Source organism: Lissotriton helveticus, chromosome 5_1 (genome assembly GCF_964261635.1).
Source record: "Lissotriton helveticus chromosome 5_1, aLisHel1.1, whole genome shotgun sequence".
Lineage (NCBI taxonomy): Eukaryota > Metazoa > Chordata > Amphibia > Caudata > Salamandridae > Lissotriton > Lissotriton helveticus.
Genome location: NC_136065.1, coordinates 2,135,205,724 through 2,135,782,439, shown reverse-complemented (window position 1 = coordinate 2,135,782,439; position 576,716 = coordinate 2,135,205,724). Strand labels below are relative to the sequence as shown.

The 576,716-nt window shown below is 46.8% G+C and overlaps 3 protein-coding genes across 3 annotated transcripts; 1 reads left to right on the top strand and 2 right to left on the bottom strand.

Annotated features, from left to right (window-relative positions):
* Positions 1-22,288: 22,288 nt before the first annotated feature.
* LOC144756415 (torsin-1A-like) lies at positions 22,289-43,017 on the bottom strand. The gene is made up of 5 exons (XM_078646241.1): positions 42,710-43,017; positions 35,462-35,727; positions 27,528-27,703; positions 27,309-27,436; positions 22,289-24,141 (listed from the first exon to the last, which is right to left on the bottom strand). The coding sequence occupies exons 1-5, from the start codon at positions 42,900-42,902 to the stop codon at positions 23,897-23,899; spliced, it is 1,008 nt and encodes a 335-aa protein (XP_078502367.1). The 5' UTR covers positions 42,903-43,017; the 3' UTR covers positions 22,289-23,896.
* A 52,133-nt stretch (positions 43,018-95,150) lies between these two features.
* C5_1H9orf78 (chromosome 5_1 C9orf78 homolog) lies at positions 95,151-160,575 on the bottom strand. Its single transcript, XM_078646240.1, has 9 exons — positions 159,081-160,575; positions 150,997-151,056; positions 132,325-132,376; positions 121,253-121,320; positions 120,632-120,709; positions 118,701-118,898; positions 118,340-118,476; positions 113,789-113,887; positions 95,151-96,364 (listed from the first exon to the last, which is right to left on the bottom strand). The coding sequence occupies exons 1-9, from the start codon at positions 159,158-159,160 to the stop codon at positions 96,273-96,275; spliced, it is 864 nt and encodes a 287-aa protein (XP_078502366.1). The 5' UTR covers positions 159,161-160,575; the 3' UTR covers positions 95,151-96,272.
* Positions 160,576-160,956: 381 nt separating this feature from the next.
* Positions 160,957-513,935, top strand: USP20 (ubiquitin specific peptidase 20). The gene is made up of 25 exons (XM_078646239.1): positions 160,957-161,096; positions 181,493-181,587; positions 181,995-182,048; positions 197,318-197,380; positions 197,583-197,705; positions 206,611-206,707; positions 208,311-208,380; positions 219,949-220,062; positions 274,586-274,664; positions 294,884-295,244; positions 324,778-324,915; positions 333,042-333,151; positions 357,096-357,268; positions 386,742-386,836; positions 387,786-387,819; positions 388,600-388,645; positions 429,653-429,833; positions 451,361-451,487; positions 459,398-459,567; positions 459,690-459,771; positions 460,136-460,244; positions 466,322-466,424; positions 506,778-506,849; positions 510,769-510,969; positions 511,054-513,935. The coding sequence occupies exons 2-24, from the start codon at positions 181,507-181,509 to the stop codon at positions 510,927-510,929; spliced, it is 2,643 nt and encodes an 880-aa protein (XP_078502365.1). The 5' UTR covers positions 160,957-161,096; positions 181,493-181,506; the 3' UTR covers positions 510,930-510,969; positions 511,054-513,935.
* The last annotated feature ends 62,781 nt before the right edge of the window (positions 513,936-576,716 follow it).

Below are 576,716 nucleotides of genomic sequence, written 5' to 3'. Positions count from 1 at the left end.
TAGTGTGTTCCATAGCTGAGGAACCAGCACCGAAAAGGCTCTTCCGCCCTTGGTAGCAAGTTTATACCGAGGGCAGACCAATAGTTGAGAGTCTGAAGATCTAAGAACTCTCTTTGGGCTGTACACTGCCATACGATCTTTAATGTATGCGGGCGCCATACCATAAATGGCTTTGTGGGTTATGCACAGACTTTTAAATTCCACTCGTTCCTTGATGGGGAGCCAATGGAGACTCTGTAACAGGGGGGATGCTTTAGTTCGTCTTGGCAATCTAAAAATAAGACGAGCAGCATCATTCATCACCACCTGTAGCCTATTTGTCAGAGTTTTAGGTAGACCAAGGTAGAGGGCATTTCCATAATCTATTCTTGAGATCACGGTGGCTGCGACAATGGAACGTAGCATAGATTGGGAAATGATGGGTACTAATTTCCGTAACTGTCGGATAATATTAGTACAACTGCCCACCACTGAGGAAATTTGGTTGACCATAGAAAGGTCACTATCCAATTTAATCCCCAGGCTCTTCACGTTCAGGCTGGGTTTTGGGGCCGGGCCTAGCTCTGCGGGCCAGTAGAGATCACACTAGTTCATGGTCTAGAGAGCTCCACTTTAAGGTGAAGCCGTTCAATCTGTTTAACATGAGTTTTTCTTGATGCAATAGAGCAGAATGAGCCTTTACTGGATTCTTGAAGTGAACAGACTCAAGATATGTTAGTTTGAGTGGGTAGTGGTCACTGAGTGCGTTGTTATTTACTTCAAAGTGCTTTATACGTTCTGCATTAATGTTGGAAACCAAGATGTAATCGATTAATGTTTGGGCACCTCTTCCGTGAAAGGTTGACATAAATTGGGTTGTCGGTGTCATTATCATATTCGCAAACCCTAAGTCCAGCTCGAACATGACAGCTTGTATTTTGGTTACTTCATCCGTGTGTGAGAAGTGAGTTAGAGGATTATCATGTTCATCGCTGATCCCACATGTGGGTGCATTACTTTTACTGCATATGTGGAGATTAAAATCGCCACCCCAAATTATTGAATGCGAAACTTTAGCATATTTGATTTTTTCCACGTTTGTTACTTCACAGATTTCACTTAGAGCTTTGAGTAAATCCATCAGGGTCATGTTATTATAAAAGTTTATTATTGTGTAGATGACTTGATTCGTTACTTTGATGTTGATCACTTGATAGTTTTGGTGGAGTACTATAGACGTTATTTCCTGACAGGGCCAAAGATTCGAGACGTATGTTATTAAGCCCCCTTTGCTTCTCCCTGAATGTGATTTTATTGCATGAGAGAAGTATGTTCTATATCCCACCAAGTGGACTGGTTCATTCAACCATGTCTCCTGAAGACATATTAAATCATTTGTATGGGCTAAGTCCAGAAACGCTTTCTCCAAATGCTTGGTTGCGAGGCCCGCCACATTCCAAAATAACAGGTTCCTCCCAACAGTGGTTGTGTTGTCAGTAGATGGAGTCATAAGGGGGAGAGGTAATTCATGTGCCGTTGAGTTTGGTTGATCTGCAATCAAGGCTACTTCGAGCAGTCGGTTGTTTAAGGGAGGTAATGGTATTTTCTGTAGACCAGAAGCCAATTTGGGATGGTGAGGCCCGACTTTGATCTGAGTAATTCCGTTTTGAATTGCATGTTTTGGAGTGGCGTCTTGTGATCTCAGTTGTAATGGACTTTGGACCTTTCCGAGCATATTTGATTTAGAGATACTCGCTGATGGAGGTAAATACATGCTAGTTTTGAGCGGATAGCTTGGGATGTGGGACTGTGTTGATGGTCAGTCGACCATATCTAGGCAGCTATAATGGTTAAAAGTCGGAGCTCCGGTCCATGGTTGATTGTACGGCTGTTGATATGGTCTCCTGCCAAAGTTATTCCAGTCACCTCGTTCTGTATGTTCGTGTCCCCAATCTCCCTGAGGGTGGAACCTTTGTAGGTTTCCCTGTCTCCTGTTGCCCTGGTTCCAGTTTCTTGGTCCTTGCTCAGGTTGACTCCAGGACCAGTTTGATGGCCAACTAGGATCTTCAAAACAATGATTTTGTCGAGGGTAGAAAAAGGATAAGCGTTTAACATTTATTCCTTCATTTTTTTCTGGGGTGTCCCAAGAACAAATGTAGTTGACTGCCCGTGGATTTTCAAAATTTACTATTACGCAGTCTCCGGGGATTGTTTTTGGCTGGTGGCCTATCCAGGAAACCCTTCTTACCGTGGTGATTCTGGTGATGTTATTGGAGTGGTTGGGCCTGTTGATATTTAACCAGTATCGCGCTTTGTTTAGTAATGACCAGGTAGGTTCGTCTGTGTCTCTGGTTAGTTCAGGGACGCCCGTTAATATGGCTGCAAAGGGGGCTGCTTCCGGGGGGAGGTTTACTACTTTCGGCCATCTTTTATTAGGTCGTTCTGGTTTACTGGTATGGCTCTGTGTTTGTTCGCGTCTGGGGATGTTTGAGGTAGGTAAAACGGAAGGAGTTTTAGCCTGGTTGTCCTTGGCAGAACTGGGGTTTGTAGTCGGTTGGTTTTGAGAACCGGAAGTGGGTTTTGCATTATTTTGGACAGGCTTTGTTTTCGTGGGGTTAGGCTGATTAGTTGATTTATTTTCCAATTCTCTCGCATTTTCCGTTATGGTCTTAGTAGTGTTCATGGTAGTCGGTTTATTGACTAGTTGTTTTAATGAATTAGTAGCATTAGTTTTTCCAGAATTGGTGGCAGTGCCTAGGGATACAATAAGATCGTTTTTTCTTGAGTTTGTGGTTGTTTTCGCGGAGGCGATTAATATAGCTATTTGTTTTTCTATTATTTCGAGGCTTTTTTGTAAGGGTTGTAGTTGAAGTTTTATCATTTCCGAGATATTTCACTAAGCATTCCTCTGTGTTTCTGCACCATTCATTAATTAGATACTCGTCCATATCCTCATTGGTTGGCAACAACATCATTCTGCGACCCCTTGGTATTCTTTTGCATTCCAAAAATTTAGTTAAAGGTGTCATTTCCCTCCATTGTTTGGCTTCTGCGCGTCGTGCATGTTCCAAAACCAGTCTGGTTTACTTATAAATTACCATACTCACCTTGGTCCATAAACATTCACACATAAACCGGCAATTCCCGCTGGAATACAAATTTTGGTAACTCTCTTTGATGAAATTTACCTTTACCAATTCTTATCAACCATATCACCTTGGGTCTTAATTTCCTCTGCTCAGTAGATCAGGTTGTTAGCAGAATAGGTAGAAATGACATTTACCTTTATTTCTTTGAATAACCACAGACTCGAGAGAGTTTTAAAAGCTTTATCTATGCAATAATTTTGTGAGCCAGATACCAATACATGTCACACACAAACTTCTTTAAGGAAAATTGATCAACAGTATAACACAAAGAATTAATAAAATCTCATGACATGTTTTGGTCTGCTTATGCTTCTAAGGAAGGTTTTGACCCTTCTTCCATTTGAGGCCAGACGGCTCCTTGTCCAGTCCCTTATTCTTTCCCGACTGGACTATGCTAATGCAGTCTATCTCGGTGCACCCTTAGGCACTATTAAAATACTACAGTGGGTCCAGAATTGCGCAGCTCGTCTGCTATTCGAGGTACCGAGACACTGCTCTGCGAAGGCTGCTGTGCGCTCTCTTCACTGGCTACCGGGGCAGGAAAGGGTCCGGTTTAAAGCCATGTGTATGGCTCATAAGTCAATAACTAACAATGGCCCGGTTATCCTGCGCCCTCTGTTTTGCCATTACAAATCTTCCAGAGTCCTGAGGTCTAACCATCTCAATCTTCTGACAGCCCTGAGCGTTAAGAGGTCACGCATGGGTGGCCGACGGTTCTCTTTTCATGCAGCTAAATGTTGGAACCAAGTCCCCGAGAACATTCGGCTTGAATCCAACCATCTTGCCTTTAGGAAACGGTTGAAGACCTTCTTGTTCCGCTGAGTTGTGGTGTTTTGCTCTGGGTCTAAAAGCGCTGGGATGCCTCCAGGTTGTCATGCGTTATATAAGTCTGTACTCATTCATGACGTTGGTAAAGGGGAATGATGGGGAAGTGAAACGGAAGAGGACATACCACACAGAATTATATTTACCTGGAATGGTGTGAGTACCAATCCCTGGCCAAGGAGCTGGAAAAGGAAGTCCAGAGTAGTCTGGAGTCCATGGTTCAGGACAGATTCAGGACAGGATAGGTGACCTCTTCTAAGTGCAACTCCAGCGTCACACCCCTCTCTCTCTGGTACTACTCTCTTCGATTCTTTCCCCTTCTGGATGGACAGGTTCTCCTTCAGCAATATCTCCGACTCTTCTCTCTCGATTCTTCTTTCAGAGTGCTTGAGCAGCATCTCTGACCTCTGTGGCATCCGCCCTCATCTGCGTCGGTGTTGGGTCTGTGACAGGTCAGTGACAAGTCTGACATCTAACTGACTAAGCCTACCTTAGTTATACTATTCTAGGTGTATGTACCACCCCCCAATGTTTCAATATTCTTGAAACCCCTACTTCTGATTGGGTGATAGGATGCGGAGAGATCATCACACCATACTAATGTAATGTCTTTTCTTTAGTTCATTGTTCAATATTCCCGCCCCTTAGTTTTACTTTCCCATGCTTTATTCCCACCCGCATTTCATATTTAATTTCATTCACAATGTATGCAAAATTTGACTTCTCTTTCCCTTCTCTGGGTCGTGAGGTTCCCAAGCGCTTCTTTGCTAGAGCGTCCTTGGTTGGGTTTCAATGTCACAGCTTGGATTCTGACAAAGTTCGGTGCGCTTGCGAAAGATCCATGCGGAATGGGGATTTCAGTCACCCTCCAGGCCCAAATACGAACTAATAATAAAGTCAAAGGAAAACATGTTAGAATGCAAAAATAAATGAAAACACTGTATACCACTTATTCCTACTCTAATCCCTTTAATTTATTTTAACTATTGCATTAGCAGTTTAATAGGACGTGTAAGATTTAGTTTAAGCATAGCATGTGCATTAACATGTTAGTTTCAAGCGGCCATCTTGATAGCTATTGCGCAGCGGCAAAGATTTCCCACCAAAGCGATAGACGTCATACTACGTTGATGCAGTAGACGCATGCGCAGAACGTTCCCGCGTTTTTGGCAGCCATTTTAAGACACTCGGGCTACTTATTAGTAAAGCACATAGACAAGCTTCCCTTAGCTTCAATGTAAAACGTATAATGCAATTATTAGTATTTACAAACATGTTGATTACAATATTACATGTTAATTGAGAGGATTGCATCTGAGCAAGTCTCTTTATGAAACCTTGCTCCATCACTTGTCTTTCCTCCATCTCTATGCACTGGGCGTTTCTGTCCTTTATTCCTCTATGTCAGAATATTATCCATAACTAATTGATAGGGCTGTTCTTCAATACTGTGCTCTTAAGTCACAAATTACTTAATCGTTTTTATAAATATACCCAATGAGGCGCAATGTCACACGATTGTAACCTTTTATTTCCGTTGGACTTTGGTGAGCTATTGATTCTCACAAGCCATTCCTTTATTCCATGCCGTATTTTGTCAGTTCCATTATGCTTCTTTCTTTATTGGAAGTCAGCCGTGTTTGTTTGAGTTACAATGAAATTAACCGCGTCCCTCCTTTTCCTGCGGTGATATTGTATCCCGTTTCATGCATCTGACAACTGGCTATGATCTTAAGGCGTGTTACACTTTTGTACACACTCACGCCTCGGCTGGTTGTGACCCCCCCCCCCGAGTAATACAAATACAAATATATATATATATATATATATATATATATATATATATATATATTACTTGAATCTTCTGATTCCCACCTTGTATACAGAAGTCACGGCACCACAGCAGCAATAAGTTTCAGTTATTTATTCTTTTTATAACACCATGTGCATTTATATATATCTCAAACAAGAACTCCAGTCCGCCCCTTACTCTGGCGGAGCCTCCAGGCACGGACCTCAAGTACTCCAAAAGAATTTACAGAATCCCACGCAGTGTTGGTGGATGCAGCAGTGTAGTTTTATTAAATTGAAAATCCACAAATTAAACAGGCATAATGCCTGCCATGACGCGTTTCACTCCTCACTGGGAGCTTGATCACATGATGCGTCTCCTCTAAGGGAAATCAATAAAAAGTGAAAATGTGAAGTCGCCATCTTGAATCTGACTTGCGATCCTGGTTGCTTCAGCTTCCCTCAAAAGGAGAAGCGCCACAGACTTTGCTGGTCTGCAACAGAACCAATCTCTACATCCTGCATGGGTTGCGGTTGCCAAGGCTTTTTGGATTTCCGGGACGCCGACTTCATGCAATCCGGATCCATGAACAGGTAATTGCCGTAAGGAGATAATAATATTCTGGTTGCCAAGAAGGAATAGGATTTGGGACCCCTCGGTTATTGACAATGTTGAACTTACCTTTGAAAAACATAAGGTTGAGAGCCTTAATTGTGAATTATCAAGCATCTTAGACACAAATTTGGAAATTTGATCAAAGCACCTAGACTCTCGGTCCCTTTGCAACAGGATAACCAAGGATAGAATACCCTGAAATACAGGAAAAACCTTTGATAATAAGGATATCGTTTGAAATAATATATGACCGGAGAAAGAGATTGCGCCCTGAAGAAGTTCTGAGTGACAGAACGAAACGCGTTGGCTGGTGTATTGTCCACAAGTGGATTATTAAAGGAAAATTGATTTTGGTACATTACGACTCAGCGTCTTTACAAAAGGATATTGCAGAGACTTACTACTCTCCCAAGATTAGTGGAGATTTACTTACTGTAGCGGTGCTTTCCCACTCATGATAAAGAATAAACTGCAAGAGTTTCCCTTAAAACATGAAGGAAGATTGAAAGAGCAAAGAATTATCTGTTAGTGTTTGCACGTAAGTGCATTGATCTTAGTTTTTCCACCACAGACATAAAGCTTGCCTTGTCTTTTGTATGAAGTGGCTGCACCTGACCTGATTCCCTTCGCATGAATCCCCAGGGCCTGCATTGTGGAGCTGGGGAAGGAGTGGACCACATCCCAGGTAGACAAAGATGAGATAGTAAAGGGGTGTGGGCTTCAGACTTGAAAGGATGCATGGTGCTGAGATGGAAGCCATGAGTGTGTGCATGAGCCAAAGGCCTTATCTGGGAGTCTGAATTGTAACATTTTGAAAAGTTAAAACTGACTACTTACTTTGCAGAGTGTTAGCTATAAGTTACCTTTAGTAAATGGAAGGATTTTGAGGTCGGTGGGGACTGTGAGCAGGTCCTTTCTCCCTGCACCTGCTAGGATCACTGCATCTGATGGTGTTGGAGGTCAAAGTATCAGAAGAGACTATTGGGCTTCTCAGAAAAAACAAATCCCTAGGAGGGCGTGTGTGAGGCCTTAAGAAAGAGGGCAACGCAACAGACAGGATTTGCTGTACTTGGTGTGTGAGAGATGGCACCGGCTACTCACAGCCGTAAAGACCTGTGTGTGCTTCTCAAGGGAAATCAGAAAAAACTATTTTTTTGTGGGGCTGACAGTTGACCAGTTGTTCCTGGGTTTGCACTGGTCTTTCTGGAGACTGTTAGAACTTGGAAGTGAGTAACAAAGCCAACTTCTACTCAGTGTGAACTGAATCCCTTGAGGAGAACTTTAAGGGCCCAGAACAGAATTTGTACCTAGGACAATGTAGTTGAGAACTGTCCCTTCTGTGGATCAGGGCAGACACAGAAGGGCCAAAGACTCCGCCTCCCTTGGAGACATACGCCAGAGATATCCCCTGAAGGAACTCTGTGAAACTTGGAAAGTTCAACCCTTGTCTGCCTACACGAGGCGCCTGACTCTTCGACACCACCTCAAGCCTGGCAGAAAGTAGGAAGCAGCCTGCAGCAGGGAGTCTGGCTGTCCTCCAGGGGTGGAATACATCTTTCAGGGCTCACTTGTGAGTGGTGTGCAGGAACGGACTGTCCATGCAGAAGTGAGAAGAGTCAAGTGTAACTGTAAATTTGTTACTCTAAATTGTTGAAGTAATTGATTTGTTGACATTTTTATATTACGTTTTATCGTTAAACACTTTTATATAAAATATGTGTACCTTTTACTCACATGGTCTGAGCTTTACTGAGTGGCTTCTTGAGACAAATGTTGCCCCTTAACGCTGATCTCTGCAGTCAGCCTTTGGTCTCAAACCAGCAGCACCACAGGGTAGAAAAGACAATTTCAGAGAAACCATATTTGCCGAACTAGAGGGCTAGTATTTCACAGTGGTGAGATAAGGTATGCCATCGGGGCCACCCAGCTTCCAATAGCCAGGATGTTTAGAAAAGGGGAAGATGAAAGACCGCGAGTGGAGAAGGAAATACAAAATGAAGATGAGGATAGAGCTATGTGTGAGCGAGCGAAGAGAATGTGGCGAGGGTAAGCAGAGTCCAAGACAATATTCTCGGTGAATGGGAAAGCGGTGGAACTGGTGGCGGGCTTTCGGGCGGGAAGGTGCAGCTTTATCATCATACCCTGGGTTTGTATGAACAAAATATGGATAAAGTATTCATTACAACTAGAGACATTTGCCAGGAGAGTCTAAAGGAAATGAGATGAGTATCTTAGAGTACCTGTGGTGATATGTACATTTTAAAGATCAGGAAATAAATGGGAACGTATGGCCACGGAGGAACCACCAACATTGGGATGACCAGCAATAGGCTTTGCATAGCATCCCGAATCTGAGGACCCAGAATTAGGAGTGGGTGGTCAAGGAACAGAAGTGCACTACGGATGGTACTTGAACGCGAGAGGCTACTCGATAAAGTGGACACACAGTTTGCGTTCATGGGATAGCATGGGAAGAGGGGACAGTGCCTGGGGGAAGAGAGTACCAGTCATGCCGAGGAAGGAGGTGTAACCTCATGTTTGGACAGATGATCAGGAACGCAATGAGAGATGGCCGTCTAAGACTCTATGTTGACTTCAGAATATTGTATAAAATAACTTCCTGTTGCTCAACATCGATGACTTGGCACTGCTGCGTTGTCAGATTGACTGCACCTCACCTCAAAACAAAAATGTAAAGGTTACGTAGCGCCGTATTCATACCGCTGTGGAACCCATCCTGGCTTTCCTGTGAAATGTCCACTCCTGGGCATCCCCAAGGTGAAGCCAGGCATCCAAGCGCTGCTGGGGCCGTTGTGGCGATTAAGCAAGCTATTGCCCAGAGTCACAGAGTGGGACCCATGATTAGACTAGGCACCGAGGCGAGAATTATCAGGTCCGGGGAAATTGAGTCCAAGAGACGCCGAGGAGGGAATTGAACCCTGGTCCCGGGCCAGACCTCTGCATCAGGGTCTGCCACTCTAACCATTGAGCCACGCTTCTCCACATCGCCCCTTCTCACAACCAGGTAACCGTTCAGTCGGTCTACTCCAGACACATGAAGTCTAACTTGTTAACAACTAATCTCAAGCTTTGAGTCTCAGGATATCTTAGTCAGCAGTGACACAGAAAAGAAAGCCAATGAGGTGTGTGAGGTGTTTGGATCTGTACAGGCTCAGGACTAACAGGAAGAATAGAGAAATTAAGATAGGGACATACAGTACAGGTGTTACACTTATTCACAGGAAGGAGTCAAAGCGAATGAGATATTGTGGGGGCTATACCTCCAGTAACTACATCTAGGAACAATGATCAGGGAAGGACCCCATTTAATGTTAAGTTAGTTGTATAATTGCTAAAACAATTCTAAATATAATTGAGTCTCTTAAATTGCTATTGAGACTAGGAGGACACTTGTGTAGGGTCAAGATTTTGAAAAGCTAAAATTTTGAGATTGGCGATGCAGAAACTTTTGAAGATTTAGAGAGAAAGAACATACTTATCGTGGAAGCGAGTGCTACTGGACTGGGAGCAGTACTGCAACAGCTTCGAAATAAGGCTCTCTGTTTTCCATTTTTACTGCTTTCTACAGACAGAAAAACTTTTATTTTACTCTATTTATTTTTAAATGTGTATAAAAACTGAAATTAAGTTGTTTTTCAGTGATTCAAAATGCTGCCAGACCAATAGCAGTGTGGTTTGAAGGTAAGGGGGGGGGGGGGGGGGGATTTAAAGAAATTCATTATGGTGATGATGACTTAAGAGCACTAGACATGAACAAAGTTGCTACTCAAATCTGCAAGTTTTCTGGTAAGTATATTGATTTATCATCTGTGGTTCTTCATACCACTGGAACCTGTTGGGCATTCAAGTAAAAATGCACATTTATTGGGTCAGTTGAGTTAGAACTATACCAGTTTTAGCTTTATTTTTTCACATAACCCAAAACATATGTGGACAAATACGGATAAAATGAGCAAAACATAAATTTGAATGAATGCAGATGGAAATGTTAAAAATAGAATACTAGAAAGCCCTACCTAGAAATAATATAGAGCATACTTTGGCCTCTGCACTTTGCTCGCTCATGTGACAAAAAGTTAGTATTGGGTTGCTGAATGGGAGACAATTGCTGCAGCATTCATTTAGGGAAAAGCTCCCAGCTGTGCAGCACGTTGCAGGGTGGCGGAATGACTAAGTGGATTGCTTATGAGGAAGACTACTAATAAGGGAGGGCATGGTGCACTGAGGAGAGCCACGGTGCATGTTCCGTGGCCAGAAAGTGAGAAGAGACTGAAAGTAAGTGGTGGTATGGAAGAAGGTTGTGGCAACCCTAGTGAGGCATGGAAAACATGAGTTTAGATTTCCTAGAACCTTTTCTTTGAGACCCACACAGATTTCCACATTGAGGTGGTGAGCATGTTTTCTAAACGAATGGAAGCCGTTTTGTCAATGCAATCACTACCAAGTCTACCAGAGACGTGTAAAGGAATATGTTTTTGAGAGAGGGCTTCCCGTGCACTTTATTCGCAGATAGCAGGGTGCAGCTAGGAGGCATTAAATTCCCTACACCAACATGGGGTAAGGCATAGTAGAGAACATGAATCTCTCAGGTAAGGGAGCCATTCAGGTGGCCTGATCAGGAAACGAGCTAACTAAAGCAGTGACTGCAAGATGCTGTGTAGGCGCAGTGCACAATACCGGCTTGGGCTTACGCTTCACGGTTCCAATACTCAGCCATGCGCAGGGCCTGCCGGCATCAAGGATTGTGTTGTGGCTAGTCCTTGCAATGTCACTGATCAGGTATTCCACCAGCAAATGGACAGAGATAACAGAGAACAAACCGTGGCCCAACTAGAGCGCAAGATGACCCAGGTTGGTGGGACTGCCGGTCACCATCTTGAGGTGGGAGGCAATCCCAAAGAGAGGAGCTGGAACGGACACCTGTTGCAACAGAAAACGGAGGAGCCTTTTTCTGGTGCGGGTGGCAACCGTAAGAGAATTAAGGAGGAAACCAAATAAACAAGACCAGCTAGAGGTACTGGACCATCCATTTCCTGGGGCCATATTCTCCCGGAGGGCACTTTATGCATTGTCATATGAGCCCTGGATGACTCCGAAGCTGAATGAGACACAAATACCCAGGATTCTTGGGGGATTTTCTAGAGGAGAGTTGGGAAGTGTCGTCAGACCACAGGGCTTGGTCCCTGATCTAAATACCTGGAAAGAAGCCAAAGTGCCTTGGTAATCAGCTGTACAATTCTCTAATACAGGGGCCTCCAACCTTTTCAATGATGAGAGCTACTTATGTTGAATCCTGGGCTACTAATATTATTCATGTTTTAATAGTGACCGAATTAGACATGATTGTATTAGTGGCATTTGCAAGATACGAGCAGTGATCACCTCAACACGTCGGGCGTGGTTGCCAGCAGTAATTAAAAAAAACTTTGTCAATGTGGAATGCCTCTACTTACATAATACAGACCAGCGACCGCTGCAATGGCCCTGGCACCAATGTAATAATATCCGTAATAGGTCTCCCAAACGCCAAATGAGTTTTCACTCAAATATCAGCTTTAAATATATATATTTTTAAATCAACCACTTTTTCCAAACACAGATTATGAGGTTTGGAAAAGCATACATGTTTTACTCAAATAAATGATTTCAATTATTATGCCTACATTAATTCAACAAAGCAAATGCCTAAGCATTAGTAGGCTACGCTGCACCCAGGGGAGCTACTCAGGGGTTGCTGGAGAGCAAACACTAGCTCACAAGCTACTTGTTGGAGAAAACTGCTCTAATACCTCTTTCCCATATACCCATCTCATCTTGTATGGGATTAACCTTGAATTTTACTGAGGATCAGAAAATGGTTGGCGAGCACCTGACGTGTCCTACATCACTTGGATAACTCACCAAAAGGAGCCAGTCCTGGTGAAACCCTTTTGAGAATAGTCACTTGAACACATTGGAAAGAGAGGGATTAAGATCAAAATACCAGGTCACAGCAGCAAGACATACTATAGACATATGCTTTAATGTGTTGTCGCACGGATCAAGTGTCACAGGAACACTGTGGGCTGGGACTGTGGTGGTCCATGACGTTAAGGTCACAACCGAATGATAGGCTGGTGGACCCAAGTCAATCCCTGGAGTCAAAAACCATGCAAAACACACAAGATGATGGACGGAATGTTGCACAATAGCAAAACATTCACCCCCAGTCACATATCTGGGTTTTATCCATCGTTATTTTGCTCACCAAGCCACCCCAGTTCAGACATGGTCATATGCCAATCAGTCTTGACCCTGTGCCTCATGGAAACAGTCCAGACCGAACTGCCAAGCCATGCCTTCCCTGGACCGGAATCAAGCATCCTAGGACCGGTTTATGGCTATCAGCGTTCATCAGCCAGGAAAGCTTGACTCCAGTGGCACAGTAAGCACGGGACCCACGTCTGGGCATACCCTTCCCACATAGGGTGAACAGCAAAACACACAAGATGATGGACAGAATGTTGCACAATGGCAAAACATTCACCCCCAGTCACAGATCTGGGTTTAATCCATCGTTATTTTGCTCACCAAGCCACCCCAGTTCAGACATGGCCATATGCAAATCAGTCTTGACCCTGTGCCTCATGGGAACAGTCCAGACCAAACTGCCAAGCCATGCATTCCCTGGACCGGAATCAAGCATCCTAGGACCGGTTTCTGGCTATCAGCCTTCATCAGCCATGATAGCTTGACTCCAGTGGCGTAGTGAGCACGGGACCCACGTCTGGGCATACCCTTCCCACATAGGGTGAACAGCAAAACACACAAGATGATGGACGGAATGTTGCACAATGGCAAAACATTCACCCCCAGTCACAGATCTGGGTTTAATCCATCGTTATTGCACCACGTTGATACTGGAGCGGATGGGGCAAACATGTCTCAGAAACAGTGGGCTAACCTGCCGGTGAAGATCCCCATGTCAAATTGTCAAATTGTCGCCGGGTTAAACCGGGCGAAGGTAAGCAGCCATCAAGGATGGTAGAGAGCACAGTTGACCACCAGACTATAATAGCCTAAGAGTGAAGGGTGATGAATGTGGTGAGCTCACTGGGTGATATACATGTTTCTATGATCCCGCTGAATCGATGTTTGGGGATTTATGATTGGGGTTTGGAGTTGATGGTCATCGGAGAGGTTTAGTTCAGAGCCTCAACAAGACAGAACACTGGCAAAGTGATACATTTCATGTTAGGACAGCAGGCACATCACGTATTGTGGAGGTAGGCAGTTTTTACTTCGCTGCACGAGGTAGTGGAGTGAGTATGGGGGACTGGTTGCAGTTTCCAAAAGACTATATGGTGTCAACATGTTATGAAGGAAAACATAACATCCTGTTAATACAGAAGATCTTGAGATGAGAGAAAGGAAAATGGCACTCAAAATCCTTCTCTGAATTTTTTAAATATTAGACAGTTTAATTGAAAGAGGAGTTGTATTCTAGATCTTTATTAGACACAAACCAGACCTTGTTTTACTCCAGAAAACTAATATAACTGTCCCTCAATATTCAGGAGTAAGTAAACCACTTCCGGCTCATGCAGGTTTTACCTTGCAAGTCTCAGGAGCAGTGACTCCGCTTCAGAGATAGATCCCTTATGTCAAACAATCCACTTAGACAGATCCCAAGGATGCGATGCAACAGTGATGGGCACCTGGGATGGAGAACTAATCAAGGACCATTCCACAGATTCACACGCCTTTTCATCATCTAAAGACAAAACCACTGCTAGTTCCTCAGGTTTGCATGCGCATTGTAGGCAACAGCGTAAACACTTTATATTCATCCTCATAGATCTCGAAGGGATGTGCCGAGACTGGTCTGGACTAGGGTATCTATAACTTTATGCTGCTGCTTAGCTAAAACCATGGCGAGAATTTAAGTCCAGTGTTCATAAGCGCGATAGGCCTACAGGAAGCACATTCCTTGCTTGCTTCCCTTCCGAGTAGACAATTAGGTCATGTGAAGAAGCTTTACTGCCAAAACTTCTATTTGTCTTTGGAATAAAAAAAAAAATAAAATAAACTTTATAGTTTTAGTAGTTTGAAGGTTGCACTTTAGGTGTTAAAAAAAAAGGAGAAATCTTAATTTGTCGTTCTTTTTAAATATTGAACTAGTCTTAGGAATTCACGGTATGTTTGATATCTCTTTATAAAGTATATTCTTATTACATGTCACTGCTGTTAGGCCATTAACATGCTTAAAATTCCATCTTTTTGTGTTCAACCTTCTGTGGTGCACTGTAGTCTTGTCCAACAGGTAATGGGCGAGCAGGCAAGGGAGCACCCCAACGTTTGCGTAGCCTGGAAGAAATCATCTACTCAACTCCGCGTGAAGAGCTCGTGTTAAGAAGCTCCTGTCTTCATCTGAAACTCAAATATATTTGCCACGCAGTACACAAATTCAGGTACGCATCCTTGAAAACCAGACCCACCTTCCAGCATTGCCTCTTCCCAAACCATCACTTCTTGAGAGGAGAAGCAGGCTATGGGTGGTTGTCCTATAGTCTTTAAACACATGGATCACATTATTTGGACCCTTTGTGAGAAGCCATGAAACACTACACACAATGGGATTTGCAAATTTTCCATGGGCAGACACAAAATAGAGGGATTAGGTGTGCCTGGATTGGTCAATGCAGGGATGTGTAAAGTCACTTGTGACAGCACCCAGTTACCATAGGAGATCAGATCCAGCGGGTGTGCTCCCCCGCCTAAAGTGGTGCATCCGAGGTCATTGTTGCTTGTGGCGTTAGCTCTTGTTTAGGTCTCTCCTCCAGGTGAATCTGAGTTGATCCTCTTAATCCCCTGATATTTATAGATACTGGACACGTACGTTCTCCTCCAATGTCTCCATTAACAGTCTTCTGTGATTAACCCAGGGAGGACATAAGACCGCTGTCATCAGTGGTTTGTGATAGAGTTCCAATCAAAACTTCACTACACCATTTATGCCACATGTCACAAAGCCTGAATTATTCCCTCTTGAGATTAGACGTCAGTGCGCTCTTGAAGTTGCTTCCAGAGGAACCAAAGACTTCATGTGAGGACACAAGTAATCTTGGGATTGTATACATGCAGAGTAATCAGTGGTAAGCACTGAGGCTGACATTTCTGCTGAGAAGGTTCGAAATCAGCCAACTATCTAAAAGAAAGGAAAGACATGGCATTCACCTGTTCTCAGATGCACCACCACAAGTGAAGCACACTTGATGAATATTTTTGAGGCTCGTTAATTTATTAATATTTGCACAGATGGCAAAGTCAAATAAACCGTGAAATTATGCTGAACACAACAAGAGTAGAGTCTACAGGTGAGGTTACATTTGGTAGTGGAGAACAGTGCAGAAGGTCTCATTGGGATGAGTTTTCACTCAAACTGTTGGATATTTCACATGTAAGTCATGGCTTTCTTAAAATAAAAAAATAAAAAAATAAAAAAAGACAAATAGAACACATTTAGGAATATATCCGATTCAACAACTGACACAATGTTTATAATATAGAAGGAGACTTTGGGCAACAAAAACATCTGCTCGTTGCAGGAAGATTTTCAGGACGGAATTATAGCAGTTCTAATTGGTAGCTGGGTACACCTTTCTGCAGCCAGGTACTTGGGAGATGCTCTTATCCATGGAAACATTCTTTCAAACCTAAATTTCTGCTTGTAGAATAAGGTTTCTGATTACATGTTAAGGTGTGCCTTCTACCATTTCATGTCTGCAAGATTGTGTATGCTCTTTTCTGAATAGTCTTCAGAAGACAAAGCATTATTATCTAGGATTCCATTGGGTAAAAGAGTGGTTTCTGTACAGGCAATTTATTATTGAATGCCCCGAGCAGGGTCTGCAGGAGGCATCAAGCTCCTCATGTAGCAGGGTCCACCACAAAGGGACTTGTCCAGAAGGGTCATCGAAGGAGTCTTGGGCAGGAGGTCACCGACAATAATGCAGTATTACACAGTAGTGCGTCACTAGAGGTGTCTCGTTGACGAGGGTGCTGTGGTGAGCAAGCTGCACCATTCTTCTCAAAAACAGACACAGCACTTTTAAAAGGGAATCTTAATCCCTTTTTGGCATCTACAAGTGGACAGTAAGCAACAGAGTTAACGCTGGAATCGTCAATGTCAGATCAATAATCTGAACTCTTACCTTTTGATTTCCAATGATATCTCTGCTTCTTTCTTGAGGACTTCTCAGACTCTACAGAGGCCCATCGGAAGGCTTGACTATAGAAGCAGTAATCGATATTTAAACAGAAATTTGCTTTTTCTCTGCAAGTCCGCGAGTCTTGATCGAAAAGATTGCTTGGATGGAGAAAACCGCACACTCCTTTTGAGGTCCTTCAGCAAACACTGAACGGACAGAATGTCCTGACACTCATTGGCCTCCTCACACAAGAACAGGCTCAAACGGGAAGTCACGTAATGAAAACAAGCCAAGCAGAAGGTAAAATTGCAGGGAAATCACCCCTCCAAATAAATCGTTCTTTGTGCAGCTGACAGAGATGCTTAAATGAATGTGAATGTTAAAATCACTGAACCTGTACCACAGAACCCTTCAGGATAGGGATTTAGAGTTTGGCCACAAAAGAAAGTCCCCGACAGCAAGATAGAATTCCGCATTAAAGGGAGCTTTTGCTACTGCTGTCAAATGTAACAATGATTTTCAGAAGGATGACAGGAACATCATTTAAGCAAGTCGATCTTTGAGCAAACCATTAATGAAGATCTTTCTGCGAACATAGTTGCAGGAAGTCGTCAACCGATTCCTCACTGAGGGCCACTGCGCAAACAACATGGAATGGGTTGTTGTAGAGAGCCTAGACAATGCTGGTACAAATGCAGAGAAGAACCTACTCCACAAGAAACAAAGATGGATTTCCCGTCTGGGGACATTTGACAATGGGCTCAACGACCAGATACTCTGGAATCAAGTAGCTGGATAATGGAAGGATAGATAAATGCTTCAGGATAGGAATGCAATATTTCAATAATATAACAATCAAAATAATCAACAAACCACGTAATAGAACACCGGCAGATCAAACAGTGGTTTTAACTCAAAGATAATAAGCAACACAAACATTTTAATAAGAAGCAACCGAGCAGCAATCAAGAGTAAAAAAAACAATGGACCACTTCCACAAATGATCTGAAAACAGAGAATCGAAAAAAATGCCATTGCTGCAAATAAAAGTAGACGCATGGAAAAACCTCCAAGGACAATTGGAAGAACCACCTTGACGGCAACCGAACGCCTACATAGAACCAACAAGATAACCTTGCATAAAAATAAGTCCAGCTTCTGAGGATAACTCAAGACATGAGGACACCTACTCATTTTACAGGAAGGCAGATGTGACAATGAGACATAGCACAATTAAAACCGTCATAAACAAACATCTTAAAAATTGTAATAACCACAACCATGACGAAGACAATCCCTTACACAACATCATTTGTAGATCCAAGCCACTGAAAACAACTCCTGAAAGAAGAGCTCCAACTCACTCTACAGGCATGTGGATTGGACAATGGAACACAGCACAAACACCACCACACAAACTTCCTTATACAACATCTATTGTAGATATAAAACAACAAATGTGTGAATCTGGGACTAAACATACGAGACATATGTAGAAAATGCCCTTCATTAACCCATCAACAAACATCAGGCTTCCCTCTCTTGCCTATAACGAGATGATAAAAACTAGTCATACATATACATTTTTCTAATTTGACATATCAATAAGACCAATATAGCCACTATCTTGTGTTTAAACACTGTGTCCAATGACATGATATTTTTTATTGCGGTCGATGGTTTTCTCGATTAAAAGAAAGACTACAACTGGTAGTATCCTTTCTAGGTCTACATTATTGCCCACAGCTATTTGCCGGACCACTTCCGTAAAGTAGAGGAGCCGAAGACCGAGCTGGGTAACATCCAGGAAGGGAGGAACAATTGTCAAATGGAGGCACTGTTCAACAAGTGGGGAGCAACACGAAGAAAGTAGATTTAGCACTTTTAGCTTTAGAAAACGCCAAGATAACCACAATGGTCTTATATTTACCAACCGCCTCAAAAAGACCTATAATCACTCACGCTTTTCTCTTTCGAGGGCGGCAGCAGTCTTCCGTCTGCTCTTATGGGGTCCGTAGAGCCCAAAAACGAAGGTATTTTTAAGTGTAAATGTTTAGATTAAAAATGTATGTTTTATTGTACTCCCTCACAGACTAATTTCACAACGAGGTGAGAAACAGCAATCTCTGATTGAGATCTTATTAGCGATCACTCACTAGATAGTATCTAGTGGTTAACGCGATTGGCAATTAACGTAAACTCTACACTATCCAGTAAATAATTGTTGAAATATGGGTGTGCTAATATGAAACACCAAAACAAAGAATTTAAATATCACTTTACTTGAGTAAGAGCAAGAAAGAAGAAAATCCTTAGACAGTTCTCTTATAAGGCTCCCGGGTGCGAAAAAACAAAAAAGAGAACATTGCTGGATACACATTATCTCATCAGGAACTAAAATGAAAGATTTTATCGTTCACGAAAAGCAGGATCAGGTACGTACACAAAATTTACTTAAGAGGTGGTTTAATATAGATGACAACATTAATGGGACTAAAAAGGAAACATTTTTCTAATACCCCAAAAGACGTAATTGCCATTAATTGTGACAATAACACAAACCTGATATATGAATCAGTGGTAACATACATATGTACAAGTCTGATACAGCACCATCTAATGAGATTACTGTCCTTTTCCATTATTCTTTCTCTTCCACTTTAGATTGGAACATAGTTCTCTCCGAACCGGAAGAAAATTGCTGAACTGTACCTTAAGAGAACCCAGGGGACAGTGCTCCACCTGTTCTAACTACTCAGAGGACTATGTTCCACATGCTCTATCCAGCATTAAGGGATCCCCCTAATATAACTTTTTGAACAGTCCTAAACGAAAGCTGCCGACCCTTTATGGGTGCAGGAAGGCAATGGAGGCTAGGGGACCCGTTTATTGCGCAATCAGGTGTTGCTGCGAGTGGCAGAAAAATTAACACATTTTTAGTTGCCCACCTCAAGAAATGGTTCACCACCAGTTGGAACCAAAGGATGATATATAACAGAATATAACAGAATAACAGCAAAGTTGCCAAACTAAGCAGATTATACGAGGGGTTTGTATTTGACAAATGTGTCCTTTATTTCATGTTCTGTGAAGAACTGTAAATACAGCTAAAGCGTGTCGCCCATATGTGGGCTTCTTCAGGGCATCCAAGAAGATAAGCTCCTCGGTCTCAAGGGTGTTCCCAGTGCGTTTATCTTTTTAGAGACCATAAAGCTTTATGATAAAAGAAGTGTTCCACACACGAGTTTTTATATTTGTAGATGCGGGGAGTCTTCAATGAAGAGCTTGGTTATTAGGGTTCTTAATACATGTAAGTAGTAGAGAGCTGTAATCAGCCTTTGTTATGCTTGAACCATGTCCGGTTCAGGCAGCAGTATACCAAGTGGTTTCATTGGGCAGCGTCCATAGACGCTGTCCAATGGAACGCCTCCGCAATTTTAGATCACTCATTCAGTTGTGGATCCCCACAAAAAAATCTCTTTGATTGAAAAAGATCATCTCCTGGTTGGCGAAAGGGAGGAAGACCCGATGATGATGCCATTTACTACCAGTACATTAGTGGCAAAGCATATACCACTGACCGAAAGTAGTTTTTGAGGGTCCCATAGATTTATTTCAAAGAGATCCTCCACAACATAGATCTCACTCTTTTGATTTCTGTGGACATAAGCTTGGGAGCCAAGTGGGACCTCTTTACCCTTAACTTCTCGTTCCCCTTTTTGATATTTACGGATCTTCCCAGAAACCCATAACTGTGGCACAGCCTATTCCCGATTGCTGGTGGACTTTCTTGGCTCCTACTGAACATGTAAATAAAGGGGCTACTTATAAGTGGTACCTGATCTATTCCTCTCCAAAGGCCTATCTGGCTGTGGTGGTAAATGCAAGGGTGTCAGTGGACCTTATTTTCTTTTGTAAAGCACTCATCCTCCTAATAAGGACAACCAACTTCTTCCAGATCTTAAGAAACTACACTCTACTTTTCCATCACTCGCAAGAACTCATCCTTTTGTATTTAAGTTATAGAAATGTAACTTACCTGATATTCCTGCTTAAATTAATCAAACTGTAGCAGTAAAGTATGACTTAAGACCACATGACCAAGTCACATCATCATCAACAGCCCTGCGGTGTATGCCAGTGAAGAGTCACAGAGTTAAAGACTCTTTGTTTGACACTCAGTGGATCAAAGTCAGATCCCTCCTATTGGAAAATCGGAAGACTTCTGATCCGGGTTGCTGACTGATGGCCTCAGGCTCCAAGTTCCGGTGTTCAGAACAAGCTTGTTTGGAAGGTCTATATGCAGCAAGTTAGAAAACACGAGACTGCCTTACTTTCAGAAAATACCTTCGGTCTTACTGCTTCACTGGGTCTTCCTGGCAACCTCAGAGCAGCGGAAAGATAACAGCATTTGCAAGTGAAAAAAGTGACACTACCCGAGGGCAAAAAGCGATACACAGAATATCATACATATAGAACCACAAAAATGTAGACACCATAATCGCAAGGAGTAGATAAATCTTGGTCAGTAGGGGCGGACATATACATTACAGTCTCTGCAGTTCCGATGCCTGGGGATTGATTTAATGTTGCTTTAGTGTATTTTACCCTACTCTGACATAAGCACATTCTGACCCTTTGAATTGTTTTTAAAGGGTATCATGAGGACCCTGACTGACCTGCGACTTTCAGGGATGCGATATGGGTAGAGGTATTTTTTATAAACAGTGGCTGCAACCTCGATAAGTGTGGCAGTTAAAACCACCTACCGGCTAGTCTCCAATAGAGTTCTGGAGTCGCTGGTCTAGCTTCAAGCCACAAATACAATTAATTTGCGCGGATAGTAGAGACACTGCCAGTAACCACTGTTGTGAGACGCATTTAGTGACAGAGATCGAGAATGGCAACATCTCTCCTCAGCTGAACACAGCCAATCACACAAACTCATGAGTTATCAAGGATTCACCAACTGTTTAAAGAAATCTCTTTGAACAGATCACATTCCTCAAGGTAGTAGGTCAGTCACCATCCTGAGACCTTTTAAGAATCATCCATAGAGTCAAAACTCATCGTCATGCGAGTTAGGCAACGTACAGAAATAAACAGTGAATCGATCCGGGGGGGATATGAAATACAAAAGGATGTAAAGCCTACGGTTGCCTGTATTACATGACCCCCGATTCTATCACTAACCGGGAACTCCAAAGAAATACACGGTATGTTCCCCAGTGCGATTGTAAAATGGACTGGCCAGATTCCATCTAATCCTTTCGATTAGGATGTTGTATATATTGTTGTGGTTATATGATTTATATATTTATTATTATATATTATAGATATTATGTGCATCATATTTGACCACGGGTGGAGGCACTTTTTTCACATGGCACTTTGCATGTCTAGCCACCTACCATTACCTGATAGGCGAGACCATATCATGGCAACTTGATTTGAATCTGATCCCTTCAGCCGCTTTTACTTTTGGTAATACCGTCTAATAATCACTTAAATATCTTTGATTTATTAAAGAACAAAGCGCAAATAATGGTTGTACAGGTGGTTGTTATGACAGATCAATGGGTGATTTGACGATCGCTTCCAACAGATGCCCCGAAGCCAACAAAAACACATACAGGTCTTCACCATGATAGCTTATTTCTGGACAGCTCAATTACATTTCAAACTTCATATAAAAACAGAAAGTTGTCAAGTCCATAGAAAAAGATCACATAAATGCACATTTTATTCAGAAGGGTTCATGGTCATATAACATGGGTGATATGAACCACAAAAACTTGATTAGGTGAACTCTGATTTTATAGACACAAACTCGTCATTCTCACCTGATTCAGTCTGTGTCACCGGCACTAGCACAAATCGGGCTGTGCTTAGCTGCTGGCAGTGAGGCGGACTGTAATAGTCTCTTAGCAGTTTTGAAGTGGCCAGTTACCTGCAAAGTGAACAATCCAGAGTAGTACAGCCCCAAAGTAGGAGTTCAGAGATCTGTTGTTTCCTTCACTTCAAATAAGCAGCACTTTAGACAGCGAACTGGGTGTGGGGCAAGAGAATACTTCAGTATGTTGTGAAACACAAGGGGTCTGCAATAGAACCAGGCATTTACTTCTAAAGGGACAGTTTCTGCTCATCAGGTTCACTGGTAAATCCACGCAACAAGGTAGGGCTCATTATCCACACCAGGGCACCAAAGAGGTAGACGTGCGGTCATAGTTAGCGCTGCACTACCTTCTGAATTCTTTTTTTCAAATTTTCAGCTGTATTGTGGTTTGTGCATCTGCTGCTCAAGTGCCAGGGTATACACGCGCCACAGGTTGTATAAGGGAGATCGTCACACACGTCCATGGACAGAATGTTGATGCACAGTCAGAATCAGGAATTAATTTACTCCCTCATGGACCTCACATCACAGTCCAACAGTATTCTTGGGTCCAGCTCTCTCTCCCTTGTAGGTCACAAGATGAGGCTAAAACAATAAACCATGAATATGCTGGCTCTCCTCACAGAGGATGCAGGTCCGAAGCTCTGTCTTGCCACAGGCTGTGTCAAGATTTCATCCACCGCCCCCACACACAAACACGGTTTAACTGGAAGCATAAAATATAATCCTACAATGATTCAAGCGAAGACTTTTCCCTTGTTACTCTCTGCAATATTGTGCAAATAGCAAGTTGAAATCCTTGCTGTGGAAAGCAAGGATTCGTCAGCAGCCAAACCAGTGCCCTTCTGCCGCCACTCTACAAGCTTCTTCTACACCTTCAAGGAGCACCTATACTCAAACTTGAAAACAAAGATACATCTGGCTCAAATAAAATATAACAAAAAAATTAAAAATGTTCTGTTTGTATCTCCGTCTATCACATTCACATGAAAGTTTGCATCCATAAATGCTATGTGGGCCTAGGTCATGTGACAGCTTCAGCCAGTCCAGGCTCTTTTAGCCAAAACACTTTCCCCGGACTTGTAGGCCAAGACCTCGACTGACAATGGAAAGCAGGGTCACAAAATACCAAGAAGAATTCAAAAGTCAGGACTTGCTGAAGTGGCCACTTGGCAGATACACATATAGATCAGGCACTTAATCAACTCCTGGTTTTCCTGGAGCAAATACATTTTTCACAAAACCACATGATTGGGAATACCTTGAGAAAGCTTTGATTTACACCTAGAATGTACAGATATTTACAAAAGTCTATTAAAACGTTGTTTCTTTTAAAAAGGTATTTCTGAATCATTACAACTGCCTGGAGCATACCGATACTCTTCCCCCTTTTCAGTTTGTGCTGTCCCATATTTTCTCTTTGAACCTATCAGGTGTAAAAGTCTATTTTGCGTGCCACCGTCTTGCAGCCTTTGTCCGAATAGATCTTCTCCTCCCTAGGGAAGTACGTCATCTCATCAGCAACGGTGGTGACAATGTTCTCATCCGGTTCATACCCGCGTAACTGCAGCTCCACCTCAACACACATCTTCACGTGCTTATACTCCAGCGGCAGGAATGGTACAAAGAAGTCAATAAGATTTTTGTCAATCAGGCTACTGTGCCAAAGGCCACCTAGGGAAATACACAGATAGAAAAAGCAAGTTCAGTGCCAGGTTGTTAGTTATCATTACACACCATGCAACCCCGGCTATGTCCACAAGCATGCATACATTGTGACTCCACCTGTGAAAGACAGGGTTACCTGGGTGTTCGACTGTAGGGAAATACACAGGATACCAAGGAAGCTACTGGAGGGGAATCGCACCAACAGAAAAGAGGACAGTGCTAGAATGGTGAGTTTTTATGAAGGAATTCTGGGTTTCCTAAATTGCTGAAAAGAAGTTGAAGCTGGTGTGGCATTGGGCCCGGAAGTAAAATCCTACATCTAACCACAATTTTCAACCAACAGAAGTCAACGGACAACAAACAACAAATCTTGCCTCCAACACCCAAAAGGATCTTCAGATTGTGCATCAACAAGGCAAAGTTTCCACGATTCCCAATAGATCTCCAAAGTCAATTGGCCGAAAAAAGAATGCCGTAGAATCATCATGATTTTCAGCAACTCGCAAGCTTCCTGTAACACCATGTTGCTTAAAAAAACAAATGAAATGGTGGACCACCACCTCTAGAACTAGACAACAGCCATACACCTCACTGAGAACAAGATTAAGAAGACTGCAGTCATATACAGACATCAGACCCTGGCACCCTTCACGGCAAACGATTTAAGTAGCTCACAGGAAGACCGATGCCCATTTAAAAAATGTAATAACTGCCAACACACTAGCAAGGACCCAAATCAACAATGATCTTTCATTAGGCACCTACAACACCAACCAAAACATCTAAACAATAATAAACCGCTCAAGAAGAAGCTAAGATCCAGCAGACCCTGTCCGCAACTGACCAATCTCCAACTGACCATTCATAGGAATTCTCTGTGAAAGATCCGTCTTCACTCAGATCTGTAACTTCGTTGGAAAAAAATAACCAACTTGCAGACCATTAAAGACAGAAAACTCTGTGCTTTTCACAAAGTATTTAATAGCAGGTTTGTGTTTTTAATATAAAATTTTCAATAATCTGAGGGGTTTCATTTAAGGAATTAAGTTACATCTCAGAATGTTCCCTTGCACTTCGCTCTTCGTGCTTACCTGTGATTATTTTAATTTTATTAACAGGAGTCATTCTGTCTTGTATTTCCTTTTACTCTGGGTATTCCTCTGGCTCCCCGCACCCTAAAAACGTTTTCCTTTTTTTTAATTTAAGACAAACCCGGCAATTAACCTACACCTTTCCCCTAGTATTACCATTACTCCATTTTTCTTACCAACAGCCTTTTTGTTTTTCACCATTATTTTAGCTTTCACAATTCATTTTCCATTAAATTTGTTTAACCACCGATAGTTAAACTGAGAGAATGACCAGTCGCCCAGCAGGGTTCGCACCACTACTCATGCTACTGGGGTTTGACCTCAAAAGAACCAAACACCCCCTGTTAACACTTGGAGAAGTCCAGGACCATCTCCCTGCTGCCAGTTACATCACTTCTTATCAGAACTGATGATGACTTAATGCAAAGTTTGATCGTATCACCTATCGTCTTCAACATCTACTTCAGCCTCCCTGCGGATCGCATCAAGTCCTTCACTCTAGCCTGCTGCAACTATGCCAATAACACTCAGGTAATCTTAAAGGCGGAACCAGAAGGACCGAAGACATCTTTGGATGAAATTTCTCCTCCAAACCACCAACCTATGGAGGCTGAGAAATCACCTAAAACTCAGCATGTCCACAACAGAGATCCAAATATGCAGAGAATGGTAGAACTAACAAGCTAAGACCATCTGGCCCCAGAAACTCCGAATACGACCAGAGGCATGGACAAAATAAAGTAAACTGTAGGAGACAATGGTCAACAGCCCAGTCTCCCAAATCATCAGAGTCACACAAAGCACTTTCTACTCCTTTCAAACTTTTCAATGATAGGTTTCCAACAGAAGCACCAGATTACCATTGCACTTGACATGTCTTGTCTACACAACGCAATCAGACTATACCTACCCTGCTCGTACTGCTTCAAGCACTGAAAGATTCCAAAATCAAACTATAAAACATTACCTACAACTTATCATGCCTGATCACATCCCACCCGCCCTCCAACCAGAATACCTTAGCATCTGCATACACTTTCACCAACCCACCAGACACCTATGATCTGTCTCACTCGCAAAAGCAAAAATGAAGGTTGCACATTCTCCTACATCGCACCCAAGACATGGAACGACCACACTCAACACATCAGAGCCTCCTCCTTACTTCTTGAATTCTGCCAGAAACTGAAGACCTGGCTCTTCGTATAAGCACCTTGGGGACCACAAACTTACACACCTACCCAAGCACCTGGATACCCTCTTGGGTTATTAGTGCGCTATACAAACCAATATACCATAACAGTGGTGGGCATGGACAGCACAGATCTCAAGAGCATGCCTTCCTTAGAACTGGAAACAAATCTTAGACAAATATGGTAGACACTATTCCAGGCGCTTCTATCTTTAACTCTTATTCGCACAGCTTGAGACATAATCGCAGCTACACGTCTTCAACAAGTTATGAGCACATGCCAACACCCTTACAATCAAGCACAATGTACCTTATAAGCTGAAGCATCCTATCGCTCATTCCTTTTGCTCTGCTACAAATCGAAGCACAGTGACACACAACACCATAAGAGCACAACTCTGGTCAATATGAGACACACCACAAATGCACACTTTCACCCTCACACAACCTATAAAGCATTGTACTATCCGTCCTCATAGTGATTCAGCACCACATCAGGTGTACGAAGCACTATGCAAATGCAAGTAAAGTAAAGTAAAACCCACACTACCCTTTAGCAGCATTTTCTCACGTAGAGGCAACAGAGACTGAGAAAGACAATGCACATCCCGAGCTTCCAACCTCTTGCAGTAAGCAGTGCCACTCATCCATTATCACAAGACAAAGACCTTCTCAACTCCTCCACCCAGTCACCTAGAGCATCACACACAGCATTGTCTGCATCATCTGAGACACGTACAATACAGAGCACATCACTCCACATCTACCCTGCCCTTCTGCAGTGTCACACAATACATCACTAGAGTCATGTATAGACAGCGCACATCTTTCTGCTGCCACCCATTGAGGCAGGTAGCATCCCAGAGTCTTCTTGTACATCAGCTACTCACTTTCCTTGTTGTTGAAGATGGACAGGGACAACGCATTGTCCAAATCTTTCAGCTGCATTTCCTCCCTCTTCCTGCCACTCTTCCAGAAGTCCAGGGTCACCTCATTGATAAGTCTGCCGCCAGCATTGCTGCAGGAAGAGATGTGGACACTGGGTTGATACACAGAAGGAGCAAAGAACCTTAAGTTACTGAGGAAGGGCAAAGACCCCGAGTGCGTACCTGAGGAAGACGAAGATGGCTTTGCGGTACGATACGCCCTCAATGTGATCATAGTAGTCCAAAAAAGGCTTAATAGCATCGATAAGGCCCGGCAGCATTTTGTCCATTTCATCAAATATGAAAATGGAGCGTTCACAGTTGGTGACATTGCCCCGGATCCACGACTGCAGCTGGTCCTAGAATTATAGAAAGTAATTGCATTATATGGTTTAAGTATTAACTGCACTGAGGATGTCAGATCATGAAAGAAAAATGGGCCGGTGTCACAATTCATTAAAGTGATGCAGTGAGCTTCCAATACTGTGGAATAGCTGACCAGTAATACCACCCACCGCATATCACAATAGAAAATGGATACTAGGACTGAGTATTTGATGTAAAGGTGGAAAAGGTCAGATTTCACGTTTTGAAAGACAGAGCAACTCCGCACCGCACGGCCACCAGCTGCTGCGTGTGCGGTCCTCCCCCGTTGCTGCCCTCAGCCTCGCTGAGCCCGCCCCGACGACCCCGCCCCCCGCCGCTGTTTTCGTGATCGTGATGGACTTGTGTGTTTTATTTAGTATTTTACTTCCCACTGTACTGTTCCCCGTATTGTAGTGTAATTTGCCTGTTTCCCTCTACTTTGCTCCGTGCTGTTTCCCTCTCTGTCCCTGCGCCTCCCGCCCCGCCCCTCGCTTCCCGCTGCCTGCGTGCGGCCACGCCCCCTTTTCTTTCTGTGCCATCCCTGCTCCCGCCTCCCAGCTGCTCCTCCCTCCCTCACACTTCGCCATAAATGGCGACCGTGCGGACGTGCAGCGTTGACGCGCAGCGGGCGCGCCGAATGTGCGCCAAAGGTAAGCCCGTCTGCGCCCGTCCGCGCCTGGACCGCGCCCAGTGCCAGGACCCCTGGCCCCCACCGACGGAAAACGACCAGACTGTCCTACGGCGCCACCGAACTCATCGCACTCAACACCGGCGCGATACCTGGATGCTACCGAGCCACTCCGAGGCGCACCCACGGACCCTTCAGCTGCCACTCCTGCAAGTTCTCCTGCATCCGGACCTACACCGCACCCACCAAGCCGAGAACCAGCAGCAACCATCTCAAGTGCATCCTGCTCAACACCCGCTCCGTCCACAGACACGCCGTCGAGCTTTGGAACCTCCTCGACACAACATCACCAGACGTCGCCTTCCTCACGGAAACATGGATGAACGCCTCCTCAGCGCCCGACATCGCCATCGCCATCCCAGACGGTTACAAGATCATCCGGAGGGACCGCGGCAACCAGACCGGAGGAGGCATCGCCATCATCCACAGGAACACCATCCGAGTCACGAGCAACTCCGACGACACGCTCACAGCCGCTGAACATCTTCACTTCCAGATCCACACCGACCCCAAGACCACCCTCAGAGGCACCCTCATCTACAGACCCCCGGGACCACGCACACAATTCAGCAAAGAGATCGCCGACTTCATCAGCCCACACGCTCTCCCCTCCGCTGACTACATCCTCCTCGGGGACCTCAACTTCCACCTGGAGAACAACAACGACCGCAACACCACCACCCTGCTGGACAACCTCGCCACCCTCGGTCTCAAGCAGCTGGTGACCACCCCCACCCACTACGCCGGACACACACTCGACCCTGTCTTCTCCTCCAGCAAGGACATCTCCTTCAGCCACGCCACTGGACTCCACTGGTCGGACCACAGTTGCGTCCACTTCAGCTACAAAAAGAACACGACACACCACCACCAGCAACAGGTTGCACGCAGAAGATGGAACAAGATCACAGCCGACCAGCTCACCGCCTCCCTGAGCCAGGACCCACCTGCAAGCTCAGCGAACCCCACCCAGGCCGCCAACAACCTCACGAAGTGGATCAGCAACTGCGCAGACGACCTCGCCCCACTGAGGACCCCACCCAGCAGACCCGGCAGCAAGAAAGCACCATGGTTCACCGACAAACTCAAGAGCTCCAAGAGGAACTGCCGAGCCCTCGAGAGAGCCTGGCGCAAAGACCCAACACCAGATAACATGACCACGCTCAAGCTCGCCACTCGAAAACACCACCAACTGATCCGCACCACCAAGAAAACCGCATTCAAGGAACGACTGGTCAACAACGCCCACAACAGCTAGGAACTCTTCAACATCGTCAAAGAGCTCTCCAACCCCAGCGCCGGAACCAACGACATCACCCCATCACAAGACCTCTGCAACTCCCTCGCCTCCTACTTCCACAACAAGATCGCGGACATACACAACAGCTTCAGCACAGAGCCGACGCACCACACGACAGCACCTGCACCCCCCACCGCCACCCTCCGCGCCTGGACCCTGATCAACACCGAGGAAACCCTACGCGCGATGAACTCGATCCACTCCGGATCCCCAACCGACCCCTGCCCTCACCACGTCTTCAACAAGGCCGACTCCGTCATCGCACCCCACCTGCGGGACATCATCAACACCTCCTTCGACACAGCGACCTTCCCGGAGAGCTGGAAGCATGCCGAACTCAGCGCTCTACTGAAGAAACCATCAGCGGACCCCACCGAACTCAAAACCTACCGCCCCATCTCGCTCCTACCGTTTCCGGCCAAAGTCATCGAGAAGACCGTCAACAAGCAGCTGGCCGCCTTCCTCGAGACGCATGGATCCCTCGACCACTCGCAGTCCAGCTTCCGGGCCAAACACAGCACAGAGACCGCCCTCATCGCCGCCACCGATGACATCTGAGCCCTGCTCGACAACGGGGAAACAGCGGCCCTCATCCTCCTGGACCTCTCCGCGGCTTTCGACACTGTCTGCCACCGCACCCTAGAGCAGCGCCTCAGAAACGCCGGAATCCAAGAAAAGGCTCTAGAGTGGATCACCTCCTTCCTCGTCGGAAGGACCCAGAGAGTCCGCCTCCCCCCTTCAAATCAGAAGCCACCGAAGTCATCTGCGGCGTTCCTCAAGGCTCCTCGCTCAGCCCCACCCTCTTCAATGTCTACATGAGCCCCCTTGCGGCCATCGCACGCCAACACAACCTCAACATCATCTCTTACGCCGACGACACCCAGCTGATCCTCTCCCTCACCAACGACCCCGCCACCGCCAGAGCCAGCCTACAGGAGGGGATGAAAGACGTAGCCGAGTGGATGAAGAACAGCCGCCTGAAACTGAACTCAGACAAGACGGAAGTCCTCATCCTGGGATCTTCGCCCTCCGCCTGGGACGACTCCTGGTGGCCCCCCGCCCTGGGCAGCACACCCAAACCAACAGACCACGCACGCAACCTGGGCTTCATCCTGGACTCCTCCCTCTCCATGACCAGACAAGTCAACGCCGTCTCCTCATCGTGCTTCAACATCCTGCGCATGCTACGTAAGATCTTCCGGTGGATCCCCACCGAAACCAGGAAGACGGTCACCCAGGCCCTCGTCACCAGCTGACTGGACTACGGCAACTCCCTCTACGCCGGAACCACTGCCAGACTCCAGAAGAGACTCCAGCGAATCCAGAACGCCTCAGCAAGACTGATCCTGGACATCCCCTGACACAGCCACATCTCCGGACACCTGAGAGACCTGCACTGGCTCCCGGTCAACAAGAGAATCACGTTCCGACTCCTCACCCACGCACACAAAGCCCTACACAACCAAGGCCCAAGATACCTCAACAGCCGCCTCAACTTCTACACTCCCACGCGCCAGCTTCGATCAACGAACCACGCCCTCGCCGCCGTCCCCCGCATCCGAAGAACCACCACAGGAGGAAGATCCTTCTCCTACCTCGCCGCCAAGACGTGAAACTCCCTCCCGACCCACCTCCGCCTGACCCAAGACCACCTCGCCTTCAGGAAGCAGCTCAAGACCTGGCTGTTCGAGCAGTAGCGGACCCCCCCCCCCCCCCTCCCCAAGCGCCTTGAGACCCTCCGGGTGAGTAGCGCGCTATATAAATGCTGTGATTGATTGATTAATTGATCTTATCAAGAGCCCAGGTTCAATGAGCTGACTGAGTAGCTGTAGAAACAGACAACTATGGACTTCTTCATTCACCCCAGAGAGGAAAAGGCATTACAGACAGATCTTCATTTAGAGCATCAGGTAAACCCTGAAGTAATAGCCTGAAATTGAAAGGCACAGTTTTCCCATGGATTTAGTCTGTAATGCTTTGGAGCGATCCGGATATAAAAGAGACAAGACCCCCATGAATTAGTTGGAAAATTCAGAGCAGGAATCACATCAGCTAAGGACATCAACGCAGAGCACCAGGATAAAAATCCTAGGGCATATGTCTCTGTCACACCCTCCCAAACACCACAAACAATTTATGCTTTGGCAAATCCAAGGAAGAGATGCAGTGTAATCCCAGACACACAGGGGGTTTCAAGCCTCATCTCATACATACTAAACTAGGCTGAGACTAGATATTGAATATGTTAATTACTCAGGACCCAAAAGAACTCCTTGCATCATGTAGATAGTCTAAGACTGCGACCCACCCACACTCTGAGAGCCACCTGGGTGGATTTCCAATAGTGCTGTTAGGACAGAGATCCCTCAGAATCTATTGTGGAGAGCAATGACCCTGATGTATTCTGATCAGTCCTCTCACAGGTGGGGCTTTGCCTTCGATTTACTGCAGGTAACAGATCAGAAACAAGATGCATGAGTCCAAAGGGAGGGCATCCCATATTTGCACACCTGCTCGCTCCCTTGGTACGATAGGGTACAGCGAATAGGTACAGGGGGACAGTTTTGCACTTTATGTCATCCATGTTATCTAAGAAGTCTCCCTACTACGGGACTCAAGCCTGTTATAACTTGCATCCTGCTGGTCAACAGAAATGAATGCTGCTATAGGGGGAGCTCTCTTCCATAGCGTGCAAAGAATATGTACAAATAATGCCTTCCAGAGGGAGTGCTCATCTTTATTGTGCAAGCTAAGAATCCCTCCATAAGGGAGCTCTCATCTATATTGTGCAAACTAAGAATCCCTCCCAGAGGGAGCTCTCGTCTATACCGTGCAAACTAAGAATCCCTCCCAGTAGGAGCTCTCATCTTTGAGCAAACTAAGAATCCCTCCCAGAGGGAGCTCTCATCTTTATTGTGAAAACTAAGAATCCCTCCCAGAGGGAGCTCTCATCTTTATTGTGCAATCTAAGAATCCCTCCAAGAGGGAGCTCTCATCTATACCGTGCAAACTAAGAATCCCTCCCAGAGGGAGCTCTCATCTATACCGTGCAAACTAAGAATCCCTCCCAGGGGGAGCTCTCACCTATACCGTGCAAACTAAGAATCCCTCCCAGAGGGAGCTCTCATCTATACCGTGCAAACTAAGAATCCCTCCCAGAGGGAGCTCTCATCTATACCGTGCAAACTAAGAATCCCTCCCAGAGGGAGCTCTCATCTATACCGAGCAAACTAAGAATCCCTCCCAGAGGGAGCTCTCATCTATACCGTGCAAACTAAGAATCCCTCCCCGAGGGAGCTCTCATCTATACCGTGCAAACTAAGAATCCCTCCCAGAGGGAGCTCTCATCTATACCGAGCAAACTAAGAATCCCTCCCAGAGGGAGCGCTCATCTATACCGTGCAAACTAAGAATCCCTCCCCGAGGGAGCTCTCATCTATACCGTGCAAACTAAGAATCCCTCCCAGAGGGAGCTCTCATCTATACCGTGCAAACTAAGAATCCCTCCAAGAAGGAGCTCTCATCTATACCGTGCAAACTAAGAATCCCTCCCAGAGGGAGCTCTCATCTATACCATGCAAACTAAGAATCCCTCCCAGAGGGAGCTCTCATCTTTATTGTGCAAACTAAGAATCCCTCCAAGAGGGAGCTCTCATCTATACCGTGCAAACTAAGAATCCCTCCAAGAGGGAGCTCTCATCTATACCATGCAAACTAAGAATCCCTCCCAGAGGGAGCCCTCATCTATACCATGCAAACTAAGAATCCCTCCCAGAGGGAGCTCTCATCTATACCGTGCAAACTAAGAATCCCTCCAAGAAGGAGCTCTCATCTATACCGCGCAATGCAAACTAAGAATCCCTCCAAGAAGGAGCTCTCATCTATACCGTGCAAACTAAGAATCCCTCCCAGAGGGAGCTCTCATCTATACCGTGCAAACTAAGAATCCCTCCAAGAAGGAGCTCTCATCTATACCGTGCAAACTAAGAATCCCACCCCGAGGGAGCTCTCATCTATACCGTGCAAACTAAGAATCCCTCCCAGAGGGAGCTCTCATCTATACCGTGCAAACTAAGAATCCCTCCCAGAGGGAGCTCTCATCTATACCGTGCAAACTAAGAATCCCTCCAAGAAGGAGCTCTCATCTATACCGTGCAAACTAAGAATCCCTCCAAGAAGGAGCTCTCATCTATACCATGCAACGCAAACTAAGAATCCCTCCAAGAAGGAGCTCTCATCTATACAGTGCAAACTAAGAATCCCTCCCAGAGGGAGCTCTCATCTATACCGAGCAAACTAAGAATCCCTCCCAGAGGGAGCTCTCATCAATACCGTGCAAACTAAGAATCCCTCCCCGAGGGAGCTCTCATCTATACCGTGCAAACTAAGAATCCCTCCCAGAGGGAGCTCTCATCTATACCGTGCAAACTAAGAATCCCTCCAAGAAGGAGCTCTCATCTATACCGTGCAAACTAAGAATCCCACCCCGAGGGAGCTCTCATCTATACCGTGCAAACTAAGAATCCCTCCCAGAGGGAGCTCTCATCTATACCGAGCAAACTAAGAATCCCTCCCAGAGGGAGCTCTCATCTATACCGTGCAAACTAAGAATCCCTTCAAGAAGGAGCTCTCATCTATACCGTGCAAACTAAGAATCCCTCCCAGAGGCAGCTCTCATCTATACCGTGCAAACTAACAATCCCTCCAAGAAGGAGCTCTCATCTATACCGTGCAAACTAAGAATCCCTCCCAGAGGGAGCTCTCATCTATACCGTGCAAACTAACAATCCCTCCAAGAAGGAGCTCTCATCTATACCGTGCAATGCAAGCTAAGAATCCCTCCAAGAAGGAGCTCTCATCTATACCGTGCAAACTAAGAATCCCTCCCAGAGGGAGCTCTCATCTATACCGAGCAAACTAAGAATCCCTCCAAGAAGGAGCTCTCATCTATACCGTGCAAACTAAGAATCCCTCCAAGAAGGAGCTCTCATCTATACCGTGCAAACTAAGAATCCCTTCCAGAGGGAGTGCTCATCTTTATTGTGCAAACTAAGAATCCCTCCAAGAGGGAGCTCTCATCTATACCGTGCAAACTAAGAATCCCTCCCAGAGGGAGCTCTCATCTATACCGTGCAAACTAAGAATCCCTCCCAGAGGGAGCTCTCATCTATACCGTGCAAACTAAGAATCCCTCCCAGAGGGAGCTCTCATCTATACCGTGCAAACTAAGAATCCCTCCCAGAGGGAGCTCTCATCTATACCGTGCAAACTAAGAATCCCTCCCAGAGGGAGCTCTCATCTATACCGAGCAAACTAAGAATCCCTCCCAGAGGGAGCTCTCATCTATACCGTGCAAACTAAGAATCCCTCCCCGAGGGAGCTCTCATCTATACCGTGCAAACTAAGAATCCCTCCCAGAGGGAGCTCTCATCTATACCGAGCAAACTAAGAATCCCTCCCAGAGGGAGCGCTCATCTATACCGTGCAAACTAAGAATCCCTCCCCGAGGGAGCTCTCATCTATACCGTGCAAACTAAGAATCCCTCCCAGAGGGAGCTCTCATCAATACCGTGCAAACTAAGAATCCCTCCCCGAGGGAGCTCTCATCTTTATTGTGCAAACTAAGAATCCCTCCAAGAGGGAGCTCTCATCTATACCGTGCAAACTAAGAATCCCTCCAAGAGGGAGCTCTCATCTATACCATGCAAACTAAGAATCCCTCCCAGAATAAGTTGTGCACTTTGCTGAAGAGGGCCGCCTTACCTTGTAATTGTTGATCTCATGGGCATGTTTGAAATGCAGCGTTGAGACAAATTGATGGACATACTGGCTCTGCAGTCCTTCCTTGTAAATGTTCTTTGCAATGATCTGGCTGACCAAGTTCTTGCCGGTTCCGGTCCAGCCATGCAGCGAGAGGGTGAGAGGTTTCCTGGGGTTCTTGTTCCTCATAAAACCAGTCACTGCTTTCAAGATGACTTTGTTCACCAGGTGCTGCCCAAAGAGCTGCTCGTTGAGATCCTCCTGTAGAGCTGAGGACAAGATATCAAAAACAGTACTTGTCACTCTGATAAAACAACGCTAACAATGCAAGGCAGTGGAAAAGCCTTATATGAGGGTTGATTCAGCTTGTCAATGAGAGATCAAAAGGGAGGCAACCCATTAACTCTGACAATAAAAACTCCTCCTCAAGGCAAAGTCTTCCACATCACTAGATGGAAAACCAAGCATAGCAATTATAAATAAATTGCTGCACAGCCAGGAAGGCCCCTGCCCTCTGCTTTCAAGTAATGAAAACACATACCTCTCCAAAACTTTGGACAAGGAGAAAAACAAACCTAAGAGAAACCTCTGTAGGTCTCTCCCCTTCCTAAAAACGGCAACGTCTAGGAACTCACGGTCAGACAATCACTCCTCAGCACCGACAGATGCTGCCCTGACGGGATTATTGAGCATGGTTTGTGTTTAAATGAACTATTCCTACCCTATCATGAAGCAGCAGAGACGGATCACAATTCTACAACAAGGCACATCCTTCAAGCGACAAAATATTTGCAATAATATATATTTTTTTAATTTCTTTTTAACAACAACAAATTCGACTTTGCAGTTAGACATATTAAATGACTGAGACGACAGTTGCAACATCACATTGTAGAGCACATTTCACCGGGACATCATAGTCACTAACTTTGTGGTGTTAGTGGTTCATCAACAGGGAAGAGGGGCACATATATTCCCCCTGTATGCATTCCATTTGTCCCATACAGCAGTCCATTTTGTGGGGCAGCCACATGCAATATACACAGTTTCCTTTCTGATCATGCACCAGTCCATATCCGCTTTCCAGGTCGCACTTTTCGGCAACACCTCTGCCCCCCACAGTTGTGAAATATTTCTTTTTGGCACCATTAACCCCAGGTGACCCATAATTTATCTTTGCTGGTCAAATCTGTAGGTTCCCACACGTTCAGAAGACATTGTTTTATTTCTGACACAGTGTCTAATATCTCTCCCATACAGTCAGGAATCAATAGTGCACTCTCCTACATTCCCATATTATGTGAATAAAGGTGCCCATCATGCCACACTGTCCATCCGCCCCCCTACCCATAGATACTAGCCGTGGCCCTGAAACGTAGACTCTGTAGGATTTTTAGCTGGACTATGCGCAGTCTTGAGGAGATGGCTACTTCCTTTAGGGAGGCAACGACCTCCTGCCACTCCTCATCATCTAGCTCTAGTCCGCCCCTCTCCCAGCGCTCTCGTATCGGTCCTAGGTGATCTGCTATGTTATTCATTAACTTAAATCCCTGATTTTTGATATCCCGATCAGGTCCCATTTGTCGAACCCTCTTGAACTTCACATGTTGCCCAACCGCTCAGAGTCCCATAAGGGAGTGGCTAAATTTGCAATAATCTGGATTCCTAAATTGAGGGCTCATTTTTCTCTGTTCAAGCACAGAATACCACTGTCACCTAGCGGTGAGCACAAGATCTCAGCAGTACACTTCAAGTGCACCATCGGGAGTCCTGGTGGATAGCATCCAGTTTCAGCATCAGGTCACTGCTTTAGGCAGATACATCACCTCCCTATTGGAGCAATTTAAATACTACTCCACCTTCCCCTCTCGCTCCTCGCGAATAACATTAAACTGCCCCAGCTCTTCGCTCACAGTATTACTGAACAACCTCTTGATCTTTCCTCTCTTCCTCTGTGCCATCACTCTCCGGTGTCTGCACCACAAATGAGCACCTGCTGAAAGATTTCAGGACTCAATCTCATCGTACACCAATGGCTTGGAAGCCACTAGACTCACCCAATCAGTGAGAGCTCCCAGCCAACACACTGACCAGTGGCACGGAACATGCCACAAGATTCCCTTGCTAGGGAGTCTACCATAAGCAAGACAGTGACCCATCAGCAGACAGTCCCAGGTATCTGAACAGAAGAGACCCATCTGAGAATCATCGCACCCTGATTATATGCTAGTATGATAAAATTGAAATGCACAATAGACAAAGAACCAAGGGCTATCCCACTGTAGGTGTGCTCTAATAAAAGCCTATATCCCTTACACTAATATAAACGTACCAGGAGCACCTGGTGTGTAGCGAGAAAAGGAAGCAAAGGAAACTAAGAACCCGAACCGACCCCTCACTGGAAGCACTGAGCATCCCCCTCCCCGAAGCTAATCACAGCTCTAGGGCACAGTAGCAATAAGATACACAACCAGTGTCAACACCCAGCTGACACCCTCATTGGTGGCATGGACTCTTTCCCTAATGACTGACAGCTGCTACCCACACCGCTCAGGGTTGGCAATGACCACTTTTTCCACACCCTCACTTTTGGCACTGAGCTACACCCAATAACAACTCCCAGCTCACACCATCACCAGTGGCTCTGTGCAAGCCGAATCAGTAACAGCTCATGGCCCCCACCCTGACTGGCAGCACTGTCCTAAAGCAAAGGACAGCCCTCGACCATACTCTCACCACTGACGCTGAGCCAAGCCAGAGACAATGTGTAGCTATGGACAAAAATAACTTATTGGTATCGTACAAGTAAACTCTTTAACCCATAAATTCCAGCAACACAAAACTCATTCTATAATACAAGCCAACGGACCGGATTCAGACGGGAGAGCCCTGATTTATTTAAGCAAAGCATGTGTTTATTAGGTCTCGCCTGAGCCAGCGGGCATGCGCTGCCCTGCGAGTCTTCTAGTAAGGACTTTCAACTCAGAGGACACGCTTGTGTGTGTGCTTTTTTTTTTTTTGCTCACACGCTATTGGCCTTTGCGTGTGTCTTTCTAAGAAAGACAGCACGCAATTGGCCAAAGGCAGGTCCATGTCCTGCCTTCTCTCTCCCCTGGCCTAGGGAGCAAGCAGCAGTGTGGCCGGGTGCCAGCTGCATACCTCACATTCCTTGCAGTGCACGCGCACCGTGCTTGTTCGAACTGTATCTCAGCCCGGCAGCCTCTGACTTAGATAACTAGCTAGGGGCATTCTCAGACAAACGCAAGGTCTCTGCTGCGCATTATTATGCCTCAGAAACCGAAGACAACGGGTTAAGCCCATCCTTGAAGTGGTGTGTCTATGTTTCCAAATTACAAAGTCAAACAAAAAAATATGGAAAACCCAGCTGGTGCCCTTCTCCTTAACATAAGCTTGTCGCGGCAGGACGAGCACTGAGTCTGGTCTGTAGATAGCATCATGTTGGAGCGTTCGTTTATCCGCCTGGATTAAAAAGCACAGCATTACGCACTCTTGTCTGCGCCACAGCGTGTAGCATTGACTTGCAAATGACGGGGGCTTGCCATGACCCAGTATTCTGATACATGGCTGTGGGGGCACAACGGCCTGTGTACGACAGAGACAAACCGTGTGCGTAGCCAAACGCCGGCATTTCGAAACATATTTTTATGAATAAAGAACCCAATAAGCATAGCGCTGACGCATAACGATGAGAATGCAAACAATTCCAATTAGCATATGTGACAAACGGTCCACTGTGTTTATGCTAATGAATAGAATATTTTCCAGGATCCTCTCAAACACAATCGCGATAAAGTTTACATTTCGTATTTTTTCCAAAATATTATACCTGAAGAGGGGAAGGTTTCAGTTATGTGGTTGAAAACAAGAATTCAGCAGCTCCAGTTTCTGCTACTCCCATGACACCCTCTGTGCTTTGAAGGAAATAACTGTTTTCCAAAATCTGGGCTCCTTTCATTTATGTGAGATCCTTTAGAAGTTGGGATTTTTACACATAAAAAATGCATTACTTTCGGATTCCCTCCATGCAGTGAGTGATCTGAGCAAAACACAATAGCCTCTGAAACAAGCATTTGCAATGCAATAGGTCTCGCAATTAAGCTTGTTTGAGCTATTGACATTGCAAATAATGCCTTTTATTTTTTAAAACATAAATAAAAGGTATTGTCATTTACAATGCCAATAGCTTAAACTTGCGTAAATGCGAGACCTATTGCATTGCAAATGCTCGGCTCCAACCCGTCAGCCTGGAACGACTCCTGGTGGCCAACGGCACTGGGAGCAGCCCCGACCTCCACCGACCACGCACGCAACCGAATCATCCTCGACTCAACGCTCTCAATGACCAAGCAAGTCAACGCCGTCTCCTCCTCCTACTTCAACACCCTCCGCAAGATCTACAGATGGAACCCGACAGATACAAGAAAGACAGTCACCCAGGCCCTCGTCAGCAGCAGACTAGACTACGGAAACGCCCTCTACGCGGGAACCCCAACCAAGCTCATCAATCGACTACAAAGCATACAAAACGCCTCGACACAACTGATCCTCGATGTACCACGACACGGCCACATCACCCCCCACTTGAGAAACATACACTGGCACCCCGTCAACAAGAGGATATCCTTCAAGCTCCTCATCCACGCACACAAGGCACTTCACAAGACCGGCCCAGCCTACCTCAACAGACGGCTCTCCTTCTATACTCCCAACCGCCAGCTCTGCTCCGCCGACCTCTCACTCTCCACCGTCCGAAGAACAACCGTCCGAAGAACAACCACCGGCGGAAGATCCCTCTCCCACCTCTCCGCCAAGACATGGAACACCCTCCCAATAAGCCTACGACAGACCCAAGACCTGCTGACCTTCAGGAGGATACTAAAGACCTGGCTGTTCGATCAGTAGCGGCCCCCACCTACCACCCCTCGCCCCCAGCGCCTTGAGACCCTCGCGGGTATGTAGTGCGCTTAACAAATGACTGATTGATTGATTGTTTAATTTAGCTGTCAATGGGGAAACTACATTCCCTCGATTAGGTTTTCAAAATCTCCCACTTGACAGGTTAAACATTTTGGCATGTATGCCTTCTACCCATTCACAAACTGGGAAGATCAAACTGGAGTCGCTGCTCCAAAGGCAAGACACAATTGTAAGATCTGTTCAAGATCAAATAGAAGATTAATTAATGCAAATTATTTCTTGTTAGGAGGAGTGCAGTGTGGTTAGATAGGGAGTTCCAATATCAAACTGCATTACTGAGTAAGTGATTCCAAAGTAAAAGTGCACAACACACTTGATAAATGTAACTACTTGTGGTCTCTGCCAATACTCCATTGATACTCTATGTGTGCAGAAAATGCAGTGCTTCTGAACATACAGCATGGATCTGCCGCTTCACAACTTGGGTCCTAAAAATCCAATTGTTTCTGCCAGTGTCTAGATGAAAATTTAAATGTAGAAAGACATATACAAAAAAGTACATTATAGATGGGCCACCTCTGCTATTGTTGGCATCTGATCTGTGCAGGGGTGAAAACAGAGAACAACTCTCTGCTATACGTTTACTAAGCAAACTGAGGCTGTTAACACTGTTCAAACAATGATGAAGGCTTTCCTGTATGCCTTGAAATCTCGCAGTGTCCAGGAGGTTTACTTAAGTTCGTATTGGGGCATCATCTTCACTTGACCCGAGTGGGAAGTAAATTAATTTTTCAGAATTGTACAAATTAGTTTTCACAATTGTATTCTTGCTCTGTCATACTGTCCCAATGGGCTCCATCAAAGAGGTTAAGATACTGTAAGGTTCTTTTGGTTGCCAAGGGAGCAGTGACATTCTGTATTTGACAGTTGCGAAGAACTGGCAAGGAGAGAAGTCAAGCTCGCTCTCTTTGCTTAATAAAATACACATTCATAAATAAATAAGAAACAAATCTAGAATGGGAGGCCGCACCAACTCGCATCTGGCAGCACAGCACTGGAACGAGCTTCCAGTTGAACTCAGGCTGACCATAGAATACAGCATCTTTAGGAGAAAACTGAAAACACACCTATTTCCCAAAGACTGATCTCTGATCCATCAATCTTAGGGATACTACCCATCACCATAATCCTTAGCACCGTAATATCCCCTGGGATGAATGTTGCGCTCTATAAATAAATAAATAAATAATTCATGATGAACTACCAACAGTGTGGTCCTTAACATATTTTGCCTGAATCCAGCCGGTGGCATAATCTTTTCACCTCGTACTAAAATTCTGTCACCTACTACGGACAAGTCATCCAACACTATTCCATAGGCCCTTAATGCTTCCCTTCGTCTGCCTTGAAATACCATTTATAAATTATAGTTTCAAGTTTATTTTATTTAGCAGAGTTACTTAAAACCATTGCTACAAAATATTTCATTACATTTATAAATTATACCACTCCTCTTAGAACTTCACCTTGTAACATGGCGCAAACAAATATGTTGCAGAGGAGATGACCGATCCCCTTGAACTTCTTGAGATGCTGTAGGCCTGAACCTTTTCACACCCATGACACTGCCCTGTGACAAGAAACCCACGGATAGAACACACTTAATTGCAAATTGACATTTCCACATCATTTTAGCCATCTGTGGTGAATGAGGAATTAATTGAGGGGAAAGGGGCATTCCACACCCAGTTTCACATTTTCTAATAGAAACCTCTGAAGGATTATTGCACAAAGTAAACACTGCGCCCCGCAATGCTGCCATTCACTTTCAATGACACCTGCTGTCCTGTACACTCCCAGGAGGCATACTGACCCCGCCCCTCACGGGTGCCCATGATCGCCCCTTCACCCCACAGGTGGCCCTTAGCCCCCCCCTTACCCCACAGGTGGCCATGGTCCCCCCCCCCAGGAGGCTTAGCCCCCCCTTCCCCCCCAGGTGATCTTGCCCCCCTTTCTCCCCCCAGGTGATCTTGCCCCCCCTTTCCCCCCCCAGGTGATCTTGCCCCCCCTTTCTCCCCCTAGGTGATCTTGCCCCCCACTCTCCCCCCAGGTGATCTTGCCCCCCCTTTCTCCCCCCCCCCCCGGTGATCCTGCCCCCCCTTTACCCCCCAAGTGGCCTTGCCCCACCTGCCCCTCCCCCCCAGGTGGCCTTGCACCCCCCCCCCCGCTTCCCCCCCTGGTGGCCCTGACCCCCCCCTCACAGGTGGCCCCGAGCCCCCCCCCCCCTCATAGGTGGCCCTGACCCCCCCTCACCGGTGGCGTTCAGCCCCCCGTCGCAGCACTCCCGGAAGTAGCAGTAGAGCCCCGGGTAGGTGGAGATGAAGCCGGTCAAGGCCGAGGCGGCCCCGAAGACGGCGAGGCCCATGCTGACGGGCTCCATGGCGCGCGCGAGCAGCGGGAGCAGGAGCAGCAGGGTCAGGGACGGGGACGGCCGTTGCAGCTCCATGCCGGGACGGGCGGCGCGCACTCCAGGCAGCGACGGACGGCTGTGTGAGGAACACTTCCGCCCCTCGGTGCGAACCCCCGGCGCACAGCCGCCATCTTTGTGAGGGGCAACGTACTGCGCGTGCGCAGACGACAGGGATACTGACGTATGCTTCTGAAACACCCGACTGCGCTTGCGTACGAGACGTATGCTTCTAAAACACCGGACTGCGCTTGCGCACGAGCGTGCGCCTGCGGCTTGGCGCGCGTTTACAAACACAACCCGCGCATGCGCAGGAGCGAGGGATTTTGACCAGAGCAGCAAAATCCCACTTGCATTGAATGGTTTAGAATACGCAGACTCTGTGGATTTTTTTAATACTCAGAAATTATCATTAAATAGTTTCAGCCCTAACAAGCATAACAGCAGTGTCGTACGCTGATGATAATGGCAAGAACATCAGAGACTGCCTTGAGGCAGTTTTCGGCTGGTTTCAGCTGAACTGCCTCAAGTGCAACTCTGCTAAGTCGGAAATTCTTTTTTTTGGCGGCCCTCCTGATCCTAGCTGGAAGGACTGGTGGCCCCCCGCCATGTCTCCCCCAGCAAGTGACTCAGTTGTCGCCAAAAATCTCGGGATTCACTTTGATAATGGCCTCTCTTTTAAACCCCAGATATCGGGCCTGGTGGGCAAATGTTTCGCCATCTTAAAGATGATTCGGAAATTTCTGCCCCTCCTCTCAGTTGATCATAGAAGAGTTACAGTACAGGCACTGGTCGGTGCTCGCTTAGACTATGCCAATGTTCTTTACTTGGGTCTCCCTGATTTCCTCCTTTCTCGCCTTCAAGTCATCCAAAACTCGGCAGCATGCGCCATTTTTGGTCTGACTAGAAGGGCCAGTGCTAGTGCCCTTCTTACCACCCTTCACTGGCTTCCGATAAAAAAAACGGATCATTGGGGGAGGAGCTACGCTCGTAACCAAGATGGCCGCATAAGCTCCCGGCTCCGCCGACCTCCGCCAGAGGCTCATGAATCCTGACTCCCATCCTGATTCCCGCCGGACTCCCGTGCGGGTGAACTGCGCCTGACTCGAAAGGTGCAATCCCGACATTTGCAGCTGCTCGGACGACAAAGATATGTCGTGTGCCATTTTTGGCCTACCCCAGACTTGAAGCCGGGGCATCGAGTTCCAACCCGGCCGGGTTGAAGTTGAACATCGGCCGCGGACCGAGGGTGGTTCCGGTCTCCCGAAGTGGCGTTTTTCATCTTCCGTTCTGGATGGTGGTTTGGTGACAGCTCTACCCAGAAACTTTGGTGGCCTATTGTACCGATTATTTGCTCGGGGTTCCGCTGTCCGGAGGCCCCGTTGAGCTCCCGGGGTTTTCTGGGCTCGGTTCCTCGTTGGTGGCGACGGTACTGCTATCGTGCTCTGGACGTGCTAACAGTGGTTTCTACATTGCTTCTGCCCTGTGCCCCGGAGTAGTCGACCTCCGAGGCTTGGACACCCGCCCGGTCGCTCATTGAGGGGCGATAGAACGGGCTGAAACTACACCGTCGCTACGCACTGTAATGGCCGCCATTTTGGAGCTCCACACACGATTCACCGCCACCTTCCAAGAGATGATCACAACTGTTGACCATATAGGCTCGGGACCGGATTCCGGCCCCTTGTTACTTGAGAGCCGAGATTTTTCTTCCGCGGAGACCGTCTTGCTTGTTACCGAGGACCCTGTGCAGAATACCGGCACGGAAATCCACTGCGCCCCTAAAATGGCGGCGATCGAGCCCGAAAGAACTGGACGTTTATTTAGCCCTATGTCGACCCCGCCCGAGATGGATTTGACTATCTTCGTAAGCCATTGTGACTTCCCCAACGTCTGTCGGATTACATCCTTTCCTCTTTCTGTGAGTGATCAAAATCGCTTTGCTGATTTATCGCTGGTGGGCAGTGGACTTGCTTTGACTTTTGGACTTTGTGGCCGTCTATCCTGTTTTCCCTCCTACCGACTTGTTCTTGCCACTCCACTGACTTCTATTATTTTTGTCGTTATGGCGGCTCAAATGGACGGAGCCTACGTGGAGAAACGCAGCGACCTATTTGTACTGGACGGGGTCATCGTGATGGATCGTGAGGGTTTGGGCTGAACTTGATTGGACTCTGATGTACTATTTATTTTGTCTTTGCTGGGTGGTATCTGTGGGAGCGAGGGCCAGATGTGAATCTGCTTGTCTGATTATTGTTGGTCTGATATGCTCAGGACGGGATTTGCTGCCTCTGGGGTGCCCGGGGTCGGGCGGGATGGTCCCCTTTTTAGGTCTCGTGACCTATCAATGCGCATGCGCATTGAGAGAAGCGAGACTATAGGGCTTTAAACAAAGTTTACCTAACTGTGGCGATTTGGTACTGTGCCCGTGCTTTTAGGTCAATGCGCAAGCTCATTGACCTAAAATGCGCGTGCACATCACCAAATCGCCGTCTGTTCCCTCAGCCGCACTCCTCCCACACCTTTGAAGTGAAGCTTAGCTTCACTTCAAAGGCCCCGGCTGCTTCACACCCTCATGCCGCTCTCCCTGCTCCGCCCCCTCCCCTGCCCGCCGTGTGCATTTCTCCTCCCCCCCATCCCCACAGCAATGCCCTCCGTCTTGTTTCCTTTCTTGTTTTTCTTTCAGGTGAGATATCTTTTCCATCATTTGCGATAATACAGTTCTCATATGCATTTTTTAATTATTAGCAGCATATACACAGGCGCCCCTTCGGCGCTTTTGCTCTCAACCCTACTATCCTGTCAGCCGCATCTCTATAAGTTACTCGAAGCATGGCCTGACATGTGCACAGCTTATTCCGGCACCACCATCCTGCCAGACGCTTCTGCTTTGTTCGCCCACCGCATGGCCCTATTTGTGCACATTTTACTTTCGTGCATACCCTTACCCGCAGCCTCTCCTTCCCCACTTCTGCCTTTTCGGGTCTCGTGCTCACCGCAGACCCCTTCACATGGCTCACACCCACCTTTTTTTCAGGTTACATGCCATTCCCCACCTATCCCCCAGTCATTTCCGGGTAGGACGCGTGCACCCAGTGGACTCTCGGCCTTGGCCCGCTTATTCTGCCAGCCGCTTCTGCTTTGGTCGCCCACCGCATGGCCCATGTTGTGCACATTCACTTTCGTGCACACCCTTACCCGCAGCCTCTCCTTCCCGACTTCTGCCTTTTTCGGGTCTCACACTCACCGCAGACCCCTTCACATGGCTCACACCCACATTTTTTTCAGGTTACCATGCCAGGTTACCTCACTCACCCTCAACCCCTCACCCTCACTCACCCTCAACCCCTCACCCTCACTCCCCTCACTCACCCTCACTCACCCTCAACCCCTCACCCTCAACCCCTCACCCTCACTCACCCTCACCCACCCTCAACCCCTCACCCTCACTCACCCTCACCCCTCACCCTCACTCACCCTCACTCACCCTCACCCTCACTCACCCTCAACCCCTCACCCTCACTCACCCTCACCCTCACCACCCTCACCCTCACCCTCACCCCTCACTCACCCTCACCCTCACTCACCCTCATTCACCCTCACCCTCACTCACCCTCATTCACCCTCACCTCACTCACCCTCACTCACCCTCACTCACCCTCACCCTCACTCACCCTCAACCCCTCACCCACCCTCAACCCCTCACCCTCACTCACCCTCAACCCCTCACCCTCAACCCCTCACTCACCCTCACTCTCACTCACCCCTCACTCACCCTCAACCCCTCATCCTCACTCACCCTCACCCTCACTCACCCTCACTCACCCTCAACCCCTCACCCGCACTCACCCTCACCCTAACCCTCACCCACCCTCAACCCCTCACCCTCACCCTCCCTCAACCCCTCACCCTCACTCACCCTCAACTCCTCACCCTCACTCATACCCTCACCCACCCTCACCACCCTCACTCACCCTCACCCTCACTCACCCTCACTCACCCTCACTCACCCTCACCCTCACTCACCCTCACCCCCTCACCCTCACTCACCCTCAACCCCTCACCCTCACTCACCCTCACCCACCCTCACTCACCCTCACCCTCACTCACCCTCACCCTCACCACCCACTCACCCTCACCCTCACTCACCCTCACCCACCCTCACTCACCCTCACCCTCACTCACCCCTCACCCTCACTCACCCTCACTCACCCTCACCCTCACTCACCCTCACCCCCTCACCCTCACTCACCCTCACCAACCCCTCACCCTCACTCACCCTCAACCCCTCACCTCACTCACCCTCAACCCCTCACCCTCACCCACCCTCACCCTCACTCACCCTCAACCCCTCCCACCCTCAACCCCTCACTCACCCTCAACCCCTCACCCTCAACCCCTCACCCTCACTCACCCTCAACCCCTCACCCTCACTCACCCTCAACCCCTCACCCTCACTCACCCTCACTCACCCTCACTCACCCTCACCCTCACTCACCCTCACCCTCACCCTCACTCACCCTCAACCCCTCACCCTCACTCACCCTCACTCACCCTCAACCCCTCACCCTCACTCACCCTCACCCACCCTCACCTCACTCACCCTCAACCCCTCACCCTCACTCACCCTCAACCCCTCACCCTCACCCTCACTCACCCTCAACCCTCACCTCAACCTCTCACTCACCCTCACTCTCACTCACCCTCACTCACCCTCACCCCTCACCCTCACTCACCCTCAACCCCTCACCCTCACTCACCCTCACTCACCCTCAACACCTCACCCTCACTCACCCTCAACCCCTCACCCTCACTCACCCTCAACCCCTCACCCTCAACCCCTCACCCTCAACCCCTCACCCTCACTCACCCTCAACCCCTCACCCTCACGCACCCTCAACCCCTCACCCTCACTCACCCTCACTCACCCTCAACCCCTCACCCTCACTCACCCTCACTCACCCTCACTCACCCTCACTCACCCTCACCCTCACTCACCCTCAACCCCTCACCCTCACTCACCCTCACTCACCCTCACTCACCCTCAACCCCTCACCCCCTCACCCTCACCCTCACTCACCCTCAACCCCTCACCCTCAACCCCTCACTCACCCTCACTCTCACTCACCCTCACTCACCCTCAACCCCTCACCCTCACTCACCCTCACTCACCCTCAACCCCTCACCCTCACTCACCCTCAACCCCTCACCCTCACTCACCCTCAACGCCTCACCCTCCCTCACCCTCACCCTCCCTCACCCTCACTCACCCTCACTCACCCTCAACCCCTCACCCTCACTCACCCTCACCCACCTTCACCCTCACTCGCCCTCAACCCCTCACCCTCACTCACCCTCAACCCCTCACCCTCACTCACCCTCAACCCCTCACCCTCAACCCCTCACTCACCCTCACTATCACTCACCTTCACTCACCCTCAACCCCTCACCCTCACCCTCACTCTCACTCACCCTCACCCTCACTCACCCTCACTCACCCTCACTCACCCTCAACCCCTCACCCTCACCCTCACTCACCCTCACCCTCACTCACCCTCAACCCCTCACCCTCAACCCCTCACCCTCAACCTCACTCACCCTCACCCTCACTCACCCTCAACCCCTCACCCTCACTCACCCTCACCCTCACTCACCCTCAACCCCTCACCCTCACTCACCCTCACCCTCACCCTCACTCACCCTCACTCACCCTCACTCACCCTCAACCCCTCACTCACCCTCACTCACCCTCACCCTCACTCACCCTCACCCTCACTCACCCTCACCCTCACTCACCCTCACCCTCACTCACCCTCAACCCCTCACCCACCCTCACTCACCCTCAACCCCTCACCCTCACTCACCCTCAACCCTTCACCCTCACTCACCCTCAACCCCTCACCCTCAACCCCTCACTCACCCTCACTCTCACTCACCCTCACTCACCCTCAACCCCTCACCCTCACTCACCCTCACCCTCACTCACCCTCAACCTCACTCACCCTCACCCTCAACCCCTCACCCTCACCCTCACTCACCCTCACTGACCCTCAACCCCTCACCCTCACTCACCCTCAACCCCTCACCCTCACTCACCCTCAACCCCTCACCCTCAACCCCTCACCCTCACTCACCCTCAACCCCTCACCCTCACTCACCCTCAACCCCTCACCCTCACCCACCCTCACAACACATATTGTGTTACAATAGGTGTCACATTTGCGAAAGATAAAACTATTGGCATTGTAAATAACAAAGCTATTAATTTCGCTATTTTCAAAACAAGCACATAAATAAAAAATGTGTCCTTTACAATACCAATAGCTCAAACTTTCCTAATGCGAGACCTATTGCATTGCTGTGCTTCTCTCCCCTGCTGCACTCTCCTGCTCTCTAGAGATGTGGCCTAACGACCAGAGCTGCCATCGAAGTGACGTAAATACAAAACATGTTGCATTCCAAATGCTATAGGTGTCACATTCGCGAAAGTTATAACTATTGGCATTGTAAATGACAAAGCCATCAATTTAGCAATTTTAAAAACCAACAAATAAATAAAATATGTCATTTACAAGACCAATAACTCCAACTTTTCTAATGCGAGACCTATTGCATTTCCAATGCGTGTTTCTGTTTGCGGCTCCCCTACGAACTGTTTCTTGCTCTGCTACAATTTGCTTAATATTACGGTAGGGGGTGTCTGCTTTTGGCGGGGGGATGGGAGTCCGGGAGATCGTATCGTTTTGCAACATTCTCCTCCTCCAACTTTTTCCCTTCCTTGGGGTGTAGTTTAGGGGGCGACAGGCTCTGCAGGGGTGTAGGGTGGGGGGTTGTGTTTTTTTTTTTCCTTTGTTATTTTCTATGACAATTCTATTTCCCTTTTCCATTCTTCACAAGAGATGTGGCGTATTCTCCTGATTCTTGCCTAACCGTATCTGGGTGTCATATGTCTGCCTCGTATATCCTGTACTTCTGGTGGGCGGGTGCAGTGGGGGGGTGCCTGCGGTCATTGCTATATAATTGTCTTGCTACTGCTTTACGCTGGTGTTGATTTCTTTGCTGATTCTGACTGTACGGTAATTTCTCCATTTCATTTACCCGTCCACATCTGTGTTGTATTTCGTTTAATGGCACCTGATATGTATATTTCTCCTCTTGTGTTATAATAATAATAAAAAGATAAAAAAAAAAAAAAAACGGATCATTTTCAAAACATTGACGTTGGCTTTCAAGGCACTCCACGGCCTGGGAGCCTCCTAGCTCCAGAGACGGGTGAATTTTTATCAGCCGTCCAGACCACTCAGATCGGCCTCCCTTGCTTTGGCCACGGTTCCTGTCATAAGGCGGGCTAGATGTGGTGGGCGCTCGTTCAAACGTCTCGCCCCCAGTTATGGAACACCCTTCCTGTGTCCCTCAGAACCACAGACAATCTGCTCGCTTTCAGGAAGTGCCTAAAGACCCTGCTGTTCACTCGATAAAGGTACTTGGCTCTCCCACCCTCCGGTCTAGTGAAGGATCTTAAGCGCCGGGACACTCTTCGGAGTAGCCGAGCGCTATAGAAACCCCCCATATAACATAACATAACAGGAGAAGCACAGCGGCCTCCTTTTCTGTACTACTCCAGTGTAAAGTTGCTGATGGGGGCCCTCCCCAAGAACGACAGGACACCGTGGTTGCAGCATGTTGTATTTATTAGTACTGTACTAGAGAGTGCCGAGCCAGTGCGACTTAGCTCCGAGCCTCGCGCGCTAATAATCGGCGATGCGCGCGCATCCTAAGATGGCCGCCAGCACGTCGCGTCATGACGCGACGTGCGTACACTAGAACGGAAACTCTACATATCTCCCTTTTTCCAAACAGTAAAACATTTTTTTTTTTTACTTACAGTCCGCTGTTCATATCAAAGTCTCGGAACCTGGCTGGTCTCACCACTGCTCTACCCCTGCGGGTCAGTCTTATCGGGGTAGCCACGGCCTCTCTCTCCGGAGTCTCTGCGCTACCTCCCTTATCGTACTGCGCAGCCTGGCTCTCCGCCAATTCACTTCGGTCCATCTCTCTCTCCGCTCCAGGGCTCCTTCCGTCGTCTTGCTCCTCACTGATTTCTTCATTTTCCCAGTCCATCTCTCGTTCCAATCGCTCATCTCCCGCCTCGGGCTCTTCCACACCTTCCAGGTCTTGTCCCCCTTTGTTCCACTGTAGTACTTTGTTGCACCTCGTCATGCGGTCCTGAGACCACATATTGCCGTCACTCAACAGGGCCGCTTTGTCGTACACCTTCTTCACCTGCAGGGGTTTACTATATTTGCTATCCCCCTTCCTTTGCATTGTTGCCAACTTGACTCGTACCCATTCTCCTTCCTCTAGTCCGGTATCCTTCACGTTCCTACGCTTGTTGTAGTGTTTAGCGTAGATGGCTTGTGCTTTCTCCAAATTCGCCTGGACCACTGCAGGGGACCATTTGCTCATCATGGTCTTCTCTTTCCATACCCGATTGTCCTTCGTGCAGGGGTTACGTCCCCTCAAGATTTGGAAGGAGCTATATCCAGTTCCTGTGGGCGTGATTCTGTACGCCCATATCATTTGCCAGATTTCTTTCTCCCAGTCTTTGTTACTAGATATCGCTGCTTGCACTGATCCCATCACCACACGGTTGAACCGTTCAACCAGTCCGTTCCCTGCCGGGTGATAGATCGACGTGTGTTTGGAGAGAATGCCATTTCTTTCCATAAAGTTGGTCCATTTGTCTGAGGGGAACTGAGGACCATTATCACTCAGGATGGATTTTGGAATGCCCTCTTTCACAAATGTGTCGCTCAAAAACTTTAATATAGTCTCTGTGTCCATTACTTCCTCCACCTTCACCTCCGGCCATTTCGAGTATCTATCCACAAGGACACACACATACTTTGGAGTGCCTTGTCCATCCAAGATGGGGCCCAATATGTTTATGGACAGTTCCTCCCATGGGTTCTGTGGAAGATCAAATCTGCCCAGCGCCGGGCGCAGTGGTTTGAGTGTCTTGTCTGCTCCCTGGCACTGTGGGCAATCCCGGACATACCGTTCCGCTCTTAGGTCCATACCTGGCCACCAGTAGCCTTGCTTAGTCCTTAGTTTCATCTTGCCTATTCCCAAGTGACCTTCATGAAGTATCGCCAGTAGTTTGGGAACTATGCCAACTGGGGGAATGACCTTGTCCCCCCCTGTAAACAAACACTCCTTGGTCGTCCACCGATAGTTCTTCCCTGACTTCATAATACACCCTCAGATTTTCACTGATGCGTCTCTTTTCTGGCCATCCTTGTACTATGTTCGTTTTTACTTCCTGTATGGTTGAGTCCTCGTCATATGCTTCCTTCCACTCCTGGTTGCTTATGACCCTCTCTTGGTCCTCCATCAGGGCCACCATCTCTTCTCCGCATGTTTGGTCACCTCCTCCAGGTTCCATGGCTGCCGCCCTGCTCAGATAATCTGCCACTCTGTTTCGACTGCCAGGGATGTACTCCACATCATACCTGAATTCCAGGAGTTTTAATGTCATTTTTGAGATTCTGGGGGTGGCGCTTGCATGACCACTGGAGGTTAGGACTTTCACTAGGGGCTTGTGGTCTGCCTTCAACTGAAATCGTGTGCCCCACAAGAATTGCCTGAATCTCGTCATCGCCCACACTGCAGCTAGCATCTCCTTTTCAATGACACTGTATTTTCTTTCTGTGTCGCTCAGGGTGCGAGATGCAAAACTTAGCGTGTCCATTACTCCTTGTCCTCGGTCTTGCATCAACACCGCGCCCAAGCCTTTGTCGCTGGCATCCGTTGTGAGTACAGTCTTTCCTTGAGGGTCGTATCCTTGCAAAGGTATTGCGCCTACCACATCTTTCTTTATTTCTTTATTTATTTATTTATTCAAAGTTTTATATAGCGCGAACAGGATCCTTACAGATATCAGAGCGCTTCACACAGACAGGGAAGGGGCAGTAGGAGTCAACAGAGATAATGGGAACAGTATAATAGTCAATAACATGGTAATAACATGGATAATAAAAACATACATAAAACCAATCCATATACAATCAGGTAAGGGAGTAATATAGGACAGCACAAATCATTGATCCCACTACAAAGGTGTACAGGTGGATCAGTAAACCAACATGTATCATATCTTGGTCGGTAGTAAGAGCGTAGCGTAGTAGTGCCCCCAACAAGTAGAGTATAGTGCCAGGGGATAGGGAGAGCAGTGATACAAAGCCATGCAGAGTCTCTGAACCAACATCTATAACGATCAGGAGATCTTGGCCAGAAGGATGGTTTTCACCTCTTTCTTGAAGAGTGCAGTGGAGGAGATCAGCCTGGTTTCAGGAGGGAGCGCATTCCAGATCCTGGGTGCCATTCCTGAGAAGGAGCACTTGTAAGTTTTCACTTTCCGGAATCTACGAGGTTTCAGGAGTAGATTTTTTGTGCTCCTATTGGATCTCGAACCTCCTGATATAGACAGCTTTTGAGCGAGGTAGTTGGGTGCCTTGTGGTGCACGGCCGCGTGTGTCATAACTGCAATTTTTAGCTGTATTCTGGCTTCAAAAGGCAGCCATTTTAGAGACTTTAAGTCTGGGGATATGTGCGAATGCTTTCTAGAGCCAGTAATGAGTCTCGCGGCAGCGTTCAGGGAGGCTCTTAAGGGTGCTGTTGTGGATAGCGGGAGACCACTGAGGGTCGCAATTCCGTAGTCTATTCGAGGGATGACTAAAGCTTGTACAGCAGTTTGGAAGTCTTTGGCCGGGAGGAAGGGTTTAATTTTCCTCAGCGTGTTAATTTGAAAATTAGCTGCTTTTGTGGCTTTGCTGACGTGCTGCTGCATGTTGAGCTTGGCGTCGAGTGTGATGCCTAGGGATTTCGCCGAGTCCACGATGGTAGGTTGGACAATGAGTGCTGTTAGGTTGTTGAGCCAGGTTTGGGTGGTGGAGATTTTCGCCGGGGGTGAGATGAGTAGGAACTCAGTTTTCAGAGCACTTAGTTTGAGGTGATTATCGGCCAGCCAAGATTGGGTGTTAATAAGCGTGGAATTCAGATGTTTGATATCTTCCGGGGATTGTAACTTTAGATAGAGTTGTGTGTCATCGGCGTACATATGGAATTGAACATTGGATGCTTGAAGCAAGGTGGCGAGCGGTTCCATAACGAGGTTGAACAGTGTAGGGGAGAGGGTGGATCCTTGTGGAACACCTAGATCTGCAGGTACAGGTGTAGATAGCACATTGTCGATCTTGAACCTCTGAGACCGGTTGTGAAGGAAGGACGAAAACCACTTGAGAACAGTTCCCGATAGCCCCATTCTAGTACTTAGCAGCTCCAGCAAGTTCTCATGTTTGACCGTGTCAAATGCAGACGAGAGGTCAAGAAGGATGAGGAGGCAGGACTCATTGCGATCCAGAATTTGGAGGGCGTCATCAATTATGTGTGTCATAGCTGTTTCAGTGCTATGTTTCGCTCTGAAGCCTGATTGATGAGGGTTGAGGAGGTCAAATTGATCAATGTGTTTTGTTAGTTGGAGTTGGACACATTTCTCCAGCAGTTTGGCCAGGGTGGGGATATTGGTGATGGGCCGATAGTTGTTTAGGTCAGACGGATCAGCTGTAGGTTTCTTGAGTATAGGCGTGACTTGCCCCACCTTAAGGGAGTCTGGAATATGGCCTTGTTGCAAAGAGCTGTTGATGATCTTGGTCCAGAGAGGGAGGAGCAAGGGGATAAAGTCTTTTACAGCATTAGCAGGTAGAGGGTCTGTGAGGTGATTAGAGGGCTTCAAGGTGCAGAGCAGTTTGTGTATTGCTTCTTCCGAATAGGTATCGAAGTACTGCCAGGATGCCTTGTTTTTAGGTTGAGTGTCTGCCATTCTGGTGTGGTTGGGGTATCGACTTACATCCATGATGAGGTCATTTCTTATGTTGTCAGTCTTTAGTTTAAAGAAAGCAGAGAAGGCTTCACAGTGTGGGGTGTCATTTGTTGTGCTGTTTGATTGTGTGGGTTGTGCCTTTGTTTGGGTCTTGATTAGCTCGAACAGCTTTCTTGGCCTGTTCTTCGCTTGGTCCAACTGGCGGCTGAAGAAGTCCGACTTTGTGCGCTTTATTTCCCTAAAATAGGCATTTCTCTTGTTCTTAAGCTTTTTGAGATGCAGTGCTGAAGGGTCCGATCTCCAGGTGCGCTCTGCCATTCGCATATTACGCCTTTCGTCATTGAGTCTGTCATCATACCAGGGGTTAGAAATTTTGGTGGAGACTCTCTTCAGTTGCAGAGGGGCGACTTCATTGACTATTGTATTCATAGAGTCAAGGTAGTGGTCAGTCAGTGATTGAACATCTGAGGCACCTGAAGGGGGAAGTAGGAGGTTGCCGATGTGGGGAGGTAGGGTGGAGGGGTTAAGATTCTTCAAATCCCTTTTCCATGTTTTGGATTTGATTGGTTGAGTAGGGTTAGGTTTAACTTTTTCGTTGATAAAGAAGGTGATAATGTGGTGATCTGACCAATCGCAGGGTAGAATCGCCTCCAGTTGAATAGCGTTCTCTTTGGCAATGATGAGATCGAGTATCGCGCCTTTGTCGTGTGTTGGTTTATCGCATAGTTGGGTGAGGTCAAGCGCATTGAGGAAAGTTTTGAGACTATTCACCACGGTGTCTTTCTGATCGTTCCAGTGGAGATTGAAGTCACCCAGGTAGACTTGAGTGGTCTGCCGACCGGCATTGGAAGTGATCAGGTCCATGAATTGTTGGGTGAATATGAGATTGTCACCAGGCGGGTGATAGATGAGATGTAAAGCACAGACTTGTTTGCCCTCACTGGTGATGTCGAGGCAGAGGAGTTCACAGGAGGAAAGGGAGGGGGAGGTGACTTGAGTAACGGAGAGGTTGCTCCTAAAAATGCATGCAATTCCCCCGCCCGTCTTGCCAGGAGACCTGTCCAGCCTAATGATGTGATAATTGGGGGGGACTAGTATGTCAATAATCGGGGTAGAGGCTTCAGTGAGCCACGTTTCCGTTAGAATGGCTAGGTCCAGCTCCCTATCTGAGACGAGATCCGCGATGTCGGAGGAATGTCTCTGGGCCGATCTGCAGTTTAGTAGGATGCATTTGAGTTTGGGAGAGAGAAGGGTGGTCGAGCTTTCTAGTGTGAGGGGAACTTTTCTGAGGTTGTTAGGGACGGAGCCTCTGTTGTTGCGTGTTGGGAGCCTCAGAGGGTTTGTAAGAATTGTGGGTATGGGGATGTGTGAGTTGGAAAAGTCTTTTACCGGACCTGGGCCATAAGAGCGTAGGAGAGAGCATAGGTCTCGGTCCGACAAGGGGTTGAGAACACGGCGGGGGCGGTGGGAATTATTGCGAACGGGGATAGTAGGCCATTGCTGGTGTCGTCGGGGGCGAGGGTATGTAGGGAGGGTGCGTCGTTTGTAGGGTAGTGGGATGGTGGGAGGTAGACTGGGCTGTGAGGAGAGAAGGTCTTTGATTGCGTGGACGTCTTTTTTGATTTGTAGGATTTCCTCTTTGACTTGTTGGAGGGTGGATAAAGTCAGGTCAGGAGGGTCATTGGGGAAGGTGTTGGTGGAGAGAGCCGTTGGTGAGTGGTGGAGTAGTGAGCTGGAGAGCAGGCAGGGTATCGGGGGGGAGTATACTAGCGTTGTTGAGGGGTTCCGCGGTGCTAATGAGTGGGATGGTATTCAAGGTGTGGACGTGTTTGTGGGCGAGGGGTGTGGGTGATGGAGGTGAGGCAGGCGGTGGGTGGGAAGCATAGGTAGTGACTTCAGTGGGAGACGGTGCTGGTGAGTAGAAGAGTGAGTGAAGGCTGAAGACAGTCGGGGAGACAGGAGGGTAGTGAGGGCTGAGAATAGGAGGTGGGAGAGAGGGGGATGCTAAGGTAAGGGAGGAGGTATGTTCTGTATCTTTTGTTGGGAGGGAGATAGAGTTGTGAGTGGGAGTGGGGAGGGAGCAAGGAAGGGAGAGGTGTCTGCCGTGGGGGGGATGGGGGGGATGGGTGGATAAACTCCGAGTGATGGTGTGTGCAGATGTAGGCGTGTTGTGTGTGGGAGTTGTTGTGTCAGGTGTGAGAGACTCGTGGGTGGGAGTGGAGAGGGAGATGGGGAGGGAGAGGTGTCTGTCGTGGGGGGGATGGGAGGGGGGGTGGATAAACTTTGGGCGGTGGCTTGTTCAGATGGTGGTGTGTTGTGGGTGGGGGATGTTCTGTCCAGGGGGAGAGGGATGGAGGGGGTATGGGTGGGGGTAAGAAGGGTCATGTTAGAGGGGCTGCTAGTATGTGCGGTTGAGATATTTGTGACTGTCCTTGGGGAGTGGCGTGCGTTAACAGCAGGTGGGCCATTTACTGGGGTGCTGGGGGTAGAGGTGTAGTAGGTGGTGGCTGCGACGTCAGGGATGATAGTGCTGGCGGAGTTCTGGGTGGGGGTCCGCAGCTTGGAGAGGTGCTCTTTGAACTTGGGGAACAGGTTGTCTAGTAATTCCAGGTTCTTGTCCGTGGATTGGATTAAGACAATCCCGTTATTGTAGATAGTAATGGTAGACCTGCCAGGGAAGAGGTGGGAAGGTGTGATGGTGAGAATTAGGCCATGAGTTGTGTTCCTGGTGGTGGAGACTGTGAGTAGGGATAGGAAAGTTTTTCTCCATTGGGCTCTGCGTGAGGTGTGGAAGATGATATCAGTATTCAGGGCTCCATTGCCCGATGAGAAGTAAGTGTCGGCAAAGGGTGTTTCAGGGTGCGACCTCAAGAAGTTGTGTTTAAAACGTTTAGTGGCATTTTTGGAGAGAGGAGTGGAGGGGTAGTTAATTCTAAAAGTGTGCTTGCCGTTGAGCTCCATTTTAGAGAGGCTGTGGTGTTAGGTGTAGGAAATAGGACGAAGGTACAAACTGTCAGCTGCTAGTTACAGGGCCAAGGAAGACACTTGTGAGTGATCAATGATATAAGAGGTAGAAGTCAGTGTGATCCCCGAACAGACAGTACGTAGGTGCATCTTACCAAATGTATCCTAAATATGAGGTAGCAGTCGGCTTACACAGTGTAACCAACTATGAGAGGTAGGACCGATTAGGTGGAAGCCAAGTTACATATTAGAATGTACGAGGTAACAGCAGTGTAGTCTAGGCGTAGAAAGTGGCTGGGTGCAGCTTACATGACAGAGCGAATTGAATGAGGTAGTAATAATCAGTGCAATATCGTGACGTAGCTTACATCGCAAAACCAACAAATAAATAAATGCGGTAGCGGACAGTGAATGATGGGGATAGAGGTGAGATATGTGCAGCTTGCCGCATATAAAATACAGGCTAAAATAGGGCTAAACTACTAATGAGTTACTGAATCCCATAAATGTGCATACAAATTGCAGCAATAACAAATATAACACTAGAATATACGATAGTAATGTGATAGCAATGCATACAATGTAGGAAGCCAGTAATAATAAAATAAAATAAAATAGAAACTGCAGTAATAAGTGAAATAGGTGTAGGTTACATACAGTGTAAAAGTACCAGTAGTAAAATAATAGTATAATACTGTAATAAAAGGCAAACACTTAATCGCTTAATGATTTGAGTACAGGGCTATGTTCTCGAATTCCTCTTGTGCTTCCGCCGTCCAGCAGAACACCGAACTCTCCCTTGTTAGCTTCCTCATGTGGTGCGTCTTTGTTGCGAAATGCTGCACAAATTTACTATAGTACTCGGCCATTCCCAAGAAAGACCTGACTTCTTCTTTACTGGTGGGTGGAGGTGCTTCGCTTATCGCCTTCACATTGTCCGCCTTGAGAGCAATCCCTTGCACTCCGATTTCATGCCCTAAGTAGGTCACTGATTCCAGGCCCAGGCGGCACTTCTCCCACTCCGCCGTGAGGCCTTTCTCTTCTAACACTCTTAGCACTTTGGTCAGTTTGGCGTCGTGGTCTAGTTTGTCTCGTCCCATCACTAGGATGTCATCCTGGAAATATTGGATGCTGTCAATGTTCTTGAACAGCTGGTGCATCAATTTTTGAAACACCGCCGCCGCCGATGCTAGTCCAAACGGCATTCGTCAGAATTGGTAGCACCCGAAGGGGGTAATGAATAAAGTCAACCTCCTGCTCTCCGGGTGTAACGCAATTTGATGGTATGCTGAGGTCAAGTCGATGGTAGAGTACCACTTGACCCCTCTCGTTTTGGCTAGCATCTCTTCGATTCTTGGTGAGGGAAACTTCTCCACAACGATGTTCTTATTTAACTCACGCAGGTCCACGCATAGCCTGACCCTTCCGCTGGGTTTCATGACCACTACCAGTGGCGCCAGCCACTCAGCGCACGTGATCGGTTCGATGATTCCTCGTCTTTCTAACACTTGCAGTTCTTCTTGTACCTCCTCTCTCACTGCAAGGGGTACATTCCTCACCTCGTGAGCCACTGGCGTGGCGCCTGCCTTGAGGATGATTTTGTGTGCAAACTTCTCAAGCTTTCCCACCGCACCTCCGAATACTTTGGGGAACTCTTCCTTCCACTTGTCCAGGTTCGGCCACACTTCTGGCTCGGTGAGGAGGATCTGCTCCTTACCTCCAGGGTCCAGTTTGATGCCCAGGTCGCCCTGGTCTAACCATCCCAGCACCGATGGTCCCCTTTCGGATATGTACAATTTGCAGTTGGCGGTGCGTCCTCTGAATTCAAATTTGAGCGGTCGGAACCCCAGCATGGGTATGCGATCTCCGTTGTACGTGACCGGCCTTATGTCTAGTTTCTCCAGGTCTGGGCCCAAATGTGGCTTGAAGGTTTCGTTCCACACCGCTCTCTGGACTATAGTGTAGGGCAATCCTGTATCTGCCACTATGCTTATCGGCACTCCTCCAATCGTCATGTCCAGTACTGGTTTGGTTGACCTTTTGCTGTCCACGCTCAACACTTGGTCGTAGATGCAAAGTACAGTGTCCTCCTCCTCATGGTCAATTTCTTCTCTGTCCTCCTGTCCTTGGTCGATGTATCTAACCATACTTCTGGAGGATTTCCTGCGGCACACTTTCTCGTAATGCCCTACGATTCCGCAGTACATGCATTTGGCGCGAAACGCCGGACACTTTCTGTCGTGAGCTTCATGGGCCCAACTGCCGCATCTGTAGCAGGCTTTCTTGTTGCTCCCCGCTTGCTTTCCTGGTGGTCCTGGGTTCCCTTGCTACCTATTCGGTCCCTTCGGCGTGGTCCCCCTGCTTCTGCTGTCCTTACAGGGATCCTCGTCCTCTATCCTGTGCACCATCGGACTTGCTGTGGGTTCTCTTTTTGCCGCTTCCGTGCATCTTCGCGCCAATTCCGCTCTCTTGACAATTACCATTACTTCTTGCAGTGTGGTGTCCCCGCTGGCCCACAGCTTGTCCTGCACTGCGGAGCTCGTGGTGTGCATCATGATCTGATCCTTGATGAATTCATCTTGGAACGTGTCGTATTTACACGTGGATGCCAATTTCCTCAACGTCGCCACATATTCTTCCACTGACTCCCCTGGTCGTTGCTTTCTTTGCTGAAAGTTGTATCTGTCAATTGAAACACAAACCGCCGGTTTGTAGTGTTCGTTTAATTCTTCAATTGCGTGGGCATACACGTCGTCGTCTGTGCTCCCACGTTGTTTGGGTACTAGATTCTTGAAAATCCTGAGCCCTTCTGGGCCCAGATTATGTAACAATATTCGCCTCTTCCTTTTGCTTGAGAACATTTCCTCATTCTCGTCTTCTAACACCTCGACGAAGTTGTCGATATAGTCTCTCCAATCCTCCCATCTCATGAGTGGTTCTCCTGGCTTGGGTAAAAATTGCACAGTGGCCGTCGCTGACGCTGCTTGCGCACACATCCTTTCGCGCTTTTCTGTGGGCAGGGTGCTGCTGTAACTTTTGGGGCTGCCTGGTGCACTGTCCTCTTCTAGCTTCTCTGTCTTTTGCTGGGGGATCTCTGTGACTGCCCCTTCGCTCATCCCATAGGTCGCCAGTGCTCCTGCCCTTGATACGTTGGTGTAGGGGGGTGTCTAGGGTCATCTACCCCTCTGCGCGCTCTTCTGTCACTCCCTCTATGCTCCAACTGACTCCCTCTGTGCGCTTGTAGGCTCTGCCGCGCTCTCTGGTGCCCACTTGCCTGTGTGTGGTGGCTGCTCATAGGTAGGTGATTCTCATGAGGCACCTGGTCTTTGGTTTCTCTTTTGTGGCCTCTCTGCAGTCCTGTTCTGTTAGTTTTTTTTTCCAGTTTTTTTTTTTTAAGGTCCTTATCCCGACCTCGTCCCCATTGTAAAGTTGCTGATGGGGGCCCTTCCCAAGAACGACAGGACACCGTGGTTGCAGCACATTGTATTTATTAGTACTGTACTAGAGAGCGCCGAGCCGGTGCGACTGTGCTCCGAGCCTCGCGCGCTAATAATCGGCGATGCGCGCGCATCCTAAGATGGCCGCCAGCACGTCGCGTCATGACGCGACGTGCGTACACTAGAACGGAAACTCTACATCCAGGTGTTCACTTCTATGTTTACAGTATGAAGTGTGCAAGTTTCAGGTGGGGCACTCAGGCCTAGAGGCTTCCTATTATGCTTCTCTTTCTTTACTAAAGCAAAACATCAGCCAATAAAACTTTAAACTACATAACCCAGAAGGTGCAGACCCACCTTCTCACCATCAATCACAGTTAACCCCAAAGCATAGGGTATATAAGACAGTGACGCCAAAGTTCTTCCTCTTTCTTTGCTGCTGCTGCTGCAGCAGTTAAGTGCACTTATTACTAATCATTGGTTTATTGTGCATGTTTGCAAGTGTGCACTTTAATTTGGCTAATGTCCTCATATGGGTGCTGAGCTCCTTCTGTGCGACCTACCTAGACACACCCGTAATTCATGTGGAGTGGGACAGACGCACTTTGCCCGGTCAAAAGGGGAAGTCCCTTTTTTTCTACCCGGCTCCCGCATGCAAGGGCAGCCAATCGAAGATAATGAAATATTTTCTAGCTGACGCGTCAATAATTTTCAATTCTTTTAAAGGACATAGAGGCAAGGATTATGCTTCTTATTTCTTTACTACAAGTTTCAGTAGCCAATCACAGTAAAAACAAAAACTACATTACTCATATTTCACTGTACCCCGCATATCACATGCGCAAATAAACTCATATGAGAGTAGAGGCCACCATTTTGTGTACTCTTTCTTTGAGATAAGACGCTAAGTATAGAATATTCAAGAAGGAAACAGGGTAATAGTCACCAACGTTCCACTTTGTCCAAACATGGACTCAAACCTTCCAGGCAATCCAACTGGGATGTCTAACAACCAACCAGGGCATGTGAGAAAATTACAAACTGGGCCTTCAAGGGCAAAGTAAGGCAACAAGCCATATACGATTCCTCTCAGGGGAATGTAGTGCATCAGATCAGGGTTATCATCTCACCTGTTCTTCTGGTCTTTTGCTGAAATAGAAAGTAACTAACGTAAAGTCTGGCTCCAAATTCCGTATTACAGACTACAGCCAACAATTATCGGGTGGGAGAAGAAAAACAACACAATTTTACATCAACACGTGTTACAACAGTTTTCAAAATTGTAGCAATGAACCAAAGAAAAAATACATCTAATGTGTGGGATAATCCTCACCTCCGTGTCCTTAAAAGAATTGAAACTTCTTGACTCGTCAGCTAGCAAATTTAGCATTCAATGTCAGGACCGGAGGCTCCGATTATGCTATTTTAGAGCTGTGTTACCGCCACAGACGCCACATTAACAATAGGTTTACAGTACTATTTCTTAAATGTAGATTCTGAAGACTAGTCTGTAGCTCTTGCCCGGGAGATATTCCGCTGTGACGGAGAGGCTGTGATCGAGACAGAAGTGCCAGAAATCCTTGGCAATCTCTACTAGTTGACAGAATTTCATCTTCCCAACTTGTTGATGTATCAAACCACTGAAATGTTGTCCATCCTCAGCAATCTACAACAGTCCGTCTTGATAGGAAAGAGATTAATGATGACAAAAGAGCCTGCCAGGAGTTCTTGGCAATTGAAATGGAGACTCAGCTTTCCTCTGACCACCGACCCCCTGTTGACACTGCACTGTACCTCGCCCCCCAACCCCAACAGCTGGCATCCGATTCAATCACTATTTCTGAGAAGGTCAGAAAATGGCTCAGCCATTCCAGGACTCCAGGTGTTCTAGCCATCATGTTATCTCTGTCCTGGCTTCGCCCAAGAGGGGAACCTGTTTCATGTAAGAGAGGCCCTTCCTAAAACGTTGAATCTCTGTAGGACTTCAGTAATGGAGGGGACCTGGAAAAATGTCCTGGATCAAGTAAGCTAGAAGGCCCACAATTCTGGCGACCAACCTCAATGATATAGTCTGTCTGCTCAATGCAGACCTCAATTCCTTCTTGATATTGCGAATCTTTAGGGGCGGAAAGATCAATCGTGCTCGGGCTGAATCTATCTGGAATCCCAGAAATTCCATCTGTTGAGCCAGAGACAGAACAGAGTTCTTCAAGTTGATTAAAAATCACAAACTCTGAAGAAGCTGAATGGTCCATGACATGTGGGTCTTGAGCGTCTGAGGGTCCTGGGCCATCAAGAGAAGATCATCTGGATACACAATTAGACGTACTCTCGAGCACTCAGTGACTCCACCATTGGTCGCATCAGTTTAGTGAAACACCAAAGGGCTGATGAGAGTCCAAAGGGAAGGGACGTGAGAATTCCATGCACTGACCTCGCCATATGAACTGCAGGAACCGTCTGTGACGACGGAAAATGGGAACGGAAAGATAGGCATCTTAAAGTCCAGGGGGGTCATCCAGTCGCCTTCTTGTAGGATATACTTTAGCAGATGAATGCCCTCCGTTTTGAAATGCATGTACAGTATCCAAACTGTGAAATTCTTGAGATTTAGGACTAAACAGTGACCTCAGCCCATCTTTTCAACCCAAAAAATTGAACTTATGAACCCTTTGGGATGCAGTACTGAGAGAAGTATTGCCCAGTTGTATAAAAGTGCTTGAATTTCTGTGTCCATAAAAGACTGTTCTGTTTGGGGGAAAATACATTTGGTTTCGGGGACTAGACTGATTTGGGGAACCGTAAAACTTTAGTTTGAAACCATGTATGGTCTCTAGTATCCATGCAGATCCATTTCCAGTTGTCTGGGAACAAACCCACTCTTCTCCCCAATAACACTTCGTAAAACAGAGTAATTCTTAACAGAATATCCTGTGTCCTGGATGGTGCCTTGTTGGATGCGTCAGGATCCGCGGTGGAAGTTGGAGCGACCACCTGTGGGTCATGTGGGGTAGAAGGTGGGTTCCGTTTGGTATCCATAACAGCCACCTCTTCCCCGGGGGTAGTATCCCTGTTGAGAGCCTTGGTAGGGTCCTAGGCCTGATAACTGCCTTCCATAGCCCTGACAACAAGCATTTGCAATGCAATAGGTCTCGCATTTACGCAAGTTTAAGCTATTGGCATTGTAAATGAAAATGCCTATTTTTTTTTAAACATAAATAAAAGGCATTGGCATTTACAATGCCAATAGTTTAAACTCGCGTAAATGCGAGACATATTGCATTGCAAATGCTTGTTTTAAAAAGCCTCAATATTTGAAAATTACATCCTCCCACTTGCAAACAGGAACTTAGTTTCCATATATGTAGCCCCCCCCCTCTTCAAGGAACTTGTTTGCTCGCACAAGGCAAAATGCCAAATCGGTGGTGGAATGTAACAAACACGTAAAACATATGTAACATAGCTGCATCTTCTGTTCATGTGAGTTAGGCCCTACATCGCCTTTGACTAGATGTGCGCTATAGAAATACTACATACATACATATATACATACATACATACATTCATACACACATACAGACGTACATTTAAACATACATACATCCAAACATACATACATACATACATACATAGGCAGACAGACATACATACCTTCCTACATACACAGACATACATACATACAGACATACCTACCTACATACATACATACACACATACATAGACAGACATACCTACCTACATACATACATACACACATACATACATACAGACAGACCTGCATACACACGCAAAAACCAGTAGGTAGGGTCGTCCAGCAGAGGTAGAGCTGGTTTTGGTAGCTGGGTGGTCAGGGTTCCTATTGTAAACAGGGGCCTGAAGATTGAAGGCTTGAATTTTGTTACTCAGTCAGTCTTTCATTCTTTTAGGGCATCAAAATGAGCACCGCTGAGGGCTGCGAGTGGCGCAGTAATCCCGATGTTACTGTTCATGAGAGATACCGTTTGCATTGAGATTGCCACTCATGGGGAGATATCACGACTTGAAGTTGAGAGGTTTATCTGCGATAAGAATCCAAAACGTCCCTTGTGAAAAACAGCTGAGAAACATACGGGAATCGGGTGGGCTAGATTCTATTTCTTTGGGGCAACCTTGTAATATTCTGAATTCCCACAACCAAGTAATAATTATACCAAGGGTTTTGGTCCTTCCAGGCACTAGAATTTACACTAAACTCTCGTATCACCAGTAAGCCGTTCCGAGTTGGAAAACGCCTTTTAACATTGCTATTAAACTGCAAGAGTCTGCTAACAAGAGGTAGTAATGACTAGTAAAGCAAAGCCGGCCCAATACGGACTTCCCCGCCTTACTACCCAGCGAAGACACGGAAAATGTCCTCTTCTTTTCTGTGCTGGGAGCTGCCCCCCACCCTCTTTCTATTATTCCCTCTCTTTCTGTCTTGCGCCTCACTTACTGAAAACCGTGAGTTGAAGAAACGGTTTACAACCTCTCGTTCCTTCTTTCATTTAGTTGCTTCCCTGTGAAATGGATCCAAAAAAGAACAAGCTGTCTCCGTGGAGCCAATGGGGGACGGAAAGTAAAGCATGCAATGCGCGTGTGAGCGCGCGGTGGGAGCCAGAGACGAGATGCCATGCAGGCATGCCACTGGGAGCGTGTGAAGCAGAGGAGACACCATGCGCGTGCACATCGGATGTCCGTGCACGCTCATGGTTTGTCTCCCTTCGCTAGGAAAGAGTCTCGCCAAGCGAAGCAACTGCGCTGCGTTCGCTAGGCGAGACCTAAAAAGGCCTCACTGGAAGGCTCTTTTGAGTGACATCTGGGCCTGGTCAATTGTGGAGTATCTGGAGCAAAATCTGGGAAATTTCAAAACAAAGGGACCCCTGAACAAGAGACCATAGGCCATAGGGCCGGCTTCCGAGGTGGCTAAATCATTAGGTTTCGACCTATCCTCATGAGAATAGATCTCCGGTGCCCCGTGGATATAGCGCAGTTGCTGTCACCTAGCAGGTAAATGGCTCTCTGCGCCCAGTCTATCAGATCATCTGTATTCACCGGAGCATTGGACTCTTTGGCACACCATGCCAACTCAAAAGTTTTTGTCAAAAGTCCTGCCATGTCAAGGAGCTTATCTTGGCAATTACGCCATGACCGGTCCGGGCACTTCTTAGGGCCCTTCGCATATTTTTCATAAAAGTGCCCATGGCAGGATCTATCTGTGGCGTATCTGTGACCTTATCCACAAGGTCTGGTTGTGGGCACTCAGTGCGAATGGACCTCCTTATTAAAACTTTGGCGGAGGTGGGATTGGATAAATTCTGCAGCTTCTGGAGGGGGCCTAATTGGAAGCTCTGGAGTGAATAATTTCAGTGGGCTCAAAGTGAAGTACCCTAGGGGTCTTGGCAGGGGCTTGTTTCCTTTTACTAGGCCCTGCTTTATCACCCTATTTGCTCCCATCGGTGCGTGAGGAGGAATCAGACACCAGGTGTTGGAAACCGGCTATTTCTGGTAGGCTAAGGCTTATGCCAAAGCCAGGCAGAAACCACCATTCCAGTCAGGGCAAGGAAGTCACACGCCAAGATAACCCCTGCTCACCCTCTAGGTAGCATGGCGCGAGCAGTCTAGGCTAAACTCGGAGGCGATGTGTAAAGCATTTGCGTCAGCGCACAACAGCAACAACATACTAGGTACACCACAAAAGAGACTCCACACAAGGTTATATTAAAATAACTTTTGTATTGTCAAAACATATCAGATAGAAATTACACATGTACATTGTGCCAACGGGCACGGCAATATTCACAAGGGATTATTTACAAGACAGGGCCACATGGGCCACTGTCTGAATCAACACTTTGCAGATATAGAAATACTTGTCAGAAATTAGAATAAAAGTATATAAACTTCACTGTAACACAAAGTAACAGTTATAGATCACATCCAGTAACTACTGGGAACAGGTAAGTACCACCTACGCAACCCTAAACTCCTTGGGAGACTGTCACGCAGGGGACCAGGACCTTACTAGGACCACCTGTACTAAGAAAGAAGAACCACCTAAGTATCACACAGCATTTAGGGGTCTAAGAAAGAATACATTACTCATGATGCAATAAACCTACATTCAGAGGAGTAGAAAAGACAACCGCCTAAGAATAAACACATTTAGGGGTATAAACCAGAACACCTTACCCATGATGCATGAACACATTCAGAGGAGTAATAAAGAGAAACACATGAGGCCTAAAGCATTCAGAGGTGTGAAGAATAAAGCACATGATGCAGTAAAATTACCTTCAGAGGTATCAGAATAATACAGTAGCGCAATAGTCACATGATGTCTAAAAACATTCAGAGGTGCAGGAATAAGACATGATGCAAGAAATCACATTCAGAGGTGCAAGAACCATACAATTGCGCAAAACCTACATAAGCCACCATCAGTGGCAGTCCCTAGGCCAACTGGCCTTGTTGGGGCTAGAACGCCCTGAGTCTCAATGTCAGGGGCCTAAACGATGCAGGGGCCCACTACTTGCTGGGCCCCTGGGAACACTCGCAAGGGCCTAAACGTTGCAGCTGGCACTAAGTGCTGCGCAGCTGTGAAGGCCGGGCACCACTGTGCCCTCTCTGTCCCACACAGGGACTCCCTTGAAATTGCGCCTAAACGGTGCAGCCGCCCACTAATTGCTGGGCAGCTGGGATGCAGAACTGCGACAGGGCTCTCACTAGCCCTCAGGCGCAAACTGCGCCACGCTGAAGCCACACAGGCTCTGGACACCACAGGTCCCCAAACGGTGGAGCTCTCAGGCTCTCAACAAAATATGGCCCCTCTGAGCCACACAGGCTCTCTCAAACTGCGGGGGTCGTTGGAGTCCCTCACGGGGGCCTCGAGCAAAAGAAATGCGGCAGGGAGCCCCTCGGGCTCCAAACAGACCAAAATGCCCCCACGAGCCTCTCTCAGGGCTCAACACCAACAATGCCCTCTTCGGTGGGGCGGCCCGCTGCCATTTGGGGCCGCCCTACATGCTAGCAGCCCACGGGGGGGGCGGGCACCGGTAATGTGCCCCGACGCCACAAAACTCCCTCTGCTCCCTCACGGAGCAGCAACAGCACTGCCCCCGTCTCACCCGGCCCACACGGAGCCCCCCAGCCCTTCAACTCACCGGGCTCTCCTGTGCGGGGCTCCTCCGGGCGGCTTCTTCTTCTTCTGGGCAGCGCAGGGCTCCTCTTCCACCACGGAGCCCCGCCTGCAAGCTCAGCTGCTCTCTGCACTCGAGGCTCTCCCTCCATTCGGGGAGCCTCGCGCTGGCCTTCCTCTCCCTCGCCGGGGCTCCCTTGACACCCGGGAGCCCCCAGCAGCGGCCACGCAGCTTCTCCTCGTCTCGGGCCCGGCGGTGATCACCCGGCACTTCTCCTCAGATGCCGCCGGGCTCCCTCAGCTCACGGGAGCCCGGCCGACCCGCCGCCATGCAGCGCCATCTTCCCCCTCGCCTCCTCATCTTCCTCACGCGGACCGCGGGGCGGGACTTCCGGCCGGCCGCCACAGGATTGGCCGGCCGGTCAACCACTTCCGGGTCGCCGCGGGCAGCGCGGCGGCCCGATTCAGACAGGCAGGCGGGCAGGCATTGAAGATATCGGCGCGGGCAGCCGAAAGACAAGGACAGTTAAGCGAGGTGGGCACTCGCAATGTAAATAAAGCGCTCCCAGCGCTAAATGACGACCCACAGCGCTATAATTCAAATAAAGCGCTCTACGGCGCTAGAAATCAGGCAGAGCGCTCCCAGGCGCTCAGGGGGAAGCACAGCGCTTCCTGCAAGCAAATGCAGCTCCTCCATGCTGCAACACGGTCCCAGAGATTCCCAGGGGGCAAGCAAAGTCCCCCCATCAGCCCAGCAAGGCAGAGGGGTCCCCCAGGAGTCCAGGCATCCAGGAGCTGGGCAGCACCCACCCCTGGTCGATTCAAGTCCAGATAACAAGAACCCTTTGGAAGGAGACACCGTCCCTTCTTATACACAGAAATGCCTTTGAAGTACTTTGAAGCTTTCGTGCAAGGGGCCCTGAGTACTGGAATGTTTCTGGTTTACGTCTCCCTGACAGCTTCAGGGCCAGAGGGGACAGTAGGCCGCCAGGATGGAGAGCCAGCAGGGTGGGCGGCAGGCACAGCCCGGCACCACCAGACGCTCTTTCCTCCCATCCCTGACAGCAGAGGGGCCTGTCATCTACCCCCTCCTCCGGGGCCTTGCAGACCCTGCAGACCCTGTTTTACTCAAACCAGACAGTCCATCTACCAACAGGCCCAGGCATGCCTGGGCCAGGCCCATCAGCCAATCACGTGCTAGCAGACTCACTACACAATTATGCCAACTTCTAAAAGTGGCGCTTCTAGACTACACACAGCCATGCTGCATACGCCATTCTGCAGCCTTCATTCTCACGAGTTCATACATATCAAACTCGCCCCTGCACTCCCCACGCATCAGGAATCTACCATGGGCATACATATTTCCCAGTCATTCCTATGGGAGGGCCGGTCACTCACCATCCATACACAGAAAGCACACGCACTTTATACTGTACCACAGTGAAAAAGTGCGCAGAGGCCTACAATCACCAATCCAGGTTCCAAAAACAGGCTAGGAAAAAGCAAAAAGTCACGGGGTAAACCTGCCCAAAGGACCGGGTCCAACACATCCCCCTTCCAGCCAAAACGCAGGGTAGACCAATCACTACACTGATGGTCTTCAATGCTTTGGGCGACAAAACCACGGAGACGGGCCTGCAGGGCAGGGCCACCTTACAGTTTTTCGCCACTCGGAACCCACAGGGATTTCCCTCAACAAAAGCTCTCTGACACAACTAGGATACCCCACTGGTACACACTAGTCATCCACAGCCAGGACCAGGCCCTAGGCCATCCACAGATCACAGGTCCTAACCAATCCACAGAGTGGGGGCAGAAGCCCCTGGCACACAATAGCCAATCTCCACTCTCTCTCTCAGGGTAGCTACACTACCACTGATCCTATACCCTAGGGACCACACCCTCAGGCTGACTAGAGGTCACAGCAAGAATGCCCGATCCTACCTCTACTCCACCAATGTTAGAACTGGGGGTCTCTAGTTGGCAGAGGTAAGTACCTTAGACCAAGTAGGGACCCTGGCTTCCAGTCAGGGTGAAGGAATAACCCTCACAGCGAAGCACTCACCAGAACACAACTCTCCTACCAGATCAGGACCTCACTCCGTCACTGGTCTATCACCTGGAAACGATTCCACTTCTGAGGTACAAAGCACACAGCACAGTCCCTCTTCAAGCAGGTGGGGGGACACAGCACACAGCAAAGCCCCCTTTCCTCTACCTTAGTGGAAACAACAAACTGCAGGTGGGCCCCAGAACACACAGCAAGGGCCGCCTCCTCAGTCTCTTCGGTTGATCCACCTTAGTAGAGACTCCTCTTGACCTAGAAGTTTCCTAATCTCCCAACCTAGGATTTACACCCTTAAGTTGCACCGGGGTCAGAAGTACACCGTCCTTCTGCACCCCCTTCCAGTTCCACTATCACAGGCACAGTATGTCTCAGGCTAGACAGAGCACACGCCAGCGGCGTAGCAGCGACACACTCTCCTCCCACCGGGGTCTGAAGTAAGGACACCGTCCCTCTGCACCCCCCTCCAGAGTTCTGCACCCTCCCACCTGGGAGCGGTACCCCTGGAAGCCAACAACCGGTCAGGACACTGACTACAGATGCCCTTCCTTCCAGGTCAGGCTGAACCTGAACCTGGCCTCCCCCCTCCTCGGGGAATGACCTCCAGAGGCCCCAAAAATGGTCGAGCACTCTAGATGGTCAAATGCCCAGCGAACCAGGACTTCTGCACCCTCCACTTAGGAGCGGTACTGCCCAACACTAGGACCGCCGGAGTTCTGATTACAGACACTCCCTGTCCTCTAGACACAGGAAGATCCTCTTCAAATGACTTATAGGTACAGCCTAGGCCCCTGACCTGGCGCTCCCTTAGGGAACCCTCCAGGCCCTGAGACAAGGTTTCGGGCTAACGTGGGACACACCGTCCCACACTCACTCCGCCTCCACTGAGACAGGACGTGAGCCCCTACACCCCTATCATCCTAATGGGACATAGCTGGGCTACACATGAACCTCTTCACCTACACAGGGTCATCAGATACACAAGCCACTACTGTTAGAATCACTCCCTAATGTCTCTGTAAGACATCCAGCGCACCGCCAGACATCCACCTTCTTGTCCAATGCCTCTGCAGGACGTCCTGCACACCACCAGAGGTACACCTCACGTGCAAGCTCCTTAAAAAAACTCACACGAACTCCTCCAGTTCAAGACACCACTCATCCACACACTCCCCCTCCAGACTGGTGAGACAGTTCCTCACTGCCTCTGACTCTCAACCTGTCACTCTCTTACTGAGCACCAGGCACCATACTCTGGGAACTGGGAATGGGACTTCACGCACTGGACACATTTAAGCTGCCACCACTGGATCCTACCATACTGGGGAATCCAGACACACACACTACACTCAGGGAATAACCACCCTCCTGAGTAAGCAATTTCTCCTCCACCCTCCCTCTCTTCCATTTACCCACACAGGGACAGGAATAGGGATTGGACACTGGACCCAGCAAGGGATTCCTAATCTATGGGAACCTCCCCTATCTACTGGCGTCCCGCCCTGTCATTTTCTCTCATCTGCCACTTAACATAAAGCGCAGGAACACCCTCTGAAAATGACACTTTTGAGGAAAAATAAAATCAAAAACAATAATCCCAAATATGTGACTATCTGAAAAACGCAGAGTTTTTGTAATGTAGCCAGTTGTCGCTATGGCACTGGGCAAACGCAAGTCCAAATCCCACCGCTGCCACCAATGTTGGAAACCGGCTATTTCTGGTAGGCTAAGGCTTATGCCAAAGCCAGGCAGAAACCACCATTCCAGTCAGGGCAAGGAAGTCACACGCCAAGATAACCCCTGCTCACCCTCTAGGTAGCATGGCGCGAGCAGTCTAGGCTAAACTCGGAGGCGATGTGTAAAGCATTTGCGTCAGCGCACAACAGCAACAACATACTAGGTACACCACAAAAGAGACTCCACACAAGGTTATATTAAAATAACTTTTGTATTGTCAAAACATATCAGATAGAAATTACACATGTACATTGTGCCAACGGGCACGGCAATATTCACAAGGGATTATTTACAAGACAGGGCCACATGGGCCACTGTCTGAATCAACACTTTGCAGATATAGAAATACTTGTCAGAAATTAGAATAAAAGTATATAAACTTCACTGTAACACAAAGTAACAGTTATAGATCACATCCAGTAACTACTGGGAACAGGTAAGTACCACCTACGCAACCCTAAACTCCTTGGGAGACTGTCACGCAGGGGACCAGGACCTTACTAGGACCACCTGTACTAAGAAAGAAGAACCACCTAAGTATCACACAGCATTTAGGGGTCTAAGAAAGAATACATTACTCATGATGCAATAAACCTACATTCAGAGGAGTAGAAAAGACAACCGCCTAAGAATAAACACATTTAGGGGTATAAACCAGAACACCTTACCCATGATGCATGAACACATTCAGAGGAGTAATAAAGAGAAACACATGAGGCCTAAAGCATTCAGAGGTGTGAAGAATAAAGCACATGATGCAGTAAAATTACCTTCAGAGGTATCAGAATAATACAGTAGCGCAATAGTCACATGATGTCTAAAAACATTCAGAGGTGCAGGAATAAGACATGATGCAAGAAATCACATTCAGAGGTGCAAGAACCATACAATTGCGCAAAACCTACATAAGCCACCATCAGTGGCAGTCCCTAGGCCAACTGGCCTTGTTGGGGCTAGAACGCCCTGAGTCTCAATGTCAGGGGCCTAAACGATGCAGGGGCCCACTACTTGCTGGGCCCCTGGGAACACTCGCAAGGGCCTAAACGTTGCAGCTGGCACTAAGTGCTGCGCAGCTGTGAAGGCCGGGCACCACTGTGCCCTCTCTGTCCCACACAGGGACTCCCTTGAAATTGCGCCTAAACGGTGCAGCCGCCCACTAATTGCTGGGCAGCTGGGATGCAGAACTGCGACAGGGCTCTCACTAGCCCTCAGGCGCAAACTGCGCCACGCTGAAGCCACACAGGCTCTGGACACCACAGGTCCCCAAACGGTGGAGCTCTCAGGCTCTCAACAAAATATGGCCCCTCTGAGCCACACAGGCTCTCTCAAACTGCGGGGGTCGTTGGAGTCCCTCACGGGGGCCTCGAGCAAAAGAAATGCGGCAGGGAGCCCCTCGGGCTCCAAACAGACCAAAATGCCCCCACGAGCCTCTCTCAGGGCTCAACACCAACAATGCCCTCTTCGGTGGGGCGGCCCGCTGCCATTTGGGGCCGCCCTACATGCTAGCAGCCCACGGGGGGGGCGGGCACCGGTAATGTGCCCCGACGCCACAAAACTCCCTCTGCTCCCTCACGGAGCAGCAACAGCACTGCCCCCGTCTCACCCGGCCCACACGGAGCCCCCCAGCCCTTCAACTCACCGGGCTCTCCTGTGCGGGGCTCCTCCGGGCGGCTTCTTCTTCTTCTGGGCAGCGCAGGGCTCCTCTTCCACCACGGAGCCCCGCCTGCAAGCTCAGCTGCTCTCTGCACTCGAGGCTCTCCCTCCATTCGGGGAGCCTCGCGCTGGCCTTCCTCTCCCTCGCCGGGGCTCCCTTGACACCCGGGAGCCCCCAGCAGCGGCCACGCAGCTTCTCCTCGTCTCGGGCCCGGCGGTGATCACCCGGCACTTCTCCTCAGATGCCGCCGGGCTCCCTCAGCTCACGGGAGCCCGGCCGACCCGCCGCCATGCAGCGCCATCTTCCCCCTCGCCTCCTCATCTTCCTCACGCGGACCGCGGGGCGGGACTTCCGGCCGGCCGCCACAGGATTGGCCGGCCGGTCAACCACTTCCGGGTCGCCGCGGGCAGCGCGGCGGCCCGATTCAGACAGGCAGGCGGGCAGGCATTGAAGATATCGGCGCGGGCAGCCGAAAGACAAGGACAGTTAAGCGAGGTGGGCACTCGCAATGTAAATAAAGCGCTCCCAGCGCTAAATGACGACCCACAGCGCTATAATTCAAATAAAGCGCTCTACGGCGCTAGAAATCAGGCAGAGCGCTCCCAGGCGCTCAGGGGGAAGCACAGCGCTTCCTGCAAGCAAATGCAGCTCCTCCATGCTGCAACACGGTCCCAGAGATTCCCAGGGGGCAAGCAAAGTCCCCCCATCAGCCCAGCAAGGCAGAGGGGTCCCCCAGGAGTCCAGGCATCCAGGAGCTGGGCAGCACCCACCCCTGGTCGATTCAAGTCCAGATAACAAGAACCCTTTGGAAGGAGACACCGTCCCTTCTTATACACAGAAATGCCTTTGAAGTACTTTGAAGCTTTCGTGCAAGGGGCCCTGAGTACTGGAATGTTTCTGGTTTACGTCTCCCTGACAGCTTCAGGGCCAGAGGGGACAGTAGGCCGCCAGGATGGAGAGCCAGCAGGGTGGGCGGCAGGCACAGCCCGGCACCACCAGACGCTCTTTCCTCCCATCCCTGACAGCAGAGGGGCCTGTCATCTACCCCCTCCTCCGGGGCCTTGCAGACCCTGCAGACCCTGTTTTACTCAAACCAGACAGTCCATCTACCAACAGGCCCAGGCATGCCTGGGCCAGGCCCATCAGCCAATCACGTGCTAGCAGACTCACTACACAATTATGCCAACTTCTAAAAGTGGCGCTTCTAGACTACACACAGCCATGCTGCATACACCATTCTGCAGCCTTCATTCTCACGAGTTCATACATATCAAACTCGCCCCTGCACTCCCCACGCATCAGGAATCTACCATGGGCATACATATTTCCCAGTCATTCCTATGGGAGGGCCGGTCACTCACCATCCATACACAGAAAGCACACGCACTTTATACTGTACCACAGTGAAAAAGTGCGCAGAGGCCTACAATCACCAATCCAGGTTCCAAAAACAGGCTAGGAAAAAGCAAAAAGTCACGGGGTAAACCTGCCCAAAGGACCGGGTCCAACACATCAGGGTATCGGCAAAAGAAGAGCTACATGATGGAGAGGCCTCTCCCTGGGAGGTGGAGGGGAGCGCTATAATAATGCTCAGTCTCTCTCTTACGCCTCAGCTTCTCAAAAGCATCTGCATGTACCTCTGACTGGGATTTAGCCTCGGTTTTGCCTTTTTTGAAGGGACAGCATCATTGCTGGCTGGAGGGATGAAGGATTGCCAGCCCTGGTGGCGTGCATAATCCTGCAACTACAATCTAGCGCATCTACTAAATCCAGCTCAAACTGGTCACCAGCATCATTCTGGTAGTAATCTACCCCAGCCTCGTAAGGCTCCCTTTGTGCCATTCTCTTGATGAAGTATTGGATGCACAGGAGATCAAGAGAGAAAAGGGGGAGTGGAAAAACCCTTGCCAGGCAGAGGGGACTGCCTCAGATTAAATGTGGAGGGAACGGACTGGAAAAACCCACTCTAGGCAGTGCCTGTGTAATTTACTACATCCCTGTGCTAAATCTGCAGTCAGGGCATAAGGGGGAGCATTCCTATGCGCCACCACACTAGAATCAGGATCGAGCTATGTCAATAAAACGCCCATGGGGCGGTAAGCAGCCCAGATTAAGCTGGCATGTCTTGACACAACCATTTTCTAGTGGCGGGCTTGAAGCGCCAAATATGGAACTCTATTATCTTAGCGTATAGGCACACTACACTGCTTATGGAAGGCATGCTATGCATTCTGGGAATGTTACTGTTGTTGTAAAAAAAAAATTATTGGCTGCTGTTTTGTGCAGTAAAGAGAGAGAAAGCATAATCCTCGCCTCCGTGTCCTTAATAGAATTGAAAATTCTTCGCGCGAATGCCTGCAAATTTTTGATTCTGCACATACGCATTGTGGGGCTATTGAGTGACAGTAGAAATAGGACTGCACTTGTCACCAAGACCCACGCGGTCCACTCCCCGCTCCACAGAGGCTACTTCTGTGTCGGAAATCCGACCGCCGTTAAATGCAAGGGAGAAGATTTAAGTACCACTTAACCCTCACTCTGGAATGCACATAAGTTTAGAACAACATGTCCTGGATGCTGGCACACATAGCACATCACACCGAAACCTTTCAACAATTATTAGTAAGATTCAGACAGGCACACTGCCTCGTTATACAAATAACTTATTCTGAATAAAAATGATTCACAGTATATAGTATTAGGAGTGCTTTTGTGGCTGCGAAGCAGCAAAGAAAGGGGACACAAAACGGTGGCATCTACACACTCATATGGGTGGCTCGCATACTATTGGAGCATGTGATATGGGAGGTACAAGAAAATATGGGTAATGTTGTTTGTTTTGTTTTAACTGTGATTGGCTGCTGAAATTTGTAGTAATTGTAGATTATGCTTGAGAAGCATAATCGAAGCCTCTGGTCCTGACATACAAATGAGGTCCGATCGTCTCCTCTCGTGGTGCTACACAGGGCAGGCTGCCCCTGATCCCTGGAATGTCTGACTGGGCAAATAAATGGTAGAGGGCACTGCCCTAGGAGAGCTTGTGGAGGTTCCCTCCACACTATATATTAATTACTGTTACCAGTCTCGGGACAGTGATATATATACGATTTACCAGACTTGCTGGCTTGAGGCTTTAGGCCTATGACGGACCAGAACTTGATCACCCCTGGGCATACTCTCCTCATGAACCTCTTCCGCCCCTCCGTTACCACAATGGCGTACTTCGCCGAGGAGGTAGTGACTATACTGAGTATGCTAAATATGAAGAGGTGCCTTACAAGCACCATATTGAGGTGCAGTTTGTGGAAGCTCTAGATTCACATGTGCAAGACTCTGTTAATCGATCATTGATTAAGGCCTTCCAGCCTTTTACCCAACCCTTAAAATATTATGCCAGACGTGTGTTGGGAGGTACTTTAAGAGAATCTTCAGTTAAAGAAGTGCAGTTGGGGGATCGGGGCTTTGCCCTTGATGTGTCTTCCATGAATTCCTCCACAGACGTACTGTTGCAAATGGCGTCTTCGGTCCTTAAAGACCATGGCTATGGAAGCTCATTTGTACAGGGTCCTTTGGGTACCTCCTCCACTTCCACCCGAGGCGTGGCTGATGTGTCTTACCCCTTTCTCTCCCGATACGTTGGATTCTGAGGAGGCGCAGGAGAAGCTACGTCAAGCAACTAAACGCAAACGAAACACACATTTTTGGGATTGGATATTCCGGCCAACGAAAACCTTCTGTTTGACAGCAAATATACTGCACCACGAGATCTACAGGATGGGTGCCCTTCGAAGAACTGTGCAGGAGGATATGAAGCAGGGTTTGGAGTGCGAGGTGCGCAATACTTTTAAATCAGAGTGTCCTCGTTCTCCCCTTCTGGGCAAAGTAGCAGAGACTTCAGTACTGGACCAGAACATGGCAACATTTTTGAAGAAGTTTGCTAAGGACCCAAAGAAGGGGCTGGACAGAGCCTTGAGGGGATGTCAGTACAAGCTCCTGGATGTGTCGGGACCACTCACCAAAGTTTTTAGACCTGGCTGTCCAGGCTAAAGATTCAAACTCCCATCCTGACCCAACCGCAAGGCCCTCAAATGGGCCCAAAGAACCCTGTCCTTTTTAGGGAATGCTAACTGTGCCCTGTCTACAGAGTGACGAAAATCTTTTCTAATGAGGATCAACCCTCGATTGATTGATTTGGCCTCCACATATGCAGGCACCCCGGCCAATGGTCTTTTGTTTGATGAAAAATTTGTAAAGGACCTGGAAAAATATGTATCCACATTTTCTGCCCCGTATAAGGTCCAAATTTTACTGAAAGAACTTTTTCTTATTGGTCTTTTTCTCAGGGATGGACGCTTCAGGCACTGGGCGCCTGGCCATGGATTCTATCAGTCCTTAAGAGGATATCTCCCCAGAGGGTGTAGTGGAGCCCCCGCTCCAATTTCTTTCCCACCCACAATCGAGGTGGCAGAGGCAGACAGAACTGTGGAGAATACAAAGGAGGAAACAACTCCGGCAACGCCTTGTATTCAGGTAAAGATTGTTCAATCTTCTGAAGTTTTGGTGGGAGGATGGATTGTTTGTTTCACCACAATTGGGAGATGCTAACTTAAGATCCATGGGTACTTCAGCCGGTCTAGGGTTTTCACCTGGAATTCTATTCCTCCCTGACCCAAAAACAGAAGCAGAGCTCTCTCCATTTTCCCTAACAGAGAGCGCTTTCATAGACAACGATGTTGCGTCACTGTTGCAGGAACGAGTGATAATCAAATCAAGTCCTCACCCTCACGGGGTCACCAGCACCATTTTCCAGTTCCAAAAAAGGAGCATGGGTTCAATCTTATTTTAAATCTCAAATAATTCAATGCGTGGATTGTGGATTGCTACTCTAAGATGGAGGCCATACATTTGTTGAGAGATCTGTTATTAGAGGGAGACTGGATGGTTTGTCTCGACCTCAAGGATGCTTATTTAGCAGTTCCTATTTTCCCGCCTCATCGGAGGTTCCTGCAATTTCAATGGCACCATCGAGGGTTCGAGTTTATCACCATGCCCTTCGGCCTTTCCTCTGCTCCTTGGTGCTTCACCAAGTTGCTCAGACCGATAGTACAGCATCTCTGAGAAAGGGGAGTTTGTCTAATTATTTATCTAGATGATATTCTAGTCATGGCATGGAGCGTAGAGGTAGTCTTACTCCATCTGTCTTGGACGGTTCAGCTCCTTCAGAATCTGAGGTTTGTCATCAATACGGACAAGTCTGTCATAAGTCCTCCAACACAATGGAGTTTTTGGGGTTCCAAGTGTACTCAATTTGTCAGGTCCTAGCCTTCGCGCCTGCATTATGAACTACAATTCCCAGGGATAGCGGGCCAAGAACTACGCTTCCCATGCTCCTTTGCGGCCCTCGCGATATAGCGTTACCGAGCGGCTTGCTCGGAGCTAGTGATTCTGTTTGTCTACGCGGGAGCGGCTGCTTTCGGTTCCTGCTCTCCTTCCCAGGAGCGAGGTCGGCATAGGATTCGGCGACTTTGGCGACCCTGATTTGGTATCGTTAATGACACAGTTTACCTTGCTTGCTGGGCATATGTTTCTTATGAGCGCGGGGCGCTCGCCTGCAGCCGGACATGCAAGTCGCATTGAACTCGACTTGAACTACTGTGAGTGTGATTCAGAACGTCCTTGGATAAGGCGTGTCTGGCGTTTGTTTACTTCAACAGTTGTACTTGGTTTGGCACTTCCAGTGGCGGAATGAAGGGGAATGTCAATCTCCTCATTGCCGTCATGAATTCATGACGAGTGTTATCTTTATTTTCGGATCTCAATTCCCAAAGCGGGTGGCAGTGGCTTTGTGGCTACACCTCACCGTGTTTGGTTGGGTATTGACAAAAAGAGGTTTTCAGTTCCATTCATGGATGTCAATGCTGTAATTGATATCGTTTATTGAGAAAAAGCCTCTGCAGTTATTTGCCTTCTTATGCTTGCCTTCATTGATCTGCTGGACAGTAGAAACAGTGTACTGTGCAAGACTTTGGCTGTGTAATTCTCTAGAGGAAGAGTGTTGCCACTCTAGGGGTATGTGAAGACGGAATAACCTATATCGTAGAAGTGCAGGGTGTTGTATTCATTGTATGTGTTAACTGTGTCCCTTGTGTTGTATAGGGATTGGAGGAAAGGGATGAAGGCCGTCGTGCGGAGAATGAATCATGATAGAAGCAGGTGATTAGTCCTTTTAGCGAGACTTTACTGAGAGTAGACATAGGAAGTTTACTAACCTGTTCTTTTGTTTTGCAGCTTCCTTTCCCTGCTGACCCCTCCTTTCCTTCCTTGGGTTTTCCCCGTTTTCGGGGTTTTTCCCTCGCCGTATCACTCGAACACCCTGTGTGGTATCAGTCAGGGTGTTTGGGAGGTCCGGAGGTGGAGCTTATTGCTACGAAACGAATCCTGCAGAGTGCTGATCCTGACAGAATCACTAGCCCAAGAATTACACTCTGCCCGGTTCGTTGGTAGCAATAATGGCATCCATGGAGGACGTGTTGCATGCATTAGTATTGGTCCAGCAAGAGTTGGCCTCATCAAAGGCAGAGACAGCCGCATTAAGAGAAAAGGTAGAGCAGTTGTCTAGGAATCCTTTCAACGCCTCCTCTACTGCTTCAAATGTGCAGGTGACTGTACCACCACCTATCCCTTTGGCCACCCCAGATAGATATACAGGAGATCCTAGGAAGGCACAAGTCTTTTTGACCCAGATCCTATTACATTTTTCTTGTAAACCCGCGTCATTTCCTACTAACCATTCTAGGGTGGCTTTTGCCATTTCCTATTTAGCGGGTGATGCAGCTAATTGGGCGGTCCCACTGGTAAAGAATAACGATCCCCTTTTGTCTGATTGGGCGGCTTTTAGAGCCGAGTTTGAGAAGGTATTTGATCGTAGGGCCGCCTCGTTCACAGTAGATAGGGAACTTATGGAGTTGAGACAAGGAAGGAATGATTTGGTGACTTATCTGACTTCGTTTAACAGGTTAGTGGCAGAGGCCGAATGGCCTGAGGAGAAGAGAATGTCCCTTTTTTATCAGGGGTTAAAAGACGAGTTAAAAGACGTGGTGGCTCAAGTGGACCCCCAACCCAAGACTTGTGTTGACATGATCAATCTTGCTCTTCGGCTGGATGGTCGTTTATCAGAAAGAGGTGGTGCTAGGAAAAGATGGGATAGAGGTGCATTCCATTACGATCGCTCCTCTTCAAAATCCACTGGTGGGCCTGAAAGTAGTACAGAGCCTATGGAAATCGGAGCCCTCAGATCCCCGTTGTCAAGGGCAGAGAGGGAAGCTAGGAGAACCCAGGGGCTGTGCATGTATTGTGGGAAGAAGGGGCATTTCGTGAGAGACTGCCCTTCTAAGCCCAAAGCCGCCAGTAGCAGTAAGTTCAAAAGAGTAGCTGTTTCTGCCAATACACTCAAAGATGAGCAGGGGGAACCTGTTAGTCCGGGAAGAGGGGAGAATTCAGAATGGAATCTGACTTCCTTGTCGGCCATCGAGGTGGGGGAAACAGAGTCCCATTTGGTGATTGGAATGACGTTGCAATGCCAGAATGAGTGTCACCAAGTTCTGGTTATGTTGGATTCAGGGGCAACGGGCAATTTTATTGATGAGGGATTAGTTTCTCGTTTAGCCTTACCTCGCATCCTGAGAGAGAACCCCGAGGTTGTTCTAGCGGTGGATGGTAAACCTTTAATGTCAGGACAAATCACCGAAACAACAAGTGAGGTAGGGTTGTCTGTGGTATTGCGAGGTATGATCCACTCCGAGTTGCTGTCATTAAATATCATAGCGGCACCTCAGTATGAGGTAATACTGGGAATGCCCTGGCTTAGGAGACACAATCCGGTGATCGATTGGAAACATAAAACCTTTGCGTTTTTGCCTGAGTTTTGTCAGGATCACATGGAGGCTGGTCCTTCGGTCCATGTAGCAGTCTTATCCACTCCTTATGTAGCAGCCACAGCAGCGGAAAAGGATGTACAGCTTCCAGCTATGTATAGTAGTTACAGGGATGTGTTTAGTGAAGTGAAAGCAGAATCCCTTCCTCCCCACAGAGAGTATGATTGTTGCATAGATCTGGTAGAGGGGGCTACAATTCCATCTTGTAGGATATATGCACTGTCTGTCCCTGAGACTGCTCACCTGAAAGAATATATTGACCACTACCTCCGCTTGGGTTTCATCAGACCTTCCCGCTCCCCGGCAGCCTCTCCTCTGTTCTTCATAGCGAAGGCCAATGGGGATCTCAGGGCTTGCGTGGACTATCGCGTCTTGAATAAAAATACCATTCGGAATCGTTATCCTCTCCCCCTCATTTCTGTCGTGCTTGATCAGGTGAGAGAAGCAAAGATCTTTACCCGTCTGGACTTGCGGGGGGCTTATCATCTGGTCAGAGTACGTGAGGGGGATGAATGGAAGACGGCATTCAAGACGCGATTCGGTCTCTATGAGTACATGGTGATGCCCTTTGGGCTGTGTAATGCCCCTGCGGCGTTTCAATTTTTCATAAATGATGTGCTGAAAGACTATCTGGACAGGTTCGTGGTTGTGTATATCGATGATATACTGATATACTCTAAGGATGACTCATGCCATGCTGAACAGGTGAGAGCGGTTTTGGAGAAGCTGAGGGAACACCGCCTGTATGCAAAATTGAGTAAGTGCGAGTTTGGGGTCAAGGAGGTGGAGTTCCTGGGAGTGAATCTGAGCTCGCAGGGGTTACAGATGTCAGACCGGAAGGTCCAGGCGGTGCAGGAGTGGCCAGTCCCTAAGAATGTGCGAGAGGTGCAAAGCTTTTTGGGTTTTGCTAACTATTATCGCCGTTTTATCGACCAGTTCTCGCAAAAGGCTGTCCCTATCACTAGATTGTTACGGAAGGGAGTGCGCTTTGAATGGAACGATGAGGCAGAGGGGGCTTTCCAGGTATTAAAAAAGGCGTTTGTTACAGCACCTGTGTTGGCACACCCTGTTCTTGAGCATCCCTTCGTGGTGGAAGCGGACGCTTCGGATGAAGCAATAGGGGCGGTTTTGTCTCAGAGGGATTCACTCACAGGCCAGCTACACCCTGTTGCGTATCTATCAAAGAAACTGAGCCCTGCTGAGTACAATTATACAATAGCGGAAAAAGAACTCCTGGCTATTAAACGTGCCTTCCAAGAGTGGAGGCAATACTTGTGGGGGGCCTGTCATGCGGTTACAGTGTACACGGATCATAGAAACCTCCAGTATATGACTTCAGCCAGACATCTAACGCAAAGACAGATGCGTTGGATGCTATTTTTTGCAGAGTACAATTTTGTGGTAACCTTTAGGCCTGGTGTAGACAATCGGAAGGCAGATGCACTGTCCCGACAAATTATGCCGGAGGTACCACAAGAGAAAGAACAACAAGCCATTATTCCGGCGGCCAGGGTGTTATGTGTGGTTCGTGCTGAGCGGTTCTTGGAAGAAGTGCAGAGCGCACGTTCTAGACAGGCCTGGAATACATGGGCTGGAAAAAGATCGGGGAGATCGGTGAGAAATGGCCTGCCATTTCAGGGGGATAGTCTTTACCTGCCCACAGTTGTGCTCCGGAAGAAAGCCTTCGAATGGTGCCACGTAGCACCTATGGCAGGGCATCCTGGTATAACCAAAACAGTAAGATTGCTTCGGAGATATTTCTGGTGGGAAACATTGGTTGAGGACGCCACTGTGTGGGTCAAGGGTTGTGAGGAGTGTGCAAGAGCGAAAGGGGAGGCTACCAAACAAAAAGGTCAGTTGATGCCCATGCCCACGCCCGCTCAACCATGGCAGAATATCAGTCTGGATTTTGTTACGGGCTTGCCTATGGAACAGGGGTATTCAGCTATTTTGGTGGTTGTTGATAACCTGACTAAGATGGGCCATTTTATTCCATGCACGAATCTTCCAACCGCTGGGCAAACGGCGCAGTTACTGGCTTCACAAATCATCCGCTTGCATGGAGTTCCTAGGGTGATCGTGTCAGACAGAGGACCACAATTTGTTGCTCGCTTCTGGAAGATGTGGTGTAAGGCTTTGGGAATTGAGGCTGCTCTCTCCACAAGCTTCCACCCTCAAACTGATGGGCAGACAGAGCGCTTAAACCAAACCCTGAAGAAGTATCTAAGGTGTTATTCTGCTTCTGCACAGGACTCATGGGTGAACCTGTTATGGATGGCTGAACTGGCATATAACAACGCTTGGCATAGTTCAACCGGCCTGTCTCCTTTCAGGGCGAATTATGGGTATGATGCCAACACTTTGCCCATTACTCTGCCCTCAGAAGTAGGAGATCAGCCCACTGTTTTGGCTCGCATGCGTACCTTGCGAAGAGTGCATAGAGAGGCGCGGAACCATTTGCTAAAGGCCAAGGCTACGTACAAACGATGGGAGGATAGACACAGGCTGCCAGGACCTCAGTTTCAGGTTGGGGACAGGGTGTGGTTGTCTACCAAGTATATCCGATTCAAGATGAGAAGCATCTTCCATCCTAGGTACATTGGCCCCTATCAGATCGTGAAAAAGATCAACCCTGTGGCTTATAAGTTGCGGTTGCCGGGCTCCTTGAGAATACATCCAGTGTTCCATGTCCACCTGCTGAAAGCGGCCCTCACCTCCCAGCGGAGGGCACCTCCGCCAGTGGCTCTTGGGGATGGCCCTGAATATGAAGTCCGGTCCATTCGTGACTCCAAGATGCGCAGAGGGGTGTTGTGGTATCTGGTCTCGTGGAAGGGATATTCTAGCGAGGATGATTCCTGGGAACCATGGTCCAATGTTCATGCTCCCAGGGCTGTTGCTTCGTTCCATCGGAGGTTTCCCTCTAAGCCCGGGCCTAGGAGGCGCATGGGAGGGGGGCGTACTGTCAGGTCCTAGCCTTCGCGCCTGCATTATGAACTACAATTCCCAGGGATAGCGGGCCAAGAACTACGCTTCCCATGCTCCTTTGCGGCCCTCGCGATATAGCGTTACCGAGCGGCTTGCTCGGAGCTAGTGATTCTGTTTGTCTACGCGGGAGCGGCTGCTTTCGGTTCCTGCTCTCCTTCCCAGGAGCGAGGTCGGCATAGGATTCGGCGACTTTGGCGACCCTGATTTGGTATCGTTAATGACACAGTTTACCTTGCTTGCTGGGCATATGTTTCTTATGAGCGCGGGGCGCTCGCCTGCAGCCGGACATGCAAGTCGCATTGAACTCGACTTGAACTACTGTGAGTGTGATTCAGAACGTCCTTGGATAAGGCGTGTCTGGCGTTTGTTTACTTCAACAGTTGTACTTGGTTTGGCACTTCCAGTGGCGGAATGAAGGGGAATGTCAATCTCCTCATTGCCGTCATGAATTCATGACGAGTGTTATCTTTATTTTCGGATCTCAATTCCCAAAGCGGGTGGCAGTGGCTTTGTGGCTACACCTCACCGTGTTTGGTTGGGTATTGACAAAAAGAGGTTTTCAGTTCCATTCATGGATGTCAATGCTGTAATTGATATCGTTTATTGAGAAAAAGCCTCTGCAGTTATTTGCCTTCTTATGCTTGCCTTCATTGATCTGCTGGACAGTAGAAACAGTGTACTGTGCAAGACTTTGGCTGTGTAATTCTCTAGAGGAAGAGTGTTGCCACTCTAGGGGTATGTGAAGACGGAATAACCTATATCGTAGAAGTGCAGGGTGTTGTATTCATTGTATGTGTTAACTGTGTCCCTTGTGTTGTATAGGGATTGGAGGAAAGGGATGAAGGCCGTCGTGCGGAGAATGAATCATGATAGAAGCAGGTGATTAGTCCTTTTAGCGAGACTTTACTGAGAGTAGACATAGGAAGTTTACTAACCTGTTCTTTTGTTTTGCAGCTTCCTTTCCCTGCTGACCCCTCCTTTCCTTCCTTGGGTTTTCCCCGTTTTCGGGGTTTTTCCCTCGCCGTATCACTCGAACACCCTGTGTGGTATCAGTCAGGGTGTTTGGGAGGTCCGGAGGTGGAGCTTATTGCTACGAAACGAATCCTGCAGAGTGCTGATCCTGACACAATTTTGACACAACTGTTGTTTTTGTTAATGAAGTGAATTTCGATCAAGAAGGAGATGAGGAGATGGCTTGCCTCTCCGACTATATCCTTGCGAATTTTGCCTCGCCTGGTGGGTCTTTTGGCCTCTTCGATTCAGGCAATATGCTCGGGCCCTCTGCATTATTGGGCCCTGCAATGATTGAAGATATTGCATCTTCGCAGTGGTTTGCCCTACTTGAAACAGATTGTTTTGTCCATGGAAGCCTGGACGGAAATGTCTTAGTTGCTATACCACATGGATGCATGGAATGGCAAAGCCATTTTTGCATCGGTCGCGGAGGTTGTGATAGAATCAGATGCCAGTCGATGGGGCTGGAGAGCCTGTTGTGACTCTTTGGAGATGGAGTAAATAGTCTCCAGAAGAACTGCATCTTCATATCAATTGTCTGGAACTCCTGGAGGGTTCTTTTACTTTTAAGACTCGATGTCAGAAGAAAACGAGTTTTTAGGATCCTATTGCAGATGGAAAATGTGTCAGCTGTAAGGTACATCAATCATTTGGAGGGCACGAGGTCCTGTCTCCTGGAAAAAGTAGCCAAAGACTTTTGGCATTATTGCATTCAACATCACATATCAGTGACGGCGGAATACATTCCGGGCCGCTCCAATGTGGTGGCAGACTGGAGGCTCAGGCTGATCCAATTTAACATCCTCCACATGACATATTATGATAGAGCCCACCTGCATAGATTTGGCAGGGCAGCCTCCCTCAGTTGTCTGCGATGAGGAGCTGAGTGGTGGTCGTTCATACACAGATTGTGGGACTGCCCCAACATTCATTTATACTGGACTGCCACAGTGGAGGAACTCAATATAATACTGGGAGAAACATTACCACTCAACCCTAAGTATATCCTGTTGGGCATCCCCCTGGATGCGGGTGTCCCTCGAGCCAAGCTTCTGTTTGCCAATTTGGGCCTTGTAGTGTCGAAATGTAATGTGGCTAAATACTGGGGTGCCCAAACACCTCCTACTATCCAGGAGTGGAAAACAGTTGTGAATCTTTAGGCAGCAGTTAAAAAAATCACCTATAAGGCCAGAGCGTGCCAGAACACGTTTCATAAGATATGGGATTCCTGGTTAAAATGTTATGGTATTGATATGGGTGACGAGACACTGCCCCAAACCACACAGGTGCTGTGATGTGTGATGATCAGTGGTGTAATGTACTGCCCGATTGTTGTATGACAACTATGAACTCATGATACTACACTATACTGTTGTAACCTTTGAACAGCTATGCATCCAGTCCGATGTAATTAGGGTTTCTTGGTGTGTTGTCAGACAGTATATGTTGTTTGTAGAAAACTTGAATACAAATATTTAAAAAAAGAAAAACAAACAACTATTATAGAAAAGGTACTGGAATGTAGGATGGGGCTGTGAGCATCCTTTTTGAACCAGAAACACTTTCCAATTTTAGCCCAATATCCCGGATACCAGGATACTAGAAAAGGGAGTTAATGCCCAATTAATGTCGTTCCTAGAAACCTCCAACCCTCTCTACCCTTCAGAGTCCGGACTACAGACCCCGGCATAGTACTGAATCTGCACTTATGGAGATTACAGACTCCATTAAATTCACACTAAATGCCCGACATAAATGCTGCCCTGATCCTTTTGGATCTTTCGCCGGCTTTTGACCCAATTTCACATGGAATTCTGTTAAAGCGCCTTTCAACTATTGGGGTGGAAGGCAACGCCTTGGCCTACCTAGAATGCTTTATAAAAGACCAGGAACAGGCGGTCTGGCTCAAACCATTGCGCTCTGAATCAAAATCAATCAAATAGGACACTCCCCTGAACCCCACTCTTTTCAATATTTATATGAGCCCATTGGGTCCCCTCATAGAGTCCTTTGGCATCCAGGTAGTCTCCAACACAGATGACACCCAACTTCTGCTTACATATAACAAAAATGACCAGAATACTAAGGAAAAATTTGCAGCCTGCGTGATGGCAGTACTAGGCTGGATTAAATGAAACGCTCTACAATGCAACCCTGACAAGACCGAGGTCCTGTTGTTTGAACATGCCCCTATCAGGGCTGGCTGGGGGCCTGCCTTCACACTGTCTAGCTCACTGTCTGGCTCCCTACCCAAACGACAAAGTGAGAAATCTGGGGGACCTAGTGGATAATCCACTATCTCTCAAGTCTCAGATCTCAGTGGTGGTTAACAATTCTTGCCTCATCCTTCGAATGCTAAGGAAATGTATTAAACTACTTCCTTGGGAGGCCCAAAAAACAATCGTCCAGGTCCTGATTTCATCTAGACTGGACTAAGTGAATGTGCTGTATGTAGGACTACCAGGGAACTCGATACACAGACTACAAAAACCCCAGAATATGGTCATCCGTCTAATGTGTAAGTTCCCCAAGCATGTCTTGATTACTCACTACAGTAAACAGCTACATTGGCTGCCGATAAAGAAGAGTCATCATTTTTAAAGCACTTACAGTGGCACACTCTGCCTATTACAAAACGGGCCCGGGCTACCTGCTAGAAAGATTGACCAACTATCGCCCTTTTAGAGCATTACGCTCTAAGTCCGCTCACCTCCTATCCATTCCACGTATAAACAAGAAAAGTTGGGGTGGCTCAACTTGTTCACTACTGGCAGCCAAACTTTGGAACGATCTTCCATTCTCCCTCAGATGACTTTCTGACATAAAAGCATTCCGCAAGCAACTCAAAACCCACCTGATCAGGGGCCGGGTACCTAAGGCGTAGGCTGGCCTTCTATCGCCCAACCCGCTCGCTGCGGTCTGAATCTCTTTTCACAGCTGTGGTTCCGCGTGGGAGGAAGGCCCGCACTGGGGGCCGGTCTTTCAGCTGTAAGGCTCCCCAGCTGTGGAACACTCTTCCACTGGCGCTACGCAGTACCCCCAATCTGCTTCAGTTTAGGAAGAGCCTGAAAACTTGGCTTTTTAATCTCTAGTTTCTTTTGGGTAGGTTTTGTTCTGTCTGTTTTCTGCATTTGCTTTCTTGTTATGTTATTCTGTATTGAGCTGCCTGTGGAAAGCGCCGGGACACTCTTTTAGAGTAGCCGTGCGCTATATAAACTTTGTTTAACATAACATATATAAACTTTGTTTAACATAACATCAAAGACTAATCAGTCACGTGCCCAGATATGTGCTACCTGTCTAGCGCCAGGACACTCTCGGAGTAGCCATGCACCTTACAAATCCCTCCATTCATTCATTCAATATTGCTCCATCATCTGATTCATCCTCTCTGTTTGTCTATCGGTCTGCGGATGGTAGGTCGATGACAAACGGTGACCAATAAGTAGAGCCATGGAGAACCTTTGCCATAATCTTGCAACCAGCTGGTGCTCCCTGTCCGAAATGATAGTGTAAGGTAACCTGTGGAGCAAAATTATATTTGAGCGAAAACCTTTACTAACTCTTTTGAAGTTGGAAGCTTCCTAAGTGGGATGAAATGGACCATTTTTGAGAATTGGTCGACAACCACCATTACAGTTCAACAACTATCAGTCGGAGGGAGATCAGTCACAAAATCCATGATGATTGATTCCCAAGGCCTGGAGGTAATGGTAAAGGCAGCAGCAGGCCTGTTGGGGAGGAATGGTAGGCTTTGTGTTGAGCACACGTAGGGCAAGCTTGTATGAAGGTCTGCACATCTCTGGACAGGGTATCCCACCAGAACTGGTGAGCACAAACTGCCTTTGTCTCATGTACCCGGGATGCCCAGCTAGAGATGAGGAATGACACCAGTGCAACACTTTATCTCTCAATTTCTGGGTTGGGATAAATATATAGGTCTCATGATAAAGTAGCCGTTCTGAATTTAGTTTGGTGTGTCTTTTACCCAGGGGTCGGGATCAAGATCTTTTGTGGCTTCTCTTACTTTCCCTATGAAGGCTTTTGACTAGCAACTACTATGATCTTATCCTGAGGGATTATGGGTAGTTCACTTGGGCTGTCCCCTTTCTCAGAACTTGATCTAAAAATATGAGTTAGAGGGTCTGCCTTAGATCCGGGTGGTATGTAATAATGAAGTCGTATTCATCAAAAAAAATAACTAATTGCATTTGATGTGGGGTGAGTGCTTTAGCAGAGTGAAAGAATTGGAGGTTCTTATATCGGAGGACCAGATTAGGATAACATGGCAGGCTCCCAACATGTAATGTCTCCATACCTGAAAAGCTAGTTTGATAGCCAATAGTTCGCATTCAGCGATCATGTAGTTCTGCTCTGCTGGGAGTAACCTTTGTGAAAAAAGGCTATTGGGTGCATTTGACCCCGCTCTTGTTCTTTCTGTGAAAGGACCTTGCCCACTACATATCGAGAGGGATCAACTTCCACTTAGTAGGGATGACTGGGGTCCAGGTGCTGCAACAAAGGAGCAGTAGTGAACCTTCTATTCAGTAACTCAAAAGCTTGATTGGCCTCGGCAGACCAGGTGAAGGGAACTCCCATTTTTAGAAGTTTCGCAATTGAAGTGACAATCTTAGCGAAATGGGTGATAAATCGGCAGTAGAAATTGGCGAATCTTAATAGGATTTGAATGTCCTTGACACATGTTGGTGTTGGCCATTGTACCATGGACTCTGCCTTTTTAGTGTCCATCTGAAACCCGGCTGGATTTATAATGCAGCCTAGGAAATCTTTCTGGGAACCATGGAAGATGCATTTCTCCAACTTGGCGAAGAGATAGAAATCTTGGAATTTCCATAGCACTGCCCTTACACAGGTCATGTGTTCTTGCTCTGTTTGAGAGCATGTAAGAATGTTGTTGACACAGATGATAAAGACATCCAGGAACTCTTGCAGGATCTGATTGATGAATAAATTGGAATGCTGCTGGCCAAATGGCATGGTGCATTATTCAAGGAGGCCATATTTTGTCCGGAATGCCGTCTTCCAATCATCCCCTACATGCACACGGATGAGATGGTAAGCTCCACGTAAATCTAACTTAGTGTAGATGGTTGCATTTCGTACCTGATCAAGCAATACAGGGATGAAAGGTAATGAGCATTTGTTCTTAATTGGTACCTTGTTTAGAGCCCTGCCATTGATGGAAGTTCAAAGCTAACCATTCTTTTTGGAAACAAAAGTGGGGAGGACAGGGGTGAAGTTGAGTGGATGATGAAGCCATAAGCTAATAGCTTCGCTAGGTATTCCTTTAAATATTTTGTCACAGACTCAGATAGTGTGTAAATCCTGCTACAGGGTAGCGTGGCACCAGGTATTAGATCAATCCTGCAGTCAAACTGTGACGCGGTTGCTTTTACCTTATTGAAGATATCAGAGAATGCTTGGCATTGACTAGGAAGTTTCGTAGGCATTAATTCCAAAGAAGCTGCATAGGTCAACGGAGTTACCCAATCAGAGGCTTCTTATTAACAATATAACAAACAATGCTGGGAGTCTAGAGTTACTGTTTGCACTGCCCAATCAATCTTTGGGTTATGTTGTTGCAGCCATGTGCTCCTAAGATTGCCCAGAACACTGGAGTATCAATTAAACCAAAACTCAGGCTCTCCGAATAGCCAATGTCAAAGATGAATGGTTCAGAATGGAAGGATATTAATCCAGAGGATAACTCAGAACTGTGAACAGATCTCAAAGGTTCTGGCTGTGTTTTTCGCAGAAAAGGTATACCAAGGGCTTCAGCTAGTCTGATGTCAAGGAAATTTTCAGTGGCTCCAGGACTGAGTAAAATCAGAAGAACCTTCCTGCTCCGATTTGTTATAAGCATAGCCACTGTTATGGTGGAATGTTTAGGCATTTGAGTAGCTGTCATAGGAGATTGGTTTGGGACTTCATTGTCTGGGTTGCTCGAAGAAACTATGCCATCCCTTGTCGGTCATGTTAGTTTTCCATTGATACCTCTTGCATATCTGCTAGTACCATTGACTTTCTAAACGTCTTAGGCTTCACTGGGCATTCTTTGGCAAAGTGACTCCCTTTTCCACAAAAAAGGCATAGATTGTGCTTGCGTCTTTTATTCTTTTCCTCCTTAGATAAGGGACTATGAAACCCTGCCATTTGAATGGGTTCTGCCCCATCTGAAGAAAGGGTATCAACAGTTTCCTTCTTTCTCCTCGAAGGAACAGGATTCTTGGGTTGGTGTCTACCTTGGATCGCTCACCTTTTCTTTCTCCTATAAGGTGGTCAAGTTTTACAACTAGATCAATGAACTCTGAACAGTCTTCAAGGGGATCCACAATTTGAGAAAGAATGTCCTTTAAAATCATCCCTCAAACTACAATAAAAGAGATGTTCTCTTTTCCTCAGTGGGATTATTCGGAGTCCCACACTCCTTTTGTAGTTGGAAATAAAAGACAAGAGACCCTTGTTTCCTTGCCGCAGACTCAGGGGCCGATTCCGATCTGGGTTGGAAAGCTCTCCGACCAAGCCGGATCCGGAGTGTTTTTGGACCGAGTCGGACTCTTGCAGTCCGACCGAGCGAGTACGATGCGACCGCATGCTGCCAGACTCGGTTCGGTCGGACTCCCATAGAAGTCAACGGGAGCCTGTCGTACGACGCATACATGGGCTCCCATTGACTGAATAGGGTACGTCTCGCACAAGGGTGCCCGCTACAGTGGGTACACGTTGGTGCCATCCGCACCATACACGCCTGTGTTGGGGAGACCTTTGGGTCTCCCCCTGTGTCCGTGTCGTAAGGCTGCGGTTGACGGGGGGTCCGACACAGACCCCCGAAAGCAGCTTCCCGGACGTTTTGCAAGTCGGAAACTTCAGCTCGATCCAGCTGATCAATGCGTGCATCGTACTGGCTCGGTCGGAATTCGCCTCCATTGCACGGCACGGTTTGCTTACGGCCGACACGTACGGAGCGATCCGGACACGGAAACATCTCGATCGGCGGTTTCATATTTCCCGCATTGTACTTGCTGGCTCGTACAGTGATACTAGTCGGTTGGAAAACACGCGGCCGGCTCATACTTTTCCCGGCCGGATCACGTTCGGAGCCATTCAGAGTGAGATCGGGATCGGCCCCTTAGTAGTTAATTGTCACTTGCTGGCGTGAATGTGTGTTTTGCGAAGACACGTAGCATCCTTTCTTTGAAAGTGTGAAAATTATACAAGACTGGGTCATCATTCTTCTGAGCCAATGAGAGCATTTCGAAATTGTCCTTCCGCAGGACGGCTTTCAGGGGTTGCAGGTCCAAGGTAGGTCTGAGCCGCTGCCCTTTTTCTATCCTTTAAGAATCCCAATTCAGAGGATTGGTCAGAGATAGAGATCACCTTACAGGTCAAGATTGCTACAATAAAACTCTGGAGTAGGGTGCCTGGTAAGGAAATCTGGATTTTCATGCGCCAGGCAACGACAGCTGGCCACCCGCTGACTAATACGCAGCATAGAGCATGGTTTCGAATAGGTAACCATCAGAGTATCTGTCAGGGCAGAATTAATGGGAGCAAAAGCTCAGATGTTGCTGTCCCAGCCTCCAGGATTTCTGTCAAAACATTAGTGTGAGTCTCAACGGAGGGCAGCAGTTAAGTCTAGCACCCCTGTTGCCTTCCAAACCAGCACTGCAAAGTAGACACTTTCTTGCATTGCAGGTCCATGTGGCGAGTCAAGCGCTGTCTTGGGAGGTATCAAGCCCACTGGCATTCTCTAAATCAAGGTATAAGGCATCATCAGTAAAATGAGGGGGAAGTTAGCCACCCTCCTCATCACCATCAGTATCTTGGGGTGCACCTGGCTCTGGCACAGGATCAGAGCCACAACCAACACGATAATGGACCCTCTGCAGATATCTGCAACGTGCTGGAAGAACTGGGTTAGAGTCAGGTTGCATGACAACTGGTTGTGCTTTATTAGTTTTGTAACACAACATCTTGTTCAAGCTAATCTTGGTTCGAAATATGACGCGTGTTGGCACCGGATCATCCGCCAGCACCTGTGGCATCAGCACAGACGTTGGGAACAGGTGTAGATCTATGGGCTTGAGCGTACGTCTGTACCAGAATCAGTCCAGGCTCTGAAATGAGTCTTAAGGGGACAGAGAGTGCTCTTTGTGGTTAGAGTAGCAGGATGGAGTGGAGTCCTGCTTCACTTTCCTAGGTTTGTACTTGGAGGATTTCAGGTGGGAAATGGAAGTCATGGGAACAGTCATACGTCATTACTGCAACTTGGAGCAAGAGTGGGAGGTGCGCGACGACCGGGACTTAGTGTGTTCACTGAAATATAGCTACACCTCCCGGTCTCTAATCACCTATGGATGCATTAGGGCACATTTGTTACACCACACAGAGTTGCGTGAGGATTCCGGACACGAAAGGCACCCCTCATGCAGGTCCATGACTGGCATCTGTGTCTTGCAGGCGTGGCTCAGCTTACATCCTTCATTTCTGGTAGCGACACGGTTCCCTAGCACACTGTGGTAACATTTTATAGCTATCGGAAGACCAACAAAGTCAGGAACTCCGCTCCAGATCAACATCCAAAGGCATGGGGAAAAAAAAAAGATAAAGAAACGGTTGACAGCTCGCAGGGGTGATACTTATATGTGGCTTCACTTTCTCACTTCCTGGGTGGTATGCATTAAGCACAGAGCAGCAAAACGCGACTTATCCGTGCCCAGGAGCAGTGCTATGAAAGCTCTCTGGTCTGGCACCCAAGGGTTATTCTAAGGTGAGGAATCTGCAGTCAGAAGTATCTATCAGAAGTGTGTATGTTTTATCTTTCTAAGTGCTATAGGCAACGGGTGTAACGATTAGTCAAATATTGTGAAATTTTGCTACACTCCCATTACAACTAAGCCAGCCCGGCAGCAGTGGACAAGTGCTTTCCCTTTTGAAGCATTAAAGACCTGCAGAGAGGTACCAGTACAGTCCTATTAAAAGTACCACAGTATCCTAAGAAGTAAAAGTTTGGTTCCATTAAAGCTGAAACACGTTCTCGAGAAATGCGGGCACTCAAATTAAAACAAAGGTAGTTTTGCAGACATGTGCTAGTAATGTGAAGCCAAAATCATAATGACTGTTGAGTAATCTCTCACTACAAGTACAGCAGCTCTGCCAGGAGGGCCTGGTGGATGAATGCAGCTGCCCTTAAGGTAAGTGCTAGAAACACAACGTTAAATGCATGGTAGCTCAGCCGCATCCCCTAAGTCGTTTTTACCAAGGCAGACTCCTAGCTGCCTCAAGTTAAGCTCTACTAGCGCCCTAATTCATAGCTCCCTCCTACACCCGCGCAATTAATATTTCGTAGAGCACGTTTTGCATTTCCAACACTGCACACGATGAATTTAAAGGATAAGAAAATGTAACCGGTTGACATCAATAAGAGAAAGAATTCTGGTTAAGAGGTAACCATTTATCATAAAACACAATACAATTGATTTTAAAAGCATTTGTAAATGAAGAAAATGTGATTTGGAAAGATGCTCTAACTAGCTGTTTTCACAGATTATCTCAGCCACGGACAATTAAAGCATACTTTACTAGAATTTATTTATACAGCAACACAGTTCCCTCAATTGTAGCATCATAGTCCTTGCTGCAAAGATGTCTTCGTACAGAAAGCGGACAATAAAAACAGAAAAGTACTAGATAATTGTACAATGATTTGAAATTTTAAACTGGTGCACCAAAAAGTGGATAGTTACAATTCCCAAGTTGTGTGTTTAACCACAACTAATAACGAACTACAGCACAGTAGTTAGTACTAAGAAATGCCAGAACCACCCCCCACACAGCCTGTTGCCTGTACGACCTCACACTAGGAGCTACAGGGCATGTGAATTTAGATTCAGGGTAGAAACAAATACAGGGGACTGTTTTAGCCAACCTCAGACTCAAGCCCTCAAGCCCCCCCATCCCTCCCATTACTTCGTTTTGTAAATGAAAACCTCCCTCTTAAACACTGTCATTAAGCATACAATTCAAACTGTAGGGCTGGCTGGGGTGCTCATGAGGGATCTCAAATGACTAATACCATTTTAGCTTGCTTTCTTCTCATTTTCCCCACATTTGTTTATAAATCTTTTCGTGTATAATTTAAGCCTAGAATCCGGTGTTTTGCGGTACACAATAAACTCTTAAACAAAGTCTGCTACACACTGAGAACAGGAACAATGAAAAACAAAAGAGTAAAACAAAGCAGGTCTACTGAAGCCCTACAGTGATACTTGAATCCTCAGCACTGGACATAAAAGAAATCTCTCAAACAGTGGTTTCTACTCTCACAAGCCAGAACATCCATCTGAAAAGAGGAGTTTTTAAATGAGCAGCAGCCTCCTACAAAGATCATAAGCACAGGCAGGATTCCACCGGTCAGACGCTGGAGAAGAGAGGAGGGGAGGGGTATGCTGATAGTTCGAGGATAAAAACTCCTCCATGAGAAAGCTATTTACAAGTGTTCCTGAGACACATAACCCCACTATGGCGAATGCCAGATGCTCTCTCCACACCAAGGCTAGCCTCAGTACCGCCGGTTCATCTTCTTGAACTTCTCATAGTGATAGTCATCTGTTGCCTTTTCATTGGCTGGACGTTTGCGGTTTGGTGGGGACCCTGACAGAAAGGAAGATAAAATATTTTAGTGAACAGCACAAGGTAGCGCAGAGGTGTTGGTTACATTGGGCAAGAAGAAACAGTTTAATAAGGTGCTTTTGTAATGAGTTTTGCATCTATCCACAATAGACATGTAGTTAAATGATAGTATGATGCCCTTTACTACTCTTACAGGAAAATTAGTACATTTTAATGAACATATGCAACAAACATAGGATTTTCAGAGTAGAACTTTTAACATCTTTTCAGTAGGACATGGGCATCATATACTAGGGACTTACAAGTAAGTTAAATATGCCAATCAAAAGTCCACCAATGTTACTTACCCTACTGAAAAGAGGAGCACAAGGACTTTACCTCTGGTAAGCAGGGGTAATGTGCACAGAGTTCTAAAGCCAAAGTTTGTGTATGCATGTATATATATATATGTGTATATATATATACACGTATCACTGAGAAAAAACAAAAGTTACAGGGTGTAGTGCTAGAGGCACTCTTGTGGTCTGACACCCTGTGATGACCTTTGACTACCATTATTTTAATTGACTTTGGTGTGTTATTTTACCCCAGCTTGAATGTACGATGTCCTGCATATGCTTGCTTCTCTTAAAGGTTTATTTCTTGTAATCTTGCAGTCTTTTAGTGGGAGCTGTCACAGAGTAGAACAGCCTTGCCAAGAACAGAACGTGTGGGATGTGCATTTGAAAGCATGAGAGTAGTGTTATGAGCAGTGGTGCACAGATGTGTACTGTGTTGTACATTAAGAGATGAAGTATGTGATGCTATAAGCAGTGGTGCACAAATGTGCATTGTGTTGTACATTGGTAGTATTATTAAGTTCTTACTATTGGCTTTGACATGGCCTTATGTCATCCTGAATTCTGACTCTGCCTGGCGTTAGCTTCACCTGAGCGCACAGCCACGCTTGCAAGTTGTTTGGGTTAATCATGTTCACGGATTGTTTTTGTGAGAGATTGTTTAATGTACCCTGGAAGGCTTTTGTGAGCTTCGTCAAGATAGAGGTTGGAACATGTGAGAATAGAGAGGGGATGTGGGAACTTCTTCCTGCCATGGAATGCTTGCCTGGAAGCTGGCCAGTCCTAGTAAGTGTCCCCGTGTGGGGAGGACGATTCTCGAACCTTCTAGTGTTGTTTTGAGATTATAAAGCTGAGGATTGTTGACTGGGATTTGGAATCCAAATGGCGACGGACAAGTCTACATCGGTACAGCGGAACCCTGGTTGCTGAGGCTCTTATCCCGGCTGTTAATCCCCCGGTCAGGAGTGGGCTAAGATGCAGTGTTTGCACCAGGTGAAGTGTTGAGTTTTGATTATTGCTGTTGTGATGTGGGCCACTGGCTTTAATCATTTGAGGTGTTTTCTTTGTGATGTGTCAATGAGTAAGGTGCACATCCAAAGTAATCATTTGTGATTCAGTGTATACATCTTTCTGATCTCTTGCAGGATGTCCACCATATTTTCTTGTGTGTTATCTCATATTATTTGTTGCTTCTTTATTCATGCACTTAACTGTTGCATTTATCAAGTGTGTTATTATTGCATGCATAAGAATAAATATCTTTATGTGTATTTGAATGTTGTGCATTTGGGAAAGCCTTTATTTATGGTATTTGTAAAGCGCTCTGCAACCCTACGGGCATCCTGGCGCTGTGTACATGTGGCTGAAAAACACTGTGCATCAGGGGTTGAAGGATAACATTAGATTCTCGGTAATTAGATTTTGGGGAAGAGCCATGTTTTCACCTTTTTCCGAAAGGCCATCAGTTCATCTGTTTTTCTGATGTCAATAGGTAAACTGGTCCACAGATGAGCTGCCGCTATGCTAATGGCTCTGCCACCATAGATGACTTTCTTGATCCTGGGTATACTTATGAGATTAGAAGAGGAGGATCGAAGAGACCGAGTAGGTTCATACCATTTAAATTTGTTTTGAAGTGGTCGGGGGCCCATCCCATGCACTGCCTTAAAGACAATGCATAGGGATTTAAAACAGATCCTCTGGTGTACAGGCAGCCAGTGTAAGTCCGCCAGAGCGAGGGTAGTAGAGGATCTTCGCCCTCGAGAGAGTGCCAATTTTGCTGCAGCCGCCTGGATACTCTGGAGTCTGGAAATCAGGTAGGCAGGGGATTCCAGTAATAAGTCATTACAGTAGTCCAGCCGGCTGAGAATGGTGCTCCTAACTATAGTGGCTCTAACCTGTGTTGGTAAAAGGGGTAGCAGCTTTCGCAGTCCACGCATTAAAGCGAAGCAGCTACTCACCTGCTTGTTGACATTGGTCTCTAAACTTAGGCTGTCATTAAAAGTGACTGATTTCACTGGGGTTAGTGATTCCCCTAGCTCCAGGGGCCACAACTCCGTGGGTAGGCTTCTGGTGATTCTACCTACTGTGCAGTGCATTATTTCAGTCTTTTCACTGTTGAATTGTAGTGAGTTCTGATTTAACCAGAGTGTCATTTCCAACATGCAGGTGTGGAAAGTCTCAAGTGAGTCTGCATGGGCACCATCCAGAGAAATCATCAGCTGCGTGTCATCCGCATAGTTGATCACGCTAATGCCGTGAGCCTTGATGATACCCATCAGGGGTTGCATATATATGTTAAAGAGTATTGGGCTAATTGCCGACCCCTGTGGGACCCCATGTGGAACTTTAACAAACTCTGACTGGTATGGAGGGATAGCTACTGCCTGCCATCTGTCCATCAGGTAGGAGTGAAACCAGTCGAGCACAGCTCCCCCGACTCCGATGTTCCTCAGTCTTGTCAGCTGGATGTCGTGACTCACTGTATCGAATGCGGCGGACAGGTCCAGCAGAATTAGAATTGCTGATTCTCCCCTGTCCGCCCTCATTCGTAGGTCGTCCAGAACTGTCAGCAAGGCTGACTCGGTTCCGTGAGCTGATCTGAAGCCGAATTGCTCCTCTTCCAGGATGTTGTTAGTTTCCAGGAAGAGGGCTAGTGACCTGCTGACCCACCGCTCTATGATCTTTATAGGGTATGGCAGGAGCGATATAGTTCGATAGTTTTTTTGGCAGTTCGAATCTAGATTTGATTTCTTTAGTAGGGGGGTGACAACCACCAGTTTCCAGTCTTTTGGTACGGTGCCTGTGTTAAGAGATTGATTGCACAGCTGATGCAATACTGGAAGGAGTTCATCCCCGAACTGCTTTACTATTTTGTGAGGTAGAGGGTCCAGAGGGGATCCTGATGTCGTGTTAAGGGCTAGTCTTGTAAATTCTTGCTCTGTAGGGGTCTCAAAGTTTTCCAGGATGGCCTTTGGAGTGGGTCGTCTTGCATGTCCTACACTCTTATCCCTGTTCTCGGGATTGCTATTATCCTGCACTAGAGGGATAGAAACACCTTTCATTCCCTCAATAATTTTAGTGATTTTCTCCTGAAAGAATAGTGCTAGACCGTCACATAATTCTTGTGAGGGCTTAATTTGGCTGTTAGCACAATCAGGATGGGAAAGCACTCTGATTATCCTGAAGGTGTCACGGGATTTATTAGAACTGTTTAATATTAGGTCTGCGAAGTGGTTTGCTTTGGCTATGGTGATTTCTTTCTTATACTGTACAATTGTTAGCCTCCATATCAGTTTCTCCTGTTCCAAATAATTTTTCCTCCAGAGCCTCTCCGCCTTTTTACAGGCACTTTTCAGTTCTTTCAAATTATCCGTATACCAGGGCGCGGAGGGTTTTCCTCTTTTCCTAATTGCTTTCAGAGGTACAGTATCGTCAAGTTTCCTGGTTACCTCTTTACATAATGAATGATAATTTGTGATGACATCGCTCTCTGAATTAAACGAATTCCCAACTTGACGGAAGTCAAACTTTCCTTCCTCTTTCCTTTTTAGCAGGCCCTTCCAGTCACGGCCAATGAAGGTCCTAGTCTGCGTATTTGTGGGTCCTGTGTTAATCAGGGTGTGGATGTTGAATAGTAGGAGGTGGTGGTCTGACCAACCTACTGGTAAAATAGTTCCCATAGTGATTAGATCCTCCGCAGCGAATATTAAATCCAGTATATTTCCTTGTTTATGTGTAGGGGTAGTTATCCATTGTTTCAGCCCTAAGTTGTTACAAGATTGAGTGATATTATGAAAGGCCGTGTGTAATTGGTCGTTATCCCATAAGTTAAAATCTCCCAGTACCAGCAGTCTGCTGTGTGAGATTGACATGTTATTAATAACAGCGATCAATTCCTGCTGTTGTGTTGCATTGATATGCCCCGGTGTCCTGTAGCAGATTAGGCCCGTGAGGCAATGGCCTGAATCATGTCTGATCGATACCCCGAGGACTTCAACGCAAGAGACCATGTCAACATCCAATGTTGCAATATTTAACTCCTCCTTAAAAATGATTCCTATTCCTCCTCCTCGTCCTATAGTCCTAGGTTTATGAATAATCTTATATCCTGCTGGACATGCTAGCCCTAACTCTGGTTCCATTCCCGCAGCCATCCATGTCTCGGTTAAAAATAGAATATCCAAGTTGTTGGACTCAATCAGTAACTGTATTTCAGTGGCATGTTTCGGGAGGGATCTGACATTTAATAATCCACTAATTAATTTTCTCTTAATGGTATGCTTAGATCCAGCATGTGTTGACGGGATATGCCTGTTACCTGAGATCAGATCTGGTTTCAATAGCGATTTAAGTGGGAGGGGATTAATGTGTGGCAAACGCCCTAGGCAGTTAGGACAGAGGTTCTTGTCCACATATGCTATGTTGGGGGCTAGGCGTGGGCATGCCTGCCAATGGGTTCAGCAGGATAAGTGTTTCCCTACAGTATCTATGTGCCTCAATGTCCGATATTGGTCGAGCAGGGAGGGTTGCCCTTGGCCCGGTCTCGGACGAGCGCAAACGAGCTTGCCTTAAGCGCGCCTTTGGCGCGCAATCGTCGCGCCCGCTGCGCTTCCGGTAAGGACACATCCTTTATGGGAGTGGGATAGGTGAAAAGGGGGCGTGGCTATTGTTGATGGGCGTGCCTCTCGAATCCGGCCAATAGCGCCGGTTCAGCAGAGAAAAGCACCCGCCCGCGCCAGCGATCTATCCGCTGTGCGGGAAATTAGTGCATTTACACCTTAAAATCACAGTATATCACTAAAGTTAAGGTTTTGAAAACGATAGAGTCCCTGCTCCCGGCTGTGCCTCAGGAGATTCAGCTTTTAGACGCTGCGCTCGTAGTCAGCGCGCGTTTTATCAGAAAGGGGGCGTGGCTATTGTTGGTGGGCGTGCCTCTCGATTCCGGCCAATAGGTCGGTTCAGCAGAGAAAAGCACCCGCCCGCGCCAGCGTTCTAGCCGCTGTGCGGGAAATTAGTGCATTTACACCTTAAAAACACAGTATATCACACAAGTTAAGGTTTTAAAAACGATAGAGTCCCTGCTGTGCCTCAGGAGATTCAGCTTTTAGACCGCATTGCGTATTGCGTAAAATAAAATCCCAAGCCTTATTCTAAGAGAGAGTCTATGCATTTTGTAAAATAAAACCCTTTTCTAAAGGTGTTGTGTTTATGTCTCCTGCTTCGCCGTGTGTTTTGAGCCACCGTGTGGGAGTTTCTGTATTATCTGAAAGGCGAAGCAAGACACAGGGACATTATAGTTAGGCTCAGATTTCACTCGTACAACATCATAGAAATTCAGCTGTTATAGTTAACTGAGCTAACTAAAACTTACACCCTTAGAATAAACCAATTGTGACCTCACATATTACATTACTGATGACATGGTCAGTGACATCACTAAGGAGATCTCGAATGACATCATTGTGAAAGTGTTTTTAAGAGTTTATTGGTGCTAAAAATATATAGTAAACCTACTACAAAAGATAGAATAGTATTTTAGTTGTACTCTTAATGAGTGATACTATCTCTAACATGTATGAACTGAGTGGGTAAGTGAGTGGCTGTATCGGTGTGTGAGTTCATGCATGAGTGACTATGGATGAGTGAGTGGATTTCTGACTAGGTCTGTAGGTGTGGGAGTGTTTCTGAGGGGCCGTATGGGTGTGTGAGCAAGAGTGAGAGGTTGTGTGTGAGTGGCTGTATGGGTGTATACGTAGGTATTAAGCCGAACTATAACGTCCCTGTAACCTCTGTTTATTTCAGTGTTTTTTAAGTTTTTCTAAATTCCATTTCCTAACAATAATGGTGAGGGATTTGCCGAACCATAGAGAGAAACTCTGTCCCCCAGGCACCATAGAGACACAGAAGGTTGGCGCTCTAGGTGACAGACTGACACATACATTTATGGCGGCAGTGGTGCGGGCGCGCAGTGGACGCTTGCTTTGGGAGCGCCGCTGATACGCCAAAGGCAAGCCTGTCCGTGCCCGACTGGGACCAAGGGCCAGGAACCCTGCGTAAATCACCCATAGCCATCTCAGGTACAACGCAGAAGAGTTACAGTAGCTCAGGCCGCCTCTAGGACCTCAGTGTGCCCACACTTATAGCCCAGACAGACTAAAAGGAAGAGGTTTGTGTCAAGTGCAACTTCTTCCTAAAAAAGTACACAAATAACAAAATTACCCAGTATACCCAAAGGAAGAAAGAACAATGTTGAATGGGGATAATTAACAGCAGGTCTCTTCCAGGGCATACAATTGAAATTGGGCTGTTGGTAGTGGAAGAACAATTAGATGCACTGTTCATCACGACCTGGCTCAAAGAGAGCTCGGTCCCCGATATCATAATGGCCCTTCCCCCGGTTTATCGAATATGTAAACAGGACCGGGTGGGAAAAACAGGAGGCAGCATCGCCATTCTACATAAGGAAGAGTTCAGATGCATCACTACATGCGTCACAATGAAAAATTGTGACAGCTTGCAATTTGAAATTACACTTTCCCCTACATGCTCATTTTCGGGAATCCTTATCTACAGGCCACCAGGACCTTGCAGCACTTTCATAGAGGCCTTCCCAGGCTCTTTAGTCAGCCCGATCGTGCGAAAAGTATTCATTACCATGCTTGGCGATTTTAACATACATATAGATGAAACCAATAACCCATCTACCAAGAGACTTCTACAAGACCTAGAGGCTATGCAACTTATCCAACTAGTTGGAACCGTTGCCCATGAGAAAGGGCATATTCTCGATCCCATTTTCGCCAATGACCCAAAGATTCAGGTGAACACACCCATCCCTCTATCATGGTCAGATCATAATTTTATCCCTTTCTCATTTACAAAAACACCTACACGAGCATCATCACAGTCGACTTCAAAATCGGGCAGGAGCTGGTCCAAGGTCACACTTGAAGCCTTAGAGGCCTCCACTCCAATCCTAACAGACAATCCAGACGAGACCCACACACTATGGGAACGTTGGATTGATCAATCGTTAGACCAATGTATTCAGAGATCCAGGGCAAGGTTTCAATCTAACATCAAAAGAACCCCCTGGTTTAATAGTCCTTGAAAAAAAGACTGTAAAAAACTAGGAAGTCCTATGCCTCGGCCCTAAAAACTCATTACAAGAGTGCCATCAGACACTATCACAATGAAATTAAACAAGCCCCGGCAAAGCACTACGAGGAGAAGATCAACATGGTGGCCAATTCCTTCAGGGTGCTATTTAAAAGATAGTAAAATCCCTGACAATGGTCGAGCAGAGTAATGCCCTTCAGCAAACCACTAAGGAGAGATGCAACGAGATGGGTGCATTTTTCAAACATAAAGTAGATGACATATATGAATCACTTTCGGGGAATAACCATAGAAATTGCGAATCATGGCAGGGTAATGACCCCGATCCAGACCCAAATCTAGTAGCTGAATGCACAGTGATCGCAGCTCCACCTCCCCCTGTATTAGATCCCATCTCAGCCTTGAATAAGCATCTCCTGGGCAAAACCAAATCAGGATCCCCCCCAAGATTCAGCAACCCCCTATATTTTACTTAAGGGGTGGACTCGGTTCTCCCCACCAATGCAGAGCTTCTCACACTTTCACTCAAAACTAGGAGGGTCCCAAAGAAGTGGAAGCATTTCATTGTGACGCCCATGTTGAAGAACCCCTACCTAGATCCAGCGATATTAGGGAATTTTCATCCTATCTCGTTACTACCCGTCCTAGGAAAATTACTGGAGAAACATGTTAACCATACCCTATCCCAGTTTTTGGAAGAGAATAACTATTTGCACAATACTCAGCTCTTCTGGTGGTCACTGAGGAGCTCAGAAGTATATTGGATCGCCGGGGGGTTCAGCTGCAATTATGCTTCTGGATTTAAGTGCTTCTTTTGACACCGTAGTTCACTCAATCTTGGTACATAGGCTTAGGGAAGTTTGCATCTGGGGCAAGGCTCTTCAATGGCTCACCTCATTCCTGAGCGAAATAACATTTCAGATCTCAGAATCCACCGGTCTTTCCGATACAATGCTAGTCTCATGCGTAGTCCCACAGGGCTTGCCTCTCAGCCCCACACTGTTTAACGTACATATGCGCCCTTTGGTAAAAATCGTTCAGGAGTTTGAGCTCTTTATTCTGTCCTATGCGGACGGCACGCAGCTGGTCGTATCGTTGGCTGAGGGGGCGAACTGTTTGTAAAAGGTGGCAAATTGGATGGCCAGCTGTTGTCTAAAATTAAATGGCGGCAAAACCGATCTGATGATCCTGGGAAATAATCACTGTCCCAGGACTATGATTAGTTGGCCAGATGATTGGGGAAATCCCCCGTCCCCAAACTCTCAATAAAGAATCTGGGCATGTGGCTAGATAATACACTATCGATGGAGATCCAAGCTAAAAAACTAGCAGCAACCTGCGTTGACCTACTCCGAATGATCCGGAAGATCATAGGGCTTATCCCAGAACAGGCACAAAAAACAGTGATCCAGGCCTTTGTGATTTCTCGTCTGGACTATGGCGACTCCCTGTATCTGGGCTCACCAAAATACGTCATTAACAGACTGCAGGTGGTGCAGAATACGGCGGCCAGGCTAGTCTTAAAAATTCCAAGACAGGAATCCGTAAAGACCTCCCTGAAACAGCTTCACTGGCTGCCCATCTAAGCCAGGATTAAATTCAAACATCTCTGCCTGGCCCACAAAGCAATGAATGGAAGGGGCCAGCCATACCTGGAGAACTCAGCTCACAAAATGTACCAAAAAGGCACCTCAGGACATCTTAAGACTGACTCAGAGACGTGGAGTATCAAGAGATCCAAGATGGGGAGGCAGATCATTCTCATTCCTGGTACCGAAGTTGTGGCATTCCATACCCAGGGAACTAAGATTGCTAGAAGAAGAACTTCAGGTAAAAATCGAAGGCATGGTTGCACCCATGATGATTACTTAACCTGTACTATTGCCAGCATCTCTTAATCAGCGTTGGGAAGCCCTAGGCTAGCTATGCGTTCTAAAAAACTGCCAAACATAACCTTCCTGTAACCTTTGTTTTTTAAAGTGAATTTGTTTAACTAGTCATTGCGTTTGCAGAGTGGTTAAGAAAGAGGGTGGGGCCTCCAACTAGCTTTCAGCAATCCCGCTGTATGGGGCTTACTGGAGGTAACAGGATGGGTGCTTGGCCCCCAAGGACTCCCAGCAGCCAAGAGGACTTCATTCCCCAACCAGTAGTGTGCCAGGAGGCGCGTTTGCAGAGTGGTGGGTAAAGAAGGAGGGGTGTCTAACGGCTTCTCCCGGGCCAGTTTTTTCTCCCCATTTTTTGTTTTATTAGGAAACCCCCCTTTCCTCGGACCAATTTCGGCCCTGGAGCCAAGCCTTTTTGGAATGGTGGGGCACGTGGCCCCCTCTGCGGGTCGATTTTGGCCACGGGGACTACATCCCACGGGCCAGGCCTTTTTGTAATAAAGGAGGGGGCAGCCTTTCCTGAGCCAATTTCGGCCCCGGGGACCCTACCCTCTCAGGGCCTGGCCATGTCTGCTTTGTGCCCCCAGGGCAACCAGTCTCTACTGGGACAGGGAAGGGAGCCTGAAGGTCCCCACGGTCTCTCCGAGCTCACTGCCTCCAGTGGGAGCGGATACTGCTTTTAGATATAGGGAGCTGCTAAACATGCAGCTCCATCGGTCTGAAAGCAATTCTGCTCCGATTCCAGCAAGCAAGAGCATTTTCAATGTTCTCGCTTGCTGTAAGTAGAGCATTTGCCAGGGCACCCACCAAACACTACTTTGATTAAGAGGAGGGGGCATGCGGCCCAGGGACCACATCCCTATCGTATTTAAAAAGGACAGTGGGTTCCCCTCCCCGAGCCTCCTCAGGACCATGGGTCTCCTTCATTAGAGGTTTGTGCCCTGGTGCCCACCCAGAGCACCCACCAAGCAAGCCCCAGCCGGGTAGTTGCGCAGTACTGAAGCCGGTATGCTCCTGTCTGGGGGGAGCAGCTATTTATGCTTGCTCTCTCTGGGCTGGAGCAATGTGTTTTCTGTTTCCCTCCCCGTAGGAGTGTGGGTACGGACACAGAACAGTAATCTGCGCCCAGCCGGCGGGAGCCTGTTTCAATCTCTCGCCGGGTGGGAGCAGACTTGCATGTTTGCTTTTACCGGATGGGAGATTTAAAAATTCTCCTGTTAGACGGGAGCAAATATATGTTCCATGCCCGAGCTGGTGCAGGCAGGGAAAACTACTGTGCCTGAGGAGTGGGCACACCAGGACCCAGTCACTGAGCCAGCCTGGGGAATGGAGTCCGCTGGCCCTTTAAAGTCACAGGGAGTGGGGCCACGTGGCTCCCTCACTTTTAATAACAGTGAAGGCCCCAGGGTTGGGGACACCTTCCTTTTTATTTATATTTTGTCCCTCATTAGGCTGCGAGAAGGGGGCTGTGCGGCACCCTCCCCATTTTAATGCACTTCAGCCTGTGGGATGTTGTCTCCAGGGCCTAAATAGACTTGGGAGATGAGACAGCGCACCTTCATCCTTCTTTTGTACCTTTGACCTTGGGGATGGGATCCCTTGGGCCATTCAGAGGCTCAGGGAGAGGGACAATGCGTCCCTGTTGCTCAAAATAAAAACAAGTGTCATCTCCCCCCAACATATACATTATCCTATGCTTAACCCTCTGGTAGCTTGGTACAAAAGCATTCAGACGCCGGACTTAGAGGTTTGGCATTTAATATTTATGCAAACACACAGTAAAAGTGAAAGTACAACACATGAAAAATCCCAAACCAATGTTGAAAAAAGTATAAATGTTAATAAATAAAATGAGACCAAAACAACAAAAAATCCATTCAGAACTAGAGATAAGCCATTTTTAAGGTTTAAGTAAAAATAGCAACAAGAAGCAGAAAGTGCTAACTGTGGTTTTCTGGTAACGCTAGACCAGGAAAAAGACACAAGTTCAAACCGACTGCGATGGAGTGCGGGCCGCATACAGAGATCAGGTGAGTCCCACTGAAAAAGTCACCTTTTCCAAAACTTTAGGATTTCACAGGAGGAGCTCAACTGATGGCAGCCAAGGGTTTAGGACCTGGGGAAGCACCTCTTGTGGATCAGGAACTCACTACAGCAGAGGCTAGCAGGGCTCAGATAGGTCCAGTGTCAGGGCCAGTTGTAGCAAGTCAGCTGGGCAACTGCAGGGAGGCCTCTGGAGCTGGTGGTGTCCCTGTAGCTGAGAAAAGGAGGTCAGCCAACTGATCCTTGCAGTCACTCAAGTGCGCTGGAAATGAAGGAAGCAGGCCCAGTCTTCCTGTTCAGAGATCAGGGCAAGCCTCAAGCAGCAAGGCAGTCCTCTGGTAGCAGAAGGGGAGTCCTCTGAAGAACAAGGCAGACATCACGCAGCAAGGGCAGGCCTTCGGAGTAAAAGGGAGGCCTCAGGCAACAGGCAGTCCTCTGAAGAACAAGGTAGTCATTCTGTAATGTCCACAAGTCCAGGAGTGTACTGATGAGTGGCTGAGGAGGTCTAATAGTTATACCTGGTGCCACTCTTTAAAGTGGGGGAAACTTCTAGTCCACCCCCATATCTGTTTCTGGAAAGTTCCTGCCTTCCCCTGCCTTAGCTCCAAGTGGTGTAGGGTGACAATAGACTGGTGTCAAGTTCCTGAGTGTGCTGGAGGCAGCCCTTTGAAATGTAAGTGGGGTAGGAAACAGCTCTGCCCCTCACATCCTGGTAAGATGGCCGGCTCCCAGCTACTTCCAGGTCCCATTGTTCACGGTCTTATTTTTTTAAAATTTATTCTAAAAGGTTTTATATAGCGCTGGCTAGACCCGGAGGTAAAAGAGCGCTTTACATGGGTATCAGACAATAAATTGCAGGTTACAGCTTTACAAAGGTTACACAGTTATTAGAGTATGGCAATTTTAGTTACAAGTAAGGTTGAGACAAACAAAAAGGTAGGGGAAAAAGCTGGCAAGGAGAGATATTCCGGGGAGTGGGGGCGGGGGGGGTATGTAAGAGCAGGAGTAGACAGAGAGTGGAGGAGGGAAAGAGGAGGGGAGGGTGAGAGACACAGCATGGCAAGAGGAGGGGGAGGGTGACAGGGACACAAACCGGTAGACGAGTCAAAGCTGCACCCAAAGTCCAGAAGCTGTGATCCCAGGGGGAGTGGTATCATTTCCCCATCTCTGTTGCGAGAGGCTCCCTAAGCGCAGTGGACTCTCTCAGAGGGGTCTCCGAGACTCCAAGGCCTATTTACTGGATCCTTCCCCAGAAAGGGGAGAGAGTGCGCTTTGGCAAGGGGTGCCATACCTCAATTGTGAGTGGCTCCCTTGGCGATGTGGACTCTCTCAGCGGGTATGCTGAGGCTCCAGCATATATAACTTGGATCTTTCCCCAAAAAGGGGAGAAGGAGTGCTTAGTCAAAGGGCACAAAAGGACAGGGGGCTCGGAGGTGAAGCGGGCAAGGAGAAAGATTCAGGTGAGAGGGGATAGGAGCGAGAAGTAGACAAAGAATGAAAGAAGGTTGAATATGAACAGATACATAGGAGACAAGGAAAAAGCAGCGTCACAGAAATACGAGGAGGGGGTGGGAAAGACCGGGAGATGGGGAGACAAACTGTGCCCAAAGTCCGGATGGGTAGGTGACGGTCAGGGGAAGGCAGATCTTCTCAATAGCTGAACAGAGCAGCTCCACCGGGCGTCAGACATAGTGCTCGGACTCCGCTGTCAGGATGGTGATCAGGAGTATACTCAGAGATTGTCATTGTGTGTTGATTAGGTAGTGGTCATTACCACCCCTCATTCACCTTAGCTCCATTTCTGCCTCTTGGGACCCTGGGGCAGAGTAAAATGACCTAACAGGAGCTTCGGTCCCAGGCACGTTCTCTACCTAGAGAAGATAGCAGCGAAGAATTGTAAGACCAATGCTTCCCCATTTTGGTATTTGGAGGGCATTTTGTATATTGGGCGTGGATCAGGCATGACAACTACCTAAATTTCTGGGGTGCGTCCTCCGCGATCCGGGCAACCCTCCGTGGATGGTCACTGTCTGTAGAACTTCGCTGGAGGGTCCCGAGTTGCAGCATTACACTATGGGGTCTGCTCCGATGATTCCTCCAGTGAAGCGTTGTTCCCTCTATAGGTTACTTAGCGATTTCGTAAGTGGAAGCATTCCCCACCAGCCACGGCAGATGATATGCAGCATCGGCTCGGACTATTTTACTGACCATTAAGAAACTACGTCCATCGCCGACCGATGGGCGCCATTTTGGATGAGCATCAGGGCTCCTCGGCAGGGTGTGTGACCGGTAGAATCAGGTTTGTGGGGTGCCCCTCAGAATCCGGCTCCTGCAGCTTAGAGTCTCTGGGGGCATCTGCGGGCACAGGGGGCATCATAGCTCCTTACCCTGCCATGCTGGCGTGCCTGTGATGGAGGCGCTGGGCTCAGGCTCTCACTCGGGTCTTGGCGGCTTCAGCATCCAGTTACACTTCCTCGGACCAGGGCGCCCTTAACCCATTCAACTCCCGTGGGAGCGCTCAGACCCGCAGGCATCTCTCGGTGCCTGGGAGTGCTCCTAGCGTGGACGTCAGCTTAGCAGGGCATGGGGGAACGTGCCGAGCACCGCGCTCAGAAACAGATTCGCCTCAAGGCGCTTTCCTGTCTGTAAACATTCAAGATCAAATGGACAGGGCTTTAGATGGGATGTAAAAAGAGTAGTAGAGTCACATTCCTCAGTGGCAGCAGTGGTTACTTTATTTTGCTGGCAGCGCAAGCTTCCGCTTGTCCAGCAAGTCTGTGGTTGCAGTATTTTACTGGCGCCGCCGCTGCCGCCATGTTAGGATTCTCCGTTCAGCCTCCTCACCACCGCTCCACATAATCGGCATACTCTCCTCCAAGCGATCAGTTTTGAATAGGACAGTGCCCCAGCTACAGTGCCAACATTCAGATGTGAAGGGCTATTCCTGGTGTAGCGGTCAAACTCTCAGGTTAACCCACGCCATTCTTTACAGGTTCCGCCGCTGCTGATTACTCGCAGTCGTCATCTTGGTAGCACCATTCAGCCTCCACATCTCCGCTCCACGAGGTTCGTTATCCTCCGCCTAGAGCTGAATTGTCCAAATGAAAGTGCCCCAGCTACAGCGCCAACATACCGATTTAAGGGCAATGCGTGGTGGAACAGACAAACTCACAGTTTATCCCACGCTGTGCTGTGTAGGTTACGCCGCTACTGACACGGGATGCTACTCCTGAATTTGTGCGCACTTGCCTACTTGAAGGATATGCCGTATTGCCGCTTAGTTCAATCGCTCACACAGCTTACTTTAGCGGCGCACCGTTGGTCCATTTACCGCCCATGTCCGCCATTTTATGACCTTCGCGGCTATTACTGTGCTCACACAGATCGGGCGCTTCATTCAGGGTATAAATGTCCCAGTCCTCGGCAGCAGCAGATGACACTATCTTAGTTACAGCGCAATATTTTGACCGGCCAGTCAGTTTGCAGCGTGCAATAGTTTACTTATTCCGCCACTGTACAGCTCTCACAGTCGCCATCTTAGGCGCACCGATCAGACTCCCTGCCGCCGCTCCACACGATCAGCTGCCAAGCGCTCAGTTGGTAAATTGAAAGTCCCCCAGCTACGGCGCAGGCCTTTCGACGTAAGGGGCCATGTCGGTTTTAAAGATTAATCCCTCGGTTAATAGCGCGCCATCCTTTTTATGTTCCGCTGCTACTGAGGTCTCGCAGTCGCCATCTTGGGAGCGCTGATCAGGCTCCCCGCCGCCGCTCCTCATAAGCAGTTTACTCGCCGCCAAGCACTGATGTATGTAATTAAAAGTTCCCCAGAAGCAGCGCAGGCATTCCGATGCAAGGGGTTATGTCTTTTATGCAGATTGATCCCCCATATGCGTGGTTGTTGGCAGATTTACTCCCGACCGGCGGAGCAGGCTGGAGCAGCCTCTTAGAAGTAAATGTGTGGGTGTCTTGGACCAATAAGTATTCCTGATGGGGAGCCATTAACAGTTCTAGGCAGCTGGAAACTACAAGAAGGCCTTAAAAAATTTGGAGAAGGAAAATGGCAAATTTCTAAAAGTGGCATTTCTAAATTGTATTCTAAAATCCGACTCAAAATTACAATTCATTTGAGTCCTTGCATGTCCTTTCTACCTGCTCCCTATCAAAAGTTACCATTTGTTAAATATAATAGGGTAATCCAATGTTATCCTATGGAATAGGTAGGCCTTACAGTGGTGAAAACGAATTCAGGAGTTTTTCATTTCCAGAACAGGTGAGATTTAAAAGCACATGCACTACTTTTTAAATACAATGCAACCTGTCCTATGAGTTGTTTAGGTTCCATACTGGCTTATACTCAGGGCCACTGGAATTATGCAACATGAGAGGGTCAAATTATGCAGCAGGGTTGAGTAAATTATGCAGCAAGAAAAGGCACATTATGCGGCAAGAAAAAGCAAATTATGCGGCACATTTTGTGATAGTATTACTTCATTATTTAGTCACTGTTTAAGCTGTTTAACACTGCCTGGGCATTAGGTGTACCTTGTTAGTACAGTTTACCAACCAAATATAGCAATAAGGTACAAAAAGTGGACCAGCCAACCTTTGCAATGGTCTTTCCACTGTGCGGCAACACGTGTTACAGCGTTTTACTAACTATAGAACAGTTTGAGCAAGAAACCATTTTTTGAGTAAAATCAGCATATTATGCCGCAGATGATAGATTATGTGGCAAGTGTGGCAAATGAGAAAATTGCCGCGGCTGCACAATCGCATAATTCCATTGGCCCTACTTAGACTTATGTGCATTAAAAAGGAAGGCTTAGGCCTGGCAAAATGTTTTATTTGTCAGGTCGAACTGGCTATTTTATAACTGCACTACAGGCTGCAATGACAGGCCTGAGACAAGTTTGAAAAGGCTAGTTTTAGCAGGTGGCACAATGAGTGCTGCTGCCCAATAGCAGCATTAATTTACAGGCCCTGGATACTTTTGGTACCATACACGAGGCACTTACAAGTAATTTAAAGTACCAATCAGGTGTAAGCCAAATGTACCTTGTTTTAGGGGGAAAGCCCAAGCACTTTAGCATTGGTAAAATGCAGAGCCAACAAATAATGGATAAGAAACCATGAGGAGTGAAGGCAAAAAAAGTGTAGGAGTGACCCTGCAGAAAGGACCATGACTATATAACCATATCTATCTATCAATCTATCAATCTATCGTATAGTGGGGAGAAAAGCTTGAAAAATGTAAAAATGTATTATATGTACTTACCTACATTATACTTACCTGCAGAGTAAAGGTAACATACTGTGTAGCCATGTGCCTGATTAACAAAAAACACATGCTCAGCCGAACCATGTGCTACCACACTTAGTTGGTGCATGCCCTCGTGAGACAGCACTGAAGGTAAAGACAGAGCAGTGGTTAAACAACTTCTTGATGTTTGTATCTGACCTAAGGAGCCCCATGATGGCAGCTACAGACACACAATTCAACCAGGACCTTACTGGATGTATGGTGTGCAAGCAGATAATGTGGTCTTAGTCAGTGTCTCTGTTGGTGAACTGTGGAGTAGAGGGTGCCCCCAGGCAGAATTTGGAAATAGGCTGTAAGTCAGGGACTTCACACTCAATTCATGGACTTGGTGTGCCTTGCACTGTCCAGCCTACTCACAGTTATCACTCCACAGCCATTGATTGCACTTTGCGTTGGCATGCTTTTTGACAAATCTGAGATCTAGTCTTTTGTTTTAAACATGTGAGGACTTAAAGGATATTTTCTACAGAAATCAATAGAAGGAAAACCAACTTCTATTACAATGGTTCCAGACTTTTATTCCTGAAGAACAAATGGTCTAACGGTGGATGGCAGATTAATCTCCTCTACGTTGTCGATCTTAGATGCTATATGAACACAGCCACTAAGAGGACGGTACCTTTCTTTTGATCTCATCGAATCCACACACAAAAGCTTCCCAGGATGCCACATTCAGCCAGAAGCAAAAGCTCACACATGGTGGACAATGCAAAAACATGAAAACTACACTCCAACTTACGTTCAGGTTCTGGCTTCTCTGTGTCACCAACCCTCAGAGGCCGAGCCTTCGGTTCCTCTTTGTGCCGTTTGAGAGGTGTGTTAAGATCCTCACGGTAAACTAAAAGGAGAAGAAAAGCAATTTAAGGTCATAGCATGGAGGTTAGATGTCAACAGAAGGAGTATATGAGACACTCCGACTAAGCAAGCAGAGCTTGCAAACCACAGAGACCTGCACCAGCTGTTCATCACACCTACATCATCTGCAGAGAACACAAGCCTGCATATTTACTCTAAGTCAGATTTCCATCAGCTTGCCACCAATCCGCTGCCATTTTGTTTATTGTTTCTTGTTGTTGTCCTCGTAAGCCCGCCCCGCCTCCCAGCTGAGACGCCCTCCCACTAAGTATTTACAGCGCTCCCGTACCTGGAAGCGCTGTGATCCCCTCACTGCTGCTCGCTGAGAGGTCGCTCCCCTAGTCTCCCTGGAGAGACCTGGTATCGTTGTGTTGCCTGCATCTGTAATTGCATTGTAGCGCTTCGCCTCGCTTCCACGTGTTGCTTGCAATTGTTATTGTATTGTAGCGCTTCGCCTTGCTTCCACTGCATTCATTTTAACATTAGAGCGCGTTTACCCCCGGCGCTGTGCTCTGCCCTCCCCTCCGCTGCCATTTTGTTTATTGTTTCTTGTTGTTGTCCTCGTAAGCCCGCCCCGCCTCCCAGCTGAGACGCCCTCGCCCCTCCCCCTTTCCACTTCCCATTTATGACCTATGACTCAACGCGCAGCGTTCACGCGCAGCGATCGCGCCCCAGTCGCGCCGAAGGTGCGCCAAAGGTAAGCCCGTCTGCGCCCGTCCGCGTCTGGACCGCGACCAGCGCCAGACCCCCTGCCCTATGCCGCTCCCAACCCCCCAGAGTAACTTATGATGCCGCTACTCTCCTCGCCCTCAACCCCGGACGCACCCCACCATGCTGCGTTGCTACCCCAGGACGTACCCACGGCCCATTCTCCTGCCTCTCTTGTAAGTTCAACTGCGTCAGGACCCTCACCAAACACACTTCCTCCACACTCGGTCCCGAACCCAACGACTTGAAATGCATCCTACTGAACACCCGCTCGGTCCACAGACATGCAACCGAACTCTGGGACCTAATAGACACTGTGTCACCTGACATCGCCTTCCTCACGGAAACATGGATGAATGCATCTTCTGCCCCCGACATCGCCATAGCCATACCGGACACCTACAAGATCATTCGAAAAGACCGCACTACTAAAAAAACTGGAGGAGGCATCGCCATTGTCCATAGAAACACTATCAAAATTACAACCAGCTCCGACGACAATCTTGCAACCGCCGAACACCTCCACTTTCAGATCCACACCAACCCCAGGACCACCCTTAGAGGAACCCTCATCTACAGGCCCCCAGGCACCCGATCTCAATTCAGCGACGACATCACTGACTTCATCAGCCCGCACGCCCTCGCCTCCGAGAACTACATTCTTCTAGGAGACCTCAACTACCACCTTGACAACATTCTCGACAACAACACCACCACCCTTCTGGACAACCTGTCCAATCTCGGACTCAAACAACTTGTTGACACCCCCACTCACACAGCCGGACACACGCTCGACCCTATCTTCACCTCCAGCAAGCACATCTCCTTCGATCACACTACAGCTCTCCACTGGACGGATCACAGCTGTGTTCACTTCAGCTACAAAACAACCCTGACCCACAACCGTCCACAACCCATTCCCCGAAGAAATTGGAACAAAATCACCACCGACCAACTCCTTGCATCCCTCAACCAAAACATTCCCACCCTAACAACGGACCCAGACCAAGCGGCCACAAACCTCAGGCAATGGATTACCCACAGTGCGGACAAACTAGCACCCCTGAAAAAACACCAGTCGAAATCATCCAGCAAAAAAGCCCCCTGGTTCAATGATGACCTTAAAAAATCCAAGAAGACATGCCGCACCCTGGAGAAGAATTGGAGAAAAGAACCTACCTCAGACAACATTACCTCCCTCAAAACAGCCACCCGCAAACACCACCAACTGATTCGATCCGCCAAGAAATCAGCATTTAAGGACCGTCTCGACAACAATTCTCATAACAGCAAGGAACTCTTCAATATCGTCAAAGAATTCACCAACCCTCCTGCAGCATCCAACGACATCACTAACTCCCAAGACCTCTGCAATGCACTATCCTCCTTCTACAACAAAATTGCCGACATCCACAACAGCTTCAAGAACACTCCCAATGACCAACTCACCCCACCCCCTTCTGTTCCCACCCCTCCAACTAACTACCTCAATTCCTGGAACCCAATCACCATTGAAGATACCACTCGCCTTATGAACTCAATCCACTCCGGCTCACCTTCTGACCCCTGCCCCCACTACATCTTCAACAAAGCTGACTCCATCATCGCTCCCCAAATCCGCGATGTCATCAACTGCTCCTTCGACTCAGCCACCTTTCCGGAGATTTGGAAGCACGCCGAACTCAGCGCCCTTCTGAAGAAACCAACAGCAGACCCCTCAGAACTGAAAAATTACCGACCCATCTCCCTCCTCCCTTTCCCAGCCAAAGTCATCGAGAAAGCCGTCAACAGCCAACTCGCAGCCTTCCTTGAATCCAACAACTCCCTGGATCCCTCACAGAACGGCTTTCGAGCCAAACACAGCACCGAGACCGCCCTCATTGCGGCGACCGACGACATCCGAGAACTCCTGGACAACGGTGAATCAGTGGCCCTCATTCTTCTCGACCTCTCCGCCGCCTTCGACACTGTCTGTCACAACACCCTCATACAACGCCTCAACAACATCGGCATACAAGGAAAAGCCTTGGACTGGATCATCTCGTTCCTAGCCGGGAGAACACAGAGAGTCCGACTCCCCCCTTTCTACTCAGAGCCCACCGAAGTCATCTGCGGCGTACCTCAAGGCTCCTCACTCAGTCCCACCCTCTTCAACGTCTACATGAGTCCCCTCGCCTCCATCGCACGTCGACACAACCTCAACATCATCTCCTACGCCGACGACACCCAGCTGATACTTTCCCTCACCAAAGACCCCAACACCGCCAAGGACAACCTTCACGAAGGCATGAAAGAAGTAGCCGAATGGATGAAACAGAGCCGCTTAAAACTCAACTCAGACAAAACTGAGGTGCTCATCCTTGGTTCCTCCCCCTCAGCTTGGGACGACTCTTGGTGGCCTTCCGCTTTGGGATCAGCGCCCACACCCACTGACCATGCACGTAACCTTGGCTACATTCTAGACTCCTCTCTCTCAATGTCCAGACAAGTCAACGCCGTATCGTCCTCCTGCTTCAACGTCCTTCGCATTCTCAAAAAGATCTTCCGCTGGATCCCCCTCGAAACAAGAAAGACTGTCACCCATGCACTGGTCACAAGTCGATTGGACTATGGCAACACTCTCTATGCCGGAATTACAACAAAATTGCAGAAAAAGCTCCAGCGCATCCAAAACGCATCAGCGAGACTCATATTAGACATCCCGCGCCAAGAGCACATCACCGGTCACTTAAAAAACCTCCACTGGCTTCCCGTCAACAAAATAATTACTTTCCGCCTTCTTACCCACGCACACAAGGCCCTCTATAATCTAGGACCAGAATGCCTCAATTCGCGACTGTCCTTCTACTATCCCACCCGCCAACTAAGATCATCCATTCAAGCCCTCGCCGCAGTCCCGCGCATCCGAAAAACCACCATGGGTGGCAGATCCTTCTCCTTCCTGGCTGCCAAGACCTGGAACTCACTCCCCACCCACCTCCGCCTTACTCAAAATCACATCTCCTTCAGAAAAGAACTGAAAACTTGGTTATTCGAGAAACAATGAACCCCTCCCTCTAGCGCCTTGAGACCCTCTGGGTGAGTAGTGCGCTCTACAAATGCCTGAACTTGAACTTGAACTTGAACCAATCCAATACCCACTGCTTGCCATGCTGACACCAGGTGCAAGGGACACTTAAACATGCTGTGAACCACAGTGACCTGCTGCAGGTGCATTCCTACAAATCAATTGGCTGCAGGATACACTCTTACTGGGGGAGTGAGCCACACCCACAGCAGCTGCATAAGTGGCAACCAAACCTATGGGGCGCATCCAAAATCTGCTGGGAGGCACTCCAGATTCCTGGCGCTAGGCGCAGTGAGGCATACTCACTCCTATTGTGAGGCATACTCACTCCTATTGTGAGGCACACTCACACCTCCCGCAGGGCCATGCCGACAATTGCAGCGCAACTTACACCAGCCAAGAGGAACACCCACAGAGTACAGACCTCCCAGACTGCAAGGTGTAGCACACTCTGATTTGCAAGAACAGCAGTCAGTTGTTGGCTTTGCGCCATCTCAATATTAGCACGAGACATGCATACTACAAAGTACACTTTCACTAGCACTTAAGTACCCTTAATGCAGTTGCACTCAAACACAACAGGCCCATTGAGTGTTCAGGGGATCCAAGGGACGTCTACAGAGGTCATGCACTGCGCTTACAATGGCGAGGCACACTTACATCGGTTGTGCTGCACATAATTTACAGCGATGTTGGTAGGAACAAAAGACGTTTCGCTGTCTTTCTTCTTATTCTGTTGCTCTTGCAACAGTCTGGCTTTGGCTTCTTCTGTAGAAATTATATTCTTTATTTTTGCGCTGAGAAGTTAAAAAAAATGTGATGAAAAGTTTGGATGGACAACATACGGACGCAGAACGCTAATTTCTTATTTTTTCCTATCCAGGTTTAGTCAACATGCATTCCACTCCCGCTTAGAAGGTTGGAGGAACCTGCTCAACTTCTTTAGGGCACCTGAACACCCACTGTGGTCTTAACAACTCCACACAGACACCCATAGAAAGCTGGAGCTGGCTGTACGTACTCTATGCCCAGATCCACCTCCGGAATGCCGCTGAGCATCTGGTTGGACAACATCTCCTCAGTCCTCTTCGCAGATGAGACATTGATGCTATCGGGCAGCTCATACAGGCAGTCCTCTGCGTTCTTCAGCTTCACCTTCTTCTCCTCGTTCTCCACAATCCCCTTCCTCTTCTTCAGCTCGGTTTCGATGTACTTCATCCTGCCGCCACAACCAACAAACAATCATTACTCAGCTTAGACAACTGGACATTTGTTCCTGGTAAATGTGTTTTAGTCTACACTCTCTGCCTGAATTAACTACACAACGGAAGCGACAGAAAAGAAAGGAGTAGCACACAATAAAACTCCTGAACAAATAAACTGCTGTTCACTCCAACAGTCACTCACAGTCACTCCAACAGTCACTCACAGTGACGCATACAGTCCCTTTGACAATCACTCAGTCATGCAGACAGTCACTCCAAAAGTCAGTTGCAGTGACTCATACCGTCCCTTAAGCAGTCACTCACAGTTCTGCATACAGCCACTTCAACAGTCATTCAGTCGCGCATACAGTCACTCCAACAGTCACTCACAGTCTCACATAACATCAATATCTACTCATGAAGAAAACTTACACAAACAATTCAACAAGCAACTATAGTCATGTACCGCAAAGCACCCACACAGGTCTCAAAGCAGGTGCTTGGACCAGGCATGCTTGCAGCAGGGCACACACAGGCCTGCAGCAAGGCAGTCCCATGCCAGCAGTGAGCCACACCAGATTCAGGACACTCTCACAATGGCTGCAAGAGACACAAACACTCATGCTGTTAAGTTGCTTAGCCTCTATCGCTAAGGTTTTTCCCCTTTTTCAGCTGTAAATATTAACCTCTTTATTTAAGTGTTCCCAAAATGTCTATAGTTTTGCAACCAACTGTAGTCTTGGATATGTGTGAACCATGGCAACGTATTGTTCATGGTACACCCATGATTTAGCCTGAATCCAATATGATACCAGCACTAGATTTCAGTGAGTTTAATAGCAATGTTGGAATATTTAATTCACGCATAAACAGTTATAGGCTGTAGTACTCTGTGATACTCAACTGTGCAATCCATGCCACCAGAGCCTTGAGGTTTGATGCTGGTCTTTGCTGCAGCTCAAGATCTGGGCGCTCAGTCTCTGAGGGTTGATCCACCCTCCCTCCACATGGAAGGAATGCCACTGAATAAAAACACTTAGATAATGCTGGTGGACAGTGCCATAGTAGGTGAACACACTATCACAGGGCGAGTATGATGCACACATTCTGATCTGTGCACTTACAGACTGTAGGCTGCATTGAATGTAGCACTTCTACTTCAGGTAATGAGACTGCAATGCTGTGTGTGTGCACGCGTGCTCGCCCAACCTACCACTTCAGGTATGGTCTTTGGGCTAAATAGGAGCTTTTAGTCCTGGGGCATATTCAATGTGACCCTGAAGATAGGAAATAGGACACAAATTGATTTTCACATCTCAGTAACCAATCTCTCCCACTCTGGCCAAAACACCAAATTAGAATTATTTACTGATGTCTAGGAAGAGTCTCGGCTCAATGTGTCCAGCGGACACTGAGACTTCTCTAGGACAAAGTTCACACGTTGGGGCAAGACCATCAAACTGAAGTACATCAACCAACCTTTCCTGTAGCCGATCCGAAGGCCATGGGCTGTTTGACATGCAATCAATGAAGGTCAAGTGCCTGTATGTAACTCTGTGCAAGATTGAAACCCTCATACTGAGGCTCTGCAGGCAAGTATGCACCCAAAGTCAAAAGCTAAAATGTCAACAGTACGATAGGCTCTGCTTCAAGAAAAAGACCAATATTCTCCAACACTCCTCCACCCACCCCACAAACCCCCCCTTTGAATCTCAAAGCCCCCTCCCACATGTCCCCCAAAGCATACATGTCAGCATCTTCATCTCGTCTGTTGGTTTCTGCTGAGAAGGAGGTTCCCAGATTCAAATCATCCTCTTCAGTAATCCTAAAATGAAAAACAAGAAAATATCAAATGAACAGAAGTTCTTAACACGCAGGAGCTGGCACAAGCTCTTCGCATGATAGAGCCCTCAGGGGACACTGCAGCTGCCAATGCCCAAAAGCTTATACTGGCACTTATGCAGAGACAAGAAATGTCAATCTGAAACTACCAACATGCTCCTACTCAGGGGTTATGAGGACACTACATGATTTACTGTCAGAGCCATCCATGGTCTACAGCCGGTCAGTAAGCCTGAGTGTTGGTCTTGTTCTCTGGCCAAGGTCTCATGTGTTTCACGCGAGAGACTCTCTAGAGGCTCCTAAAAGAGCCCAGGAGCAAAGCCTGCGACCCGACCACACAGTCTGAGGAGACTATCCCTATGCAGGTGCCTTGAATAAACTGACTGGCGCTGCACTAAATCTAGTGTTTGGTCGGACAATCTTTAGCATGCAGGGCTAAAAACTACCCCCACGCTCCATGCAGGACGGAAGCTCGACGGCCCGTCTCCAGTTGAAGTCAGGGCTCTGCGGTCCGCGCCACACTCACTTCTCCTTGCAGTCCTTCAGCTTCTTCATGTCGATCATTCCTCCGGTTTTAATCTTGAAGGGATCATCCTGCAAACACAAAGAAGACCGATTGCAGCAAACTACAGACCGTCATAAAAAGGATCACTTAGGATGTGCGGCTCCTGCCCTCTTTCCCTTGAGGTCCGCAGGGTGGCATTCAGTTTAATCATCTATCGAGCGACTATCACTCATATAAATGCCACACATGCATAAAAACCCACTTCAGAACCTGGTTCATATGGAAACATAAACCTAAGGATAGTTGTGCATTCATGCCTGCCTTGAAAGGGCAGATCAGATGTGGCCCAGGGCTAAAGCTTCAATACAGTGTCATTTACAAAATGTAGCCTGACAGCCATACTCAAATGGGAGGCTCAGTTGTACACGTACACACACACACACACACACACACACACACATACAAGCTGTATATGCCATAGGCCTACAGTCTGTGTACACGGACCCAGAGTGTGTGAGGCATACAGGCAGCGAGTGACAGGTTTACTTACTGGACTGTCAGTATGTATGAGCCCTCTCGTAGCCAAGGTGAACAACCTCAGAATCATCTAAAGATCAAGAGCAGTGCATGAAGAACATGTCCTAAGCACACGTGATATAAACACGTGACAAGTAGTACTTCATCACCCATGTTTCTCAGATTCATGTGGGGCGTTGTGCCCTGGTGAGATCACTCCACCTGCCACGGTCACCACTGGGGCCGGTTCCTGAACGTGCTCCCAAACCATGCTTCTGCACCCGAGAGCATTCTAGAGTGCAGGAGCACAGTTTGGGAGCACGTGTAGCACTCAGCAGTCTTGCCAGCGTACCTGCCTTCTCCTCGCTTAACCGCATGCGCGCTAGCGGTTTTCCCGCTGTGCGCTGCGTTTTTTTAAAACCCGCGTTACATGACGAGCTCAGCTCGTCATCAGCGTACGACAGGCGTACTTTATGACGAGCTGAGCTCGTCATGAGCGTCGAAGGGGTTAAGAACATTGATAGACCTCAGGGGTTCTAAAGTGCAGAAGCATGGTTTCAGAGCATGTGTAGCTGCCCTCTCCTCAATTACCATGCAAAAACCATGCTTCTGTACTCTTAAACCACTGAGGTCTACCAATGCTCTCAGGTGAAGAGAGGGCAGCTACACATGCTCCCAAACCGTGCTTCTTCACTATAGAAGCACTGAGGCCTACCAATGCTCTCAAGTGAAGAGAGGGCAGCTACACATGCTCCCAAACTGTGCTTCTTCACTATAGATCAAAAGAAATTGGCTAGGTGCACAGCGCGATAATTTGAAGTTTTCACAAATTTTGACTCTTTAACTGTTGAGTTTTTTATAGGTTGGGTGCTCCAGCAGGTAACGTATCCGGCCATATACGTTCTTAAATAGTGAAAAGAAATGTACGCACATAAATTATGAACGCATCCCTGCCTTTGGGCACTCCTTTTAGTTCTTCACAGAAGACTCAATTCAATTTAAGGTTCAATTATTCTTTATATATTTTCCTTTTCACTGTAATATTTTCATTCATATCCAGTAGAAGTTTTTTTGATTTACAATAGATTTAACATTTCATTAGCCGTTGCTCCAATGCATTTCGGGCCATCGCCCTTTTTCAAGGAGCTCTGAAAACAGAAATACACAATATGTAGCCCATCATTTATTTATTTATTTATTTATTCAAAGTTTTATATAGCGCGAACAGGATCCTTACAGATATCAGAGCGCTTCACAAAGACAGGGTAGGGGCAGTAGAGATAATGGGAACAGTATGATAGTCAATAACATGGTAATAACATGGATAATAAAAACATACATAAAACCAATCCAAATACAATCCATTAAGGAAGTAATATAGGACAGCATAAGTCATTGATCCCACTACAGAGGTGTTTAGGAGGATCAGTAAACCAACGTGTATCCGGTCTTGGTCGGTAGTAAGAGAGTAGCGTAGTAATGCCCCCAACAAGTAGCGTATAGTGCCAAGGGATAGGGTGAGCAGTGACATGAACCAATGCAGAGTCTCTGAACCAACCTCTATAACGATCAGGAGATCTTGGCCAGAAGGATTGTTTTCACCTCTTTCTTGAAGAGTGCAGTGGAGGAGATCAGCCTTGTTTCAGGCGGGAGCGCATTCCAGATCCTGGGTGCCATTCCTGAGAAGGAGCGCTTGTAAGTTTTCACTTTCCGGAATCTACGAGGTTTCAGGAGTAGATTTTTTGTACTCCTATTGGATCTCGAACCTCCTGATATAGACAGCTTTTGGGCGAGGTAGTTGGGTGCCTTGTGGTGTACGGCCGCGTGTGTCATCACTGCAATTTTTAGCTGTATTCTGGCTTCAAAAGGCAGCCATTTTAGAGACTTTAAGTCTGGGGATATGTGCGAATGCTTTCTAGATCCAGTAATGAGTCTCGCGGCAGCGTTCAGGGAGGCTCTTAAAGGTGCTGTTGTGGATAGCGGGAGACCGCTGAGGGCCGCAATTCCATAGTCTATTCGAGGGATGACTAAAGCCTGTACAGCCGTTTGGAAGTCTTTGGCCGGGAGGAAAGGTTTAATTTTCCTCAGCGTGTTAATTTGGAAATTAGCTGCTTTTGTGGCATTGCTGACGTGCTGCTGCATGTTGAGCCTTGCGTCGAGTGTGATGCCTAGGGATTTCGCCGAGTCCACGATGGTAGGTTGGACATTGAGTGCTGTTAGGTTGTTGAGCCAGGTCTGGGTGGTGGAGATTTTCGCCGGAGGTGAGATGAGTAGGAACTCAGTTTTCAGGGCATTTAGTTTGAGGTGATTAACGGCCAGCCAGGATTGGGTGTTGATAAGCGTGGAGTTCAGATGTTTGATATCTTCCGGGGATTGTAACTTTAGATAGAGTTGTGTGTCATCAGCGTACATATGAAATTGAACATTGGATGCTTGAAGCAAGGTGGCGAGCGGTTCCATAACGAGGTTGAACAGTGTGGGGGAGAGGGAGGATCCTTGTGGGACACCTAGATCTGCAGGCACAGGTGTAGATAGCACATTGTCGATCTTGAACCTCTGAGACCGGTTGTGAAGGAAGGACGAAAACCACTTGAGAACAGTTCCCGATAGCCCCATTCTAGTACTTAGCAGCTCCAGCAAATTCTCATGCTTGACCGTGTCAAATGCTGAGGAGAGGTCAAGAAGGATGAGGAGGCAGGACTCATTGCGGTCCAGAATTTGGAGGGCATCATCAGTTATGTGTGTCATTGCTGTTTCCGTGCTATGTTTCGCTCTGAAGCCTGATTGATGAGGGTTGAGGAGGTCAAATTGATCAATGTGTTTTGTTAGTTGGAGTTGGACACATTTCTCCAGCAGTTTGGCCAGGGTGGGGATATTGGTGATGGGCCGATAGTTGTTTAGGTCAGCCGGATCAGCTGTAGGTTTCTTGAGTATAGGCGTGACTTGCCCCACCTTAAGGGAGTCTGGAATGTGGCCTTGTTGCAGAGAGCTGTTGATGATCTTGGTCCAGAGAGGGAGGAGCAAGGGGATAAAGTCTTTTACAGCATTAGCAGGTAGAGGGTCTGAGAGGTGATTAGAGGGCTTCAAGGTGTAGAGCAGTTTGTGAATTGCTTCTTCCGAGTAGGTATCGAAGTGCTGCCAGGAGGCCTTGTTTTTAGGTTGAGTGTCTGCCATTCTGGTGTGGTTGGGGTATCTGCTTACATCCAAGATGAGGTCATTTCTTATGTTGTCAGTCTTTAGTTTAAAGAAAGCAGAGAAGGCTTCACAGTGTGGGGTGTCATTTGTTGTGCTGTTTGATTGAGTGGGTTGTGCCTTTGTTTGAGTCTTGATAAGCTCGAACAGCTTTCTTGGCCTGTTCTTCGCTTGGTCCAACTGGCGGCTGAAGAAATCCGACTTTGTGCGCTTTATTTTCCTAAAGTAGGCATTTCTCTTGTTCTTAAGCTTTCTGAGATGCAGTGCTGAGGGATCCGATCTCCAGGTGCGCTCTGCCATTCGCATATTACGCCTTTCGTCATTGAGACTATCATCATACCAGGGGTTAGACATTTTGGTGGAGACTCTCTTCAGTTGCAGAGGGGCGACTTCATTGACTATTGTATTCATAGAGTCAAGGTAGTGGTCAGTCAGTGATTGAACATATCAATGTATCACACTAATACAATAACGAAAACCTGCATTCAAATTCTTGTACATTTTGTGTCCCAGTGTTTATTGTGGCGAATCGCGAGTGAACTGTGCTCAGGTGATAGAACTTATGTGGTACGGTGATAAGCCCATGCTAGTTAAAAGGGTTGCACTTACGTGAAACGATATGTGGAACGCTTTGCGTTAACTGTAAATAAAATAAGAGGATGTTTGTTAATAATACCTCCGGGGGCCGAGCTTCACGCCATGTGACAAACATGATGGCACGTATCGTGTCCAAAAAAACTTGTAATCGACTTACTTGACGAATTCTCTAACAGCTTTCTCGAATTTCAAAGCTGCAAGCGCGGAAACCCGAACTCGCGTTTACCGGTCCTCACAGGGAGGGAAAGCTAGTCAAACGGGTATTGCGGTTTACTAACGCGGAAGTGTAGTAAACGTTTTGTGATTGGCTCAACGAATGTTCGTTGTGATGCTGGTAATAAAAAACGGACTACATCAAAAAGTGCACCGTATGATGGTCGTGGCCATGTTAGATGTGTGTGGTAGGGTGTACAGTTCACTGTGTTTTAAACAGGGTAAATATAAATGTCATAATCATATATGTGTTATAGTACCATATAATACAAAAACGCTATGTCATCAATAAATACAGGTCAGTTTAAAGTACGAGTTTTCGCATTCATGTGTATATTGTAATAACGGGTGGCACAAAGGGGTTTTGCAGTAGGATACCACCAATTGAATGGTTTACAGGAAGCAACTAAATTCAATTTGGTCATTCAGCCCGAATGGCTTTAAGGTCTGAAGGCGGTATATCCAGGCTATTTCCCGCTGTAATAGAGCCTTATTATTGTCCTTGCCTTCTTTTTTTGTCAATGATCTCTAATACCAGAAATTTAAGTTGAGCAATACTATGTTTTTGTTCCAAAAAATGCATTGCAATGTTCGATTTTTCATTCTTGGTGCGAATATTCGATTTGTGTTCGTTTAGCCGCACTTTAATTTTTCTTTCTGTTTTGCCAATGTAAATTTTCCCACATGGGCATTTCAACAGGTAAATTAGATTGGACGAGTCACAGGTAGCACTGACGTTTAGTTTGATGTTAGTGCCCTTCATAGGGTGGCTTATGGAGTTCCCTTTAATTACGTTGTTGCAACTGTTGCAGTTTAAACATGGGCGAGTACCTTTCGCTTGTGTTCGAGTCATAGGTTCTTTAGAGAGAATCTCTATAAATCTATTGTAAATCAAAAAACCTTCTACTGGATATGAATGAAAATATTACAGTGAAAAGGAAAATATATAAAGAATAATTGAACCTTAAATTGAATGGAGTCTTCTGTGAAGAACTAAAAGGAGTGCCCAAAGGCAGGGATGCGTTCATAATTTATGTGCGTACATTTCTTTTCACTATTTAAGAACGTATATGGCCGGATACGTTACCTGCTGGAGCACCCAACCTATAAAAAACTCAACAGTTAAAGAGTCAAAATTTGTGAAAACTTCAAATTATCGCTCTGTGCACCTAGCCAATTTCTTTTGACCTATATTTAAGTATACCGCCCCCTTTGGCTGGTAGCACGCCCAACAGCATCAATATGCAATATGATGAAATTTCGAGAACCACTCAAGCCAGAGCTAGCACTCTAGCATATGGAGATGAAGAAACGGAACGGATATATGCCCTTATCAATGAAGACCTAGCACAAGAAACAACAGGCCGCACAAAGGAAGAATGCATTAGACAACTGTTATACTTATCTAGACGCAGAATCAACCAAAAATTGCATGCCAATACCTTAATTAAATACCATAGAGCATTACGAATACCCCGTGGCCTCCGGATAGCACTCAAACCATCTTTATGCAAGAACTCCAAAACTTTCCAAGAGAAATGGAATGCGATCCTCAACAAATGAAGTCTGGACCTTATTCTATTAATTGTAGAAGAATTGTCTGATATACTAGTGGAACTCACTAAGGAAATCAAAGAGATTGAGAAAGAGTTAGAGGAGTCTATCTCATCTGATGAATTGTCCAAAATTTTGGAAGACATTAACACACAACTTGAAAAACACACAAAGGAAATTAACGAAAGGAAGATCCGTAAGTTAAGGCGTGACACCTTGGACTACAAACTAGGTGAAGCCTACACCTGGGCGGATATATATGCCCAGAGACGTCGCAATAAGCCCTACAGTCAACAAACAGATACCTCATCATCGGGGAGTGAGTTTTCTAGTCATCCACCCAGAAAAACAGGTACTGGTGCTAACGCACGAGGTAGTAACAAAGACATTAGTGAGCGATCAACTTCAGCAGAAGACAGGCCAACTACATCAGGGCCTTTTTTAGAGGAAGGCCAAAGCGAAACAAGAGACCCCGGAGGGGAAATAGAAAAGGAAAAAAGCCATCCCAACACGAGGAGTACAAAAAAGAGGATAACTTAGTGATCAATATATCTGACACCACGATAACTCCACATGAAATGAAATTATTACAAAAAGGCACATCCTTCATTCCAACCACATCCACGAGCCTATTGGAACTGGAAGTCAGCACATTTAAACTCGCACGTAAACTTCGATTACGTAATTTTTTTGAGAATGTGTTACCACCTACAATTGATACAAAATCCGACCAACTAATGGGTTTACGCCCCCCAAGTACTTACATACCACCATGTAGTCACAAAAGTATTGATATGTTTGAAACTTTAGTCAAACAGGACCTGACTAAAATAAATTATCAGAAAAAAGTCAAACAAAACATCACTCAAAATGACAAGGATACACTTAAAAAGATCGCTGGGAAAAAGGATATAAAATGCATCAAAGCGGATAAAGGCGGAGCTCTGGTAATTGTAAATACAAGCATGTATGCTCACAAAATCAATGAACACATCTCTGACCAAGACATATATATGCAACTTGAAGCAAATCCAACTACACAATTTAAAACAGTCCTAATGGAAATTCTAGCAAAAGCCCAGGAGTCTGGGGAGATTGACGAAAGGACAAAAAAAAAATTCTTATCGCTGGAACATCCGAAAAGCCCATCCATCAATATGACACCAAAAATCCATAAAAACTTAGAGGACCCTCCATTCAGGCCAATTGTGTCCACCAGAGGTTCCCTGCATGAACCGGTGGGAAAGTTCATAGATCGGTACCTCCAACCACTGGTCAAACAAATGAAAAGCTATGTAAAGGACACAACAGAGTTTCTAATTAAACTATCAGAAACCATCATTCAAGAAGGGGAAAATGTAATCCTGTGTACAGCAGATGTTAAAAGCTTATACACATCCATCCCCCATGAAGGAGGAATTGATGCAATTGAGAAGGCTATTTTGAACAGCAACATTGAAGACAGAATGCAATCCTTTCTCATGGAACTTAGGATATACACCTTGTATCATAGTTACATGAAAACAAGTGGTATTTGCAGCTATCTGGGATGTCCATGGGAAACTGTGCAGCGCCCACGTATGCCAACATATATATGCAAGAGTTCAAGACAACCAACATCTACGATAATCCCATTTGGAGAAAGAACTTAAAATTATTCGTCAGATACATCGACCATTTGTTCTTTATTTGGAACAAGCGTTAATAGAGTTGAATACCAAAAACAACAGAATTCAATTGACATGGCAGATTAGTGAGGATACCATCACATTTCTTGATGTGCACATCAATAAAACTGAAACAGGATTTGACACTGACTTATTTCGGAAAGAAACAGACCGCAACAATACGTTGCACTTTTCGAGTTTTCATCAAGGTTCATTAAAGTGGCACCTACCATACTCCCAGATGCTACGCGTCAAACGGATAGCATCAAATACAGAAGTATTCAAAAAACGGATGAAAGAAATGGGTTCTAGATTTCTTGAAAGAGGATACCCGGTTCAAATAGTCAAAGAGGCTGAAGAACGAGCAACTAAAATTTCAAGAGACAAAGCACTATCCAGAGTTACGAAAACGGAAGATACCAGGATGGTATTAGTTTCTAAATATTCAACACAAAGTGTAGCATAAAAAAAAATAATATTGAATCATTGGCGTATTTTGTCATCAGAACCAGAATTCAAGGATCTGTTCAAACTACCACCCATATTTGTATACACCAGAAACAACAACCTGAAGGAGATTCTCTCTAAAGAACCTATGACTCGAACACAAGCGAAAGGAACTTGCCCATGTTTAAACTGCAACAGTTGCAACAACGTAATTAAAGGGAACTCCATAAGCCACCCTATGAAGGGCACTAACATCAAACTAAACGTCAGTGCTACCTGTGACTCGTCCAATCTAATTAACCTGTTGAAATGCCCATGTGGGAAAATTTACATTGGAAAAACAGAAAGAAAAATTAAAGTGCGGCTAAACGAACACAAATCGAACATTCGCACTAAGAATGAAAAATCGAACATTGCAATGCATTTTTTGGAACAAAAACATAGTATTGCTCAACTTAAATTTCTGGTATTAGAGATCATTGACAAAAAAGAAGGCAAGGACAATAATAAGGCTCTATTACAGCGGGAAATAGCCTGGATATACCGCCTTCAGACCTTAAAGCCATTCAGGCTGAATGACCGAATTGAATTTAGTTGCTTCCTGTAAACCATTCAATTGGTGGTATCCTACTGCATAACCCCTTTGTGCCACCCCTTATTACAATATACACATAAATGTGAAAACTCGTACTTTAAACTGACCTGTATTTATTGATGACATAGCGTTTTTGTACTATATGGTACTATAACACATATATGATTATGACATTTATGTTTACCCTGTTTAAAACACAGTGAACTGTACACCCTACCACACACATCTAACATGGCCACGACCATCATACGGTGCACTTTTTGATGTAGTCCGTTTTTTATTACCAGCATCACTACGAACATTCGTTGAGCCAATCACAAAACGTTTACTACACTTCCGCGTTAGTAAACCGCAATACCCGTTTGACTAGCTATCACTCCCTGTGAGGACCGGTAAACGCGAGTTCGGGTTTCCGCGCTTGCAGCTTTGAAATTCGAGAAAGCTGTTAGAGAATTCGTCAAGTAAGTCGATTACAAGTTTTTTTGGGCACGATACGTGCCATCATATTTGTCACATGGCGTGAACCTCGGCCCCCGGAGGTATTATTAACTGAAACATCCTCTTATTTTATTTACAGTTAACGCAAAGCATTCCACATATCGTTTCACGTAAGTGCAACCCTTCTAACTAGCATGGGCTTTCACACGATCTCGCAGTCTATTATCACCGTACCACCATAAGTTCTATCACCTGAGCACAGTTCACTCGCGATTCGCCACAATAAACACTGGGACACAAAATGTACAAGAATTTGAATGCAGGTTTTTGTTATTGTATTAGTGTGATACATTGATATGATGGGCTACATATTGTGTATTTCTGTTTTCAGAGCTCCTTGAAAAAGGGCGATGGCCCGAAATGCATTGGAGCAACGGCTAATGAAATGTTAAATCTATTGTAAATCAAAAAAACTTCTACTGGATATGAATGAAAATATTACAGTGAAAAGGAAAATATATAAAGAATAATTGAACCTTAAATTGAATTGAGTCTTATGTGAAGAACTAAAAGGAGTGCCCAAAGGCAGGGATGCGTTCATAATTTATGTGCGTACATTTCTTTTCACTTCTTCACTATAGAACCACTGAGGTCTACCAATGCTCTCAGGTGAAGAGAGGGCAGCTACACATGCTCCCAAACCGTGCTTCTTCACTATAGAACCACTGAGGTCTACCAATGCTCTCAAGTGAAGAGAGGGCAGCTACACATGCTCCCAAACCGTGCTTCTTCACTATAGAACCACTGAGGTCTACCAATGCTCTCAAGTGAAGAGAGGGCAGCTACACATGCTCTCAAACCGTGCTTCTTCACTATAGAACCACTGAGGTCTACCAATGCTCTCAAGTGAAGAGAGGGCAGCTACACATGCTCTCAAACCGTGCTTCTTCACTATAGAAGCACTGAGGCCTACCAATGCTCTCAAGTGAAGAGAGGGCAGCTACACATGCTTCCAAACCGTGCTTCTTCCATATAGAACCACTGAGGTCTACCAATGCTCTCAAGTGAAGAGAGGGCAGCTACACATGCTCCCAAACCGTGCTTCTTCCATATAGAACCACTGAGGTCTACCAATGCTCTCAAGTGAAGAGAGGGCAGTTACCCTGAAAACGCTACACATGCTCCCAACTGTACATCCATGCCCTATAAAGCTGCTGATAGCTGGGCTCTGCGTTTGCTCCTTTTGTACTCAACTACCCTGATGGCGCTGTCCACATATACAATGCTCTTAGTGAAGTGAAAGGAGGGGGGCAGATCCATATGAGGACTGCTGGGCTCTGTATAGGCTCCCTTAGGATTCAGCTGTACTGGCAAAGCTGCTGAGATCAACTTATTTACCCTCACCCGAGCACTTGGGTGCTAAAGTGCTCCAAGTGGAGGCTTCACCTCTGGCTGGACAACCAATCTCAATGCGTGTTCCCAGTGAGTGGTCTCCCCTGCACAACTACCCACTTCTACATGTTCTCAATTGGAGGCTTTGAATCTGGCAGGACTGAACAGCTCTACATAGTCATTTACCCAGTGGATTATTCTGCCCTCAGAGACCTACCCTCCCCCACTTCTCTACCTCATACCAATCATTGACTCGTTCACTTACAAAGATGCTCCTTCAGCCTCTTGGACGGCAGACATTTATTCTAAACAATACTTTTTGTACCTCAAATCAAAAACCTTAACATAGCTGTATGGGATAGTTCTAATTATCAAGGACGTCATTGAAAAACTTCTATACCACGGAAATTAACCTCAATACTCAACAAAGCTGTCGCCATCCAAGAAACCTACATCTACGAAATCCCATCTGAGAAACTTACATCAACGACATCATCCTCTGGTGCCTTCTCCCCCACCAACAGTGCTGCAGCACTAGGAAACAAAAGTAGGACACCATTAGGGAAAAGGCAAAGGAGAAACACACTTGCTTGTTTGTTTCATAGGTACTTTAGGAAAGGAGCTGCCATATGCAGTTCACAAATGCATAAAAAAGGCGTCTACAGTTTATTAATCAGTGGATCAAATTTAAAGAGAGAAACATTTAAGAAACTATTTGGTGTCAGTGTAACAGCGATTTGCTTCCCTAGGTTACATTTGTTGGAAAAACTGCTATTTGTATGAGGGCAATTGAAGTAAAAATGTGAGCACTCGTCATAACAAAAATCTAAGTGAAAGGCAATTGTTGCATATGGAGGAAAAAGAAGGAAAGAATCCAAGACACACAAAACCCAGGGTTCAACAGAAAATGAAAAGTGGGTCAAACATCACGGGAACAGAATGAACCCCAAATCAGACAACAAGCATCAGTCCAAGGGGTTACTGAACAAAAGGCAGCGTCTTCAGACCAAGGGGGTTAGTGAACAAGAGTACGCATCATCAGACCAAGTGGTTACTGAACAAGAGGACGCATCATCAGACCAAGGGGATACAGAACAAGAGGACGTGTCTTATGGCCAAGGGATTACTGAACGAGAGGACGCGTCATTAGACCAAGGAGTTACTGAACAAGAGGATGCATTATCAGACCAAGGGGTTACTGAACGAGAGGACGCGTCATCAGACCAAGGGGGTACTGAATGAGGGGCGCGTCATCAGACCAAGGGGGGACTGAACGAGGGGACGCGTCATCAGACCAAGGGGGTACTAAATGAGGGGACGCATCATCAGACCAAGGGGGTACTGAACAAAACGCCACGTCATCAGACCAAGGGGGTACTGAACAAAACGCCGCGTCATCAGACCAAGGGGGTACTGAACAAAAGGCCGCGTCATCAGACCAAGGGATTTAGTCAACAAGAGGACACATCATCATTCCAAGGGGTTTCTGAACAAGGAGGCACCTTCAGACCAAGGGGATACTGAACAACAGGACCTGTCTTCAGGCCAAGGGATTTTTGACACACCCAGAAAGCCAACGGCAGACTCCAAATGCCGCACTAACCTCTATCCGTTCCCCAATGATTACTCTCAATGTCAGTAGGTATACGGTGTGCACAGACAGCTCCTGCACCCTCCATTGAAGGGTGCAACCCTTGGCCGGGAAACAAAACTGCGAAAATAGTGGAGCGGTGCACTCCCAAGATACTATAAGTATTACTTTTTGCTGCAAACACTGCTGCGACTTTCTGAGCTTTCCACTGCGGGCCCTCATCATGGCACTTATGTAGCATCCCGGTGAACTCACTGTGTGACGCCACCCTGACTTCCTGGAACATACCAACTGATATTATTTCACTGTACACACTTCATGCCCTGACGAAGTTCTTTTCAAGAACGAAACGCGTTGGCTGATGTACATGTTTATGCAATTGGATTGACTTAAATAAAGACTTTTTCTACGAAGGAACTGATCAAGCTTCATTATTAAGTCTTATAGTATCTTAGGAGTGCACCGCTCCACTATTTTCGCAGGCCAAGGGATTACTGAATGAGAGGATGCGTCATCAGACCAAGGGGGTACTGAACAAGGGGACGCGTCATCAGACCAAGGGGGTACTGAATGAGGGGACACGTCATTAGGCCAAGGGGGTACTGAACGAGGGGACGCGTCATCAGACCAAGGGGGTACTGAACGAGGGGACGCGTCATCAGACCAAGGGGGTACTGAACGAGGGGACGCGTCATCAGACCAAGGGGGTACTGAACGAGGGGACGCGTCATCAGACCAAAGGGGTTAGTGAACAAGAGGACCCGTCATCAGAACAAGTGGTTACTGAACAAGAGGACGCATCATCAGTCCAAAGGGTTTCTGAACAAGGATGCATCTTCAGGCCAAGGGATTACTGAACGAGAGGGCGAGTCAGTAGGCCAAGGGGTTACTGACGAGGGGACGTGCCATCAGACCAAGGCGTTACTGAACTAGAGGAAACATCATCAGACCAAGGGGTTACTGAACGAGAAGACACGTCATCTGACCTAGGGGTTACTGAACAAGAGGACGCGCCATCAGACCAAAGGGTTACTGAACAGAGGACGCAACAGACCAAGGGGTTACTGAACAAGAGAATGCGTCATCAGACCAAGGGGTTACTGAACAAGAGGATGCGTCATCAGACCAAGGGGTTACTGAACAAGAGGATGCGTCATCAGACCAAGGGGTTACTGAACAAGAGGATGCGTCATCAGACCAAGGGGTTACTGAACAAGAGAATGCATCATTAGGCCAAGGGGTTACTGAATGAGGGGATGCGCCATCAGACCAAGGGGTTACTGAACTAGAGGAAACATCATCAGACCAAGGGGTTACTGAAAGAGAAGACACGTCATATGACCTAGGGGTTACTGAAGAAGAGGACGGGTCATCAGACCAAGGGGTTACTGAACAAGAGGACATCATCAGACCAAAGGGTTACTGAACAATAAGATGCATCATTAGACCAAGGGATTCCTGAACAAGAGGACGCATCATCATACCAAGGGGTTACTGAACAAGAGTGTAGTATGGCCGTTAGGGTCATTGTCGACATTGCTAAGTTAGCATGAGCTCTGCTGCAATGATGCTGCTTTTGCACACATTACTACATGACTTTATTATGCACAACTCGTTTGTGCCTTTCACATGAGAACTGTCTGCTTTCTGCGTTCCCTGCATGTTCTTGGAGTTTAGTCTGAACACGGAGTACAAGGTAGATAAGCGATGCCCCTTGTTATTCTGTTCTGGTCAGTCCCTAGCACTTAGAGAAAACAGGCTACACAGCTGCAGATGCTGGAAACTCGTGCTTTGATATTATGGGGTTGCATGTTTGTTTAATACACACTTGGAGAGGGATCTTTCCAGGGAGAAGAGCTACGCGGTTCCTATGATGTAAAACTATGATTTAGGTGTTAAACCTGAGACGGGTCGGGGACAATCGGTATTTGCCCGGCGGTATTGCCTCTGTGACCCTCTAGTTATTTAATCAATGAAGAGGCAGGCGCTGGAGACTGGAAAGCAGGAAACAAGGTTTTTTTATTCTCTCCGGAGGAGAACACAACAAAACGGGCAGAAGGTATCGTTCTGAGGTGCTCTAGCTACATTTCTGAGGCCTGGCCTCTTATACACTGTTTTATGACTTTATTGCAGATTACATATTCATGTTAAAGCTTTGATGTATGGAAAAGACATTCCCGGAACTCCCCTTTGGGCCCGTTCCCACACACATTTACAGTTGAAGTCCCCACCCTAGTCACAACAGGTGATGAGTATCGCGCAGCTGGATATTCCGTCGATTCACGGAATGTGGGGGGTTTGATCGGATCTCATGGAGTGGGGGCTTTGATCAACCCGGGGATCCTTTGGTGGGGGAAGCTTTCTATTGTACGGGGAGGGGCAAGGAATGGTATCGGCAGAGCTGGGTGTCGGCCTGGGAACGGGGAAGACAAACGGGCACACGGGGGAAAAAAAGGGGGTTTGCATCTAAGGGCCGGGGATCGTGAAAGGGAAGAAGGGAGGTGTCGCGCTGGGAACAGGATGAGGGCCTGGGGCAGAGCAGCGCCGAAGAGGGGTTTATGGTTCAAGGCAGGTGCAAGCAGGGGGTTGGTCAGCGTGCAGGCTTAGTGAGGGCGAAGGGCTATATCAGGGGCCAGCGGCATGCAAAAGGGTTCGCTCTGATCAGGGCATCTTAAAATGGCGGGTGCGCACGACAAAAGTGTGGCATCAGGGGAAGAGGCAAGATGGCGCAGATAATGTTCACCAAACCGTACTAATTTTCAACAGTCCTCCCTTTAACATATTCAAGACATCTTGCTGGTTCATTTTCTACTCGGTTCTATTGTGGTGGGCATGAGAAAGAAAACGGTAGGAACCCTAGATGAAAAGAGTTGTAAACAATACATTTTAACATTTCTAGTTTTAGGAGGTGGACCTATTTGATAAACTTTGATCAATTTGTTTTAGCAGGAAAGTCATAGAAATGTAATACAAAAAACGATTCTGTAGCGAGAGCAGCAAGTACATTTCATAACGTGAACTGGTAGGTTATTACATATATCAGATTCGGATTGGAGCATGATCAATACAATGGCGGCTGGGAGAGAAATGAGGCATAGCAGAAACGGTGATTGAGGATGTCAAATGTTCGAAGTTAACGAGTTCTCATTATTCTTTGTTGTCTTTCGTTGGCGCTGTGGAGCACCGGCGGTGGAGCTACAAGTCCAGCTCTATTCTAAGTTCTGCGTTGCAGGGCACGACCCTTTCCTCGCGTTTCTGGTCGGAAAGGTCCTTTTCGCCCTGTGTCCTTTGAGGTGATTGTCAGAAAGTTCAGATGGAAGAAGAGCGTACAAAACAGTCCATAGGGTAGGTCGGAGAAAAAGGGGGATGGAGCAAGGCCAAATTAGGAACAAACTAGGGGGGAACGAGAGACTTCAGATGGGCGGGCTCATGACCGAGTCTGGAGAGCGGGGACCTTTCGGCACACATTCGAACATAGAGCGGGGGCATCAGTTTAGCCCTTTCTTCTCACTTTGCTGGAGGTAGTGCCTCGTCCTGTAGCTCTGTTCTGTCGCGGTCTCGCCTTGGCCCATGTCGTAGGTGTTCCATAGTCTGCAGTCAGGCCTCGTGCTCCCACATCCGGTCCTTCTCTCTCCTGACAGCCGTACCCTTAAACGAGTTTGAAAAGACAGTCTTTAGAGAATTTGCAGAGGAAGGAAGTCACAAAAGTCTATTTCTCTCCCAGCTTCAGATAGAAATGAAAACGTCCGTTATTTTAGGGTTCACAACTAACATATAAATGACCGATGACGGGCCTGTTGGAGGTATTATGGCTTTCCTTCATAATTATTTATTACAGTTTCGACAGTTTATCTGATGGAGACCCACCTTCGTAAGACGGGCTTGACAAAGTTATGCCGTTCTCTAGGGCTTTATATTTACCAAGGGTACTGTGTGCTATCGACATGGTACTAAACAGATATTTTGCTGAGGGACGAACATAGGCTAAACAGTTCTTTTTATCAATGCGTCCTGGTTCATTTCAACGACTTCTTCACTTTGGTCTAGTCTTTTAACCTTGTAAAACATCATTCTGGCTCCTACGTAGCTTCCTACGGCCTGAGTACTTAATCAGAAAAGACAGGGGTTTTATGGGAGACAACTAGGGACATAGAAACTTGTGGTAAGGGCGTAAATCGACCCATTCCTCACAACCGGGAATGAGGGGTAGTTTCATAACTCCAGTTTGGAGCGGCTGATACAGGGGATGTAACAGGGGTGATCATTTTTCCTGCTTGGGTATTGCGACAATTCGGGGCGGGGAGGGTCGCGTATTCTGAGGTCCTTGTTTTATACCATAGGAGCCGTTGACATGTAGTTCCCTTATTACGGGCCAGATTAGGGAACCTCTGTCGTCTTACCTGTCCTTTCCCTTCCGGCCCAACCTCGGTTCATTGACTTCTAGCGGAAAAGGAGAGGTAATGACACGGTCTCAGGGTGATTGTATTAAAGACAAGTTTTTGTGCAAATACTGACGGTATTTGAAGCCAATTAGGTGGTGCGCTAGGGGTGGCAGTCTGCCAATTTCGGGGCTAATCGCTCGGAAGAGTGGGAGTGCAAAAATAGAAGGAGAGAGAGAGAGAGAGAGAGAGAGAGAGAGAGAGAGAGAGAGAGAGAGAGAGAGAGAGAGAGAGTGCAACGGCAGGCTAAATAGTACACGTGCAACAGAGAGGGTGGCAGTGTATTCAAGAAAGGCTATTTAGTGCATTACACAGTAAAGGACATTCACGGGTCTGCGTTAGGATCTTGTAATCATGCAGTTTGAGTATTAGACAGGGTAGAGGGGACGTGCCTTGAGAAAAGGAAAGAAGAGAGGAGGTACCATTTTGTCGCATTTTCTCGCATTCTCGGTCCTTCGACCAGTTGGGTCAGCGCCTCGGTCACACATACACATTCTCTCATAGTTTCGCATCATACGTGACATGGGTTCATTCGTCCGGTCTGGTTTAAGGGTGATCACTTTTTATCAGGTCGTGCTAATTTTTTCGGGCTTGTTCGATACGCGAGTAGTTTGCAGGCGTGCTTAGGCACCACCTTGCGGCGCTAGTCTGCTTCGTGTATTAGACATGGCAAGGCTTCAGATCTTCGCCACACCTCGGCTGTAATTTCTGATGTAACCTGCAGAGGGAGGAAAAAGGGGGGGGAGGGGAGGGAACAGCATTCGCGCATATTTAAATACATGTATTCAAGAGTCCTTTACTCACCTCTTACTCGTCTTCCCTCCTCGGGGCAGAGTCCCCGGGGATATGGTTTCTGGAGTCGGGGGGCAGTGTGTCCATATAGGTCGTGTGCGGGGAACGTGAAAAGGAAACCAGAGGTGCCTAGTGCGAGGTATCTAGTCGAAGGACGTATCTCACTATCGGGATCCTTAAACCTCCTTCAACGCTGTGGCGTTCTAAGGTTCTTCGGTTCTTGGGTCAGTTCCGTTCCCTGATACCTTGGAACGTTGTACTTTATAACGTTTACATCATTTCATTTCACCCTCCTTTTACATTCCCTCATTTACACCGTTCGTTTTACCCATCCTTGGAAGTCAAGGTCTTCCTCCACGCGAGAGTTCATGAGTCAGTCGCGTACTTTGAAGGCAGAGTGTCGTGCTGTCGATCCGATCCGTCCTCCAGGGCTGGGCAACCATCTTCTTTCAACCTTAAAGAGAGAGCAGAGTAGGGTGCACAGAAGAGAACTTTCCCACCGATCCCACATTTTTTTTTAAAAATAAAGCATGCAATACCCGTCCATAGTTTCGAAAACCTTTATTTCTCGGAATCATTTCAGTACGTGGCTGATGAGGGTGCAGTCGTATTTGGTCGGACATGGCAATGGTTAAAGCGCGTACAGTGGGAGTGTCGTCTTGCGGAAATAAATACATTGGAAAGTTTTATTCATTCATTTGCAGGAAACTAAAACGTCTATTAATTGGCTGGGGGTTCGGGGGCATTTATTTCATAATTTAGAAGCATAATCATAATAGTTGCAATCAGATTTCCTATATGCATACTGTATGTGTGCGTCGTAGGTGAGGTTATACACCAGCTATAAAAATATAATACATTGTACATTTGTAATCAACATTTTTAACGGGATCCTTTCATACTGTTCGTCGAGTGAGCTCTCCTTGTCTTTTCTAGCCAAGTGTACAAAGGATCATATAAAGTCTCAGAACATCAAGTTTATATTAGTGCGAAGGAACACCACGAGGTGTTCGCAAGTCCCTCTTGATACCGGCGCCATTTTGGGCGGGGCCGGCTCAGTCCGGAAGTAGCATCAGGGGGAAATGTTTCCCATTACTGGCAGTTTGGACCAGAGTCCTTTTCGGCAGTTCTAGAATTCATGCTAACAGAAGGAGTGGCAATGTCATGGTTATTTCGTTGGCGGTCAAGGCAGCCGTCCCTTACCGGAAACCTGCAGAGGCCGAAGGTTCCGCCGGGGACTTTTGTAGAATCTTCAAGGCTGTGGAGATGCTGTCGGAGATGGGGGGCTCGTGCTCCGGTGGGCGAGCGACCGAGTTACATTGCTGTTCAAAGTTACTCTAGCGGCCGAGACCCGCCTTCCAGCAGGCCCAGACGCCATTTTGAGGTCCTGCAGCAGTCACCCTTCGCCAAGTCTATAAGAGTGGAAGAGGCCCTTCGGAGTGAAAGAAAAAGGGCTCTGTTTTGTGAAAGCGGGACGTTCGGCTGGGGTGCAGCTGTGATGCCCCCACCTGGGGGCGAGGGAGACTCGTTCGCGCCGTCTCCTTCTCCCGGTGCACTCCATGCTGCTCTTTTTCATCGCCCCGCATGAAGGTCTCTCCACATCCGGTGTTCCCCAAGTCTTGTGCTCAGCGCTGTGGGAGTATGGCCACCTGCGGTGCACATTCGGTGCTGCGCAAGTATCGGTGCGGCCATTGCATATTCGGTGCTCCGAAAATATGGGCACCATTGTACATTCGGTGCTGCGCAAGTATTGGCGTCGCCGCTTGGCTGGAGGAGTTTGGCGTTGGGCCGGGGCTGGGAAGCCTCCTATCGGTGGAGGTGGGAGAGGCTCGTCCGCGTCGCCTCTCCCTCCCGGCCCGACCTGGACGCATTCCTGCAGGGGTATGGACAGGGCATCCGCCGCCCAGAGCAGCTGCGGCTGTTGCGGAGGAGAAAAGGAAGAGGTGCCTCGCTCTTCTCTGGACATGTGGCGGGACTACTTAAGTCTATCCAGGCCCGTTGCGGCTGAGCCGAGGAGGCATGTGGCGGGATTGCCTGCAACTACCTAGGGCCGTTGCGGCTGGACTCCGCTGGCCCCTGCCTCTCCTCCGGCTTCCCCATATGTTAAGATTTCCTGACCAAGAGTTGGCAGCGGGGCCCGCCTTATATGGGTTGCCGCTGGTTGGGCGTAGCCGTAACCCTGCCCTACTTTGGAAGGTTCCAGAATGGGGGGGGGGCGAATGTTCTGTTTGACTTTCATTTTCTACAGTTTACCGTTATTATTTCTTGTTTGCTGTGTAATATTAAAAGTTCAAGTTCATCAATGGTCTACGGATTTTGTTGTACCATTTCTTTCTTTCCAGGTTGCTTTTATGCTAAGTTTCTGCTTAACAGAGGTTGAGTAATACGGAAACACGTGTAGAGGGATGACGCAGATTCGTCAATTACATACACACAAACTCAGACGGGGGGGGGGGTGGACAGTACAAGTACGACATACAAAGACCCAAGACGAATATCAAACAGTTATTGGTCATAATTATCTCTTTCCGTTTGTGAATCTTAAAGCGTGGCTGGGTTCCCGTCTTGTCGTTGCCCGACCTAGGAGAACTTGAGCATGCCGCTGAAATTGTCCTGGCGAAATCTGTGCCATCGGGCATAATCAAACGTGGTGGTTCTATCTGGTCTGTCTATGTAAGTCGGGTTCTTCTTTGTCTCGCGCTTTTTCTCATACTGCCGATCTGTCGTTCCTGTCGGCCCTTTGCCTTCACTCACGCTCAGTAGAGTCGGGCATTGGGCTTTCCAGTGTCCGACATATCTACAAAAAGCGCATTGGTCTGGCCCTAAGTCTGGTCGTCTTTTGCGTAGTGTCGGGGGATAACTTGTGGGTAGCGGTGTCCTGGGGTTGTCCTGTCGGTATATTTCTCTACTTGGTTTGTCCTCGTCTTTTCTCTGTCGTTGCATAGCCTCTCTGCGCCACATACCGAGACTGTCGAGCATAATAGGCGTTGTCTTATTATTTCGAAGGGCTATTTCTAACGTTTCTATTTTATCAAGGTCAAAGGATCCTGCCAGTGGCCACTGTTTGTCTTGACTTTCTTTGGTATACCTGTGCCACAATTTATTATAGGCTATGGTAACTAATCCATAGTTTATGAACATGTCCTTATTAGGGGTGCCTTCTAGTGGAGCTATATGGTCCACCTCTAATACACGGTCCGGGCTGAACCAATTATCAATCAATGGGGAGAAGACAGACATGACGGCTCGTAACGAGGGACTAATAAGTCAGCAGTGCCTATCTTATCACTAGGTGCAAAGACTAGACAGAATATTCCTATTCTACGTTGTTTGCAGGCAGTGAATACCTCATGAACAAAAAATAAAAAAGAGTAACCAAGAGCGCGGAACAATCAAGCAATTAATAAATAAATAAATAGGATAGAAAAAGGACAATGGGGAGAGTAAGTAGGGCGCAAAAGTCTGCGTCCTCTACCCTTTCACTAACCGCAAAGAGGAAGCTGTTGTTTCCGGTTTGCAGACAGAGAATCTCCAGAAGACAATCTGTGAACAGTAGTTCGGGGTTAAAGAACCCAGTTAATCAGTGAGGGAGAGGGGAGTCTCCCAAAAACCGTTAAGAAATAATAGAGTCAGTGGGGGAGAAAGATAGGCGCGACGGTTACGTTACCTATCCTTCACCGTTTGCAAAAGAGAAGGAGCCTACTGTTTCTCCGTGTGCAGACAGTGAATCTCCAAATAGGTCAAACAAAGAGTAATACTAGTATTTTATAAATAATCAAGCAATCAAACAATCAAGCAATCATTTCGCAACTTGTCGTGATTACACAACCTTACCCGGACCATGTGGACAGTTTCTTGTCTTCCGAATCCAGCGCCCGTTCGTCCTCTTTTTCTCGTATTTCTCACGGCACTCCTAATGGTTCCCAGTCAGGACCGTAGATCACTCGAGAGAGGTCTGTTCGGAACTAGTGAAGTTCGGATGATCGGCTGCCAGACGAGGGTCTATTGGGCAAGAGCTCTCCCGATCGTTGCAGTCGTTCACTCTGTCGTCGGGACCTCTCCCACTGGATCCACGAGTCGCTGATGGGCCCCACGCTTGGGACGCCAATTGTTAAACCTGAGACGGGTCGGGGACAATCGGTATTTGCCCGGCGGTATTGCCTCTGTGACCCTCTAGTTATTTAATCAATGAAGAGGCAGGCGCTGGAGACTGGAAAGCAGGAAACAAGGTTTTTTTATTCTCTCCGGAGGAGAACACAACAAAACGGGCAGAAGGTATCGTTCTGAGGTGCTCTAGCTACATTTCTGAGGCCTGGCCTCTTATACACTGTTTTATGACTTTATTGCAGATTACATATTCATGTTAAAGCTTTGATGTATGGAAAAGACATTCCCGGAACTCCCCTTTGGGCCCGTTCCCACACACATTTACAGTTGAAGTCCCCACCCTAGTCACAACAGGTGATGAGTATCGCGCAGCTGGATATTCCGTCGATTCACGGAATGTGGGGGGTTTGATCGGATCTCATGGAGTGGGGGCTTTGATCAACCCGGGGATCCTTTGGTGGGGGAAGCTTTCTATTGTACGGGGAGGGGCAAGGAATGGTATCGGCAGAGCTGGGTGTCGGCCTGGGAACGGGGAAGACAAACGGGCACACGGGGGAAAAAAAGGGGGTTTGCATCTAAGGGCCGGGGATCGTGAAAGGGAAGAAGGGAGGTGTCGCGCTGGGAACAGGATGAGGGCCTGGGGCAGAGCAGCGCCGAAGAGGGGTTTATGGTTCAAGGCAGGTGCAAGCAGGGGGTTGGTCAGCGTGCAGGCTTAGTGAGGGCGAAGGGCTATATCAGGGGCCAGCGGCATGCAAAAGGGTTCGCTCTGATCAGGGCATCTTAAAATGGCGGGTGCGCACGACAAAAGTGTGGCATCAGGGGAAGAGGCAAGATGGCGCAGATAATGTTCACCAAACCGTACTAATTTTCAACATAGGCACTAAGGTATAGTGTCTGCTGACAAAGCCGAGAGATCTTCCTTTATATAATAAAACTTCTTATGGTAAAGGGGAGGTGGTTAGCCTTATAGTCCTTTATCCACTGTCTGTATACAATAATTTCCCCTTTTATAGTCTATGGACTTGCTACAATGCGAACTGTTTTTGGTTTATGCGTTTTGCTGCTGGTAGTGGCTCGTATATTGCATTATAGAGCACTATAGTTAAAAATAAAAATTTTGAACTATAACAGTGACTCTGTCTATTCTTACTGTGGACAAGTACGAGTGAGTGAGCAAAAGGGTACATCTTGCTACCGCGATTCCCGAGAGAGCCGGGAGTGTTGTGTTCTGGGTTGTCGAATAATTTGTAGCCTCGTGATTATGTAGGAGAATGAATGAGACACTATAGCTAGTCTGTTCTGGGATTTTGGGTACTAAGGCGGTAGGAAGGCTTAGCCCCTACACAACGAGGTCCTGTTTTCCTGCGCATAGTTCTGTACATGTGCAGAATCCCTGCAATATGGCGCTGCTAACGTTTGGTCTGGTACTTATCTGCGAGATTCCCGAGCAGTGCTTGTGCTTGTGAACAAACCACTCACTTCAGTTTCCGGAGACAGTTGTGACGGTGTAGCCTCCTATATTGAATACTTTTATAGGTTTTTCAAGCTTGAATTTTAAAAGGTCTTTCTTTTTACCTGTTATTACGCTGCCATACATAGGTTGTTATTCTCTTCTATTGATTATGGCGGTTGTCATACCTCCTCCTAAAAGCGCTCCAGTCACAGCAGGTGGGACCATCTGGCGTTACTGCACAACCACCGGGACCCGGTGGTGTGATGATCAGTCCAGTCATGGTTAATTCAGTGATGGGCAAGCTTCCACTAAATAAGGACGAGCTGCCTTATTGGCTAGCTGAAATATTTGGCCAACTCGAAGCTGTCTTTCCAAATACCACACCTGTGGAAAAACATAGGATGCTGACGATGAGTTTACCTAAAGGCCTTGTTCCAGAGTTAGCTAATTGTAACACTTGGGGTAGAGTGTTTGCAACGGTATATTCGATGTGTTTTGGTACCCCCTCAATGACCGTTCTCCCTTCTGTGATTAAACGTGTTCAAGATGAACATGGGGCCGAAGAGGCCCTGGAGTTGGGAATGAGACTGGTGGGAGTGTTCGATATTTTGTGCGATATGATGCATGCTAATGTTAAGGGTGATGCAGTAAGCTTGCAGGTGGCGCAACGCTTGGAAGCTGTTGCAGACACAAATAAACAGCACAAATTGCCAAAGATTATTGCTAAAGCTTACAAAACCTTATATAGTCTGGGAATTAAGCCTTTTACTCAACCACAAACTCAGAATCAATCTCAGCCAAAAGCCCAAACTGAAAAGGGTGCTGTGCCCCTTCTTTCCTAAAAAGAACTGGAAACACAAAAAACAGGGGCAGCAACAACAGAAGCAGGGTTTGCGTGCTGGTTAACTGACACTCGAAACGTCTGAGTGTACTTATGATTTGCGCGACTGCGCAAAACTTAAGACTCCTGGACGATTTCTGGTCCCTGATCAGCGCTCTCCTCGTTCTTTACAAGAATCAACGGACTCTCGAGTCGGTGGAGGGGAGCGCCAGGATCGTAGCAAAGGTGCGACGACCCAACAGGGACGAGATCAACCTCGTCAGTTTGACATAAAGGCCAAACAAGAGAGACTGCCTCGTTTTGGACCCCCATATCAAAAGAAAAAAGTTGCTGCTTTAACAGTGAAATATGCCTCAGACGGTGAGGACGCTACTGCTAGCCACGCAGCGGAGGTTACCATAGTGCTGGAGGTACTGCCTCCCTGTCTGGAGGCGAGAGCAACTGATACGCTTATTACAGTGGAAACAGCAGATACTCGAGTTGCTCCCCCGGAAAGACTATATGAAATAGTACTCCAAATTGAGGGCGATATACAGCGTACAATTATGGCGGTTTTCTGGGAAAATCTCACTTCTTATGACATTCTGTTAGCGGAAGCGGATTGGTCTCCACCATTTGTTTTAGCCGCTTCTAGAGGGGAGGAGGTGATACTCCCGAGTTTTTCACCGTACGTCCCTGAGGAACATGCAAAGGCTTAAGCAGCAGAGTGGGTTTGTCCCTTGCCCCGGCAGTGTACCATAATCAAGTGGGCTGTGATAAGAATTCGCTGGCACACAACATACAATTACGGTCTATGCCGCAGCCACAACCGCAATATCCAATCAGACGGGAGGCTAAAGCTCCTGTTTGTGATATTCTGACTCAATTAGAGTATCAAGGTGTAATTGAATACTGTGAATCACAGATGAATAATCAGCTTTTTCCGGTACAGGACGGTTCATATCGCATTGTGTTAGATTATCAAAATTTGAATAGTCATTGTCGTACATTTGCGGTACAGAACACTCACAGCTCTGCGCTTGTTAACAGCACTGATCGTAAAAAATACAAAACTAGACTGGATATTTCCAATGGTTTCTACAGTTTGGCTCCCGAGAGCCGCTACTTGACAGCATTTACTGCTGTTGGCAATCAGAAAAAGTTTACACGTTTGCCTATGGGGTATACAAATAGCCCCGGGGCTTTCGCTGCACGTGTTGTGTCTTTGTTGCACAGCATTAACCCAGATGCGTTCTCGTAAGTTGATGATATTTACCCGACAGACGATGACCGGATGACGTATCTAGGCCGAGCCGACCGAATTATACTATTGCTTGCCGACTATGGATGCAAATGTAATTTTGCAAACTCACACATCGATGATCTTGCGGTGCTCTTCTTGGGCTACGAGGTCAATCGTGAAGGTAGGAGTTTGGCCCTCCACTTTCTGGCGAAATGTGCACAATTGCACCCTCCTTCTTCACTGAAGAAACTTCAGTCTTTGCTGGGATTTTTAAATTTCAGGAGGACATACGCTCCTGATTATGCCCAGCGTATCAAACCGCTTTATGCGTTGATACAACCTACATTTACTTCTGCCAGCTGGTTACTGGAACAAACCTCTACTCTACGATCTTTGCAGTCTGACCTGCTGGGAGACTAACTTCTTGTTGACACGTGACCTAGACCCACTCAGAGACTCACAGACCCACTTTGAGACTCGCACACCCACTCACTCATGCACCCACACACAGGCACTCCTACATCCACTTACACAGCCAAGTACACACCCATACAGCCATGTACACACCCATAGTCACTCACACACCCATACAGCCACCAACAAATCCACTCACACACCCACTCAGCAGTGCCGGCTCCTCCGCTAAGGTGGAGCAGTGTCGCCAACACTGCTTTTGGAGCAGTATAAAATAAAAAAATAAAATGATAATAAAAAAAAAAAAACAAACAAAGTCCACATTTGTAAAGCGCACAATCACCCGTAAGGGTCTCTAGGCGCTGGGGGCCGTCGGGAAGATTAAGCAAGCTATTGCCCAGAGTCACATGGTGCTGGGCTAACCTGCCGCCGGAGCCGGGGATCGAACCGTGGTCCCCAGATTCCAGCGTCAGTCGCCCTGGCCGCGGCGCCACACCTCTTCCTCATAGAAGTTATTTCTGATATAATCTTATTTCTAGTGTCAGCAAAGTTGGGCGGAGTGGGGCTGGACTCCCATGACGTCCGGGAGGAGGAGTCGTTGCTGCACTCCAAATCTCTCGGGCCGACCAAACAGACCTGCGTACTTTGCATATTACCCATCCGGCTGCAGTACATAGCCTGGTGGGGAACATGCCCAGCCTCCCATTCCTTGCCTGAGCGACGAGCCACGACGCTCAGACCAATCACAATGCTGCATTGCAGTGTTGTGATTGACTTAGGGGAGGGAGCCTGTGGGCTCCCTGGTTCCGGCTGGAGAGACGACGAGGGACAACTGAGGAGAGAAATGCGGTGAGGATGTAAGTGGTTCTTTTTTGTTTGTATTTTGTACCCTCGTCTTCCCACTCTCGTTCCCTGCAGGCCACTACTGCCACTCTGAGACCCACATATCCACTCACATACACACTCACCTACCTTTATAGCCACTCACACACCCCCTCTTAAAGATTACGGGTTACTGTTAGGAAAGAAAAAAATGTAAAATGTAGAAATTCACTGAAAAAAAACAAAGGTTACAGGGACGTTACATTTAGCCTCAGATTTTACTGGTAATTTAATTTGGTGCCTTCAATGAGAGGTTGCACTGAGTAGAAAGGGACCATTTCATGATGGATTGCCCTCTATCAAAATATATTCTAATTTGACCGTTGGGCTCATACGACTAGCCACTGTGGGCCTGCCCAGAAGCGTTCTTGCATCAAAATATCTGCAAGATGGCTATGGTAGCGTCCATCTACACTTTTTCCGGGAATTACTGCCTTGACTCTCAGGTCTGTGAACAGGAGCATTTTGCACTTGCGTTTTTTCAGGGGGTCCTGTTGTAAAATATACTCCTTAACCCCTCTGCCTTTTGGCAAGAACTACTTGTGTATCCATTCACAAGTGAGGCATCTGCTGTTAGAAAAATCCATCAGAAGAACAAGTTACTTTCCTTCAGTAAAGCTCTGTACGGTGGACAGTGTCTATTGGCAGATTCTTTACTGCCCACCATCCTCCCTGCTCTGTGGAGTGGACATTTAGGGTGCTAAGAAAGGCCCTCAGTTAGATTTAGCACACTATATATCCTAATGTGCAAGTTGCTCAGCATCTAACGGCGTCAAAGATATAGGGACAAACTGACATCAGCATGCATGGGTAGCTCCTATATGCGGCTCTGTGTCCATGTTAAGAGGTGGTGCCGAGTCAACGTGGAGTCCAATGCAGTCACCTGGTGGTTGCACAAGCGCTAGTGTAAGTTTCTGGATCTAGTCTGGCGCTCTAGAGGTTTCACAAGGTGAATAATCGGCAGTTAGATGGGGTACCCACCAGAAAGAGGGTTACTGAAGGAAAGTAACTTGCACTTTTCAATAATGCATTTTTGAAGGCTACTCTTTCAATTTGAGGAAGAAACTGTATTATGACAGGGACTGAGTTATCAGTTTTTTTTTACTTTACTCGCACTACGATTCATTCAGGAGTTTCACAAACCAGCCCATTTGGGATTTAAAAATTAATCTAAACATTAAGATTATCATACCATAAAACAAGCAATTTTAGTCAGCAACTTTGAGTCTGTTATGACATCTTATACTTTACAACTATTCACAGACTATGCATCCTTCGGTTTGCTTCATACCACCTGGAGTTGTAGGCGTGGCACACCCCCTGACAGTCAACCGGGATTAAAATACATTGAGTCAGCAATATGGCAGGAACACGCATTTCACAATAAAGTGATGTGGGTGGGAGGGGCTGTACGGCGATGCGCAACAATAATAGAGATGATGGCTGAAGTGGTGCACTAATATAATGATCTAGACCTGAGAGGAAGGGTAAATGTACGGATTTAGTCCTCCTCCCCCCCCCCCCCCTGCATCAAGCCACAGCACCTGCAGTTCTAGAAAACATCAACCACTATTTAGGATGTGTACTGGGTCCTGGCCTCCACCCCAACTCTCACAAGTGGAAAGCGTTATCCAGGAAAGAACCCTTGGATCTGTGAAACCTACCAGGGCCTGCGGGTAAGTTGTCATTCTTTTATGAGCAAGAAGGGACAACAAATGAACTGGAGTCAACTTTCATTTACAGAAAAAGGCTGCTTACAGAAACAAGCAACATTCCCATCACTGCAGCCAGTCCCTCTTTAACAAATGCTAATTAACGACCAAGCCAGTGCACACAATCTAAAATAATATTAACTCCCTGAGGGTGGATTTTAGTGCAGCTGTCCAGTGGAAGTGCAGGCCCAAACATTGCAACAGTACATTGACTTTTTTTCTAATTATGACTTGAGCATCTCATTTGAAACACGACAGGCTCCTCATGTAGTATATACAACTGACTACCTGGTTGCAATAAGCAACTTAAACCCAATAAATGTGTGGCTGCTAGGGTCACACCTGGCTCGAAGCTTTTGTAAGGTGTTTTCTCCATCAGAGTTAGGAGCTGTTCCGCAAGTCACTTTGGGACCCATTATGAACACGAACAGGTCATCGGTACCAAGAAGGTGGATCCCTGAGTGGGTTTCAAAGGCTACCTTGGATCTCTTGATTTTTCGTGAGTGTGCGCGACGAGTGATTGGTGTGTATGTCGGGGATTAGGGCAAGGGCTTATGATAATGAAATAGTTGAACATTATAAATATGATGTGCATTTCTTATCAATTGTGTAAAAAAATTATGCTAGTGTTTTTGCTATAAAAAAATAAAGGTTGTTTGAGAAATTTGGTGTCATACAGTATTGTTAGATGATTTTTCAATTCAGACGAAATATAGGTTGAGTGGGAAGTTTTGAGATATTTCTGTAGCCATTTTAAACGGAATCACTACCAGAACAATAACAGCAAACTACAGAAGTCTTGGCCATCATCATGAAGGGGCTCATGTAGCAAAAAAGCATTTTGCGATTACCAAATAGAAATTGTTACTGAATTGCTATTTGGTCATCGCAAAATGCTATGTATGTAAGGAATCGCCATAGATTTAGCAATTCCTTAATATTACCAAATAGCGATTCAGTAAATAGGTAATCGCTATTAGGTAAAACTACTCCATTCGTTCCTATGGGCCTAAAGGCACACAGGTACAAATGGTTTTGCATTAGCTAATTTGTGATAACCTAATAGGTATTCGCAAATTAGGTAATGCTAATCCAAGGGTGCCCGGGACCCATGTAGCGCACACATGCCAGTTTGAAAAATCAATTTTTGTGCATTTTCCAAAGCATTTGCCCATGGTTAGCATCGACTTTGAGTCGATGGTAATAGTATTTTCCTCAATGCACAGATTACATTTAGAAAATGCTTGGTACATGTGCTAAGGAAATGTGAAATTGAGATTTGCTATTTCTAGTCAAAATGCTATTTTGTGATTACATAACCTTGAGGCTACAAAACCTTTTATACTTCTTGAAAGGTTATTTTGCATTCGCTAATGGCCAAAATTACCAATTTGCACGCATTTGCAAATGTAAAATTGTTTAATACATTTGCCCGTAAATAAGGTGGTGCTTCTTACAATAGATCTTTTCGATCCTGACTTCAAGGGTATACAGCTGGATTTATCCCATGTGCCCATAGCACAATTATTGCACTCATTCTTATTACTCCCCCCCTCCGTCCCCATTCAGTTTGTCGATGATCCGAACGTAGTGCGCTGCAGCATCTAGTCATGGTCTGAGTAGTAGCTGTGTCTACACTTCCCAATTTAGAGGAAGTGCGAACATAAAATCCCTTTATTTTGAATACAGATGAACACTTACCTAACTCCGTTTGGCCTCCGCCTGAGACTCTGAACTTCTTTTGCTTCCTCTAGTTTTGATCTATAGAAGAAAGAAAATTTAATTTAATTTTCAAAGAGCAAAGTTTGTCGCTGACGACAGTCTTCTCTGCATTGAAAGCGTCATGAAACGAAGGAGAGCCAGAAAAAGCTTAATAAGTTGCAAGACAGGATGAAATAAAAATGAAAAAAAAACACCACAGTTGTACATACACCTAGATACTACAGCAGTCCAAAGGATTCCTCTACATTACTACCTGTCAAAATAATTCCTCAGTAGGCAACATCCATCCACCAAGCCCCACCCATTCCTCATAACCAGGCTGCTGAGCGCAACAGCTCATGGTTTTCGCTATTGCGAAGGCTAAAGTCTGACATCAGGCACAACAGCTAAAAATGGCCCCTACCAACAGTAGAGCGAAGCCACACATATTTACAGGCCAATAGGAGAACCCTATGTAGCTTACAGCTTTACTGTGTTGAGTGGAGGTTTTACAATAGTATTTCAGCTCAGAAGCAATGCAACACGAGCCATTGTCACCCAATTCAATCATATTCAATTTTTAAAAAAATTTTTATTTGAAACTCTAGGTTGCCAACATATCTTCATCATAGGAACATCAGCCGAATGAGATGTCTTACTGGCAATGGATGGTGTTGAAGTGTACCAGGTTGTGAGATCGCTCTATGGAGGGAGCCTTAGCTCACTGAGCTAAGTGTGATGTAGCTAATCTCAGCATCTAATGAGGCAAGGAGCGGAATGTTGCGTAGAGAGGTAGAACGTAAAAACACACATAGGAAGGCTGCAAAAATGAAACTCTTTATGGAGCTGAATTCTGCACAGAGGAATGCTTAACGAGGGAATCGCTGCACTGAGAACCGTACATGTAGCAAACAGCTATGGGGAGTAAGTGTTGATGTAAAGTAGTGAGGAATGTTATGGAATATTGCTGGAATGTGTAATGTTATAATGAGAGAAATGTTACACAGAGATATATGCTACATGGAGGGTGATGTTGATGAATGATAGATCCAGGGGCACACGGTGATAGGAATTCCACACCCCTGTGTACTCTTGTGCCTAAAGTAGCCAATTGGTGACTTCAAGTAAATTATAAAAAACTTCTTAAATAAACAACATTTCTATTCAAAGATGGATTTTACTTTAATCTAGTGCTTAGGTTTTTTCCAAAACAAAATAAACAACTATTGTGAAAGATGGATCTTGAAGTGAAGGTTGGAGTAAGTAATGCTGGCTGCCTTGAATGAGACTTTTCAGGCTACAGGAAGCCAAAGCAAAGCATGCCGTGCAGAGGTGATGCGGTTTTGTAACTAGTTGTGGGAAAGCAGCCTGTAAAATTCTGGATCTGGGGGAGTCTGAGCACTTGATATATGGGCCTGAGCTAGATGTAAATTACACTGGCATAATCTTCGTAATTTGGGACTATTGTGTTATGCAGACTATATGAAATTCCTGAAATTATGCCACTTCACGTAAAGAAAACTAAACAAAGGGGTTAGGCTCCTAAAGTCAGTAAGGCTGAACCACCAGAAAATTATTCCAATCAAACAATGCCAAAATTGACTGATACTTTTCAATTAAAATTAATTTATAGCCGCTTTAATTAACAGAGGTCACCATTTATTTTTTATATTTTGTAAAGACATCATACAAAATGCTTTTTTTTGGTCACATACAAAAGATAAAATGCTAAATTTTATCACAAACATTCTTCCCTCCCTCCGACATAAATCAAAACACAACAGTCGATACAGACAATTTAAAAAAAGAAATAAAAATTGACATAACAATGAAACAAAAACAATACAAAATGTCAGTTCATATTTTTTGAAGACCAAAACAGGAGCTCAGGAATAGTCACAGTGCACCCCTGAAAAAGCATAACTTCTGAACCGAGGTTATAGTTTTTAAACAACTGTTAACAATAAATGATTCCCTGGATTACAGTGTCACGCATAAAAAAAATATTTTTAACACAAGTAGGCCCACGAATGATGGTCAATGCGTTTCAAACCCACTGAATCATCTTTAATGGGATTCTCTAAGGCTTATTCCAACTTTGGGCTGCAAAAAATCACCTTCCAAACTGTCTCTAGAACTCTTCAGTGCTTGTTCTTTCAATTTGAGTGACTACACACTCGGGCATTAAAAGTTCTCAATGGATGATAGTCACTCAAGGGCATCCTGCTCAACACCCGTTCCGTCCACAGGCACGCCGAACTCTGGAACCTCCTCGACTCAACATCACCAGACGTCGCCTTCCTCACAGAAACATGAATGAACGCCTCCTCAGCCCCCGACATCGCCATAGCCATCCCGGAGGGCTACAAGATCACCCGGAGGAACCAAACCGGAGGAGGCATCGCCATCGTCCACAGAAACACCATCCGCATCACGACCAACTCCGACGACACCCTCACCGCCGCCGAGCACCTCCACTTCCAGATACACACCGACCCCAAGACCATCCTCAGAGGCACCCTCATCTACAGACCCCCGGGACCACGCACACAATTCAGAGAAGCCATCGCTGACTTCGTCAGCCCGCACGCCCTCACCTCCACAGACTACATCCTCCTAGGGGACCTCAACTTCCACCTGGAGAACAACAAGGACTGCAACACCGCCGCCCTGCTGGATAACCTCGCCAACCTCGGACTCAAGCAACTGGTGAACACCCCCACCCAGTTCGCCGGCCACACGCTCGGCCCCATCTTCTCTTCCAGCAAGCACACCTCCTTCAGCCACTCAACCGGACTACACTGGACAGACCACAGCTGCGTACACTTCAGCTTCAGGAGAACCACGACCCACCACCACCCACAACAGGTTCCCCGCAGAAGCTGGAGTAAGGTCACCGCCGACCAGCTCACCACAGCCCTCAGCCAGAACCCGCCCACCAACACGACTGACCCCAACGAAGCAGCACGCAACCTCACACAGTGGCTCATCAACTGCGCGACGAACTCGCACAACTGAAGAATCCTCCCAGCAGACCCGGCAGCAGGAAAGCCTCGTGGTTTACCAATGAACTCAAAAACTCCAAGAAAACCTGCCGCGCCCTCGAGAAAGCCTGGCGCCACGACCAGACAGCAGAACACATGACCGCCCTAAAGAACGCCACCCGCAAACACCACCAGCTGATCCGCACCACCAAGAAGACAACATTCAAAGAACGCCTGGACAACAATACCCACAACAGCAAGGAACTCTTCAGCATCGTTAAAGAGCTCTCCAACCCCAGCGCCTGCAACAACGACATCACACCCTCGCAAGACCTCTGCGACTCACTCGCCTCGTTCTTCCACCGCAAGATCGCCGACATACACAACAGCTTCGGCGCACAGACCACGGACCCAACCACCGAACCAACGCCCCCCACCACCACCCTCTGCACCTGGACCCCGGTCAGCACTGAAGACACCACCCGCCTGATGAACACCATCCACTCCGGCTCCCCTACCGACCCTTGCCCACACCACATCTTCAACAAAGCCGACACCATCATCACACCCCAACTCCGGAACATCATCAACAGCTCCTTCGCATCCGCCACCTTCCCGGAGAGTTGGAAACATGCCGAACTGAGTGCCCTCCTGAAGAAACCCACCGCGGACCCCACGAACCTCAAGAACTTCCGCCCCATCTCGCTCCTCCCCTTTCCAGCCAAAGTCATTGAGAAGACCGTCAACAGACAACTCTCCGCTTTCCTCGAGACCAACGGATCCCTCGACCCCTCACAGTCCGAGTTCCGAGCAAACCACAGCACCGAGACCGCCCTCATCACAACCACCGACGACATCAGGTCCCTGCTCGACAACGGAGAAACTGCTGCCCTCATCCTCCTGGACCTCTCAGCAGCCTTCGACACTGTATGCCACCTCCCCCCGTTCCGATCCTCGGCCACCGAAGTCATCTGCGGCGTTCCGCAAGGATCCTCACTCAGCCCCACCCTCTTCAACGTCTACATGAGCCCTCTCGCAGCCATCGCACGCCAACAAAACCTCAACATCATCTCCTACGCCGATGACACCCAGCTGATCCTCTCCCTCACCAACGACCCCGCCACCGCCAAAGCCAACCTCCAGGAAGGAATGAAAGATGTCGCGGAATGGATGAAGCTCAGCCGTCTAAAACTGAACTCAGACAAGACGGAAGTCCTCATCCTCGGACCATCTCCCTCCGCCTGGGACGACTCCTGGTGGCCCCCTGCCCTGGGCACCGCACCGAAGCCAACGGACCACGCACGCAACCTGGGCTTCATCCTGGACTCCTCCCTCACGATGACCAAGCAAGTCAACGCCGTCTCGTCATCCTGCTTCAACACCCTGCGCATGCTCCGAAAGATCTTCCGGTGGATCCCCACCGAAACCAGGAAGACGGTCACCCAGGCCCTCGTCACTAGCCGTCTGGACTACGGGAACACCCTCTACGCTGGAACCACAGCCAAACTCCAGAAAAGACTCCAGCGCATTCAGAACGCCTCAGCACGACTCATCCTGGACATCCCTCGCCACAGCCACATCCCGGCCCACCTGAAAGACCTGCACTGGCTCCCCGTCAAGAAGAGGATCACGTTCAGACTCCTCACCCACGCACACAAGGCTCTCCACGACACGGGCCCGAAGTACCTCAACAGCCGACTCACATTCTACACACCCACCCGCCAGCTCCGTTCCGCCAGCCTCGCCCTCGCCTCCGTCCCACGAATCCGCAAATCCACCGTCGGAGGAAGATCCTTCTCGTACCTGGCAGCCAAGACATGGAACTCCCTCCCCACTCACCTACGGCTGAGCCCGGACCATCTCTCCTTCAGGAAACAACTCAAGACCTGGCTGTTCGAGCAGTAGCGACCCTCCCCCTCCGCGCCTTGAGACCCCAATGGGTGAGTAGCGCGCTATACAAATTCTATTGATTGATTGATTGACTTGCACCCAGCTCTCTACGTAAACGTCTCATTTTTTAAGCAAATGACACAAGTATACAGTTTTTGCTGCAGAAGGATGTAGAAATGTATGCTAAAACTGAGCATGCCCCTCGTATGAGCTCTTATGATCCCTTATTGGTGGCACTGGGTGAATCATTGAAGGCTCACATTAGATCATCCTTTACTAGACACAATAGCCTATACCGACCCTTGACCCCACCAGGTAGGTTGTTCCCCCTCCGCACAGCACAGCCCGTGTCTCCCTGCTCCAGCTGCCGCTGCCGAGGAGGTTTGCGGCCCTCCACCACCCGCAGGCTACCACCTGCGCCTCAGGTTTGTTTGTCATTCCGTTGTATTGCACTCTCTTGGTGTCCGTGACTGCTGTTGTCTATCTCCCCTTCGCTGCCCTTGTGATTCTGTGCCTTTTTCTCCTCTGTCCCCTCCGCTGCCCCTGTGATTCTGTGCCTTTTTTCTCCTTCTGTCCCCTTCGCTGCCCCCATGATTCTGTGCCTTTTTTCTCCTTCTCTGCCCCCGTGATTCTGTGCCTTTTTTAGGTCGAGACTGGCGTAGGCTGCGCACATGCGCAGTCTCGCCAGCGAGAATTAATGACTGAGTAGCGAGGGTAAACCCCGCCCCTCTTCTCCATTGGCTGGCCTCCTAAACGGCGGCCAACCATTGGAGAAGAGGTCTCAGTGACGTCATTCTCTCTTTCTAAGCCCCGTCTTTTTCGGATTGAGGGGTATTTTTTTTCCAGTTTGTTCTACTTTTTAAGCCAGTCCTTTTCAGACTGGGGGGCGTGTTTTGGATTGTTGTTTACATCCTAGAAAACATGCCCCCCAATCTGAAAAGGACGGAGCTTATAGACAAATGGCGAGCGCTTGTTTACATCTCCTCAGCTGGTCTAGGGATTTGTACGCATGTGTAGTTAGTCTTTTTTGCAATGCAGAGTACATGCATAGCACCATGACATTAATATACACAGAGGGGTCGTGGGATATTTAATTTGCATCCGCATGCCTCTGTTCTTGTCTTCCTTTAAATAGTAGCTCGCCTGTTTTTCGGTATTAAGTTTCATTTCGTTGTCGCATTTTCAGTTGAGTTTTCGTCCCGCCATCGCAAGCCCTGTGTGACTCCCTCGCCACCTTCCTCCACCGCAACATAGCAGACCTCGCCCTCGCCACTGTCCCCAGCATCCGAAGAACGACCACTGGAGGCAGATCCTTCTCCCACCTCGCCGCCAAGACCTGGAACACCTTCCCCACCAACTACGGCAGACCCAAGACCTTCAGAAGACTACTCAAGACCTGGCTCTTCAATCAGTAGCAGCACCCTCCCACCCACCCCCAGCGCCCTGGGACCCCCATGGGTATGTAGTGCGCTTTACAAGTGGCCTGATTGATTGATGCAAACTGGGACAGTGAGCCCTATTGCAAAGAATGCGCTGACATGGGGCAGCCGCGAACCTGTGCTGCTCTGAGGGCAGTGGATTCAGTGAAATACATTGCGGCTGCTTCAAAGCTGCTCTGTGTAGGTGGAAGCTCGCCTGCACTATAAGGAAGGGAGAGATCCCCTGCAGGCAGATGCAGTGAATGACTGCATCCGATTGCAGCGGGATGTCTGGGGGATCCATGGGAACCCTTTCTCCCATCAAGAGGCCTGTCTTCAGGAGGTGCACTGACAATGTACCACCTTTTTGTGGAGCACTGTGGATACACCTCCTAAGGGCCTGTTTGAATGTGTTCCCTGATCTTAATACTGGGCAGGCGCATAGGCAAAGAGATTCCCTCACATGCAACGGACCACATCCCCATGCAAATGAGGGAATTTTCTCTGAAGATAGCGCTGGTGCTAAATGTGGGCCGGTGCTATCAGTAGTACAAAGAAAAGGCGCACAAGCCCTGTTACCTCAAAACATCTCTTGGGGACACTGTAGAAAACAAATGAATAACAGCAGACACATATCTTACCACCGCTTTCATGAGAAGGCCAATATTCTGTGTACTTTCTCCTGCTCCTAAAGTGCTGCTGTATTTCACCACATAGTCAATGCTGATGGGTTATCACACCTCTGAAAGGCACAAGGCAGACACTCTGAGGTTGCCTGATTAAATGAATTTTGCACATTGGGTAATAAAAAGGTGCTGACTCGACACAAAAGTATCAGATCCACTGGTTTGCCGAACCTAGCACGTACAGTGCCCCAGCGAACTCCACCAGGAATCAGAATGTACACATATTCTATTAACAAGGACCCAACAAATACATCAAGAGGGACATGGACTTTATGCAGCACCGCAATACATTGAAAAACTGTGAAAAGTAAAGAGCGAGATACCAGGTCTTCTCCTGCTACACACCTAGCATCTGGAATCCACCCAGTCCAAATCTGGCATGACAGTTCCATTCTCCAGTTCCAGAAAAAGCTGGAACCCAACTCTGCAAGGACCACCTCGTCACTTTATAGTCCCTTGTACCATTAACTCTGAAATGTCCTTCTTTGGCCCCCCTTTTGGTGTCCCTACCACAGGCTCTAGCGGTGGCCGTCCCGTAAAGACAAGCAAGCCCTCACTTACTTACAACTGCCCACCTCCCACTTGTAATGTAAAACAATCTCCTGTAGCGAACTCGGTTGCTTTCTAGTCGGGTTTGTACTTTGAAAGTCTAACACAAACCTACTGTAGCGGCAACAGATGGACACTGACGCTGTTGTGGTCTTTATAAATCTTCTTTATTTTCAGTCAAAGAGTTGTGGCAGCCACTAGGCCAACACCACAGAGCACCTGCCTCACGGTCAGAAGCAAACACAACAAAACAGAGAATCATTCTACATTGTCACCTGGACATGGCTGGCTCAGCTACATATATATCACTTACACTGTCCAGATCTGGAGACCCAATCAGAGTCAGTGTCCCTTGAGCATCTACATTATTCTTGCCTTCACTGGGACTGCTGGAGTTATCCTTATTTTCCCTCATTCCTCTTCCAGTGCAGTTCGCCTTTCTCTTCCCCATCGTCTTTCGTCCTCCCCTGCTTTATATTTCCATTGAACTACACATGGTTCCACCTCCCCCAATGTCCTTCGTGGTAACCCCTTCCCCCTTTGCCCAGGGGTCTCACCTCACCACCTCCGTCACCTGGTCTTCTTCCTCGTCTGAGGACTCTGCTTTGCGGCGCCTGAAGTTCTTCCCTGGAGGCATCCTTGGCTGTTGCCCCTCTGGCGCTCACAATGGTCTCTCCCTTTGCTGTAGTATGTGTTCCTTCTTCTCTGTGGCCCCCTCCCTCTTCTAGTCTCTGGGGAGACTCCTAGCAGTGTCCAGGCTTCTCTCCTGTCTGCCTCCCAGAGCCCTGTCACTCTCCTCGTCACTCTGTCTCACTCCTCTCTGCAGGGTGTCACTCCCCTCGCTCTAGTCTCTTCCCAGTCTGTCAGATCTTGCAATCTCTCTGGTAAGATGATCCCTCCCCAGCACTCTTCTCAGTGGAGTCTGTATCTCTCGTCTGTAGTATGGTCTCTTGCTCCCCTGGCACCTTCTTCTCTTTGGTATCAGTGTCTCTCTTCTGTGGAGTCTGTCTCTCTGGTGTGTAGTATGGCCTCTTTCTGTGATCTCTCTCTCTTCTGTGGAGACTACTCTTTCCTGGCACTTTCTTCTCTTTGGTATCACTCTCTTTTCTCTAGTCTGTCTCTCTGGTCTGTACTCTGGCCTCTCTCCTGTCACTCCCTCTCAGTGATCTCTTTTTCTCTTCTGTGAAGTCTGCTCTCTTCTCTATGGTATCACTCTCTTCTCAGGAGTCTCTCTCTCTGGTGTGTAGTATGGCCTCTCTCTCTCTTCTGTGGAGTCTCCTCTCTATGGTCTCAGTGTCTCTTTTCTCTGGTGTCTACTATGGCCTCTCTCTGTGATCTCTCTCTCTCTCTTCTGTGAAGTCTGCTCTCCTCTCTATTGTATCGCTCTCTTCTCTGGAGTCTGTCTCTCTGGTGTGTAGTATGGCCTCTCTCTGTGATCTCTCACTCTCTTCTGTGAAGTCTATTATCCTCTCTATGGTATCAGTCTCTTCTCTGGAGTCTGTCTCTCTGGTGTGTACTCTGGCCTCCGCCTCTCTCTCTGTGATCTCTCTCTCTTCTGTGATCTCTCTCTCTCTCCTCTCTATGGTATCACTCTCTTTTCTCTGGAGTCTCTCTGGTGTGTACTATGGCCTCTCTTTTGTCAGTCCCTCTCTCTCTCTCTCTTCTGTGAAGTCTATTATCCTCTCTATGGTATCACTCTCTTCTCTGGAGTCTGTTTCTCTGGTGTCTAATGTGGCCTCCCTCTGTGATCTCTCTCTCCTCTGTGATCTCTCCCTCCTCTCTATGGTATCTCTCTCTTCTCTGGAGTCTCTCTCTGGTGTGTACTATGGCCTCTCTCCTCTCTCTCTCTTCTGTGAAGTCCACTCTCCTCTCTCAGGTATCACTCTCTTCTGCGGCCTCTCTCCAGCCTCCTCCTCCTCCGTGCGCCCTCCCTGGCAGCCCTCCGTTTGTCCCGCTCTCCCCCGGTGCAGACTCTCGGTTCAGGCTCCTTCAACAGTTGTCTCCCATCCTGTATCTGCGACTATCCGGTCGGTGCTACGTCAGCAGGGTCTCACACCCAATCAGATGAGCGATACCATAATGCACTAGAGCCAAAACATGTGTGCGGGCCCATGACTCGTTGCAGAAAATCCTGTGGTAGGATTGGTCAGAGAAGCTCGGCCTAGGATTGGCTGGTTGATCTCTCCTCGAGCGCTCTCCCCTCCAAGTGTACTTTGTCAACACCTGCAGTGGTTGGGGGAGCTTGAAGATTGTTTATTGGTTCGGAGTCCTCGGGGACTGCGCAGCGAGCCCGGATTGGTCGGAGCACAATCTGTTCTTAGTTCATTGGCTGATGTTACTGGACAAGCGCGCAGGAGGACCTGCCTTCCGTTAGTGGGCGGGTCTCACGTTCGCCCCGCCTTCCGTTGGTGGGCGGGTCATCCGTTAGTGGGCGGTCCTATCAGTAACAGAGAGATGCTCGCTCTCTCCGGGACTGACAGCTGTCAGTGAACCGGCGGCCGGGGTCGGACCCGGGCCAGAGAGAGGCCGAAGGGCAGCGCGCCCCTCCGTGGACTCCAGAGCCGGCACCGCGGGTGAGTCAGCGCATCACTGAGGCGGCCTCGGGCCGGCCAGACACTGCCTGGCGGGCGCCGCTGGGAGCCTCCCGGGCCGTAGGACTGTCATTCTACGTCATTAGCTCCGCCCCTCGGCTCCGCTGTCTGGGCCCCCATAGGCTGTGCTGGGGCCCCGCGCCCCTGACTGGGATGACTGGCGGGCTCACGCGCCCCAGCTGCGCTCATTCCGCGTTATGAGTGACCCTCACGCCTTTAGCCGCGCACCTCCCGCATCATGCGTGACACTCATACCGCAGCCATACATTCACCAACAGGTGGGACACGCGCTGCAGCCATCTGCATTTCACGCATTCAGCAACAGGTGGGACACTCCAGCATGCCTTCCGTCCCACGTGCAACCTTAAAATGCTGCAACACACCTCAATCAAGGCTGTGAGAAATATAATGTTATCACCCCCACTAAGATGGAAGTCGATTGGCTTGGCCTGCACATCTTCAAATTCATGCAATCCACAGAAACACATGTGGGACATGTTCTGTTACCATCTACATTTCACGCATGCAGCAACAGGTGGGACACTCCAGCATGCCTTCTGCATCATGCGTTACACGCAATCCACAGAAACACGTGGGACACGTGAAATCCAGATGGCTGAAGCACGCGTGCAGCAACAGGTGGGACACTCCAGCTCTACTGCAGCATGCTTTCAGCATCATGCTGGACAGTCTCATCACAGCAGCGCATGTTCAGGATGTTGCTGGACTCTCACTGGCAGCTGGGAGCCTCACTTGTTAAGGAACTTCTGGAACATCGACATACAAACACCAACCAGCCTCACTTCTGTACCAAGCGGCACCATCACTCAGGAACAAGCCACACGCATTCAGGAGCTTGCAGGACACTGGGGCTTCACAACATGTGGCGCACGCTTCGCTACTGTTCACATTCTGCAGCTCAGGACACTCACATGCTGTATACCTTCCAATGCATGGGATGCACAACAGCCTTAGCTGTGCACTGGTGCAGAAAGCCGCGTCTTCCATCAATGCGATGTACCCTCATTCCCCTGCGCATGCTCTGCCACAGCATTCCATTAAAGTGCCACATTTGCAATCCATAGCTGCCAAGGTTTTAGACTGCTACGTGTGACATTTTCATAATTTCAGTGTAATCATGAGTGACATTCAAGGACTACCTGTGACACTTTCTCGCAAGCAAAATCAAGCAATGAAGGCAAGGGAAACACATTTTATATCTGTATCAAAAATTACACCCACCCACTCCTCTAAAAGTAAATTAAATGAGTGGCGCAACTTTGCAGACCGACTAGTAACTGCTGAGTTTGGTGTGCTTTTGATCTATGCCTGATTCAGAGGCATGAGGTCTCTGCCCTGTCTGCAGAAGGCCTCAAACTGTGTAGCAGTTATTGTGCTGCCTTTTGGTAGCAGGCATTATGTCTGTGTATTATAGACTGCAGGTTCGTTCTGTGTGTGGCTGTGGGCACCACAGAGTCTGCAGCCGTTTGATGCGGTTTGCCTGCCGGGGGCTTGCATCTGTGTTCATGGTATAGCTGTGCATGATGCTGTATGCATGCAGAAGGCTTGCGTCTGTGTTCATGGTGTAGCTGTGCACGATGCTGTATGGATGCAGGAGGCTTGCGTCTGTTCATGGTGTAGCTGGACACGATGGTGTATGAATGCAGGAGGCTTGCGTCTGTGTTCATGGTGTAGCTGTGTACAGCATACCTTCTTAGATAGCATGCCTCAGGCCTCATCTATCAGACTCGGCCTACATGCAGCTGGATGTCTGTGTGTAGCAATCTTCAAACTACATACAATGCAAGTGCGCCCAGGCCTTAAATTCTGTATGTAGCACCCCTCAGATTTGGCATAAAAACCCATTTCTCCGACTCTGCATGCAAAAGACTCCTGACTGGCTGTTAGCACCAGTTTTAGATTTTCACTTCTCAGCAGCCAGGACTCGGGCCTGTTAGCTTGAAGAGCATCAATGCTCAGGACATCATTATTGACCTGTTAGACCTGCTTCAAGAGAGAGACATTGATATTTTAACGTTAAGCGAAACTTGGCTTGACGTCAACTCAACATCTGATATCATAGCAGCTCTCCCCAATGAATACGACGCAGTTTGGCAGAACCGCGCAAATAATGCGCGGGGTGGCGGTGTCGCTATTATATTTAAGAAGCTCATGAAAGTAGAGAATTTATTAGCAGAGTCTCTTGATCTTGCAGATTTACTAGGCGTAAAAATTGTTTTCAATAATGCTTGCTTGGTGATCCTCACAATTTATCGTCCCCCCAATTCCACACCAGCTTTTAATGACCTATTTGGCCCAATTATATCTGATATCTGTACACGATATCAAAAAGTGCTACTAACCGGGGATTTTAACCTACACTGGGAAAAAAGTCCTAAAGGCCCAGTATCTCGCCAACTGGAATTGGTTCTGTCCACAGTAGGCTTGAAACAGCTGGTGGCTGGCCCGACACATATAAAGGGACACACACTTGACTTAATCTGGACTTCTGGCCCGGAAGTCTCTGTCGAAGATGTGCTTCCGTGTGTTTGGTCAGATCATTATTTGATTTATTGTGCTATTGCTATGAACAAGAAACCACCGGCTCAAATCCCAAAGATCAAAAAAGTCCAACAATGGAAGAAGGTTGATTCCCAAACCCTATCAGACTTTCTCCCACGGTATGCTAACCCTCTTAGTGGGGATTTAGACCAGGATTACTGGAGCTTAACTCAAAATCTAATACAAGCAATAGATCAGATAGCCCCAGAGAAATTACAGAGAGCTAAGGGTATGGACAAAGGCGCGCCGTGGTACACCCCCTCCTTGAGAGACCATAAGAAAGAGCTCCGCTGCGCAGAAAGAATCTGGAGGAAATCCAAGGAGGAAAGGGATCGGGAGCAGTATAAATCTTTATTAAACAGCTATAAGAAACTTATCTTGGCTGCTAAAGCCGATTACTTTGATAATCGTATAAAGCAAGCTGACAACATACAGAAAGAAACCTTTAAGATCCTCTCAGAATTAACAAAGAAGCCGTCAAAGGACGAAGTTAAAATCGACTGTAACATCTTCCAACAGTTCTTCCTAGAAAAGGTAGACACCATCCTCTTGGAGATTAAGAGTAAGGCAGGAACCGCTTTCACTACACGGCAGACTATGGGTGCTCCTCAAGACTGCACTATTATGAGTTTTCCAGAGATCGAGTCTGTGAAACTCAAACAATTGATGAATTCCATAAAATCAGGGTCACCAGCGGACCCCTGCCCCCCCAGTGTTTTCCGGGCAGCGCTCCCCATCTTGGAGGACCACATTATTTCCCTCTTGAATAATTTACTGCGGACGGGCTATCTCCCACTGGGTTTCAAGGAGGCTTGTGTTAGACCCTTGTTAAAGAAACCAGGAACAGATGCTACTAATTAAAAAAATTATCGACCTATCTCACAACTTCCATTTATGTCTAAAATTCTGGAGCAACATGTGTTGCAGTCGTTGTCTGGCTTTCTGGAATCACACAGTCTTCTCCAGGAGCGTCAGGCGGGTTTTCGGGCTCACCACAGCACAGAGTTAGTGATGCTCTTGGTGCTGGATGAGCTTAGAGGCATGGCTGACAGTAAGAATCCGAGTGTCCTGGTACTTTTAGACCTATCAGCGGCATTTGATACTGTCAGCCATGACCTGCTCCTGGACAGACTGGCTGATTTTGGAATTGGAGGCATGGCATATAATTGGCTTAAATCCTTTCTGACTGGGAGGCAGCAGAGGATTCACTTGGGGGATGACATCTCAGAGGTTGGTAGTGTGGATTGGGGAGTCCCGCAGGGTTCAGCATTGTCACCGCTGCTCTTCAACCTCTACCTACAACCTTTAATCGAATCTCTGGTACTTATGGGTTGCCGTGTTTTTAACTATGCTGACGACACCCAGCTGTTATTTAGCATTGAGAACTCATCTGGAGCACATGGATATGTGCAAGAGGCGCTCAAGTTTACAGTGGGGTGGATGACGGCCAATTGGCTGAAAATCAACCCTGAAAAGACAGAGGTTCTTGTGGTATCTACGGGCATATCACCTTGGGGGGATTTGTTCTGGCCCCAAGATCTTGGACCCGCACCGCTGCCAGTGCCAAGTGTGAAAAGCCTTGGCATAAAAATTGACCAGGAATTGTCAATGACGGCTCCGATCTCAACCGTCGTGGGCACATGTATCGGCCTAATTAGGCAGCTGCGTAGGCTAGTTCCCCTCCTATCCCAATCCATGCTCCGTACGGTGGTCTCTGCCACCATTATATCACGCCTGGACTATGGCAATGCCCTCTACTTGGGTTTGCCAAAAAATCTGACACACAGACTGCAAGTTGTCTTAAATGATGCTGCGCGGCTAATTTTTAGGCTTCCTAGATGCTCTCCTGCTTCACCGTTATTGCTAAAACTCCATTGGCTCCCGGTGAAACAGAGGGTGGAATTTAAGAGTCTTTGCATTGCACATAAGACGCTTTATGGACAGGCGCCTGCCTATATTAAGGAACGCCTGACTCCATATCTGCCTAAACGGACTCTTAGATCATCCGACGCCCAGCTGTTGGCCTGCCCCCGTTTTAAAATGGCAACTAAGGGTGGAAGAGCCTTTTCCATACAGACTCCACTGTTGTGGAATAAGCTGCCAGACTATCTTCGGAAAGAGACTAGCCTCTTATGCTTTAGGAAACAGCTAAAAACTCTTTTGTTTAGAGAAGCCTTTGGATCTATATAATCTATTGCTCTTTCCCTTCTTTCTGCGTGAGATTTCCTGGCTGCTCCTTTGGTCATAAGCGCCTTGAGACCTGTAGGTGAGATGGCGCTATATAAGCTAAAGTAACAATAACAATTAAAAATTTAGAGCATTTGGATTACCTCATTGTTGGTCTTTGGACACTGAATGATGTGCAATGTGACCATGAAGTCCTGTAAAAATGTGCCATTGAACATGAACTACCAGAAACAAAGGCAGAAAGTGCAGCATAGACTTTTTACATCTGCCCACCTCTCTTTAGAGTACTAGCTTTGAAGTACTAGCTTGAACTTTCCAGAATATGCAGTATTCTGGCCAGGACACTTCACTGGTCATAGAATAGACAGGAAAGGCGCATATGGGAGAGGTATATGGTGGGAAAGATTGCAGGAATATGTGTGTAATCTTAATCTTAATCCTAGTTTAGACATGTCTTTGAGGCAATGTTCTCTTGTATGCCAATTTACCGAGTCGTAAAACTAGATTTTTTTTAATTCTGTTCCTTTTTCCCTTGGTGGCTTTCTCTAGACTATTAGTACTGAAGGCAATAGTTGTAAGCAAAGTCTTAGGTGTACAGCAGGGTCTGTGGAATAAGTGTTGTTTCTGCACCTTTATACTGGGGAAGCCTAGCTGTGACAGCAAGAAACAGGCGAGAATTAAGAATTATAAACCGCATTTATAGCTATGGTTTTCTGAAATTTTACAATACAGGAAGCTAACAAGATATACAATGAAGACTTCTGACAAGCAACAAAAGGCTGTATACATTCCCTGTATCTGCAATTCTGATGCACATGTACACAATTGAGCATTACAACTTTTCTTTCATTGCGCCTTCCTTTCAGATCATTGGCTCGGTTTTCTTGAATGTGTATACCCCATTTCTGATATTCCATTTTATCAAGTGAATGCTCTGTGAAAAACTGGAGATGTGTTTAGTCAAACTACAGATTAACAGAAACTACTTCTGGCATCAGTCTCCTTAGTTACTTAAAATATAGGTGCGAATGTGTGGAATTTTGGTATATTTTTGTAACTGGTTTCACAGTTAGCTAAATCGATCTCAATTATAGCTACCTATTGTGTCAAAGTTTAATTTCATGGTGTTTAAGTTTAGTATTCCGAGGTTGTCTCCAAGTTACACGTTTATTAGGTCTCGTCCTTCGCAACGAGCATGCGTTGCAAAGGAAAAATACCTTTTCTGATCGCTAAGGCTTTTCAGCCAAGCACGTGCACGCGTTCCATTGCCTTCAATGGCCACGAGTGCATGTCAGGAGATTCACTCGCGGGAGCGCGCGCCACCATCTGGCAGCAATTATCGCTCCAGCGAGTTTTTTCTTTGCTGCTTTCTATAGCGCGCACTGTCACGACCCTATAGGTATCAGAGCGCTTTATATAGCCCTAGGCACACACTTACTTGAAATTAATATGCAGCTGTATTTCTATACACATGACGCCGGCAGCCTGTATACATTTAAAAGTGCGAGAAGAGCACCTCGCTGCCGATAAATACATTTAACCCCGGCCAGCTGTTCAGCATTTCCTGAATTAAAATGTCTTTAAATATCCACGGAACGCATTTTGTGATCATATATTCATTCAGCAGCGGGGGAAACAAACCTGAGACCTTCCCTGTGGACCACTGTTAGACCTGGCATCTTTGGCGTGGTTTCCCCCGTCTTTTTGCCTCTACCGCCTGTATTTTTGATGCTGTGCTGGATTTCGTTTTTGCTGGTTTAGATGCTTTGGACACTCTGCCACTGCTGATCAGTGTCAGAGTGTAAGTGCTCCCTGTGTACATTGTTATTGTGATTGGATATACATGATTGGCACATTTGTATCACCAAGAAGTCCCTAGTAAAGTGCACTGGGTGTGCCAGGGCTGGTGATGACAAATGCTACTAGTGGGCCTGCAGCACTGATTGTGCCACCCACATGAGTAGCTCCAAAATGGTGTCTCAGGCCTGCCACCGCAGTGCCTGTGTGCAGTCTGCGAACTGCCATCTTAGGAGGCGCTTTACTCTGTATGTGCCCAATCGATCATTGCGGTCTCTGCTTCCTTACGGCGGATGGTTACTCCTTGTTTCCGCAGATCACGTCTGGGGGGGCCAGTCGCTCTCTGTCAAAACTGCAGCGGCCTGGAATGCGCTCCCCTCTGATCTGCAGCTCATGCAAGATTTCAGTCTTTTCAAAAAACATCTAAAGACGTATTTGTTCAATCAGTCTGGATAATGGTTCCTGCTCGCTTCACCCTAGCTCACTTCCGCGCCAGGACACTCCAGAGTATTTGTGCGCGCTACAAGTTCCTTATAACATAACATCTCATACTTAGTCTCAGCATGTGGCATGGTAAACAAGGACAGGCATGTAGATCACTTTTGCTCTTCCCCTAGTCAGAAGGCTAAAGAAGGCAGCTTGTTTTTTTTGCTTGGACTGTTGAGCAATGACAACAAGTACACCTTGGTGTGTTATATAGAGTCAGCACCTAAATCTTATTTTTCAGTTAAAGGGGGTTATCTTAGGAACTGTCAGTTGTTTAACACTGACGGTCCTTGAAAGAAGTGAAAGGCGGACTTTTTCGCTTGGATTGCTGGGCGTCAGGCAGGCGGCACGCACATCCTCTGGGTGTGACATAGGGTGTTAGGGAAAAATTCGGACTTTGTTGAATAAGGTATAGCTTGTGTCTGGCCAAAGAGGGCTGATAGTAGTCAGCTGTTCCTTTTTCTCTGCATAAATTGTTGCTATTTTTTGTCCACCAAGCCGAACTTGACAAACTATTGAACTCTCCTAGCTCCCTACAGCCCTCTCCTCGGGCTGTAGGCACTGGGAGGGGACTATGGTATTTTGGCCAAAGTAAAAAAAAAAAAAATCTGTCATATCTTTTCTCTTCTAGTCTATTTCCGATTTTTCGATCTTATACATTATTGATGTGGTGCTGTTGAAATTTTGCAAATTGTGCTTCATGTTAAATGTTGTCATGTTACTAATTTTACACGTTTCAAGATACACAGGACCCTGGCCATGAAGGGCTCTGTGCGAAAGGATATGGGCCTTAAATTGCATCCTCTGACTTGTCCTCATTGCACTTTAAATGGGCCTGTGCAAGCCAGCGGAATACGGACGCTAGGCACGTCTGGGCGATGTTGATGTCCAGATCCGAGCCCTTCCAGGTGAATAGCAGCTGAGTGTCGTCTGTATACGCTATGATTTTAGCCCCTAACTCTTCAGCCAGATAAACCAAAGGGGTCAAATAGATGTTAAAAAGCAGAGGGCTGGGGCGTGGCCAAGATGGCGACCGGGATAGACGTTGCCGTGTGAGGCTCCCGACCTAATCCCCTGTCCTGACCATTTAGCAGCCCTTACCCCCCAGAGCAACCCTCAGAACGAGAGCGCTTGACACCCGGGGCTCCGGGGGTCGTTCCCCGCATTCTCCTGGGGCCGACGAGGACCCGAAATAGCCCTGAGCAGACTTTCCTCCCCGGCGGAGTCACGACCCGCCATTTTGCCGGACAGAGCAGACGGCTGCCGCCAGAAGTAGCCGTGGTTTCCTGATAGCGAGAGAAGCAGGATACCAGTGAGCGACTGCTCAGGTGACACTGGCGGGCTGCAGCAAGGGGCCCGGCCGCCGGGGGTTCATCCGACACCAGGGAGAGTGACCGCGAGTGGCGGGCATCGCCGCCGGACCAGCACGAAAATCGAGCTCCCGGCTTTGGGGCCTGGTGCCGGTACCTGCTCCCGAATGGCGGCCTCCCCCACAAACAACAACACCCTGGTAGCCCGGTGTGCGAGGCAGCTAGGGAGGCAGCGCAGGACGTGGCAGCGATTGGTACCGACGACCCGGTGAGTGCGCACTGGCCCGGGCTGAGGGTCGCACCTGGCCGTCTGCTTGGCGGTACTCGAGTCCCCGGCTTGTGGGCCTGGCACTGGGGCCCGGGGGAGCGGGGGGGGTGCGCGCCCTCACTGTACACCGAAGACAGAGTGTACTCAACGGCGGCGGTGGGAGCGCTGTGGCCCGGTGCCCCCTTCAGATCACAGCTGCAGCCCGGGCAGTGTGCCCATGGACGGGCTTGGAGGAGCTGCGCCGGGGCCCGGGATTTGAGGACGGCAGATACCCACAGCGCTGTGGCGGGGACTGGAGCCGGAGACATCTGAGGTGCCACCGCGGGGCGTGCGGTGCCCGGGGCCCTGGGAGAAACCAGCTGAGGTGACCCATAGCTGGGGTGTGGGACGCCGCTCAACGTCATGCTGCGGACCTTGGCCCGGGGCACCTAAGAGAGAAGCGCGGAGAGCGGCCTGCATCCACCCTTAAGTCCGGACCCGGAGGCCGGGACCCGACCACACAGCTACCACTGAGGCACACCACATAGGCTCTGCTTCCTGTGGAGCGGGGGGCGGCTTGAGGCCCTCCACGGGCAGTATACACGGACATCATGGCGACGGGGCAGCGCAGAGCAGGGCGCACGATACCGGACATGTTAGGGAAGAGCGCCCTCAAAGGAGACAAAAGCCCTATATCCTCGGTGACGCCAAAGAACGCCACGGGACCAGATGATGAAGGTGCCCCCATCACCAAATCCTTCCTGGAAACTCTTTTTAACACCTTGAGGGAGGACTTCCAGACACTGAAGCAGGATATGGCCGGGGAGTTCAGAGAGTTACTCAGAGACGTGGATGGACTGGGGGAACGGGTGGCCGCGGTGGCGGAGACCGACCAGTCCAGAGGTGAGGAGATAGAGCAATTGCAGCAGGAGGTGGTGCGCCTCAAGGAGCAGCAGGTAGACTTACAAGCACATGCGGAAGACCTTGACAATCGGTCTCGAAGAAATAATATAATGGTCCGGGGCGTGCCACTCAAAACGGAAGAGACAGATATCACTCTCTTCTTACAGGGCCTATTTAGGGACGTTCTGGGGGAAGGAGAAGATTTCGATGTACTCATTGACAGGGCGCATAGGGTAGGCCTGGCGCGCCGAGCGCCTGCTCCCCTCCGGACATCCTGTTTTTTTTCCGGACTTTCCCTTAAAGGAGCGTATACTGTAAGAGGCCCATAAGAAGCAACCCCTCCGCTACCAAGGCCACCCGGTAGCACTATTCCAAGATCTTTCGGCCATCACTCTGCAGAAGAGAAAGGCTTTTAAACCGGCCACCACCTTCTTGCGGGAAAAAGGCATTCCTTATTCTTGGGGCCATCCCTTTCGGATAATCTTCAAATGGAACGGGGCCCTGCAGCAGCTCCGATCCCTGCAGGATACATGCGCACTACTGGGAATAACTCTAGACGAGGACTCCGAGAGGGACGATCCCGCGGGGCGACCTTCGCTCAGGTCTTCGTCACGAACCAATGACGATGGCTGGCAACGAGTAAAGCGCCGGAACGGACCCAAGCGGTCCCTGAAACCGGACCCTCAACTGATGGCGCAGGAGCAGGCAGCAGCCATCCAAGAGGTATCCAGAGACACAGCGACATCGGAATAGTCTCGTGGGCTATGTACAGTGCCCTGTAGCATCAGATTTGGCTGAAACTGTGTACGGGGGTTCATCTGCTTCAGGATCAGCAGGTCAGGGAGAAACGGGGGGGCCGACGGGGTCGCCGTTGCCACACACTCCTCCACGTGAAGACTCTGTGGGCCTGAACTATGTTTGGATAGGCCCAGGAATATGATGACGTTGGGGTTCCAGTTGGTGTTGGGGTTGGGGGAGGCGGGGGGGCAGAGGGTACTGGGTGGGACCACAGTTGGGGCGGGAGGTGGGTCTCCAGTGGGGGGGGGTGGGTGTCAGTTGGGGTTGGTTGGGGTCGGCGGGTGGGAATGTGGGTGGGAACCAGTGTGCCAAAAGAGATCTGTCATTGATGGAAATGCTATACTTTACATTTGTCTCCCATTGCTCCGTTTGCTTCTTCCAACAGCGCCTCCTTTCCGCTTACCTCTGGTTGGGTCTTCAACCACACACAATGCTTTATGCACACCTACTCTGATTTTGCGTTACCCCACCTGTCCTCCTTACCATGGCTGAATCCACTTTGAGAGTGCTAACCCTTACTGTGAAGGGGTTGAATAATCCTATCAAAAGAAGGGCTGTCATTTCCTACCTAGAAAACTCGGGGGCCGACATCTGTTTATTACAAGAAACTCACCTTCTGCCCAAAGACTGGCACAGAATGCGCTCCCGCGCCTTCCCACAGCAATTCTTTTCTTCTCTCCCTACAAAGAGGGCCGGGGTGGCTGTCTTAGTATCTAGGCACTTCCGGGGAAGAGTGGAAGACAAGGCAGGAGAGGTCAAAGGTCGCCTTCTGGCCTATACCTTTTTGATAGGCGACATGCGCCTGACGATCGGCTCCATTTATGCCCCGAATATGGGACAGGAGGCGTTTTTGAGAGGCGCAGCTTCAGAGTCACTTCAACCCTCTAACTCGCTCTTGCTCATGGGTGGGGACCTCAACTTGGTTATGGACACGAACAAAGGCAGGTCAGGGCATCGTTATGGAGACTCAGGCGCTATCTCAGCGACCGGAATAGAGTGGCTGCAGGAGAAGGGCCTGGTGGACCTCTGGAGGGCCGAACATCCTAACGCAACACAATTCACCTTCTACTCCCACGTGCACCACACATATGCCAGGCTTGACTATTACTTGGGCTCCTCTGAGTTGCTTACAACTCTTGACGAGGTTTGCATAGTGCCTGCGGCCATCTCGGACCTCGACGCGGTGGAGCTGTCGCTTAAAATCCTTGCGTCTCCTCGCCCCCGAGGGTCGTCGTGCCTACGCGAAACCCTCCTACAGAGACCGGAGGTCACCGAACGGCTTCACAAATGCATCGTTGACTACTTAACCATTAATGATAAGCCGGAAATATCGATGTCGGCTCTATGGGGGGCCCTGAAATCGGTAGCCTGCGGTGAACTCATCGCAATTGCCGCAGCAGAGGCCAAAGACCGTAGGGCGAAGAGAGATGATCTCACCGCTCAGGTTTCTGAACTGGAGAGGGTCCACAGCCGCACCTGCGCTCCACGGGTCTGGAGACAGCTGAAGGCAGCTAGGGCCCAATTAGCCAGCCTAGACACTGACAGGGCAGAATTCGCTGCGCTCCGCCTTCGCCATACATATTATGTTGGGGGTAACAAAACTGGCCGTTTACTTGCCAGCGCTCTGAAAGCTAAGACCCAGCGCTCCAAAATTTCCGGCCTTACAGACGACTCTGGCGTCGTCCTCACTGAGGAGACTCAGGTTGCGGAGGTGTTTCGGACCTATTATGCCTCACTGTACGGGGCAGAGGCGGTGTTCCCTGGGGAGGTCGATGCGTATTTGGAGACGGCGGCGATTACCGAACTATCTCAGGCAAATGCAGACGCCTTAGATGCCCCCATCCGTCTGGAGGAGGTGCTGGCCGCTATATCCCGCCTCCGCCCGCTTAAATCTCCGGGGCCGGACGGCTTTTCGGCTGGTTTTTACAAAACCTTTAGCCGACAGAAGCTCATATATATCCGGTGCATGCTTGGCCATGGAGCGGGCAGTAATAAGTTGTAGCCTCTTACCCTGTGGTTGCTGTCTCCGGATAGACCTGCGCTCGTAGATTCAGTAGAACTTCTAATCAATTATGGCATCTGCTCACCGATCTTGCTGCACAGATGTGAATCAGTTCAAGTGCAACCATTTGATAAGGAGGACCCAAATGACTCTCTACCTGGCATGGTTTGAGGGAGAGAGAAGTGAGTATTATGTTGGGATGGACATTTTTTTATCATCCCATATCTGTGTGTCTGTGAGAAATATAAAGAAGTGGTCAGCTTGTATAGATATTCGGGACCTGCAGTGAATGGACTATATTAAAGTCCTCCAAAAGTGTACAGTGATGTGTGACAGACCTCTTCAGTTATTCCATGCCTGTTCATTTGATGATGTTTGGCTGTACAGTGCTGGTGATGGAGAAGTGTCATAGCAGATGTCTTATGTGAGTTCAAAAGATACGTTGCACCTTTTTGCTGACCGCTGAGTATAATGTGTTAGTATTATCGTGGGCCATTACTCTTTTACTTAGAAGTACATTACAAGACCAGGCCATGGTGAATCATAGGTCTGCCCTTTTTCGCTTACCTGCATAATGAAAGTAGTTTGCTAGTTGATGTGTTTACATTTCATGGGTTGAAAGCTGAGGATTGGGCTTGAGGGTGCGACTGTGTCCTGGGCTCTGTAGCAGGGATGTGTGTGGGGCATCTATCTAGAAAATAGCCGGTTCTCAACTGTCTTTGGAAGTGAATATGCTCCTGGGTGCTTTTAGTGCTGGCTGGTAATGATTTCCAAAGCTTGGTGGTTTTTACTGAGAAATCATTGCCTCTTACGGTAAAGTGGTATAATAAGGGGTGCAAGCCTGGAGCGCAGTGTTCTGTTTGGTTTGTATTGCTTGTGGTTGTTCTGGCTCAAACTTTGTAAGTGTTGCATCGCGAACTGACTTTCATTTCTATGCCTTCAAAATGCAATGACCTTTTATAGCTGTCTCGCCAACAGAATAATAGAATGTATAAGTAAATAGTATTCAATCCTGTCCACTGACCATTCATATATGAACATCTGGATTTAACGACTTTCTAAACCCTTTATAAAAGTGAACAGCATGCAGAGCAAACAAAATGGTGCAATCCCTTTATTGCACCAATCTATAGCAGAAATGTAATTCTAACGCTAAAAACAAACGACCAAATGTAAAATTCATCAAATGCAAAATGTTGCAGCAATGCAATTGATAAACATTGCAATTGAAGCACACAAAATAACAAATACAAAAGAAAAGGAGTTCTCCCAGCAGTATCCAGGGGACTGAGACGTTCAAATTTTAAAATGTATATAAAAAAGTGTATTATACACTGTCTACGGTATCACCAAATCTAAACAAGAGGTCAGGAGGTGTTACAAAGGAAATCTTTCACAATGCATTCCTCCATTCCGAATGCAAGCTTTCACATCATACCTTTTCCAGCAGTGAACGGGGGATCAGTAGTTTATGGACACACTGCATGGAAACTGTGCAGCCATTTCTGTTATCAGCAAAGGACGACTACTGATTGAAATTCGCTCCCTTCCAACAGCTGCTCCAGTCCCCGTCTGTAGTGTCAGGCTGTAGTGACAAACCTGTCCCTGCTGAGTTGCTTGCTTAGACAACCTTCAAATACAGAGGAGTTGTATCACATGTTGGAGGTAAGAGCAGGTCTCCTTCTTTAGCAATACTTTATGCCTGCAGTTTCAAGTTGTGTTCATTAGAAACAGCCAACCCAACACTTTTGTGCTTATTGAGATTGTCGTTTGTGGCTTAAAGGTTGATTACTAGGGAATAGCAATGTGATTCAGGTTTATTTGTTGGTTATTCTGATTTAGGTGTGGGATCCCAGCCTTGTTCATTTGTTGAATGCAGTTTCTAAAAGAACACAGGGTCATGTGTTAGTAGGTTAGATGAGGGTCTTTTTAGGTCTCGCCTAGCGATGCAGCGCCATGCGCTGAACGCCAGCGAGACTATTGTCGCTGTGTAGCATGCGAAGTGGGACATGAGATGTGCACGAGCTTACCAAAGCCATTGCAGACAATGGCTGTGACGGCGCGCTTTAGCAGACATGCCCTGTGAGCGCGTGCTATAGGAGACACGCGCTGTGAACGCGCGCGTCTCTTCTTGCGCTCTCCCACACTTTCACTTTCACAGCCCGTGTCTCCTAAAGCGCGCGGTCACAGCCATTGTCTGCAATGGCTTTGGTAAGCTCGTCAGCAAGGCGTCCCCTCTCCGGAACACGAGGTGGACGAAAGGCTCGACATAGGCTTGACGACACTATCAGTAAAGGAGGCACCGCAAGAGGCGTCGCAGCAGCAGCATGGGCAAACTGGACACAAAGGTATTGGGGCGCTCTACACGAGCACTATTACATTACACAAGGACATGTTGATATTACTTGTTTAAGTCAGCGAGTCTCTGTGGATGCCTCTGACGTGTAAATGGCAGCGCGCCTCTGAAGTAGCCTTATACATAACCCTAGTATCGGTAATGCCCTGTCCCACCGGATATTGCAGCGTATTGGCAGCAACGGAGTTATGGGTTATGGACAATCCCGCCTGTTAGTATTATTATTGAACATACACCGCGTATTACCTCACAGGTCTGAATATTTGGGCGCGCTTGTCGCATTTCGCTTTTTCCGTGCCATGGTAACAATAATTGATGGGTAGATATTGGTAAACAGTGTGCATGAGTGAATTGGTAGATTAGGTTTTGAGTCCCATGGGCTTTTTAATTGTACTCTAAAGTCTTCTCTCTCCGTCCCCACCCCCTCCCCCATTTCCGCATCATAATCACGCACAGGGGGCTGTATCTTCGTTAATGTTGTACTTCGCTACATTTTGTTATAGAATGTAGAAGCAGTACTTATTTCAGTCAAACCTGACGTCACTCCAATTTTTAAAGTAATTTAAAATGGGGCTAGGGTCTAGCAAAGAAGATCGTTGACAGGAGGCACTAGTGAAACACTGGTTTCGCTCTCACACCATGTGGACTGTACCAGCTTTCAGTGCACGTGGTGGATGGAGTGGGGCATTGGACTGTGCATACACTGCAGTGTGTGGAGGGGGTACCACAAGCCTACTGAAACTCACCCACGAGGGTTGTTTGACAACTTAACCTTTTGTGGGTCCCCAAAACCTGCGCCCACAGCTGGGACATGTCTGTCAGTTGCAGATATTTAAAACCACTCGGGTGCTAAATTGTTCTAAGTGGACACGTTTGTCCTGCAAGTCGCAACAGTGCGGTTGGTGGCGTTAAACTACTGCCCTGTAAAGGTGCTGAGCAGTGCCTGGCAGTGGGGTTCACCTTCTGGTCACCCCCCACCCACCCTCCAACAAAAACAAATCAATTTCCCACTGGCCCCTGCCACTGCTGTGCATTTTGGTGCAACACTACTGTCCTTAAAAACTCACCCCCACCTTTGCCTTAATGATTTTCATCCCTATAGCTGTTTTTTTTTCCTTAGGGTCGGGAAATATGTACATATTCTGTAGATACTGTCAAGAGAGGGTGCTCAACTTCTTCCTTGTTAACAACGCCTTACGTCAAGTGCAACAAGCATTGTAGGCTACACTGCATGTAAAGTGGTTGGTTGTGTGTGTTGATTCATTTTTTTATTTTTTTTTTTAAACATTTATTTGTACAGAAAGGATATATAAACCTGGGCCTACAACCAGACCGGCCGGCCACGACATGATAGAGCAGTCAAGAAATACAGAAGAAAAATATACAGAAACAATCATAATGGTGTGCAATCAATACGGTCCAAAAAAGGAGGGGGGGGGGGAGGATCTGGACGGCCCACAAACAGGAATAAAGAAGGTTAATTTTATAATATTACAAGAAGGAGTATAACAGGCTCGGGTACAGCAGAAATGAATCCGGGTTCCCAGAGTAAACCATTGGCTATAAGTAAACTAAAGGGCAGCAGCGCGGAGAAGTGTCACTACCGCATACATCAGTACGAAAACAGATGCGGTTAACCCAAATCAACATTCAATTAGACTCATCTTAGGCACAACTACCACCCAGTAGTACATCGGAAACCGAACGAAGGAACCGGAATATTAACAGCACTAGAACTAACCCGTCATACTAACCTTTGGGAAAGAAAGAAGGAGAAGGGGAGGGGAAGGAAGAGGGGAAAAAGAAAAATATAGACTAAAAGAGAAGAGCGCCGCGCCGAAACAAGCATCCCGTAGCAAGGACACTGAAAAGAGCAGGAGTATTAGCAACAAGGAGGGGATGGGAGTCGCCATTGAAATGCAGCATAGCCACAAGAAGGAGAGCAGCAACGATACAGACCCCATCCCAATCATACCACGGGAGGCAGGGACAGACGCGGCGCTCCTATAAAGAGACACAAAAGGGCCATAGAACTAAGGAAAATAAACCAGCAAATAAGACCCATCCCACCCAGCACCCCTGCAGGAGGCTACGGCCTACCCCCCCAGCAGCGTGCCTGTCGCCCTAATCCAGAACCCGAAATGTAGTAGAGACAAGAGAGAGAAGAGGAAGAAAGAGACAAAAAGAAGAGCATGAAGACAAAAGAAATAGGAGGGAGGAGTGAAGGAGCAAAGACAAAACGGTCGGCCTCAGCCCACCGCCCAACCATACAATCGTAATACGTTTAAACGAAAACGACACAATCTCGAGCGTCATAAAACTTACAAGGGGGTCACCCACAGTACTATGTATACGGGAAACTTCGCCACGGATATGTACACCAGCAATCCACCGGGAGCAATGTATCTCACCCCAGGCCTTTCTTAGCCACAATTAACATCCACCACAGGACAGCGGGAAGTGAGCAACTCGGTGCGGGGCAATCACACGATTGAAAAGAAGTCCGATAAAGACGTAGGCCAGGGAGGTCAAGCCATAGGCAAGAGAACAAAAGTCCGGGTATGCAGTTCAAGTGTCCCAACAATGTTAACAAGGGCAGGAAAAGACAGGAGTTCAGTCTCGCCGCTCGGGAAAGCGGGGGCTCCCCTGCAGCACAGAAACACGACCTCATCAAGGCAAAGACATGCAGCAATCCACCATGCCTCTCGGGCACCCGAGCAGGATCGGACCCCAGCACAACATCCAGGTCCCCAAACTCCAAAAATTGAAGCGCAGGAGGTTCCAAAGCCACTTGCATGCATACCCGTCGACGGACAGCTGTAGTAGCCCTCATCGCGGCCGAGGGGGGTGAGGCAGTGGCATCACTGAGACGAGAGGAGACCGTGAGGAACCGGCCATCTAAGATGGCGGCGGACCGCACCGATCCCCCAAGGGCATCGGGGGCCAAGGCCGCATGCAAAGACCGTAGTGCGTCTAGAACGCCGCCAACTGCAGGATCACGCACACATGTCCAGGCCCCCGCACAGTCCAGCAACCCAGGTCCGTCGTCTTGAGGACATCCACAGTCTGGTTCGACGGCCGCCATTTTGTAGATTCAGCCTCGTCACCACCCTCCGCGACTCTCGGATCAGGCACACAGATGCGGACCCCCTCAGGTACCAAGGGGGTCCCACTAATGTAGCCTTGATGCAGAAAGGAGAGCCGCCAAAGTCGGGGTTCCGCCTGCAATATCACTGGCGCGTCCGATGAACAGAGCCCGGGCGCGAGGCTCCAGGGTGGAAGGACGTTGCAACGGCGGGGGGACCCCTTCACACGATCAGCCCTCGGAGCACCGCGCCCCACACAAGCCTCGCGGCCGCCAAGGCAAGCCCGGATCAAGACCACCGGGATGTACGCACAACGGTCTCTCGCCAGTGGCTCACCCCCACGGCCGGGGCCGTTGTTTACATCAACGCCAGACTGGGTCCAATAGGCGAGGCCCCGGTTTCATCTCCGCGGAGGCCCCGGTCCCTCAGGGGGCACAACTTCGGAACCGCGGCACGCAGGAGCCTCCAGGTCAGACGGTGAGTAAGAGCAACACGTTGCGTTTCTATTTCTGCTCGAGTGAGTCGTCTCGGGGCAGGATATGCAGCAGGATATGCGAGTCAGGCAGGAAGGCTGACGGAGCCGAGCTACAGAGCGACCATTACGATCGCGAGCTTGGCTCCTCCCCCCGTGTTGATTCATTTTGACTAACTACACCCTTAAGTTATCGGACCCATCCGCACTTGCTTGACTTCTAGTTGGGTGCTGCAGAGCTCACAATCTTACCAGCCTATAGGAGCGCACCTACATATGGTTACGGAATCCATACTGTATCTGTAAGAATCAAACAAACACCAGGGAACCAACAGGACACAAGAACACAAACATAAATCATAGCAATAAGGAAACGTGATTTAAATAAAAAAAACTCTTTCTCTACACACCCTCTCTCTCTCTACACACCCCTCTCTCTCTTTACACACCCCTCTCTCTCTCTCTCTCTCTCTCTCTCTACACGCCCCTCTCTCTCTCTACACGCCCCTCTCTCTCTCTACACGCCCCTCTCTCTCTCTACACGCCCCTCTCTCTCTCTACACACCCCTCTCTCTCTCTCTACACACCCCTCTCTCTCTCTACACACCCCTCTCTCTCTCTCTCTCTACACACCCCTCTCTCTCTCTCTCTACACACCCCTCTCTCTCTACACACCCCTCTCTCTCTACACACCCCTCTCTCTCTCTACACCCCTCTCTCTCTCTACACCCCTCTCTCTCTCTACACCCCTCTCTCTCTCTACACCCCTCTCTCTCTCTACACCCCTCTCTCTCTCTACACCCCTCTCTCTCTACACCCCTCTCTCTCTACACCCCTCTCTCTCTACACCCCTCTCTCTCTACACCCCTCTCTCTCTCTACACCCCTCTCTCTCTCTACACCCCTCTCTCTCTCTACACCCCTCTCTCTCTCTACACCCCTCTCTCTCTCTCTACACCCCTCTCTCTCTCTCTACACCCCTCTCTCTTTCTACACCCCTCTCTCTCTCTCTCTACACCCCTCTCTCTCTCTACACCCCTCTCTCTCTCTCTACACCCCTCTCTCTTTCTACACCCCTCTCTCTCTCTACACACCCTCTCTCTCTCTACACACCCTCTCTCTACACATCCCTCTCTCTGTACACACCCCTCTCTCTCTACACACCCCTCTCTCTACACACCCCTCTCTCTACACACCCCTCTCCCTCTCTACACACCCCTCTCTCTCTCTACACACCCTCACTCTCTACACACCCCCTCTCTCTCTACACCCCTCTCGCTACACACCCCTCTCTGCACACCCCTCTCTCTGCACACCCCTCTCTCTGCACACCCCTCTCTCTGCACACCCCTCTCTCTGCACACCCCTCTCTCTGCACACCCCTCTCTCTGCACACCCCTCTCTCTGCACACCCCTCTCTACACACCCCTCTCTCTCTCTCTACACACCCCTCTCTCTCTACACACCCTTCTCTCTCTACACACCCCTCTCTCTACACACCCCTCTCTCTACACACACCCCTCTCTCTCTCTCTACACACCCCTCTCTCTCTACACACCACTCTCTCTCTCTACACTCCCCTCTCTCTCTCTACACCCCTCTCTCTCTCTACACCTCTCTCTCTCTCTACACCCCTCTCTCTCTCTACACCCCTCTCTCTCTCACTCTCTCTCTATCTACACACCTCTCTCTCTCTCTCTATCTACACACCCCTCTCTCTCTCTCTCTCTCTCTATCTACACACCCCTCTCGCTCTCTACGCCCCTCTTTCTCTACACCCCTTCTGTTCTTGGATTTTTGTCACAACAAAATACACTGAATATAATCTTCACAAAAGTTATTTACAAACGTTTAAGCTATTGCCATTATAAATTACAATAACTTTTATTTAAGTATTAATTATTAAAGAAAATAAAAGCCATTGTTATTTGTAATATCAATACATCTAAGTTAATTAAATACAACACATATTGCATTACAAGTGTCACATTTGCGAAAGTTAAAACTATTGGCATTGTAAATGACAAAGCTATTAATTTAGCTATTTTCGAAACCAACACATAAATACAAAATTGGTCATTTACAATACCAATAGCTCAAACTTTCCTAATGCGAGACCTATTGCATTGCAAATGCTTGTTTTGTACTCTGATGGTTTTATATTCACCCACAGGTCACATTGAAACAATGGGCGAGTTCATAGATTCCTGTCCTCACCTGGATTCTCTGGGGGAGGTCACCAAGGACGAACTGCTCTTCAAATCGAAGGTAGGTACATCGGAGCTGCGATGAGGATCCGCATAAGTGGGGGGAGGGGTAAAGGTGTGGGAGTGTTGTAAACATGGATGCATGCATGAAACATTTCAATGTGTTTCCTTGGGTAGTTTTTTTTGTCATTAGGTGCGATCATGGGTAATTGTTTGTCTTGGTCGCTACTATTTTTCTACAGGAAATGTATGTTCTGTGTGGTTACTTCTTTGCAGTTTGTATTGTGTACTTCTGACCTTTTGGTTGCTTATACACTGTGATTTATTCAAGGAGGTATCATTGAGTTCTACTTCTACTTTGCCAGCCTTTTATCACCGTCACCTCTTTGCATCGCCCTCGCTGTGCTATAAATTGTCACCAGGATGGTGCTCTTCATTCTAACCGCCTTTTGCTTTTTCTCCCTTAAGGGTACCTGTCAGTCTTGTGGAGCTGGAGGACCAAACCTTTGGGCCTGTCTACAGGTAACCTCTGTGCTTTCTTTAAAGGATTGCCGTCAATGCCTATTCATCAATAAGCTTCATAGGTCTGCACTGTTTGAAGCTTTCGCCTGGACATAAACTTTGAAACCCGGGGAGTTAGATCTGTTATGAACCTCCTCAGACTGCATATTGTCAAACTAAACTGTTAAACCACAAATTATTAGTATAAATACACTTGTGTAATTATTACATGGCTGGTTCGTGCAAATCCTACTCTAGATGCAAGGGTCCCTCCACTTCCTGAAAGGTTAAAATTACAGGATTTCCTTAGATCCTGAAGCTTCTTCCATGGTCAAAGGAATTTACTTCCTATGTCCAAACAGGAACCATGCTTTCCCCAAAAAGATGGAATATAGTTGTCACAGTTGATGCATATATCTAGTACTGTGCCAGTTTATATCCTGTTGTTCCAAGTGAGTTCTTTATTTGCTCATTTCTAGCTCAGAGCGTTTTCTTTTCATGAATAAGACCCCATCTTTTAATCCCCAGGGAGCTTAGCGTTGTTTTACTGTAGCCAGCAGGATAACCTGTAAACAGGAATGCCCCCAGTTCCTATGTAGTGAGTGGCCTACCGCATCCCAAGGAACTCTTGCAGAATAGACTGGGATATTTCTGTTCCCCTGAGACCTTGCAATTCGCGGACCTAGGCCAGCCGTTGGTCCTAAAGTTTCAAGCTTAGTCATTAGGGCGAGGGAGGTGCTGTCTTGCCATCAAGGGACAAAGGCCTGGATTGCTTTGTTGAAATGATTCACTGGCTGTCCTTATTAGTCTTTGGATAAAACGGAAATCCTAGTTATTCCAGTAGTGTGTAGTGCTTTGCGGGTTCTTCCCTAGCGCCTGGATATTGTTATTTGGCTGTAAAATGTATGTACTATTAGCTATTCTCAGGCAGGTAGATTTGAATGTAAAGATCTTAAGGCTATTCTACTGTACAGTGCTCGGACTCTCATCCCATGCTAGTGGTGTTCTCCTGCATTGCAACTTGTCAATGAATCACCCCAACACGGTCAATCTGAAGACTGTGCATCTCCAAGGTATGCTGAATTTAACCGGTGTCCCAGTTTCCCAAGAGATATGTAGCTTGCAGACTAGAAAACAATTGTATGAGTAAGTGTGATTGGTGACAGCAGCTCTCCACCACCTTCCATTGTGATCTGTAGGTAACTCTTAGTAAAAGTAGTGTGTGAATTATCCACTGATAATCTGTCAATTAATGGCACTGTAACTAGCTCCCATGTCGTTTCCAGTGATGTTTTCCAGTGAACCTTATTCTTTGAGATGAACACCTTCAAAGAATCAATCTAAAGAGTCAGGCAGAATACAGTGATCCAGCAAAAGGTTGTAAGTGACGATGAGAGTAGGATTTTGCAGAATGAAAGAGGCTGACTGAGATAATTCAAAAAACAACCCCATGGAAACTAAAGGTCTAAAAAAGGTTAGCGACCTAACTACAGTACGTGATATTGTTAAGGACTCGGTGTACACATGAAATCTTTAAAAATTAACTTATTCAATACAAAATTATTTAAAATTATTTGTTTCATCAGAATCTTAATATTCCATTGCGACAACATTACAGCATAAGTCACAAGGAATGTATTAGCACACTTCTCTTACATGTCCGTGCAAGAACCAGATACCTGTACGTAGTAAACCTTTGGGTTACTTGTGGATTACCCATGAGGTGTCCTCCACAGGTTATATACATACGTATCTTCAGCTGATTCATTTTCTAACCTCTCATCTGACCGTATGGTTGTCTTTTTTTCGAACTTCAGCTTGTCATATCCATTTCTTCCGCCAATAAGCGTTCTGGTTTTTATTATATTCACACATTTCCCCTTATTTATTGTTGATATCTTGCCAAAGTTACCAGTTGGAATCCTTGTGGCTCTCCTGATGAAGGTGTTGTGTACGCCGAAACGCGGATAGAAGAACCGTCACTTAACCATCTGATTTTCATGTCCTATCTTTGGATGTAAAAATTTACTTTTGAAAATTGTACCAACATCATTGGTTTACATGATTATTGCAAATAAGTTTTTGTTTATAAATTGTAATTTGTATCCTACACTCTTCCTTGTGACTTATGCTGTAATGTTGTCTCAATGGCATATTAAAATTCTGATTAAATGGGGGGAGGAGCTTCGCGCGCATCCGAGATGGCCGCGTGAGCACAGGGCTCCCGAGGACCCTCGCTGCCTCCCGCATTTATCCTGTACAATATCCTGATTTGATGGAAGATCATTGAAGACACAACCCGGCTGATGTACTAGCAGGTTTTTGGGTCGAAATCGGACGCAGGGTCCCCGTGCTTTGCTGTCTTGAACTTTGCGGCCTTCTCCATGGAGCAGCCTGGACCCTGAGTGGTGGCAGTGCCCGGGTCGTAATTTAACAACGGCTTGCGGGGATCGGACCACAGCCTCACTTCACTTTCGGTTTCGTTTCTCCGGCGCACTGCCTCATATATGCGGTGTGTCTGTTGATCGGACGAGCCCCGATGCCAGCTCATTGAGTTTCGAGCGGGCGACTGTTTGGCTGTGGTCTCCACTTGGCTCAACTTTGCCTCCTGTGTTCCCGTGTGTGAATTTAAAGGAGCCATTTGGACCAGATCCCAAGCCTCCCTTCGGGGCACCCGACTCGCCTGAGGGTGAGAAACGGAAGGTCAAGACCACCATCCGTGGAGGTTCTACCCAGACGAATGTCATGGATCGCTATACACTTTCTAAAGGATCCCCTGGTGGCGCACCTAAGACCCGGGAGGAGGTTGTCGACGATCCTGCTGTGTTGGCGGACTTAACACTACAAGACGTGATGGGCGCCATTGCTGGCATTCAGTCTTCTATTGGCCAACAGTATGAAGCCTTGGCCCTGAAGTTGGACACGGGGGCTATCGATGTCAACCTCATTCGCACTGACTTGGCCAAGACGAATGAGAAAGTGAAGTCATTAGACCTGAAGACATCCAGCCTTACCACGGACGTGTCCGACTTGCAAACAGAAGTGCGCAATCTTCGATCTGCTAATGACTTTTTTGCTCGTCGCTTGGAGGATTTTGAAGGCCGTGCACGGCGCAATAACGTGCGTATTATTGGGGTCCCGGAAGAATCTAGTCCACTCGCCACTGATCTTCGAGTGGAGGACCTCATTCTTAATCATCTGGCACCAAAGGGCCTGAGCAAATTCTTTGCCATCGAACGTGCGCAGGGGGACAGGCGAAGCCCGGTTTCCCCCCCCCCGTCCGATTATTGCACGGATCTTCAACTTTAGAGATCGCGACGCCATTTTGCAGGCGGCACGGACAAGCGGCCCTACGCAGTTCGAGAACGCCGCTGTGAATTTTTATCCAGATTTTTCTCAATCGGTCCAGAAACAACGTATGGGATTTCAGGGTGTGAAACGGCGACTAAGAGACATGGAACTAAAATATGCTATGTTATTCCCGGCCCGACTGCGTGTTGAATATGACAATCAAACATTTTTCTTTATCAGGCCTGAGGAAGTGAGTGATTGGTTGGACACTTTGCCGACTCGCCGCGCTGGCCAGGAACATGCTGGTGGTGCGGAAGGGGGACTGATGGACCAAGAATGATTTCGGTGCCTGTGTCCGGAACAATTTTCAGCGGGATCAGCCGGAGTTCACTGACTTTTATTGATCATTCCGTTTGTATCCTCGGAGGTAGCAGGGATGGCGGGACCCTTTCCTCCTCTGGGGTTTTCTTTGTGTAGATTAGTTCATGTTTGTAATTGCTAGAGCGACAGGCACACTGCAAATTGGGGTGGCTTTTGAGTCGGTGCAGGGGTGCAGGGTGGGGGGGAGTTGTGTTGGGAACCTTGGGGGGAGGAGGGGACGAGTTCTGGGATTGTTTGTTTTTTCTTTTTCAAGGCAAGGTACTTTCATTATCTTTGACACTGGTGTGATGCTCGTTTTGCGATGGGAGTTCATTCTGGACTTGGATGGGGGGTAGAGGGTTGAAGGTATTATGCTGGAATGTGAATGGGTTGGGTGATCGCATAAAGAGAGGGGTGGTCATGCAGCTGTTGCGGCGCCTTTCGCCTGATGTCGTTCTGTTACAAGAGACACACTTGATAGGAAACACTTGTCACACTCTTAATAGAAGGGGTTATCGTCTTGCTGCCCATTCTGGTTTTACATCTAGTTATTGAGGAGTGGGTATTCTGCTTAGGGTTTCCCTCCCCCTCGAAGTTGATGATGTGATCCTCGATGCCAGGGGTCGATATGTTGCACTTGTCGGGCGGTGGGAAGGAAAGCCAATCTCGTTGGTGTCAGTTTGTCCCCCCGGGCTTGCAATCCACGACATTCATGGACCTGGGGCGGATGGTGCTGGGTCTCCCTGAGGGTGTTTTGATACTGGGTGGTGATTTTAACTCCGTCATTTCTGGCAGGAGAGACCGCTATCCCCCCCCGAGATCTTCCTGCTGCGCAGTCCTGGTTGGGCGACTTCCTGGAAACATTGGGCCTCATAGACTGCTGGAGACTAATGCACCCAGAGCAGACACAGTTTACTTTTCACTCGGGAGCTCATGGCAGTCTTTCTAGATTAGATTATATCCTGATACCGGCGGCACTGTCCCCCTCGATTGGAGAGATTAGACACCTGGCCCGGGGCATATCGGATCATTCCCCTATTTGGTTTCATTTTAATCTTAGCATCGGGGCCGAAGGCAGGGTGGCTCCGATTAACCCATGGTATCTCCTCAACCCCAAGACACGCGCTGAATTGATTAAATCATTTGATCTGTATTTTACTAAAAAATTTGGTTCTGTATCCTCACCTGTCTCGTTGTGGGAAGCTTTTAAGACTGTAATCAGGGGACAGGCATTGTCTTTGGTGGGGTGTGCCAAGAAATGTAAGAACGAGGCAATTGTTCAGCTCGAAACTGAAATCACAGACCTGGAGACTGCATTGGAGCGGGGGGGTGTCTCGAGAAGCATTACATGTCCTCCACCGTAAACAATTAGAATATAAAACTTTGGTTACTGATGCGGCAAAGACGATGAGTAGGGAACTGCAGGGACGGCTCTATGATGTGGGTGATAAAGCAGGAAAATTGATTGCCTGGCTGGACAGAAGAGAGAGAGCGTATCGAGTGGTTCCGATGATTGTGACATGTGATGGTGTGGGTGTAACTGATCCTGTTGGCATTGTTGAATGCTTTGCTGATTCAATTCAAAAGTGCTTTATTCGAGTATTACTCATAAAAGCAGACATACAAACACAAGTTAAAAAAACAATTAAATTTACATAGGTCATATATGACATAAGCACGTTACACAATAAAAAGGAAACAATTAAATTTCATCATAATACGTAATTACAGGTGTAAAGTTCATTTAGCAAAAATCAGGTTAAAATAAAATCCAATATCAATATTAAAAGTCTTTAAAAATTATTTCCATCCGAAGAGACACGTTACGTGGGGCGAAACAGAGAATAGATGATCTAGCAGTCTCTGATCAAGTAGGCAGAGTAGTTACCCTACTAGCAATCTCTGCCTAATTACCCACGCCCACCCCAGGTACTTAGCAGTCGCAATTATAATCCAGGTCAAGGAGGTAGATTTAACAATACGCAAAGCTACCATACTACTTCTGGTACCCAGGTTTCTGCACATAGGTGCCAACCAAACACGTCTTGGAGCAGAATATACATGGCAGGAGAACAAAAAATGACCAAGCGTTTCCTTTCCTTCCCCACATGCAGGACAAGTAGCTAGTCCTCCATCTCTCCACTTTGATGTTAAATTGCGGAGAGGGAGAGAGCCGGCCCTTAGTTGGAAAAATAGTTTCCGAATCCATTGGTTTCGATATATAATCCCAATACAATTCATACATAGGAAACAGTTTAACCTCAAGGAAAGTGGTAGTCATAGACCCGTTGTTAGTGCTGAGCAAACTCCTGTTTTCAACCCGTTCCCAGAATACGTTTTTTAGGGTTGATTTAGAGGGGAAAGATGACCCAGCTGGATCGGACCATAATAGATGTAGTCCTAATTCACATAATGCTAATTTTAGTGATTTGAACCATCTAATTTTGTTGAATCGGTCCGCTTTAACAACATCAGCAAACCCTTCTGCGTAATGAGAGAGCTCAGGCGTAGTCCAAATCCTGCGCCAATACAATATCGGTCGTAGTTTGCCCATTTCCGAGATTTCTTTCCTGCCAAGCTCATATCTTAGGGGCAAAAGCGGACTGCTCTGTGGGGTGCCTGTGAGTTTTCTTAGGAAATTATTCTCCGATGTTTGTAACTCCTGCAGGTTTTCTTGCCCCCACAACTCAGCCCCGTACAGTGCTAGCCCCGTACAGTGCTGACCCTATTGCCTTTGCCTCATATATGATCAAGGGTGGTTTGATTGGCTTGGTCAATGATTTCCTGTGTTCCTTGACTATGGTACCAGCCAGTTGCTTATGTCTTAATACTGCAGTATTTATATGTTGGTTCCATCTATTGTCATTAGAGATTTGAATCCCCAGATAAGTAAAAGAATTTACTACTTCAAGGTAGCGCCCGCTCATGGATATTTTGGATTTAAAATTTCTGTGAGGATTAAAAGCCATGAGTTTTGTTTTAGAAGCGTTCACCTCCAGGCCGTGATCACCACAAAACTTATCAAAAATTGCCAGTGCTTTTTGCAGACCGCTAGGGGATTTAGATAAAATTAAGGTGTCATCGGCAAACATTAAAATCGGAACTTTTACACCTGCGAGAGAGGGAGCGTCCACAGCCTGAGATTGCATGCGGGGAACAATGCCGTTAATAAAAAGGGTAAACAATGTTGGTGCCATTGAGCATCCTTGTCGAACCCCGCGCTCAACAGGGAAATCGACAGTGTCATTTCCATAACCACCCCATTGAATTTTAGCATAAGTGCCTTCGTGCAGTCTCATGATCATGGTCAGCAGGATCCCTGGAACCCCCAGAGCCGCCAGCACATCCCACAATTTTGCCCTTGGTACCAGGTCGAATGCAGCCCGCAGGTCAACAAATGCTGCGTAAAGACTACCTTCACCCAGTACCACAGTCCTCCACTGGATTAATTGAAAACGAAAGACCTGGTCCACAGTGCTAGTTGCTCTGCGGAACTCAGCCTGAAAAGGGGAAAGAATATTGTGGTCCTCCGCCCAGTCAAGCAAGTTGTTAATAATCACTCGCCCCACAACCTTTTGAACAGTGTCAATTAAGCTGATTGGGCGGTAATTACAAGGTTCAGCACGGTCTCCCTTTTTAAATACAGGGGTAATTATCGTACCCCGCCATGATACCGGGATTTCAGCACCCTTAGCAATATGATTTACTAGTAGGTAAATGTATTTGCTCCACCTGTCGATGTCATTTAAAAAAACATCCGCAAGGACACCATCAATGCCTGGAGCTCGGCCACTGTGAACAGATTTTAGGGCAGACAGTACTTCACTCTGAGCAAAGATGTCATCTGCAAACAAATAAGTAGGGCATATACTATTTACAAGCTGATCCCTGGTGGAATATTGTTCACTGAAAAATGTAACCCATGCGTCATGGGGAACATTGTTATTAATAGCTTGTGTAGGCTTTGCGTGACCCCATTTGACAGTGTGCCAAAATAGTCTAGAATGTTTGCGATCACTTGCACGTTTCAACTTCTGCCAGTGGGCTTCGTCCCATTCTCTTTTTGCCTTAGCAATGCTATTTTTATAATGCTTCCTAGCAGATTGAATCTCACCCAAGTTGTTGCTCTTGATAGCGACTCCTAGATTGGTTCTTGCCACCTTACAATCGTGGTTGTACCACTTTGCAGCTCTATGTACACGTACCCTCTTTTTATTAACTGGTTTTAAGAAGTAACCTTTAATTTCATTAAAGAGAGTCACATGTGCTTCGGTTATGTCGTCATGGCCCAAAGGGGTCCCTGCAGCACAATCCAGGGCCACAATAGCCTTGTCTGTTGCTGCTCCTATTTTTTCAAGGACCTGCTGGTCTGTCCTGACACCTGACCACCTTAACCTGCGCATATCATTAGTTGGTACAATTAACGGAGGCAAAGGTTGATCATAAGGGGTTGATTCATTGTCTTTAGACAGCCACCAGTGGTGAGAGACGCATAGAGGGTCATGGTCGCTTTCAGGCCTTGCTGTTACCACCATGTCGCTAACAGATGACCATAGAGATATGCTACAGATGACATAATCGATGCGGCTTTTACTACGCCCATTATTGAAAGTCATGGCTGGAACTCGATCTGACTTGGTTCGACCGTTCAAGGCTCTCAACCCATACTCCAGGCACATTGCATTTAGGCCTAATATATCTGCCGTCCAACGAGTTACCGGAGAAGTATCTATTGTGGGAATACCCCATTGCTTATCTTCCTCTTCCCCAAATGAGGCCTCCCCAGTGATGAGAGGTTCGAATGTGCGATTTAAATCGCCAGCAATTATTATATCTTTTCTTGCCGAGTGTATCTCGAGGAAATTAGACAGGCTCAAGAGAACATCGTATTTACCTTTGTTTCCACCTCTAGCATAGATATTGTAAATGTCAATGGAAATGGGTGAATCACTAGAGAGTCTTATGAGCTGGATATCTCTCTCGTGAAGCTCCACACACTTTACTACAATCTTTAAAGACTGCCTGACCCATATGGTAAGGCCCCCCATCGGACGCCCTTTGGGGCCCCTGGTAGCAGGGACATAAAAGTTTATGTACCCCAATGCAAAAACAGGGTCACAGGCCCAAGTCTCTTGGAAGATACAAAGATCGTACTTATTTATAAATCCGAGCCAATCTGCACAATCCAACTTGGCACACAGCCCAGCCACATTCCAGGACAAAAAATTCCCCATATCAGTTTCCATTGCAGAACTCGGTCTTGAAACAATCTCATTCATCACTTTGTCAACAATAACATTACAATTAGCATTTACATTGGTTGGACCAACTAGAGCCTCAGTGGGCGACCCCTTAGTTCGATCTTTAGTTAAATGACTAGTCTCCTCAATGGTGCTTGGATCACAAACAAATTGCGGCGTAGAATTGCAGTTAGGTGGTTGTCAATCACAAGCATCCAGATTTGAAAAAGCAGAGAATCTATTTTCCAACCCCAAACCCCACACTGTGGAAGCAATGTCCTTCCTCCCTCTCTTAGTCACAATGTTCCATTTTGTTCTTAGAATACTTGAGTTTGGACCACTACCCTTCCTAGGGTAGAAGAAATCCAAAGTTAACGGAACAATTGAGGTTGATCTACGCTGTGGAGGCAGGATGTTGGGCAAGATATTAGGCAAAATCCCAGGGTCTACAAAGTGAAGGACAACACACTCCCCCTTAAACTTTTTAACCCTGTCCCCAATCCACTGAACCCTTCTCGCATTTACTAACTCTTCCGAGAGTTGTTGCTTTCCCCAAGGAGAGATTACCATATTATTGGACAACCATGATAAAGATTTATTTATTAAGGAGGATGTTGATTCATGTTCTCCCTGAGCCAAGGGAGGGACGTTGGCAAGGACAAGAACCAATGGGGAGGCTTCAACTACTAGTTCAAAAGTCCCTTTCTCAGCATTAGAATCAGCAGCAATGGGAGCTGGTATAGTAGCATCCAAAACCCCACCTGTAAAATTAATCTGTGCTGCCAATGGTGGATTTAATACAGGGATAGGGATAGATCCACTTTTTGCTACCGTGGCTTGTTTGCTCATAGTAGGTTCGATCTTAGATAGAACAGCTTCAGGGAGTTTATTTACTTCCCCCAGAGTTTTTTCTAGCAAACCTTCTAATCGACTAACCTCAGAGGTTAGCTTATCTATTTTACTGACTAGAGGTTTAACTATACCTTTAATTTTTGTGTCCATCATGATCAGTAATTTATTAAATTGAGCATTTGAAAGAGTGACGTAAGCCTCGTCAGTCAAATCATCCTCCTCAATCTCTATTAGGTTCCTCGTTGGGGTTACAACTTTATTTTTTGCTGACCTTAAACCCTCCCGTTTTGACATAACCTTTTGGTTAACCCCTGTAATCCTTTGGGCTAGGACGGGTGCTGTAGGGAGAATTGGGGACTCCTTACTGGTGGATATGTCTATCAGAGCTTCATTAACACTGATATCCTCAATACCGGCGACAATACCACTAGGCTGGATGATATTGGTATCATGGAGAGAGTCATGTATTTCACCAGTTAAACTGCTATTTTGTTGTTGCGCAAAGGGATCATCTGGCTCTATGTCAACAAAGGGAGATTGGTTAGGTGAATCTAGTCCCAATGAGGATCTCCTATCACTGTTAATTCTTTCTACAACATGAACAAGATAGTTGTCGAGAGTGTTTTTAGGAGTAATTTGCTTTTTCGCAGGCATGATTCAATGGGCAGTTTACTCAGAGCACTCAAAGCACGATAATATCCCACCATACACTACAGTAGCAATAGGTACACTGAAAACAATATCCGAATTGAACAATGTACTGAAGCTAAATGTATACAATTTCAAACAGAGTACCAGGCCCAACCCAATCTTGTCCGACCTCGGACGGCCTCAGACGGCCCGCCCTTTGCCCGGGCTTCGCCCGGTGTCCCGCGAGACGGGGGTAACTGCAGATTTAAGCGCCTCCTGGCGCGCGAATGACGCGGCTAGCGCCACAGAGGCTGCTGGGAACAGTAGTTTTTCACCCTACACCGCGCTCCGCTCGGCGGCCTGACTCCGAGGTGTAATTGGAGTCCGGCGGCGGGAGGCGGGTGGGCAAAAACACAAGTGGCAGGAAATCCAAGTGGCCCCACAATCACCAAAGGTTCGACCAGCGTCAGCAATTCTCTTCCAGAATGACTCCCCCCCCCCCCCCCCCCCCTCGACCGGGGTAACTGCAGATTTAAGCGCCTCCTGGCGCGCGAATGACGCGGCTAGCGCCACAGAGGCTGCTGGGAACAGTAGTTTTTCACCCTACACCGCGCTCCGCTCGGCGGCCCGACTCCGAGGTGTAATTGGAGTCCGGCGGCGGGAGGCGGGTGGGCAAAAACACAAGTGGCAGGAAATCCAAGTGGCCCCACAATCACCAAAGGTTCGACCAGCGTCAGCAATTCTCTTCCAGAATATTTCCCCCCCCCCCCCCCCCGACCGGGGTAACTGCAGATTTAAGCGCCTCCTGGCGCGCGAATGACGCGGCTAGCGCCACAGAGGCTGCTGGGAACAGTAGTTTTTCACCCTACACCGTGCTCCGCTCGGCGGCCCGACTCCGAGGTGTAATTGGAGTCCGGTGGCGGGAGGCGGGTGGGCAAAAACACAAGTGGCAGGAAATCCAAGTGGCCCCACAATCACCAAAGGTTCGACCAGCGTCAGCAATTCTCTTCCAGAATGACTCCCCCCCCTCGACCGGGGTAACTGCAGATTTAAGCGCCTCCTGGCGCGCGAATGACGCGGCTAGCGCCACAGAGGCTGCTGGGAACAGTAGTTTTTCACCCTACACCGCGCTCCGCTCGGCGGCCCGACTCCGAGGTGTAATTGGAGTCCGGCGGCGGGAGGCGGGTGGGCAAAAACACAAGTGGCAGGAAATCCAAGTGGCCCCACAATCACCAAAGGTTCGACCAGCATCAGCAATTCTCTTCCAGAATGACCCCCCCCCCCCCCCTCGACCGGGGTAACTGCAGATTTAAGCACCTCCTGGCGCGCGAATGACGCGGCTACCGCCACAGAGGCTGCTGGGAACAGTAGTTTTTCACCCTACACCGCGCTCCGCTCGGCGGGCCGACTCCGAGGTGTAATTGGAGTCCGGCGGCGGGAGGCGGGTGGGCAAAAACACAAGTGGCAGGAAATCCAAGTGGCCCCACAATCACCAAAGGTTCGACCAGCGTCAGCAATTCTCTTCCAGAATGACTCACCCCCCCCCCCCCCCCCTCGACCGGGGTAACTGCAGATTTAAGCGCCTCCTGGCGCGCGAATGACGCGGCTAGCGCCACAGAGGCTGCTGGGAACAGTAGTTTTTCACCCTACACCGCGCTCTGCTCGGCGGCCCGACTCCGAGCTGTAATTGGAGTCCGGCGGCGGGAGGCGGGTGGGCAAAAACACAAGTGGCAGGAAATCCAAGTGGCCCCACAATCACCAAAGGTTCGACCAGCGTCCGCAATTCTCTTCCAGAATGACTCCCCCCCCCCCCCCCTCGACCGGGGTAACTGCAGATTTAAGCGCCTCCTGGCGCGCGAATGACGCGGCTAGCGCCACAGAGGCTGCTGGGAACAGTAGTTTTTCACCCTACACCGCGCTCCTCTCGGCGGCCCGACTCCGAGGTGTAATGGGAGTCCGGCGGCGGGAGGCGGGTGGGCAAAAACACAAGTGGCAGGAAATCCAAGTGGCCCCACAATCACCAAAGGTTCGACCAGCGTCAGCAATTCTCTTCCAGAATGACTCCCCCCCCCCCCCTCGACCGGGGTAACGCAGATTTAAGCGCCTCCTGGCGCGCGAATGACGCGGCTAGCGCCACAGAGGCTGCTGGGAACAGTAGTTTTTCACCCTACACCGCGCTCCGCTCGGCGGCCCGACTCCGAGGTGTAATTGGAGTCCGGCGGCGGGAGGCGGGTGGGCAAAAACACAAGTGGCAGGAAATCCAAGTGGCCCCACAATCACCAAAGGTTCGACCAGCGTCAGCAATTCTCTTCCAGAATGACCCCCCCCCTCGACCGGGGTAACTGCAGATTTAAGCGCCTCCTGGCGCGCGAATGACGCGGCTAGCGCCACAGAGGCTGCTGGGAACTCCTGTATGAAACACCGCTAGCCCAGGTGGTGGTTAATGGCCGCGTCTCCGTGCCTTTTACTCTCGGTAGGGGCACACTACAGGGTTGTCTGTTGTCCCCACTCCTTTTTGCTTTGGCGTTGGAGCCTCTTGCCGCCTGGCTACGGTGGGAACCCTCGATGAAGGGTATACGCTGGACGCCGGAATTTGAGGATCGCATTTCCTTATACGCGGATGATATTTTATTGTACCTTACCTCTCCCCAAAAATCGCTCAATGTGTTGTTTGACGTACTTACCTCCTTCGGGAAGAACTCGGCCTCATCATTAATTGGTCGAAATCCTACATTTATGTACTAGCGGGTGATGTCCCTCGTTTGCCACGGGGCTGTCCCATCCAGTTGTCGCAGTCTGGCTTTAAGTACCTGGGTGTGTTTATCTCCATGGAACCGGCGGTTCGCTACGAACGTAATTTGCTCCCCCCACTCCAACGGTTACGCTCCGATGTAGCACGTTGGCGTAAATTACCGTTGTCTCCCCTAGGGCGTGCGGCCCTTTTTAAGATGATGTCCTTACCTCGGTTCCTATATGCCCTCCAGAATAGTTTTGATGTTATCCCGTCGACATATTTTCGGGAAGTAGAATCGTTGCAGAGGCAACTAATATGGGACGGACGTTCGCGCATAGCTCTTCCGAAATTGACACTCCCCTGGTATGATGGCGGTATAGCGCTCCCGGATATTCGTAGGTATTACTGGGCTTCCCACCTTGCTGCTATCAACCACGGGATGTATGGCCCGGCGTTGAATCCAGCATTTGAAATGGACAAGTGGCTGCTCCCGGGTGGTGATTATTATAAGGCACTTTACTCGGGACCCCCCCATTCACAACTCACGGGACCTACCGCTATAGCTGTGCGGGTATAGCATAGCGCAACAGCGGCTATGGGCTGGGGTGATAAATTAACGGGTGCGACACCGCTCTATGCCTCTGCGAAGTTGGGTGGCCTATGGAGGACGAAGGGATTTGATAAGTGGGACATGATCGGTATTGGTAAAGTGCGTGATCTCTTGGTTAAAGGAAAGGTTAAGGCCTTCTCTGAACTGCAAATAGAGTATAAGCTGAGTGACAGGGAAAGATTTCGTTACATCCAGGTACGTCATGCTCTGAATTCTGTGTTGCCAGTGGGTAGTGCTGTTCCGGATTCCTCCCCCCTCGAAGATCGTATACTAGATGGCTATGTGCCGGATAGTACTATCTCACCGTTCTATAAGAAAATGATTAATGACCGATCGGGTCTGCTTGATCGCCTCCGTGAGGCCTGGATTGCTGATGGTATTGAACTGGATGATGAGGATTGGCAGTCCGCGATCTCCTCTCCCAAGGAGGTGGCGATTCCAGCCCGCATCCGTCTGGTCCAACTCAAGATCCTCCACAGAATCTATGTCCCTGGTCCCCGTCTAATTCATATGGGCTTCTCTACGGATGGTATGTGTCGGCGTGGGTGTGGTCTCCTTGGCACCTATCTCCACATCATATGGTGAGGTATGTGCGATTCTGGAAACGTATCCATGAGATTATGGAGGATGTCACGGGTGTTGTTATGATGCCGGAAGCCCGACAATGTTTATTGAATGTATGGGGTCCGAATGACTATGACGTGTCGCAGCTTCGGTGGGTGACTTTGGCCAATATGGTTGCGAAGAGAGATATTGCCCAGTTGTGGGGATCCCCAAGGCCGCCTACAGTGACTGCTTGGAAAGAGAGTCTGGACTGGTGCATGTTTCGAGAGAAAATAGTATATATGGCAAGAGGCAGGCCCAAAAAATGGGGGAAGATTTGGAATCCGTGGAACTCATACCGTGGAGATATTTGTACACCGCCGCTCACCGCTATCCAGAGTCCTTCCCCATCGCCCTGACCTATATCCCTTCCGGCTGTGGTATATTGTACTGCTCATATGCAATTCTGCCTCCGCCTCCCTCCCCTTATCTGTATTCAAAGACTTTTTTCTCCTGCTATCATGTATCTCCCGTCCTCCTTGAGCACAGACCTAATGACTGTATTATTACTGTACTGCCTTGCTTGTTTGTTCGATGTATTGTTTTTTTGTGTTTCAAATAATAAAAAGTTTAAAAAAAAATTCTGATTAAATGAATGATTTTAAAGAATTTTGTATTGAATAAATGAATTTTTAATGATTTCATGTGTACACTGAGTCCTTAACAATATCATGCCCTGTAGTTAGGTTGCTAACCTTTTTTAGACCTTTAGTTGCCATGGGATTGTTTTTTGAATTATGTTATTTCCCTGCCCTAGAAACCCATGTTAGTAGCAGGGGGCCCTTGTTGTTAGAGGCTGGCTGAGATCCATTAGGCAGCTAGCAGGGTCAGTCCTAATGCCCGTCATCAGTAGGTCACTGCAGGGTGAAGTCTGTTCTAAGAAGTTTAGGGGATCTCTCTTAAGAGTGTTACCATGGATGCCATTGCCGTTTGTCCCTCTTCGATACAGGGTGTCTCTTATTTCTCCTAGGATGGCTGTGATTACGTGGGCTGCGGTGAATCGTATGCTGACCACAGCACACTTCATGCACAGGTAAGTTGCATTCTACCACTTTATTGTTGTGGTCCGAAGATGATTATTGCTGGGTTATATTTTCCTTTCATGCAATTTCGCTTCTCATTTTTTGGGTCTGTTGCATGAATTCCTTTGGCCTTTTCCTAAACTCAGTAGTTGAAATCATTACAAACCTAATGCTCCTTTCATCCTTCTTCCTCTTCTTAATTTGTGGTGGTAGGTCAAGAAGCACAATCTGACGTTAAACCTTACCACGTTCCGGGTGTGGTGTTATTCGTGTGAGAAGGAGGTATTCCTGGAGCCCCGGCAGCCCTTGCACACCCAAGGGCCGTCCCCTAAGCAGGTGCGTCTTGCACGGTACCTAATTGGGGATCGGGATGCGTGCTGCTGTGCTGCTCTGTGTTTAAATGGCAGTGTGAGTAAAATGTAAATGTAAATCCAATATTTGTAAAGCGCACAAGTACCCGGAGGCATCCCGGTGCTGGGGGCCGTCGGGAAGATTAAGCGAGCTATTTCCTAGAGTCACATGGTGCTGGGCTGAGCTGCTGCCGGTGCTGGGGATCGAACCGTGAGCCCCAGCGTCCAGTGTCAGTCTCCCTGGCTGCAGCACCACACCTCTTCCCTGAGTGAGTTGCTTTCATGAGCTTAGCAGGTAAAAGAGCCATTGATTACTTTATTTTCTCAGGTTTTGTTAGGTCGAGGTCTGCGACTTGTGTGTTAGAATGAATGCATCAGTAGCAGTAGAGTGCGTACTGGTTCATTTGGTTTATTGTTTTTGATTAGTTCATGGTGATGGTTTAGATCACACTGTTTTTAGGGTGGTATCTGTGAGGCTCCTTTGTTGGCAGGTTATGTTAATTGTATTTGGTGGGCAGTTACTTTGGGTTAAGGTGTGAGTAGTGTTGGTTGATGGAATGGTGGCTGTTTGCAAGTTTGTCAGCAGTGGTAGTTGGGTTAGCATGAGGACTAGTTGTGGGGTATAAAGACTAGTTTTTTGTGGGCATCAGTGTTGGACACGGCCTCGTGGCGTGGGCCTACCCCTCCCACATGGCGGGCCCCGGACGACATCGGGCCGCCGTCGATCTGCTGTCGACCCCCCTGACACGAACATTCCCGAACCCGCAAGGAGGGCCGCCCCCTGGCAACCTACGGCTCTCCCTCTTCCTGTCCCCCGGCGGGCCCTGCTCGCCAACGCCGCCGGTCCAGCAACCATGCCTGGCCCCATCTCTGGCCCGACTCCATCTTGGGCCCATCACGTCCGGAGCACGTGGCCGCCGCCACCCTGGCCCCGGCCCCAGCGCAGCCCCGACATCGGGGCACCAAGATCCTCCCAGGTGGTCGAGCGGCCACTTGACAGATCCGAGAGGCGGGAAGTTTCGATGGCCCTCCAGCCGTCCCCGGATGCCTGGTATCGATCGCCCTCCAGCCTCCCTGGGCGCTGGCTCCACCCCCCTGCTGGGTGTCTGGACACCTTCATCCCGGCCCCTCTGACCCCCAGGCGCGAGGGTCCGGGCATCAAAGGACTCCAGTCCTATATCTGGGCCAGCCCTGGATCAGGACGGCAGTTGTATCTGGAGTCGAAGCCCTGCTGACCTCGTCGCGGCTGATCCTGATCCGAACTCTTGCACCTGGAACTATCTTCGAGGCCCTGCTGACGCTGTCGCGGCCTGTCCAAGCTGAACTACCTTTGAGGCCCTGCTGACGCCTTCGCGGCCTGTCCAAGCTGAACTACCTTTGAGGCCCTGCTGACGCTGTCGCGGCCTGTCCAAGCTGAACTACCTTTGAGGCCCTGCTGACGCTGTCGCGGCCTGTCCAAGCTGAACTACCTTTGAGGCCCTGCTGACGCTGTCGCGGCCTGTCCAAGTTGAACTACCTTTGAGGCCCTGCTGACGCTGTCGCGGCCTGACCAAGCTGAACCATCTTCGAGGCCCTGCTGACGCTGTCGCGGCCTGACCAAGCTGAACTATCTTCGAGGCCCTGCTGACGCTGTCGCGGCCTGTCCAAGCGGAACTGTCTACGAGGCCCTGCTGACGCTGTCGCGGCCTGAACCCTTGAACTACCCACGCACCAGTGGGTGCCAAGACTGTCCCGCTACCCCCTTTTCCTCCGAACTCAAGACATTACGGGTCCCTCGATCCTTGCCGCTATCCTGCCAAGAACTTGCTTTGAGTACTTATATAAAGATTCTTGTGAACCTCCTTCCTGTGTAGTGTCTATCTGTAAGTAGTGTGATTACCCTGCTGTTACGATTGTAGGAGAGGAGCCTCGCCAAGGAGGCCTCCCTACGGTGCTCGGCCTATTCCATACAGAGAGGTGGGTCTCGGGGCGGACAGTCAGACACCTTCTGTCTCCCCTGGGGTCGCCTTTCCAACATTGGTGGCAAGCGACGGGATCCGAGCCCACGCAAAATCGTACAGCGAGTAACACGTCACTACTGACAGAGACCCACAGCCACGATGACTACTAAGGAAGCCGGAACGACCGCAGAATTCCAGAAAGACCTGTTAGAGGAGTATACCCATAAAGAACTTAAACAATTTTGCAAAGACTTGGGTATCGCTACCACTGGACTAAGTACAAAGGACGATTTCAAAGAAGCGCTGCAAACCTGGGTGGAGACCAGAGAGACCCCACCCCAACCGAACGATGACATTGTACGAGAAGGACCCGTGAGTACCGTCATAGCCCCCCTAGAGGAAAGAATCGCCAACAGGGACCCGGGCCTCTCCCACGAAGATGCCCCGGAGCGAGAGAGGAGTCGGCTCCATGAACTAGAGCTCGCCCGACTCCGGCTGGACGGAGAACTCCAATTAGCAGAAAAAAAAATGGCCCTTGAACAACGGCGATTGGAGGGAGATCTGGAAGAGAGGCGGCGGCAAAGAGAATTGGAAGAAAAAAAACTCGCATACGAACACGAGCGTGGCCTCAAAGAACTCGAAATCAAAGCCAACCTCGAAGGAACTGGCGCCACGGTAGCCCGGAACCCCTCACCGCCTGCCGACCCAAAGGTCCACATCCCGAAGGATATCGTAAAGGAGTACTACAAGAATGACGATATCCAGCAATGGTTCAAAGCGTACGAAGTTGCCATGACCGCGCACCGCATTCCGCGATCCGACTGGGGTGCCGGCTTATGGGGGAGATTCGTCAGCGAAGGAAGAGACACCCTGCTGGAGCTGGCCGACGACGTGATGTCCTCCTATGACCACATGAAGGACGCCCTGCTCGTCCGGTATGGCCTCACCCCCGAGATGTACCGGCAGAGATTCCGAGACTGCAAGAAAATCCCCGGTACCACGTGGGTCGAGTACGTGAACTTTTATAGCAGGGCCCTGGAAGGATGGATAAAGGGCAGCAAAGTGTCCACCTACGAGCAGCTGTTCAACCTCATCGTTTGGGAGCACCTCTCCAACAACTGCTTTGTCGAGCTCCGACAGCATCTACTCGACAGCAAGCTAACCGAGCCCCGGAAACTCGCCGTCGAGGCAGATCGATGGGTGAGCACCCGGGTCCCCCGAACACCGATAGGAGAAACCGGTCAGGGCGGCCGGGGGCACCCCCGCCAGCGGGGAGGCGGAGGAGGACAGAACCAGAGCCGAAGTTTCCCGCCAGCCTCGGGCCCCCTCCCGGGTCCCCCCCGAGTAACACTTCGCCGTCCCTGAGGAGGGACCCCCCAGCACGGCCGGGGCCCCACCCGAACATTACTTGCCACAGATGCCAGCGGACCGGTCACTATGCCAGTGACCCCCTCTGCCCCATGAACCAGCGTCCCGGCACCACTGGGCCTCCGACCCGCCAGTTCGCTGCTGCAGCTCTGGGAGGAGAGGGAGAAGAAGACGTAGAGGTCTACGAGGAAGAACAAATCGAGTATGAACCGGCCGCCATGGCCCTAGCCTGCCTGGGCAATAGAGACATGGTCCCCCAGGCCCCGCTACCGAGCAACACTCGCAAATACCGTCAGTGGGTCCACATCAATGGACGACGGACCGAAGCCCTCCGAGACACGGGAGCCAGTGTGACCGCCGTCCGCTGCCACTTGGTGACCCCCGAACAGATCATCCCGAACGTACGCTGCCCCGTGAGGGCCGCCGACAACTCCGAAACTCTATGCCAGATGGCCCGAATTCCCTTCGAATGGGGGGGAGTGTCGGGCACCCTCAAGGTGACCGTCCGGGACGACGCCCCCGTGGACTGCCTCCTTGGGAACGACCTCGAGAGCTCTCCCTGGGCCCAAGTCGAGCGGAGAGAGCACCTAGGAATGATGGGACTACCAGAGTGGGTCTGTGCGACGACCCGATCTATGGCGGCCCGAGCCCCGGCAGCAACCGAGGCCGCCCCGACCGAAGAGCCGGAGTGGCCCGAGCCACCACCCTCGGCCATCCATGAAGAATGCGACTCCGAGACCAGGCCCTCGGAGCCCGAAAGCCACCACGAGCTCAGCGACATCCCCGAACTCGCCCAATGGCGCCAAGAGGGTGGTCCCACCCGAGAACAGTTTCGGCAGGAGCAGAAGACCTGCCCTTCCCTCGAGGGGACCCGCCAACAAGCCGCGGCCCAAGCTACCGGGGACACCTCAGGGTCCCACTGGGTCTACTGGGACCACGACCTCCTATATAGTGAACAGAAAATTGCCGAGCTGGGGGCCAGCCGAGTGCTAGTGGTTCCCCTCCGATTCAGAGACTTCCTTTTGAACCTGGCGCACGACGTGCCCCTCGCAGGGCACCTGGGGCAGGACAAAACTTACAGCCGCCTGGTGACCCATTTCTACTGGCCCAAAATGCGCACTGATGTACATAACCACTGCCGCACCTACCCGACATGCCAAGCCAGCGGAAAGAGCGGGGGGAAGGTGAAGGCCCCGCTCCAACCTTTTCCAGTAGTGACCACTCCCTTCGAGCGAGTGGGAATAGACATTGTGGGGCCCCTGGACCCTCAAACCTCGCAAGGGCATCGCTTCATACTTGTCCTAGTGGACCACGCCACCCGCTATCCTGAGGCCATCCCCCTCAGAACCATCACCGCTCCCGTGGTGGGGCGAGCCTTGATGGGGATCTTCTCCCGAATAGGATTCCCCCGGGAGGTCGTGAGCGATCGAGGCACGAACTTTATATCTAAATATATGCGGTCCCTGTGGCAACAGTGCGGGGTCACATACAAGTTCACCACCCCGTATCATCCCCAAGGGAATGGACTTGTGGAGCGGTTCAACCGGACACTGAAGGGGATGATACAGGGCCTAGAGGAGCCACTACGACGCAGATGGGACGTCCTGCTGCCCTGCCTCCTGTTTGCCTATCGGGAGGTACCACAGAAATCCCTGGGGTTCAGCCCCTTTGAACTCTTGTACGGACACCCTGTCCGAGGTCCGCTCAGCCTGGTCAAAGAGGGCTGGGAAACTACCGTCCAAGGCGCACCCCCGGATGTCTACCGATACCTCCTGACCCTTCGAAACCAGACTCGGAAGTTCCGGGCCCTTGCAGAGGCCAACCTGGAGGCCAGTCAGGAGGACATGAAACGCTGGTACGACCAGCACTCCTCCTCCATCGAGTTCGAGCCGGGCCAGCGGGTCTGGGTCATGTCCCCGGTCGAACCCTGTGCCCTCCAGGACAAATGGTCGGGCCCTTCAAGGTGATCGAGCGCAAGAGCCCCGTCACTTACCTCGTGGATATGGAGTCTCCCCGGAACCCCCTCCGGGTTCTGCACGCCAACCGGCTCAAACCTCATTTTGCCCGCACAGAACTGAGCCTGCTACTCGCTACCGACGATGGGACCGAAGACGACTCCGAGCCCTTGCCCGACCTCCTAAAGTGCACTGAGAAGGACGGCTCCGTCGAAGGGATCTCTCTCTCCCCCGACCTGACCCCCGCGCAGCGTCGAGACTGTCAGGAACTGTTGGGACAATTCACAGATCTGTTCTCCCTCACCCCCGGGGTTACCCAATGGTGTGTCCACGATGTCGACACCGGGGACAGTCAGCCAGTACGACACCGGGCCTACCGGGTCCCCGACCGAGTTCGGGCCTGCATCCAGAAGGAAGTCACCAAGATGCTGGCCCTGGGGGTAGTCGAACCCTCCGACAGTCCCTGGGCCAGCCCAGTGGTCCTGGTCCCCAAGGCCGCCGCCCCTGGCACCCCGCCAGAACTCCGGTTTTGCGTCGACTACCGGGGGCTGAATGCTGTTACGAGAACCGATGCACATCCCATCCCCCGGGCCGATGAACTGATCGACCGCCTGGGGGCCGCCAAGTACCTCAGTACCTTCGACCTCACCGCCGGGTATTGGCAGATCGGCCTCACCCCTAGCGCCCAGGAGCGCTCAGCCTTCTCCACCCCCGACGGCCACTTCCAGTTCAAGGTGATGCCCTTCGGCATGAAAAACGCCCCGGCCACCTTCCAGAGACTAGTAAACAAAGTACTGGCGGGGCTAGAAGAGTTCAGTGCCGCCTACCTAGACGACATTGCGGTCTACAGCCTCCACTGGGCGGAACACCTGAAACACCTTTGGGAAGTCCTGACCGCCCTCCGCCGGGCCGGGCTAACTGCGAAGGCCAGCAAATGCCTGATAGGCCAAGGGTCCGTGACCTATCTGGGACACCAAGTGGGGAGCGGCCAAGTGGCTCCCCTCCAACCCAAGATCGATGCCATCCTAGCCTGGGAACCCCCGGCCAACCAGACCGCCGTCCGAGCCTTCCTGGGGCTCACGGGGTACTATCGGCGTTTTATCAAGAACTATGGGAGCATTGTGGGGCCCCTCACGGAACTGACCTCGAAGAACCGGCCACAGAAAGTGCAGTGGACCCCCGCGTGTCAGGTGGCCTTCGAGACCTTGAAAACAGCCATGTGTACCGCCCCTGTGCTCCAGGCCCCCGACTACAGCCGAGAATGTGTGGTCCAAACCGACGCCTCGGAACACGACATCGGGGCGGTCCTATCTCAGATGGACCCCGAGGGAATTGACCATCCAATCGCCTTCATCAGCCGGCGGCTGCTGGCCAGAGAACAACGATGGAGCACCATCGAGAGAGAGGCCTTCGCCGTCGTGTGGGCCCTTAAGAAACTCAGGCCATACCTCTTCGGCCCCCACTTCCGGGTGCAGACAGACCACCGGCCCCTACGGTGGCTGATGCACATGCGTGGCGAAAACCCGAAGCTGCTGCGATGGTCCATCTCCCTCCAAGGGATGGACTTCACTGTGGAGCATCGCCCTGGCAACGACCACGCCAACGCTGATGGCCTGTCCCGATTCTTCCGCCTCGACGAAGAGAGTCCCCAGGACGATGGGTGACTCTCCCCGCCTTCACCTGGAGGGGACGTGTGTTGGACACGGCCTCGTGGCGTGGGCCTACCCCTCCCACATGGCGGGCCCCGGATGACATCGGGCCGCCGTCGATCTGCTGTCGACCCCCCTGACACGGACATTCCCGAACCCGCAAGGAGGGCCGCCCCCTGGCAACCTACGGCTCTCCCTCTTCCTGGCCCCCGGCGGGCCCTGCTCGCCAACGCCGCCGGTCCAGCAACCATGCCTGGCCCCATCTCTGGCCCGACTCCATCTTGGGCCCATCACGTCCGGAGCACGTGGCCGCCGCCACCCTGGCCCCGGCCCCAGCGCAGCCCTGACATCGGGGCACCAAGATCCTCCCAGGTGGTCGAGCGGCCACTTGACAGATCCGAGAGGCGGGAAGTTTCGATGGCCCTCCAGCCGTCCCCGGATGCCTGGTATCGATCGCCCTCCAGCCTCCCTGGGCGCTGGCTCCACCCCCCTGCTGGGTGTCTGGACACCTTCATCCCGGCCCCTCTGACCCCCAGGCGCGAGGGTCCGGGCATCAAAGGACTCCAGTCCTATATCTGGGCCAGCCCTGGATCAGGACGGCAGTTGTATCTGGAGTCGAAGCCCTGCTGACCTCGTCGCGGCTGATCCTGATCCGAACTCTTGCACCTGGAACTATCTTCGAGGCCCTGCTGACGCTGACGCGGCCTGTCCAAGCTGAACTACCTTTGAGGCCCTGCTGACGCTGTCGCGGCCTGTCCAAGCTGAACTACCTTTGAGGCCCTGCTGACACTGTCGCAGCCTGTCCAAGCTGAACTACCTTTGAGGCCCTGCTGACGCTGTCGCGGCCTGTCCAAGCTGAACTACCTTTGAGGCCCTGCTGACGCTGTCGCGGCCTGTCCAAGTTGAACTACCTTTGAGGCCCTGCTGACGCTGTCGCGGCCTGACCAAGCTGAACCATCTTCGAGGCCCTGCTGACGCTGTCGCGGCCTGACCAAGCTGAACTATCTTCGAGGCCCTGCTGACGCTGTCGCGGCCTGTCCAAGCGGAACTGTCTACGAGGCCCTGCTGACGCTGTCGCGGCCTGAACCCTTGAACTACCCACGCACCAGTGGGTGCCAAGACTGTCCCGCTACCCCCTTTTCCTCCGAACTCAAGACATTACGGGTCCCTCGATCCTTGCCGCTATCCTGCCAAGAACTTGCTTTGAGTACTTATATAAAGATTCTTGTGAACCTCCTTCCTGTGTAGTGTCTATCTGTAAGTAGTGTGATTACCCTGCTGTTACGATTGTAGGAGAGGAGCCTCGCCAAGGAGGCCTCCCTACGGTGCTCGGCCTATTCCATACAGAGAGGTGGGTCTCCTGGCGGACAGTCAGACACCTTCTGTCTCCCCTGGGGTCGCCTTTCCAACAATCAGTAATTAGGTTGGTGTGATGTCACTTTGGCTGAGTGCGACTGATGGGGTTGGGCATGTTTAATCATTGTGATTGGGCTTAATGAGGGTGATTATGGACGAATGAGGTGATAGTAGGTTTCGACTGTTAGCTTTCATTAATGGTGTTTATTGCTTGCTGGGCATAAATTAAATTTTTTTTTAGTTCGCTTTAATAGCCAAAGCTTACAATTGTCAAAGGTGAGCCCCCTGAACGTGGTGGATGCATTGATTATGATGGTTGTCCCGATGTTCTCCTGACGGTGGTGGTTGGCCAGTGGGTGCAGTGATTTAGGGTAGAATGATGATCGTGGTTATTGATAGGTAGTTTTGCACTTTGTATCCCTCATGAATTCTGGCAGTGCTTTGCTCTGGGTGGTTCGCAGGTGGTAGTGGTATGCTGGTTACTTTGAAGCGTTGAAGGCCACTTGCCTCTGTGGGTATCTATCCTTGTTTTATGAGCATATTGTAAGCGGTTTTCCATTTCAGTAGTGAATGTTTTTAGTTTCAACCTACTTTTCAAGTTTGACCGCAGTTTGTTATTTCAGGACTTGCCATCGCCTACTCACCATCTGAAGTCTGTTCCGATTGCTGTCGCCGATGATGGAGAGTCTGAATCAGAGGGCGATGACATGAAACCTAGAGGTAATGTGGAAGTAGCAGTAGCAGTAATTCTGTAAGAAACAACCTTTGCCCTCTCCCTGAGGACAGTTACCTAACTAATACCATAAGGCACAACTTGTGTTCTGGCCTTTCTGCTGGTTGGAGAGATCCTCAAGAAATGACCTCAGCCTCCCTAGCAATTACAGATGGCGTAAGAGAAGTTTTGTGCTCTGGACCTCCTTTTTATTTTCAGAGCTACCTTAAGTGATATCCTGCCCCCTGGCTTTTTCAATAGTTAGAGATGTCACAAGAAACTTACAGTCCCTAATATCCAAACATATCACCAAAATACCCCAAGCTGGTCTGTGTTCTGACCTCCTCTTATTTTCAGAGATACCAGCTCTTCAGGCCAGTAACCGTATGCCTAAAGAGACCTTTGTTCCCTAGTCTTCCTGCCTGTATCCATGATACATAAGAGAAAAGCTTCTCCTTCGTACCAGGCACCGTGATCTTCAGTGGAAATCTTGTGCCCCAGTCTTGAGGACAGTAACCATAATACTGCGATAGATCACATGATCCTGTGCCTTCTTTCTGCTAACGGTGATGTCGTGAGGCACATCCAGTGTTTTAGGGCTCTGCATGAACAATTATATAGCAATAGGCATGCTGGTCCCTGGTGTCCCAACAATAAAGCTAATGGTGTAAGAGAAGAATGATCCTTCCCACCAGAGATCTTGTCAGACACCAAGTGTCCTGGCTTTTCTGTTAGTAACAGTGATACAATAAGAGAGCGACTATCTCCGACTGCCCTTTTGGCATCCATCCTTCTTATAGCAGACATACCCCAAGAAGCTGGCCCGTGCCAAGGCCTTGACTGTAATAGAGGTCCTGTTAGAGATGACCTTTGCCCTAGCCATCCCATTGGTTGCAGAACTACTGTAAGATGGACCCAATGCCAAACCCTTGATCTAGTAACAAACAAGTTGACCTTTGGAAGCCTTCTGGTGCATTCTTCCAGATGAGCCGCTCTTCCTTAGGCTTACCCTCTTTTGATTTTAATTTTTTTTTTTTAATATGTTGAGTTAACTTCTCAACCGTCTACTTACACTTTAAGAAGCTCAAGGGATTCTAATAATTTGGTTCGTGAATTTTAAAGAAAAAAAACTTTGTACACAGGTTTTCTCGCCACTAGTCTTGAGTGATCTTTTTACATTTGAATTAGTTGCCCTTTATAGGTAATTAAACAAAAAATTGTCAAAGTAGATTTTAATAGGCTGTCAAAATGGTTCTAGTGTTGAAAATAAAAGAATGACTTTTCTAGAGAAAATATTTTTGTTTTCAAAAGTGTCCGGGATCTGACACTGGATGGGAATATTTATTGCTTGTGATTTCAGTGGTAATGCCCCAGAAGGAAAACTACACTTACCTGTAATCAAAGTTTCCTTTTCTGCACTTGTGTACCTGTTTTTAAAGCAGCACGCTGTGCGGGGACAGTTGTTGATAAATGCTTATTTGAATGACTGAAAATGTGTTTTGATGTAGTACAATGAAATAGTGTGATTTGTTTTCAATTTTCCACATCTCTTGCCTAACTTACCATTTTTCCTTCTTTCACTGCTGTTTGTCGCTCTCACTGCCATGACAGGTCTGACGGGGATGAAGAACATGGGGAACTCCTGCTACATGAATGCAGCACTGCAGGCCCTGTCCAACTGGTAGGCCCAAAGTCATGAATGCACTATGAGTACTTGAAGGCCATTGTGGCAGCAATCAAAAGACCAAGGTCCCCATACTGGGATATCAGAAGTATTTATACATTTTACATGCCTCCATCTTTTTTTGTAGATCCCAAACCATGTTCTCAGTTAAGAGGGAAATCTCTCTTCTAAGGAAACTCCCCTTTTATTTTTTAATGAAATATATGTAACATTTTAAAATAACCTGTTGGAAAACTAATACATGGTTCAAAGGCTCATGCGGCATCCTTGCTGACCCAACCATTTTTATATTCCCCATTTTAGTAGAGGGCGCATAGGTGAAAGCCAGCACATTCGCTTTCGGTCGGTCAGGGGAGTCCCAATCCCACTATGCAGCGGTCTGGCAGTTGTTGCCTTATCTATATTTAGAAGTTTTATGAACTTGTAAATATAAGTATGCATCTTCTTTAGGTCTTTGAAGACTTTGTTAGAGAATGTTGCAATGTGCTGATGTTTTGAAGAGATGGGAGACATTAGTGTGACATGTATTGTAAAATCGAAATGTTATGTCAGAGACTTTTATAGCGCTTTATTGTTATTACTACGGTCTTGTGCTGTCCAATTTTGGGTACCTTCACTCCCTTATTTTGAGGGTCCGTCTCAATCTGAAGCCTCTCTCTGAATGCTTGATAGGGTTCATCAGTATTGTGGAGGCTGTTAATATGCTGCATTTTTGTGAATATGTTTGAGAGTGTGCTGCAGTATTAGTGTTTGGGGGTAGGAAGGTATTTTTCTGTTCACATGTGTCATCTGGAGAACTTGAATGTGCAGTTCCTCTCTTGGGGATCAAAGTCTTTTGTGGCCATGACCTGGGTGGCCAGCACTCTATTTAACCAAGATAGTATAGCAAACATTGTCCGGTACATTGCACCACAGAACATTGGCCAAGTTCAAGAGCTATGCTGCCAGATGGCCAGGCCAGGTGACTGGGTAACTAGAAGGCGATTCCGACCGACAACCCAGATGGCAGATGATTCTAGAGTCCGAGAGGCTTATATTGCCTGGGTGTCCACGAAGTCATGAGTGCTCCATTAGCTGGACAATTTAGGTTGTGAGGCCCCATGGAGTAAAATTAGGCCCATTGGTTCAGGACATACCAGGTCACAAAAAGAGGCCATACCCTGTTAGCAGTAAAATATACGCAGTGGGTGACCGAAGGAATTAACGCATCCAAAAGTGGTGTTAATGAACCATGGCAGTGTCTTCACAGGCTCATGAGTCTTCCAAATATCCTGGACTTCCTCTGGTAGTCCAGGATGTCCTGGATGCTTCCATGTGTCCCTGAAGGGGTTGCAAAACTATGACTTGGGCAAGATGCTATTACATTGGGTGTAGAGGAAGCCAAGATTTTCCTGCTTTGCTTTAAGAATGTTTCAGATGGAGTAATTTGGGAGAGAAATAGGGCTTGTTTCAGTCGAGCCATTAGCTGACCTTTTGTTTCTCAATATTTTTTCAGAACTGCATTGTAAGTCGCTCAGGCTTATTTGTATATGTAGGTTTTTTGTCTCTTCATCTTGATGTTCAAGACGTTCCCCTCACTCGGGTTTTTCCTTATTCCTAAATTTCCTAAACCTTTTTGCCTTCTAGTTCTCCTTACCTGATCTCCTCCATATTCCCTTTTTTCCTACTCTCTTATTTCAGTGGCATTCAGCTTGCTCTCCTATTTATAAATTATTTTTTTCTCCTATCTTTCCTTTTATTTAGACTGGATTATTATGATTATTTTTTTTGAAAACTGATTTTATTTGTCAAATGACACATAGAGAGCAGGGCTCTGGACCCCAGAGGCGTCTGCACAATCAAAGCAATTTATACTGACTTTGACATTTTCATCTTGAAACACAGAAAAATGAAGAGCAATGCAAATAAAATGTAACCCCTCCCCCTGGATCACACTGAACACCCACGTCAGACAAAACCTTTTGGACAGTACGATAAGGCTATCAACCGGAGTTCCCAACCACACCCCACCCCCTGGATCCCCCCAATAGAAATGATCGCTATAGATGGGGGTCCCGTGCAACTGAGATGGCTCTAACAGCAATCCCTGATAGTCTGCCCACCTTTTCCATATTTTAAAGTGTTAATGCGGTCACCCCCTGGCAATGAAGATGGGTTTCTCCAGGCCCATACAAAAATCCAGACCATTCTTTGATGCAGTCACTGAAGGGGGCCTTGGTGCCTTCTTCGCCCTCGCTATGTCCCTTTTCGCTAAGATAAGACCCAGCTGCAATAGGTGTCCTTTGTAGATGTTGTCTCCTATCCCCTCCATGACATGTAACCGGGCAAGTTTTGGCGAGCGGGGGAGATCCCAACCCAGTACCTCTGATAAACCGGTGTGAACCCCCCTCCAGAAGCGATCTAAGGAGAGACACTGCCAAACCGTGTGTATTAGCGTACCCTCCTCCCGATTACATCTAAGGCGCACAGGAGAGGCAACCAATCCCGCTCGCCACAAGCGTACCCGTGTATAGTAAGCCCTATGCAAATACTTAAACTGGACGAAGCGCAACGCACCACTATGGCCCCCCCCCCGCAGTGTAGCCAGGGCCTCCGTCCAGTCCTCTTCATCTAAAGGACCTACATCGCCCTCCCAATCCCCCCGGAGTTTCTGTAGCATGGAGGAGCATTGGATAATCAGGGATTGATAGATCTTGGAGATCTTGCGATCCTGAAGATCTCCCATAAAAACTTTAGCCTTGAGGGAGCTGAACTCAGCCAAGGACTCCATGCCCTCTAGGCTGGGGGACAGAGCATGTCGAAATTGAAGGTACTTCTAGAATTGGGATTTCGGCATGCAAAATTCTTTCTGGAGGTCCTGGAAGGATTTCAAAACCAGATCCCTCATGACTTCTCCCAAGACCGAGATACCTACATGATCCCACCCCCGGAATCCCTGCAAGGCCGCCAGTTGTGGCAAGCGTCCATTATTCCAGAGGGGAGTCTCCCGTGTCAGTGTGTTCCACCATCCCATCCTCCGCAGCGCCTGTCTCCAGACCTGAAACACAACCTTTGTTGCCGATGGCAGCGAGCCTCGCAGCGGTGACGAGTACAGTATCGTATGCAGCGAGTGATCACCCATAAGCCGCCGCTCGACTGCGTAGGCCGGATCCTCCCTATTGCCATACCACCATTCGTTCAAGACGAGCTGATGTGAAGGCTGATAATATGAATGAATGTCTGAAGACGCTACCCCCCCGCAATAGGTAGATACAAAGCACGTCCGCAGGGCCACACGCACCTTGCCCCCCCTCCCACAGGAACTGCCCGAGAGCTGCATTGACTTGCCGGAACAATCTAGGAGGAAACTGATAAGGGTGGTTTTTTTGCAGCTGGTATACGAGACGGGAGAGCGCAACCGTCTTAAATATAGCCGATCTGCCATATATGGACAGGGGCATACGGGACCAGGTCTTAAGATCATCACGCACACGCTCCCACACCGGAACCAGGTTTCTCTCCCAGGAGACAGCAGGCAAGTCCGATATAAACACACCGAGATATTTCAGTCCCCCCGTTGCCAACTGGACCGACAATACCTACATGCCCGTTCCCGCCAGATCTCCAAGAATTTAGAACATAGATTTGCGAGGGTTCATATACAGTCCAGATGTCTCACCAAAGATTTGCATAATGCGCAGGAGCCATGGCCCCGTTCTGCCCACATTCGTAAGGAAGAATAGGACGTTGTCCGCATATAATGCTATCCTGTCTGACAGTCCCTGCGCCCATTCAAAGCCCTGCACCTGCGCATCTATTCGCAGCCAGAGGCTCCATGGCGAGAGCAAATAAGTAAGGGGACAGGGGGCAACCCTGTCTCGTGCCCCGTCCGATAGAGAACGTGGAGGAGGCTGCGCCGGCCACACGCACCGACGCTGTTAGGTTGGTGTATTGGAGGGTCAAGTAGGATAAGAATCTCGGTCCAAAGTTTAGCCTATGTAATAATGCAAATAGGTACACCCATCTAAGGGAGTCAAATGCCCTATCCATATCTGCTAATAGCGCAGCCGGTTCACCCAGTTGCTGGATGGCCAACACCGCTACATGCGCCCGCCTGATGTTATGCCTGGTCGCCCTCTGAGGCATAAATCCAGCCTGGTCTGGATGGACCAGAGTAGTGATATGAGGCAATAGACGATTTGGCAGAGCTTTGGCCAGAGTTTGGGCCTCTACGTTCAGGCGAGAGATGAGACGATATGATGCATGCTGATTCGGGGGCCTGCCCGGTTTGTGAAAGACAACCACCTCCGCATGCCTTCAATCTATGGTAAGAAAGCCGCGTTTTCTTGCCTTCTCCACCACTGAGCGGTAGTGAGGTCCCAACTGCAAAAAGTATTGTTTAAAAAATTCACTGGGAAACCCATTAGGCCCCGGGGCCTTCCCGGAAGTGAGATCTCCCAGCGCGGCGCCCAACTCCTCATCTGTCAGTGGGAGCTCCAGCTCTTCCCTCACATCATCCGACATAGCTTTGGGCGGGATGTCATCTTGGAAACTATCTATTGCGGTAGTCGGCAAACATTCTCTGGGGGCGTATAGGTCTCCATAATATGTGGCAAAGCTCTCAGCAAGGGCCAGCGGGTCCGTGAGCGGCTCACCTGCCAAGCCCCATTTGCCAGGAAGGGTCTGGGAATGAAACGCACCCTGGCAGAGCCGGTGGAGCATCTTGCTGGATTTATCCCCCCGCTGATATACTGACGGGCCTTGTCTAGGTGTAGCGTGGCCTAATCCTGTTGAGCCATCAACAAATGCCGTCGGACCTGGCCGCCTCCAGCCTCCCGACTCCGGTGTTCAAGATCCTCAATACACGCCTTCGCCTGTAGTAGCGCCTCCCTACACTCTCTACGAGTCGCTGCATACCAGGAAATGTCTGCCCCCCTCAAAGTAGTCTTCACTGCCGCCCACAATGAATCGGCCCTGGAGACTGACCCCACATTGACTATCAAGTACTGATGTATGGCGTTGCTCATGTGTTCTCTATAGTCATCGTTTTGTAAGTGCCACACCGGGAGGTGCCACCAAAACGGCTGCCGCATCCGCCCTATTTGTAAGGTGAGGGCCACCGGGGAGTGATCTGACAGGCCCCTCGGTAGAATCTCCGCCGCCACCACTCTACTCCCCGCTACTCGGGGGACAAAGAGGTCATCAATTCTGGATTAGGAGTCATGGACCGAGAGATATGTAAACTCCGATCATCTCTGTGCAAGCGACGCCATGTGTCTACCCAGTCAAGCCCCGACACTAAGGAGTACAGCCTCGTAGTGCGACTACCCTCTGGACCAACCGCCCCCATCCACCCTCCTTCCCACCAGCGATCCATGGCCATATCCATCACATCATTCCAATCCACGCCCCCCACGGACAGGCTGTCTGGCATGTCCGCCCAGAGAGTCATAAGGCGCTCCACCAGGTTCCACTGTAGCGGAGGGAGAGCGTACACACTGCCCAACACCAGGGAATCCTCCCCCACCTTGCCCTGCAGGAATAAGTATCGCCCCTGAGTGTCTGTCCACTGCTTGACATGTGTATAGGGGACTCTGCGGTGAATCAATATTGCTACACCTGTGATCCCCTCACAAAGCCGGAGTGAAACACATGTTGATACCCATATCGTTGAAAGCAGAGGGCCCTCGATCCCATGAGATGAGTCTCTTGCAGCATAAGGACATCTGCCCGGCCCGCGGCGTTTGATCTTATCGCGGGCTCCCCTCACCTTCCAACTAATGATGAGAAGTGTGCCCGGGGACACCCGTTCCCTATGGGATATGTCTGCCATCTGTGGCTGTGTTTGCGAATGTAAGGATAGGGAATACGATCCGGTGCATGTGTGAATGTCTACTGTCTGTGAGAAAAAAACGATGAAGCATCTGTCGCGGCGGGAGTGGCCCGCGACCCCCAACGGGAGGACACGGCCCACCCCGACCAATGGATCCCCAACTTACAGCCCATATATCATAGGCACACTCTCTGCTAGCAAAAGTCCAACAGAGATCCTGGCCCATAAATAAGCACCTCCGATCAGAGCATCGTAGTCCACTTCGCCTCCACCCCTCGTGTGCTTGCAGGGCAGGCTGCTGATTACTGTCGTCCAGAGGCCGAGCCAGCCCGGGATGCGCCACAGTACTGGGAACGGTGCCTGGATCTTGATCTTCTGGTGCCCCTCGGCTTCAGCGGGGGGCCCCCTCCGAACCGCCTCCGTCGATGAGGAATCGGACTCCCTTCCAGACGGAGTGTGTGCACGCACGCGTATCGTCTCATCAGTCCAATTGAACACCTTCAGCCAAGTCAAAGAAATGGGTGCAGGAGCGGTATACCACTCGCAGGCGGGCAGGATATAATAGTGCAGATGGGAGCTTAAGGTCTCTCAGACGGGCCTTGGCCGCGAGGAACGACTGCCGCTGTTGCTGGACCAGTCCTCCACCAACCACACACCCAGCGTAGCACACTGTTGTAATTTAGGGTAAGGCAGTAAGCAGGCATTGCAGATGAGCAGGCGCAACCTGTCCCCAGTGGGATTTACCCGCGCGGCCCAACTGACCGGTGATTTACATTCCCCGGGGATCGAGGGGAGGGAGGGAGAAGGCACAGCGATCAACCCCTGTCCAGCAAAGATTCATGCGGGCCATCTCTCCCCTCAAGGCGCCTCCAGTGCACACCCCCCGCGGCCCGATAAGGCCGCCAAACCTCCCTCCGATGTGTGTACAGGGGGGAAATGGAGAAGGGCGGGAGCGTCCAATAGCCGGAATGCGGGCCGTCAGACAGCGGTCCCCCACTCTCGGAAGGCGCAGCGATGTGTACGAGCCCCAGCCAGCCGCTGGGACGAGGAGGGCGTCCGATGGATAGGGAACACCCCCGTCAACCAAAGTCTGGCCGAACCATCAACGCCGGCGCGGCTAGGGAAGTGGCCTGGCCCCTCGCCGCGGCCGGACATGGCCGCCGAGCCCCTCACCGCTCCCCGCCAGACCACTCCCGGGGGAGACACCCAATCTGGGGGGCACTCACCAGAACTCCAGCCGCCTCAGCCACTCAGCAGCAATGTCACTCCCGGTCGGCAGAGTACCCAGGCGACCCCAGTAGGCCCCGTCCTCTCTCCACCGCCTAACAGCCGCCACCGGCCACTCCACGTAGCCGACGGCTCAGGTAAGGGACGCCATTCGCCAAAGTCAACGGGGCAGCTTTGGGGCACAGGATGGGATCGGAGAGTCAGGATAATTAAGGATCTATATTGGGCAGGACGGCGCGCTCTCAGCACACGTCCGCCATGCTGCCCTGCCAAGCCACGCCCCCTTAGACTGTATATTAAACAATTGTCATTATATTTATCTGACGCTCTGCACTCACTGGTTAATTGTCGATTCCACGTAAGAGGTTATTTAACCTTACCAGCTTGTTACTCCATTCTACAATACGCTGACACCTTCTTGGTTGAGTTACATTATGTAAATAAATAAAATATTTATGTGTTCTGAATGTAACTGGAGATTCTGTATGGGGAAACAAAATTCAGATCTGTAAACCAAGCTACTTATGTGTAGCCACAGTTCTGCATCATCGTTCTCTTCAGTTCACAAGCAACCTTCACTAAACTGAGAGATCTCCTGTTACTAAGCTGCAGTGTGGGGATGTGGAGGTCCTTGGCCCCCATGAGATGAGTGTGCAGTCTTTCCTCTGTGTGAACTATGTTTATGAAAAGTGTTGCTCTGTGTCCCTTTAACCTGAGTTTTAGTTTTTCAGTGTATGTTTTATTTGTCTGTGTATTTGTTTTTTTGCTGTATAGTAGTTGATTGCTATAAAAATGCAATACAACGTAAGAGTTAAGAAGAACATTTTGCTTTTAGATGAGCGTGTTTTTCAAGGAACATATTTTCTCTATTGAAGAGGTTGGGAATGTGAACAACTTATAGTTCTAAATCAAATGTAATTGCCAATTAGCCTGAAACCCAACAGTTTGACTTTTTGTATTTCTCAAATTACTTATGTTTTTTCAGGTTCTCACCCATGCTGGGAGTTACTGTAACCTCCCTCCATAGCACTAACCTCACCACTTATCCCATTCCTAATCCTATCACTAAAACCCTCGTATTCACCGCCTCCGACCCTTATCCATAACATTAAGCAGAGTTCTAACCCACGCCTTCACCCTCCTGCTATCTGTAACCCGGTCTGCAACCCTTCCACCTACCTACACCCCTAATGCTAATCTAGATTAAAAGTCGTTTAGTATTGTCATACTTTTTCAGATTGCATTTTTGTTTTCTGAACATTTTGATTTCAAGCTTTTGTTTTTTTAAACTATTTGATTCTGACGTTATATCTAATACAAGGAAGGGTAATTCAGTGTTCATCCATTTTTAGTGAGGCTATGTATAGTGGGAGAACGTGTAAGTCATAGTAGCTCTTACTCCTTCTTTACCTCCTAGCAAAGAGATATGAAGTTCTTCTTTGGGATGCTACCTGAGCTGTAGCACTAATAATTGAGCCGGGGAATTTAGTCTCCAGAATTCAGTGATTAGATGTACTATCAACTCAGATACTTCTCACCCTTGCGTACACGTGACACACGCACTTCACGCCTCTTTTCTCTGCCTGGCAAATCCCTGCAAACGACCTCTTTCAAAAATGCACTCTTGAAAAAGGTACACAGAGTTTAAGGAGATGCAGAGAGGGTAAATGTACACTGTACACCTTATAAAACAAAGACTGTAGTACTTTAAATTTACAATCTGCAACTGAAAAGTCAATGGACATTTTCTGCAGATTTTAGAACAAGAATTTATAGGTGAATAGAGTAGTAAAGTAAATGGGCTAGCCGGGAATCCAAACATCACAGATTTTCCTTGACCCAGGCTTCTTTGAAACAGACTCGCGGACACCCTCTCTGAGCAAAAATAAATAAATAGCCGGTAATACTAGTGGGCTGCTGCTTCCTGATTATCAATGTTGCACCATCAAATAATCCATGGCCCAACAGCAACGCCAACTTTGATCTCCCTGTTAAATGTCATTGAGTTCTTCGCATCCCTTCTGCTCACCACCTCTCTGACATTGTCCTCTTTGTGGGACTCCTGCTGCCCAGAGCTTTAGGCTCCTCTATCGGGGTATGAAAGTGGGGCTAGTCTAGTGAATTGCTACTTACTAGTTGAACTTTTTCTCTACAAAGCCTGTTCCTGGAGGAAGGAGTCAATGTGGTGGTACTAATACAAGTCAAGCAGTCAGCACTTAGTGATTGAAAATGGCTCCTATCTTGCGTTTTCATTTTGGGCAGCTGCAGTCTGTGGAAACCTTTCACACAAAAATGGATCCTCTTCTTTGTAACCGCTTCTGCTCTACCCTAGGTTTAAGTAAATCTTCCCTCTGATCCCAAATGAGGCTGCTGTTTGGACGTATTGCTGGTTTGTTACTTTGTGATCGAATTACCATTTCCTGAAAAGAAGTTACGCATGTTCTTTAAGGACAATGAATAATCGAAGCTGTAAGATTACTAACTTTGAAACTGCATATCTGATGAATTGTTTATAACAACATGCAAAAAAGTTAAAGTAATTTTTAAAACCGGGCAAATTAAGCCTCACAACACAAATTGAGCTTAAAACACTAAAATGTTTAAAAATTAGCAGTTGAAATGGATTAAAGAAGACTTACAGAATTGCAATTTAAGTGAGGTCTAGTCAAACGGGAAATGATGAAAGGCAAAATGCAACAATTATAGTCCAAATACCACTTAAATAGATAACATGTTTTATTATTTTATATTACATGGGATTCTCTAATCCATGTATAAATGGATCTCACTAATTTCTTTATAATCAGTGGCTTGTGCCAATTATAAAGCACAGATGTTCGAGCTCGACTATTATAAGGTTATGACAGTCTAGTTCTGACTTCACAATGTCTGCTATCAAGCCAGCAGCCAAGGTGAAAGATTATTCAGGTCTACAGAGAATAATTAAAGCAGCTGTTTAAACAACAAACATAATGTTTCTTTTCTTTCTGCTCCATTTCACTAGCTTACAATAACAAGCAAAGAGTATATTTATTTTTTGCACTCCTTAGAGGGAAGCTAGAATCTTTCGCAATTTGCGATTCCTTAAATGCGATGCATGTAGCATTACCAAAATGCAACTTTGCATTTAGGAATCGCAAATTATCATCACCTTCCATTTTATGGTAATTTGCGAATCCTTTGAAAAATGCACAAAAGTGCATTTTTTAAGTGCCATGTGGCACATATACATGCCCTTGCACATGTGCACACTTACCTTTTTTTGGGGTGCATCAGGGGAGCCTCAGGCCCCCTAGCCCGCTTGCAATTGCATTAACAATTTGGTAATTGCAAATTGCGAATGCTTTCTCAATCATTCCTATGGGCCTCTAGGCCTATGAGAATGAATGGGAATGCTTTCCCTAATAGCGAATCGCAAGTTGCGATTCGCCATTAAGGAATGTTGAGGATTCGCAAAAATATTTGCGTATCCTTCATGCATAGGCATTTGCGATTACCAAATAAAAATCCTTAATAGTCACTATTTGGTAATCACAAATGATTACCTTGATGCATGTGCCCCCATAATCCTAAACATTTTTTTAAGAAGTGGCAGTTTACAAGTCCACATTTTGGAGCTTAATGTAACAAATAATTAAAATGTACACATTGTTATTCAACGGTGGCCTCTCAACCTAATGTAGACTGGAGCGATTCATCGGCTTTGAAACTAAAGCTGATAATATTATGATCCCTTTACAATACTTTGATAGATGGTTTGTTATGGTAATAAAAGACAGATCTCCAAGAGCAGATGTAATGCATGTCGGCTCTGCCAGTGGAGCCTATAACATCTGGCTTGCAGGAGCCAGCAGAGTGCCCAGAGGCCAGAACCTGGCAGAGGATAGAGCATCCACTCTCTGGCTGGAGCAAGGTAGTTTTCCAAAATATTATAGCTAAAGTGCATTGGCTCCTGATGTTCTGTGCTGTCCCTGTCCAGCACCAGTCATGATACATTAGTAGTAGTAGTAGTACTAACTGTAGTACGAACTGTAGTAGTAACAGTATTGTAATTGGAGTACTTTATGTATCCGAAATAATTGTCTTCAGTTGTAGACGTGATAGGAATATTGCATATAATAGTGACATAGAGCATGCTTTAGAACAGTTTGTTGTAGTACAGTTAGTAGCAACTACAGTAATGAAAGTAATTCTACAACCCGTCTGTGATGGGGTCAAATTTCTATAACAGTGCCACACTTTAAAGGAAGCGTGGTGACCACTGTTGGTTACTGTATTGAAGCGCCAGACACTGGTTGAGGAATGTAGTTATTTAGCATACTCGTTTTTAATAACCACTGTTTTGCTTGTGCTGCTCTTAGTGCCTGGGTTCAGCTTGTTTGAGTTGTGAATTTGGACTTGTGCTATGTCTTGACTGGCAATGTCGAAGTGGTGGGCTCTTGTGACTTTTGTCTGATACACTGTTTGGCACACTAGTTTCTTGTTGTAATGTGAACTCCACCCCTTTTCTCTCTGTTCCCTTTCAGTCCTCCCCTGACACAGTTTTTCTTGGAGTGCAGTGGGTTGGTGCGCACCGACAAGAAGCCGGCCTTGTGCAAGAGCTACCAAAAACTTGTGTCGGATCTGTGGCACAAAAGAAGGTGAGTGACCCAAACTCAGCCCTGCACTGTCTGCCTTCCCTTGAAAAGAAAGGTTAGGGTTATTAGATGAGGTGTGGCAGTGTACAGCACTGCTGCGGTGGTTAGGATACAGCCATTCTGCTCTCTTGTGAGTTGTTAGTGAAAGAGGAGTTTAGAAAAAACTGCCAGCATTGCCATTTCTGAGCTCTGGAATCTTTTATTTACACATTTCACCTCAAAGTCATGTGTCCTTTCATTAAGTGCTCTGGGAAGATACGTGTATGTAGCCTATCACTGAAATATCTGTCTTTCTTATTACACTATTAATTATTTTTGTTTTTCTTTATTTTGTTCTCAAGTAAGGATCTTCCGTTCCTACACATATATGCATCTTAATCACCGGGGCTGACCTCAGAAACACCTATGTTTTAATTTAAAAAGTAGAATTCTTTTTTCAAAGTAATTTTTATTGATTCCAAAGACAGAGGAAAAAACAATCAAACATAGCGACAAAGCAGTAATTCCCACAAGGGGGGACTCCGGGAACGCCCACCCAACAGAGCACAGTAATGCGAAAGGGCTAAGCTGCCCAGTGACTACAAAGCCAGTGTTCAGTCGCTACGATGGCATACATCAGAACACCATCGGGTGCAGCAATCAATAGTCCAAGCTACCATCCAGGTAGGCCTCAGCTCCGGAGTCCTCTATAGTCCGTTCCAAGCACTGGAAGTCGCGTAAACCAGTAAAGACAACAGACCCCAACCCAAACCCCCCCCCCCCGTGGCGGCGACTCATCTCACATTCATACCTGACACATACATCCCTTCACTCAGATCTGAAACAGGTGAAGTGCACGCAGTGCTGGCGGACATACTGCTGACGGAAGACCTCGGGAGAGAAACCTGACTAATGGACCCCATGTAAATATGAAATTCTTAAAGTTGCCCAGAAATATATCGGACATCCTCTCCAGACTCAGTAATCGCCACAGCCGCGCATGCCACAGTGAGGTTGCCGGGGCCGTCGGCTTCTTCCACGCCGCCGCCAGTGTCATCTTAGCCGCACCCAAGCACAGCCAGACAATCCGTTTGCCGGCTCTAGTCTGGTGTGCCAGCATCGGATCCCGAAGCCCCAGCAGGACAAAGTCCATGGATTCCGGGATCGGGTATCCAACCACCTCCTTAATGTGCGCCAATATCTCTGACCAGAAAGGCTTGATAGTCGGGCAATCCCACCATATATGGCGGAAATCTCCTAGTAAGCCACATCCCCTCCAGCACCTGTCAGAGGTCGATGGAAAAATGCGGTGCAGCTTGGACGGGTAGAGGTACCAGTCATACATAACTTTCAAATGTGCCTCCCTAAGTCCAATCGAATGGTTATGGGCCTTAACATCTCTCCACAACCCTTCCCACTCGGCTCTCGAGATGTCCCGCCCCAGACAAGTCTCCCAGTGCTCCATATATCGAGGTCTTGGGAATATCACTGTGTCAAGTAGTAGTTTATATATGAATGAGATCGTCCCCTTCATACCGGAAGTACGGTTGATAAACGCCTCGAAGGGCGTCAGTTGTCTCGTGGCCGCCTCTCGCACCTCCGGAGCAGTAGCCCAGTGCAGGAGTTGAACATGATGAAACCGTTCAGTGGGAGGGACCCCGTAGTCCCTCATGCAGTTGTGAAAGGAAAGGGGGTTCGACCCATGGAACAGGTGAGTAAGCGCCCTGCAGCCCCCCTCACTCCACAGCGTGAACGGCCCATCGCGCTCTGCCGGCGGAAAGGACGGATTCCTATGGATAGGGGTAAACGGGGACGGAAAGGTGGTCCAACGATCATCCCCAGTGACCGTGTCCCATACCTTCAGGACAGTACTAGTAGGAGTGCATATATAGGCATTCTTGGGTCGGTCCACCTTAGGTTTCCAGGCCAGATCCCAGATGGATCTCCCAGCCACACTACGCTCCATATGTAGCCAGTGCTTCTCCGAAAGGAGTTGTGACCATTCCACCAACACCCTCAACTGCGCTGCCTTATAGTATAATTGCATGTCGGGGAACCCCACCCCCCTCTCCCCCCGCGCTCGACGGAGTACTGCATAGGAAAGCCGCGCCCGGCCACCCTGCCACACGAATTGCAACATCAAGGTCTTCAAGCGCCGGAAGAAATCCAGCTCCACAGGTATGGGAAGAGCCTGGAAAAGGTACAGGAATTTGGGCAACAGCACCATCTTGATCGCATGAATGCGACCGAGCCAAGAAAGAAACTTCGGCTTCCACTTCTCTAGCTCCCCACGGATCGCCGCTAATGCAGGAGAGATGTTAGCTGCATATAACCCCCCCAGGGTGGGGGTTAACTTAATACCCAGATAGAGCAAGGATGAGGATGACCACGAGAGAGGTGTAAGCATTCGCACATGGTCTACCTCATCAGGGGGCAGCGTTAGATTCAAAATGTACGATTTATCCATGTTAACTTTAAAGCCGGCAACCTTCTCAAACTCAGAAAGGACCTCATGTACATGAGGCAGCGAGTTGGCCGGCTCTCCTAGCGATAAGAGAACATCATCCGCGAACAGAGAGATCTTGTGCTGTTCGCCAGTAAATGGAATGCCGATAATCTGCTCCTTTTCCCTAATCGCAAGCGCCAGAGGCTCTATGCTGAGTGCGAAGAGGAGCGGGGAAAGTGGGCACCCCTGCCGCGTACCGCGGGAATGGGGGAAGCAAGCCGACCGATGTCCGTTAACCAATACCCTAGATACTGGTCGGTCATAATTAGCCCGAACCATTCGAACAAAGTGGGGGGAGAATCCAAAGGCTTCCAGCGTTAAGTTCAGAAACCCCCAATCAACACGGTCAAATGCCTTTTCCGCATCTAGACCTACTAATACTGCAGGTAAGCGAAATCGGTCGGCCTTCTCGATCAGATGCGCCACCCGACGTAAATTGTCATGGGGTTGTCTCCCTTTGATGAATCCAGACTGGTCCGGATGGATAATGGCCGGCATAAGATCCTGGAGCCGTCTAGCAAGAATCGAGGAATACAGTTTGGCGTCCAGGTTAAGGAGTGCTATCGGACGGTAGGAGGTGCAGTGGGTGGGGTCTTTCCCTGGCTTGGGGAGAATGGTGACTAAGGCCTCGGCCATCGATCCCGAGGTCCGCCCCTCCGTCGCCATGGAGTTGAAGAGGTTAACTAAAAAATCACATAGTTCTCCCGCGAAAGTCTTGTAAAACGTGGCCGTGTACCCGTCAGGACCAGGGGCCTTGTGGAGCTTAAGAGCTTTTATAATTAAACAACCCAGGCCCCAGGCACTCCACACCACTTGGAGTCAAGCTAGCCGGGCTGAAGAGAGGTGTTACCTCGAAACCGGTCCGGTCCTCGGATGCTTGATTCCGTTCTGGGAAGGACATGGCTTTTGTAGTTCGGACTGGACTGTTCCCATGGGGCAACAGGGTCAGAGCTGATTTGCATATCGCCATTGTCTAACCCAGGGTGGTGTGGAGTGCAAAAAAACGATGGATTTGGGCCCAGATCTTTTGACTGGGGGAGTGTGTGACATTGATCCACATTCAGTCCATCACTTGTTGTTTTTGAAATTGCCGCCCTAAGTGCGCTGGGGATGCCCAGACGTGGGTCCCAGGCACTCCACACCACTTGGAGTCAAGCTAGCCGGGCTGAAGAGAGGTGTTACCTCGAAACCGGTCCGGTCCTCGGATGCTTGATTCCGTTCTGGGAAGGACATGGCTTTTGTAGTTCGGACTGGACTGTTCCCATGGGGCAACAGGGTCAGAGCTGATTTGCATATCGCCATTGTCTAACCCAGGGTGGTGTGGAGTGCAAAAAAACGATGGATTTGGGCCCAGATCTTTTGACTGGGGGAGTGTGTGACATTGATCCACATTCAGTCCATCACTTGTTGTTTTTGAAATTGCCGCCCTAAGTGCGCTGGGGATGCCCAGACGTGGGTCCCAGGCACTCCACACCACTTGGAGTCAAGCTAGCCGGGCTGAAGAGAGGTGTTACCTCGAAACCGGTCCGGTCCTCGGATGCTTGATTCCGTTCTGGGAAGGACATGGCTTTTGTAGTTCGGACTGGACTGTTCCCATGGGGCAACAGGGTCAGAGCTGATTTGCATATCGCCATTGTCTAACCCAGGGTGGTGTGGAGTGCAAAAAAACGATGGATTTGGGCCCAGATCTTTTGACTGGGGGAGTGTGTGACATTGATCCACATTCAGTCCATCACTTGTTGTTTTTGTAAGAGCTTTTATAGCATCCATCACTTCTTCCCCTGAGATAGGGGCCGAGAGAAGCTCATTCCACTCCCCGGAGACTTGGGGAATAGGGAGGCTAGCTAGAAAGGCGGATTGAGCTGCCCGATCCAGGTCCTCCCCACCATATAAAGCCGCATAAAAACGGCTAAAGATAGCAGCCTTGTCCCCGTCCTTGTGCTGGTCCCGTCCTGCCTCATCTTTAATCCCACCTACATATTCCCGCTCCCGTTTATCTCGAAGCTGCCTCGCCAGGTGCCTCCCCACCTTGTTCCCCATGGAATAGGAAGTCCTCCGCTGCCGCAGAAGCGTAAATTCCGCCCTGTTATTATAGTGGGCCCGGAGCTTCCCCCGGACCGCCGTCAAAGGCCGCAGGGTCATTCGAGATGGATTGGCTTTATGGGCCTGTTCCAGCGCCTCCAATTCAGATTCAAGAGCCTCACGTTCCTTCCTCCTCCGCTTATTGAGATTTGCATTGAGACTAAGGCAGGCACCCCGCAGTGAGGCCTTACAGGCATCCCAAGTGGTATACACCGAGGTGTCCGAAGGCGGGTTGAGTTCCAAGAAATCCCGAATGGCCCTCCTCAGCTCCTTACAGGCAACCTCATCACGTGTCAATGCTTCGGGGAAGTACCATTTCTTCCATCCGTCCCCCCCCATTGACCACCGCAACCCAAGCACAACCAAGCTGTGGTCCGACACTGAGAGTGGGAAGATGCTGGATACCTGGAGGTCCCCCCTTAATGCTTGACTTACGAAGATGTGATCAATTCGTGAATAGGACAAATGCACATGGGAAAAATAGGTGTAATCCCTAAACTGGGGATAAAGGAAACGCCAACCATCAACCAATCCTAGGTCCCCCACCTGCCGCTGCGTCTCAGCGGTAAAGACCCCCGCCCCGGACCTCTGTGTGCCTGAGCTATCCAGGACATTATCCCAGACCATGTTGAAGTCTCCCATCAGGAACAGCTGGCCTTCCACGAACTCCCCCACCTTCTCCAACAGAGTCTGCAAAAAGCCATTCTGGGAAGCATTAGGCCCATACACCACTACAAATGTGCACATACGTCCATACAACACCCCCTTCACCATCAGCCACCTCCCTTCCTTATCTCCACACACTCCCTCCGGTTGAAAGTGGAGGGACGCTCGAAACATCAGGGCCACCCCCCTATGCTTAGTGGATGCAGATGCCCTGTATATAAGTGGAAAGAGCCGATGGCGAAGCCTGTGCTCGTCCCTCCTGGCTAAGTGAGTTTCTTGAAGACCAACCACATCCAGGTGGTGGTCTATTAGGTACTTCCACACCTTCTGCCGCTTCTGCGGGGAGTTGAGTCCCTTCACGTTCCATGTGCCTATACTAATAGTCATAACCAATCAAGTAACACCCATGCGCCATGTCCCCGACTTTGGAGGGAGATTCCATCACACCTCCCCACCCCGCTACCGACTCCATGCCCGTACCCAACCACCCAGCATAACCCTCTCCCCCCCGCCAGCCCGTCCTCCATCGCGAAATGCAAGCCAAATACGACTCCCAAAATCTGAAAACCAAGAATGAGCTGTAGAACACACGTCCCCCCCCCCCCACGCAGCAATCCACACATACCACACATAGCCGCCAGCACTGGCCCCCCAACCCCCCCCCATGTCCCACCCCCCCCAACGTTCCCCCCCGTCCCCACACTCCCCCCCCTCCCCCCCAAAAACAAGAAACAACAGAATGCAACTCAAGGCACTGAACCTGAACCTCGCAGTCAGCAGTTCCAGCAGGTCATGGTTCGGAAGTCCCCCACTGGACTGGAATCGGGGCAGGGGTGTCAACCTGGTGACCCCCAGGTCCAAGGTCCGGGGTGTCTTCTCCAAAAGTACCATCATACCCCGGGGACCTCAGGCCCAGAGCCCCTCCGACGCCATTCAATGAGGCCGGGGTCACGCTGCTCCAGAACTCGCCTGGGAATCTGCCATGGTGGCGGAGGCCACTGAAGCCACAGCAGCTCCTCTCTCCTGTTCACTAGCCGTAGGATCTGGTCGTCGCCGCTCCGGGGATGGGCCCACCCTGTGCCAGGATGAAGAGCGACGCCGCCTCCGGGATGGCGAGCCGCGTGCCTCCTGTGAAGGTTCCGTTTCCTCGATGCCCAGGAGAACTTTCGCCGCCTGAAGGGAATTGATCTGCCTCATCCTATTCTCCCAGCGAAATATAATCCGGAAGGGATGGCCCCACGAGTAGGAGACCCCGCGCTCTCGGAGGAAGGCGGTCACAGGACGGAAATCCCTCCGCTTCTGCAATGTCGTCGCTGCCAGATCCTGATACAGCTGCGGGCGGTGTCCTCTAAACTGCAGGGAAGAGATGGTTCTGGCTTTTCTCAATATCCTCTCCTTCAGCTGAAAATCATGCACACAAACGAGGATATCCGGAGGTGGACCCCCCCCTCGTCTGGGCAACCCCACTCTGTGCACTCTGTCCATCTGAATGTCACGCACCTCTTCGTCCTCCAGAATCTGCAGAAACAGGGCCAGTACGTATCCCCGCAGGTCCCCCGCCTCACCGTCCCCTGGCACCGCTTTGATGCGAATGTTATTTCTCCTAGAACGGTTCTCCAAATCCTCCGCGTGGGTTTGTAGATCCAAGTTCTGCTCAGTTAGGCGGATAACGTCCTGTTGAAGCTGGTGCACGTCCTCCGCCATACTTAGGTCGTGGTCCTCCAACGTCGCCACCCTTTCACCAATCCCATCCACGTCCCTCCTCACCTCTCGTAGATCAGATGCTAACTGCGTGCGGAGTTCGGCGATGTCATCTTTAATGGAGGCAAAGAGCTCCACCATGAACGCTTTAGTGGCGGGCGCTTCGTCATCCGAATGCCTCGAGGATCCACCGGCACCTGGCGAGGCCGGCTGCTGCGACGATTTGGAGGCGCCATCCTTCAACACCTTTCTACGCTGCGAAGAGGACATGTCTGCTGTGCTCGATCCCTAGAAGCACCTCACCCTGGTCCACGGTTCCGAAGGATCCCCGCCGGGAGTCAACCCACCAGGGATAGCGAGACTGCTTTCCTTCTGGTCCGTTCAGCAACTCGGCCTCATCCGTCCACTGCGGCCAGGGGCCGGTCCGCGCAGCGAGGACCCAAGGACCGCCCTCCACTCAGGTGCACCGAAGGGCCGGCAGTTTACCCCCACACAGTCAGTGTCCAGCTCGCAGGATGTGCCTGAGTCTTCCGGCCAGGGCCACCCCCAGCGGCCAGCTCCAGGAAGAAGCAGGGTCGGACCGCCGAGCTCCACGAAGAAGTCCCCTTCAAAAAAAAAAAAAAAAATGGCGCCACAACCGCAACCGGCGGCCGTGCCCCTTTCTCCGGCAGAGGCCGTGTCCAGCTCAGCCAACCCAGCCTCTGTGCCTCCCCTGAGCCAATCCGCCGCCACACAGATGCCAATGTCCGGATCCAGAGAGGCAGGGCAGCCCACAAAGGCCCCCGGGGGGCGCAGGCCAATTCGGCAGCAACTCTAGGGCATGCCTGCCCCCAGGACAGGCCAGCACAGGCAGCGGCCCACTCCACCGCCACTGCAGGGTCCGCTCTCTACCCTACCGTTTTGGCTCACTCTGCGACCGGCAGCTCGGGAACTGAGTCCCCACTGGCTCCCAGTCAATATGGCCCCTCCTGGCCCGGTCCGCACGTGCTCCGGCACTCCCAGCAGTCTCGGCCGGCCCGGTCTCCCTCAGGCAGATGCTCCAGTCGGCACCCCTCGCCGGCCGGCCGTCCTCTAGACCGGACCCGGCTCCAAACCTTCAGGGCTTCCGCTGCCAAGGCTCTGCCCAGCTCCCTTCCGATCGATTCCGGGGGCTCCCAAGTTCCCGTGACCTGTGCTGCTGATAGCTCCTCCTGAGCACTCCCGTCAGCGCCGACGCGGCCTGCCCTCTGCTTCCGCTGAGCGCAGTGCACGGGCCCAGGCACCCGCGATATCCTCCGGGACCGGAGGCCGCCCCGTCTCGGTCCGGCTCCGCAGTTACGCAAGTCCGCGGCTGCACAGGCCGCGATCCGGCTCCTCTGAAACGGCCGCCACAGACCTCGGAACTCTCCGCTGACGGCACCGGAGCACTCCGCAAGATATCTGCGGTCTCCGCCGTCGCTGAATCTCCGGGCAGCGCCCCCGGGACCCCGCTATCCGGTGCTTTGCTGGTCAGGCGTCGGAGAGGCTCGAAGAAGCGTCCTACTCCGACGCCATCTTGGCCACGCCTCAGTAGAATTCTTTTATATTAAACAATGAAAGTGTGAGACTGCATCATTTAAAAAATTTTGTTTTTGGATGGGAGCAGCTTGACTCTGCTCCGCTATTATCCCCAGAGGTGAAATTCAATGTTTATGCTTCTTTTCATTCTGTCAAAGCAGACTTAGAGACATATTTTTCTGTCTTCATGACATTTAATGTTTATAGAATTCATCAATTCTTTGGGGTTTCGTGATTTTTCATTTATTAACTTTTTCTTTTGTGAGTAGAAGCTATATTGGCATGGTTTTTTTCTGTTAGAAAAATCAGTGTGTAGTCTGTTCCACCTCTCAGGGATGGGTTTCAGCATGATGGCAAGATGCAAGTGCAGACGATCTTCCAGAAACCTGTTGATAATCCTTGACATTTTGGCCTATGGGCAGTGTATGAAAATAAAAAACATACTTCCCATAAGTCAGAATCTCATATCACTCAACCCTGTTCCTAGAAGAGACCTTCAGCTCTGAAACTACATCTAGTGTGTACTATCCTTCAGGAAGGTCTGTAGGAAGAACACTACAGCTTAAACCTTGTGCGAGGCCTTTACACAGCAGCGCCTTCTTCCAGAGCCTGTTGACATTTTCCCGCCCAGGGGCTATCACCCATGCAGAGGCTCCACTGTTGGAGAATTCCACACAGTGTTCAGTGCTGGGTGCTTCATCTTGGTTAAATGCCAGAGAGACAAGTATTTGGTACATCCATGTGGAGATACTCTAAACCAAGAGAGGCGAAGAAGGGTTGTTTCTTTTGCATGGCTTTACATTGGAGGTCATTACATTGTGGTAAACACAGTGAGAGTATCTTGATAGTGCTTACACTGGAGAACCTTTATTTAATTAAAGGTACCTTTATTTTAGTTATATTTTTAAACGTACATATGTCTATATTCAGATGATGAGAACTAGCACCAAGCTAATTTTTCTTTAAAGGAAATGACGCTAGTACATGTGACCACCAGTCAAAGAGGAAGATGGGTAATGACGGAGGAAGAGGTAACCAGAAACACGACACAAGACAGATCAAAACGAAGCTTCACGCTCTGAAATAGCACAATTCATTGGAAAGGGTATTGATTTGTTAGTAGTCCCCCAAGGTGTTCCCTATTAGTGAGAAATATTGGAATGGGGGCTCACCTTCTACCCATACACACATGCAGATTATCTAAAAATGAGGATTGGCATATAGGTTTCCTAAAAAAATAATAAAAAATTACTACTGGGCAATGTTGTTTGTAATTTACAAGATTTGGACCCTTTAATAACCGAGAAGGAGGATCTCCAGGAACCACCCGAAGAGAGATCGTAGTTTAATTTCTGTAAAGAAATGGTATTTGAGATCGACATACTGTGCAGAAGTGGCTGCAAGCCAAAGCACAATTTCTGCACTCATCTACCACCTGGCAGTAAAATAAACATGTTCTAAGAAATGTTGATAGAAGGTATCAAAATGAAGAGTAAACCCACGAAAGAGATAGATAACAAAATTAAATAGAGTATTATTTATTTATTTATTTATTTGAAAGGTTTTCTTTAGCGCTGGTTAGACCCAGAGGTATCAGAGCGCTTTACAGGAATGTGAGGAGGTACAGTATACAAAAAGACTTGATCACGATAAGAAGCAATATAACCAAGAAAGCAGATAAATACGAATGCTATTTACAAAAGAACTCTATTTGGTAACTTGGGTGGTTTGAACTTAGGCTAGGGTAGGTGGGAGAGGGTGAGAGAGAAGAGATAGGGGGAGACAAAGAGTAGGAATTAGGGGAGTAGAAAATCAGTGGGAGGTCGTGCGTGGGGCTAGAGGTCATATGTAAATACAGAGAACAGGGAGGGGGTTTGGGGTGGGCGAAAGAGTAGCGTGAGGGAGGGGCGTTAGGAGGGAGAGGGTGGAAGGGATAGAATTGTAGGGAAAATAGAGGGGAGCCTGAAGGGGGGGGGCAGAGCGTGAGAACAGTGTCAGAGGTAGGAAATTATGGACCCCAGTATTTGTTGAGGAGGTATGATTTGAGTTCTTTTTTGAAGTTGAAGTCGGAGGGGTTACAGCGTAAATGGCAAGAACTTAGCAAACTTAGCCAGGACCCTTGATTTATTATCAAAACATGTGATAAAGGAGGAAATATGGTGATACTTGATAAATCGGCATATTTCAAGGTAGCCGACAGTCAATTGGGCATTTTGAAACCCTATAGTAAAATGTCCTCAAATCCAATGAGAATGATAACCGAGGAATACAGTCAGATGGTACAAGAATGGAGAGAACTCGGACTGCCTGGATCAGAAGGAACTATTTATCTGGGAAATGAGCACCCTGTAACACCAACCATGTACTTTCTGTTGCATGTCCACAAAAATATGCAAAACCTCACAAGAAGACTGATTGTGAGTTTCATAGGGTCACTGTTGGAAAATACTTTGTTATTCAGTTATTTAAATTGTTTTCTCTTTTTTTTATTTTTTAAAATATTTTTATTGAGTTTAACATATGTTTACAAAGTGATTACGATGCAGTGCAAGGTATGACCCTGCAAGGGCAAGATACAGGACAATTAGCAGACAGTTGTTACAGAGTAGGTCACTAGTTGCAAAATATCCATGATACACAGAGGTATATATACATATTTTAAAATAACAAATCTGTAAAATCACAAATGTCACCCCATGCGTTCTACGCCCGACCCATGTAACCAGTGTGTCAGGTCAGAGTGGTGGTATTGCCATTATCCCTCGTTTCACGCGGGTATGAGTGAAATGGTTGCATATATCTAGGGGCCTGGCAGCAGGTGGCTGTATACTGAGCGTATGTGTCACTGTTAGTGTTGCAGTATGTCATACTGCGCAGCCAGGAGTGTACAGTGGGACTGTGAGCGCAGCCCCAATATATGGCCACTTTTCTTTTAGCAATAAGCTAGGCGACCGCGACAAATCGCCATTTAGACTTGGGAAGGTGATGAACATACCCAAGCAGTGCCATAAGTGGAGTGGATGTGAGCTCCATTTCTATAATTCGGGATAGTTCCCCAAATATTGCCGTCCAGTATCCTTTAATTTTGGAGCATGTCCATGAGATCTGTGCAAAATCTGGTGATCGACACCTTAGGCAGGGGTGTGACCGAGACAGATCTATCTTATGTAGTGCACTGGGTGTCTTATATACCCACCATAAGAATTTAAACTTTAGTAGCTTATGACGATGATTAGGGGAAACCTGACGAATTTGTGTACAGCACCTATCCCATTGTACATCCGTAACAGGATGCCCAAGGTCTTGTTCCCAGGCAGCTCGCACCCGAGCATTGCGCGATGGTAGCAGGGACAGCACAGCCCTATAGATTCTGGCCACAAGGTGCGTCCCATCTCTTGTTTTAATAATACAAGTCAACAGCGGAAACTCAGGGGGTTCTAAGGGATAACTGACTATTTTAGGTTCTTTCTAATCTCTGCAGGACGAATTGGTCCATCAGTTACCCCACGAAAGCGGGGGTCCTCCGTACGGGAGAAGACATGCCCCCCAGGGAATAAATCACCCAATGTCACAAGCTGGAACCTAGCTATAATACGTTTAACTAGAGCCTCCTGCAGTATGGGAACCCAGCCATTGCCTACAAGAGGTAGTGCAGGCGATTATTATATACGTGCTCCAGTGATTTTTAACAGCTTATGCCATACCCAACTAGTTGTTGAGAATGTTTGGATTTCCCGCGGGTCATGCGGGAACCCAACTGGGAGCAAGGTATTGAGTGGCGCTGGGAGCGCCAAGTCTGCCTCCGGTCTGAAGTAGGGGGTGCTTCTGTCAGCATGGCACCAATGCCTGGCGAAACTTGCCTGCACCACCAGGTAATAAACTTGAAAATTCGGTTCCCCAAGACCCCCCCCTCTCATAAGGCAACATCAACGTGTCCCAACTCACCCAGGGTTATTTACACCCCATACCAGTCGTATTAACAATAATCTGAGGTCTGAGAAAAAGAGCGGAATGGGAATATTATGAAACAAATATAAAAATTGGGGGAGGACAACCATTTTGACGAAGGCTATTCTTCCCACCATGGACAGGGGCAGCGACAGCCATCGCTCTCTTACATCCTAGTCTTTCCATAACTGGACCATAGTTTAGCTGAAGTATACGATCCTTCTCCCTGTGTATGTGGATCCCTAGATCCTTCATGGATTCCTCACACCACTTCAAGGGAAACTCAATGAATTCAGCACAAGGCGCCTGTGTTAGTCGGAACACCTCCGACTTCCCTCAATTGATACACAGGCCATATAGGGTGCTATATCACATCACCTCACGCAGTAGCGGCGCCATGTTATCATCCGATGCCTTACATACAATACGATATCAACCACATAGAGCATGAGGAGCAGTGGCCCTGTGTTAAACTGACGGCCCGATGACCATGCCTCTCCTGCAAATGGCACACCAGTGGGTCCAGCGCTAGCACAAACAACAAAGGGGAAAGCAGACACCCCTGCTGCGTGCCCCGCGACAATTGGAAATCGGTTGTCCATGTACCATTTAGACGTATGCGGGCTGTGGGTTGTTAACTGCCAAGACCCGATCAGGCATCCCCATGCGACTCAGCACCGCATAGAGGAAAGGCTATTCGAGCGAATTGAATTTCTCTTTGATCATGGCACCACATTAGATCTGCTATTTTATTAATCATAATTAACAACTTTGCCTTGAAGGAAACTTGCATAATGGCAACCCTCCATGTACGGTCATTGTACCCATCCATTTAGCACCATCTTAGCATAAGAGCATTTCAGTATTTTCTCAGGGCATGATCCATTAATCATCTTCAGCACACAGTCGTTGTTAATCATGCTGGAACACTGTCTCAGACGTAATGTGTTTCTAATCAGTAGATCGTACTAATAAGGTACAGCAGTGGGCACTTACTTTGCCACAACCTATGTGAATCTGTTCATGAGATGTTTGGTTAAGGAGATGGCATGGACAGAAGAAAATCAAGCTGTGGATCATGTAGTGTTGTGGACAAGGTTCATCGAGCTTTCTGATTTGGGTTGGTGAGAAAATATTATTAGAGAAATTTATCTCTACACTTAATGTTAATATGTACAGTATTCACCTGACCAGTCATATTAGCCATGAAGAATTAGATTTTCTTGATGTCGATAAACTCCATAATAAGTGGAGAAATCTGCAGCCAAATACGTAGAAAAGCGATAGCAACTAATAGCATTCTCCACACCACCAGAGGTCATGCTAAAGGTGAGCATTCTCTACAGTTAATTATTATTTCAGAACCAGGGGGTACCAGGGACACTGTGCGCATAGCTCGGTTAAAGAAAAGAGGGAACTTTCTGCTCGTCGCCAGAAAGGGCAGACATCCTCTACTAACGATTAAATGCATATGTTTAACTGAATTCAACACAGCTCATAAATAGTTTAAAAGAATGATACAAAAACTAGAAATTGCTCCTCAAAGATGAACATCTGAAGGAACATCTAGACACTTATTCGCTCATGCCTATATTAAAGAGGTGATACAAAAGGGGATGATGGACGGAGCGCTTGAACAAATCAAACACTCACCCCCAGTCAACTGATCTGGGTTTAATCCATCACCATTCTTTAGTTCACTCAGCCACCCCAGTTCAGACATGGCTATTTGCAAATCAGTCTGACCCTGTGCCTCATAGGAACAGTACAGCCCGAACTGCCAAGCCATGTCTTCCCTGGACCGGAAACAAGCATCCTGGGACCGGTTTCGGATTCATAATCCTCATCAGCCAGGCTATCTTGAATCCAGTGGCCAAGTGAACAAGGGACTCACGTCTGAGCATACCCTGCCACACTTAGGGTGAACAATGCGATACAAAAGGGGATGATGGACGGAGCGCTTGAACAAATCAAACACTCACATCCAGTCAAAAGATCTGGGTTTAATCCATCACCATTCTTTAGTTCACTCAGCCACCTCAGTTCAGACATGGCTATATGCAAATCAGTCTGACCCTGTGCCTCACACTGGCATCACTGGGAATCATCTTGACCTGGAGCTCTAGGACACCGGAAAGAGAAGCAAGTAATCAAAATGGATAAAGGCACAGAAGGAAGGATTCTGGATGTGTGAAAAATTCAAAGCCTCTGCGTATGGGATAAACAACACAGACTACGTGACATTTGAAGGAAATCAAAGTATATAGAGGGGATAACCTGCGAGACAGGCTATGTGATGTATGTACTGGATTGCACATGTGGAGTGAAATATGTGGGAAGCACAACCACCAAACTGAAAGGATTTTACATAACTTGCGAGCAATAAGAAGTAATGATCTGACATATACCTTAGCTAAACATTTCTGGGCCAATTGCAATGGAGATCCAAGACCAAGACCTGCACAAACTCACCCCAAAGGGGCAATTTGCCAGGATGAGTCCAAACTCATTACTTGCAATATCAGTTCTGTGGGGGCCATAACCTATACAGCGAGTGGCATGTGCGTCTATAAAGAGAAAGATGGACGAAAATCAACTGCCGCAAGTTCTACACAGACCAAGCAGAAGTAGTAATAGTTCTCAAAGACAGCTCACCTTTAGGTTACATTTGGTTCATCATCTCATATTATGACACAAAATATGTTTTGATTGCGATTATCTTTCGATGAGAATGGTTTAATAAAAAAGATTTTTTTAAATAGAGAATATTAAAAAAAGAAAATTGGCCTATCATTTGGTATCTTTTTTCTTCTGTGAGTGTTGCCAGGCAGATTACACACTGTGCCCTTGTGATAAAATCTCATATCAAAGCACATTGCACTTTATTATGGTTTGTAAGTGATTCCCAGGGGAAGATATTCATTGCAGATACTCCCTACTCTAAATTTGAGATTGTCCCCAGTCTTTCCTTTCTTCCAAACCCTTTCAGCCGCAATTATTATTTTATCCATAGTAAATTTAGTAAAGTGCAATTAATATTAGGAAAAGGCTTTTAATTTAGGTTGTATGTTATGACATTGGATAATCCGTTCTTTCAATGTTTTATTCTGTTTTATATGTTAACCTTTTATCCATGAAACTTTTATGGCTAATTAAGCCGAATAAAGAATATTGATTGAAAACCCCAATTCTAAACCTTAGTTTATTAATAAATCAATGTACTGTTGAACGTTTAAAAGTTTTTATAATGCTTGAGAAAAATATATTACAATCATAATAAATTAATTGGACTGAACATGGCACTCAAATGAGGTAATCATGTTACTTGGTGGCAGCAGTCCAGTCTGTTTTTATCTAGAATTGACAAAGGACTATTTTGTCGTGTATTTCTATAGGTTCTGAATCGATCCCCCTATTCCTGACCCTATTCTGGTTAAACTACCTAGCTAGTTAACTAACAGTCAGCCCATGAGGCAAGAAATCCCCCATGATGCAGATACCGTTATCTGACGCAGTCACACTACGGCACAGGAACGTGTTATCTGATTAGGTCATAACGCTTGAGATCTAATTAGACAAGCGACATTCCTCCAGCCCCTGATAAGGCATACGACGTTCTCATAACAAATCAAACCTATGACAACCTGGATAATCCGTGCGGCCATTGTTTTGATTTCACAGAGAACTTTAGTAAAGAATGTGCTAACGAGCAAGTCGTATGACATCTTTATTGACGTACCTATGTCCATCCTTACGTCAATCCCGGCACCTTTAAGGTATAAATATTGCCGACCTTGCCCTATGCAAAGACACGCGTGGTGACAAGACGGAGCAGCCATACTTGCCGAAGCCGAGAGCAGAAGCAGACCCCGCAGGCAGCAGCCCCGCCTTCCTGACGCGCTGAGAGACGCGCTGCTATCTCAAGCCGAGAGACCCAGCACCGGCGTTTCTGGGCAGCCCTCGCAGGCAGCCTGGAATATCGAGAGCAGAGAAAGAGATACCATTCCTCATTCATCCTAAATTCCAGGTACAGAACTGAATAACCCCTCCTAGAGAATTCTTTAGTTATTTACTTGGCAAAAACAAACTTAACTTAAACTGTAACTTTCTATTCCCGCCCACGTATTAGACTTAGGTCAGGTACACTGGGTAGGCGTATTTAGAAACACCAGTTGAGCACGTTTAGTCAAATGTATATGTGTATGTAAATATATTTTAATCATTTTAAAACATCATATGGCTCAGAAACCATATCAATGTTTTTACAGTATTATTTTATACTATTGCTTTTAATGTATGCACTTTACTTAACTATAAGTATTGCAATAATATCGATCCATTTCTCTTGTACGAGAAAAGAGACTGATCAATAAATAACACCTTTTATTGAACACGCCCGTCTCTTCCTTTTCTCTACATTCTGATGAGACTAAGAATGCACGTACTGACTGAGTAAAAAAATTGCCTTGTGCTCACACGACTCTTGAGATTGACTCTTGATTAGGGGAGAGCAAAGTTGTCATGTTCTATGGTTGTCAGAAACTAAATCCCTTCTTGTCTAATCAGGGGAGTTAATCCTTCCTTGAACATTCGAGAAAGTTTCTAGCGAACTCTGAGCTTAGCTGGCAAACCCAAAAATTAAGTCTAGTATCGACAGTAGTAGACCTAGTTAACGTCTGGCCTAGGCCTTTACTGCTGTAGGTACTATTCCAATGCGCAGAGCCTATTGGGAAAATAGGAGCTACACTACATGGCGCCCAACGCGTTTGGAAAGGGCGATAAAACTAACGTAAGACATTTAGAGTAACTCAGTCGTGCTTTCTCACTCAGACCCCTTTTCCCAAATACTCCAAAGACGTCTGGAGTGGGTGAAAGGTTATAATATCCTCCAAAACCTCGCAGGAGGGAACTCCTATGTATGGTTCTTGGTCTAGTCAACGTTGAAGGATAAACAGTGTTCCAAAATATTGTGCATCTAATCTCTGTTTCCATAAAGAAACCTGATCTGCAAATAAACATAATACCATCCTGTCAGCAAAATGGACAGCGATGAAGAACGAGAGGTTACTAGATTAGCTACTGAAATAGCAGATGCTGATGCTACCATGCAAGCAGCAGACGCGGATATAATACTCATTCCGGTCGCCAAAAGGAGATCTATAACCTTAAAACTTATAGAAAATGGACTGACACCTAGAGGTGGCACAGTCATATTCGTAATCGAGGCACACGAATATCGGCAGACAGAGGTATACTATACATGGATACATTTTCCAGCAGCTAATACTATAACAAAGTACTTCCACTATTACAAAGTAGAGGAACCTCCTAATGAGTACACTCCTTTCGAGGAGGTGGAAGTACCACTCAAATTCCAAGAGCATTTGCTCTTATTTGATGGCGCCCTAAAACATAATAATCACATTACAAGGCTCGGTCCTTTAGGAAGACCAGGAGCAACGTGGCCGGTCCTAGCCGGATACACACCATATCCAGACATCGAAAGAATGCCTGCAGCAGAGCTGTTAATACAGCTAAAACAACTACTAAAAATTCACAGACAATTAGTTCGGTATGTAATGCGGACTTCAACAATTCAGCCAGCGATTAAACTTCCACAGCTGACCCCTCACCAGGGGAACACAAATAAAATTACACCACAGAACATCCAATCCTGCCTAGGTAAAGTTCCAGCTAAACGGGAACAGATACCATTCTGGTTGGCACAGAAAATTACCCAAATAGAGGCGGTGTTTCCTGACACCACCCCGCTGGAAAAACACAGGATTCTGACTATATGTCTCCCAATGGGAATCGCACCACACATTGAGGACTGTGACACTTGGGGTACAGTCTTTGCTTCCATCTATACAAAAACGCACGGTGTTCCATCCATTTCGGTAATACCAGATGTGCTAAAACAAATTCAAGATGAATACGGTCCAGAACCTGCTTTAACTCTTGGTATGAAACTACTGAAAGACTTCAAGCAGGTCTCGGCTATATTACTAGCCAACATAAAGGGTGAAGCAGCGAACGTGGCGATCCGCCAGAGGTTAAAAGAGACAGATATAGCAGACCAACCAGCTGAAATTGCCAGAATCATAGAAAAATCCTATGAAGAACTAGGCAGAGATAGTCTAGGTGGAATACCAGTAAAACCGCAACTGACTACAAGTCCAGAAAAAATGTTTTTTAATAATAATAATAATTCACCAAAAAAGAAATGGGATGGAAATAAACAATCCAATCCTAAAGAAAAGAAATTCCAGTCCAGAGGAAGGTCTCCTAGGCGAAGAGAGAAATCTCCAAACCCGAGACAAAGGTCACCCCAGAGTGAACCCTCTGGGAATAGATATAACCTTAGAAATAGGGATAATATTAAAAAACCTGATAGATATCAAGACATTGATACACGTCCCTCTCAATCTTTTCAGAATTCCTCGCAGAAATCGGAAAGAAGAGGACGATCAGAAGAGCACGCCAAGTCCAAAGACAAGGAACCTGCTCAACTGAAAAAGAAATCACAATTTCCAAAAAAGAAGGTAGCCAGTATCAAGGTAGTTAACAATGCCGAGAATACTGAGGACACAACTGAAAAACGGAGAGTGGGCTCAGACAATGCTAGACAGCGCAGCAGAGGTGAGCATAGCTCGCAAAGTCCTTATGAATCATCTGGAGACAGTGGACACGAATGAATACCTTCAAGTGGAAACTGCAGATACCAGAGTTAGCAAGCCCCACAAAATATACGAGATAACATTACGTATAGAGGGAGATAAGACTAGGAAAATAAGGGGACTATTTTGGGATAACCTCTCAAAGGGTTATGACATACTTTTAGCTGAAAAAGACTGGCCACCAGAGTTTGTCAGGGAGTGCCCTCATGGCGAAGAAGTAATTATGCCTGCCTTCTCGAATCAAATCCCGATTCATAAAAAATACACACTTGCTAGAAAGTGGGCAGTGGCCTTAGCACCTGCTTTATATAAAAATCATGTAGGATGGGATGAGGATTCTCCTCCTCACAAAGTCCAGTTAAAATCACAACCAACTGCACAAAGGCAGTACCCAATTAAGCAAGAAGCTAAAAAACAAGTAAAGGAAATACTAGATCAGCTAGAATACCAGGGGGTGATTGAAACTTGCACCTCACAAATGAACAATCCTTTGTTTCCGGTCGCCAAACCAGACAACTCATATCGTCTAGTTTTGGATTACCGACACCTTAACACATGTTGCAAAACTTTTGCAGTGCAAAACTCACACAGGGCTGCACTAATGAATAACATAGTGCGCAAAAAATACAAAACTACCTTGGACATCTCCAACGGATTCTTTTGTCAAAACATAGCACCAGAGAGCAGATATTTAACAGCTTTCTCAGTAAATGGCACTCAAAAACAATTCTGTCGGTTAGCCCAGGGGTACAAGAACAGCCCGGGGGTATTCTCAGCGAGAGTAACAGAATTACTACAACAATATGATGATGAAGCATTATCTTATGTCGATGACATTTACTTAACAGATGATGACTTGGAAACTCACTTGAAAAGAGTGAACACCATAATACTTGGTTTCGCTGCAGAGGGTTACAAATTCAACTTCAAAAAGTCCAGAATTGCCCATCTGACGGTCCTATTCTTAGGATATGAGTTATCAAGTGAAGGTAAAAGCCTGGCAGACAATTTCCTAGAGAAATGTGCCGTAATCCAAGCTCCTAAAACACTAAAAAACCTACAGTCAATTCTAGGCTTCCTAAATTTCGGAAGAACTTACATTGCAAAATACGCAGAAAGGGTCAAACCCCTTTACGATCTAATTAAACCAGATTTTAAAAGATCAAGTTGGACTCAAACACACACAGACATTTTGAGATCCTTACAAACAGACATGCTAATTAAGACAAAATTAGAAACACGTGATAATACACGCAACCTTGTGATCCGAGTCATCCCAGGGAGATGCGGATTCACATACCTGACCTCTAATGAGGGAGAAAAGGTACCAATTGCATTCAAATCACACTTGTACACAAAAGCTGAACAGAGATTCAGCAACAAAGGAAAAATTGTTCAAGCAGTTCAAACCGCAATAGCTAGAGAAAAAGACATAGCTGACGGTAGACATATCACAGTCAGAACAGCTGAATCAGCCTTCGAGGCACTAACAACACCGTGTAATTTACCAACAACAACATTGAATCCGGAATGGATACAATGGGTGAATTCAATCACAACGGACAAAGTATACTACTACTTTGATCCAGAACTAGAAGAATTGGAAAATCTAAAATATGAAAAGACGTATCCTCTGCCAATCGACATTCTGCCTCTACGACATTACGCCTGTGTAATCTATACAGACGGACATGCTCAACCCTCCGTTTGGGGAGAACATGCATACAATCCCACATGTGAGATCACAAAAGAAGTGTGGCGCGGAGGTAAACTAAGACCTCTATTAACAAAATCACACTCAGTAGAAACAAATTCAGAACTGCAAACTGAAATAATAGCTTTGAAAATGGCGCTAGATAATGCGGATCGCGAATTCCCGACACTTATAGTGTCAGATTCATATTTCTGCGTCAAAGCATATAACAAGGATTTGCAGACATGGATTCAGAACGGTTACAAAGATGACACAGATGCACCAATAAAGCAGAGACTTCTCTGGGAACAAGTAGCTCTTTTGAAGAAAGAACTACCAAAGACTCATGTGACTCACTCACTGAGTCATCAACGTGATGGCGTTCACGTTGTGGGGAATTCATTGGCTGAGACAGCCGCAGCGGCAGCCACTAAATCGGCTCCCGTAGATCGAAAAAAGCATACATTAAAATACATTGACGGTGAAACATTGCTGGCGGTGAAAACGTCATCAAAAGGCGACTGCTCAGCGTTACCGATCAACTATCCACTCAATTATACATACATAATCGATGCAAACTCCGTCCCTTTTGCTCGAATCCCTGGAGTGGGGGATAGAGTGATTCCAAACATGGACAGGAGAAACTTGTTAATCGCAGACGCACACATGGGCGAGGGTCACAGACACCTTAAATTAAAAGATTCTCTGGAAGATTTACAATCACGGTACTGGTGGCCAGGCATGAGCCTCCATCTTACCATCTTTGTAAAAAACTGCCCAAACTGCAACAGAGATCGCAGTGGGGAGAGAAGCAGTTTAATACCTCGTCGTATCAAGGCAGATAATATTACCAGCAAAAAGAATGGCTTGCGATTAACATATACAGGCTAGTTCCCACTTATAATGTAGATCCACAGCACTCAGCTGACGTCCGGACTGTTATACAAGATTTGCGAGTCTAAATGGCATATACGCTAAGAGCATGCTACGTTCGACCATTTTTTTCTTTTTCTCAGGCAATCCAGCCTGGGGGGGGGGAAAGAATGGCCAAATGAGCACAGCCCAGCGGGAATCTTCTCACTTCCTTCCTGAGGGTTTGGGATGGTGTGAAGAAAAAACCAAGACAGCCCAAATGAGCACAGCCCAGCGGGAATCTTCTCACTTCCTTCCTGAGGGTTTGGGATGGTGTGAAGAAAAAACCAAGACAGAAAGCAATCTATAATAGAAAGGATATTAGGTTCGGGAGCTGGGTGGGTCAAACATCTAATAAGTGTCCAACGTAGTCTAAATGACTTGCCAAGAAATTCTCTGAAGGGATTCAGTCCGTACGAATTATTATTCGGAACTAGGATGTTGATCTCTGACCTTGATAGTCAGACTTCAGTGGTAACAGTAAAAAGCTTTGATGTCAAAGACCGTTTGGCTATTTTGCAGGACTTAAACAAAACAAGAAAGGACCTGAGCAACATACAGTTGAAACAACAGCCAACAACCACTGAAGAATCACCACCTGTCCCAGCAAGACCTGTCTGGATTCCAAAAGTCGGGGATCTAGTCAGGGAGAAGATCGCGGTAAAGAAGGAATTTGGGCCTTCTTACAGAAAAGCAGTTCCTGTCTTGTCTGTCAACGGGACATGCATGCTATTCACATGCATGTGTCAGTAACAAAGGACAGAAAGTGTTTCTTAGTGGCAACAATTGTGCTATGTCACTAAGCGGCACGCTTCTGTGTAACGGTATTAGTTTGCACGGAGCCTGTGAAGGGAATTCATACAACCTTTCATGTCACCAGCAAGGCGCACCTGCAACTGAAATAGAACCATTCTTTCAAAGACTCTATAATGGGAGTTACATTCTTATTGTAGACCGCAGATGTTGTAGTCTTATGCCCGGGACTCCTTATCTCGTCACTACGACGGCGAAGGTCAAGTGCTGTGGACGTTCTTTGTTCCCCAGCTCCTTTCCAGACAGGGAGGCAAGGGCATGGCCCGGTTTGAAAATTACTTCTATTCGAATAGACACTTTAAGCAGAATGAAAACAGTGCTTCTTCAGACGCCTACAAGGCTCACGTCATCTAAAGAAACGTATGATCTACAAGTCGCAAGGACGACTGCAGAGATACATACATTATTATCAACCAATTCTGTGGTAAATAAATAAATAATACCTCTCTTTTTGACTAGACATATATCATAACAGATAGCTCAATAAAATAAGAGTCAAGATTCGAGGTAGTAGGAGTTTTGCAGGTTTAATACAGCATAAGGACAGGAACAGGACAACCTGCATAGGAATAGGATGGCAGGGCCCAGCAGCTGCTGGGGCTGGATCTGGGATGAGCGCGCTGACTTTTAATAACAATACATGAGCATATATACATAACGCAAACACATAGCATTACATTGCAGTAGGCGTAGCAGTGGGTGGAGCAGAAGGTGTGACGCGTAGCAGTCGCGAAAGATAAGGGCGAAAGTAGGTGTAACTGGGCGTATACATAGACATGTGATGCAAACGTAACAGAATATGTCATGAATGGGGCGGAAACATTGGAGGGGGCTACCTGAGGAGCCGGGACCTCTAACCTGATGGTGCGCGCAAACTAGCAATGACGTATCACTAGGAGAAGCTGGGGGCTATGAGCTCTGTGCTAGGAGCAGAGACTGAAGTCTGGAGAGTCAGGGCGACATGTACCTAAACAGTATCTAGTATCTGATGTTTAGAGAACATGTTGATATAAACTAGAAGTCAGGAGGGGAAAGGCTGACTTGATTCTAAGACTGGACCATGCATTATTCTACATGTAGTGCGTGATGAAGAATATTATATGACCATTAAATGCAGTATTTCTCTAACGTGGAGACGTGAAGGCTAGACAATGACGGAAACTATTGATGCGATTCAGTAGCTTAGGAATGCAGAGAAGGAGGACTGAACTGATAACGGGAATCATAACATATTCTTGGCAGACTCAGAGGCTGAGCCAGGCTGGGCCGGGCACTGCGAGGCAGGAAGTAAGTGAAGGGTCGAGGATACAGGTGGGGGCTGTATCCCTCCTCAGCGAGGCTTCAGGAGACAGGAGCTGAATCTGGTGTCCAGGCCCTTTTGAGGCCTAGAAACGGGGACTTAATAATAGAATAACGTGCACACTGAGAAACGTGGCAACGTAGCTTTACATAGGCCTGATATTCGTAGTATTCACGAGGGCTGGAAACTGGCATACTAGAGATGGACACAACTGTAATTGCGTCATTAATCGAACATGGGGAGTACATATGCATATTTAATCATGCACACATAACATATGATGGATGAGGCGTAGGGACACAGAACATGGCAAAATTTACTTTTCCACATTCCCTCCTTGTCACTACGTTTCCATCAGGAAACATCAATTTTCATGATACCGTCTATCATTTCATACAGTATCATTTGCTCGTCTCGAATTATCCTGGAACGGGATTTAGAACGGGGCTTGGGACTAGGAATACAAGAGGTAGCACAAATGCCGCAAATCGCAGGGCCACATTGTATACAGAGACAGCAGCTGAATATGATCGCTACTGCAATACCTAGAAAGGACAATATTTTCCATCCCCATGCGGAAATTATATTCCAGAACCAACCGGACCATGTCCAGGTGCCTGGATCTTGGTGTATCAGATGGGCAATTTTATGGAGTCTGGTTATAGCTGAGTAAACAGACGGCGCGTTATTTGGAATGAAAATGCAGCAACTAGATCCGATGACTCTACAAGCCCCGCCCCTATCGGCCAGTATGACGTCAAGGACGAGACGATTCTGTAAAACGACAAATCTCATAGCAGATTGCTCTTCAGTTAAATTACCTAGAGCAGAGGCAGTCTCATTTACTACAGCTTCAAGGGTTCTGGTTAACCTACGGATTAGCTTACTATTCTGGATAGGTCCTATAAAGAAAAAGAAACCTCTGTTGAAATCTGTATACTGTTCTAGAGCAGTTTCAGTATAATCGACAATTGGGGACTCCCTTCTGTGTCTAATGTGTACTAGATGTGTGTTCCTGTGATAATCAGATGGGGCTAGAAAAACAGGTGGCAGTAGGAAGGCAATGTAACAGGTTCCCTCCCAATCGAGGGGCAGACGAACATATGCAGTTTGACCACAAATAAAATAAGAATGACGTGAAGCTTTGAAAATAGATTTCCCACTGTCACTATACTTGACAATAGTAGTACATTCACTATGTCCTACGTGTATGGAACCCTTATTTCGGACACATAATTCGCCTTTGACTGGTAGTACTGAAATAGCAGGTAAGTCTGGAGTAGTATCAGACTGAACATTCAAGACCATAAAATTCGAAGAATAATTACCTAAATTATACACTTCATTTTCTAGATCTAACCCTGTTCGGTGAGGGAGACCTTGCTTGTCTGGGAAACATGTACTGTTAAGAAAAGACATATCTGTTGAGGATGACGTTAACGTGGACCATGCTCCACACGAACCATTATGTGAGAATGGATAAGGAAAAAGTGGCAGAACTCCCTTCGGGGTCTGGAAAGGGGGGAGTCGACCACACACCCAACAATTAGTGGCATTGCTGGTCTGGTGTGAGTAATGTAACATGCGGATAAATGAGTTATTTCGCATGGCGAGGCGGTAAGAGAGTTCATGAGGAGGTAGATCACTAAACGTGTGCTCTACTGTAGCATTAGCAGACTTATTTACATGAAGAACTGGGAAATACAAGAAAAATGCATAACTCGTGCAGGAAATCATAATACTGAGAAACAATATGAAACATAAAAAAACGATACATCGGATTGAGTTTTGACTAACTCTCTCACTATGGGGGTCTATTTTATACATGTCAGAAACAGTCTAACCGTTTCACCTAGGGGAGGACTTAGACAATCAAACTGACTGACTTATTTTACTAGACCGGAGTTTTAGCTTGTACTCCTGTTGCGGAGTTTTCTCTAACAGGGGAGGTTCAGTAACAATGTTTTTTGCGGGACAGTCCTTGAGAACAATATTCTGGCAATCCTTTGAATCCTGGGAAATGTTCTTTAAGGCGGGTTTCAGTCCATTAAAAAGTTTAATATGAGAAAGGTGCACCCAGCCTTTGCGTCCTTCCAACTTCACGGCTGTACGGGTGGTGAGGAGGACCTGTCGGGGCTCTTTCCATCGAGGCTCCAGCGGACTTGATCTGTCAAAGTTGCGGACCATCACCATGGATCCTGGAACGATTTCGTGCGGTGCCACCTCGGTATTGTCTGGAAATGCGGCGGCAACCTGTGAACGACATGAGTTGAGGGCAGACATCAAGGAAGCTAGGTAATCTGTCAGCATATTACTTGAAACATCGGTAATACTTCGGGGTCTAGGAGTACCCCACATGTTAGGGGGGCGGCCGAATACGACCTCGTACGGGGACAGACCTGATCTGGAATGTGCGACCATGCGCATATAAAATAAAGCGACTGGCAGAGCTACTAGCCAGTCCACACCTTTTTCTTTACACACTTTTGCAATACGGATTTTTAGAGTCTGATTATGTCTCTCTACGAGACCGGCTGCTTCAGGATGGCGTACACAATGAAACTTCCACTGGTACCCTAGCAAAAGGGAAACATGCTTCATGAGTTCAGATGAGAATGGCTGGCCGTTGTCAGAATATACGACTCTAGGGAGTCCATAACGGGGGAAGAACTCACGAACCAACTGCTTGGCAGTGGTCGCGGCTGCGTAATCTTTGGGACTGGATATGCTTCTGTCCACCTGGACAAAGCGCATACAACTACAAGGACATACTTGAAACCTCGACATCGCTCCATCTGAATATAATCCATCTGGAGGACTTCAAAAGGGTGGTCAGGGGGCTGGAATCCACCTTGTTCCACCGGGACACTTTTACCTGGATTAAACTGACAACATATCATACAGGTACGGACTTTCTGCTTGGCTGCAGCTCGTAAATGCTTGTTGAACCAAATGTTCTAGATACTGTCTAACATAGCTTTTTCCCCTAGATGTGCTGGACTATGTGCGGTATTAATAATGACTTGAACCATAGAGTCGGGGAGAAACCATGTGGCTTTTCCCTTCGTTAACCATCCTTGATCTGTCTGGACCCCTCCTTGTTCGGACCATTTCTTGATTTCTTCGGGAGTAGCATGTAACTGGATATCTATGACATCTTGTGTAGGGTCCTTAACTGTCATGCATGTAATCGGATCTGGAGCATGTGTCTGATTAACTGGAATGTCTAGAGTCTGTGCTGTAAGCTTGGCTGTGCGATCTGCTAGATCGTTACCTTGGGAAATGATGTCAGTAACTTTCGTATGTGCTTTGCACTTCATGATAGCGATAGATGTCGGCAAGTGTATGGCATCTAACAGGGCTTGAATAAGGAGACCATGCTGAATCTTGGTTCCATGAGAAGTCATGAAACCTCTCTCCTGCCAGAGCACTCCGAAGTCGTGTACAACTCCAAATGCGTAACGTGAATCTGTGTAAACATTAACTTTCAAGTTCTTGGCGTGTATGCAGGCTTGTGTCAGAGCAACTAGCTCTGCTGCTTGAGCGGACAGGGTGTCGATGCGGTGTGTTTCAATAACTTCAGTGTCAGTAGTCACTGCATACGCGGCGACTAGTTCTCCTGTACTAGTTCTTAGGCATGAACCATCCACATAAAGTGTCAGGTCGGGATCTGGTAACGGAGTATCTGTCAGATCTTGTCTTGGCTTTGTCGTAATGTTAACTACTTCCACACAGTCATGTGGGTCAGGATTTGAATTAACTGATGGTAACAGTGTAGCAGGATTTAGGATGTTGCAGCGTCTGATTTCTATGTGTGGCTGGAACAGTGTCAATTCATAACCTGTTAAACGTGCAATTGTCAAGTGCTGAGTTTGTGTTCGGTTTAAAAGAACTTCCACAGAATGTGGAACTTGTACTGTCAAGGTATGTCCTAAGACTATGGAATCACTTTGTCTGATAGCTAGTGCTGTGGTTGCAACTGACTTGAGGCACGCAGGCAGAGCCTGGGCTACAGGATCTAATGTGCTCGAAAAATAAGCACAGGGCTTGTATTGTCCTGCTTGATCTTGTGTGAGAACGGATAATGCTGTACCTTCGCGTTCAGTAACGAAAAGTGTAAAAGGCTTACTGTAGTTCGGTGTCGCTAGAACTGGAGCTTGGCATAAAGCTTTCTTTAACTCATTGAAACTTAGTGTATGTTCAGATGTCCAAGGGAGGACAGTCGATACGGCTGCCTCCTGTGTCGTTAACTGTATCAGTGGCTTGGCTAGAAATGCATACTGGGGAATCCATTGTCTGCAGTAAGAAGTAAGGCCGATGAAAGCACGTACCTCCTTCTGGGTCTTGGGCTGAGGAAGACTCGTTATTAACTGGATACGGTCTGGTGTCAACTGCCTACCCCTCTTGGACAGTAAGTGTCCCAAGTAGACCACTTGCTGGACACAGAATTGTAGCTTAGAAGGGGACACCTTGTGCCCCATCTCGGCTAGAAAATACAAGACTGTAAGGGATGCTTGCTCGCAAGCACGTTCAGAACGGGCTGTGATCAGTAGATCATCGACATACTGGAGCAGGGCAGTGTCAGTTGGCATGTGAATGTTGTCTAGTTGTCTCTTAAGTGCTTGACTGTAAATACTAGGACTTTCTGTGAAACCTTGAGGAGCTCGTGTAAACATATAGCTCCTTCCATTTAAACAAAATCCGAAAAGGAACTGGCTGTCTGGATGAATAGGAACACTGAAAAATGCGTTCTTGAGGTCTATGACAGTAAAGAACGTGGCTTCGGAATCAATGGCTGTTAATAGGGAAGAGATGTCTGGGACAACTGGGTACTGCAGAATAATACATTTATTAAGCTCTCGTAGGTCAATCACTAATCGATATACTGGGGGTGCATTTGGATCAGTACGTTTCATGACTGGAATGATCGGAGAATTACATACATTGGAGTCAGTTTCTACAACCACTCCTTGAGCCATGAGCTCGTCAATAATTTTGGATAAGGCTGCTACAGCCTCAGGTGGCAATCTGTACTGTCTGATTCGTGGTAACACTACACCTGGCTTGAGAGTCACACGATAGGGTGTGATTTGCATATAACCTACATCAGTTGGACCTTGCGCCCATAAGTGCTGCGTAACATTAGACAATCTTGGATCAAAATCTCGTAATACATAGTGACCCTTGAAGTCACGTAGGAACAATCGTATTCCCTCTGGGGAACAGCATATAACTGCACCTAACTCTTTCAGTGTCTTAATGCCTAATAGGTTTTCTGGACATGACTTAGTAAGTAACAGATCAGTAGTGCGGGACAATGGACCTACTTCTAGAGTAACTGGCTTTGAAATCTCATTTACGATAGGTTTTCCTGAAAATCCAAGGGAAACATTTCTTGAGCCTGAGAGCGGAGCCCCTGGAACTTCGGCGTGACTAATTGTGGTCCTACTTGCCCCTGTATCAATCAAAAACTTTCTGTCTTTCCCTAATACTTGACTGTGAACATAGGGACCTTCTTGATCTACAGGTATCTCGATGAGAGGCAAGCCTACCTCCCTCTCTAGGCTGTTTCATGAATACTGCTGGTACTCTGGATACTCAGACTGTGCATACTGGTACATCTGCGATGTAACGTGCTGTGTTGCAGCAATAGGCTGCGGTGCTGTAACTGTCTGTGGTGCATTCTGTGGCTGAGGAATCTGTGAAACTTGTTCTTGTCTAGGCGGACGTGGTCTTTCTTTAGTCTTACCAGTAGCTATGTTGTGTTTCAGAACTGCACACTCATTTATGAAATGACCTGGCTGTTTACAATAATTGCAATTCCCTTCAACGGGAGCTGCAGGATGACTGGCTTGATTCGGACCCCTCTTCTGACTGTCTTGAGGAACAGATTGTGCAACTAGTACTTTCATTTTCGTATCTTTCATACGTTTTCTCTCGTGTTCTTGTTCTTCTCTGATTCTATTCTGATGGTATTGAAGCATTTGCAACATCTGGGACGGGGTATTAGCTTGCCAGGTACTTTCGACTTTCAAGACTCGTTTTTTAATTTGTGGACTTGAATTCTCGACTAATTTGGTAACAAAAAGATGAGGGTATGACTCACTACTTGTCTTGAGGCCACTGTTGATGCTGAAACATTTTTCAAATCTAGAATAAAAATCACTAATATCTTCATCTTGTTTCTGTTTACAGGCTGAGATTGCATCCCAGTCTTCTTTTCTAGTTGTCAATAATCTGGGTAAAACTTGTATTAATAATTCTGGTAATTCTTTACATTTATCTCCAAGACCGGTACCTGGTACTCGTGCCTTGTCTTCAGCTTCTAGGACTGCCCAATCGATCTTTTTCTCTCCCACCTCCCATTCTTTTTCCTTGAGCTTTTCATACACCCCTGCGGGCAGCAGAACCTTTAACATTTTAATTATATCTGGATACGTGTATTCTCCCATACGGAGCATGTCTTTTAATTCTCTATGGAACCCTGCTGGATCTTTGTCATGACAGGGAATTAATTTCTTCATCTCGAGGAGTTCCATCTTTGTTATTGGAGTGTATACAAACACTCGCTGCATTTCGCCACCCGTTCCTTTAACTGGGTGGACTTCTCGTAACGGATTCTGTCTTTCCATGTAAAATGGTTTACTTTCTGGGGGTGAGACATGAACAAAATGCGGGTTCAGAAACATTCTATATTTGTGACGCTGTTCTAGAATGACACTAATTAAGTCGGTACCTAGACCTTTCCATCTATACTGGAGTAACTCGTTCAGGATATCATGTAACGGACCTGGATCAGAGTGCTGACCCTCATACAATGTAATGAGGTGCTGAATCATATACATACCCACCAGTCGTTGCTCGGCTGGGGGCATTTTCAGAAACATTTGTGCCACTATTTCGTCTGGAAAAGTGATAGAATCAGTAATCCATCGGACTGCTGATCGGGCTAGTTCTTGTTCATGCATGGTACTTAACTCACTGTAACCGATTCGTGATTTCAGAATGTGATCGGTAGCTTGAAACACTTGTTCTAGTGAACCTTGTTCTGGTGCTGGATGATGGAAAGTAGACTTGTGTTCTAGGCGTAAATGGCGATCTGGAAATCTAGATTTTCCTACATACGCTATTCTGGCGGGATTCTCGTCCTCTACCTCTTCAGTATCAGAGTTACTTTCTTTCTCGCTTACTTGTGCTGCTTTACGTTGTTCGTGTATCTTTATTATTTCTCTACGGATTTTCTTGTACATACTCTCCACAGCACCGACGGTCTTGTGCTTACCCTCGGCTATATTATCACTCCACCTTGTCAGGATTTTCATTTCGGCCGGATCTTTAGACGGATAATCTTGTTCTCTTATTAGACAATTGATCAGAAACTTTAATATCATGAGCTGGATCTCGGCTTTCCTTTGAGACATGGCCTCGCTAATGCTTTCTGGATCATCCCCTGTACGGATGAAACGATATATTCTGTCTAGATCTTCTTTCATATTCGGTAAGGTGACTAGGTACTCGGCCACCTTTCTTACGCGGAATGAATATAAAACCATATTATCCTCGCCTGGGACTGGATCATAGCCGCATTCGGCAAGGGATTTTCTTATTTCTGCTACAGTCTGATGTCTGGGCGTACGCTGTGACGCTTGTGCATGTAACTCGGCTGTCGTTAAACGCTTGTGTGGCGGCGGGGTTTGAGGAGTACCTCCCCCTGCGGCCCCTAAACTGGAGTCGTCTACTGAGGCTCTTCGTCCTGGCAGAGTGGGAAATGGAAATGCAGGCTGGACTTGTATGGCGGGCTGGACCGGGGGTACCGTAACAGGTACTCCGGTGTCTGGAGAAGCGGGAAGTGCCTGATTTACAGGGACTGGCGGAGCGCGAACAGGATTTGCATATTCTGGGACTGTGTCGTCCAAATAGGACGAAATAAAAATATCAGCTGCGGTCTGTTTGTGACGTAGCTTGGTCGGAACTAATGGTGGCGGGAAATTACTGGATGCCTCTGGGGTCGCTTTTGGCAAGCCCTCGGCAAGAAGAGGATACATACCCCTAATAAGGGCATGCCTCTGTCTGTCTGACTGTTCGACTTTGACTTGTTCACCTATCTCGATTAGTTCTTTTTCTTGTGCTCGTTCTAAGGATTCTCTACTTAATTCTGACTTTCTGATTTCCTTTTCAGTTCTTTTATGAGCTTCTTTGCGCCATAACTCGATGGCATCTTTCTGTGACTGTCTGGCTTTCTTTTTCCATAATGCTTCTTCTACTCGCATGATGCACTCGGCATCCCATGTACCCGATACGGGCCATCTATACTTTTCTTCTAACTGTTTGGTATACTCTACCCATAAATCTAGATACAATATGGCGCTTATGCCATGCTTCTGATACATAAAATGACCTGGACTGTCCCTCGGCGGAACAGGAACTGCTTCTTCTAACAAACCCTTTCTAGTTTTTAGCTGACGTAATCTCGAAAAGAGAGACATTGTAAACTTGAATCGGAACACAATACAATGCACGAGAAACAATAACAGTTTGGAGAACAATTCAGGCATACCACGACATTGGAAATACATTGAACAACATCATAACATAACAGTTCGGACAGAATATTACCTGGAATACTGAGAACAGAAACACAAGAATTTCTCGAGAACGGAACAGACTAGAGTTTACTGGATGCACTGCTGAAACAGTACGGAACATACCGGTCCCATAAAGGGACGCATCAAGACCCGTATCCACCTAGGTGAACACTTCGTTTGTGAGTCTGTGTACCACCAACCCACGGACCAGAGTCAATTTAGATTGACCCTGTCTAGATACTACCCCAGTAATGGTACTCACCGGGCAGCAAGAACGGAAAGCCTCGGACTGGACTGGACTGCTACGACGACGGACGACGAACTTCGGACTTCAGTTACGGGTGGGCCTCCGGATACCTCGGACCCTGGACTCTTGGCTTGGGCTCTGGTCGGGACTCGCCGCGTTCCTCCACCGTCTCGTTTGGATGCTGGACCGCCTCCTCCGTCTCCTCCGTGGGCCTGAGGGATACTTGAAGCAGAAATATCTGCCGGTGCACAGAAGAGTTCCGTCACGACTGCAGAGGGTCAGGGGGTCGGCGTGGCTTCACCGACGCGTGGGGAAAGGGCAAGTCCCTGTTCGGGCGCCATTATGTGGTAAATAAATAAATAATACCTCTCTTTTTGACTAGACATATATCATAACAGATAGCTCAATAAAATAAGAGTCAAGATTCGAGGTAGTAGGAGTTTTGCAGGTTTAATACAGCATAAGGACAGGAACAGGACAACCTGCATAGGAATAGGATGGCAGGGCCCAGCAGCTGCTGGGGCTGGATCTGGGATGAGCGCGCTGACTTTTAATAACAATACATGAGCATATATACATAACGCAAACACATAGCATTACATTGCAGTAGGCGTAGCAGTGGGTGGAGCAGAAGGTGTGACGCGTAGCAGTCGCGAAAGATAAGGGCGAAAGTAGGTGTAACTGGGCGTATACATAGACATGTGATGCAAACGTAACAGAATATGTCATGTGTGGAAAAGTAAATTTTGCCATGTTCTGTGTCCCTACGCCTCATCCATCATATGTTATGTGTGCATGACCAATATGCATATGTTATTCCCCATGTCCGATTAATGACGCAATTACAGTTGTGTCCACCTCTGGTATGCTAGTTTCCAGTCCTCGTGAATACTACGAATATCAGGCCTATGTAGAGTTATGTTGCCACGTTTCTTAGTGTGCACGTTATTCCAGTATAAAGTCCCCGTTTCCAGGCCTCAAAAGGGCCCGGACATCAGATTCAGCTCCTGTCTCCTGAAAGCCTCGCTGAGGAGCGATACAGCCCCCACCTGTATCCTCGACCCTTCACTTACTTCCTGCCTCGCAGTGCCCGGTGCAGCTTGGCTCTGCCTCTGAGTCTGCCAAGAGTATGTTATGATTCCAGCTATCAGTTCAGTCCTCCTTCTCTGCATTCCTGAGCTACTGAACTGCATCAATAGTTTCCGTCATTGTCTAGCCTTCTCGGCTCCACGTTAGAGAAATACTGTATTAATGGTCATTTAATATTCTTCATCACGCACTACATGTAGAATAATGCATGGTCCAGTCTTAGAGTCAAGTTAGCTTTTCCCCTCATGACTCCTAGTTTATATCAACATGTTCTCTAAACATTAGATACTAGATAGGGTTTAGGTACATGTCGCTCCGACCCTCCAGACTCAAGTCTCTGCTCCTAGCACAGAGTTCGTAGCCCCCAGCTTCTCCTAGTAACACGTCATTGCCAGTTTTCGCGCACCACCAGGTTAGAGGTCCCGGCTCCTTAGGTAGCCCCCTCCTATGTTTCCGCCCATTCATGACATATTCTGTTACGTTTGCATCACATGTCTATGTATACTCCCAGTTACACCTCTTTTTACTGTTATCTTTCGCGACTGCTACGCGTCACGCCTTCTGCTCCACCCACTGCTACGCCTACTGCAATGTAATGCTATGTGTTTGCGCTATGTATATAAGTCCATGTATTGTTATTTAAAGTTAGCGCGCTCATCCCAGACCAAGCCCCAGCAGCTGCTGGGTCATCCTATGCAGGTTGTCCTGATCCTGTCCTTATGCTGTAATAAACCTGCAGAAACTCCTACTACCTCGAATCTTGACTCTTATTTTATTGAGCTATCTGTTATTCATTCATTCATCCAAAAATAGATCCGGTATTATTTATTTATATACCACATAATGGCGCCCGAACAGGGACTTGCCCTTTCCCCACGCGTCGGTGAAGCCACGCCGACCCCCTGACCCTCTGCAGTCGTGACGGAACCATACCGTGCACTGGCAGATATTTCTGCTCCAAGTATCCCTCAGGCCCACGGAGGAGACGGAGGAGGCGGTCCAGCATCCAAACGAGACGGTGGAGGAACGCGGCGAGTCCCGACCAGAGCCCAAGCCGAGAGTCCAAGGTCCGAGGTATCCGGAGGCCCACCTGTAACTGAAGTCCGAAGTTCGTCGTCCGTCGTCCAGTCCAGTCCGAGGCCTTCCGTTCCGTGCTGCCCGGTGAGTACCATTGCTGGGGTAGTATCTAGACAGGACCAATCTAAATTGACTCCTGGTCCGTGGGTTGGTGGTGCCCAGACTCACAAACGAAGTGTTCACCTAGGTGGATACGGGTCTTGATGCGTCCCTTTATGGGACCGGTATGTTCCGTACTGTTACAGCAGTGCATCCAGTAACTCTAGTCTGTTCCGTTCTCGAGAAATTCTGTTCTATTTCTGTTCTCAGTATTCCAGGTAATATTCTGTTCGAACTGTTATTTATAATGTTCTTCATGTATTTTACTGTTGTGGTATGAGTGCGATGTGATTTCGTGTTTTTATTGTGTATTGTATTGTGTCCAGATTACAGTTCAGTCATGCCTATATTTTCCAAGTTACGTCAGTTAAAAACTAGAAAGGGTCTGTTAGAGGAAGCGGTTCCTGTCCCGCCCAGGGACAGTCCAGGTCATTTTATGTATCAGAAACATGGCATAAGCGCCATAATGTATCTAGATTTATGGGTAGAGTATACCAAACAGTTAGAAGAAAAGTATAGATGGCCCGTATCGGGTACATGGGATGCCGAATGTATCATGCGAGTAGAAGAAGCATTATGGAAAAAGAAAGCCAGACAGTCACAGAAAGATGCCATCGAGTTATGGCGTAAAGAAGCGCATAGAAGAACCGAAAAAGAGGTCAGAAAGTCAGAGTTAAGTAGAGAATCCCAAGAACGAGCCCAAGAAAGAGAATTAATCGAGATAGGTGAACAAGTCAAAGCCGAACAGTCAGACAGACAGAGGCATGCCCTCATTAAGGGTATGTATCCTCTTCTTGCCGAAGGTGTGCCGAAAGCGACCCCAGAGGCATCTAGTAATTTCCCGCCACCATTAGTTCCGACCAAGCTACGTCACAAACCGACCGCAGCTGATATTTTTATTTCGTCCTACTTGGACGACACAGTCCCAGAATATGCAAATCCTGTTCGCGCTCCGTCAGTCCCTGTAAATCAGGCACTTCCTGCTCCTCCAGACACCGGGGTGCCCTTAACAGCTCCCCCGGTCCAGTCCGCCATACAAGTCCAGCCCACGTTACAACTACCGACTCTGCCAGGACGAAGAATGTCAGTCGACGATTCTAGTTTAGGGGCCGCAGGAGGAGGTCTTCCTCAAACCCCGCCGCCACACAAGCGTTTAACATTACTCGAATTACATGCTCAAGCGTTACAGCGCACGCCCAAACATCAGTCTGTTACAGAAATCAGGCAAACCCTTAACGAATGTGTCTATGATCCAGTTCCAGGCGAATATAATATGGTTTTATATTCCTTACGTGTAAGGAGAGTGACCGAGTATCTAGTCACCTTGCCGAATATGAAAGAAGATCTAGACAGAATATATCGTTTCATCCGTACAGGGGATGATCCAGAAAGTATTGGCGAGATTATGTCTCAAAGGAAAGTCGAGATTCAGCTCATGATATTAAAGTTCCTGATCAATTGTCTAATAAGAGAACAAGATTACCCGTCTAAAGATCCCGCCGAAATGAGAATCCTGACAAGGTGGAGTGATAATATAGCCGAGGGTAAGCACAAGACCGTCGGTGCCATGGAGAGTATGTACAAGAAAATTCGTAAAGAAATAATAAAGATACACGAACAACGTAAAGCAGCACAAGTAAGCGAGAAAGAAAGTATCTCTGATCCTGAAGAGGAAGACGAGAATTCCGCCAGAATAGCGTATGTAGGAAAATCTAGATTTCCAGATCGCCATTTACGTCTAGAACCCAAGTCTACTTTCCATCATCCAGCACCAGAACAAGGTTCTCTAGAACAAGTATTTCAAGCTACCGATCACATTCTGAAATCACGAGTCGGTTACAGTGAATTAAGTACCATGCATGAACAAGAACTAGCCCGATCAGCAGTCCGATGGATTACTGATTCTACCACTTTTCCAGACGAAATAGTGGCACAAATGTTTCTGAAACTGCCCCCAGCCGAGCAACGACTGGTGGGTATGTATATGATCCAGTACCTCATTACTCTGTATGAGGGTCAACACTCTGATCCAGGCCCGTTACACGATATCCTGAACGAGTTACTCCAGTATAAATGGAGAGGTCTAGGTACCGATTTAATTAGTGTCATTCTAGAACAGCGTCACAAATACAGAACGTTCCTGAATCCGCATTTTGTTCATGTCTCACCCCCAGAAAGTAAATCATTTTACATAGACAGACAGAATCCGTTACGAGAAGTCCACCCAGTCCAAGGGGCAGGTGGCGTAATGCAACGAGTGTTTGTATACACTCCGATTTCAAAGATGGAACTTCTTGAAATGAAGAAATTAATTCCCTGTCATGACAAAGATCCAGCAGGGTTCCATAGAGAATTAAAAGACATGCTCCGTATGGGAGAATACACTTACCCAGACATCATTAAAATGTTAAAGGTCCTGTTACCCGCAGGGGTGTATGAAAAGTTAAAAGAAAAAGAATGGGAGGTGGGAGAGAAAAAGATCGATTGGGCAGCTCTAGAAGCTGAAGACAAGGCACGAGTACCAGGTACCGGTCTTGGAGATAAATGTAAAGAATTACCAGAATTATTGATTCAAGTTTTACCCAGATTATTGACAACGAGAAAAGAAGACTGGGATGCAATCTCAGCATGTAAACAGAAACAAGATGAAGATATTAGTGATTTTTATTCTAGATTTGAGAAATGTTTCAGTATCAACAGTGGTCTCAAGACAAGTAGTGAGTCATACCCTCATCTTTTCGTTACCAAATTAGTCGAGAATTCAAGTCCACAAATTAAAAACCGAGTTTTGAAAGTTGAAAGCACCTGGCAAGCAAATACCCCGTCCCAGATGCTCCAGATGCTCCAGTATCACCAGAATAGAATTAGAGAAGAGCAAGAACACGAGAGAAAACGTATGAAAGACACGAAAATGAAGGTGCTAGTTGCACAAACTGTTCCTCAAGACAGTCAGAAGAGGGGTCCGAATCAAGCCAGTCATCCTGCAGCTCCCTTTAAAGGGAACTGCAATTATTGTAAACAGCCAGGTCATTTTATAAACGAGTGTGCAGTTCTGAAACATAATATAGCTACTGGTAAGACTAAAGAAAGACCACGTCCGCCTAGACAAGAACAAGTTTCACAGATTCCTCAGTCACAGAATGCACAACAGACAGTTACAGTACCGCAGCCTATTGCTGCCACACAGCACGTTACATCGCAGATGTACCAGTATGCACAGACAGAGTATCCAGAGTACCAGCCATATTCATGAAACAGCCTAGAGAGGGAGGTAGGCTTGCCTCTCATCGAGATACCTGTAGATCAAGAAGGTCCCTATGTTCACAGTCAAGTATTAGGGAAAGACAGAAAGTTTTTGATCGATACAGGGGCAAGTAGGACCACAATTAGTCATGCCGAAGTTCCAGGGGCTCCGCTCTCAGGCTCAAGAAATGTTTCCCTTGGATTTTCAGGAAAGCCAATAGTTAATGAGATATCAAAGCCAGTTACTCTAGAAGTAGGTCCATTGTCCCGCACTACTGATCTGTTACTTACTAAGTCATGTCCAGAAAATCTATTAGGCATTAAGACACTGAAAGAATTAGGTGCAGTCATATGCTGTTCCCCAGAGGGAATACGTCTGTTCCTACGTGACTTTAAGGGTCACTATGTATTACGAGATTTTGATTCCAGATTGTCTAATGTTCCGCAGCATTTATGGGCGCAAGGTCCAACTGATGTAGGTTATATGCAAATCACACCCCATCGTGTGACTCTCAAACCAGGTGTAGTGTTACCCCGAATCAGACAGTACAGATTGCCACCCGAGGCTGTAGCAGCCTTATCCAAAATTATTGACGAGCTCATGGCTCAAGGAGTAGTTGTAGAAACTGACTCCAATGTGTGTAATTCTCCGATCATTCCAGTCATGAAACGTACTGATCCAAATGCACCCCCAGTATATCGATTAGTGATTGATTTACGAGAGCTTAATAAATGTATTATTCCTCAGTACCCAGTTGTCCCAGATATCTCTTCCCTGTTAACAGCCATTGATTCCGAAGCCATGTTTTTCACTGTCATAGACCTCAAGAATGCATTTTTTAGTGTTCCAATTCATCCAGACAGCCAGTTTCTTTTCGGATTCTGTTTAAATGGAAGGAGCTATATGTTTACACGCGCTCCTCAAGGTTTCACAGAAAGTCCTAGTATTTACAGTCAAGCACTCAAGAGACAACTAGACAACATTCACATGCCAACTGACACTGCCCTGCTCCAGTATGTCGATGATCTACTGATCACAGCCCGTTCTGAACGTGACTGCGAGCGAGCGTCACTGACAGTCCTGTATTTTCTAGCCGAGATGGGGCACAAGGTGTCACCTTCGAAGCTTCAATTCTGTGTTCAGCAAGTGGTATACTTAGGACACTTGCTGTCCAAGAGGGGTAGGCAGTTGACACCAGACCGTATCCAGTTAATAGCGAGTCTTCCCCAGCCCAGAACCCAGAAGGAGGTACGTGCCTTTATCGGCCTTACTTCTTATTGTAGACAATGGATTCCCCAGTATGCATTTCTAGCCAAGCCACTGATACAGTTAACGACACAGGAGGCAGCCGTATCGACTGTCCTCCCTTGGACATCTGACCATACACTTAGTTTCAATGAGTTAAAGAAAGCCCTATGTCAAGCTCCAGTTCTAGCCACACCGAACTACAGTAAGCCTTTTACACTTTTCGTTACTGAACGGGAAGGTACAGCATTATCTGTTCTCACACAAGATCAAGCAGGACAATACAAGCCCTGTGCTTATTTTTCGAGCACATTAGATCCAGTCGCCCAGGCGTTGCCTGCGTGCCTCAAGTCAGTTGCAGCCACAGCACTAGCTATCAGACAAAGTGATTCCATAGTTTTAGGACATTCCCTGACAGTACAAGTTCCACACTCCGTAGAAGTTCTTTTAAACCGAACACAAACTCAGCACTTGACAATTGCACGTTTAACAGGTTATGAATTGACACTGTTCCAGCCACACATAGAAATCAGACGCTGCAACGTCCTGAATCCTGCTACACTGTTACCATCAGTTAATTCAAATCCAGACCCACATGATTGTGTGGAAGTAGTTAACATTACGACAAAGCCAAGACAAGACCTGACAGACATTCCGTTACCAGATCCTGACCTGACACTTTATGTGGATGGTTCATGTATGAGAACTAGTACAGGAAAACTAGTCGCCGCGTATGCAGTGACTACTGACACCGATGTTATTGAAACACACCGTATTGATACCCTGTCCGCTCAAGCAGCAGAGCTAGTCGCTCTGACACAAGCCTGTATACATGCCAAGAACCTGAAAGTTAATGTTTACACAGATTCACGTTACGCATTTGGAGTTGTACACGACTTCGGAGTGCTCTGGCAGGAGAGAGGTTTCATGACTTCTCATGGAACCAAGATTCAGCATGGTCTCCTTATTCAAGCCCTGTTAGATGCCATACATTTACCGACATCTATTGCTATCATGAAATGCAAAGCACATACGAAAGTTACTGACATTATTTCCCAAGGTAATGATCTAGCAGACCGCACAGCCAAGCTTACAGCACAGACTCCAGACATTCCAGTTAACATGACACATACTCCAGATCCGATTACATGCATGACAGTTAAGGACCCTACACAAGATGTCATAGATATCCAGTTACATGCTACTCCCGATGAAATCAAGAAATGGTCTGAACAAGGAGGGGTCCAGACAGATCAAGGATGGTTAACGAAGGGTAGAGCCACATGGTTTCTCCCCGATTCTATGGTTCAAGTCATTATTAATACCGCACATAGTCCAGCACATTTAGGAGAAAAAGCTATGTTAGACAGTATCCAGAACATTTGGTTCAACAAGCATTTACGAGCTGCAGCCAAGCAGAAAGTCCGTACCTGTATGATATGTTGTCAGTTTAATCCAGGTAAAAGTGTCCCGGTGGAACAAGGTGGTTTCCAGCCCCCTGACCACCCTTTTGAGGTCCTCCAGATGGATTATATTCAGATGGAGCGATGTCGAGGTTTCAAGTATGTCCTTGTAGTTGTATGCGCTTTGTCCAGGTGGACAGAAGCATATCCAGTCCCAGATTACACAGCCGCGACCACTGCCAAGCAGTTGGTTCGTGAATTTTTCCCTAGATATGGACTCCCTAGAGCCGTATATTCTGATAACGGTCAGCCATTCTCATCAGAGTTAATGAAGCACGTTTCCCTTTTGTTAGGGTACCAGTGGAAGTTCCATTGTGTACGCCATCCTGAAGCAGCCGGTCTAGTCGAAAGACATAATCAGACTCTGAAAATCCGTATTGCCAAAGTCTGTAAAGAAAAAGGTGTGGACTGGCTAGTAGCTCTGCCAGTCGCTTTATTTTATATGCGCATGGTCGCACATTCCAGATCAGGTCTGTCCCCGTATGAGGTCGTATTCGGCCGCCCCCCTAACATGTGGGGTACTCCTAGACCCCGAAGTATTACTGATGTTTCATGTAATATGCTGACAGATTACCTAGCTTCCTTGATGTCTGCCCTCAACTCATGTCGTTCACAGGTTGCTGCCGCCTTTCCAGACAATACCGAGGTGGCACCACATGAAATCGTTCCAGGCTCCTTGGTGATGATCCGAAATTTTGACAGATCAAGTCCGCTGGAACCACGTTGGAAGGAGCCACGTCAGGTCCTCTTGACCACCCGTACTGCCGTCAAGTTGGAAGGCAGAAAAGGATGGATCCACCTTTCTCATGTTAAACTTTTTAAAGGATTGAAATCTGTTTCTAAAAACATTTCCCAGGATTTGAAGGACTGCCAGAATATTGCTCTTAAGGACTGTCCCGCACAAGACATTATTACAACCCCTCCCTTGTTAGAGAAAACTCCGCAACAGGAGTATAAGTTAAAGCTCAGGTCTAGTAAAATAAGTCAGTCAGTTTGATTGTATAAGTCCTCCCCTAGGTGAAACGGTTAGACTGTTTCTGACATGTATAAAATAGACCCCCATAGTGAGAGAGTCAGTAATAACTCAATTCAATGTATCGTTTTTCTGAGTTTCGTATTATTCATCAGCATAATGATTTCCTGCACCAGCTATGCATTCTATCTGTATTTTCCAGTTCCTCATGTAAATATGTCTGCTAATGCTACAGTAGAGCACACGTTTAGTGATCTGCCTCCTCACGAATATTCTTACCGCCTTGCTATGCGCAACAATTCTTTCATCCGTATGTTACATTATTCACACCAGACCAGCAATGCCACTAATTGTTGGGTGAGTGGTCGACTCCCCCCTTTCCAGACACCGAAGGGAGTTCTGCCACTCTTTCCTTATCCATTCTCACATAATGGTTCGTGTGGAGCATGGTCCACGTTAACGTCATCCTCAACAGATATGTTTTTTCTTAACAGTACATGTTTTCCAGACAAGAAAGGTCTCCCCCACAGAACAGGTTTAGATCTAGAAAATGAAGTATATAATTTAGGTAATTATTCGTCGAATTTCATGGTCCTGAATGTTCAGTCTGATACTACTCCAGACTTACCTGCTATTTCAGTACTACCAGTCAAAGGTGAATTATGTGTCCGTAATTATGGTTCCGTACATGTAGGTCATAGTGATTGTACTACTGTTATCCAGTATAGTGACAGTGGGAAATCTAATTTTAAAGCTTCACGTCATTCATATTTTGTTTGTGGTCAAACTGCATATGTCCGTCTGCCCCTCGATTGGGAGGGAACCTGTTACATTGCTTTCCTACTGCCACCTGTTTTCCTAGCCCCATCTGATTATCACAGAAACACACATCTAGTACACATTAGACATAGAAGGGAGTCCCCAATTGTCGATTATACTGAAACTACTCTAGAACAGTATACAGATTTCAATAAAGGTTTCTTCTTCTTTGTAGGACCTGTCCAGAATAGTAAACTGATCCGTAGGTTAACAAGAACCCTTGAAGCTGTAGTAAATGAGACTGCCTCTGCTCTAGGTAACCTAACCGAAGAACAATCTGCTATGAGATTTGTCGTTTTGCAAAATCGTCTCGTCCTTGACGTCATACTGGCCGATAGGGGCGGGGCCTGTAGAGTCATCGGATCTAGTTGCTGCATTTTCATTCCAAATAACGCGCCGTCTGTTTATTCAGCTATAACCAGACTCCATAAAATTGCCCATCTGTTACACCAAGATCCAGGCACCTGGACATGGTCCGGTTGGTTCTGGAATATAATTTCCGCCTGGGGATGGAAAGTCCTGTCCTTTCTAGGTATTGCAGTAGCGATCATATTTAGCTGCTGCCTCTGTATACAATGTGGCCCTGCGATTTGCAGCATGTGTGCTACCTCTTGTATTCCTAGTCCCAAGCCCCGTTCTAAGTCCCGTTCCAGGATAATTCGAGACGAGCAAATGGTACTGTATGAAATGATAGACGGTATCATGAAAATTGATGTTTCCTGATGGAAACGTAGTGACAAGGAGGGAATGTGGAAAAGTAAATTTTGCCATGTTCTGTGTCCCTACGCCTCATCCATCATATGTTATGTGTGCATGACCAATATGCATATGTTATTCCCCATGTCCGATTAATGACGCAATTACAGTTGTGTCCACCTCTGGTATGCTAGTTTCCAGTCCTCGTGAATACTACGAATATCAGGCCTATGTAGAGTTATGTTGCCACGTTTCTTAGTGTGCACGTTATTCCAGTATAAAGTCCCCGTTTCCAGGCCTCAAAAGGGCCCGGACATCAGATTCAGCTCCTGTCTCCTGAAAGCCTCGCTGAGGAGCGATACAGCCCCCACCTGTATCCTCGACCCTTCACTTACTTCCTGCCTCGCAGTGCCCGGTGCAGCTTGGCTCTGCCTCTGAGTCTGCCAAGAGTATGTTATGATTCCAGCTATCAGTTCAGTCCTCCTTCTCTGCATTCCTGAGCTACTGAACTGCATCAATAGTTTCCGTCATTGTCTAGCCTTCTCGGCTCCACGTTAGAGAAATACTGTATTAATGGTCATTTAATATTCTTCATCACGCACTACATGTAGAATAATGCATGGTCCAGTCTTAGAGTCAAGTTAGCTTTTCCCCTCATGACTCCTAGTTTATATCAACATGTTCTCTAAACATTAGATACTAGATAGGGTTTAGGTACATGTCGCTCCGACCCTCCAGACTCAAGTCTCTGCTCCTAGCACAGAGTTCGTAGCCCCCAGCTTCTCCTAGTAACACGTCATTGCCAGTTTTCGCGCACCACCAGGTTAGAGGTCCCGGCTCCTTAGGTAGCCCCCTCCTATGTTTCCGCCCATTCATGACATATTCTGTTACGTTTGCATCACATGTCTATGTATACTCCCAGTTACACCTCTTTTTACTGTTATCTTTCGCGACTGCTACGCGTCACGCCTTCTGCTCCACCCACTGCTACGCCTACTGCAATGTAATGCTATGTGTTTGCGCTATGTATATAAGTCCATGTATTGTTATTTAAAGTTAGCGCGCTCATCCCAGACCAAGCCCCAGCAGCTGCTGGGTCATCCTATGCAGGTTGTCCTGATCCTGTCCTTATGCTGTAATAAACCTGCAGAAACTCCTACTACCTCGAATCTTGACTCTTATTTTATTGAGCTATCTGTTATTCATTCATTCATCCAAAAATAGATCCGGTATTATTTATTTATATACCACACATGAATGGGGCGGAAACATTGGAGGGGGCTACCTGAGGAGCCGGGACCTCTAACCTGATGGTGCGCGCAAACTAGCAATGACGTATCACTAGGAGAAGCTGGGGGCTATGAGCTCTGTGCTAGGAGCAGAGACTGAAGTCTGGAGAGTCAGGGCGACATGTACCTAAACAGTATCTAGTATCTGATGTTTAGAGAACATGTTGATATAAACTAGAAGTCAGGAGGGGAAAGGCTGACTTGATTCTAAGACTGGACCATGCATTATTCTACATGTAGTGCGTGATGAAGAATATTAAATGACCATTAAATGCAGTATTTCTCTAACGTGGAGACGTGAAGGCTAGACAATGACGGAAACTATTGATGCGATTCAGTAGCTTAGGAATGCAGAGAAGGAGGACTGAACTGATAACGGGAATCATAACATATTCTTGGCAGACTCAGAGGCTGAGCCAGGCTGGGCCGGGCACTGCGAGGCAGGAAGTAAGTGAAGGGTCGAGGATACAGGTGGGGGCTGTATCCCTCCTCAGCGAGGCTTCAGGAGACAGGAGCTGAATCTGGTGTCCAGGCCCTTTTGAGGCCTAGAAACGGGGACTTAATAATAGAATAACGTGCACACTGAGAAACGTGGCAACGTAGCTTTACATAGGCCTGATATTCGTAGTATTCACGAGGGCTGGAAACTGGCATACTAGAGATGGACACAACTGTAATTGCGTCATTAATCGAACATGGGGAGTACATATGCATATTTAATCATGCACACATAACATATGATGGATGAGGCGTAGGGACACAGAACATGGCAAAATTTACTTTTCCACAATTCCCCCGTACATTTCGCGGAAATCCTGAGCGAAATCTTAAATATTTCTGATACCACAGGGGTCTCAAAGGTATTTAAGACAGTATTTTCGATGGCATTAACACCATTCAAAGCCATACTGGGTATTTTTCCAGATTTCGTCCATTCGATTTTTGGCGGACTTCCCCTGATCCTAGGACTAATTGCAGGAATCCTATTCCTAGTCCTTATTTTTCGATATGGCAACCCATGTCCCAGATCAAACTCTCGCGACAATGGAAGATACGATCCTAGCCATTGGATACCGGGACCGGATATCAAAAATCCTGGGACTCTCCCGGCTTAGAGACCTGAACATGACTTGGTTTCTATCATTTCGACCAATGTGGCAAAGGTGTGTTTTTCCTGTACTAAGGTGTCTGCTATGCGGAGAAGAATGCGTGTTAGACACCTGTCTGACACTACAATCGGATGCGCCGGTGGATGCAGATACACTGCTGGTTCCTACCAAGGTTCACGCTTTGTGCTGCCCTCAAAGGCTGCCAATTCTGATGACGGCATTCCTGGAATCTTCACCACTGCGATTGAAGAGTAGTGAAGTTCAAGATGAAAGCAGCATCGAACAGGTACGACCTTCTGTCAGCAATGCAAATCAGAATGTCAATGCAGACAATCATGCGCATGAATGCATGGTTACCCCTATTTCCGACTTAGTGGAACTTTCCCATGAAGCTGTTGACAGTTTTTTCGAAAGCCTGAATGATATGATGTTCTCTCCGGAACAGAAATAGAGACTTTTGAGTAAACTCGCACACGGCGTTCCCTGAATCCGGCCTTCAACTTAAAAAATAAAGTCACATGAACAATTACAATCCAGTTCACGGACAGCAACTTTTTTCAGCAAGCCCTTAAAATATTTTTCTATATATTTTTCCCCGGGACACTGACCTTCTGCTTAAAGTAAGAAACTCTTCCTAGAGAACTAAGATTTCTATTTTTTTAGATACTTTGTAGACTTTATATAGACTTTAGCTGCCCGCTGGTATGTTCACAATATATTTTATGTGATGAAATGGTTTCGACTTTTTTTCTGTATAGCCATATTAAGAGCCATTTCATGTGTATTTCTCATATACCAACAAGCAATAATGCATAACAATGCGTGTTTACATTTGCATTTACTTCATAGCTTAAGTGCATACAATATATATGACTGCAATTTTTCAGTATATTTGAAAATTTCGAAATGCATTTATGTATTTTGGGGTGGTAAGGTATACACTATACTCTATAGTATGTTGTACTATGTTATACTATGCATAGATTAGTAGATATGACCATAGTTAGCGTGGAGTGGGTGTCGTGTATTACTATAGGTTCTGAATCGATCCCCCTATTCCTGACCCTATTCTGGTTAAACTACCTAGCTAGTTAACTAACAGTCAGCCCATGAGGCAAGAAATCCCCCATGATGCAGATACCGTTATCTGACGCAGTCACACTACGGCACAGGAACGTGTTATCTGATTAGGTCATAACGCTTGAGATCTAATTAGACAAGCGACATTCCTCCAGCCCCTGATAAGGCATACGACGTTCTCATAACAAATCAAACCTATGACAACCTGGATAATCCGTGCGGCCATTGTTTTGATTTCACAGAGAACTTTAGTAAAGAATGTGCTAACGAGCAAGTCGTATGACATCTTTATTGACGTACCTATGTCCATCCTTACGTCAATCCCGGCACCTTTAAGGTATAAATATTGCCGACCTTGCCCTATGCAAAGACACGCGTGGTGACAAGACGGAGCAGCCATACTTGCCGAAGCCGAGAGCAGAAGCAGACCCCGCAGGCAGCAGCCCCGCCTTCCTGACGCGCTGAGAGACGCGCTGCTATCTCAAGCCGAGAGACCCAGCACCGGCGTTTCTGGGCAGCCCTCGCAGGCAGCCTGGAATATCGAGAGCAGAGAAAGAGATACCATTCCTCATTCATCCTAAATTCCAGGTACAGAACTGAATAACCCCTCCTAGAGAATTCTTTAGTTATTTACTTGGCAAAAACAAACTTAACTTAAACTGTAACTTTCTATTCCCGCCCACGTATTAGACTTAGGTCAGGTACACTGGGTAGGCGTATTTAGAAACACCAGTTGAGCACGTTTAGTCAAATGTATATGTGTATGTAAATATATTTTAATCATTTTAAAACATCATATGGCTCAGAAACCATATCAATGTTTTTACAGTATTATTTTATACTATTGCTTTTAATGTATGCACTTTACTTAACTATAAGTATTGCAATAATATCGATCCATTTCTCTTGTACGAGAAAAGAGACTGATCAATAAATAACACCTTTTATTGAACACGCCCGTCTCTTCCTTTTCTCTACATTCTGATGAGACTAAGAATGCACGTACTGACTGAGTAAAATAATTGCCTTGTGCTCACACGACTCTTGAGATTGACTCTTGATTAGGGGAGAGCAAAGTTGTCATGTTCTATGGTTGTCAGAAACTAAATCCCTTCTTGTCTAATCAGGGGAGTTAATCCTTCCTTGAACATTCGAGAAAGTTTCTAGCGAACTCTGAGCTTAGCTGGCAAACCCAAAAATTAAGTCTAGTATCGACAGTAGTAGACCTAGTTAACGTCTGGCCTAGGCCTTTACTGCTGTAGGTACTATTCCAATGCGCAGAGCCTATTGGGAAAATAGGAGCTACACTACAATTTTAAATGGTGATGTAAAACTGAATGGTCCAATAAAAAGCAGCTGATGCAGAAAAGCTTTGGCCCATTTGTGGGTGTGATAGATTAATAAATTACGCAAATAAAGTTAGAGGTTGAGCACTAACCCGTCGAGTGCTGTTCATTCTTCCTCATTGAGAGAAACGTGGTCTTATATATTTGTATGTATTGCACAGTGGCCATCGCCACTGTGTAGTCCTAGTTCATAAGTGTTTCCCTTGAACAGGCATTTTTTGATGTGGGTATAACTTTTGACCCAGTGAGCGGTTTTGCTTGAAACCCTTGCAGTGCTTACTCAGCCAACTAAGTTTTGGCATGGCAAATTTCGTTAAGATCCAGCCACAGGAAAATAGTTAAGAGACATAAGAGGTGAAAACTGGTGTGCCACCCATAGAAAAGTTTGTTCAGATCTACAACCGGACTGCTTTGCACCAAAGTTGGCATCAAATTAAAACTTTACTCATAAAGCAATCTTGTTTGGCTTGATGTAAATGTGTTCAGTAATTTTTCAGATATAAGAGTTTGTATGAGCTTTACACTTCTTCCGTTTTTATCACACAAGTCATGACTTGCCAATCCTGTCAGTCACATTGTGAATTTTTAACAAAATGTGACTGGATGAGGGCAAAAAAAAATCAATAAAAAAGTCTGCCATCCTAAAACTCGTGAGTATGCACAAAACTGACAATTATTGCACCGTTGAAATTTTTTTTTTAGCTGCCATTAGGTCCAATCCTAAAGGTGATTGACCCCAGCTTTTTGGTGAGATGCGTGGAAAATATAAAGCAGTACAGACAAAAAAATTGCAGAAACAGCATGTGAGTCGGTGCAGACTTTTGAGTATGCGAGCGGCCATTTAGATGCTGCGTTCAACTGTCATTTTGTATTTTGTTTCCGATTCATTAGCTTTAGGCAGTGTTTATAGATTTTAAAACTTTTTTATAATGAGTGTATCTAGCTTTGCATGGACAGCAGATGGAAGGGTACCCAACTCCTGCTGTGCAGCACCAGTTTGGTCTGACCCTGCCGCCATGTTAGCCTGTGGTGGCAGGGCCTGACCTCAGGAGCCCCTCACACAGACACACAGTCAGTGAAAGGCTCGGATTACCACTCCAATGGAGACAAAGGTAGAGTGATGTAGTCAGTGTCCAACACAGATACACTGCCACTCCCTCCGACATACACTCAGGGCAACATGCATAGATTTAAAGAAGGCAAAGGTATAGTGATTTGGCGTCCAACACAGGTACAAGTGTTTGCACACCACCACTCTCTCTGACACACTCTTGGGGATCTCAACACCCCAATGGAAACAAATGTACAGTGACGCAGTCTGCGTCAACACAGGTACAACTGTTTGCACACAGTACATGCATTCATGGGGTAGACTTGTTGATTTGAACTCTAATGGAAGCAAAGTTACAGTGATGGAGTTGGTGCCCAATAAAAGTGCACGTTTTCTGACATCACCACTCCCTCAGGCCCACTCTAAGGGCTTCACTCTGGGGTCTCAGCTCTCTAGAAAGGGCAATCTGGGGTCCTGTACATGCACACTGTTAATGACGTGGTGACCCACAAGTAGTGGAAATGGTCAAAATGACGCACTGGGATCTGTGCCTGCACACCAGTATTTATCAAGACATGGACACACTGAGCACAAACATGCACACTGTCTCTGACATGGTGACACACCAGTGTAGAAAAACAGTGTAATGTCCTCAGGGTGACCTATAGATAACAGTTCCTGCATGTTGCCACCTCTCCAGGCACACACTGAAAGGCACAGCCCTTGACCTGAACATGCACACCCACTTCACCTATGGAAGAATAGCACAGTTATGATGTATAGTCATGCACTGGATATGTGCTTGCATACCGCTACTCACCCAGACATACAGCGTTGGTGTTGCATACACAGTGTCACCGGCTTGGTGGCACATGAATTTAGAAAGGGGCATGTCGAAGTGGATTTCTTCTACCTCGCCCAGGTATGCCCACAAAGGAAGACCAGCAGTCGGAGGTAACTGAAACATAAAAAGATTTATTGCGCTCGAGCGGGTACACCACCTCACAGCTCCATGTGGCTATGAGAGAAGTGGACAACTTACAAAGTCACAGACATCCTTATATACTTTTGTGCTGACGTATCCTTGACATACTAGGTCCATTATTTTATGGACTCAACACAAAATGGTTGCTGGAAAACACAAAATGGAGGAGCTTCCGTCCATTATTAAAACCTGTATTTCCACAGGCACACTGAAGACATCTGAGTCGAACTGCAATATGCGCCTGAACACGGCTGCTCACCAAACACATTAGGGGAACATAGAACAGAAATATCTTTATTTCATTATAGCAAAACAATTTCAAAAGTTAAAAACAACATAAAAGTGATAGTAGTTAAAAATGTAAGAAAATTGCAATGATTAAGAATCTTAAAACCTAGAATTACGATGATGCACAGTAGATTTCTAAAAAGACTCCTACACCGGTACAAACAGTGACACTCAACAACATCTGTAAGAAGCATATAGCCGGCTTTATAGAGCACTGGGAATACAAACTGTTTAGAATCCGGCAGATAATTAAAAAATAAATATATAAAATGAAGCAGTGTCGGTGCAGAAGCTTCATCACAAGGGCAGACACAAACTGAATCAGTGCTATATTGGACCAGCGGAAATGATAACAAACTTCTCACAGTGCGCAGCCTAAATCTAGTCAAAAGACCTCTTTTCCATGCCTCCATGTCAATTAAAAGATTCTGTTCAATTTTCCATATAGTCTGAATAATAGCACAATTCCTTATGGTGAATTTTTAAGATCTGAATCTTCTATAAATATTCTCCTTTGATTCACAAATATTTCCTTTACCTAGGTTCTATCTGATTTACATAAAAAAGAGATCTATCATTCAGGAATTTCTAAAGCACAGCAGATCAGGTCGCTGGAGTTGCTAACTGCTTCATGGTGATCTGCTCATTCGAACAGCTAGGTCTTGAGTCCCCTCTTGCACCCCAGGAGCGATGAGACGGTCCTGAGGTGCAGGGGAAGGAGGTTCCAAGCTTTTGCCGCCAACTGTGAGAAGAAGCGTCCTCAGCTCTTGCTTCGGTGGATACAGGGGTGTCTGCAAGGAAGAGTTTGGCCGATTGTAGATTTCCGGTTGTTGGAAGGTCATTTGTTTGCTGTATTCTGGCCTTTTTCGTGCAGGGCTTTGTATGCGTGGGTCAGCATATTGAACTAGCATCGTTTCTGGAATGGGAGCCATTGAAGCTTCTTGATGTGATGTGGAGCCATCTGGGGAGGTCGAGGATGAGTCTTTCCGCTAAGTTTTGTATTGTCTGTAGTCTCGTCAGGAGGCATGCAGTGATTCCTATTTAGTGTGTTCCTTTAGTCCAGCCTGCTGGTGACAAGGGCCTGTGTGAGGGGCCTTCTGATGTTAACTGGGAGCCACCTGAAGATCTTGCAGAGCATGCAAGGGGTGTGGAAGCAGGCTGATGAGAATCCCTTTACCTGTTTCTTCACAGATCGCTTGCTGTCCAAGATGATGCCAAGGTTGCAGGCGTGGTCGGTTAGGGCAGGGATGGGCCACGTTCAGCAGGACACCAAGCGTCGTTCCATGGCGAGGTGTTGTTCCCAAAGAGGAGGACTTCATCTTGTCCGTGTTGAGCTTGAAACAGTTGTCCTTCATCCAGTAGACAACGTTCATTATACATCTGTAGAAGTTTGCTCTGATGGTCAGATCTTTTTGCAGCGAGAGGCTTAGGAGATGATGTTGAGTCTGTGCGATCTGAGTGTGGCTAGGGTGGTAATGTACATGTTGAAGAGGGTGTGGTTGAGAGACGATCTTTGGGGGACGCCCCAGATGATCTTGGGTTCTGAGGTGAATGGTGAGAGACGGATTCTCTGGGTACTTCCAGTGAGGTATGAGGCGATCCATTTGAGGGTGCCTCCCTGGATTCCGATGTGGTGGAGTCCGTTGATCAAGATCTGATGGGAGACGGTATTGAAGGCGGCTGATAGGTCCAGGAGGATGAGGGCTGCTGTATCGCTGCCGTCCAGGTGGGCCCTGATGGCGCTGGTGGCTGCTATCAGGGCTATCTCGGTGCTGTGTTGACTCAGAATCTGGATTGAGAGGGGTCCAGAAGATTGTTGTGTTCCAGGTGTTCAGTGAGTTGCTATTTGATTGCTTTCTCGAGTACTGTCGCTGGGAAGTGGAGCGGGCGACGAGCCGGTAGTTCTTTGGTTCTGCTGGATCGGCAGATGGTTTCTTTTGTAGGGGCCTCACTTCAGCCGCGTTTTCAGTCCTCGGAGGTAGGAGGCCGAGGTGATGAAGATGTGTAGGAATTTCTTTAGCTCATCAGCAGTTGTCGTGCTCCGAAGGTTGAAGCAGTGGCGGGCATAGGGCTCTCTGCATGCTCCCGAGGATACAGATTTTATGATGGCGCTTGTGGCTTGGGTTGTGAGAGGGTACCAGTGGGTGAGCAGGTGTTCGGGGTTTGTGTTTGAGGGTGTGAGCAGGCTGCTGTCCGCGGCAGGGGTTGGGGTTCAAAGTTTTCGAAGATGACGGAGATCTTGTCGTAGAAGTAGTCTGCCAGTGCGTCACACAGGTTAGTGAATAAACAGTGACTAAATCTATCAGAACTGACTTAATATAAGACCACTTCGGTATATTGGGTCGATTAGTACAACTTAAGCAATCAACAAGAACATCTTTATTCAGTGCCACTTGAGGGTTGCTCCATATTGAAGGTCATAAAAGTAATGGAACTACCTTGATGAGACCGTCAACATAAGATCTCCCCAATTCTTTGTTGGTCAACCTTGTCCTTGTGTACACGCTTCGTGCGCGCTGCCTCAGCAGCTGCGCATTCACACTTATCCTTCAACCATGTCCCTGCAAGTGGTAGCAAGGGCCGTCGCCATGCTATCGCAATCCATCTTTTCGCCAAGACCAATCCCAACAGAAGAAATCTCCTGCTCAGCTTCTCTTTTTGGGGTGTTGGAAGCAGTCCTAACAGCACTATTTGTATCTCCGGGGGTACTAACCACCTCCTGGTCTCCGGCAATCGAGTGAGCACCGTCTTCCAGTATGTCGTCAGCTGACGGCACACCCACACCAAGTCCACGTCTATAGCTCCACAACGAGGATAGTTGCTGGAGCGGTCCGGATAAACTCAAATCAGAGTCTGCATGGTAAGATATGTCTGGTGTATAAAGTTATATTGGATAAGTTTAAAGCGTGCATTAGTGCTCACGGCTCTAACCCTCTCGTGAATTTTCAACTAGGTTGGGGAGGCCAGAGGCTCCCCAAGTATAATCCCCCATTTTGCTTGGATGGGGAGGGGCTCCCTCGGGTCATCCCGGAGCGCACGGTACAGGTGTGAGATCAAGCACCGGCCCCTCCCCTTGGCATAATTTGCTGAACATTGGTATGGGGTGTTCTGCAGGAAAGGATGGCCGAAGTTTGCCCGCCACTCTCGAAATTTTCCCAAATTGCAAGAATTGGTCTGTCCCTAAATCAAAGGCAGCTTCTGCCTCCACCCTCGTAAGAAATTGTCCATTGTCTTAAAGGTCACCCATCTGGCGAAATCACCCCTCTTGCCATCTCTGCACTGACATAAAGTTTGCTATCTGTCGGAATGGTTTCACCACCTATAGCATTATATCGGGGGCATAGGGTGCGCACCTCACTACCCTGCGTACCGCCCTTTCCCAAATCATGGCGACATGTTGCACAATCTGGGGGACATCCACAGGCACCCTGGATCCGAGCGTCAAGAGCTCCGGCAATAGTCTGTCCCCATACGTACCCCGCAGGAGTTGCTTTTCCCAATTCCTCATCATCCAGCCAGTGGACTGCATGTTACAGTTGGGATGCCATATAATAAAGTTCCAAGCGGGGCATCTCCAGTCCGCCTCCACCCCATGCCCTCTGTAATTCTACAGCCGTACTGTTTCCATTTGGATCCCCATAAAAGGTCCACCATCAGCCTGTCCAACGTCCGAAAGTAGTGAGTGGGTATATCATAAAGGAAATTTTGCATTGTGGAAGGATGATCATCTTCACAGAGGTAGAGGTGGAAATCCTTTTTATAAAAGTTTGGATTGTTTTTTAAATGACTTCTTAGTTTTTCAAGTTTTATTTTAGAACCTTATTTCGAGAGCTCTTTTCCAGACCACTACTGTTTTCTCTATTGAAGCCGTCTGTATAAGAAGTGGCATGCCCTGCTGCACGACCCCTTAAAATGTTTAGTGACTGTACCCGTTAAGTTCAGCTGATGATCGCTTGGAGTAGGCTGAGTACAGTGACCTTCTATATAACCGGCCTATTCAACTCTTGAATCCCTTTCTCTTGCAGGCCCAGTTATGTGGTACCTACGAGTCTCTCGCACGGGATCAAGCTGGTCAACCCAATGTTCCGAGGCTATTCACAGCAGGTAGATGGCTGGAGTGGGGACGTTCCTTTCTCAGTACATCTTCTTTCCATCCCCGCTTTACATATTGTTCTTGCCACCTTGATATACCTTTGCACTTCATTTAGCCTTGCTTTGTTAAAAGTGCTTCCATTGGTTTGCGGTCAAGGCACAGTGTGCATCCATGTGAACCTGGCTTAGGGGTATGCTTTTATGATTCTGTGACATTTCTTTCAGGAGTGTGAGGGCTAAGTAAAGGTAAACTGGAGTCTATTTGATTTACTTGGATGTTGAGGTTGTGGTGATAAAGATTATGATTATAACCAACTACATGTTTTATTGTTTGTTTTAGCCTCTTAACCTGCTTGGTTGTTTGCGCACTGCCATGCCAGACTCTTTTGCCATTTTTTGCTCAATTCTTGTACAAACGTTGGAGGGTGCTTTGTTTCCCTTTTCATATGTGCCTTATGCTCATGTCATACCTGTATCACAAAAGTACACATATACCGCAATAGGGTAGTTGAAATGTTCAATCCTACATGATTTGTATCTTTCAACCAAAAATAATTATTGCAATGGTTGTAATTTATACAATAAGGATCATTAAATTGAAGTGTGTCCTCTTGGAGCGGGAGCTAGTGCCTCCTGGATGCCGGAACTGAAGAATGGGTTCCCTTATATTAGTCATATCTTTGTCCAGGATAAAAGTGCACTGGGGGGGGTGAAGTGCAGCAGAATCCGTTGTCCAGTTCTAGTGTTTTTCACAGCCATTCAGGCCGCTTGTGTCCTAGTTCCTCTTGAGTCTTTCCCCTGCTCCTCATTTCCTACTAGCTTCCCGCCGCTCCCTGCTACTCGTGTCCAACTGGCTTGCTGCCCACTCTCTGCTACTTGTGTCCTTTTGGCTTCCTGCCCTCCCCCTGCTGCTCATGTCCTTCTGGCTTCCCTCCCTCCCCCTGCCACTTGTGTACGTCTGGCTTCCCTCCCCCTGCCACTCGTGTACTTCTGGCTTTTCTCTCTCTCCCTACTCCTTGTGTCCAACTGGCTCCTCCCCGCTACTTGTCCTTCTGGCTTCCAGCCCTCCCCCTGCTGCTTGTGTACTTCTGGCTTCCCGCCCTCCACCTGCTGCTCATGTTCTTTTGACTTCCTGCCTCCCCCCTGTTAGTCATGCCCTTCAGGCTTCCATCCGTCTTCCTGCTACTCTTGTCCTTCTGGCTTCCCGCCCTCCCCCAGCTACTCGTGTCCTTGTGGGTTCACGCTCTCCCCCTGCTACTCGTGTCCTTGTGAGTTCCTGCCCTCCCCCTGCTACTCATGCTCTTCTGGCTTTCTGCCCTCTCTCTGCTACTCTTGTCCTTGGTGGTGCATGGGGTCTCATTTTCTATGCTAGCATTAGTGTAGAGGGCACCCTTGCCGCAACATTTGAGGGCTCTTTTTTCAAGAATGGAACAGTCTGTTTGAAGAGTGAAGGGTGAAGAGTGATGGTGCGGAAGGAGTGAAGGAGGTAGAGGTGAGAGCCTGCTACTTAGGCCTGCAGCTATCATGAGGAGTAGTGTATTTCTTTGGGCAGTTTCTGTTTTTGGTTTACATATTTGCTCTTTTATATAAAAATCACATTTAGTGTGAATTGCGAGCTAAAGAAAAGGTTCCTCTGAAATTATCTCATAAGCTCCACCAATGCGCTCCGCACTTCCTCGCCCACTTACCCATTTCTTACCATCACATTTTGGAGGGTGGTGTGGCTTCGAAGCATTTTGCTTTGGGGGCTCAGAGAAAAAATGTTTATAGACCTCTGGCGTAAGTGTTCATACAAAGATCTATTCCTAAGTTCTATGGAGGTCTTTTAGTAAGACTTGAACAGAAAGGACTACTGAGAGCGAAACCCAGGTGGTCAAATATACAGGTGGTAGCTTGAGGAACAGAAAAATGGAGAGTACCCTAAAGATGTGTAGAGGGTGTTATCAGAAAATTCTGCAAAAGGAATACATTTTGTGGCGCCGCGGCCAGGGCGACTGACGCTGGAATCTGGGGACCACGGTTCGATCCCCGGCTCCGGCGGCAGGTCAGCCCAGCACCATGTGACTCTGGGCAATAGCTCGCTTAATCTTCCCGACGGCCCCCCAGCGCCTAGAGACCCTTACGGGTGATTGTGCGCTTTACAAATGTGGACTTTACTTTACTTTTACTTTACTTTACCCTCTATTACTTACGGTGCATCAGGAAACATCTTAACTGTTGTTTTAGGGTCTGATGCAATCACTCTTATCTGCTCATCCATCTGAGGATGATAACTTGTAGACAGAAAGTGCAATACCCTAAACTGTTTAATTATTGATCTCCAAACCTGGCGATAATCTGAGACCCCATGTTCATAATGAGGAGGCAAGGCAGTCCTTGTAACCTGACAACCTTAATGAACACTGCTGCTAGCATGGGAGCTGCAGGAATCTTGGCTAACAGGTTGAAATGTGTGGTCTCATTAAGAAAATCTTTAACCACAAACAATACTGTCATTCCCACTGGGAGTGGTAAATCTGATGTCCTGGCACTGGAGAAGAATGTTGCATGTCATGACAAATTCTTGTAATTTAGGGTCCTGATGCCAAAGAAGTATATTTTCTATTGTACTGGTTTTTGTATATTTGGACACCAATTCTGGGGACTGATGGACTTGATAGGCTTACTTTAATTTACATAAGAATGTTGCTGTGTCGTTATTCTTTATTGAGAAGTTAAAGGTACGTAAATTCCTAAAAGTATAATACATCATAATAGACCCACAATAGTCTAGTAATTTAACCTATACAGTATAATATAAAGAAGAGAAAACTTGCAGATAAGAGAGGAAAGGGGAGAAACTATGAGAAATGAAATAAAAGACAACGTTTTAAGAAAAGGAGAATAAAAAAAACAGGAGAGATACCTCCTTACCCGGAAAGAAAAAAGACAAGAATGGGACCTGAGGAGGAAAAGGGGAAAGAGGAAGGGGAGAGAATTAATAAGAAGGAATTATTTAAGGGATTCGGAGAAAAGGAGGCCAAACTTGTTGAAATATTTCGTTTTGGTCTTGTAATTTGTATATTATATGCTCATGTGATGCTGTCTGTATCATCGTAGCCATCCAGTCCTCATTAGATGGAGGACTAGGTGATTGTCACAATCTTAAAATACAAACTTTGGTTGTGGAAAGTGCAGTATGTACGAGTCGGCGATAAGGACATGTGATGTCATATGAACTTCCAAATTTATGCAATAAGATATTGGAGTATGTAAGAGGGAGTTTAAGAGGAATAGTTTGTTTTATTGTGTCCCCTATTTCTGTCCAGTAATGTTGTATAGAGGGACATTCGCAAATTATGTGGAGGAGGTCGCAATTAACTCTAGAACATCTCCAACATTTAGAATGTGGTAATAATCCTGCTTGTTGCAATTTTGATGGTGTCCGGGACCAGTCATTTAATGTTTTAAAAAGTCAAAATTTCAAGCGTGCTTCACGAGTGCCCTTGTCCAGGGCTTCCAGAATGTCCGGCCATACATTTTTTTCTATAGAGATATGTAAACGTTCTTTCCATTTCCCATAACGAGCTTTAAGAAGTGGTTGTGAGTATAGATGGTTAGAGTACGATAGTACCCTGACATTACCCCTTTATGTTTGCCCCATATGTGTAGATAGTCCAATATCGGCGATTGCGCTAACGTCCAGAGGGAAGGACCAAGACTTCTCCTTAGGCAGTGCTGTAGTTGTAAATGTCGTAAGTGTCATGTAAAGGAAGATCAAATTCTTCACAAAGAAGATCAAAGGATTTCAGTTCGCCATTTATTATAATCTGACCTAGTGTCTGGATTCCATTTGAACTCCAGCTAGTTCAATTTAGCGCTTGACCAATAATTTGAATACTTTTATTACCCCCTAGTGGAGCTTTAGAGTGTAAATGATGGGCAACTCTTAAAAGGTGATGTACTTTTTGCCATGCTTGGTATGTAGCATGAAGCACAGCATGTGGAGGGGAGGTTCGAAGTTTACGAGTACTGTATAAAAATTTGAGACCATCATCGCAATTAAGTATTAGGCGTTCCGTTGTAACCCATTGTGGAGGATCAATAACACCAGATGAGCCAATTGTGAGAGATGTGAGGCCAAGGAATATTGTTCCAATGGTGGTAAACCTAAGCCACTATGGGAACGATGTGCCAATATTTAGCAGCTGGCAAATGAGGATGCATGCTTCCCCAGACAAATGACCGTATACGCGAATCTATACAGCAGAGTAAGTTCAAAGGTATTACAACCAGACGCATTCCTAGCATATAAGTAAAGCGGGTAGAGTTACCATTCTAACCGCCTGAACTCTCCCCCACACGGAGAAGCCCAAAAGTGACATTTGGCAAAATCAGTTTCCATTTGTTCTATAAGAATTGAAAGATTATCCCAAACCATTCCCTCAAGTCCACAGTTAATCAAAACTCCTAGATATTTTAATTGAGACAATTTCCAGCAAAACAGGTATCCATCAATTGAAGCATTTGTGGTACCAGAAGAGGGTGGACGAGCTTCACTTTTGTCCCAATTCACCTTCTAACCAGAGATGATTGAGAAATCATTCAGAATGTCAAGTAAAGTTGGTAGGGAATGGACGGGATCTTGAAGTGTGAGAAGGATATCATCAGCATATAAGTATAGCTTCGATACTCCTCCCGTAATAGGTATACCCCGAATCTGCGATGAACGGTGAATGAGTGTGACAAGGGGTTCCATCGCTAATGAGAATAAAGGGGGGATAGTGGACAACCTTGATGGGTACCTCTTCGAATTGGAAAATAGTCAGAAAGAAACCCTCCACAATTGACCTGTGCTATGGGGTTATCATATAACAAACAAACCTTGGAGATAAATTGATCCCCTAGGCCAAAGAGTTCCATGGTGGCAAAAAGATAAGTCTAATCAATATGGTCAAACGCTTTTTCAGCATCCAAGGAAAGAGCAATCGCATCCTCCATCATTTCTCTTGCAGACCATAAAGTATGAGCTAATGATCGGAGATGGTTTCTAGAGGAACGACCTGGGACAAAGCCAACCTGTGACTGATGAATGATGTATTAGAGAAGGAATAACTTTTTGTAATTGTGACGCTAAAATGCTTGCTAAAATTTTAACATCACCGTTTATCAAGGATGCGGGGTGGTAGCTACCGCATATGAGTGGATCCCTGCACGGCTCTGTCAAGACAAGGTTCAAGACTACAGACTCTATCCTACTGACAGGGTAGCAACAGGATTTGAAAAAGTTTCATACTGCCTGTTGAAGCCGGGGAAACCCGAGGACGAAATTGACTCTTAGAAGCCACTTTCCTTAATAAATATAGATTTGAAAATGTTGGTAAAATTGGTCGCAAATCGTTTGCAGCCTCTGCTTCTATTGATCGCTCGCCCGGATCAATCAGGCTTTATTCTAGGGTGCTCTACATCATACAATTTGAGGACTTTTTTGACAGTAGTCCATTACTTACATGCTGACTCGCACGCTATTGCAGTGTTTGTGGATGCTACGAAAGCGTTTGACACGCTAGAGTGGCCATATCTTTTTGCAGTTCTTGAGTGAATAGGGTTTAGCCCTCTGTTTTAAAGCCTGGTGCGGTTGTTATATATGAGGCCCTCTGCAAGGATCCGCGTGAATGGCATGCTGCCGGAGCCGTTTTCTGTAACGCGGGGTATGAGGCAGCGGTGTCTGCTGTCCCCTTTGCTCTTTGCGATAGCTATGGAGCCATTGGCAGCACGTATTAGGCAGGATCATATGGCTAGGGGATTAGGTTTCAGCACGAGGGCCCTCCTCATTTCATTATACGTAGATGATATGACCTTGTACATAAATGACCCAGCAATGAATCTGGCCCGATACTTCATTAATTCATACAATTTAGGTGTTTATCTGGGGTCTCCATTAACTGGAACAAATCAACTATATTTCCATTGACCAGTGCCACTGCTCCTTTTCAAACTGCGTTTCCACTTAAATGGGCCGAGTGGTCCGGTGAAATACCTTGGCATGTGGCTCAGTAGAAACATGCAGGATCTCTGGGAGATTAATTACGGGCGCACTGTTGCATGGCTGGATGGAAAAAGTACAGCGTGGGCTGGACTCCCCTTGTCCCTGGCTGGGAAAATTGCGCTATAGCTAAGAATGGTAGTCTTGCCGAAGTTGTTGTACCTATTCGTGAATGTCCCGATTCCCCTCACGCAGGCCTTTTTAAAATCTATTCGCTCTTCACTAATCTCCATGGTCTGGGCTGGTCAACCGGCACTGATTTCGTGGGAACTCTTGACCCTTCCTTAACATCAGGGTGGCCTGGGCGCCCCGGACATTCAACTGTATGCACTAAGTGCACAGGCTCAGTTCTTGTGTTACTGGGTGCACCCAACCTCTTTTCAGCCACATACAGCTGTGGAGATGGACGTTGCGGCGCCGGTTCCTCTACAGGTAGCCCTAAATTAGGCATACAAGAGCCCCCGTATGTCATTGATACGGTAGAGACTCTACAATGAGCGTGGCATCAAATTAGGGAAAGGGCTCAGCTTAAGATTTTATATGCCCCGTCAATTCCTCTGGCACACAATCCCATGCTACCTACCATGGGGAAGGGTTCAAGCAGAGCATTAGCACAGAAGATGGCCCTGCGCATGTTCGCAGATCTCTACCCTGGGGAGACATTCAGGGCCCCTCCTGAACTCATAGAGGAAGATGCCGCACCTTTCTCCAAACTATTTTTATATTATAAACTCCGGGCCACTTGCAGAACTCTGCATGACTCATTCCCTAACCCTCAGCCCACATTACTTGCCTTAGAGAGCGTGTTAAAGTCAGACTCTGCTCGTAGACTCATCACACGCAATTACCTTGACATGCAAAACTCTGGTCCCCTGCTGCAGCCAAAGGCACTCCAGGCATGGAATGTTAAATTGCCAACCCCAGTTACGGAGGTTCAGTGGGCCTATTCTTGCTCTCAATTGACGGCTCTGAACCCCAATTACAAGCTGCGCTTGATTCATTTTAAATTTCCTCAGATTTTATCGGGACGCCCTCCCAACTACATCGAATGGGGATCAGGGAGGACGACTGGTGCTGGAGATGTGGCCTAGCCCCGGCTACCTTCCTGCACATGGCGTGGAGTTGTTCACGGCTGACTCCATTTTGGTCTGGCATACTCGCCACAATCCATGATATAATAGATACGGTAGACGATCCGGACCCCCTTGCTGGGATTACTGGATTATGTCAAAGACACGACAGCTGCAAATCGTAAACTACACGCTATGCTTTTACTCTTTGCCAAGCGCCGGCTGGCCATGCATTGGGGGCGTAGGGGAGTACCTTCTCTGAAAGAGTGGATCCAGGATATAACGTTTGGTCACATGCAATTAACCACCTTTTGGGAGCTAATGCCGACTGCATTGGAGTGGGCACATGCACAACAAGGTGAAGGGGGTGTTCCCAAGGTCGCTTAGTAATTCGTAGATATGTTTTCGGCGGTTTGGAGGCAGGAGGTGTGTTATATTAGGAGGTCCACCACACACAAGCCACAGATCGATATAGGCAGGTTCAGCGGGTCCAGCCCATTATGGAGATGGTGGGAGTAATGGAATGAGGTTGCAATTCTGTGGTCTCCTGCGGTATTGTATTTGTTTGTTCATCATTTCTGTCTCTATATTCACAGGTGGCACTGCATATTTGTTTTTTTTTATATGTAAATTATAGATGCACTCAAGTGATTGGTTATGCTGTGACTGCAGGCAACTGGCTGGTAGTTTGTAATCTTTGTTGTCATATGCAAAATGCCAATAAAGACATTAAAAAAAAAGAAAAAAGTTTCATACTGGAATAGTTTAAACTTTCATGTATAATGTTGCAGACAATTTATAAATACCACAGATATTCCTCAGAATTGATGGAAGCACACAATAGAACTGTCTGAAGAAGAATGAAGCATACGTAGTTTCTTTACAATTTTACTGCCGTCAATGACTGAAGTTTGTCTAAGGACCAAAGCTATTGAACCGGAAGTCAAATGTTATAGATAGTTCACACAAATTACCTCAGAAGCATAGTTTCCGCATTTTATGAGGCGCTATTTATTCAATATATGAGCCCATTTATTCCGCAACAGTAGTCTTCAACCATTATTTGGAATAAAAGAGGCTGTCACGTCACTAGCATCTCAACTGGTAATAGATTATAATAGACGCTGCCAGAGGGCTCTTGTCATCGTACAAGGCTCCTCATTGCACAGAGGTTCAAGTACAAGCCTTCGTATACAATGTTGCAGTTTGTTCATAAACTCCACAGAATTTCCTCAGAGCTGAAGCAAATACTCCAACTGTATAAATCAGGCTGTCAGTTCCCGCGCTTCATGAGGCGACTTAGCATATGGACTGCAAAATTCTTAAATACAATTCAGCTGGAACCGCCCTTCATAATTAAAGAGAATCCATTGTCTCACCTCAGCCTTTCCGCTCGTTCGCGCCGCCCTTGCAGTCCGTGAGGTGATTTTACTGTCAGTATGGGAGCCATTATACACTTAAGCAAAAACGAGCAGCGGGAGCCGTAGTTCGAGACAAAAACAGCACCGTCTCCACAGTCTCTCCGCTGCCAGGAAAGCAGTTTTGAAGCCGCTTCTGTACTGCCGAAGAACCGCTGCCGCTGTCCGGGGCTCCCCACATCGCAGAGCTCAGGCTCTAAGCGGCCGTCTTCTCGTGCGGCCAGACCACGCCCCTGGTAGGGTTTTTCTTATAGTCTTGAGGGTGTAATAACAGGAAGACCTGGTTCGATAAGGATAATTGATCGTCAAGAAGGACACCTAGACTTTTTACTTTCCTTACAGGGATGGGCAGGATCCTGCCCCTTCCGGCCACCAGGCTGTATTCCAGAGGGCAGTGTTTTTTCCAAAAAGTAGCACCTCCGTTTTATTGGTGTTCCGTTTCAAGCAGTTGTCACGCATCCAACTGATTATGTGGACTATACAGTTGTTGAATGTTTTTGCCACGTCACCAGGGTTTGGTGACAAAGACACCACTATTTGTGTGTCATCTGCATAACAGACAGCAATGAATCCGTGGGAGCGGATGAGTTTAGCAAGCAGGGCAACATAGACATTGAACAGGGTTCACGATAACGAAGATCCCTGGGACACGCAGCATGGCATAAGGACGTGATTTGTGCCCTCCCATCGCAACAGTTTGTTCTCTGTTTGCTAACATTTATTTTAATATCTTGGAGGCTGCACCTGCGATCCCCATTTCAGGTAAGATCCTTTATTCAAATCTTGAGACAATAGGGACCCCTGTGCATGACAAGGATTCATACAGTTTATGTACTTCAGTAGCCTACGTTTTTGTGATCTGTTAAAAAAATGTGATGGTGAGCTCCCTCCAAATAGTGTCTCTAGTGAGCTGGAAACTCTTTGATCGCCAAAGGTTCGCTATCATAAATGGTATTGTTGATCTCAGATGATGATAATGATAACGTTTGTAAAAAAAAATGCACAAGTCTCTTGATCTTTCTGGTAAATAATGGCTCCAATGATCTAGGAAGAAACATTAGCCTCAACAGTGAAAAACATTTCACTCATTGGGTGTTTTAAAATGGGAGCAGTTGCGACCGTGACAGACCTTTTCAGTCATTGAAATGCCTACTCATCCTCTGTACCGCATTGATAAGGAGGGCCTTTTTGTATAAGTTTCAACATAGATCGAGTAGTGTCCAAGAACTCCTGTAAAAGAATCTATAAAATTAGGCAAAGCCCAAAAAAAGTTGAATTTCTTTCACAGTTTTAGGAGCTGGCCATTCCTGTGCAGCCTTTACTTTTCTGTGGCTTTTCTCTCTTGGAGCTGACAACTGCACATGCCAACTTGTAGTATGTCAATGAAGTTGTTCTTGGGTCTGTGTTGTCGGTGTCATGTCTATACCTTTGAGAGCATTCTCCAATGATGCGTGGGTCGATAATCTCAGGGTTTGGATGTAATAAGTGCCAGATAATGACAAGCTATAACTTTAGGAGTTGTTCTGTGGTATCCTGCGAAATGTACCTTGTTCCCAGGAGTGGACTTCCTTCTCTGTGCTCTTCCCTTGACCTTCCCCATGACCCCCAGGATTCCTCTGAACTCTCATTGCCTTTTTTCACTAGTGACTCCTTAATAACCAGTCCTCAGGAATTTGTCATCAGCATTGCTACCTAACATTTATTGTTTGCATCAGCTATGTATATGGATGCTATAGTGCTTATTGTTAAATCTCCTAGCATTCCCCCCTCCACCCCTCCTTTTTTTATTTTTTTTTAGAGATGTCTCTTGTTGCAGTACCTCCTCTGTCTTTCCTCCTCTTACTTACTCCCAGCGCAGGAAACAACGACATCCCCCCATCGCAAGACCTCTGCAACTCTCTCGCCTCATACTTCCACAACAAGATCGCGGACATACACAACAGCTTCAACAACCAACCAACGCACACCACGACCGAACCACCACCCCCCACCGCGCCTGGACTCCGATCAGCACCGAAGACACCGTCCGCACGATGAACTCCATCCACTCCGGATCCCCGACCGACCCCTGCCCTCACCACGTCTTCAACAAAGCCGACGCTGTCATCGCACCCCACCTGCGAGACATCATCAACACATCCTTCGACACCGCCACCTTCCCTGAGAGCTGGAAGCACGCCGAACTCAGCGCTCTACTCAAGAAACCCACAGCGGACCTCACCGAACTCAAGAATTACCGCCCCATCTCGCTCCTCCCGTTTCCAGCCAAAGTCATCGAGAAGACCGTCAACAAGCAGCTGGCCGCCTTCCTTGAGACGAATGGATCCCTCGACCCCTCACAGTCTGGCTTCCGAGCCAACCACAGCACCGAGACCGCCCTCATCGCCGCCACCGATGACATCCGAGCCCTGATGGACAACGGAGAAACAGCGGCCCTCATCCTCCTAGACCTCTCCGCGGCATTCGACAATGTCTGCCACCGCACCCTAGTGCAGCGCCTCAGCAACGTCGGAATCCAGGAGAAGGCTCTGGAATGGATCATCTCCTTCCTCGACGGAAGAACACAGAGAGTCCGCCTGCCACCGTACAAGTCAGAGGCCACCGAAGTCATCTGCGGCGTCCCTCAAGGATCCTCGCTGAGCCCCACCCTCTTCAACGTCTACATGAGCCCCCTCGCGGCCATCGCACGCCAACACAACCTCAGCATAATCTCCTACGCCGACGACACCCAGCTGATCCTCTCCCTGACCAACGACCCCGCCGCCGCCAGAGCCAACCTGCACGAAGGGATGAAAGATGTAGCCGAGTGGATGACGATCAGCCGCCTGAAACTGAACTCAGACAAGACGGAGGTCCTCATCCTGGGCTCCTCGCCCTCCGCCTGGGACGACTCCTGGTGGCCCCCCGCCCTGGGCACCGCACCCAAACCGACAGACCACGCACGGAACCTGGGCTTCATCCTGGACTCCTCCCTCTTCATGACCAGGCAAGTCAACGCCGTCTCCTCAGCGTGCTTCAACATCCTGCGCATGCTACGGAAGATCTTCTGGTGGATCCCCACGGAGACCAGGAAGACCGTCACCCAGGCCCTCGTCACCAGTCGACTGGGCTACGGCAACGCCCTCTACGCCGGTACCACCGCCAAGCTCCAGAAGAGACTCCAGCGGATCCAGAACGCCTCAGCCAGACTCATCCTCGACATCCCACGAACCAGCCACATCTCCGGACATCTGAGAGACCTGCATTGGCTCCCCATCAACAAAAGAATCACCTTCCGCCTCCTCACCCACGCACACAAAGCACTACACGACCAAGGCCCGAACTACCTCAACAACCGAATCAACTTCTACGCTCCCAAACGCCACCTCCGATCAGCCAACAACGCCCTCGCCACCGTCCCCCGCATCCGAAGAGCGACTACAGGAGGAAGGTCCTTCTCCTACCTGGCCGCCAAGACCTGGAACTCCCTCCCGACCGACCTGCGCCTGACCCAAGACCACCTCTCCTTCAGGAAGAAGCTGAAGACCTGGCTGTTCGAGCAGTAACGGCACACCCCCTCCCCCAGCGCCTTGAGACCCTACGGGTAAGTAGTGCGCTCTATAAATGTCTTGATTGATTGATTGATTGATTGGTGTACACTATGACATTTTTCCTGGGGGCAGTTGGGTCCTCCCACAACTGACCCACATCTCCCATTTAAGTGATCTCTTATCTTGATCTACTTTGCCCTGCATTCAACCACAACCCTGATTGCCTTCCTCGCTCCCACAACAATAAACATCTTTTGAACAAATTCTTTTTCAGTTTTATACAAACCATTACCTAAATAAGAAGAGGAAACACAGAATAAGAGTATCTCTTAGGTTAGCAGCAAAATTCCACTTTTGTATGTCCTGGCTAACTTAAATCGTTGTCTGTTACCTTCCTGCCCCCTTGCTACATATAGATTGTAATTCAAAACATCTTGATTATGCGTTTGACATCTACTCAGTTCTCCCTTTTTGAGCTCGATGCAAAGAGTTTGTTTACACCTCTTAATTGTAATATTTCTCAACTGCCTCTGTTATAAGGATATCTGATATCTCCTGGTGGTCTAGCTCTATTCAATGCCTCCCTGAGGACCTCTCTTGCCTCCTTGACATGTGCCTCTGCCACTCGCTCGTCTTGTACCTGGTGTAGATTGTGGTTGCTGGCTTGGACGGTGTACATCCTCCTGGTCGGACCCCCAGTTCGCCAGACCCTCCCCACCCCTTTACAAATGTGATATGAATATCCTCTTCTCTGAAATGGAAAAAGCATGGGCTATGTGAATATCCGGAGAAATCTAACTAAATTGTTTGTTTAACTAGGTGTGTTTTTATGAAGGTGATTGATTTAAATAATGTTTGGGATTGGGGTTGATACTTTTCCAACCAAGCTATTTCAGTGTTTATTGTTACTTGTTTTTCTAAAACATGGTTGAATATTTTTTACATCTGGAAATTATATTTGTATGAAAGTATGAAAATATATAACAGGCACTCAACTGGACAATCTGTAGAATAAGGCCTCATTGTCACAATAATCATTATCCAAGAAAGGGAAACTTTGGGGACATTCCAGCTTTAAAAATCTCCTAAAGATTGTTTTCTTCTACAGACCTTTCTACTAGACCTAAATCTGCATAATTCTCTCAGTCTTTCAAAATAGTGGTGCATCTTGGGGTAAGGCCATACCTGTGCTGGGCTGCGCTCAGAGGAACCTTTTAAGATCTATGAAGCACATGATCATATAAAATGGCATTTTTTGTACATGCAACAATGGTCCCATGCATACAAGCGATACGTGAAACATAAATATAGACAGAATCAATCTATATTGCAAGTGACATGTCCAGCCGGATCACTACCTTCCTAACTGCCTTACACGATTGGGTTTACTGGCAATTAGAGGCTAATTATTGTTAAGGCTTTCATTGAAATGTCCTGATGATGGTCCTCGTGATTTACTAGGGGGTCCGAAACGCCGTCGACCAATTCTGATAGATACATCTGCCGTGTGGATTCCTCACCTTGTGAATATCCCCTTGCGTCAGCAACATTCGGAAATTCTTTTTGTAGCCTCGCGCCGACGTGGATTCGGACGTCACAGAGACACGACATCGCTCGCGACTCCGCTGACGTCACCGACGCCTATAACAGGCCCACGCCGGTGTGATGACATCAGTTCCCTTTTTTCCGCGTCGTCGACGCTAACGGTTTCGGATACTCTGTAGCTTTACTGGTGACTTTGTTACTATTTTTCTTAGATTCTCCATTCTCTGTTCTTTTTCTTCGATTGTCATGTCGACAAAGAAAACAGGTTTTAAGCCTTGTAGAGAATGTGGAAAGATGATGTCCGTTACGGACCCACACCAAGACTGCATTTGGTGTCTGAGCTCTGACCATGACGTGGATGGGTGTTCGTCGTGTCAGAAAATGAATCCGAAGGCTCTACGAGAAAGGGAGTCAAAACTTCTTGTGGCTAAGCTGAAGGCGAGTAAAGTTAGAAGGTCTTCAAAACACTCGAAGAGATCGAAGTCGAGGTCCAGGTCGAGATCTCGTGAGGCGTCGGTCTCGAAGTCGTCATCTGATCATGCTTCCGGCTCTCGTAGAAAACATAAGAAGAGGAGACATGAGTCCCGACGTCATTCGGATGATAGGTCTGGCTCAAGATCGAAGTCTCCAAAGAAAGTGAAGTCGAAGGTAATTCCTCCACAAGTGTCGGATCAAGGAAGGTGAGGCTTCACCTTCGGAGTCGATAGTCCATTCTCCGACTCCGGTTCCGGATCCGACTCCGGCTCCGTCTCCGGCTCCATCTTCGAATCCTGAGGACGCCGATGGAGTTCCTGTTAAAGAGGAGTCTTCAAATCCTGTTAATTTAACAGATTCTAATCTGCCTCGAGGTCAACCTGAGCATCCACCATTTCCAGCTCCAGGTCAGGACCCTTCTGCGTTTCTAAACGCAATGTATGGTGTTTTCTCAAGATCATGGCACCCCTCTGGAGCACCTTCGGGTCCCATGGGTCCAATGGCTTTTAATTTGGGTGTACCTCACTCATATGCTCCGGCACCTTTCATGCCATATATGCCAGCCCCGACCCCGTTGTGGCAGTATCAGGCTCCACCGAGGTCGACGCCGATATAGACGCCGGCTCGACCGAAGTCGACGACTCCGGCTCCGGCGTCGCCGGCTCCAAGCAAGTCTATGGAACATCCTTCCAAGCCTTCGGATTCGATTCCGACGTCGGCTCCGGCGCCGTCGGAATCGACATTGGATCCGGCTGCACTTTGAGTTAAACTGAGGTCTAGGAGAGAGGCTCAACGTCTCCTAGATGAACAGAGATTTTGTGAGTCTCATTCAGACTTGGAAGAAGGTGAGCTGGATGGGAATGATTTCGAGGACCTGGCAGAGGCGAGTGATCTTGAATTTTCTCCAGAATGGGCTTTACCTTCGGGGTCTGATACACCCTCTAGAGATGTTCAACCATACCACGTTGTTATGAAGAAGGCAGCAAGACTTTTATGTTTGACTTTACCTACTGTCGAATTTAAGTCAAATTTGCTGACCGAGGTTCTTCATTCTCCGAACTCAGCGGTAGAACCTTTACTACCATTTAATGATGCTTTAACAGAGCCCATTATGGAAGTATGGAAGAAACCTTTTTCTGCTCCTGCAGTTTCAAAAGTGTGGCTAGGAGGTATAGAGTGGCTCCTGAAGATCCTGCCTTCTTGTCATCTCACCCTTCTCCTGAGAGCTTGGTGATTCAGGCTGCTTGTTCTAAGAAGTCGGTTGGTGCTTTTCCGCAGGTGCCTGGCGACAAAGAGGCCAGGAAACAGGATCAAGTCGCCAAAAAGACTTTTTCTTCTGCTAGTATGGCAATAAAATCATCTAATGCCACTTGCCTTATGCGTAGATACATACATGCTCTTATGGTCTCTATGCGTTCATTGATCCCTAAGGTTCCGGAGGATAGTAGAAAAGACTTTGAGGAAGTTTTATCTGACTCTCAAGCGGCAGCCCGTCAGGTCATACAAAGCGGCCTCGATACTGCTGATTCAGTGGCAAGAATCATGGGCACAGCGGTTGCCACAAGGCGTTCGGCTTGGTTGAAGTCATCTGATTTTTCAACTGATGTGCAGTCTGCTTTATTGGATTTGCCTTTCGATGGTGAAGGACTTTTTGGGAAGAAAGCAGACACGGCCTTGGAGAGATTCAAGGATAGCAGAGCAACCGCTAGATCTCTTGGCCTTCAGATCAGAGGTTCTACAACCAGGTAATTCAGAGTGTTTGGTCGCTCTTCCTTTCGTTCATATAGACAAGGTCAACAGCAGCAGCAACAACAGCAGCAGCAACAAAATACCTTGTATAGATCATACAGGGGAAAGCAAAGAGCACGTCCTCGAGGACGTCAGGCCTCTTCCTCCTCCACCTCCTCCAACCCCCCAGCCACGGAAAAGCAGCCCTAGATCCGCCATTCAGGATCATGTGGGTCCGGTGGGGGGTCGGCTTACTCACTTTCTACGGGATTGGGAATCGGTTACATCAGATCTTTGGGTTCTCAATCTCGTAGAAAATGGGTATGCCCTTCCCTTTCGGGAATTCCCTCCAAATTACCCTCCTTGTCAGGGATATTGCTCAGAGGAACACCTGTTACTCCTTCAGGAGGAAGTTCAAACTTTATTGAGAAAAGGTGCGATAGAGGTGGTTCCGGAGCAGGAAAGGGGTCAGGGATGCTACTCCCGGTATTTCCTGACACCCAAGAAGGATGGCAGGCTTCGTCCAATCCTGGATCTCAGGATCTTGAATTTTTATCTAAAGCAGGAGAAATTCAAGATGCTCACCCTTGCTCAGGTTCTTCAGGCTCTGCTGGAAGAAGACTGGATGGTGTCGCTCGACTTGCAGGATGCGTATTTTCATATCCCAATCCTGAAGTCGCACATGAAGTATCTCCGTTTTACGGTGGGATCGCAGCACTATCAGTTTGCGGTCCTTCCGTTTGGTCTTACTACAGCACCTCGAGTCTTCACCAAGGTGATGGCAGTGGTGGCGGCGCATCTCAGAAGATCAGGGATTCCTGTATTCCCTTATTTGGACGACTGGCTGATCAAGGTAGAGTCGTCAGACAGAGTGCTCCATCATCTGCAGGAGACAACCCAGTTGTTGTACAGGTTGGGTTTTTCGATAAATGTACCCAAGTCTCACCTGGTGCCCTCCCAGCGCAACCTGTTCACAGGTGCTGTACTGGACACAACTGTATGTCGTGCATTCCCTCCCCTTCAAAGGATTCACGACATTCAGGAGATGATTCCTTTATTCTACAATGGAGCAGTTGTTCCAGTCCTGAAGGTCCTTCGCCTGCTCGGTCTGATGGCTTCATGCATTCTGTTGGTCAACCATGCACGCTGGCACATGAGGGCGCTCCAGTGGTGCCTCCGCAGGCAGTGGTATCAGCACAACGGAGATCTCAGGGAGTCAGTCAGGATCTCCAGAGAAGCTGCGGCGGATCTGTCCTGGTGGGGCGTGGAAGGCAATCTGTCTCAAGGAAAGCCTTTCCAACTGCCTCCATCGGTTGCCACAGTGATAACGGATGCATCCACTCTCGGGTGGGGTGCTCATCTGGGGGATCTGGAGATCAAGGGTCTTTGGTCTCCAGAGGAAATGTTGCTTCACATCAACCTTCTAGAATTGCGGGCGATACGTTTGGCGTTCAAGGCCTTCCTCCCTTCCCTTCGCGGTCGTTCGGTCCAGGTCCTGACGGACAACACGACCGCGATGTGGTACATCAACAAACAGGGAGGAATGGGGTCGCAGTGTCTCTGCAGAGAGGCTCTGCGCCTCTGGTCCTGGGTTCAGGACCATCAAATTTGTCTGATGGCAAATCATCTGGCCGGGGTTCTGAACGTTCGTGCAGACAGTCTCAGTCGGCAGTTCTCTGCCGACTACGAGTGGAGGCTTCACCCAGAGGTAGTTCACGACATCTTTCGGATGTGGGGAACTCCTCGGGTGGACCTGTTCGCCACTCGCGAGAATGCTCACTGCCTGTTGTTCTGCAGTCTCCAGTTTCCGACGCAAGGAGCCTTGGGGGATGCGTTTCAGTTGAGTTGGAGAAATCAACTCCTTTACGCGTTTCCTCCCATACCTTTGATTCCTCGGGTTCTGAGGAAGATTCGCCAAGACCCGGGCCCAAGTTATATTGGTCGCCCCGGATTGGCCAAGAAGGGTGTGGTACACAGATCTTCTCCACCTCTCCTCTCACCCGCCGCTCCGTCTCCCTCTCAGGGCAGACCTCCTCTCTCAGATGGAGGGGCAGGTTCTACACCCCCACCTCCAGACATTACACCTTCATGCCTGGAGATTGAACGGGGCAACCTGAATTCCTTTTCCCTCCCACCTGACGTGGTGGATGTCATCTTGCCAGCCAGACGTGACTCCACTAAGTCCATCTATTCTTATAGATGGTCAAAATTTGTCATGTGGTGTGGGGAGAAATCTATAGAACTTTGAGAGCCCATTTGTCTGATGTTCTCCAGTTTGCCCTTTCTCTGGCGCAACATGGGCTTGCTATTGTCACAGTGAAGGGCTATCTTTCAGCGCTGTCGGCATTTCTCTGCTTGCCTGACCAGCCGTCTCTTTTTAAGTCTCCTGTGGTTTTAAGATTTTTGAAGGGCCTCACAAATAAGTTCCCTCCTTCTCCTTTCATTGTGCCTCAGTGGGACTTAAATCTTGTATTGACTTTTTTGATGGGTGCTCCCTTTGAGCCTCTTCACAAATGTCCCTTGAGACTTCTTACTCTTAAAACAGTCTTCCTCGTTGCTATAACCTCGGCAAGGAGGGTAAGTGAGCTTCAAGCTCTTGTTCCAAGCCCCCTTTCTTGACCATTCATGCTGATCGAATGGTTCTTAGGACCAGGGCTGCTTTTCTGCCTAAGGTGGTAACTCCTTTCCATTTAGGACAGTCCATTACCCTACCTACCTTCTATCCTCCCCCTCACCCGTCTAAGGAGGAAGAGAGATTACACCGTCTGGACCCCAAAAGGGCGGTGTCTTTTTACTTGGACAGATCTAAAGACTTTCGTCTGGATGACCAGCTCTTCTTTGGCTTTGCTGGCTGCAAGAAGGGAAGAGCGGTCCATAAGAGAACCTTGTCGAGATGGATCGTCCTCTGCATTAAGATCTGCTACTCTTTGGCTGGTAAGGAACCTCCAGAGGGTATAAGGGCTCATTCAACTAGAGCTAAATCTTCAACCTCGGCATTGGCTAGAGGTGTGCCTGTTGAGGATATATGTAGAGCGGCAACTTGGTCTTCCCTCCACACTTTCGCGAAGCACTACTGCTTGGATTCCGAAGTGAGGAGGGACGGCCATTTTACGCGTTCTGTCCTTCAGGATTTCCTGGTCTAGAAGAGTGGACTCCCTCCTCCGGGAGTAGGGACTGCTGTGGGACTCTATTCACAAGGTGAGGAATCCACACGGCAGATGTATCTATCAGAAGAACAAGTTACTTACCTTCGGTAACGCTTTTTCTGGTAGATACAATATCTGCCTGTGGATTCCTCACTGACCCACCCGCCTCCCCGTTGTCCACTCTTCTATACCAGAGTAACTGTAATGTAATGTATATATATTTTGCTATCATGGAAATGTTTCTATTGCTTTCCTGCTTTTGCTTTACACTGTGTGTTTTGCCCTTACTATTGTGTACTGTGTATACTGTATACCTTTCTACTGTCATTGGTCCGTCCTTGTGCCTCGATGGCACGGAAAAAAGGGCGGAACTGATGTCATCACGCCGGCGTGGGCCTGTTATAGGCGTCGGTGACGTCAGCGGAGTCGCGAGCGATGTCGTGTCTCTGTGACGTCCGAATCCACGTCGGCGCGAGGCTACAAAAAGAATTTCCGAATGTTGCTGACGCAAGGGGATATTCACAAGGTGAGGAATCCACAGGCAGATATTGTATCTACCAGAAAAAGCGTTACCGAAGGTAAGTAACTTGTTCTTTCGCACCTATATACTAAACGTGATTACTATGTGATGTAATGGTGCTATGTTTGAAAATTCTGTACAACTGTATTTATGACAGAAACGTCCTTTTGCCTTAATAGCCCTTCTTCGCTCTGTATATTCACCCTTTGTACCCTTTCTGTTAGTGCTGGGCACAGGCTTGTGTACCACACTGGTTGAACTGTGGAAGGTATTCCTTGTTTTAATGACTTGTATATTGAGTAAACTTTGAAGACCACTGTCCGGCTGGACATGTCACTCGCAATATAGATTGATTCTGTCTATATTTATGTTTCACGTATCGCTTGTATGCATGGGACCATTGTTGCATGTACAAAGTATGTTCCCCGAGGTCCCTGCTGACTTATTTGGGGCCCCTTGTTGTTGGTAAATCATATAAAATGGCAAACACATGTGAGTCAAAAAATATCATATTGAGCTTACAGGGTTGCAGTGTTTTGAGATCATAAAAAAGAGCAGGAGAGGTGTTTGTCTGGAAATAGTGTATGTCCTTGATGTATCCAATGATAGCAATGTAGATTGTGGCTATAGATTATTTTAAAACAAACCTCAGAGGCACAGTACCTTGTTACGGCTAGGGGTGTGTGCCTCTTTCCTCAGTTTGCAATATTCATCTACGGGAAGGTGAGCTTGAGTCTCAAGCTCCCTCTATGCTAACCGTTCATTGTCTCCCTAGGACACCCAGGAGTTCCTCCGTTGCTTAATGGACCAACTTCACGAAGAGCTGAAGGAGCCGGTAGTGCCTGAGGCCAGAGACTCTGACTCAAGTGACACAGAGGAAAGAAGGGAGGGTGACCGCTGTCCCTCGGAAGATGAGTTCCTCTCCTGTGACTCCAGCAGTGACCGAGGGGAGACCGATGGGGTCCTGGGCAGGGGAGGCTCCTTGGCCGAGATGGAGCTGCTGATCCATGATGAGGCGGGTAGAGGTATCTCTGAGAAGGAAAGGCAAAAGGACAGAAAGTTTGCATGTGGCCACAGACGAACCAGCTCCGAGCAGGTGGATGAGGATGCAGATGTTGACACAGCCATGTCTCCAGGTAATCAATTGACTTTCTGAGGATGAACCTTTCCAGCAGCCTTGGTGCCCACTTACATTTTTTAATCCCCTCGTATTCGAGGTTTGAACCTTTCTTAATGCCAAGTCTTTTATTCCTCCAATTGTCTTTTTATCAAAAGCTTGTTTTAGAATTAGAATTTTCCAATATAAGAAAATGTATTTAATTTGGGTACACATACTGGTAGGATTGTGCAAATGTTAGAACTTGCACTGCTTTTTCTATTATTTAATTTCTAGTGAATTACAAATATTTTCTTTGATTTAGAAATGACACTGAATCCTAATACACTGAATATTCCAATAATTCAAACTCAAGTTGGATTCTTTTTTGGGGTTTTATATATTTTTCTTTTGAAAAAACATATTTGACTAATTCTCAAGTTAGGGAACCTTCTCTAATTCATTAGCGTGGAATTGTAAAAAGATAGCTCCACATTTAATAGAGGTCATAAAAAAGAAGTGCATGGTTCTGTCTTAAAGATTGAAAAATATGGACACTTCAGCATGTTGGCTAAATGTGCTGCTTGGGTGATTCTGAATGATCTCCCTGTGCTTAAGAAATGAGTATTATTTATTATGTTAGTATTATTTTCAACAGGGACCACATCAATCAAAAAGGATAAGTGCTTTAAATTTTCTTTCCAAATTGAATAGGGCACATTTTGGCTTAGAATGCTCAACAAAGCAGGTGTTTTATCTCTGTACCTGTGTTTCTGACTCTTTCCAAACAGAACCCCCTCGTTTCTTCTTTCAAAGGTGTTTTTCACCTACTCCTTGTGTTTTTGACACCCTAAACACTGCTCAGTGCATTGGTGAGGCAAATCTGCATGCATTGCTTTCCTGAAGGTAAGTTGTTTATCAAGTGCTGTATTTGTAGAACAATAAGGGCCAGATGTACAAAGCATTTTTCTGGTCGCAAATGTCCTGATTCGCAAAATTGGGCCTTTTGCTGCTGGAAAAATGCTTTTTCAAATGAGCAAAATGCGATTTGGTAACTTGTTGCCAAATCACATTTTACATTTGCAATTCCATGGCATAAGGGCGTGTTAAGGACGTCTTTTCCAAATACCGAATCGGTATAGTATGTATTAGTGTTTTGCAACAGAATTCTGGTCGCAAAACTAGCGGTAAACCATTCGCAAAGGGGAAGAGATCCTCAAGAATGTGAATAATATTTTTTAAGAGCAGGCAGTGGTCCCACAGACTATTGACTACTCTTAAGAATTGAAACTTCAAGGTTCAATTTTTTTCTTTTTAAACTCATCCGGTTTTACTTTAAGAAAAACGGGGTGTATTTAAAAAAAAAAATGTTTTACTCAAAAGCAATCCCAGACATAGTGCAGGTCACCATCCCTGTGATTGCTAATGGGTCCTACCACATTAGTATTGATGAGGTAGGTAGATTTGAGACCCACAAGGAATCCTTAGATGAAACTCAATGAGTTTCAGTATTAGGAATACTGATTTCCCAATTGCGATTCGAAAAGAGTCAAAATTAGGACATCTGTATTGCTAATCTTTGTACATCTGGCCCTAAGTGTTGGGGCTCAAAGTGAGGCCTGTGCCATGAATAATGGGGATGCTGAATACTAAGGCTGTGTGGTCTTGATTCCACCTTATGCCTCTGTTATCCACCCCCAGACACTCTCTGCTCCCTTTATCTCACTCTTGTAAGTACATTTCCATCACTGCTTTCTCCCTTTGCCATTGTTTTTTCTGTCTTCAGCTTCTTTCCCCCTTTTGTGCCTTTGAATTGAATTGAATTTAATTGAATAACACATTTATAAAGAATATGGCTACCAAAGGCCTCCCAGCGCTAAATCAATGCCCAAAACTGCATGAATAGAAGGGATCAGGAAAACAAGAAGGTTTTAAGATGCTTGCGGAAGAGAAGATGATTAGCCTCAAGACGAGCAACATCAGGCAGCTGATTCCAGCTTTTTGCCGTGATGAGCAGAAAACGACTGCCCCCGCTCCGGACTCCGTTGAATTTGGGGACAATGGCGAGATGCTTCGACTCAGAGCAGAGGGATCTTCTGGGGATATACAGGGAGATGATAGATTGAAGAATCGTAAGAGTGCTGACCGCCAGTGATTTATGGGCAATACACAGGCCTTAAATTCAATTATTTTATCAACTGGCAGCCAGTGTAGTGCCTTAATATGCGGTTTAGAGGATTCCCTATTTGCTTCTGAATAAGGAGTCGCGCCGCGCAATTTTGAACCGTTTGGATTTTTTTATCATTGAACAAGGGGAGCCCAAATAAAGCACATTGTCATAGTCAAGCCTAGATATGATTGCACCAACAATTTCCTGGCATTGAAAGGCAAGAGGGGCAGCTTCTGATCATTTTAAGAATGCCGTAGCAAGTGCCTGCTACCCTGGAAGCCTGCGTCTTAAAATTCAGATTATGGTCCAGCCAGACACCAGGGCTTTTTACTTGGTCTTAGGGGCAGGCATGTCTCCCATGCATTTAGGCCAGAGAGTGCCGATCTCCAGATTAATAGTCTTTCCCAGGAACATCAGTTCTGTTTTAGCAGCGTTCAGCTTTAGGAAGGGAGAGTCCATCCATGCTGAAACTTTTTCCAGACAATTAGCCAATATGGACTTATTATTGTCTAGAAAGTTAAGAGACACAATAAGCTGAGAGTCGTCAGCGTACATGACAATCTTGACCTTGAATGGCTCGACAATCTCTGCCAACGGACGCATGTAGACATTAAAAAGCGTGGGGCTCAGACATGAGTCCTGAAGCACCCCACACTGCAATGGCTTCAAATTAGAGACTGCAGTGCTCTCAAACACTGAAAAGAAGCTGTCTGAGAGGAAGGACTCAAGCCAGTTGAGTAACATACCAGTCACCCCACTCTCTCTGAGTCTTGCTAGCAGAAGTTGATGGTTGACCGTGTCGAAGGCCGCGCTGAGATCGAGTAAAATATTAGCAGCGGAGCCTCCGACATCAAGAATGTTTCTGGCCTCCTCTGTAACTGCTAGCAGGGCAGTTGCAGTGCCCTGCTGAGGCCTAAATCCCATTTGAGAGGCATTGATTTTCTTCCAAAAAAGCAGAAGGAGCAAAATTAACGTGCTTTTCGCATATTTTGGCAATCCCAGGTAGTAATGTCGATAATTAGCAAGAACCTCGGGGTCCAAGGTAGGTTTCTTTAACAGGGCTTTAACCCTAGCCCCTTTCCAGAGGGAAGGAACAATCCCAGAGGAGACAGAGCTATTGACTAGCTCAAGAATAGCATCGCGACTGAATCAAATACCGGATTCAGGATATGGGGGGTGCTGGGTCCATGGGGGAACCAGATTTCAGGCAATCCTAGTGCAATTTTAAAATGTCCATATCCATAGGTGGAATGGACTCCATAGAGGGGTTAAGAGGGAATTTCTGTCTCTTGCTCTGGATCAAAGTCTGTTGAGGCAAAATAAGTCCAATCAAATGGGGGTAACTGTTCCTCAAAGCCAAAGTAAGAGAATGGTGAGAGCTAGCTAGGATTTTGACAAGACATTAAGTGCGGTCACCTGGACTGTCTCTTTTTGCCCGAACACACCCCTAGGGGTGTCATGCTTCATCATCGGGTTGGTGCTCCTCGTCAAGCCGGAGCTACAGTGCTCTACAGCTCCCCCGAATGGTCACTTTAGAAGGGATTTTTTGGTTTTAACACCGAGTGCAAGGGTGTCCACGTGGGGTGGTTTGTGATGTGTTCAAGGAAGTGAGTTAAAACTGACTACAGGATGTTAAAAAAAAAACTTTCATACATAGACTCCCCTCTCAAGTTAAAAACACAGAAGGCAGCATCCTCCACGTCGCAGTCCCCAAACAATGCAACAGAAGATTTCAAACCATCCAGAACACAGCAACCAGGCTCTTTCTCATCTCCCCCGCAGAACTCTCATCACAGCATACCTCAGGGAGCTCCACTGACTCCCGATTCACAAACAGTCATGAAGCAAACTCCTCACCCACACATTCAAGGCGCTGCACAGCATAAGCTCCGCCCAGTCCACTGAACAGTTGTATCTTCTTCCAACAAGCACCTAGACCCATGTGCTTTGCTAGACATCCACTCGGACACATCCCATACATACACAGAAACTGCTTGAGAGGTTGGGTCATATATTGCTCGTAAAGCATGGACTGACCTCCCACTACACATTAGATGCTCCTGCTCACTTCCTGAGTTCTGCAAGAAGCAGAAGAGTTGGCTTTTTTAACTAACTTCTCAGACATAGGCACAGCTGGGCAATAACACCAGCTCAGCCCTAGGGTGCGATTTACAAATACATAGCTGAGGAGGCTGCGGTCTTTTGCCTCTACTGTCCCGGGGTTTATCCTACTATGGCTCTGCAAACTGGACCAAGTGCAATTGTCATATGTCACGGGCAGGCCCATTATCGTTTTCCCTATGTTAGCATGCGCTCGTTGCAGACTGTCCTATGCTTTGCGCACGTTACTATACAAACGTATTTTGCTTTGTGCCACACTGTACTTTCACACAGAACCTGCTGTTGTTTTTGCATTCAGTTCTTTCCTGGGATTTAGTCTGAACACCGTAGACCAGGTAAAACAACCATGTCTCTTGTTATTTCCTTCTGGTCAGGTCCTACCACCTACACAGAACACTCAAATGCAGCTATTATTTGGGAACACGTACTTTTGTCCTATAGGTATGCACAAATGGGTAACACACGCTTGGAGAGGGATCTTTCCAGGGAAGGTATTGTGACAGCACTTGATATGTAGAACTGTCATCTGTGGATGCTAAGGTACAGGGTTTGCTGCCAAAACCCAGAAATCTTCTGATATATAACCATTTTTGCTTCCGTAGAACGGGGTAGGAGGTTAGGTTATTCTGTCTTATACTATGATGGCTCCTTTCATGATTTTTAAACTACTTACTATGCTGACCGTATTTGTGTTTGGCATTTTCTTACTTATTGTGACACGTATGCTAGAGCACGATGGTTAAAATAAATGTTTTAAACTTTTCTCCTATCTCTGTCAGAATTTATTGTGGACTAGTAGGAGTGGGAGAGCGAAAGGGTGTGTCCTGCAACCGCAATTCCTGAGAGGGTCGGGAATGTTGTGTTCTAGAGTGTCTAATCTCTTGTGCCTTTGTGAGTAGGAGGGCGAGTGAGACACTAAAGCTAATCGGTCGTGGGCTCATGGTCCTCAGGTGGTGGGATGACTCAGTCCCTCCCTACTAAGGCTCGATGATCCCATGCAGAGTTCTGTGACTCCGCAGAATCCCTGCAACACAAACTGTTCAGCAGTTAACTGTTTGTCAGTGATGGTGCTCATGAGCAGTCACAGGCGTTTCAGGGATGTTAGTTTGGGGGCACATATGCTCTGCATTCAACAGCTCACCCAGCAGCTCAATATTATCATTGTCCAGCCCAGTACATGTCTTTTGAAAAAGACAAGTTCTTAATTTTACACAGACACACCACTGCGTGCTATGACAGAGCGTTAAATAAACGATGCTCAAGTGCTAGTCCCATGTGCTTCAAGGTGAGACCCTTGCTAAGTGCTCAACCCAGCCCTCCCATCTTCTCCCTCCTCTCAGTGGGCTTTGGGTTGTGGTGGCGAAGTCTCTAGATCTGGTGGAACGCTCCCTCCTCTCTCTTAGGACACAAACACGCAACAGGTGTCCTGTGGATCCTGGCTTTAGTCGGCCCTACTGAAAGGCAAACTTTCACACGTGGAATGGGGGCAGAGACTGGGGTGACTTGGTAGGCTGCTTGGGCATGCTTGGGCAGTACATAGGTTTCTCCAAGGCTCTCTGGAACTTGCCAGCAACTTTGATCACTTCATTCATGCAGTCTGAATCTCTGATGGACGGACCCCTGCACCTGGATCAACTGATTCTAGCCCCTTTCACCAGTCCGCTTCCTAATGCAGAGTTGGCTCGCTCTTTCCATCTCGTTAATGCAGGGCTCATTAGGTTCACATGACAAGCTAGTCAGTTTGTCCTCCAGGTCAGACTCGAGGTGATGTTCTGTCACAACGGGAAAGCTGGCTGTTAGACAGAAACCAGCCCTGGTTGCATAGTAGTCCTCCTGGTACTGTGGGAAATGCCCCCTTCGTGCTCAGGGACAACTTGAACCTGGAGCAACAAATGGGTCTGCAGCACCCGCCTGTATACATAGCTGGTAGAGGGGATGTCTTGCCATCCACCGAATGTCAGTCTCTGGAAGACTAACCTGCATCCCTCTGTATCAGTAACAACCTCATCAGATTTTCAAAGAGAAGTCTGTCTTCTCTTTCCCCACTTTGGTATGTCTGTTTTCCTCCTTTCAGTTCAAGGAATCCGTCCACTCAGGATCATCCATGGACCCCAGTCTCCATCACATGTTCAGCCTCAGAAACCGGACCACTAGCAATGTACTCACCACCATCTTCAACACATGCATGTCCTCAGCCACCTTTCCTAATGAATAGAAACATGCCTAGGTCAAATCCCTTCTCAAGAAATTGTCAACAGACCCCAGCGAGCTCAAGAACTGCTGAACCATCTCTCTGATCACCTTCCCACCAAAGTCCTCAGAAAGGCCATTAACCGGCAACTCATGGAATACATGGATTACAACGGCCTTTAGAACCCATCCCAATCTGGATTCTGTACGAACCACACACCGAAACCGCCCTGTTCACAGCCACCAACGACGACAGAACCTTCCTTGACCAAGGAGAAACAACCACCCTGATCCTCCTCGACCTCTCAGCAGCCTTCGACAATGTGTCCCACCACACTCTGATCAAGAGGCTCCATTAGATCAGGATCCAAGAGGACAACCTTAAATGGATCACATCCTACCTCACCGGAAGAACCCAGAGAATCTACCTACCTCCTTTCACCTTGGAAACCAAAAACATCAACTGTGGCGCCACCCCAAGACTCATCCCTCAGTCCTCCTGTGCTCAATGCCTACATGATCACCCCACCCTTTTATATTGTCAGAAACCATGGACTGAACTGCATACCGTACAGAGGCGACACCCAGCTCATCCTCTCTCTATCAGAAGAAACATCCACCTTGAGGGCCAACTTCTGCTTGTGCTTGACCAGCATCGCCAACTGGGTGCATAACAACTGCCTCCAGCTCAGCACAGACAACACAGACCCAGTCCTGAGGCGGAAAGCCGGGATCTGGAGGTACGAGAGTTACAGCATTCTGCTTTGTTTTAAAAATTACTTGTGTGGTGTCACTTACTTTGTCACTTCAGAAACTGCTCTGTTTTAATCAGTCAAATTTTCGCCGCTAGCACACAGCCGATCTTAACGCTGTCGCGCTTTTTCCTCCCCTTGAGAGGCCGCCATCAGCCCAGGCGTGCGCGCTGACCACGCCCACATTTAGGCCACGCCCACCATCTCGCATATATCTAAGCTGACTACAAGCGCTGCGCGGGATCTGGAGGTACGAGAGTTACAGCATTCTGCTTTGTTTTAAAAATTACTTGTGTGGTGTCACTTACCTTGTCACTTCAGAAACTGCTCTGTTTTAATCAGTCAAATTTTCGCCGCTAGCACACAGCCGATCTTAACGCTGTCGCGCTTTTTTCTCCCCTTGAGCGGCCGCCATCAGCCCAGGCGTGCGCGCTGACCACGCCCACATTTAGGCCACGCCCACCATCTCGCATATATCTAAGCTGACTACAAGCGCTGCACACTAATCCCTGACCCAGTCCTGAGGCGGAAAGCCGGGATCTGGAGGTACGAGAGTTACAGCATTCTGCTTTGTTTTAAAAATTACTTGTGTGGTGTCACTTACTTTGTCACTTCAGAAACTGCTCTGTTTTAATCAGTCAAATTTTTGCCGCTAGCACACAGCCGATCTTAACGCTGTCGTGCTTTTTCCTCCCCTTGAGCGGCCGACATCAGCCCAGACGTGCGCGCTGACCACGCCCACATTTAGGCCACGCCCACCATCTCGCATATATCTAAGCTGACTACAAGCGCTGCACACTAATCCCTGACCCAGTCCTGAGGCGGAAAGCCGGGATCTGGAGGTACGAGAGTTACAGCATTCTGCTTTGTTTTAAAAATTACTTGTGTGGTGTCACTTACTTTGTCACTTCAGAAACTGCTCTGTTTTAATCAGTCAAATTTTCGCCGCTAGCACACAGCCGATCTTAACGCTGTCGCGCTTTTTCCTCCCCTTGAGCGGCCGCCATCAGCCCAGGCGTGCGCGCTGACCACGCCCACATTTAGGCCACGCCCCTTGCAGCTATAATGTGCATGCACAGGAAGCGCAGCGGGAGCGCCGTTTGCGCGCCGAAGGCGCGCCTAAGGCAAGCCCGTCTGCGCCCGTCCGCGCCAAGACCGCGACAGGCGCAGGAAACTCTGACCTAACCACCTCGCACATCAGGTACCCTCCAGACGACCTTCACCTACTTCGGGGTATTAACTATTGCTCCTGTAAACTTGACGTGTCGACCCTCACCGGCTCGTTCAGTTGCAAACACTGCCGCTGGTCCTCCTTCAAATACCTAGCCCATCCACCTACTCCCTCACCCCTTCCCAAAGATTCCCTGCCGCCCTTTAAAGGTGGTCTGATCAATGCCCGTTCTATGTGTAAGCATAGCCAAGACATTCACGACCTCATCCTTGACTCTGATCTCGACTGTCTCATGATTACAGAAACCTGGCTAACGGAAGACAGTAATCCGGACATAGCCACTGCCCTCCCCCAGGGTTTCTCCCTTTTCAGACAAGACAGACTGAAAGGGAGAGGCGGTGGAGTCGCCATTATACTGAAAAATACCTTCACCTGTCACACGTTTAATTTAGACCCCTTAAAAGACACTGAAGGCCTAGGATTCTCAATTAAACTCAATGAATCCATGTCCTTCTCAGGTGGTCTGATTTACCGCCCCCCCAGGAACGCCTCTAAGTTCCTTTATTCACTGAACGACTCCCTGGGACACTTCTTACTCAGATACCCTCATTTCACCCTTCTCGGGGACTTCAACCTTCATCTAGAGTCAAAATCCGATCCTCAAACTAACAACTTTCTACAGACCCTAGAAATATTCAACCTGCAACAAAATGTCATATTGCCTACCCATTTACTTGGACACACCCTCGACGGTGTCTGCACTAATTTCTCCCCTCTAACTACCCTATCCCCTGTTCCCCAAATTTGGACTGATCACAGCCTGATTCCTTTTCACATCAAATACATACGTCCACAAACCTCCAGGAAAAATAAACTTCTTCGCGACAATTCCGTCAACTGGAAAAAGGTTCAAGAACATTTTATTCTTAATCCTATCCTCCAATCTCAAACCCCGTCCTTATTAGGTGACGCCGAACTTGATGCAAATCTTTTCCATAACTGGATTTCTCAAGAAATTATAGCTCGGAACCCCATTAAACGCCCCGGCAAAATTCATAAAAATACCAAAACCAATGCCCCCTGGTTCACCTCTGATCTAGCTACTTCTCATCTTCTGTGTAGAAAAGCAGAGCGTAAATGGCGTAGAATTTACGACAATAATGACCGCCTCTCATACATCCAAATAAGGAAAAACTACCTTTCCAACATTAAATCGGCCAAAAAAACCTTCTATGTCAACGCCATTAAGGAGTCTAGTCAGAAACAAAAAACTCTGTTTTCAATAGTAAAATCATTTACTCAGCCCAAAGCACTTCAACCCGAAATCCCCCCATCCCAAGATTTCTGCAATAAAATAGCAGACTATTTTGAGGAAAAAATCGGATCCATTCAAAAAAACTTCCCCCCTGCACATACTAATCAAGTTGCACTCATCCCCACTCATCCAGAATTTCAAGCCGGTAGCCTTAAGAATTTCTCCCCTGTCACCTTGGCCCAAACCAGAGAAGTCATTTTGGCGTGCAGATCTGGTTCCCCTTCTGACCCCTGTCCTCCCAAAATCCTCCACCAACTCATCGACGTAGTAAACCCAATCATTAATGATATAGTTAACTCGTCGCTTCGCACTGGATCTGTCCCCCGCATATGGAAAAAGGGCGTAGTCAAGCCCCTCATGAAAAAAACCAACAAATCCCCATCTGACCTCACAAATCTTCGCCCGATCTCTCTCCTTCCAGCACTGGGAAAAATAACCGAGCAGATGGTGTATAGAGAACTCAAGCGATATCTGGAAGCCCATAATATACTCCATCCGCAACAATCTGGTTTTCGACCCAAACACTCGCCCGAAACAGCTCTGATTGAACTATCAGACTCAATAAAAATGCTGCAAGACCAGAAGAAGAATGCAATTCTCATTCTTCTCGACCTCACCGCGGCGTTTGACACCATCTCCCACTCCATCCTGATCAGCAGATTGACGGACATAGGGATTTCGGAAATCGCCCTATCTTGGATAAAATCATTTCTAACCGACAGGTTCCAAACTGTCGCTCTTGGCCCTTTTCACTCCATAGAGAAGACGGTTTCCTCGGGGGTACCTCAGGGCTCCATCCTGAGTCCCCTACTTTTTAATATCTACCTCATCCCACTCCTATCCTTGATCGTGTCATTCGGCATACCAGTAACATCGTATGCCGATGACACACAACTTATTGTACCCCTAGAGAATAACTCAACTAAGGCAGATCTCAACCTCAAAAACTGCTTGACGGCGGTCTTCCAATGGATGGATACTAACCATCTTAAATGTAATTCCAGCAAAACCGAAATCCTCCCCATTGGAAAAAACACCATTTTCTGCCCAGCCCTCTGGTGGCCGGATGACTCTGCTCCCCCACCCCAGACCGTAACAACAGCAAGGAATCTTGGTTTCCAATTCGACTCAGACTTATCATTCGACCATCATGTCAGGACGGTAGCCGGAAGATGTTTCGGTATTATAAAATCTCTTAAATTCTTTGACTTTCTTCCACTGGACTCCAGGAAAACAGTAGCAGTGGCCCTTATAATCTCACGCTTGGACTACTGTAATGGTCTCCTGGCGGGAGCAAAAAAGACTACTCTGACCAAGCTCCAAAGTGTTCTTCACACTGCTGCCCGACTGGTCCTAAAACTGCCCAGAGATTCATCTATTTCTGCGGCCTTAAGATCCCTGCATTGGCTCCCTCTTCACAAAAGAATATTTTTCAAAATGCTGATTGTTGCCTTTCGGGCCTTTAACAAATCTGGCCCAAAATACCTAACCAAACGCTTCCCCCATTACAACCCGAGCCGATCCCTCCGCTCTTCCCAGGACAACCTCATCCTCCCCGCTAGGTGCAACCTGAAGACTAAGGGCGGTAAAACCTTAAGCTTCCTGGCCACTAAAGCCTGGAACTCAATGCCCAAAAATCTGAGACAACAATCTCACGAAAAGCCCTTCAGAAAACTGCTAAAAACTTGGATTTTTAACCTTCCGGATGACTACACAAAGGCAGCCATCTAATTCCACACCGCCTCCCTGACTGGCTTTCGACCCTCTTTCAGGAATTTTAGCGCCAAGATGCTCCCTCCGGAGCGAATGTTGCGCTTTAGAAATACCCCCACAAATATCACAAAGAAGTCCTGATCTTTGGGAACAACACCCCTTCTTGGAATGACTCCAGGTGGCCTGTTTAACTCAGACCCTCACTCACTCCCACGGACCACTCCTGGAACCACGGCATCATCCTGGACAGCAAACGCCCCATGAAAAACCAGATCAACTCAGTCTCCTTTGCCTGCTTCCTCACTCTTCATATGCTCCGAAAGAGCTTCAAATGGCTCCCAGTCAACACCAGACGTACCATCACTGAAGCCTTTCTCACTACCCGCCTGGACTATTGCAACTCACTCTACGTAGGAATTACCTCCTGAAGTGTCTGCAGACTATGCAGAAGTCTGCAGCCAGACTCATGGTCGACCTCCCCAAATGAACCCACATCACCCCTCACCTCAACAAACTCCACTGGCTCCCTGTCCACAAAAGATGCCAATATAAGATGCTGACCCACGCCTGCATAATCAAGGACCAGAGTACATCAAACACCTCCTGAGCTTCCACCATCCCTCCAGACACCTGCTCTCCACCTTCCTTGTGCACACCCCCTGCATCTGCCGAAGCAAGTGTGGAGGATGCTCCTTCTCCTATCTTGCAGGGAAGTCCTGGAACAGACTCCGGACCTCACCCTCTCTTCTGGAAGTCAGAAAGGGACCCGTGACCTGGTTGTTCAGCTAATTCCTCCCAAGCAGTCCTCTCTCAGCTCTTGGATAACCTCACGGGTGATTAGTAGTGCTCTACAAATCCTGTTTGATTGATTTATCCAGTGAAAGATACCAAGGCTGAAGATTTGCATTTACAAATATACATTTATGTATATAGCATTAGCTAGAGTCAAGGGTATCAGACTGCTTTACATATAATGCAAGATCGTGTGATTTAAGTACATACATATATACATACAAAGAAAATCAATAGGCAGTCAAAGTAGTTGCAATAAGCATAAGTGAATGGAGTAAATGACATAGTAGACAGCTGGGGAAACCAATCGATCGCCGCAAAAGGTCTAGTCCGTTTGGGTGTGAGCTTTGGGAAAATAGCTCGGTTTGTGTGCGTGTTAAAGTCTTTGTTGAGCAGTAGGTATTTAAGGTCCCGTTTGAAGCAGGAAAAGGAGGGGTTGCAGCGGAGATGACTAGGAAGTGAAATCGAGATCCTAGGTGCATTCCAGAGAATGATCTTGTCTGGATTTCTTTTAGTGTGGGAGGTATTAGAAGAAGTGAGTTGGAGCTTCTAAGAGTCCTGGCACCACCTGCTTTCAAAGGTTTGGTATCTAGATAGTTGGGATTATGTGTATGAAGGGCTTTGTGGGTGATTCAAGCAGTCTTGTCCTTTGATGGGAAGCCAATTGAGGTTCTTGAGGGCTGGTTAGATGTGCTCAAACCGTTCAAAGCCTGTTAGGAGCCGGGCAGCCGCGTCTTAGGGAGGCAATGTGCTTTTTTTCAGAGTGCCTGTGAAGATGGCGGCGCCATAATCCAGTTCTGAGGGGACTAGAGATTGCATTGCCATTTTAAAATCATCACTAGGAGTGAGTAGTTTGATTTCCTTGATGGTTTAGTGTGTAATGCGCTCCTTTGGCTGAGTTGTTGATGTGGTCCTTCATTGACATGTTTTTGTCGAGGGTGATGCCCAAGGACTTTACAGAGTTGGATAGTGTGAGAGAACAATTTAGGACGTCCAAATTCTTGAGCCGTTCTTGGGAAGGTAGAGGGCTGTTTTTAGGAGAGAAAAGTAGTAGTTCAGTTTTGTTGGGGTTCAACTTTCAATGGTTGGTGTTAAGCCAAGTTTGTATCTTGATTAGTGTGGCGTTCATATGTAGGATGTCACTGGGTGATTCAGTTTTGTAGTAGAGTTGGGTGTCATTGGCGTATAGGTGATATTTGAACCCTGCTTGTTTCAGGCTAAGAGAAAGGGGTTCCATAAAGGCATTGAAACGGGATGAGGAAAAAATTGAGCCTTGGGGTTCACCATGTGGAACAAGTGTAGGTTTCTAGAGACATTTATTGATTTTGTTGCGAGCAATGTTGCAGGTAAGATGTGAACCTTCATAGGGCTGTGCCCTTGATACCAGTGTGGTTTTTAAGTATCTCAAGTAATGCTGGGTGATTTACTATATCAAAAGCCACAGATAAGTCAAGTAGGACTACAAGGCAGGCATCGCCCTCATCTAAGGATCTGTGACTGCCATCCAAGATATTGAGCATAGCAGTTTCTGTGCTACAGCCTTTCCTGCATCCTGATTGGAAGGTGTCCTGGAGGTTGAACTTGTCTATATGTTGGTTGAGTTGTAAAAGGACACGCTTCTCCATTGTTTTGGTGAGGAACGTGAGGTTGGTGATAGGTGTGAGGTTATTGAGGTCATTGATGGTGATTTGGCCTAGTTTGAGGTAGTCAGGTACATGGCCTGAGGAGAGAGATGGGTTGATTTTTATCCAGGATGGGACGATAATATGGTTGAGGTTTTGAGCAATTGTGGATGGAAGGGGATCACAGATGTGGGATGTGGGCTTCAAGTTAGCAATTATATTGAAAACTTCACTTTCTGTCATAGGATTGAATTCAGACCAATTGGTATATTTTTTCAGTTGAAGGAGATCATAGTTGACATTTGTTTTTCTTTGGGCCATTAGGTCATTAGTCTGGAGGGGAGAGCTACCAAGGGGGGACGTGAGCCAGTGAGGGTGGTTGGTAAGCATGTCATATTTGTCACTCGGATAATGGATTGCTCAATTTTTGCGACTTGATCAGTGAAGAAGTTAGCAATTTCTTCACAGTGTTCATTTGGGCAGTTGTTTTGTGTGAGGGTAAGGGTAGTTTGTAGGTTAACTGTGTTAAAGAGTTCCCCGGGTCTGTTACACACAGTTAAATTAGTTGTGGAAGTAAGTGGCTTTTTCTCTAAAGATGTGCTTTCTTATAGGAAAGCCAGGCAATTCTTAAGAGTGAGAGGAGCACTGTAGAGGGCGTTCTGTCTCCTTATCCTTTCTGACTGTCTTAGTTGTCTTCTGTCGTTCAAATCTGAGGATAACCAGTATTTCAATTAGATTTTTCTAGATTGTTTTAGTTTAAGCGGTGCCTCTTGGTCAAGAACATCAGTCATCGCTGTATTGTAGTAGGCAGTGAGGTCATAAACTGTGCAAGTGAGAGGGTGATACTGTAGTTGGGCACAGATCCTAGATTCCAGATCCCTTATTGGGATTTATTTCTAGCCCAGTGCATAGTTTTGTTGGATGAGGCTGGGTGGGATCTGAGGGGGGTCTTGATATTAAACAGTATGAGATGATAGATCGAAGGATGGATCGAAGTTATGATCGAAGCTATGGGTGTGATGGATCGTTTTTAATGATCATCGCATCTAGAGTGGAGCCTTCATTATAGGTTGGTTCATTGCAGAGTTGTTTGAGCTCGTTTATTTCAAGAAGTAATTTGTTTCCCTTGTCTTTTTCATAAATTCACATGCTTGAATCATTATTATCAAAGCTTTAACCCAAACAGCGGAAGGCCAAAATGAGGCCAGGTTCCGTAAAACAGTTCATACCATTGCAGGTTTATTTCTGGTCCGCATTTGAAGTGTAGTAATGCTTAGTGAAACTATGTGCGATTTTCCATGTTAAGGCTTTGTATATTTCTGTGTGTGAAGATCCAGCAGAGAGAACCACCGTTGCTCTCTTTGGCATACTTCTCATTAAATGAGCCTTAATAGTTCAAGGGAATGACCTGTTCATAGTGACACAAGCCAGCGTGATGCATGAGACTACCATCTAATAAAGGTCTAACCTTATTTGATGGACTGTAAAATACATAGCTGTTCTGAATGACTAAACTCCATGGTGTTTTGCAAAAGACTGCAGTGGTAGGATTTGTGAATGAGGTGCTAAGGCGATCATCTGATTCAAATGACATATAGGAAATTTAGAAATCAATCTTGGATTTGTAGATAAAAATACCCTATCCTTAATGAATTGTAAGTGTGGTTTCTTATAAGAGTTCCTTACAATTCACTTACCATTATAGCAGATGTAATTGCTAATGAAGTCCGTTTTCCATGAAAGCTTTCATGAAGCTCTGTAAATAGACTCACACGACTCTTTTTAAGATGGTGGCAGCCTGGTCTTTGAGTGAAAGTTCTAAATTAATGTTTCATGAATTCTTTAATCAACCTTTCAGAAATTAAAGATGTCTTGTCTGCTCTTCTGAAATATCTAAAATTTCTGCCAATGGACTTTAGTATTGGCATAACTCAAGCAAGCATTGGCACAGCCAATATGTCTCACCTACGCAAGAGCTATGGACTTTATCAATGTTTTTTAGCCAAGTTGTACACCAGCGTAGCTGCTGTTTGGCATGGCCAAAAGTTAGTGGCGTAGAGGAGAGAGGTGTGGAGTGTCGTAGAGTGGAATGGCAAAGAGTGGTTAGAGTGTTGTAGTGGAGGAGCAAGGAGTGTCATGTATTGGAGTGGCGTACAGTGGACAGGTGTTGAGTGTTTTGGTGTAGAGTGTTGCAGAGTATAGTGGCGTAGTGTGCAGCAGGATAAAATTCAGTGGTTTACAATGCGCACTGTAGACTGCAGTGGCATAGGTTAGAGTGTTGTGTAGTAGAGTGGAGTTTGTGCGGAGTAGAGTTTGTGCAGAGTACAGTGGCACTGAATGCATAGAGTGCAGTGAGTTAGAGTAGAAAAGGTTGACTAGGGTGGCGCAGAGTGCAGTGGTGTAGAGTACAGTGGTGTGGAGTGAACTGATGTAGGGTGCATTGGCTTAGTGTTAGTATAGTGGCATAGAATTGAGCTACGTACAATGCAGTGTTGTAGAATGCTGTGGGGCAGATTAGAGTGGTACATAGTAGAGTGAAGTGGTGTAGAGTGGCATAGAGTACATGGGGTGGAGTGAATGGAGGCAGTGGTGTAGAGTGCAGTGGTTTAGAGTGGATTGGCACAGATTGGTGGATTGTGCAGTGGTATAGAGTGCTGAGGCCTACAGTAGATAGTTCAGAGTCGAGTGAATTGGTGTAGAGTAGAGTGGCATAAAGTGGTATAGATTGCAGTGGAGTACAGAGGATTGTCTTAGAGAGCAGGGGCATAGAGTTGAGTATTACAGAGTAATGTGCATTGGTGTAGAGTGTATTGGCATAGAGTGCAGTGCCATACAGTGTGTTACAGAGTGACCTAGACTGGAGTGGTGTAGAGTGTAGTGGCAAAGAGTAAAGTGGTGCAGGTTAGAGTACAGAGTCGTGGAGCTGTTCAAAGTGTAACAGAGTGCAGTGGTGTAAAGTTGAGTGGTGCAGAGTAGAGTGCAGGGGCGTGGAGTGGCATAGAGTGCATGGTGTGACAGCACACTCTCTATTGAAATGACCATTGTATTTGCACAGACATAGAGTTTTACTAATAATATTATGCAGCGCACAAACGATAATGTGTGGAAATGGCATCACCAAGTGTATTGATTTGATCATAATGAAATATTTGTTTCCAACACACTTCAAAATAAAAAGAAATGTGCTTTATTGGTGCATTCCAAATTCTGATGTATTCTGAAATACTTGAACATTTCATTTAAATGACCTTGTGTGCTAGAAAAATAACCTTTCCTATCCCCAGTATCCAGCAAGATTGTCGCATAAATCCTCTCACTTTGAAGTCCGAGAAAGAAAAGTAAAACACCAAACTCTGTGGGAAGACAGAGCCTGAGATTTGACCTCCGTCTTTGAATGCACAGCAAATGTGATAAGGCAAGAACAAGATTTACATGTCTGTTTACAGAATGGACACTTGTGGAAAAATACAAGGGGATTTGGTGTGAAAAGGCTTTATACCTTGGGAGGGACAAAATCACCCTGGACGGCCTAAAACAAAGAAAGCCAGCAAAGAGAAAGCCAGAAAATGTGAATTACAAAGCCAATGGTAAGCAACGGGCGAAATGCATTCCCAGGGAAGTCTTCTGAAAATCCACCAGATGTCGTTAACTAATCAGACAGCTGTGCAGTCTGGTAAGCTTCAACCTTTTTTTTTTTTTTTGAAAACTTTATTTTTGTTGCAGATTCATTTCATATACAATAAAACAAATATGCCGACAGTGCCATTCGTAACTACCATAAACTTCAATTCTACAGTTGAGTAACACACAGCCCATCAGCCCACATCCCGAAGGCCGGGCGGCAGTAGGTGGTAGCGCGTCAAAGCAGACGGAGAACATAGCAATGCATCTGTACGGCAGAATAATCTGATCTGCTTTTGTATTCTTTTTTATTTAGGTTACCCCCCAACTCCCCGATAGAACCCCCCGCCCAAAAAACTGGCATCTAGTGGGAAAAACCATGTGTATACAGTTCGTTCACCTCAGTGTGGCTCTCCCAGGGGCAGAAGAGACAGCAACGTTTGACCAGAGTAAGAAGGAAAACCTACCTGGATTGAAACACAGTCAGCATGAGTGAGCATATACGTGCGTGGCAGGCCAGGCCCTACACCAAGTTAGTACTCTCCCTCCCCCTCCTCTCCACCCTCACTCTCGGACCCCGTACCCTCAGGGGTGAACAACTCCGCACTCGTGCCCTCCGAATCCTCAGCAGTCGCTCCCACCACACGCATCATTCGGTAAGCTTCAACCTTAACATATTTAGGTAGTTTCATTAGATAAGGTAAAAACTGGCTTCCGTTTTAAAGCATTTAAGCATAGGTTTTGGCAGCGGATGGTACCTTAGTCACTCTTAAGGGCATATCCGGGCCAACAAGATGTTCCATTGAGGGGGTGGGGTGGTTAACAGTGGGTTGGGGGGTGGGGGGGGTGAGTGGCAGGTTGTTGATTGGCTAGTGGCAAAAACTCAGACTTCCTTTTAATGGAATGTTTGTAGCAGGATTTTTCTGAAGTCTCCTTTTCTTTTTTTTATCAGCTTTATTTATTAGATGTTTATCTCGAAAGAAGTAGTTATTTTATTATGTCTCTGCATATTGATTAGCAGAGTTAGATGTCAATACTAAAATTTCCAGGTTGCGCAACACTCAGATCGGAAAATAATAACGGACATAAATATGTGAATGAATTGAGATCCAAAAGAGTTTGTAATCAAAAGTTTTGCTATATTACTGTTAACAGTGATCGAAAGTAATAAGACATTTATTCTGCGTTATACCTTTTTATAATTATAATATCCTCTTACATTGCCATGACCACTGCTCTTAGTATGGCTGGTGCATCAGGATGTTAGCTGCTGGGGGGCGTGGCTTGGACGCCGAGGAAGATGGCGGTTTAAGGCGTCGCTCTTCCCGCAACGAGTTCCCAAACCGGACATTGGAACGCGTTCCTCCGATCACATCTGCAATGTGAAAGCAGATTTAGTGATCGGAATATCCCTGGAATGCGGTGAGCCGACTTTCGTGATTGGAGCTGCTCCGAAACCGGAGAATCGTCGAGCGGGACCCTGGAAGCTCTCTGCCGCGTCTCCAATGAGAGAGTGAGAGCGGTATGCAGCGCGCGATCACCGAGGAGCTGTGGGTGATTGTGGATACACGGCGCTCTTGAAACGCGGGGGACCCGGAAGTCTGGAAGAAATTTGATCGGCAGAATATGCCCTGAACTCGATGTACTACTGACAAGTGAGTGCAGCCCAGCCCAGCCCGGCCCGCCATGTGGGGACTCTGTATGTACTGCACCTTTACCAAGATGGCGGCCGCCATCTTCATAAATACACAGATCGAGTGTGACTAGCCCCTAATATATCGACTACATGAATGAGAGGCAACATTGCAACACCATTGGCAGTATTATTATCTGTGGAAAATCGGGGGCACACAATCCTGACCCACAATGAAGGCCTAACAAATGTGCACCGTCTGAAAGTGGCGCAAATATCACTAATAGCGTGACTCCTCCCATGAAGCCATGTGTGAGTCTGAGTGAACCTAGAAGGGCGTCCTACGGCAACTCCTTGATCTTCACTGTGGCGCTTCGTGACTGCTGTGTGTCCTATGTGTCCTGTAAGCTGGATGATCATATGCGACATATCCTTAGATCCATGTGTTATTGAGGCTTGGCACTAGCTGACACTGTATTGGACGAGTGGCAATCTTCAGGGCGGATCTCTCCGGAACATACCAGGCCTTAAATCCCACGCAACAATCCAATCTCTTTGCTTGTGGGAGCCTCTATGCCTCAGCCAGTCTGCTGAACTGATCCTCATCTAATCCACAACCTTCTACCTACGCTAACGTGTCTGCGTCAGTCCTATATATATCGACCGCCTCTGCTTTACACACCTGGGGCAAAAGCTTTCGAAGCTTCCGAAGCACCACTCAGGATGGATATCAAAGACCAGAACTCCCTGAAAAGACTCAAATCGGACAATTCGAACCCGGGATCACCGAACAAGACGAAGAAAGTTACTACAGAAGCTCTTGATATGATCTTAAACAGGCTGGACGAGGTAAAAGATTTAGCTAAGTCCACCAAGGAGGAAGTAGTGGCGATACGTCAAGATATTAGGGACACTAATGCTCGTCTAACGGAAACGGAATCCAGGATTAGTCGCTTGGAGGATATCGAGGTCAAGACTTGTGCTGCTCTAAAACACCTACATATCTCCTCTGATCAAACCGCTCGACGACTGGCTGAATTGGAAGATAGAAATAGGAGAGGAAACCTACGCATTTTCGGGATTCCGGAAGGATCAGAGGATTCAGAAGGGTCGTGCATCCAGTTCTTGGAGTCGTGGTTTGCTCAGGCCACTAATTTGACTTTCACTAACCCCCTAGAGTTTGACAGAGCACACAGGGTTCCTGGAAGAATTAATAAGACGCAAAAAGGTCCCAGGCCCATCGTCTGTAAGCCATTACGATACCAGCATGTGGAGCAAATACTCGCCTTTGTTCGAAAACACAATCATATCTTATGGAGAGACGCAAAGATCTATATCTCTCAAGATTATAGTAAAGAGACGGTAGAAGTAAGAAAGGCATTCTTGGCCCTACGACCACAGCTGAAGTCTAGGGGATACCTATTTGGTTTTGTGGGTCCGGCGAAATATAGAGTAACGATACGGGGAACGTCTCACATCTTCACGGATCCCATGAAACTCAAACGCATGCTCGGGGAGCTTGATGAACGCGACATGGACACCAATAACCCAGATAATATGATGGCCTCGGCTTCAGGATATAAGTGATCGCTATGGAGTAGATGCATACAACGGACCGTCACCACTCGTATGGACTCACTGACTTTATGACCCTAACAACTAACAAGCTGGGTCTTGCACTTGAGTCATCTTCCTACAACGGGGAGTTGTATCGTGAGTTGCATTAGATTACAACGTACTATTTTGGTTAACGATGATAAATGATGGCACACTATTTTGCCCTGATTCCTTGATATAGTTCCCCTTAACGAACTAATTCTCTGCTTGGAACTATGTTTAGTCATTTTTCATAGATAAAATGTTGTGACATGGACACATTGACTAAGTGCTTGCTCACTGGTACTTTATTGCTTTTGCTAGATTACTTTGCTAGGTTACTTATCATTACTGAATAGGCCCAGAATTTAATTGTGCTAGGCTACTTTGCTAGGCTACCTATCATTACTGAATAGACCCTGAGTCTACTAGCCCTTAAGGCAATTGATGACGGATACCTTCCAGTGGGCCGTGTTGTGCTTTATAGTGCCTTTACTCACAGTTTACTTACAGTTCTTTTGCTATAAATCTATCTAAGGAAGTATTCTAGATTATCTCTGGCTAGCAGGAATGTACCTAGGAAGTCTTTTTGGCCTCATGTTGGTTCACCGTACTATTTCAATGTTTTTCTGCTTGCGTAAGTGTTAATAAGTATTACGCACTGTGCATAACTATTCCAATGTCTACACAAGACTAGTTTAGGCGGGAGGGCTACTGCGATTTTCCTCACGTCGCCATGCTTCTGCACTACAGTTGGGGAGGGTGGGGTGGGGGGATGTGGGGGAGAGGGGGGGATGTGAATTGTATGTTATGGTTTGTATTTTTGCTTTTTCTTTTTCTTTTGCTTTCTCTTCTCATTCTTCTTCCCCTTTCTTCACTATTCCTTTCTCCTCTAACCTATCCCTTTTCTCTTGACTGGACAAGTTGTATCATGCACGAGCTGTATCTACATACCTATAATCAGACCATTCGTGTTCTATCTCTGGGCGCCCGAACGTCTGCTCATGGTCTCTGTCTGTCTTGCAACATAAGGGTCAAAGCAGGGTACTCCTCACATGAAGTGCTAACCGGCGCGTCACTTTTTAGATCTCATAAAGCATTCATGATACATACATTAGTATAAATGTCATATCCAACGCTCTCCACCCCGCTTGGGACCGCCTCGCTTAACCAACTAAAGATTCTGTCTATGAATGTTAAAGGCTTGAATCAACCCGTAAAAAAACAGAAGATATTAGACTATGTGCGCAGGCAGAAGGGGGACATTGTTATGTTGCAAGAGACCAAACTAGACGTTAAACAGTTCTATACTCTGCGCAACAAGTTTTATCCGGAGGTTGTGGGGTCAAGTGCACTTGGTAAAAAGAATGGGGTCCTGATGCTATTATCAAAAAGATCAAAGGTAGAATTACTGTCTTCCTCATCAGACGAAAAGGGACGCTGGGTCACAGTAAAGCTTGCCAAGGACAACACGGAATTTTTTATCACAAATATATACGCACCTAACACTAATGATTTAGAATTTTGGCAGGACTTAGTCAAGCAGATTGAGACGATACCTGATACGGCAATACATGTGCTAGGGGGTGACTTTAATCTTCCGTTTGACCCTGCCCTAGACAGGGATTCGAAGTGTGTGTTTAAACCGAACAAATCACATAATGCTTTCATCAAATTATGTCAACGGTTCAATCTGATTGATACGTGGAGAATACAAAACCCTACTGACAGGGACTACACATTTTACTCTTCTCCTCATGATTCGTACTCCCGCATTGACTATATTTTCATTACACAAAATGGCGTTGCAAGAATAGAGGATACGTCAATTGAACCGAGAGTACTGTCAGACCACTCATGCATATCTCTATGCCTCAGCAACATTACACCGTCCCCTAAACAAACGTCATGGAGACTCAATGAGGAAATCTTACACAAAGAACAAAATAAAACTGACATCCAAACAGCTATTCGGTCATATCTGGAGATTAACAGGAGGGGGGACACCTCAGATCTAGTGCGATGGGAGGCTTTGAAAAGTACCCTGAGGGGGGTGTGCATCAAAATCCGTTCAGCAATGAACAGAGATTGCAATGCAAAATTGGAAGCGTTAGAAACAGAGATAGCTCATCTGGAAAATAGACACCAACTAACAAGGGATCGGGAGACACTTAATACCATGACTAACAGAAAATACGAATATAACAAGCTGGTGAGCGAAAGAGCGGGGGTATGGCTGGACAGAAGGCGAAGATTTAAGCTCTGTGAATCTAATAAGGCTGGTAAGAGCCTGGCGGCATACCTGAAGTTCAAAGTGCAAAAAAATACTATTAATGTCATAAGGGACTCTGCGGGAGTAGGCCATTCGGACCCTCAAAAAATAACAGAGGTCTTTAAAGACTTCTATGAAGACCTGTATGCTAAGAATGAATCGGTTGAGGAGGGCAAAATTCAGGAATATTTACAGGAGTGTGACCTCCCAATACTAGGGCTAGAAGACCAACACAGCCTTAATGAACCGATTTCGGCTTCTGAGGTGGAAAAAGCAATCAGGGGATTGAAATGTGGGAAAGCACCAGGCCCTGATGGCTTTACGGCTAAATTCTACAAAAGCTTTGCCACAGATTTGGTCACCCCCCTTCTGAACCTCTTCCACGAATTCACGGAATCAGGTGCAGTGAGGGGCACGTTGGCAGAGGCAACTATTGCAGTTTTACCAAAAGATGGCAAGGACCCGTCGCTACCAAAAAACTATAGGCCGATCTCCCTGATTAATTTAGATTGTAAATTACTAGCCATGATCTTGTCAGCCCGTTTACAAAAAGTTCTTCCTGCCCTCATACACCCATCTCAGTCTGGTTTCTTAAAACATAGACTGTCTAGCGATAACACCAGAGTATTAGCCCATGCCCTAGAAAAAGCAAAACTGTTGAATACCCCCACCGTAGCAGTCACACTAGACGCTGAAAAAGCCTTTGACAAGGTAGATTGGACCTTCCTTGAGGCAGTTCTACGCAAATTTAATCTAGGGAAGACATTCATTAAACTTGTAATGGCTCTGTATGCCGGCCCTACTGCTAAGGTTAGGGCGGGTGGCTCCTTCTCCTCTTCCTTCTGCTTGAAACAGGGAACAAGGCAAGGGTGCCCACTATCTCCATCTTTGTTCTTGTTAGCTATAGAACCCTTTCTATGCCATATCCGAACTAATGAAGCCATTGCTGGCATTTCATTTGATGACTGTAATGTAAAGCTAACCGCATACGCCGATGATGTGCTGATTCTGACGGAGAAGGCTGAGGAGGCTATCCCAGCTTTAATGGACACAATTGATGGGTTCTCTAAAGTTTCAGGGTACAAACTGAACAAGGACAAAACAGAAGTCAAGCTACTTAACAACATCGGGAGTAAAGAAATACTGGTCTCATCTGGCCTTACATGGCAACCAAAAGCTTTTAAATATCTGGGCTTAGACTTTGAGAAAGACTTAATAACGACGCTGAAAGTGAATGAAGAATTAACGTTAAAAAAGATATCTACACTATTAGATAGCTGGTCACCCACATTTCTGTCCTGGTGGGGTAGGGTTGAAACTCTTAAAATGATGTGCACACCTCTAGTTAATTACCTGGCCTGCATGCTCCCAATGACTTTCTCGGACGAATTCATCAAAAAAGTGGACAGGTTGTTTGGAGAGTTCCTGTGGCGGGGGAAAAAAGCCAGGATATCACTAAAAAAGTTACAGTTGGCAAAAGAAAAAGGCGGCCTGGGCCTGCCCTCGTTCAAGAACTACCAGACGGCCTTCCTCTGTAAACAGGGGGCCCTTTGGCTGGTTGACTCTACATCTTATACCCCAGTTTGGCTATCTATCGAGCGGTCGTTAATGGGACATGCACCCCTCTCAGCTCTCCTCAGCATGGATTTGACCCACGTACCCCACTCCAAATACATCCTACTAAATACTAGAAGAGCACTCCTCAGGCTTGACCAATCACATAAAACTGCCTCGGTGATTAAGAAATCCACCCTAGTCTCGTTATGGTATAACCCTATGTTTCGGATAGAGGGAAAGACCCTTTATTGGGAGGTGTGGGCTACACGTGGTATCCACATGGTGAATGACCTCTATGAACATGGTAGGCCCCTACCCTTCTCAACACTACAAAAGAAATTTAATTTACCACCCATAGAATTCTACCAGTTCTTGAAATTGAAAGCCGCTATCTCTAGGCGTGCCCTCAACACGGACTTACCATGGTTGCTGACCCGTCTCAGACTATTATACCATGCTGACCATTTTGTATCTAGAATATATAAACTGCTCCTCCCCCTGCCCAAGAAACCACACAAGTTAATGGAAAGTAAGTGGGATTCGGAACCTAATTCGACAGGTATACCAATAGACTGGGAGGTACTGCACAATACTGCATTAACAAACAAAGTATCCCCGATTCTATGTCAAACGAAATACATGTTGCTGAACAGAGTGTTCTGGACACCTCAGAAATTGTTTACATGTAAACTGAGGGATACGCCTAATTGTTGGAACTGCCAGGAAGTACCTGGAGACTTGGCACACATGCTTTTTGATTGTCCCCTGTTAAAGTCATTTTGGGAAAAAATATTTGCATACATCCATAAGGTATTCGGAATCTCACCTGTGCAGGAATTTATATATGTCATCTTAGGCCCTTTAGAAACACAATTACCGGACATCCATGACAGACAATTGCTTGATATCATGTTAACACTGGCGTGTAAGGTCATTCTATATAAGTGGAAAAACTTTACTGAAGTCAACTTTAAAATGTGGCTGGAATGGCTTTCCTTCTTGAGAGGGGCGGACAACCCGGCACTACAGTCGACCACGTGGAAGCCTTCGAACAACAAACTGTGGGCCTCCCTAGATGCATCATCCTCCCACTTTGAGCCCCCATGATGCACGCCTCAACGGATGCACACTCCAAAGGACTGCCTGTCTATATAGAATTTAATTTGTTTTAATGTATATGTATATGCTTTGCTATGTACTTATTGTCGCCTACACCGCGACCCAAGCTCCTGTGAACCAACTGCTAGTGATATATGGGTACATCTGTCCTCTCTCTCTCCTCTTTTTTCCTCCTTCTTTGATTTGATTATTGTAGGTGTCTTTTTGCCAATGCTATATCCATCTATATTCTGGAAGATTTATTGTATTGTCTTTATTTTCAATTTTATCTAATCTTCAATAAAAAAGATTTGAAATAAAAAAGGATGTTAGCTGCTTTCCTTGCTATCAGCCAACAATCCTCCTGAAAGCGCAAATAATCAAACTGTGGAAGTTAATGAGCCAGGCTGTCCGATTGTAGATTTTCATGAAGTATTTGTCCTCTCTTACTCCTGGACAGCTGGTGCACATCTGGTTTGACGTGTCCCTCAATTCCGTGTCAGTTAAGTATGTTTAACAATTGCGCGCTGACATGGTTAGTTTACTTAAAATGTCTCACCTCGTCTTCCTCCACTGCCAAGTATTTATTTTCGAGGCATATGCAATATTAGAATGCTCCAATCTCTGCTTACTTGCTGCCATTGAAAGTTAAGTTGCTATTGGGTCATTTCCAAACTTGAGATAGCAGTAGTAGACATGAAGACAGATTACTCATAAGAACATTGATAGTTCTGATTGTTTTTCGGCATTAAGATGAGAAGAGAAGATAACTACTTCAACCTGTAGCCTCTTTCCAGAGATGGAAACACTTTCCTTGATGTAAATTCTGTCTCCCAAATCCAAATCTTTGGTTGGACTTTGTACTGACTTGGTATATTGATTATTACACCCAATTTTGTGAATGTTCCCACTGTTTAATTGAACATCTGAGGCTTCAAGAGTAGGTACCCTGATCAGCCATTTGTCTACGTAAAGGTATGGGTATACTAAATCAGTCAATTCGTAGGCTTCACACCCATACCTCGGCAAAAGTCCGATATACCAGAGATGGGGAACTTACAGAGTATTTTCCTTCATTAATTGGGGTACGGCAAGGCTGTGTCCTTGCTTCTTGCCTTTTCCTCCTTTATATCAATGGTCTTGGACGTTCTCTATCGTACAGGGAAAGATTTACCGAAAATCGGACTGCGTCAGGTTCCGGTACCACTCTATGCCAATGACGCAGTCCTCATAGTCAGAACAGCCAACGGCCTCCAATCTTTGTTGGATTCCTTTAACATCGTCATGACCAATCTGGGCTTCAAGACAAATAGGAATAAGACTTTTATAATAAAGTGTTACCTTTCAATGTCGTTTTTAACTGGAAAGCTTCATTTTAGCGTTAGAGCCATACAATTTCAAAGGTCCATTGATGCAGTTTTTAGTTTTTGTAAAAGATTGGGACATAAACCCACGAAAGAGCTTTTATGCATTTTTAAGAGTAAGTGTCTCTCTGGCACCAAATTTAGGGCTGGTGTTTGGGGTATTCCCACTGTTATTGTCTACAGGCTATAGAAAATACTTTCTTGAAAAGGCTTCTTTCAGTTCCATAATGAACATCTACAAGCTTCTGTTGCAAATAAGTTAATCTACTATTTATAAAAGACCATATTCGATACAGCGTTTCTACTCTGGCTCAGAGTAGGGAACAACCCAGAGCCCATTTTTGTAGATTCGTGTTGGTCAATTGTTTATCCCTCGATAGGGTTTTAGATATTTCATTGCTCAAATACATGACCGATGCCTTTGCATCGTTAGGCATTTCGGAATACTTACACCTGGCAGATACCCTTACTGTTAGTCATACCCAAAGTTAAGGAGCTCTAATCCCAATACATTGATCCAATCCGTTCAACAAGCAGGGTAGTCGGGATAGTAGAGATTCTACAAGAACCCTTAGATGCCAAACCATATATTGCACAGTATCGCTCAATAATCCGACAAAAGTGATATAACTTTTTTACTGACCAAGTTCTGTTTTAATACCATATGTTTCCTGGCAGCATTCCCAATCCAGGGTACTTGGTTTTCCTCTCTCCCCCACTGCCCCTGTGATAAGCTTACACCTCAAGCACAATGCATTTTATTCTTCTTTGTACTCTGTATACAACATGAAGGAGGCATTTTCTTCACCCAGTTTTGAAATTATCAGGAATCGGAACCCACAATGTAGCTTTTGATTAACTGCAGAATTAGGAACTGAAGTTGTCATTTACTTTATTTTGAGTGCCCTTCGGGTTCGTAGGAATTACTGACTGAGAGGTTCACTTTTTGTTTTATCAGTACCCGTCGCTAGCTTAGACCTTTTACATGGCATAATGGACCCTTTGCAGCCCAAATGTTAGGGCTTTCTAAGGTTATTGCTGTGTTGTAGTCTTTGTAATTAGCAGGAAATGAATTACACATTTGTTTTTCTTAATGAATATCTTTTTTATGATTTTCATAATATTTGGACTGCATACTTTTAAACCAAAATAGTTATTTATTGACTGACTGATTGTTGTAAGGGTGTACTATGCAAATGCAACCCCTTCTCCAGGTACTAGTCGCTCCCCGTGCCATACATATTGTGAAAACTGTTGGTGGCAGTGTTAGCACAAAAGGTAGCACTTTCAATTGAAAATGACCATCTGCCACATTAGTGCAAAGAAATTTCCTGTGATGTGTGTGGCTCGAGATATAATCATAATCCTTCTTCAGAAAAAATGCTGCCACACGGTCTCCATTGTTGAGGCAAGAAAGTGTCTCCTGCAGCTGATCATGTGAAAGCGTGGTTTTTGAAATACTTGTTGAGACATCTCAGATCCAACACCGACAGCCAGTCTCCAGATCTCTTTAGTATGATAAAGAATCTTGGATGGAGTCCTTTCCCCTTTTCTGAAGCTGCAACTTCCTATATAGCCCCTTTCTGAAGCAACTTGATCCGATCCATGTTTAGCTCCTTTAGGAGCACCCTGGGGCAGTACTCCTAGGATTTCTGCAAGATCTGAAACTGTCTCAAGGTTGCTGCTATAAGCATCTTCCGTCTCATTGTTTTGATCTGGAGGCAGGAAATTACTCCCAAGAGGGGTTTAGTCAACTCTAAGAAATAGAAGTGGTTAGATAATCTGGTGATCTCCAGTTTCCTATTTGTGAATACCTGCTTTGGAGCCTATTATAAAAGTTATAAACTTGGGAAGGATGCCTTGCTGGAGGAGGAAATGTTGCATACCTGTAACCATAGTTGTCCAGTGACACAATACTCCTCACAATTATAACAATTACCCCTCATTAGAGGTTTGTTGAATCTCTGTCAAAGAACAAGAACTGAGGTAAATGGCTTCTGGGGCTGAGTTGTCTAGGCGTTAGTGTACCCAATTCACTCTGGAAAGAAAATTCAAAATAGTTTCCATTTTGTTCTGAGAGCTGCTGTTATTTTCTTATGTTTGCTATGTGTAAATGAGGTTTCTAAAAAGTGATAGGAGAAAATAAAAACTGGAAACCATTTTTAGGAAGTAAAAATGTGTGTTCCCTGGTGTCCCGTGGGTTATACGACATTTCTTTGCTATGTGGTATTCCACTATTTAGTGGTTAGGACAGAAAGTGCATCTTTAGACCCAGACCTTTATCAAATAATATGAGTTTAGAGAGAAGACCTTACCAGAGGGCTACTGTTACAGATGTATAATGATTATTTGTTGTGCCCCATGTGCCTTTGTGGTCTCTGTATCAAGTGAATATTTCTCTAGGAAGTTAGTGGTTCTTGAGTTTGTGTTAGCAGCTTTCATTAGTGGGACTATTACAGAACCCATTTAGTGTGTCACCAAAAGTTGCATTTGATTTTTTTGCTTGTTTGTCATACAAAGCCGTGTCTATCTAAGTTTTTATTGATATATTCTTAACATGATTTTGTTCTCCTTTTCTACCTTCAGAGCCAGATAACGAGGCATACATGCGATGCTCCTCGCGTCCTTGCAGTCCAGTGCACCAGGATCATCACCCCAAGCTGTCCAGCAGCCCTCCTCGTTCCAGTCCACTGAGAACAGGCCCCTCCTATGTCTTAAAGAAAGGTGACCAGAGCTGAGGGGCTTAAGGGTTGGAACGTGCAGGTGTTTATTTTGGAGCTAGAGCTTTTAGGTGTATGCTCTGCTGCATGATGGTATAAAAGACGTGAGTTAGTGGCTGTGTAATATGCTTGATTTAATGCATGTAATGTTTGAGTTGCCGTGCGACCTGTACATATGTGTAAGGGTGTTTAGCATATTTGTGTATCAGTGATCATTGTCTCTGTTTAGGTTTGCGTGTACTGGCATGTTCGAGTTGGTTTATGTGGTCTTTTGTTGGGTCAGGCTCCCTTAATATGTGAGCGTTGGATTGTGCGCTGCACAGTTAAGGCTGCGTTTATCAGCTAACTAAATCACAAAGCTGACGTGAATCGCTTGCTAAGGTTGCTTGGCACTACATCCCAGTCCACTTTTTATTGAGCAAAATATTAGACAAGGAACACTTGTATACCAGGCAGTTTTAGTCCTGGTCCGACAGGGATAGTCTTGCCTAGAATGCACGGCCAGGTCCCATCGAGAAGAAAATACAAGCAACTATAGTTTGATTTTGGCCTCATCTGGTAAGTACAGCGTCAGTACCGTGGCACGGTGAACACAAGACCCACATCTGGGCATACCTGTCACACTTGAGGCATTCTGCAAAAATCAAAATTCGTTTTGTGCTGCTTGTGTTTCAGTTTGAGATGAACTATCTAAAGTTGATGGAGAACCTGAAATGCTAATGACCCTCAATTTTGAGGCTCTATGTACAACAACCTCCCTCAGAGAAGTGTTGTTCAGACCTTGGAAGAACTCCACCATTCAAGTGATTAGCCTTAGAACACTCTTGCTAGTGCAAGTTTTGCACAACCCATAATAAAACTATCAAAAGTAATTTAAAGTATGTAGAAGACTACTTCCTATAAGTAGAGCTTACCTTCTCATATATTTCATTCCTCCTATGTCTAGCAAACGCCTATGTACTTCAGACTGAGAACAAGACTGTGTACTCCAAATTCTTACCCATTTAAACATAACATACAACTGTAAAAGTGAGATATTGATATTCCTATCATGTGGACAGGCAGCTAACAAGGGGTTTTCAACTTCTCGTAATGGTTCGTCGGGCATCGCACTCTTGCTTTTGCAAAGACTAAAACCATAGACAGCTTGTCATTTTGGGACTTATCACTGTGAAAGATGCACTGCTTTATAGCTAAGTCCACGGCAAACCAACCATACATGAATTCACTCATTAGTTTCCAAAGCAGTCAATCAAAACTCTGATACTATTTTGCCAATTTCTCTGTATACTCCGATAGCGATATTAATCTATTCATTCAATTCCAAGCAGTCTCAAATTATCATTGCACTTGTGATGGCCAGGGTGTTCGGGCTGGTAGGAGGGACAGATCGATACACAAGAGTCTTGTAGGTGGCAGAGGTGTCTGTGTATTCCCTAGCACAGGGTGCCAAATCCTCTGTACATCAGAGGCCCAGCGTCTAGGTACAAACCTGAAACAATTTTGTGGATTGCAATCTGTGGGGTGTCGGTTCTGCCATTGTATCTAAATGCATTGCAGGAACCACGTTGAAATCCCTGGCAATGACCGTTATTCTCTGGGGGAACTCCGCCAGTATCGTGCTTAACGCCTCCATTGCACTTTGAGTCACCTGTGGCGGCTCATACAGACTGAGACGATTAAGTTGTGTTCCCTCCAGCTATCCTTCCAAGCCCACATATCTACCCAGCGGGTCTATGTGAGTGTTGGTAATCACCAGGTTGAGGATCTTTCTTAGGAGGATGGCTAGTTATCTCTAACCTCGTGCGAAGCCAGCATGATTGACTATCGTAGCTATAATGGCTCAAAAATGTGCAGTGGGTTCCCAGGAGGTGAGTCTCTTGAAGCATACGCACCACTGGTCCTCTCATTTGGCATACAAGAGAATTGCAGGCTGCTTAATGCAGTCCAGGAGCCCATTCACATTCCAGGAGAGGAATGAAATTTCACTCATAGGGTAAGACTGGGGAATCTGCCTCTAAGGGCTGGACCGTATGCTGTAGGCTTGTACGGAGAGCGCTTCAGTGAACATGGAAAAGCGCGCGAGTGATGATGGTGTAGCTGTGAATGCATATGCCACAGAGAAAGAACAATAACAGAACATGTGAAACAAAAACTGAAACCCCAGAAATAAAACCCCTGTGCCCCCAAGCTCCCCTTCCCCCGAAGCATCTGTTGCCCCCAGTAAGCTTTCACAGTCAACTGAAAAAACGCATCATAACAGATAGGGGTGTGTTCAGTGTCCTCAGGGACTAGTCGAAAAGGATGAGCTGCAGGGACTCGGGTCAACAAAGGATATCTGCACAGATCACGGGGTCGGCCCCAGCAAACATCACCCTCTACCCATCAGAAACTTAAAACGTAGGAAGGTGGGGGCTTCCTATGGCCCTAGCCTGTCTATCGGTTGATATCTAACCCCACCCCTGGCAAATCATCGTTCCGCTCTGAAGCTCCCAGGCCAGTGTCGGAGTGGGACATCACTGACTTTTCTTGTTTGTTTCCCCCTGGATTTGGTCCTCCTACGGGGACGGGCCTCTCGGCGATGGCAGCCCGAGCTCGTCGGGCGAGGACACTGCCGGAAATCCTCGGGACAGAAGCTTCTGCTCCACCGCCCACTTATATGCTTCTTCCGGAGGTTCAATGAAGTGGGAGTTGCTTACCACTTTTAAGGTGGCTGAGTAAAAACAGCATATAGCGAATATTGAGCGCTCTAACTTGCTACTTAACATCAGTAAATGATTTCATCACTTAGCCCGTACCGCTTTGTTGTAGTCTGGAAATATCATGAACCATTAGCCTTCAAAAGGGAGATTTTGGATTCTCCAGGCCTCATGTAGGATTTCATCTCTGTAGTTCATGACCCAGGTAATGAGCAGTCTTTGGAGGTCCCCGGATGTGTGGGGCTAGGGATCTGTGAGCATGTTCCAGGAGGAACCACTAGGACAGGGCTCCCTGGACCCATGTCCTAATCAAGTTTTCCAGAAATCTCTAGGTGTTGCCGGCTTAGTCTCCTTCATGGAAGCCCACGAATCGTAGATTGTTTAGTCATCATCTATTCTCGTTGTCCTCAGCGCGTGACTCACGGTGCTTGGTGGTAGATAGAAGTCGGAATACGGAGGATTTAAACATGTGGACCTTGTCCTCAAGCGTGGAGACCAGAGACTCTGCCTCAGTGACCCGATTAGTCACATAACAAGATCTTGGTGAAGCAGGGTAACATTTATGCACATTTCACCTATTTGGGACTTCACGGCCTCCCGCAATGCCTGGCTTTTCTGTAGAATCGCTGCCGTTTCGGAGCGATCCGCTGATTTCTACATGAGGGCATCACCCGCAATGGATGTGGTAAATTTATCCATCTTGGTTTGGGCAAGTGGGCCCTTTTCTTTACCCATTAGGTACTACAGGCCTCTCCTAAGCGACGATGATGGCGGAGGGTGGGACAACCAGTCTCTCCAAACCCGGCCTGCTTACCCCCGTCGATATGACCTGGTGGTAGGGTGGGGGCAGCAAAAGCAGCAAGGCAAGCCCTCATAGTAGATCAGGGCAGGCAATGGTGTTGATGGCCACCAGTAGAGAGTATGCCAGCCCGCTTTCCTCCTAAGTTGGCCCAGACGTCACTAAAGTGTGAAACGGGCAGCCCGGATTTCCTTTTTAAAATCTACTTTGAGATGTAGAAGACTTGCACCCTTTTAAATTTACCTCTAATGTGCCCGTCAAATTGCACTTTACTGCACACAAGCTTTCTGTTTACGCACACTCTCATGGTTTGTTTTGAGATGTTGAGGTTTTACGCTTTCAAAAAAATGGAAATACTTTGTGTTTTTGATTTGTGTACTGTCTGCACATGCCCTTTTATTATCATCATAATAATCAAATAAAGTTTTTTTTAACTTTGATTTTGAATTAATGGTTGACTTGGGCAATAAATATTAGGCTGCATGCAAGGAGCTAGGCTTTGACGATTTGAGTGATTTAAGCTGTTGCAGAGAATTCGTTTCTGCTGTATGTAGGTTGGGCTAAGTGCTTATACTACATTCTGGAGGAGTCATTTGTATGTGAGGAAGGGTGTGTTCATTTGCAATGCTCTAACTTTTGACAGAGCCTCCACAGCCCAGGTGAGCAGATAGTTTCAGTATTTGAGTCCTCATTAGAGTGTGAGGAAGGTTCATAGGCAAACTGAAAGGGTCTGATCCCTTCATGCAAGGGGGTGTGATCCTGAAGTAATGAGATCTTTCTCTTTACAGAGGCTGGTTTTCAAAGCTTTTAGAGAGATGTTAAGGTGGAGTTTCAAGGGGCTAGGGGTTGACGCCATTGTGTTTATTTATTTTTGTGTGCTATCTAGGCTTGCTGATTGATGTACGTGAAAACCTCTATGCTGGTTGAGTTCTCCATGTGTGAGTTAAATTGTGTCCAGTTTGCAAATGCAGCTCAGGACTGTGTGAGTTGAAATGTATTTGTTGGGTGGTATGCTGCATTTTTTGTTTTGTACTGCATGTGGGATTGGGTGAGCTTGTGTACATACTTCCAGTATGCCATAGGCTGAATGTCTTGTCTTGCTAGTGTTGTCATATTCCCCCAACATGTTTATTTATTTTAATTTTATTTATAGTGTTTTATATAGCGCGGACATGACCCGTGGGTATCAGAGCGCTTAACATATGGAAAACAGATTGACATTATAGTAACATTTATAGCAGCAAAACATATATAGAGGTAGCGGCAGTATGCTATCTAGGGAGGTTAGAAAGGGGAATTACCTAAAGACATAGAAGATTAAACAGTTGACATTATAGTAACAATTATAGCAGCAAAAGCAAATCTGGGGTGGGAGGTAATGTGCTATCTACGGGGATTAAGGTAAAATATATTCCTAACGCCTGAGTAGTTAGCGTTAGGGTGTGCATATGTTTAGGTAGTGTCATAGTCATGCAGTCAAGTTCTATGAGGTAGGATTGTATATTATTAACAAGTCAATATCGGCGTAATTAGCCATAAGAGTGGTATGGGTATAGCTGGATGCATCGATCATAAATATTAACAGGTTCAGGTATGGGTAATATCTTCAGGTGAAAGGTATAGAGTAAATATCACCTAATAGTGAGGTAGCAATAGATTGTAAAGCCGAGGCTTGAGTGGCATCAGTCGTTTGTCTTATTGGTCTTCCAAGAGTTCGTGGTGACTCCAGTACTTTTTTGGCAGAAATGTTCGTATCACTAGTCTGTGGGCATCTCTATATAGGGTATTTACTCATCATGTGGATTTTCAGTTCCCTTTTAAATGCTGCGATATTTTGAATCCTCCTGATGTGAGGAGGGAGTGAATTCCAGACTCTGGGGGCCGCTCCTGAAAAAGCTCGGTCATAAGTCTTTTTTTTCTGGAAGAAGGCCGGCCTCAATAGCAGCTCTTTAGAGCTTCTTGTTGCTCTGTTGCCTCCCGATATCTTAATTTTCTTGGCGAGATATCTCGGCATGTTGTAGTGGACCGCTTTATGTGTGATGCAGGCCATCTTCATTTTAATTCTAGCATCATAAGGTAACCAGTTTAGTGCCTTCAGGTGAGGAGATATGTGGTCGAATTTCCTCGTTCCTGTGATGAGTCTTGCCGCTGCGTTGAGACAGGCTTTTAGTGGTGCAGTGGATGTTTTCGGTAGGCCAGCTAATGTGGTACAGCCATATTCGATCCTCGAGATAACTAACGATTGGATGGCAAGTTTTAGGTCTGCTTCAGAGATAAAGGGCTTCAGTTTCCTTAGATAGTTTAAATGGAAGCGGGCGCCCTTGGCCATCAAGTTGATGTGTTCTTTCATGTCTAGATTCTTGTCTAGTGTAATTCCTAATAATTTGGCTGAATTAACTAGGGTCGGGGTGCAGTTCAGCACCGTCACCAATTTCGCCCATTCCTTTGCCTCTGTGTAACTCCTTGTCGGTGAGATTAACAGGAATTCGGTTTTATTGGCATTCAGTTTCAGGTGATTGGCTGTTAGCCACTGCAATGCTCTCTTTAGAGTTTCATTCATAAGGTCAATGTCTTCACTGCAGGCAATCTTCATGTATATTTGGGTGTCGTCTGCGTACATGTGGTAAGATATCTGTGAGATCCGAAGAATCTCTGTGAGAGGTTCAACATACAAGTTGAATAGATCTGGGGATAGCGTTGAGCCTTGAGGGACCCCTATTGTGTTAGGGCAGGGAGAAGAGGTTGCTTCGTTGACCAGGAATAGCTGAGTCCTGTTCTGCAGGAAGGAGTTAAACCACTTCAGTACGTTACCAGATAAACCCATCCTGTCTTGTAGTCTGGTCATCAGTATCGCATGATTTACCGTGTCGAATGCCGATGACAAGTCCAGTAGAATCAGTAGGCACGCATGATTTTGGTCAAGGGCTTGTAAAGCGTCATCAACAATATGTAATATCGCAGTTTCAGTGCTGTGTCCTGTTCTGAAACCTGATTGGCAGTCGTCTAGTAGTGAGAACTTGGCGATATGTTGACTCAGTTGGCCTTGTACGCATTTCTCAAGAAGTTTGGCCAGTAGAGGGATGTTGGTCACTGGTCGATAGTTGTTCGGGTCTGTTGCATCAGCTGTCGGTTTTTTGATAATGGGAGCTACCTGCCCCGTTTTTAGGCAGTCAGGAAGGGTACCTTGTGCTAGTGAGGCATTTATTATCTCAGTCCAGATTGGAACTAGAGTGTGGCTGATTTCTCTTACACATTTTGCGGGTAGCGGGTCTTGGTAGTGGTTGTTAGGTTTAAGTTTCGCTAGCGTTTTGGCGATCATTTCCTGGTTGTATAGTTCAAATGTGTCCCAGCTTGCCTTATTTTTTGTGAAAAAATCCATCGATGGCGCATTCGTCTCCTTTTTTGAAGGGGGAAGGGTCGTGATGTTAGCCGCTGATTTTGTGAGCTCAGCTTCTAGCAATTTAGTTTTGTCCGTGAAAAATGAGGAGAATTTCTCACAACTTATGGGATTTTTTGGGTTCTCTTGGGCCGTTTTAGTTAGTTTGTTTGACTGTTGTTTTAGGATCTCGAAGAGTTTTCGAGGTCTGTTTGTGGCATTGTCCAGTTCAGCCCTTATAAATTCTTTTTTGGCGTTGGTTATCTTTAAGTTATATTGTTTCCTCGTTTTTCTGAGGTCCTTCAGTTCGGGGGAGGAGGGATGTTGTCTCCATTTCCTTTCAGCCATTCTCAATTTTCGCCTGTCCTCGTTCAAAGCCTCATTAAACCAAGGATTTTGGGGTTTTTCCGAGACTCTTTTCAGTTTTTGAGGCAAGGTGTCATTGACAATATTACCGATTGAGGTTATGTAGTGATCAGTCAGCTCATTCACATTCTGCCAGTTGTTAGGAGGCTTGAGGTCTTTCTCACATCTTTCAACCAACATTTCAATATTAGCTTCTTTTGTATCTCGTATCAGTTTTTTGACCCTGCGCGGTTGCATGTTCCTGCCCTTTTTCATTGTAGTTATCATGAAAGTTATAGCGTGATGATCAGACCAGTCACATGGGTCTATAGCGGTAATTAGGATTTCTTTGTTTCTAGAAATTATCCAATCTAAAGTCGCTCCTTGTGAGTGAGTGGGCTGGGTGCATATTTGAGTGAGGTTTAGCTCATTGAGGAAGTCTTTGATCGATTTAACCATTTTGTCATTGCCATCGTCCCAGTGGAGGTTAAAGTCACCTAGGAATATGTTGTTAGCGTCTGGGTTAGAATTAGCAGTTATGATCTCCATGAGATGCTCTGTGAACTTTGCATTATCTCCAGGTGGGTGGTAGAACGCATGTAGGTTGTAGTTTTGATTATTTGGTGATCATGGCTGCCTTTATGTGTTTCCTGTATTAAGTGGTGAGTGCAGGGATACTGTGAGGTGGTTTAGTGCCTTGCTAGAGAATGGGACTTTGCTTGTTTCAGTTTGACTAAGACTGGTAGTTTTCGTCTCCGGGATATATTTGTAACTCGTGAGTAGTGTGCAACCTGGGGATGAGTTAGGGATGATGATGTTGCATGTACTGAAGCAATTCTTACTTTATCAGTGATGTGGCAATGTGTGATTTAATACACTGATGTTCTGATGGTGTTTGACTTTGGTTTCAGGCCAGATGCAGTCTAGAGGGAAGAAAAAGGAGCTTCGCTACCGCAGTGTGATCTCTGACATCTTTGATGGCTCTATCCTCAGCCTGGTGCAGTGTCTGACATGCGACAGAGTAAGTGTGTGCATAATCCATCATCACTGTGTGTGACTTAAAGTGATGGCACATGATAACATTTATAGTCTTGTACCATCCTGACGATGGTACCATGAGTTACCTGAGACCATGTAGATACTTGGCACATCATTTTGAGATTCTTGTACTTAGACTGGCTCTGTGTCTTGCAGGCAGCTGATCCGAAGATGAACGTAGTATGATATCCAGGAGCACTGTGTACACATACCATTCTAAGAATATTGTAGTAAATCACCTTTGGCTTGACGTGGCTCATGCATGCAGCCCATCCTGACTGTTCGTCTCCAGAGATGTGCCATAATGATTATGTACTGCCTCACCTGCTCAATGCTTCCTATGGCACGACATCCAATAGGATTGATTAGGGTGGAAATGTACTGAAAATCTGCCCCTGCATCTAAACTACTGCTATAGACTTGTGTGCGAGGCAGGTTTATGAGAACTGTTTCAGAGCATTGCTGCACCAGTGCCTCACACAGGAAGAGCCACCATACTGAACATTGCGGGGCAACACGATGGACCATTGAGGGCTGAACAGTGGGGTGGTGAGAGGAGTGGACAGGTTGTTGATTGTCTAGTAGTAAAAACTCCTAAAAATATAACTCCCTTTTTAATAAATATTGGTAGGAGGCTGTTTTGGACGTCTACTTTACTTTTCTTTCTTTTTTTAGCAGCCTTCTTTATTCGATTTTTGTCCCAGCTGAAGTAGCTATTTTATTACCTCTCATATAATGATGTATTGATTAGAAGAGTTGGACATCAATACTCTGTTTTCCCGGGTGGCAAACAGTCCGGTTGGATAATAATAAGGGGTGAGAATTTTTAAACAAATCGAGATCCAAAGAGTTGTGGTAATATGTTTTGCCTTTGACAGTGATTGAAAGTATTAAAAGACATTTGCTCTCCTTAATCCCTTTTTAATGAGATACTTCTCTTTATAATTTATAAATTGGTGTCGTAATATTGCTTATATCTTTGATAAAACTTTTTTTCTTCTTTTTTCTGAGTTTTATATATCTCGAACTCAACCCCAAGGCATCGGAGCGCTTTATATGAGCACCAGTTGCATTACATAAGGACACATTCATTTTTGTTGGCCACAGGGAGATTAAGTGATTTGCCCAGAATCTCAGGATGTTGAGTCTCGTTGCCGAGAGTCGAGCCCGGATCCCCAGATTTGAGGTCGACCGCCCTAGCAATTCAATTTGATTCTCGTTGATTGCCATTTAAAATTTGACTAAGTGTATTTTCATGTTTTGGACAAGGCCTGTTTTATCAAGCAGGGGGGTCAAGAATGACCATTTAAGTCTGTTAAATACCTTTTCGATATCTAAAGACAGAGTATCATGTATTGCTGGTCTTCTATGTCTTGCGGTCAACAGTCAGGCAGATATTGGCTCAAGTTTGTGTTCCATTAACGAATCCTGACTGATAACATTGATTAAAGAGAAGGCCTAATATGGCTAACACCTGATACCAAAGTTCTTCTACATAATTTAAGATTATTTAGTGAGGTTGTAGGGTTTGTAGGAGCTTTGATTCTCTGGGACTGTAGCAGCAGTGTCAAAATGGACTTCATCTTTGTTTCGGTCAGCTATTTGGTGTATAAAAAGGAATTGGAAACCTTAGTCAGAGGGCAGAGCAAGAGATGCTGGTATGATTTGTACTATGTTTTAGTAAACCAATTTGGTCCCAGAGACATGTTATGGAGTAGATTTTGTATTGCTGCTTTAACATCTGATTTGATTATGGAGTCTCTAGTTGGGCTTGAACGTCTTTATCTGCCTGAAAGAAAATGAAATTTGAGAAGTATGATTTTATAAGGGTGGATTCCAATCGCTAAGAAGTATATAAAGACGTGTAATAGACTTGAAACATTTTGCTTATATCTGGACCCTATCGTCATGAACAATTTTAATGTAATATTTGCATTTGAAGTTTTTTGAACTTGTGAGCCATTAATCAGGCTTGTCTCTTTGTTCATAATACTGTTGTTTAGTGAATAATATTTTACGCACTGCCTTGCTATTGAGGAGGTATTCAAGCTTGTTCTCGATTCTCTGAGGGCACTTTGTCTTTCAGGGGCAATCTAGTTTATGTTGTCATTCCAGTCTCTAAATTGAAGTTTTTAAATCATGTAGAGAAGTATGGCTCAATGGTTAGAGCGGCAGACCCTGATGCAGTAGTCTGGCCGGGACCAGGGTTCAATTCCCGCCTCGGCGGGTCTCGGGCTCAATTTCCTCGGACCTGATAATTCTCGCCTCGGTGCCTATTCCAATCATGGAGTCCCACTCTGCACCTCTGGGCAATAGCTTGCTTAATCTCCACAACGGCCCCAACAACGCTGAGGATGCCTGACTTCACCTTGGGGGTGCCCAGGAGTGGGCTCCCCACAGGGAAAGGCCAGGAAGGGTTCCTCGGCGGTATTCGTACAAGCGCCAAGATGCCTACGGGTAGTCGTGCGCTATACAAGTGCGTAATCATTTCATCATTTCATTTCATCATTTCATTTCCTTTTGTTGTGTTTGTTGTAAGTGTGTTGCAGTTAAAGAGGTTCTCTACTAATTAATGCTGTTGCCACATCACTGATTGTTCCCCAGAGGACCTCTTTTTTTCATATTCCATATATATGGTTTCATAGCCCAAATCTAATCATTGTTTTCACTGCATGATCGCAAATATAGTTTAGGAGGGACCTTCAGGTAACGTTTCAGTTGTGATTGACCAAGATGAATCTCTCTGCTACTGTTCGTTCTCAGTCACTACTTTGAGCGACAGGACGCTTCTGTAAAAGCAGCGGAGCGCTTTATAAATGTAATTGATTGATTGTGACTGGTGAATGATCTTACCACACATGGTATCTACAAGGGAGTGTAATGTGGACTGCAAATGATGATACTGATGTAGAACTAGTCGGTTCTAGTGTGTATCCAATGTGCACTCTAATAAAAGATCTACTCCATCTTCCTTCATGACGGACTCTTAATACATCTAGTACTTTTAGATTGCTCAATTGCACTGTCAAGAATTTGTGGTAGCATGTGCGATGTGACCTATTGATGAGCAATCAATCTCAGGGGTTAAGAAAATCACCTGTCAAAACATTTCCTTTAGCACATCCTTAAATTGTGAGAAAAATATTGATATATTTCTGATACTCTTGGTTAAGTTGGCCTCTATTTCTTCTGTGTCCGTTTGCTCCGCATTAGCGCCTTGATGCCCTTGGGCTAAGTCCGCACTCTACAAGACTACATTCAACTCAATTAAATTCAATATAGAACTGTTATTTATTGTTAGGGGTAGACCTGGAGACTAGTTTTATCTTTTTATCTGCTAAGCCTCTTCAGAGCTTCAGAACTTTCCTGTCTAGGTCTCAATGGATCACTTCGAGACTGAACTGCCAGCCGCCACATAAAAAGGATAACGCATCCTTTTGTCCCATTTAAGACATTGCTATCAAATTGAGTTGGAAACTAACAACATTTAAAATTGGATCTCGTGTCGCATCGCCATATCCTGTTCATTAGTGTGAACCATTTCAATATCGCCCTTTGTTTTATGGTGAAAAAAGACTTGTATGTTTAAGGTGATGACTTAATTCTGAATGAGTATGGGGTGTATCCACTATCCTGAAAAATGTTTAGGAACCCTCTCAAGTTTACTGCTCTGGCTAGAATTCCTATGTCCCATCTAACATCTCTCCCCACTCACACAGTATGGGATTTGTGGGTCTTTGTTTCCAATTTGTAAGTTCTACACTGCTATATGCCTTTTTTAACAATAGTCGCTGTAGAAAGAATACATCTGGTTACCAAGTGCCTTGGCGATTCCAACCCTAGTTGCTTATTGTAGGAAAGTTAAAAGCTAAGAACATAAGATGATATTGGTGGTGGGGCTGTCACCAGGAACTGTTGAGGTTCCACGTGGTATAAATCTGTGTCACTTTAAAGTGAGGTGAGCAGTAAGGTCAGTCTGTTTGGATTTCATGGGTCACTTAACGTTCTCCACCCTCCTTTTTGATTTCAAGTACTGTGTTCTTAGTTCTTTATTTGATCCGGCTACTCTCTAAGGTTTAGTCTCTGCATTTTGTGGAAAATATTATTTCAAGCAGAGCATTGTGATCAGGGTCTTGTAATCCCTGTGCATCACAGGCTTCTTCAGTGGGCTTTGCTATTAGTCTTTGGTGTTCAAAGTAAACATGAAGGGAAAGGGGACCCCCTTCTGTATGGGATTTGCCGCTTACTGAGGAGTTCCTTGGCTCCTCTTTCAGATAACCTGGCAAGGGTAACCACTGAAATCATGGAACAGAGTAACACTATCAACTTTATATAAGAATTCTTCTTGTTGCCTGGTGTATGATGGGAAGCTTTCTTTGATTTCAAAATAGTGGACCCTGGTCAACACATCCGTGATTAGATTCATCCTGGTCTGAAATTCAGAGAAGTCTGTGTTTTCTGTCTAGGATCATGTCGCGGTCTTGCAAGATATGTCAGCGCAGACCCAGGACAGTGCCAGACTCCACTTCACTGATCTCTCTAATGCATATATTATTATGCTGACTGCAATGTTCTCCACCTTCCAGTCTGTCCAGCCAAGTCTTTGAGTATTTGTGACTAGTCTCCCTGGTTGGCTTCTACATGGTCAAGGACGTTTTCTGTATGGAGTGCTCCAAAACACCAGTCACGTTGGTGAAGACTGGTCTTAGACCTGAAAGGTTCTTTTTCTAAACTTTTGCTGCAGTCGTTGATGTAGCCTTCATTGACTGTGATTGGCGCTCAATTGACACAGTAACTTTGGCACAACTAGGCTTTGTAGCAGTATCTGGAACTATTGTTTCTTTCCTGTTGATCTTTTACGTTACCAGAATTTCTTTGTTTATTTATTGTCCTGATGAAATTAAGGCAGATGCAATTGGGTATTTAATGGGATGTTATTATTTAGGAGGAATGTCACTGTAGGTTTTTGCTATGTTTGTATTATGGGGAGTTATGCCGTCCTCTTTGCTTTCCCTGTGTTGGAATGATAAGGATCTGAACGCGAAGTCATACTCTGCCCTTTGTGACTGTTCAGTGTGGGGCCCCACCTGCTTACTATGCGTGGACCTTGCTTCTGTGTGCATGGACCTTGCTCCTGTAAGCATGGACCTTGCTCCTGTAAGCATGGACCTTGCTCCTGTGTGCATGGACCTTGCTCCTGTGTGCATGGACCTTGCTCCTGTGTGCATGGACCTTGCTCCTGTGTGCATGGACCTCTGCTCCTGTGTGGCTTTCTCACCTACTGGTACGATGCCTTATTACGCCTGTCTGAGTCAGTCAAAAAACGGGTGCTCTCACGTGGCCTTCACAACTGATGGGCACCACCATCTTGAATGTTGTTTTTGTTGTTGGCCGGCATCTCTGGTAGCCGCAGTCAATAGGATAGAACTATGGCCTAATCTGATCACCCATAATACGCAGGACAAGCTTTGCTTTTCTCTCTGCTTCCTATATTCAGGTTCGTTTTCATTTTCTACAGGCCTCCATTTTTAAAAGAATGTGTTCGAGGCATATGAGCTGAAGATCTCCCACTTGGCATTAGATCGCCATCTGGTGTTGGGCTCGGATAATTGCAGGTTGTTGTTGTCTTGGAAGAAGTCTTTGTAGTCACGAGATAGTTGACTCCTCCCTTGAATAATAGTGCGCATGGGCATCGACTCCATCCTTCGATTGTTTTTTTCCGCCATTGGGTTCAGATGTAACATTTATGCTCCGGTTCGAAATCTACTTTCCAAAGTACTTTGATGCGAAAAAACTTCCTTAACTCTTCGGATTAACTTCCAAACATCTATAACCTTCCACTCAACTTCATTGACTCGATTCCGTCGACCCAGGCCGTTGGGCCTATCCATGCCGTGAGGCCTACAGTTAATGGAAAGGACGCCATTCAAGAAATACCCCCAGTGTGGAGCAAAATTCCCGCACAGAAACCATCACAAGGTCTGTAACCTGTGCTTATCACCTGAACACGACGAGTCCAGCTGTCCAGCCTAAGCATCCTTTCGATCGAAGAAGACCATTCGAGATCGAAGGGCCCGTCGACACATCATGCAGAAATCCGCTCCGGAACCGGTGGACATCTTCGACAAAGGCCCAGATGTCCCAGAAGAAGATTCAGATGATCTTGAAATCGTTTCAGAGGCAGACGACTCCGATGACTCCATCACTCCAGGTCAAAGAGTGAGTACTACTGCCCCTACCCCAAGCCCCCCACCAAAATCGAAGGCAATGGTCAACACTCCACCTACTGGGCCCAGTCGCGACGGAAAACATACTTCAGGAGCCCCGCCTTCCAGCCCGGCTCCGTAGAAAATCGAAAGGCCTTCTGGTAGCTCGGGACCAAGCAAACTGCACGTACCAATCCCACCAGCACCTTCAGCACCGAAACCAAAAGAAGACCCGGCTCCGAAACCGGTTCTGACGCCGTCGACTTCTAAAGACAAACCAGGCTCGAAAATTCCCACGCCCGTAGACAAAACGGCTTTGAACGCTTCGATACCAAAACATCTTGCTTCGGCTCCAAAGCCAAAACCCTCGGAGCCAAAAGCTACGCCAAAGGACTCTGTTACGCCTCCTAAGGCTAAAGACAGAAATAAACAACAACCCCGCTCAAAACCGAAAAAATCTGCGCCGAAAGCGGTCCATGAGGAAGAGGAGCTTTTCCATCCAGATCCTATTGATCCAAAGCAGAGAAAGATCTATATTGATCCAAACACAAGACATGTCACCACTGGACCATATAGAAAGAGGAAGTTAGACACAGCACCTGTTCCTCCAGTGCCTGTGAAGAAGAAGGGCACTGCCACATCGCCTATGTACCCTTCTTCTCCTATACTCTCTTCTAACCCACTTCCTCGACTTAAACCTATTACACCTCCTATTGAAACTTCTCCACCTCATTTTTCTCCACCTCATACACCTCCACATAACGATGATGATCATGACATGGGGTAGGGGTGACCCAGATGACCCTTTCACGTACCCAACTGACCCACCTGATTGGGAGTACCCTGTCCCACAAGACATACCAGACATCCCAAGTCCACATACATTCCCATCAAAAACCATCTCCTCCAGAAGACCATATTGGTTTTGGACACTTAATTAATAGGGCTGCCATCTATCATGGTGTCACAATGCACTCAGATGAGGCAGAAGATGACTTTTTATTAGATACTTTTGAACAGTCCCAAAAGTCAGTACAAATATTACCCAAGATTAAAGGAGTCATTAAGCATGCACCCGAAGTGTTTAAAGATCTCGTACGTGCCAGGATTCTAAACCCTAGAATAGAAAAGAAGTATAGGCCTGCCCCTGCAGATCCTGCCTACATTAAGGGACAGCTGCTTTTAGATTCTCTGGTAGTTTCTAACTCTAGGAAGCGCGCTAACTCCCAAACCTTAGGAGAAGCGCCACCTCCTGATAAAGAGTTCAAGCTGCTAGACGCTTCTGGTAAAAGAATAGCTGCCCAAGCAGCCAATACCTGCCGCGTAGCTAGCACGGAAGCATTGCTTGCAAGATATGACAGGGCCCATTACGACCAGTTAGAAACTCTACTACAACATTTGCCTGACCAATATAAAACCAGCAAATGATCTAATACAAGAGGGTAAACTAATATCAAATGCATCAATAAAATGTGCACTTGATGCAGCAGACACTGCCTCTCGAGCCATAAATACCAGTGTGCTCCTTAGACGTCATGCTTGGCTATGCATCTCAGGTTTTAAGCAGGAAGTCCAGACTACTATACTTAATCAGCCGTTTAATCAACAACAACCTTTTGGCCCGGCTATGGACACTGCACTAGAAAAAAGGAAGAAAGACACTGAGACTGCCAAATCCATGGGAGCTTTACAGTCCCCACAAACACGAGGCTCCTTTTGTCGCCCCTTCTACAGAGGAGCCTCCAAACATATGGAAGGAGACCACTCATCTTCCCTTAAAGCCACTACACAAACATCCCCCAATAGAGGATATTTTAGAGGCGGATACAGAGGAAACAGCAATAAGAAAAGAGGTCAAGGTAACACCAATCGTACCTCTCCCATCACAAAACAGTGACTTCCTTCTGCTCCTCCCACAACATCCCACTCCAGTCGGGGGGAGATTAGCACAGTTCCTACCTGTCTGGAATTCCATCAAAACAGACCGCTGGGTGAGACAAATTATCCAGTATGGCTACTGCCTAGAACTTACAGCTACCCCTCCACATATACCACCCAGGCAGCGTCCCATGTCCACAGAACATCTAGCGCTACTAAAAGAAGAGGTTCTCTCATTGCTTCAAAAGAACGCAATTGAGATTGTTCCCTTACAACATTAAGGAACGGGGGTTTACTCGCTGTACTTCCTAATACCCAAGAAGGAAGGGACACTAAGACCAATTCTCGATCTCAGGCCCCTCAACCTATATATACGCTCAGATCATTTTCACATGATCACTCTACAACAAGTGCTCCCGCTGTTACAACAAGGCGATGTCCTTCCCACACTAGATCTCAAGGACGTCTACTTCCACATTCCCATACATCCTTCTCACAGGAAGTATCTAAGGTTTGTACTGGACGGACAACACTATCAGTTCAAAGTCCTTCCATTCGGAGTGACCACTGCACCAAGAGAGTTCACAAAGTGCCTTGCTGTAGTAGCAGCACATCTCAGAAGACAACAAATCCATGTCTTTCTATATCTCAACGACTGGCTAATAAAAGCCAAGTCATTCAATCAGTGTGTTCAACACACACATCAAACCATTCAAACATTACCCCACTTGGGGTTCACGATCAACTACACCAAGTCGCATCTCCAGCCCTCTCATATACACCAATATCTGGGAGCCACAATAAACACCTCTACAGCTCTAGCATATCCCAGTCCAGCCAGGATAGCGAGCATTCAAGCCTTAGTCGCAAAATTTCAAAACCAACACTCTCTTCCAGCCAGAGTGTTCATGCAACTCATAGGCATGATGGCATCTTGCATTTTTATTGTAGCATATGCAAACTTCAAATGCGTCCATTACAGGAATGTCTAGCACAACAATGGAATCCGGCTCAAGGACAACTTACAGATCTGGTGTTAGTGGGCAGCCGCACTCATCGCTCTCTGCAGTGGTGGAACACCAAAAACGTGTCCAAAGGGCGGCCGTTCCTTGAATCTGTTCCACAAATAGTACTTACAACAGACGCATTACTCACAGGATGGGGAGCCCATATCCTCGGACATACAACTCAGGGATGATGGACCACTCAACAAAAAGTGCTCCACATCAATCACCTAGAGCTACAAGCAATATTCCTAGCACTAAAATCTTTTCAAGTACATGAACAGAACAAAGCTGTCTTGATCCGGACGGACAACATGACAATCAATCAAGTCATTTGTTATTTGTATAGCGCACTACTCACCCGGAGGGTCTCAAGGCGCTTGGGGGGGGGGGGGTCCGCTACTGCTCGAACAGCCAGGTCTTGAGCTGCTTCCTGAAGGCCAGGTGGTCTTGGGTCTGGCGGAGGTGGGTCGGGAGGGAGTTCCAAGTCTTGGCGGCCAGGTAGGAGAAGGACCTTCCTCCCGTGGTGGCTCTTCGGATGCGGGGGACGGTGGCGAGGGCGTGGCTGGTTGATCGAAGCTGGCGTTTGGGAGCGTAGAAGTTGAGGCGGCTGTTGAGGTATCCTGGGCCTTGGTTGTGTAGGGCTTTGTGTGCGTGGGTGAGGAGCCGGAAGGTGATTCTCTTGTTGACCGGGAGCCAGTGCAGGTCTCTCAGGTGTCCGGAGATGTGGCTGCGGCGGGGGATGTCCAGGATGAGTCGTGCAGAGGTGTTCTGGATCCGCTGGAGTCTCTTCTGGAGTTTGGCGGTGGTTCCGGCGTAGAGGGAGTTGCCGTAGTCCAGACGGCTGGTGACGAGGGCTTGGGTGACCGTCTTCCTGGTCTCGGTGGGGATCCATCGGAAGATCTTACGTAGCATGCGCAGGATGTTGAAGCACGACGAGGAGACGGCGTTGACTTGTCTGGTCATGGAGAGGGAGGAGTCCAGGATGAAGCCCAGGTTGCGTGCGTGGTCTGTGGGTTTGGGTGCGCTGCCCAGGGCGGGGGGCCACCAGGAGTCGTCCCAGGCGGAGGGTGATGATCCCAGGATGAGGACTTCCGTCTTGTCCGAGTTCAGTTTCAGGCGGCTGCTCGACATCCATTTGGCTACGTCTGTCATCCCTTCGTGCAGGTTGGCTCTGGCGGTGGCGGGGTCGTTGGTGAGGGAGAGGATCAGCTGGGTGTCGTCGGCGTAGGAGATGATGTTGAGGTTGTGCTGGCGTGCGATGGCTGCGAGGGGGCTCATGTAGACGTTGAAGAGTGTTGGGCTGAGCGAGGAGCCTTGAGGAACGCCGCAGATGACTTCGGTGGCCTCCGATCTGAACGGGGGGAGGCGGACTCTCTGTGTCCTTCCGGCGAGGAAGGAGATGATCCACTCCAGAGCCTTCTCCTGGATTCCGACGTTGCTGAGGCGCTGTACTAGGGTACGGTGGCAGACAGTGTCGAAGGCCGCAGAGAGGTCCAGGAGGATAAGGGCCGCTGTTTCTCCGTTGTCGAGCAGGGCTCGGATGTCATCGGTAGCTGCGATCAGGGCGGTCTCGGTGCTGTGGTTGGCCCGGAAGCCAGACTGCGAGAGGTCGAGGGAGCCGTTCGTCTCGAGGAAGGTGGCCAGTTGCTTGTTGACGGTCTTCTCGATGACTTTTGCCGGAAACGGGAGCAGCGAGATGGGGCGGTAGTTCTTGAGGTCGGTGGGGTCGGCTGATGGTTTCTTAAGTAGAGCGCTGAGTTCTGCGTGCTTCCAGCTCTCCGGGAAGGTGGCGGTGTCGAAGGAGGTGTTGATGATGTCCCGCAGGTGGAGTGCGATGACAGCGTCGGCCTTGTTGAAGACGTGGTGAGGGCAGGGGTCGGTCGGAGATCCGGAGTGGATGGAGTTCATCGTGCGGATGGTGTCTTAGGTGCTGATCTGGGTCCAGGCGCGGAGGGTGGTGGTGGGGGGCGCTGGTTCGGTCGTGGCGTGCGTCGGTTGGGTGCTGAAGCTGTTGTGTATGTCCGCGATCTTGTTGTGGAAGTAGGAGGCGAGGGAGTTGCAGAGGTCTTGCGAAGGGGTGATGTCGTTGTTTCCGGCGTTGGGGTTGGAGAGCTCTTTCACGATGTTGAAGAGTTCCTTGCTGTTGTGTGCGTTGATGTCCAGTCGTTCCTTGAATGCAGTTTTCTTGGTGGCGTGGATCAGTTGGTGGTGTTTTCGGGTGGCGAGCTTGAGGGCAGTCATGTTGTCCGATGTTGGGTCTCTGCGCCAGGTTTTCTCGAGTGCTCTGCAGTTCTTCTTGGAGCTCTTGAGTTCGTCGTTAAACCATGGGGCTCTCTTGCTGCCGGGTCTGCTCGGCGGGGTCTTCAGAGGGGCGAGGTCGTCTGCGCAGACGGTGATCCATTTCGTGAGGTTGGTGGCCGCTTGGCTCGGGTTCGTTGTGCTGGTGGGAGGGTTCTTGCTCAGGGAAGCGGCGAGCTGGTCTGCGGTGATCTTGTTCCAGCTTCTGCGGGGAGCCTGTTGCTGGTGATGGTGGAACGTGGTCCTTCTGAAGCTGAAGTGGACGCAGCTGTGGTCCGTCCAGTGGAGGTCCGTCCAGTGGAGTCCCGTGGCGTGGCTGAAGGCGATGTCCTTGCTGGAAGAGAAGACCGGGTCGAGTGTGTGTCCGGCGTAGTGGGTGGGGGTGGTCACCAGTTGCTTGAGTCCGAGGCTGGCGAGGTTGTCCAGCAGGGTGATGGTGTTGCGGTCGTTGTTGTTCTCCAGGTGGAAGTTGAGGTCCCCGAGGAGGATGTAGTCGGCGGAGGGGAGGGCGTGTGGGCTGATGAAGTCGGCGATGTCTTCGCTGAATTGTGTGCGTGGTCCCGGGGGTCTGTAGATGAGGGTGCCTCTGAGTGTGGTCTTGGGGTTGACGTGGATCTGGAAGTGCAGGTGTTCGGCGGGTGCGAGGGTATCGTCGGTGTCGGTCATGATGCGGATGGTGTTCCTGTGGATGATGGCGATGCCTCCTCCTGTCTGGTTGACGCGGTCTCTCCGGATGATCTTGTAGCCCTCTGGGAAGGCGATGGCGATGTCGGGCGCTGAGGAGGCGTTCATCCAGGTTTCCGTGAGGAAGGCGACGTCTGGGGCTGTGGTGTCGAGCAGGTTCCAGAGCTCGATGGCGTGTCTGTGGACGGAGCGGGTGTTGAGCAGGATGCACTTCAGGTGGGTGCTGTTGGAGTTCGGCTTGGTGGGTGTTGGTGTGGCGTGGGTCCGGTTGCAGGTGAACTTGCAGGAGTGGCAGCTGAAGGGTCCATGGGTGCGTCTCGGTGTGGCTCGGTAGCAACCCGGGGTTCGGCCGGTGTTGAGTGCGTTGAGTTCGTTGGCGTCGTAGGTCCGTCGGGTCGGCTTCCGTCGGTGGGGGCCAGGGGTCCTGGCACTGGGCGCGGTCCAGGCGCGGACGGGCGCAGACGGGCTTACCTTTGGCGCACCTTCGGCGCTCAATCGGTGCTCCCGCTGCGCGCGTCCGCTGCGCGGTCGCTCTGGGGGCGTCATAAGTAAAGAGCCGGGTGGGCGGGTCAGCTGGGTGGCGGGAGCGGGGCGGCCAATGGGCTGGTGGTGGGCGGGGCCGCAGGGGGGCAGCGGCGGGAACCTCTGGGCGGCCGGCGGTGTCCCTGGGTCAAGCGTGGGAGGCGGGGGAGATCCGGGCGGCCCAGCGGCGGCTGGGTCGCTCTGCAGCAATCAGGAGTCAGGCAGGAGGCAGGTAGCAGCAGCGGCAGACGTGGGAAGCAGGGGGGTGACCCGGCCTCGTGAAAGGCGCAGTGGTCACTCCCTGGCTGACCCCGCGGACCCCTTAAGTAAGGAGCCGGGTGGGCGGGTCAGCTGGGTGGCGGGAGCGGGGCGGCCAATGGGCTGGTGGTGGGCGGGGCCGCAGGGGGGCAGCGGCGGGAACCTCTGGGCGGCCGGCGGTGTCCCTGGGTCAAGCGTGGTAGGCGGGGGAGATCCGGGCGGCCCAGTGGCGGCTGGGTCGCTCTGCGGCAATCAGGAGTCAGGCAGGAGCAAGGTAGCAGCAGCGGCAGGCGTGGGAAGCAGGGGGGTGACCCGGCCTCGTGAAAGGCGCAGTGGTCACTCCCTGGCTGACCCCGCGGACCCCTTAAGTAAGGAGCCGGGTGGGCGGGTCAGCTGGGTGGCGGGAGCGGGGCGGCCAATGGGCAGGTGGTGGGCGGGGCCGCAGGGGGGCAGCGGCGGGAACCTCTGGGCGGCCGGCGGTGTCCCTGGGTCAAGCGTGGGAGGCGGGGGAGATCTGGGCGGCCCAGCGGCGGCTGGGTCGCTCTGCGGCAATCAGGAGTCAGGCAGGAGGCAGGTAGCAGCAGCGGCAGGCGTGGGAAGCAGGGGGGTGACCCGGCCTTGTGAAAGGCGCAGTGGTCACTGACAGCCATGTACTACATACAAAAACAAGGAGAAACACATTCTCGGCAACTGTCCCAGCTTGCACAGAACATTTGGAGATGGACATCCCTCAAAATATATATCTGCTAGCCGAACACCTTCCAGGAGTTCGCAATCAGATTGCAGATCTGTTAAGTCGACAGACACAACAGATTCACGAAAGGAAACTGCATCCACAAGTTCTTCTACCATTTTTCCACAAGTGGGGTCATCCAGTCATAGATCTGTTCGCCACACACGACAACGCAAAATGCCCAACCTTCGCCGACAGGTTTCCACACCCGTTGTCCAAGGGCAATGCGATATGGATGAACTGGTCAGGCAGATTTGCCTACGCTTTTCCGCAACTCCCACTAATTCCACTAGTGGTACGCAAGCTCCGACAACAGTCTCTCAAACTAATTCTAGTAGCTCCCACAGGGGCTCGCCAACCGTGGTTCACAACGCTGCTTGAACTCTTACTAGTTCCGCACCAAAGACTGTGCCTGACCCCATCCCTGCTAACGCAGAACCATGGAGACATCAGGCATCCAGATCCAAGTCGGCTGAATCTGGCGATCTGGCTCCTGAAGTCATAGAGTTTGGTTACCTTAATCTGCCACCAGACTGTATGAACATAATTAAAGAAGCCAGATGGCCTACTACTAGAGCTTGCTCTGCTGCAAAATGTAAAAGATTGGCCACTTACTGCACCAATAATCATATTGATCCACTGGTTGCTTCCATTCAAAATATCATTTGCTATCTACTGCATTTACAAAGATGTAATCTAGCATATTCATCCATACTTTTACATCTGGCAACACTTGCTGCTTACTTACAAAACAGACAACACTTGTCACTATTTAGAGTCCCTGCAATTAAAGCCTTTATGGAAGGCCTTAAAACAATCATTCCTCCTAGGTTACCACCCTCTCCAGTGTGGAACGTAAATATTGTTCTTACCAGGCTCAAGGGACCCCCATTTGAATCTTTACACAAATGTGAGCTACAGTTTCTCACATGGAAAACAGCTTTCTTAATTACTATTACCTCTCTTAGAAGAGCAAGTGAAATTCAGGCTTTCACTATACGAGAACCTTTCTTAGTTACATCGTAACAAAGTGGTCCTCAGAACAAACCCAAAATTCCTTCCTAAGGTCATCACTCCATTTCATCTTAATCAGTGAATTTGCCAGTGTTTTTTCAAAACCCAGATTCTGTAGCAGAAAGAGCTCTACAAACTTTAGATGTTAAAAGAGCACTTCTGTATTACATTGACAGAACAAAATCCTTTCGCAAAACAATTGTTTGTAGCTTTCTCCTCACCGCATAAAGGAAATCCCATCTCTAAGGCTTGGATTGCAAGGTGGATCGTTAAATGTATACAAATAAGCTACCAAAAAGCAAAGCGCACATTAACAGTTCCTCCTAGAGCGCACTCCACACGCAAACTAGGAGCCCCAATGGCCTTCTTAGAAAATATTCCCCTCGAAGATCTCTGTAAAGCAGCAACATGGTCTACAACACACACCTTCACTAAACACTGTTGTGTTGATGTACAAGCCAAGCAGCAAGCTGCTGTAGGCCAAGCTGTTCTTAAAACTCTCTTTCAAACTACTGCAACCGATACAGGTGACCATCGCTAGGGGAGATACTGCTATATAGTCTATGCTAAGTGTGAGACATCCCAAGGTAGGGAATCCAAGAGGCTGGACGTACTTGGAAAGATGTTTTTTTTCTGCCAGCCTAGCATTGCTATCGGTGAACACCGCATGCCTTTTGGGCCATTTCTTAAATACATTATGGGAAATGGTTGCGCAAGTGCTGCTACAGGTTCTCAAGGAGGACTGGGCTGTGTTCTCCCAAGTAGTGAAAGATGGGAGGGATGCAGCAAAGTTCACCATTAGGTGTAATCTGGATATGACTGAATCGCTGGGTAAAGCGGTTTCGTTGAAGGTGGCCTTGCGGTGCAACGCCTGGCTAAGAACTTCTGGCTTTTCAGGGTATATCCAGGCTAACCTCATTGACGTGTCCTTCAATGGGACTCGTCTCTTAGAAAAGAAAGCAGACTCTGCGCTGGAGCACTTCAAGGACTTGCGGGCTACAGCCAAGTCCTTGGGCCTCTCAGTGACACCTTGCCCCCAGTCTGCCTTTCACCCCTATTGTGAATATGGAAGGGGTTTTCAGCTGCGTCAGCCATATCCCAGCCACCGTCCTGCACAGACTTCCCAAGTTGTGCGAGGACATGGACGCGGTGCATTCCGATCTCTGGGGAGTGGTAGCCAGAAGTCATCCGCCACCCACCCCCCAGCAGCTGCAGCCTCTAAGCCTTCCTAGTTTGGTTCTGCAAGACCATGGGTGTCCAGTTGGATAGAGAATTCAACATAATCTCCTCTGCTGGCGGTCTATAACATCGGACCAATGGGTCTTGCAGCTCGTTCGGATGGCTACTCCCTCCCTTTTCTATCTTTTCCTCCTCCTTTACAGCCATCTCATGAAGGGCTGCCAGTGGATCATCTCATCTTAGCTTGATCAGAAAGGAAGTTACAGCTCTCCTGGCCAAGGGTGCTGTAGATAGGGATCTGATATCAGAAGTAGGCAGTGGTTGTTATTCCCGCTATTTTCTGATACCCAAAGAGCAAAGGTCTTCGTCCTATTATAGACCTTTGGACCGTCAATCTCTTCCTCAAAAAAGAGAAATTCATGATGCTCATGTTGGCTCAGGTCTTGTCTGTCGTAGACCAAGCAGACTGGCTGGTAACATTGGACTTGCAGGATGCATATTTTCCCATCCACATCTGCCTGCCCTCGGGCGTTACCTGCAGTTCAAGGTAGGCGACAAGCACTTTCAAATCTCTGTGCTACCCTTTGGCCTTACCAGCGCCCCTCGAGTGTTCACTAAGGGGATGGCGGTGGTCTCCGCTCACCTGCACAGGTTAGGGGTTCCAGTCTTTTCCTACCTTAATGACTGGCTGTTGAAGGCGTTCGCACTCCAGACTGTCGTTTTCCACCTTCAGACTACGGCGAACCTCTTGGATTCGCTGGGGTTCAATATAAACATGTCAAAGTAACGCCTAACTACTTCTCAGATGCTCTTTTTCACTCTGACCGGTTCTGTACACAGTGCTGTTTTGGACTTGTCCTCCTGAGCAGTGAGTCTAGGATATTCAGGTTATGATACCGATGTTTCAGCCTCTGTCCTGGATTTTGGCGAGAATGACTCTGAGGTTGCTGGGCCTCACTCCCTCCCTTTTCCCGTTGGTAAATCCTGCAGATCTGCAGTGGGACCTGACGTTCCAGTGGGCGCAGCATCAGGGGAATCTCCAACATGTTCCAGATCTCGGAGGGAGCTGCGAAGGACCAACTGTGACGACTTAACGGACCGCTATTCGGTTAGAGGCAAGCCCCTCTCCTTTCACCGAACAGATCTCACAGTGGTGACAGATGCATTACTCCTAGAATGGGGCGGTCATTCGGGAGAGGTGGAGATCAGAAGAATTTAGTCACTTGAGGAGACATCAACTTGTTGGAGCTCTGGCCAACCCGATTGCCATTAAAAGCATTTCTGCCCTCCACCATGTGGTACTGGAACAAGCAGGGTGGGGTCGTGGACCCTTTATCAAGAGGCCCTGCGTCTTTGGATTTGGCTGGAACAGCATGGCATATCCCTAGTGGTTCAACACCTGGCCGGTGCTCTGAATGCCAGAGCACACAAAAACTCAGCCGTCGATGCCTAGCAAATCACGAAAGGCGTCTCTAGCTGGAGGAGGCGCAAGGTGTCTTTCAAGAGTGGAGAGAACCTTTGTTAGATCTGTTTATCTCCCAAGAGAACGTGCAGTTTCAGAAGTATTGCATGCTGGATTTTCCAAGGTGGATCTCGCTCTGTAACTCTTTTTGTCTCCAGTGGAGTTCAGGCCAGGAAGCAAAGCTGTGGTATCTATTCAAAGGTTAATTACTTTTCATAACACATTATCTGGTAGAGACAGAATATAGCTGCAGATTCCTTACAGACCCACCCATGCCTCCCCAATCCCCGGATTCATTTATAGGGCTAAGGTTGCTCCCTTTCCAGGGCCCTAGTTTGGATACACACTGGTCTGTCCATTTAATGGCTCTGCGCTTCTAGCGTGGAAATTGTGAAAAGTAACTGATGCCCGCGCACGTGGGTGGTGCCTGTATAGTTGACTGCAACGTCACATCCAGCGCCGATGACGCCACGTGGAACCGAACTGAGTCACCCGACAGTGCGCAGGGGTACTTGTCGCAAGTTTCCGGATCTGGTCTGACACCTGGGAAATTCAAAGGTAAGGAATCTGCAGCTAGATATTGTCTCTATCAGCTAATACATTACCGAAGGTAATTAACTTGTTCACCAAGTATATATTGGAGATGGTTAATAGCAAGAGACTTGTGCATCACTGCTATTCACCGGCCTGGTATTCAAAATACAGAAGAGAAAGCACTCAGTAGTTTCAAGTAAACCACAGGTGGGGTCTCAACAACGACATTCTGCAAAACATTTTCAAGACCGGTGCTATCCCCAAATAGACTCCTTCGCAGATGAAGGAAACCGTAATGCCTCCCGATAATACAAACCAGGGTCCAAAGGGAATGCCGTTTTGATAGATTTGTCGAAGAAATTTCTGTATGCATTTCCTCCCATTCCACTGGTGACCAGTCTTATGATCATCTCTATCACTCCAAGGCTAATATAGTCCAGATAGCGCCAGGATGCCTGCGGCATTTATGATTTACTGGACTACTACATGTATGTGAGCGACCACCCAGGGGGCTACCATGCAGACTGGTTCTCCTCTACATGAATTAGGGCCAGGGATGCATCCCAGCCTTCTGTTGCTGTACGTGGCACCCTGGCTCCTGAATTCTTACAGTATGGATATCGCAACCAGAATTATCTTCCACCCTCGGGTCGTAGAGATTCTGCTTTTCTTCCAGGGGATTCTCATCAGTAGTCATAAGCACTGAACTGGTCCACTCTTGTGCAGGATCCAGAAGCATTTTGCCAAATATTTCTAAATATGTACATCTGTGCAAAGATCTTCTGTTGAAAAGTGTTTGAATAGAAAAGCTTGTTTTGCAGCCTAGTAAAGGCTACAAAATAGCCAAATTACACTTATTTTTCATTTAAAAACAGTCTCTATTCAAAATTAATATTCACTAACTTAAGAAAAGAGATCAGAATACATCTTGCACACCTAGAATCCCTTTGCTATTTGTGAAGTGCCCTATCTGTGGAAAGAAAAATGTCGGACAGATCCCTGTGATTTCTGTACAGTCTGTCTCTGCGCTCCCTGCCAGAAGATGTCCCTAAAAGGCAGACAGAAGATCAGCCAGCCCGGCTGCAGGAGAGTTTCCAGGTGGTGGCTTTGTGGCCCTCCGAGGGTGAGGTGGGAGAATGTCCTCTGCCACTTCCTCATACTCTAAGGACGCCCAGAGGGGTATATACAAAGATAGCTGCAGGCAGGATAAAAGAAGACATTGCCTTTTGTCATAAAGACCATTGATGTCATGGACATGTACTATACCAACCTGCTCGCCACCAAGACAAGTGTCCTTCGAAGTTGAGGCACAAGTCTTTGAGAACACATGTGCGGCCTGCATCGATACCTTCTTCAATTTCACCAACTAAAGGGAAGACTCCATTGATAGCAAGACTACCTCCAAGTGGGCAACCATCTTCAACGTTAAGGTGCAGAGAACCTTCACTGCTTTTATGTTTATTTGAGTTTTATATAGCACTGGCTAGACCCAGAGGTATCAGAGCGCTTTACATAAGGTTCCACAAAATTACATCAGTTACAAGTTACATCAGTTACTAAAAAACATTTCAAGAGCGTCGAAAGATGAAATAAATAGAGCTTAGAAGGGTAAGGGGGTGGGGTAAAGGTGTAGGAGGGAGAAAGGATGGAGATAGGATGGATGGAGAGATGAAGGAGAGTCTGCCCAAAGTCTGGCTGGGTAGGTGACGGCCAAAGGAGAAGTCCACAGCCCATCTCCTTTAAAGCTATCAGGTAGCTCCACCGGGCATCAGTCAAGCGGCTAGGTCTCAATGAGAATACAATTAGAGAGCAAAGAGGAGGGATAAATGGAGCATAAAGGAGAAAGTAGGTGGGGTAAAGGGGTAGGAGAGAGAGTACGACGGAGAGACGAAGTAAGGTCAGCCCAATATCCGGCTGGGTAGGTGACGGCCGAAGGGGTAACCCACAGCCCATCTCCTTTATAGTATCAAGTAGCTCCACCGGGCATCGGCCAAAAAGCTAGGTCCCCACGGTCAGAGGTAGGTTCACCTATCGTAGTCAAAAGTGTAAAATATCAGGCGAGCTATTTCATCATCTCAAGAAGAAAAGGGTACTAAGATCATCTACTCAAAGTACTAGATAATATAGTCCCTTACCAGAGAAATCACCCAGGAGGTCAGTCTGTCCTCTGATTCGTCTTGCCAGATATAAGCCTCACAACACTTCACTTAAGCGCCACCTGCAGCCCCCAAACCATTGGCATCTCCATCTAAAGTTATCAGTGGTGCCCCAAACAGCACCTCCACCATTCGAGCCACCTCCGTCTGAGACTGCGCGCAGGAGTAGAAGTAGTGGAATGTAATCTAGATCTCTTAGGCTGTCTCAGTCTCATTCAATATGATCCTGACATCCCAATATAAAACTCCTCTTGCCTTAGTTCTCTGGCCTTAGTTCTCTGGCCTTACAATACCAGCAATGCAGCTGTTCTGACTCCAGCCGCTGTGGAGTCTGCTCCATTCAGCCTGCAGAAGAAACACAAGTCGCCTGCCCAAGATCTGCTTTTCCTTAAGGATTGATCCTCCATCATACGCTATCATAGTTTTGGCGGCAAGGAAGTTTCATCCTTTTGCACATTCCTCTAATGTTCCTCGGAGAATAAACATATGGACTCATTTGCAAGAAAGATGTGTGGCACTGTAGCTATGGGTAGGAAGATGGCAAGTGCTACACCGTTATTAGGTCCCTATTGACCGGTCCCTCTGGGATTAGTTACAGAGGTACACCAAAAAACATTGCAGACCGAGGACAGGTAAGATTTTTAGAAGATACCACAAGATGTAACAAATGGAATGCCATTGAGATGCTGATAGAGCTCCCCCGTCGGACTGGTGAACAGTGTGGTTGATAAAACCTACCTGATAAGCGGTATCCCACCTATCAGGGGCCCATCCTGCGAGGGGCACAGCCCGATGATGCCACTTCGGTGGGTGAGGGCATGTCTTGAAATTGATTTTGATTAAACTTCAAAAAGTGCTTGAATGCTGATGCCGTTTTGTCGCCGCTATCAAAGCACTGTCTAATGAGTAGTTCTGGACAGAGGTTTGCTAGGTAAACTTATCATGATGGGCCAGAAAATGACCATGTTTTAAGCTCTGTTCTTGATTGCTTTTTAGTTCAAACACTGTTCATGGGGCTTTTATAAAGTTTCTTGAATTCCAATGGAACCAGACTTCTGGCAGCTGGGTGAACAACTTTCTAATTGAAAATAAATAGCATCTCTGTCATTCTCATGCTAGTGTCAGTAATCCAATGTACTGAAGTGAATACCTTTTCATCAGTACATACATAGTAAAAGATTCTTCTGCCTAGGCTGGGGCGTACACATGGGCAATCTGCAGATACAAAGGACATGTTCAGCGAAGGAAATTTCATATCAGTCTGTTGAAGCTATAAACTTCCCATCTGACACTAAAGTTATTCCTTTCATCATTCAGATCAAAAACCCTTTTTTGTTTAGTCCGTCAATACAACCACAATGTACAATGCTTTATCTGAACAAGAAGCGGGAACCCTCTCTAGGCCACTGTCCCTGGAAGCTCAAACCATTTGGAAATGGTTGTTTGCAAGGGTTCTAAGCATCAAAGTAGTTCCTTTATCTGGGATCCAGAATGGACAGCAAACTTGCCTGCTGTCAATCAAGGCAAGAGACCATGGTTGTGTTCTCAAGGAAGACGGTCTGCAAAGTGTCTTTGAAGATTGGGATACTTCTTAAATAGATGTATGCAGACACAGACATGAAAATACACCTAAGCTTTGCCTTGAGGTACTACCAAACAGGTTATGTGGTGAATGCTGTTTTGATAGACTGATCAGGGAAGATATTCTACGCTTTATCCCCAAACCCTTGATATCAACGGTGCTGACCATACTGCTCCATTGCAAGGTGAGAATGATACGAACAGTTGCACTCTTATCGTCCACATGTAAGAAGAAAGCATTCATCTGCCCCTGCAACTTCTGCATCCCCATATGTAGAAAACAAGCAGATAGATATGGCTGCGAACGAACTTTGTGGGACAGTGACTACAGTTCTAAAGACTGCCATTTGCCGCTGCTCTCTTTGGACTCAGACAGTGAAATTTGAGACAGTAACAAGGATTTTGCTGAAGATGTGAAGTGATACTGTAGGTGGGACTTTGAGTAAATGGTGCAACAAGGTTCATTAGTGTCCAAGTCATTAGTGCAACCACAGCCTCAGTGGAATTGGCATCTCTGGGATACTGCCATGTAGTTACAAGGAGGTGTTCTTTTTGGCTGCGCCTGAATATATTGAAGCTTGACACACAAAATGAAATTCCTGAACCTTCCATTTTCAGGCTCTTTTTTTTTGTTTGGACAGCATACAGGAAGAGAGCTGGTTGGAAGGAAGAATTCCCGAATACAAGCATAGAGACCGCTGTTACTACTCTCGGAGGGTTCAGCTCCCTTACTGGCCATACCAGTATCAACAGTAGCAGGGTCCGAAATATCCCTATCGGCTAGGAGGCTCTATAAATAACACCGCTCAATCACACCCTTCCAACACTTCAGCTGCCAGCCCTCCAACAATTGCCATTGTTGCCTTAATGGCACCCTCTCTTTTCACCACTCAAGTGAGGTAGCAGTATTTGACACTTGGAAGTGTGGGAGAAGATCACAAAAGACCAGTGGGTCTTGACTATTGTAAAGCATGTGTGCTCTCTGTGCTTCAAGGCATTACCAATCCCTGCACCACCGAAGCTAGCCTTGAAGTTCCAATTTGTCACCCTGAGAAAAGAAACCTTCATACTGCTGAAGAAGCGTGCAATCAAACCAGCCCCTGTCTTACCCATTGGAAATGGAGAGTCTATTCAAGATGTTTTCTAGTTTAGGGAATAGATCCAAAAAAAAGGGAGTTGTGATAAATATTAAGTCTATGGAGAGCCAACAAGTGGATCAAAAGGGACAACTTTTGTATGCAAGCACTCCATCAGATTTTCCTTAGACAAGGTGATAGGATGTGCTCTGTAGTAGGTCTACAAGATGCCTGCTTCCACATTCCAATATCAAGAAAGCACAGGATGTACCTGGGGTGTATATTCAGAGCATCATCCTAAAAGTACTCTGTGCTTCCTTGTGATCTGGACCCTGCTCCTTGAACTTCTCAAAATGCATGCCAGAAGCCTGCTTTCGACATCAAGGACTATACACTTACTCTTAACTAGGCAATTAGCTGATAAAGGCAGAAAGTGAAACAGGACATTTGAACTACAAAGTCTCTGTTCCTCAGTCTACGTCTACAGAAGACGATCAGATCACATTCATATCTTATTTGAGAGCAATGCTAGACACTGTGCAAAGACGTGTCTTTCCTTTGGAGAATAGGGCCATCAATCTTGGTGAAATGCCGTCTTCTTTTGCTCAAAGCTGCAGTCATTGTTCCTGTCAGAGTGCTGCATTTTTATATTTCTTTATTTTAAAACAATAATTTCAGAAGTGAAAGGTTAGATAACTTTCGGCATGATGTAGAGGATGCGTTATTCTGTCACAAACATGACTGATCTCTTGTCTGCCTTATTACAAATGGTTTGTATACGATGATACTTGAATTAAGGCAGACAGGATATCGGGCCCTTTTACTTTTGAAAGAAATTTGTCAATGAAAGTTGTTATATCCAAGCATCTCCCTAGTAGCTGAGAAATATTTAAAAGTTCAGAATCCGAGTAGGATACTTGTGCTGAATTATTATTTCAGTAAGTAACTTTTCATTTTCTATGATGATTTCAGAACAACCTTCTGAAGCACTAGTATTAGTTAGAGGTTTTCTTCAAACGGGAAAAGTATCTTCTACGGCACACATGGTTCTAGCTTTCAGGGGGAAGTGTTGGGAGTAGTGATGTGTTAATTAGAAATGTAGGTTTTCTAAATCGACCAGAAGGTGCATGTGGTTAGAAGAATATTCTTTGGGCATGTGCACATTAACGTCAACACCTTTTGGTAATTTTGCCATTTTTTATTAGCAGATAAGATCAGGAAAACAATGCTACTTACAATTACACATGGGCAGAACCAAATGTGTTAACAGCCAGTGAGATGAGATGGCATAACATATTCTGTGTGAAACATGCTGGTTCCTTCTTATCACCCATAATAGGTGTCTACCACTGTAGAGACATTTCAAGACCTCTCGTTGCCAATCCCCGGAAAAGAGGATCTTGCAAAGCTGCACTCCACCATTCACCAAAACATGCCTGCCAAAACCGGTTCATATGGGGACAGCTACGCCACCCAAGGCTGGATCTCCTTCCTCGTGGACTACATCAGAAGGTGAGTGACCTTACCTGATCTGAGCAGAGCTGCATGTGCTTATCACTCTACTCCAGTGCTCAATCACTCAAGCATGTACACTTCTATGGAACCGTACCATGTGACCTATTGTCACTTCCCTTGACTGCATCATGTGTGGAAAGAATCCTGTTCAGCCTCTCTACTTGTGCATGCTCTCTAAAGGCTTTGTGTATCCCAGCATACACTTCTCCGGGACACCTAGGATTTCAGCTAAAGCAGGTGTAGAGAAGGGAACTGGGGTCTCCTCCACTTCTAGCCACTACTGTTGCTCCTGCAGCCAGTCGTCAGACCTTCCTAATGATGTACATTGGACTCTCTGGCATGCTTCTAAAGGAGAGGTTGCAGCAGGAGATGCTGCTGCATAATAACTTGCTCCAGATGTCATCTGCAAGGCTTGGAAAGGATTGGTATGAGCCCCAATGTACCCCAGTATACGCCTAGGTAGCCACACAACCTTTTACCTACATTTGTCCTACCTTGCCCTAGATAAGAGTTTTGTTGCTGACCTTTTACCTACTTAAGCGCCGAACAACTGTTGTGTGGTTTTCTTTGAAAACTAGCCTAATTTATTATGCAAGAGGATTCTTAGTATCATCTCCTGCCTAGGACAGGCAAAGCAGGATTACCATCTTCTGTGTAATAACTCTGTACAAAAGTCATCGCTATCGTCCTCCTTGAATGACAGACCCCCAGTACCATTACACATCTCGATAGAGCCCCTGAGGGTTCCTTTCGGGTATAAACAAACCAAATCTTCTCTGGCCAACCAGTGGAAAAGCTTCCATGCTGACAAGATGCTGAGATTCCTGCATGCAGAAACTCCAGCATGCAGTGGTCCGACATCCCTTGCGGGGTGTCCCGCTTGAGACCAAGACGGGGTCCTTCATTCTCTCCAATCAGGTAATGGGGTTGGCTCTCTCCTAGGGGATTCTTGGCTTTACACCCTACATACATGGTAAGTACATTTAAGTACACTCTAGGGTTAGCATTTTAGGAGTAATCGGGATTATTCGCCATGTATCTATATGCCTGTATATATTCACTGTTTTAGCAACATGGTAGAATTCTACCTTTTATTTACTCGGTGCTTGCAATCGTATATATCTGTTTCTGTCTGATGGTTGTTGCAGCATATGTATTTTATACTAGAATGACGCTGGTTCAATAAATGCGTATTGAAAACGTGCCCATCGTGTATTCTGTGTATTTCTCTGAGACCAAGCGAGCATGAGTGACTGATCAAAAAGTAATACACTGTTTCCATCAAGGGTTGTCATGTTCGATAGTTGCCAGAGACCATTCGCTCCTTGGTAAAGTTAAGGGGCTTATGGTGGCACTATGAGCTAGCTTGTGTAAAGGCTAACATATCCTTTGAGTGTGTCTGAAATCAGACTAGATTGATCCAAAAAATCTGAGTAGTTCAGTCATGCTTTCTCAGAGACCCCATCTGCCATATATCCAGAGACGTCTGGAGTGGGGAGGGCAAATCCGCCACAGCTGATTAGGTATATCCTATGTATTGGCTGTAGGTTTGTCCAAGCTTGAAGGATTATAGTGCCCCACATTTTGCAGAACCTTATCTCTTTTTCTTTATACTTCCTCCCATAATGTCGAACAATGGGGATGCTGGTACAAGTGGTGCTAGTATTGAGGAAGCTGAGCAGGAAGGTGCTCTTAACATTTCAGAAAATTGCAGACATGCAATTGCTATGAAATTATTAGATTATGGTTTCCCATTATTGATTGGGTCCGTTACCTTTGTGGTTGCGACACACAAGACATTCAGAACAGAGCTATTCTATTCTTTGGTTGAATTACCACCTACAGATGCTAACACACATTTGTTTCATACTTATATACCAGATGAACCACTTGAAGAATATTCTCCATACGAGGACATAGAAGTCCTGTTAACTTACCAAGTGCATATAAATTGGTTTAAAGGCACCCTCCCCCATACCACAGATAAAGGGAGACTCAATCCGCTCAGCAGAGACGGAACAACTTTGCCTGTCCTAGCTGCTTACACACTGCATCCGGAGATTGATGCATTACCAGCAGCAGACTTGCGTCCACTTCACAAAGAAATAATAAAACTATACAGAAATCTAAAACAGTTCGTAATACGAACACTTACAATTCAACCTACCAGTGTCACTCAAGCTAGTCAACTACAAGGAACTGCAGCAAAAATCACTCCGCAAACACTGAATGCAATTATGGGAAGAATGCCCACTAAACGTGAGAAAATGCCATTCTGGGTAGCACAGAAAATAGCACAGCTTGAGGCAGTTTTTCTACACCCAGGCCTACAAGAAAAACACAGAATACTGACAATTTTTGCCAATTGGGATAGCTCCCCCAATAGAGTACTGTACCACTTGGGGTACAGTTTTTGCTGCCGTTTATACCAGAATGCATTGTACCCCCTTAATAGCAGTCATACCAGAAGCATTGAAATAAATACAGAAAGAGTAGGGGGCAGAACCTGCCCTGGACTTGGGGATGAAATTGGTAGGCAATTTTGTTCAGGTATCAACAATTATGTTAGCCAACATAAAAGTAGAGGCAGCAGCGGGGGCTATACGCCAACGCCTGAGTGAATGCTCTTCCTCTCCATCTACGCATAATGCAGAATATTGTCCACTTCAAGAAAAGCCTAAAAACCCATCTGTTTAACTTACCTGCCTAAATGCTTCCACTGCCATCCTTTCCTGCTTTCCTCACATGCCCCTTACGCGCCAGGATACTCGAGAGTAATAGAGCGCGCTATAAAATATTTTATAACATTATAACATAACTCCTGCACAACAGGAGCATGCCTTACATAAAATTATCGAAGATGCTTATGCTTCACTGAATAGAGATAATTTGGGAGCAAGACCAGTGAACCCACAATTAATGGGTAATCTTGAAAAAGATAACTCAAAGCAAGCACCCGATTCTACTAAAAAGTAATGGGATGATAAACAATCAAAAAACAAGTAGAATGCATCACAATCACAGGTTGGGTCTCCTCAACAGGAGCCCTCTGATAGGAAATATAACCTTAGAAACTGTGACAATATTAAAAACCTGACAGGTATCAGGATAATGATAGACGTTCCTCTTGTTCCTTTCAGGGTTCATCCAAAAACTCAGAGAGGGATGGATGGTCAGAACGCAGATCAGAAGAGCGATTCAAGCTAAGAGACACACATCGTACTTCAGACTATACTATCAAACAAGAAGATAAACCAAATTCTAAATCTCAATTTAAAAAGAAGAAGGTAGCTGGCCTTAAAATAAGAAATGCCCAGGCTACTGAGGACTCAACTACTGAACGGGGAATGGGCTCTGACGATGCTAGACAGCGCAGCAGAAGTAACAATAGCTCACCAGAACCTGATGGAATTTCTGGTGACAGCAGTGTTGATGAGCATATCATGGGGAAACCCCTGAAACCAGGGTAAGTGTCCCACATCAGTTATATGAAATAACACTCCAAATGGAGGGGGACATACCCAGGAAAGTGAAAGGTCTCTTTTTGGAGAAGCTAACATGTGGATATCCTTTTGGCTGAAAAAGATTGACCACCAGATTGTGTTATTGACTGCCCAAAAGGTGAAGCCACAATATTACCAGCCTTCTCTGACCTCATTCCAGAATCACTTAAACATTCATACACGCTGGAGTGGGCGGTAGCACCAGCTCCTGCATTATACCGCAATCATGTAGGGTGGGAATGCGGAGTCACCTCACCATGAAATTCCAGTTAAAACTACTCCAACTGCACAGAGGCAGTACTCAATAAAACATGACGCAAAGAAACAAGTCAGAGAGATCTTAGATCAACTGGAATACCAAGGCGTGGTTGAAAATTGCACCTCTTCCATGAATAATCCTTTGTTTCTCTTGATAAAACCCGACAATTCATACCGTCTAGTTTTAGACTACAGGCATTAATGAATGACAGTGTGTGTAAGAAATCCAAAACAACACTAGATATCTCAAATGGATTATTTTCCAAAATTTAGCACCAAAAAGCAGATATTTGACAGCATTTTGAGCGCTTGGCCCTCAGACACAATTCTGTAGACTGACCCATGGGTATAAAAATAGCCCCGGGTTGTTATCAGCTAGAGTATCGGAGTTACTTCAAAATTGTGATGAGGAGGCATTTTCCAATGTAGATGACATGTATCTGACGGACGATGAATTATTGATTCACTTGACCTGGGTGTACAACATAATTCTGGGGTTCGCCTCTGAGGGCTACAAATTTAACTTTAAAAAAATCAAAAATTGCCCACCTCAATATCCCATTAATAGGAAATGAGCTCTCAAGTGAAGGAAAAAGCCTAGCAGCTATTTCTTTTTAAAAAATGTGCGCTGCTCCAACATCCAAAGACTCTTAAAAACTTACAGTCCATTTTAGGATTCCTAAATTTTGTCAGAACATACATTTTGGATTACGCCTAAATGGTAAAACCTTTCTACGATTTAATTAGACCAGATTTTTCAGTTTGAAATTGGACACAGGAACACACAGAAATTCTCCGCTCTTTACAAGCTGACATGATAGCTTCCAAACACTTACATATATGTGTAAACACGATATAAACTTAGTGATCCATGTTGTCGCGGGTCAATCTGGGTACACCTACCTCACCTTCAATGGTGGTGAAACACTGCCCATTGCATACAAATCTCATTTGTACACAAGCTCTGAAATGCATTTTGCATCCACAGAAACAAATACTGACAGCAGGTACAGACTGCTGTAGTGAGAGAAAGAGCACTAGCTCAGGGAAAATGGATATTAATCATGACCCCAGTACCAACCCTAGAGGCTGTTACAAAAGCAAGCGTTCCAAACGCAAAAGCACTGCATCCGCGATGGATACAATGGAATAATTCTCTCACTGCAACAGATGTGGATTACAAATGTTACTCTACATTAAAAACACAAGCATTTCTGAAAGTACGAACAAGAATATCCTCTCCTGAATGAAATCAGTATGAATACATCATTTACACTGACGTTTCTGCCCAGGCTGCCGTAGGAAGTAAACAGCAATACAGCGCGGCATGTGCAATTGTAAAAGGACATATGCAGGAAGGCAAGTTCCATCCTAGCAATACGCAGACAGTCTCTAGGAGATTGCACAGCTGGCAAAACTAAAAGCCCTGATACCAGCCCAAAAAATATGGATCGAGAATTCCCCACACTCCCTGTGAGCGATTCGTTCTACTGTGTCCAGTCATAAAACAAATATCTTTACTATTGGGGCCAGAATTGGTTTAGAGACTTCAAAGGCTGCACAACAATTGGGAACAAGTGGCAGAGCTGAAGAAAAGGCTTGCCACGGCTCATGTAATTCACACATTGAGTCATCAGCGAATTGGCATGCACGTTGAAGGGAATTCACTGGCCGATGAAGCTGCCAAAATGACAGTGAGAACTGCTGCCATTGCTGCAGTCACTCGTTTTAGTACGAGAATAGACAGACAGATATTCATAGCTGTGAACGCTACGTGCAACATCAGCTCAGCCTTGCCAAAAGGTTTTCTACTCAAGTACTCCTACAAGTTAGATGCACAAAATATTCGATATGCTCAAATTCCAGGAGTGGTTTATAGAGTAATGCCAAACATGGATCGCAGATTCGGTTTAATTCTAACTGCACACAAGGGTCTGGGTTCAGCACACGCAGGTATTACTGCAGCTGTTTCACTACTGAAGCAACGTTATTGGTAGACAGGTCTCACCAAACAGACCAAAAGCTTTGTCCTTAAGTGCGACATCAGATGAAAGGTTCCACCGCCACAAACACCACTACTGATATCAGACCGAGCTCTTGCATGTGTCTGTTTGGACCACTGTGGCCCCTTACAATCTGACGGGGCTTACAGCTACATCTGTGGATTCATGCTCTAGATTCCAATGGTTTTGGCCCCAGCGCTCGGCTGACGCTCAAATGGTTTTGAAGGATTTGCTAGTCTTTATACGGACGTACACAATTGGCACATTACATTCTGACTGTGGCCCTGCATTTAGCTCTCAGGCTTACAAAGAAGCCATGGGAAGTTTGGGTGTAGTCTTGCGGTACCCCTCTCCATATCATCCTGAGGGAAATTTGATTGTGGAGAGGAAAGACCGGGACTTAAAGCAATCCTTAACAGCAAGTGTATTCGGCTCGAGGGCAGTAGGGACAATGACCTACATGGGGTCCAGAGGGCACTTAATTACATGCCAAGAAGTTCCCTAGGGGGCCGTACTCCATATGAAGTCCTGTTTGGGACTACAATGTGGGTATCCAACCTAGATTGTGGCAGCGCAGTGACAGATGAAAATGCATTTGACATCAATGATCATTTGGCTGTTTTCCAGGAGCTCAGTAAATTCAGGTTATTTCAAAGCAACGTCCAAGTAAAACGCACTGCCACTGAGGAAGTGAAAGCTGTTCCAGCAAGAATTGCCTGGGTCCCGAAGATTGGGGACCTGATCAGAGAAAAAATTGTGGCCAAAAAATAATTTGAGCCATCTTATAGAACTCCTGTACCTGTGCTAGCTGTCGAAGGAAAAAAACAGTACTTCTTCCACCCCTTGCCGGAAAGAAAGAAAAGACATTCGTCTCCATTGATATGGTCATATCACACTATGTGGCCGATGCTGAATAGTAGGCCGCGTGGGCTCCTGGGTAGCCGCCGATCTCCTTTCGCTACCATACAGGAAGTTCAGACAGAAAGATTGATCACATTTGAAGATCCAATTCTACGAAATGAAGGAGTTACCAACAATGGAATGGAACTTGTGCCTGTTGAAATTGAACAGTAACAAAATATAAATGAAACCCAGATCTCAATTCGGCCTAATACCAACATCTATGTGGATATGTCTTGAAATGTGTCATCTGCCAGTTCTACAAAACCTGCTGACCTATCAAAAATTGATCAAACTGTGGCTAGCTGCTTCATCGATTTCAATACTTTCTCTCTGGATCCAAGTGAACCTGAATCACCACCAGCTCCTGCTGCCCACACACAAAAACAACATGATTTCTACCTTTGGCTGAAAAAGACTTAATTTGTTTCTCCCTGGCTACAGCTCTGGATTGCAATTGGTCTACTGTTCCTAGTCCTTTGGATTGGTAGAGTGACTGTCTTTTTCATGCTCCTGAATGTACATAATCTCCCAAAACGCTCTGCAGCACAAAATGTGAACTTGGTCCTGAAATCACATGCATCATCACACCGTGAGCAAAGAGACCTATTCTTAGTGAACATTACAGTAGTTCCAGTTCCCGAAAAAATAGTTCGGGACAGAGTTTTCTGTGATGTATATGGTCCTCTTGATATTTTAAAATTACCACACTTATTTAAAATTTCTTTAAGTGAAATCATCACCTTCAATATTTTCTCTGATGATTGAGACTTTAAATCTGTAAATACTACGCTGTCTGATTTTGAACAATCTGCTGCATTTTCAAGTAATGATCTGTATAATGGTACATCTGATTTTGACACCATGCATTGTTACCAACACTATGGTCATAATGTCCTGCACAAAGCAAGTATCCCACATAATGTTTTCACTTACCATCAATGGGAACATTACCCAACACCACCAAAAGGTAGTTCATAAACGTTTGAACAGAAGTTTTCTTATTTTTCTGGGTTTAACACTTCAGATCTGAGGTCTTACTATTCTAAGCTTGCGCCGACATCTGCAAAGAAAAATATGCTCACTAATACGAAACAGATCTACTCTGCTTCCTTTATTTCCCAGCTGCCTTTACATGGTTTCGACTTTTGGATGGACACCATAGACACACAATCTGTCTTGGGGCTATAGATTGGCAAGTTCAGGTAACTGAGGCCTTATTTAGAGCATGCATACCACAGCAAATTATCTTCCGTAACAACACAGTACAACAGACTTCCTGTCTTAGGTTAGCCAAGATAAAGGACTTGAACACACCTCGGATTCCCTGACTTACACAATTTGAGAGGTGGCAAAACTATACACAACATAGTGAGGATACACAAGATGACATTCTAGATGATGGTTCATACAATTAATCAGATCCCGATTGGAAGGGATGGCTTGTTTGGCCTATCGACACAAATAGGTGTCAGTTAAGATTCAGCGGTATCACAGAAGGGTTTACAATCAATAGGCCTTACCAACGTTACGTACACACAGAACACTCGGGGTGTTGGAAAGTTATGCCTAGAGTTGCTAGAAACCTCAACACTGTCCCAGGTGAAACAACACTTGTCCTTACTCTCTTATGACATGGATCTTAGGGATTTTCAGCTAGGTCCCCAGAAGCCACGTCAGAAGCGCTTCTTATACGCTATTTACAACGAAGTATGGTAAATCTCTCAACAAGAGACTGCTGAGAGATTGCGTGAAATTGACAGGGTTAACCTAGAAAAGGCTTTCACAGTGGTTGACAATGGTACGAACACACTGACATCCAGGATTTATTCATGGGCAACATTGAGTCTTTTGCAATAGATAAAATAGAACAGGATTTGTCTATTCTTCAACACAGGTAATCGCAATTACGATCCGTTCTATTATTGCGCTGGATGCTCCAATCACTGTGTTCTGGTCACGTGCCCTGGCGGTATATCAACAGGACGTCTCTGTTTTGCGCATACAATCTAACAGGAAGACAAGAATGGCATGAAGAGATGCAAAGTATACAATGCTGCACATTGAAACATTGGGCCAATTACCTTTTACTGTGGCTGAGTCACCCTCCACAAAATAGTTAGTCCATGGCTATATGACACTGCCAGTCACGACATTCCAATTTCAGTACTGTCTGCAGTATCACTAGGTAGGCAGGTATGAAGCACTAGGAGAGGGGTGCATGCATGAATCTTGGGAATTACAGTACAGATTTAGATGCAGGAAGGGGGACACTGAAGTTTCTCAGTATTTCAGACTGTGAGAGTTCTTTAAGTGGGTCTCTAATTCGTCAGGATATTTTGCTTCACAGAACAGGTAATACTTCAGTTGCAAACCTATTGTGTCAGTTGAAAGGATCCAAAGCAGCCGTGATTCATCGGTGTTCAAACTACTCTCGAATGGGAGTTATTTGATGTTGAATGATCAAGGTTGTTGTGAGATGGTACCAGGCATCGCATATCTGGTCACAGTAAGTTCCAGGGCCACTTGTATGCAAGTATTGTTTCCACCGACCACACAGTTAGGGAGGCAACTCTGTGGCCTTCTTTCGATGTTTCCCATGTACAGTTTGATTCTCTGAGCAGACTGAAAGCCATGCTATTACAGAAGGATGTGGCCTTAACTTCAGCCTGAGAGACTTGATCTCCAGGTTGCAAGGTCTTCGCTTGAGATGCAGGCACTAGTCCGAACTAACTTCCCGCTCCATTTTGGAGAAATGGTACACTGTATCTTCATCATGTCTGATATGAGTGGGATTGTGCACCTATTTAGAAGCAGCATAGGTTCTGGACTATTAAGCACCTGTCAGACAATCTTTGGAGTTCTTTCATCATATACACTCCGTTTTGGGAAGTGTTTTTGGAGGGCTTCTGCTGGTCCTACTGCTTGTAGTGGGCACCCTTGTTTGAATTTTTCTGCTACGCAATGGACGGCCCAGTTTTCAAAGAGATGGAAAAAACGCTTCTGATGTGACGTTGCTGTGAACGCATGGTACTCCATCTGGATGCACCTCAGCTTCGGGAGCGAAGTGAGCATTGGTTCCTTTCATTCAGATTAGTCTGGGTTGACTGCATCTTGCCTGTGCTCCGCTGCCTATTCTGCAGATACTAATGTGTATTAAAAGTTTCAGGACCACCAGCTTTTTTCATGGATGTCTTTCCTCCATGAAAAGGCTGGCAGTGCTGAAACAAAGGGGGGCCCTACAGGCCCTTCTGTGCCCCCTCAGCCATGGGATGCATTCAGGGGTGCACAACATGTGCCCCCCATGTGCATGCGCCACAGTTCCTGCATGGCTTGGTCTTTACAGTCCATGCCGTGCAGGAACCTGTGTGGCTTTCTCATTGCGGTGCCACCGCCGTCTGAACTGCCATACCGCCCGCCCCCCAGACCACAACATTTCTTGTAATCTGGTGGGTGGGGGGCAGCGACTCTTGGCGGTGCAGGGGAGTGGTGGTGGTGGGCCAAAAGTTGTAATCGGGCCCTCAGTAAACCAGCTTCCTGCAACATGCAGTTCCATTTATGAGGGGCTGTAGGAGGTACCTTCCTTTGGCATTCTGTATGTGTTGAGCCATTTCCTCTGATTCTGCACGTTCTGTGGAATGTGAGGCTTGACTAATACCCCAGCATTGGGCATGAAAGTCTGGTCCTCCACTTTGGCTTTCACTTTAAGAAGATCTATTGTCCAAACCTCAGAGCAGACGCTCTACCCAAATCTCAACCTTAATGCATGGAGATCAAGCAGGGCCAGCTCTGATCTCCTTAAAGACAATGGCATTATGGCTGCACACCACCCATCCAGAAGAACCATATGCTCCGGTTGCTAGACTTCATTTGCCTTTTGATGTGAGGTGTGCATAGGCCCTTTTCAAGCAAAGCTACCTGACGTGTTAAAGTTTGTTTTTTCTTTGGCCTGGCAAGGCTTTGTTTATCTTTGCTCCGGGCACAGTTTAAAGTTACCTAACAAGTCTCATATTCCTTCCTTCATTTGCCTGAACAGCCATCATTATTTAAACCGGCTGTTTTGACGCATTTCTTGAAAGGATTGTTGCTCTTTTCTACCAGCGCCATTTAACTTGAAACCCTTCCGGTACTGACAAGAATTCAACAGCCTTCGAGAGAATACAGGTTGTATCTTTGGAGAATGACTAACGTGGTGGTGCTGTGGAAAGTTCACTCTTTCAGTTCTGCCCTAGGTGCAGCACCAAGTTCCTGTGGTTGGACCAGTAAAGGCATTCTCGTACTGAAGAAAGAGACACTGGGCGCATAAGTGGCATCCCTCGCCCGAAACACCCTACTTCTTTCGGTAACAAGACCCTCTTGAAGTAGACTAAAAAGGCGTCTCTTTTGGTGGTGCAAGGCATGCCTATTCACAAGACTCTTCTCCAAGCCTCAAGCGTCAAAACCTTCCCCGCCCACAGACCATGACCATACCTAGGACTGCAGGTCTAATGCCAGCGCTCAAGGGCCAGGTAACAAAGGCTTGTTCCAAGATGCGCGCCTAGACAGATCACTGCTCCTGAGGGGCCTCTCATAAAGCCCTGGGCAAAGCTTCAGGAAGGAGCACCCTTTGGTTTTGACTTTACTACCTGTAGCCAATCTACACGAGAGAAGCCTTCATTTCCCAGCAAGATCCCTCCCAAAGATGTCAATTCATGCCATCTGTCAGCTCTGCTTCCACCTGAAGCAGTAAGCATCTTCCTTTGGAGCTGGACACCGAAAACGTGCCAAAATAAGTTCCCAAGCTGGTAGCGAAAACCTCTTCAATGCTGAAATTGGAAGCTACCTAACACCTGCAAGATCCTCACCAACGTGCCTCCATTCAAGCCTCTACATGAGCGTTCATACATCCCTAAGAAGGTGAGGCTCACATTTGAGAAGGAGCTAGCTGTAGAGACACCCAGTCTCAAAGGATTGGCATCATCGCAGAAACCCTTTTTAAGACTGAAAGGACTGTGCAGTTTCTCCACATGCTATAATGCATTTTGGCCAGACAAGGTTAAAGAGGTAGTAATGGCTAAAGATGCCATTCAAAGGGTGGACAAACATTTTAAAGCCTCACTCACTGACCCTCCGTACTTCTGGGGAATGATTCCCCGAGACTCCTTAGTTGTGTACATTGCACAGAAAATGGCCTCAGCACAAGTAACAGATAACATCTTGCCAGACACGAGGAACAAGCACATTATTGCTGCCGGCAACCGTGGCAGTGGGGGACTGCCATTCTTTGGGCATTGCCAACTCTGTGGGTCTTCTTTTCAATTATGAAAGATATCATTGAGTGGAAATGGAGAGGCTGATAAAGCACATCCCAGAAACCTCTGGAGCTCCCAATAAATCATAGAATGATAGCTAGTGGCTGAGGGGAAGGCCATCTTGGATGCTAACGTTCACAGTGCTAAAGATGTAGCAGATGCCGTTTCCCCGGGTATCAAAACTATAATTTTCTTACGGCGCATGCATATCTTCGTGTTTCAGTGTTTAGGCCTGAGGTGCAACACCACATCTTCAATCTTCCATTTGATAGGGGCAACTCTTTAGCCCTCAGATCAGTAAAAGTCTAGAAACCTTTTTGAAAACCATTGAGATAACGAAATCCACGTGTGCCCTCCATACTGCCTTCCCGAAAGCTGCCTTTCAGGAACAACATGATTCAGAAAAGGGGGTGGTGATGAACAGAGTGTCTGAATTAAGCAGACCACTCTTACCCAGTCCAAAGATCAGGGCTTGATCCATCACCGTTATTTAGCTCACAGCCCCATCCCAGCTCAGAACCTGGCTATATGCAAATTAGTCTGTCCCTGGCCCAGTGCATCATGGGAACAGGGCAGACCAAACTACCAAGCCAATTCTTCACCAGAAAGGAGACAAGCTTCCGGGGACCGGTTTCTGCCATTTCAGGCGTCGTCGGCCCGGCTTGCTTGAATCCTGATGGAGCAGTGAGCAAGGGACTCAATGTCTGAGTATACCCTTCCACGCTTATGGTGGACAAAATGATTCAGAAAAGGGGGTGGTGATGAACAGAGTGTCTGAATTAAGCAGACCACTCTTACCCAGTACAAAGATCAGGGTTTGATCCATCACCGTTATTTAGCTCACTGCCCCATCCCAGCTCAGAACCTGGCTATATGCAAATTAGTCTGTCCCTGGCCCAGTGCATCATGGGAACAGGGCAGACCAAACTACCAAGCCAATTCTTCACCAGAAAGGAGACAAGCTTCCGGGGACCGGTTTCTACCATTTCAGGCGTCGTCGGCCCGGCTTGCTTGAATCCTGATGGAGCAGTGAGCAAGGGACTCATGTCTGAGTATACCCTTCCACGCTTATGGTGGACAAAATGATTCAGAAAAGGGGGTGGTGATGAACAGAGTGTCTGAATTAAGCAGACCACTCTTACCCAGTCCAAAGATCAGGGCTTGATCCATCACCGTTATTTAGCTCACTGCCCCATCCCAGCTCAGAACCTGGCTATATGCAAATTAGTCTGTCCCTGGCCCAGTGCATCATGGGAACAGGGCAGACCAAACTACCAAGCCAATTCTTCACCAGAAAGGAGACAAGCATCACCACCCCCTTTTCTGAATCATTTTGTCCACCATAAGCGTGGAAGGGTATACTCAGATGTGAGTCCCTTGCTCATTGCACCATCAGGATTCAAGCAAGCCGGGCCGACGACGCCTGAAATGGCAGAAACCGGTCCCCGGAAGCTTGTTTCCTTCCCAGTACAAGAATTGGCTTGGTAGTTTGGTTTGCCCTGTTCCCATCATGCACTGGGACGGGAACAGACTAATTTGCATATAGCCAAGTTCTGAGCTGGGATGGTGCAGTGAGCTAAAAAACGGTGATGGATCAAGCCCTGATCTTTGGACTGGGTAAGAGTGGTCTGCTTAATTCAGGCACTCTGTTCATCACCACCCCCTTTTCTGAATCATTTTGTCCACCATAAGCGTGGAAGGGTATACTCAAATTTGAGTCCCTTGCTCATTGCACCATCAGGATTCAAGCAAGCCGGGCCGACGACGCCTGAAATGGCAGAAACCGGTCCCCGGAAGCTTGTTTCCTTCCCAGTACAAGAATTGGCTTGGTAGTTTGGTTTGCCCTGTTCCCATCATGCACTGGGACGGGAACAGACTAATTTGCATATAGCCAAGTTCTGAGCTGGGATGGTGCAGTGAGCTAAAAAACGGTGATGGATGTTCTATGTGGCACCTTGAGTTGTACTAATCTTAATCTTGATGTGAATGCTACCTCCTTAGGGGATGCAAGGGCTTCCTGCCAGTCGTCTTCCAACCCCGTGATATCTCTCTCCCAGTGTTTACGGAGTTGTAAGAGGGGGTCAGGCATATTATTAACCAACTTTCGGTATGTCATAGGGATCGCCTTTTTGGGCATGTATTCTTCTAGAATCCTATCCTCTAGTGGGGAGGCCTCGGGAGCGTTTGACCCTTTGGAATAGCTGCCTGTGATGCATGTTGGACCGGCAATTATCGAAAGGTTTTTGTCCTGACCATTTCATATTCTGTTTGTAACTGTGGAAAGGTGATCACTCCGCCTTTTTACCATTGGTCACCCACCTGGGAGATCCGGATCAAGTCCCAGCCAAGAAAGCCCTTTGTGTTTCTCAAGGTGCACAAAGCCCCTGTATCCCACAGGGGAGTGGCCTGCGTTATTTTCCTATCCCATACTTTTATTCACTGTGTGTCATATTTGAACTGTGTGCTTTGTTGGTCCTGTTAATTTAGTACTTGACGACTTAACATAGAGCACTTTGGAATAGGTCCTATCTGGAAGAAACAGTCTGTCCATTCTGTAGCCTGGGTCATCATTGGATCTATAAATGCATTGATTAATAGGTGCTAAGTGTCCCTCCCAGTAATATCTCTTGATGTCAGGGGGTCCTATACCGCCATCATGCCATCCCCTTATTAGTTTCTGAGTCGCTATCTCTGGCGGTTTTCCTTCCCACAATAGTTCCCTCTGTGCACTTCAATACTCCTGAAATAGTCTGCATGGACTGTTCTTGGTGAGTTTTGCAATACGTATAAGAATTGGGGCGGTGCCGTCATTTTGAATAATGCAACCCGCCCCAGCAGTGACAGTGGGAGGGACCTACAGTGACGAACATCGCTCCTAAGTCTCAGCTGTGGAGGCAAGAGGTTCTGCTCATAGTATTGTACAGGATCTTTGGTGACATATATGCTGATGTACTTAAAACCTTCTTTTGCCTCCATTAGTATGTACCACCGAGGCAGCCGGGGGAAGTTGCCCCTCAAAACATTAAAGACTGATTTGAACCAGTTTATGGTATATCAAAGTTTGTAAAAATATGGAGTGCTCTGTTTATGGAGGCTCTCGGTGACGTGAGGTAGCGAAGTATGTCGTCCGCATACAGAGAGATACGATCTTCCCATGTCTCTGCCCAACGTAATCCCCTCATAACTGGGTCTTTCCTTATCTACTGTGCCAGGCAAGGGTTACACTTGATGCTGATACAGAGGGCAACAACTGGGGCAAAGGTAGATGTGGCTCAAACAGGGATACCTCTACCTTCAAACAAGGCAGGGACAGCTTCTCCACTAGGGCGGAGGAGCGTCGCCCCACTGCTTCTCAGTGCGAGAAGGAGGAGTCCCAGTGTGAGAACAATAATTATACAATTTAAAAAAAAAAAATATTCAAAAACAACGAATGAAACCACATTGTTTTAATTCACAATGAGGATCGGTATAGTAAATATACTAGCACATCGTTACAGCGTATAATAGGTTGTACAGTGCCCACGGGGGGAGGGGAAGTGATTGAGTGAGGATAGTGTGGTACGGGAATTGTGACAGTAAAATCAACGTAGTATCAAAAAATGCATTTGTATTGTAATTCTAATACAAACAACCAATAGTTCAGTGTAACCATATATACATGTCATACTCCAAAGATGCAAACAATGTCAATATATATATATGGAGTTGACGGAAAAGGGGACTTCCCCTCCCCCTGTGGGCACTGTACAACCTATTATACGCTGTAACGATGTGCTAGTATATTTACTATACCGATCCTCATTGTGAATTAAAACAATGTGGTTTCATTCGTTGTTTTTGAATAAATTTTTTTTTTAATTGTATAATTATTGTTCTCACACTGGGACCCCTCCGTCTCAGTACTTAGATCACCCAGGTCCCAGTGACTACATTTGGGTAAACCCCCTACATATACTCTCAGTGCGAGAAGCAGTAACATAAATGGTAATACCTTTCCCTTATAACCATTTTATGTTTGGTTTCTCAGGGCTGCTCCGAGAGCAGGGCAGCGGAGGAATGGTGTGTCTGCCCACTCCTGAGTGCGCAAAGACTGTTTGGGGCCGCCCAAATCAGTCATGCGCACTCTGCCTACATAGAGAAAATGGCCTCCCTATAAGTGGCTGGGTGAGTGGGTTTCCGACCAATCACAACGCTGTTCGCAGCAGCGTGATTAGCTTAGCGGAGGGAGGGAGCCAGGCTGCCTGGTTCTGCTTCCTGTTCCAGGAGAGCAGAGAAAGCGCAGGACCCGATGGACAGGAAGGTAAGTTTAATTATATTTATATATTAATTTTGATTAAATTACCCCCGCGTGACACCCCATCCCGCTCGACCGCTCCACCCTTTCGACCCCCCCACCTCACCCTCCCGACCCCCCCACCTCACCCTCCCGACCCCCCCTTCCTCACCCTCCCAAACCCCCTCCTGACCCCCCAAACTCTCCTTCCCCACCCTCCCGACTCCCCCTGCCCCAACTACCGACCCCCCGCCCCCCCACCAGACCTCCCTGCCTCCCCAACATGAACCCCCCTGATCTTCCCGACCTAAACCCCCCTGACCTCACCATGCCATACCCCCACCCACCCACACACGCAAGTCATGCCAGCTACGACTGAATCAAGGTCTTGCCATCATTCCCCCTGATCACATACCACTTGTCTCAGGAACTAAAGGATTTCCTCCCCCAGGTAAGAGATCACTTCCGATAAGTGGAGACTTGAGGTAGTAAGGCAGACCCCACTCCCTCCCATCACCCACCCAACATCTTGCCTTGAACCCTAAAAATCCCCTGCTACCCCAGACACTCTAGAGCTGCAAAACAAGTTATAAAAAATAACAAATACCCCCTAGGGTCTCGCTCCGCCACCACGTGCCCATCAATCTTATAGACCAGCCAGACCCCCTCCCAAAGGTGTCAAGCCATGCCATTCAACGGTACCTCCACCCTTATATATGTATAGTTGTTTTTAATTAATGTCTTATTACCATACATAACGCCAACCACACCCTGCACCATGTGGCCAGATTCTGCATCCAACTCCACGCCAGGTGCTGTGCCCAACCCCCCACTGGTGGGGTGTCGGAAAGCGGGGTGAAGGGGCTGGCACCATTTGCGCATGGCTGACTAAATGACGTTACAATATATCATTTGGTTAGAACACCAAACTATAAAAAGTGGGCCTATTGGCTTTATGAAGGGGGTCAGCAAATAAACATATGCAAAGCACATCTATTGTCTTTGTAAAAAGAAAACTCCCAATAATTCTAATCAGATGTATATTTTTATTAATTTACAAAGTGCAATGTTATGTTCGAGGCATGTGGGCTGCTGAATTTATATCTGTGCATAGATCGCCGCCTAGTGTTGGGTCCGGATGATTGCACATTGTTGTCCTGGAAGAGTCTTCGAAGTATCACGAGATAGGTGGCTCCTCCCCTGGACTACAGTGCGCATGGGCATCCTCTCCATGCTCAGATTGTTTTTTTCCGCCATTGGGTTCGGATGTACTTTCTTTACTCACGTTTGGAATATATATATAAATACTCTTTCTCAAGGCCAAAAGGCCTTCGGGGCGTCGGTATTGTCTTTCGTTCGGTGCCTTGTACTTGTTCCAGTTCTTCGAGCCGGACGTCGAAGGCCGATTGCCTTTCGACACCAAAGGCCCCATCAACGATCGATGATGGAACGGAGTCCGTTAAAGCGCTGCCCCGTTGGCAATTCAAAATACCCTCACATCGATGTGCACCCGGTGTGCAATAAATGTCTCTCACCGGACCACGGCGACGCCAGCTGCATGGCCTGTTCCCGATTCAGATCGAAGAAAACTCTTCGGATTCAACGCGCGGCACGACGGTCGGCGCGGGAGTCAGCACCCGAACCGGAAAACATCTTCGGAGCTGACGACGAGGAGGGTGTAGATGAGGAGGATCCTGATCAACGGTCGGATCCCGCGTCGGAGCAAGACTCCAACTACGATAAGGACGAAGAAGAATTCTACGTCCATGATGAAGACATCGTCGAGGTAGGAGACGACGCACAACCTATCGGGGCAGTCGACGACGACTCAAGCGAGGAGCTAGGCCCAACCGCAGTAGCGGGGCCTACTAAAGACTCTTCCACGGCTCAGGTCGGGGCATCGCCGGAAGGCCTTAGCCAAGATCTTCGTCCACGTTCTATAGTCCCGCTTCCGGGCCCGACTAAGAACATTTCCAAAGAGCCATCGGTCGATCGGTCACAATCAGTGGAGAAACCGAAACCTAAAGACACTAAATCGAAACCGAAACTGGTGAAAGCAACCATCGGCTCGACGACTTCGGAACCTACCAAGTCGAAACGTGCTTAACAGTAGACACGGGCTTCGGCGCCCTGACCCGAAGATCGGGGCGCCGAAGCCCGTGTCTACTGTTAAGCACGTCACGCTCCCGTCGACGTCCGGCTCCAAAGATGGCGACTCTTAAAGGACTCGAGGCCCAAAAAGCCCTCGATCCAAAAATTCGGAAGCCGCTGCTAGTCAAGGCCTTCGAGTCGAATCCCAAACTCGGCCCAAAAGAACAGGCCAAGTCGAAGCAAACGAGCGTACCTGCTGTGCAACAACGGCTCGAGTCGACGCAAGGCCACAAGCAAGCTGAACAGTCGAAGTCGGTCGGATCAAAAACAACGCCTACCTCGAAGCAGGTCAGTCCATCGCCAATGCTTACGGCGCCGATAAAATACGGACTGCCCCCGACAGCACGACCTAAAACGGTCCAACTCCCAAAGGCCACTGACACATCCAAGTCATCATCGGTAGCCGCAACCACTCGGCCCATGGAGGACGACGTTCTGTTCCAAAATTATTTACAACAAGGGGTGGTGATGGACAGAGTCTCTGAATTAAGCAGAGTACTCTCACCCAGTCAAGAGATCAGGGCTAGATCCAACACCGTTTTTTAGCTCATTGCACCATCCCAGTTTCAGAACCTGGCTGTATGCAAATTAGTCTGTCCCTGGCCCAGTGCATCATGGGAACAGGGCAGACCAGACTACAAAAGCCAATTCTTACACTGGGAAGGAAACAAGCTTCCGGGGACCGGTTTCTGGCATTACAGCCGTCTTCGGCCCGGCTTGCTTGAATCCTGATGGTGCAATGAGCAAGGGACTCACATCTGAGTATACCCTTCCACGCTTAGGGTGGACAAAATTATTTACAACAAGGGGTGGTGATGGACAGAGTCTCTGAATTAAGCAGAGTACTCTCACCCAGTCAAGAGATCAGGGCTAGATCCAACACCGTTTTTTAGCTCATTGCACCATCCCAGTTTCAGAACCTGGCTGTATGCAAATTAGTCTGTCCCTGGCCCAGTGCATCATGGGAACAGGGCAGACCAGACTACAAAAGCCAATTCTTACACTGGGAAGGAAACAAGCTTCCGGGGACCGGTTTCTGGCATTACAGCCGTCTTCGGCCCGGCTTGCTTGAATCCTGATGGTGCAATGAGCAAGGGACTCACATCTGAGTATACCCTTCCACGCTTAGGGTGGACAAAATTATTTACAACAAGGGGTGGTGATGGACAGAGTCTCTGAATTAAGCAGAGTACTCTCACCCAGTCAAGAGATCAGGGCTAGATCCAACACCGTTTTTTAGCTCATTGCACCATCCCAGTTTCAGAACCTGGCTGTATGCAAATTAGTCTGTCCCTGGCCCAGTGCATCATGGGAACAGGGCAGACCAGACTACAAAAGCCAATTCTTACACTGGGAAGGAAACAAGCTTCCGGGGACCGGTTTCTGGCATTACAGCCGTCTTCGGCCCGGCTTGCTTGAATCCTGATGGTGCAATGAGCAAGGGACTCACATCTGAGTATACCCTTCCACGCTTAGGGTGGACAAAATTATTTACAACAAGGGGTGGTGATGGACAGAGTCTCTGAATTAAGCAGAGTACTCTCACCCAGTCAAGAGATCAGGGCTAGATCCAACACCGTTTTTTAGCTCATTGCACCATCCCAGTTTCAGAACCTGGCTGTATGCAAATTAGTCTGTCCCTGGCCCAGTGCATCATGGGAACAGGGCAGACCAGACTACAAAAGCCAATTCTTACACTGGGAAGGAAACAAGCTTCCGGGGACCGGTTTCTGGCATTACAGCCGTCTTCGGCCCGGCTTGCTTGAATCCTGATGGTGCAATGAGCAAGGGACTCACATCTGAGTATACCCTTCCACGCTTAGGGTGGACAAAATTATTTACAACAAGGGGTGGTGATGGACAGAGTCTCTGAATTAAGCAGAGTACTCTCACCCAGTCAAGAGATCAGGGCTAGATCCAACACCGTTTTTTAGCTCATTGCACCATCCCAGTTTCAGAACCTGGCTGTATGCAAATTAGTCTGTCCCTGGCCCAGTGCATCATGGGAACAGGGCAGACCAGACTACAAAAGCCAATTCTTACACTGGGAAGGAAACAAGCTTCCGGGGACCGGTTTCTGGCATTACAGCCGTCTTCGGCCCGGCTTGCTTGAATCCTGATGGTGCAATGAGCAAGGGACTCACATCTGAGTATACCCTTCCACGCTTAGGGTGGACAAAATTATTTACAACAAGGGGTGGTGATGGACAGAGTCTCTGAATTAAGCAGAGTACTCTCACCCAGTCAAGAGATCAGGGCTAGATCCAACACCGTTTTTTAGCTCATTGCACCATCCCAGTTTCAGAACCTGGCTGTATGCAAATTAGTCTGTCCCTGGCCCAGTGCATCATGGGAACAGGGCAGACCAGACTACAAAAGCCAATTCTTACACTGGGAAGGAAACAAGCTTCCGGGGACCGGTTTCTGGCATTACAGCCGTCTTCGGCCCGGCTTGCTTGAATCCTGATGGTGCAATGAGCAAGGGACTCACATCTGAGTATACCCTTCCACGCTTAGGGTGGACAAAATTATTTACAACAAGGGGTGGTGATGGACAGAGTCTCTGAATTAAGCAGAGTACTCTCACCCAGTCAAGAGATCAGGGCTAGATCCAACACCGTTTTTTAGCTCATTGCACCATCCCAGTTTCAGAACCTGGCTGTATGCAAATTAGTCTGTCCCTGGCCCAGTGCATCATGGGAACAGGGCAGACCAGACTACAAAAGCCAATTCTTACACTGGGAAGGAAACAAGCTTCCGGGGACCGGTTTCTGGCATTACAGCCGTCTTCGGCCCGGCTTGCTTGAATCCTGATGGTGCAATGAGCAAGGGACTCACATCTGAGTATACCCTTCCACGCTTAGGGTGGACAAAATTATTTACAACAAGGGGTGGTGATGGACAGAGTCTCTGAATTAAGCAGAGTACTCTCACCCAGTCAAGAGATCAGGGCTAGATCCAACACCGTTTTTTAGCTCATTGCACCATCCCAGTTTCAGAACCTGGCTGTATGCAAATTAGTCTGTCCCTGGCCCAGTGCATCATGGGAACAGGGCAGACCAGACTACAAAAGCCAATTCTTACACTGGGAAGGAAACAAGCTTCCGGGGACCGGTTTCTGGCATTACAGCCGTCTTCGGCCCGGCTTGCTTGAATCCTGATGGTGCAATGAGCAAGGGACTCACATCTGAGTATACCCTTCCACGCTTAGGGTGGACAAAATTATTTACAACAAGGGGTGGTGATGGACAGAGTCTCTGAATTAAGCAGAGTACTCTCACCCAGTCAAGAGATCAGGGCTAGATCCAACACCGTTTTTTAGCTCATTGCACCATCCCAGTTTCAGAACCTGGCTGTATGCAAATTAGTCTGTCCCTGGCCCAGTGCATCATGGGAACAGGGCAGACCAGACTACAAAAGCCAATTCTTACACTGGGAAGGAAACAAGCTTCCGGGGACCGGTTTCTGGCATTACAGCCGTCTTCGGCCCGGCTTGCTTGAATCCTGATGGTGCAATGAGCAAGGGACTCACATCTGAGTATACCCTTCCACGCTTAGGGTGGACAAAATTATTTACAACAAGGGGTGGTGATGGACAGAGTCTCTGAATTAAGCAGAGTACTCTCACCCAGTCAAGAGATCAGGGCTAGATCCAACACCGTTTTTTAGCTCATTGCACCATCCCAGTTTCAGAACCTGGCTGTATGCAAATTAGTCTGTCCCTGGCCCAGTGCATCATGGGAACAGGGCAGACCAGACTACAAAAGCCAATTCTTACACTGGGAAGGAAACAAGCTTCCGGGGACCGGTTTCTGGCATTACAGCCGTCTTCGGCCCGGCTTGCTTGAATCCTGATGGTGCAATGAGCAAGGGACTCACATCTGAGTATACCCTTCCACGCTTAGGGTGGACAAAATTATTTACAACAAGGGGTGGTGATGGACAGAGTCTCTGAATTAAGCAGAGTACTCTCACCCAGTCAAGAGATCAGGGCTAGATCCAACACCGTTTTTTAGCTCATTGCACCATCCCAGTTTCAGAACCTGGCTGTATGCAAATTAGTCTGTCCCTGGCCCAGTGCATCATGGGAACAGGGCAGACCAGACTACAAAAGCCAATTCTTACACTGGGAAGGAAACAAGCTTCCGGGGACCGGTTTCTGGCATTACAGCCGTCTTCGGCCCGGCTTGCTTGAATCCTGATGGTGCAATGAGCAAGGGACTCACATCTGAGTATACCCTTCCACGCTTAGGGTGGACAAAATTATTTACAAGAATTGGCTTGGTAGTTTGGTCTGCCCTGTTCCCATGATGCACTGGGCCAGGGACAGACTAATTTGCATATAGCCAGGTTCTGAGCTGGGATGGGGCAGTGAGATAAATAACGGTGATGGATCAAGCCCTGATCTTTGGACTGGGTAAGAGTGGTCTGCTTAATTCAGACACTCTTGTTCATCACCACCCCCTTTTCTGTATCGTTTTTGGCCACTATAGGTGTGGCAGGGTATACTCAGACATGAGTCCCTTTCTCACTGCTCCATCAGGATTCAAGCAAGCTGGGCCGAAGAGGCTGAAATGCCAGAAACCGGTCCCCGGTAGCTTGTCTCCTTTCTGGTGAAGAATTGGCTTGGTAGTTTGGTCTGCCCTGTTCCCATGATGCACTGGGCCAGGGACAGACTAATTTGCATATAGCCAGGTTCTGAGCTGGGATGGGGCAGTGAGATAAATAACGGTGATGGATCAAGCCCTGATCTTTGGACTGGGTAAGAGTGGTCTGCTTAATTCAGACACTCTTGTTCATCACCACCCCCTTTTCTGTGACGTTCTGTTCCAGGCACCGTCCTATGAGAACCAGTCGAAACTATTCATCGACTCCTATTCAGTACGACTCGCCATTTATAAACGGAAAATCATTCCTGAAACTCCTATGGAGTCCTACAGGATACCCCTAAAGAAGAAGAGGGACTCTGCCACCTCTCCTGCCCTTTTTGAACCCATACAACCATATGGACGAGACTGTACCTACTCTCCCACACCTGTCACTGAGGATGTGGAGGAAGGGGACAATGAGGACCAGTTTAATTATCCCATTGACACAGATCAGGATGAGTCCCAGCCATGGACTGACACTGTTGACCCTGATGAACCACACACCACCCCTGACACTCAGTCCTATGCGGTCAAAACATCGCCTATTGAGGATACTGCTGCGTTTAACGCACTAATTGAAAGGGCAGCCCTTAACCATGATGTCGACATGCACGCTGACCCAGTTGAGGAAGACTTTCTCTTTGATACGTTCTCAACCTCAGAAAGGTCTGTAAAAACTCTGCCTATGCTCAAGGGTGTGCTCAAACATGCTGGTGACATTTTTAAAGAGCCTACTAAAGCAAGGGTGGTGAACCCCAGGATTGAGAGGAAGTACCGGCCTGCGCCTGTAGACCCTACGTATATCAAGGGCCAACTCCCCTTGGACTCCTTGGTGGTGGCTAATGCTCGTAAGAGAGCGAACTCTCAAACAAGTGGTGATGCTCCTCCTCCGGACAAAGAATCCAAGATCTTGGAAGCTTCTGGCAAACGTGTAGCAGCTCAAGCGGCTAATATTTGGAGGATCTCAAATACACAGGACCTATTAGCAATATATGATAGGGCCCACTACGACACGTTAGAGCAGCTAATGCAACACCTGCCTGATGCTTATAAGGAGGGAGCAGAAATGCTCATACAAGAAGGGAAGTTGATCTCCAACGCGTCCATTAAATGTGCGTTAGATGCAGCTGACACAGCGGCTAGGGCCATAAACACTAGCGTGGTGATCAGGAGGCATGCCTGGCTCCGCATCTCTGGTTTCAAGTCGGAGATCCAAACTACTCTACTTAATCAGCCAGTTAACACTGACTTTCTATTTGGTCCTGAGGTAGACACCACTCTAGAAAAGATTAAAAAAGACACAGAAACTGCCAAATCCATGAGAGCTCTGTAGTCTCAACAGTTTAGGGGCGGTTCCTTTCGTCGCTCCGGTAACAGGGGAGCTTCTAGGGGACAAGCGTCGCAACAAGCCCAATACACCAAAGGAGGCACACAAACCACCTATAACAAGAACAATAGGGGTGGATACCGTGGGAACAGCACCAAAGGCAGAGGACGAGGAAATACTAATGCCAGATCCTCCGCCACTAACAAACAGTGACGTCTTGTCACTGCCCCCCGACCATATAACACCGGTCGGGGGAAGACTTCAGCAGTTCCTGCCAGTCTGGGAAAGCATTACCACGGACAGGTGGGTGAGACAACTTATACAACACGGATATTGTCTAGAACTAACCTCCACTCCACCCAACATACCTCCAAAGCACCGTCCTATGTCCGCAGAGCACATGCACTTATTGCAGCAAGAAGTCATCTCCATGCTGCAAAAAGGGGCCATAGAACTCGTGCCTTTAGAACAACAGGGTACAGGGGTGTACTCACTGTACTTCTTAATCCCAAAAAAGGATGGGTCTCTCAGGCCCATTCTAGACCTCAGACCCTTGAACCAATACATCCTATCAGAACACTTTCACATGCTCACTTTGCAGCAAGTTCTGCCGTTGCTCAGTCAGGGAGATTTCCTAGCAACCCTACATCTGAAGGATGCCTATTTCCACATTCCCATTCACCCCAGTCACAGGAAATATCTCAGGTTCACCATCAACAACCAGCATTACCAGTTCAAGGTCCTGCCTTTCGGGGTCACTACAGCCCCCAGAGTGTTTACCAAGTGCTTAGCAACAGTGGCAGCGCATCTTCGGAGACAACACATCCACGTCTATCCATATCTGGACGACTGGCTTGTCCAGGCAAAGTCGGCCCAGCAATGTGCCAGCCACATGTCCCGCACAATTCACCTCCTACACAGTCTAGGATTTTCACTAAATTACCAGAAGTCTCATCTTCAACCCGCACCTGTACAACAGTATTTAGGCGCAGAAATAAACACTCTCACTGCCACAGCACAACCGAACTCAGCGAGAGTCCACAGCATGCAGGTGCTGATTCAAAAATTCAGGCCACAACACTCACTCCAAGCGCAAGTGTTCATGCAACTAATAGGCATGATGGCCTCCTGCATCTTTATAGTCCCTCACGCAAGGCTACACATGCGTCCGCTTCAGGAATGCTTAGCACACCAGTGGAACCAGGCTCAGGGACAGCTGAAATACCTAGTGTTGGTGACCGGTCGTGCATACAACTCTCTGCATTGGTGGAACCCACAAAACCTTTGCAGGGGACGACCGTTCCAGGAGCCTGTACCACAGATTGTGCTAATGGCGGACGCATCTCTCCAGGGCTGGGAAGCGCATGTCCTCAATTACACTGTGCAGGGACTATGGACAACGCAGCAGAAAAGGTTGCACATCAACCTACTGGAACTGATGGCAATCTTCCTGGCAATGAAGGCATTCAAGTTGCATCTGTGCAACAAAGTCGTGCTGATCCGGACGGACAACATGACTGCGATGTATTACATTCAAAAGCAGGGAGGGACACACTCTCCACAATTGTCACACCTAGCACAGTGCATGTGGAAGTGGGCCATTCAGAGGAACATGTTCCTCATGGCGGAACACCTCCCAGGCAGGGACAACCAGATGGCGGACCTGCTCAGCAGACACAGCCATCAGATGCACGAGTGGGAGATACATCCCTCGGTGCTACAACCATACTTCCAGCAGTGGGGTCATCCAGAGATAGACCTATTCGCCACACAAGAAAACTCAAAATGCCGCACCTTCGCCGCCAGGTTCCCACACCCGCAGTCTCAGGGCAATGCAATATGGATGAACTGGTCAAACAGATTTGCGTACGCTTTTCCTCCAGCACCTCTCATACCGCTGGTAGCGCGCAAACTAAGGCAGCGCTCAATGACACTCATCCTGGTTGCTCCAACGTGGGCAAGGCAAGCATGGTACACCACGTTCCTGGAACTTTCAGTGGTGCCCCACCAGCGACTGAGACTCACACCCAGTCTCCTCACTCAGAGCCATGGAGACATTCAGCACCCAGATCTGCAACAGTTGAGCCTTGCAATATGGCTCCTGAGGTCATAGAGTTTGGCTACCTGAACCTGCCCCCTGACTGTATGGACATCATCAAGGAGGCTCGGCGACCTACCACCAGGGCATGCTATGCGGCGAAATGGAAGCGTTTTGTCATCTATTGTTCCAATAATGACATAAATCCACTGGATGCTTCCATGCAAAACATCATATGTTATTTATTGCACCTACACAGATGCAATCTGGCCTATAGTTCTATCAGGATACATTTAGCTGCAATGGCAGCTTATCTTCAGAACCGACAGCACCTTTCGCTTTTCAAAGTGCCCGCCATTAAAGCTTTTATGGAGGGACTCAAAAGGGTAATTCCTCCAAGACACCCGCCTTCGCCTGTCTGGAACCTAAACATAGTCCTCACCAGGCTCATGGGTCCACCGTTTGAACCTCTTCACTCTTGTGAGATACAATTTCTTACATGGAAAGTGGCTTTTTTGGTAGCGATAACGTCGCTAAGACGGGTTAGTGAGCTGCAAGCCCTCACTATTCAGGAGCCTTTCATTCAGATTCACGCTAATAGGGTAGTGCTGCGTACCAACCCTAAATTTATGCCTAAGGTGGTGTCACAGTTCCACATTAACCAAACTATTGAACTGCCAGTATTCTTCCCAAATCCTGATTCAGTGGCAGACAGAGCACTACACACACTGGATGTTAAAAGGGCTCTCCTGTATTACATAGACAGGACTAAAGATTTCAGGAAAACTAAACAACTGTTTGTTGCCTTCTCTCCACAGCACAAGGGCAACCCCATTTCAAAATCAGGTATAGCCAGATGGATTGTTAAGTGCATTCAAATCTGTTCAAAAGGCTAAACGCACATTAACAGTTCCCCCACGAGCGCATTCAACACGCAAGTTAGGGGCATCCATGGCTTTCCTAGGTAACATTCCTCTAGAGGACATATGTAGAGCAGCCACATGGACCACCATACACACATTCACCAAACACTACTGCGTGGATGTACACTCCAAACAGCAAGCTGCTGTAGGACAGGCTGTCCTCAGAACTCTTTTTCAGACTGCTGCAGCTGGCACGGGCAACCGCCGCTAAGCAGGGTACTACTATTTATTCTATGCACAGATATAAATTCAGCAGCCCACATGCCTCGAACGGAATATGCTACTTACCAGTATGCATCTGTTCTTAGCATGTAGGGCTGCTGACATTTATATCGCCCGCCCTCCTCCCCGGTGCCTGTCGCAGCTGTAGCACTCAGAATTATTCTCAAGCATGGTCATCACTTACTATATCACACTCCATCTCTGCCACAATGGCGAAAAGCAATCTGAGCATGGAGAGGATGCCCATGCACACTGTAGTCCAGGGGAGGAGCCACCTATCTCGTGATACTTCGAAGACTCTTCCAGGACAACAATGTGCAATCATCCGGACCCAACACTAGGCGCGATCTATGCACAGATATAAATGTCAGCAGCCCTACATGCCAAGAACAGATGCATACTGGTAAGTAGCATATTCCATAAAAGTGATTGTAATAGAGTTTAATAAAGTTTTATTGTTTAAAAAAAGTTAGTCTTCAAAAAAAAACACAATTTTCGAGCTACAAAATGGAGCCATAGAACCATCCATAATGGCTCTGCAGTCCACCTGAGGAGCCTAGTGCTCAAGCCAGGAGTACTTGAACTCCTTGGACGCAGGTTCATTTCCCCCACGGTGCGGGAGAAATAAACGGCGGGTGGGATTCAGACGGCTCCCGGCCGTCGTGCGCACAAGCCCACTGTGACGCACCGGGAGCCATCACGAGCAAGGGGTTAAAAGCATACGGTAAGCTTTCCTGGGGCCATTGATTTAATAACCGAGGAGACTTGCTGGTTTTTTATTCTGTGTCCCCCCGAACCACAACATTGAAAATAAAATGCTTTGCGGTGCTCCTGTCTGTTCAAGGGGCACCATCAGGATCTAAAAAATGCAATCAAGAAGCTGTGGCAGGCATTATTGGGAAATTCGTCATGAGGGGTGAATAATAAATGATATATACAACCCCTGTTTAAGAGCCATAATGTGTGTGCATGTATGCGTTGCATATATTTCAACACATACATGATGTTTGTAATACCCAGTGCCCATCACCGTTGTGTAATTATAGCTAGAGTCTTTTTTTGGTTGGCAGTGCTTGACAAATCTACACACAACGTTCCAGAACAAAGGTTCATCCACTTTGGCTCCTTCATGGAAAGGTTTATGACGATCTGGGAAAGTGGGGAGTGGGAAGGGGAGGTTTATCAAGCAAAGGGGGTGATCTCAAAACTTCAATATTCCATGTGTATTCACGTACAGAAGCTTGCTCTCTGATCCAGAACAAACGGCTGAGATCCGAGTTAAACTAAATTTGACAAAAAGTTAGGCCTCTACTCAGAGCGTGTTTTTTGTTATTTTGTGTAAATCTGTTCAGCAGTTTTGGAGAAATTAACATTTAAAAAGGTTTTTGGGTGGTCATGAAGAGGCTAAGGCCGGTATAAAGTTAGCGATATCTGGACCGTTCGGCTCTGACTGGCTGTTCAAAGTGGATGGGGCGGATCTTGATTGGCTGGCCTCAATATGGCGAATATCTTGACAGGACTCGAGGTTCAGTCGTGAGGTTGGGCGCTCGCTGGGTTTTGGGCCCAGAGTTTATCATATCATTTAACATGTCGTGAATTATGTAATATGTGAGGTCATAAGCAGTGCATTACGGGGACTCAATTTATATTTAGTTCACTAATCTATCACTGGTGAATTTCAGTGATTTATAGGAGTCCAAACTTGAGTTATAATCTCAGTTCAACTCTATACCATCACTTTAACCTTATTTTTTTTCAATCTTGATTTGTCTGTCTATCTATAATAGATATAAAAATCTATTGTTTTTGACAGTTCTCTCCTTATTAGCTCCTCCCTGCCCCTGCTCTCCAGAACTACTTAAAGATACTTCTGCCTTCCGCCTAATGTATCATTCGCTCTCCTCTTCTTACAATGCTTTGTACCTTTTTCAGGTTTGTTGTATCCTGCATACCCAGCTGGTTCTGGGGTCCAATGGTGACATTGGAGGACTGTCTTGCTGCCTTTTTTGCTGCTGATGAGTTAAAAGGTGAGGCTGAATACATGATGCCTTTCTGAATGTGTGGATGTGAAACGGGCACTTTGATTTCTTTGCACAGACAAAGCCCTTACTGCTCACTCAACGGGAAAAGAATTTGGCCTTGATCATTTATTTATTTATTTGAAAAGTTTCATAAAGCGCGAACATGACCCTTACACATATTCGATCACTGTACAGAGTGGCGAAAGCCGGAATAAAACAACACAATGAAACAAATACGGTCGTAAAATAATCACATGGACAAACGGTGGGGGGGGGGGACAATCATGTCAAGGGGGAGGAGAGTAAGCCCGATCAGAGGGGCCAGTACAGTTTCAGCAGGACCATAGAACGAGATAACAAGTAAACAGAAAGCAAAAATTCAAACAACACAGTATAACAGAAGCATCAAACATTGGTAGAGAGGAGTCTGGGGAAGGTAAGTCCAGTTAATGCTGTTGATGTTCCCTCCGGATTAGCCATTTGACCTAGGCCCAATATTGCTGCTAAATATGTGCGCATAAACAAGGATACTGCCCTGGGTATGGGGATGTGCTCTCCTCTTTTTTTCTCGTCAGACAGACACAGACAAGCACACACACTCGCTCTCCGGCAAGGGGCCTCCTTTTGTTGTTGCCACAAATCAAGACGATAGCCCTAGCACTGCCTTAACAAACTGCAAACATCATGGCCCTGAAGGAGGCAGTGTCCTGATGTCTGCATCTCCATGTCCCTAGCTCACCCTATGCAGGACAGGGCCCTGATCTTGTACACAAATGGAACCAATTGGGGCAGGGAGGCTCCTTCAAATAGGCCTTCTTGAAATGTCAGCATAGAATTCAAAGGTCTGTGCTTTAATTTCCTATTTTTCCCCTAAAGGTTAAGTGGAGATACCTTGTGATGTGGGTCACACGTGTGTTTATGTTCTCTATCTCATCACTTCTTTCTCTGCTTGCAGGAGATAACATGTACAGCTGTGAACGCTGTAAGAAGTAAGTGGACCTCCTGTTTCAGTAGTTTACTCTCTGATGCATGTGGTACCTACTCTTGTCTACATATGCAATGTGAACAGTTTCTTTTCCCAAACTCCTCCCTGTCAGACATGATTACTGTCCATATTCTGAGTTCTAATAGATGTGTGCTCTGTAGGATGACTGCCTCCCTGCAGGTCATAAATGACGCTCTTTCCAGTCCTGGACATTTCTGTGATAGCGTAATGCATCCTGCGTGCTGTAGTCTGGTTTACTTCCATTGAACTAATTAGACTAACACCCGAAATCGATGATTTATAGGTGAAAGGTTCATGACAATAGACAGTGTCCATATTGACCTGAAGTGAGGTTATCACACTAGAGATCTCCCACCCTCATCTGGGCACTAACCTTTTATAGATGGCTGTCACCTTGTGCCCTCTTGTGAGTGGGTGCCGTAGCTATCTTTCTGTTGCGGAGGTCAGTTATGATGGATGTCACCTCACACCCTCTTATCTGTTGGGAGGCTAAGCTTTCATGAGTGTCAGCATTTCATTTCTCCTCTGATGTGAGGTATTGTCTCCTGCCTTGGTTGTGACTGCTTATGGGTGGGTGTCCTCTGTCACCTGGAAGCAGAGTTCTGATCTGTGGTGGTGGGATCCTGCCTCACTCTCTATTAAGCTCTGAGAGGTGAGGATGGGGCCTCCTCTCCCAAGGCTGGGTGCTTAGCTCTGTTTGCTGAGAGGGTTACCTCTTGTGCTCTGCTGAATGCTGAGCTCTAATGTCTGCCTTTTCTTGCAGGTTGCGGAATGGAGTGAAGTACTGTAAAGTTCTCAGGTTGCCTGAGGTATGTAACCTTTTCCTTAACAGTCGCCTTTTTGTCCACCTTTTTCATTGGTTTGACCATAGTTAACTAGACGATGAGAGCACATCAGCCAAATAGGCCCACTGCTTGTTTTCACTGACTGGCTTACTCCTTTTGAGAGAGTGAGGTGGAGCTAGGAGTGAAGAGATCTTTAGGGGTTGTAAGGTGTAGCTTTTGTTGTAATTTTCCTCTTGTACTCTTTCCTTTTTGTTCACATATGTGCATCTGTGTACGCATCTTACGCGTACAAATGTAGCCTTCACATTTGTCAGTTCATGGCTGTGCTTGGGCAGTGATCTACAAGTCACTAGCATCAACAGCACCTGTCATGTAGTTAGTACCAAATATTTTTCATTGTGACGACTGCAGATATGATAGTTGCATAGTGTGGTGGATTATTTTGTTCTGTGGGGTAGGAATTCCTGTACTCAGACATGCCTTTTATTTTTGTGTATTCCTCTTGTTTCACTGGATGTCTAAAGACATCTGTCAGCAAGTCTTTTTTCTGTAGTTACAGAGTTTGTTTTATTCTACAACGCAGACATGCAGAATTCCTGTTCGCGGTTGCCTTTTCGACCGTTGTGCCAGATCTAATGTCCATTTGGTAGCTGGGAGACGTCTTTGTGAGAACCACCACACACTTTAAACCAACGTCAAAGAATTGTCTGCTGCTGTACGACCGCTTCCATCCACGCCACCTACGTGACATTCTCCCCTACGGGCAGTTTCTTTGCCTCAGGAGAAACTGCACCAGCCTCACTGACTATAAGAGACAAGCCTCAGACCTAAAAACAAAACTCTCCCATCGCAAGTAACCGGCGCCCATCATAGATAGGGCCATGAAAGGGCACGCAATAACAACAGGGAAGCCTTATTGGAAGATAAAGTTCACAAAGATTCAGACGCCAGACCCATCTGCGTGACTACTTACAACACTCATTCCAATATGATTTCTAAAATTGTGAACAAGCATTGGAGAACCCTCGTCTGTGCTGACCTACACCTGGAGAAACCTTTGTTCGCACACAAGAGAGGCAGGAATCTCAAGGACATGTTGGTCCACACACCACCGTGCCAGGCACAGCGACACCAACAAACAATCTCACACTACAACCAATCCAGGGCCAGCATCCCTGCGGCAATTGTAGCTCATGTCACCTGACCAAAAAGAGTAGATGGATTAAACTCTGTAATGTCAGCACTTGGGAACAAAGGAAGTTCACAAATTGTAACAGCCGCAACGTGGTGTACATGATTACGTGTCCCTGCAGGCGTGAATACATTGGCACGACTTATCGACCAGCCAAGATCAGAATCGGGGAGCACAAAAGTAATGTTCGATTTAAAAAGAGAACCACGAAAATGTCTTCTTATTTCCTGTCAGAAACCCACACAGTTAATGACCTGCAGTGGACAATCATTGAACAGCTACCATCAGAGACTGCCCTATTGGAGAAGGAACAACGTTGGGTGTTTCGCCTTGGCACGGACACCATTGGTCTCAATGATAATATCCCTTGGAACCAGCTAAACTAAATGATCAGGCATTCTATGGGTGAATCTGTGAGATCGGGGTGTCACATTAATACCTACCCCTGGAGCTGACTGCCCCTTACCCCAGTCCTACTGGACAGTGCTCTTTGATTTATCTCACCCTTTTTCTGCTGGTTAGTTAGTTGCAACTACGAGGAAATGAACGGGCACATCACAGACGCGTGTTGTTTGTTCTACAGCTGACAAATTGACACTGACCTTCAGTGGTCATCACCACTGTTTGTTAAGGAATCAGCGCGATTTCCTTTTCATAATTACTGGCCTCATTTTAATCTACATACTTGTGGGCCTCTTTGGTTTTATGTGTGTGTTTCAGTTTTATTAACACCCATCCCCTTTTTTTCACAAACGCTCCTTTTTCTAACAAACCAACGAGAGAAACTTTATCTCTCACTGAGTGAAAGACGGGTCTATTGCACAGCCGCATCACCCCTCAGAGGGCAGTGGTCTAGTTTTTTTATCCATTACCGCTACACGCATGTGCATTAGAACAGCTGCACACGCTGAGTGCAGCCGCTATGTGTGTTGCGCTACAGCCTCCAAACCATAGCGGGTCTCGATCCCGAGTATCGACACTCTGGGACTGTGGCTCACTTACGACACTTAGGTTTTTGCATGTAACCTTCCCAGGTGGGGCAGGTCCTCGAGGCAATTATAGAGAGTATAGATACGGCACCTTCCCGACTCCTCAATTCACCAACGGAGCCGCGGGAGGGAAGTTTGTAACAGGTAGCACCACTACGTTTGTAAGTACGGCATAGCCGCTTTGTCAGCTGGATAAACGGTGACCACAACCTAGTGAGTATCTCCAACACTGTTTTTTCGACGTTGTCTCCTTACAGAGGGTCATTGAGCACGGGGTCCCCTCCGTTTTCCTTCACAGGCTCATTATGCCATTGGCTTCATTTAGCAAGTATGCGTTCTACCATTTATATCCCACTGTATTACTTTTTACCATCAGTATGGAGGTTCGACAACGACCAAAGACGCAAAGACCCCTATGATGAAGCATGACACCAAGGGCCCTTCGGTGTGTGAGGGATATTTAAAGAACACTGTGTGCATCCCACCATTTTAGAAGGCACACCCCCTTGTTTTTTTCTGTCTTTCACCTATCTTATATGGGTGGATTCTCTTTGTTTATTAGCATGTTAAACCATGACACATTAAATACCCAAAATTCTAAAGCATTAAAAACTAAACAACCACTTTTATTTATTTATTGATTCAGGTCTTAAAAAATCTATAATTATAATGCCTCAAAAAACTATGTGAAATGCACAAAATGGAGAAACACTTATACTGTATTTTGAACCTTAAATTTACTTTGAAGATGTGCACAAGCAAATTAGGAGTTGTTTGACCTTATAAAGGATAGTAATAAACTGAAAATACAGCACAGAATTTTGTCCTGTTGGTCTGTCTTGTAGTTATAGCCTGTGCTTAGGTGCGCCACCCAAAGTAACTCACTGGTCTTCTGGCAAGCTAAAATTATTTTATGGCAATTGCGAGAAGTGAATTCTGGTTTTCCGCTTAGATTGCTTAAAAACATTTGAACAAAACATCCTGCTTTGCAAACATATACTGTGTAACTGGATCAAGGAAAACTTTGTCACTCTACACTGAATATACAAGGAAAGCCATCTTAGACATTTGGCTGTGCTCGAAAGCAGCAGCACCTCTAGTCCTGAAAACATGAGCCTTCATAGAAAGCAAAACATTGAATACCGTCAGCTGGGCTCATTAGCAGGAAACCCTCATATTTATGGCAGTGTAAACGGATACCATGGTACAATAATCGACTGCTAGCACCCCCACATTCAATAATGGGTGCATCCACTAGCGTACTAACCCCGTTGATAAATTATATCAGATTTCGGAACGCATGAGAAACATGTTCATGTTAAATCATGAAAAGCGTGCACAAATCATTTTGGGCATGAATGAAATTACTAACAAATCCATAAAGTAATGTCAACTATTAATGGAAAATATTTGAAAACAATTAAACTTAAATCAATGCTCTTGTATAACAAGTAGTAGTGAAGGAAACCGTGCATCTCATAGCGCATACTCTGATAAAGACATCTAGGTGCAGATTCCTTACCTTAGAGTTACCCAGACGTCAGGCTGGATTCAGAAGACTTTTGCTCAAGCAATACCCTTGCGCACTTGTAGGTTGTATCAGTCCGCTCTGCATGACGTTGTTGCATTCGTCTGCACCTGAAGTGACGTTGCATCACCTACATAGACGCCACCTCGGTGCGCTGATGTCTGTTTCGTTTTTACTGCGCCAGCTATGGCAGATCCGCGAAGAGAACTACCCTCTCACTTTTCGACGTTTTATCGACGATTTTTGGTGTGTAGGTTTTTCCACCATGTCGATGAAGACTTCTGGATTCAAACTGCGCGTCACCTGCCATCGCACCATGTCAGTGACGGAGCCACATTAATTTGTCGCTGGTCCCTGGACTGCGACCACGATCTAATGTCGTACTCCGATTGTCGGGCCATGTCTCCGAAAGCTTTGAAGGAGTAGTCCCTAAAGCTCCTCAGCTCTACACCATTTGTCCTGGAGGTCTTGTTCTCGGGCCCGGTTGAGAGGAAGGTCCGGGCACGTCTCTGAGAGTCCGAAGTCCTTGCCTCCCACTGAAAGTTATCGGTTCAGTCAGTTAAGAGATATAAGAGATACAAGATGTCGAAGTGTGCTTCAACCTCTCCGTTTATCGGCCGACGTGATGGAACAGCCTCAGCTCTCTAGGCCTCATTCTGTGGAACCTGTACCTGGGTCAGCTCAGCTCCGCACTTCCTGCCTATCCAAGAGCCAGAGTGACCCCCACCCAGCTTAAATTAATTCAATGACGCCATGTACTTCATATTTGGTTGACCTGATCCACCCGGCGCACCTTCAGGCCCCGGATGCTCAGAGGGGACTCCATCAGGTTCCACGCCAGTGGCTCTGCAGCCGATTACCCCCAATAGATCTGGTGGTGGGTCTGGACCTGCGCTGGTAGTGCCACTGACACCTTGCCTGGCACTGGCCCATGCGCTGAGCACCCATTCTTATTACCCGATGAACCAAAGCCAGATCGATGCCAATTCTGGCGCTTTGGTCCTAGGTTGGTTCCTCAGCCCTATTTTGAAGGACTTGGAATGGAGGTAGAATAGGAGAGGTCGCTGAACCCTTTACAAGACCAGCCTGAGCACGAAATGGACTGGTGTGAGGAACTGGGTGAGACCAGTGGACTGGATACCTCAGCAGATTCTAGCTTGCTTGCTACCCCTACCATGCTACAGAGGAGGGAACTTCAAATGCCATGGTGGTGAGAAGGGCTGCTGAGGTCCTAGACCTTCAGCTCCCTTCGGTGGAAGTCAAGACAAAGATCTTGACAGAGGTCCTGCAGGCAGGTGTCTCTTCCACGAAACCCCTCTTGCTTTTCAACGAGGCCTTGATTGATGTCCTTCTGTGAACCTGGTCGAAGACCAGCCCAGGGGCTCCTGTGAATAGGGCGAATGCCCGCCGCCAATGCCCTGCTCTGGGGGACCCAAAATTCCTCACTAACCACCCTACCGGAGAGCTTGGTGGCCAAAGACTCTACCACGCATAGTGCGTTCCCTTCCGCACCTCCGGACAGGGAATCAAAGATGCTGGATAGTTAGGGCAAGACAATGTTTCTTCCGCCATTCTTGCATTACGGTCAGTGATCATGGTATGCCTGTTGGTGCGTTACGGCCATTCCTTGTGGGAAATGGTTGCACAAGGGCTGCCACAGGTCCTGGAGGAGACCCGGGCCATTCTCTCCCAAGCAGTATCAGGGGAGAGAGATGCAGTAAAGTTCACCATTCGTTGTGGGCTTGACACCATGGACTTGCTGGGCAGATCGATGTCTTTGGTGGCTATTCTCCACTCCTGGCTGAGAACTTCTGGCTTTTCTGTGGATATCCAGGCTTCCCTTATGGACATGCCCTTTGCTAGTACCCGTCTCTTTGGAGACCGTGCATGCATAGATCTAGAACGCTTTAAGGACTCACAGGCTACCGCCAAGTCCTCGGACCTCTCAGTGACCACCTGTTCCTAGTCTGCTTTTTGCCCCTTCTGTGGCCACGGAAGGGGCTATCAGCCGCACCAGCCATAAGTCAACCACAAGACCGTGCAAGTTTAGCAACCTCTCTGCAGCCTTGGGCGTGGCTCCTTTCAACCCCGTGGGTTGGGCTGTCTGCGGTCAAGTTGGTCCATCCCTCCCACTGCAGCCTCCAATACTTCCTAGTTCGGCCCTTCAAGTTGATGGGTGGCCAGTTGGTGGTAGGATCAGCCATCGCCTCCACCACTGGCAAAACATCACATCGTACAGGTGGGTTCTTAAGAGTGGCTGATGGAGGACCACCTGAACTTTCTTCAAGAGGAAGTCCGGACTCTCTTGGCCAAAGGGAACCATAGAAAGGGTTCAGACGCCAGAAGTAAGCTGTGGTTGCTATTCACGTTCCTTTCTAGAGTCAAAAAAGGGAAAGGGCCTTCGTCGTATTCTAGATCTGCAAACCCTCAACTACTTCCTCAAAAAGTAAAAGTTCAAGATGCTCACTATGGCTCAGGTCTTATCTGCATTAAATCCACGAGACTGGTTGGTAGCATTGGAATTACGGGACGCCTATTTTCACATTCCCATCCTGCCTGCCCATCGGGGTTACCTGTGGTTCACGGTAGGCCACTAGCACTTTCAGTTCACAGTGCTCCCCTTTGGCCCTAACAGCGCCCCTCTGGTGTTTACCAAGTTGATGGCAGTGGTTGCCGCTCATCTGTGCAGATCAAGGGTGCCAGTCTTTCCCCTATGTCGACAACTGGCTGTTGAAGGCGAGCTCACCCCAGGCTATCCTCTCCCACCTCCAGACTCTGACAAATCTCCTACTTTCACTGGGGTTCACTATCAATGTGCAGAGGTCACATCTGACTTCCTCTCACAAGCTCCCTTTCATCGGAGTTTTGGGCCTATCCTCCTGAGCGGCGAGTATGGAATATTCAGGCTATGATACCGATGTTTCAGCCTGTATTATGGATTTCGGTGAGACTGACTGAGGCTGCTGGGCCTCATGGCTTCCTGCTAGTGACACATGCCAGACGGCATATGCAGGCTCTGCAGTGGGGCATGAAGTTCTTTTCAACATGGTCCAGATCTCAAAGGGAACTGCACATGACTAGCAGTGGTGGGTGACCTGCCGCAACTGAGGCAGACTCTTCTCCCTTCCCCAACTAGATCACACAGTAATGACAGATGCGTCACTCCTGGGGTGGTGCAGCTTCCTGGGAGAGGTGAAGATCAGCGGACTTTAGTCTCAGGCATAATCTGAACTCCACATCAACTTGCTGGAGCTCAGAGCGATATGCTTGGCATTGAAAGCCTTTCTTCTTCCATCAAGAGAAAGCTGGTTCAGATGTTCATGGACAACACCATAGCCATCTGGTACGACAATAAAAAGGGCGGGTGGGGTCGAGACCTTTGTCATGAGACCCTGCGTCTCTGGACATGGCAGGAACAGCAGGGCATATATCCCTGGTGGTTCAACACCTGGCAGGTTCCCTGAATGCCAGGGCGGACAAACACAGCCATCGAAGCCTTGCGGATCACAAATGGCGTATCAATCCGGAAGGGGCAAAAGGTCTCCTTCAGAAGTGGGTAGCGCCTTTGTTAGTTCTGTTTGCCTCCGCAGAGAAAGCACAATATCAGTATTTTTGCACGCTGGAAATCCATAGCTGCGGCAACAAATGATGGACTGAATGCTGAATAATTCAAACCTTCCCCCGGTCAAGAGATCTGGGTTAAATCCATCATTCTTTTGCTAAATCTTTGATTTATTCAGCATTCTATCCATCATTTGTTGCTGCTGCACTTTTTGCCCTAAGTGGGATGGGTATTCTCAGACATGAGTACCTTGCTCGCTTTGCCACTGGATCCAAGCTTGCCTGGCGATTTTTCCGTTCCTGTCCAGAAAACCAAGATGTAGCACTTCCATTCTTTGATCTCCTTAAAGAAGGGATTGGTCTCCGTCAATATGTGAGATGCTTTAAAATGCACTATGTACAAGCATGCCAGGCTCAGCGCAAAAGTACTGCTCATGCATGTTCCGTGGGTCTGGTGATACAGTTGGTTCTGATATTTGAAAAAGTTGTTTTTAAGGGCTATCTCTGTACACTCCATCATGAAGTCAATGTGTGAAGGTGTTGTAGATGTGGTTGCTCTAAGGAGTTCCTCAATGACCCTCATGGTAGCTTCCTGTGGAATATTGGTATGTAGGGCCTCTACAGCCAATGTTACAAGTAGGGTGATCTCTTGTGGATCCGGGAGATTCTTAATGAGGCAGAGGGTTTCTTTTGTGTCTTTCAAGAATGAGGGTGTTTTCTGGACCAGGGGTTGTAGGAAATTATCACAGGATCGACTTGGGGGTTCCAAAAGAGAGTTTATGCCAGGCATGATGGGTCTGCCGGGTGGTGGTATGGTATTCTTATGAATATTGGGCAAGACGTAAAGGTAAGGAGTGGTCAATGTGGTTTTAACCAAGAAATCTGCTTCATTTCGTTAGATCCTTCCATTCGTGAATGCCTCGTTGACCATGATGCCTTTGCAAGTGTCTCAGTGGGATCTCAGTGGGATCTGTTTCCAGTTTTCTGTAATACTTGTTATTGGCAAGGTGTTTCTGGCATTCAGTGTCGTAGTCGTCAGTGTTTAAGAGGACAATGGGGCCGTCCTTGTCAGCCGGTTTTATGATGATGTCAGGGTCGTCGTTGAGGTCCTTGATAGCTCTCCTCTCCCTTGCTGGTAAGTTGTCAAAAGTAGTCCTGGGTAGAGTTTTGTTAATGTCTCTCAGCAAGGCCTTCTCAAAAGTCAGAATTTCACTTGGTGTAACAGCTGTCGGCAGTGGTGGTGCTGGCCTGTTAATCTCTTTTACGGTTGTAGAAGAATGAGCGTAGTCTCAATTTTCTGAAGAAGTTATGTAGTTCTCCTGTAAATTCAAAGAGGTCTTCCTTTGGAGTAGGGACGACGCCAAGTCTCCTCTGCAAGACTGTCACCTCATTATCTGTTGGTTCTCTTTGTGATAGGTTGACAATTAGTTTTTCTTCTTCTGGATCCTGGTTAGACGTTGGTTCCCGGGATCTGTCCATTGGACCGGCTTTTGATTGTTTCTCCTTCTTCCTCTTCCTCTGTCCCTGCCTCTGTGCCAAAAAGGAGGGGGTTGTTGGTAGAATTGGAATGGAGATGGTGGTCCGTGATAACCGGGGTACCAATATGGCAGAGCTGTTGGGTATCCGGGTGGATGGTAGTTGTACATGGGTTGTGTAGGTAAGAGTCCTGGTCCTCCTTGTTTGCTTCTCCAGCTCCTGTTGCTTGAGGTGCTATTCAATCCGTTTGACCTTGTCGAGGTAGAGGACTCTGAAGATGCTTCATTGGTCGATGTTACGTAATCTTCTTTTGTGTATGGGTAAACTTTCTCCTTCGCATAATTTGAGATCTCCTTCTTCTACTGGAAATAGCCATTGTGCTAATTCATTTCCTTGTTGATCTTGGATAGTCGTAACTTGGAAGTAGCGATGCTAATGGTGGTTTTCAGAGCGTTCTCTGCTATGTTGATCTTGATGATAAAAACCTCTCATGGGCGTTTGGCAGTGCTCATTATGAGCCAATCTCTAGTGCACTTCCACGCGATTTGGCTACATTCTTTTCTAAGAAGATGCGGTGAGCCACAATCACGAGGAAGCCTTTAGGAGCTATTTTTGCCCATAAGTACTCAGTCATGATGGGCCCATGCATGGCTATCTTGACCTGTAGCTTTTTAAGAGAGGATATTGAGTTCCAGTCACCTTGAGGTGTACTGGTAGTTGCCGTCCCGTCTGCTCCTAGGAGTCTGGGTGTTTATAAAATTTCTGAAGCTATCTTGTCGCCATAGCTTAGCCCTAGGTGTTTGTCCATGTTGGGGAAAGAAGGAAGGAAAAGTATAGTAGAAAAATAAGGGTAGAGATGTCCCTCGGCTGAGCTGCCATTCTAATGTTGCAACAAAAAGGGAGGGGGGTACAAGGAACTAAATAGAGGTGTTTCAGGAGCATGAGTCACTGGACCTATATTTAGCTCCTTGTCCCTCCCCTCTCCCTTTTTGTTACCTCGAAAGGATTTCATAAGACCAGGATGGCAGGTTCTCCCCAAATTCCAGGCCATCTGCCGACCCGACAGACCTCAAGAACTTCAGACCCATCTCCCTGTTCCCCTTCCCAGCCTAGGTCATCGAGAAGGCCATCAACGCACAACTCTCAGAGTTCATCAAAATGAACCACGTCCTGGACATCTCCCAATCCAGCTTCCGAAGCAACCACAGCACTGAAACGTCACTCCTCACTCCACCGACAACATCCGCTCCCTCCTCGACCAAACCAAAACCACAGCCCTCATTCTGCTGGCCCTTCCGGCTGCCTCCGATACTGTCTCCCACTGCACCCTAATCATGAGACTCCACGAACCTGACATCCACGACAAGGCCTAGACTGGATCTACTCCTTCCCTACCGGCCGAACGCAGTGAATCAGACTACCCCCATTCCTCTCAGAACCCACAGAGATCAGCTGCGGAGAGCCCCAGGGCTCTTCCTTGAGCCCAACCCTCTTCAACCTCTACATGACCCCCTCGCTGCCATTGCCAGGAACCCCGGACCATGGACTCAACATGGTCATGACACCCAGCTGATTTCTCCCTCACCAACGAATCCACAGTCACCAGAATCAACTTCCACAGCGGGATGCCACCTGGATGAAAGATAGTTGCCTCAAACTGAACTCTAACAAGACCAAAGTACTCATCCTGTGACCCACTCCCTCAGCTTGGGAGGACTCCTGGAGGCCCGCTGCACTAGGAATGTACCCCCCACCCCCAAACCCACGGACCATGTACGGAACCTCTGCATCATACTGGACTCCTGGCTCTCAATCATCAAAAGAATCCCCTTCAAGCTCCTCACACAGGTGGATAAAGCTCTCCACGTGCAGGAGCAGCATATCCCACCCACGCCTCTCATTCCATGTACCTGACGGACACCTTCGCTCCCCACAACTGGCCTGGCTACCGTCCCACGGATCCACAAGAACCGAGCGAGAGGAAGACCCTTCTCCTACCTTTCCTCTAAGACCTGGAACACCGTGCCTCTCCATCTCAGTCAATCCCCTTCGCTAACCCAGTTAAAGAAGGATTTCAAGACCTGGCTTTTCAGCTGAACCCCTGTGCCCAGACCCCTGATCCTTGAGACCCTTACGGGTGAGTAGCCACGCTATATACACCCCGGATTGATTGATTGATTGATTGATGGAGAAGTACTGGGAGTGCAGATTGTGCAACAGGCAGGTGAGCACTATAAGCAGAGGCTCTGCTCTGTTCCAGGGGAGGATGGGCTTTTTACAAAAACTAAGATATTATGTCCTGCGCTCTACAAACACCCTCACGTTATCAGTGGGTGCTAAGAGGCAGCAATACAGGGCATTTTTCAAAGGCGAAGGGCCAGTGTGCAGGCAGTGTGAATTACTAAGTGCGTACAGGGATTAAGGGGCTTTCAAGACCACCACAGTGAGGTAATAGACTGAACAGGTCTGTACTGCATTCTTTCAACAGGCTACAGTCATGTGTTCTCTGCACAGTTCATTCTCCACAGCCTATGTACAGGGTTCCACGATGCATCCTTTTAACAAAGCACTATGCACAGCCAGAACTAATAATAGTATATCGCAGTATTCAATATTAGTCTTTTTTCCACCAACTTCACTGTTTGGAAAAAAACATGAATAAATGTCATGTTCAGAAACCATTTTCACTATGAGCAGCGAGAGTCCCAGCATTGTAAAAAGAATCTTGAATCATAAAGCACTTTGACACTATGCTAATAATGGCAATGAGGTATTCAAAAGCAAATAAAATGGCCGAATATAAAACAAAATGCACACAATACATGTGTTTATAATGTTCCAATAATGCCCTTTTGAATGTTCAAAAATACACAGCTTCTTGTTACGGATCAATTACATATTGAACGGCTGGATATTTCAGACGCAAAGTCTGTAGTTTACGAACTATAAAAATCACTGGGATTCATCATACGCCTTACACATGAAATAAGGAATAGGTAATGGGTAAAGGCCCTATGGTCCAACAATAAAAGCTCGGGTGGCCTTCGGCCTCTAGATATAGCATCATGCCATCAGAATATTCAGGCCCACAATAAAAATCTGTCCTGTATCCGCTCTCTTTACACATGTCACCAGAGCCCTTTATGATGCTAGTGGTCCCTATTCTCGACTTAACTCAAGGCAGAGGAGGCAATGGGTGCCATAAAGCACCTACATGGTCAAGGCACTTGGGCGTGAATGGCCAGTTTGGGCCCAAGACCCTTGAAGGTGTCTCTGCTACATACCGGGGCTATAAACTCGAAATAAGATAGCAAAATGTCAGATTTATACAAGTTTTTATCTAGTTATTTTCGAGCACGGAAGGAAAAGAACGCTGGAAAATGGTCATAAATGTTTTACATGTGACATTAGAACACTATAGTAAACCTTCAAATGAATATCACAGTTCGTCTTTGAGCAACATACTTTGAAGGTGACTGTAGGAAGATAGGATCCTTCTGTGGAAAAGTAAATTTTGCCATGTTCTGTGTCCCTACGCGTCCTCCATCATATGTTATCTGTGCATGATTAATATGCATATGTATTCCCCATGTTCGATTAATGACGCAATTACAGTTGTGTCCATCTCTAGTATGCCAGTTTCCAGTTCTCGTGAATACTACGAATATCAGGCCTATGTAAAGTTACGTTGCCACGTTTCTCAGTGTGCACGTTATTTCATTATAAAGTCCCCGTTTCTAGGCCTCAAAAGGGCCCGGACACCAGATTCAGCTCCTGTCTCCTGAGCCTCGCTGAGGAGCGATACAGCCCCCACCTGTATCCCTGACCCTTCACTTACTTCCTGCCTCACAGTGCCCGGTTCAGCCTGGCTCTGCCTCTGAGTCTGCCAAGAGTATGTTATGATTCTAGTTATCAGTCCAGCCCTCCTTCTCTGCATTCCTAAGCTACTGAACCGCATCAATAGTTTCCGTCATTGTCTAGCCTTTACGTCTCCATGTAAGGGAAATACTGTATTTATGATCATTTAATATTCTTCATCACGCACTACATGAAGAATAATGTATGCTCCAGTCTTAGAATCAAGTTAGCCTTTCCCCTCCTGACTTCTAGTTTATATCAACATGTTCTCTAAACATCAGATACTAGATACTGTTTAGGTACATGTCGCCCTGACTCTCCAGACTTCAGTCTCTGCTCCTAGCACAGAGTTCGTAGCCCCCAGCTTCTTCTAGTAACACGTCATTGCCAGTTTGCGCGCACCATTAGGTCAGAGGTCCCGGCTCCTTAGGTAGCCCCCTCCATGTTTCCGGCCCGTTCATGACATATTCTGTTACGTTTGCATCACATGTCTATGTATACGCCTCTGTTACACCTACTTTCACCCTTATCTTTCGCGACTGCTATTGACCACACCCACTGCTCCGCCTATCGTATGTACTGTAATGCAACTGTTTTTCTATATATGATCGTGCACTGTTATTAAATGTTACGCCGATTCCGATCCTGCCCCCGGCAGCGCTGCCATCCTATTCCTGTGCAGGTTGTCCTGTTCCTGTCCTTATGCTGTATTAAACCTGCAAAACTCCTACTACCTCGAATCTTGACTCTTATTTATTGAGCTATCTGTTATTCATTTATCCATTCAAAAATAGAGGTATTATTTATTTATTTACCACATAATGGCGCCCGAACAGGGACTTGCCCTTTCCCCACGCGCCGGTGAAGCCACGCCGGCCCCCTGACCCTCTGCAGCCGTGACGGAACCATACCGTGCACGTGCAGATATTTCTGCTTCAAGTATCCCTCAGGCCCACGGAGGAGACGGAGGAGGCGGTCCAGCATCCAGACGAGGCGGTGGAGGAACGCGGCGAGTCCCGACCAGAGCCCAAGCCGAGAGTCCAAGGTCCGAGGTATCCGGAGGCCCACCCGTAACAGAAGTTCAAAGTTCGTCCGTCCGGCGTCGAAGCAGTCCAGTCCAGTCCGAGGCCTTCCGTTCTTGCTGCCCGGTGAGTACCGTTGCTGGGGTAGTATCTAGACAGGGTCAATCTAATTGACTCTGGTCCGTGGGTTGGTGGTACACAGGCCCACAAACGAAGTGTCCACTTCGGTGGATGCGGGTCCTGACGTGTCTCTGTATGAGACCGGTAAGTTTCGTACTGTTTCAGCAGTGCATCTAGTTTCTGTTCTAGTCAGTTCTGTTCTCGAGAAAATTCATGTATTCTGTTTCCCGTATTCCAGGTAGTATTCTGTTCGAACTGTTATTCTGAATGTTATTCATGTATTTTAATGTCGTGGTATGAGTGTGAAGTAATTATCGTGTTTATTGTGTATTGTGTTGTGTCCAGATTATAGTTCAGTCATGCCGCTCTTTTCAAAACTGCGTCAGTTAAAAACCAGAAAAGGTCTGCTAGAAGCAGCAGTCCCTGTTCCGCCTAGGGACAGTCCAGGTCATTTCATGTATCAGAAGCATGGCATAAGCGCCATATTGTATCTAGATTTATGGGTAGAGTATACCAAACAGTTAGAGGAAAAGTATAGATGGCCCGTATCAGGTACGTGGGATGCCGAGTGCATCATGAGAGTAGAAGAAGCATTATGGAAAAAGAAAGCCAGACAGTCACAGAAAGATGCCATTGAGTTATGGCGCAAAGAATCTCATAAAAGAACCGAAAAAGAAATCAGAAAGTCAGAACTAAGTAGAGAATCCTTGGAACGAGCCCAGGAAAGGGAACTAATCGAGATAGGTGAACGAGTTAAAACAGAACAGTCAGACAGACAGAGGCATGCCCTCATCAAGGGTATGTATCCTCTTCTTGCCGAGGGCTTGCCAAAAGCGACCCCGGAGGCATTCAGTAATTTTCCGCCACCATTAGTTCCGACCAAGCTACGTCACAAACCGACCGCAGCTGATATTTTCATTTCGTCCTATTTGGACGACACAGTCCCAGAATATGCAAATCCTGTTCCTGCTCCGCCAGTCCCTGTAAATCAGGCACTTCCCGCTCCTCCAGACACGGGAGTACCTGTTACGGTACCCCCGGTCCAGCCCGCCATACAAGTCCAGCCTGCATTTCCATTTCCCACTCTGCCAGGACGAAGAGCATCAGTAGACGACTCTAGTTTAGGGGCCGCAGGAGGAGGTCCTCCTCAGACCCCGCCGCCACACAAGCGTTTAACGTTAGCCGAATTACATGCACAAGCGTCACAGCGCACACCCAGATATCAGTCTGTTGCAGAAATAAGAAAAGCCCTTACCGAATGTGGCTATGATCCAGTCCCAGGCGAGGATAATATGGTTTTATATTCATTACGCGTGAGAAAGGTGACCGAGTATCTAGTCACCCTACCAGATATGAAAGAAGATCTAGACAGAATATATCGTTTCATCCGTACAGGGGATGATCCAGAAAGTATTGGCGAAGTCATGTCTCAAAGGAAAGCTGAGATCCAGCTCATGCTATTAAAGTTTCTGATTAATTGTCTAATAAGGGAACAAGATTATCCGACCAAAGATCGAGCCGAAATGAAAGTCCTGACAAGGTGGAGTGATAATATAGCCGAGGGTAAGCATAAGACCATCAGTAGTATAGAGAGTATGTACAAGAAGATTCGTAAAGAAATAATAAGGGTACACGAACAACGTAAAGAAGCACAAGTAAGCGAGAAAGAAAATGACTCTTCTACAGAAGAGGTAGAGGACGAGAATCCCGACAGAATAGCGTATGTAGGAAAATCTAGATTTCCAGATCGCCATTTGCGCCTAGAACACAAGTCAGTATTACATCATCCAGCACCAGAACAAGGTTCTCTAGAACAAGTATTTCAAGCTACCGACCATATTCTGAAATCACGAATCGGTTATAGCGAGTTAAGTACTATGCATGAACAAGAACTAGTCCGATCAGCAGTCCGATGGATTACTGATTCTACCACTTTTCCAGACGAGATAGTGGCACAAATGTTTCTGAAATTGCCCCCAGCCGAGCAACGACTGGTGGGTATGTATATGATCCAGCACCTCATTACATTGTATGAGGGTCAACATTCTGATCCAGGTCCGTTGCATGATGTCCTGAACGAGTTACTCCAGTATAAATGGAAAGGTTTAGGTACCGATTTAATTAGTGTCATTCTAGAACAGCGCCACAAATATAGTATGTTTTTGAACCCGCATTTTGTTCATGTCTCACCCCCAGAAAGTAAACCCTTTTACATAGACAGACAGAATCCGTTACGAGAAGTGCATCCAGTTAAGACAGACGGTGGTGAAATGCAACGAGTGTTTGTTTACACCCCGATCACAAAAATTGAACTCTTAGAGATGAAAAAGTTAATTCCCTGTCATGATAAAGATCCAGCAGGGTTCCACCGAGAATTAAAGGACATGCTGCGTATGGGAGAATACACGTATCCAGATATAATTAAAATGTTAAAAGTCCTGTTGCCCGCAGGGGTATATGAGAAACTCAAGGAAAAAGAATGGGAGGTGGGAGAGAAAAAGATCGATTGGGCAGTTCTAGAAGCTGAAGATAAGATACGAGTACCAGGTACCGGTCTTGGAGATAAATGTAAAGAATTACCAGAATTGTTAATACAAGTTTTACCCAGATTATTAGCAACTAGAAAGGAAGACTGGGATGCAATCTCAGCCTGTAAACAGAAACAAGACGAAGACACTAGTGATTTTTACTCTAGATTTGAAAAATGTTTCAGTATAAACAGTGGCCTCAAGACAAGTAGCGAGTCATACCCTCATCTTTTTGTTACTAAACTAGTCGAGAATTCAAGTCCACAAGTTAAAAACCGAGTTTTGAAAGTCGAAAGTACCTGGCAAGCTAATACCCCGTCCCAAATGTTACAGATGCTTCAATACCACCAGAATAGAATCAGGGAAGAACAAGAACATGAAAGGAAACGTATGAAAGACACGAAAATGAAAGTACTAGTTGCACAATCTGTTCCTCAAGACAGTCAGAAGAGGGGTCCGAATCAAGCCAGTCATCCTGCAGCTCCCGTTAAAGGGAACTGCAATTATTGTAAACAGCCAGGTCATTTTATAAACGAGTGTGCAGTTCTGAAACACAACATAGTTACCGGTAAGACTAAAGAAAGACCACGCCCGCCCAGACAAGAACAAGTTACACAGACTCCGCAGTCACAGAATGCACCACAGACAGTTACAGCACCGCAGCCTATCGCTGCAACACAGCATGTTACACAGCAGATGTACCAGTATGCACAGTCCGAGTATCCAGAGTATCAGCCATATTCATGAAACAGCCTAGAGAGGGAGGTAGGCTTGCCTCTCATCGAGATACCTGTAGATCAAGAAGGTCCCTATGTTCACAGTCAAGTACTAGGGAAAGACAGAAAGTTTCTGATTGATACAGGGGCAAGTAGGACCACTATAAGTCACGCCGAAGTTCCAGGGGCTCCGCTCTCAGGCTCTAGAAATGTTTCCCTTGGATTTTCAGGAAAACCTATCGTAAATGAAATATCAAAGCCAGTTACCCTAGAAGTAGGTCCATTGTCCCGCACTACTGATCTGTTACTTACTAAGTCATGTCCAGAAAATTTATTAGGCATTAAAACACTGAAAGAGTTGGGTGCAGTTATATGCTGTTCCCCAGAGGGAATACGATTGTTCCTACGTGACTTCAAGGGTCACTATGTATTACGAGATTTTGATCCGAGATTGTCCAATGTCCCGCAGCATCTATGGGCGCAAGGTCCAACTGATGTTGGCTTTATGCAAATCACACCCCATCGTGTGACTCTCAAGCCAGGTGTAGTGTTACCACGAATAAGACAGTACAGATTGCCGCCTGAGGCTGTAGCAGCCTTATCCAAAATTATTGACGAGCTCATGGCTCAGGGAGTAGTGGTAGAAACTGACTCCAATGTATGTAATTCTCCGATCATTCCAGTCATGAAACGTACTGATCCAAATGCACCTCCAGTATATCGATTAGTGATTGACCTTCGCGAACTTAATAAATGTATTATTCCCCAGTACCCAGTTGTCCCAGACATTTCTTCCCTGTTGACAGCCATTGATTCCGAAGCCACATTTTTCACTGTCATAGATCTCAAGAACGCGTTTTTCAGTGTCCCCATTCATCCAGACAGCCAGTTTCTTTTCGGATTCTGTTTAAATGGAAGGAGCTATATGTTCACACGAGCTCCTCAAGGTTTCACAGAAAGTCCTAGTATTTACAGTCAAGCACTCAAGAGACAACTAGACAACATTCACATGCCAACTGACACTGCCCTGCTCCAGTATGTCGATGATCTACTGATCACAGCCCGTTCTGAACGTGCTTGCGAGCAAGCATCCCTTACAGTCTTGTATTTCCTAGCCGAGATGGGGCACAAGGTGTCCCCTTCGAAGCTTCAATTCTGTGTCCAGCAAGTGGTCTACTTAGGACACTTACTGTCCAAGAGGGGTAGGCAGTTGACACCAGACCGTATCCAGTTAATAGCGAGTCTTCCTCAGCCAAGGACACAGAAGGAGGTACGTGCTTTTATCGGCCTCACTTCCTACTGCAGACAATGGATTCCTCAGTATGCATTTCTAGCCAAGCCACTGATACAGTTAACGACACAGGAGGCAGCCGTATCGACTGTCCTCCCTTGGACATCTGAACATACACTTAGTTTCAATGAGTTAAAGGAAGCCCTATGTCAAGCTCCAGTTCTAGCAACACCGAACTACAGTAAGCCTTTTACACTTTTCGTCACAGAACGCGAAGGTACAGCATTATCTGTCCTCACACAAGATCAAGCAGGACAATACAAGCCTTGTGCTTATTTTTCGAGCACATTAGATCCTGTAGCCCAGGCTCTGCCTGCGTGCCTCAAGTCAGTTGCAGCCACAGCACTAGCTATCAGACAAAGTGATTCCATAGTCTTAGGACACTCCCTGACAGTACAAGTTCCACACTCCGTGGAAGTTCTTTTAAACCGAACACAAACTCAGCACTTGACAATTGCACGTTTAACAGGTTATGAATTGACACTGTTCCAGCCACACATAGAAATCAGACGCTGCAACGTCCTAAATCCTGCTACACTGTTACCATCAGTTAATCCAAATCCTGCCACACACGATTGTGTGGAAGTAGTTAACATCATGACCAAGCCAAGACAAGATCTGACAGATATTCCATTACCAGATCCCGACCTGACACTTTATGTGGATGGTTCATGCATGAGAATTAGTACAGGAGAACTAGTCGCCGCGTATGCAGTGACTACTGACACTGAAGTTATTGAAACACACCGTATTGACACCCTGTCTGCTCAAGCAGCAGAGCTAGTTGCTCTGACACAAGCCTGCATACATGCCAAGAACCTGAAAGTTAATGTTTACACAGATTCACGTTATGCATTTGGAGTCGTACACGACTTCAGAGTGCTCTGGCAGGAGAGAGGTTTCATGACTTCTCATGGAACCAAGATTCAGCATGGTCTCCTTATTCAAGCTCTGTTAGATGCAATACACTTACCGACATCCATTGCCATCATGAAATGCAAAGCACATACGAAAGTTACTGACACTATTTCCCAAGGTAATGATCTAGCAGATCGCACAGCCAAGCTTACAGCCCAGACTCCAGACATTTCAGTTAATCCGATACAGACATACACTCCAGATCCGACTATATGTATGACAGTTAAAGACCCTACTCAAGATGTCATAGATATCCAGTTACATGCTACTCCTGATGAAATCAAGAAATGGTCCGAACAAGGAGGGGTCCAGACAGATCAGGGATGGTTAACGAAGGGTAGAGCCACATGGTTTCTCCCCGACTCTATGGTTCAAGTCATTGTTAATACCGCACATAGTCCAGCACATTTAGGAGAAAAAGCAATGTTAGACAGTATCCAGAATATTTGGTTTAACAAACATTTACGAGCTGCAGCCAAGCAGAAAGTCCGTACCTGTATGATATGTTGCCAGTTTAATCCAGGTAAAAGTGTCCCGGTGGAACAAGGTGGATTCCAGCCTCCTGACCACCCTTTTGAAGTCCTCCAGATGGATTACATTCAGATGGAGCGATGTCGAGGTTTCAAGTATGTCCTTGTAGTTGTATGCGCTTTGTCCAGGTGGACGGAGGCATATCCAGTCCCAGATTACACAGCCGCGACCACTGCCAAGCAGTTGGTTCGTGAGTTCTTCCCCCGTTATGGACTCCCTAGAGTCGTGTATTCTGACAACGGCCAGCCATTCTCATCTGAACTCATGAAGCATGTTTCCCTGTTGTTAGGGTACCAGTGGAAGTTCCATTGTGTACGCCATCCTGAAGCAGCCGGTCTCGTAGAGAGACATAATCAGACCCTGAAAATCCGCATTGCAAAAGTTTGTCAAGAGAAAGGTGTGGACTGGCTGATAGCTCTGCCAGTTGCCCTGTTCTATATGCGCATGGTCGCACATTCCAGATCAGGCCTGTCCCCGTACGAGGTCGTTTTCGGCCGCCCCCCTAACATGTGGGGTACTCCTAGACCCCGAAGTATTACCGATGTTTCAAGTAATATGCTGACAGATTACCTAGCTTCCTTGATGTCTGCCCTCAACTCTTGTCGTTCACAGGTTGCCGCCGCATTTCCAGACAATACCGAGGTGGCACCGCATGAAATCGTTCCCGGATCCATGGTCCTAGTGCGAAATTTCGATCGCTCAAGTCCGCTGGAACCTCGCTGGAAGGAGCCCCGACAGGTCCTCCTCGCCACCCGTACAGCCGTGAAGTTGGAGGGACGCAAAGGCTGGGTGCATCTTTCGCACATCAAGAAGTTTTATGGATTGAAGCCAGTCTCAAAGAACATTTCCGAGGATTTAAAGGACTGCCAAAGTACTATTTTTAAGGACTGTCCCGCAAAAGACAATGTTACTGAACCCTCCCTGTTAGAGACAACTCCGCAACAGGAGTATAAGAAAAAGCTAAGGTCTAGTAAAATAAGTCAGCCAGTTTGATTGTCTAAGTCCTCCCCTAGGTGAAACGGTTAGACCGGTTTCTGACATGTATAAAATAGACCCCCATAGTGAGAGAGTTAGTCAAAACTCAATCCGATGTATCGTTTTTCTAAGTTTCATATTATTTCTCAGCATTATGATTTCCTGCACCAGTTATGCATTTTATCTGTATTTTCCAGTTTCTCATGTAAATAAGTCTTCTAATGTTACAGTAGAGCACACGTTTAGTGATCTGCCTCCTCATGAACTCTCTTACCGCCTCGCTATGCGTAATAATTCTTTTATCCGCATGTTACATTATTCACACCAGACCAGCAATGCCACTAATTGTTGGGTGTGTGGTCGACTCCCCCCTTTCCAGACACCGAAGGGAGTTCTGCCACTCTTTCCTTATCCATTTTCACATAATGGTTCGTGTGGAGCATGGTCCACGTTAACGTCATCCTCAACAGATATGTCTTTCCTTAACAGTACATGTTTTCCAGACAAGCAAGGTCTTCCCCACAGAACAGGGTTAGATCTAGAAAACGAAGTTTACAATTTAGGTAATTATTCTTCGAATTTTATGGTCCTGAATGTTCAGTCTGATTCTACTCCAGACTTACCTGCTATTTCAGTACTACCAGTCAAAGGCGAATTATGTGTCCGAAATAATGGTTCCGTACTTGTAGGACACAGTGATTGTACTACTATTGTCAAATATAGTGACAGTGGGAAATCTATTTTCAAAGCTTCACGTCATTCTTATTTTATTTGTGGTCAAACCGCATATGTTCGTCTGCCCCTCGATTGGGAGGGAACCTGTTATATTGCCTTCCTACTGCCACCAGTTTTCCTAGCCCCATCTGATTATCACAGAAACACACATCTAGTACACATTAGACATAGAAGGGAGATCGAGTCCCCAATTGTCGATTATACTGAAACTGCTCTAGAACAGTATACAGATTTCAATAGAGGCTTCTTCTTCTTTATAGGACCTATCCAGAATAGTAAGCTAATCCGTAGGTTAACCAGAACCCTTGAAGCTGTAGTAAATGAGACTGCCTCTGCTCTAGGTAACTTAACTGAAGAGCAATCTGCTATGAGATTTGTCGTTTTACAGAATCGTCTCGTCCTTGACGTCATACTGGCCGATAGGGGCGGGGCATGTAGAGTCATCGGATCTAGTTGCTGCATTTTCATTCCAAATAACGCGCCGTCTGTTTATTCAGCTATAACCAGACTCCATAAAATTGCCCATCTGTTACACCAAGATCCAGGCACCTGGACATGGTCCGCTTGGTTCTGGAATATAATTTCCGCTTGGGGATGGAAAGTCTTGTCCTTTCTAGGTATCGCAGTAGCGATCATATTTAGCTGCTGCCTCTGTATACAATGTGGCCCTGCGATTTGCGGCATTTGTGCTACCTCTTGTATTCCTAGTCCCAAGCCCCGTTCTAAATCCCGTTCCAAGAAAATTCGAGACAAGCAAATGATACTGTATGAAATGATAGATGGTATCATGAATATTGATGTTTCCTGATGGAAACGTAGTGACAAGGAGGGAATGTGGAAAAGTAAATTTTGCCATGTTCTGTGTCCCTACGCGTCCTCCATCATATGTTATCTGTGCATGATTAATATGCATATGTATTCCCCATGTTCGATTAATGACGCAATTACAGTTGTGTCCATCTCTAGTATGCCAGTTTCCAGTTCTCGTGAATACTACGAATATCAGGCCTATGTAAAGTTACGTTGCCACGTTTCTCAGTGTGCACGTTATTTCATTATAAAGTCCCCGTTTCTAGGCCTCAAAAGGGCCCGGACACCAGATTCAGCTCCTGTCTCCTGAGCCTCGCTGAGGAGCGATACAGCCCCCACCTGTATCCCTGACCCTTCACTTACTTCCTGCCTCACAGTGCCCGGTTCAGCCTGGCTCTGCCTCTGAGTCTGCCAAGAGTATGTTATGATTCTAGTTATCAGTCCAGCCCTCCTTCTCTGCATTCCTAAGCTACTGAACCGCATCAATAGTTTCCGTCATTGTCTAGCCTTTACGTCTCCATGTAAGGGAAATACTGTATTTATGATCATTTAATATTCTTCATCACGCACTACATGAAGAATAATGTATGCTCCAGTCTTAGAATCAAGTTAGCCTTTCCCCTCCTGACTTCTAGTTTATATCAACATGTTCTCTAAACATCAGATACTAGATACTGTTTAGGTACATGTCGCCCTGACTCTCCAGACTTCAGTCTCTGCTCCTAGCACAGAGTTCGTAGCCCCCAGCTTCTTCTAGTAACACGTCATTGCCAGTTTGCGCGCACCATTAGGTCAGAGGTCCCGGCTCCTTAGGTAGCCCCCTCCATGTTTCCGCCCCATTCATGACATATTCTGTTACGTTTGCATCACATGTCTATGTATACGCCTCTGTTACACCTACTTTCACCCTTATCTTTCGCGACTGCTATTGACCACACCCACTGCTCCGCCTATCGTATGTACTGTAATGCAACTGTTTTTCTATATATGATTGTGCACTGTTATTAAATGTTACGCCGATTCCGATCCTGCCCCCGGCAGCGCTGCCATCCTATTCCTGTGCAGGTTGTCCTGTTCCTGTCCTTATGCTGTATTAAACCTGCAAAACTCCTACTACCTCGAATCTTGACTCTTATTTATTGAGCTATCTGTTATTCATTTATCCATTCAAAAATAGAGGTATTATTTATTTATTTACCACACTTCTAGAATGGTTACCTCCATTTTTTGCCTGGTGTTGCTCTGTTTTATGACTAGTCTGACTGGGATCTTGCTAATCAGAACCACGGGGACTGTGCTTCCGCCCTAAATTTGACAATGGTAAGTACTTTGGAACCTTCCCAATTGGCTACTGGTGTATCCCTGTAAGTCCCTAAAATATGGTACTAAGGTACCCAGGGCATAGGTACACCAGGGGTCACCCATGGGCTAAAGCATGTATTATGCCACCCATGAAAGACCACTGAAACTGTGACTACAGGCCTACTATTGCAGCCTGTGTGAGCTGGTGCTAGCACCACTTATGACAGATATAAGTTTCCTTATATCTGAGGTCACTGCACTTAAAAACTATAAGGCATACCCTTTAGGCAGGCTTTTCAACCCTGAAGCCAGGCGCTAGGTTATACGTTTGAGGGTGCCCTGCATGAGTGAGACACCCCCTACAAACACCGGAGTCGATTCTCCAGGCTTTGTAAGTGTGGTCAGCCATTTAATACATATTGTGGACATCAAGTCAATTACAAGATGTCTAACTATATAAAGGCTGTACCTAAACCGGTCATGTTTGGTATCAAACATGTTGGAACTCTACCCCAACACAGATTCAAGAGTTGGATTTAGGATCCCATGTTCTCATGGGCTCCCCTAGGGAGTCCCCCTGTATTCCCGGTACCAGCTGCCTTTCAGGGTCTACTAACAAGCTAGTGCTGCTGTCGACCACCGACATGTTTCTGCCCTCCTGCTGTTGAGCGGAGCTCGAGCAAGGAAAGGCAGAACAATAGGTTTCCTGCCAGAAGGAGGTAAGACCACCTCTCAGTCAGGACTTAGGGCCAGATGTATGACCTGCAAAATAGCGCCTTTCAAATTGCGACTCATTAGCGATTTTCAATTTGCGGCCCGCTATTTGGCATGTAGAACAGTGTGTTTAACACCGTTTGTGATTCCCAATGGGGTCGCAAATTGTGAGGCTCATGAATATTAATGACCATTGGTAATAACTGACCCTCCCAGGGATGGTAGCCTGCTGGGCTCAGCAGACCCCCATGTCTGGGACTGATTTTAAATAAAGCAGTTTTTTTTAAAATGCATCCTGTTTTCCTAAAAAAAAATTAAACGTTTTTATTTCATTAACTAAGGGCAGGTAGTGGTCCCTGTGACCACTGCCTGCCCTTAAAAAATACTTATAGAGACAGTCATAAAGTGGAAGGGTTGCCCCGGGGACCTCTTCCAAATTGCGACTTCATTACCACCCTCTTGAAGAGGGTGGTAATTTGCAAGTGTTTTGCGAACGCAATTGCGCTCGCAAAACATTCATACATTGCTTTGCGGATGCAATTAGGAAGGAAACGCCCCTTCCTAATAGCGACTCGCAATTTCTAAATAGCGAGTCGAAAATAAATTGTGACTCTCTATTTAGGAATTGTACATGGCCCTGGGCCATTTTGCATGCGCAAACGGGTCGCAAACCCGTTTGCGCATACAATTTAGGGTCATACATCTGGCCCTTAGTGTATTGGGCTGGGCGGTGGCCACTAGCCAGTGCCACCAGACTGCTTTGAAGGGCACCTTTGGTGCCCTCCTTGCATACTCCAGTTTGTGCCAGTTCAGAGAGCAGTTATCTCCCGCTCTGGCGCACAAACTTGACCAAAGACATGGGAGTATTCTCCCCTCTGTCTAGTCCCCCTGTGTGAGCGACCCTGTGGGTGGCTATTCAGATTCGTCGTGGGACAAGATTCAAATCCAAAACCACTTCAACTTCAACCGTCTGGGCTCCTTGGACTTCGTTGGACTTCGCCTGGAACCAAGACTGCATCAAGGAAGACTCTTGCTGCTTCTGGTCTTGTTGTCCTGCCAGTCTTCTGCATCATCTGTGCCTGTGTTTCATCCAGGTTCTTCTCCAGTGCTGTGGACATCAGACACCTGAAGTAATCTCCCTTGGAGTGAAGGAGTCACTACCATGCATCTGCAAGCACCTCAACCAAGCTGACTGGTCTGCTGCTCCTGGCGTCCTACTGACTCCCAAAGGCTCAGCATCACAGTTGGTGGTTCTGCAGCTCCCACTAGGCCTGCGCTGTCTTCTCAGCACGTTTGAGGCCAGTATCCCTTGTCGTAACAACTGGAACAGAACTCTTGTGAACTGCATCGACTTGCCGTTGCCAAGGCTTGTTGGCTGTGTCCTCCAGAGATCTTCGGGCAATAAGAAGCTCCAGCCTCCAGCATCTCGTCCTGCCAAGATCTTTGTCCTCACTGCATCCTCTGCAGCGTGGGCCTGCATCTTTGGTGAGCTGCTCGAGGTCGACCTGCGACTCCTGTGCCTTCGGCCTGTGGGTCATCTTGAGGGTCTTCTTTGGCTTCAGTGGGCTACACTGCTTGCTCGGGGCCTGCTCTGACTCTCCTGCACTTGGTGAGTCCCTCCAACCTTGCTGGTTCCAATGTTTACCACATCTGTTGCTGCTGCCTAGGCATGTTGGTGCTCCTGGACACCGACCCACAGGTTCTTGACTTCCGACATGTGACAGCTCATGAACAGCTCCTGGTCTTCTACAGCATCGCCTGGACCTCACAGCTGCAGCGACAAGGTCACCGTCATCACTCCTGCATCTTCTGTCATCTGTGGATATTGGTCTTCCGCGCCTCCTGGTCAATTCTGAGTGGCATAGACACTATCCCCTTCGCTTGCAGGTACTCCTCTTCAATAATCCACCCTTGAATTCCAACAGACTCTTTCAACTTCTGCGCCAGCAGCATCTTTACTGGAGTCCTCCATTGTGATCTACCGCGGTTTCTGACTTCACTTCGTGCCTATGCACCCGGATTTCCTGGTGTAGGGATCCTGGTTCCTGGGGTATGCACGGGTGGGGTGACTCTCCATCCTTCTGTCTTCCCAAGGGTTTCTACAGCGTTCACAGGCAAGGGTCCTTCTTCTTAAAAACTGCAACCGCGACTTTCCCGTTGACTTGCATTGAGAACGCGGCTGTGTGTTCACTCCGCACACAGCGTACGTAGGACTCCTGGGTACTTACCTCAGGTCATTCCTTGTGTCCCCAGCTCTTCTGAGTATTCTGGTTCAAGTCCCGATTTTGGGCACAGATCTCATTCCACTTCTTTAGTATATGGTTTGTTCTTCCCCTGGAGACCACTGTGTATTTATGCTTGTGTACCTGTTTAGATTTGAAATATTGTTTATTGTGTTGATATCTCTGGGTAGGAGATATACCAATGTGTTAGTGAATATGTATAATAATGTGGTTTATTTTCGTTTAACCTACACTATATGATTAGTTATGGTAAAACAAACTGCTCAACACTCCTTCTGGACTAAGCCTGAAGGCTACTCTCCACAACTCCCTCATAGAGAGCGTTCTATGGTTGTTTAAGACCACTAAAATCCCCATAAGGGTTGTCTGGATTAGTGCAAGGTGCTTCACTCAAATAAGTCCGCACCATATACTAAGCCAGCCTCCTATAGTGACTGAAAAATCTGGAGGTTGTACAGTAATGTATGCAAATAATGTATTTAGAAGGAGTAATTTATTAATCCAAGATACTTTACACTTTTTTTTATAGCCAATGAAGATGAAGCGCAATTGGTCGACAGAGAAAAATGGAAGCTCTGGCAAATAAGCCATTATATATAAATATAAACTAATTTCATGGATTGACTAGTTAGAGCCTGTGGTAAAACATCACAAAGTGTTTTTCGAAGTAAGAAGCTTTCACTGGGTATTTGGGGCATCCCAACGCTGTCCTGCATGTTATTGTGTGTTATTTAGATAAAAATGACATGTTCTTTCATCTCAGCAGCAAGTCCCTCGATGGTTCAGTGTGTACGTAGAGCAAAAAGCACAAAACCAGTGTGTACAGGTGCTAGTGTGAGGTGAGAAGAAAACGGACATATAGAGCAGGCCTTACCCGAGCTCGGCAAAAACAACAGTTGATGGACGGAATGCAAAACAATGTCATACATTCACCCCAGTACAGAGATCTGGGCCTATATCCCTCTTTTATTTGCACTCCACACCACCCCAGTTCAGACATGGCCATATGCAAATCAGCCTTGACCCTGTGCCTCATGGGAACAGTCCAGCCCGAACTGCCAAGCCATGTCTTCCTTGGACCAGAATCAAGCATCCTAGGACCGGTTTCTGGCTATCAGCCGTCTTCAGCCAGGATAGCTTGACTCCAGTGGTGTGGAGAGAATGGGACTCACGTCACCCCGAGTGGGACGGGTATGCTCAGACGGGAGTCCCCTGCTCTCCACACCACTGGAGTCAAGCTATCCTGCCTGAAGACAGCTGATAGCCAGAAACCGGGTCAAGGCTGATTTGCATATGGCCATGTCTGAATTGGGGTGGTGTGGAGTGCAAAAAAATGATGGATTTAGGCCCAGATCTCTGTACTGGGTTGAATGTATGACATTGTTCTGCATTCTGACCATCAACTGTTGTTTTTGCATTTGTTTACCCGAGCTCGGCGGCACATGTTGAGGCGCATCCTCTGCTCATGGTCGGCTTCTCCTGAGGGGTAGGAGGGCAGCAGTGGAGGTGCCTCTTCTGGCCTCTACGAATGCTCTTTCAGATAAAAAAAAAGTCAGACATAAACATTTGCCTCCTGGCCTTGTCTCAGTATATTTTTCCTTTGGTGGAACCAGGCCGCTAAGTACAATTCAGGCAATTGAACTGAAAATATTGTTGCAGCAACTTTGCCTCCTGGCCTTGGCTCTGTATGGTTTTACTTTGGTGGAAGTGGGCTGCTAAAAACAATTCACGCTATTGACCTGAAAATATTGGTACGGTGAATATTTAGCCCATGGCCCTCCCTCCCCCCATGAGCCATGGTGAGGAAGTGTGCGTACACAGTCACTGACAACGAATATGCTTTTTTGCTGGAGATAAAACAGCTTGAGGCATCGGGAATCTATATAATAGCTGAAGTGAGAAACCTGTAATTGTGCAGAAACGCTTGGGCCGTCATGAATGGCCCGACCTGGCTTTGATCCCGGGTAGTCGTTTGTTCATCGCTGTCAAAGCTGAACACAGGCAAACAGTAACACGAACAGGAAACCAAGAAAAAATAGTCCCCCAGATGATAGATAAACAAAGCGTGGGAGGAAACAAAGGCTGGTAGGCTTCCCTGCTAGCAAGCAGCTATTTGTAATGGACACTAAAACAAACAAATGAGAAGCAGTGTGCTGGGCTGTAAGCCCACAAACGAAATACAACAGGTCTCGAAGCTTGACTTAAAAAAAAAACACTCAACCTTGCAAAAGGAAGTTTATATGCATTCTGACCAAACAAATCAAAGACACAATCATTTATGGGAATCCAGTCTCCTCCTGGCCACTGGGATCAAACGCCTCTATTTGCTCCACCTGGCGATTTTGTCCAGTATTCTGATGCTTTATATTGTATATATGCAATCACTCACCAAACTCTACCTAGTTGTATAATTCACTTCTACATACCCATATACACCTAGATACACAAACCTCTACTCTGTACTACAAGGCAACCAAATACACATTTTGTTTACATACCAGTAAAACGCAAAACTCACACATTTAATCTCACATACTCCCACCCTTTACAAACCAAACCCTTTCAGTACCTTCTACCTATTTCTGGCATTGCCCTTGCAACCCCCAGAACTATTTCTTCAATCATCTATTATACCGCTTTTCCACACAACCTTCCTCTCCTTCTCACACATGAGTAGTGACGACACTCCTTCATTACCCCCCTCCACCAATAAGGTAATATCACCCCTCTACTCAGCTTCAACCATCTCTTAAAATAAATATTTTCCCACTCACACTGCATAGTCTACTCTCACACACAATCCCACCCCCTTCTCCATCGGCATACACAACTCACCCGTCCTTCACACTCAAATCCTATACCTTAAGTCACTAAAAAAATACCAGATACTACCACACAAAAAAAATCCAACACACATACATAATTATCTGAAGATAATTTCACACATTCAAAAACCCCACCATCGCCACTTACCTACACACATCTACTCTTCTCTGAATACCTCCATAAATAACACATGTTTAAACCCATCACTACCTTACAGTCTCCATGCAACAAATACACCAATCTCTCAATCCACAAACTCAAGTCGCTCACATGCCTATCATCCATTGTTCAACTCGGAGCCATACAACACGACCCTCATGCTTCACCTCCAACCCTCACCAATACACCCTGAGTATATGCAAAAGAAAGTAACTTCACAACACTCTTCATAATGTTCCATCCCCATGCCTATCGCAAAACAAGCCTACCTTTCACACACAACTCCACAGCCTGACCCCTCAATTTCAAGCAGACTCGCCACCATCTATAAACACACAAAATGTCTTCTAAGCTTTTTGGCGGAAGATAATGATAGACAAAAGCAACACTTATCCAGCAGCTAACCCCACCTACAATAGCACACCTCCCACAACTTCAAAAGACAATACTCCCACTCATGCAACACAGTCTCACTGCGCCTCAAAAGTAGATCATTTAGACTGCCTATTGATAAATGCTCGGTCCATTTCAAAAACAAGTACCTCCTATTGGACCTATTAATAGACACCGAACCTGATTACTTTTCATAGCAGAATCATGGCTGGGGGGAGATATGGCAAAGGTATTGCTACCTGATACAAAATCGCATAGGCAAAAGGTGAGTCAGCTCAGCCATCCTATTTAAAGAAACAACAAATCTTGGATGTTTCTTTTTTGTAAATAAATGTTATTGTTTTTCGCAAACAAGATGAGCATCATGTATAATAATACACCAGGTCGTGTTATCGACATTGCACACAACATTAAATGACACTCCAAGCCCGCAGGGACAAGCCAACCTCCCCCCCGTCCCGAGCCCCGACCCCCTGTCAGTGCGCCTACGACCAAAACAGAAACGCTCATCTTACATGGGTACCCTCCGTAAATCATAGATTCTCCTCAGTATGTGATGCAAAGGGGATATTTCCTCAAGTTCTTGGATGTTTCTTTACAAGGATGTGAGGCCCTCCTTGTCAGATACAATCCTACCCCAATGTTTTAACTTACTTTGTCCATCCCTGCAGAGCACCACCTAGCAATGCAACATTCCCAGACACACTGCTAGACACTATAACCTATGTAGTATCTAGTAAATGTGTGGTACCAAATTGTAGTATGTTTCTTTAAGCATTATTAGTTGTATAGAATTGTTGGACTGTTTAGAATGTTCCCTGTTGCCAGGGGACATTGGAATGCATTGATTCATGTCTTGAACCTCTGCTGTTGGAGCTGTTTTTTTCTCCGCCGGTTCTGCATCCATGTTGCCTTGTAATAAAGATCATCAAGATTCAGCGAGTTCATCACTACAACCTTATCACAATAAACTCAAACCTATGCATCCTTGGTGACCTCAAAATATAGTTTGTCAAGCTTAATGTGGCACACCCCAGAGCAATCCTCACTGGCCTAGACATACACAATCTACCAGAGCTTGTCCCCAATCCCACACACCGTTCTGGACACAAATTAGATTTAATCTTCGTCACCCCAGACCTAATCACGTTCCATAGAATTACTCCAGTCAGAAGGCCAGACCTCTACCTTGTTGCCTTCCAACACAAGCCCCCAGCTCACGCCTACTAAAACGACCTTACCATCAGCTACATATCAACCTTGGAGCAATCTGAATTTGGAGGAACTCGTAGATCTGCTTACTTCCAACACGGATCTGGTTACAATCTCAATTCTGTACAAACACTCTATGGATGGCTCCAGAAAGCTTTTGATTTCTTAATTCCTCTGAAAACATCTATGCATAACAAAAGAAAATAAATCTCTTGAATGAATGCAGAGTTATAAAAGCAAAAGAAACTTGCTACCTTTCAAAGAAACTGGTACAAGATACAAACCCCTCAAGAAAAAAGATGCCTTCACAGACACAACAGAATAAACATGTCAAGAATTAAAAAGGCAAAAAACTGTACCATTCCATTTGAAACCGCAATGCAAAGTGTTGATAAAGAATTTTGTAAAATACTCACAAAATTCCATTGGCTAAAATGCACAGAAGCTACCAATGCCATTTCTCAAGAATTTTTGTGCCCAACTGGCAAGTCATTATACAACTAAAGCAAACATGTTGGATTATTACTTAAACAACAAAAACCCCACATGCCCCAGCCTGTTTCCGGCAAAACACACCAGAGATAGGCATATACCGAATCTACGCTCTTTCAAAGAACTTTTACCAAATGATTTTCTGGATTTTGTTAAAGTGAGCAAGCCAGCTGGCTGCCCCCCCTCTGTCCCTTGCCCACCTCAAATCTTCAAAAACTTTCTGTTATCAACTACAGCAGACATCCCAGTCAAAACACTCATCAACAACTCCTTAATGACATGCGGTTTCCCAGCTTATTTTAAAATGAGGCATACATATGCCTTTATTTAAAAAAAAAAACCTAACCTGGACAATCAAGACCTTGAGAACTACATACTCATAGCAAACAGACTTCCTGGCCGAACTTATAGAAGAGCAGCTTTCGCCCAGATGTGAAAATTCATTGTAGAAATAATTTCCAGCTTCCAAACTGGATTCCGTCCCGGCAGGCACTGCATTAGTCCTAATCTCTATCTTGTATGACCTTAAAAACACGGTAGCCCAGAATGGGGTTACTGCCCTTCTTCTCTTGGACCCTTCGGTAGCCTTTGACACAGTGGATCATGACACACTATTACAAAGACCAGAGTAAGCCAAAATAGAGGGCACAGCTCTCATTTGGATCACTGCGTACATACACAAGAGAACAAATATTATACATATTCTTGTGTTCTCTTCTAGACCATACAGCATTAGAACAGCTACGGGAAATCATTACTAGATCTGATTAATGGGTTTGACTTCACCTGCAATAACAGCGCAGAAGATACACGGATGCTTCTGAAATTGGAATAGTCGACCAGTGGATGATATGGATCCACTGCAAACTGAATGCCTCCAAAACTGAAATACTTATCTGAAGTGACCAGAAAACATATGACCCTGGCCTTACTATGTAGGACCACTGCCAAAAAATCTAAGGACGTGAGAAACCTCTGAATTTCCGTGTCCGCCAAGTTGTCAATGAATGCACAAGTAGATAAGGCTACTAGATCTCGCTTTCTTACAATGAAAACACTGAGGTGCTTCTTCCTGCACTTTAGGATTCCCCCACAAGGTTCAAGCTACCATCTCTCTTGTCCAATCAAAAGTGGATTATGCTAATGGTCTATGTCATGGCTAACCCTTGTCAATTATGAGAAGATTACAGAGAATTCACAACGCTGCCGCTAGACTCCTCCTACACATACAGCCACAAGCACACATCCCCCCCTGACTTCAGAGCCCTACACCGGTTACCAGTTGCCACCTTCATGCTGTTTTGTATCGCACACAAAGCAAAAGACCACTCTTAATCAGCCAAATGCATATAAAAAAGGAACCTGCTCTCGAGAATGGCCCCACGCCTCTAAATTTGGTATCTAGAATACATGAAATTCCCTGTAAAGTCAATGGGTAAAGTGACATTTCAGTTAGGGGTGGTAATAATTTGTTACTTTACATAGTCTAAGAGAGTTGAGAATGAACTGTTGCCTGGTTCTTATATCGACCCATATATGGCAACCTTTCAATAAGATTTCTATTACTGCTTCTGCCTATTTTTAAATAAAAGAAAACAAACAAAGAGGCGAAAGTAAGTATTGACCTGCTTTTTTCTAACAATACAAATTCTATTACTTCTTTGGTATATTATCCAAATATTTCAAGCAAAAGAGGATAAGTGTTGGTAGCAGAAACAAATGTATGATCTTCAAACGATAAGATGAAAAAGAGAAAATTGAAAGGCAAAAAAATGCAGAATTTGTAAACAATATGCATATAAAACAAACTTTACCGCATTGCCAAGAGATTCCTCTTCGTTGTTGAATACTATAAAAAGTAAGTCGTGTGAATCGTATAACCACGAACACAAACCGCATAATGAGGCATTCAGATTCAGTTAATCCCAAAGATAATTAATCAGATCAAACTTATCTCTTGGCTTGTACACAGATGGGTAGGTAGTGGAAACAAAGCAATTTATACCTAATGATTCCGGCTTTTGTGGTGTCTGCAATCTTAGATTTTATTATTTCATTTGATGATTCAAACATTTAATTGATCAGATTTTTGTTTAATTCTTAGCAAGAAATTAAACTTTTGAAAAAGTAGTGATTTTAAATCCGTTACCTTTCTGAATTCTTATTATGATAGACTATTTAGAGTAATTTATTTATTCAAAGGTAAATGTGACTCCTGTTTTTTTTATTTGTTATGTCATGGTTATTTCCCCAGGGAAAATGGTCTATAAGACAGTAATTGTATTCCATTGGAGTGCTTACTAAAGGGTGCAACACGTATCTTGGAGCCAGGAGGGAGGTCAGTATCAAACCTGCAGCTCAATGAAGAATTATATACCTCCACTATTGGAGATGATATGACACTCTGGGAGTGGCTTTACCAGAACATCGAAAGTCTAATTCCGGCCAGACAACACAATGCAGAGTTTAAGGCAAAAAAAAAGTTCTTATACTGGAAAATGGCATGGATCTCTATAGAGTCACAAATATTAGGTCTTTATACTCTTTAAGGGCAAAAATCATAAGTCTGCAAGAAACCTGGGCCATAGTTGATTTACAATTAAACAATTTTATGTACTTAATTGCTCTGCCAAAAATTCCAGGAAGGGACATAACAGCGGAGGATTTAGAATTTTACTGTCCACAAATCATAAATGGTCCTATCACCTTTTCAGCCGTTCCCTTAATCTAGCACAGTGTGTGAATTTAATTATTAAAGCACCTGATAGTCTATAAAAAACATTCTTGATTAATGTATATTTGCCTACGAGTCCCAAAGCACCTCTATGATCAGATCTTTATTGGCCTTTACAGCTACAATCATTGAGTCTGAAAAAACATAATTTTATACTTAAGGTGGGTGGTTTTAATGCCAAAGTTTCTAATCAATCATTAGAAAATTTAGCAGACAGAGAAAAATATGTTTTGGTCATTCTTGCTTAAGAGCTGATAAGCGAGATTTAGTCATTTTAGTACTGGCGAGGGGGCGCAAATATATTCTAAGAAATGGCCAACTTGAAAAAGATAGACCTGCATATAGTACTTACTGTTGCATTAAAGAGTCATCTAAAATTGATTAGTATTTCTTCTTCTTCTGCATTTGGCTCTCTGGCAGACCTGAATATAATAGAAAACCCCTGCAGCGACCACAGAAAACTATAATTTTGAGTCACTGTTTCTCTGGGAAATGTATTCCTATGTTCAGAAATCAATCTATGAGACCATTTCTAAAGTGCATAGCAGTGTCCCGGCACTGAGAAAAAAAAAAACAGCAGCCACCTTGTCTCTACCGCAGTCAATCCCCATGCTCAAAAAATCCCAAATAGCCAGGTTTTCAGGGATTTTCTGAACAGACTTTCAGACCTAATCTTACGAAGATGCAGCAGAAGATGATTCCACACCTGGGCCGGGAGAATGACACGCTCGCCACTTCTTATGTCTGATTCTCTGGACACAGAGCAGACCAGCATCGGGGGAACGGAGGGTTCTGGACGGATGGTAAGGTCTTGATCTATCTACGTGGTATCATGGACCCAAACCATAGAAGGCCCTGTGTGCCAGGGCTGGGGTCTTAAAGAGGATCTTCTCCTTGACTGGCAGACAATGGAGCACCTACAGACGGAGAGAAACCGCCGACTGTCCAGAGATTGGTCAGAGTAGCCTAGCAGCTGCCTTTTGTGCAACCTGCAGTGTGTTTAGCAGGCAAGAGGGCAAACCCCAGTACAGAGCGTTAGCATCGTCAATGCGCAAAGTGGTAAGGGCATGAATCACTGTTCTCTGTCCCTGGACAGAAAGCAAGCTAAAAAAATGTTTTAGCCACTTTAATGAAGCGAAACCAGGCCCGACTACTATGAAGATCTGAGGACGCAAGGTCAAATGGAGATCCATCCTAACTCCCAAGTTACAGGTCAGGGTGGTCGGAGGGGGAGGAGAGTCCGCACACCCCGGCCAGAAGTCTGGTCCCCATCGAGGAGAGGGGGAGCCAAACAGCAGGGTCACTTTTTTCCCAATATTGCCCTGAAGGCTGCTGGCCTACATCCACTCAAAGACCGCTTCCTGATAATCATTAAAGGCAATGTATGCCTCGGATGTGTCTTCCATAGAATAAAAGAGCTGCGTGTCATCTGTGTTAGAGAGTATCCGGCCCCAAAAGCTTCAACTAATGGGGCTAGAGGAGCAGTGTAAATGGTAAATAGAGTCAGACTCTGTGCAGAGCCCTGCGGCTGCCAAACTGGAGATTTTTAAAATCAGATTGTGACTCGAATCAATTGGACGGTTGTACTGGCGTCAACTAAAATAATGACTCTGCGTTATCTGTTACCAAATGCAATAGATGTTACCTAAAGCAATGGACGGCCATTAGGAGAGGATGTGGCTTAACAGTCAGAGATGCCGACTTTGGAGCTGGGTATCCAGGTTTGAGTCTTGGCATCGGCTCAACGTCCTGTGATTCTGGGCAAATCACTTAATCACCCCATGCCTATGGACATCACCTGTATACCCTCACGGGTGACTAGCCGTGCTCTACAAATCTGAGTATTTATGGCCTAGTTAATTCAACCAGAAATGTATTTGAAGAATGTGTATTTTACATGAAGTCTTTTCCAAGTATGGGACATAAAAAAAGTATAATTCATCCAAGTGAAAGACAACTCTGATGAGTAGTCAGCCCAAACGCCATCTTTCTAAAGAAAGATCAATTTGAAAACAGTTTATTGCTTTCTCCACAGTCAGAGGGAAAATAATAAGTACCCTAACAAGAAGGACAACTGGGCATCAAATTACCTTTAAGAGATCTCAGGCAGAGCGTCTCTGGACTGACCTGCGTTGTCGCTAAAACTATAAGGAAGATAGTCCCACATAATTGCAGAAATATTCAGAAATAAAGTAGTAGCCAAATCCATTCCCACTACTAACCAAAGGTGGGTGCATTATTTTGCAAATCTTTGATTTTAATACCCCTGGTAATTCTAAAATCAGCTTGCCTAATTGATTTTCCACTAACGATAAATATGGGCCACCGTCTGCAAAACTAATTGTAGTGTTGATTTTGAAAGCCAGATCATCTGGGGCCAAGGATACCTCTACCTGCAGGTTCCTCACCTGTAGAACAACCTCAGGTGCCAGACTTGATCCACAAAACTTCAAAACTCTTAAGTCGCAGGCAGGGGGCGCCTGTCTCATTCAACGCTCGAAGTGACACCCGGCAGCATCACTCAGGCCATCATAATGACGTTCTCTTTGTTCTGCGCCTTCGACGCGGAGCAGGAGTTTTACTCTCTCTGAGGAGTTTCCTTACAGACATGTCTCCTCCCAAGAAATCAGGGTTCAGACCCTGTAGGGATTGTGAGGGACAGAGGTCCATTAAGCACCCCTACTCAGTTTGCCTTTGGTGTCTGGGATCAGCTCATGGTTCCCGAACCTACTCTTCTTGCCTCAGTGTGTACCTGAAGGCCAGAAATGAGCGGCAAGCCCGGCTCATTAAGCCAGGGCCATTAAGGACCATTGACATCATGAATGGTCGAGATATCGTTCTAAGTCACTGTCGTCCTCCTCAGCAGGTAAGGAAAAGAAGAAGCATAGGAGGTCGAAGAAACCCTCCGGGGGTAAGTCTCCTTATTCCTCTCCGTCTCCCACAGGACCTTCGTGGTCAGAGCCTGAGTTAGCCAGAGTTTTGTGCCCTCCACTGTCTGTTAAGGGAAGCCTTGGGGGATGTTTCTCAGTTTAGGCGGAACTTTCAGCTGCATTACACGTGTCCCCCCCATACCATTCATTTCCTCCCCATACCATTCATTTCCTCGAGTTCTCAGAAAGATTTACTAAGGCCAGGCCTAAGTCATTCTCATCGGTCCAGATTGGCCTGGAAGGGTGTGATTTGAGAACCTTTCCACATGTCTCACCATTCGCCTCTCACTCACGCTGGACCATTTCTTAGTTGTGGGGAGGTCAAGGGGGGGATGGTTATGCACCCAAATCTCTGAGGCCTCTACTTACATGCTTTGAGATTGATTGAGGACAACGGAGTTCCTTTCAGCTGCCATCCGAGGTGGTAGACATAATCTTCTGGAGACGTAGCTACTACTACTAAGTCTGCTTGCTCCCAGATCTCTGTACTGGGGTGAATGTATGACATTGTTCTGCATTCTGTCCATCAATAATTCTTTTTGCATTTGTCACCCCGAGTGGGACCGGTATGCCCAGACGTGGGTCCCATGCTCTCCATGGCAATGAAGTCAAGCTATCCTGGCTGATGAGGGATGAAACCCTGAAACCAGTCCTAGGATGCTTTTTTCCAGTCCAGGGAGGATCTGGCCTGGCAGTTCGGTCTGGACTGTACCCATTGGGCACAGGGTCAAGACTGATTTGCTTTTGGCTGGGTTCAAACTGGAATGGCATGGTGAGCAAAAAAAAAATGGGTTTAGGCCAGATCTCTGTACTGTATGCCATTGTTCTGCATTCTGTCCATCAATTGTTCTTTTAGTTAAAAAAAAATATTTTTAAATTAAGAGGCACAATAAATTTATCGAAATACACATTGCATTTGAATTATCTGTTCCATTTATACTTATACAATGTCAGCAATCCTAAAAATACATCACAAAAAACCATTCCGCTCGAATTTCGATTTAAACAGCATTACCATCAGCAGCATTGGTCACATCTAAGTTTTCACATTCTTGAGGTATGGATGGCAGTTCGCAAATATCTCCTGTATAGGTAATCAATTGTTCTTTTTGAATTTGTCACACTGAGTGGGACGGGTATGCTCAGACGTGGGTCCTGTGCTCTCCATGCCACTGGAGTCAAGCTATCCTGGCTGATGAGGGGATAAACCCTGAAACCAGCCCTAGGATGCTTGTTTGCAGTCCAGGAAGAACCTTGCTTGGCAGTTCGGGCTGGACTGTTCCCATTGGGCACATTGTCAAGACTGATTTGCATATGGCTGGGTTCAAACTGGAATGACATGGTGAGCAAAACAAACTATGGATTTAGGCCCAGATCCCTGTACTGGGATGAATATATGACATTGTTCTGCATTCTTTCCATCAATTGTTCTTTTTGCATTGCTCCCAGAGACTTTGTTGTGCGGTGTGCAGACAGTGATTTCGACCCTTTGCTCAGAGGATTTGTACAATTGGCACTGTGAAGGGTATTTGGCTACTTTGTTTGCATTTGAGTGTCTACCGGACAAGCTCTCTCTCTTTAAGTCCCTCATTGTTATATGTTTCCTCGTAGGTTTACCAAACATGTATTGTGGTTCCCTAGTGGAACTTGAATTTGGTTCTTACCTTTTTGATGGGGATTCTGTTTGAGCCCCTTCATAGTTCTACTCTAAGAATGTTACTTTCCCAACATTGTTTGCACTAATGCTAGAAGGATTTGTGAGCTGGAAGCCCTTAGCTGTCACTCTCTTTTCACTTCTTTTTTTTCCGGATAAGTTGGGTAGTGAACCAAACCTGCTTTCCTTCCTATGGTGGTGACCCCTTTCCAAATCAATCAGTTTATAACCTCTTCCAGCCTTCTACTGTCCCCTCAACCTCTCTCCCCCAATACTATCAAAGAGGAGGAACTGTTGGGTCATAGTTTGGCCGGTAATAACTACCTGGACTGTAACAAGGATTTTCAGTAGGACAATCAGCTCTTTGTATGGTACTGTGGTGCCAGAATGAGGAAGGCGGTGCAATAGAGGACTCTCTTACGAAGGACCATCCTCGGCATGAAGACCTGCTTCGCCGTAGCCAAGACAGAAGCTCCCGATGGGATCTGAGCACCTTCCATTAGGGCTAAGTCGACCACTTCTGCACTCTGAACCATTTAGCAACTCTCCGCCTTGGTAGGGTATTGCTATGGAATCTGTTCTACTGGTGAGGAATCTGCAGGTAGAAGTATCTATCAGAATACAAATTACTTACCTTTTGTAACGATCTTTCTGGTGACTACTGTAATTACCTGCACACTCCTCACCTACCCTTCCGCATCCTCGTTTGATGGAGGCGGTATAGGGAAAGGTAAAAAGATCCCTAATCATATATTTTGATACTTTGTCTAGATGAAGGTCAAACTGTCCAATCACCTTGAAGGCTTGTAAAAAACTGCCGGAAACAGACATTGTTGCTCCGGGGTGGGCACCTTATGGCTCCAGTGATGCTGTCTGACGTCACTCTTCACTTCCGGTATTAACCGAGAGCGGCTCTCGTGCAGGCTGGTTGAGAGCTTTGCAGTTTTTCCAGCTCCAGTCTGGTGCCTGGGGTTGGTCAACAGGTAAGGAATCTGCAGGTTGATAGTCTGCACTAGAAAGATCTTTACCAAAGTTAAGTCACTTTTTATCTTGCTCTCAATTTCTTTTTCCATCATTTTCCTATTGCTTATTTTCTGGAGAAATTCTAGCCTCCTCGATTGCTCACATTGTACCGCTTTAAACTTCCCCCAGTTTTGTATGTGTGAAGGAAACTATTGGCGTTAGCAGTAAATCTTTCTTGAATTTATCCGAAGGGAAAATATTGCGTAAACTGTGCTCATTGTATACCTTGAAAGCTACACAGGCAATTAATTTGGAAGTTGACCTGAATAATGCTTATTTGGAAAGTTTGGCAGCATATATATGCTGGGGTTTTTCGTTTGATCCACCGTGACAAAAACTCTTTGAGAGAACTACTACGAATAGAAATTTATGATCAGAAGCAAATGGATAGCATATTTGGAAAAAATCTTTCACGTTCTATAGAGCGACTTTGTGTATTGCAGACCCTACTTGAGTATTTGACAGTGGCTCAGCTGAAGTCCCAATTATAGATACTCTCTCCCAATTTGAAATTAGATACTGAATTGTGTTCACTAATTGATAAATACATATTTATTGCCTCTACTGCTCATGTAAAAAAAAAAGTTTTTTGACATTGAATTTTGATCCCTGGGTCAGTCATATGTTTTTAATGCCAAGAGTAAATGCTTTCGCATGGAGAACGATTACTGGTGCATGGGAAACATGGCCTTTTAAAGATCGATTTTGTTAACTGTAATAATGATGCGCAAGATCTTTATTTCTATATGTCCAGCCTTGTATTTTATGCGTTGATGACTTCTGAAACCACTTTCCTAAATTTATTATATGTTCAGTAGAAAAGGCTCGATAATTTATCATTTCCCCTAAAAATGAAATACGTTTCTATATATTTTACTGTTTTAAACGTTTTTCATCTTTATGTTGAATTTGTTCCTGTGATTATATTGATGTAATTATCCTCTGTATTTTATTATTTTTGGATATCTGCCAAGTTCCAAATCAAGTAAACCGTTAAACAACCGATTAGGATAGTGACCCTCAAACAACAGATGCTTGACTGCAAAATTTTCTGGAGCTGTCTGTAGGGTAACAAATGTTGTCTCCTTCACCTCCTCAGATCCTGTGTGTTCACCTGAAGCGCTTCCGCCATGAGGTGATGTACTCTTTCAAGATCAGCAGTCATGTGGCATTCCCTCTGGAAGGACTTGAACTCCAACCATTCTTGGCCAAGGAGTGTGTCTCCCATGTCACCACCTACGACCTCCTTGCTGTCATCTGCCACCACGGGACGGCTGGAAGTAAGTGCCCTGCCAATGGCGTCTCTTGTTGTCAACCATTCTCCTAAAGGTACAATTAGAATGGAAGGCTTGTAGCCAAGGAGCACTGGACGCCTACATATGTGTAAGTTTCACTGCAGCCTGATTCCTGCACACCCACCCAGTTTCTGCATTCCCTGCAGTAAGGGCCTTCAAATATCAAGCCTGCTAATTCCTGACGATACCTACCCTCAGCCAACCAGTATTATTATTCACTGTAGTAAGAACCTTCACCTACCTCGTCTGCCTATTCCCTGTCGCATGGACAGTCACCTTCCAGTCTGCACCTTCTCTGCAGTAATGACCCTCTCCTACCTGCCCTGCTCATTCGTACCCAGTTTCTGCCTTCCCTACAGCAAGCGCCCTCACCTACCCAGCCTGCTTAGTCCCTACAATAAGGACCCTCAGCCTCCCAGTCTGCCATTCCCCGTAGTAAGGACACTCACCTACCTAGGCTTCTTATTGCCAGCAGCCAGGACCCCAAACTACCCAATCTGGCCATTCCCTTTAGTACAGAAACCCACAACAGTGTTCACAAGGAACTCATCTTGAACAGTACAAAATCTGCAACTAAAATCTTTGCTCTGATTCAATCATAGCCAAGGTTATCTTGATTCATTGATGACCCTCCATTGAGTCACAGTTTTTTATTCTATGCATTCGCAATCCTTTAAAAGCCAACAAAAACTTTTAATTAAAGGTATACCTAACTTCAGCTGAAGTAGGTAATTTTATTTTGCAGTTGTGGTCTGTACCACAGACTTGTTTCTTAAACATGAATCATTTGAGATATTTGCATATCTTTGCACATTTGAAATGGTATTGTGAACCCCAGTGAGATGACCATAACCTATTTTAGTGAGTACTGTGTGACATGCTGAAAAATACTGAGAAGGTTATTGGTGAAATTCAAAAGGACGAACTTAATACAATAGACAATAATTTAATCCAAGCTGTCTCTTTTGTATGTTGTCGACGGCGTTTCGACCCTCTCTAGATACGGCTTCTCTTCAGGACTGTGTTTCTGGGGACAGTACAGCACAGACACCTATCCATGTAGGATCCAGGCTATTAATTGACAATGATGTAAGGAGCGATATTTATCCGGACATTGTTCAGTTCCGCCAAGAATAATTGGGATGCTTCAGAATGTATGTAGAACCCACCCCGTTGGTTCCACGCGTATCTACTCACGCTTGTGGTTGATGACCCAAGTTGGTGTCACGTGTCCTGCTCGTGATCGAGTTAGCTTCTGACTCATTCCATTCAGTAAGGAACCTCTCCTACCCAGTCTGCCCATTCACTCTATTAAAGACACTGGTCCACTGAGTTAGCTGATTCAATTTAATAACTATCTTCACCTAACAAGTCAATCTATTCCATGTTGTAAGGACCCCTAACTGCCTAATCTGCCTGTTCCCTGCAGTAAGGATCGTGACCTACCCATTCTGCCCATTCCCTTTAGTAAGGACACTAGTCAATCGAGTCGTCTGATTCCATTCTGTAAGGACTCTTCCCTGCCCAGTCTGCCCATCTCCTGCAGTAAGGACCCTTACCTACCCAGTCTGCCCATTTTCTATAGTAAGGTCACTGACCCACCTTGTCTGCCATTCCATTCTGTAAGGACCCTTCCCTACTCAGCCTGCTTGTTCCCTGCAGTAAAGTCCTTGAACTACCCAGTCTGCCCATTCCCTGAAGTAAAGACTCTCACCTACCCTGTGTGCCCATTCCCTGAAGTAAAGACTCTCACCTACCCTGTGTGCCCATTCCCTGAATTGTATGGCTTTTTACTTCCCAGTAAAAATTGTGCGTTTGTTGGACAACATAAACATCCGGATTGTGCCAGACTGATTCCGTGCACACTTTCAGGATATGTCGGCCTGTACTCCTGCCAGCTCAGTGCACCATCTACACCCCTAACCTTACAGGGTAACAAGTGGATGTGCAACCTCAGAACATGACAACCCTGATCCCTCAAGGATATTGTGGTAATAGATCTAGAACCCTTTTGCTCTAGTTACTTATGCATACCCAAAGAAATACACACATGCATACTTATTGACACATGTGATTCTTGAGTAAAATACGAGTGTGCGCTGGAATAATCAAGAGGAGAAACAGAATAATGTAATTAATATCATGAGAATAGTTAGAAAGATAAACAATTCCACCACCTTGCTACAACAGTGAATATATGCGGGCATAAAAGTACTTTGTATAGTGTACTCCTATCTAACGTCCCTAATCTAGCATGGCCTAGGGTGGGCGATCTGCCAAATTACTGTTGGGTGAGCCAATTCCAGGCTGTACATCTTGGTGTAGAATTGAACATCCCTTGTGTCGGTACACAGGAATTAGCTGAGCTGGAATTCTGGCATGCAGTGACCTCGCAGTGTCAGCTGAGTGCTTCTCTGCCTAAACAAGGAAGTGATTCTGTTAGTGAACTTTATTTCTTGAACTGAATATTCAGGATGTCGTGATTGTGTGCCTACAAAGTAGAAATGTAAGCAATATCGATTCGGAAAATGTTATCGTGCACTGTCACACACTCAAATGTATGTCAAAAGTAACTGTGTGGAAAAGAGAAGGCGACTTAAGAAACGTGAGCATGTACATGGTGGTGTTTCTCATTAGGCCTATCCAGACCACGTGACACCCACTCCTTGGACGTGAGTATGAAAGCGATCACTAGCTAAAAGCGATAATGTAAGGGTTCATAAAATATAAAAACCCACTATAATCTAAAAAGCATCAATCGTCTTAAATGACAAAGAGCATACTGAAAGCTTTCTTTTAAAATTGTTTGAAAATATAAAAGCTATAAAAAAGCGAAATTTAAAATAAGCACTTTATAAAAGCTATATAAAAGCGAATTTAAAACAAATAATTTAGTAAAAAAGAAAAGCCGAATGAAAGTCCCACACCTCAAAACTGCCAGATTATTTGTGTTCTGAGAGGTAGACGAAACATTGCTGTTCCTCGCCACCACAGACGATGTTCCCAGAGGCACCCATCTAATCAGATCCTTGGAGAAAATATGTTCCCATCCATCTCCCTCAGAAGGCACTGTAGGAAAACCCGTCTCGCGGGATCCGCAGAAACCGAGCCAAGATCCAAATCACTAGGTGAAGGTGAAGGTGAAGGTGAAGATGGCCGCAGAGCAGGAGCTCTGGTAATGAAGCTCCTGGGGTTGGGATCCTTTACCTCCAAATATCCCTGTTTGTACCCCACCATCCACATCCTTGCAATACACCTCTGCAACAAGGATAGCTCCTGGAACACTCGGAACAACTCTATCTACATACCGATTTGAGGTTTCTGAAGATATCCCTACAGATATAATGAAAGGACTACAACTGCTAGAAGCTCGACGTTAATCTACTTCTGCAACTTCGTGATCCCATTACATCAACTTGTTTCAAAACGGACGATCGCCCTCTTCCTGCGACTGCCTGCTAGTCTGACTGAGGGCCTATCCTCCTTCCAACTCCGCCACCTGAAGACCATTGATGATCGCGACCTTTTCGTTCTGCCTGGTTGGGCCCTGAGCGCCTCCAAAGATCGAAGGTGCTCCGTGACCTGGGAGTAACTGGCAGCATCCGTGGAATCCGACAGAGGTGATCTGCAGCCTCCAACTTCGCCGCCTGAGGTCCCGAAGCGATCGTCTCCATTGAATCCGAGCAGCTCCGTGGCCGGGTAAAGTCTGGTAGTGACTTGGAAACATTCCAGACATCACTTCACATCTCGTCCCGGTTGGTCTGCCTGCGGGCCTCCGAGCGGGACTCGTGCCTTGGACACCTTCGAGTCAATCGGTGGATGGTGTGGGGCCGACCCAATGGTGTTGCTGGTTGTAGCATAATTATCGCCCGTAACTCCACCGACCGAAGTAAGGCGGCGGCCCAAATTGGCGGATAATGAGCAACATTAACATCCTCAATACCGAAGGAACAATAATTGCCTGATTGCCCTCCCGTGCACCCATTTCACGAAGCTATGAACAGTCTCATTTTTCTATAAGGTTTATTAACTCCTACAGCTTTGCAAAAATGTTTTAACCTCCGATGATCTAGGTCTAAAGTGGCCTGACCCTAAGATGGCGGCTATATGAGGAATACGGGGAGCGCTTTACCTTCTCCTGTGTAGCTGTGCGTTGAAATCTAACATAATTTTGGGCAATCATTGTTAATTCAGTGCATGCTGTTTGTAAAGAGCGCTTCATTGCAAAGCCAACCTCATCACCAAAGCGATCTTCATGCGAGCAGAGCCTGACCCTAAGATGGGGCCCGTGACTCATCCTTTCAGTGATATCGCCGTAGGACACTGCAACAAGGTAGAGATCGGTTCAAACCCTTTTCTGTTACACTATGCTGGGGGACTTTTCACAAACATTACCAGTTACCACCCTCTACAACCTTCATGGAGCTCAGCCCTTTAATGTGTGTTTTTCCTTCTGCCAAAGCGTCAAGCTATCCTTTCTGACAGCCACCCAAATATTTGTGGGACCTCATTGTTTTAACACTGGGATAAACATCATCGTGGAGACCGTAGAGACCTAACTTTTTGGCCTATGCCCGGTGGAGCTACTTGATAGCTATAGAGGAGATGGGCTGTGGACCACCCCTTCGACTGTCACCTACCCAGCCGGACATTGGGCAGACTTCACTTTGTCTCTCTGCTGTACTCTCCCTCCTACCCCTTTACTCCACCCACTTTTCCCTTTATGCTCCATTTATCCCTTCTCGTTGCTCTCTTATTGTTTTTCTCATTGAGACCTAGCCACTTGACTGATGCCCGGTGGAGCTACCTGATAGCTATAGAGGAGATGGGCTGTGGACTTCACTTCGGCCGTCACCTACCCTGCCGGACTTTGGGCAAACTCTCCTTCGTCTCTTTATCCATCCTTTCTCTCTCCTACACCTTTACCCACTCCCTTACCCTTCTAAGCTTCATTTATTTAGTCTTCCGACGCTCTTGAAATGTTTTCTCGTAACCTATGTAACTTGTAACTAATGTAATTTTGTAACTTTTGGCCCTCTAATACCTCCGGGTATAGCCAGCGCTATATAAAACTCAAATAAATAAATGAAATAAATGAAAACTAGGAGCAGAAGCATCCCAGGAAGGTTTCGTAGAATGCAGTCAGAAGCAACTGCAAGCGTAAGGGGCAACAGCACAAGTGGGCCGTTAATAAGCTCGCCAGTAGGTCAATGTCTGGATACTGAACCAGTTGCATTTAAAGGCATATATCCAGGATACACTTGAAAGTGCACAGAAGACAGCAGAATGCGGACTACATGCATGAGTAGGATAAGAATGTTCATTTAGTTCCTGAAGCAAAGGTGCGCCAAAACTCTGTATCATGCGTTCACGACACAGGAGCACATGTTGCAGTGCCAGTTCCATTTGGCCTTCTGTTGGGACATCCATTGTGGAGCAGAAGAAATTAAAGCATAGTCTCGGCAGTCAGGAACAGGACCAGCGGAAGACCTCTAAAAACGTTCGAAGTGTAGAGTGTATAAATGGAGGTATGACTCCGAACTGTCTGGAAGGTACTAACGAACCCAGAGCCAATTGACCAAAAAAGTGTGCCACTCTCGCCTTATTAGCAAAAGAAAAAAATAATGGACGGAATGCTGAACAATGCAAACATTCACCCCAGTACAAATATATGGGTTTAATCCATTGTTCTTTTGCTCACCACGCCGCCCCAGTTTGGACCCAGCCATATGCAAATCAGTCTTGACCCTGTTCCTCATGGGAACAGTCCAGCCTGAACAAAGATTCCTGGGACCGATTTCGGGGCATCACCCCATATCAGCCAGGCTTGTTTAATTATTAGACATGTTAAATTTGTGGTGCACAAGGTTCGAGGCATGTGGGCTGCTGAATTCATATCTATAGCATAGATCGCCGCCTAGTGTTGGGTCCGGATGATTGCACATTGTTGTCCTGGAAGAGTCTTCGAAGTATCACGAGATAGGTGGCTCCTCCCCTGGACTACTGTGCGCATGGGCATCGACTCCATCCTCAGATTGTTTTTAGCCATTGGGTTCGGATGTAATTTCGTTATCTCCAGTTCGGAATCAACATAAAGTTTTTCGAGGCCCGAAGGCCTTTTTCAAACCGTCGGTATTGTTTGCGTTCGGTGCCCGGTTCTGTTCCGACTCGGAGAGTCAGATATCCAGGGAGACGAGTGACTCTTTGGCTGATCGAGGCCCAGTCGACGCAGCAAGACTTCGACGACGCGACATGGAGCGGAGCCCATTCAAGAAGTGTCCCGTGTGTGGAGCGAAGTATCCCCACATTGACGTCCACCCGGTATGCAACAAGTGCCTGTCGCCGGACCACAATGAAGCCAGCTGTATGGCTTGTGTCAGGTTTCGTTCGAAGAAGACGATTCGGCTTCGGCGCGTGGCGCGCCTCGAGGCCCGGCAGTCGGCCCCGGCACCGGTGGACATCTTCGACGACGAAGCAGCAGACGAACGCGAGGTTCAGCTGCAGATTTCACCTCCAACGGTGGGCATCGACTACGAAGCGGATGCCGAAGGCCAAGACGTAGAAGAAGTCGTCGACGAGGTAGGAGACGACAACGAGGCCTATGGGGCCATGGAAGATAGCTCACAGGACGAGCTATGCCCCGTTCGAACAATTACAAAGGCTCAGGTCGAGGGATCGCCACACGGCCTTACCCAAGATCTTATACCAGAATCCACGGCCCCGCCTTCAGGCCCGGCTACGGAGACTTCAGCGGAGCCGCCATTGTCGAAAACGAAACCGAAAGTGAAACCATCGGTGCCGACAAAAACAAAAGTGGTTGAGACGCCATCGAAACCGAAGACGTCTGCTCCTCCATCGACACCCTCGTCTTCCGAGGGGTCGGGGCAACCAAAGCCGAAGAAAACCATCGACCCGGTCAAGTCGGGCAAAGGCGTCGAGCCGAAGATGGTCAAGGGCGTCGAGCCAAAGTCCAAGAAGGGCGTCGAGCCGGAATCAAGCAAGGGCGTCGAGCCGAAGTCCAAACAGGGCGTCAAGCCGAAGTCTAGCAAGGCCGTCGAGCCGAAGACTGGGGCCACGAAACCAGAGGCCCAGCCCGCCGATCCGAAACAGCCGGCGTCGACGTCTTCTGACAAGGACGGAGGGCGTAGCGCCCCGAAGAAGGATGCTCCTACGCCTCGGACGGAAAAGACAGTGTCATCGGCAATCGAGTCTTCCCATGTTGGTGGACCGAGATCGGCTGTTGGGTCGACGAAACCGTCTGCTTCCTTTACGAAGCAGGTCGCGGACTCCCTGAAACACATCAGACACAAGGCTTCGGCGGAGGTACAGAAGACACCATCCGTCCCGAAGCAATCGGTGCCAGAGCCAAAGTCGTCAACGCCAATCCTCTTCACGTTGCCGCCGAAGGTGGCGCCGAAGGCCTTCGCACCACGTTCGGTGCCCGGGGACTCTGCGGGGTCGAAGCCAACTCACCCGGCTGGGAGCTTGAAGCATCGGCCACCCTTGCTGGAGGAGCAGTCGGAGCATTTCATCGATGCCGACACCGGCAAACTTACTCATTACAAGAGAAAGATCACGGCGTCGCAGCCTTTGGAGTCATTCACAATTCCTCTAAAGCGCAAAAGGCCTGCTCCAGATTCACCTGTCTTGGTCGAACCAATAGTTCCTCAGACTCCAAGAAATGCGACACCCTCACCCACTTATTCGGATGGAGAGGATGCTGGGGATGAGGACGAGGAATACAATTTTCCTGCCAACACAGAGCCTGATGAACAACAGGACTCATGGGTAGAGGCGGGTGACCAAGGGGATCAACACACCGCCCATGACCCTCAGGTGTACAACGTCAAGACCTCTCCCACTGAGGACTCTGCGGCATTTAACGCCTTAATTGAGAGGGCAGCTAAAAACCATGACGTAGAACTGCATGCTGACCCTATTGAGGTGGACTTCCTCTTTGACACTTTTTCAACAGCTGAAAAAACTGTAAAGACTCTTCCAATGCTGAAGGGAGTCCTGAAACATGCTGCGGACATCTTTAAGGAACCCACGCGGTCCAGGGTAGTCAACCCTAGAATTGAGAAAAAATACAGGCCGGCACCTGGCGACCCTACCTACATCAAGGGCCAGTTGCCGTTGTACTCTCTGGTCGTTTCTAATGCCCGCAAGAGGGCGAATTCGCAAACAACTGGTGAAGCTCCTCCCCCGGACAAAGAATCCAAGGTGCTGGAGGCATCAGGGAAGAGAGTAGCAGCTCAGGCGGCCAATATCTGGCGTATCTCCAACACGCAGGCACTCTTGGTTAGATACGACAGAGCACACTACGACACACTAGAGACCCTGTTGCAGCATCTGCCTGACCAATATAAAGAGGCAGGGGAAATGCTTATCCAGGAAGGGAAGCTCATCTCCAACGCTTCCATTAAGTGTGCACTAGACGTTGCGGACACTGCAGCCAGGGCAATAAACACCAGTGTGATGTTGAGACGTCAGGCATGGCTTAGAATCTCCGGTTTTAAGCCGGAGATACAAACTACCATCCTCAACCAGCCGGTAAACCCTGACAGATTATTTGTTCCTGAGGTGGATACCACCCTGGAAAAAATAAAGAAGGATACCGAGACTGCTAAGTCTATGGGGGCCCTCCAGTCCCAAAAGTTTCGTGGGAGCACTTTTCGTCGCTCAGGCAATAGAGGTGTTTCCAGAGGCCAGATGTCACAACAAACACAATTCAATAAAGGTGGGGCGCAATCCTCTTACACCAAGCAGAGTAGAGGAGGATACCGGGGCAACAGCACCAAGGGCAGAGGCAGGGGCAACAACAACTCCCGTTCCTCCGCCACCAACAAACAGTGACTCCCTGTCACTGCCCCCCGACCATCCAACACCTGTCGGGGGGAGACTCCAGCAGTTCCTGCCAGTCTGGAAATCCATCACCACAGACAGGTGGGTCAGGAAGCTTATCCAGTTCGGTTATTGTTTGGAGCTAACATCCACTCCACCCAACATTCCACCAAAACACCGTCGTATGTCCACAGAGCATTTGCACTTATTGCAGCAGGAGGTTCCTGTCATGCTGCAAAAAGGCGCAATAGAGCTCGTGCCAGTGGAGGAAGAAGGCACAGGGGTGTACTCCCTGTACTTCTTAATCCCAAAGAAGGACGGGTCCCTCAGACCTATTCTGGACCTCAGGCCCCTAAACCAGTACATTCTCTCCGAACACTTCCACATGCTAACACTGCAGCAGGTTCTTCCGTTACTCAATCAGGGAGACTTCCTCGCAACCTTGGATCTCAAGGATGCTTACTTTCACATTCCGCTCCACCCATCACACAGGAAATACCTCCGATTCACCATTCAGAATCGGCTTTATCAATTCAAGGTCCTTCCTTTCGGAGTGACCACAGCCCCCAGAGTGTTCACGAAATGTCTGGCGACAGTGGCGGCGCACCTCAGGAGACAGAACATCCACGTCTACCCTTATCTGGACGACTGGATGGTTCAGGCAAAGTCGGCCCAGCAGTGCGCCGCCGACATGTCCCACACCATTCACCTTCTTCACGGTCTGGGCTTCTCACTGAACTATCCGAAGTCGCACCTTCAGCCAGCTCATGTGCGGCAGTATTTGGGCGCGACGATAGATACTCTGGCGGCCACGGCTCAGCCAAATTCAGTGAGGATCGACAACATCCAGTCGCTGATCCAAAAGTTCAGACCACAACACTCACTTCCAGCAAGAGTGTTCATGCAGTTGATAGGCATGATGGCCTCCTGCATCTTCATAGTCCCGCACGCGAGGCTACATATGCGTCCGCTCCAAGAATGCTTGGCACATCAGTGGACTCGGGCTCAAGGACAGTTGAACGACCTAGTGTTGGTGACCGGTCGGGCATACAGCTTTCTGCATTGGTGGAATCCACACAACCTTTGCAAGGGCCGACCGTTCCAGGAGCCTGTGCCACAGATTATCCTGACGACGGACGCATCTCTCCAGAGATGGGGAGCTCATGTACTCCACTACACGGTGCAGGGACTATGGATGACGCAGCAAAAGAAGATGCACATCAACTACCTAGAACTGATGGCGATCTTCATGGCATTGAAGTCCTTCAAAGTACATCTGTGCAACAAGGTCGTGTTGATCCGGACGGACAACATGACGGCCATGTACTACATCCAAAAGCAGGGAGGTACACACTCTCCACAGTTGTCTCATCTGGCTCAGAGCATGTGGAAGTGGGCCATTCAGAGGAACATCTTCCTCATGGCGGAACACCTCCCGGGTAAGGACAATCAGATGGCGGATCTGCTCAGCAGGTACAGCCACCAAATGCACGAGTGGGAGATACATCCATCAGTACTCCACCCGTACTTCCAGCAGTGGGGTCATCCAGAGATAGACCTGTTCGCCACAAGGGAAAACGCCAAATGCCAAAGCTTTGCCGCCAGGTTCCCGCACCCACAGTTGCAGGGCAATGCGATATGGATGAACTGGTCAGGCAGATTTGCGTACGCTTTTCCCCCAGCACCTCTCATACCGCTGGTGGCACGAAAGCTAAAGCAACACTCGATGACACTCATCCTGGTTGCTCCAACGTGGGCACGCCAACCATGGTACACCACGTTTCTAGAACTCTCCGTGGTACCGCATCAAAGGCTGCACCTCACACCCAGGCTCTTGACGCAGAACCATGGCGACATTCAGCATCCAGATCCGCAACAGCTCAATCTGGCGATCTGGCTCCTGAGGTCTTAGAGTTTGGCTACCTTGATTTGCCTCCTGAATGCATGGATATCATCCGGGAGGCAAGAAAGCCCACCACTAGGGCCTGCTATGCAGCAAAATGGAAACGGTTTGTCATTTACTGTACAAAACATCACATCAACCCGCTAGATGCATCCATTCCCAACATCATTTGCTATTTGTTACATCTTTACAAATGCAATCTAGCATATGCTTCCATCTGGATACACTTATCCGTCATAGCGGCTTATCTCCAAAACAGGCAGCATCTCTCTGTTTTTAGGGTGCCTGCCATTAAAGCCTTCCTAGAAGGGCTAAAGCGGGTCATCCCTCCCAGGACCCCGCCAGCTCCTGTATGGAACCTCTATGTGGTCCTCACCAGGTTGATGGGCCCACCTTTTGAGCCTCTACATTCCTGTGAGATTCAATTCTTAACGTGGAAAGTGGCTTTTCTCATTGCCATTACGTCTCTACGATGTGTTAGTGAGCTCCAGGCGCTCACTGTACAAGAGCCATTCATACAGATTCACTCAAACAGGGTGGTGCTGCGCACGAACCCTAAATTTCTTCCTAAAGTGATTTCGCAGTTCCATGTCAATCAGACCATTGAACTGCCCGCGTTCTTTCAAAACCCTGAGACAGTAGCCGAAAGAATGCTCCACACTTTTGATGTCAAACGAGCGTTGATGTACTACATCGATAGGACAAAAGACTTTAGGAAGACACAACAGCTCTTTGTTACTTTTTCAGCCCAGCACAAAGGCAACCCCATTTCCAAAGCAGGGATAGCCAGGTGGATCGTTAAGTGTATTCAGATTTGCTATCACAAGGCTAAGCGCACCTTAACGGTCCCCCCAGAGCCCACTCCACCCGCAAGTTGGGGGCCTCCATGGCGTTCCTGGGTAATATTCCTTTGGAAGATATTTGTAGAGCAGCCACATGGTCTACACCACACACATTTACTAAACATTACTGTGTAGACGTGCACTCCAAACAGCAGGCAGCTGTAGGACAGGCTGTTCTTAAAGCACTTTTTCAGACTTCTGCAGCTGGCACAGGCGGCCGCTGTTAATGGAGGGACTGCTATGTATTCTATGCTATAGATATGAATTCAGCAGCACACATGCCTCGAACTGAATATGCTACTTACCAGTATGCATCTGTTCTTGGCATGTAGGGCTGCTGACATTCATATCGCCTGCCCTCCTCCCCGGCGCCTGTAGCGGCTGCAGACCTTTTACACTTACTATTAGCATGGTCATCACTTACTGTACTACACTCCATCTCTGCCACAATGGCTAAAAACAATCTGAGGATGGAGTCGATGCCCATGCGCACTGTAGTCCAGGGGAGGAGCCACCTATCTCGTGATACTTCGAAGACTCTTCCAGGACAACAATGTGCAATCATCCGGACCCAACACTAGGCAGCGATCTATGCTATAGATATGAATGTCAGCAGCCCTACATGCCAAGAACAGATGCATACTGGTAAGTAGCATATTCATTACCCAAAATGTAACCAGAAATTAGTGCGGAGTAGTGCCTGTATTTCAGAGGAAGACCTTGCAACTTGAAGATCAAACGTCTCCCTTGCAGATGTTAAGAATTGTACGTACCCTTGCAGAGCATGGTATCTAATGTGTCCTCTGAATAATTTGTGAACCACTGTCAGTTCGCAAACCGTGCACATGTGGGAATGCTAGGAGCATTCAAATCTTTAATCTTAGTCATGCCAAGACATGATGTTTGCTGCACAATTCTGTTCAGGAAAATCAACTGTTTGGTATAATGCATGCTCTAAATAAAGCCTCCTTTCCCTGTACTTGCCCATCCTCAGTTCCCCAAATCTTTTTCAGATCTACAGTGTCTTTCCAGAAGGCAAAACCTTGTGTGAACAGCTACGACAAAAAGGAAAAATAGTAAATCGGTTTGGTGTCATTGAACATATTCTTCTTTGCTGGCGATGGCGATAGGTTTATATAAATACGACCCTAGGTCAGCTGGATTTGTGACCAGAAAAATATGCAAACTGCTGTGCAAATGTTTGTGAGCTACCCCATGGTGGTGTAGGGCATAGTGTCCCCATCGTGTGTAATTAAATACTGCATGTGGAGTACTTGCTTTATGCAAGAAATGGTGAGCATAATGTTGAAAACAGAACGTTTCATCATAATTAGTCATACCATCGTACATATCAGAATTTAGTCAGACGGACTGACTGATATCCGTGTTAAAAACTGTAGACTGCTCAAGATCTTCTAGCATTTCATGCACTGCATCAATATTCCAAATCATTAACGGGAGTACTAAGGGTGAAAAGGTCAATTAAAGAGATGCAAATTACATAAGGTATTTGGAACAGTTCAGTTAGTCCAATATATCATATGATTGCCTATCCCAGACAATTCCATCAGGAATCGGAACAGCAGAAATGTTCACCAGGGAAATGTCTCTTTGTACTTTGTGTGATGAAGAATGGGGTGTTAACAATTGTACCACTGAGCGTTCTGGGAGGTAGTGTCCATTCAGAAGCAGGAAAAGTCTGACATAAAACCAATTCAAAGGACGAGGAAACTTCATGAAATTGTAATCCAAAGGTATTACCATGGAGGAACAAAGTACGTCTTTTTCAGCCAAAAGTAGAATTCACTCAGTCTACTTCGGAGAGGAGGAGGTAAAGGTGGTTTAGATGAATCCAAAGAGAAGTCGTCATAGTCGACGAAGTAGCCATAGGCAGTTTAATCTGTTTTTGGCAGTTCTGGGGGCTGTATAGAACTTGGAGTCTACTCGAATTGAAGTTAATTTATGTAGACACTATCCGTGTCAGGTCTTCAAATCGAAATCTGTGTTTCTGCAGTAGATGTCTGTATGCTATTTGTTGATGTAGCAGGTAGGAGAGATACTTAATTGCTAACTATCACTAGCCAGGGAGTAGAAGCCTCATCGCTGATCAAAGCTTCCAATGGGATCTCCTGTAGAGTAGCGAGAGGAGACGGGTAACCACTCAGGAGCCCACATGGCCTACTGTGTAGAATCGGCGATATAATTTGGTTTGACAAGATGAATTTACAAAAATCTCATGTTTTTTCAACCAGCAAGAGGCAGTAGAAGTACAGTTCTCGTACCTTCAACGCCCAGGACAGGTACAGGTAAGATGGGCCAAATTATTTCTTGTCCACTATTTTCTCCCGATTCCCAATTGAACCAAAATGTAAATGTAAATGTATTGCGATTTATATAGCGCACGTATCACCCGAAGGCACCAAGGCGCTTGCTTTGGGAACCCGTCCTGGTTTTTCCCTGTGAGATAACCCCTACTGGGTATCCCCAGGGTCAAAGCCAGGCATCCCGCCGCGGGTGGGCCGCCGTAATGGAGATTAAGCAACTATTGCCCAGAGTTGCAGCGTAGGACCCCATTATTAGAATAGGCACCGAGGCGAGAATTATCGAGTCCGTGGACATTTTGGGCTCAGTACCCTGCCGCATCGGGAATTAAACCCTGGTCCCGGGCCAGACCTCTGCATCAGGGTCTGCCGCTCTCATCAGTGAGCGACACTCCTCCACCACCTCCAAGAGCTGCTGGTTCTTCCTTCACCTCTCCAGCAGCGGTGCGTTTTACTTGGACATTGGTCTGTGCATCCCGGAAGCTTTTCAGTTCCTATACAACAGCAAAACGTTCATTGATGTCAAATGGTGTTTCAGCCGCGACTGTGCTGGGATTGTCGAGGTTGGGTACCCACTTCTTAACCACAAACAGGATCTCATAGGGAGTCCGGCCATCCAAGAATTTTCTAGGCAGATTGTTCACGGGTCTTTGTACCCCATATAGGTGATGGAACCAACTGCGATCTGAGCCTTACACCGTTGCTGTCAAAGACTGCTTTAAGACCCGGTTCTTCCTTTCCATTACTGCGTTTCCTCTGGACGGTAAGGGGAGGAATACTGCATGGTGACACCCAATTTTCCCATGGTGTCTTTATAAGACTTAGAGGCGAACACTGGACTCTGGTCCGAATGGAATGTGCCAACTGCGCGTGTCCCGATAAAGACTTGCAAATCTGTTATGACAGTTCGGATGTCAGCCGATTGCTGTGGGCAGACCTATAGGAATAGAGATCAGGGATCACTGCTACCAAGATGTATTTATAAGCCTCGTTTGTAGGGGGCCACAGTGGCCCAGGTAAACCCAACCCAATGGCTTGTTTGAGTTTAGTAGAAGTGTCTGTGGGGGACGTGCTATGGTGGATCCATTCATCTGCTGGCAGATGCCACATTTAAGAGCAAAGTCCTTGGTCTGTTTGTATAGACCTGCCATCAATAGCGTTGCTGCAATAGTAACATTTTGCTTCTAAACCCTCATGTGTAGCTAGGATTAAACCTAACCTGTGGTCTGAAATAGGTATCACTCGATCCCCACACTCCGGAAATCTGATCAAACTGAATTTTTGCGCACTTAACTGGCAGGAGTATTTTGTTGGAAACCCTTTTGTCAGGTGGGTATCAACGTGTGCAGCATTGACAGCCACCAGGATATCTTGTTCTATCCTCGTACTTGAACAAGTAATTGCAGCGACTGTAGAAGTTCACACTGTTGCTTGTGCGGTTTCATCAGACGTGGAATTCCCTACAACGTGTATGTCCTACACACTGATGACAAAGTGTGAATCACATGAGTCTGTGGCCAGCATGCTTTCAGTTTAGCCACCTGTCCAAAAGCTTCTTGTGCTTTATTGTGTACCCCTTTGAATCTCAGAATCCATTCCGGCTCCAATGGTGCAAGTTCTCGTTGTAAGACTGGGCACAATAATACAAATTGCACACTATAAGTGTAGGGAACCCAGGACTCGTATTCACAAGTGCCAGAAATAGAGCTTTGAGTTCAGCCAGCTGCGCTGTGCAGTCATCAAGTGACTGTGGGTAGGTTTTCTAAGGTTGAAAGGCTCCATCTTGCATGCGACCTTTCACGGCGGCACACGTTGCAGAATATGGGTTCTTTGTCCTTACGGCACAGTTAGGCTTAGGCTATTACAATCATGCTTGAGTTCAGAACTTTCAGGTAATTCTACAACACTTCCAGCCGAACACATTTATCACATTTCAGAATGTTATGCATGTGCTAGGAATGTTGGCATCTTGGGTTGCCGTAGTACCCACGTGAGGTTACATGTGCGTGCTCTGCAGCAACGTCTAGCTTGTCAGTGGTCTCAATCACAGGGTCACCTTGAAAATCTAGTGTTGATAGACTGCCTCACAAAGTTGTCCTAGTCCGGATGGACAATATGACAGCCATGTACTATCTACAAAACCAAGGGAAGGACACGGTCTTCTAAACTTTCACAACTGTCTCAGACAATATGGAACTGGGCTTTTCACCACCACGTTCATCTCTTGGCAGAATATCTGGAGGAAACCCACAACGATTTTGCAGGTCTGATCAGCAAGATGCAGCAACAAACCCACAAGTTGGAACTCCACCCACAAGTCCAAGATTCTCCGCTATTGGCTGCCCACCTGGTACGTGATTAGGCGCTGTTTAATTACGTCAAAGTGCCGAAATGCGGATGTTTCTGAGATGTTAGAAGATGTGAAAGTTACCAAAATCGCCCAACTACAAACGCTGCGTAGGTGCTGGGCAGGTAACGTCACGCCATAAATCCATGCATGAGCAGCAAAGACTCTAGGTCTTGAGAAATGTAGTTAATTGTCTGTATAACGTTGGACCGAGAAACTATCACACCGGTACACTTCATTATGGAGTGTGCCAGACTGCCCATGACAAAACTTTTTTTCGAAGAGACGATCTACCTACAGATCTATGGAACATCTATGGGCAGTATTTTTGCGCCCAGCCTGGCCAATCTTTATGTCCATTTGTTCGAGCAGGAGTGTGTACTCAACCACAGCAATCCATTCTGGGACCCGATTTTGCTGTGGAAGAGATATACTGACTACATTTTTGTCGTATGGCGAGGTACAGCTGCCATGATTCTAGAATTTCATGCCTGGTTAAATACTAAGAACACCTTTCTTAAGTTTGCAGTGGAATAAAGTAAAGTCCGTTTACCTTTTCTTGATATTGTCATTCAGAGGGCAAACTGGTTAGTGAATTGTATAGAAAGCCCATGGCCAAGAACTCTCTGTTGACTTTTGATAGTTACCATCCCAAGGCACTTCGGGAGAATTTGCCAGTAGGACAGTTTCTGCGTATTTGCAGGAACTGTTCGGTCAAAGAGGTGTTTAAAAAACACGCAAAGACATTTTCCAATCAACTGAGGAACGGGCAATATCCCAAACAATTGGTTAGACGGGTTTGGAAGAGAGCCTCCAATAATGATCGGGACTCCCTCCTAGAACCCCCGGTAGTAAAACCACCTCTGGGGAGACTGACGTTTGTCAATACATTTAGCACATTGTCTAATCAGGTACAGAGAAGTGTGCACAAACATTGGCGAATTCTAAACCTAGCCAATAATGAAATACCTGCCCCGCTTTTCTCTTTTAAGAGAGGCACAAGTCTCCGAGACAGTCTGTTCCACACGAGACCGAGGAATAAGAGCCCAGATCCTTCAAACACACTATGGGGTCTTCCTCCGGTACAAGGGCATTATCCATGTGGCTCTTGCAGTGTATGTCCTCAAACCCTACAAACCAAGACTGTAGATATTGGAACTGCGAAACCTTGGATATTGAGGAGGCACACGAACTGTAATACATAAAAAGCAATCTACATGATTACATGTCCGTGTTCCCTTCGTTATGTAGGGATGACTACGCGGAAGGTGAAACTGCGTATTAGTGAGCATAAAAGTAGGTGTAACCAACAGGCGACAAGGCTCACTAACCATTTTCTCACATTTAAACACAAGGCAGATGATTTGAGGTGGATTATTCTAGAACAACCTTTTATCTCACCTCATGTCAGTGATGTATCCAAGTTTTTGCTGATCAAAGAACAGAGATGGATTTTCAAACTCAAGTGTGACAGTCAGGGGCTCAACGATGATATACCATGGGTTACCCTATAGACATTTCTGGAACATCCAGAAATCTAGCATATCGATTATGGTATATGGCTATTCATCGGCCACATGACTTTGTGTCTGTTTATGTGAGTTTCGTCATCACTACCTCACTACCCTGTTAAAAGTGCACTATTATACCAGAGTTCTTAGTACTGACCAGTTTTGGGTATTAACCACACTAAGGAGCTTGCCCTGTTCATAAACATGATATGAAAATATCGGACTGTTCGTGATATAAAGGTGACTGTAACTTATCCCCTCACTAGAACACTGTAAATGACTTTAAAAGCTATGCATGTATCATACAATGGATTATGGGCAACCTTGCCGCTGAGGTTCCATACACCCTCAACGGACAGCGCAACCCCTCTCGGACTCTTGCCATGACCCCAGATTGGCAGTCTGTTCAGCATCTCTTTGGCCCGGATTATGGCCTCAATGGCAATCAGGATGATATGGATAAACATCACTTTCAGAATGACAGCTCTCTTTATAGGAAACTTCAGGAGGTCAGTGGGCTAGACACTTCATCACACATCAGGTTGAAATTTCCTCCTGGCCCCTTTACTGAAGAATTTGCCACTTCAGGCCTCGAAAAATCTACTCGCCCACTCGCAATGGCGAGTCCGATTTGATCAGGGCAAACTATTTTTTTGCACCTATTGGTCCGTTCTGGCGAGTGAGCATAATCTGGAAAGAAGCAGGTGTTCTGTTCATTCAGAAAGTGAATGAGCAATAAAGATGCCTTTAAGTTTTGTTTTTATCTTAACACATTTGCTCTCTGTTCAAGGAAAGAGGTCAAATGCCAGTTTGTCTTTTTACTAAGTGCTGCGTGGAAAACGGAGTTTATTTTTTTTTCTTTTACTACAGTCGGAGGTATTTGTCAAGTGAGCTGTTTGACAATCGTGAAACAAAAGGCTGGAAGGTGTCAGGTTTTTTTCAGAAACCGGTCTTAGGAAGCTTGTTTCCGGTCCAGGAAAGACATGGCTTGGCAGTTCGGGCTGGACTGTCCCCATGAGGCACAGGGCCAGACTGATTTGCATATGGCCATGTCAGAACTGGGGTGGCAGAGTGGGCTAAAGAACGGTGATGGATTAAACCCAGATCTGTGACTGGGGGTGAATGTCTTGCGATTGTGCGACATTCCGTCCATCATCTTGTGTGTTTTGCAGTTTTTTTCATAACACATAACATTTAAATAGCTTGTAAATGAATAGTACAAATATTTCAAAATATATCCGGAATTACGAAAGCACATTTTTGTAATTGAGAAGTGTGATACAAACCAGCATTTAAAAAAGAGCAAAACAAGTCAGAACACTTAACTTGGTGATGTGCAAATGACCAATATTTACAGAAACTACATTTTCAAAAATGATTGTTTGTAGACTGGGTAGTTTTTTTTAGTAAATCTGCATGTCAGTGGGACATTTTGTGGCCATTTCAATGTACGATCTGCTGATTGCAAATGACAGTGTGCTACCACTTAATGCTCGAGTTATGTATTTATTAAAAGTGATAGGTTTTAAACATGATTTGAGAAACATGCCTGCCCTGCCCTGATGACAATGCTGTTAATGAAGTAAGAGGCAAGTTGAGGATCAGGTGTATCCTATATGTGGCTAGATTTGTATTATTTACGGAGAAAAGGTTTAGTACATTAAATCAAACAAACGTGTTTTTTTTTGTTTGGCAGACATGCTGAACTTTCATATTTGAAGGTGCTCTCATATGTGATAATGAAGAAAATGTCTCAGTGAATTAAAATATTTGCCCAGGATCATAACATTTGAAACTAATTTATAGGTCAAAAGCAATACAATTATGTCCCATTGATTATTTAAGTCACTAGACCTGCGGGTCTAGTAACATGTTTATGATAGTTCGAGGCCTGTTCTTTCACGGTGGTCATTCAAGGTGCTGCAGAAGTCCTTGATCTTCAATGGCTTTCCAAGAAGTCAAAACGAACATGCTCAGACATCCTGTAGCCGGGTCAGACCTCTTCAAAACCACTCTTTCCGCTCAGTGATTTATTAATAGACACATCTCTCTTCTTGACCACGGTAAGTAGGCAAGGAGCCAAAAGACTCACCCCAGGAGCCCCCTTCATCCTGAACCAACATCCTATGCTGGAGAGCTTGGTGGTCCAAGTGTCCACCAGCAGCCTTTACCCACATGCATTTCCCTGTACACCACCAGAAAGGGAGTCGAAACCTATGGAAGGTTTTCAGAAATGAATGTTCTTCTGTGCCAGCCTAGCCTTTTTTTTTTTGTTGTTGCAGATTTATAGAGTGCAAACTCGATCCTAAGGTATCACAGCGCTTTACATGAGCACCAGGTGCATTACATGGATTAAAGAGACGAGGAATCTGCAGTTAGAAGTATTCATCGGTACAACAAGTTACTTACCTTCAGTAATCCTCTTTGTGATGGATACTTTACGAACAGCAGGTTCCTCATCACCCGCCCAACTCCCTGTTGTGTGGAATGGCCTTTTGGTTGCTTACTAAAGTTCTGAGTTAGCCGTTGCACCATGTGTGCTTCCTCAGATGTCACTCACTCTCCACTCGTGGAATGTTTGAAAGTGAAAACTGGTGTAAGCCCGCAGGCGTGGCGCGTATAAGTGGTTCCATTTTGTCACATCCCGAGACAGTGTGGAGGAGATGCAGGAACTGATGGCGCCAGCTGTCGGCACGGAAGCCGTTGCAGACGTTTCTGGATCCAGTCTGGTGCCTGGGAGGATTTAACAGATGAAGAATCTGCGATATCCACCAGAAAGAGCTTTGCTTAAGATAAATAACCCACTCAATTCTACTTCAATACCACAGTGCACCGGCCAACCAGCTTTTTATATTGTTTGTATGCAAAATGTCACCAGAGTGGCTACTAATATCCTGTCAACGGATGGATTACCCCCTCAGAACCTACTGCTGCGCTGTGCATATTGCTAAATGTCCATCCATTTTCTGAGATCACTCTGTTAAAGTTAAGGTGGCATTCTGCAGACATGTACTAATCACACATGTCTGCCAGCTACATGGGCTGCTTCATTCATGTGCTGCGGACAGTACTCTTTCTTCCACATTATAGGTACATTTTCTTTCTAGCCGGTTTTCTTTGGCGTAATGCTACCTTCTTCTTTTCCCAGTTCATTCTCATTTGCTCTAAGATCTACTCAAAAAGTTGTAAACGTAGCCTAAAGCTGTAAAAGTTGTAAAAGTAGCTTAGTTACATCTAGTGTGATTCTGTGACTCTTACTCTGTATACCTTTTCCCCATATGGAGGCCCTCTCTCCAACACCTATGCCTTTGCCCTTATACACAAAGTGATTGGCTCTTTTTTAAAGGAGGCAAATATTAAGAGCTTGGGTATGTGCAGAGATGGGGTTGAGGTGTCCTATATGAGGCATGCATGTGTGAATGGCACAATTATACTATGCAAATGTATCTCTGCTCATGGTAGTAATGGGTTAGTGGTAAATGAACAAAGAGTGACTGTCATAATAAAGGAGACTTTATTTGTAATGCTTGGGTACAAGATCTGGATTGTACTTAAAAAGTCCTGGTAGTTTTGGCTAAAAATACCTCTTCTTTCTACTTCTAAGCCGTTAAACATGTCCATGGTTTTTTCATGATCCTGGTTTCGCTTTACCTGACTGGCACACTTGACATAAGCATGCTTGGCGAGACTTGTGCGACACGCCCACGCATTGTCTGAAGAACTCCTCTCACCTTTATCTTCCAGGTGGCCATTACATTGCCTACTGTCAGAATGTCATTAATGGGCAGTGGTACGAATTTGATGACCAGTACGTCACAGAGGTGCACGAGACTGTAGTGCAGAACGCAGAGGCATACGTTCTTTTCTACAGGTAAGCTGATTCAATGCTCACTGGTGGTCCATGAACCTGTTTGAGGTCTTAGGGTGTGAGGTCTGCTACTTGCTTGTTTATTTATGTATTTATTTATATATTGTCTGAAGCCGGTGTTTCACCATTTGGTATAGATTGAGTGTCTCCTAGGTCTTTCAATCTTTGAAGTCGGTGAAATAAGTACAGTTAACTTCGGTCACATATTTTATTTGGTACAAACAAGCTTTTATCATTGAACAAGATGTTTGCAAAATGGATGGTTAAGTTCTGGGTTTTATGTACAGGTATTTTGTAGAGTGCAACCCTAGCTAGAGAGTAACCTTGCCATGGACAGGGCAGGTACCGTGAGTTATGATTCAAGATCATTTACGGTGAAGCAGGATGTTTTTGGGTGGCGAATCCTTCATACGGCATTACATTTTTCTCTGACGTGGCAGGTCTTCAGCTCTTTTCTGAATTGTAAAATACTTTTGATAGTTCTGATGGTGGTTGGGATTTTGTTCCAGATCCTGGGATCATATCAGAGGAGGGTTTGTCTTCTGGTGTTCTGTGTTTTTTTGTTTGTTTTCTGTCTGGCAATGTCCGAATATTTGGTGTGACACTCATTGCCAGCTGGAGATGGACTAAGCAAGTTTCATTTTGAAGAGCCAGGCTTGAATGTTTGATTGTCTGTTATGGTTGGGGAATTGTAGAAATGTTGGGATTTAGGTAGATTCTTGGCATTCAATTCTGAATTAAACTGAGGATAGTTCTTTTTCAGCAAAGACTTTCCATTGAATTTTAAACACATCACCAGTAACACTCAATCCACCTCTGTATATAGGCGCGGTGCACTGTTATTGATATTTAACAAATTTGAATGACAGCAAGAAGACCCTCTACCCTCGTTCCCCTCCATAGGTTCAGCCAATGCCACCCAATGTTTACAATAAAGCTTGCGCCCACATTTCTGTGGAATTATTGTAGATGCACATGTGGACTTGACCCTTCTCTCCTTCCGTTTAATCTCACCATTTATTCTGTCACCTCTGTTAAAAGCCAGGCGTGTCTGTTGAGTCAGTGCTTAGAGAGTCTAGGGTAGGGCAATGATAGCTTTTGTGTTTGCAAATAGTTAATTTATATCTCGCGTTTTACACCTCAGATGTAAGCATCTCATTGGTCATAGTTGATCACAGTCTCCTACACCAGTCGTGCTCGGATTGTGGTTGAGGAGCTGGTCACTACGCTCCTTCTTACGTTTGTGGGGCCGGGCCATGAGAGGCAGGAATGGTGGGTACTTAGAAGTGCGCATGTTAGTTTGCCCGGCTGTCTAAGGCCAGCCAAACACACGTGCGCTTCTATTTCTTCAACTCAGCTGTGTTCACAGCTGGGTTGGAGAAAAGCAGCAGGCTCCCAGGCACATCAGGCCGCTCAGGCCAATCCTGGCCATGCTCTCATAGCATGAGAGCAGCGTCTGGATTGGGTGGAGAGCCTGTGGCTTCCCAGAGACTTGCGGGAGAGAAGCACCGAGGCAGCCATTGGCATTGGGACAGCGAGAGGTACGTTTTTGTTTTAATATTATTTTTACCCTCAATCATCCACCCACCCACTTTCGTGGTGCCGCAGCCACCACTGGAAATGTCACCTCCCAAAACAATGGCTTTTAAATCCTGTAAATACTGATGCAAGCAGATATCTGTGACAGATGGGACCGCATGATGAAACTCTATGTCACCAAACCTTGCTCTGCCCCCCCTCACCGCTCAGTAAATCGCCGAACGACACTGACATGCCCTGGAGGACCCTGCAGGTTTGTCTCCTGAGAGCTTAGTGGTGCAGGCTTCTACCAATCCGTTAAACCTAAAAATACTTTTCCAACCACTTCCCCATATAGGGTGTCCAAAAGAGTGGAGCCTTTTGGGAAGAGGGATTTTCATCCACCAGTTTGACCTTTAAGTCTGTCAATGCCAGTTCCCTGCTAGGCCAGTATTCCCGCGCTCTTTGGCATTCAGTGGCTGAAGGTCCTCCCATGTGCCTCGGAGACCTCCGATCGGCCCTCACCTGTTTTTTCACAGGCTTACTACTTCTGTTTTCTCCCTCTCTCCTCTTGTCATGCCACCGTAGAACTTCAACTTGGTCCTGAATTTCTTGATGTTGACTCTTTTTAAACCACTTTACTTCTCTTACTATGGCGTCTCACCCTCAAGATTGTGTCCCTCTTTGCCATAATATCAGTGTGACAGTTAAGTGAGATTCAAGCTCTCTGTGTTATCAGCCATACAACAACTTCTTCCCAGACAAACTGGTTCTGTGGACGCGGGCATCATTCCTTCCATGAACTTTGACGTCATCAAACATCGCCATACCAGCATTTTAAGCTTCACTTCCTAAGGAGTATTTAGAGACTCCATCGCTCGAACTCCAAAAGAGCACTGAGCTTTTACATCGATCATGCCAGAGACCACTGGGTGGATGGCCATCTCTTTGTGAGGTTTGCTGGAGTGAAAAAAATGCATACGGTCATACAGAAAAGGACCATTTCTCGCTGGATAGTGCTCTGCATTAAAATCTGCTATGCATTGACCAAGTAGCAGCCTCCCCGGAGGACTGTATGCTCATTCCACCAGGGCCAAAGATGCTACCACTATATTGGCACACAGAGTTTCTGTCCTGGGCATCTGCCAGGCAGCTACCTTGCGTCACTCCACAAGTTTAGAAAGTACTAACGTCTGGGGAGCCGTATATTTCGCTCTCTCACTCCTAAAAGTCCTTTCTGGTTTGAGTGCATTCACAGACCTGCCCCCATATAGGTACTGCTGTGACATCTATTTAAAAGGTGAGGGATCTGCTGTTATAGGTCTCCTATCAGAAGCATAAGTTACTTACCTTCAGTAATGCTCTTTCATGAAGAGATTCTGTCTAACCATAGATTCCTCACCAACCTTCCCATCCTCCCTGTTCTTGGATTTGGACTCTAAACATTAATAATATCCCAAGTCTAGGAATCTGCCCAGCGGTCACAACCAATGTGCTCTTGGGGCTCTGCATCTGGGCGTGCAGACAGCTTCATAAACAACTGGCGTCTGTGCAGGGGAGTGACTCCTGTATAGGCTCCACATGTGCTTTCTGGAGCAGGACAGCGTATGTGCGGCGACGCATGGCTCCATCTACCAGCATGCCTAGGTACTGCTGAAAAAAGCTTCTGGATTCAGTCTGACACCTGGCGACTTTTCAAAAGGTGAGGAACCTGCAGATAGATAGAATATCTACCACAAAGAGTGGTGCAGTATGTAAGTAGCATGACCTTCCAGGCGCTCTCAAAAATAAGTCTTTTTTTGTAATCTTCTAATGATTCGCTTTATCATGCCAAAAAACCTCTCTGTTTGGCAGTATCCCTCTGCCCTTTGAAATAATGGCTCGATATAAATCTGGATTTTCTGATGGTTTTTCTGCCTATAGATTCCCTACCTGTTGAATACTCTCAGGTGTGACACTGGATTCACAAACTTTCATAGCTCTCCAGCAGTGGGAGACATACTAGCTCCATCTCCTTGTTGGAAGCAATGCCATGTTGACATCACTAGAGCCATAAGCAACCCATCCCGGTGCTCCAGCATCCGTTTCTTTTTTCCCACTCTCCTGGATGTTGATTCAGAGCTCTCTCTCTCTCCTTGTAGCTTCTTTGTGAGTCTGTGTAATGAATGTGCCATTTATGTGGATAAATAGCCTGATAATGACCGTCGCTCATCACCATCTCAATCTTATTTAGCATATTATAACATAATATAATGATGTGTAGGCCTGCCTAGTAAGAATAAGCTACGAAGTAGGGCTTGATAATGTCCCTTTCTGTTTCCGATCTTATCTTGCTTAACGGCAATGCTTGCTATTGGCTTTGACATGCTCTCATGTCATCTTGCATATTAATTTTGCGTAAACAGAGGCTTAGGCTTGAGTGACTCCATTTTCTAAGCTGTCTCCATTTTCTGAGCCTCTCTAGGTGAGGAGGCCATGTTTTACATTTCACATTTTTTTCGCACTTTACTGACTAGAGAGAACTGGTTCTTGTCAGAGGAATGTGCTCTCTCTGCTCTGAAGCCATAACAGACGCCTGGCCAGTTGAAGCTGCGGCCTTGGGGTGGAGTGGTACAGACTCTGATGGGAAAAGGGGGTGAGGCTCACCAGGAGCTTCGGCTTATGTTTCCAGTGGTACTAAAGGAGGTGTCTGGGTTCTGTTCGGTGGAAGTTCATCACAGGACAGACGTGCAGCTGTGGCGGTGGGGTGTATAGTGTCACTACTGTCTCCTGGTTCGGCCAGAGAATCGGACTCCCCTCTGGCGAAGTGGAAACAGGATGAACAGACAGTTGGTGAGGTGTTCCACTAATCTCTAATTTTCCTACTGTTCTTGCTTGCTATAACTTTATTTTCAGGTTCCATACATTTACATACATATATTTTTACATATATGTTTGCCTTGATTGTGTTTCAATCGTTCTATTGATATGTTAGAGTCTGCTATGATAGATGCATTTTGGCTTACCATGTGGTGTTATTTACTAATAAATATATCCCAATTATACCAATTTGTCTTTTGCTTGTCGTAGGAGGTTGTGTGTTTATACATCCTGGCACGTATTCTGTTGTAGGAGGATGGGTAATTTCCCTCCTGGCAGGTATTGTGTCGTAGGAAGTTGTTCCACTCCTGGCAAGTGATGTGCAAAAATATATCTTGTCGTAGGAGGTTGTGTTTGTATATTTCCAGACACGTTTTCTGTCATAGAGAGGATGGTAAATTCCCTCCTAGCCGCGCGTGTTGTCGGAAATTGTTCCACTCCTGGCAAGTAATGTGCAAAATCTAATTATCCTACCCTGGATAAGTCTTGTAAGTGTTGTATTTTGTTCCAAGGGTGATTTGTCTGCATGATCTGTCCTTTTTGTGAAAAGCAGATCAGTTACAGTCTGTCCAAATTTCGAGAACAGTGCTTGGAATGTCTACACCTTGGAAGTCTGGTATCAAACCCTGTAGGCATTGTAATAAGCATAAGTCCATTTCGGACTCTATTGAAGTGTGCCTCTGCTATTTGGTGTTGTGGTACAACTCAGCGTCGCGCTACAAGAGTGACTCATAAACCCTAAAGCCGTTAAGGAATGTGAGGATAAGCTCATCCTGGCCCACACGTGACAAGGGCAGGTGCTGGTGCTGCTCCCGTTACAGGTCTCTTCCTCTGCTAAGTTGTTGGGGGAAAACTCAGCAAACACAAGAAGAAGGGTCATGGGGATTCTTCGCCTAAGAGGCTATCTGCATCCAAAGGGATGGTCCCTCAATGGTCTCTGCCTCCTGTGGCGCAGTCATCTGAGCCAGAGCTGGTTGAAATTCCTCACAAGGAGGACGGAGGAACCTCTACCAGCAGAGCTCCTGGCACCACCACTAACAGCAGGACCCATCCTGACCCCTCAGCCACCGGAGCCTTTCTCAGTGCCATCTCCGTCCTAATCTGAGCTTCTGGCTGCAGGCGCTGACCCAGATTTATGTACTCAGTGATGGAGCTCTATAGGCGTGGAGCTGTCCCTCTGGAGCACCTCTGGGCCGCATGGAACATTTTGGGGCTCTTTCCTGACTCCCACTGGTGGGTTCACCCTCTGCACTATTCATCCCCTCTGCTCCATTTGGAATGTTGCCAACACCACCCGGGAACTTCCAGGCCCTAAATCTTCACAGGTGATCTCTTCTGTGCTGCAGACTCTGATCTCGTCACCCACAGCACTGCCTCTGCTAACCCCTGCTGACCCTAAGGCTCAGGCCCTCCATCTGAACTCTAGGCGAGCGGTTCAACGAATAGTTGAGGAAGAGAGGTTCAGAGAGCAGCAAGGTAACCGCTCATATCACTGTTACCACAGAGATGCACGAGATCCTTGGATCTGACTCTGTACCACTAGTGATGCCTGACCTAGTCCAGCAAATACCTAGGTGGAATATTTTTCCTCTCGATGTTATCGAAGGTTGCGGATATCCTAGAGCACTTTCCCGCTGGTGGAAACAAAATCCAGAATCCTCACAGAGGTCCTCAAACCCTCTACTACCACATTTGAGCCTTGCTACCTTACATGGCGGGCATTTTTGGATCTGGTGACATTGACATGGGAGAAGCCCAAGTCGACCCAGCAGTAATCAGGCTCAATGCCTGGTGCTATAGAGATATATCCTTCCCTAGAGAGCGTAGCTGTATAAACCCAGGTTCCTTCCCATTGGACCTTCTGGATAGAGGGGCAACAAAGTTGGAGGCACTTGGGAAATAGGCCCTTTCATTCAGCAGCCTGACTCTGCTTTCTATGCATCGTATATTTGCTGCTAGATACACACATGCCTCTGGGACATAGCACAGTTGGTGGTTCCAAACGTATCCAAACTCCTGAAGGGCCACTTTGCCGCAGTAGTTTAGGATGGACAAGACACCTTCAGACAAGCACGAGGACCTGGTGTGGATGTATGGGCTACAGGGGCAGCAAGAAAGACAAAGCAGTCCAGAAGAGGATGCATCAATATTTACTATGTACTTGCTAAAAATAATCACCAGAGTAAATCTGAGTGAGCCCCATTCCACCAAGGCAAAGCCTTCCACTTCGGCATTGATCGGCATTCACTTTGAGTGTTCCCATAACTGAGGTCTTTTGGGCAGTAATATGGCATCCCTTCACACTTTCACCAAATATTACTATTTGCAATTAGAAGTGAAAACAGATGGCCATTTTGCTCATTTGGTGCTCCAAGATTTCTTTATCTGGCCATTCTTTCAGACCCAGCACCTTGGGACATAATTCTTTGGAATCTGCTCACCACACGAGGAATCTACAGGTAGAAGTAACCATCAAAGGAAAAAGTTGGTACCTATGGTAACCATCTCTCTGCAGCATATTCGTGTCTACATACCTCCCCTTTTTGAAGGTTGATCATAGGCCGAATGTAAAAAGCTCCAATTTAGATTGCTGCACTGCACTCTGCAAATCATTGAGAATCCCCGTCTCTAACTCGATGTGTAGCATAAAAGTGGGTGTTAAAATGACAGAGTTGCGCCGAGCTCGGTGCTACTACTGAGTCGCTTTCGGAGCTTAGATTGAGCCAGCACTCCCTAACCGCGCCGGAGAGCTATGGACGTTTCTGAATCCAGTGGCACTCCAGGTGATTTTCAATAGCTGATCAATCTGCCTGTAAATAGAGCATCTACCCGAAATATTGTTAATGAAGGTAAGAAACTCTTTCAGTATGTACAGCTGCGTAGAGCTGATGGAGACCATCCACCAGCATCTTTGATTGATCAAGGTTTATCTTCAGTACTGTAATCACCCCATAGCACTGCTGGAATCAACAATTCTGTGCTTCTTAGTTTTCATAAGATGTCTGAGAATAGGTGGAGTTCATGTGTTACACCCCCAGCAGGTATCCTATCAACCTCCAAAGTCCGTCAGATCTTTTACCAGCATTGGGGAAGAGGACAGCCCTGCCTCGTATCCCTGTCAAGATTAAAGAGAGCATTTATTTTCTCACCATTTATTATTACTTTAGGGACTTGACTTGCATAACTAGCCCAGATATACCCCTGCATCATGGGTCCTAAACCAGATCTCCCTAAGGTTCTCCCAGGCAACTTTTAAGTCAAATGATGCTGTGAACATCGAGATTTTCATGCAGAGTTGGGCTGTCTATGAGTGAAGGTTGTGCCTTTTCTGTTGTATATGGACAGTCACCTTGAGCACTCCCCAAGGATGGGTTTATGTGGCGTACATTAATGTGAATGACGTGTTGGTACCAAACTGGGAAGTCTTGTGCATGCCGTGGTGTGAAGGCTTACTTGGTGAGCTGGCTCAAAATGGATGTCTGAGTGCTATGTGGTGGAATGAGCGGATACATTCACCGACATCTCTTTCTACGCAGGAAAAGCAGCGAGGAGGCCATGCGGGAGCGGCAGAATGTTGTGTCTCTGGCTGCCATGAAAGAGTCCAGCTTGCTCCAATTCTACATTTCCCGCGAGTGGCTCAACAAGTTCAACACGTTCACAGAGCCAGGGCCTATTACTAATCGCTCATTCCTGTGCTCCCATGGAGGTGAGGGGTGGGCAGTGAGGGAGAATGCAGTGTGAAGGTGTGAATACCTGAAGAGTTGGGTGGGGAGGGATTGCAAATTTATCAAGGCTGATGTTGGATTTAAAATGTTTCTTTTGTTTCAGGAATACCACCCAATAAATATCACTACATTGATGATCTTGTGGTGATTCTACCACAAAATGTGTGGGAATATCTGTACAACAGGTAGGACCTTCCCGCTCACCGGTCATCCACCACTCCCATTCACATCAACCCTCAGTGCATCGTCACTTCTCCATAATGCTTATCCTGTACGCTAGGTCTAACACTGTTCACTTATTTCCACAGTCTCTTCTTCAATATTCTTTTCTTCTCTTTTCCTTCGCCTACCACCATTGGTTTTTTTTCCCATTCTTTTTCTCTCCTGGCTGTCTTCCATTTCCTTCCAACCTCTCTTTTCGTACCTTCCAATTCCTTGCCTTTCATAGACTACCTCCTTTTCCCGAACATGCGCCTTTTCTGATGAGTGCATCCACATTTATTTCCCTCTGTGAATAGCTTTTATATTTCTTTCTGCCTTCCACCCTAGGTTTGGAGGAGGCCCAGCTGTGAACCACCTGTACGTTTGCTCCATTTGCCAAGTAGAAATCGAGGCCCTGGCAAAGCGCAGGAAGTTAGAGATCGACACCTTCATCAAGGTGAGTGTGAGCTATACGTGAAAGGCACGATTACCTGATGATTGCAAGGTGTTGTTGCATACGTCTTAACATTTGCATCCAAGCGCACTCTCTGAATCTTAGAAATGCACCATACAAGGGCACATTGACCCATTACCTCATATGCACACCGACCTATTGCATGTGAGTACACACACACATTCCCAGAAAGTCCATATGTTCCCATGAACTCCTGGTGAACACGTGCAGGTCACACCTTGAAATGCTCACTTGAGGACTCTAAAAGGAGCTCTTTCTCAGCCTCTACATTCCTTTCCTCCACTAGTACCCAGTCGGATAAGACACCAAGTGTGCTTGCAGCACTTGTTCCACTCTTGAGGTCCGTTTGGCGAGAGCGCTGCCCAGAGCTGAAAATTGCAAATGTAGGAGTGTTCTTTGGATGTTTTGAGGCTTCTGATCTATCTAACGAGGGAACACTTTTTACATATCTAGAACCACTTACACCCTCTTATCCAGTATCAGAAAGAGAATTGCGCAGTGAGGCGATCATTACTCCGCTTTGGTATTGATTGGTGTGTCATAAGTCAGCAACTACGTGCGCTTCCATATCAGCCATTGTCCACTTCACCAAAACCTCCAAGTAGTTGTCATGAATTTAATCTTTTCTACGGCTTTTTCATGAGGCAAGGCCCTGGTAATATCTACATTTCTGATACACTGACCATCACAAATCTTAGAGTAATGTAGCAAGCTGTTTTTATCCACCAGAAAGTTGCTATTGGGCATCGGAAAGAAACCGAAAGATATCAAGCTTGGATGCAAGAAGCAAACTCTAAAAACATAATTTCTCTGTTTAAAGAGATTTATCAGGGTTGCTTGACCCATTCTAGCATGAGCCTGCTTCGAAGCACTAGCCGCTTGTGAATGCATGACCAGACTTCCATTTTCCTGCCTTGCAGATGTCAATAATTTGTTTATTTCTACTCAAAGCTGTGGTAGCAGCTTTCTGCCCTCTGGTTGAGTGAACCTTAGGCTTCCCTGGAAGGGGTTTGTTTGCTAGTTGATAGCTTAAAATGATGCAAGCTACTACACAATCTTGCAGTAGATTGTTTGGATGTTTTGTCAAGATAAAAGCAAACAACGCTTTGAATATCTAGTCAATGGAATGCACCTTCTGCTGTCGTGGGTGGATTTGGAAAAAAAATGAGCAGAGAAATAGTTTGATTAACGGGAAAGTCAGAAATTACTTTTGGAAGGAATGAAGAATGCGTTATCATTATCTCCCTATTCTCGTGGAAAAAAGTGCAAGGCAGTACTGCCAATAAAGCTTTCACCTCACAGGCGTGATGGCAATTGGGAAAGCTGCTTTCCAATAGAGATGCTGCAATGTAGCTTTGTGTACTGACTCGAAGGGAGAGTCAATCACTTTTGGTAGTAGGACTCCTACGAAGGAGGAGATCTGATGGGAGGAAACTTTCTTAAGAACTCCAAAAAGCATTTAACCATGGAGATTTAAAACATGGCTCTTGCTTTGACAACTGTCTATAGGCTGTAATATTGTCCAGATTAACTTTTATTGATGTGAATTGATGCGTGCCTTGGGCTAAATGAAGCAAGTCATGTAAAACAACATCCTCCTAACGTGATTGGGTTATGTCCATTATTTGGACACCATTTACAGAGTCTTTTCCATTTCATGGAGTAATATTTTTTAGTAAAGGGATGTTTAACTTAATCTAAGATCTGGTGAACGATGTAAATGACCATACTGTCTGAATTCAGGAGCCATGCAGTTAAGTTCACTTATATAAAAGTTAGATGATAAACTTGCCACTGAAGCCTGGTCAGCAGATCTGGCTTGCACAGCAGTTCCCGTGTGGTTTCCTGGACATCTATAGAAGGTCTGGTTACCACGACGGCCATGGCCAATCATTTTTTGCTGCCGATCGCCACAGTTTCAGTATTACTGAATGAACAAGTGCAATCGAAAGAAAAGGTTAAAGAAATTATCTTGACCAACTGATCAAAAGGGTAATTCCTGAAATTTTGTTTCTGATAGATTAGATGAGAAGTCTTGGCATTTTTCTATTTTTTGCTGTTGTGGAGAGGTCTATGGACGTTGATCCCCTTCTCTTTCAAGGTGCGGTTTACGACTTTGTTGTCCAAAACCCACTCATGAGTCTCTTCCTATAGCGACTGAGAAAATCTGCTTGCTGCTTCATTGTCCTTGAAATGTGCGCCATTATTAGCGTAGGGTTCCTGGCCAGGGACCAGCGCCAGATTGTTTCTGCTTCCATCGAAAGATGTCTCAATATGGTGGCTGTTTGCCTATTCGGGTAATGCCTGGTCGTGGTATTGTCTCTTTGAATTCAGATTATTGATATCTTCTGCAGGGATGGTAGAAAAGCCTGGAGGCTCGGTGGAGCTCCAGAACATGTATATGGTATGAGGCTTGCTTGGCTATCCACTGCCTCTGAATGGGCTCCCTGTCCTGAAAGGGAAACATCCACTGCCACTTTCAACAGTAGCTCATTTTGTAAATGAACTCCTTTGAGTAACTCTAGCCTCTTGCACCGCCATGCTTGAAATTGTTTCGTTGAAAAGGTTATGATCAGTTCGCCCTCCCATTTGTTCTTCTGACACCATTGGTCCTCTAGGCATTGTTGCAGGGGTCTCAAATGCAGCCTTGATTTTGGGACAGTGTAAACACAGTATGCCATAGAGCCCAGAAAGGAGGAGATTTGCCTGGCTGATATTCCCCAGCAGGTAGCATTTGTCCCGGATAGATGAGACTCTCTCCACCACAGGAGGATGTCCATCATCTTTAGACCAGTGTTTGATGGATGATCTGGAGACGTCGCCTATGCAGCAGCTCCAAAGATTGTACAAAATCCTTGTTTACTTTTGTCTGACTGTGAGCTTTTGTTAGCTATTTGTCCAGGTAAGTATAAAAAAAATGTATTTTCTCTGCAGGTAAGCTACTACTACCACCACCATACATTTTGCGAACATGCTGGGAGCCGACTTTAGACAGGATGGCAAAACAGTTTTCTTAATAGGATCGATGGTTCTTTCCTTAGGATTGGTATCTGATGATTTTGGAGTGGACTTTAAACATAAAAGCATCCGTGAGATACAGTATTTAGCCCCCTTTTATCTCATGATTATAGTCCATTCTGCCAGATACACAGATATCGCTCCCTTTAAAGTGGAAAACTGAGGTGTGGGGAGGTGTTATTAGATCATCACTGTCTGTTATCAGAGGAGCGCCTTCCTCTGGAAGTGGAACTTTTTGTCAATGTTGACTTGGATTTTCTCTTGCAAAAGTATCTTTGTTCCGATAGACACTCCTAACAGCAGATGCATCAACACTTGAATATTCCCCAAGCTCCAAACTGGATCTGGAAACTTTTTCAGCAGTACCTCTGCACACTAACTAGTTGGTGGCTCCATGTGGCTCTACACTTACTCTATTCCGCTCCGAGAATGACACATGGTGCTTATGTAGGTGCCACTCACTTGCGCTGACGTCTGTTCCTTCATGCTTCAAATCTCTGGGTAAATTGAGGGACTCCTGCCACTCTAGGAATTCTAATAAGTTGCAATGGTGTCACCATACCTCTACATATCGCTCCAGAAGGCAGTTGACTGCAGAGCATATTCCGCAAATTGTCCCCGTACAATCAGAGTATCCGGGCCATCTTCTATACCAAGGCATATTCAACAGTTTCTCTGGGCCATGCTCTGACTCTTCAGATCCTTTCCGAATCCCTCTGGCATGATTGCCGGCCTTGAGGAGCCGATAAGTCTTCCATCTGGGATATTGCTGGTGGGTTTGGCCTCGGTATGTGAGTGTAAATTCCTACGCAGTTAGGTTATTGAAAAACAAGTGACTTAAAATGACAGCGAAAGGGGAAATAGGAACCATATAAAAACAATCCCAGTTTTATATAAAAACAATCAAGGTTTTAATGAACATAGTTAAAAATCATATAGAATACTGCACATCAGAAACTATATGATAAACAAAATTCTTTTCACAGTATCTTAGGTATTCAAATTCAGTGGCGAAATGGACTCCACGGAGTTTTTTCTCAATGTGGTTTTATTTTATGAATAACTACATGTATTATTTGAATGTATTTTTAATTTGATGTATTTTTATCATATAGGTTCTGATGTGCAGTATTCTATATGATTTTTAACTATGTTCATTAAAACCTTGATTGTTTTTATATAAAACTGTGATTGTTTTTATATGGATCCTATTTCCCTTTCGCTGTCATTTTAAGTCACTTGTTTATCAATAACCTAGCTGCCTAGGAATTTACACTCACATATTGTTATCCCTGCCCTAGGAGTTTTTTCGACTATTTCGGCTCCTGCGCCGACTCTGCCTCCAGCTCCACATCGCTTCCCAGAGCATCAAAGCCGATGCAGACTCCATCGATATCGGAGGACAAGATGTCTATTGTGCTCTTTGACTGAGTCGGCACCACTATGACCTCTGCCAAGGCTGTACTCGGTTTCTATTGAACAGCACACTCCACCACTTGCTGTCCCACTGTTTTGATTGCGCCTATCAGATAACACAGAATCTTCCACACAGTAGCCCAACACCCGGCGCAGCCAAAAACTTTAACACAGCAGCTTTAGAAAAGGGTTTTATTTTACAAAATGCAAGGACTCTCTCTTTAGAACAAGGCTTGGGGTTTTATCTTGCACAATGCTCTCTAACAGAAAGGCTTTCCCAGATGTCAAATGCACACGATTCAAATACACAAGCAATAATCCAAATGCATGAATAATACTGATTAATAAACAAGCAGCAAATAATATGAAATAAGACTCCAGCAAATATACTGGACATCCTGCAAGAGATCAGACAGATATATATATATATATATATATATATATATATATATACACACACACATACACACACACACACACACACACACACATCAGGTGATTACTTTGGATGTGCACCTCAACTCACTCCTACATCACAAAGAAAACACCTCAAATGATCAAAGCCACTGGCCAAACATCACAATGGCAAAACCAAAACTCAATACATCACCTGGTGCAAGAACACTGCATCTCAGACTGGGCAGTAAACATCCGTGATTGAGAGCCTCAGCAACCAGGGTCCACTCTGAGGTAGACGCGTCCGCCCCATCTCAGATTCCAAACTTCCAGTTTCCAAGTCCACAACCCTTGATTAAGGAAGTTTGAAAGCTTAACTTGCCCCCTCGTACCTCAGTTTTCATGACCACGGAGACCATTAAATCAGGCTTTTGTTACTCTTAGTCCCAGGCTTACTAGAAAGTGAAGAAGAGTTATTTCTTGCACCGGCAATGACCAAAGCAGTTACTTAACAACATACAGGTCCTCATCCAGGCAAGATCTGAAATATGTCTAGGGCTGCAGGTGCTTGAAACCATTTCAGATATGGTGAGTTTTGATTATGCCTTATTCAGTAGCGTTTGTAACCGCTCTTTAGCCTTAATTCAGTCATATGAATCTATGAAAGATCCAGTGATCAAAAAATGTACTTACCTGCTACTTCACTGCTCCTGCGTCGGTATCTTTCAAAGATTATTTTGCAACCCTTCCTGCTCCCCTTCCATTGATGCTCGTCACCTACCTTTATCGTTTTTGTTATGAAAATCTGATCTATGGATGCCTCTTGGGGGAGTGGAGTTCATAGCCTCTTCATCCTATTGACTTCCTGTTTGGCCATATAATGAGGTGGATAGGCTACACATAATGCAGTGCTAAATTTATATTTATTAACATTGTCTGCTGAGGAATAATTCAAGCACGTTAAGCTAAGAATAGCAGAGCTGGAGAAGTATAGTTATGGGTAAGTATCTTTTTGTGTCCTTGGCATCTACTAGCTGTTCTGTTATTTTTGCTTATTTTGAAGCTTACGCTATGTACGATTGTGTTTGACTGGTTGGGCCAGTGCTACGTTTGGTTCACTGATGATTGTGGTTGTCGAGGCAGCTTGTATAACACAGCTATTTGCACATCCTTAACCTCTTTCTAGTAGTATCCCTTTATGCTGAACTGCCATTTTCTGTTGTTTGCAGTTGAACAAGGCGTTCCAAGCAGAGGAATCTCCCAGTGTCATCTATTGTATCGGCATGCAGTGGTTCAGGGAATGGGAAGCGTTTGTGAAAGGCAAGGATAATGGTGAGTTGGAGATTCAAATTATGTCTTGAAGGACTCTTATCTACATACAGAAGATCCCAGTGGATGACTGTGACTATTGCACCCTAACTACTCCCATCAAGTTACTGCTCATTACAGTATGTAAGCCAAACCAGCACTCATGCAAACAACTATTCTGATGGATGCTTCTGACCATAAATTATTCAGCTTTTCGATTCCCCAGGTGCCAGACTGGATCTCAAAATTGTCCTAGTAGTGGGGAGTTTCTTTGCCTGCAAAAGGGACTGGCTGTCACAGGAGCCAGTGTGTGTCTGAGGGTGCAGAGTCCACTCGCGCTACAATGTGCTGCCTTAGGTCCCGCTGTGCGGGACATGTGTGGGTGAAGCTTGGGCCAAGGGCGGGCCTACATTTACCCATCATCCGCGTGAAGAGGCTGGGCGGGGCCCCGCCTCATGTTTGTTTGATTCTGTATCTTCCTTAACAGTAAGTGACTTTCTCTCACTCCCTACTTTTTTACTTTCTATTTCAAGAGTGACCTGGCAGTCAATCAAGGCCTTGCATATCCCAATCCAGCCAGGATAGCGAGCATGCAAGCCCTTATAACAGAGTTCCAACTTCAACACTCGCTACCAACTCGAGTATTTATGCAGCTAATAGGGATGATGGCCTCTTGCATATTCATAGAACCTCCCGCAAGACTCCAGATGCGCCCCTTACAGGAATGTTTGGCACGTCAGTGGAACCAGGCTCAAGGTCAGTTAACAGATCTGCTGTTGGTGGACGTCCGCACTCATCGCACTCTGCAGTGGTGGAACACCAAAATCCTTTCCAGAGGGCGACCGTTCCTAGAGCCGGTTCCACAGATTGTGCTAACAGCAGACGCATCGCTCACCGGCTGGGGAGCTCATCTACTACATCACACCATACAAGGCAGCAGGACACCACATCAATCACTTGGAGTTGCTAGCAATATTTCTAGAATTAAAAGCATTCCAGAAACACATATCAAACAAAGCAGTTTTAGTCCGAACGGACAATATAACAGCGATGTATTACCTACAAAAACAAGGGGGGGTGCACTCTCTGAAGCTCTGTCAACTAGCACAGAGCATATGGAGATGGGCAACTCCTCAAAACATATTCCTTTTAGCCCAACATCTTCCAGGAATATAAAATCAGATGGCAGATCTGTGAAATCGTTAGACACAACAGATCTACAAGTGGGAACTTCATCCACAAGTCCTCCAACCGTTTTTCCAAATGTGGGGACATCCAGAGATAGATCTCTTCGCCACACATTTAAACACAAAATGCCCAAACGTTGCCACCAGATATCCACACCCGTTGTCCAAAGGCAATACGATATGGGTGAATTGGTGAAGCAGATTTGCCTACGCTTTTCCACCTCTCCAACTCATTCCACTAGTGGTATGCAAACTGAAACAGTCACTAACACTGTTCCTAGTTGCTCCAACATGGGCCAGACAACCTTGCTTACACAACCTTGCTGGAACTATCAGTGTCCCGCACCAAAAACTACATCTCTCCCCACAACTGTTAACACAGAACCATGGAGAGATCAGACACCCAGATCCAGCACAGCTCAAGCTGGCATTCTGGCTCCTGAAGTCCTAGAATTTGGTTATCTGAATCTTCAACCTGATTGTATGAATATCATCAAAGAAGCTAGACGCCCCACCACTAGAGCCTGCTATGTAGCCAAGTGGAAAAGATTTGTAATATATTGTACCAATAACAATCAATCCTCTAAATGCATCTATTCAAAACATCATATGTTATCTACTTCATCTTCAAAGATGTAATCTAGCATACACATCAATCAGATTACATCGCGCTGCCATAGCAGCATACCTGCAAAATAGACAACATCTGTCATTATTCAGAGTACCTGCCATTAAAGCATTTATGGAAGGCCTCAAAAGAATAATTCCTCCCAGGGTACCACCCTCTCCAGTGTGGAATCTACACATTGTCCTCACTAGGTTAATGGGTCCTCCATTTGAACCTCTACACAAATGTGAGCTACAATTTCCTACATGGAAAGTCGCTTTCCTTGTGGCTATCACATCTCTCAGGAGGGTCTGTGAGCTACAGGCACTAACTATTCAAGAACCATTTTTACAACTCCACCATAACAAAGGGGTTCTTAGAACAAATCTCACATTCCTTCCAAAGGTTATTACTCCCTTTCATCTCAACCAGTCTGTAGAGTTGCCAGTCTTCTTCCCGCAACCGTAAACAGTAGCAGAAAGAGGTCTTCATACATTAGATGTAAAAAGAGCACAAAACCCTTTCGCAAAACAAAACCACTTTATTTTCCTTTTCATCACCACATAAAGGCAATCCTATATCAAAGTCTGGAATTGCAAGGTGGATTGTCAAATGTATACAAATTTGCTATCACAAAGCAAAACGTACACTTTCTATTGCCCCTAAAGCTCATTGCACTCGCAAAATAGGGGCTTCCATGGCATTTTTAGGAAACATTCCCTTAGATGATATCTGCAAAGCAGCTACATGGTCTACAACGCACACATTCACAAAACAATATTGTGTAGATGTGCAAGCAAAACAACAAGCTAGCATGGGCCAGGCTGTACTCAAAACACTATTCCAAACTACTGCAACAGATACTGGTGGTCGCTGCTTAAGGGACAGTACTGCTATGCAATCTATGCATAGTGTGTGATCTGCAGCTCATATGCCTCAAACGGAAAATGCTACTTACCAGTATGCATCTGTTCTTGGCATGTAAAGCTGCAGATTCACACACGCCCACACACCTCCCCGGCAACCTTTATCTTTTCCAGAATTATCTTATTTAGAAACAACATACATGGACATCTCTTTCTGTTCTCACAAAACTCCATCATTTCCCTTCTTGGCGAAAAAACAATCTGAAAATGGAGTCGATGCCCATACGCTCTTTGTCCAAAGGAGGAGTCACCTATCTCGTGACTTCCAAAGACTTTTCCAAGACAATAACAAACTGCAAACATCCGGGCCCAACACCAGATGGCGATCTATGCATAGTGTGTGAATCTGCAGCTCTAGATGCCAAGGACAGATGCATACTGGTAAGTAGCATTTTCCCTATGCGAACAAAGGCCCAGATAAATAGGTGGAGCATTTTTGTTACATTTATAACCCCATGAATTGTGTGTTTCTGTTCACAGTTTATTCCTCTTTATTTCCCTATCAATATTGTTGTCATCTTGGATGAGGTCATTGGAGCTGTCACGAACATTCCTGCCAATTAAACCCCTGGGCCGGACAGAGTCCTTATAGATCTCTACATGGTTAACCTAGACTTTTGGGCACCGTTACTTGCTAATTTTATAAATCCGCCACGTTCCACCTTGGATCCAGGGAACTGGATGGCGTCCTTGTGGTTGCAGGGAGCGTACGTTCATGTACTCATCCTACAGTTACACAGGCGCTTCCGTCGGTTTGTGGTGGGTTCCAGAACTCTTCCAGTTTACAGTCCCACCCTTAGTTCTCATTGTAGGAAGGTGGATATCTGACTATGGTTACCCCCAACTTTTTGCCTGGTGTTTTGCTGATTTTTGACTTAGTTGGCCTGGGATCCTGCTATTCAGGACCCCAGGCTTCCTGCTCTTTCTGTTAAAATGGATTCCATGTACTTTAGGTGCATTTACCAATTGGTACTGGGCCACCTTATCAGTCCCTGTAACCAGGGCATAGGTGTACCCAGGGCCTACCAGGGGCTGAAGCATGTATTATGCCACCCCTGGCTGGCCATCTAAATCTGACACAACTGGCTGCATGACCGCTGGGGCAAGGTGGTGTAAACACCCTTTGCTGTAGATATAGTATACCTATATCTAACCCTAAAATGGACACATATATTCCTATCAGTCACTCCTATGGCAGGCCTTATCAATCCTGAAGGCAGAGTGCTTGGAATTATGTGAGATGGTGCTCTGGCATGAGCTGAGCCCGTTTGCAGCTTGCGGAACCAAGTCCTAATAGCTGTTCCATGATAACGCTATACCATATACTCTTAAGTGCATTATCAACCTCGCGGTTAAATGCTATCTCTGGTATAACATTATCAAAACATGTCGAGTAAGGTGTCATACGAATTGGAATACTACCCCCTCGCCAATTCTAGCGACGGGGGTAGCATTCCACCCTTCTAGAGGGACACGACATGTATGTAACTGTGAACCCCGGTTAAAGTTAACTCGAGCCTCAGCATCACAAAATGGATGCTGCCACCACAGACACAAGTCTGACCTCCTGCTGCTGGGAGTCCTTCCAGCAAGGATGGCTTGGACAAAGGGTTTCCTGCCTTGGGAGGTGCTAGCACCACCCCAGACAGGATTTTGTGTATTGAGGTAGGGAGGCCTGAAAGGAATGAGACATGCCTGGGGCACACAAGGTGCCCTGTGCATACACCGGTTCCAACCAGTTGCTGGGGCACTCCAGCCCCAGCTCTGGCGGGAAACTGGACAAAGGATAGGGGGTGTAACCACCCCCCTTCCTGGTCCCACCCAGAGGAGGGACCTAGTCGTAGTGCAGCCCCCTTTAGCTGAATAAAGGTAGGAGCTGGTCCCATTCCCAGTTAGATTAATCTTGACAACTTCCACGAAGAACTCTTGACCTTCGACCTCCTGGACATCAGAAGACTGAAGAATCTCCCCTATGATCAGGGAGTGACCATCCTGCTTCGCAGGCACCATCAAGCTCCTGTGCGGTTTGCTGCAAGTCCTTCCTTCCCGGAATCCGACGACCCAGCTCAACGAGATCCGGACCTCCAGACCCCTCTGACCTCTACCCACATCCACAGCACAGCTGGGACCCGTGGGTGCGACGAGCAACGTGGAGACGGCCATCTTGAAGAAACCTGCACAGCGCTTCCAGCACGACCCCGAGTGACCCTCGAGTAAGTGCATTGGGGACTGAGAAGCCCCACACCGACGCAGCACCTGCATCAAAGACCAGCCCCCCAGCCTCCACTAGATCTGCGTGGGGCCCTTTTGCCTGGTTGCTGTACTTCCTGTTGTGTGGTCACTTGCCGGCTGGCTTGTGACCTCTGAGACGACGACCCGAAGATTTCGACCCTGCTAGTCTGGTCCCCCAGACTGGCCCTGGCTTCCTTGTGAAAGAGAAGCACCCCGGACCCTCCTGGTCCGCACCAGACGCCATCTTTGTTCCACCGCGTGGCTTGCACTAGCCAAGGCCTGTTGACCAGATCGACGATCCAACACTGCCATCAGCAGCAGACTACGTGGGACAGCTCGTGCCTCCAGCCTGGTCGTACAGAACAGCTCCTGGGCCGCGCAGCTACAGAGAGAAGCGACCCTTCCTTCACCTGAACACGGCGACAGCATCTGGTTCCCTCCTGGTTCCAGCACCGTCACTGGCTAGTGACCAAGACTCTGTCCCCTTCCCTTTCAGGACTTCTCCTTCCTAGTTCCATCCTTGGAACCACCGGACTCCTCCATCTGGCTGCCTGCCAGCAACTCCTTGTTTCAGGCATCACCGGGATCAACGCAGCAAACCCGACACCACTTCAGCCCTATGCACCCGCAGCCTGTGGGTTAGGTAACTAAAGCTTCTAGGTGCTGAAGTCGGTGTTCACTATCCTAGTGTCCAGGTCCACTGTTGTTTTCCCTCCATCCAGCCGGGTTCGTCCGGAATTCGTAACTTTGTAAACTGCAGCATCCATAGACGTTGGTACGCATCTCGCGTGAGAGTTCCCACTCTGCACGTGAGTCCCGTGGGCCTCCTGCTCCGTACTTACCTAGTCCGTAGCATAGTCCCAGCGATCCTCCAGCCTCTGGATCTCCTTACAGTACTTTCCTTCCTCGCATTCCATTGTTCTTAGTATATGGTTTGTCGTGCCCCTAAGGCACACGTGTAAATATTGTGCAAACTCGTATTTCTTTCATAGTATTGTCATGTGCTTAGCCCTCTGATCTCATAAAGAGTTCAGAGGTGTTGTTATTAATAAATATATTGTTTATTTTCATAACAACCTGTGTGGTGTCCTTTCATCTGGTATTCAAGGGATTATATTGTGGTAAAACAGCTGGCTTCACATGCCAAAAGAGTTTAGCCTAAGACTGCTTTGTCCATGCTACCATTAGGATAGCTGGTCTATAAGGTTGACTTACAACCAATCACCATAAGGGTTGTTTGGACTGATACAAGGTGGTCACTAGAACTAGTGAACATCATATATCAGGCCAACTTCTCACACTCATCTCCGCTTCATAAGTGTTTATGAAGATGATGGCAATGGTGGCAGCCCATCTTCATAGATTGCGATACATGTAGTCCTGTATCTCAATGACTGGCTGCTAAAGGCGAGCTGGTTGCAGTCTGCCATGCGCCACATGCAGACAGCTATCCGTCTTCTGTCAACCAGGGATTTTTCCATCCATTAACTTAAACCCCACCTGCAGACTACGCAAAGTATTCCTTTCATATGGGCTATCCTAGTCACCAGCATTCAAGACCTTTCCACCCCCGCAATGAGCCTGGAACTTTTAGGTTATTATCGCAATTCGTTGGCTCCATCTTGGCCAGTTGTTTGCAGGTTTTCCGAATGCCACAGCAGACGAGCTCAGCAGACGTCCTCTTATGGACCAAGAATGGTAGCTACATCCAGAAGTGGTTCATGACCTCTTGCGCTGGAGGTGGGTGTCTTGGCTGGATCTATTCACCACCACCTAGAACTCACAGACTTGATTACTGCATAGTTTCCCCCTCAAGGTTCCCTGGGAGAAGCTGTCCGTCTGTGGTTGAACTCTGAACTCCTGTATGCCTTTCCGCCTCTACCGCTTCTGTCTTGAGTTCTAAAGAAGAACAGTAAAGAACAGGCTAAGATCTTCCAGATCCCTGGATTGGGCCAATGATTGTGGGCAACTCCAATGTAAAAACCCTGAGCATTTGCCCTCAGTCTGCCTCTCTCTTCAGAATAGCTTCCTGTCTCAGCAAAAGGACAGGGTCCCTCCCTCAAATCTCCACATTTACTTCCATGCGTGGAGACAGAGCGGGTTTAATCTGCCTGCAGAAGTAGTGAACATTTACTCTTGCAGCTATCAGCCCATCTACCAAATCTAGTTATTCTGCTCATTTGGCAAATTTGGTGTCTCAATGTGGCTTGGTGTGGAGATCCAGCAAGGCTTTCCAGTGTGCATAATTAAAGGTTAATTGTCAACTCTTTTGGCCTTTCTTTGTTTGCCTAACCTTCTTCAAGTCACCAGTTGGGTGGCATTTCTTAACAGGTCTTGCATATATGGTCCCTCCTGTGTCCTTTATCTTGCTTTAATGTGAACTTAATTTGGTCCTCCGTTTTTTGATGTTCACCATGCTTGAACCTATTGCAGTGACTTCTGTGCGCCGTGTCTGTGCAGTCTTCTTATACCACCTTAGTTCTGGACAAATTAGTTCTCCAAAAGCATTCTTCATTTCTGCCAAAGGTGGTGTCACCCTTCCATGTGAGACATTCCTCATCCTCCCTGCCTTTTCTGCTCAACCTCAACCCTGTAAGGAGAAGCAGAGGCTTTACCATCTGGACCCAGAGAGTACTGGGAACCAGCTGCGGCCCCCGCAGGTAGAAGCAGTGCGGCCGGGTTGTGGGGGGTGGGATTAGACAGACGACCACGAGGGAAAATAAATAATAAATGTTCCCTCATTGTCGCCTATCAAAATCCAACCTCCCCCCAATCCCCACACCCGGCCTCACCACTCTAACCTGCATGGGCCGCAGCTTCTCGTAACTATTACCTCGAGTGAGCAAAGGAACACCTGGTGGATGGAAAGCTTTGCTAGTGTTAATAGAGAATAAGCGCTACAGTAGTGAACCTTATCCAGGTGGATTGTCCAGTGTGTAATGACTTGCTACGTCCTGGCTTAAAGGAAGCCTCCCTCCAGAGGGCCTTTGGGCTCATTCCACCAAGTTCTAGTGTTGGATATGAGCCAAGCTGCCAAAATGTGGTCCAAACATATCTTCAACAGGCACTGCTGTACCGGCTCTCAATTCCTTTGGGAGGTACTGCTTTGGTATGCATTAAAAAGGTGAGGAATATGCAGTTTGTGGTAAATAAATAATTAATTACCGGTTCTATTTTTTAATACAGTGAATGAAACAGATAGCTCAATAAATAAGAGTCAGGATTCGAGGTATCTTGAGTCTACAGGCTTTAATCGGGCATAAAGGACAGGAACAGGACAGCCTGTACGGGAATAGAATGAAGGCAGCTGCCGGGGAATGGAAATCGGGGCTTGGACAACTTTCAGTAACAGTTCACAGTATATATATCAAAACAATTGCATTACATTCAATACAGTAGGCGTAGCAGTAGGCGTTTCTTGTAGCAGTCGCGAAAGATAAGGGTAAAATGATGTAACAAGAAGGCGTGTACAGGGCGTATACATAGACATGTGATGTAAACGTAACAGAAGTGTCATAAATGGGGCGGAAACATGGAGGGGGCTACCTGAGCAGCTGGGACCTTTAACCTAGTGGTGCGCGCAAACGGGCAATGACGTGTTACCAGGGAGAACTGGGGGCTATGACTTCTGCGCTAGAAGAGGAGACTAAAGTCTGGAGTGTCAGAGCGACATGTACCTAAGGCATATCTGGTATCTGGTGTTTGGAGTACATATTGATAGAATCCAAAAGTTATCAGGGCAAAGGCTACTAGACACTAAGACTGGTGCGTGCATAATTCTACATGTATTGCGTGTACGAGGAATATTCTATGAATATTAATACAGTATTTCTCTTACATGGAGACATAAAGGCTAGACCATGACGGAAACTATTGATGCGGTGCAGTAGCTTAGGAATGCAGAGAAGGAGGGCTGGACTGATAACTAGAAGCATAACATATTCTTGGCAGACTGGTAGGCAGAGCCAGGCCGAGCCGGGCACTGTGAGGCAGAAAGTAAGCGAAGGGTCAGGGATGCAGGTGGGGGCTGTATCGCTCCTCCGAGTGGGTTCAGGAGACAGGAGCTGAATCTGGTGTCCGGGCCCTTTTGAGGCCTAGAAACGGGGACAATTCAATGAATTAACGTGCACACTGTAAAATGTGGCAACGTAGGTTTACATAGGCCTAATATTCGTTGCTTTCACGAGAACTGGAAACTGACATACTAGAAATGGACACAACTGTAATTGCGTCTTTAATCGATCAGAGGGGTATACATGCATATCGATCATGCACATATAGTATAAGATGGGGAACACGTAGGCACATACAACATGGCAAAATTTACTTTTCCACATTCCCTCCTTGTGCCCTACGTTTCCATCAGGAAACATCAATATTCATGATACCATCTATCATTTCATATAGCATCATTTGCTCGTCTCGAATTGTCTTGGAACGGGATTTAGGACTAGGAATACAAGAAGTAGCATACATGCCGCAAATCGCAGGGCCACATTGTATACAGAGGCAGCAACTGAATATGATCATTACTGCAATACCCAGGAATGACAATACTTTCCATCCCCAGGCAGATATGATACTCCAGAGCCAACCGGACCATGTCCAGGTGCCTGGATTCTGGTGTAACTGATGGGCAATTTTATGAAGTCTGGTTATAGCTGAATAAACAGACGGCGCGTTATTAGGAATGAAAATGCAGCAACTAGATCCGATGACTCTACATGCTCCTCCTCTATCGGCCAGGATGACGTCAAGAACGAGACGATTTTGGAGCACGACAAATCTCATAGCAGATTGCTCTTCAGTTAAGTTACCTAGAGCAGAAGTAGTCTCATTCACTACTGCTTCAAGGGTTCTGGTTAACCTACGTATTAACTTACTATTCTGGATAGGTCCTATAAAGAAGAAGAAACCTTTATTGAAGTCTTGATACTGTTCTAGAGTAGTTTCAGTTTGATCGACAATTGGGGACTCGATCTCCCTTCTATGTCTGGTGTGCACTAGATGTGTGTTTCTGTGATAATCGGATGGGGCTAGAAAAACTGGTGGCAGTAGGAAGGCAATGTAACATGTTCCATCCCAATCGAGGGGCAGACGAACATATGCGGTCTGACCACAAACAAAATAAGAATGACGTGAGGCTTTGAAAAAAGATTTCCCACTGTCACTATACTCGACAGTAGTAGTACAATCACTATGTCCCACATGTGCGGAACCATTCTTTCTGACACATAATTCGCCTTTGACTGGTAGTACTGAAATAGCAGGCAAATCTGGAGTAGTATCGGACTGAACATTCAGGACCATGAAATTCGAAGAATAATTACCTAAATCATACACTTCATATTCTAGATCTAACCCTGTTCTATGGGAAAGACCCTGCTTGTCTGGAAAACATGTTCTATTCAGAAGGGACATATCATTGGAGGATGACGTTAACGTGGACCATGCTCCACACGAACCATTATGTGAGAACGGATAAGGAAAGAGTGGCAGAACTCCCTTCGGTGTCTGGAAAGGGGGGAGTCGACCACACACCCAACAATTAGTGGCATTGCTGGTCTGGTGTGAATAATGTAACATTCGGATGAATGTGTTATTACGCATAGCGAGACGATAGGATAGCTCGTGAGGAGGCAGATCACTAAATGTGTGCTCTACTGTAGCATTAGAAAACATATGTACATGTGAAACTGGAAAACATAAATGTAATGCATAACTTGTGCAGGTAACCATAAGACTCAAAAATAACAAGAAACTTAGAACAATAATACATATTTTAGAGTTTTGACTAACTCTCTCACTGTGGGGGTCTATCTCATACATGTCAGGAACCTGTCTAACCGTTTCACCCGAGGGGGACTTAGACAATTAAACTGGCTGACTTATTTTACTAGACCTGAGTTTATCTTTATACTCCTGTTGCGGAGTTTTCTCTAACAGGGGAGGCTTGAGTTCAGAGTCTGTTTTTAGGCAGTCTTTAGGAATAAGGCAGTCCTTAGCAAAAGTCTTTTCTCGTAATCCATGGAACTTCTTTATATGGGTCAGGTGGACCCACCCCTTCCTGCCCTCGAGTTTCACCGCGGTCCTTGTTGTTAGTAAGATCATGCGAGGCTCCTTCCAGCGGGGCTCCAGCGGACTTGAACGATCAAAATTTCCGACGAATACAAGATCACCGGGAACGACCTCATGCGGTTTCACCTCGGTGTTGTCTGGAAATGCGGCGGCAACCTGTGAACGACAAGAGTGTAGGGCAGACATCAAGGAAGCTAGGTAATCTGTCAGCATATTACTGGAAACATCTGTAATACTGCGGGGTCTAGGTGTACCCCACATGTTTGGGGGGCGGCCGAATACGACCTCATACGGGGACAGACCTGATCTGGAATGTGCAACCATCCTCATATAAAATAAAGCAACTGGCAGGGCAACTAGCCAGTCTACACCTTTTTCTTTACATACTTTTGCAATGCGTATTTTCAGAGTCTGATTATGTCTCTCTACGAGACCGGCTGCTTCAGGATGGCGCACACAATGGAACTTCCACTGGTACCCTAACAGAAGGGAAACATGTTTCATAAGCTCGGATGAGAATGGCTGGCCGTTATCTGAATACACGACCCTAGGGAGTCCATAGCGGGGAAAGAACTCACGAACCAACTGCCTGGCAGTGGTCGCGGCTGTGTAATCTGGAACTGGATATGCTTCTGTCCACCTGGACAAAGCGCATACAACTACGAGAACATACTTGAAACCTCGACATCGCTCCATCTGAATATAATCCATCTGGAGGACTTCAAAAGGGTGGTCAGGAGGTTGGAATCCACCTTGTTCCACTGGGACACTTTTACCTGGGTTGAACTGACAACATATCATACAGGTACGGACTTTCTGCTTGGCTGCAGCTCGTAAATGCTTGTTGAACCAAAGGTTCTGAATACTGTCTAACATGGCTTTTTCTCCTAGATGTGCTGGACTATGTGCGGTATTAATAATGACTTGAACCATAGAGTCGGGGAGAAACCATGTGGCTTTTCCCTTCGTCAACCATCCTTGATCTGTCTGGACCCCTCCTTGTTCGGACCATTTCTTGATTTCTTCAGGAGTAGCATGTAACTGTATGTCTATGACATCTTGTGTAGGGTCCTTAACTGTCATACAAGTAGTCTGATCTGGAGTAAGTGTCGGTGTCGTATTAACTGGAATGTCTGGAATCTGAGCTGTAAGCTTGGCTGTGCGATCTGCTAAATCGTTACCTTGGGAAATGATGTCAGTGACTTTCGTATGTGCCTTGCACTTCATGATAGCGATAGCTGTCGGTAAATGTATTGCATCTAACAGAGCTTGAATGAGGAGACCATGCTGAATCTTGGTTCCATGAGAAGTCATAAAACCTCGTTCTTGCCAGAGCACTCCAAAGTCGTGTACGACTCCGAATGCATAACGTGAATCTGTATATATGTTTACTTTCAGGTTCTTGGCACGTATGCAGGCTTGGGTCAGAGCTACCAGCTCTGCTGCTTGAGCAGACAGGGTGTCAATACGATGTGTTTCTATAACTTCGGTTTCAGTAGTCACTGCATACGCGGCTACTAGTTCTCCTGTACTCGTTCTCATACATGAACCATCCACATAAAGTGTCAGGTCAGGATCAGGTAATGCAATATCTTTCAAGTCTTGTCTTGGCTTTGTCATAGTGTTAACAACTTCCACACAGTCATGTGTGGCAGGATTTGAAGTAACTGACGGTAACAGTGTAGCAGGATTTAGAATGTTGCAGCGCCTGATTTCTATGTGTGGCTGGAACAGTGTAAGTTCATAACCTGTTAAACGTGCAATTGTCAAGTGCTGAGTCTGTGTTCGGTTTAAAAGAACTTCCACGGAGTGTGGAACTTGTACTGTCAGGGAATGTCCTAACACTATAGAATCACTTTGTCTGATAGCTAGAGCTGTGGCTGCAACTGACTTGAGGCACGCAGGCAGAGCCTGGGCTACTGGATCTAATGTGCTAGAAAAATAAGCACAGGGCTTGTATTGTCCTGCTTGATCTTGTGTGAGAACAGATAATGCAGTACCATCACGTTCTGTAACAAAAAGTGTAAAAGGCTTACTGTAGTTGGGTGTTGCTAGAACAGGTGCTTGACATAAGGCTTTCTTTAATTCATTGAAAACAAGTGTATGTTCCTGGGTCCAAGGGAGGACAGTCGATACGGCTGCCTCCTGTGTCGTTAACTGTATCAGTGGCTTGGCTAGAAATGCATACTGAGGAATCCATTGTCTGCAGTAAGAAGTGAGGCCGATAAAAGCTCGTACCTCCTTCTGTGTCTTGGGCTGTGGAAGACTCGCTATTAACTGGACACGGTCAGGTGTCAACTGCCTACCCCACTTGGACAGTAAGTGTCCCAAGTAGACCACTTGCTGGACACAGAATTGTAATTTAGAAGGGGACACCTTGTGCCCCTGTTCGGCCAGAAAATACAGAACCGTAAGTGACGCACGCTCGCAGTCACGTTCAGAACGGGCTGTGATCAGTAGATCATCGACATACTGGAGCAGGGCAGTGTCAGTTGGCATGCGGATATTGTCTAGTTGTCTCTTAAGTGCTTGACTGTAAATACTAGGACTTTCTGTAAAACCTTGAGGAGCTCGTGTGAATTTATAGCTTCTTCCATTTAAACAGAAACCGAAAAGGTACTGGCTGTCTGGATGAATGGGGACACTGAAAAATGCATTCTTGAGATCGATAACTGTGAAAAATGTAGCTTCAGAATCAATGACTGTCAAAAGGGATGAAATATCTGGGACTACTGGATACTGAGGTATGATACATTTATTAAGCTCTCGAAGGTCATTCACTAATCGATATACTGGGGGTGCATTTGGATCAGTACGTTTCAGGACTGGAATGATAGGAGAATTACATACATTGGAGTCAGTTTCTACAACCACTCCTTGAGCAATAAGTTCATCAATAATTCTGGATAAGGCTGCTACAGCCTCAGATGGCAATTTGTACTGTCTGATTCGTGGTAAAACTACACCTTGCTTGAGGGTCACACGATGGGGTGTGATATGCATACAACCTACATCAGTTGGACCTTGCGCCCATAAATGCTGTGGTACATTCAATAATCTTGGATCAAAATCACGTAATACATAATGACCTTTAAAGTCTCTCAAAAACAATCGGACCCCTTCTGGGGAACAGCAAATAACTGCTCCTAATTCTTTTAATGTCTTGATGCCTAACAAATTTTCTGGACATGATTTAGTGAGTAACAAATCAGTGGTTCGGGACAAGGGACCAACTTCTAGAGTAATTGGTTTCGAAATTTCATTAACAATTGGCTTTCCTGAAAATCCAAGGGAAACATTTTTAGAGCCTGAGAGCGGAGCCCCTGGAACCTCGTCATGACTGATAGTAGTCCTACTTGCCCCTGTATCAATCAAAAACGTTCTGTCTTTCCCTAATACTTGACTGTGTACATAGGGACCCTCTTGATCTACAGGTATCTCGATGAGAGGCAAGCCTACCTCCCTCTCTAGGCTGTTTCATGAATACGGCTGATAATCTGGATACTCTGTCTGAGCATACTGGTACATCTGCTGTGTAACATGCTGTGTTGCAGCTATAGGCTGCGGTGCTGGAACTGTCAGTTGTGCATTCTGTGGTGGCTGAGAAGTCTGTGAAACTTGTTCTTGTCTAGGCGGACGTGGTCTTTCTTTAGTCTTACCAGTAGCTATGTTGTGTTTCAGAACTGCACACTCGTTTATAAAATGACCTGGCTGTTTACAGTAATTGCAGGTCCCTTTAACGAGAGCTGTAGGATGACTGGCTTGATTCGGACCCCTCTTCTGACTGTCTTGTGGAACAGATTGTGCAACTAATACTTTCATTTTCGTGTCTTTCATACGTCTTCTTTCGTGTTCTTGCTCTTCCCTGATTCTGTTCTGGTGATACTGGAGCATTTGTAACATTTGTGACGGAGTATTAGCTTGCCAGGTACTTTCGACTTTCAATACTCGATTTTTAACTTGTGGACTTGAATTCTCGACTAGTTTGGTAACAAAAAGATGAGGGTACGATTCACTACTTGTTTTCAGACCACTGTTAATAATAAAACATTTTTCGAATCTAGAATAAAATCACTAGTATCTTCATCTTGTTTCTGTTTACAGGCTGAGATTGCATCCCAATCTTCCTTTTTCGTGGCTAGTAATCTTGGCAAAACCTGTATCAATAACTCGGGCAATTCTTTAACTTTACCCCCAAGACCGGTACCTGGTACTCGTGAATTTTCTTCAGCTTCTAGGGCTGTCCAATCAATCTTTTTCTCTCCCACCTCCCATTCTTTTTCCTTGAGTTTTTCATATACCCCTGCGGGCAACAGAACTTTTAACATTTTAATGATATCAGGATACGTATATTCTCCCATACGGAGCATGTCTTTTAATTCACGGTGGAACCCTGCTGGATCTTTATCGTGACAGGGAATTAACTTTTTCATCTCTAAGAGTTCCATCTTTGTGATAGGGGTGTAAACAAATACTCGTTCTAGTTCACCACCCGCTGTCCTAACTGGGTGTACTTCTCGTAACGGATGCTGTCTATCTATGCAAAATGATTTACTTTCTGGAGGTGAGACATGAACAAAATGTGGATTTAAAAACGTTCGATATTTGTGGCGCTGTTCTAGAATGATACTAATTAAATCAGTACCTAAACCTCTCCATCTATACTGGAGTAACTCGTTCAGAACATCATGTAACGGACCTGGATCAGAATGCTGTCCCTCATACAGTGTAATGAGGTGCTGGATCATATACATACCCACCAGTCTCTGCTCGGCTGGGGGCAGTTTCAGAAACATTTGTGCCACTATTTCGTCTGGAAAAGTGGTAGAATCAGTAATCCATCGGACTGCTGATCGGGCTAGTTCTTGTTCATGCATGGTACTAAGCTCACTATAGCCTATTCGTGATTTAAGAATGTGATCGGTAGCTTGGAATACTTGCTCAAGAGAACCTTGTTCTGGTGCTGGAGGAGGGAAAACTTTCTTGTGATCTAGACGTGAATGTCGGTCGGGAAGTCTAGTTCTACCTACATACGCTATTCTGGAGGGATTCTCGTCGTCTACCTCTTCATTAGGAGAGTCGTCTTCTTTCTCGGTTACTTGTGCTGCTTCTCGTTTCTCGTGTAACTTTATTATTTCCCTACGGATTTTCTTGTACATACTCTCTATACAGTTCTGTGTCTTGTGTCTTCCCTCGGCTATATGGTCACTCCACCTGGTCAGGACTTTCATTTCTTCTGGATCTTTATCCGGATAATCTTGTTCTCTTATTAAGCAATTAACTAGAAACTTTAAAAGCATGAGCTGAATCTCGACTTTTCTTTGAATCATGGCGTCGCAAACACTTTCTGGATCTACTCCTGTACGGATAAAACTATATATTCTGTCTAGATATCCTTTCATATTGGGCAGGGTGTCCAAATATTCGGTCACCCGTCTTACACGCAATGAATACAGGACCATATCATCATCGCCTGGGACCGGATCATAACGGCATTCAGTAAGTGCTCGCTTGATATCTGTAAATGTCTGAATTTTTGGCGAACGCTGTAACGCTCGTTCATGTAGCTCAAGTATCGTCATACGTCTGTGTTGAGGCGGGGTTCCAGGAGGACTTCCCCCCGTGGCTCCTAAACTAGAATCGTCGGTGTGTACTGTACGTGCTGGTAGAGTGACTGATGTAGCGGGTACATGTACTGTAGGCTGGACCGGGGGTGCCGTAACAGATGCTGCAACGGGTGCCCCGGTGGCTGGAGGAACAGGAATTACATTATTTACGGGAGCTGGCGGAACAGGATTTGCATACGCTGGGACTGTGTCGTCCAAATAGGACGAGAGAAAAATATCAGCTGCGGTCGGTTTGTGACATAGCTTAATCGGAACTAATGGCGGCGGAAAATTACATGGTGCTTCCGGGGTTGCTTTTGGCAAGCCCTCGGCAAGAAGAGGATACATACCCTTAATAAGGGCATTTCTCTGTCTGTCTGACTGTTCTGCTTTAACTCGTTCACCTACTTCGATTAATTCCCTTTCTTGGGCTTTTTCTGAGGATTCCCTACTTAATTCTGTTTTTCTGATTTCTTTTTCGGTCTTCTATGAGATTCTTTGCGCCATAACTCGATGGCATCTTTCTGTGACTGTCTGGATTTCTTTTTCCATAATGCTTCTTCTACTCGCATGATGCACTCGGTATCCCATGTACCTGATACAGGCCATCTATATTTCTCTTCTAATTCCTTGGTGTAGTCCACCCATAAGTCTAGATATAATATGGCACTTAAGCCATGCTTATGATACATAAAATGACCTGGACTGTCCCTAGGCGGGACAGGAACTGCTTCCTCTAATAACCCTTTTCTGGTTTTTAACTGACGTAACTTGGAGAATAGAGGCATTGTCTAGGCTGGAATCTGGACACAATACAATACACGATAAACACAATAATGACTGGAAAAACAAATCATTCATACCACGACATTGAAAACACATTAAACGACATTTAAAATAACAGTTCAGACAGAATATTACCTGATATACTGAGAACAGAACACATGAATTTCTCGAGAACGGAACTTACTAGAATGACTAGATGCACTGCTAAAACAGTACGAAACTTACCGGTCCCATAAAGAGACACGTCAGGACCCGCATCCACCTAGGTGGACACTTCGTGTTGGATCTGTGTACCCAAACCCACGGACCAGAGACAAATTAATTGACCCTGTCTAGATACTACCCCAGCAACGGTACTCACCGGGCAGCAAGAACGGAAGGCCTCGGACTGGACTGGACTGCTACGACGACGGACTACGAACTTCGGACTTCAGTTACAGGTGGGCCTCCGGATACCTCGGACCTTGGACTCTCGGCTTCGGCTCTGGTCGGGACTCGCCGCGTTCCTCACCGCCTCGTCTGGATGCTGGACCGCAACCTCCGTCTCCTCCGTGGGCCTGAGGGATACTTGAAGCAGAAATATCTGCACGTGCACGGTATGGTTCCGTCACGGCTGCAGAGGATCAGGGGGCCTGCGTGGCTTCACCGGCGCGTGGGGAAATGGCAAGTCCCTATTCGGGCGCCATTATGTGGTAAATAAATAATTAATTACCGGTTCTATTTTTTAATACAGTGAATGAAACAGATAGCTCAATAAATAAGAGTCAGGATTCGAGGTATCTTGAGTCTACAGGCTTTAATCGGGCATAAAGGACAGGAACAGGACAGCCTGTACGGGAATAGAATGAAGGCAGCTGCCGGGGAATGGAAATCGGGGCTTGGACAACTTTCAGTAACAGTTCACAGTATATATATCAAAACAATTGCATTACATTCAATACAGTAGGCGTAGCAGTAGGCGTTTCTTGTAGCAGTCGCGAAAGATAAGGGTAAAATGATGTAACAAGAAGGCGTGTACAGGGCGTATACATAGACATGTGATGTAAACGTAACAGAAGTGTCATAAATGGGGCGGAAACATGGAGGGGGCTACCTGAGCAGCTGGGACCTTTAACCTAGTGGTGCGCGCAAACGGGCAATGACGTGTTACCAGGGAGAACTGGGGGCTATGACTTCTGCGCTAGAAGAGGAGACTAAAGTCTGGAGTGTCAGAGCGACATGTACCTAAGGCATATCTGGTATCTGGTGTTTTGGAGTACATATTGATAGAATCCAAAAGTTATCAGGGCAAAGGTTACTAGACACTAAGACTGGTGCGTGCATAATTCTACATGTATTGCGTGTACGAGGAATATTCTATGAATATTAATACAGTATTTCTCTTACATGGAGACATAAAGGCTAGACCATGACGGAAACTATTGATGCGGTGCAGTAGCTTAGGAATGCAGAGAAGGAGGGCTGGACTGATAACTAGAAGCATAACATATTCTTGGCAGACTGGCAGGCAGAGCCAGGCCGAGCCGGGCACTGTGAGGCAGAAAGTAAGCGAAGGGTCAGGGATGCAGGTGGGGGCTGTATCGCTCCTCCGAGTGGGTTCAGGAGACAGGAGCTGAATCTGGTGTCCGGGCCCTTTTGAGGCCTAGAAACGGGGACAATTCAATGAATTAACGTGCACACTGTAAAATGTGGCAACGTAGGTTTACATAGGCCTAATATTCGTTGCTTTCACGAGAACTGGAAACTGACATACTAGAAATGGACACAACTGTAATTGCGTCTTTAATCGATCAGAGGGGTATACATGCATATCGATCATGCACATATAGTATAAGATGGGGAACACGTAGGCACATACAACATGGCAAAATTTACTTTTCCACAAGTTAGAAGTACCCATCTGAAGAAAAATGTACATCTCTTTAGTAATGCTCTTTCTGGTGGTTACCCTATCTAAACATAGACTCCCTGCTTCCCAATATGTGGAATTACATTTTTTATTCTAAAAAGGTCCCAAGTTCCTTGCAGGTTTGTCACAGTTAATCCGTGTCTGAAGGTGCGTTAGAGTTCCAGGGAGTACTGATTTCAGCAAGCTGGAGTGGCATCTATATATAGCCGTAAGTGGTGAGGTCGCTGCGGAGTCTGATAGCACACCTTGTAGGTGCGCAAGAGCAATTGCTAGAAAAAGCCCCAGATCCATTCTGCCTCCTGGGGAATCTAATAGGTGTGGAATCTACGGTTAGATCTACTAGAAACTGTGTTATCTTAAAGAAACATGTTAGTTAGATTCCTTACCTTAGAATATCCCCAGGCGTCAGAGGGATCCGGAAAGTTTTTACCGTCGGCAGTACCCCTGCGCGTCGTTAGTCTTCTGCGGTTCCGCGACCGTCGTCGGCATCGTGATTGCCGGGATGACGTCGTCGGAGTACTTATACGCCGCCCTCGCGCACTGACGTCGGTTTTTCTTTTTTCCGCGCCAGCAAGCGCAGATCCGGGAAGAGCTAGTACCCTTAGTCACTTTTTGACAAACTTTTTTGGTCTATTTTTACTATCTTTTTCGAGTCGACTCGACTCCTGGTGCCCATAAGGATGCCTGGATTTAAACCGTGCGACGCCTGTCACCTACTGATGTCGGTGACCGACCCCCACCACCGGTGTCTCCACTGTCTTGGTGCAGACCACGATGACAAGTCATGCCCCGACTGCCGGGCCTTCACTCGAAAGCTAGGCGGGAGCGGTCCCGTAAGCTTCTCAAGCTCTGGCAGTCGGCTCCGCGCCGCTCAAGGTCCCGGTCGAGGAGGCAGTCGAGAGATCGGTTCCGGAGCCGCTGCCACCACCGGTCGTCGAGCCATCGCCACTCGTCTGTCTCCAAGTCCTCCGGCTCCAAGTCTTCCGGTAAGTCGAGGCACTATAAGAAGAAGTCAAAGACTCCCCTCACTGGTCGCGTGACTCTGCCGAGGGTTCGGTTTGCAACACCCGCGCGGCTCCGCTGGAGTTGTGCCCGTCCCCACACCCTCCGGTCCCTGGACTTAACGCGACTCCGGGCGAGATTCAAGATTTCTGATAGAGCGCGCAGGTCACCCAACCAACAAATTTACCATACACGTTTCGGGCCCATATATTTCAATACACCATTATTTTAATAATCGGGCGACCATACACTCTACTACCAGTAACCCAGTTCCTTCCTATATATTTCTATTGTACCCGACTTACCAATCCACCGTCACGGGTACCTAATGACTACGATGAATCAGGGAGCTAGCTGTGAAGAAAAGGCAAACAAACACAATACCAACTTTATCCTTCTGTATTTCATAAAGACCACAGACTCCGGGAAGTTTTAAGGATTTTATCTAGATTTCAGATTCGGACAGCATGAGATTTATAACCAGTAAACAATCAATAACCAAGATAATGAAGAGTACATATCCATAAAGGAAATATATCAAGCTGATCATTTATGAGTCTACAGTAAGGTGAGAATGAGGAAACAGCTAGGCAAATAATTTCAGACTAAAGGACGGGGAAGAATAAAGATCATACTAGAAACTTCACAGTAAAATATTTCCCCATGAAGAGGAACTACAGGTGAGGTGAAAATAGACCGTACTAATAAACTGGTGCAATTACTTGAATCAACTAAAAGATGGGTAAAACAAAGAACATCTGTATATCATGACCTGGAAAGGAAATGTACTCAAAGGATGGGTAGAGAATGGAACATGCTAGAATAACGACAATAACGTATGAGCTTTTCAATCAGTGGGTTTGCGACAAAGCATGGAAAATCAATATATGCAAAGCTATGTCTTTATTGAAGCAAAAGACAGAAAAATAGAAAGGTGCAGTATAGAGTTTCAGCACTATATTTACCTAGAATGGTGTGAAGACCAACCATGGCCACAGGTCAGTTAAGAACAGGAGGGACCCCAAAGGAAACCCGTTATCAGCAGGACAGCAGGTGCAGAATGGACACCCCAGGACAGGACAGGAAACCCAGATTAGGATCAGGACAGGACCACCAGGATAAGACCAGCACCCGCAGTTTGGAAGCAACGCCTGCGCTCCACCCTCTCTGCGGCTATCAGTCAGAACCCCGATTGGGTTATCGCACTCCCCAGCAAAGTGCTCCGCCAGCACTTAAGGTTTCACAACAAAACCCTTGAGTCTATGGAAATTTCGGACAGAGTGCTCCGCAGCCCTCTGTATCAAGTCACCTATTGAGTGCGTTGGGTCAGTGACAGGTCAGCTATTCGGACAAGTCGGACAATTTCTCTAGCTAAACCTAGGCTAGTTATACTGTTTCGGGTCAGTGTACCACCCCCCAAATGTTGCAAGTGTCAGAATCCCCAACTTCGATTGGTCCCCAAATAGGATAGGTCAACACACCAATCACATTTCAATTCTACAAGCCTATATTAACATATTCTGGGACCGCCTATTGAATTTGGGGTTCCCATGACATACTCTATGGAATACAATACAATTTATACAAATGTAACTTTTGCAGGACATTTTAGCTTCTTCTGCTGGGTGAAGGTGCATCTTCCCAGGCACATCTTGGCTAGGACCTTTGGTTGGCAGGGATTCAATGCCACCGGCAGAAGACTGTCATGCGCAGAAGGGTAGCTCAATATGGATTCACGAGTGTCTCTCAGACCCTCAAAATCGCGGTACATGAAAAGTAAGCGAAAACAAATTAAAACACAGAAATAAATTATTACACTGTATACCATGAATAGCTACTCTATACCCCTTACTTTATATAAACTATTTGCATTAAGGTTTAGTGCAAATAAACTACAACACGAAAACATCAGTGCAAGCTTCACCATGTGAGGACACCAAGCGGCCATATTAATGCAATTGCGCAGGCGCAAAGGTTCCCACCAGAACTGCAAATACGTCACGTCACGTGAGTGTGACTAACGCATGCGCAGAAGAAAACCCGCCAAGCAGCGGCCATTTTTAGTGACAAACGTTATTAAGGTTAATACACACATATGCAAGCGTCTCTAGGGCGTTCCCAATGTCAAAATAAAAGGAAATTAGTAAGACAAAGCAGGTTGGATTACTTTGTTACATATTACTCGAGGTTCATGAATTCAAGCAAGTCGCATAATATGCGAATCCTTGCTCCATCAATCCCCTCTTTGATGATATTTACTATCATCACAAAACCAATGGAATCAGATGACAACTTTTTCCCACACTTTGTTCATTTCAATTTCTTCCAACATTCTATTCAGCTTTTCTTTTGTTTCTTTGTTAGGGTGTGAATTCTTCACCCTTTTATAAATCTGATTATTCAGTTCCTCTAATTCAAGTTCATCCACACTCCGTTTCACGCCTCTTTTGTTCACAGTATACTTCTTTTGGTGTTTGCGACATTTGCAACAGACAAATATAAGGAATATGATAAAACCTACTACTGCAATTGGCATCAGTACCTTTAACAAAAAACCTTTACCTAAATTAGAAAACCAATGACCTACAGCGGAGAGACCATCAGTGAGTCTCTTCCAGGCACTATCAACCTCCAGTGGTTTGAGTTCCTTTTCCAAATTTGTAATGTTCCTTACATACTTTTTGATTTGCACACTTTTATCTGGTATGTAAGTGCAACAATGTTGCGCTTTCAGCATTCGGCATACTCCGCCCTCTTTTGCTAATAAGGTGTCCAGGGCAAGTCGGTTCTGCAAAACCATAGATCTGATCGCAACCATTTCGGTATTGACCATCAGAAATCCACTAGCAGTGTCAGTAGACGACGATCCACTATAGTTGACAAGTTGCAAATTCTGTGTGTGTTCAGAACCACTCCCACTGCAGGTATCAATGCCCTAAAAATACTACCCATTATTTCACCCACACTTTCTCTTCTACTACGCACTAAACTGTTAGTGTTTTCGTTGCTTCCAGCAATTTCATTCACATGGTATATTTTCGGGAAGACAATTCCAAAATAGCAGCTTCCATACCAGTGATCCGGCAGTTTGAAATAAGCCTTGTTTCCACATATGTAATAAATTCCGGGAAACACAGGTTCTGACCCATTTTTGAAACCCCAACCTCCAATTACCTTGTAATTGTGTTCACATTGACTGGAACCAATGAAAATGTTATTATAATAACTAGTCTTTTCTCGGTGAAGACAAAGTTTCCCTTTTCTCTCGAAATCCAGCAACAAAGCAGGACTAACCCCACCATTTGAGGTGCTTCCCATGTTTTCAGCCCACTTAGGAATTCTCTGCTTTTTATCATTCGCCTTTCTTTGGAAACTTTCTCTTCTTTTCTCTGCCATGTTTAGAAACATTTTCTCTTGTTCATGTAATGAACAGGTCAAGTTATCTCTATGTGCTTCACCTAAATCTATGGTACCTATAGTCCGAAAATATTCTCCCATATAACGTGTCACGTCACTTTTTGTATGTACAGGGTTCAGATTTCCACGTATAGGAAGTTCAGAAAATATCACGTCTGAGTTAGAGTAATAGTACTGTAACGGTCCTCTTTTGTAGAATAAGCTAGCTAAAATACTACAAGAAATTCCATATGTTAATGGCAAGTGATGGTATGTCACTCCCTCAGCTACAGAAGTAGGTAGCTTCATGCAAACATAACAGTCCTCTATTTCCATGGTTTCTACATAATGCACTAAAAGGTTAGCGAATACATTTAAATGAGTCTGGTTCTTGATTCCGTGATAATGTAGTCCTTCCTCATCTGGTGCTTCTAAGTCCGGTTTAGTTTGTCTAATGCTAAGTGCTTTCTCATGTCCTTCTACACTTTGTGATGTCACTTCTTCTGCATTTTTCGTCACAGTCTCTGTGGTGTCAGTATTAGTACTTTTACTCATCATATAAGGAATAGTAATGGTTAGTCCTATCCATAATATTAACACTAAGGCTACACTACATATACATACTTTACAGCATGTTTTACAGCAATTACGTCTAGGTCTTCCATTCACATTTGAATCAGACATTTCTGCTCAAAAGAAGCTTCTCTCAACCCCTCTTTGTAACTTTGCACAGGTAGCTTACTCTGAGCAACTTCAGGTTGGTTCGTCTTCTTCGGCAGACTGGTCAGTAGTCTGTTCTTCGTCACTTTCGTCACTTATCTCAAGATCCTCAAATTCCTCCAACACCAGGAAAGTCCATTAAGGATCCTGATACTTTTCGTTCTGTCTTTTTACTCGGGCACTTCTTCGCTTAGTGTTTTCCCCAGTTGGCTCTGTTTTACTTAAAGCTTGTTTCCTTTGCTCAAGTTTTTCTTCTACTGTTTTCAGTCTCAGTCTCTTAATGTACCTTGGTTCTGTATTTTTCTTCTTGAGTCTTTTAACTGGCACTGTGGTTGGGCTTTCGTCTAATGCTCTTTTATTTTCGTTCAGTTGTGGCACTTCTGTTTCCGCTTCTTCCCTTCCTGTCTGACTAGTCCCAGGTCTTATATCTGTTTCTTCTGCCTGGTCACTAAGCTGGCCTTGTTCAGGTGTAGACTGAGTTTGACTTTTGGGTGTTTCAATTTCTTTGTCCTGAACACATTCGTCTATTTCTATCTGATCCTGTTCAAGCACTTCGAACCTTTGATTTTCTTCCGCTTGAACTTTCGCCCTTGTTTCTGTCTGTCCCTTTTCAATTTCGGGAGTTCTTGGAGGTGTGTCGATCACTTGTTCTGTCCCTATCTGATCTTCTTCTTCTTCCGATTTTACATGGATTTCAATAATCTGATTGTCTTCTCCTATTCCTATCTCTTCCTCACTATTCCACTCTCTGTCTGAGTAGGTTTGACTTCTTGTTCTTATGGGATCATCTGTCAGGTCGATTATGGGTATCCACTCATCTCGACTGGTGCTCGGTTGTTCGTCATCAGCTACTTCAGGACCAACGTCTGGAGACCCCTCAGCTGGACAACCTTCAGCGTCAGTTTTCTTGTCACCTTCTTCGTTTGGCTGGCATGGATCCACTTCGGCACACCGGCACACTTCACCGCTGTCTTGGTCACCAGGATCACCTGTCTTGGCTTTCCCCACTTCGGTGCAAGGCAATTCGAACGGGTGTGCTTCTTGAGTACCACCCAATCGCCTGGAATCAATTTATGGACTGGAGTTGCTGGACTGGCGACGGCGTCTTCCCCAATCTGGCGAGAGATAGAACGCACTTGGTCACCCAGTTGCTTGCAGTACTCAAGTACCAAATCATCAGAAATGCTTATCAATTTGTGTCCTGGTACCCATGCTTGTCTCATCACTCTTCCCATTAGGATCTCATGGGGACTCAGGCCTGTGTTTCGGTCTGGAATACTTCGGATTCCCATCAGAACAAGAGGTAAAGCCTCTATCCAGTTCATGCCAGTAGATTCGCACATTTTCCCTAATCTTGACTTGATAGTGCCATTTACTTGTTCTACCACTCCAGAAGCCTCTGGACGATATGCACAGTGCAGCTTTTGTGTAATCTTGAAGGCTTTACAGAGCTGGTCAATTATTTCATTCTGGAAGTGCCCACCTCTATCTGATTCAATTGTGACCGGAACCCCGTACTTAGGTATTAGCTCTCGTAGTAACAACTTGGCTACAGTGATGGCATCATTCTTTTTGGCTGGGTAAGCTTCTACCCATTTTGAAAATAGGCAGACAATGACAAGAACATATCTCATTCCTTTGCAAATGGGTAACTGGATGAAGTCGATTTGTAATCTCACAAAAGGACCTCCTGACTTACCAATTTTTCCCATCTCAACTACTGTTTTTTTCCCAGCGTTGAACTGTTGACATGTCAAGCACCTCTGGCAGAGCGACTCTGCTACTTTCCTGAACTTCGAGCTGTACCATGTCTGTTGGAAAACACGAATCATGGCATCCCTACCAATGTGTGTATCTCCATGTATCAATCTGGCCACAGAAGCAAGCAGGCTGTCAGGCAACACAGGCATACCATCAGGGCCAACAATGACACCATCCTCGCTTCTCTGGTGACAACCAAATTTTCTCCATCGTCCCTTTTCCTTTGGTGTCACTGCATTCTGTAAATCTTTCAATTCTTCCCATGTAGGCACATCCTCAAACACCATAAGTTGGCAGCTGTTTCCATATCCCCCCAATTTGATATTGACAGACATTCGATGTCTGGCACAATGTTGGGCTACTTGGTCAGCATATCGATTACCTACTGTCACATGGTCGTCACCTGATTTGTGAGCAGTACACTTGACCACTGCCAATTCTTTTGGTAACTGGATGGCGTCCAGTAACTCCTGTACCACTTTTCCATTTCTGATAGGAGTACCTGAAGAAGTCAGAAACTCTCTTTGTAGCCACAATTGGCCGAAGTCATGCACAACCCTGTACGCATACTGACTGTCAGTATATAGGTTACTCTTTTATTTTTCCCAATTTTACATGCTCTTGTTAATGCAACCAATTCGGCTACTTGTGCAGACTTTACTCCAAATAGACAGGAGGCTTCTGTAGTGCCTGATACCGTGACTACAGCATAAGCAGCACTTAGGCCTACAGTTTCATGTCTCAGACATGAGCCATCAACAAACAACTCGTAATCTTCTACAGGCAGGGGCATTTCCTTGATATCTGGACGTGGTTTGGTACTAAACTCAGTCAGGTCAATGCAGTCATGCTCGACCTCTCCCTTTGCTTCTGCAATCAGTGACTCAGGTAACAATGTTGCTGGATTCAATATGTTACACCGAGTAATGACTACATTTGCAGCACCTACAAGAATCCTCTCATACTTAGTCAGCCGACTAGGTGTGAGATACTGGGTCTTATTTCTGGTCAGTAGGATTACAACTGCATGTGGAACATACACAGTTACATGATGTCCCATAACGATGGATTCGCTCTGTTCAAGTCTCATGCAAGTTGCAGCTACTGCTTTCAGACATCCAGGTAATCCAGCAGCCACTGGATCCAGAGTAGCAGAAAAGTATGCTACTGGACGTCTAGTTAAACCATGCTCTTGAGTTGGGACTGACAATGCACAATTATCTCGTGTGTCACAAAACAGTGCAAATTCCTTTGAATAATCAGGCATTCCCAATGCTGGAGCTGTACATAGACATTCTCGTAATTTAGTAAATGCTGTCAGGCTTTCCTCGTCCCATTCTACTGGGTCTTTTGCTCCTTTCTTTGTCATTTTTATCAATGGTTTTGCTAGGACTGCAAATCCCACAATCAGTTGCCTGCAGTATCCTACAACTCCAAGGAACATTCTGATTTCTTTCTGAGTATTAGGTAACTGCATGTTTCGAATTATCCTAATTCTTTCTGAAGTAACTTTCCTGATACCCTTCTCTATCTGGTGCCCCAGATATTTTACTGAATTGGTACAGAACTGTAGTTTGTCAGGTGATACTTTGTGTCCTCCTTTACCTAAATGGTTCAGTAGGGCAATAGTGTCAACAACACAATCTTTCTGACTTTTAGACGCCACCAAGAGGTCGTCTATATATTGCACCAAAACTGAATTTCCAGGCAAGACTAGGGATTCAAGGCACTTTTTCAGAATCTGATTAAAGATTATGGGGCTTTCTGTGTACCCCTGGGGGACGCGATTCCAAACGAACACGTGACTGTCGAATGCAAATGAGAAAAGAAATTTGCTATCTGGATGCAATGGGATCGAAAAGAATGCGTGACATAGGTCAATCACGGTGAACCACTCAGCATCCCAGGGAATTTGATACAGGATCACTGCAGGGTTCGGAACAATAGGACAGCAAGGAACAACAATTTTGTTTACCTTTCTCAAGTCCTGTACTACCTTGTATTTGCCGCTTGGTTTCTTGATTCCAATTATGGGTGAGTTACATGGGCTACTCATCACTTCTTGTATGATGTTGGCTTCTAGCAATCTTTTTATTTCAATGGCCACTCCTGCTCTCACTTCTGCACTCATTTTGTATGGCTTAGTATTGGGGTAAACTGCATCTTCTTTTATGGCTACTTTAATTGGGTCTACATTTGCCATTAGTCCTACATCTTTTCCAATAAAATCCCATACTTCTGGTTTTACCGTCTGTTGGAGTTCTTCAGGTAAGTCTTGTATAGTCAGTCGTTTAATTTCTGAGTCAGGTCTGATTAACATTAATTTGTATATTCCATCTTCGTCTGGGGTTTGAATTTCGACGCCCTTTGGTGTGCAAAAGATGGTGCAGTTCATTTTACACAGCAAATCACGTCCTAATAAGTTTACAGGATTGGTATCACAGACAACAAATCTATGCATTTCTTTGAAATTCCCTATTGTAATCTCCATGGGTTCAGTAACTGGGGTACTAATCAATTGATTAGATACACCCACTACTTGGATTGCTTCTCCCGAGAGGGGTAGGTTTGGAACGTCTGCTGTTCTTACAGTAGACCGGGTAGCTCCAGTCTCCAACAGAAAGGTGACATCATTGCCTTCAACCTTTCCTTCAATGTATGGCCCTGACTGGTCTACCGGCAAGGAGGCACCAAGCACGCACTCCTCGTCCTCCCCTCTCAGGCACCGTCAGTAAGGTTCATCACAGAGGAAAGTGTCATTCAACAGAAATTGCGAAGTTGCTGCATTTCTATCCTCCTTTCCTCCCCAGATTTCTATGTCTTCACCTTGCGGTGTCTTTCCCTTAAAATTCGGTCTAGGTGCACGAGGCAACTGACTCGCTTTTACCTGTTGCTGGTTCTTTCTTGGTTTTTCATTCTGCGTCTGTGGATTTAAATCAGGGTTTTAGGGGTTATTATCTTGTGCGTATGGACACTCGTCTCTCCAGTGCCCTATCTGTCCGCACCAGTGACAGGGGAACATCTTTTTGGCTTCTTCTCGACTCATTTTTACTCTGGGCTTCCCTCCACCCCCAGAACCTTGATTTTGGGAATTACTATTCATTTTACCCAATTGTTTTTCTTGTTGTTCAGCTAGTTTGACTTGTGCCCACATAACTTTTTCCTTCAAAGCCTTTCGCTTATCAGCCATTTCGTCTTCGCAATACTTCATCCATTTTCTTAGACTGCCAACAGATTTTATTGTCTTTGATCCATTGACAAATTTCAGGTCTTAAACCGTTTACAAACCTGTAAATGAAGTGGGTCATATCCTTCATCTCAATGTTATCTATGCCACTATAGGTTCTAAACACCTGTAGCAATATTTCATAAAAGGAATGCACAGTCTCATCTCTTTCCTGTGTAGTTCTATCTATTTTGGTCCAATCAGTTTCTTTTGCAGGCACCTTCCCTTTCAGATGTAACATTACTTGCTGGTATTTTTTCATTACCTCATCAGAAGGAGCCCCTGAAATAGGATCCCTCGCGTATTCCTCACTAGGCCAACCAATCGCAATTTTACATTCTGTCCACAAATCTACGGGAACAACTATATCGAAAAACCCATCCAGATCTTTCCACAGGCATTTTTGTACCTTCACGAACCTCTCAACCTGTCGGTACCAATCTACAGGCTTCTCTCGCAATTTAGGGATATCATTTGTAAAGGACACAATATCCTGTCGGGACCATGGAACGTGTACATACTTTCCACCTGGCACTTCTCGCATGGGGTATAATTGTTCTGGCTTGTCAGCTTCCTTTAAAACAAACTCAGAAGTCGTCTGCTTGGATCTAACCTCTTCCTTTTTCTTTGCCCACCTGGCTTTCCACTTTTCTAAGTCTCCCCATTTTTGCAACACGGTCAACAATTCTTTGATCTGCACCTTTTTCCCCTGACACGTTCATATTTTCCAGATCTTTGTCTGAGAACTCAGCTCTATAGGGTTTTTGTAATGGCTTTGATTTTGAAATATCTATTCCCATACTAGCTGCAGTGTCTGTTAATTTCTCATGGAGCACTCTGGTATTACGGGTAAGACTCTTGCAGATAAACAGCAGCTCTTCCTCGGAATAGGTATTTAATCTGTCTAACCCCACGTTTCCGGCCGTCAGTTCTTCCATTTCAATTCTCAATTTGTAAATATCTAATGGTTTTGTCTGAGGAGTTTGTCTCTCTAATTCTCGACTCCATCTCTCAATTTCTTCAGGAGTCACCAATGTGACACTCTTGGTACCTGAAGTCGATTCCATTTGAATCTCTCTCGTATTGAAAGGATTATGTCTCTTCTGCAAACTCCTTCCTGAGTTCCTAACAGGCAAATCCATTAAAGAAGCTTCAGATTCACATTCACTAGTCTGATCATCTACAATTAAGGGCTCTTTTCTTGGCTGCACTACAGTTGGGGTAATGATCGGAGCCTTTGGACTCCCTTGTCTATCCCCATACAAAGGAACAACTGGTCCAATAGTTACTGGGATTGTCAAGGCTTCGGGGCTTGTATTTAACTGGGAGATTTTCTGAATTATTTCGGTTCTTTGTTTGGCTAGAGCCTCTCGCTCTCTTTCCTGCAGCATTCTTTCCAGACTTATTTCAGGTACTATTTGCGGACTCAATGTTGGGGTAGTTGGATGCGTCATACTTGGTCCTTCACCATAATTAGGTTTTGGGAACAGGCTTCCTGTGTTTAAGGATCTCGGTCCTTCCTCATAAGGAGGTCTTGGACAAAAGTCTCTTTCACCTGAATATCTTGATTCTCCACTAAATGGTGGTCTTAGACAGGTGTCTCTGGCACCTATAGGTCCTAGGCCCTCATTATAGGAAGGTATTTGACAGCTGTCTCTTGCGTTTACAGATCTATTCCCTTCCTGACACGGGGGTCGTTGGGAAGTATCCTCTACACTAGAGGATCTGGGTCCTTCATTATAAGGAGGCGGATTTTTCATAAACATGTCATCCAATAAATCGTCATCTGAATCCCCACTGGACACCCAATGCTTGGTCTTTTCTGACTTTTTCTCTCCCACAGGACCACCCATTGCCATCATTGGATACAGTCCTTCTACAATCATATTCTGTCTCCACTGTTTCATCTTTTTATCTCGGGTTTCTTGCTTCAACTTCGGATACCATTTGGTTAACCCTTTATCCATGCGGGGCTTATCTCTTTCAAAAGCCTCTATCTCCCATTCTTCTAAAGCTTCGTACTGTGTCAATCTGGGTCTGGGATGTAAATCATTCATTTGGGTTCTCAAATTAAAAAGAATTCTGCCATTAAATGTACCTTCCAATGGGAAAGCCAAAATTCCATCATCCTTTGTGTACTCCCCCCAATTTTCCAACCATACAGAAGAGTGGTACCCTTTATCAAACATCATGAAAGATGCTGGAGTATTAGGTGGCGGTATGACAACACCTTCTCTGGTTTTGATAGGTTTGTCCTTTTTGAAATAATTCTTCACTTTATTTACAAGGGACAATTTTCTCTTATTTCCGTACATAATGCTGGTGTTCTGAACTTTCCACTGATCGTTCTCAAATCCCAAATGTCTTGGATCAGGTCTAGTCACTGGCCTATACGTATGCCACATATAACTTCCTGAAAGCGACTTTGTTTACAAAATCTCTTCCAGTCCAAATGCGTCTTTTATTTTCGTGCAACCAATAGAATGCACAATTTCAAATAATTTCGACCAATGGGTGCGCGGCTTTTCCGTGAGACAAGTTCTCACTCTTCGGCGCTCACCCCTCCTTTACAATACTAGCTCCGCTACACACCCGCTGTTTCTACCAATCCCAGCGCGGCACAGAGTGACGTCAGAGCAGCTCCGCAACTGACTCCCTCCTTCACAAGGTAACGGAAGCTTTTATTTCTTTCTTAAAGTGGAAGTGCTTTAGTTATTTAACAACGTGAACACATTCGCCACTGTACTCGAGTGTCTAGACAGGAAAGATTTGTTTCACTGCAAGTAAACTTCTTCTGTCTACTTTTCAAATACTACGAGTAGATCTCTTCTGCCTACCCTTCACTCAAGCATTAGGGAACCTGTTACTTCTTCGACTCATCCACTTCTTTTCGGGATATATATACTAAGTCTAAAGTTTACCAGCGAACCCTTTTGCTATCACTCAAACTCCGATAAACCTACTACTCCTTACTCGTGTGACCCTTACTAGGTTATATCACAACTGAAGTTTCATTAGCGAACTCGTTGCTATCATTTATTCAAACATACATTCAGAAAAACCCTAATTAGTGCTTCCAGTTCTGCCTAACCTGCACCAATTTTCCTCAAGCCAGTGACCTCAATACGGCGTGGATTCTCCTCACCACCCGTTATTCAATTCCCCGGGGATTCCAGACAACATATAACAATTTATTAACGAGTGGGTTAGTACATTTATCAATATTACAGCAAGAAAAACAATTTAAAACATTTGATAATTTTCAAAGCAATAACATTTGCAATTGCGTTTAGCAGCACAATTTTCACAATTAGCAGCAATAACTTTTTAGCAGCATCCGACCTACCGACTTATCTTAACTAGTCCTTAACCATTTCTTTAACTAGTCCCTAACCATTTCTTTAACTAGTCCCTAACCATTTCTTTAACTAGTCCCTAACCATCCTCTGCTACCAGAAAATTACTGATAGAGCGCGCAGGTCACCCAACCAACAAATTTACCATACACGTATCGGGCCCATATATTTCAATACACCATTATTTTATTAATCGGGCGACCATACACTCTACTACCAGTAACCCAGTTCCTTCCTATATATTTCTATTGTACCCGACTTACCAATCCACCGTCACGGGTACCTAATGACTACGATGAATCAGGGAGCTAGCTGTGAAGAAAAGGCAAACAAACACAATACCAACTTTATCCTTCTGTATTTCATAAAGACCACAGACTCCGGGAAGTTTTAAGGATTTTATCTAGATTTCAGATTCGGACAGCATGAGATTTATAACCAGTAAACAATCAATAACCAAGATAATGAAGAGTACATATCCATAAAGGAAATATATCAAGCTGATCATTTATGAGTCTACAGTAAGGTGAGAATGAGGAAACAGCTAGGCAAATAATTTCAGACTAAAGGACGGGGAAGAATAAAGATCATACTAGAAACTTCACAGTAAAATATTTCCCCATGAAGAGGAACTACAGGTGAGGTGAAAATAGACCGTACTAATAAACTGGTGCAATTACTTGAATCAACTAAAAGATGGGTAAAACAAAGAACATCTGTATATCATGACCTGGAAAGGAAATGTACTCAAAGGATGGGTAGAGAATGGAACATGCTAGAATAATGACAATAACGTATGAGCTTTTCAATCAGTGGGTTTGCGACAAAGCAGGGAAAATCAATATATGCAAAGATATGTCTTTATTGAAGCAAAAGACAGAAAAATAGAAAGGTGCAGTATAGAGTTTCAGCACTATATTTACCTAGAATGGTGTGAAGACCAACCCTGGCCACAGGTCAGTTAAGAACAGGAGGGACCCCAAAGGAAACCCGTCATCAGCAGGACAGCAGGTGCAGAATGGACACCCCAGGACAGGACAGGAAACCCAGATTAGGATCAGGACAGGACCACCAGGATAAGACCAGCACCCGCAGTTTGGAAGCAACGCCTGCGCTCCACCCTCTCTGCAGCTATCAGTCAGAACCCCGATTGGGTTATCGAACTCCCCAGCAAAGTGCTCCGCCAGCACTTAAGGTTTCTCAACAAAACCCTTGAGTCTATGGAAATTTCGGACAGAGTGCTCCGCAGCCCTCTGTATCAGTCACCTATTGAGTGCGTTGGGTCAGTGACAGGTCAGCTATTCGGACAAGTCGGACAATTTCTCTAGCTAAACCTAGGCTAGTTATACTGTTTCGGGTCAGTGTACCACCCCCCAAATGTTGCAAGTGTCAGAATCCCCAATTTTGATTGGTCCCCAAATAGGATAGGTCAACACACCAATCACATTTCAATTCTACAAGCTCCTATTTACATATTCTGGGACCGCCTAATGAATTTGGGGTTCCCATGACATACTCTACGGAATACAATACAATTTATACAAATGTAACTTTTGCAGGACATTTTAGCTTCTTCTGCTGGGTGAAGGTGCATCTTCCCAGGCACATCTTGGCTAGGACCTTTGGTTGGCAGGGATTCAATGCCACCGGCAGAAGACTGTCATGCGCAGAAGGGTAGCTCAATATGGATTCACGAGTGTCTCTCAGACCCTCAAAATCGCGGTACATGAAAAGTAAGCGAAAACAAATTAAAACACAGAAATAAATGATTACACTGTACACCATGAATAGCTACTCTATACCCCTTACTTTATATAAACTATTTGCATTAAGGTTTAGTGCAAATAAACTACAACACGAAAACATCAGTGCAAGCTTCACCATGTGAGGACACCAAGCGGCCATATTATTGCAATTGCGCAGGCGCAAAGGTTCCCACCAGACCTGCAAATACGTCACGTCACGTGAGTGTGACTAACGCATGCGCAGAAGAAAACCCGCCAAGCAGCGGCCATTTTTAGTGACAAACGTTATTAAGGTTAATACACACATATGCAAGCGTCTCTAGGGCGTTACCAATGTCAAAATAAAAGGAAATTAGTAAGACAAAACAGGTTGGATTACTTTGTTACATATTACTCGAGGTTCATGAATTCAAGCAAGTCGCGTAATATGCGAATCCTTGCTCCATCATTTCCTCGTGGCCTGAGGACTCTCTTTCCGCCGTCGAGGCCTGCCGATGCGCCTTTGGGCCCCGCGGGTTCGACTGTGGGTCCTGGCGTGCTGGAGGCTTTGGCCCCGGCATCGTCGGCGACTTCGGTCCCGGCGCCACAGGACCCTGCGGGATCCAGGCCTGGATCCCGGTCAACCTCATGACTCCTCCACTGGCGCCGACCCCTATGGTGCCACTCCTGGCGCCGTCCTCTGACGCCGCCGTCCCTGGTTTTAGTCCGGGTCCGACGTCGGATCGGCGCCGTCTCTGGCGTCGATGGGTGAGGCCTTCACCTACGACCCGGCTCCGTCCTTTATGTCTGTCTATCAGGACACGGATGAAGGGGAGGACTGGGAGGGGTCTGAGGACCCTCTGACACAACAATGCCAGTTAAGTCAGGACTGGGCAGATGAGCTGGGGGAGGCCTGTGGTTTTGACATGTCGCCAGACACTAGTTTCATCTCTCCTCCCGCCGTGGTTGCAGAGGAGGGTGCTACTTATAGCGTGGTATTGCGCACGGCAGCCAAGGCCTTGGCTCTTGAGCTCCCTATTGCGGCCGTCAGACTAATCTCCTCACCAAGGTCTTTCAAACGCCAGTAAGCTCTTCGGAGCCTATGCTGCCGTTCATTGAGGCCCTCACCGACATTCTTATGGGCACTTGGTCCAGGCCCTCCACAGTGCCTCCTGTGGATAGGAACGTGGCCGGACGTCACCGCCCGGCTCCGGACGACCCCTGCTTTCTGTCCACCCACCCCACCCCCAAGAGTCTGGTGATCCAGGCCTCTACGTCCCAGACCGCATTCCCGTCCGCTCCCCCGCATCGGGGATCCAAAAGGCTTGATCAGTTTGGGAAGAAACTGTTCTCCTCAGTTAGCTTGGGGTTGCGGTCCTTTAATACAGCGTGCATTTTGGGCCGTTACACCCACTCTCTGTGGGATATGGTGGCGGACGTGCTGCCTCAGTGTCCGGAGGAGGCCGGGACAAAGCTCGCCCAGGCTCTTGCTGAGGGGCGAAATGTGGCATGGTATTCCATCCGATGTGGACTTGATACCACGGACTCGCTGGGCAGGCGATTTCCACAACGGTGACGATCCGTCGCCTCGCCTGACTGAGGTCTGGCAATTTTTCGAGGGATGTCCAGAACACGCTCCTGGACATGCCCTTCGATGGCCGTCGCCTTATTTTGGACAAAGCAGACAGTGCGCTTGAGCGTTTCAAGGACTCCAGGGCTACGGCCAAGTCCTTGGGCCTGTCGGGCCAGCGCCAGCAGACATCTGCTTTTCGCCCCTTTCGTGGCCAAGGAAGGGCCCCCCCCCCCAACATGTTCGTCCAGCCACAGGCCACAGAACCAACCTCAATGCGGTCGCAGACGTGGTAACCGTCGTGGCAGTGCAGGGGGACAGAGGCCCGGTCAGTCCACATCCTCTCCTGCAGCATCTGCCTCATAGCTTTCCTATTCCGAGCTTTCAGGCCCATTCAATGCCAGTAGGAGGCAGGGTTCGCCATCACCTACTCCACTGGCTTACCATCACTTCGGACAGGTGGGTGCTGCAAATATTCCGAAGGGGCTACTCCCTCCCCTTCGAGGCGACCCCTCCAGCCATGCCACCGCAATACCACCGCATATCGGGGGATCACTTGCGACGTCTGCAGAAGGAAGTTACGGTCCTCTTGGCCAAGGGGGCCATCGAGCGGGTTCCTGGGGCAGAAGTAGGATGTGCTTGCTACTCCCACTACTTTCTGGTTCCCAAGAAGGGCAAAGGGGGCCTGTGCCCTATCTTGGACCTCAGGAGCGTCAACAACTTTCTCCGGAAGGAGAAGTTTAAGATGCTGACTTTGGCTTAGGTCCTGGCTGCCCTGGACCCTGGAGACTGGATGGTAGCATTGGACTTGCAGGACGAATATTTCCACATCCCCGTCCTGCCGGCCCACTGGCGCTTCCTGCGGTTCACAGTAGGCCACAAGCACTTTCAGTTTAACGTGCTCCCCTTCGGCCTCACCAGTGCCCCTCGGGTGTTCACGAAAGTGATGCGGTGGTCGCAGCTCATCTGCGCACATTAGGGGTACCCTATCTCGACGACTGGTTGTTGAAGGCGGGCTTGCCCCAGACAGTCGTCTCCCACCTCCAGACTCTGGCCGATCTCCTGCACTCACTGGGGTTCTCCATCAACGTGCCGAAGTCCCTCTCAGAAGCTCCTCTTCATTGGAGCAGTTCTGGACTCAGCGCATTTTCGGGTTTATCCCCCCGAGCAGCTGGTTCGGGATTGTTAGAAGGGGTGATCCCCGAGGGACAGGATATGGTCTCCCGACCACTCAGTGACCCACCACTCCCACGAATACAGCCGAGTCTTGACGTGAGGTCCTCGCTGGGAAGGACTTCGGTTCTAGGATCGTACACACGGAGCTCACACCACACTTAGGAACGGACACCACATCGTGGATTTCAATAGCAAGTTCTTTATCACACAGTAGAGATTGAGGTAAAATGAACACGTATTTACAAGCGATCGAGAATCGTAAAGTCTCAGGGGTTAGGAGTAGGGAAGCGGGACAGTCTCAGTATTAGGCCAGTATGGAGCGTACCCAGTGCGCAGCTCTCAATCCTCGAGCCGGGGGATACGGTAGATGGAAGTCGTACTGGCTGCTCTACCCACTGCTTCTTGAACCAGGTCGTGTTGGTAGCGTCGATGGTCCAGCCGGACCAGAGTACTCCTCGAGACGCGACAAGGTCAGCAGGGCTCGATCCGGAGTGAACAGAGTGTCTGTCAAGTCTTGAGGAGCCGCGATTACGTCAGCAGGGCTCAGGGGATTTCACGAATAACCTTAGAGTTCCAGGATGAGCCGCGACGAGGTCAGCAGGGCTCCGAGGTTCCAGTTCCTTCTTCACGAGGATGATCCGCGACAGCGTCAGCAGGGCTCTGGGTGTTTCAATGAATGTTCTTAGAGTTCAAAGATGAGCCGCGACAGCGTCAGCAGGGCTCTGAGGTTCCAGTTCCTTCTTCACGAGGATGAGCCGCGATCAGATCAGCAGGGCTCTCTTGTCCAGGATACAACTGCCCGCTAGTTCTTGGGCGGGCCTTGATATAGTGCAGTGGCCCTTTGATGTCCGGACCCTCGCAGGCGGGGATCTCATGCCTCGGGGCTGGTCGTCGGAGTGTTCCGTCGGCTGGTCCTTTGATCCTTTAGAAGATGCGTCCGGGGATTCCCAGACGCTCAGCAGGGACTGGAATCAGCTCTCGGGGAGGCCAGAGGTGCGATCGAAACCAGCCCACAGGTGAAGGCCAGAGGTGTGAGAGAAACCAGTCTCCCAGGGGAGGCCAGAGGTGCAATCGAAACTCCTTAGTCTTATCTCACTCAGGAAGCCCTCTACCCCCCAGCCGGGCATGGCGCGTCTGAAGCCTAAGTTTCCCTGGGGCCGGGGTCAGGCAAGGCCTAGGGAGTCAGGGACGTCGGGAAGGGCAATGGCTGCCGGTGGCCCTGTGGGGTGATGCAGGTTCGGGGCGCCCGGTGCCGGGAAGTGGGATGGCGGAATGCGGGAATGGTCGTCCGTTGGTAGGGTCGTGTAGGGAGAGGGGCGGACAGGGGACGGGACGACCAGGGGTTTCTGGGTGCAGGGCCATGCTAACGGGGTGCTGAGGAAAGGGGAGAACCACGCCACGAGGCCAGGTCCAACAGGGATATTCAGACTCTGATTCCGATCTTTTGGCCTTTATCCCGAGTTTCGGTCAGGCTGGCGCTGCGGCTGCTGGGGCTGATGGCCACCTGAATCCTGCTGGTACATCACGCCAGGTGGCGGATGCGGGCTCTGCAGTGGGATCTGAAGTTCCAGTGGGCACATCATCAGGGCAACCTGTCCGATCAAGTCCAGGTCTCGGAGGACACTGCACGACAATTGCAGTGGTGGCTCACGGACTGCGATTTGGTCAGTGGCAGATTCCTCTCCCTTCCCCAACCCGAGCTCACAGTGGTGACGGATGTGTCCCTCCTGGGATGGGGGTGCCACGTGGGAGAGGAGGAGAGCAGAGGCCTCTGGTGCGTTCCCTTTGAGCCACTTCATAATTGCCCTCTTCGTCTTCTGACTCTCAAAACTGTTTCCTGGTTGCCATCACGTCTGCCAGAAGAGTGAGTGAGCTCCAGGCTCTTTCCTCTAAGCCTCATTTCCTCTCTGTCCATCCGGACAAGGTTGTTCTGAGCACTCATCCTTCTTTTCTGCCCAAGGTTGTTACTGCCTTTCACATCGGCCAGTCCATTACCTTGCCCACCTTCTTTCCGCCTCTGCATCCCTCGAAAGAGGAAGAGAGGCTCCACCGGCTGGACCCAAAACATGCGCTCTCCTTTTACCTCAACGGCACACAACAGTCCGGGTGGACGTCCAACTCTTTGTTGGCTACGTGGGCACTAAGAAGGGAAGGGCGGTGCACAAGCGGACCATCTCTCGGTGGGTCGTTTTGTGCATCAAGGTCTGCTATTCCTTGCCTAAAAAGGAACCTCCTGTGGAGCTGCGCGCGTATTCCACTCGGGCCACGGCGGCTACTACTGCCCTGGATCGGGGAGTCACTTTAAAGGACATTTGTCAGGCAGCTACGTGGGCCTCGCTACACACGTTTGCCAAGCACTACTGCCTGGACAGTCAAGTCTGGAGCAATGGCTTTTTTGGCCGTTCCGTTCTCTAGGACTTCCTGGTGTGATCTTGGTTTGCAGACCCACCACCGGGGTTGGTATTGCTGGGGTATCTATTCTAAGGTAAGGAATCTAACTAACGTGTTTCTTTCAGATGAACAAGTTACTTACCATTGGTAATGATATATCTGTAAGAAACATTAGCCAGTTAGATTCCTTACTGCCCCACCCATCCTCCCGGTTCTCCGAACCGGTATCCAGGGTTAAGGTATCTCCCTTTGAGGGCCCTAGTTTCATGGCACCAGTGTCGGTTTCTTGCATGGCTCTGCGTTCCTGGCGCGGAAAGCTATGTACAGAATGGACGTCAGCGCGCGAGGGCAGCGTCTAAGTACTCCCATGACATCATCCGGCGATTACGACGCAACGACGGACGCGTAGCCGCAGATGACGCCTACCGACGCGCAGGGGTACTGCTGATGGAAAAAACTTTCCGGATCCAGTCTGACTCCTGGGGATATTCTAAGGTAAGGAATCTAACTAACTAATGTTTCTTACAGATTTATTGTTGCTGAAGGTAAGTAACTTGTTCATCAGGTGCTTACCTTGTTCTTCACACACATTCCACCATGCCCAGTTGTGAAAGTGGCTAAGGAAACCACTGCATGGATAATGAAATGTAGATCTACGTTGTCTAAGCAGCGGGTTCTTCAAAAGCGGTCATTACTGAGCTTGTTTTTTTTCTTTGTTTTTCAGAACCCCCAGGACCAATTGACAACAGTAAGATTGCTCAGACGAAAGGTGGCAGCCATGTACAGCTAAAGCAGGGTAAGAATCAGCTTTTCCTTCTCTTATTGATTCCCTTCTTATCTCCCTTCCTAAACCTCTGGAAAGGGATCTTGTGTTGGAAGCTGACCTTAAACCCTCCCCTCACTTGAAACTCAGAGAGAGTTGATAGCTAACATATTTTATCCCTGCCATTCTGTTTTTTCTCCCTCCTCCCGCAAACCTCTGGGAGCTGAAATAGAGTTTGAGGCTGACAAGCTATTCCTCAGCAATCACATTTTCCACAACCCCCTTCCCTACATCCTCTCTAGGCACTAAAGCAGCACACGTGGTAGGCAGTCATTTCTAGGTCAAAACTCTTGAAATGTTGTGTGGAAGTTGTCCTTGTCCCCTCTACACTCATTTATTCTTGCCAAGTAGTGAAAGGCCTGGATTCTTAACAGTCATTAACCGTTCCTCTTATCTCGGACTTAAAAAAACTGCTTATCTTGAAAATATTATTTCCATGGGGAGATTCCTTTTTCATCAAATGTCCACATGGTAAGGTTGTCAAATGTATAATTTTATCTTGTATTTCCGCAATGATTGTTTTTCTTCATCCACTACTGGATCTCTCATAAATTCATATGCTTGTTTTATTCCTATATTTGAGCCTGGGAATCTTCAGTTGGAATTGTTAAACACTGGGATAACACCGCTTGCTTTAAAACTGCATTCTATGTACTATCCCCCTCGTTATGTGACCCACGTACCAGCCTATGAGGTGAAGTAGAAGTCGGATTCATTGCCACCAGAAGCTTCCAAAGCTCAGATTTTTCTCCTGGCATGCAAAGTCAATGGAAATCCTCAAACGCGTTGCTCAAAGAACGCTGTTGACACTACGAAAACACTTCTGTGTTATAACATTCTCTCTGATGTCCATGAACCGTAGACTATCTTTGTGAAAGTGGGGGATCCCAGCAGCACTTTTATAAAGAAAAGTTTTTGAAAAACATTGAATGAAGAAACATATGTCTGTATGACGTAACACTTTCTAATTCCTTTTTTCAGTTTTAAACAATATATCTAGGAAGCCAAATTGACCAGAGCATGCATTTGGCTGAAAGCACCACCGGTTTTGCCTTTTTCTAAAAGCAAGGGTGAAAACTAGACTCGGATGGGCTGTGCTTGCAGGGCCAAGCTGAACATGCAATTTTAAGAATTCCAGAATCGCTCCATCTTTCCATCATGTAGTGTAGTCTCCGTGAAGGAGTTTTTTTTTTGTTTGAGTTGAGAAGGATCACCGAAAAGACTGCCTGTCCTAAAGATATTGAGGGCTCTCTTGGTGGGGTGCAATCCTGGAAGGATGACCACAGTGTATGTTTTATGTGCCTTCTGGACTTTCTCTCCATGAGAAAGTGCAAAATCTGCTTAGAAATGGCATAGAAGACTCAAGGAGACGAAATGAGGCTTCTCTGCTCAGCAAGGGGAAGTTAGCGGCTCTCACTTGCGGGTCAACAGCTCCATTAGGGCAAGGAACTCCATCTTCCTTGTCTTCTGTCCTGGCTATGGCCAGGTCTGGCCCCTCAAATAAGCCCTCTAATCCTTCGTTGTCCATAATATTCCTAACACATGTTGAGGCCTTGTGGATCTTTCCATCCGATGTCGAGGCAACGTTGACAGCTATAGAGTTGAGACAAGGGTCTTACTTGCTCGCCATGCCACCCCAGTTTAGACCCAGACATATCCAATTCAGTCTTGACCCTGTTTCTCATGGGAATAGTCCTGCCTGAAGTGCCAAGCCAGGTCCTTCCTGGACCAGAAACAAGCATCCTGGGACCAGTTTTGGGGCAGCACCCCTCATCAGCCAGGCTAGCTTGAATCCAGTGACACAGTGAGCCTGGGACCCACGTCTGGTCCAGGGAAGACGTGACCTGTCAGTTCTGGCCGGACTGTTCCCATGGGGATCAGGGTCAAGACTGATTTGCATATGGCCCAAGGCTGCCTAGTGGCACTGGATTGGGCAAGGAGGGTGTAGTACCCAGAACTCTTGGGTATGAGCATCTGTCCCCCGATGAAGGTGCCGCTTTGAGAGGATTTTATGTCGCAGCAGCAGGGAAGCATGCTCCACCCAGGCCTGCACAGGCTGCATCTCCCGGCTTTGAGATTTAGCTGTGGTAGTTGACCTCATTTGACCTTTCTCCTGAGGTCATTAACGTCATCTTGGCGGCAAGGCGTCCATCTACAAAGTCGGTGTACATCATTCATTGGGACCAATTTGCGGCTTTGTGCAGCACCCGCCAAATTGATCCACTGCAAAACAATTTGTCTGGGTTTTGCTGTTTGTTCTGCCCCTGGCCCAGCAAGGACTTGCTTTGGGCGCTGTTAAGGAAAATTTGTTAGCTCTTTGAAGGTTGCCGAATCAGCCCTCTTTACTTAATTCACCTGCTGTAATGAGATTTTTGTAAAGTTTTCAACATTTATCTTAGTCAAAACTCTTTGTGATGCTGCAGTGGTACTTGAATGTAGTTCTCACTTTGATACATTCTCTTTTTTGAGCCACTGTAGAGTCGTCCAATAAGACTTTTGACGTTGAAACTGGTTTTACTCGTTGCCAAAACATTAACTAGGCATGCAAGCGAGCTGGAATCCCTAAATGTCAACCCACGATATACAGCATTCTTCCAATGATACGTTGGTTTTGAAGATCAAAGCTAGCTTTCTGTCGAAAATTATTGCTCCATTTAATGCCAATGAGGCATCATATTTCTAGCATTCTTCGCCCCACCTCTTTCATCTAAGGAGGAAGAGAGACTCCATTGTTTGTTCACTAAACTTTTACATAGAACGCACCAAAGAATATAAGGTGGGCAGTCAGCTCTTTGGGGGATTGTCTGAGAAGAAGGGCAAAGCAGCAAAAACTAACTATCTCTCGATGCATTGCTTTTAACATGAACATCTGCGATGCATTGGCTAAGACACAACGTCAATAAGGTTTACAGACTTATTCCAACAGAGCGATAGCTGCTACCACAGCACTGGCACGTGGTGTGGCTGTTCTGAATATTTTCAGGGGGCTACGTGGGTGGATTTTTTTTGTCTTAGCCGGTTCACAGACTCACCACTTGGGAGGGAGCTTCGGTATCTATTCACAAGGTGAGGAATCTGTGGTTAAGTGTCCGTCAGAAGAACAAATATTCCTCTGTAATGATTTTTCTGGTGGATGCTCTAACCGCATATTCCTCACCCATCCTCCCACTTCCCTCATCTGTGAACTGAACTCTCTTTGATATAACTGTAGAGGTCTGCACACTGGTCGTGCCAGTCTACTGATATGCTCTACGTCTGAGGCATGGACAGCCTAAGAAAGCAACTGACGTCCGCGTACATGGGTGGGGCATATATGCATCTCCCCTTGTCACTTCTGGGGCGGAACCACATCAGCGCAGAGCCGCACAATGCCACCTAACCGTGAGCAGAAGTACTGCTTTGGAGTTTCCAGATCCAGTCTGATGCCTGAGGAATATTTACAAGGTGAGAAATCTGTGGTTAAGTATAGTGTCCTCTAGAAAGATCGTTACGAAAGGTAAGCAACTTGCTCATTCGTGTCATTTTTGGAGGGCAATGTCTTATTTCTCATTGAACACAACACAATTACACAAAAATAAAAGGACGAGAAAATATTGCATGGACTATGATTTTATGTTGTTCTACTTGTATCCAGAAAGCATTTTTGTAGGGAAGAGTGCCATCATGATGTTTTGTTACTGATAATTTACTACTAGGATATCATCTCTCATTTCAAAACTGGATATTCAGGCAGGAATATGTTCCCCTCTTTACAGTATCTCAGAGATTGATTTATTCTCCTTCAACATTAGCGCATTCCTTGTAGAGCATATGTCGCGCCAACATCTGTCTGTGGAAAACAGTGTCTCCAATGCCTCATATCGAACACTCACAACGTTTTCTGTTTACACAGGAGCGGATTATGGGCAGATTTCAGAGGAGACTTGGACTTACTTGTTCACGCTGTATGGTGGGGGACCAGAGATTGCCATCAGACAAAGTGTCGCCCAAGTGCAGGAGCCGGAGAACCTCCACGGGGAGCAGAAGATCGAAGCAGAGACCCGGGCGCTGTGATCTACTGAGGACCAGTGAGATTGTTGCTTGAAAGGCCAAGGTGCGTGGGGCCGGGAGGGGACATGTGGCATACAATTGTGCATGGACAGGCTGGTTTTATGAATAATCTCTTCTTAATCCACAGGTCCCTTGGATACGCCTTTGACCAGAGAAGCCCTGTTGCACCTCTGACCCTTCTCGTCAGCACTTTTGAAGACCTATGTGTAGAGACTGGACACATCTGTTCCTTGTTTACAGTGGGTAATGTTACACATAGACAGAATATTTATTTGAGAGCCACAGCAGCTTTGCTTTACTAAATGGTATCTTCATATAATGAGTAATGTATTTCTTCCTACAAAGGAGGCTTCAGGGAAAGTGCTCTTAAGGTAACCGGTTTGGCTCCCGTCACTTCAAGGAGAGAAGTGTCGGTGACAGAGGATCTGAAGTCTTACGGTGATCTGGAACAGACCACTGCTTGATGCGAGTAACGTAAGTCTGACCAGGAAGAATGCAATTGAACAGGATGAAATCTGACACCATGTAAATATTCAATCTAAATAAAATGCTTCATGTAGCAACACCCAGTGAACAGGTGGGGCTGTCCAAATGCAAAGAGGCTTTTGAACTTGGGTGGAAAGCTCTTCTGGACTGACTTTGAGCATTTGAACTCTCACCCTGCATTGGCTCCTTACCGTGGGTAGGGCTTTGACCAGCGCCTCTACTGACCTGAGCGGATATGGCCCTCCGCCTTAGGTCAGGAGCTTCATCGCGGATGAGCGCATCAGGGTATTATGACGCAAATGCTGGAGTTGCAGAATTCGTCCTGCAGCTTGCCGCTTCTCCAAATATTATTCCTGCTAAAGTACTGACTCTGTCCCTGTATTGCACACCCAGACTATACACCTCAAACCATCCGTAGTCCCCTGGTTGTGACCCTTCCGTATTTCACCCTGGAATGATTTTAAGATGAAATGCACCCTAAGACCTTTTTTTGTTTAGGAGTCTAATAGAAAATAGAACCAACCATATCTGACCTAGTGTTTATCCCCTTTTCACAGCTTTACATTTTCTTTGCTATGCAGCAATTCCTGTGGAATGGGGTATTTTCATGCTTTAAATTAGGAGGTAGAACGATACACCTTGGAAGGAAGGAGTTTTATGGAACTAGATTGCCTCTCCTGCCTTTTAAAGCGGAATAGTGGAGCTGGTTTTGCTGCTTATATCTTGAACTTCCTAGACTGAGAAGGTTGGGCAACCTTGCTAGAAAGGATGCCTTGGTTCAAGCCTTCTATCCTTTGTGGGGCTCAGGCCCCTGCAGAGGTAAGATGCTTCCTGGCACCTGCAGAGGTAAGATGCTTCCAGGCATCTGCTGAAAGACATTAGATGTACTCCAGACTCACTGGACTGAATGTGCAGCCAATGATATGTTGGCTTGGCCACTACTAATCTCTGATCAGAGTGTGTGGGGTGTGTTTGGTTTTCCACCCGCTGATGGTATGACCAGACACTGGAAAGTCAGGTTAATCCGTGACATGGGAAACTGGACCTGGGATAAGACTCGTTCTGGCTCGGAGCATGTTGCTTCTCGAGACTCTGGATCAAAACCCCAGCTGCAGTGATGGGACATTCCGGATTTGGTTTGTGACCGGTGCCTTTTCCTGTCCTCATTAATTTAGTTTAGACTATGAGCCAAGAGACATTCCAAAAAGGCCTCCAGTGCTTCTAATCGCCCACCCTGTTCGACTGGTTCTCCTACACTAACTCAGTACTTCCACCCTTGTGGCTTCCTGTTCCCAGTCATACTGCCTGTTAGGCCGGTGTCATCCAAGAGTTTTTTTCCTACCAGAGTAGTACTTGTAGCCCTTGAGAACACCTATTCTGATACTACACTTGCATCATACCCTTCTGGTAGACCTTTACCGATTTACCGCACAAGTGTTATGAGTGTCCCGAAGATCTACAGATCTGCACTCATGATACTTTGTTAGACTCTTTCCCTTGCATCAGATTACTTCTCCAAGCCCATTGCTTGGTGTCTGGTGCCGTGCCATAACCGTGGCTGGTGCCATGTCATAACCGTGGTTGGTACCATGTCATAACCGTGGCTGGTGCTGTGTCATAACCATGGCTGGTGCTGTGGGTATTGAGAAATGCGACAAAAACAAACCTCTATACAGACTTTTCTCTGTCTAAGGAGAGGGATACCCTCCCCATCATACTGAGTTTTCACAATCCCACAAAAATTATTCTTGAGGGAATTTTCCTATATTTTCATATTTTCTCAGATGTGCTATTCTTTTTGAGAAGTCCTGTTTTCCTGAGCAAATGTCAGGGTCTGAGCTGTACCATTTATTTCTGTGAAATAACAGCACTGTCTGTTTCTTTGTACAGGCATATCTTTCTGTTGGGTTGTTTTCCTGCATTTGATTCTCCGTTGTGCACCACTGTGATGGTTACCACCGCACATTGATGCTTAGGAATAGGAGGTCTATTAACAATTTGCTGTACGAAACGTGACCTGGTTTCTCCTGATGGCAAGACCGCGAATGTAGAGTATCTGTACACAAACTCAATCATGAGGTAAATTACCTATGAAATGCACGAGAGCAGTGGGGGCACACGCGCACACACCCCTCATTCCGTGGGAGCGAGAGGCACATCACACCAATGCACCATGTGGAATACTACTGTGTAAATATTAGTTAAGAGAGGGAGATCACACACCACACAAAGAAGTACATGTGTTGAAAATGTATTTGACATGAGCAGTAAACATCCCTAACCATGTTTATGGAGAGCCAGAAAGGAACGTGCACCCGTTGCGCTGGAGCGCATCATCTGGGTTCTACCTGAATACAAGACTTCGGAGCGCTCCTCTGGCGTTGGCCTGCATATGTCGGAACCATACCTAAATTGTATAAACTAATTGTACAGATGCAAAATCTCAATGTTGAAAACTACTACATCCTGTATTAAAATGGTATTTAAATAAATACGTGTACATTAAATGAAAAAGACCACTTTGACTGACTCCACTTGATTTTATTTCACAGCCCTTGTCCACCGTTTTTTTGTGTGTGTTTGTGTGTATGATTTGTAAAAGACTGTGGCACCAGCCCATGAGTGGTAGCTTCCGAACATAGTGTGACAGTAGTATTATTTCTTGGTCTAAGTTTGTATTGTTCATTAAGTTGTGCTTTTTTTTTTTTTTTTTTGCAGAGTTTTATATAGCGCGAACTAGAACCGAACCGAATCAGTTATCAGAGCGCTTTACATAGCACCAGTTACACACTTTCATTTTTTTTTTTTTTAGGCACGGGGAGATTAAGTGATTTACCCAGAATCACAGGGGGTTTTTGGCGTCGTTACCGAGACTCGAACCAAGTTCCCCAGGTCCGAGGTCGAGCGCCTTAGCCGTTAGGCCAACCCCTTTTTAGTGTTCTTGCTTATTGGTATAAATATTGAGCGCAGCTGGGATTGTCTGCAGGGCGTCATGGTTATAAACCAAGCAAACCATAACTTTCCTTGAACCTTTGTTTCCCCAGTGACGTTTTGGGATCTTTGATCATTACCAGATTCAGCATGTTCCTGTGGCTGTGCCACAAGAGTTTTCTAGAGTACTCCGCTTATGGCCAGGCCTTGCGCCCAACTGAACATGGGGAGCCAGTTCATTTGGCGCATGGGGATCGGCTGCAGAGCCTGACCTTTGATCAGGGTTTTTATTTTGTGGGTTTTGGACCCTATTGTAGTGTTTGAAAACCCTCACCATATCGTGGACCTTTGTTCGACCATTCTTGGACCTGGTTTGGGGTTCCCAAAACCCACAAAACGTCCGGCATAGGCACCTGAAGCTTGCGGTGGGTGTCAATCCCTGGCCGTGAAGCTTGCTTTGGGTATGCCATCTCTGGCCAGGGTTTGCGGATCTCAGGGGTAAACCCAGCAATGGGAAAATTTTATTTTTGTCCTATACAGGGAGTCCTTTTGCTAGCACACCCACCTGATTCAGTGGTTTAGGGAGTGCTTCCCCGGGCTAATTTTTTTCCCCCGAGCCAGTAATAGGGTTTCAGTTTTGAAAACCTCCTGGCTCCCCCCTTTGATTTTGCAGACCCGAAAAGGCCAGTCGGAAAAAAAAGCTCCCTCATCCAATCAGGTTTAAATATATGTTTACATGTTGGTCACTAGAGGTCCTTGAAATTACCCTCTCGGACCTCTGGTTTACAGTGCATATAGCTCTATAATTTAACCTTTAACACATAAAACACTTTTAATACTAATTTCTTGAACTGAATGGATTTACATCAAACCAAGCAAAAGCACTTCCTTGTAAGTTTTAACTGTTTGCAAAGTTTGATGTATTGGAGAGGAAAGATTCTTGAGACTTTTTTGACCCCATCTCCCTTTTTAGGTCTCGCCTAGCTACGCAGCGCCATGCGCTGCTCGCCTTGGCAAGATCTATTGTTGTCGACTTGGTTTGCGAAGGGGGACAGGATATGTACACGCGTAGAAAAGACAGCAGTCGTGCACGCATATGGCGCCGTCAGCAGGATCACGGAGGACAAGAGATGTGCATGCGAATGGCTCGTGGCACGTTAACACGCCTCCTTCTTGCTTGCTCCCACCCGTACAGCCGCGTTAGTATAACTCAGAGGACAGAAGATGTGCACGCATCTTGTAATACGTCTTGTAGTACGTCCTGCTTGCTCCCTGCCGCTCCTCTTGCTCGCTCCCTTCCTCCCTCTTTTTAAGGCACGTTCTGGTTTAACTACATTGCACGCTTTTTCCTTTCCTCATACCATCAGGCCCCTACATCGTTTTTTTAAATTATACACCGTCCCATTTCCACACAATAACGCCTACTATCACCAAACTGCTACTTGCATCAACGCGTACAGCGGCGTTAGCATAACTCGTTGGACAGGAGATGTACTTGCATCTTGTAATACGTCCTGCTCGCTCGCTCGTTACCTCCCTGAAGCTCCTTTTACTCGCTCCCTTCTTCCCTCTTTTTAAGGCACGTTCTGCTTTAACTACATTACGCGCTCCTTCCCTATCTCATACCATCAGGCCCCTACGTAGTTTTTTTTTTTACTATACACTGTCCCATTTCCATACAATAACGCCTTACTATCATTAAACTGCTACTTGCTCCCATGTGTACAGTGGCGTTAGCACTACTCAGTGGACAGGAGATGTTCACGCGTCTTGTAATACGTCCTGCTCGCTCACTTGCTGCCTCCCTGCCGCTCCTCTTACTCGCTCTCTTCCTTCCTCTTTTTTAGGCACGTTCTGCTTTAATTACATTGCGGGCCCCTTCCTTTCCTCATACCATCAGGCCCCTACGTAGCAACACCGCTTATCCAACTGCCAAAACAAAAAAACTCCACTGCACATTAACGCAAGCCCCAAAACTCTGCACCCCACACACCACACACTTACTCAATATTCTTTACCCGGGACATACCATTTACACTGCTACTCCAATGCTGCTCGGCTTCTCGCCACCTGCCCAAAATATGTGCACACGTACAAACCGCAGTTTTGCACGCTTATAACTCCGTTAGCAAAACTCAGAGGACAGGACATGGGTACGGCACGCAGCACATTAACACGCCCCCTCCTTCTTCCACGCACACATACAGCGGCGTTAGCCACTGACAACATGAAAGAAATATGCAGCCATCCTGGGGTACCTTTTAAATATATATACACGGGTCCTGCACACGGCATCATCACACTTACTGCTCGCTCGCTTCCTAGGTCTGTGCCATCCCTTACGTGTTATAGTTAAACTGCCAAGCCATCGGATTGCTTTAAGTGACGTTTTCCTCTTACCCAACTGGTACTCGCTTGTTCTCTCCCTCCCTGTCTGCTTGTATATGTACTTTCAAGTGTCCCTTACCATACCCATTATCTAATCACACCACCATTTTCCTAGTCAGTGAGGACAGTTGTGGTTGGGGGAGAAAGCAACACATTATAGCACATTACATCAATTGGTTTATTGCAACACCACCACATTTTACATCACTCCGCTCTAAAACACTCTATCACACTCCACTCTATGAACCCTATACCACTCTACCACTCCACTGTATCACACTCAATTGCACTCCACTTAATGCTACTCTTACACACTCTACTCTATGCCACTCAACGCTCCAACACTCTACTCTATAACAGTCTACTTAACACCAATCTATACCACTCTCTGCCACTCGACTACAATGCATGCCACTTTACCAAACTCTACACCACTCCACTACATCACTCAAATCCACTCTATAAACTTTCCTCCACTTTACTCAAATCAACACTACTCCACGCTAAACTACTCCACTCCACTCCACTCTATAATAATTTCCTCTCCTCTATACTACACCACTTCACTGTACCACACTACACTCTATAGGTCTCCATTACCAAAAAACCGAGCTCGTTGTGTTGCATTAATATTTGCACGCCAAAACTCAAACATTTACTAATGCGAGACCTATTGCATTGCAAATGCTTGTTTATTAGGAACTTGCTTGACAGATCTGCACAAAACGTTTAATACAGAATCCAAAGTGGATGAACTATTTTTTTTATTGGAAAATTCCTCACAGATTTGTTAAATAGAGCTGACGTTAAGAAAACCAAAAAAGCCTTTTAAATGGTAACTCCGACCCAACCTTTACTGCACACAGGGTATTGCCAGAGGGCAATAGTTATTCGTCTTCTGTAGGTCAGCTATACTGGGAAGATGTTAAGAGTGCTGTCAAAGGGTAGCGAGAAGGATGGCAATACTATAACGAGGTTAAAAGGGGGAAGGAGAACTACCAGGCATATTGGAGCAGATTTGTTTAGGTGACGACGCAGTGTGAAGGAGGAGGGGCATTAGTAGTAGTTTTTCTGAAAGTGAGCAAATTGAGTTGAGTAGTGATGCAAGTTAAAAGGGAGTACCTGAAGCTTGCAGCAGGTCTAGAAAACGAATGTTTTAGCTCTAAGAATGTGTTGCAGGCCTGGATATGCAGGGGAGAGAGCTCTTGCTTCTAAGACCTCTCTCTTCAGCCATCTGTAGAGCTGTGAGGTAGAGAGGGGGTCTTGAGATGAATGGACTTGCGAGAGAGACATCCATTTTCTACTTGGATCCCAGCCTGGATGGGAAGCCAGTGGATGGCCTTCAGTGCTGGAACTTGTGATCAAATGTTCTCGATGAGCTCAACTGAGCTGTTGCACAGAAGAACACCTTGGTGGGGTTGAGTGTAGACAATAGAACTTTGCAAGACGTCCATTGCTGCCATCCAGGCAGGAGATGATTAGACTGTGGGCTGTGATTTTTAGTTTGTTAGAGGTCAGCAGATGCTCTGTTTTCTTCAGAGCTTGAATGAAGTATTTAGGCAACGGGACAGTTTGTTAATGCGGGGCTATAGTATTGTCAGTTGTGAAGAATAGAGTCGTGGCAATAGGTGAGACAATTGAAGGAGAGTTGTTTTTATTTCTTAGGGTGATGAGAAAGAATTTAGTTTTTTCAGCATTTAGTAGGAGGAAGTAGTTTGACATCAGTGTCTTATTTTTAGGAGGCAGTCCTTCACTTTGCACATATCCCAGACATATAATGTGGGAGACATGGTTATCATTTGCATACTGGTGTATACATATGTTGAAATCCTTTAGAATATCTGGCAGTATCTCAGGAGAAAGACTAAATAGAATGGAGGATGGAACTGAGCCCTGAGGTACTTTGCAGATCAGGCTTGGAAGTGAGGAGCCGGTGTCTCCTATTTTGACCAAGTGTCTATAGTTGGAAAGTAGGATGAGAAGCAGGTTGTGACATGACCGCGAACGCATTCTGTGCTCTAGCAATCTTAGCGGCCTGACTTGATCTATGATGTCAAAAACTGCTGGAAAGACAGAAGTCACTTTTGTTGTTGATGTAACTGATGTCATCAAGCACTTGAGGGTAGCAGCCTCCATGCTGCGTCCAGATCTGAAACCAATTTGATGGTGAGCGAGAAGATTGCCCTTGTTAAGGAATTTGGTCAGTTATAGTCAGTTATAGAAAGGGTACAATACAGTACCTCACCAAGTTAAAGAGAATGCATAGGTCAGTCATGGATACATTTATACAGCTCATAAAGGCAAAAGAGGTCACACCCAGGATCAAAAAAAGTTTAAAACAGCCCCTGATGACCTTGTTTTTTTCTGTGGCCAGATGGCCCCTAAATCCTTAGTTCTCCCTAGTTATGCACACCACAAGAGAGCGTCCCCACAAGCAACATGGGATGCTCCCCCACCTGATAAAGAGTCCAAGGGCATAGGCGCAGCAGGGGTTGCATGGCGCTTGTAGTAGCCACCCATTGACGCATTGCCAAGTCTGTGGGTCTTCTCTCCCTGTATCACTAGTACCACTGAGAGGAAACTGAGGAGCTGGTGAAGTGCCTCCTGGAGACCAAAAGGTCACGGTGGCAAGAGCTAGTTCATGAGGGCAAGACCATCAGCAATGCCAGTATAAGACGCATCCTCTACTCTACCGGGGGCGGTATTAAACTACAGTCTCAGGTCAGCCACCATTTTACCAACAACAGCCCTTGTAGGACCACAGCAAACTAAGACCTTTCAAAAGGGGCCACAGAAGTAATGGCAATGGCAGATGTTTCTGCTCTAGAGACACATCAACCAGAAAGCAGGGAATCTCATTTCACCCTCCCCGATAACACAACACCTTTTGGATGAAGACTCAGGTTCTTCTTCCCTCCATGGAAAGACATCAACTCAGACTAGTCGGTGCTCTCCACTGTGCAAGAAGCAAACAGCTTATGTTTCCGTACCATGCCACTGACCGTACCACCCTACCACCACGTACATCCTCCACACAGACTACCTTTGTCTCCTAGAGCAAGCACTCCTCACAAAGGGAACCATCAAACTAGTGCCTGCAGTACAAAGCCGCCGGAAAGGGGTGTACTCCCTCTCGTTCCTCAGCCCAAAAAAAGGATGACTCCCTGTTGCAGATTCTAGACCACCAGCCATTTAACAGTTCACCTTCTCTAAACACTTCACATGGTCACTGCAGGGTGTCATCTTGGTGCTCCACCAAAGCAACTTCATGACAGCGCTGCAACATGTACGTTCCCATCCCAGTCCCCCAGCACATCACCCGTACCTTCAATTCATGGTAATGGCGACTCTACCATTTCAAGCGGTTACCATTCAGAGCCACTACGACTCCAATCGCAACCACAAAGTGCGTAGTGGTAGGAGCAGTGCATCTGCGAAGAAATGCTATACATTTCTTTCCATACTTGGATGACTGTCTGACTAAGAGCAGCAGCAAATGTTAATGCCTAAATCTCACTCACATAGTTGTGTCCCTACTTTACATGGTAAGTTTCCCATCAATGTAAAAAATGTCACCTTCGACCTCAGCAGATCCAGCGCTCCCTAGTATCTGCTCTGAACACAGTGACAGGGGACGCATACCTAAGCAAATAGAGGGTGATGGCATTCCAACAGCTGCTGCCTATTTTTCAGACACAGCGTCCCCTCACTGTACTATCTGTGATAAAACTATTGTGGGTGATGCCCTTGTGCATGTCGTTGTGTCACCGGTCGATTACACATGCGACCTCTCCAAGACAATGGGCACAAGCAGAAGGGCACTGGGAAGTTCTAGTGGTGGTAACGTCCAGGGCTCAGTACTCTCTGCTGTAGTGGTACAGCAGCAATCTGTTGCTGAGCAGACCCTCTATAGACCCCTATTGACATGGTCAGACCATTATTTGGTCCCTTTTTAGGTCGAGCTGGTAAACTGCATCCGAAGGATGCAGGTGTCCAGCTGGAGACCTAATGTTGCCTGTCTCGGAGGAAGGAGGACAAGAGGGTGTTACGAGCTTTTTTCCTGGATTTGTGTGCGTGAACGCGCACGTTCCGTCCTGCGCCGCGCCGTGCACTTCCCTCCCATACTCCCAGCCAGTCAGCCTAACGCGCATGCATGCACACAGACACACACACGCGCGCACACGCACTTACACTTACACAGACACGCAGGCACCCAGACAGGCAACCCCCTCCCCCCCCCCACAGTCACACACACACACACGCATACACACAGAGTCCAAGACACATACACACACGCACGCTCACACACATACACAGGCCGCCGCACGCGCACACACACACACACATGCCCCCCGCCCTCGCAGCCCAGCAAATAACAAGGCGAAGCCCCACTCACCGGCTTCCTTGGTGCAGCGGCTCTCACCAGAAGCAGGACTCTTCCTCCCTTCTTCGGCACCGGGGCGCAGGGTAGGCTCCTGGCTGCTCCGGTGCTCCAAACAATCGCGGCTCTTCCGTGGGAGGCGGGGTAGGCTCCCGCCCTCCTACTTCCTGTTTCCGGTTGTCCCGCCCGGTCTGCCTGACTTCCTGGTCGCAGACCGGCGGCGCGAGCTTTGGACGGACTGCAGCACGCGCTCTCGCGAAGATTTCCCTGCCCTCGCAGTTGTTGTAAGGTAAGAGAAAACTGCAACGAATGCTTCACTTGGCTCCCTAATGCTTCTAAGCACTGTTCTGTTTTTGTGAAATACATTGTCTGGAAGGACGTTGTCTTTCCTCACAGAATCAATCGGTGCAACCATTCAACAACAACTGGTTCAAATATACGCTATCAATGTTTCAAGCTTTATTGCAAATGTCACAATTTTTTTTTAATATTTCACTTCTGTTCTTGGATTTTCGTCACAATAAAATACACTGAACATAATTTCACAAAAGTTCTTTAGAAACGTTTAAGCTATTGCCATCATAAATTACAATAACTTTTATTTAAGTATTAGTTATTTAAAAAAATTAAACGCCATTGTTATTTGTAATATCAATACATCTAAGTCATGTAAATACAAAACATATTGCATTACAAATGCTATAGGTATCACATTTGCGAAAGTTATAACTATTAGCATTGTAAATGACAAAGCTATTAATTTCGCTATTTAAAAAAAAAAACATAAATAAAAACTTTGCCATTTACAATACCAATAGCTCAAACTTTCCTAATGCGAGACCTATTGCATTGCAAATGCTTGTTTCAATTGTCCTCATAAATGCAGGACCAGCGAAAGGAACCCGCCTGACGCTTAAAAGAAACTGGAGTAATCTAACTGAATCTACACTTAGTACCATCCTACTAGATAACCACCCATGTCTGTAAGCCAATCCTGATGATGATGCAGTCTCATTACACCTGTGGATTACGTCAGCGGTGGAATTGTGGGCCCCAGGAAGAGTGGGTAAATCAAAACGGTTATCCCCCACTGCCCCATGGTTTTCAAATGCTCTTAGAGAACACAAGAGTCAGTGTAAAAAATTGGAGCGCAAATGGAGACTGGCTTATTGTGAAAATTCAAAAGTAAACTATAAAGAAGCTTTAAAAAATTTTCACAAGGAGGTAAAATCAGCTAGACGTCATTATATTGCGTCAAGCATCCGAAATGCGAAGCAGTCAAGCAGTGAGATCTTCAAGGTAGTCCAATCCTTTGTTAAACCCAGGGCACTGGAGTTAGAAGTAACCCCATCCCCAGCCCTGTGCGACAAGATCGCAAATTATTTTAATGATAAAATCATAAGGCTCTACGATTCATTTCGGGCCCCTGAGGCCACGGTAAAAGAGGACAAATCCTCACCCCGAGAGGAGAGACCCAGACTTACCAAATTCACCCCTATCTTGTCAGAGGAGGCCTTAATAGAAATTCAGAGATGTCACTCTGGAGCCCCAGATGACCCATGCCCCCCCAAACTCTGGAAGGTGGTAGCACCAGTACTGGTGGATGGGCTGTCACATATGTGGAATACCTCCCTGATAACTGGCATTTTCCCAGACAAATGGAAGCATGCAACGCTACTCCCACTGAAAAAAAAGCAAAATGGAGACCCGGGCGATTTAAAAAATCTACGCCCTATCTCACTTCTACCTGCCCCAGGCAAAATGCTGGAAAAACTGGTCCAACGTCAACTGACGAGTTACATTGAACTAAATGGGATCCTGCATGATACTCAATCAGGTTTCCGAGCAGGATTTAGTACAGAGTCTGCCCTATTGGAGGTGGCTGAGTCGATTAGATGGTCATTGGATTCAGGGGCACCGGCGTTACTGGTGCTCCTGGATCTGTTTGATACGGTTGACCACACAATCCTGGGTGTTCGCTTAAAAGAAGCCGGAGTGGAAGGAACTGCTTTCACATGGCTGACCTCCTACCTGAGTGGACGCACTCAGAAAGTCGCCCTTATGCCACATGAATCTCAAGCGAAACCACATTGGTGCGGGGTACCCCAGGGCTCAGCATTAAGCCCTCTACTCTTCAACATCTATCTAACTCCTCTGTTTTCTTTGATTACCAACTGGGGAGTGAAGGCTATTTCTTATGCTGACGACACCCAGCTGGTTTTCTCCTTCAAAGAGCAGACAGTGGATGGATTCAGAAACTTTAAGGGGTGCCTACGCGATATAGCCATATGGATGAACACCAATAAACTAAAGTTAAATGCGGAGAAAACAGGTGCTGTTTTTCGGGCAAGGAAATGTGCCTAAATCAGACTTGTGGTGGCCAGCAGAAATGGGCTCCCCACCATCCCCTGCTACCTCGATTCGCAACCTAGGAGTAAAATGGGAAGCAAATCTGACTTTTTTGGCTCAAATCCAACAAGTCTCTGCGACCTGTTTTTGCAAGCTAAAAACTCTGCGAAAAATCTTGCACTTTCTGCCGGGTGACTGCCGAAAAACAGTGGTTCACGCGACAGTTACATCCAGGCTCGACTATGCCAACGCGCTGTACCTCGGCCTTCCTAAATATGCAATAAATCGCCTCCAGATGATTCAAAATGCGGCGGTCAGACTGGTCTGTAAGACGCCGTTTAGACAACATATTTCCCCGCATTTGAGAAAGCTTCATTGGCTTCCAGTGGAGAGAAGAATCATGTTTAAGGCCTTGACTTTAGCCTATCGGGCCTTAAATGGGAATTGCCCGGTTTATTTGAAAGAGAGACTTCGCCCGTACAAACAAAATCGGGCGTTGCGCTCCAACTTCCTCAATCTGCTGCAGACCCCGCGCTTTCAGAGAGCACGGCTGGGAGGTAGAGCCTTCACGGTAAAAAACGCAGCACTGTGGAACTCCCTCCCAGTATCGCTGCGAAACACCAAATCGGAAGCATGTTTTAAAAAGGACTTTAAGACCTGGCTCTTCAAGACTGTAGCACCTTAGCTCGAAGAAAACACCCGCCATTACGGACGCATCTACCTGGGTTTCTTAGCGCCGGGACACCCCTGTGTTGGGGGCAGCTGTCGCGCTCAATAAATGACAGTATTATTATTATTATTATTATTATTGCAAGAGATCACCCCCACTGATGCGTCTCTCGTAATGTGGGGTGGGGCGCTCTCTTCCACTAAATAATCATACAAGGCATTTGGACCTCCAAGAACCAGGGGTGCCTACATAATCTACAAGTAACTGCTTGCCATCCATCTATCCCTCAGAGCGTTCCTCAAACTCGATCAGGGAAAGACAATTCTCATAAAGATTGAAAACATGACATTCATGTATTACATCCAAAAGCGGGGGGACCCACTCCCCCAGGTCTCTGCATTGGATATGAAGATTTGGCACTGACAACCTGAATCATAATTCACCTGTTGGCCGACCACTTCCTGGGAGTGGAGAAAGGCTTTGTGAACCTGCTCAGCAGGATGCATTAACAACTCGAAAAGTGGGAACTCCACCCTCAAGTCCTTCACAAGTACTTTCATCGGTGGGGGACTCCGACCATTGAGGCTTTTGACAGACCCAAATACATAAAATTCCAAAACTGCGCCTCCAAGTACCTCCACCTACAGTCCATGGGCAACACACTGTGAATGAACTGTTCAGTGATATTTGCATATACTTTTCCTCTTTATCTTGTACATAGTAAGAAAGATGAGGCAGGTGACTATGACCCTCATTCTTGTTGCACCTACATGGGCAAGACAGCCCTGGTACTCCGCGCTCCGAGAGATGCCAGTTAGTCTCCATGAGAAGCTTCCGCTGAGGCCAGACCTTCTGAGTCAGCATTGTACAAGTTCAAGTTCAAAGTTCAAGTTCAAAAGACCTTTATTCGAATTTCATAAAATTCATAAAAGTACCACAATAAAAACAATACAAATACAAAACAAATACAAGTTTACAAAAATTCATGAATTATTAAAATCTAATACATTTCTCATAAGACTGTTTTCAGGGGTTTTCCATTGTTACGTACATATGTTATATGTCTCAAAAAAGTGCTAGTGCGGTAAATTAATTTGTCTGTGTCCAGGGAAAGTAGCATTGAATAAGACTCCCCTAACGAGAGGGGTCTATGTTTCCTAAAATATGGGGTTAGAAACCAGTTAATATATTTTAAGTAAAATTTACAGAAAAATAGAAAGTGCAAATCATTCTGTTTACTAATACCATCACACGGGAGTCAGCATTGTAGTGTAAACACCCAGTGCCAGACAACTAAACCTTGTTACCTAGCACATGAGTTCCTAGAGTTCGGGTATCTCAGACTTCCAGAGGGATGCATGCATAATATGCAAGAGATTTGAAAGCCCACTAGTCTCACCTGATACAAGTGAGTGTAAGAGATTCATGGACTATGTAACTCCAATCAGATGCCTTTAAGGTTTCTGTGCAGGAGATTGTTAACTTCTACACCTACACAAGGCAGGCCTTGCCTACACTTTCTTAGGCTTAACACACAACTACTGTGGCAGCATACTCACAGAACAGACAACACTCCACTCTTTTTAAGGTCCCAGTCATTTAGGCCTTTAACCTCCAAAGACAGGCCATGCCTCTGTGTGAAACCCAAATGTGGTTATTGTTCTGCCCATGAGTCATCGTTTTGAGCTCCTACACTTATATGGCCAACAGTTCTTATCTTGAAGGATGGCCTTCCTAATCTCATTTACCTCCCTCAGAAGTATTAGTGAGCTTCCGGCTCTTACAATATAGAAACGATTCATCCTGGTTCACAAAGGTAGGGTAGTCCTTGCACCAACCCCAAATTTCTGTCAAACATTTTTTCTCATGAACCAAACCATTGAGTTGCCTGTCTTTTTCAACTAGATTCTGTAGCAGAAAGTGGCTTTCACACTATAGATGTTAAGAGGGTGTTCATGTACTATATTGATAGAACTAAACCTTTTATGAGGTCAAATCCACTTTTTGTATCCTTGGACCAACTCTACAGAGGTTACTTCATCTCGAAGGAAAGCATCGCAAGGTGGATCATCAGGCACATCCAGGCTTCTTATGCTGAGCTCCAGGCACCCAGTCGACCTGCCCCATAGAGCCCACTCCACCCACAAAATGAGGTTCACTTTAGCCTTTCTAGACGATATCCCTTAGGTGCCTATCGGTAAGCTGCCAGTTGGCTACTGCCACAGCCTTCACCAAGCATTATTGTATAGACACCCTTACACATCTAGTTGGCCTGGCTGTCCTAAGAACACGGTTTCAACCATCTGCATCATCTGCTCGCTAGCCACCACTTTGGAGAGGAACTGCTCTACAGTTTATGCAGAGTACGTATATATACAGCCACATCTGCTGCAAAGGGAAAATGTTGCTTACCCTGTAATCCTCTGTTTGTAGTGTGCAGTGCTGTAAATTCACATTCACCCATGCACCTCCACTGGAAGCAAGTGATGATCACAGATATTTCTTCTGGATACTTCTAACCGCAGATTCCTTACCTTGTAAAAGTACCCCAGGCGCCAGACTGGATCCAGATGTTTTTCTCAGCAATTCCCCAGATGCCGGTAGGTGTCGCCATGCAGCTGTGTCTCTGGTCTGTCCCGCCCTGGAACTGACTTCAGGGCCACATATAACCGCCACCCTTGCACGTTGACATTCGTTCCTTTCTTTCCATACAGATGTTAGGGTACCCCCTAGTCTCAGTATCGATCTCCTACCACAGAGTATATTCCAAAGTTAGTCCTGATTCTGCCTGAAACTCCAGGGCCGCCTTTGAAGAGTCTATATTCTGTATTTTCGGTACCTTTCCCAATCTTTCTGTGTCACTTTTGGGACCAACTGATCTAAGGGAGGCCTCTAGTGTGATAAACTCTGGCAGATCCGTTCCTCCGATGTAGACAGTACCTCTCAACCCCATCTGATGGTCTGCCCTGAATTCTGGGCCTACACCTGCTTAGTCATCAGCTGATGACAAAACTTATTGCGGCTTCCTGTGCGGCAGCGCCGGCTCAGACGCCGATGGTCATATAGTCCTATCACACTCGGACGCGAATCCACTGCGACCTCAGCCAGAGTGATGCCCATGTCAACCTCAACATGACTCTGAAGGTATGCTCTGTTCCAACGTTTCTCAGACCTCGAACCACATGACAATAATAATGGAGATGATGAGTGTGAGAAGTTGGCCTGATATATGATGCTCACTAGTTCTAGTGATCACCTTGTATCAGTCCAAACAACCCTTATGGTGATTGGTTGTAAGTCAACCTTATAGACCAGCTATCCTAATGGTAGCATGGACAAAGCAGTCTTAGGCTAAACTCTTTTGGCATGTGAAGCCAGCTGTTTTACCACATATAACCCCTTGAATACCAGATGAAAGGACACCACACAGGTTGTTATGAAAATAAACAATATATTTATTAATAACAAACACCTCTGAACTCTTTATGAGGTCAGAGGGCTAAGCACATGGCAATCTCTTAGGAAAAATACGTTTAAGTTGCACGAATTACAATGGTGCCCTAGGGGCACGACAAACCATATACTAAGTAAGTGGAATGTGAAAGTCAATAGTAAGAATGGAGCTGTCCAGAGGCTGGTGGTTCGCTAGGACTACGCTATCTTCACCTTAGGTAAGTAATAGGAGGCCCACGGGACGCGTGTGCAGAGTGTAAACTCACACGCGAGATGCGTAACAACGTCTATGGACAGTACAGTTCAAGTAAAAGGTGAGTACGGACAATCCTGACTAGTTAGGACAACAACGACTGTGGAACTGGACACTAGGACAGTTAAACTACCCTTGAGCACCGAAATGCTCTTGTTACCTCACCCACGCGCTGTGGGTGCATAGGTGTCAAAGTGTGTCGGGTTCTCGCGTTGAAGTCTATGGAGCCTGGAAGAAAAGATGCTGCTGGCGACCAGTAGGAAGATGTCCGGTGCGATCCAAGGGTGGATCGGTGAAGAAGGGGACCTGAAAGCAGAGGGGACAGTGTTCAAAGTCACTAGCCAGTGACCGGTGTGGAACCAGGAAGGAACCAGATGCTGTCGTCGCGATCAGGTGAAGAGTGGACGCTTGTCTCTGCAGCCACGTGGACCAGGAGGTGTCTTCGACGACCAGGATGGAGGCACGAGCTGTCCCACGCAGGCTCTCGCTGTCGGCGGTGTTGGATCCGGAATCAGCATCAACAGGCCTTGGCAAAGGCAACCCACGCGATGAGTGGAAACGGCGTCTGGAGTGGACCAGGAGGGTCCGGGGTGCTCCTCTCTTGGAAGGGAGCAAGGGCCAGTCTGGAGCAACCAGACCAGCAGTGAAGGTTTCAAAGTTCGTCGTCTAGGAGGCCACTAGCCAGCCGGCAAGTGACCAGACAACGCGTCAAGCAGCAAACAAGCAGAAGGGCCCCACGCAGATCTCGTGGATGCTGGAGGGCTGACCTTCGGTGCAGGAGCTACTCGGGCTGGGGCTTCTCAATCCCCAAAGCACTTGGTCGAGTTTACCTCGGGAGTCGTGCTGAAAGCGAAGTGCAGGTTCTTTCAAGATGGCCAGTCCCACGTGTCTCGTCGTACCCACGGATGTCAGCTGTGCTGCAGATGTGAGTTGAGGTCGGAGAGGTCTGGGAATCCGGGTCTCGTCGGGCTCTGAAGTCTGGATCCTCGAGGGAAGACGACAAAGTGAAGCCGCTGGACGCTTGATGGTGCCTGCAGTTGCAGGGTGGACACTCCTTGCCCACAAGGGAGATTCATCAGTCTTCTGTGGAGCAGAACGTCGAAGTCCAGAGTTTCTTCTTGTAAAGTTGTTCAGGATAATCTAATTTGGGATGGGACCAGCTCCTACCTTTATTCTCCTAAAGGGGGCTGCACTACTGACTAGGTCCCTCCCCTGGGTGGGACCAGGAAGGGGGGTGGTTACACCCCCTATCCTTTGTCCGGCTTCGCGCCAGAACTGGGGCAGGGGTGCCCCAGCAACTGGTTTGAGCCGGTGTATGCACAGGGCACCTTGTGTGCCCCAGGCATGTCTCATTCCTTTCAGGCCGGTCCTACCCAATACACAAAATCCTGTCTGGGGTGGTGCTAGCACCTCCCAAGGCAGGAAACCCTTTGTCCAAACCTCCCTCGCTGGAAGGACTCCCAGCAGCAGGAGGTCAGACTTGTGTCTGTGGTGGCAGCATCCATTTTGTGATGCTGAGGCTCGAGTTGACTTTAACCGGGGTTCACAGTTACATACATGTCGTGCCCCTCTAGAAGGGTGGAATGCTACCCCCGTCGCCAGAATTGGCGAGGTGGTAGTATTCCAATTCGTATGACACCTTACTCGACATGTTTTGATAATGCTATACCAAAGTTAGCATTCAACCGCGAGGATTATAATGCACTTAAGAGTATATGGTATAGCGTTATCATGGAACAGCTATTAGGACTTGGTTCCGCAAGCTGCAGATGGGCTCAGCTCATGCCAGAGCACCATCTCACATAATTCCAAGCACTCTGCCTTCAGGATTGATAAGGCCTGCCATAGGAGTGACTGATAGGAGTATATATGTCCATTTTGGGTTTAGATATAGGTATACTATATCTACAGCAAAGGGTGATTACACCAACTTGCCCCAGCTGTCTTGCAGCCAGTTGTGTCAGTTTTAGATGGCCAGCCAGGGGTGGCATAATACATGCTTCAGCCCCTGGTAGGCCCTGGGTACACCTATGCCCTGGGCACCTAAGGTACACTGTACAGGGACTGATAAGGTGGCCCAGTACCAATTGGTAAATGCACCTAAAGTACATGGTTGTCAATTTAGAGAGAGAACAGCTGGGCTGTGGGTCTGATTAGCAGGCCCACAGCCAGGGAAAGTCGTAAACCAGTGAAGCAAAAAGCAAAAATCTGGGGTGACCATAGGATTGCAGACCCCACTCTCCTACAATGAGTCAACCTCTTTATATACTTCCAAGAAGCCAGTGGCCTAGATACAGCTTCTGACACTGGCCTCAGCTTTCCACTTGGGACATCTGCGGAGGAATTTGCATCCTTTTGGAGGTCAGTAGAAGTCCTCGACGTCCATCTACCTGCAGTAGAGGTCAATACAAATATCCTCACAGGGGTACTGCAACAAGAGCAGACCTCCACAGAGCTTCCACTAGTAGGTTGAACCCCAATTCCCTCCCAGCTATGCCTCCAGACAAAGTCCAAATGAATGAAAGTTATCGGGTAAAGGATGTTTTCATCTGCCAGCCTCTCCTTCAGACCTGAGAACATAAGTTGTTATGTGAAGCAGTACTCAAACGCGTTGTGGGATATGGTGAGCAACATCTTGCCCAGCAGTCCCTGGTGACATCCAAGTCAGTCTCCAGTACATCGTACGCGATGACCAAGACGCAGTGCAGAACATTATACGGTCAGGCCTAGAGACTACCAACTGACTGGGTAGGGCATTTGGTCCCAGTGTAGTTCTTGGGTGTCGTGCATCGGTCAGATCCACATGCTTCTCCAGATGCCCAAGCATCACAAATGGACATGCCATGCGATGGCACCTGCCTCTTTGGAGACAAAGCAGACTCTGCCCAGAAGTTTTTCAGGGGAGTAGATTAACAGCAGCACCCGTGGGGAAGTCTGCCTAAAACTCATTTTTTTCAAGGCTTCCGGAAGGGGTGTTCAGCAAAGGCAGTGCTGAAACCTGCCTCAAGCAACAACAGCCCCAGCCCTCCTGAAGTAGTGTTCTGGTTCCAGCTGATAGCGTGCAGACTCTAAGGGGCAACACAATACCCAATTACACCCCTCCTGATTTGTGGTATATAAATAAATAATACCGGATCTAGGTTTTACTGGACATAGCAATAACAGATAGCTCAATAAATAAGAGTCAAGATTCGAGGTAGTAGGAGTTTGCAGGTTTAATACAGCATAAAGGACAGGAACAGGACAACCTGCACAGGAATAGGATGGCAGGGCCCTGGCATGGGGGCCCCGACAGGATTGGACTGGCGTGGCCCGGCAGCTGCCGGGGCTAGATCTGGGATGAGCGCGCTAACATGTAATAACAGTACACAAGCATATATACTAAAACAGTTGCATTACAATGAATACAGTAGGCGGAGCAGTGGGTGTGGTCAATAGCAGTCGCGAAAGATAAGGGTGAAAGTAGGTGTAACAAGAGGCGTATACATAGACATGTGATGTAAACGTAACAGATTATGTCATAAATGGGGCGGAAACATGGAGGGGGCTACCTAAGGAGCCGGGACCTCTAACTAAATGGTGCGCGCAAACTGACAATGACGTGTTACTAGGAGAAGCTGGGGGCTATGAACTCTGTGCTAGGAGCAGAGACTGAAGTCTGGAGAGTCAGGGCAACATGTACCTACCACTATCTGGTATCTGATGTTTAGAGAACATGTTGATAGAATCCAAAAGTTATCGGGGTAAAGGCTAACAGACTCTAAGACTGGAGCATGCATTATTCTACATGTAGTGCGTGATGAAGAATATTAAATGACCATAAATACAGTATTTCTCTTACATGGAGACGTAAAGGCTAGACTATGACGGAAACTATTGATGCGATTCAGTAGCTTAGGAATGCAGAGAAGGAGGGCTGGACTGATAACTAGAATCATAACATACTCTTGGCAGACTCGTAGGCAGAGCCAGGCTGAACCGGGCACTGTGAGGCAGGAAGTAAGTGAAGGGTCAGGAATACAGGTGGGGGCTGTATCGCTCCTCAGCGAGGATTCAGGAGACAGGAGCTGAATCTGGTGTCCAGGCCCTTTTGAGGCCTAGAAACGGGGACTTTACAATGAAATAACGTGCACACTGGGAAACGTGGCAACGTAGCTTTACATAGGCCTGATATTCGTAGTATTCACGAGAACTGGAAACTGACATACTAGAGATGGACACAACTGTAATTGCGTCTTTAATCGAACATGGGGAATACATATGCATATTAATCATGCACACATAACATAAGATGGAGGACACGTAGGGACACAGAACATGGCAAAATTTACTTTTCCACATTCCCTCCTTGTCACTACGTTTCCATCAGGAAACATCAATATTCATGATACCATCTATCATTTCATACAGTATCATTTGCTCGTCTCGAATTGTCTTGGAACGGGATCTAGAACGGGACTTGGGACTAGGAATACAAGAGGTAGCACAAATGCCACAAATCGCAGGGCCACATTGTATACAGAGGCAGCAACTGAATATGATCGCTACTGCAATACCTAGAAAGGACAATACTTTCCATCCCCAGGCGGAAATTATATTCCAGAACCAACCGGACCATGTCCAGGTGCCTGGATCTTGATGTAACATATGGGCAATTTTGTGAAGTCTGGTTATAGCTGAATAAACAGACGGCGCGTTATTAGGAATGAAAATGCAGCAACTAGATCCGATGACTCTACAAGCCCCGCCCCTATCGGCCAGTACGACGTCAAGGACGAGACGATTCTGGAGCACGACAAATCTCATAGCAGATTGTTCTTCGGTTAAGTTACCTAGGGCAGAGGCAGTCTCATTCACTACGGCTTCGAGGGTTCTTGTTAACCTACGTATTAACTTACTATTCTGGACAGGTCCTATAAAGAAGAAGAAACCTCTATTGAAATCTGTATACTGTTCTAGAGCAGTTTCAGTATAATCGACAATCGGGGACTCGATCTCCCTTTTATGTCTAAGATGTACTAGATGTGTGTTTCTATGATAATCAGATGGGGCTAGGAAAACTGGTGGCAGTAGGAAGGCAATGTAACAGGTTCCCTCCCAATCGAGGGGCAGACGAACATATGCAGTCTGACCACAAACAAAATAAGAATGACGTGAAGCTTTGAAAATAGATTTCCTACTGTCACTATACTTGACAATAGTAGTACAATCACTATGTCCTACATGTACGGAACCATTCTTTCTGACACATAGTTCGCCTTTGACTGGTAATACTGAAATAGCAAGTAAGTCTGGAGTAGGATCAGACTGAACATTCAGGACCATGAAATTCGAAGAATAATTACCTAAATTGTAAACTTCATTCTCTAGATCTAACCCTGTTCTGTGGGGAAGACCTTGCTTGTCTGGAAAACATGTACTGTTCAGAAAAGACATATCTGTTGAGGATGACGTTAACGTGGACCATGCTCCACACGAACCATTATGTGAAAATGGATAAGGAAAGAGTGGCAGAACTCCCTTCGGTGTCTGGAAAGGGGGGAGTCGACCACACACCCAACAATTAGTGGCATTGCTGGTCTGGTGTGAATAATGTAACATACGGATAAAGGAATTATTACGCATAGCGAGACGATAAGAGAGTTCATGAGGAGGCAGATCACTAAACGTGTGCTCTACTGTAACATTAGAAGACTTATTTACATGAGAAACTGGAAAATACAAATAAAAAGCATAACTGGTGCAGGTAGTCATAAGGCTGAGAAACAATATGAAACTTAGAAAAACGATACATCGGATTGAGTTTTGACTAACTCTCTCACTATGGGGGTCTATTTTATACATGTCAGAAACCGGTCTAACCGTTTCACCTAGGGGAGGACTTAGACAATCAAACTGGCTGACTTATTTTACTAGACCTTAGTTTTGGAAATGTGGAAAAGTAAATTTTGCCATGTTCTGTGTCCCTACGCCTCATCCATCATATGTTATGTGTGCATGACCAATATGCATATGTTATTCCCCATGTCCGATTAATGACGCAATTACAGTTGTGTCCACCTCTGGTATGTTAGTTTCCAATCCTCGTGAATACTACGAATATCAGGCCTATGTAAGTAATGTTGCCACGTTTCTCAGTGTGCACGTTATTCAATTATAAAGTCCCCGTTTCCAGGCCTCAAAAGGGCCCGGACCACAGATTCAGCTCCTGTCTCCTGAAAGCCTCGCTAAGGAGCGATACAGCCCCCACCTGTATCCTCGACCCTTCACTCACTTCCTGCCTTGCAGTGCCCGGTGCACCCCGGCTCTGCCTCTGAGTCTGCCAAAAGTATGTTATAGTTCCAGTTATCAGTTCAGTCCTCCTCCTCTGCATTCCTAAGCTACTGAACTGCATCAATAGTTTCCGTCATTGTCTAGCCTTCTCGTCTCCACGTTAGAGAAATACTGTATTTAATGGTCATTTAATATTCTTCACGCACTACATGTAGAATAATGCATGGTCCAGTCTTAGAATCAAGTTAGCTTTTCCCCTCATGACTTCTAGTTTATATCAACATGTTCCCTAAACAGTAGATACCAGATAGGGTTTAGGTACATGTCGCTCCGACCCTTCAGACTCTAGTCTCTGCTCCTAGCACAGAGTTCGTAGCCCCCAGCTTCTCCTAGTAACACGTCATTGCCAGTTTTCGCGCACCATTAGGTTAGAGGTCCCGACTCCTTAGGTAGCCCCCTCCAATGTTTCCGCCCATCCATGACATATTCTGTTACGTTTTCCATCACATGTCTAAGTAAACTCCCAGTTACACCTCTTATTTCTCTTATCTCTCGCGACTGCTACGCGTCACGCCTTCTACTCCACCTACTGTTACGCCCACTGCAATGTAATGCTATGTGTTTGCGCTATGTATATAAGTCAATGTTTTGTTATTAAATGTTAGCGCGCTCATCCCAGACCCAGCCCCGGCAGCTGCCGGGCCTTATTGTCCTATTCCTATGCAGGTTGTCCTGGTCCTGTCCTTATGCTGTAATAAACCTGCAGAAATTCCTACTACCTCGAATCTTGACTCTTATTTATTGAGCTATCTGTTATGCTATAAGTCTAGTCAAAAATAGGGTATTATTTATTTATTTACCACATAATGGCGCCCGAATAGGGACTTGCCCTTTCCCCACGCGTCGGTGAAGCCACGCCGACCCCCTGACCCTCTGCAGTCGTGACGGAACCATACCGTGCACTGGCAGATATTTCTGCTCCAAGTATCCCTCAGGCCCACGGAGGAGACGGAGGAGGCGGTCCAGCATCCGAACGAGACGGTGGAGGAACGCGGCGAGTCCCGACCAGAGCCCAAGCCGAGAGTCCAAGGTCCGAGGTATCCGGAGGCCCACCCGTAACTGAAGTCCGAAGTCCGAAGTCCGAAGTCCGTCGTAGTCCAGTCCCGTCCGAGGCCTTCCGTTCCGTGCTGCCCGGTGAGTACCATTGCTGGGGTAGTGTCTAGACAGGGTCAGTCTAAATTGACTCCTGGTCCGTGGGTTGGTGGTACCCAAGCCCACAAACGAAGTGTTCACCTAGGTGGATACGGGTCTTGATGCGTTCCTTTATGGGACCGGTATGTTCCGTACTGTTACAGCAGTGCATCCAGTAACTCTAGTCTGTTCCGTTCTCGAGAATTCTGTTCTGTTTCTGTTTTCAGTATTTTCAGGTAGTATTCTGTTCGAACTGTTATTTATAATGTTGTTTAATGTATTTTCAACGTCGTGGTATGCCTGAATTGTTTTCCCAATTGTTATTGTTTTTCGTGTATTGTATTGTGTTCCGATTCAAGTTTAGAATGCCGCTCTTTTCCAAGTTACGTCAGTTAAAAACTAGAAAGGGTCTGCTGGAAGCAGCAGTTCCTGTTCCGCCTAGGGACAGTCCAGGTCACTTTATGTATCAGAAACATGGCATAAGCGCCATATTGTATCTAGATTTATGGGTAGAGTATACCAAACAGTTAGAAGAAAAGTATAGATGGCCCGTATCGGGTACATGGGATGCCGAATGTATCATGCGAGTAGAGGAAGCATTATGGAAAAAGAAAGCCAGACAGTCACAGAAAGATGCCATCGAGTTATGGCGTAAGGAAGCGCATAGAAGAACGGAAAAGGAAGTCAGAAAGTCAGAGTTAAGTAGAGAATCCCAAGAACGAGCCCAAGAAAGAGAATTAATCGAGATAGGTGAACAAGTCAAAGTCGAACAGTCAGACAGACAGAGGCATGCCCTTATTAAGGGTATGTATCCTCTCCTTGCCGAAGGTTTGCCAAAAGCGACCCCAGAGGCACCCAGTAATTTCCCGCCACCATTAGTTCCGACCAAGCTACGTCACCAACCGACCGCAGCTGATATTTTTATTTCGTCCTATTTGGACGACACAGTTCCAGAATATGCAAATCCAGTTCGCGCTCCACCTGTCCCTGTAAATCAGGCACTTCCCGTTCCTCCAGACACCGGAGTACCTGTTACGGTACCCCCGGGTCAGCCTGCCATACAAGTTCAGCCCACGTTACAATTACCGACCCTGCAAGCACGAAGAATGTCAGTCGACGATTCTAGTATAGGGGCCGCAGGAGGAGGTCCTCCTCAAACCCCGCCGCCACACAAGCGTTTATCAGCACTCGAATTACATGCTCAAGCATCACAGCGTACTCCAAAAAGCAATAAGTCTGTTACAGAAATCAGGCAAGCCCTTGCCGAATGTGTCTATGACACAGTCCCAGGCGAGTATAATATGGTTTTATATTCCGTACGCGTAAGAAGGGTGACCGAGTATCTAGTCACCTTACCAAATATGAAAGAAGATCTAGACAGAATATATCGTTTCATCCGTACAGGGGATGATCCAGAAAGTATTGGCGAGATTATGTCTCAAAGGAAAGCCGAGATTCAGCTCATGATATTAAAGTTCCTGATCAATTGTTTAATAAGAGAACAAGATTACCCGTCTAAAGATCCCGCCGAAATGAGAATCCTAACAAGGTGGAGTGATAATATAGCCGAGGGTAAGCACAAGACCATTAGTGCCATGGAAAGTATGTACAAGAAAATTCGTAAAGAAATAATAAGGTTACACGAACAGCGTAAAGCAGCACAAGTAAGCGAGAAAGAAAGTATCTCTGATCCTGAAGAGGAAGACGAGAATCCCGCCAGAATAGCGTATGTAGGAAAATCCAGATTTCCAGATCGCCATTTACGTCTAGAACCTAAGTCTACTTTTCATCATCCAGCACCAGAACAAGGTTCCTTAGAACAAGTATTTCAAGCTACCGATCACATCCTGAAATCACGAGTCGGTTATAGTGAACTAAGTACCATGCATGAACAAGAACTAGCCCGATCAGCAGTCCGATGGATTACTGATTCTACCACTTTTCCAGACGAAATAGTGGCACAAATGTTCCTGAAATTGCCCCCAGCCGAGCAACGACTGGTGGGTATGTATATGATCCAGCACCTCATTACTCAGTATGAGGGTCAACATTCTGATCCAGGCCCGTTGCATGATATCCTGAACGAGTTACTCCAGTACAGATGGAGAGGTCTGGGTACCGATTTAATTAGTGTCATTCTAGAACAGCGCCACAAGTATAGAACGTTCCTGAACCCGCATTTTGTTCATGTCTCACCCCCAGAAAGTAAACCATTCTACATAGACAGACAGAATCCGTTACGAGAAGTCCACCCAGTCCAAGGGGCGGGTGGCGTAATGCAACGAGTGTTTGTATACACTCCGATATCAAAGATGGAACTTCTTGAAATGAAGAAATTAATTCCCTGTCATGACAAAGATCCAGCGGGGTTCCATAGAGAATTAAAGGACATGCTCCGGATGGGAGAATACACTTACCCAGATATCATTAAAATGTTAAAGGTCCTGCTACCCGCAGGGGTGTATGAAAAGTTAAAGGAAAAAGAATGGGAGGTGGGAGAGAAAAAGATCGATTGGACAGCTCTAGAAGCTGAAGACAAGGCACGAGTACCAGGTACCGGTCTTGGAGATAAATGTAAAGAATTACCAGAATTATTGATTCAAGTTTTACCCAGATTATTGACAACTAGGAAAGAAGACTGGGATGCAATCTCAGCCTGTAAACAGAAACAAGATGAAGACATTAGTGATTTTTATTCTAGATTCGAAAAATGTTTTAGTATTAACAGTGGTCTCAAGACAAGTAGTGAGTCATACCCTCATCTTTTCGTTACCAAATTAGTCGAGAATTCAAGTCCACAAATTAAAAACCGAGTTTTGAAAGTCGAAAGCACCTGGCAAGCTAATACTCCGTCCCAGATGCTCCAGATGCTCCAGTACCACCAGAATAGAATCAGAGAAGAGCAAGAACACGAAAGAAAACGTATGAAAGACACGAAAATGAAAGTGCTAGTTGCACAATCTATTCCTCAAGACAGTCAGAAGAGAGGTCCGAATCAAGCCGGTCATCCTACAGCTCCCGTTAAAGGGAACTGCAATTATTGTAAACAGCCAGGTCATTTTATAAACGAGTGTGCAGTTCTGAAACACAACATAGCTACTGGTAAGACTAAAGAAAGACCACGTCCGCCTAGACAAGAACAAGTTTCACAGACTCCTCAGCCACAGAATGCACAACAGACAGTTCCAGCACCGCAGCCTATTGCTGCAACACAGCATGTTACACAGCAGATGTACCAGTATGCACAGTCCGAGTATCCAGAGTACCAGTCATATTCATGAAACAGCCTAGAGAGGGAGGTAGGCTTGCCTCTCATCGAGATACCTGTAGACCAAGAAGGTCCCTATGTTCATAGTCAAGTATTAGGGAAAGACAGAAAGTTTTTGATCGATACAGGGGCAAGTAGGACCACAATTAGTCACGCCGAAGTTCCAGGGGCTCCGCTCTCAGGCTCAAGAAATGTTTCCCTTGGATTTTCAGGAAAACCCATAGTTAATGAAATATCTAAGCCAGTTACTCTAGAAGTAGGTCCATTGTCCCGTACTACTGATCTGTTACTTACTAAGTCATGTCCAGAAAATCTATTAGGCATTAAGACATTGAAAGAATTAGGTGCAGTTATTTGCTGTTCCCCAGAGGGAATACGTCTGTTCCTACGTGACTTTAAGGGTCACTATGTATTACGAGATTTTGATTCAAGATTGTCTAATGTTCCACAGCATTTATGGGCGCAAGGTCCAACTGATGTAGGTTACATGCAAATCACACCCTATCGTGTGACTCTCAAACCAGGTGTAGTGTTACCACGAATCAGGCAATACAGATTGCCACCTGAGGCTGTAGCAGCCTTATCCAAAATTATTGACGAGCTCATGGCTCAAGGAGTAGTTGTAGAAACTGACTCCAATGTATGCAATTCTCCGATCATTCCAGTCATGAAACGTACTGATCTAAATGCACCCCCAGTATATCGATTAGTGATTGATTTACGAGAGCTTAATAAATGTATTATTCCTCAGTACCCAGTTGTTCCAGACATTTCTTCCCTGTTAACAGCCATTGATTCCGAAGCCATGTTTTTTACTGTTATTGACCTCAAGAATGCATTTTTTAGTGTCCCCATTCATCCAGACAGCCAGTTTCTTTTCGGATTTTGTTTAAATGGAAGGAGCTATATGTTTACACGCGCTCCTCAAGGATTCACAGAAAGCCCTAGTATTTACAGTCAAGCACTCAAGAGACAACTAGACAACATTCACATGCCAACTGACACTGCCCTGCTCCAGTATGTCGATGATCTACTGATCACAGCCCGTTCTGAACGTGACTGCGAGCGTGCGTCACTTACAGTTCTGTATTTTCTAGCCGAGATGGGGCACAAGGTGTCACCTTCGAAGCTTCAATTCTGTGTCCAGCAAGTGGTATACTTAGGACACTTGCTGTCCAAGAGGGGTAGGCAGTTGACACCCGACCGTATCCAGTTAATAGCGAGTCTTCCCCAGCCCAGAACCCAGAAGGAGGTACGTGCCTTTATCGGCCTTACTTCTTATTGTAGACAATGGATTCCCCAGTATGCATTCCTAGCCAAGCCACTGATACAGTTAACGACACAGGAGGCAGCCGTATCGACTGTCCTCCCTTGGACATCCGACCATACACTTAGTTTCAACGAGTTAAAGAAAGCCTTATGTCAAGCTCCAGTTCTAGCTACACCGAACTACAGTAAGCCTTTTTCACTTTTCGTTACTGAACGGGAAGGTACAGCATTATCTGTCCTCACACAAGATCAAGCAGGTCAATACAAGCCCTGTGCTTATTTTTCTAGCACATTAGATCCAGTCGCCCAGGCGTTGCCTGCGTGCCTCAAGTCAGTTGCAGCCACAGCACTAGCTATCAGACAAAGTGATTCTATAGTTTTAGGACATTCCCTGACAGTACAAGTCCCACATTCAGTAGAAGTTCTTTTAAACCGAACACAAACTCAGCACTTGACAATTGCACGTTTAACAGGTTATGAATTGACACTGTTCCAGCCACACATAGAAATTAGACGCTGCAACGTCCTGAATCCTGCTACACTGTTACCATCAGTTAGTTCAAATCCAGACCCACATGATTGTGTGGGAGTAGTTAACATTACGACAAAGCCAAGACAAGACCTGACAGACATTCCGTTACCAGATCCTGACCTGACACTTTATGTGGATGGTTCATGTATGAGAACTAGTACAGGAGAACTAGTCGCCGCGTATGCAGTGACTACTGACACTGAAGTTATTGAAACACACCGTATTGATACCCTGTCCGCTCAAGCAGCAGAGCTAGTCGCTCTGACACAAGCCTGTATACATGCCAAGAACCTGAAGGTTAATGTTTACACAGATTCACGTTACGCATTCGGAGTTGTATACGACTTCGGAGTGCTCTGGCAGGAGAGAGGTTTTATGACTTCTCATGGAACCAAGATTCAGCATGGTCTCCTTATTCAAGCCCTGTTAGATGCCATACATTTACCGACATCTATTGCTATCATGAAGTGCAAAGCACATACGAAAGTCACTGACATTATTTCCCAAGGTAATGATTTAGCAGACCGCACAGCCAAGCTTACAGCACAGACTCCAGACATTCCAGTTAATCAGACACAGACACATACTCCAGATCCGATTACATGCATGACAGTTAAGGACCCTACACAAGATGTCATAGATATCCAGTTACATGCTACTCCTGATGAAATCAAGAAATGGTCTGTACAAGGAGGGGTCCAGACAGATCAAGGATGGTTAACGAAGGGTAGAGCCACATGGTTTCTCCCCGATTCTATGGTTCAAGTCATTATCAATACCGCACATAGTCCAGCACATTTAGGAGAAAAAGCTATGTTAGACAGTATCCAGAACATTTGGTTCAACAAGCATTTACGAGCTGCAGCCAAGCAGAAAGTCCGTACCTGTATGATATGTTGCCAGTTTAATCCAGGTAAAAGTGTCCCGGTGGAACAAGGTGGTTTCCAGCCCCCTGACCACCCTTTTGAGGTCCTCCAGATGGATTATATTCAAATGGAGCGATGTCGAGGTTTCAAGTATGTCCTTGTAGTTGTATGCGCCTTGTCCAGATGGACAGAAGCATATCCAGTCCCAGATTACACAGCCGCGACCACTGCCAAGCAGTTGGTTCGTGAATTTTTCCCTAGATATGGACTCCCTAGAGTCGTATATTCTGATAACGGCCAGCCATTCTCATCTGAACTCATGAAACACGTTTCCCTGTTGTTAGGGTACCAGTGGAAGTTCCATTGTGTACGCCATCCAGAAGCAGCTGGACTAGTCGAAAGGCATAATCAGACTCTGAAAATCCGTATAGCAAAAGTATGTAAAGACAAGGGTGTGGACTGGTTAGTAGCTTTGCCAGTCGCTCTGTTTTATATGCGCATGGTCGCACATTCCAGATCAGGTCTGTCCCCGTATGAGGTCGTTTTCGGCCGCCCCCCTAACATGTGGGGTACTCCTAGACCCCGAAGTATTACCGATGTTTCATGTAATATGCTGACAGATTACCTAGCTTCCTTGATGTCTGCCCTCAACTCATGTCGTTCACAGGTTGCCGCCGCATTTCCAGACAATACCGAGGTGGCACCGCACGAGATCGTTCCAGGCTCCCTAGTGATGATCAGAAATTTTGACAGATCAAGTCCGCTGGAACCACGTTGGAAGGAGCCACGTCAGGTCCTCTTGACCACCCGAACTGCCGTCAAGTTGGAAGGCAGGAAGGGGTGGGTCCACCTTTCTCATGTAAAACTTTTCAAAGGATCGAAACCAGTCTTCAAAAACATTTCCAAGAACATTTCCCAGGATTCGAAGGATTGCCAGAACATTGTTTTAAAGGACTGTCCCGCACAAGACTTTATTACAACCCCTCCCTTGTTAGAGAAAACTCCGCAACAGGAGTATAAGTTAAAGCTCAGGTCTAATAAGTCAGCCAGTTTGATTGTATAAGTCCTCCCCTAGGTGAAACGGTTAGACTGTTTCTGACATGTATAAAATAGACCCCCATAGTGAGAGAGTCAGTCAAAGCTCAATCAAATGTATCGTTTTTCTGAGTTTCATATTATTTCTCAGCATAATGATTTCCTGCACCAGCTATGCTTTCTATCTGTGTTTTTCAGTTCCTCATGTAAATATGTCTGCTCATGCTACAATAGAGCACACGTTTAGTGATCTGCCTCCTCACGAATATGCATACCGCCTCGCCATGCGTAATAACACATTTATCCGTATGTTACATTATTCACACCAGACCAGCAATGCCACTAATTGTTGGGTGTGTGGTCGACTCCCCCCTTTCCAGACACCGAAGGGAGTTCTGCCACTCTTTCCTTATCCATTCTCACACAATGGTTCGTGTGGAGCATGGTCCACGTTAACGTCATCCTCAACAGATATGTCTTTTCTTAACAGTACATGTTTTCCAGACAAGCAAGGTTTCCCCCACAGAACAGGTTTAGATTTAGAAAATGAAGTATATAATTTAGGTAATTATTCGTCGAATTTCATGGTTCTGAATGTTCAGTCTGATACTACTCCAGACTCACCTGCTATTTCAGTACTACCAGTCAAAGGCGAATTATGTGTCCGTAGTTATGGTTCTGTACATATAGGTCATAGTGAATGTACTACTGTTATCCAGTATAGTGACAGTGGGAAATCAGTTTTCAAAGCTTCACGTCATTCTTATTTTATTTGTGGTCAAACTGCATATGTCCGTCTGCCCCTCGATTGGGAGGGAACCTGTTACATTGCTTTCCTACTGCCACCTGTTTTTCTAGCCCCACCTGACTATCATAGGAATTCTTTCTTAGTACACACTAGACACAAGAGAAATCTCCCGATTGTCGATTATACTGAAACTGCCGCAGAGCAATTCATTGATATAGATAAAGGTGTTTTCCCTTATTTAGGTACAGTTGTAAATAGTAAGCTTATTCGTAGGTTAACAAGAACCCTTGAAGCAGTAGTAGATGAGACTGCCTCCGCTCTAGGTAACTTAACTGAAGAGCAATCCTTTATGAGAATTGTCGTTTTACAGAATCGTCTCGTCCTTGACGTCATACTGGCCGATAGGGGCGGGGCCTGTAGAATTCTCGGATCCAGTTGTTGTATTTTCATTCCAAATACCGCGCCGTCTGTTTATTCAGCTATAACCAGACTCCATAAAATTGCCCATCTGTTACACCAAGATCCAGGCACCTGGACATGGTCCGATTGGTTCTGGAATATAATTTCCGCATGGGGTTGGAAAGTCCTGTCCTTTTTAGGTATTGCAGTAGCGATCATATTTAGCTGCTGCCTCTGTATACAATGTGGCCCTGCGATTTGCAGCATGTGTGCTACCTCTTGTATTCCTAGTCCCAAGCCCCGTTCTAAATCTCGTTCCAAGACAATTCGAGACGAGCAAATGGTACTGTATGAAATGATAGACGGTATCATGAATATTGATGTTTCCTGATGGAAACGTAGTGACAAGGAGGGAATGTGGAAAAGTAAATTTTGCCATGTTCTGTGTCCCTACGCCTCATCCATCATATGTTATGTGTGCATGACCAATATGCATATGTTATTCCCCATGTCCGATTAATGACGCAATTACAGTTGTGTCCACCTCTGGTATGTTAGTTTCCAATCCTCGTGAATACTACGAATATCAGGCCTATGTAAGTAATGTTGCCACGTTTCTCAGTGTGCACGTTATTCAATTATAAAGTCCCCGTTTCCAGGCCTCAAAAGGGCCCGGACCACAGATTCAGCTCCTGTCTCCTGAAAGCCTCGCTAAGGAGCGATACAGCCCCCACCTGTATCCTCGACCCTTCACTCACTTCCTGCCTTGCAGTGCCCGGTGCACCCCGGCTCTGCCTCTGAGTCTGCCAAAAGTATGTTATAGTTCCAGTTATCAGTTCAGTCCTCCTCCTCTGCATTCCTAAGCTACTGAACTGCATCAATAGTTTCCGTCATTGTCTAGCCTTCTCGTCTCCACGTTAGAGAAATACTGTATTTAATGGTCATTTAATATTCTTCACGCACTACATGTAGAATAATGCATGGTCCAGTCTTAGAATCAAGTTAGCTTTTCCCCTCATGACTTCTAGTTTATATCAACATGTTCCCTAAACAGTAGATACCAGATAGGGTTTAGGTACATGTCGCTCCGACCCTTCAGACTCTAGTCTCTGCTCCTAGCACAGAGTTCGTAGCCCCCAGCTTCTCCTAGTAACACGTCATTGCCAGTTTTCGCGCACCATTAGGTTAGAGGTCCCGACTCCTTAGGTAGCCCCCTCCAATGTTTCCGCCCATCCATGACATATTCTGTTACGTTTTCCATCACATGTCTAAGTAAACTCCCAGTTACACCTCTTATTTCTCTTATCTCTCGCGACTGCTACGCGTCACGCCTTCTACTCCACCTACTGTTACGCCCACTGCAATGTAATGCTATGTGTTTGCGCTATGTATATAAGTCAATGTTTTGTTATTAAATGTTAGCGCGCTCATCCCAGACCCAGCCCCGGCAGCTGCCGGGCCTTATTGTCCTATTCCTATGCAGGTTGTCCTGGTCCTGTCCTTATGCTGTAATAAACCTGCAGAAATTCCTACTACCTCGAATCTTGACTCTTATTTATTGAGCTATCTGTTATGCTATAAGTCTAGTCAAAAATAGGGTATTATTTATTTATTTACCACACTACCAGGGGGGGTTCAATATCACTGTCTTTTGCGGGACAGTCCTTAAGAATAGTACTTTGGCAGTCTTTAAGATCCTCGGAAATGTTCTTAGAAACAGGCTTCAATCCATAAAATTTCTTCACATGTGACAAATGGACCCAGCCCTTCCTGCCTTCCAGCTTGACGGCAGTACGGGTGGCCAGGAGGACCTGTCTGGGTTCTTTCCAGCGAGGCTCCAGCGGACTTGAACGATCAAAGTTCCTCACGAGAACCATGCATCCGGGAACGATTTCATGTGGTGCCACCTCGGTATTGTCTGGAAATGCGGCAGCAACCTGTGAACGACAAGAGTTGAGGGCAGACATCAAGGAAGCTAGGTAATCTGTCAGCATATTACTTGAAACATCGGTAATACTTCGGGGTCTAGGTGTACCCCACATGTTAGGGGGGCGGCCGAATACGACCTCGTACGGGGACAGACCTGATCTGGAATGCGCGACCATGCGCATATAGAATAAAGCGACTGGCAGAGCTACTATCCAGTCTACACCTTTCTCTTTACATACTTTTGCAATTCGGATCTTCAAGGTCTGATTATGTCTCTCTACGAGACCAGCTGCTTCTGGATGGCGTACACAATGGAACTTCCACTGGTACCCTAACAAAAAGGAAACATGTTTCATCAACTCAGATGAGAATGGCTGGCCGTTATCAGAATATACGACTCTAGGGAGTCCATAACGGGGGAAGAACTCACGAACCAACTGTTTGGCAGTGGTCGTGGCTGTGTAATCTGGGACTGGATATGCCTCTGTCCACCTGGACAAAGCGCATACAACTACAAGGACATACTTGAAACCTCGACATCGCTCCATCTGAATATAATCCATCTGGAGGACTTCAAAAGGGTGGTCAGGGGGCTGGAATCCACCTTGTTCCACCGGGACACTTTTACCTGGATTAAACTGGCAACATATCATACAGGTACGGACCTTCTGCTTGGCTGCAGCTCGTAAATGCTTGTTGAACCAAATGTTCTGGATACTGTCTAACATAGCTTTTTCTCCTAAATGTGCTGGACTATGTGCGGTATTGATAATGACTTGGACCATAGAGTCGGGGAGAAACCATGTGGCTCTACCCTTTGTTACCCATCCCTGATCTGTCTGGACCCCTCCTTGTTCGGACCATTTCTTGATTTCATCGGGAGTAGCATGTAACTGGATATCTATGACATCTTGAGTAGGGTCCTTAACTGTCATACGGATGTATGACGTTATAACGCATACTTTTACTCCGCAGACCATTACAACGCGACTTTTACACCGCATACCGTTACAACGCATAGCGCCTTGGGGCGCTGGATAGTGGTAAGTATAATTTACTATTCTAACTCCAGTCCCCGTGGACCCTAGGGAAGGTGTTGGATAGTAAATTATACTTATTACCTATCCTAGAGCGCCCCCCAGCGCAATGCGTTGTAATGGTATGCGGAGTAATGGTCGCGTTGTAATGGGTCTGCGGAGTAAAAGATCCGTTGTAACGGGTGTATACCCTGTCATACATGTAGTCTGATCTGGAGTATGTGTCTGTGTCGGATTAACTGGAATGTCTGGAGTCTGTGCTGTAAGCTTGGCTGTGCGATCTGCTAGATCATTACCTTGAGAAATAATGTCAGTAACTTTCGTATGTGCTTTGCACTTTATGATAGCAATAGATGTCGGTAAATGTATGGCATCTAACAGAGCCTGAATAAGGAGACCATGCTGAATCTTGGTTCCATGAGAAGTCATGAAACCTCTCTCCTGCCAGAGCACTCCGAAGTCGTGTACAACTCCAAATGCGTAACGTGAATCTGTGTAAACATTAACTTTCAGGTTCTTGGCGTGTATGCAGGCTTGTGTCAGAGCAACTAGCTCTGCTGCTTGAGCAGACAGGGTGTCAATACGGTGTGTTTCAATACCTTCAGTGTCAGTAGTCACTGCATACGCGGCTACTAGTTCTCCTGTACTTGTTCTCATACATGAACCATCCACATAAAATGTCAGGTCGGGATCTGGTAATGGAATATCTGTCAGATCTTGTCTTGGCTTAGTAATAATATTGACTACTTCCACACAGTCGTGTGTGGCAGGATTCGAATTAACTGACGGTAACAGTGTAGCAGGATTTAGAACGTTGCAGCGTCTGATTTCTATGTGTGGCTGGAACAGTGTCAGTTCATAACCTGTTAAACGTGCAATTGTCAAGTGCTGAGTTTGTGTTCGGTTTAAAAGAACTTCCACGGAGTGTGGAACTTGTACTGTCAAGGAGTGTCCTAATACTATGGTATCACTTTGTCTGATAGCTAGTGCTGTGGCTGCAACTGACTTGAGGCACGCAGGCAAAGCCTGGGCTACAGGATCTAATGTGCTCGAAAAATAAGCACAAGGCTTGTACTGTCCTGCTTGATCTTGTGTAAGAACAGATAATGCTGTACCTTCACGTTCTGTGACGAAAAGTGTAAAAGGCTTACTGTAGTTCGGTGTAGCTAGAACTGGAGCTTGGCATAAAGCTTTCTTTAACTCATTGAAACTAAGTGTATGTTCAGATGTCCAAGGGAGGACAGTCGATACGGCTGCCTCCTGTGTCGTTAACTGTATCAGTGGCTTAGCTAGAAATGCATACTGAGGAATCCATTGTCTACAATAAGAAGTAAGGCCGATAAAAGCACGTACCTCCTTCTGTGTCTTGGGCTGAGGAAGACTCGCTATTAACTGGATACGGTCTGGTGTCAACTGCCTACCCCACTTGGACAGTAAGTGGCCTAAGTAGATCACTTGCTGTACACAGAATTGAAGCTTCGAGGGGGACACCTTGTGCCCCATCTCGGCAAGGAAATACAAGACTGTAAGTGATGCTCGCTCGCAAGCACGTTCAGAACGGGCTGTGATCAGTAGATCATCGACATACTGGAGCAGGGCAGTGTCAGTTGGCATGTGAATGTTGTCTAGTTGTCTCTTGAGTGCTTGACTGTAAATACTAGGACTTTCTGTGAAACCTTGAGGAGCTCGTGTGAACATATAGCTCCTTCCATTTAAACAAAATCCGAAAAGAAACTGGCTGTCTGGATGAATGGGGACACTAAAAAATGCGTTCTTGAGGTCTATGACTGTGAAAAATGACGCTTCGGAATCAATGGCTGTCAATAGGGAAGAAATATCTAGGACAACTGGGTACTGGGGAATAATACACTTATTGAGTTCTCGAAGGTCAATCACTAATCGATATACTGGGGGTGCATTGGGATCAGTACGTTTCATGACGGGAATGATCGGAGAATTACATACATTGGAGTCAGTTTCTACAACTACTCCTTGAGCCATGAGCTCGTCAATAATTTTGGATAAGGCTGCTACAGCCTCAGGTGGCAGTCTGTACTGTCTGATTCGTGGCAGGACTACACCTGGCTTGAGAGTCACACGATGGGGTGTGATTTGCATATAACCAACATCAGTTGGACCTTGCGCCCATAGATGCTGCGGAACATTAGACAATCTCGGATCAAAATCTCGTAACACATAGTGACCCTTGAAGTCACGTAGGAACAATCGTATTCCCTCTGGGGAGCAGCAAATAACTGCACCTAATTCTTTCAGTGTCTTAATTCCTAACAAATTTTCTGGACATGACTTCGTAAGTAACAGATCAGTAGTGCGGGACAATGGACCTACTTCTAGAGTAACTGGCTTAGATATCTCGTTTACAATAGGCTTTCCTGAAAATCCAAGGGAAACATTTCTAGAGCCTGAGAGCGGAGCCCCTGGAACTTCGGCGTGACTGATGGTGGTCCTACTTGCCCCTGTATCAATCAGAAACTTTCTGTCTTTCCCTAGTACTTGACTATGAACATAGGGACCTTCTTGATCTACAGGTATCTCGATGAGAGGCAAGCCTACCTCCCTCTCTAGGCTGTTTCATGAATACGGTTGATACTCTGGATACTCGGACTGGGCATACTGGTACATCTGTTGTGTAACATGCTGTGTTGCAGCAATAGGCTGCGGTACTGTAACTGTCTGTTGTGCATTCTGTGGCTGAGAAGTCTGTGAAACTTGTTCTTGTCTAGGCGGACGTGGTCTTTCTTTAGTCTTACCAGTAGCTATATTATGTTTCAGAACTGCACACTCGTTTATGAAATGACCTGGCTGTTTACAATAATTGCAGTTTCCTTTAACGGGAGCTGCAGGATGACTGGCTTGATTCGGACCCTCTTCTGACTGTCTTGAGGAACAGATTGTGCAACTAGCACTTTCATTTTCGTGTCTTTCATACGTTTTCTTTCGTGTTCTTGCTCTTCTCTGATTCTATTCTGGTGGTACTGGAGCATCTGCAACATCTGGGACGGAGTACTTGCTTGCCATGTACTTTCGACTTTCAAAACTCGATTCTTAACTTGTGGACTTGAATTCTCGACTAATTTAGTAACAAAAAGATGAGGGTATGACTCGCTACTTGTCTTCAAGCCACTGTTTATAATAAAACATTTTTCAAATCTAGAATAAAAATCACTAGTATCTTCATCTTGTTTCTGTTTACAGGCTGAGATTGCATCCCAGTCTTCCTTTCTAGTTGCTAATAATCTGGGCAAAACTTGTATTAATAGTTCAGGTAATTCTTTACATTTATCTCCAAGACCGGTACCTGGTACTCGTATCTTATCTTCAGCTTCTAGAACTGCCCAATCGATCTTTTTCTCTCCCACCTCCCAATCTTTTTCCTTGAGTTTCTCATATACCCCTGCGGGCAATAGGACTTTTAGCATTTTAATAATATCTGGATACGTGTATTCTCCCATACGGAGCATGTCTTTTAACTCTCGGTGGAACCCTGCTGGATCTTTGTCATGACAGGGAATTAATTTCTTCATCCGGGGTATAAACAAACACTCGTTGCATTTCACCAGCTGTTGTCCTAACTGGGTGTACTTCTCGTAACGGATTCTGTCTATCTATGTAAAACGGTTTACTTTCTGGGGGTGAGACATGAACAAAATGCGGGTTCAAAAACATACTATATTTGTGACGCTGTTCTAGAATGACACTAATTAAATCGGTACCTAAACCTTTCCATCTATACTGGAGTAACTCGTTCAGGACATCATGTAACGGACCTGGATCAGAATGTTGACCCTCATACAGAGTAATGAGGTGCTGGATCATATACATACCCACCAGTCGCTGCTCGGCTGGGGGCAATTTCAGAAACATTTGTGCCACTATTTCGTCTGGAAAAGTGGTAGAATCAGTAATCCATCGGACTGCTGATCGGACTAGTTCTTGTTCATGCATAGTACTTAACTCACTATAACCGATTCGTGATTTCAGAATATGATCGGTAGCTTGAAATATTTGTTCTAGAGAACCTTGTTCTGGTGCTGGATGATGAAAAACTGACTTGCGTTCTAGGCGTAAATGGCGATCTGGAAATCTAGATTTTCCCACATACGCTATTCTGTCGGGATTCTCGTCCTCTACCTCTTCCGTAGGAGAGTCATTCTCTTTCTCGCTTACCTGTGCTGCCTTACGTTGGTCGTGTAACCTTATTATTTCCTTACGAATTTTCTTGTACATACTCTCTATACTACTGATAGTTCTGTGCTTACCCTCGGCTATATTATCACTCCACCTTGTCAGGATTCTCATTTCGTTCGGATCTTTGGTCGGATAATCTTGTTCCCTTATTAGACAATTAATCAGAAACTTTAGTATCATGAGTTGGATTTCAGCTTTTCTTTGAGACATGGCTTCGCTAATACTTTGTGGATCATCCCCTGTACGGATGAAACGATATATTCTGTCTAGATCTTCCTTCATATCTGGTAGGGTGTCCAAATACCCGGTCACCCGTCTGACACGTACGGAATATATAACCGTACTATCATCACCTACGACTGGATCATAGCGGCATTCAGTAAGAGCTCGTCGGATATCTGCAACGGACTGATATCTGGGCGTACGCTGTAACGCACATTCATGTAACTCGGCCAACGTTCTACGTTGGTGTGGCGGCGGGGTACCAGGAGGACCTCCTCCTGCGGCCCCTAAACTGGAATCGTCGATTGATACTCTTCGTACTGGCGCGGCGGGAAATTGAAACGTAGGCTGGACCGGGGGTACCGTAACAGGTACTCCGGTGTCTGGAGGAGCAGGAATTGCCTGATTTACAGGGACTGGTGGAACAGGATTTGCATATTCTGGGACTGTGTCGTCCAAATAGGACGAGATGAAAATATCAGCTGCGGTCGGTTTGTGACGTAGCTTGGTCGGAACTAATGGTGGCGGAAAATTACTGGATGCCTCCGGGGTTGCTTTTGGCAAGCCCTCGGCAAGGAGAGGATACATACCCTTAATGAGGGCGTTCCTCTGTCTGTCTGACTGTTCGGTTTTAACTCGTTCACCTATCTCGATTAATTCTCTTTCTTGGGCTCGCTCTATAGATTCTCTACTTAATTCAGACTTTCTGATTTCTTTTTCGGTTCTTTTATGAGATTCTTTGCGCCATAACTCGATGGCATCTTTCTGTGACTGTCTGGCTTTCTTTTTCCATAATGCCTCTTCTACTCGCATGATGCACTCGGCATCCCACGTACCTGATACGGGCCATCTATACTTTTCTTCTAACTGTTTGGTATACTCTACCCATAAATCTAGATACAATATGGCGCTTATGCCATGCTTCTGATACATAAAATGACCTGGACTGTCCCTAGGCGGGACAGGAACTGCTGCTTCTAGCAGACCTTTTCTGGTTTTTAACTGACGTAGTTTAGAAAATAAAGGCATGACTGAACTGTAACCTAGACACAATACGTAATTACAATACACAATGAACACGATAATTACTCCACATTCATACCACGACATTAAAATACATGAAGAACATTTAAAATAGCAGTTCGAACAGAATACTACCTGGAATACGGAAAACAGAATACATGAATTTTCTCGAGAACAGAACTGACTAGAACAGAAACTAGATGCACTGCTAAGACAGTACGAAACTCACCGGTCTCATAAAGAGACACGTCAGGACCCGCATCCACCGAAGTGGACACTTCGTTTTGGGATCTGGGTACCACCAAACCCCGCGGACCAGAGACAATTAAATTGACCCTGTCTAGATACTACCCCAGCAACGGTACTCACCGGGCAGCAAGAACGGAAGGCCTCGGACTGGACTGGACTGCTTCGACGCCGGACGGACGAACTTCGGACTTCTGTTACGGGTGGGCCTCCGGATACCTCGGACCTTGGACTCTCGGCTTGGGCTCTGGTCGGGACTCGCCGCGTTCCTCCACCGCCTCGTCTGGATGCTGGACCGCAACCTCCGTCTCCTCCGTGGGCCTGAGGGATACTTGAAGCAGAAATATCTGCACGTGCACGGTATGGTTCCGTCACGGCTGCAGAGGATCAGGGGGCATACGTGGCTTCACCGGCGCGTGGGGAAAGGGCAAGTCCCTATTCGGGCGCCATTATGTGGTATATAAATAAATAATACCGGATCTAGGTTTTACTGGACATAGCAATAACAGATAGCTCAATAAATAAGAGTCAAGATTCGAGGTAGTAGGAGTTTGCAGGTTTAATACAGCATAAAGGACAGGAACAGGACAACCTGCACAGGAATAGGATGGCAGGGCCCTGGCATGGGGGCCCCGACAGGATTGGACTGGCGTGGCCCGGCAGCTGCCGGGGCTAGATCTGGGATGAGCGCGCTAACATGTAATAACAGTACACAAGCATATATACTAAAACAGTTGCATTACAATGAATACAGTAGGCGGAGCAGTGGGTGTGGTCAATAGCAGTCGCGAAAGATAAGGGTGAAAGTAGGTGTAACAAGAGGCGTATACATAGACATGTGATGTAAACGTAACAGAATATGTCATAAATGGGGCGGAAACATGGAGGGGGCTACCTAAGGAGCCGGGACCTCTAACTAAATGGTGCGCGCAAACTGACAATGACGTGTTACTAGGAGAAGCTGGGGGCTATGAACTCTGTGCTAGGAGCAGAGACTGAAGTCTGGAGAGTCAGGGCAACATGTACCTACCACTATCTGGTATCTGATGTTTAGAGAACATGTTGATAGAATCCAAAAGTTATCGGGGTAAAGGCTAACAGACTCTAAGACTGGAGCATGCATTATTCTACATGTAGTGCGTGATAAAGAATATTAAATGACCATAAATACAGTATTTCTCTTACATGGAGACGTAAAGGCTAGACTATGACGGAAACTATTGATGCGATTCAGTAGCTTAGGAATGCAGAGAAGGAGGGCTGGACTGATAACTAGAATCATAACATACTCTTGGCAGACTCGTAGGCAGAGCCAGGCTGAACCGGGCACTGTGAGGCAGGAAGTAAGTGAAGGGTCAGGAATACAGGTGGGGGCTGTATCGCTCCTCAGCGAGGATTCAGGAGACAGGAGCTGAATCTGGTGTCCAGGCCCTTTTGAGGCCTAGAAACGGGGACTTTACAATGAAATAACGTGCACACTGGGAAACGTGGCAACGTAGCTTTACATAGGCCTGATATTCGTAGTATTCACGAGAACTGGAAACTGACATACTAGAGATGGACACAACTGTAATTGCGTCTTTAATCGAACATGGGGAATACATATGCATATTAATCATGCACACATAACATAAGATGGAGGACACGTAGGGACACAGAACATGGCAAAATTTACTTTTCCACAGATTCCCCTCTGCCACTGCAAAACCCCTGTAGTTTGGCCATGATGGCACATTGTCACCCGGTTGGAGGCAGGATAGCTTATTTTCTCCACAGGTGGCAAAGCATCGCATCAGACAGATGAGGGCTTTAAACCGTCCAGGATGATTACGGCCTACACTTCCTATCCCCCGCTCCAAAGATACCACCTACACCCAACTGCTTCTGAAGGCCCACATGTCTATTCCAAGGAAGTAAGTCCAGGCTCTCTTGTACAAAGGAGCCATACAAAAGCTGCCTGCATCAGACATCAGGACTGGCTGCTACTCCCATTACTTTCTGGTGCTGAAAAAGGACAGAGGACTTTGTCCTATCCAAGAACTTCACCTTCTGAACTTCTTCTCGAAAAAGGCAAGTTCAAGATGCCCTCTCAGACACAAGTTCTTAATGCCCTGGATCCAGGTGACTGGATGGCAGCGTTGTATTTTCAGTTCACACATTTTCAAATTCCTGCCCTGCAGTCCCGCAGGCTTTTCCTGTGTTTTCACTCAGGCCACACACACTTATCAGTTTTCTCTGCTTCCTTATGGCCTCACCAGAGCCCCTTGAGTGTACAGGAAAGGGATGATGGTGGTCGCTGCACATCCTTGGAGGTTGGGAATACCAATCTTCCCACCCTGGTGACTGGTTCAGAAGACAGACTTGCCTCAATTAGTAGTGAACCACCTCCAGACGACAGATAACCTGTTAACATCCCTTGGTTTCTCCATCAGAGTGCTGTAGTCACAATTTACTCCTCCACAGATGCTCCCATTCATTGGAGCCATCCTGGATACAGTATTATTCCAGTCATTCGGGCTATGATCCTAATGTTTCAACCCTTGACCTTCGACTTAGTGAGGGTGGATCTTCTTCTTCTTGATCTCTTGGTTTCCTGCATCCTGCTAGTTGACCGTGGCAGGTGTCGCATGCGGGCTCTGCAGTGGGATCTGAATTTTCAGTGGGCTCAGCACAAGGGAAACCTGTCAGATTCCAGTGAGGTGGATGAGGAGGGTACGACCGACCTGTAGTGATGGTTGCTGGACCACAGTTGGGCTGGTGGCATGCCCCTCTCCCTTCCAAACCCAGAGCCATCCCTGCCATACTTAGAACTAATGACCGTGACAGATGTATCGCTGCTGGGTTGGGGGGGTCATTTGGGAGAGGTAGAGATCGGAGCACTATGGTCTCCCGCAGAAACCCGTCTCCACATCAATATGTTGGTGCTGCTGGCAATTTGTTTGGCATTACAAACCTGCCTTCCGATTTATCAAGGGAGAACGGGTGCAAGTCCCCACAGACAACACCACTCCCATGTGTTACTGCAACAAGCAGGGCAAGGTCGTAGGCGTTGTGCCAAAAGGCTCTACACCTCTGGAACCGGCTGAGGCCATGATCGTAAAAACCCCTGGCAGGATCTTTAACCGGCGAGGCAGACCAACTCAGATGCCATTGGCTAGCGGATCACAAATGGCAGCTACTCTCAAGAGATGGTGCAAGGTGTCTCCGATGCATGGGAAGAACCCTGGCTCAATCCTTTTTCCATGCCATGGTGATTCTCCCTCGGAGGTGCCTTTTGACTGGAATGTAGCTGGGCTCTTTTTTGCCTTCCCACTTTACCTCTACCCAAAATTGTTTCGAAGTTCAGGAACAACTGGGCCCTAGTCTTCTTAGTGGCTCCAGATTAGTACAGGGGAGTGTAATACCCAGACCTTCTGTCCATGAGTATCTGTCCTCCGATCCAGCTGCCACTTTGGGAGAACATTCTGTTGCAGCAGCAGGGTAGGGTGTTGTACCCGAACCTGCACAACTAACATCTCCATGCCTGGAGACTGAGCGGCGACAGTTAAGTATGTTTGACCTCCCTCTGGAAGTAGTGAATGTACTTTTGAGCAACCAGACGTCCAGCCACAAAAGCCATTAATGCGGACAGTGAGAACGGTTTGTTGTTCTGTGTTCCTCTGTATATGCAACCTTAAAAGCCCAGTTGTCAGATGTCCTTCTTTTCTCTCCATTCTTGGCCCAGCAAGGCCTTTCAGTGGGAACTATAAAAGGTTATTTGTTGCCCCTATGTGCCTTTATTTGATTGTCTGATCAGCTATCTCCATTAAAATCACCTGTTGTGATCCGACCCCTTGTGTTTTCACCAAGACCTGAATTTGGTTCTCAGACTTTTAATGAGCACCCCATTTGAACCAATGCGCAGCTACTCTTTAAGGCTGTTAACCCTGAAGACAGGGTCCCTTAGCAAGCTAGTCAGATCTTCGCTTGATTGCGTTACAAGCATCATCTGTCTAGCAACCATATACCATATTTTTTTCCCCAGACAAAATAGTGGTAAGGACTAAGGCAGCATTTCTCCCAAACATGGTTACACCTTTTCTTTTTGGGCAGTCAAATATCCTACCGGTGCTCTGTGCCCCATCCATCCAAGAAAAAGAGTCCATCCTTTGAGCCCTATGAGAACCTTAGCTTTTATATCAATCACACCAAGGACCATGAAGTGGATGATCAGCTCTTTTTGGGGTTCTGTTGGACAGAAGACAGAGCGGTGCAGAAACATCTCTGGATGAATTGTGTTTTGCATCAAGATCTGCAATGGAATGGCTAAGAAAGAGCCCCCAGATTGTTCAACGGGCTCATCCCACCGAAGTCAAGGCTGCTACCACCACACTTGCTTGCAGAGTACCTGTCTTGGGTATCAGCCAGGCTCCATTAACTTTTTGCCTCTGATTCAGACCAGAGCGTGCCACCTCCCAGAGATGATGGTTTACCTGCTCATCATGATGTAAATTGTTACATAGACTTACAAGAGGCCAGTGGGCATGATACTTCTCCAGATGCAGTGTTGATCTCACCATTTTGGCCTACAATGGAAGAGGGTGCTGCAGTGGTAATTTGACTCCCAGCTCAGGTCTTGGACCTTCAACTATACTTTTTGAGGTCAAGATTTCCTTATGGAAATCTTACAGCCTGGGCCAGCCACATCTGCACTCTAGCTCTCATTCGGTGAAGTCCTCACTAACCCCTTAAAGGGCACCTGGTCGAAGCCTTGTTCTTCCTCGTCCTGTGAATAGGCTGGTGGCTTGACGTCAAAGGCCAGCACCTGACATCCCTGAATTCCTTATAAAACATCCTACTCCTGGGAGTCTGGTTGTTCAGGCTCCAGCCAGCAAGGTGAACCCCAACTCATTTCCCAACACTCCCTAAGGGAGGATTGAAGCATTAGGAAAAAGGTTCTCTTCAGCTGATTCAACATCGAGGTCAGTCAATGAGGTCATTCTGGATGAGCATGATGCGGCCCAATATGTGATTAGTGGTGCGTTGATATTGATTGTCTCGGGGAGGGCATTGGCACTAGTATGGTGCTGCACCAACATGTGTCGATTCGCCCCAAACAATTCTCAGGCGAAGTACACGCCTCTTGCACAGATATGCATTTTGATGGCTCATGCCTTTTCAGCAAAAAAGCTGATTCTCCCCTGAAATGTTTCAAAGAGAGTAGGGCGACAGCAAAGTCTCTGGGTCTTTTGTTCCTTGGTAATCAGTTTCCTCACCAGTTACAGAATTTACGATGCTACAGTAGGGGGCTGGTGTGCAGACATCAGTCTCCTCATCTTCTGATGCACTCACCCCAGACCTTTTAAGGCCATGGTTGGGGCAGGCAGTGTGCAGGTCACCAAGATTACCTCTATTCGGTCCCAGCCACTAATGCACTTGGTGATCAAAATACTCGGTATGACCCAAATCTGAAAGAGACACCTTAGTGATAGATTCCTTACCTTAGAATATCCCCAGGTGTCAGACTGGATCCGGAAAGTTTCGCTTAGCAGTACCCCTGCGCATCAGTAGGAGGCGTTCTGCACCCCGCGTCCTTCACTGGCGTCATCAGCACTGAGATGACGTCACGAGGGTACTTAGGAGCCACCATGCGCGCTGACGTCAGTTCTTTCTTTTTCTGCGCCAGCAAGCGCAGATCCGGATTGAGCACGTACCTTAGTCACTTTTTGACTACTGTTTTGAGACTTTTGTCTCCGACATTCTTTCTCCTGGTGCACGTAGGGATGCCCGGCTTTAAGTCTTGTGGGGCCTGTCATCGTAATATGTCGGTGGCGGACCCCCTCTACTGCCTGGAGACCGACCATGACTCCCGGGACTGTCGAGCCATGGCTCCTAAGGCCTTGCCGGAGCGGCGCCGGAAATTGCTGGAGGTCCGGCATTCATCACACCGCTTCTCTAGGTCTAGGGTCCGTTTCCGGGACCGCTCGTAGGACTGGAGCCGTCGCTCCTCAGGCTCCAACTCTTCGCCTTCGGATTCCGGTAAGCAACGCCATAAAAAGTTGAAGAAGCGCGTTCGCTCTCCGACGTCCCCCCGTCGCTCCTCGGAGGCGGACGAAGGGGACAGGTGCTCCGCCCCTGCGGCTCCTCTGTAGCCTGGGAGTCCTGCATCCTACCCGCCATATCCGAGTCCGTCGGCGACTCCCAAACAGATGCAAGAGTATCTTGCTGCTTTGGACCGCCTTTTTAGACGCCAGGCTCGTGCTGGCGCGCCTTTGGGCCCCACGGTCCCGTGTCCAGATCCTGTTGGACCGGCGGCTCCGCGACTGGCTTTGGCCCCGGCGCCACAGGATCCCGCGCCGCTGGCTCCGGCCCCGGCTCCGCACTGGGTGCCGTTTATCCCACCCTTGCCACGGTTCCAGGACCATTTTGTTCTGGCCTGGGATCCGCATTGGGAGGCGGCTCCGGCCTGGCCCTGGCCGGAGCATTCTCGACGCCGTTCCCTACGCCGTTCGTCCCTTTCCCGGCTCCGGCTCTTCCGCCGCAACCAGCTCCCTCTATGCCAGAGGCAGACAAAGACTGAGACGGGTCGGAGGAACCTCTTACCCGGCAATGTGACTCAGAGCTAGAGTGGGTGGACGACCTGGAAGACGCAGGCGAACTCGATGTCTCTTCTGACCCGGGGTTTGCTTCTCCTACTCCTACTAAGGAGGAGGGTGCTTCCTACACCATGGTACTCCGTCGGGCTGCGGAGGCTCTTAATCTCGACCTCCCGACGCTGGCCCTTAAAACCAACCTCCTTACTGAGGTGCTCCAGACGGCGTCCACATCGTCGGAGCACAGCTCCCTTTTGAATGAGGCCCTTACCGAAGTCCTCTTGGGCACTTGGTTGCGGCCGGCCACGGGGGCGCCGGTGGATAAAAACGTACCAGGCGTCACCGCCCGGCGCCTGGTGATTCCGCCTTCCTGACCACTCACCCTACACCTGAGAGCCTGGTCATTCAGGCCTCAACGTCGCAGAGTGCCTTCCCCACGGCTCCGTCGGATAAGGACTTTAAAAGGCTGGAGCAATTTGGTAAGAGGCTGTTCTCCTCGGCCAGCTTGGGGCCGCGGTCAGTTAATACCGCCTGCTTGTTGGGCCGTTATTCCCATGCAGGGTGGGATTCCGTTGCCCAGGTATTGCCTCAGTTTTCTGTGGAGGTCCAGGCCGTCCTTTCCGAAGCGATTGCTGAGGGTAAGAATGAGGCTAAGTTTTCCATCAGGTGTGGTTTGGACACCGCTGATTCGTTGGGCATGGCAATTTCCACGACTGTGGCGTTGCGACGACACGCCAATGAAGAACCGGGTTATTTGGAACCCAGCGGTGCCAGGGGACACACCGGAAGTCTCCGGATTCACCTGTCTCGGAACTACAGAAACGCGGACTCTTCTTGGTGACGTCAAAGATCAAATTTATTGGCTGCAACCAGTAACAGAGGTCCACAAAGTACAAAGGCTGTATATTCGTAGGAGACTGTTCAATCTTACAAAGCAAGCCATCCCTTTTATACCAAATATTGTGCTTCAGGCAAACAATCCTTATTTACAGTTGACCAATCCCATGTGTACACGACAAAAAGCATTGCATGCCAAACCCACATTTCATTTTCCAGCCCACCATCAATTACCCGGAAAGGTCCAACATTCTTCATCAGATAAGTCGAACGGACCCCTAATAAAAACGGGCACCTCCTCATCGTAAAACAGGCCATAAAGAAAGGAGCAGAGACAGGTGTGCGTCAGATAAGATATAGTTGTGTGCAATAAAGGGTTTATGATATCCTGTGCCTTTATCTTCAATCTTGACCAGCTGCTGAACAAGGAACTGGCTCAACAAGTTTGGCCTCGGGCAACGGAGTCAGCTTGCCCAGGTCACACAGAAGTCAGCTAAAGGTGTACGTGTCCCAAGGACTCGTTCGGCCTTAGTCATCGGCCTATGTGAGGGCAACCACAAAATGGCTGCCGTGCACAAAATGGAACCCAAGGGTTCAGAACGGAATCCCTGATTTCATGGTGTTCTCGTCACTCGAACATGACGAAAATACTCGTACATATTATACTCGCCATTTTCGGTCTGCTGATACCAAAATCGTCATGATACGATGACATTTATGAAACGGGTTCAGAATTCACGGAACCTCACACCCTCCTTTTGCCCTTACATAGGCAATAACCTAAACCCATGTCAGTCTGAATCTAGGTCTATACTCATCAGATCATCAAGATGTTGCTGTAGCATCATCCTATTACTTAGCACGTCTCTTGATACAGGTCTCCTTACACACGAGGTAGCACAAAGGCCACATATAGCAGGAGCTCACTGTACACAAAGACAGAACAGGAAAAGGATGTCTAAGATCATCCCAATGACCATCAGAATCTTCCATCCCCAGGCGGATAACAGTTCCCAAAACCATCCCATCAACGACCAATCTCCTTTATCCACGTGTATAGATTTGAAGATCTTATGCAGTTTGGAAATGGCCTGGTACACTGTTGGAGCATTGTCTGGAATGAAAACACAGCAACTTGATTGGATCACTTTACATACCCCACCTCGATCTGCAAGTATGACATCTAACGCAACTCTGTTCTGGAGAGTCATAAGGCGATCCGACTGGAGCTCAGCAGTCAAGTTACTAAAGGCACCGGCAGTTTCAACTACGGTGGACTCAACCACTCTCGTTAATTGCCGTATGTTCCTGCTGTTAACCATAGGTCCCCAAAACGGCAGAAAACCCTTCAAGAAATCACCTAATTCTTGTCCTGCAGTATCTTCCTTACTGAGGACACCTCTAACAATTCTTGTCTTGTGGTAATCTGCCGCAGCTGTGTAGGTGGGAGGCAACAGGAACGAGACGAAACATGTGCCCGAGAAATCGGGGGGCAACCATGTCTACGCTCTATCGTAACAGACAAAATAGGTACCCTTAGCTGCTAGAAATGATGGGGAAATCTGGGACGCAAAAACATACGTCTCAGTGCAGATACTCTTCCCTAACTGAGCTCTTGGATTCCTGCCATTACCTTGCAGACAGTAATGACCCTGATGGGGTACGATCCAAATCGGAGAGGATCTTTTCACTCGCTGGTTCTCACTCAGACTAACTCCATATCCGGTTACGTTTCATCCAATATACGCTAGTGTCTCATCTCTCGGGATAGTCTCATAAGAAATAGCTCCTCTAATCATATCGACTATACCCTTAACTAGAGCACTATTCTTTGGATTGTCCTTTGCAGAACGTAGGGGGTGGACTTCACGAGCATATATGAACATCGTTCTGTATGCCCACACAGAACCATTGTAGCTGAATGGCAGGACCTGGTAAGGTATACCTTTATCAGTAGTATGAGGCATAAGACCACACACCCAACAGTTAGTCGTGTTCACTACCAATTGGTGTTGGTGCAGGAGCTGAACGAAGGAGTTATTAATGAATTCCAATCTCCTAATGGACTCATGTTCAGGCAGAGGATGAAAAGAATGTGAGGAAACAGTAGAAGGAGGTATGGGCTGTCTAGTGGGTGCAAACTTCACTTGAAAAGAGAATATTATATATCCCATTAAAAACAACATTAGGCTAAGCAACATAAAAAGACGCAATATTAAAAAACATTTTCTACTCATTATTTTACACATTCTGCTTCTGAAATTCATTTCTTCAACAGGTCTCTCCATCTCGAAAAACTCCATCCTCTAACCGTGCTGCTCGCGGCTGTTGGGTGTTCCGTGCTAAGGAATGCGCCTGTCAGTCCAGGGAACGCCCTCGGACCAACCAGAACCGTCGACCTTATGTCTTCGGCTTGCACTCCAAAGACTTGACACCGCGACCCTACAGCTGAACCCGGATGGCGGTTCGAAAAACAAAAATCTATCAAAACAGTTTTCCAGATGGGAGAGTTGAACCTTCAAAAATAGCAAAGAAAAGTTTATTTTATTTGTCCCATGATTCTTGGTCGTAAATTATAACGGCCTTTCCCAGGCAATGTCTGGTCTCGGAACAAGAGTTCAGGCTCAGTAGTGTCCAATTGAACTGACGGTGGCACAACTTCTTGCAGAATATCGTCGCTTTCTTGCTCAGAACTTGTCCCAATTAAACGTGCATCGCTAAAAGGCAGAAAACGAGGCACAGTCTCAGTTTCCGAATCAGGAATGCTCTCCTGGACCCACCGATCGTACGGCAGAGGCAAAGGGACCCTCTTACAGTGTACGCCGTGGATCCAGTTCTTTTTTCCTTGTACTCGCACTGCAGATCGCGTTGATAGGAGCACCAAGTAGGGACCAATCCAGCGGGGCTGATCGTTCTTTGTCCGCTGGAAGTTCTTTATTAACACCCACGAGCCAGGATCGATGACATAGAAACACAAATTCTGCAGCACACTTATAGGAAAATTTAAGTTAAAGCGATGTCCCAATGGACATAAAGTTCAAAGTTCAAGGGCGAAGAAGTTGTCCACAATAGTATCGTTTCTTCTTTTATTGTTCAAACATAAGCCAGCCGACACGTGTTTCGTCGCAAGAAACCACACTGTTTCCGCGACTCCTCAGGGCTGGGGAGGATACAAAATAACGGATGGAGTATACAGTAGTACAAAAATGAAACATATTGCAAAGGTGACTGTATAAGGTGTGAAGGTGGAGGGTGAGTAAAAGGAGTGGGAAGTTAAATGGTAACATATGTTGTGGATGCACACATCACCACCCTAATACCAAGTAAAGATCAACACGTACAGTGTAGAGAAATGGGTGGGTCGACAGTGTCTTCCAATGTGATGTCTAACACAATTATATGAATAGCATTTAAAAAATTTCTATCGGTGACGCATAGGGAAGTGAATAATGAGTAGCAGGGGAATCCTGGGAAGACGTAAATAAAACAGAGATGTAAGTGGATTCCCAGGTCAGAAATTATGCAGGGGGGTGTGCATCCTACCTGTAGGAGCGAAGGTATCGAACCATAGGTCTGTGATGCCCAAGGGGGGAGAAAGTAAGGGGAGGGAAAAAAAGAGATAAAAAATAATAACGTCACGGGGTGTTCTAACGTAGATCAGTGTTGTGATCAAAATACGTAAGAACGGGTATCTCGGCCAGGGGCACGTTCAAAGGAAGAAAAAGAAGGGGGAAAAAAAAGGAATTCTCACCGCGGTGCCGGTGATAATTCCGGCCCGGCTCCGCTCGAGACCGGGTATTGACGTAAATCGGACACGGATTTCACAAGAATGGAGCGTGGTTTATCCAGCAGTATTGTAGAGATCCTGGGGACAGGAAAAAATTCTTGTAAGTGGTAAAAATAAGTGATTTAGCAGAGCGAGCACCTTTCTTATGAAAGTTTCCAAGTGTCAAAAGGAACTAAGTGTGTGGCTCACCTTTGTTGAAAACCTTGATAGGACAGTGTTAGTCTCTTGGTCCGTGTCTTCAAAGTTTAAGGCAAGTAGAAGCTTACAAGTCAGTAAGTCCCTTTAGTGATCCATAGTTATTAAAATGGACAATCCACATAGAGGGGGGACAAAAGAAGAAAAGAAAGTAATCAGGGCGATGGTCATTTTATTAGACCTTCGTTATGCACTAATACCAGGAAATTTAATCACTGAATTCGTCTACCCCTACGAAAATTCTAGTACAAATGAACCTTTAAGAGTGATTCAATAGCTTGGGAATGCCTCGGAGACTCGCAGTCCCAAGGCAGATTTGCATAAATGGAGGCGCATGGGTTTCACTTGTAGAGCGGTTGAACCCTGATACACATATAATGCTCTGCATTGGCAAATCTAAACAAGAGTCTCTGAGACCCTTAGCGGAGTTTAACAGTAGAGAAAACATTTAGAGAAGCCGCAATAAAGAGTTTAAACGAGGAGAGTAACTTACCCGAGGTGCGGGGATGTTTCGGCGACGACTCTTTCGAGTCTGCGTTTCTGTTCCGGGTGCGGTCACGTGTCCCCGTACCCGGAAGTGAATTAAAGCCTCAATCCGGCCAGGTCCCGGATGATAACTAGAGCGCTGACTCTGGTTATCCAACGATTCAATCATGCGTAATGCAACAACTAAAATGAAGGGACTAAGGTCGGAATTGTAAAGTCGGGAAATTATATGAATAACATTTTTTTTATATATGAATTATAATAATATTAGTGATAGTGAAACAGAAAATAAGTGCATAACTAAACGCATGCACAGTGTTGAAAGGAACGGGTAAAAAACAGTAGCTAAAAATTAGGATCAATCCAGAACAGTTCTCATATTATAGCAGAGCAAAAAACGCAAAATTAAATGAATGTAATGCTACCAGATAAAAGTCTCATAACATTATATAAAAAAGGTGCATTAGTATTATATCCACATGATTAATGGCTCACACTTTTCCTCATTTGTGGAAAGTCTTTTCTAAATGGGATAAGGAGCGGAGAAGTTGAGAGAGAATCCCCTCAGCGCGTGGTCCATGCATTAGTATACCCTCCTGTAGATCTCAAAAAGAGTCTTGGAATTAATTAGACATTAATTCAGTTGTATAATCACATCTCACCCAAGAGGAGATATATGGTGTAATTCTGTAACTAGAAAAGTAAAGTAAGGTAATGCTTAATTAAAGGGAATAGGATCCTGTGTAGGAGACACATTACTTTAATCACCCAAGAAATATTGCATCTCGTGATCAAAATTCAAACCGTGGTCAACACTCCGTAGACGGAGAATCCACGTGGCTTCTAAGCGTCTAAGTCTAAGTTCCCGGTTACCACCCCTAACTCCTAGAGGTACTGTGTCTATCCTGTAAAAGGATACTGTTTTGTCAACATTCTGGTCCGAGCATGCAGCCGCATGCAGGGCCACAGGATATCTGGGATCCTGTTTGTGAATAGCTCTAATGTGTTCTGCTATCCTGTCTTTTAGAGGACGGATGGTACTGCCCACATACATTTTCTTGCAAGCACATTCAATAATGTAAACTACAAACCGTGTGGTGCAGTTAATGTTCATTTTGATACTGAATTTGGTTCCTTTTGTGTCGTAAAAATCTTTAGTTTTGTGTTTTGCCCAACGGCACATGGAACAAAATCCGCATTTAAAAAAACCAGTGTTTCGTACTGTAAGCCAAATGTCAGTGGTTGAGTCTCTTGGGATGGTGGGACTAAGCCTGTTACGTAGCGTTCTTCCTCTTCTGTATGTGATCAGTGGGTATTCTCCTATGTACTTCTGAATGCTTTTATCAGTTTTTAAAATACGCCAATGCTTAACTAGGCTTCTGCGTAGTGTTCTGTGTTGACTGGTGTAATCCGTGATCAAACGGATTTTTGATGCATCGGATTCTTTGTCAGTCTGTTTTTTCTTGAGTGTATCAGCTCTTTTGATATTTTTGACACGAGTAGTGGCTTTGTGTAGTAGCTCATCTGTATATCCTCTTTTTTTGAAGCGGGTGTTCATTTCCCTCAAATTGAGAATGAAGTCCTTGTCGTCACTACAATTTCTGCGTGCTCTTAGAAATAGAATACTTTCTTTTCTTCTTTTGTCCCCCCTCTATGTGGATTGTCCATTTTAATAACTATGGATCACTATAGGGACTTACTGACTTGTAAGCTTCTACTTGCCTTAAACTTTGAAGACACGGACCAAGAGACTAACACTAATATTCCTACCTCGAGAAACAGTGTCCTTATCAAGGTTTTCAACAAAGGTGAGCCACACACTTAGTTCCTTTTGACACTTGGAAACTTTCATAAGAAAGGTGCTCGCTCTGCTAAATCACTTATTTTTACCACTTACGAGAATTTTTTCCTGTCCCCAGGATCTCTACAATACTGCTGGATAAACCACGCTCCATTCTTGTGAAATCCGTGTCCGATTTTCGTCAATACCCGGTCTCGAGCGGAGCCGGGTTGGAATTATCACCGGCACCGCGGTGAGAATTCCTTTTTTCCCCCCTTCTTTTTCTTCCTTTGAACGTGCCCCTGGCCGAGATACCCGTTCTTACGTATTTTGATCACAACACTGATCTACGTTAGAACACCCCGTGACGTTATTATTTTTTATCTCTTTTTTTCCCTCCCCTTACTTTCTCCCCCCTTGGGCATCACAGGGGGGAGAAACCCTCGCTCCTACAGGTAGGATGCACACCCCCCTGCATAATTTCTGACCTGGGATTCCACTTACATCTCTGTTTTATTTACGTCTTCCCAGGATTCCCCTGCTACTCATTATTCACTTCCCTATGCGTCACCGATAGAAATGTTTTAAATGCTATTCATATAATTGTGTTAGACATCACATTGGAAGACACTGTCGACCCACCCATTTCTCTACACTGTACGTGTTGATCTTTACTTGGTATTAGGGTGGTGATGTGTGCATCCACAAAATATGTTACCATTTAACTTCCCACTCCTTTTACTCACCCTCCACCTTCACACCTTATACAGTCACCTTTGCAATATGTTTCATTTTTGTACTACTGTATACTCCATCCGTTATTTTGTATCCTCCCCAGCCCTGAGGAGTCGCGGAAACAGTGTGGTTTCTTGCGACGAAACACGTGTCGGCTGGCTTATGTTTGAACAATAAAAGAAGAAACGATACTATTGTGGACAACTTCTTCGCCCTTGAACTTTGAACTTTATGTCCATTGGGACATCGCTTTAACTTACATTTTCCTATAAGTGTGCTGCAGAATTTGTGTTTCTTTTACTTGGTGTGTCCTCAAAACACATCGTGAGGGGTTACAGGGCTTTGCCTCTCATCTGCACGCACCTTCTGCCTTATAGCATCTAATTGTGCGTCAACCCAGCAGTGCGCCCAGAATTTCCCTCACATCTGAAACCCTGTTCTTTATAGTTATACAGGATCGATGACATGTCCTGGATCTTCAGAAGCCTGAGGCAATGTATCGTGAACCTGTTGGTGTAAGACACGCAATTTAGCCGTCAAATCATACAGATAGTCCAGCAATACAGGGTGTTCAGTCTCGCTGAATTTCGTCGGCCTCGGCACTCCCCATATGTTTGCCAGGCGACCAAACACAATCTCATAGGGGCTAAGTCCCACTCGAGAATGTACAGTCATCCTAGTTGACAAAAGTGCTAATGGCAAAGCATCAGGCCATTTAAGACCAGAGCTCGCCTGTATCTTGGCAAGTTTCAGTTTAAGAGTGCCATTATAGCACTTTACTAGTCCAGCTGATTGGGGGTGATTTGCAGCGTGGAATTTCTGGCGGATTCCTAACCCTTCACACACTCTCTTCATCACTTGACCCACAAATTCACTCCCATTATCACTCCAGACCATTCTCGGCAAACCGTACGTAGGGAAAAACTCTTTGACAAGGGCTTTAGCTGTGGACAAGGCAGTATTATCTTTCAGGGGATATGCTTCTACCCATCTTGAGAAGGCACAAACAACCACGAGTAAGTATTTCAGGTTGTTGCACCTCTCCATGTGAATAAAATCTAGCTGCAAAACCTCGAACGGATACGTCGGAGGAGCAAAATGACCAGCTGGAGTTGGAGTTCCCTTACCAGGATTGTACCTCAGACAAACCATACAATTTTTGACCACATTCTCTGCACACTTAGGAATTCCAGCATTTTGCCATACTGGAGCCAACAACTTACAAATCCCTTTCACACTGATATGAGCCATCCCATGCGCCATTGTAACCACTGCAAGCACGTACGCATCGGGTAACAACCATCGCTGATGCTCTGACAACTCAACCCAACAACCATTCGCATCCAATGTACCCGTGCTCTCTCTCCACACACTCAACTCTTTCTCTGTAGCTTCAGCTTGAATCGACTTCACACTCTCTATCGTATCCTCACACATTCCTCTATCCGGAATCCATCTCGCCGGACCCGTAACATACATTCGACTCATCACATCCTGTCATGCCTCGGGACTCCCCTACGCTGTCCCTTTAAGACACAAGCTATTTAAAGAACCAGGAAACAGGGAACGACGCTTCACGTTCTTGCGTCAAGCTTCCCTTGTTTCCGGTTCCGTCTCTTCCTTGTTGCCTGTCCTTGCAGTTCCTGTTTTGCTTTCCTGATTTCGTCGCTGGAAGAGCGTATGCGTCCCCTGCCTTCTCCTAAATCGGGAGACGCCTACGCAGTATTTGTTGGCAGTGTTCAACTGCCTTCGGCGTATCTCAAGAACGCCTATTCCTCTCTCCCCCTTTCCTTGTGTCCCGCCCGGCGGCCGGGCTTAGCTCCGCCATCCGGCCGGACACAGCATTTTCCGTTGCTGACTGAGAGCCCGTATACAGCACCGTAGTATACGTCTTTGTCATTCCGCTGGTTGTGATCTCCACCCGGCGGCCGGGCCTTGCTCCGCCGTCCGGTGGGATCTATTTCAGAGGGTTCTTCCCTAATTTCCTCTGGCAGCTTTCTCCACCCGGCGGCCGGGCTTTGCTCCGCCATCCGGTGGGGATTGTCTTTCCCTATTTGTATTCATCTCCTTGTGTACTGCACCCGGCGGCCGGGCTTTGCTCCGCTGTCCGGTGTCAGTAGATTCCCCGGTCATTCTTTGTTTCTTAGCTAGTTAGTTAGCTGCTCCCTATCTATTATTACCTGTTCCCATCCTATTTCCAACTAGTCCCTATTGATTCCCCATATCTGGTACAGTCAGCCATTCATCGCTGAGATATTACTGGATCCCTCTTCCTTGATATTTGGTGGCACTCTTGCGTGGACCAGGGTGGGTTTATATTCCACACTACCAAGAATCGCGGTAAGAACGCACATGCGTTACCAATCTTTTACTAGTACTATCTATACGTATGTATGAATTAAATGTCTTGCTTTGGTTCCTCTAGATGGTGATACACTGTGTAAGACATCTCCAGAAGTGTTGGGTGGAAAGATCATTATATGCCACACAGTAGTGAAAGTTTCTTCGAAGACTGGTCTATTATAGTTGATGTAAGAAGGGAGTTCAATGGGCCATTATTGTACCTAACATCATCTCACATGCAGGTGCTCAACAGTCTATTGTGTCATCTCTATTATAGCTCCAGACGCTGTGCCATTTTCTTCATCTTCACTTGTTACATCTGCTACATACTAAGAACCTGGGGTATGTGATATGGTTGTATATGTACGTTGGTATATTAGTACTGGATTAGAGCTAGAATTGTTGACTTCCTCTTGTTATTACAGCCTATCTGTTGGTTCCGGTTCCTTCCGCAGAGACACCTTCATATTCACTACTGAAGAGTACCATCAATCATCGTTGTCTTCCCCCCTCTTTCCTTGTTTTGTTTCCCTGTTTTCCCCTGGCGTGTCTCTCGTACTCTAGTGCTTGATAGAGTCGGAAGACCGTAGGGGAAGGCTGCGGATTACTCTTCGGATTCCTGACGCTCCTGTGGAACCAGCCTGCAATCCTTACACATCCCTTGCCACGTCTTTCGCAACTTCGTCTGCAAACGCATTACCACGACCAACATCATTGGTGACCTTCTTGTGTGCACTGCATTTTACAATCGCAACTTGCAACGGCAAGGTAAGTGATTCCAGAACCTCATTCACCAACTGACCATTCTGAATCTTCGTTCCATGAGACGTGAGGAACCCACGTTCCTTCCACAAACGTCCAAAACTATGAGCCACACCAAACGCATACTGGCTGTCGGTATATATGGTCACTTTCTTTCCTTTCGATAACACACACGCTCTCGTAAGTGCAATCAACTCTGCTGCTTGGGCTGAATTATGTGGGATACGTGTAGCTTCAACAATCGTATGCAAAGTCGTAACAGCATATGCTGTAGTCGTATCACCATTCGGGAGCTTGAAGCATGAACCATCCACCCATAAGGTACCATCACACTTCGCAAGAGGAGTGTCCCTAAGATCTATTCTCCCTTTTGTTTCCTCCTCTGTCCTGAGAAAGCAATCATGCTGTTCAACAACATCTGTCTCTACTGAAATCGGCAATAACGTGGCTGGATTCAACGTATTGCATCTCTTTATGTGCACATGACTCGCTAGGAGTGTCAGCTCGTAACCTGACAATCGAGCACTAGTTAGGTGCTGTGTCTTGGTCCTGTTTAATAAAGTATCCACTGCATGTGGAACCATCACGACCAGCGTATTATTCATCACCAAACCAGCAGACTGTCGAATAGAAACAGCTGCTGCCGCTGTGGCTCTCAAACAACTCGTCAACGCTCTAGCTACCGGATCCAAAGTCGACGAGAAATATGCACATGGACGCTGCTTGTCCCCAAAAGATTGTGTCAACACTGACAACGCACATCCCTCTCTCTCGTGGACATAAAGTGTGAAAGGCTTACTGTAGTCGGGGGTACCCAACACAGGAGCCGAACACAACGCATTGCGCAATTTGAAAAAACTTTTCTGGCAATCTTCAGACCACGGGAGGGGATTCGGTGTATCTTTACAGGTCAATGCCACCAGCGGTTTGGCCAGCAGAGAAAAATTCGGTATCCATTGTCTGCAATATGACGTGATACCCAAGAAAGCACGCACTTCTCTCTGTGTAATTGGCACACTCATGTTCGCAATCGCTTGAATTCTTTCTGGGGTCAATCTTCTTCCCTCCTTCGATAAGAGATGACCTAAGTAGGTCACTTCTTGTCGACAATACTGCAACTTGGAAAGAGACACCTTGTGATGAAAATCAGACAAATGACGCAGTAACGATAAAGTAGCCTTCTTACAAATCTCCTCATTATCGGCAGCGACTAGCAAATCATCGACGTACTGGAGAAGAGCAGCACTATCGGGTAAGACAATCGCGTCAAGTTGTGTTTTCAAAGCCTGACTATAGATTGACGGACTCTCACAATAGCCTTGAGGAGCGCGCTTAAACCGGATCTTTGACCTCCTAAAGAGAAGCCGAAAATATCCCTACTCTCCTCGGCAATCGGGATGCTGAAGAAAGCATTCTTCAAATCAATCACCGAAAACCAAGTGGCCGAAGCCGGAATCATTGTCAATAAGGCAGTGATATCAGGAACAACAGGAAATTGTGGCACGACTATCTTATTCACCTCTCTAAGATCAATCACAAACCTGTAAACAGGTGGCTGAGAAGAGTCAGTGCGTTTCAAGACAGGCAAAACAGGGCTATTGCAAACATTACCTCTTGTTTCTTCAATTACATCTTTCTCAATTAGATCATGGATAATCGCTAGCAACGCCCTTTCACCATCACTAGAGATCCTATATTGGGGAATGCGTGGCATTTTAACGTTAGTTTTTAACGTCACAACATATGGCGGTATCTCTAAAAGACCCACATCGTTAGGACCAGTCGCCCAAAGAATATCAGGAAGAGAAGACAATTCCGTCGGAAGTTTATCCTTCGACAAATACATTGGGGAGACCACTTTCTTACCCAGTGTAAGTTGTACTCCCGAAGGAGAACAATACAATGTTGCATACAATCTTTTCAATAGATCCAATCCCAACAAGTTCTCACCACAACCTGTCGTCAGAATAAGGGGCGCTTCGAATTCACAAGGTCCAACAGAAAGAGACAAGGGATTAGAAATTGGGTTTCTAACTGGGGCACCAGAAAAACCTACTGAAACGTTCGTTAAGCCAGACAAAGGTGCGCCAGGGAGTCTAGAGTGCATAATAGAACTCTTCGTAGCACCAGTATCCAACAGAAAAGGCTCTGCCACACCTGATGTAATCACCTCAACATAAGGTCCACTCTGATCTACTGGAACTGAAACAACTCCCTCTCTTTGTCCATGGCTGTCCTAGTAATCATTACCATCCATCATCTCACCCTCGACATAGTAGTTGTCCGCATAGTACTGAGTCGTCCTACCAGGTGCACCATTCTGCTGATCAAAACTATTCATCGAATTTTGTGGAGGAAAGGAACGCGCATTCTGGGGAAAACCTCCACGTCCCCTCCCTCGGGAATTTTGCTGACCACCTCGACCTCTTGCACCCGAAACACCATTCATACGCTGTAACAAAATAGGGCAACTATACTTGAAATGACCCTCTTCCTTACAATATGAACACTGATTGGGGCCTACCAGAAAACGCTGTTGAGGAGATTCGAACCTTTGCGAGTTTCTCTGAAACTGCTGAGGCTGCTGATAATCACGCTGGCTATTACGGGGCGGATACGCTTGCTGTAAAAGCACCTTCGTCTTCAACTCTTTAGTTTTCTTGTCTGCTCTATCCTTCTCATCCTTATCCCTATTTTCGTAGTATTGCGCAGTAGCCAATATCTGTGCTGAAGAGGAAACGGCCCAAGAACTCTCTGAATCCTTCAACTTCTTACATAACTCAGGAAGTAAATTATGTACAAACTTGTCAACGAACAGACGTTGACCACCCTCTGTACTCATGTCTTGACCACTGTGGTCGATAAACGTCTCTTCAAACCTAGTGAAGAAATCAGACACGGTTTCCTCTTTCTTTTGCTTACACGCAGACAATTTGTCCCAGTTTACTCGCATAGCAGGCATTAAAGTTTTCATGTAGGTAATGATCTTACCAGGGAGTTCTGCAACTACAGGCTCAGGTTTAGCACCACCAATTTGTCGGCCGTCTGCAGCACTAATATTAGCCCATATATCACCTAACTCCTGCGCATGATCCGTGTGACCGATCAAACCCCATAAAGGCTGCGGGACCACATTTCCAACCAAATGTCTATATTAGCTAGATTCATAACACATGAGTCTGCAGTCTCTGATAATTCCTTATAGTATCCTGCAGGATTTTTACGGGGGTCAGGTAAAGTCTGCTTAAGAGCCAAAACTTCAGCACGTTTCCACGGAACATGTACCCAAACATGTTGAAAATGAGGCAGAACAACTGGATTAGCGTTTGGGTCCCCTTCTCTCCAAACTGGGGGAACTTCTCTCATTGGATATTGTCGCACCTTTCTCCTAACAGAAACGTCAGGCTCAAACAGCGGCTGAGAAGGAGACTCACTCCTAAACGACAACAACGTCGCAACTGCTCTTTCAACATCGAGACCCACAATCGTGCCTTTTGCAAACTCGGATTGCACATTGGACAACTCCGGCGGTGTCTGTCCCAAATCATCATCTTCCCATTCTTCACGAAGGAAAATACACAACGTAGGTCAACGTAGGAGCAGTAGTAGAGGAGGTAGCAAGAACAGGTGAAAAAGTCACAGGAATTAAAGGCGGAGCAGGTAGCAAAGTCGGCGGCCCTTGAGGAGGCTGCGCCAAAGGAGTAGGAGCCAACTGAAGAGGAGCTGGCGGCTGTGGAATAACCGGAGGTTGCACAACTAAAGGTTGCGGAGGTGCTGTAGCACTCTGCGCATAAGGGGGTGGCGAACTCAACAAATGCGACATCAAGGGATCTTTCTCAAGTTCCTTCGCTGCATCTTGCTGAAGAAGCGGCAAAGCTGGGTAGCATTTATCAATCGCCATTTTACGTTGCCTGTGCAACTGCTCACTCGCCTGTTCTTCGTTATCTTTAAACTGCATAGCAGCTTGTATTATCGAAATACCCTTCTCTCTTTTATTTCTCTTCGCTAATTTGATTTCTTTCTGTTTGGCTTCCTTTCGCCATAGGCGGAAAGAGCCAAACATCGCCAGCCTGGCTTTCTTCGCAAAAAGTCTAACCTCTAGATTATCTAAAACTTCCGTATCAAAACTACCATATTGGGGCCATTTGAGGACAGCGTGCCGACGTGAGGAAGACTAGAGAGGCAGGATGTTAAAAACCAGTACACGTGTTTATTTTGATTTTGATTTTTATGTGTTAATCTCACGTTGTTTTTCATCACCCGGCCCCCAACAACGAGGACACACACGTGTACTGGTTTTTAACATCCTGTCTGCGCGCTCCACCTGACGTCTTGTACGACATGGACTGATCAGGAACGTCGTTTCCCTCACCTCAGGCACAGACGTTATGATACTTTCACTCTCTAGTCTTCCTCACGTCGGCACGCTGCTTCCCTTACGTCGTTCACGGTTTCATTCATTAGTCCACTCATTTCACATCAGTGTGTTTCCCGCACCCGGAGAACCCACGTCCTGTTATCCTCTTCCTCGACCCTGGCAACAAGGTATGACTTCCCTCGGCTTTTGGTTCTGGTTTTACCTCCTTGTTTCCAGCACCACTAGTATTGAGTTTAATACACGATATTTTCCTTATTCCCATGATAGCCAATTACTTGTGAGCACAGGCACTACCCGCCTCCTCACCAACATTCCGGAACACGGAAAGCAAGCCCCGGACACAGCACCGGCTGGTGCCGTTACTCGTCGCAGATTCATTTTTTCCGCACACTCACCCGACTAGGACCGGGTTGGAATTATCACCGGTCCCGCGGTGAGTCCCTAAGCTGCTTTACACTACCTTTTTGATAGTATCGCGTTATTGCATTTCCTTATACTAGACCCGACCATCTGCCACAGTCGGACACTTATTTCTTTTGTCCCAACTTTTCTTTTCTGTTGCCAGATACCGAGAAAGCACTTCTACCTTCAGGTAGGCGATGCTCCGTAATTTCTTTTTACAACAGTGGGTCTTAGTTTTTATCTAGGGCACACTGTGTAGTTTTGACAATTGCCTTTGACTGTCCTTGTTTGCCGGCACCTTCCGTTACCTTCTCCCCTTTTACGCTTCCTTTTTGGATTACTCCTCCCTTCCCCCGATTTACAAATGGGGCGACACTTTTAACTTTGCACGTGGCCGCATTTTTTTTTCCTCCCTTTTCTTTTGGCGCTCTTTGACTCGCATTTTGCTTCAACCCACTTTCATAGTCTTTTCTCTTCCATTGTCATTTTATGCCGCGCACCACCGTTTTACATTTTTTACACTTTTTACATTTTGGGCCTGAATACCGAAATGGGGGTTTGTTTTGTGTTCTTTTTTTTTTATTTTTACCGTAGAGACTTAATTTCTATCAATGGCCCCACACAACGTACTACAAACATAAAGCTTTGACGTTTTCTTTTTACTGTTATTCTGACTTGTCACCAATACCTATCGTTCACTGCTCACATCTGACCCCTCGCATTACCTTTTCCCGGCTGTTTGTGTTTTTTTCTTTCCCCTTTCTTCCAAGGTGTCTAACGCGGTATTAGCAATTAAACATAGTTATCATGCATGTATTTACCGCAAATCATGGTTGTTGGACTGGGCCCTTCTGGCGGGTCCACCCCTTGTTAAATGTGACCTGGGGATGGTGATTCCCACTCTGAGTGCGTGTAGATGGGTGAGGACTGCCCTCCCATAGGAATGCATGGGGAATGTGTGGGTCCCTGATAGTCCCTGGTGCATGAGGGGTACCAGCTCGAGTCTGGTATGTATGGACTCGTGTGATTGAATGCTGTAAGATGATGTATGCGACGTGGGTGTGCCTAAAAGAGAAGTGCCACTTCCAGACATCGGTGTGTGTGTGCAGTAAGTATGCTGGCGTGTGATTGGATTAAGTGAGGGAGGGGCTGTGCCTGTATCCTGTATGGGTCTGGGCTGTCCCCCCACAATGCTGGCTCCACCCACCTGGGGTGCGTCTGGTGTCCTAGCCTGTCCAGTAAGAAGAAATTCCTTATAACCAGTTCTAGCTGGTTCTCATCCTGCCTGCCCCTTTTTAGACAACGGGATCTCCTGTATAAAAGGAGGGTGTGCCCTCTTCTCTCTCTCTTTCCGGCTTGTCCTGACTGGAACCCTGCCAGGGGCTGCTGCTGCGTGGGCTCAGGGTTGGCTGGCCTCCCTGGGCCCTGCCCTGCTCCTGAACTGCTGGGGGCCCTCTTCCCCTTCTGGGAGCTGCTGTACTTCCCCTGAATTCCTGGACTTCCCATGGACCCTGCTTTCTGTGGGTCTAGCGCCTGCGAGCGCGTTCCCGCTGTCCTAGCGCCTCGGGGCGCTCCATTCACACTTCTAGCGCTGGGGAGCGCTGTCTGGCTGTCCTAGCGCCCTGGGGCGCTCATGCGTGTTTCAAGCGCTGGGAGCGCTATCTTCAACCAGCCGGTGCCCACCCGGCATTTGCCCTGTTCTGCGGGGTTCTACACCCCCAGCGAGTGCCTACCTCGCTATTGCCCCCATTCACGAGGGGGCCTGGCCCTCGTCAATTCCCCCGAGTCATCGCCGCCGGCCCGGGACCCCTCCGTGAAGCCCGCCCCCGGGCCGCGCTGTGATTGGATGGCGGCCCGGGCTTAGCTTCTGACGTCTCCCCGGGCCGCGCTGTGATTGGACGGCGGCCCGGGGAGCTTGTGAGACGGCGAGGAGAGAGCAGGGAATGCAGGGGGCGGCGGGAGCCTACTCCGCGCCCCTGCGTGGCCAGAAGACTGCCGCGTCTTCCCCCTGGGGCCCCCAGGAGCAAGAGGGAGCCCCGGAGAGCAAGGAGAGCCCAGCGCACCCGCCGAACGGTGAGTGCGGCTGGAGGGGAGGCGGGGCGTCGGGCCACATTGCCGGTGGCCGCCCCTCCCCTCCAGCGCGAGCGCACAGATGTTGTGAGGCCCGTGAGGCCCCAGTGATGCCGGGTCCCCCGAGGGGGGGGCCCCGCCGGCCCACACCTAGCCTCTTGAGCCCCGAGGGGCTCCACTTTGACCAGAGTCCTCCCCGAGCCTGCGAGGCTCGTTCCACTCCTCCTCCTCTAGCCCCGAGAGGCTCCACCCATGGCTCCTGTCCCGCCGAGCCTGCGAGGCCCG

Excerpts from the sequence above, each read along its gene's own strand:
- LOC144756415 (XM_078646241.1), bottom strand. The coding sequence starts at position 42,902 with ATGGAGCTGCAACGGCCGTCCCCGTCCCTGACCCTGCTGCTCCTGCTC. Across the intron at positions 35,728-42,709 it reads CGGGGGGCTGAACGCCACCG|CTCTACAGGAGGATCTCAAC; the intron begins GTGAGGGGGGGT and ends TCTTGTCCTCAG. Across the intron at positions 24,142-27,308 it reads CATCTTCAACAACAAGGAAA|GTGGCCTTTGGCACAGTAGC; the intron begins GTGAGTAGCTGA and ends GTATTTCCCTAG.
- C5_1H9orf78 (XM_078646240.1), bottom strand. The coding sequence starts at position 159,160 with ATGCCTCCAGGGAAGAACTTCAGGCGCCGCAAAGCAGAGTCCTCAGAC. Across the intron at positions 120,710-121,252 it reads CTGAAGGACTGCAAGGAGAA|GATTACTGAAGAGGATGATT; the intron begins GTGAGTGTGGCG and ends TTTTCATTTTAG. Across the intron at positions 118,899-120,631 it reads CGAGATGAAGATGCTGACAT|GATGAAGTACATCGAAACCG; the intron begins GTATGCTTTGGG and ends TTGTGGCGGCAG.
- USP20 (XM_078646239.1), top strand. The coding sequence starts at position 181,507 with ATGGGCGAGTTCATAGATTCCTGTCCTCACCTGGATTCTCTGGGGGAG. Across the intron at positions 324,916-333,041 it reads CTCCTATGTCTTAAAGAAAG|GCCAGATGCAGTCTAGAGGG; the intron begins GTGACCAGAGCT and ends CTTTGGTTTCAG. Across the intron at positions 387,820-388,599 it reads AGCTGTGAACGCTGTAAGAA|GTTGCGGAATGGAGTGAAGT; the intron begins GTAAGTGGACCT and ends CTTTTCTTGCAG.